At 43.1% G+C, this 430,232-nt stretch overlaps 8 protein-coding genes across 23 annotated transcripts; 5 read left to right on the forward strand and 3 right to left on the reverse strand.

The window, feature by feature from the left end:
* Positions 1-334: 334 nt before the first annotated feature.
* On the reverse strand, positions 335-15,739 carry SGPP1 (sphingosine-1-phosphate phosphatase 1). The gene is made up of 3 exons (XM_064714320.1): positions 14,978-15,739; positions 5,119-5,208; positions 335-1,896 (listed from the first exon to the last, which is right to left on the reverse strand). Exons 1-3 carry the CDS (start codon positions 15,569-15,571, stop codon positions 1,345-1,347), a joined length of 1,236 nt encoding a protein of 411 aa, XP_064570390.1. The 5' UTR covers positions 15,572-15,739; the 3' UTR covers positions 335-1,344.
* Positions 15,740-51,178: 35,439 nt separating this feature from the next.
* On the forward strand, positions 51,179-226,918 carry SYNE2 (spectrin repeat containing nuclear envelope protein 2). Its single transcript, XM_064713480.1, has 118 exons — positions 51,179-51,213; positions 68,733-68,848; positions 79,137-79,198; positions 80,125-80,220; positions 80,499-80,576; positions 80,669-80,761; positions 81,916-82,097; positions 83,681-83,877; positions 84,320-84,420; positions 85,111-85,212; positions 85,945-86,082; positions 86,899-87,063; positions 88,939-89,051; positions 89,741-89,897; positions 91,491-91,581; positions 91,786-91,973; positions 92,138-92,302; positions 93,545-93,718; positions 95,911-96,069; positions 96,320-96,493; positions 97,384-97,509; positions 97,666-97,821; positions 98,476-98,687; positions 98,933-99,008; positions 99,609-99,727; positions 100,323-100,446; positions 101,301-101,461; positions 101,907-102,057; positions 103,229-103,827; positions 104,466-104,645; positions 105,573-105,723; positions 107,492-107,650; positions 108,354-108,515; positions 110,825-110,926; positions 112,139-112,339; positions 113,266-113,431; positions 114,124-114,236; positions 115,010-115,212; positions 115,625-115,744; positions 115,851-116,139; positions 116,477-116,646; positions 117,987-118,293; positions 118,986-119,138; positions 119,970-120,329; positions 120,828-120,962; positions 121,882-122,043; positions 123,057-123,203; positions 125,968-126,123; positions 126,486-126,742; positions 127,826-129,929; positions 130,596-130,924; positions 131,626-131,770; positions 132,200-132,415; positions 132,765-133,030; positions 133,745-133,901; positions 135,772-135,927; positions 138,555-138,695; positions 139,030-139,212; positions 139,776-139,913; positions 141,347-141,532; positions 142,511-142,633; positions 143,868-144,050; positions 147,710-147,835; positions 150,151-150,345; positions 150,885-150,959; positions 152,032-152,151; positions 152,918-153,025; positions 154,599-154,811; positions 156,491-156,658; positions 157,472-157,591; positions 158,510-158,622; positions 159,244-159,385; positions 160,267-160,398; positions 160,952-161,104; positions 161,345-161,554; positions 162,743-162,844; positions 163,881-164,000; positions 164,161-164,361; positions 164,721-164,894; positions 165,353-165,484; positions 166,758-166,954; positions 167,173-167,305; positions 167,949-168,131; positions 168,568-168,714; positions 170,296-170,472; positions 171,671-171,826; positions 173,181-173,330; positions 175,708-175,884; positions 177,038-177,171; positions 178,272-178,476; positions 180,386-180,565; positions 181,945-182,070; positions 182,573-182,727; positions 183,273-183,420; positions 184,156-184,250; positions 185,505-185,739; positions 187,106-187,300; positions 188,020-188,145; positions 190,050-190,205; positions 193,851-194,009; positions 194,932-195,098; positions 207,267-207,429; positions 211,000-211,187; positions 211,339-211,489; positions 211,929-212,111; positions 213,953-214,090; positions 214,982-215,176; positions 215,989-216,271; positions 216,613-216,681; positions 217,492-217,628; positions 218,478-218,604; positions 220,243-220,454; positions 222,989-223,189; positions 223,496-223,624; positions 224,100-224,288; positions 224,853-224,942; positions 225,156-225,202; positions 225,820-226,918. The coding sequence occupies exons 2-118, from the start codon at positions 68,770-68,772 to the stop codon at positions 226,043-226,045; spliced, it is 20,991 nt and encodes a 6,996-aa protein (XP_064569550.1). The 5' UTR covers positions 51,179-51,213; positions 68,733-68,769; the 3' UTR covers positions 226,046-226,918.
* A 3,285-nt stretch (positions 226,919-230,203) lies between these two features.
* Positions 230,204-275,657, reverse strand: ESR2 (estrogen receptor 2). Of its 6 annotated transcripts, XR_010440545.1 has the most exons (12): positions 275,535-275,622; positions 263,303-263,388; positions 259,556-260,028; positions 255,932-256,107; positions 252,640-252,756; positions 243,751-244,050; positions 240,300-240,438; positions 237,992-238,125; positions 235,623-235,797; positions 232,027-233,681; positions 231,638-231,704; positions 230,204-230,260 (listed from the first exon to the last, which is right to left on the reverse strand). XR_010440545.1 is itself a non-coding variant. In XM_064714850.1 (10 exons), exons 2-10 carry the CDS (start codon positions 263,303-263,305, stop codon positions 233,492-233,494), a joined length of 1,707 nt encoding a protein of 568 aa, XP_064570920.1. In that variant the 5' UTR covers positions 263,306-263,388; positions 275,535-275,622; the 3' UTR covers positions 231,728-233,491. The 6 variants fall into 6 exon arrangements, 5 of the variants coding, with proteins under 5 accessions (XP_064570920.1, XP_064570925.1, XP_064570921.1 ...); XM_064714850.1 differs by lacking the exons at positions 230,204-230,260; positions 231,638-231,704 and having other exon boundaries at positions 231,728-233,681; XM_064714855.1 differs by lacking the exons at positions 230,204-230,260; positions 231,638-231,704; positions 263,303-263,388 and adding an exon at positions 261,253-261,384 and having other exon boundaries at positions 231,728-233,681; positions 275,535-275,570.
* A 35,344-nt stretch (positions 275,658-311,001) lies between these two features.
* On the forward strand, positions 311,002-351,414 carry MTHFD1 (methylenetetrahydrofolate dehydrogenase, cyclohydrolase and formyltetrahydrofolate synthetase 1). The gene is made up of 28 exons (XM_064714417.1): positions 311,002-311,171; positions 319,236-319,320; positions 321,621-321,680; positions 322,359-322,412; positions 322,773-322,909; positions 323,029-323,129; positions 323,454-323,590; positions 324,983-325,094; positions 328,904-329,031; positions 329,660-329,757; positions 330,301-330,474; positions 330,988-331,124; positions 331,419-331,465; positions 333,752-333,859; positions 333,961-334,035; positions 335,877-335,979; positions 337,132-337,208; positions 338,169-338,309; positions 340,819-340,887; positions 341,403-341,514; positions 341,696-341,835; positions 342,226-342,267; positions 343,290-343,390; positions 344,103-344,280; positions 344,646-344,753; positions 345,952-346,104; positions 349,993-350,096; positions 350,278-351,414. The coding sequence occupies exons 1-27, from the start codon at positions 311,131-311,133 to the stop codon at positions 350,080-350,082; spliced, it is 2,808 nt and encodes a 935-aa protein (XP_064570487.1). The 5' UTR covers positions 311,002-311,130; the 3' UTR covers positions 350,083-350,096; positions 350,278-351,414.
* Positions 351,415-353,490: 2,076 nt separating this feature from the next.
* Positions 353,491-360,731, forward strand: AKAP5 (A-kinase anchoring protein 5). Of its 6 annotated transcripts, none has more exons than XM_064713905.1 (3): positions 353,491-353,927; positions 354,448-354,568; positions 355,263-360,731. In XM_064713905.1, the coding sequence occupies exon 3, from the start codon at positions 355,897-355,899 to the stop codon at positions 358,417-358,419; it is 2,523 nt and encodes an 840-aa protein (XP_064569975.1). In that variant the 5' UTR covers positions 353,491-353,927; positions 354,448-354,568; positions 355,263-355,896; the 3' UTR covers positions 358,420-360,731. The 6 variants fall into 6 exon arrangements, with proteins under 6 accessions (XP_064569975.1, XP_064569976.1, XP_064569969.1 ...); XM_064713901.1 differs by lacking the exon at positions 353,491-353,927 and adding an exon at positions 353,987-354,084 and having other exon boundaries at positions 354,448-354,579; XM_064713900.1 differs by lacking the exon at positions 353,491-353,927 and adding an exon at positions 353,987-354,084.
* A 7,954-nt stretch (positions 360,732-368,685) lies between these two features.
* ZBTB25 (zinc finger and BTB domain containing 25) lies at positions 368,686-372,518 on the reverse strand. 2 transcript variants are annotated; one of them, XM_064714672.1, is made up of 3 exons: positions 372,237-372,518; positions 371,423-371,601; positions 368,686-370,271 (listed from the first exon to the last, which is right to left on the reverse strand). In XM_064714672.1, exons 2-3 carry the CDS (start codon positions 371,593-371,595, stop codon positions 369,137-369,139), a joined length of 1,308 nt encoding a protein of 435 aa, XP_064570742.1. In that variant the 5' UTR covers positions 371,596-371,601; positions 372,237-372,518; the 3' UTR covers positions 368,686-369,136. The 2 variants fall into 2 exon arrangements, with proteins under 2 accessions (XP_064570742.1, XP_064570741.1); XM_064714671.1 differs by lacking the exon at positions 372,237-372,518 and adding an exon at positions 371,679-372,202.
* Positions 372,519-375,091: 2,573 nt separating this feature from the next.
* ZBTB1 (zinc finger and BTB domain containing 1) lies at positions 375,092-399,596 on the forward strand. Of its 5 annotated transcripts, none has more exons than XM_064713477.1 (3): positions 375,092-375,248; positions 385,317-387,228; positions 397,777-399,596. In XM_064713477.1, exons 2-3 carry the CDS (start codon positions 385,337-385,339, stop codon positions 397,811-397,813), a joined length of 1,929 nt encoding a protein of 642 aa, XP_064569547.1. In that variant the 5' UTR covers positions 375,092-375,248; positions 385,317-385,336; the 3' UTR covers positions 397,814-399,596. The 5 variants fall into 5 exon arrangements, with proteins under 5 accessions (XP_064569547.1, XP_064569544.1, XP_064569543.1 ...); XM_064713475.1 differs by lacking the exons at positions 375,092-375,248; positions 397,777-399,596 and adding exons at positions 375,499-375,903; positions 391,979-397,763; XM_064713476.1 differs by lacking the exon at positions 375,092-375,248 and adding an exon at positions 375,500-375,903.
* A 5,728-nt stretch (positions 399,597-405,324) lies between these two features.
* HSPA2 (heat shock protein family A (Hsp70) member 2) lies at positions 405,325-407,819 on the forward strand. Its single transcript, XM_064714611.1, has one exon. The coding sequence runs from the start codon at positions 405,529-405,531 to the stop codon at positions 407,428-407,430; it is 1,902 nt and encodes a 633-aa protein (XP_064570681.1). The 5' UTR covers positions 405,325-405,528; the 3' UTR covers positions 407,431-407,819.
* Positions 407,820-430,232: the final 22,413 nt, after the last annotated feature.

Genomic DNA, 430,232 nt, shown 5'->3' on the forward strand with positions numbered 1-430,232 from the left:
AAAAGGCACATGAAATTACACTGGAAGGGAAAAGGATCATTACAAGCTCAAAAGCACATAATAAAATCCTGCCAAATTTAGACATCACAAACCATTCATGCATTGACCACACTGCCTTGACTCCTCACAATCTGTCAAGCAGAATGATTACAAGTTTACTTTAATTGTTACACTGTCTTATAACTATCTAAATTGGGTAAAAGTGATCATCACCTTTAAATATAGTCTGTTAATGCATAAAAATACAAATTTTTCTAGAATAATATTTTCTAACCAAATACCTAAAAGCAGTGGTCCTTCTAGATTAGTTTGGAATAATAAGTGAAGCCCATTTCTTTGCAGAATGGGGTGCTTTTATTGTTTATATGTTTAAATAATTAATTTTGAATATCCATCCACTGTATAAACAATCTCCAGAAAAATATATCCTCTTGCAGTAACTTACAATACACATTAAAAATACTTACAAAAGGGACTATTGTTCATTTACAATATCTTGAGCTCAAGGACACAATTCCTGGGTCATTTCATTTATGCAATTTTGATCAGTAAAAACTGGACATTCTGGTTAACTTGGACCATGTCAGCAACATGGACAATTAACATTTTTTAATATCTGCCTAATTACGTAGGATTTTCCATAAAATTAGGCATTTTTACATCACAGTATATATGGCATTTCTTAATTTAGCAACAGAAAGGCACAGTTATTAAACCATAAAATACAGTACCTGAATTATATATACTCTAGTGATATCTACCAATGCTAATCCAGACATTTTTCTCTGCAAAGGGGGCTAAAGAAAAAGGCTTTTGCTCGTTTATTTAGAAAAATTCAACCTCATTACAAGTTTGGTCCATTAAAAATACCTATTAATTGAAATACCTTGAAGCAGGACTTGAGGAAAAACTAGAAGAAAGCAAATGTAACAGTTTATGGTCCAACAACTTGAATTAATTACTGTGAAATGGCAAAGAGATCATGAATGGAGCCTTCTGATCAGCTGTCAGACACTCCTGCTGAAGTGTCAGTGTACACAGGTACAGCCTGGCAGCCATCCCACATACATTCACTGCATCACACACACACAGACTTGGTTACAGCAATAAGTCCAAAACTCAGCATTTACAGAGGTCAGCACTTCTCCTGGACTGATGCTTGACTGCTGGCCCTAAACCATCCCCAGAGATGTGCAAAGCCCTTTAAATGCTTTGCTTGCTTTGTATTGCTGTTAACAGGAAGGCTCTGCTAAAGCCCAGCTGGCCGGCCTTCCCTTAGCAAACTAGTGCACCTCTTCAAAAAGCAACTAGCTCAGTTCTCCCTACCAAAGCGATCAGGCTGCATCAGGAAAGCCCAATGAAATGGAAGAGGCCGGGGACAACGACCATGAGGGAGAAGCCCACGGTTCCGTAGGTGATGTAGCGATAGGGCAGCTCCACCTCCATGCGCTGCCGCGCCCTGCGCACGTCGCCCTGCGGGATGCGGAACGCGCGACACGCCAGCGGGATGGTGGCTCTCTTCATGGCCACCTTGGTCAGCAACAGAACGATGACCCCCAGCAGCAAGCGCAGGATGGCCTTTCCAAACACAGCCACGGTGAGGGAGGACAGTGACAGGGGCAGGCTGTGGGGAGCAGGGTCCAGCTGCAGGCCCAGCATGTGGCTGACGTGGGAGCCGCAGGCCACGCCGGCACCGCAGCCCAGGATCTGAGCTGTGTCTCCCCTTGATGTGCTCCACGTGTCCAGGGTGAAAGAGAAGATGCCCAGGGCCAGGTGGAGACTGATGATAATTAAAGGTGCATATTTGTAAGTTAAGTTGAAATTGTCAATCAGGTCCACAAGTGGATGGAAGATAACCAGGATAAGAATAGCATACAGAAATCCAGCAATAACGTCCTGTTGAAGAGAAAGATATGGTTTCACTGTAATGACTATTTAAAAAAAAGGCCCTCAAGAATTAACAAGAATTACATTAACAAGAATTCAAGCCTAGCTGCTGTAGTGTTAAAAGCAACTTGTAGATTATTACAGTTACCTTAGATGGTCACTGTGGTGAGAGGACGAGAATCTTGTTTCTTGATCAGAAGGCTTGATTTATTGATATAAGATATATAATACATTATAACTATACTAAAAAGAAAAAGAAGAGAAGTTGCAGAGAGCTGCTCAGCTAAGAATAGAATAGAAAGAATGAATAACAAAGTTCTGTGTGCAGGGAATCTGTCCCTGAGCTGCTCCTGTGATTGGCCTTTAATGGTACACAAGGAAGATGAGCCAATCACAGGGGCACCTGCTACATTTCACAGCAGCTGATAACAATTGTTTACATTCTTCTTCTGGGGCTCTGCTTCCCAGAAGATGGACAAATGTGAAAGAAAGGATTTCTATGAAAAAATGTCTGCGACAGTAGATTCCCATCTTTTACCCTTTAAAGGATAAACTCTTTCTTATGTTAAACATAGGTAAAGAATTACATTTGATCACAAATCACCTGCATCCTGACCAGATCATGAATGAAGTTATGATCAAAGGATTCTTCACTCAAGTTGCAGGTCTGGACTTTCTAGTAAGGCCTGTTGCAACAGGGCAAGGGGTGATGGTTTTAAACTCAAAAGGGGAGATTCATGTTGGAATCCATAAAGTCAGAGGGTTTTTAGGAAATGGTTAAAAAAGAGTATTTAGGCCTCAGGATGTGGCCCGAAGTTCTGTTACAGCAGAAAAGTTTCCCAAGCAGTAGACGTGACAAATAACAATAGGACTTTGTAGGTTTGGCTTTAGGATGGCAACAGTTTTATTTAATGTATATCTTTAGAAGGCTAGCATGAATAGAACTCTGTTCTTTGTTTCTTATGAAAATAGTCTTTGTTTTAACTACCATTACGTATGTTTTAAAAGGTTGGATGGAAAGCTTGTCAATGTCTTGTTTTTTGTGATTGGCTGAAATCTAAACTGAGATGATTTTATGTCATTCCATTTTACCCCACCTTCTGTGGCACTTCCCGGTAGGCCAGTGAGCTGTTAACATCTAATTCCATTGTAACAATGTTCTGAGACTGATGTGCTAATAATAAAAAAAACGGCTGGTCTGGATTTGCCCAGTGTTGTCCATATTTGGACTTTTTGCCATGGCCAGTGGGTTCCTCTCTTAAGACGTGGGTTCCTGACACCATTGGATCTATAGCTACCCTGTTGCCCCCATAATTCAGACTGGATATAAGGAAGATATTTTTGTTTCCAATGAGCATGATGAGGCACTGGTACAAGCTGTTCAGAGAGGTGGTGCATGCCCTGTCTCTGGAAACATACAGGTCAGGCTGGACAAGGCTCTGAGCAGCCTGTTCTGGCTGAAGATGTCCCTGCTTTTTGCAGGGGGCTAGGACTAGATAATCTTTAAAGGTCTCTTGAACCCAGAACTATTCTGTGATTCTTCTATGATTTTTCTGCTGGCAACACTGATCCCTGGCCAGGGCCAGGGCATTCCAACCTACAGTCAGCACAAATCCAGCTCAGCTAAATATGTTCTGCCAACTTAGGTTTGCTGAAACAGCTCAGCAGTGGCTCTGAGGGCCTGGGTGACAACACTGCCAGCACTGGCAGCAGCAGCAGCTGGTGAGCAGTCAGGGAGCGCTGCAGTCAGGCACTAGAGCAGCTTCAACTTGCACTGCAGCTTCACAATGCTGGAAGAATGGGAACTGTTTCCAAATATTAAAGGAGAGGAAGAGATAACCTCTGTGGCTTCCTAAATGAATTTCAGTTTTTAAAGGTCTTTTCTTAATGAAAAGATTACCCAATGGTTTTTTTACTCCAGCATTAAATTTCAGTTAACTGATCACTCAGTTGCATGGAACTCTCCACTACTTTTGTCACCTTTGATTGTTAAAGAAGAATTTGTGCAATCCAAGCACTACAAAGTGGCCTGCCTTCACTTTCATGCTTATCAGCTCCTCCACATGAGCCAGGAGGTGGGACTTCAATCAGCAGGGTTTGTATTGCACCAGCTTCAATGAATCATTTTTATTTGCTTCCACTAATTGAAAGCTTGATAACAGCTCTACTAAAACTGGCTGATATAAACATCAGACTTGCTCATTTCAGAAGCAACAAAAAAAACCTTTCTGCTCTATTTGCCACCTACTCCCCCCAAACTCAGGCACTGTGGTTGATGTACATTGCAGGCACCACATGGTGAACTCCATTCCCTCAAACTCTGCAGAGGATTCAGATGTGAAACTGCAAAACAGCTCTGGCTGCTTGCTCACTATTTGTGGCACGACTTTGTTCTGTGACATTTTGTGTCAGCTGAACTATCAGTGCATCACATCATATTGACAGAGTGCTTTTAGATTGGAAACTCCTAACTACTGATGCAAAAATGTCATTTAGTTTTTCTGAGCTGTCTTACTTTCCCATGCTCTTTTTTACATTGTGTTCATCTACCAGCTTTTAAACTCCCTACCACACTTACCCTTTTCTGTCTGTTAGCTTTGCTTCTAGCACGTGATCCTCAAAAACATCTTTAGCCACCCCCATAAGTGATCTTGCATCACAATTGCCATTTTGTAGTGCTCTTGTTTTCTCATTTCTACATTGCATACATTTGTGTTTCAGTTTGGGGAGTTTTCATCTGTTTAATAAATGAGTGTTTTTCAAGATGACAACTTTGTTACCTGGATTTAGAAACTCTGGTAAATGAAACTCTAGCATGTAGAGTGGCACTCCAAAATGCTCATGCTTTGAGAAGCTGACGTGGAATGAACTTAAACAGCCACTTTCTCATTCTGCAGAATGATCTCTACTCTATAGAGGAAAATTTGCTCTACACTTTAGAGCAGTCATCAATTTCTGCACTAAAAGATGACATTAAACACCTGTTAAGTTTTAACCACAGACTGAGTTTATAAAAGACAAGTATAAGTTTAGGGAGAGAGCCACTTTTAGCTGTTTTATCAATTTCTATGCTGAAGAAATCTTAAGTCTTCTGTTTCTGTATGGTAGAACATTACAAAAATACATCTGTATATAATTACTGCACTGTAAAACCTTCAATGTAATGGAAGATTATTAAATCAGAACAGGATTAAACCAGAAGTTCAGCAGTAGATTAGATTATTTTCTTACCAAAATTGAATGCATTCCCATATAAATTCGACTACAGCAAACCAAAGAACACCAGCAGAATGCCAGGATCAGTCCAAACACAAGGGGATACTGGTAGGGAAGAGAAATGCAGAAACCATATTAGAATTTGAAAAAAAAAATTAAAAATAATCATTCTATGAATATTCTATAATTAAATCCAGTTAATGCCACTGATGTTTACCCTTTTCCTTGCCCTAGCCTCCACAGGCCTAGCAGAGCACCTTTTGATAAACTGTTAAGTCAAACTTTCAATCTTCCCCATGTTCTTTGCATTCAGGATGTATGAATTTCAGTGCTTTGATCACTTTTCCAAAGCAGTGAGAAACATCTCCATCTCTGCAGCAGTTGTCCTGCCATGCTCTGATATCCCAAACTGACCACAAGTGTGTTAAAGTGCAACAGTTTTACACTGGGTGAAGCAGCTCCATCCCATATTTGTACTGTCAGCAATTACCCAGGCAGGATCAAGGCTTCACTTTTTTTCCTGAAAAGAAGGAACTCATAACAAAATTAAAAAGAAATTCAATTCCTTCCTCAATTCTTTGTTTTAGGGCTTCTGCAGTTGTTGACTCAATCTCTGGGCAGCAGCATGAAACTCCTAAAACAGTAATCTTTTTTGTTCTTTCCAAACCCACATAAATTTCCTCCTACAAGCCACATTTGTTAAACAAAAATCATAACAATGACTTCCAATTATTTTTGCCTTCTCACATTTTTTTAATTAATAAGGACTGTTTACCAGGAAGAAATAAAATACTTTGCTTTAATAAACACATATCATGTGGAAAAACAGTTTCTTAACTTGCTCAGGTTTTGGATAAAGCTATGCTAATTTACATTTTACAGCACAGTCAGAAATGCTTTCCCCACTATTGCAAAATGTTGTACAAGACAGGATACAGCTTCCTTTTTTGCCACTATTCTATAAAAGACACAGTCACAAGATAAAATGGCAAGTTTCCAAAATTGCTTCTCTTCCTACTATAAACATGTTCAATATAAACAGGCAGCCTAGATGTACCCAAACCCAGGAACAAAATCTACAGGCTGTTGTCTTGCTCTTTCCCTTGTTCCTTTCATAGGTAACCTGAAGGGAATATCCAACAAATTTGAGAAAATATCTTTAAAATTATTGGAGGAAGTTCTGTGTCCTCTGTGAAGGCCACTTAACAGATTGTAAAGTTCCAAAATCAGGCTTTCTGTAAAAGGTCTGAGATAGGATTATCACTCTTCTGCCTTTATCCAACTTTCACTGAATTCTCAACTCCAGGACCATGTTGGCATAACAAAACTAAAACAACATTCTCAAACTAAGAGAAAATCAGGAAGCTTATGTTTCACATAAGAAGCAGATTTCACATTAAAATAAAGACTAAACACAACATAAATACTAAACAGCTCATAGTTGTGTTCCATCTAGACTAAACTCTATTTCCTGTAGCAACATTTATCTCTGCTTCTATCCCGTTCATCTACAAAGTGGATCTCAGCAGAACTGTGTATTTGTGATTTATTTCTGACTGCAGTGATGAAGGAACAAACTCAGTTTGCTGCCTTTCAGAACTCTGCTAATCCCGGCACTGCCCCAGTAACTGTGTCCCACACATGACTGCAGAGTTCTCAGACACCAGCATTGCTGCAGCAGCCCCAAAAGCAGCTCCTTTGGTCCCTCCCAAGCGCAGCCCCGTCCCTCTGTCCCTCTGTCCGTCTGTGCTGTGGTCCCAGGGCAGCAGGAATGAGCACCCTCACACAAGTGCTGCCTGTGCAGGGACAGCTGTGCCCCAGCAAGAGCAGCCTCGAGTTTCAAACTGTTTTGCCATCACTTGATGCCCATGTCCATCCTTGTCTCCTGACACACATTTTTGTGCTTTCAGAGCCCCATCAGGGGTAAGGCTTTTCTTTAATAAAGTCTTGTCCTGTTTCTGCAGTACCTGACAGAGAGAGAGGCAGGAGCTTTAGCAGGAAGATGAATGAAGCACCAGGCTCAGCAGCTGCTCATGACTCTGTGGCTGAGAGGAAGAGGTCAGAGCAGCTAAACAGCAAAATCCCAAGAACAAGGAATATGAAGGAAATAGCTAGGTGAGAAATCTGATTTTAAGAGGCCTCAGCAGGTGACTGTAAACAGCAGGCAGACTAGAATAATTCTGAAAATGAAAGAAGAGATGCTTGCTGTCAGGGAACTCAAAGGGGAGGAGTGTTTGAGTAAGAAAGAAACAGAAACTCTGGCTCTGAAGAATGTTTTGGAAAGATTATTTGGCTCTGTCATATCTTTAATTCTGAATAAACACCCTGAGAACACGGGCTAGTTCAGTTTCTCTGTGCAAAACACAGTAAAATAGCCTGAACACCCTCAGCTGCTCAGAGCCCCACCCAAGCAGGCCCTGAATGTTTCCAGGAATGGAGCATCCCCCTCCTCTGGGCAACCTGTGCCAGTGTTCCACCAGCAGAAGCACAAAACTTCTTCCCTGCATCTGAGCTAAATGAACCCTCGTTCAGCTCAGAACCATCACCCTTCTCCTGTCACAAGAGCCCACAGGAGCTGGCTCCCATCTTTCTTACAGGCACCTTTCAAGTACTGATCACAAATGAAGCACAACACCCTGGTTGTTTAACTCCTACCTTTCAGAGCAGCCACTGGGTTTGAGAATTCCCAGAACACCAAACTGGTAACACCTGCTTAAATCTGCCCTGGGGTGGTGAGACAGGCTGTGTTTGGTCCTCACACACAGGGCTGAGTGCACAAGGTGACTGAAGGAGAACATCAGCACTCCCACACACCTCTGAGCTCAGCAGAGTCACACCAACAGGGACATCACCTGCATCCTTGGAAAAAAAGCTGATGCCATAAATAAACTTCCAAATTATTGCCTGCAAGGCTGAGGTACCAGCAAGCCTTGTAATAATAGTGTTTTATGAGAATGGATTTCAAAAATCTCCTCTCCAAATCATAAATGAATATTCAAAGTAAAAAAAAACCAGCTTTTACTAGTCTTTTATAAGTAGTTTTATAATACAGCTTTTACTAGTCTTTTATAAAATATATAACAGTAACTCTTATATATTTTCCAGTCTTTTATATTTTATAAAAGACTAATGTGAAAATTTGAATATAAACTTATATCAAGTGTTCAGGGAAGAAAGTCATAAGCACTTTTTCCTGTGTTGACTTGGGTTTGTATTTTTATAAGAGATATTAAGCAAGACAGCTGAATTCCAGCAGTTTTAGTCCCATGCCAGATCAGACCTACAGAGGCACAAAGGACAAAAGATCACAAGTTTGCTTCTACCCCCTTCCCTGATTCACTGCTGGTTTTGCTCATTTGGGCATCAGGAGGCAGACTGGCATCCTGTGAGGGTGTGGATGGAAGCTTGACAGAGATCACAGCTGGGAGAGGTAGAACAGAAACAAGGTTTCATTCTCTCAGCTCGCTCTTTTGATAAAAGAATTGATGTATCTTCAATCTTGATCAATCCTGGTATCACTTTCAGTCAGACACTCAGGAGGAGCCCATTTTGGACACAAACATCTCAAACCCTGTGTCCATGCCCTCATTTAAGACCATCTCATGTATATCCTCAAAAACTCCTTATGCCTCCCCACAGCCAACATGCCACCTCAATAATTCTATGTGTTAATTTTTTTTAATGCATACTTTCTTTTTTATAAATTAAAAAACTTAAACCAATAAGCATGTTATTTAAAAAAAAATTTAAGAAGTTAATTGATTTCTTAACTTCACCTATTAAGGTAAAGCTAGGGATAAAGCTGACTGAATAAATTACTCATAATGTTTTAGACTCTAATTTTGTTCTCATATCCAGAATCTTGTTTTGATTGAAGAAATTGAATTAAATTCATATTTGTAAAACAGCAGTGAAAATACTCTCAGTAAGTCTTTGAGAATTTATGTTCTATGTTTTTAAAAGAAAACTGCCATCCTATAGAAAATTCCACTACATCCTCCACAACAGGCTTGCAAACCTGACTGCACCACACACAAAACCCTCCCCATCCTCCTCCTGCTCCTTGATCTTTCTGCCAAGAGTCTTAATAACACAACCATTGTTTAAAAATGCTTATAAGGAAACAATCTGTCCTAAAAGCTTTGACCTAGGTCAAAAATTCCTTCTTTCATAAGGGAACACTATTAAAAGATGCTAAATGCTCACTTCTTTACCTTTTTAAAGCACAGAAGTTTCCAGCACCCACAAATGATTCCAAAGTAACTTCCTAATATTTTCAGTGTTCTACAGTATTCAATGATCTTTTTTTAATGATATCACAACTCAGAAGTGCAACTTGAGTTTGAGACAATTATTTTGGGCTGAAGTTCATAGAAAGAATCCAAGCAGCACTTGCAGCACCAGGCTTTTAAAAAGGTATCTGGGCCATGTACTGGCAATAGGCATGAAAAGCAATAATCAGTGTTTATGGGAATGAGCCCAGACCTGGCTGGACAGATGAGTTCAAAGAGCAAAGCATAAAAATGATTTTGTGAAGGGAACAAAAGAAAAGGGAGAAGAGGATTGTTAGAAAACAGAGACCACCAATCAGTCATTTCAAGAAAAATAAACAAACTCTTTCTTTCAAATGGGCCAGGTGGTAAATACCACTGGTTGAGCTACATTTATCAATGATTTTCTCCTTTCTTGCACTGACCAACATTAAAACCAAGAGATATAAAAACCTCAGTGTTACATATCACTACAAGAACCTCTTCTTAAAATTCCAAGATAAACTTTTCAATGCCAGTCCTGAAGGAAGTTAAAACATTTCATTTTCTGCTACACCTAATCTGAAAAGAAATTGAGGAGTAACAATAGGAATTAGGTTGTTATTTCTTTTCATTGCAGTCATTAAAAATATAATTCCTCTCTGAACACAGCTATTAATAAGAATTACTTATGGCTTGTTCTGTTTATGCCCCAGTACCTAAAACTACATTTTTTCTGCAAAATATTTTCTCAGTTTAATCAGTGCAGCATATTTAAAGAACAAGGAGTGCTTTTACATGTGTACAATGCACCAAGAAAAGAAACTGCTTGAGAAATATTTCCTTTGAATACCTTTTCATCAAAAACTCTGTATCCAACCTCAGAGCATTTGTTTTTACATGTTTTCCCCCAAGACCCTTTACATTAATTAAAGATTTGCTTAGGCAACACTGAAAAATACATTTAATGACAATCAACAGAGTCTAATGAGACAGGCTGTTGGATTCCTCTGGCAGAGATTCCCAGTGACATTTGTCAGAACTGGCTCTGCTCTTTTTAAACTTTTAACACCTGCAAAAAACACCTTGGTTCAGTTTCCTTTACAAACAAACTACAGGCATTAATATGGCCCATGGAGGACCTTACATCCCACACACTCAAAGCAAGGCCAGAGCTGACCCTCCAAATTCCCATTTCTCCCTCTCTCAAATCATTGTGTGGGTAATTTTGTGTTTTCAGATCATCCCTTCAGCTGTGCTCCCCATGGCAGAAGAGTTTTTGTTGGACTGTTTAGGAAACATGTTCAAGAAGACCAATTAGACAAGCATGCACACATCTCTTTGCCAACATCTCAGTATTTTAGCCAAGGGCCCATTTGGGATCCTCTGAGGGGTGATGGGTCACTTTCTGAAGGTTTCTGAAGGGGATGCACTTGCTCTGCACACACACTTTGTGTGTAAGAGATGCCTTCCCCTATGTGCAGCTTCCAGTTTATCACTACATCAATCTCACTGAAAATGCAAGCCTTTCACCAAGGACAAACATTTAAAACAAGGGTGTGCCCCTTTCTGCAAAATTCTCACTGTAGCACTGTTGTGACTAGACTGTTTATTCACCCCCAATAACCAATTATTCCCCATTTCCAGTGGGGATCAGAGAGTTTGGAAATGAAAGAGCAGGCAGACAATTCTAGAGGTAATCTTCAATAGGGGTCAGTCAGAACCATGCAGATCTCCCTGAAATCCCAACACAGATCTGTCAAACCCATCTCATTTAATTACATTCAGCAGCCTTGGCTGATAAAAGTCACAGTGCAGATGAAAGATTTCTGGAAGGGAGTTTCACGTGGTACCACACAAGAGCCTTACACAACCAGTACCACAGAGAGTCAAAAGAGAAATGAAAACTGCAGAGAGGCCACAGGAGAGCAGAGGCACCCAGGGCAGGTTCAGCAGAGCTGTTTATCCAGGTCAGTCACTGGTGACAGGCTCTGCTATCAAACACAGCAAGGCTGTCACACTCAGCACCTCGAGCTGCCTCAGAAGGTAAATCAGCCTTGTTAATGCAGTTAAAGGCTGCTACTCATCAACCCAGCCCGGGGCTCCTCAAGTTTGCTGGGTGGCCCCAGTGAGAGTCAGCAGTTCCTCACTGAGCTCAGGAAGGAGGGCAAACCCCTCATTTCCCAATGCACACAGCCAGGCTGCATCCTGGAGAACTCTGAATACAAGCAAATTTTCTCTATCCTCTGGCTGATATTGATTTTTCTTTATTTTCTGATATTTATCTTTCTGTATCCCCTGGCTGATATTTATTTTTTCTCCTCAAAATAAGCCAGCAGAGTTCTGACACATTCAGGTACCATCCCAACTCAAGGACCATTTCTAATAAAACACATCTTGGTGTCTATCTGTAATCAGCAGTTCAACATAATCAAACAAAATATAAAAAAGACTTTTTCCAGTAGTCTCAGCCTGAGCCTTTGGAGATTTTGTGGATAATTAGCAGTTCATATTATCTCCTCCTCATCCCATCTGGGACATGATATAAGCCCAGCCTGGCTCAAACTGTCAGGACTTCAAAGAAATCAAGTTTTCCCCAATTTTATAAAGGTTGCTTTTTCCTACATCATATCAAGATCTACAACCTCCCTGTCTTTTAAATGTTTGCCCTCCTCTTTCAGGGTATCTGCACTTCAAAGAGAGGGTGGGAAAAAAAAAATCAACACTTTTAACACTCCCAAATTCTCATGTGTCTTTGACACAAGCTTTATATTTCCTGGTTACTGAAGTGTTGTTGAAATAAGTAGTTTTCCCTGCAGAAATGTAACATATTAAATAAATAAATGAACATGGATTGTGCAAGTAGAATCAAAAGTTTCAGGCAAGCTCTCATAAAGAAGAAATTGAAAACTTTGGGTACAATGGACAGAACAGTTAGCTACTATGGAAGTTATCCTCATATCTAACTCACTTCTGCCTGAGAGTTTCATTGAATATTCCCTATGCCCAAAGTCTCTAATTGTGATAATTTCCCAAAACCATCTTTAAAATACATTATCTCTGAAAACATTTTACTTCAATAGAACTATTGCATTTTTAGAAAGTATTTTTGTTTTACAGTCAAAAATCCTTTTGAATACTATGTAAAAATAATTGTAACAGAATTGCTTAAAGGCATTGAAAAATTGAAAAGCACAAAGTCAACAGGCTGAGAAAAAACCCTTCTGCAATCCAAACGTTTTTAAATGGACAATCTGGGCCACACCTAGAAAAATAAGAGCACATTTGCTCTGTTTTGTTTTCTTCAAGAAAAAGACTCAAATAGATCGTCTTTGCTAGACAAGAACTACCACACAATAGTAGGAAGTCATAGATCACTGAAGGCAAACTGGAAATCAGCCACACAAGAAAGATTCCCTCCTCATTGGTGTAACATCTTTGAGAGCAAGGGAAGCCTTCTTTGGTTTAGTATAAACCTAAATATACTATAAATATAAATATACTAAATATAAGTATATATAAGTATTCTTTATACTAAATATACACAGAAAGAGGTTAAACCAACAGGTTTAAATCCAGCAACCTGCACCTATTAGTAAATTTGTACAATTTAATAAAAATAATACTAAAAACCTCTTTAATAGCTTTCCAAGAATTTCTGAGCTCAGTCTTTTTTAACACCATTTCCAGCAAAACACCATTTTCCATGACAAAATGATGTCATAAGTTCTACTCCCTTTCAACACAAGTAAAACAGGGAGAACAGAAGATGAAAGGTTAATGAAAAGGCTCTTGACGTGCCACTGGTTAATTACTGATTAATTTATGGAAATAATGTAAAAATCAGAAGGGATTTTTTTACATGAGTATTTTGAAAGGACAGAAGTTGGTTTCAGAGAGGTCTTTTATTCATATTTGTTTTCTAAGAAAAAGGAATTGAAATCAAGACTCAAACACTTTCCTTCTGCATTCCATAAGCACAGTCCCAGATGAATACCAAGGCTGAATGTTTATGATTTCTCACCATGCATTCACGGTAAATATGTTCACTCAATTAGCAGAATGTTGCACAGAGTGCAGGGCTGGCAAAGCACAGATCGAACTGGGCTCATTAGAAAAACACCATTTCACACATTTCACAGCCGGTTTGCTGCTCCCATAGAGGCCATGGAGACGGGCACACATGACATCGGTCTGTGCAAAGCTGATCCACCGCAACTGCTCAATGAGCGCTCCCACACGCACAGAGTGCAAATCCAGGCTGTGCTTCCAGCTGCCACCAGCCCTACACACCTAACAAGCAACAACCACATATATACAGATTTGGGTCATTTAGTTAAATAAAACAACTTTGAGAGTAGGCATCTCAGTGGCAAAACTTCAAATATTTATTTCAAACACTCACAGAACATGACATTATTATTTTTTATATATATATGTAATTATTATGCCGGCATAACTCCAGCATGTAATACTTCAGCGAATCCCTAAGAGCTTCCTTCTGGGCACATGCATTCACCTTGCAGAAACAGATAAATAATCTTTGGTTAGAGAGGCCAAATAAAATCTCTGACCCTCAATCACGCCATTCCTTTCAGTCACCCGTTCTAGACGCTGAGATAGAGCCACAGCAGACAACTGGTGACTGCTACCAGTAACTGGGAGGACAAGAGTTAAGCCCCTGCACGAAGCTTAGGATCAGAGTTAGTTTTCTCTACCGACATGACTAACATCCACCTTAAACCAGGTATTACAGTAAGGATTAGTAAACACTAACAGCTTAAGAGTCTAATTACTGCCTAACTTCTTAAAACATTTACCTGGGAAAGCCTTCTCTCAGCTGCTGCTGAACGTGGTTCAGAGCAGCGATTTGGAGCTGGATGTGCTTTCTTTGGAGCTGCTGCTGTTGCCGCACTTCCAGCAGCCAGCGCCAAAGCACATGCCACTGCTTGCGTAAAGCAGGCGATCAACAGTGTTATTTTAACTTATCTATTGACCCCAAGTGCAACAGCCAGATTTTAGAGATTCTGCTGAATGAAGGTGATGAAAATATCGCAGATTATCAGTTCCTGCTAATTATGAACACATTGATAGATTGTAAAACCTCCTGAAAGTACAAATACTAGGGTCATTTCCAGGTTGTGGTTAATGAAAATAAAATCGTTAAAGAAAAGGCTAAAGCTACAACTCAGTGACGCTACAAAGTGACTCGAAGCAAAGAAGGATCAACAAGAAACCCTTTAGTTACTGGCGCTCCACTAAACTCTCACTCTGTAAAACCAAATGCGTGTAAAAACATTAGATGCTTATCCAAACTTTGCGCAAATGGACAAGCTGGAAAAAAACCTTCATCGGAACAAAACGCAGATTGTCACTGCGAACTTTTCAAGCGTGCTGAGCTAATCCCCAAAACCAGCACAGCTTCCATTCACAAGACAGAACCACTAGAACACTTCTCGTTACCTGAGCAGAACAAAAAAAAAAATTAACAGTGAGGCAAGGAAAAAAGGTACGAATGTGACGTTTTCCCAACCAAACTCAGCCACCTCCCTCCTGAGGAGCAGTCAGGTTTGCCCCATGGGGCTGGAAGGCGCACGATGAGGACACGGAGGTGCGAGCATTACCTGCCAGCGGCCGTAGCTGAGCAGCAGCAGCGCCAGGGGGATGGCGGTGCCCGACATGGCGTGGGTGGAGGGCATGCTGTACTCGGAGTTGTAGAAAACCTCCAGCTTCACCACGGGCGGCGAGGCAGGGCGCGGCCAGCGGATCACATCCTTGGTGCACTGCCCCAGGTACATCACCCACACCCAGATGATGATGAGCCTCCGGCCCAGCCAGGCGTCCACATTCCAGATGCAGAAAGGGAAAAAGAGGATGTAGAAGAGCTCGTTGCCCAGCTCCGTGCCCAGGCTGAACAGATAGTAGAGGAAGCGGCTGCGAGTGGCGAACTCCTGGCTGCCGTCCTCCTCCTCCGTCAGCGAGTTTCGGCGCGGCCTCCTCCTCCAGCGCCGCGGGCTTCCCGCCGCGCCGGGCACGGCCCCGTTCCCGGTGGGATGCTCCTGCCCGCCCGCGGGGCCGCCGTTCGCCACCGGCCCCCGCTGCTCCGCGCCGGCCCAGCCCGAGGGCCCCTCCACCCCGCAGAGCCGCTGGAACGCGGCCACTTTGCGCGGGTCCTGCAGGTGGGCGGCCAGCCGGGCCAGGCGCTGGCCGAGAGACATAGCGGTGGGACCGGGGGACTTCGACTGAGGGGTGGAGAGGGGGATGGGGGCTCCGCGGAAAAGAAAAGGCGCTCGCTGAAGAGAAAGCCGCTGGAAGGCGAGGCGCCGCGGATACCGCGGGACTACCCTCGCCTCACCCGCTCCCTCCCGCCGCTCGCTCCTCTCGCCCTCCCCGCTCGCTCCCTCCCTCACGCCCGCGCCGGCCCCGCCCCGCCGCGCCTGCGCGCAGCCCCCACCCCGCGGGAAACGTCCTTCGCTGCGCGGATTGGCTGTGACTGTCCGTCGGTCCCGCCCCCACAGGCGGTGCAGCCAATCGGAGCTCGGCGCTGCGCGCGGCGTGAGGCGGCCTCGAGCGTGAGGGGCAGAGGCGGCGGAGGGTGGCCCGTGGGGTGGGTCGGGTTTGGGGGACCATAGTGGAGCCCCTTTCTCCTCTTCATTCTTCTCTTCCTCCTTCTCCTCCTCCTTCTTCTTCGTTATAGGAACACCGAATCAGTTGCCGTGGAAGAGACCTCTGAGATCATCGAGTCCAGCCTGTCACAGGTCACCACCTTGTCCACTAGACCATGGCACTGATTGCCCCATCCAGTCTTTCCTTAAATCCCTCCAGGGACAGTGACTCCACCAGCTCCCTGGGCAGCCCATTCCCAGTCACCCTTTCCGTGAAGAAATTCTTCCTAATGTCCAACCTAAACCTCCCGTGGTGCTGTTGAAGACTTCTAGGAGCCCAAATCCGGTGGTGTAAACACGAGAGGAAAGCGGAGTGGTCGCGGCCGCGGCGGTCAGGCCGGTTCAGCCATGGCGGCAGGCCGGGACCACAGGGCTGCGGAGCCGCTCAGGGAGGTTCTGCAGTGCCTGAGGCAGCAGCCGTGTCTTATCCCGTCTCCAGAGTCGGGAGGAGATTTCACATCTCTTGAGAGTGTGTGTGTGTGCAGGGCAGGGAGTTCAGCAGGACCAGGAGATTTGTAAGCAGGTACTTCGCAAGTCCGCAGTTGCTGCGGTTTCCACCCTGGAAATGCTGTGAAAAATGCAGTCCCTGATCTCCCCTGCTTTCTGTTGCCTTTGCCTGTACTACAGATGCTGCTCCTCTGTATTTGTATCTTGCCTTAAATTCAGGAGATTAAAGAAGTGATAAACTGTTTCTTTGTGCCGTTTTTAAAACGATGAGCAATATGACCCAAGCAACTGGTTAGCTTAATAGTTATCCTAAGCAAAATAGAAAATCTGATGTGGAATTCAAATAATAAAAATTTGAAACAAAGGAATATGATGCAGATCTAGTGTTTTAGTTAAAATAGCTATCAATACTGTTTTGAGGAGGTACTTGATTTGGTGCTGCGTGATATTCTCATTATGCAGTGCCAACAAACCATACAAATGGAATTTGCTGCCATATCCCAAGAAGAAATCTATATGACAACTTAATTAAAAGAGATGGCATCTAAAAAGCTCCTAGTAGCAGGTTCCATGTCCTGCTACATTTTTAGCAATGATCTGGAAGCAGATCCAAACCTGCTGCTGCAAAAATTCAGGATTAATGGAATTGTAAATAATGATGAGGATGGGGCACTGATCAGTACAGTTTGTACAAGCAGCTTGTTCAAACCTAGTGAATTTTCATTCATCAAACCATACAGCTGTCTATCTTAAAATCCAAGTGTGGAGTCCGTAACTGGAAAATAGAAGACTGTGAAGGTAATGACTTTGAGAAGGATTTTAGGGTCAGATAAGTAAGCAATCAGATAAGGGCTCTCCTGTATGCTGCTATGGCAGAAAAGGATTAATCAATGTATAAACAAAGGAATGAAAAAGTATTTGTTTTACCTCTCATTTTTTGACCTCAATAATCACAGGGTAGTGCATACAGTGCTGGTTTTCAGATTTTAAGAAGCACATTGGAAAATAAGAGAGAGCAAAAGAATGAAGCAAAATGTTCTGGTGGCTGGAGAAAATGCTTTATGCTGGGATGTTTTAAGAGCTCAGGCTGTTAAAGTTATCTGGAAGAGAATTGGGAGGTGACTTGATTGTAGTGTACAGGAACATTCCTGAGGGGAAATACAGGATATTAAAGGGTTCTTTAATCTATTGAAGAAAGGCATAATAAGAAGTAATGGCCAGAAGCAAAAGCCAGACAAAATCAAATAGGAAATAAGACAGACATTTTTCCATGGTTAACCACCAGAACACATTCCCAAGTGAAGCTGAGGATTTGCCATCATTTCATGTCTTCTGTTGAAGATCAGATGTATTTCTGAAAATTAGTTTTCAGCCAAGCAGAAGTTATGTTTTATTTTACTGGATGAATGCAGGTTGAAATCTGATGGGCCATGATAAGCACAGTATGAAGCTGATCTACTGGGACCATTGTGTTTCACATTCTAAGTGCCAGAAGCAGACATTTCATTTATTACCATGAGCATTAGAATCAATTCTCTTTTTTTGCCTTGAAATACCTACACACCATAAAAAAGCTGATCTGAATTAAGCCTTTGGCTGCAGACTGTATTTACTAAGAAAATATCTAAAGGTTTTGGACTTTTGCCTCCTAAATTTACACTCCTGGGATTACTTGGGAAAATGTCTTTGCATTTTAATTTAAATCTCTGAAGGAGTAGATCCTTACAAGAAAATTCATTTAGTGCATTCTGGTTCTCTTGGCCTTGAGGCAATTTTACCTATTTGATGTTCACATTGTGAAATATTTCTTGTGGGATTATTATGCAGAGTGCTCAAGTAACTGCACCAAATGAATCCTGATAGATTTGCTATATTGTACATTATGTATATTTGTATGTGGCATATGTTTTCATCATGCAGCCTTAACCTCACTTGAGGCATCATAATATGAGCAATTATATTACCAACAGAGGAGCTGCTGTTACTGAAAGAAGGATGAATGGAATAAAAATAAGATTTCAGATCAGTAGCTTGGCAGAGAAACATGAAAAAATCCACCCCCGAAATGGTACATGATCAATTTTTCTGTCTTCAGACTGGAAGTTGTGCTGTCATTTCTCTGTCTTCTGAGAAAAGCTAATCCTGCAAGATACATGTGCCTCCTAATTTACATGCTTCCCTGGCTCTTGGGCAGAAAATGCAAAGACAGGAGCTGAAAAACAAGCTGCTGCCTCGTTTGTGCATTTTCCCAGAGTCAAGCCACAAACAATCTCCCTTAAACCCAGAACAAACTGAAATCTGTTAATTAACCAGATGACGAGTTCTGGAATGAGATCTGAATAACTGTACAGGGGGGAAAAATCAGCGATTACAAAGCAAGACTTGTCTTTATGGTATGTGCTTGGTAACTTAAAAAAGCAGAAAGTGTTTGTGTGTGTGGCTGAAACTTGTTTACTTTGCCTTTGAACTGTTAGTGTGCAAATGGCACGACATTAATACTGAGGGAGCTTTTAAATCACCTCTGTGCGTTTTAAGGCGAGTAAGGATTGCAATGGGCACACAGGAGTGGGGTGGGGTGTGCCCTAACACTGAACTTGGACAGAAATTGTGTTTCTTTGTGGTGTCTGCAGAGGATGGCCCCAAGGCTGTTCTGGATCCGTTTCAGCTCAGCACACAAGGCTGAGCCTGAGCATTTCCAAGGATGCCTGGCAAAGCTGTGCACGCTCAGCATGTACTGCAGGCTGGCAGCATTTGACAAGCCAGCTGTGAGAATCGATGGCAAATGAGGTGCAGAACACATCCCACTTCCAGCTGCTGCTGTCACAACCTTGCCCCGGTGATAGGAACAGCACCACGAGTTCCTTTCTGAAGCACAACATCTCACTTTAGCACTGATATTTAACACACCAGTTGTGCCTTGTAAAGCTTTTAACAATTGCAGATCAGTTTATGCCAGCCAGCAGAAGCCTGTTGTTTTTCTGTCCTAATAAAACTGATGGAGCAGGTGTCAGGATGTTCTCCAGGATTGGGGGATTCTTTTCATCACCAGAAATAGCTTAAATCCAGTCATCTTTTTGTGCCAAAGGCATGTAGGATAGCATTTTGTCAGGAGAATTAAGATTATTTCCCAGCATGAGGAAGGATGGAAAGGAATATCCATAGAGGTCTGAAGAACTGCCTTCCCACTGAAACAATTAATGCTGCTGGGGTTGTGTTATATTATTAATGATGTTAAAGTGCCTAGAGTCAGAGAAAAGCTTCATTTTAGATGATTTCTGAATGTCAATGAATAAAATGTGCTAATCATATCGGGTTTATTATTAATTTTTAAAGAAATTGGTGAGTTGAGTGCCCAGATTTGAGAAGGCAAGAATATATGTATTATAAGGTTTATTATAAGTCTTGAAAAGTACATGAGAGTATAAGGAAAAATTGATTTTATTTCTAATTAATGCTTATTGCTCTAAGAAAAAAAAAGAAAAAGAAAAGAAAAGCCTGGGAGGGTTTTGATTTGTTCTTGAGTATGAGCTCTTGCAATAGCTCCGTGAAGGAGCTGGACAAGTGTTAATGTACCATTTCAGCAGTGGGAGAAAGAACAGACTGAAGGGTTTTCAGCTCACTTAGGCTGTACTTGGTTGTTGCTGAGTCTTGAGCAGTTCTTTTCTTGGTAAGCAATTTAAGGTATTAAAATATTGCTTATCTCTGTAAAAGTTACTGCTCATGAATCTCAGGGATGGCTTTTTCAATGGAACTTAGGAATTTAGCTGTCTTTAGTAAAAATGTGTGAAATGAGCCAATGTAGCACTTCTTTTAGATAAGGTGTAACAACTCTGTCATTTTACATGGGCAAAAACACCCAAAAAATCCTCAGTGGTTTGGAAAGAATAAGGTTTGGTCCTTAGGGGTTTTTGGGGTTTTTGGTTTGGTTTGGCTTTTTGGTGGTGTTCTAATTGCTATGCTAAAAATTTTACTGTTGCAATAAAAAAATAATTCAATGACTTGCTGCAATCCCCTGATTTCAATTTAGCCTGGTTATACATTTTTTTTTCTGCAGGATAATGTTCTAAGTTCTGTATTCAAGAGAACCTTTTTGTTGGTGGTGGTGTTTTATAACACTTTGCCTGCGTTATTTACTTTGTTAATCTGTTAAATTGTGCACACACAGGGCTTTGGCATTCGGGTACGATAGGGAAAGGTCACTGGGAACCTCAGAAATCTGATCCCTTGGCAGTGGGGAAAAACTGAAAGATGAAGGCCCAAATTACTTTACCTGAGCAATAGGACGACCAGCACCAAAAGCAGAAAGCGCAGCCTTTGTTTGGATGGTGAATGTTTTGCTTCAGAGTTATGAGCTTGGATTTTGCAGGGAATGGAATCAGCTGGCTGTGGTGTGTTGCTATTTTAGCCCAGGGTGGCACAGCAGCACATGTCCTCATGTCACAAGATGCATTTCTCATTATACTGCAGCCTCATTTAGGTGAGAGCCAAGTGTGCCCATCATTCCAGAGTCTGCCCAGCTGCTGGGGTTGGTTTATCTTTTTTTTCCTCTGCATGTCTGTGTGAGCACATAATCTGAGAAAGGCACAGAATTTTGGTGACGGCATGGTTGTATGCAGATGCCAGGTGTGCAATGCTGTGATTCATTACACCAAACAAGAATAAAAAAGTTGAAAATAAGTAATAAAAGAGAGTGCAGTGATGGAGTCTCCTCTCTAAAGTTGTTCTAGGAGTGCAGTTGTTATAGTCCTTTCATTCTTCTGTGAACTTAAATCCATGGATTTAACCCTGTCACATGCCATCTCAAACACAATTCAGATAAGGTGTCATTATTTAAGCAGTGTTTCTGTTGTGTTAAAAATGAGATTTATTCCATTTTCAACATTATCTTAAAATACATTTATCTCAGTGTCTTACAGTTCTTAATTGGCAACGCATCAGAACAGCTCTGTGAGGGAGTGGAACATGTGATTACCACCCCCTTAATTTTACTACTGGGAAAAAGATACTGATTTGGTAACAGTTTCATTACACTTCCATTTCTTCCATTTTCCCATGTTCCTGTAATTTTAAATTTTTAATTCAGTGATGTGCTAACTGTGTGGTGAGAAAATGGAGATTGTTTTATTTTCCCCTGTGGTTTCTCAAAGAGACTAACAAATCCTGAAGCAACAATAAACCCTTGGTCTTTTTGCCTCCTTATTCCAGGATTTGGAATTGAAAATAATTAAATCTGGGGAGGCAGGGGAGACATTGGTTGCTTTGTGGGTGGGCAGAGTGGGTTTGCTCTTTTTCAAAAACGCAAAATAATAAAAAAAAATTAGAAAAAGAGGAGGAGGTTTAGGATCCTCCTTCTTCTAAAGTTTGAGCTAATAATACCTAGTTGTGGGTGTAAACTCTCATTTCTGCAAGTTGTTTCTGCGCTTTGGCTACCAGGGATTAAATTGTAGACTTGCTTGCTTTCACTTAGAATAACTGACTGTGCTCTCATTCCCATGCTTTCCTTTATTATGCACAACATTTTTGCATGGAAGAGGCAAGTTGCTAACTTGTGCCTGCACGTGTTTGGGTGCCATCACTGTGTTATTTTATAGCTATGTTTTATTACTAGCAAGACAGCAGAGGAAGGGTAGAATTAAAAAACCTCAAACAACCAAAACTTGTGCGCAGCCTTTCATCAACCTGGAGCCCAGAATTAGAGGGTTCCCTCTTCCACAACTCATCTGGTGGTTATACCATACTTTCAAGCCTTTTTATCCCTGGAATTTCTGCAGATCCCACAGATACTTGTCCTTTAGGAAAGGAGTACATTCTTTCATGCTGACTTGCATCAATTGCAATTCCTGCACATTGGGGTGAATTTTGTGGTCAGGAGTGGCAGCTACATTCGTGTCTGAAAGCCAACTGTGCTGCAGGGGCAAACAGCTGCTGAGAGCTCCTGGGAGCAGGAGGATTCTTGTTGGAGCACGCTGAGAGCAGCAGGAATCCCTCTCCTGCTTCTCCAGCAGCAGAACCTGCTCACTGATGGGACAGTTCAATTGTCCCCAGGCCAAGGATGAAAACAACCCTCTTCCTAGGGAATCAGAGTTGGGAGGGCACCTAGGAATTACAGCTTTGTGGAAAAAAAAAAAACCAAGAAAAAAGCTCCTTTTCAAGAAACTAGAGCGTTTCTGATTCTTCAGACTCATCAAAGGGATGCACACCACACCACAAGAATGGGAAGGAATTCATGGGAATCAGCCTGAAGAGCAGGAGCAGAAAGTTCACCACGTGGCATCCCATGACATGAAAGGGAGGAGCATGTTCAAATCTTCCCACCAGCCTCAAATGTTCATGTGTAGGTAACTAGGCAAGGCTTAGATATGCCAAATAAATCCCTAGGGAAGAGGGATTTGATGTGCTGAGAGAATCAGGATGCAAAGTATAAGATGTACAGCTGAGGGGAATTTGCCTTTTCATTCACAGATGTGTGTTTCAGTCAGTTCTGGACTCTTTTCTTGGAAGATTGCAAATTGCCAAGATTATGAAATGGAGCAGATTCATGTTCAAGGGTGTGTCAACTTACTCATCCTTGAGTAGGAGGAGTGAAAGCTTCCCTAGGGTCCTTTCTGACAACATTTATTCATTTTCTATTCAGAGGGGGAAAAGAAGCCACAGTTTGGGAAATGCATTTGTCATTCTTGGAATCACTCACTGGAAAAGGCAGATACCTTGACAGACAGACAGACAGACAGACAGACCAGGAGATCTACAGGCAGATGAGAGAGTTGTTTGGAGTTGGCTGATAACAAACCAAGTGTGGGGATGGCTCTGAAACTCCATCCCACACCTCAGGCAGGACTAAAAGGGAGATACCTTGAATTCAGTGCAATACAGGATCCACTGATGGTAGTCAGTTGGGATTACTTTTAGAAATAATTGGGTAGATGCCACTTCTTTACAGGGTAGGATTCCCATGTTTGATATAAATGCCAAATGGTCATAGCTCCTGCCAGGGAAGGACATTTCTGAGCCCTTTTAACAATGAGATAGCCAATATTAATTCACTCACTGTGAACAAACAGGAGTTTGTTACAGGTGAACTGAGAACATCCACGACATCACCAAGAGCCATTTTTTTTCAATCTTCTGAAAATGCCAGCAATCCATCTCCATCAGTCTTGCATCTTCTGAGTGTTACCTACTCCCAGTCCTGGGAGGTTCTCAGGCAAAGGCCGGGTGTGCTCAGCACACATGGTGATACTCAGAACAGCTTGCCTGCCTTACTGCTGCACCCTTTTTCAGGTAATGCAACCCGTGCATCCCAGGGCGATTCAGAACCTGTATGGCAAGTACTTGGGATGGAGCCCGTGGCTCTGCCAGCTCTCGTTCTCAGGGTAACATTTGCTGCTCTTTTTAATTACACAGAAAGTGCTCAGAATGATGTGTGTGTCTGTGATATTTCACAGAATCACAGAATATCCTGAGTTGGAAGGGGCCCACAGGGATCATCAAAGTCCAGCTCCTGGCCCTGCACAGGACATTTCACACAAGCTACCCTAGAGCATTGTTCAAATACTTGTTGAACTCCAGCAGGTTTGGTGCTGTGGCCATTTCCCTGGGGACCCTGAGCCATTTCCTCAAATGCAAATTAATCCTTAAAATATCATCATGAAGTAAGTAATTAGATGTTTGGGCTGGTGAGTTAAAATACATAGGGTTATGTGACTTGCCCTCAAACATCCAAGTCATTAAATAAATGCACTGTCATGATGGAGAGGCTCTACCATGTCTGCATTGGGCACCAGAGATGGGACTCAGGTGGACTCATCTGACCAGGTTCAAGAACACTACCTATCTTCTAGATACCTATCAGGGAAACTATTTTCTGCTATGGCAGCTGAGCCTAGAGGTGTGTAAAAATTGCTATCACCAACTGTCCTGGCAGTGGTGACTAAACTGGGCTGCCATGCCCTCACAGGTGTCAGTGACCAGCAGGGCCAGCCCCTCAGCCTGATTCAGGGACACAGCAAAGGCATGGCTGCTCCACCTGGATCCCTGGAGAAGCCCACTCTGCTGTGCACACTCAAAGCCTTGTAGCACTGAGCCAGTGCCATTCACAGAAAAACCACAGGCTTCTGGGAAAAGGGTGAGGGAAGAGAAGCAGCAGAGCTTCCTTCCATTTATCTTAATAAATGTAGTCAGCTAGGGAGTGGGAAATCTCAATTCAGTTTCATCTTGGCCTGATGGGATGCAGCCCACTCATGACTCAGAAGGCTGCTGTAGCCACCAGGTTATGGCATAATCCAGAGCACTGTGTCTTCCATCCCTCCTCCTGATTTTAATTCCTCTGTCAGAGGAATGGAAAGAGATCTAGCATTACAAGTGATTGGGATGTTGGAGATCCACATTTGGTGGAGCTTCACTGCTTTGGCTGAGGAGGGAGCAGAGGCTCTTGGTTAGGTGTTTCCTCCCACAGGTACTGGGAGCTGCTGTTGGAGGCCCCCAAAGTCCTGCCCTTGGAGTTCAGTGAAATAAGTCATGCAAACAAGTCATGCAGCTGTAGGTTTGCAGTCAGGATATGTAAATGGTAGAGTTTGGCCAGGAACACAAGACTGCTGATTCACAGAGCTGTGGAGCAACCATGCTTGAAGCATAACTTGAGGAAGCAGCAGCTCTGTATTTGTTTGTCTAGATGTCTTCTGATACTGCCCTTGTGATCTGGTGTGGCCCCTGAAAAAAACCAATAAAAGATGATGTACAGTAGGAAAAACATTTTTTAAAGAGGTTGCTAGTTTTGGAGGCAGTAGGAGACTGCATAACTTTTTGATCAGTGTATTTTAGAAAAAAAAAAGGTGTTTATAGCATGACTGGAGGAACTTGCAATGTGGGTTCATCAGTTAAGGACCTAAGCATTCTCAGGATTGTGTAGTTTTGCACCTCTATTGTGCTAGAAATGACATCCTGCTGATGAAAGATGTCAAACCAGCTTAGCTAGACAACAAAGGAAGATTAAACACTGTTCATGAAGGGGCTGCAGTTGTCACACTCACTTTGTCTTAAAATTTGCATGTTCTCTGGATAATCAGGTGGTTTTATCCTATCTCTTCTAGGCTGGAAGTTCTCATTTTTTGGAATCTGATTTTGCCTCATGACTGTGGTGCTGTCCCCTTCTGTATGATGTATATGTGTGCCCATACACCTTTTTTATCATGCCTTGTTCTCATGAGCTCTGTCTGCCCTCTCCCCTGCATTGGTTTGGTTGATGCTTCACCCACATGTGCAGTCAGGAGAGCTCTTCAAAGTCCCTCTGGCTTTTTGAACAGAGGGTGTTTGGCAGAGCTTCTGCAGCCACAAGCTCTACAACCAGTTCTGTCCTGCTCTTTAATCCTACCAGCACCAGTGGAGTGCTCACACTTCTGGTCATATGGTAGTACCAGGGTCATGTTACTGTATTTCATATTTTTTTCACCCTTTAATTGCCAGCTGTAGAAAAGCACAGACAGAGTCCTCCTGACAATGCCAATAACAAGAGCATAACTGGATTTGTTATGGAAAAAAATAAACACCAGACAGAATCACTCTCTCAGTAATTTCCTTCTTGGATATGGATTGTAAGTCCTACATAGGACAGGACTTCCTCATTTTTCCTGAAGAACTTGGACTTCATTAAGAAACTGGAGACACAGGGTGACACAGTTGCTGGAGAACACATCATATGTCCTTGGATGAGTAGACAATAATTATCCCATATCATTTACAAAACCAAATCATAAACAAAGCATAAGTAAAGTTAAAGCTTCCTAGATGCAATCACAGGCTTCTGCATATTTCACAGTGTGTAAATAGAGCTTACCCTTCTGTCCTAGAGAAATTTCCAGCCTCTGAGTCTGCAAGATTTGGCATTCATGCCAATAGCAACATATCCAAAGAATTATGTGGAGAACAAGGCAAGCATGGTGTAGCAATGACTAACAGACATATTTCAGGTGTAATAAGAACACCTTCTTTGCCTAACAAAATCACCACCCTCCAACAAAGCCCTCACTAAAATGGGACCAGGGCTTCCGTGTCCAGAAGGAAATCACATCTAAATGATGCAAGAGATTGGTCATCATCATCATCATCATCATCATCATCATCATGCTGCTGTTGCATGCCATGTCCAGTGAAATCCTGGCAAACAGGACTTCACTCAAGTGTCAGACCCCATTGTTTAACTATAAGACAACTGCCTGCAAGAGTTTTAATGAGGACATGGCAAGATTTTCCTCTGTAATTTAACAAGCTGGTTTCATTTTTGAAACAAGTGCTTGGAAAAGCCACATGTGGGACTCTCAGTGTCTGTTGGGGCACAGCTTTGCAGCTCCCCAGCCAGGTGAGCAGAGCAGCCCTGGTGACACCTGCAGCTGGAATCAGCTGCAGCCCAACCAAGGCTGTGCAAAGCCAAGCAGGGAGGAAGGGCAATGCCCAAGCTGGGAAGGCAAATCAGGGAGGTCAGGGCAGGATCAGGCACCAGGCCAGGCAATTCCAGCCTGGAGGAGACTTCTCACAGCTCTTTTCCCTTCAGTCTTGTCCCAGGTTACAGCTCTGGCCCCAAACCCCTTGGAGCAGGGTTGAAGGGTGTGTTGGTGCTCAAACACCCCTGATGCTGTAAAAACTAAAATGCAATTGTATTTGTTGGGGCATGCAAAATACTTGCAAGAAGACCTCAAACCAGCATAAATTACGAATCTGAAACTCAGATCAGGTTCTGTGTAAGCCTGTCTAAGTTTTATGATCTGTCTCACTGAACCTGAGCCATGCCTTCAGCGAGTCTGGCTTGAGCTGTATATTTTGGCTTAAAGGGTTTGAAAACTGAAGTTTAAAAGGTTTGTGTAAATAGTCATTTATAGCCTTCTGGTTTCAGCAGCTTTTTTGGCCACATACAGTTACTAATATAACTGCACTTTTCACACAGAGGTGGAGGAGCCCTGCATGCAGGAACCTGAGTGGCACTTAAACAAAGACCTTAGAAAATGGCACTTTTTACTGTAAGAGGTATTTCTTACAAGGCATTCTGTGTAGGTTTGCAGCATGGAGTGATCCTCAAATTAAAGGCAGTCACACTGTTCTCCCAAGTGTGTCATTACAAAATAATACCTCTTTGTAATACCCTACCATGAAATGTTTAATTTCCAGTAAAGGTACTGACCAGCGCTGTGATTCTGCAAGGGATTATCTTTATGCATCATGCTCACACATTCCTTTGAAGTCACAGGGAAGGCACTCAGTGCTGGAAGTTGAACATGTTTGAATCTTGACAAGGTCATCAAATGTTTGGAATTAATTTTGAGAAGCCTGTGGGCCTACTGCTAATAGAATTAAGATGCAGCTTCCTTGCTTAGTGTTGAAATACTCCCTGTAAAGATAATAAGTAGATTGAAATATAAAGAAATTATTTAGGTGAACATTGATAGTTTTTTAATAGGCCCCTAAGGCTGTCTTAACTCCAAATAAAGTTGAGAGGAGCCAGAAGTCTTTAACCTCTCTGCAAGCAATCATGTTGTTAGGAAGAATAAACCTCATCAAGTCCTTTTTCTCCCTGTGCTTCTGTGCCAGTAACAGTGAAATAAGGACACTGATTTCCTTTGTAAATCAACCAGTGAAAAGTACCAAAAAAGTTATCAATACAATGAAAAACTGGTTTTGTGAATAGTTTCCATGTACCATTTAAGGTGCGTGATCTTTGGCACTCATGTAGAAAAACATTATTACATTGAATCCACTGATGTTTCCTTATCACAAGCAATTAAAATATAAGGTATAAACTGCCCATACAGTCCTTGAAAAAATAAAATTGATACTTTGAAAAAGCTGTTTTCACATTCTTTCCTGTGTGGTCTAACTACAGTCAAAATGCAGAGCTGGGATCAGAACTTGCTTCCACAAGGGCTCTTCAGCCACATGAATAGGAGGTGAAGAGGAGGAAAAAGAGCATTTCACCTGTAAAATATTCTGTATAAAGAGCAGAGTTGACAGAGGAGTGAAGAGTTTGATTAGGAAAAGTAAAGTCACAGGACAAAATTTACACACCATTGGCACAAGAAGAGGAGGCTGCAAAATGCTTGGCTGGACAAAGCTGAGGAAAAGACACGGAGCTGTGGTTTAATTACTCTGTCTGGGGAAGATTATATAGAGATTAAGGGAGGTGCATGTTTGCAGAGATAACACAGCTTGAGGGACAGCCAGGAGATCAGGGGTTGTTCAGAGGTTCACCACTCATCCAGTGCCTTTCAGCAAGTGAAGCCACAAATGGAGGCACTCGCTGGCCAGGAGGCACTGCCAGCACTCACAGGCTCAAACTGTGCCAGGCCAGAGCAAAAGCACAGCTTACAGCATCTCTCTGAGCATGAAAAATCAAACCTTCATTGTGATTAGGATAATTCTAACCTAAAGATCAGCTTAGACATGCACCTACACTGAGATAGCTCAGATGGATTTGCCCATGCTCTGTGCCCATCAAAAGCTGTGTTCCTGCATCCATGTGGTGCCAAGCTCCAGCAAAAAAAGCCCCTGGGAGCAGAGTATATTGACTTTGAATCAGCACCAGGCTACTGTGATAACACAGCTTTTAGTTGGAATATACCATGGACACTTATGCTGTATAAACATGGCTTGAAAGGTGCTTGTGGTAATGAAAAAAAGCATTACATATTCCCAATTGCTTTTATTTCTTCAGTTATGTTACTGCAGGATCACAGATTCATTTAGGGTATAAAAGACCTCTCAGATCATTGAGCCCAACCTTTGGCCAAACTCCATTTTGTCAACTAAACCATGGCTCCAAGTGCCACATCCAGTTATTTCTTGAACATCTCCAGGGATGGAAAACCCACCATTTTCTCAGGCAGCCCATTCCATGCTTAGCAACCCTTTCTGAGAAGAAATTCCTCCTGATATCAAACTCAAACCTCCCCTGGTGCAGCTTTTACCGAGCATCAGTTTTCTCCAATAAATTTAACTACAATCTTCCTCTTCCCTCAGCAATCCAGGGCCTCTGGGAAAGCTTTGTATTGAAACCAGCTGCTGTAAAAAGCTGGCTGCTGCAGTCAGTGCAGAGGCTTGGATCCAAGCAGGATCACAAATCAGGTCATGGTAACCAAGAGCACACCCTGCTGCAGCAGTGCAGAGCAGCTCCTCGTGTGTTTTTCTCTACCTCCTGCCCAGCTGTGTCCATCTTTGCTGAACATCTGGAGAAAGGAACCAGCTTTACACAGATATTCCAAATTAGAGTCTCTGCTTTCTAAAGCAGGAGCCTTCTCCAGCCTTTTCATCAATAGTTGTGAAGACTTACCTCTAGACTTTCCTCTTTCAGATCTTACCTCCTGTGTGTGTTAAATTAGTTGCAGGATTAGCCCTCTCCAATGTAAAATTTACATGTAAATTCTATGTATTCTACCTGAAAGAGCTGTTGATGCAATTTTCCCCACCACTGAAGGGCACTTGTCAGGAGACATCTCCATGGTCTCTCTCCAGTGAATATATTGTCGCAGACAACTTTTCTGAAAAATCCTTTCCTTAAGATTTTTCCTCCTGAGAAGCTGAGAGGCCTCAGGAACAAAATGTAAACAATGATTATCTGCTGCTGTGGAATGCAACAGGTGCATCTGTGATTGGTCTCATGTGGTTGTTTCTAATTAATGGCCAATCACAGTCAGCTGGCTTGCACAGAGAGCCCCGAGCCACAAACCTTTGTTATCATTCTTTCCTATTCTATTCTTCGCCAGCCTTCTGATGAAATCCTTTCTTCTATTCTTTTAGTGTAGTTTTGGTGTAATATATATCATAAAATAATGAATCAAGCCTTGTGAAACGCGGAGTCAGATCCTCATCTCTTCCCTCATCCAAGAACCCCTGTGAACGCCATCACAATATATGACCATTTTTGTAAGAGAAAACAGGAGTTCAGGAAAGTCTGAAATTAATGAAAAATGCAAATCTTGAGTTCATCTGCCAAATTTCTAGCATCTCTTAGGTCTGCCTCTGCCCAACTCAGCTCCTTTGTGCTTCAAATCAAATACATTCTATTCAACACAGCCAAACTTAACAAAAACTCAGGGGAGAGGGCTGTGAATTTATATTTTTCTATCACTGCTGTGGATTTGTAACCCTCATTTTCCTGCCTGTACTGTGTATAGTTAATGAGCCCCTCGGGGCTTTTTTTTTTGGAGGAAACTTCAGACACTGAGCGCTACTTGGAAAAGTTTCTATCCATAGCCAGATATTTGCAGTGTTTAGGTGTGAGCAAAGATCTGTAATTAAAATGGTTAAATGAAAAAAAAGGAGTAAAACATCTGAGAAGACAAAGCTGGATTTACTTTCCCTGAGAACATGGTGAGGCAATGCTTTACATTAACAAATGCACATCCTAATTCTGTGTTACTAATTGGTTTATGTTAATGAATTACAAAAAGGACTATTATAAAATTTGACACGTGCACTATTTTGCAAAATTCCACAGCTACACAGAAATGTATCTGAGCAGATACCTTATGATACTCAAAATCTGGGAATAAGGCAGCTGTAACACATTCAAAACAAAGCATTAGAAGGACAGGTAAAGGATTAATAGAGATTTCACTGTAAAACTATGGGAATTTAAGAGCTCATTTGCTAAAGGATGCCTTAGCTTTGTTCTCTATTTTCCGCCGGTTTGATGGTTGCACTGGGGAGCAGATTTCCCTCACTTGTAATGACTTTGGAGTACGAGGTACAAACTGTGGGGTGGAAAAGCCACCTAGTGGTTCAGGGACACGGTGCCAGGCAGGAGCAGGCACCCATGAATTCCAAGCAAAGGTTTGCTCTCATGCTGGGACAGCATGCCCTGGCATGTTATAAAGAGAATTTGTTATTATTCATGGAAGTCTGGAATGTGCACTGTGGGTGCATGAAACCCACATGTAAATTAGAGAAATTTTCCAAAGGACAGGACCACGAAACTTTGTTTTGGATCATTGCCTGTTTTATATGTGCTGTGTAGACAATAACATCTAATTAAGAGCTATTTCAGAGAATTAAGAGGATAAATGAGTTTGCCTCATTTTTCTTTCCAACTGTCCAAATAAATGTAGGAGTTGCTATAAGCCCAGATGCCCAGAGCACAAAAAGAGAAGAAAGGTTATACAGACAACACCCATCTGTACTTTTTATTTTAACTTTCATTGTGTCATAGCTTTGAGGCAAGACAAGTCAGTGCATTTGCAGAGTTAAGGACTGGTTATCCATATCTCTGCTCTGGATCCAGTTGTGATTTTTCTGAGAATAATTTCTACATGTGCTGAGGAGAGATGGGACAGCCATCCAATCTGGGGAAACAAATATTCACCCTCTAGCAAAAGGCTGCTGGGTGGGGTTGATCAGGGTTGATGAACATGTCTCAAGCTGTGCCAAAGGAGATACAGGATAGAATTAAGGAGGAAGTTTTTCACAGAAAGAGTGGTCAAGTACTGGAATCATGTGGCCAGGGAGGTGGTGGAGTCACCGTCCCTCAATGTGTTTAAAAAAAGACTGGATGTGGCACTTGGTGCCATGACCTAGTTGAGGTGTTAGAACATGGGTTGGACTCGATGATCTTAAAGGTCTCTTCCAACCTAGAAATTCTGTGATTCTGTGATTCTGTGAAAGGCTGAGAGTGCTGGGGGATGATTACAACAGCTCCATTCCTTCAGGACCCTTCAGCTCAGCACAAGCAGCACAGAGTTATTGCAAGAATGAAGGCATATCTCCCTTTGGCACACCAGTGATTAAACCTGAGCCCGTCTGAAGAGTAATAGAACAGGCAGCATGTTCTTATCTAAGCAGTCAAAATGCAAAGTTAAACCCGTGTGCTGAGGTTTGGGGTTTATAATGCTCAGGTTTTTGCAGCTTTGTGCTCAAAGCGGAGTGTTCTCTCATTTGCAGATCCATCTGTGAGCACACAGAGCAGGAGCTCTGCAGGCACAGGGGATTGATCACACACCTTGCACAGCCAGGCCCCACAGGGTTTTTCAGCTGTTGAGTGGAAGGGGAGAGAGGGGAATGACCCTGCCAGGCTGCAGCTGGGTTAAATAACTGCTGGAAATTGTGGGACTGTACAGCAAACACAACAGAACATTCCTGAGTGCAGCCCCTCTGTAACACCCAGCTGTGAGGATCCAGCAGCCCTTGGTCACTGCCCACCTGAAACATCAGGAAAGGGAATATGGCAAAGCCCTCAGCTAAATAAGGGACAGATAGGAATGAAGGGGGCTGTGAAAATGAAGCCTCTTTAGGTAAGTGAATTTCATCTCCAGAATAGGAGGCTTAACAAGTCAAGCTAGGAAATTAGAGTAATTACCCCTAAATGTTTAATTACATAAATGCATCTGCAAATACATGCCAGACCTGAACTTTCCAGCCTGCAGTAAATGCATGAATGTGCCGATCTGTGCATCAAATAAATCACAGCATTTAGGAATATAAACTGACAGAACTGCATCTGCTGAACTAGAGGAGGAGGGAAGGCATGTAGGAAAATGCCTGCAAGCACCAGCATTGCCCAGTGGAAATGGACCTTGGGAGCCAGGGAGGTCAGTGGGAGTAGAAGGGACATGGACCAAAGCTTGCCACACTGATCCCCATTGAAAGCACAAGATTTTGATTCCCTACCTGAAAGGAAATGAAATTTCCATTCGGGCAGGGAAACAAAATCTTGCAAAATGGAAAACAAAGACTTATAAACACTCTGGAAAGGAGATATGATCTGATGAAATGCAATTGAAAAATCCCAAACAACCCAGAAAATTAGGACATGTAATGACTATAAGAAAATGGTCTGGGAGGAAATGAGGTGCAGCAGTTGCAGGGACATAGACCAAAGCTTACCTATAGATCCCCACTGAAATCACAAAATTTCGTTTCCCTTCCCAAAAGGAAATTTCCTTGTCCCTGCAGTTGATGGCATTCCATGCCTTTTGATGGCTTTCACTTTGGCAAAGATTGATTTTTGATTTTTTTTAAGTATCCATGCCACGTCCCTCATATCTTCCCCTCAAATTTGTGTCTTCCTCCTTGACTTTTTTCACCTGCTTTTGCAACATCTGTCAGGTTAGTTTTGGCACGCTTTGGTCCTTTCACTGCAGATCATTTTCTGCCAGACTACTTTCTTGTAGTCACTAAAACTCCTGACTTTCTTTTTGATTTTCCTTCAATTGCATTTCATTTGATAATACCTCCTTTTCAGAGTGTTTGTAAGCTTTTCTTTTCAGATTTGTGACATTCCATTTCCCTTCCTGAAAGGAAATTGGAATCTTGCAATTTCAATAGGGAAAAATAGAGGAATCTTTGGTGCATGCCCCTGCCCTTGATGGCATGCCATGCCTTTTGATAGCTTTGACTTTGGGAAAGATTTTTTTCTTTTTTTCTTAAAGTATCCATGCCATGTCCCTCGTATCTTCCCCTCCAAGTTGTGTCTTCCTCCTTGACTTTTTCCCCTGCGTTTGCAACATCTGTGAGCTTCGTTTTGGCATGTTCTGGTCCTCTGCAATGCAGCTCATGTCCTCACAGACTGTTTTCTGAAGACACTAAAACGGCCGATTTTCTGGTTTTTTCAGAGTGTTTGTAAGCCTTTCTTTTCGGGCTTGCAAATTTAATTTCATGAAATTTCCTTTCGGGAAGGGAAAAGGAATCTTGTGATTTCAATGGGCACCAATAGAGGAATCTCTGGTGCATGTCCCTGCCCTTGATGGCATGCCATGCCTTTGCATGGCTTTGACTTTGGGAAAGATTTTTCTCAGGTTTTTTTTTTTTTTTTATTATCCATGTCATGTCCCTCATATCTTCCCCTCCAAGTTGTGTCTTCCTCCTTGACTTTTCCCCCTGCTTTTGTAACATCTGTGAGCTTCGTTTTGGCCTCTTTTGGGCCTTTGCACTGCACCTGATATAATCCCGGTCCATTTTCCTTGTAGTCACTAAATTTCCCAAATTTCTTTTTTTTTTTCTCCTCCAATTTCAATTCCTTTGGTGGTATCTCCATTCCAGCGTGTTTGTAAGTCCTTCTTATCTGTTTTGGCCTTCAGCAGGGATCAATTTTGGCAAGCTTTGCTGCATGTGCCTGCACTTAATGGGATATGGCCTGCCTTTTGATGGCTTTGACTTTGGGCAAGATTTTTTCTTTTTTTTTTTTTTTTTTTTTTTTTCTTTTTTTTTTTAAGTATCCATGCCATGTCCCTCATATCTTCCCCTCTAAGTTGTGTCTTCCTCCTTGACTTTTTCCCCTGCTTTTGTAACATCTGTGAGCTAGACCTTGGCAGCTGCACATCAGCCCTTTCTCTGTACAGCCCTTGTACACAGCTGGGAAACGAACCCTTTTTCTTCCATTGCCTTCTGCTTCTTCTGCACTGACTTGTGATTTATGGGTGCACAGTGGGCACCCATAAATAAAGCAAATAAAACACCAAATAAATCAAATATACCACCATTGGTAAATCAGTAAATAAGGAGCACTGCTGCTTCATCACCTTGACTGGAGACTGGAGGAGGTTTCCTGAGTCTCAGCAGTGAGTTCAGACGTCTCTGTGGGTGTTAACAGGAAAGAGTTGTGGCACAGGGAGGCATTGGATCAGTAACATTCAAGGCTACCAGGAAGCTGTGACATGAGCTGGCACACATAATAAGGTGACAGCAGCTTTGCCACCTCCATACCCACATTAGCCAGAGCACAGTGTCGCTGTCCCTGCCCTCCGGTTGGTGCTGGTGTGTCCTGTCTGAGTGTTCCAAAAGAGAAAGTAAATAAGCATGTACGGTGGGTCTGTAATACTGATACTGTCTGGTCAAAGAGGCACTGCTGGGAATTGATTTTCAGTCTCCAGCTCTGGCACTGGAGGCTGGAAGAGAACCCGGCCAGGCAGGCAAGTGCAGCCGTGGTTGCCTGTTCAATGCACATCGCTGTTTCCATGCAAAGTGCCACTGAGCAAACACAGCTCCGTGCTGGCAGGGCTTTCTGTTTGCTCTCTCCAGCTGCAGCTTTGCTTTGTCTCTGAGCAGCTTTGCTGAGATTCAATTTAGGGTCCCAAAAAAGCTTTAACAAAGCTCCAAACTGCAAAGGCAAACAAAAGAGAGAAAAATAAAAAGGTAATGAAACGTAATGAGTAAAATACTGCTCTATGACCACAATAACTTGGGATACTGGGAATTTTGCTTTGACAGAAGCTGCCACAGTGGAAATCACTTCAGAAAAGCACTCCTGCTCCCCAGTGTTTCATCTGTGGTGTGTGGGTGAGAGATTCAGCATCCCTCTGCATCCAAGGCCTGCTATTCCAGCCAAGTCAGGCAGGGAGCCTTGCAGGGCCTGCGAGATTTCTGCAGCAGCTGAAAGGGATACTGTGTGACACAAGACCCTTTATCTGGGGAGCAGCTCTATTGCCTTTTTAATACACTCCCAGAGCAGAAAACGTGAGTCAAGAATTTACCCTGAGATTTAGGCTGAGCACTGCAGTGCTAAACAATAGAGAGTTCCCTATTAGTGTTAGGTTTTAATGAGCAAGCCTAAACTGAGGAATGCTTTAACTCTCTGTGTAACCAACCTCATGGTTTAAGGTCCTGAATACATTTTTACCTTATCAAAAACATGTTTTGATAAGGTCATGTTTTGTAAATTTTCTTTGCAGCCATAAGCATCTCTTCTTTTAAAGGAATTTCTTTGAGTCAATGAAGATTAGACATTCTCTTTTACCTATTGCCTGACAATGTGCCCTGTTTGGTTACAGGTCTTATAATTCAGAACTGGAAAAGCAAAGTTTTCACATATTTCTCATTCATGCTCAAAACTGTGGTTTGTGGGCCTGTGCAGCCCTGCCAATATTGCCTTGCTCCCCATCTGCTTTTGTCTCCATGTTTCCTGTAGGGAAGTTAGCTCTTGGAGGAATTTAACCTGAACAGTCTAAAGGATTTGTCCTGACATGCAATAGCATTTTCCAAACAGAGTGTGTATGGGTAGACCTCATCCACTTTGAGTTTAAAAAGCAAAATAAACCTTAAAAGCACAGCTTCCCTGGTTGTTCAGTCTCTCCCTGGTGGCTCTTGCAGTATCAGGTTTTTCACGTAGTCCATCATGGTCTCTCCCGCCTTCATCTCACAATCTTTTAGTTGTTTCTAAAACAACTGTGAGGCTTATCATTCCCTTCAATATCTTTGTTCTTATCAATCAGGGCTATGAAACTGCCTATTGCCTTTTCAGGTTTCTAGGGAAACACCTCCTCCTTTAACTTCTTTTCTAATCCAACTTGTTGGCAGATTTGTCCTTTAGATGCAGAGGGAGAGGCACAGACTACAGACATAAAAATTCTGATTTCTCTTGTTTCCATAGGCGTTGCCAGATGTGATTGTGGAGCAGCAATATCCAGCACAAGCCCCTGCTCAGTGCTTCTGTAAGCAGGCAGCATTGATCGTTGTAAAACAAACCAGAGTTAAGCTGCACAGCAAGATCCCTTCCTTCTGCTGCTTTAACCCTTCCATGTTAAGGCTGCTTTGAGAAGGTTTGACTCTGTAATGCTTAAAAAGACTGAAAAACAAAGCTGACAGCCAGTGCTGGGTATCAGCTCTGCCCCAGAAGCTGGGGGGACACGTAAGCCATTGATGCTGACTTTCAGCCCGTTCATTTCTGGTGCCTTTCCAGCCCTGGTGGTGACTCCTGCTCGCACAAATCCCTCCCAAGGCTCTGCCGGCTGCCCCAGCAACGCGGGCTCCCCGCTAGATGTCAGCGTCCCTCCTGCAAATCACCGCGGCTTAATTACAAGCCTCTAATGAGGCTCCCTCATTTAGCCAGGCTTCCAGCGGGCTGCTGGGGATGCTCCTGTAGCACACACCAAAACGCTTCTGGCATCATTGGGAGGATCTGTCCGCCCATGGGAGCCCACCCCAGTGCCTGGCACTGCCCTCCAAACAGCCACTCTGGGCATCGGAGGTGTTTAATTGCATTTATTCTGCCAGAAATATTTATCATTAAACCTATTTATAGAAATGTATTAATTTCTAAATTAATTATAAATGTGTTTATAATTTTATATATAAATCTATTTTAGATATACATATATATTCATACACATATAAAATATATTTATATATACATATATATTTTATATGTATTTATATATATAATAGGCATATATAATAATATATAAAATATATATTTTATATATTATATATGTATTTAAATATAAAATAGATTTATATAATATTAATATATACATATTTTTATACTATATATGTATTCATTTATAAAATAGATATATATAAAATATATAAACATATTTATTTATATATTTATATATACATATATACTTTAATATGTATTTATATATGTAATAGGTATATATAATAATATATATAAAAATATATTTTATATATTATATATGTATTTAAATATAAAATAGATATATATTATATTAATATATAAATATATTTTATATACTATATATGTATTTATGTATAAATAGATATATAATAATATATATTTATTAATCTATTTATATATACATATATGTTTACAATATAAATATATTTATACATATATTGATATTTATCATTTTAAAATTATAATTTATAATTTTTTTATAATTACATATTACCTGCAGCTGCTCTGCCAGGTCCAAGGGTTCAACAGCCAGTGCTGAGTTCTGGATCTGACAAGAGCCTGGTCTGCTGGGGCTGAAAGAGTATTTCTGTTTCCACTTTATTTGGTTGCCTGCCTAAGGACAGCTCAAGAAGCTAATTGACTGCTGAAAAAATAAGAAAGCTTGTTTTCTTCCTCTTGCCTAAGACGGGAAGATAGCTGAGGATGAGAGCTGGCACTTCTTGAAATCCAGAAAAAAATCCCCCAAATCTAATTACAGGAAAAGCTCCTTTGTTTAATGAATCAGTTAGCTTTATTTTTTTTTAAGTGTAAGTTATGTGTAATTTCCTGTATGTATTCAGTTACTTTGTAGAGTAAAATTAAATTTTAAAGCACTCATATACTCATTTTTAATTGCAACCCAACATGACCTAAGAGAAAAATAATAATGCTAAAAAAAGAAGCATTATACACCATTTCTAATAGTTTTATTAAAATATAATTAGGAATCTGAATAAATATATATAAGATACAGACTCATTGGAATAAGTAAAAGCCACAGGTGCCTTCCTGGTTAGTCACATCTAATTAACTCTGACAGCCTCTAAATTTAATCTTCCTTTAAAAATTGAAATGACTGTGGAGAACCATTGCAAAAAGAAACTTAAAATAGCAGAGAGATATTTTAAATAAAGATTTCCTGATTGTTGAACTTTGTCAAATTCATCACTTCAGTCTATCCCTGAAATGTACAGTTAATCACCTCCTCTAAATACAAAGTACAGGAGGTGATTTCCCTTCTGCAGCTACATCTCTGGATTCCACTTTTTCATTACATTGTAATTACAATGGATCTTCAAAGTTGTCATGAAAATAAAGGATTAGCAGAGCTGAAAATGAAAGTTTAATGGCACAGACCAAACATCAGCTATGAGCAACTTCAGCTCTGGCCTCTTACCCCGATCCCATTTCATTTTTGGACTTGTCTGAGGTGAATAAAGAGCACAGAGCAAAATTATGCAGTGAACTTTGTTCTTGAAACAGCATGGGGTAATACTTTGAGCTTGAGAGGGATTGACATTTTGGTTTAGTCCATGGTGGCAGTGGAATAACAGCACTTTTGTGTCACACAGGCCTTTCTGTGGGGCTCATCAGGCCCTTGGAGATGAATTGTTCCATTGCTCCAGCAAGCACACTCACTCCCACACCCAGCTTACCTCCCCTTGCCCTAGCAAGAGCTGAGCTTTGTCCTAAAAGTTGTGATCTTTTATAGAAATGCAGTCTGCTCATGCACATCTGCCTGCAGCTTGGTTTGTATGGCCTGGAGAGACCTTGACCCGGCTTTTTGTTGGGGTTGGTGAAACATCTGGAGGCCTGTGCTGGACCTTGCTGTGTAAGGCCAGACTGGGACAGCTCACTGCACATCTGCTGAGGAGCAGCTGCTCCTGCTGAAAAGTGACACTGGAGGGTGGCTTTGGGGAGCAGCTTTGTGCATCACACATCGGCACATCCCGTTCCCCCATCCCTCGCTCTGGTGCTCCCAGCCCAGCCTGAAGCTGTTTTTATGTCTTGAAATGAGCAGTTGGTTGGTTCAGGTCCCTGAAGGACAGGGTGGCTGCATGGTCAGTGGGTGCCAGGGCCAGCACCACAGTCCTGCCCAGCCAGAGTGTGGTGGGGAGGGGACCAGGGACAGAGCACGCACCTCAGGGGCTGGGGACAGGGGAGTGGGCTCAGACATATCACAAAATCACATGATTAAGATTACTCCCTTTGCATTGTATCTACTGCTGACTGTCCACAGGATGCATTTGTTCAGTAAGCTGATCTAACTGATCAGAAAGTGCCTCCATGGAAGAGGAGAAAGGAATAGAATGTCTCACTTGGGAGGGAGATGTTCACACAATGAACATCTCATCCAACTGCCTGACCAAAAGTTAGAGTGTGACAGTGGTCACAACAGTTCTTAGATGACAGAAGAGACGAGAATATTGACTCTATGTTCAGAAAGTTTGATTTATTATTGTATGATATATATATTACATTATAACTATACTAAAAAGAATAGAAGGAAAAGTTTCCTCTCAGAAGTTAAAAGAAAGAAGGGAAGGGAAGGGAAGGGAAGGGAAGGGAAGGGAAGGGAAGGGAAGGGAAGGGAAGGGAAGGGAAGGGGCGAGGCAGCTCTCTCAGACTCTGTCTGAGATAACTCAGCCTTGATTGGCCCTTAATTATAAACATCTAAGATGGGCCAATCAAAAATCCACTTGGTGCATTCTAAAGCAGCAGACAACTATTGTTTACATTTTGTCTCTGAAGCCCCAGCTTTTCAGAAGGGAGAAAAATCTCAAGAAAAGATTTTTCACAAAAGATGTCTGTGACAGTTAGAGCTTGTTATTAATGGCATTGCCCAAATGCCTCTTGGACACTGTCAGGCTGGGGGCATTGACAGCCTCTCTAGGAAGCCCATTCCAGTGTTTGACCACACTCACTGTAAAGAAAGGCTTCCCAGCAGCTTTCTGTTGGATCTGCTGGCTGAGCTGGCTCACTCTGGTGACCTCTCATCGCTAGACCTGGAAGGAGAGAGCACAGCTGAGGCAGCTCAGGATGGGATCACCCTACTGTGACAGCCCCACTTAAATCAGCTCAAACAAACACTGGCTCATGCTCACCCATGGGGGCAGAGTTTCCAGAAGCTGCAGCCTGTGCCCTGCCTGCTCTCCTCTTCCCTGATCCATCAACCATGGCTCTCCATGCTGGCTCCAGCCAGCCCATGTAGGGGGATACAATATAAGAAAATAAAGGTAGTATAGAAAGTAATCTTACCACCTAAAGAGTTGCAGCTGGGTTAATTATTAAATGTTAGGGGCAGGCCTGATCTTAACAGGCCATAGCTGTAGCCAACAAGAAGAGTGTTATAAAAGAGTAGATTGGTTGATTGAGGGGAGTTGGAGTCAGTTGCCTGCTGTAAGGACAAGGAAGAATCAGTGCCTAGAGGAGCTGCCTACAGAAACAATCAAGGAGGTATGAAGCTCTAGCAATATGGACCCCTTGCACTATAATGACAACAAGCCCACTGATAACCTATTACACACCTTTTTCCAGCCTGCTCTGCAGCTCCATCACTCATTGGAGCTGGGATTTATGCTTCCCACAAGTGCCAGTCTGATGCAGAGGAGATGTGAAGGCCACCTGGCTGGAGGTGGTGGGGAAAGGACAGAAATGCATCTTGGAGCAGCAGCTTGGCCCTGCATCAGCCCCTCCACCTGAGCCCTGGCCCTGCCAGGATGTCATTGCTCTTCACACCCACGTTTCCTCCCTCTTTGCCCTTGCCCTCATCTGCATGAGCATCAGCTCTGCCAGGGACTCCTCAGCTCCAGCCTCCCTCCAGATGCCCACCAGACCCCAAGGAGGCTCAAGCACCAGTTTGAGCAGCTTAGGATAGAACAGGTCCAAGCTCTGCCTGTCTCCACTAGAAATGAGGTCCTGCACAACAACTGCATTACCTCTGACACCTCCAGGGCCATGCACAGGCTCTCTTACCCTTTTTCTGCTGGTGGTAGTGATATATCCCTTTGCCACAGGAGACTCCTGGATTTAGGCATTGCAAACCCTAAAAATAACAACTCCTGGAAGAATTGCCATTGTCACAAAATTTCCACCATGTCTTGGTGTTCTCCTTTGACCTTGCTTTTTCAAATGCAAGCTGTATATGATACGTGATAATGTATTACATCAGGCTATGTATCAGTAGATATTCTCCAGAAGTTTAAATTTGGAAAAAGCTTTCAGCTTATTTCTGCAGAATAAAAGCCAGGGATTCACTGTATGGCACAGGGGAGATGTCCAGTATCTTTGAATGCTGCATGTCCAGCACCTTCCTCTGGTGCCCAAAGCTGGCAGGGCAGCTCAGCAGCCCCTGTCTCTAGTGCATACCTGAGCAAGATCTGGGACTTGCACAGAACAAGCCCATATCAGGAGCAATTTAGGAGTGATAATGAAAGGAGAAGTCCTGATTGGCAGAGGGAACAAGGGGCTATTTCTGCCCTCTGAGGCTGAGCCCAAATCCAGCTGTAGGAGGTGTGACCAGCTGTCTCTGAGCCAGGCTTGTCTCCAGCCCTAATCTGGGTGATTTCACCCTAACATGGGGTGCAACACCCCTAGGATGGGGATGGAGGATTGCAAGGCTGTGGGCAGGTGTGGGGGTCATGGGGTCCCACCTGTGGGGCCCTGCAGAGTCTGGGGGATGAAATCACAGCAATGCTGCACCAATCCTGGTGATTTAACCCCAGCTTTGTGCTGGCATGGGCTCTTCCTGTGGTCATTTCCTTCCCTTTCCTTGACATGGGAGAGTGACTGCTGATATTTGGGCTACACACAAAATAATATGAGGGTGGTTTTTTTGTCCTGCAAATTCAATCAAGGTGTTGTTCTGGGGTCAGAAGATGAACAAGCAAACCTGTGGCTGGGACTAACACTGGTTGCTGCCTGCACGGAATGGGATTGATGGAACACATGCTCCTGTGGAGCAGAAGATTCCCCTGACAGTGCCTGACACCAGGGCCTCGGGGGCCAAAAATAGCTGGGTCTGTCACAGGAGGATGATACCCTGGGAGGCTGAGGCCACACCTCGAGGGACACTGTGTCACACAGTCAGAAACTCGAGTGCCTCATTTAGCATGCATTTCCCTGGGTTTCAGGAAAACTGCCTGTAAATAAATATCAGATTGTTTGCTTAGGAGAAGAGGACTCAGCTAAAAACCTGCTGTGTTGTGCATGAGCATTTGGGCGTTCAGGGTCCTCACAGTGGGATAAGGGAGAGGATGTGTCCACTAACACTCTTTAAAATAGACCAGTGTGCAAATGACAGAGCAATCCATGGACTCCAGGCAATGCAGGACAGTGAACGTCTCTCAAAACATGGGATCTGTCCCCACACGAGTTATAACAGATGACAGTTTACTAAATATATCTGCCATGCCAAAACAAACAGCGCTGCATTCCAAAGAAAGAGGTCACTGCAGTCTGCCTTCACAGGCCACTTCTCCTTCTGATCTGCAAGAGACTTTGAGCAGGAGCACTGAAAGATGAAGCAGAGAGTCTGAGTGTGTGTGAGTGAGGGTTTGCCAGGGAGATGGATTCCCATTTTGGCAAATGCCATCACTTGTGCTTTCAAGGGTCACTGTAGTATCTCATTAAAGTCCCTACCTATCCCCTGTGACCAAAATAGTCTCAGTCACCCAGAAAATCTTACACAACAGCAACTTGACACAGATAAGGACTGAATGAATGAGACTTTCCAGCTAGAGATAAATTGGATAAATGTTGAAGGTAATGAAAAATTAATTGTGTCTCCTGCCCTGCAGAACAATTTAAATATCATCTGCTTTTCAGGCTTGTGCATAAATACGCATAATTCTGCATCTTTAATTGAAATAAGTATTCAGCTCAGCTGTTTTTCTGCTGACAGCTCAATGGAGTTACTCTGTTAGTGATCATTACAATTATTTAGTGGCACTGAGATCTTGCTAAGAGGTCTGAGCCATCCTCTGAGACTATAGAAACCTGGAACCAAAATATATGCCCAGCCCAAGAGCTGAAATACAATAATAAATTCTGTAGTAAAGAAAACCCTTTTGTATGAAAATATCAGCCCAAGGGAGTGAGGAATCCACAGCAAACTGATGTTTTTTAGAAACCATAAATATGATTACCTCATTCTTCCTTGCAAATCTCAGCCAACTGAGTCATCAGTGAAGAAATAATCATTTTAGTAGGATTCCTACATGGCCCCCTGCACAGCTCTCATCCCAAGTGAAGCAGTACATGGAGCAGGGCAGTGTTCGGGCAGGCTGATGTGTGCCTGAGCTTTAATCCCCTAGAAGACAAAATCCTGAACTTGAATGCATGGAAAATTGCTGTTGATAATCTTATTTTGAGTAAAAAAAATTATGTACTTCAACCAGCATCTGGCAAGGTACAGGCCTTTAGCTTCTGCCTTAGGAAAACCCTTGTCTGCACTTGCACTTCGCTGGCTGGTAAAGTTTCTGGAATTACATTTTTTTCCCTTTAAAATTCTGAAGACACAGTAGCAGCCTGAATTCCCCTTTTCTGTGTTGTGTATCTCTGCACAGTGGCAGCAGGGCAAGAGGCATTTCATAGGCCATAAAACCAGAATGGGCTTAATCCTCTTCTCACAGTAGATTTACATTTGTGTGACTGTTAGTAAAGTTGGCAGTAAAGATGTTGACAGAGCTGAGGGCTGGCTGGGGCCCAAGGGCACTGATTTTTAAAGGTGGCAACTGGGATTACTAAATCCTGCTTCCAAAGAAGCCTTAGCCCCACTTCCTACCCTTGAGAGCTTTTTTGTTCTCCACTGAATCATGGTTGAAAATGGGCTGCAGCCACCCAAGACATGTCAGAGTTGCAGGGGAAGCAGAGGCAAAGCAAACGGCTGCTGCTGAGAGCTGCTCAAGGGAGCTTTGCCCTGACCATGGAGGGGTGAGAGGGATGCCTCATCCACTATTTCCATGTCCTCTTGTGGTTTGTGCAGTCCTCAGCCCAGCTGTGTCCTAGAACTATCAATACAGCTGCCGAGGAAGGTTTTTTTCTCTTCATTTCCTTTCCATTATTGGGAAAGGAAAGGAAAGGGGATTAAAACACTGCTCAAAGTGAAACTAGTGCAGGTCATGTCTGAGCCTCAGTGAAAGTGCTTCAGGGGTGAGAGGAGGCCAGCAAGAGGAAAATGCCCAAGCCCTTGCTTGCCTTCTGCTGCTCAGTTTGGTTTTACAAGCACCTGAGCTTGCAGCTGCTGTTGGAGCTCTTCTACAAAGCTGCTTGTCCAGCTGCTGTTATTTCCTTATCCATGCTGTGGGTTCCTGGCATTTGACCACTACACTGTGTTTCTCAAGCTTCTGCTGTGGTCAGTGTTTCTTGGCAGGTTTCTCTCACACGACTTCTGAGAAATACAGCCAAAAGTGAGATGCCAAGCTGCTGGTGAGACACAGAGTGTGTGGGAGGCACCAGCCAGCCTTGGAGCACAGGGCAAAGCTGACAAGACTGGTGTGGTCTGGACTGCAGGGTCATCACAGTGCTCTTATAAACACAAGGGCTGCAGCTGTGACAGTCCAAGGACAGAAGGGATATTATTTTTTGTCAGACTGACTGATGTAAGTGAAAAAAGTGGATAAATGTTTGGGTTTAAGATAAAGGGATTCTGAATGCAAAACCTTGCCTAATTCACTGATACGGTTAGGTCAAGGTCTTGTGGGCTCCTAAAAGTCTAAAAGCTTGGCCTGATCTTATCAGGAGTCCAACAGACTCCTAAAACACAGTCTCCCAAGCCCACTAAGTCAATCAGGAATGCAAGGTTTCAAGTGGGATCCACAAAGGCACTTCAGTACCTGAAGCAGGACTTAGGTCAGAGGTAAATATCCTCAGTAAATACCTGTGTCTTGGTTTGAACAGACATGTGTCTGCCAAGGAAGGCAGTAGCCTCCACTTAAATGGAAAATGTAAACCCCCTTTCTCCAAATTATTATCATTTTGAAATTAAGGGGCTCTCATGCAAAGATATGGGAATAGGTATAACAGTTCTTTACTAGGAAAATTAAAATAAAAATGCAGTAATACAAAAAATAGTGCCAGAGTCAGAATACACCTGACACCCTGTGGGTCAGGGTGGTGACAGCAGTCCCATTCCATGGTGGCTGCAGCCCTCCTGCAGTGCCAGGTGTGGTTCTGTAGAAGGGTGGAGTTTTCCTCTGAAGGTCCATGGTGATGTTGATGGGCCTGGTCTTCCTCTAGAAATCTAGTAGAAACCAGCTCTCCTGGTGTTCCAAATCTCAAATTTTATCCAGGTAGGAATGCTTGGCTCCTCCCCCTGGGCAGAGCATCTCCCAGTGGGATGATGTAATTTTATCAGTGACACTCAATGGCGCATTAACAGAAGAGATCTTCTGTAGGGTGAATGGGTCCCCGGAAGAGATAAAAGCAGGTAGGCCAGTTTGCTTTAACAGCTCATCCATTATCAGAGGATATCCCCCCTGGAGTTATGAGGGATGAGTCATGGAAGAGATAAAGAACACTGCTTCACCTGGTTTCAACACATGGTGATAGAATACATCCTCCTGGTTACATCTTGCATTGCAACCTAAGACAACCTGCAATCCAAAAACCCTACTAAGATGGAACTGAGGGTTAGGGATGATCACATTTTAATTTTCAGGGTGAAACCTGAAGTTCTGTTTCTTTGTGTAACAAACCCTCCTCACCTGTGACTGAGGAGCTGGTGCACTTTGGAAGGTGGGAAAACAGAGTGGAAACCTTTATTCATGCACCATGCCTATGTTACAAATGGAACAAAATGAGCCCTGCACAGTTCAGATGGCAGATGCCTGTCCTCAGGAGACTAACCTAGGATGTGCCTCTGTATCAGCAGAATCCAGTGCCTTAGCTCTGAAAAATTTGGGAGCCCACACCAGCACTTTCACTTTAAGACAGTGAACACCTCCCTAATGCAATCCTGTATAGGAAGATGTAAGTGCATGGTTCTGGCTCCTGGATGCTGCCATAAGGTTCAGGTACTAATCTCTAAGTGTAGAAGTCTTCAGTTCATCCTGTTTTAGCCACAGGAACCACAATACACAGGCAAAATCAAGGAAAAAAGGGAACTAAAGACAATATGAGGATTTCTTCTTTGAGAAGCTAGTAGATTTGCTAATTATGGACCTGTTCCAGGAGATTTCCTACAGATTTGCTGCGACTTAAGTGTTATTAACCTGATTTTCTCTTTTGGAACTGTGCTCCTCCGTCCTAAAATTAGCTGGTGACCTAACAGAGCATTTAGGCATGGGCACCTTTAACCATCCAAGTGTTTCCACTGACTTCAGCAGAAGCAGCCGGGCGCTGGAGGCAGCGTCGGCGCCCCGCGATCGGCTGGAGCCGTCTTACATGCCAGGGACAGTGTCATACACAGAGCTTAGATCACATGGGAGGGGAACAGGGAGCATTTCTAACCTGATTACTGTCAGATTTCCTTTTATGTTTTCCAGAGGAAAATAGTATGCAAATGTGGCACGTGCCTGCGTGGATTCAACCTTCCTCTCCTCTTTTTTGATCTCTCTAATTCTGACAAACAAGCTGGCTGTGACTGCTGAAGGGAAACTCTCTCTCCCCAAGGTGTTGGGCCACGGGCATTTTTGGAGGGGCACAGTGGGTTTAGGCAGAGCCCTGTTTTACTGCTTCTGGCTACACTTTCCCACTCCAGCACTCTTCCTCCAGTTGCACCTCAGTGGAGACAAGGTGAATTGTGTCTGGGAACTGAGCCAGGGTAAAAATAACTGAGGAGGGGAGGGTGCTGCTTTTTTAATGCAGTTTCCTGGTCTGTTTGACAACACAACAGCACAAAGAGCTGCACCAGCACAACAGAGGGAGCATAACCTGACTGGTCCATCAAATCGCTGCCACCAGAAATGGTGCCTGCAAAACTGCAGCCGTGTTTCCTTGATGTTGCTCCACCAGCAGAGTGGAAGGTCCTTTGGAAAATCCAAAGGTGAGTTTCTACTCTCACCCCTTCTTCCCCTTTCCCATTTGTCTCTCCTGCAAGGGATGGGGTGAGCAGAGAGCAGCTGGGCACAGAGGCTGACGTTTCTGGCACAGTGCTGATCCCTTGTTTTCTTGCTTAATGTCCCGCTCCCAGCTCCAGCTTCTGCTGTGCATTCCTGTCCCTGTGCTAGATCCTGCTGCCCCCTCTGTTGTGCTGACATACCTCTTTGTGTGCCCACACCACAATCAAACCCTGGGAGCAATCCAGATCAAAACAAAGTATTCTTCTTCAGGGCTAACTTTCATCTGGTTCCCAGCTCTGGCGTGTACACTGTGCCAGCACGGCACAGGGGGTTGCACACAGGGGAAAGAGGAGGGTCACTAAGCCAAAGGTTTCTCCTGGCAGACTGCAGAGCAAACATGGAGTATCCAAACAAAATTAGTTGACACAGCCATCACAATCATTCAGAGCGAACACTTTATCCAGACTGGGGCTGGGATTTGGGGACATTTGATCTTCCTCCAATGCTGGAATCTAGACATGCAAATTCTGCATTATGGAAGGAATATCCTACCATGAAGCTCATGCTGTTGATCCCTGTGGGACCTATGGACCAACCTTCCAATTATGATTGGAAAAGAGTTCTGAGAGCATTGAGTCCAACTGTTAACACAGCACCATGACATTCACCACTAAACCAAGTCCCCAGGTGCCACATCCACACCTCTTTTGAACACTTCAGGGGTGGAGATTCCACCACTTCCCTGGGCATCCTGTTCCAATGCCTCACAACCCTTTCAGTACAGAAATATTTCCTAATATCCAATGTAAACTTTCCCTGGTACAACTCCAGGTGGTTTCCTTTTGTCCTATTCCTTGTTCACTGTAAGCAGAGCCTGATCCCCATCTGGCTACAGCCTCCTGTCAGAGAGCTGTAGAGAGTGGTAAGGCCTCCTGAGTCTCCTTTTCTCAAGGCTAAACACCCCCAGATCCCTCAGCTGCTCCTCATTAGACTTGTGCTCCAGCCCCTCAATGTCTGTCATGTAGTGAGGGGCCCAAACCTGAACCCAGGACCTGAGGTGTGGCCTCACCAGTGCCCAGCACAGGGGACAATCCCTGCCTGGATGCCTTGTACGAGAAACATTCAGATCTGTGGCTGGGCCATTCTGGGTGGTGTGGGGAGGTGGTGAGGCAAGCATCACTGCTGAACTGATCCATCACTGCTGAACTGATCAAACCCTCTTTCAGGAGGGAATTTCATGGGAATTGTGAGGGCTCCTCATCCCCACTGCAGCTATATTCATCACTGCCTGACAGTGCTGCTCTCTAGGGCTTTTCCCCAGTGCCCTGTGCATCCATCCAGAGAGCTCATTTTGGACAGCCACAGACAGCAGGCAAGAGCCCTGCCCTCACAGCTTCCAGACCTTCACCTTCCACAGAGCCTGTCTGTGTCAGCCACTTGCAATCCTTGCTGGCAGCACCCATGTACCTGTCAAAGCAGCTACAGTCTGAGCACAGGGCCTTAGCAGCTCCTAGCTGGAAGGCTGTGTGGAAAAAGAGATGAAAGCTTATTTTCAGTGTCAGTCCAAGTAATCAACAGCCTAAAGATTTGGATACAAAGTAGGCATATGACTTAATTCTACCTTTGTGTTTCATACTTTTTTTATGGAATTACTGTTTAATTGCTCATGTTAAACCTGTCCAACAATACCATTTTGTGTTACTAACACTGTCGTATCTTCAAAGTGCTTTACAAGCAAGTTATGAAATGTGTAATTTGAGTGAAAACAAGCACCTTGGGCTGGGACCTGTGCTGTGTTTGACACAGCCTGGCATGCCTGCAGTGCTGGGTATGCTGGGATGAGGAGCCCTATGATTCATGGTAGGGTGAAGTCAATAAGAAGAACTTGGAGAGATAATGTAGGATGGCGTTCTCCAAGGCATAAAAGATCAAGGATCCATGAGATTTTTTTCTGGTGAATGTCACAGCATGCACAAGAACCTCAAGTGATGAACAGGGGACTTGAAATAACTCTTCAAGTATTGCAGCTTGGGTTTGATATTGCATCTTCTCTCCTTCCTCTAGCATAAGAAAACTGACAGTCAAAAGTCATAAATCAGTCAGAAATGTTTGTTTCACTTTGAGGATATGCATTACAGTAGCCATAACACAGGAATTAGGAAACCACAGCACAGCCCAAAGGCCTTTGCCTTCAGCTGTGCCCATGGAGCACCAGATAGCTGTGTCACTATACAAACAGTAATTAATCCTCAATAAAACAAGTAAAAAAAGTACACAAAGAACTATCACGGGTTAGTTTGTTGCCAGGACGGCAACAAAGCATGAATTGGACCAGGTGTTTGCCAAGGCAGGGCAGTCAAGTAGTAGCCAGCTTTGATTGTTGCCTCTGCAAGTCAGTGCTTCTCAGGCCCCAGCTGAAATGACTGAAAGGTGCAGGATTCGCTTTTGGCTGGAAAAGAAAAAATTTCCTCGCAGAAAATCAAGGCTCCAAATCTTGCAGAATTTCTTTAGGCAGACCTGTGGGTATAAAGAGAAGCTTGAGTAAGCAGGTACATTTGGCTTTGTAGCCTTCAAATACAGGACCTCACTCGCTTCTCTCTTTTAAGGTGGTTGATGTTTTACCAGCACAGATTGAGGAGAAGCCCAATGTATTGACACTGGCAGGAAGTGGCTTTTGGAAAGTTACATTTCCTTTGAATAGCTGGCTGACCTCTCCGTGTGTAAAGCACAGCTTAATCCCAATATTTGTATCTTCTCACTTTGGAGGTCTACAGCCAAAAGATATCCAGTATCAAATAGAACAAATCTAAGGAATTCCTTCCTTTTCCTCCTCCACAAGCCCTCCTCTGAGTTCTAAAAAAAGACCCCCAACTCATGTTTACATAACTGGCCTGCATCTGCCTTCCAGAGTTCTGGCGGGGCATGGCCAGATGACGCTCTCCCTAAACTCGAGGAAAGTCTGAACCTGAGAGGGGTAGATAGGTCATACCTGGGGTCTGCAACTGAGGTGAGGAGAGCTCAGCTTGGGGAGGGCTGTGCAGAAACTGGAGAGTCTCTAATGATCTTCTAAATTTGATTTAGGGGTGCTGCACGTCTGTGACAAAGTATTTTATTTTTGTCTATCACCTCTAACCCCAAACGTTCCCAGATCAGAAAACGCTTCCTACAGCACACAGATTTTCTTACTTCCAGCACAAGTCCTCACTCTGAAGCACATGGACACAGAGCGCCCGTGGCCCTGCCCGGCTGCTCACGAGGGGCGGGATGAGCAGCGCCGGGAGGGAAAATACCGGGGAACCCCGCAGCCGAAGCCAAGGCTGGTGAGGCCGGGCGGGCGCGGGGAGCCGGGGCTGTCCCCTCCGCGGGCCGAGCCGGGGTGTCCCGGGGCGGGGGGCGCTCCCGGCGGGGAGGCGGGGCCGGGCCGGGCCGGGCTGCGGGGGCCGCGGCCGCGCCGCCCTCCGGCCCGCGGGCGGGGAGCGCGCTCGTTCGTTGGCAGCGGCCGGGGCGGGGAGCGGCCGGTCCGTCCTTCCTCCTCCTCCTCGCTCCCGCCCTCGGCACCGCCACCCGCGCCCGCCGCCGATGCCGGGACTGCGCCCGCGGTGAGTCTGCCCCGCCGGGACCCGCCCGCGGGAAGTTGCGGCGCGGCCCCGGCTGCGCCTTTGTGCGGGAGCGGCGGCGCTGCCCGCCCGGTCCGGCCCCGGCCCCCATGCCCCGGCCCGCCGGTGCCGCCGCCCCGCGCCGCTGCCCGCGCCCTCCGCCGCGCCGGTACCTGCCGCTCTTTGTTCCCCGCCGCCGCCGCCGCCGCCTTTGTTCCCTCGGTGCCGGCTGCACCTTCGGCACCGCCCGCGCCCCCCGCGGGACATCGCTGTGCGGGGGGCGCGGATGGAGAGACCGCGCTCCCGGAGCGCGTCCCCCCCATCCCAGCGCTGCAAAACCGGGAAAAGGGGAAAGCACCGCGGCGGGGCAGCGGCGGGAGTTCGCCGGGCTTGGCGGGGCGAGCGCGGCGGGCTCGGCCGGCGGCGGGAGTGAGCTCGGAGCAGGCTTGGAGCGGGCTGGGAGCGAGCTCCCGCCCCCGCGGTGCTGCCCTGCCCTCCGGAGCGGGGGCCGCGCTGCCGGAGGAGCTCCGGCCGGAGCCGGCTTGTCCCGCGGCGGGGGAGCGCGCAGGGGTGCGGGCAGGTGACCGGCGCTTCCCCGGGTACCGAGGGTACCGCTGGGATCGTTGCTATCTCTGGGGTTGTGTGTTTGGAAACTGATCGTGCAAACTTACTCAGACAAAGTTCTCGGGAAAAGGGAGCGGCTGCTCTTCTGAGAGGGCCGAGGCAGCGGCATCTCCCTGCGCTGTGTTTTATTGCCGGTGCCGCTGCCCCGGTGAAGCGCTGCCCGCTGAGGAATTGCGCGCTCTGTGCTTCCCGCTGCACATGGGCTCCTTTCTCTTTCCCGCCTCGCTGCCAGCCTCCCTTCTGCCTTCCCTCCCTCCCTTCTTTCCAGGGCTCCTGGCAGCCGCCTGCTCCCTCTCGGAGCAGTTTTTACGGATCTGTGTTATTCCAGCCCATGGGATGCCGCACGTTGGGGCTCCCTGTCTGTAACTTGGTGCTGACTTAATGTCAGGTGCTCTGTGTGTGTGTTTGTGGATTTAGGGGGAAACTCCTTGTCTTCCTTTCACCTCCGGAAATAAACCTGGGCTCAGTTTGAATCGTTCTGAATCAAACTGAATCGCTCCTCTCTGTTTCTCCTGAGAGCTGCTGGAGGCATCAGGAAGTAGAGCAGGTGCAGCCTCCTCAAGTTACTGGGAATCTACAGAGAGAAAACTTGGAGCAAGTTTTAGAGTTTCTCACAGGCTTTGTCATGTCTGAGACTGTGTGCTCCTCATGCCTCTGCTTTCCTTTTATTCTGTATCCTGTCTGTCCTTTCCTCTTCTTTTTGTCATTCCTGAGTTTTCCTCCCTCTCAGCTCACAGGGTGATGTGCCCTTGCAGGACAGACAGACAGACAGACAGACAAAGACGTAAGTGCCACGTGCAGCGTCCTGGCTCGTTATTGTGACTGTTGGCCAAGCGAGCAGAGCCGTAGCTTGGCGGGCACTTGTGTTTACATCTCTGTGTGAAATGCAATTCCTGCAGAAGCAACACGCGGCTGCTGGCGCCTGCTTCGCTGTGTCCCGGTCTTCAGCCGCTCCTGGGGTGCCTCCGTAGCTCTGAGAAGGAGCTGGGTGGCAGCTGCTAACTCTGCTCACAATAACCGTGTCTGCACACTCGGCCACCTCTCGCTGAAATCAGGGCAGCCTAAATAATTGATTTCCGAGGCAGAAGGCAGCGTGTCACAGCAAGAGAGGATGGGGTGGTGTGAAGTGAGCGGGAGGTGGCAGGGGAGAGGAAGCCCCGGCATCTGCAGCTGGTGGAAGTGGGGATGAGTTGAAGAGAGAGGGATGGGTGGTGACACTGGAATTTGGAGGTGAAACACCAGCAGTAACCACAATAACTTGCCACTGCACACATCAGTACATGGTGACAATGTTTGGCCCCCCCTCGTGTGAAATGCTGTACAAACACCTATTCAGAAATGTATAAATTAATGTTCATTCTTCCCTTCCTCCTAATGAATTGTAATTAATGATAATTACTTTTTTACCTGAGTTTTCTATAAAAACATGTATTAAATTTCCTTTATTTAAAAAATTCCTTACAAATACCCTCAGGAAACTATGTTAAGTGCTGCTGATATGCTAAGATTTGAGCATGGTGGTTTAAGAGGGGCAAAGGAACTGTACTTTAATACTCTTTGGGGGTTCCTTCCAAATCAAGATGTTACATGATTCTGGGTATTCTAAGAAAGGAGCTGATCTTTCTCCTATTAAATCTGACTAAAAGTTCAGTAAAGTAACTTGAGAATTTAGTTGGTGTCAGTAGCACTTGACCAGTCCTGTAGTGTGCCAGCTATTTTTTATTTATTGGTCAGGCAAAGATTTTAAGCAGAGACACAATGAAGTAATTCAAGGGGCGGCGTGCATTGCTGGCTAATGATCTAATAGCTTGAAAATGCTTTATCTCCCTAGCTGCTAATTTTAAGTTTTATGTTGAAAGAGAAAATAAGAAAAAAACCACCCAACCAGTTACTGTTTGTTTCTTTGCAGTTTTTATCTGTGTCTTTTATGTTGCTCCTCATGATATGTTTTGGGAAAGATTGCTTGCATGCTTTGGGAGAAAATTTCATTGTTTTAGGGGACAAATGGGCCACAATTTAGCCCATTTATTGAGTTAATCATGCATGTTGTAAAACCCTTTTACTAGTAATTATTCCATAAACAGTGAGTTCAGCTCTGCTCCGTTTCCTCAACATCTGAATATAGAAAGGAACTAAAGAAAAAGTCCCAGAGCGGCTATGAAGAAGGCCAGCTTGGGAGATCAGGTATAAAGAGCCTCATTCATTTGGTTTATCTGTAGTACAGGGATATGCCCTTACTCCATGAATCATCTCCTGACATCTGTTTGCAGCGCTGTTTTCTTAGCAACTGCAGCTCTGTTTTAGATCCGGGCTCTCAATGGCCGGGTTTGTGCCGAAAGATGCGAAGAGACAATCCAAGCTCTTCCTAGTGAAGCTGTGCCTTTCAGCCCATTTAGCCAATTTATTTTCTTCCCTGAGGCACAATAAATACCGGTTTTAAAAGTCTACCAGCTGAGATGCTTTTTCTGTGTCGGTGCAGAGATGCTTATCTGTTGCTTACCACAACTGAAGTGTTTCCCCAACACTATCTGGCAGCGTGGGAGAGGATGGCCATGGGCTGTGTCCTGTTGCAGGGATGAGCTGTGTGTGCACCACACTTGCTCTACCTTTCCTGCAGGTTTTTTTGAGCTGTTGTGGTACTTGTAGATGTGGGAGAGGATGTGGTCTTGAAGGAATGCTCCCAGTGATGGCAAGGACCCACTCCTAGCAACGTGCCTGTTGGAACAAGTAGCTGGATTAGGCAGTGGGATTATACACAATGTGGAGTGTGGAGCACTGCATGAGTAATACTTTGGGATGGATCCATAAGCTGTGATTAAAGGGAAGGTGACATTTCAGACACCTCTCACCTAATCTTTCCTTGCTTGAATTTCATCCCTGGACGGTTTGGGTGGGCGACTCCTGTAACTGAGGCAGAGGTGGCCACATAGACACTGGCAGAGCATGCTGAGCTGATTTTGCTATTTTTGCTCTCTAGAGGAGAAATCAAGACCTGACTTGGGTCAGAGGGAGTCTTTTACTTCAGCTGGTGTGGATGAATTCGTCAGGAATGTAAATGTATGGGAGTACAAGTGGAATACCCATGTTAAGGGACAGGCAATGTTCACCCCACTCTCTTTGTGCCAGCATGCAGTTCCTGCAGGAGGAGCAGGAGTTTATACCTACAGTAGAACATATAGCTGCTGGACTATGAATCATAAAATACAGCTTATGTTATCCCACAGGACATGAATTTGACTGCCTTACACTTCCTGGACTGACTTGCATCCTGCAGAGCATGAAGGGTGCCAGTAGCAAGCAGTCACTGTGAAGGATGAATGTATTTTGGCTAGGGATAATGCTGACAAGGGAGAGACCCCTCTTGTTTGGAGCATTTTCTTTGCAAAAGGACTGCAGACTAAACACTGCTGCTGAATACTGGCCAGCTTCCTGCCACCTTCATGGATCACACGCAGCTCCAGGTGTTGGTGAGGGTACAAAGATGACAATCTCTGTAGATCAGCTAAGTGACAGAACTCACAGCAGGAGATGGAAGAATCTGTTCCTGTGGAGGTGCAGAGGGTCCAGAACAGGGACAGAAGAGGGAGTGGGGCTAAAACTGTTTAGCCCAACTTGTGTGCACAGCAGAAAATTGTGAGAGGGAAAGAGCTGGTGTAGAACAGGCTGTTATCTCCCCACAGGAGGGGAAATGGGACGGGGCATTGACTCCAGGCAAAACTTTGGTCCTGAAGGGAGGCATGTTTGCTTTCTAACCTTCCTGCAGCCTGCTGATAACTCCCTGCACAATGCAGCTGCACAGATTGGCTTGAGAGGTTTTTAAGGAACTGCTGACCCTGGTACAAGCAATACTGTTTGTGACCAGGGATGAGGAAGAAGAGAAAAGAATGGCATTAGTTATCTGAGCGTTAAGACTTAGGCTGCAAGTTCTATCAAAGGAAATGGCAATTAAGACAGAAAACAAAGCACTTGTAATTACTTTTGTGGAAGTGCAGGGAGGAGGCAGAAATGTGGGGTTTGCAGGAAAAAGTTTTCTGAATCTCCTGGGTTATTGGTTGCCATGAGAAAGACCAGGAGTTGGTGAATGGTGGAGCAAAAGGCTTAAGCAGAGAAGTGAAGGACTACACTGGGTGCCCCTTGGTCTGTGACACACAGCTTGTACATCCATCCATGAAGTGGTTGTAGAGACACCTGAGAAACTCTGTTCAATTTCCATTAGAGAACTCTGTGTTGCGTGGGCTTGTGTTGTTAATAACCAGCTAAATGATACAGGGAAAGGAACGAAAGCTGACTCACAAGAAGCACGTCCAGCTTCTTGGAGGCTCTTGAATCATGAGCAATGTGCAGCTCTGCTTGTTGGAATATTTGGTGAAATAAGCAAGTTCAGTAACTGAATGAAATTCTGCTAGCAAAGCCAGGCCCAATGGTGGAGGTGGTTGTGTATCATTTAGTTACAAGGTTGTTTCTGGGGAAAGAGGCACAGAGCACTTGGAGGGTAACCTGAGGGGGTGCTGCTTTGTTTCCTTCCTTTCCCCCATCTTAAAAGGCCACAGTTCATCTTGCCAAACTCTATAACATAACTATCAGCACGAAAGACAGTTCTCCAGACTCCTTTCATAGTCACTGGAGAGGAGCACACGCTTTTGAGCCATGATTCATCCACACTGGGTTGGACATCTAAAAATACACTGGACAAACTGCCCTAAAAGTGCCTGTTCCTCTCCATTGTTTCTGCTGAGCTCAAACAAAGAGCACTTACAGAGGTTCTGCTCCTGTGGCTGTTTAGTGTCTGGAGAGCTGAATCTCAGCCAAAGTGTCTCATGTCCCAGCAGAGCATCTAGGAGGGCTCTGAGTGTCCTCATTTCCACCAGCCTCAGTGTTGGTTGTGCAGTGTAAGGCATTTGGCTGTACCTGAGCCTGGGGAGCAGGCAGCAACATCCAGTTTAAATCCACCCTTTCCCCTGTCAGTCCCTGGACTCAGACAAGCTTCGGGCTGGACCTGACAATCTGCTCTAAGTAAGAGGCCGAAGGGGATTTGCAGAGTGGCGTTTTCAAGGTCGCACATCAGGTTAGTGCAGAGGTGGAAGCTGTGAGGACACTGTGGGCTCCCAGGGGTGTGCTCCTTCCCCTGCCCGAGCTCCTTGCAATCTGCTGCACTCCTGGGGATGAGGCTGGCACTGGCTCTCAGTGGTGGACAGCACCTGGTAGGTACTCACTTCATCTGGCTGGAAACCTTCTGCAAAATTACATAGGCTCATCCTCCTTTCCCTGTCCTTTCTCTTGCAAACATCCATAGTTCAGGGACAATGCTGAAGTATTGTGCACCACAAGGCTGCTGAGTGTGACTGTGTGCGTGCTTTCAGTCACAAGCACCTGAACCTTGGGGTGAATGTGCAACAGTTCAGTCTTCTTGTGGTCCAGGACAGCAGCTGTGGCTGTTCCCTGGTGGTTGGGTGATGTGTGGAAACTCTTTAAACAGACACATCCACAGCATGCAATAGATAGATCTAAATGCAAACCTCAGGGAGCCAGACCCTGGTCACCTCTGAGGTGTTGCCATCATTGTGTTACTTAGCAGTCTGGAAAAGCAATCACCAGCTCTTGTAGCAAAAGCTGTCTGTGCTGATAAACCAGGTAGGTTAAGGGTAAAATTCCTCCTGTGTGGAGAACTAGTTCACAACAGAAAGACTTCTTTTGCTAAATGAGCTGAATGTCGAGGGAGAGACTTTGCTGAAGAAATTTGCTTGTGTAGCAGAGATACAAAGCACAGGCAGGTACTGAGTGTTAAATGGATCCTGTGCATGTCTGATTCTAGACAAATACCAGACTATTCTATCTTTCCTGATGCCTGAGAAAGAATATGATAGCCATGAAATAGAAAGAATGTGTTGTCTGAGCCAGAATTTGATTCCTAAAGTTCTTCTTAGGGGGTCTGTGGGTGAACTCCAGGAGGTGAAACAGATTGCAATTTTACCCCAGAGAGAGCAACTGGGGAGAGGAGGGAAAGAGCAAATTATTAAATAAGAGCTGGGAGAAAAGCCAGTCTCCAAAAATAAACTTTAAAGATCAATTCCAGGTATTTCCTGGCATTGTCATCCTGTTTCTTCAACTGCTCTGCCTGTAACAAGTGGTTTCACAGTTAAGGCTGACAGTTTTAGGGTTGTTTGGTAGGCTTTAAAAAAAAAAAAAGGAAAAGAGTGTATGATAAACAGATTGCAGTGTTGTTTCTTATGCAAAACTGGGTGGAATGCTGATGACGAAATACTCCTGGGATGGAGAAAGCAGAGCTTGTTATTGTAAGAGGGAATCAAGAGCAGGACTGGCTTTGTTTTGGAGAAGTGAAAAGTCTGGATTTTCTTCCCAATTACATGTCCAGGTCCCCTCAGGAGTTCCTCAGGGGGTGGAAGTGGGTATCTCTGCAATTCAGTGTGAGCAAACAGTGCTCCTGCAGAGCACTTGTGCCATCCTGGTGTTGTAGGTAGCCTTGGAATGCCTTTACAGATAACGTAGGTGAGCGAAGGCATCACCTTTGCAAAGCTCAGAGGTGACTCTGAACGTGTTTCTTCTTGCAAAAATTCTGCGAGAAGCCAGTCCAGGAGTTCACTGCACTGAAAGCCAGTGTGTGAATTGTGAGGAAATTGAAGCATATCCTGTTCCAAGGGCTTGTGTTGGTGATCACACGCCATCTCCCTGCTGGGGTTTCATTCTGGACTGCCAGAGGAGTGTCCCTAAAAACTGTCCAGAGACACAGACACGCCTCGGTGGGCTGGAGCTGGCTCGGGCTGGGGCTGGCTCATGTCTTACCTCACCTGCTTGGCCCAGGACAGGAGGGAGCAGCAGCTCTGCTTGCGCAACACGGCCTCTGCTGCTTGACTGGGCTTGTCTGAAAGGAACTTTGGTGTCAGTAATGCTGCTCCTGTCTGCCAGGGCGATGCACGGGGCTCACGGGCATCTCTCCTGGTTTGTCTGCGTTGTCAGAAATCCTGATTCTCAAAGAAAGCAGCCTGGACACCCCGTGGTTCAGACTTGGATGTGAGGACTCTTGTCACCCTGAGTGTGAGAAGTGGAATGCATGATATAAGTAAGGCATTCTTTAATCTGGGCTGCTTCTAATTCGGAGTGCTTGGCTTTGCAATTACACTTGTATTTTTTTTATTTTGTATAGCAAGAGAAGTTTATTCTAGCAGTTTACTGTGCAACACCAAGTTCTTTCTCTTGGGCTGTCTATGAGCCCTTTGGCTGTTTGGTCTTCTCTGGCATCAGCACTAGCAGGAATAACAGTGTTTGGCCAGGTTTTCACTGCACACCAGAAATTACTCTACAAGCTTGAAATAATGCTATAAATCAGAGATGTATGTTTGTGGGTTTCTTTCCCCTAAAGCAGCTAATTCCTTAAAAGCAAAGACAAAGATATTTTATTTGTCTTAAATGGTAAAGGAAAGTGCTTTTCTTAGTGGAGGAGGTCCTGCACAGTCAGTGTGGGAGATGCCACTGTCGAGGGGCCCCTTTTGTATGTGCAGAACCAGCCCAGGCATGTGAGCGTGCAGGCTGTGCTTGTAGAAATGCTGCTCTGCCCACAGACCTTGAAGTACGTGGGACAGAAGGCATAAAACAAACAAACAAACAAGACCCTGAACTAGCACTTCCAAGGGAATTTCCAGCTGGAAGAATTATAGGGATGTGAAAAACTCATTCTTTGGAGAGGCAGCCCCTCCAAGTGAAAGGAGAGGTGTGCTGGGGAAGCATAGTAACTTGCACTGCTGTAGCCTTGATTGGACATGCTTGAGAGAGAAGCTGATGAATTCACAGCTGCCAGGCTAGGACCTATCATTTAAATTGTAATTTGCCCTTCAAATTTGGCAAGCTTCATTTTCCATTTGCTTGAAAAATCTCTCTTTTGTGTTTTTCTTCTGCCTGCGTAAAACAGTGAACAGTGCTGGAGAGAGCTACTTGCAGTAGATTCCTTTTCTCTGCTATATTTAGCAGTCACAACAAGTTTGTGATCCTTGCAAGAATACTGCCAAAAAGTAAATGGGTTTAGCTTGAGACATGCCCTTTCTCTTCTCTTTAGGCTCCCAAATCCACGGTGCAGTTCACTTTCCCCCCCTTTCCCGGCTCTGTTGTGCAAACATTGCTCTGCTGCTTCCAGGGATTCTGCTCAGTCACAACAAGTCCCTGCCTTAGTGGAAACTCCCGCGCTCAGATTGCTGCTATCCCTTGTGGCTTTCTCTTTTCCTAACTTCCTAAAAGAGCAGGTTACTGCTCTTCAGGAAGGTCTTTCTGAACAGTGTTAGGATTTAAGTTAGATACTCCAGGCCTTTTATTGCTTAGGAGAGCTTCACTCAACAGAATAATGGGTTTGTTAACCATCCGACTGTTTCCTTTATTTGGGGAAAACGGGAATTGGGAAGGCAATGGGAAGGAAACATTTGTATTCCTTCAAAGGCAGAATATTACTAGGAGCCTGTTTCTCATGAATATCCTGCCATTAATGCCAAGCAGGTGTAGTTGTTATATATTGCTGTTTTAAATACCTTTACCATGTAAAGTGGTTCCAGCGTGCCTGTGAGTCTGTATTAAAACACTTTCAGTTGCAATTCAAGGGAGGGAAATAAGAGTAACAACTTACTGCAATGCTTCTTGCTTGGTTAGCGTGGGCAGTACAGTCCAGTCCGTTCCTATCGGGCGTGAGAGCCGTGACTCTGTGTGATTGCGGCCATTCCCGCCCCCTTCCCGTCCCTGCCCTACTGTACAGCCGGAGCCGGGCCAGGAAGCCGAGGAGGGGCTGTGGGAGCGGAGCCGTGCGCTGGGAACTGCCCAGCCCAAGGTCACAGGCATGTCTGGGCCCCGCGGCGCTGCCCGGCCATGCTGCGCCCTTTCCCCTTCCCTCAGGAGGCCGGGCACGGCCAGGCCCCGGCTCCGTGGCTCCGGCCTGTGCCCAGCTAGACGGGGCAGGCGGCCAGTAGGGCTGTCTGTGTGGGAGAAGCTTGGAGGAGTGAAATGACAGCGATTGTTGTCTTGCTGCCCTGTGAAATGACAGCGATTGTCGTCTTGCTGGCTGTGCTCCCAGTTAGCCCAGCTCCCAGTTAGCCCAGTTCCCAGTTAGCCCAGCATAGGAGGAGGTGCTGTTTGTGTGCTTAATGCAGTTCCCAGGTGCAGCACGGATCTGGAGCCAGCCCGTGTTTTTGTGTTGTTTTTGTGATAATCCTTCCCCACAGCCCGTTATCTGTGGGAAGCGGCCTTGGAGCTGCTCTGCCTGGCTGGGGAGTGCAAGACCAACCCCTGCCCTGGAAAAGCTTTTCCAGTCTGGGCTCACAGCAACAGATAAATGGCTTTTTGGACATGATTGGAGGCTTCTGGGCATTGCACAGGTAGTTTTGGGCTGGGGTGTGCACATGGTTTTGTGTTTTGGAGCCCTTGACGTTGATGGAAGCATGAAGTCACCATGGTGTTTTTGGCTTCCTATATAGCAGTGGACCCTGGGGTGATCATGGTGTATGGCATCAGTCTCCTGAGCCTCCAGGCATTCAACACTCCTCCTTTTTATCTTAACAGCTGTGATTTAAAAGTCCTGAGCAGTTTTTGTGTTCATTGACAATATGGAAAATCTTGGAAACCAGTTGAAAACTGAATAGTTTCTGCAATATTAGTCAGTGTGCTTTGGCACTGCCTTCCCACTTGGAACAGATAAATGTGAGATAGACTCTTATTCTGAGGGCAAGTAATTGCATCGTGCTCCTCTGTGGGTCAACCTTTGTGACTGTGTGAACAAGGCTTAGCTCTGTTAATAAAAGCATTTTTCTCTGTGTGTGTTAACATCAGCATGGAGTTAGTGCAGTTTTCAAACTGTGTAATTGTACCAGGATGACTGATATATTACCAACCCCCCCAAAAAGAGAAAAGGTCAAGAAAGACACTTAGCTAACAGTGTTTTAAAATTGATTAACACAATGAGAAGATCCATTGTGCTTCTGTAACAGGAACTGTTACTGATGTGTAAATCAAAGACAAACTAGCAACGTTTGCTGGCCTTAAAAATGGTGTGGCTTTTGTATACTCATGTGCTTCTCCTGGCTGGTTTTCAAAAACTATAAATAGATCACTGGGAAGTCCCTGTATAACAAAAATGTACTGCTGCTGCTTGTCATAAATAAACTTATAAGAGTTGCCTTGGTCTTGCAGTTCTTCTTTGGAGAATTCCTTACTTGTCCACTTGGTTCCAGAGCATCAGGTCACATGAGACAAGATAATTTCTGTGGCAGTTGGGTGCAGCTTCGTGTCCAGCTCTGAATCCCCTCAAGATCTTATGTTCTCCAGGCTTGGTGTCTTGCAGATCTATCTAATGCTCTCTTGGCTTGGTTCTACCTGAGCAGAGTTGTTCCGTCTTTTCCAAGCTTTTGTCTTTTGGATTCCTTCATCTCTAGCTACTGATAGCATAGGAGTACCCAAGGACAGGCTTATTTCAACGTCATCCCAGGCAATGCAGAGTCTCTCTGATGCCACATGCACTAATACCACTTATTAAAAGACTGGCTGATACCCATCTGATGCTCTTGGGTGTTATGTAGGATCAGGAGGCTATAGCCTCTTTTCTGTATCACCTTCAAAGGGATGGAAACCTAATGGAAGCTCTTTTCTTCCTCCAGGGAAGCACAGAGAATATGTCATTATTGCATATTGGATCATAACAAATATTTATTTTTCTGCCAGACGTAGGGAAGTTGTCAGTTCCTCAAGAGAGGAAGTCAAGGCAGATGTTTCAATGATGCTGTCCTGATTTTTGCCATCCTGGGGAGTCTGGCTTTGAAGGGAGAGGGATCAGCATGTTTTCTGTGTGATCACATTCCAGTTGGGAGTGTGATACAATCTGAGATGGCCCAGAAGAACGATGTTGGCAAGCGCTTTAAAAGTGGAAGGGATGAACTTCAGTTTGGAGTAGGATCTTAAAAAAAATAAAAGATTGTTTAAACACAAAGATGATAGAAAATGCATCCTTTAAACAGACCTTTCTCCTCACCACTGAGTGAAAACATGGTGAAACCACTGTAAGTGAAGTCTTGAGGAGAAAGCAGGACCATCAAACTGAAGTGCTGTGTGAACTTCTCAGGCTTAACAGAGCTGTGAGTGCATCAGAAGTGATAGGAAAATATTATAAAAGAACGAAAACCAAACCAACTTGATGTGGGGCTTCCTGTGATAATTATTTAGGTCATGGGGTCATGGTTTGGATGCCAACAATCTGCCTTCAGGGAGGCTCTGTCAAAGTTACAGATTGATAGCTTACCAAAAAAATCTGGCTCAGTAGCACTTTGCAAGGCTCAAGACTCACACCTCTGAATGTTGCTTCTTCTTTCTGAATCTAAAATAAACAGAGATCTTTGTTAATAGCCAAAAGGGAAAGGTCTTCAGTTGGTCGGCATTGTGGAGCTCTACTTCTTCCTTTGGATTGGTTCACCAAAGATAAAAATCTGCAGTTTCTGTTCATGATGTTGGCTTGGCTCAGTGCATGAGTAATAATAATCTGTTGCTAGGAACAGACTTCAGTTTACATGGAGAGGCCTCTGTGGAGGGCAGGTCTTGGAGTCCCTGAGTGGGTCATAAATAATCAGTGGCACTTCAAAGGAGGAAAAGTAAAAACAAGCGGTTGGAGATGCTATGAAAAGATGTCTGCAATTCCTGTTGCAACACCAGTGGAAAGCATGCAGCCAACATAATTGGGAAAGTGTGGGGCATGGATCTCCAAAGGCAAAACCAGTGAAGCAGGGATTTACTAACAGTGGGTTATAATGTTCACATCCCTCTAGCTGGGCTTGTTTGCAAGGTATATGCTGCTTTCAGCTTTAGGGAGTGCAAAACTGAGCTAATTTCATGGCATATGATTTTCCAAGACTGGCTCCTGGGGAGGGCCTTGAGGGCACATCTGTGCAGGGATGTGTAGAGGTTAGCTGTGAACTTGGAGGCTAAAAAGATTCTTACCTGGGACAGTGTGGAAAATACTAATTTGCCTTGCTTCCTAAGTACTGTGCACAGCTGCTTTGTAGAGGTAGCTTTCAATTAATTGATGAAATACCCATTTCCTGTTTTAGCTGTAGTTACAGGCATTGTTTTTTGAAGAAGGCAGTGGTTTAACTGCTGGGTTTTCCATGCCATGGAATCTTACCATCTGCTGTACTTGGAACAGCTGAAAGCCAAGGTTTGCAAACCACACTGATCTGAACTAATGTTAAGGCTGTGAAATCCTTTCTAATGAATCCTCTAAATCCATCTGAAACTTTTTTCACCCTTTCTTCTGAGACAAGAATGTCCTTATAAAGACCCTGCTTAAGAAGAGCATCTCTTAGGTCTCATTAAGACTTAAGCCTCACTGGAGACAAGGTATTTAAATCAGTGTTGTCTCTTCTTATGATAATGGAATGCAAAGCCTGGGTATGATTATTTTCAGGTTAGCTCCTTGAGATTTGCAGTGTGCTACTTGCTCTTGGGTTTCTCTCTTATCAGTGTGCCTATGTGTGTATGTTAATGCTCAGGATTTTCTGCAATCTGCTGGCTAATATTAGCTGCATTTGGTAGAGGAAGGGAAATTACCCTAGAATTTGTGTGGTACCACTGTGCTGATTTAATTTCCACCAATATTTTTAGGTGCCTGTTGTGGAAGTAGCTGAAGAAGTAGGGGAAGAAGTGTTTGAGTCTTAGGAGTGCCCTCATCACAGGGAAAGCTTTTTTTGATGCTCTAAGCATTTGAGCTGCGGATTGAGCACAGGTGGCCAAGAATTTGCCCCATGGAGAACACTGTGGAAAGCTTTCTTCTCCAAAAGGACGTTGCTAATGGCATCTTTCTCGTGTGACTTACCCTGCAGTGGAGAAAAGATGAGCTTGCACAACAGCTCTGGTGCAATTCACAGAAATTAAATAATTGAAATTCATAATCCACAGGAAATGAATCCATTGGAAATAAGATCCCAGTGTGCCTGGAACTGCCTCTTTGACTCTGTGATACTTCACAGGCTGTCCCAAGGTGAAAGCAGTTAATGCTTTCCTACATTAATGCTAGATTCTCCAGAGAGAGGGAAGGACAAGGTCATTCTCTTCACCTTGGTTTTTATTCCCCAGTGACAAAGTGTAGTTTGAAAGCATTTGATTTATTTTTCAACATTGTGGCTATGTATTTCGTAGTCATCCAGCATTTCTTGGAGGGGAAGGGATTGGTTTAGCTCTGCAGTTCATTGAGTCGTCATGAAACAAAATAACTGACATAAATACAAAGTAGAAAAGATGATCCTTCCTACTGCCAATGAAAACCATTTCTGGTTGGTGGTTTTAGACTCTTCAGAGCTTGATTGTTTTAGACTCTTCAGAGTCTGCAATGATACAGTTACAGTGACAATGCTGTATTGAATGAAATTTGGGGCAAGAGAGATGGACAAATCAGGGATATTGTCCCTGTATAATCCCTTCTCAGACAATCTGTACCTTGTACCTTTTAAAGAAGACTAATCCTTGCAGGTGTGTCCTCCAGGACTGTGCTTGTGTCTCCCCTTCAAAGCAGCTGTGGAGTCTCCTCCTGGGGCAGGGCAAAATGCATCTGCTGTGTTGGGTGGTGAATGGAGGGTTTGAGGGACATGAAAGCTGTAGTATAAATTTACCTGGTGTTAGCTGTGTGTCTTCATAACCTGCACTGTGGATTCATTGAGTGGATGTCTGTGTTTAAAGAAGTTTAAAATTTCCCATCCTTTTGGGAGGGAGGCCATAAATTGACTTTAAAAGAATATAAGAGCATATGCTTTTCTTTACTTATGATCATGTGCTGTAGTTGAAGTAAATTAATTCATAAATTAAGTAACAATTAAAGTTTATTCCTGCTTTAGACCTTAATATACTTTCTGCTTTGAAATCCTGGAAGTTTTATTAGCTTTAACTACTTGACTGGTTAGAGATCTGAACTGAGATTGGGGTCCCATCACATGAAGTGCAGTGAAGTAAATAAAAAGAGACGCTACATAAAAAGAGACACTACATAAAAAGAGACACTCTGTGCTGTTTTGTTGCTGTAGCTGGCAAGGGTTGGGCACAGATGAGGAACAGTCACAGAAAGGTTTAAAATATACTTTGTGTTGTTTATGAAATGTCCATCAGAGTTGTTCATGCTTTTGCATACTTTCCTGTTATTATAATGGAATTTTAATCCCAAATCCTGCTCCTTTCCTCTGGACTGTGGTCCCAGTGACTCTAGCATCATGCAGGTTAGTTGAAAATAATTTGGCTCTGCCCATGTCATTGTCTCAAATGTGGGTGCTTTGAAATTGAACAGATATGTAAGTTTCCACTGTTTGGAAGTTTGTTTACATACTTCCCACTTGGACCATTTGTCATCACCTTCAAGGTGGTGATCAAAAAACCAAATCCAAGACTTAGTCATACCAAAAATATTAAGGCCACCTGACATTTGGTATTTTCAGACTTTGGATTTTTATTGCTTCATCTTGAGAGAAAAAAGAAGGGAGTTTCCCAGGAAAGATTGCCTTGCCTTGGGCATAGCTGTGAGCACTGGATTCTTGCTCAGCCATTGCCCATCCTCAGTTCCTGTAAGAGCCCAATATTTATTATAGAATTCCAGGTTTGAAGGGACCTCAAGGACCATCTTGTCCAATATTTTGTGCTAAAAGCACGGTCCAGACAAGATGGCACAGCATCCTGCCCTTTCAAATCATAACAGTGCCAATGTTGTGGAATCCACCACTTCCCTGGGGAGATTAATCCAGTGAGTGATTGTTCTATGAAAAATTTTCCTCTTGTGTTTAATCAAAATCTCCCTGGCAGTAACTTGTACCCACTACCCCTTGTGTTGTCCATGTGACTCCTGGTAAAAAGGGAGTTTCAGTCCTCTCTGTGGGCACCCTTCAAACACTGGAATATGGTAATAAGGTCTCCCCTTAGCCTTCTTTTCTCAACGCTCAGCAAACCCAGTTTTCTCACCCATTTCCCCACACAGGCCTCCCAGTCATCTTTGTGCTCTTCTCTCTCAGCCTGTCCACGTAATATTCTGTACAGCATGGTCCCAAACTGCACCCAGTATTCCAGGTGTCCTAACAAGTGCTGAGCAGAGTGGAACAGTGACTTCTCTATCTCTGCTGGTGATGCCCTTGTTTGTGCTGCCCAGAATTTTGTTGGCTTTCTTGGCTAATTTAGATACCTTATGATTTCCATCATAACCTCAAGGCTTGGCTTGTTTATATCACCATGTTCTTGTGCCAGCCAAAGATCAAATCAGTTGTTTTCCTCCTGGTTTTGCTTGCTAATGAAGCCAAACTCTTGTAAAATATAGGGTTTTTTTGATGATCCAGATAGGCCTGACCTTTACCTGCCCCAGCTAGAGCTCCCTTTGCTCAGATCTGGTGCCTTGAGTTGCAGTTGTAAGCTGTTGGTGACTTGCAGAAGTGCTGCCTGGTCACTGCAGCAGCTGGAATCAGTGTTTCAGCCATATCAGATAATATCTGTTTCTCTGGAAATCCACTTTTTTTATTGCCTTTTTTCTCTCTGTCTGGCCTTTGCTTGTCATCAGTAAAGTGATGTCCCATGGCAGGGAGGTTGGACTGATGGTCCCTTCCAGCCCAAAGCATGATGTGATTCTAACTGTGGGCAATAACCCCTGGTCTCACCTAGGTGCTGTAAATGGGAATTGATTGATGTTTGTGAAGTGTTCAGATGCCAGGGTGGTGAGTGCCGCAGAAAATCTTGTGAGGGACTCAATAATCCTGTCATCAGAGCAGCTCTTGGATAAAGCACAAGGACACACATTGTTCAGGGTGAGGAAAGTAAAATATTGAAGAGCTCCTCGTGGAATGCATGTTGTCCTTTATGCTCAGTGAAGGAGACAGAGAGTGAGGAAAAATAGTATAGAGTGGAGTAAACAAAGGCTGCCTCATGATTCATGTGCACAAGGGAATGGATGTAAGAATTTCTCTGGCATTCCTTCATGTTGTATTTCCTGACTCATCTATTCACACCCTTTATTTTGACATATACTTGGTGGATGAGTTATTAATATATGGTGTGGAAATCCTAGTGCTTCTGGTGAAAAGGTTACAGTTGTGTAGGTAACAAAGCTTGTTTAAGAGTAAGCCCTTAATTAAATTTCAGCTTAATTACTTTTGGAATTTGTTTAACTTCTGTGTTCTTGGTAAAAATAAGTCTCTATCTTAAGCTTCCAGTTCTTCCTACAGTGGCAAGTCGAACAGTACTGCGGAACAAGGATCACTTGTAGTTTTTTAAGGAAGATGGAGCATATTTTTTCTTTGGGGGAGATATCCAGGGAGAGGAAAATGGAGGAGTTGGAAAAAGAAACTCCTTCATGGGGGTTGAGGAGTAACAAAAGTACCAGACAGAGACAGCAGTTGTGTTGATTCTCATATGATAACTGCTGCTTTTTCATTTCATCTTCATCTTTGCAGATTCTGCCTGAATTGTTTCCATTCTGTAACAATTACCCAGGCAGGAAGGGAGGACTGAAAGGTACAAGGATTAAAAAACTTATGTTTGGCATTTACCAATCTGCAAAGGCACTGTGGGCTTTTGTCACCGTGGCTTTCTCGAAGAAAGCAATGGTGTTTGAATTTTCCTAATCCTGGTGCTTTTGTTTTCGTGGCAAGGCCCACTGGGATCCTGGTTTATTGTGGAGTGCTGCTGGCCACTGTTAGAAAAGAGTCAAAGGACCAAAGCTTGTGTTCCTGCTGTGGGAAGAGTCACTTTATTCTGGATAAACTGAGGGAACAGCTGACCAAGGGAAGAAATCCCAAATCAAAATGTGTATCTTGGTGTCACATCATCACTGAGCATCGTCAATTTTTATGTAAAACTGTACTGATATTCTTCTTTTTTTTTTTCTTTTTGTAATATAATTTCAGTTTGGAAATTGATTGAAGAATCACCATAGAATTCAACATGGCATCACAGCAGTCATCTGCATCAACAGAGGAGCAGGCTTCCTCTGAAATAGATGATCTCCATCTAACGCTGCAAGGTAAGTCACTGAAGTTTTCTGTGCCTTTTTAATTTAGATTTTTGTCAAAAATCTGTGGCTGTGTGTACAAGTTGAAGGGAATTCTGAGAAACCTGTTTAAACTGGGGTTATGGTGAGTGTAGTTAGTTCAAGTCTGTGCTTCTTTGCAGATGTTTCTGTGTTTCAGGAGAGAGGCTTCAGCAGGGAAATGACAGATAAGCTCTTCTAGTACTTTCTCATGATATTTTCAGATCCGTTGCCTTTTTTGGTACTGATGTGCACACTGGTTCTTATGCTGTGTTTCTCAGAATGCATGTTGCTGTAAACTGTTTGGAAAGGAACCACCAGCATGAAAACAAGCCAGTTTCATTAGTTTCCTTGTTTTCAGCTTGCTGACACTTAGGTGGTTGCATTGAGCTGTCTTAATGAAGCTATTGACTTCACTACTATTTTATTTTATTTGCTTTTCTGTTTTTACTATATCCCTTGCAAGTGGGGATAATTTTTGTGGCTTCTAAACAAATTTCCTATGGGTCAAGGGTTTTTACTTGTTTTTTACATGTGTTATAACTTGTTAAGGAAGCACTCAGTGGTGATTTTTAATTATTTCAGTTTAATGGCATTTACCTGGACAGTGAAATGATGATGAGTGCATCCGACCTGGCCTCTCAGAACTTTTGGCTTTTCCTTACTCAGGGGTTGAATTTCCTTCTGTAAGGATTTTCTCTGAAGGTTTGCTTTGCTGTGAGCATATTCATGGAGGCTATCACGGAGGCTAGTCCAGGCAGCAGGACTAGCCCTGCTGAGAAGCTTGGCTTTGATGTGTTTAGAGCCTGGTCCATCCTAGAACGGATGGACTAACTCCTGTTTCCACAGAGCTATTTCCTTTTAACTCCCTTGCAGTGAAATTTCCATGGTGCTTGGTGGAGAGCAAATATGTTGAAAACAGATGGTGCAAAAGAAAATTCTGCCAAGTCCCTTGTGTGATCCATATTTGCACTAGTGCTGTCGTTGAAGCCATGTGTTTTGACGAGTGAGTGTTAATAGTGCTCCAAAGCCAAGTGTCTTTAATGGTGAATTTTCTTCCGTTTTGCTTCAGCATTGCATTTTTAAGAGAACAAGCAAAAACTTGTAGCAGACAGGAGCTGCTCTGACTTTTGCACCAAGCACAGCTTGTCAGACACACATTTGTTGTGCCAGTCAAACCCAGCCTTGGGTAGAAAGGCTGAGATGGCTGTTGTTGTGGAACAGATTTGGAAAACACTCTTCAGCTTGAAGGCAGATTTGAAGTTAGATGCCATTTTTAGGGCAGGGATTTACTTTCAATTTTTTTTTTTTTCTGAAAAGCCAGATTGGTGTTTGTATTGAAAGACAATTGAGTTTTTTGGTCAGTGTCTCATTGAGGGAGCCCTGCTTAGTAAAACTGAAATGACTGTATTCCTTTGCTGTAATAAATGGAGCTCTTAGATTGTGCTGAAATGAACACACTGCAAATCTTGTGCCCAAGCTGCCTGTGCCTGGCTGTTGTAAAACATCCAGAGATATCCCTTAGAAGTGACATGAGCAATTTTTTGTAATGATTGAAGACACAACAAATGGTCCTGACACATTTTGTGTATGGAGCGGTGGCGCTGCGGCGTCTGCTCAGGGTCAAACAAGCAAATGGCAATACAGCTGTGAGGAAGCACCAAAGACATGCTCCCTGACATGACACATAGGGACCATTAGCAGCTCTGCTCACAGATCTGTGGTAGCAAAGGTCACATAAGAGGAATAGGGTCACTCAAGGAAACAAGTTTTTCCATTAACAGGAATCTTGAGATGAAATTTGTGAAGCAGCCGGTGGTATTGACTGCTTTAAATCAATGAGAGAAATTTCAGATTCAAGGAGTGGTTGCTTATAGCTATCAGAAAAGGAGCTTGCATTTTGTGTGACTGCAGATGGATGTAAAACTTGCTATGATCTCCTTTTTTGAATTCCTGAGATATAGCTTCAAAGAATATGTCCAGCATTGTAATACACAGCATAAGAGGAGATGTGCACAAAGGAAAAAGCAGGACTGAGATCTAGTCTGGATATAGCCTAGATATATTTTAATCTACTTTTTAATTCTTTGTGATCCAACCTTCCATTATTCCTGAAAGGCATCCCATGGGGATAGAGCACTTGTCTAGTCTGGTTAATTAGGGCAAGATCAACTTAATGTGTCGGTTGGTTTGGTCATATAACTTTGTGAAGTTTATGCCTAAAAATAGTAACAAAATTATCAGCTTTATTTTTCTTTTCCTTCCCTACCATGTGTAGATATGTTATTTTAAGTATGTTTGACTGTTATTTAAGTTAGTCTTCTGCAAGGACAGCACTTTTGGGAAGAAAAGAAGGAAAAGAGAGGGAAAGAATAATCCCTTTTAAGTAATGAGTGGAGAGTTTACTACTTATTAGCCTTAATTATTATAGAATCCCTATTAATTTGTGGCTAGTTTGTTAATAGTGTAAAAGCTTGTTAGTGGGTTTTTAGGCAGAAGAGTATTCAAGGGTGAACATTCACTTTCCTAAATAGTGTTTGGCCTAGAAGATGCCATGAAGAAATTCACTGGAAAATAGGTAATAATGTAACTTAGTTCTCAGTGCATTTTTCTTATCAGTTAATTACTTTAAGGATACTTAATGAAGCTTAAAAAACATGAAGAAAATAGGTGAAGAAATGAAAGCAGTATGTTTTCTACTGCCCCCATCTCCAGACAGTAAAGATAGTAATAAAATCGTGAGGCTGAAGTAAAAAGCTGCAAGAATATAAACCCCTATATATGGATCTTTTCAGATTTATGTATTGCTCTTTAACCTTTACCAGTTTTCAAGCTGATATCCAGATGAGAGTAATAGTTACCCTTTCCCTCCCTGCCAAGAAAATGGAAATTGCTATGAAAATGCATGATGTCAGGAATTGGCAGGCTTCTTTTATTTTCTTTTCTTCCCTTCCCTCTGTCCCAGATGTTATAATAAAATTTAATCAGATTAAGGTCAGCATTATCTGGGCCCTTTCCTTCAGCACCTCTCTGCTTCTTCGCAGTTTTCTGATGCAGCACATCTTACAGCAGCTGCAGAATTGCTTTGTTGCAATCCTTGCACAGCCATGTAAAAGTGCAGGTGCAAAGCCTGGACCTATTGCTGCTACATCCAGTGGGGCAATACTGCAGGGAAGGGTTTCTCCTGCCAAGCAATCTGCAAACATTGTGGTGAGCAGAGGATGCCTGACAGGGAGATGCTTTGTTGCACCATGGGCCATGTTTGGAACCTGAAGTCACTTTTGGTGTGGGATGGAGCAGGCAGGAGCTCAGGGCTTGCCTGGCAATGAGCATGGGAGGGATAAGGCAGGGTCCCTGTCCTGTGTCTCCTCCTCCTGGGTTTCCCTCCCATCCGCGCATCGTGGGCTGGCCCCAGAGAGGCATCCAGCCTGCTGCTCATCCTTCTGTGAGTTGGAGAGGCACAGTCAACATCCAGAATTGCCTTTGGCTGCTTGAGATGAGGAGGCATGTCAGCTGCTTGGTAAGAGAAGGGTTTCTGGCAGAGCTTTGGGAGCTGTTGGAGATGGAGCCAAGCTCTGCTGCCGAGCAGGAGTGCAGTGAGGGAAGCGCGCGGCTGCTCGGGGATGGGTGGCTGCAGCAGTAGCTCTGCAGGGTTTGTGCACCCTGGAGCAGAACTATTTCTTGCTTCTGGAATGTAAATCTCTACCTGTGGGAGGATTCAACCTCGATTTTTTTGTCCCATGCACAAATCCTTCCCCTGTCTTCCCTGGGATAGCAAACAGACCCCTGTGTCTGGTGCTTCCCACCACGCCTGTCCAGAACTCTGTTTTCCCTTTTCTTTTCATGCTTGCTGAGCTAATTCAATCACAAAAGTGTGTTTTAGCCCTTGGAGTTTGGGATGTACTTACTCTTTCACTGTTTAGTTAACTGCAGGGTTCCTAATTTTTGGCTCCACTTATTAATGTGTGTTACTGTTTATTACTGTAGCCCAAAGCGTGATAATACAGGAATGTGGTTGCTACAGCTGAAGAGAGTTTTTGAAGAGAACTGTTTTTGAAGAGAGTTTAGTGATAAGAAATGAATGATACTTTTTTCATGTAGTTATGTCTAATCCTTCATGAATGATTTCTCTTCAAGTGAAATTGATAATACAGAGATGTGTACGGATAGATTTTGTTGTGCAGCTTGTTGATTGCAGTTGATTGTACTCATCTCTGATTTACAATAAGAGTATTTCTTTTTGAGCACCTCTTAATTCATCCAGAGGTAAGGTAAATTATTAATTCTTACCCAGCTTTTTTTTTGTTTTAACTGTGTATCTCATCTGATGGGGCCGCTTGCTTATTGAAGCTACAGATTCATTTTCTTTACCAGAATGATTTTAAAAAGTCTCTTAAATGTTTATTACAATTTACAACAAGGACTTTTACAAAAAGCTCCCCTAGGAGCTGCACAGAAATTTATTCCCAGTTTATGCAGCCTGGGTGAGGAGTGCTCTGCAGTTCCCATAACTGCACAGCTTCATGGCATGTGACAGGGCTGATGGCACTGGAGAGGCAACTGACACATGACACTGCCTTGAAAAAATTCAGTCAGGGGTATTTTTGTCTGCTTCACACGCCTAACATAAAAAATAGATTGTATAGTTGCGTAAAAGTGTTCCCTGCTAGGTAAATTGCACTTTGTTAAATGCATTGCCTGGTATGTAACTGGTTAAAAACTGGAATTAAAATGCCAAAGGAGTTGATGACTCCTGAGGCACCTGTGAGATCACTACAGTCAGATCCCTGTTTCACCGTTCACTTTATTTAAAATGTTAGAAAAGCCGCTTGAACGTTTATCTTTAAAAGTATGTTGGTATGTAGATGATGTGACTTGGTAACTTTGAGAATTTAATCTCCACCTGCCTGTGCCCCTGAGTACTAAACATCACTTTGTGGTGGCAGTGAAGACTCTGGTGATTCAGAGCATCGTGACAATGAGAATAGAAAAAGGGTTTGAGACAGCCCGGAGGGCAAAGCTTGGTGTGAACACACTTCTGAGTTAGCAGCATTTGTGGTAAACTAGACAACTGGCTTTCAAAAGGAAAAGGAGGTTGAAAGGAGTAATGCAGAAAGTTTCCACTTGCTTCACTGATGTGGTAGTAGTGATTTAAATCATATTTATGTAATATTTGGATTTGAAAAGACCCATTCCTGCTGTAGAGGTATTTCCCTCATCTTCATTGGGTTTTGGGTAAACTTCTCAATCTTGACAAAGAATTCTGTGTTTGTTTTTAATTGCTTAACACCATGTTGCTGAACATAAATGCTGGAAATAACCCTTTTCCCTGCTTTCCTGTCTGCAGAACATGAAACTGTTGCTGGGTGGAAGGGAAGGGACTTTACAAAGGGCTTGGGGGTTAATTGCTCACTCTCAACTTGGATTTGCAAGTCCTTGATTGTTATTCTGATGGTTCCAGTCATTTAAAGAATGGTACTTGTTGGTGTATTAGTTCATACCTGCAGTGCTGTCTTGAAGGAGCTCTCCTGGTTATCCCTGCTTCCCATCCTTTGGTTCATTCTGCTGCTCTGTCAGGGAGTGTGGGAATGGTTATTTTGAATGAAACTGAAATAAGGAAAGTACTGGGGCTGGAGTTAGCCCAGCACAGCCTCTGTCCCTGCACACATGGTGGGTACACTGTGTTGTGAGCAGCAGCTCCCCTGGTCTGTTCCTGATGAGCTCCCTGCACGCTGCTGCAGGCATAGCCTCAGCTGACCTCAGTGCTGAAAGGCAGACACAAAAATGTCATACACAAGAGGTAATTCCTCCTGGTGTAACAGAGATGAGAAGATGACAGACAGGCTTGTGCTCATTAAAGTGATCACTTAATTTTTTTTTTTTTTTTAAGAAGCCATACATGTAAATTGTTCACTGACAGTGGTACACAAGTTGTTGTGATAGAAGAAATCCTCTTTGCTGTTTGGTGACAGTGTTTGATGTCTGTGGATGGACAGGCTACATCTGTTCTGCCATCATTTGCTTCCCCCAGCTCCATGCTGAAGGAGGAGGTGCTTTCCTTGAAGCTGCCATTCCCCCACCTCAGGAAGGGAGGCATGGAAGGCAGAAGAGGAGAGTAGATTAATTTTAAATCTTGTTTTTTCTGCATCACAGTTTAAGGAAGGCTGAGAGTACAACAGTGGCTGGCAGTGCTGCTGCTTTCCTTTTCCCTCTTGGGAGAGTTCAGCACTCCCATGGTCCCTGCAGTGTCCCTGTGCTCCTAATGATCAGCCTGGCTTGTAGCACTTGTTGGTAGCTCATTACTGAATAAAACACTCATTGTCCAGCAGTGTCTATTGATTTTTGGCTATCCTACGTGACACATTGCTTGTATGTGTTATCCCTCCCTAAAGAGCTGTTAACACAGGGTGAAATGTGATAGATTTTGGGTATTTTCAGATTACCATGTTCTTATTCTGTTCTCTCAGATACACTTTTTAGCTTAGTGATTTTTGACCCAAAGTAAAGAGGATGATCAGGGTTTGGAGGTTTTTGTAGCTTTTTTTATTCTAGGTCAGTGACATTTTGAAAACTGGGGCAAGAGAAAACCAAGGTCAGTTAGAGTCCTACAAAAAGGCCTAACAAAGAATCCATTCACCCTCATAAAAATAAAAATCTGTATTAATTAACCACATGGTAGAGATAAGAATTGGAGAGCTTGATTAAATCATTAGTGCCTCTGAGCAGCAGCAGCATTGGAGGGGGAGCTGGGAGGGAAAACACACTCAGCCTGAAAATTGCAATACAGCTGCCTGCCACGGTGCCAGGAGCACATCTGTGCTGAGTGTGTGTGGCGTGGAAACCCTGACTGCTGCACTACAAGCTGGGGAATACTGGCAAGCATGGAGTTCTGTTATTAATTCAGGAGGAGAGTCTATTATTATTATTTGTTGGGGTAGGAAAAAAAGGCACATTGCAGCAGAGGCAGCAGCTGCTTGGAAAGCAGCCCAGTGGGTTGTGTTAGGTAGCTTGTGCAGGGTTTAAGGTGTTCTTACATGTGGAATAACCACCTTGTACTTTCACCAGGTGAGAGTTGCCCATGTGAACCAACACTTGCAGTATCTGGCCCCTATTGCATAATGAAACATTTTGATAGGCATGTCAACCAAAACAAGGCAAAATGGCTCATCTCAACCATCTGAACCAACCTCAAATGCAAGTTCTCCAAACCAGCAGCAGCAGTGTGTGTTTGGCAAGAGCTGCAGCTGCAGGAGTCACTGGCGTCAGGCAGAGCAGTCAATATTTGCTCTCTGTCCCTTTTCAGATGCTAGCAATGCCAGCCTTGCCTGCCTGATAAAATTGAGCACAGCCACTCAATAATTGCTGCTTGGGTAATTGGAATGGCTCCCACGTGGTGTTCAGCTGAAGGGTGTGGTTGGCTCCTGTGCTAACATGAAGCCAGTATCTCCATGCTATTTTTGTCCTCCCTGTGAGCATTGCAGCATTGTTTGGTCTGTGTGCCTTGTGCACACTTAATTTTCTGTTTTTCAAACAAAACCCAATTTTTGTCAATTTGTTTTTGTTAAGATTGCCCTTATCTAACCCTTTGAGGGCAATCTTGGTGATGCTTAGAAAGAATCCTAAAACAATCCAGCCAGCAGGGGAAACAGCCTGCTTCATGCTCCGACAGGATGGTGGTGTTGCAGATTAGTGGAGGGCTGATGAAAGATGCCTTCACTACAGATGCAAAGCAGTGCTCCATACAGGTAATGAGAATGTTTTTGTTGCTGCTCACCCTCCCAGTGAGGCAGAAAACAGCCTGTGGGGTGAGGAGCAGGAGCCTGGGTTGCCCTCGAGTGAATTCTTGTGTTTCATGAGTTGATGAAGCTTCACAGAAACTCCTTTGGTCTGTCTTGGATCATGAATAGACCCCAAGACTGCAGTTTGTGGTTACAAATTTTCAGTGTTTAGTAAAGTGTGGGACATTTTCCTGTGAGTGGTATTTTCACTTTCATGGGCAGAACAGTCAACTTTTTTTTTTTTCCCCAAGGGCATGGTATTTTTGGTTTCCTTCATCCTGCCCAACCTACCAAAACATACATATCTATTGCTGAGAAGTCTTGCACATTCCTAACAATGTCAAGCTTGCCTTCAATTAATCTTTTGAGCAAGAAAATGCTTTCAGAGGCAGAAGAGATGGTCTGTTCCCACCCTATCTCCCAGATTTGTTTCTCCATGCATGCCTTTTCTGGGAAGGCAGCCCCAATGCTTGCAGTCAAGGCTGCTGTGGTAAAGGAGATAAAAAGGAGTTTGTGTTCAGGCTGACTGTCATGTGTGACAGCGTTCACAGGGGTCTTAGGATGAGGGAAGAGATGAGGATCTGACTCCATGTTTCAGAAGTCTTGATTTATTATTTTATGATATATATTTTATTAAAACTATTCTAAAAGAATCGAAGAAAGGATTTCATCAGCAGGCTAGCTAAGAGTAGAAAAAGAAGGAATGAATAACAAAGGCTTGTGTCTCAGACAGAGAGTCCAAGCCAGCTGACTGTGACTGGCCATTAATTAGAAACAACCAACATGGGCCAATCACAGATCCACCTGTTGCATTCCACAGCAGCAGATAACCATTGTTTACATTTTGTTCCTGAGGCCTCTCTGCTTCTCAGGAGGAAAAAATCCTAAGGAAAGGATTTTTCATAAAATGTGTCTGTGACACTCACGAGCCTTTGGGATGGCTGCTGGTGGCAGATGTGAGTCCATCATCTCAGGGACCAGAACATCTGTTTGTCACCTGAGACCTGTGTTCAGCCCCTAGGGATGAGTGGGTTTTGTGGTGTGTATTGGAAATGGAGTGGTGTTTTGGGAGGGAGCATGGGCTGGCAAGTCAGGTAATTCACTGCCCCTGACAAGGCTGGAGAACTGCTCTGGTCCAACTCTGTTGTTCACCCTCTGCTTCACCTTCTGGAGGAACTGGGCTTTCCTCCATCTCTGCTGTCCACAGGCAGGTCTGAGAAGCTGTTCAAATACTCTGGGTTTTGAAACATGGGCTTAACCAGCTCCCTGCAGAGCTGCTGGTTGGTGGCTGCTGTCTGTGTGACACCACCAGGGCCCTGGGTGCAGAGCTGCACCTCTGTGTCACTGGGTCATGCTTTGAGTCCCATTTCACTGTTTTCTGCTGCAGCATAAGTTCAAGCTTTTTTCTTCTTCCTCTTGCTGGTATTAACACCCTGTGTGCTCCTTTTTGGCTGTGATACTTTGTAAAGGCTGACCTAGAACAGAGGCTGGACAGAGCTAAAGAATAAAGTAGGGATTTATTAAAAGGGCTCAATAGATCCATCTTGGGCAGCACAAGAGCCCAGCCAGGGCTACACCCAAGATGAACCAAAATGGACACAAAATGTACAGCTGGTCACTGGGTCTCACACTTTTATAAGTTCTGCTCCATTTGCATATTGGAGTTAATTGTCCAGTTACAGCTTTAGCTTATGAAGTCCCATCCTTCTTGTTTTTCTCTCTTCAGTCCATGTTGTTTGAGCTCTTGGGCCTGAGATTTGGATAATTTCTCCTTGGTCCCCAGCTAGAGAAGGAATTGTTTTGTCTCCTTACTCTGTGAAGAGAGCTCACCATCTCTTAATATAAAGCTCAGAACTGCACACTAAAGCAGCACGGAGTCTGAAAAATATAAAAGCTAAAACCTAATGCATCAGCTGGATTAGTAATTTGTACACCCCAGAGAGGGCCCAGCAGTGGAAAGGATGCAGGTAGAGGCTGTATTTCCCTGTGACAGCCTCCTAACTCTCTCCAGCCCTTCGTTAGCAAAGATATCTCATGGTGAGGCTTCACCTACAGATGTGCATTTATCACCTAACTCCAGCCTGCATCCAACTTATGCATGGCTTTTCTCAAATTCCAGGATCTATCTTGTACTGATGATGGCCCTGAGTCCTTGAAGGAACATCTAGGAATGGACAGAGATATTGCAGACATATTTCTCTGTAGAATTCTGCTTTCACATCGCTGTTTGTATTTGCTGATCTTCTGAGAAAACCTTCATTAGTTATTCTCTGCATCCTGTAGGTTATGCTTGATGGTCGTAGAGGTCTTTGCAGTACCAAATCAGCAAGCAAGAATATATCAGCTAGGAAACAAGAGTCAAGAAAAATTGTTATTAAATAGTAACTTAATATCTGGAAGAACAGACCTTGGGTTTGGGGTGGATACTATGTGTCTTTTTGGGAAAGAGGAACAAAACCTGATCATTTTTTCCATTAACTTTCTCTTTTGTTTTTATTTTCCAGTCCAGCGAGAGTTTACACAGAAGAAAACCTTCACTAGTTGGATAAATTCAATATTGGCAAAGGTAAATGGGGGTTCTTTAGCCAAGCCATTCAGATATGCTGGTTAGAGATTAAATTTTTTAGGAACAAAGAAAATTACTACGAGTTTTTTTAGGCCCTGGATGGGAAAAGTAGGCCTGAGAAGCATTTGTTTAGTAAGTGCAGCAGCACTGTATTGGGGCACATCCAAGGACACTTGTATGAGGTGGTTTTTGTGTGGATGTCACTCTCCTTACTCATGTGGTAAAACTTGTGGTGGATTGAGGCACATGTCTGAGGGCTTTATGAGTTTCTGAGTTTACAGTTGGTTTTACTGGGATTAGGTAAGTGTTATTCTATTATGCAATCCAAGAACATGAGTTTAATGAGATGACCTGAGTGACTGGTAAGTATTAAAACAAACCACATAGTAGTGGAAGTGCTCTTTAAGCTCTCAGGAAACAGCTCCTGCAGCATGTGCTGGGGCTCTGACTTGCTCAGGTAGAAACAAAATATAATTTTGTTTTGGTCTCTCCTTGAGTAGAAACTGCTGAGCTCTGCATAAGTTTGTGTTGTGTGGGTGAAAAGAGGTTTAGTTATGCAGCTCTGTACTCAAATTTGTACTTAATATTGAGTAAGATCTCAAAATATTAATAACTGCCTCATTTAGCTTTTCTTCTCTCAATTTCTTTTTCTTTTGCCCCAGACCTCCTTGAAAAATGTGAGTGCTTGAAAGTGAGGCCTAAAATTACCCTTTTAAACACAGAGGCAGGACAAGGAAGAGGGAATAAGACACAAACATAGTAATGGGTTAAAAGAAGCAGCATGTGACTGTTTAGATGCAGGATTTTTATTGTAGCTTAATGAAAAAAAATAAAGGATGCTAAACATTATTTAACAGCAGAGTAATCTGTGATGTTCTGTAGTGTGTTGAATTCAAAATAACAGAAGATTGAAATTTATCTTGCAGCATACCCCTCCTTATGTTGTCTCAGACCTGTATACAGACATACAGCAGGGACATTTGCTTCTGGATCTGTTGGAAGTGCTTTCAGGTCAACATCTGGTAAGACAGAGTAATAAAAATATTACCTCAATCCTTTGTCAAGTCCAGCAAAGATTTCTGGATATGCTTAAGTGCAACCATATGAATCATCCCTCTGGGATCATAGAGTTAGTTTCAAGTAACTTATTTTTATACCATTGACTCTGAAACATGCTGAAGTAAGTTGATCCAAAGTAATTTATGAATTTTTGCTGGACTTCCCTTTTCAAAATATAGAATAAAATTAATTTCTGCAGTTGAAGATATAACCTGTTTTTTTTTTTTTTTTTGCGTTGCAGCCACGGGAAAAAGGATTTAATACCTTCCAGTGTAGAAGTAATATAGAAAATGCTTTGACATTTTTAAAGAGCAGATCAGTGAGTATTAACTTCAAAATTCACAACTAAAGCCAGTTTAGCTAGTGGAACATTTTCTTTGTTAACAATGATCCCTTTTTTCCTCTCCTTAGCTGAAGCTCATAAATATTCATGTAGCTGACATTATTGAAGGAAAACCTTCCATTGTGCTTGGCCTAATCTGGACCATTATATTTCATTTTCATGTAAGTATTTCAGTGATGTAAGAGAGTTTTAGTAGAGGGGAGAAGCACAAAAATGTGTTGACTTACATGATTGCTAAATAAGATGAATTAGTACTGAACAAAAGATTATTTTCTGACATGTGGAAGTGTCATCTCAAGGAGGAGATGCACCAGAGCAGGGCAGTGATGAACAGTACCTAGCTGCACATGGTAGGAAGGAAAGATACTGAGATTTTTTTTAAATAACCAGTTAAAAAATAGGCTAAACTTTGTTTGTCTAAGGTCTGTAATGATTAAGCTCCAAAAAGAGCAGATAGTGTGTAATGGCTCATCCATCTCTCTCTGAGGCAGCCTCACTCCTCAGTACTGACTTTGCTCATAATCTACAATTCTTGTATTATTTTTTTTCAGTAGTAGTGCATGAAATAAAGCAAAGGCTGTCAAAGTCATGTTTCTTGCACAATAAGAGTGTGCACCTTGCATGACATGAGTTATGGGGAGGTGTGATAGCCCAGGGCCTTGATTTAATCATGGTGTGGGGCTGCAGAGGGTGCTGGGGCCAAGCTGGCTTCTAGGGAGAATTGTGCACCAGTAGGTGCACTGACTGGTGACTGGGGTTCAGGAGAGCACTAAGAAACAAAGTTTTCCAGCAATATTTAGCCCATATTTTTTTCTGGTAGAGATACTTTGATGCTAAAGACTCTTTTGCTGCTCATGGCCTGTGCAATTATCTTTTAACCAAAACCAGGCTTCTCTAACCAAACAGAGATCTCTGAGGTCTGTCAGGTAGGTTTTCCTGCACTCTGAATGAGCAGGCAAACTGACTATGCCTGATATTTGTCACTGCTGACAGCAGAAACCACAATGCCATGGTCTGCTGTCAGTGGTTGCAGTAGAATTGACTGAGAAGGTCCCTTGGTGTCATTGCTGGTACCCACAGCATAACACACAAGTCTTTGGGTGAATATATCCTGCCACAAAAATATTCTGAAGATGGGAATTCAGCATGAAATGGTTCAGATTGTGCAGATTAAAAAGCCTGGTTTGAGTTTGGGGGGCAGGGAAGCTACTGTTGCAGCTGTGGTTGAGTCCTGTCTAATTCTCTGCTCTTCTACCATTAATTCCTTGGGAATCTCTCACTGAAGCCTCATTGAGTGTCCCATCTTCTCTGACAGATTGAAGAACTGGCCAGGACACTTGCCTGTACCTACAATCAGCCTTCACCTGATGGTCCAGGTGCTGCTGACTCCTCTCCAAAGGCAAACAGATCAGCTAAAAAAAGTGCTAAAATTAAGGAACGGTGGAAGATGTCTGCTACAAAGGCTCTTTTGTTGTGGGCAAAAGAACAGTGTTCACTGTAAGTTCCAACCAAAACTTATAATTAACATGCTACACTTTGTATTACTCCTTTCCTCTAAGTGTGGTGATATTTCCCCCTGTTTTTTAAGATTACTTAGTGACAGCTTAGCAGAACATCCTTTAACTTTCAGTTTTGGTTACCAGTACTTTGAGCATCTGTCAGGCCCCAAATGTTTTGACATGAGCCCTTTAAATATACTAAAGTGAAGCTCATCTTACTAATTAAACACAACAATGTAATCTGAGTTGTTTGGCTTTTCCTTTTTAAGGGCTCCTGTGTGATAAGTCTAGTGAAAAGTTTCCATGCTTTACTTGTTTTAATCCTCATGGTTGGCACTGATTCACACAGTCTCATGGTTTTTTTAAATATTTTTTAATGGAAAATGTAGGATTTCTATGATCCCACAACTCATGCTTTTCTGTCAAAACACTGCATGATCCCAAAGGAGGATGCTAATCCTGGTGGTCCTAGTCCCTAATTCTAACAAGATGTTGCCTTTGCTCGATGTACAGATAGCACTGCTGCTTTCAGGGGGAGTGTTCACAGCACACAGTCTAGAGCAGATACAGATATTTACATTTTCTTCAAGGGCTGCTGCTTCACTCCAGGATCTTCCAAATGTGCTTTACAGTAATGTCAGCTCTTTGGGTTGTTTTATTTTCTAATAAAACCCTACTAATATTCCATGTTATTAGTGGGAGATAAAGGCTTTCATCAGCACATCAGACACTTTCTGCCAGTAGAATGGCACTGAGGTTTGCCTTCTAGCTGTCTTTTATCAGAAGATTAATTGGCACATCAAAACCAGCTCTTTATCCATGTAATCTTCCTCTTCCTTTTGCCTGTTTTTCAGCAATATTGCTGTCTGGTTTGCAGTCTCATTTCTGAACTGGCATTATGTTGAAATATTTTGTTACAAGTGAATCCTGTAGGTTTTGGTAAAGAAACAAATCTTTAAAGACTTGGCCCGTTGTTTTGTGACTGAATCTGATTGCCTGAAACCCCACATCTTTTCCATGCTGTAACATACTCATAACATACAGGCTGTTTTTGGAAAGCTGTCCCAGAATTCATTGTGGCCTGCATGGCTGGGCACCTCACAGCACTGTTCAGGCTGTGAACATTAATAATAGATGATTCAAGGACACTAAACTAATTGAGAGAAAAATAAATACTTTTTCCTGCACTAATAACAATGCTTTTAAGATTTGGATTTTCTAAAATGCCAGTTCTTGGTGTCCATTTTCTGCAGTGCATTTCTTGTTGCTTTTCCACCCCATAGAAGGCATAGATGTCGAGCACAAAGGTGATATTTAGAGAGGATTTGAATCATCAAGGCTTTATCTTCAGAATGCAGTAGAAGACAAAAAGAAATAGTCATAGTTTAAAAAGAAGTAATTGTTGTGATTGCTAGTACTGGCTTTGTTGTTGTATGCCTTGTGCAGAAGTTCAGTGACAAGGTGCTTTTGGATTTGGTTCATACTCCATTTTACTGAATTTATATTATACTTCTAAATTGGTACTTAAATCCTGTTTCTTCAGATATCCTAACATTTTGTTTCCACTCATTTCTGGGACAGGCACGGCTCTGTGAGTGTCACTGATTTCAAGTCCAGCTGGCGAAGTGGACTGGCTTTTTTAGCCATCATCCAAACCTTGAGGCCAGGTCTGGTTGATCTGGAGAAGGCAAAAGCCAGAAGCAATAAAGAAAACCTGAAAGAGGCTTTCAGAATTGCAGAGCTGGAGCTGAATATCCCACGGCTTCTGGAGCCTGAAGGTAAATGATGAGCTTTTTTAAAAACCTTTGTTAGTAGGAGTGAGATTAATGTGATCTATAAGACTGTGCTTAAGTTTGAAATGGAACATTGATGTTTGCTGTAATGCTCAAACCTGAGGGTCTTTATTTTATAACATCATCTGTACTTAAGGACTGTAGGATTTTTGAATTGGCAACAATTGCAGGAACAGTATGCAGAAGAAAGGATATGAAACTTTCCTGTTCATGGGAGAAACTTTTTCATTACTTAATCATGTTCTATTAAAATATTCCCAAGGAAAAAAATGTTCATATTAATTTCTGTCAATGGCATGTTAAGTGAGCTGTTGCAAAATAAACATGTTTATGGTAATGTGTTTTAATAACTGCAGCATAGTGTGTAATTATGTGATCAGGCCTAGAAGGCTGCATAATTATGTAAATGCTGAATTGGCTCTTGTAGATGTTGACACTGTGAATCCAGATGAAAAATCAATCATGACTTACGTGGCTCAGTTTCTGCAATACTCCAAGAATTTGCCTGAGTCTGAGGAAGACATGCAGGTATGTTGTGTGGGTTATCACTGAGGCATTTTCAAATGAATGTGCTTTCTTTACCCAGTTTATATCTGAGTCAGTAGCACATAGTAGATCCTCTGATTCTGCTAGCTCAAACTGAATTGGTTTGAGCCTTCTGATGCTCCTGTGTGGTAGAAAAACCTCCATGTTGGTTGGTCCTACAGGTGGAACTGCTGTGCAGATTGTTTTGTTTTCATTTAACTATTGCAGAGTTGTCTTCATGTGTGCTCTGAAGTCTGTGTAAACATTGGAGGAAAAGCAGATTTGCAGATGCACAGAACAACCAGCTTTAAATTTAGTGGCTGACATGTAAAGTGGACAGAAATTGCCTTTGACAGATAACACTGACCAGGAACCCACATTTTGTATTCTCTGTATTTTCTTATGAGAGTTTAATTGGTTTTTCACATACTGATGATCTCCTTTCAGCAGAACTGCAGCCAGGTCTTTTTTTGATGTCTTCATATATCCGGGTGCCAGGTTTAAAATTTTGTCCCTGCAATGTAATAGTGCCTGACTCAAAACTCATCAGGGTCCCCAGGAGTTATTATTTGTTTTTCAATAACTTTGAATAGATTTTATCATATGCTCAATGAGTGTTGTTTTATGGCACAATGTAAATTAAAAACAATGCTTGCAAAATGGAAAAATGAAATTTTCTGCTCTAATTACCAGGAGAAAGTAAGAGAGGCCATGGGCTGGTTGGCTGCACAGGAGGAGAAGTTAGCAAAACTGCTGGTGGAAACAGAGAATGAAGCATACTACCAGAAGTACAAAGTAAGTTGCATTTCATGTTCTGTGAAAAGAATCTGTTTCTGTGAATGTTTTTAATATTTTTCATCTTCATTGCCTGAACTGTTAAATAAGCTTTTAAAGAAAACTTGGAAATCTGACGATGTAATTGTTAAATCCCTCATATGATTGAAGGAAAGGTAGGCTAAATTCTCTCTGTTATGAAAAAGAGATATGTTATTTCATTTTTGAGCAAAGGTTGTGGAAAGAGTAAAGTAGTGTCTTAATTAATTGACGTAGTTGAAGACTTGGACAAGATTCAAGCACGTAGGCCCTTCACAGAGTAACTTTTGCTATTTCTGTGCTAATTACTACAGTAGGATTTACCCAGCAAATGTTGTAGAGGAGTAGTTGAATTGCTGGCTCTAGGTTGTGCTGCAGCAAAATTTCCTTTGGCTTATATTGTAGCCAGAGTTTGTAATAAAGTGGCCCATGGGGAACTGTGAGAGGAGAAATTTTCCCTTTCTCTTGCTGGGAGGGGAGAACTGTATTCTCACTGCACTAACATTATGTTAAATACAGACTTAGGGAATGGCACCTATAATTGCAGACCCAAATATTGCCTGGAGACAAGAATGCCTCTTGCTGTCTTGCCTTTGCATGCATCACACCCTTTGAAGTTAATGGAGCTCCTAGCAGTGTGTTCAAAGGCAGGACTTGGCTCTGTGAGCCTCCATCCGACGTCTTCTGTGAATTGCTCTTTTATTTTATCTCTAGGAAATGATGTCATTTATGGAAACATTTAACCAAGAGAAAATCCCCTTTCTGCCTGTGTTGTCATCAAAAAGGGGTGAAGCTGAGCTGAGTGAAGGCCAGCAGCAGATGAGGGAACAGTGGGATAAAGTGATCTCTCAGGTCAGAGGCATTTCTCTCTCACTCACCCCATTACCAGCATGAGCGTGTGGGATGGATGAAGAAGCCTAAGTCTACCTCAGGAACTCACACTGGGAAAAATGGGGGAATGATGCTTTTTTTGGGATTATAAAAGAGGTTTGACCCTGAACCTGAAGTCCAGACAGTCTGAGTGGCATTCAGCGCCCAAGAGGAGGCAGAAGGTGGCTTTTTGTGTGTTACCCTTCTGCCTCCTGAGCCTCAAGACTGAAACATCCCTGGAAATGCATCTGGTTATCTTGAAGCACTCTTCTGATCAAAGTTTTTGGCCTATTTATGCTTTAAAGGTTTTTTTGGGACACAGTTGGCTCAGAGCACAGACACTGATCTAGTGGGGCCTGGTTGGTCAGTGCTTTGCAGTGAGGTTGGTGTGTTGGCTCAGATTGGGATGTGTAGGGCCATGCTGGGAATTGCTGGTTTTGGAAGAGATGTTCCCCTGTCAGCCCCAGCTGTTCATCTCTCTTTCCCCCCCTATTTTTGCGGCTAGTTCACTATAAATTTTCCTGTTTCTGGGCCTTGGAATGGTCACCAGCAAAGGACAGGAATGCCAAATTCTCTGTGGTGTTGCAGAGGTTACGGGCTGGGAGCAAACCTGGGTTTGAGGTAAACAGGGCTGATTTTAGCTGACTTCATTGGAAACCCTTTTTTTTTTTTGACAGGCATGAGGGAGTGGGTTCCTGGGATGTCTTGAGCACCACCTTATGCAGCTTATATCAGCATCTTGGAGATGGGGAAGAAAATAATAGTGAGAGATTTAATCCACTTGTTTTCCTTTTAAAGATTAACGAGTGGAAAGCAAAGCTGGACCAGATGTTGCCCTCCCCTCTGGATAGCATTGAGGCTTGGCTCCAGGAGGTGGAACGTCTGCAGGCAGAAGATTTGCCTGATTTACAGGACCCTTTCAAAGCAATGTCTGTCTTCAGAGAAATAATTGTAATATTTAAGGTATGCTGATCACAAAGGAAATTCTGCTTCAGTTTGACCTGGCAAAGCACTTGTTATGGAATTGCTGTTTGACATTTTGGGAAGTGGTGTGCATATGTTTGTCTTCTGAAGATGAAAAGCTCTTCTGAACATACCTTTGAAGAATTATGAGTTTAATTAAATAACTGCATGGGTCTATAAGGCAGGTTTCAGACTTCACTGGGGGGAGATTAAATTTGAGTACTGCCTCAATGAGTAAATTATGCTATTCTTTTTTATGTGGTTCCTGCAACTTGTTTGTTTGTTAAGTAATATCACAGGATAATTACATCTTTATCTTTAAATCTGTACTTAATGCATACCTATTCAGAAAAGCACTTGAGCTTAAGGTTGCATTCCAGGGAGTTCAAGAAGTTTGTGTGTTTAAAAGTTAAATAGTTCAAGAAGCTTGTGTGTTTAAAGTTAAATATTTGCTGAATCACTCTGTAGTTCTATTCAAGGCAAGGGTATTTTGATACCTTTGTACCATGCAAGTTATTTATTCTGATCTTCAAATATTTGTATAGATAATAGTTTAAACATCCTTTTGAATTTGAAAGTTCTGAAAGAGTATATGTGTTGATGCCTGGCTGGTGATCATAATGCCATACTTGAGTTTTTTATAAACAAATTTGCTGGTTTTGTGACATTGTCCTTAAAGAGAATTGGAAAGAATGGGCAGTGGAGCTTCTTGCAAGTGGCTTAATAACACTACTCTGTTGTACTGTTTCTAGTCAGTTCCTGATAGGAGAGATGGCTTTTTAACTGGTAACAGTTTTGTCAGTCTTTAGCCATTTGATCAAAGATTTCTGTTGTGCAACCTAGGTACTTAAAGCATTTTTAAGAGTAAGATAGAGACTGATGTCATTTCTTAAGGCGTTTATTTTTTTCCCATTAAACATAGATAAAATGATGTCATTCCTTCAGAAGAAGAAACACATTAATGCTTAATTTATGGCAAATCCTCTTTTGTTGGGAAGACATCCTGCTGAAATTTTTTTCCCCTTTTAGTATGTTGTGTGTAGGGATCATACTGGCAAGGTGGTATCTTATAATGCAAATTTTTAAGATCTAGGAAATCATCCACCAGCGCTCATAATTGTCTGTGCTTCAGTGTTAAGATTTCAAAATCCAGTGTTGAAAATCTATGAACTATTTTTGTGGTTGAAGGCTGTTTCAGGATTTCGCCATTTCCATTAACATGCTTTGTGGCAGATTTTATAAGATAGAAATGAACTTATATTTTTTTTAATATGACACTGAGAAATAGGCTTATCTTCTGTGCAATACATGTTATGTTTTATTTTCAGGTAGGGAATTTGGTGCTGAGACACATGCCTGTAAAATATTCCCCAATCACAGGACTCTGGCCATTGAATGGTTAATTTGATACCCTGTCTGCCTGGTGTTAGACAGAGATTTATTGAGCAGTCAAATGAACTATGGAGCAGGTGACATAATAAATTTATTCAACAGGTTTTGCTGTCAGCCTTTGCTAAGGGATAGCAAAGCGCAGCTTAATACCCTGAAGCTGTTAGAATGATGTTTTGTTTCTCCTAAAGATGATAGTGAAAATGCAGAAAAAACTGATAGCAGGGTAGTGTAAGGTCTGTGGTCCTTAGATTTAAGTAGATGCACAATGATAAGAGAAATCAGGTAGTATTGCACTAAAAGATGCACTTTAAAAGGGGATTAGATAAATACTTTTATTGCACTTTAATGAGTAAAGACACTGGGAGATTGTCTTGTGCTGACTAGTTCTTAATAGCTCCTTCCCTAACAGCAGGTGAGCTGGAGATTCCCAGATGAAATACTCTAGATCAAAATTAATGGCTTACTGTGTCTTGTTCTCCCCAGGGCTTGATGGATTGTTTTGATTCTCACTTGGACACCCTTCAGTCATTTAAGAATGAAGATGAGAAGAATATGCCACTAGTCTTGCCTGAAAAATTAGAGGAAATGAAAAGAAGGTTGTGATGCTCAAATTCCATCTACTTCATGTTGTATTCCAGCTCTGCTATTGACTGGCTCTGCTATTCTGAACAAAGCACATAATTTATCCATGCTTTGCAAAAAAAAAAGCATTTTTGACCTAAACATAGGCTGACTCTCAAATGGAGGAGGCAGAGATCTCTCATTGGTCCAATGAATGTTTAATTGTGTGTACAGAGTAGAGCTCATTAACAGGACCTTTTCAGATGCCCTTTGCTAGTGGGGATATGAAACAACCACTAGGGATAGGAAACTTGAATGTTTTCAATGTAAAAATTTCCCTGGTGGCAGGATTCTCTAAACTTTTATTTCCACCATTAAAAATCACTGTAATCTTGTACTACTCCAAATATCTGTTGGAGGATATTTATAAAAATGAGCAGTGAATCTGTATCCATAACCTGAGATGCTTGGACATACAGGTGGCAGATGTCCCTTTTTTGGGCATTTAAGGTTTTTATACATTGAGTAGACAACATTGACTGCTCAATTGTTGCTGCTTTAAAAAAAGAATGAACTGTTGCTATCTTAGAATTTAATTCCTGTCTTTAAAGAAAAATGTTTACATATATGTAATTTTGATTTTTTAGGATAAAATCCTGATACATTAATGCCTTTTGTATCTAATGGTTTTGAATAAACTTTTGGAACTATTTTCTGTTTGCAGATTTAGCAATATTCGTTCTACAAACCCCAGCACTTTTCTTGAATACCACTATGGACTGTGCTCAGCCATTGCCAATGAGGTCAAGTTAAAGCTAAATATCTGGGATGTGAAATATGGGGCTAAAGAGTCTGTGGAATCACTGCTGGAAAATTGGAATGTAAGTTTCAGATATATGTATCACAGCCTGATGGTAATTCTTTCCTCGCTCTCTTTGATTGTAGTCTTATGTCATCTGAAGATATTATAGCTGGTAGAAGCATGGTGGACTGGTGAAATCTCAGATTTATTCAAAGAAGGGCAGGTAGACCTCCCTAGAAGCTTTTCTTGCCCCCAAAATCTTCCATTTTGCTATGAATGAGATTTCTTTCTTCAGTCTCTGGAAGTAACACAAACCATGACTGTGATTTTCTCTCTGCCTGTTTTGATTCTTTATTGTGAAGATTTCTTTCTTTCTCTATTATTTATAGAGCCATTTGTAGCAGCCCTTCCCTAGCTCCAATCCACAGAACCCTCTCTGGGGTAGTTCAGTAGTTGCTTTTTTCAAAACCAGCCATTATTCACACTGCTGCCTCTTCCTTTTCCCAGCTTCTTTACCTCCTCATGCTTTGTGGTGAATATGAATTGTCTTGTTCTATTACACTTTATGCTTAGCTCAGTTTCTGGACTCAAGTTATGAAACTGATGTAGGCTTTTAGGGGGATATAGATTGCCCAACCCCAAATAGTGACAAGGGATACTGCATCAAGAGTAGAGGCAGAGGTGAAGATGCTGATGCCTCCAGTTTTTTCCCTTCTCAAGTTAATGAGATTCCTTGTGAATTCTATCTTAGTGGACTTTATAGGATTTTCAGACTGGCAAATCCACAGTTAAATTAGTGGGAATTTCACCAGCCTCAGTACTGTGGAAGGAGGCAACAATAGGTTGTATAAAATAGCAGTTTCCTGAGCAGTGTCAGCCTCACCCTGTGGTGAGATGGTCATGCAGAGTTAATCTGTGCTGAGTTTGTTGGTTCAGTTGGTTTCATAAATACTTATTATCATGTTGTTTCTACAGTTGTAGCTCATGGTCTTGCTCAAGCTGATAGAATGCAGAGCTTTGCCAGGGAGTTTAGGGCTTGTTTAGGGTTTAGGGCTTGTCACAGTCACAAGGGAGGTTGTTTTGTACCCTGCTGGGTAGGACATTCGTAGGAGTGGAAAGTGCTGAAGTGAGATCAGCTCAGAGAGGGGCTGAGGATCAGCCCTCACTCCCTGTGCACACACGAGTGTCCTCCTCTGCTCCCATTTCTTCCTCTTTCACCCTCTCCATCCCCAGTTTGTTTTATCTGTCAGAAGTGAGGCATCTCAATGTTCCTGTACATGCAGGGAAGCCCACCTTCTGCTTTCACCACATTTTGGCTTATGTGACTGAGTTCTGCCTGACTGGTTCTAGATGCCATTTCTCAGTATTGCCCTGGGGCTGTAACTTTTTGGAGCAAGCATTCCTGACTCATGCAGGGCTGTGGCTCAGGCAGTGGCATTCAGGTACTCATAGTTCTATTTACTTTACTCTCTGCACAAGCAGAGTAAAAGAACAAGTTTGTTTCAGACTAAAGGGTGCAGCTGAGTTGCTGGGTGGGCTTTGCTCAGTTTACATTTAAACTGTAGGTTGTAGGTTCATATTGCAAAAAAAACAAAAGTGTCCCAAGCTGTATTTCTTACTCAGTTTTGTGCCATTCAGTGTACCCATATCAATTACTTTTCACTTTGAGCAGAATTTCATTGAAGAAAAGAAACTTGAAACACAACTAGACACTGCTACTCACATCTGTGAAGACTTGAAAAACATAAAACATCCTGACTTGGGTAAGCTTATGCACATAAGTTGGTATGAAGATCTCTATTTTGAATATACTCTTTATTTCATTTAATCTATATACAGTAACTATTTTGAAGTAAAGTGCTGCCCCCAGTTTTAATTCCATCTACTGTTCCATGTAAGCAGTGTTTCTGTATAATTAAGCTCTCTGTTCCCAAATGTGTAACAATAATCCCTATTCCACTTCCTAGCTGGAGATCCTCAAGAAATCAGCAAACTTTTGAAGACAGTGGAGTCAAAGATTTCTACATGTAAAGAGTATATTTCCAATGTAAACACCACTCTACAGAAAGTCCTGTCCTCCTGGAGTAATTACACAGAAAACATCCATTTACTAAAGACATGGCTGGAAGAAAACAGAAATGAGGATCCAAAAGAGGTACATGGTTGGATTTCTCTTTGTTTGACAGAGATACTTCAAAGCCTTCTGGAAGAAAAACATTAAATCTCACAGTGGCTGCTGTTGTTGCTTTTCTGCTTTTCATTTTGGAAATAAATGTTTGACAGGGTTCTGCTTAAAATTATTTCAATGCCTCTGTCTAGATCCCTGCTGAGGTACTGGCAAAGAGGAATTCGATTCATGGTTCCTTAAATGAAGCTGGAAACCATCTCATTGAAGTCAGCAAAGAGCAAGTTGGATCAAATATTGCCAAAGAGCTGAAGAAACTGAACAGGAGATGGGCAAAGTTCATCAAGAGGACACACTTTGTGAGTTACAAGTTACTGTTTCTCTTTGCCATGCAGCCATCTAAGTCATCTTTCCTAGATTTACCAGTTTGCTAATCAGAGATTGATCAATCTTTCAGTCAGCTCAAGGTTGCCAGTTTTACAGCTTGAGGAACAGAGTACACAGCAGCATCCATTCTAAATCTTTCTGGCTCAGTAAAATTCTCATTATAGCAGGGTGGAAAATGTTCAATTTTTAAACTGAAATCTCAAAACCACTTACAAAAGGAAATCTTATTGCAGAATGAAGCTCTTAATTCAGTGCTCGGGGTGGAAATAATCAATTTACCTGTGTTAAATTTTACAGACTCTGTCTTAGCTGGTAGAAAGTAATTATTGCTGCATAGATATTTCTAAGGTTATGCAACTTTTCACCAGCTCACTTGACAGGTTTTTAGGCTGCTGTAAATCCCTATACAACTTGCCTAATGTTATACATATTACAGTCCCTAGAGTGCTTTCACAAGAATGACATTTTCACTCTGCCTGGGAATATTAGAACTCTTAATTTTCTGAGTTGAGCCTTTCATTGACATTTATTAAAGCTATTGCTGTGACAGTAAACGGTGGCAAAAAATTGCTGCTACATTTTTGTAGGAGATGAGTTTAGTGAGAATGCAATAAAATCAAAGGAAGCAATCAAAGGGTGAGGGAAATCCAGAGTTTGCTAGAAAAACCCTTAATAAGAGATGCATCAAGGAAATATATTGAGGAATCAGATAAGTGAGGTGCAAGAAGCCTGTCTAAGGTTTTAAGGACTTCCTGAGTTATTTTTGTGGCATTGCTTTGGACATTATGGCTATCAAATATATTATATTTATTTTTAATACAAAATGCAAGACCAAATGCTGGAGCTCTGGCCTGTGACTGCCAATACCATTAATGTCAGTGCATTTCCTGATCTTTATTTGACCAACACCAGCTGCTGTTCTTGGACAATTCCCTGCTGTGGGCTGGGAGATGCTGCAGCACAGGAGTTTTCTCCATAGTAGTGTTGCTGCTTGTAGGGGAGGGGACAAGGGGACAGATTGTGCTCTCCCACCTGCCCTCAGGGCTGAGGAACTGAGCCTCACTTGGTTTATATATCAATATGTTTGGCATTTATTTCTCCTTTGATCCCTGTTGAGTGCTAAAGCTGGGAAGTGACCCAAGTGGTGACTGTGTTGGAGGAGGGCAGTGGGGAGGTGATGGGAATGAACATCTCACCTTGCTCTTTGTTGACAGCTCGGAGAGGAGAGCACAAATGCTGCTGAAGAGACCACAGAGCTTCCAGGGAGCCTGGAGAAAATTGAAGAGCTGCTTGGAGGAGTGGACAGCTGGGCAGCAGAGATGGGACATCTCCTTAGCAAGATCAGTCACAAGGAGCCTGTGGAACCTGAGCTGGAGGAACATTTGCAGGTGAAAATGCTGTTTAATATACTTGTTCCTCAGATTCTCATCTTGCAGCACAGATTTGTGGCTGGGGTAAAATGAGGCATCATCAGTGAAGCAGAACTTAATGTGGATTTTGTGCTGTAATATTTGTAAGAAGTCAAGACAGTGCTTGTGCCTTGTTGTTATTTCCCAGGATCACTCCCAGATGAGCTGTGAGTGAATCCTCCACCCTCAGTGTGTCCAGCTGACCAGCAGGTGCCAATGAAATGCTGTTGGTGCCACTGATCAGCAGCTTGTTCTTGAGTGATATTAATTACTCCTGTCCAGCAGAGCACTTGGAGCAGACCAGAGCTCTGCAAGTTGCCAATTGGAGTCGTTCCCCTGGTCACACAGGGCTGTTATCATCTACTCTCCAATGTGGGGAGGAGGTTTGGGACATCTTGGCTGTATTCAAGGCTTACCCATCAAAAGCTGGGATGCTTGAAGTATTTTCAGCAGCACATGGGGTTATTTGGGAATCTCATCTTATAGCTAGTTGTTAGAAATATCCTCAAAGAGCACAAATTAACTTCTAACAATAAATTCCACTAGTCAGTATTGTTTCCCTGGGATTACCCCCAGCTCCCAGCAGATGGCAGATGAAAATCTGTGTATATAACTCAGCAGCTTCAATACAAAGTCTGATTTATTTTCTTCACCTGCCAGTAAAGGTGAGATAGAATAAAGATGCCAAGATTTGCAGTGAAGAAGTTGAGGCTCTGTCTTATGTTGTCTTTACTACTTCTGCAACAGGGCCTGTATAAACTGATGGAGTGAAGGTGACCATCAACTCCTTTGTGTAACTGCTGTAAATAAGCAGAAATACTCTTTATTTCATTTAATCTGTATACTGTGGAAATATATCTGGTAACTGTGCACCAGAATCAGTGTTAGTTTTCTCATGATTTGTGCCTTCTTGCAGAGAGCTTAGCTGTTGCATATAGGTAATGCCTTACAAAAGAAAAGTCTTGTAAAAAAATAGTTTAAGCCCTACTATCCAGCTAAGCCGGCAACTAGCTTCTAAGTTCCCATGTGAAAAAATCATGAAAATGAGAATCAGTTAACACAAAAATCTATTCTTGTATGAGAACTGTTCACACCTACAAAAACAAAGAGTCTGTCCCATGAGAATCCCTGAAGAAAACATGTAAACTAACAAAAAATAGAGAAGTTTAATAGACATGCACCCTAGCCATTTACCAGCCAATAAACTGAGTATCAGTGTATTGTTAACCAGTTAGCTTGAACACAGTGTCTTCTGGTATTCCTATGAAAATATGAGCTATGCAATACAAATTCAGCTTTTCTGCAGGAAGAATCAAAAGTCCTGTCACTTTTTACTGCAACATTTACCTGACAGATTTGGAAGTACGAGAGATGAAAAGTATCAGTTGATCTTTTTGTAATCACAGGAATATATTTATAAAATAAGCCTCATTTTGCAGTGTGACTCTAGTTTGTAAAAAAAAAAAAAGTGAAATAACAAAGGACACCCTGAAATAGAGCCTCCAAACATGTGGCTGGCATTGTACCTCCATGTCTGGGGGTAGGAGAGATCAGGTCACTCGTTACCTGCAGTACAATAGGTCAAGATCCAGAATAAATCTCTGATTATGATTAGGAGAATGCTAATTGACAACTTCAGACAGGAGAAATGTGTTGAATATTCATAGGTAGAAACAGCTCTAATAAGGACTTTCCATGATAAATATTCAAGCATGGCACACTACTCCTGCATGCAGGGCACCCAGCTGCTTTCCTGCCTTGCAGTGCTGAATACTACAAGGAAATCTGAGCCTTGCTGTGTGCTCACTTTGGATGACTTCATGATCAGATGCTGCATATCCAAATGTGTGGTTTCATTTGGGAAGCTGCTTGGATGAGAGAGCACATTTTAAAAACACATCTGATTGGCTCTGTGGCAAAGACACAGGAGGTGTTGCACTGACAGAAAGAAATTGCTTCAGCAAACAGAATCCCCTGTGGATGGCAGCAAATTTCTTTCTCTCCACACAGAGATTTTACAGTGCAGTACACTGACCATCGCTGGAATGTGAGGCTTACCCTTACCAAGTATCAACCATCCATGATCAAGGCTGGCTTTTTCACTCTGTTTGTTTAAACAAAAAGACAAATAAACACTTGTAAAGGCTTCTAATGCTTTTTGTTCAAACCAGAGTTTGGCTGCAAGAGGATCCTCGTGCCAAGACCAAGTTGTGGCAGCAGAAAAGATACTGCAATCCCTGAGGCAGAATGTTTCAAGTCAGGTGTTGCAGCAGCATTCTCACACCACTGGGCTGGAGGCACGAATTAAAGAAGCCAGAGACAAAGTAGAGGTACTTGTTTATAAACACACAGATATCTCTAATTTTACCATTGCAGAGTATGGAAAACTCTTTGTCAGTCATGTGAAATAGAAAAGGTTCTGTACTGTTGGAATCAGTCTCCCAGACTCTCGTCAGGGCAAAATCTGGAACATTTCCAGGATTAGTATCTCCAACTTGAAAAACTTGAGTGATGTTATGAAGCAATAACTGTGTAATTACTGACACTCAGGTGTATTCTGAAAAGTCTCTTTCTTCCAAGGCTGTCATGGGTGACCTGAACAACATCTTGTCCAAATCTGAGAAGAAGCCCTCAGAGAAGGAAGCTTTGCTCAATTTTGAAGAATCACAGAAAGAACTTGAGGCCTCCATTTCAAAGGCTGTGCAACTTGTCAGTCAAAAATTAAGTCCTGAAGAATGTATTTCAAGATATGAGGTGGGTTTGTGTTCTGAACCAGCTGAATCTGAGTAGTTCTGAGGGCTATGTGGTCTCTAAAAGTCTGAAGTAAGAAAAGTACTGACCTTTTTGGTTTTTGGTAGCTATTAATGCTTTGCTGAGTTTTCTGATTTAGCACTTTATTAACTTGGCAGACAACTTGAATGAAGAAACATAAATCTGTTTGGCAGTTTATTCAGTGCCCTCTCCTAAATTACTCCATCAGAACTCATAATTTTCAGAACTACAGCTCTTTCCTTTTTTTTTTTTTTTTTTGACCTGATCAATAATTAAGCTTCCCATCAAGAATGACATGCCTGAATTCTTGGGCAGGTTATTATAAATACTAAACCTCCTCTTTTCCCCAGAGGGTAGTTGGTAAATCAAATATCCTGTCTCAAAATGTGGATCTCTTAAAGGGGTTTTGGAGATGGAAGTGCCCAAAATCTGTTGCCTGGTGTGGCAGAGAGGCTGGGTGACCAATGTGGCAGGAGGGGCACAGAGCTCATTGCAGGCCATCCTGGAGGTGCCATGGTGCTGATGGAGACTTTTCACCCTTTTACTGCCCACACCCATGGGACACAGCCTCAGGTATTCCCTAGGGAACAGGCAGAGTTCAGCAACCTTCATCTTTTGTCTTTGGTACCAAATTTTCCCCTGAAAGCACAAGAACAGCACCTGCTTTTCTCCATAAAGCATCCACTGATTCTGCAAGCTTTTGCAGATAAACAGGGCTGGAGAATGCCCTTGTACCCACCCACAGCAGAACCACACACCCCATATGTGTGATGTATACATTGTCATTTTGTTGGTTAAATAAGTTATGTTCACTTCTCTTTGGTTTTCATTATGATGTCTGAGTTTTGTTTTGGTTTTTGGTTTTTTTTTAGGAAGCTTTTAATGCTTTGGACAATAAAGTTCTTGACAAATTTTTGAAAGCAGCTGAACTGCTGAAAAATATTTCATCTGACCATGAGAAGCTGTTGGTGGAAGATGATGTTCGTAGGAGATGGGAGGTGAGATAATGCAGGAATGAGAATCCACTGTCTGGTCTCATTAGGCCTGGCATCTTTGAAAGCCATTTTTTTCTTGTCACAGTGTGTTCTGGTGTTTTTATTTGCTGTGTAACATTGTCTCACCATCCCACGGGAACATTGCTTTGTATTTTGCAGGCAGTTCGTCAGGAAATTGTATCCTATGTCCAGCTCATCATAGAAAGGGAAAAAAAGAAATTTAATGCAACTTTAAAAAAAATTAATAAGCAGTTAGGCAAAGAGAAGAAACTCCTAAGTATGGATAAAACCAAAGGGCTCATCAAGGAGCATGAGGTACCTGACACATTCCTTTTCTGTCTCAATTTGTGAATGCTTTGCTGTCCTTCTTCCTCCTTTTTTGGGTTCATTATCTGTGGAGCAGGGCCCTTGTGCTCTGTGTTATGTAAACACCGAGCAGAGAGGCCACCAAAATGATTTCTTTACCTTTTTTCACTGCAGCTATATTAGTGTTCTTGCAAACTTTTAGAATTAACCCTTTGTTGAGTAGGTGGTATCCTTTTTCCATTTTTCTCCCACACTTTTAGTGTATCTTGAATTCACTCAAGGAAGTATAATAATTGATAAGGAATATTTTAAAAATATTCTACTTTTTCTGTAGTCAGTAGGACACTTCTATCTGATGTCAGGGTGAAGAAAACTTGGGACCAAAATTAAAAATTGTAGAACATAATGAATTTCTAAATCAAGCAAGAGTCAGTGTAGTCATGTGAATATAGTTGGGAACATGTTGCCAGAAATCCTAATTTACTTTCTGGCTCTATTTTAGAAAGAACCAAGAAAAGATAAGTGTGTGTTGGTTTGACAACTTAGACTTTTAAGAGCACTCAACCAAGATAATGGAAGTATAAAAAAATATATGAGAATAATATATGAGAATAATCCTGGTGTTTTAGCATGGGGTTATTATATTGATTTTTCTTTGTTTAGGCCTTTTTTTCACACGAAGGCAGCATGAAGGAACTTAACAAGTCTTTGGAAGACCTTAAAACATTGGCAAGACTCTCAGAAGAAGCTGTCCCAGGGATGCAGACACTCACTGCAGACTGTGAGAAAAGGCTAGAAAAGGTTCAGCAAATGGTGGCAGACACTTACACAGCACTGCTGGCTCGTGTTGGAAAAGGACAGCCCCCTCAGAAAGGGTGGGTGGCTGAGCCATGGGATGTTGTAGCTTTATAGAAATCATTTTTACACATAAATTTTGGGATACTCTAATGTGTTTTGGTAGTACATTACTGTGGCCAGCTGTGCATTCAAACACTTAAAGTATTAAGTTTCATAAACTGGCAAGTACTATGTTTGATTATCCTTCAACACAGCTGCACTGTTTTAAACCTTGAGCTAGGATATTTTTTTTCCCTTTGCATTTAATATTTTGTTCTTGTAGGAACTCCATTTTGGCTTCTGAGAATGGAGAAGAGTCTGGTTCTTCTCAAGAAATTGACAGCCTTATGGTGCAGGAGGTAAGAAGTCCAGACTTACTGATGGAAAACAGTGCTCTGTCAAAGGGAGGTCATTGCCAGGAGGAAAAAGTGTTTATTTCTCTTACTGTTTTTATTGTGATAAGACCTTGGGCCTCTGGTTAGGAATCCAAACCCCACTGTGCTTGTGAATGTAGATTAAGTAAATAATAAAAATTAACATGGGAGCAGCAGCATTCGGCATCCTGAGAAGATGTGAGCCTCCAGACTGGAATTATATTTTGCAAAAAAGTCATTTTCAGGTGTAAAGGTTATGTGGGAAGCTGTGTTCAAGTGAAAATCCCCCGTAGTGTCCCAGTAATAGAACAATTTTCAGAGGACAGAGTCCTAGTGAAGAGTTGGAGGCATTTGTCTGTATCTGTGAAAAGAATGAATGAGCTGGATGCAAATATTCCAAAATTTGTTCTTTGGGCTTGTGATTGGGTTCAAACACATCTTGAATTCATGAATGGCTTCTCTCATCTCCTCTGGGACACATCAAACCATCCCTTCCTTCAGGAGCTCACAGATGATTGTTAGGCTTTGCTGTGTATTGCACAGGGTATTGTGGAGGTCACTGTCACCCTTTTTATTTTTACTCAGACCTCAAGACCTGCTGCAGATGCAGTTTTGGAGCCAGATGTGAAGCACCACAATGGAGAGAGCTGTGCAGATGAGTTTGAGGAAGATGGTGAATTGGCCATACCAGCTTTGTTAGAGAGGTAATTTTTAAAGGAGAAAATGCATTGTTGTTAAAGTATGATGCTGTGCTAGACAAATTAGCTCACAAATTCATTGAATGTACTAAACATAAGGTGCATTTTTGCTATGCAGAACCCTGTTCTTTTTTCTGCTACAGTTTACTGAATATTGATCTGTAATTTATAGGGAAGCACTGCAGTAACTAAATGCTTCGAGCATTAGGATTTTGTAGCAAGAATATTTTTAGCTATGAATGTTTTACTCATTTTCTTGGGCTAGGAAAGTCTGCATCTGCCTTACTAATAACTTCAAATATTGTAAAATAAAGAAATGTGTCAGGTTTTTTAGAGAACTGACACTTTTACTTTGGTAAAACTGAATTTAGAGAATGCAGGCTGGCATTTAGATTTGAAGATTAGCCATATGAGCAATCTGTTTAATATGTTGCTCAATTATGCATTATTCATTCATTTTGGACTTAAATAAAATATGTACTTGCAATAGACTGTGCTTATTTTTTGATGGCACTCTGTTGATCAGTGAGTCCCGTACCCTGAGATGTTCCATTTAATTAAAAGTAATATTCTCTCTGAAAGTGTTTGCATCTTTCCTTAGCTTTAATACACAGAGAAGTAACCTGGAGGAACTTCTACGTCACAGCAGAGATAAAGTAACATCTGACTTTACTGATGAAATAAAAGACACTTCATCCCTTAAGTTTAAGCTGTTTGAACTGGAGGCAAGTATTCATCTTTTAAAAATACACCTGGTGCCTAAATTGTTATTTTCTCATGTAGAGCAGTCACTTCTCTGTTACATATATTATATATTGCCAAGTGAAAAGCAGCATCCTTGCAACCATATGTGTTAGAAGAAGGGAAATCAAGGATTTAGGATTCAACAGAACTGCATTGCTGCCTAGCACTGGAGTTTTGCAGGTGTTGCTGAAAGAAAAGAAGAAATTGGTGGCTTTGGGTTTGTTGTCTGCAGGCTGAAATAGGTGTAATGGGAAAAAAACTGCAGAAAGGAGCTTTTTGTTTGTCAGCAGAGATGGCCAGGGCTGCAGGAGTCATCAGAGTTGAACCACCAAATGGTGTTTGTGCAAAATGGAGCTGTTCCAGGACATATAAAACTTGGTTAGGTTTGTGAGGTCCTTGAGGCGACAGCAAAAGGCACAGAGTTGATGTTGACAAGTTTATTACTGCAATTTTTTATTTCCTTTCTTGAAAGAACTACAAAGCCTCATCAAGAATCTCAGAACTTGGTTCAGTTCTACATTTGTTTTTCTTCTGAACATAGCTAGGTGGAGATATTTTCATTCTTGTAGTAAGAATGCCTGGCCTGTTATTTATTGACCCTTTTATAAAATGTAGCCAAGGCATATATCTGACATAGAAATTCTCACTGTAAAATGTTACTGGAAATTTGCATGCAGCTAAAAGCTGGGTCTTGAAGGAGAAAAAAGGCAGTAGATATTCTTACTTTCAAATGATGTTTTCACTGTTTTTGTAGAGACTCTTGTGACTAGTTTTATGAAATGTCCACTGAGAAATACAGGATCATATTAATGCATTAGAGTTGCTTGTCTTCTAGGAAATGATAGACATGGAATTCACGTCGGGTTGGAAAGAATTGGAAAAGATCTCATCTACCTTAGAAAATCTTGTGTCTGAAGTGCAGCAGGCTGCTCTCTCTGAGGCAAGGAACAAGCTACAAAGCGAGTGGAAAGAACTTCAGGATATGATAAGTATCAGGTATAAAATAACACTTTATGGTGTTAGCTAAGGAATTGTAACTAATTGTGTATGTTGTGAAGAGAATAATTTGTGTTGGAGAAAATAGCTGCACATTTTTAACCTTTTCTTCATTGCAAAAAATTAGGCTGTTCTTAATTTTTCTTTATTCATATACACATGGAAGACAGTGTGAGTCTCCCCAAGAAGATCAGAGACAGATCTTTTTGACATAACTGTGCAATATTCCCATTTATTGCTGTTATTTCCTTTCATCTTTTGGTTAAATTCACAATGATTCACATTGCTTTTCTCATTAATCAGAGACAAACTCATCTAACCTTGGGAGGGGGAGGATTAGATCTGTTAGACAGTTACATTATTTTTGTGGCTTTTTGTGCTTAAAAATATTGAGTGTCTTTTCTTGCTTGCTTTCCCAGTTCATGTTTTGTTACCTTTCTTGCAGAGCAAGTTCTTTAAGGGCTGCTATGGAAATTATTTTGGAAACAGAAAATCAATCCATCTCTGTCTGTCAATTAGTAGATCAATGGCTGAAGAAAAAGTACATCCACCAGTTTAGTCTGATGGACTGCAACCTTCCTGAGAGTGAACTGAAGGTAAGGGAAGATGCAGAGACCACACCCTAGCAAGGATAGGTATTAATATCTAGGAAGCAGAGAACGTCATGGGATTTTCACTCAGGAGGTTAGGGCTGCTGACAAGAGTTCCCAAACCTTCTAAAATCTGTAATGGCATTTTAGTCCCCGTGTTTTAAACATTGTTGGTCCTGTAGAACAAGCCAGGGACCCTCAGTAGGTTCTGCTGTGAAAGCCATTGTTGTGAACATTTCCTTGTAGCTTAGGATCTTTTTTTGATGCAGATTTGTGGTGTTCCCACTTGGCCTTATACAATTTTGTAGAGTCATGCACTTAATGAACTGTTAATTTACGAGCTCAGCCCAGCTACCTTGTGTCACATCTGCTGCAGTATCTGAGCACAGCTCAGGATGGCTTTGGAAGCTCAGTGTGGCTGCAGTAATTGTTCACCTGCTATCAATATCTGATGCCCAGGCCCTGGTCCACTGGGCAGAGTGAATTCTGTTTCATTCTTGGCTTGCCCTCTGGCTGAGCACACTGACAGCTACACAGAACTGAAAGTTTGCACTTGTCTGTCCTTGGCTCTCCAGTGCAGTAGGGTTTAGGTCTCTCAAGCTGTAGGGCAGACAGCATGTGTGCTCTGTCTGACCAGCTTTGGCTGCAAGGGCTCAGAATTTTTGCCCAGCTCTCTGCACATCTGGGCTTTCACAGCCCTGACCTGCTGCTCTTTGAGGGCTGCAGCCAGAGAGCCTGCAGGCTGCACCAGGAGATTTTTAAATGCATGGAAGTCTGCTCCAAAAGTATAGAATAAGGAACTGAAAGATGGCAGAGTAATAAATATCTCTGTGGCTGCCTGTGCTCTGGCTGATGTCCTGCTGTGGGAGCCTGCTGCTTTCAGTCCCAGGACTATCATCATCTTTCTCTCCTTCTTGTCTGATTGCAGGAAGCAGTCTTGAGCTTTCTGTAGTGCTGATCAAATTTTCTATGTGTGGAATACCATTTTATTTGATTATTTTGTTGGTTTTTTTCCTTCCCTCCACTGACATCCAGAGTAGGTTTTCTATCTTACCTACCCTGTTTAGCATACTTTTTTACTGCTATTATAATTTGTTTTTCAGTCACAGGTTTGGCTTGAATGCAGGATATGTTTTTCTTCACTAGCTAACATTTTTGGTCATTCTCTAAATTTCAGATGCTGCAAAGATGCATATTAGAACAGATTGAAGAGTGCAAACAATTGGAACACCTGGACAGTTCAGCAGGAGATGAAGTTAATCCATTAGACCTGCAAGCTGCAAGAAAAGTTATAATTAACTGTCAGAAGCAGCTTGAAGAAATGCGCCATAAAATGCAGATCCGTGAGGCTGTCCTTAAAGATCTGGAAACTTTTATGGCCTCCCTGAAGAGGATCCAATCTTCCATCACATCTCTCCCAGATCCCCCAGATCAACCTGAAATGCAGGGAAAAGCTTTGAGGGAGGCTGCACAGGAAGTTTCTCATCTGGCAGAAGAGGCCAAAAGGCTGGATGAGCGCCTGATGAGTGTTAATATCGGTCTTGAAGATGCTGATCATGGGAGACAGACTTGGTGTGAAAAACTTGTTCAGGCTTTATCTAAAAAGCTAAATGCCATTTATGATCCCTCAAGAGAGCAGGTGCCTGCAGAAGAAAAAGACTTACACAAGACTTTTTCCAGAAAAAACAGTGAACTCCTTAAAACCATTCAGGATCTCCGGGACAGAATCAACAAAATAGGCTTGAAGGATCCAACAATTCCAGCTATTCAGAAAAGGTAAATTATTTTTTAAAGCTCTTCTAATTTCATAATTTCAGTGGAATCAGCCTGGGTCCTCTCTGCAGAACACTGAAATTTGAAGTATCTGTAGACAGTAGCTGTGAGTTTGTTTTATTTGCTCCATCACAACCTTAAAAAGGAAGACTTCTCCATTTTTTTTCTTTCAAACTCCTATGTATCTATCTATGTATCTATCTATCTATTTGAAGCAGTATTGAGGAAGAAAAAATAGGAGATGGGTTATTGTGATTTTAGTTTTCAGTAAGAAAACTGTCAGACAGGGAGATGGGTTCCCTTGCTAGGCAGTGATGCCTCTGATCTGAAACTCTGCAGGGTAAGATGGACAGACTGCACTTGCCTTTTAATACAAATTAATTTCACTGTGTTCATACAGACCCAGCCGGCCTTCAGATTTTGGATTATTTTCTCACAGTGTTGAGGTCAGCATAACTCATCTGAGGGCCTGTGTTAGATTACATGAATTGAAGACCAAATTAGACTTTTTATGATGTCATTTAATACAATATGTGGAGCTCAGGATGAATTTCTAGGGAACTTAATAATTACATTGTGAACCAAATCAAAGGCTTACTTTAATATAAGGCTGTATTTCTTTTTTTTTTTTTCTAATAAAGGATAAAATCATTAACAGAATTGGAAAAGGAATTGGATCGTGCTGCTGCTGAAATGAAATCTCTGCAAGAAATTGCTAATAAGCTCCCACAGATCAATGAGGAGAAAGCAGAGGAAGCAAATGAGCAGTGCAGAGTTACAGAGAGGTTATGGGAGGATACAAAGCTCTTGCTTGCTGAATGGTAAGGAGGAAAATTGCATTTTAAAGTAATATTGTTCAAGTAAGAAGTTTGCTTGTGAAATCAAACAGAAAAAAAGCCCTAGACTAGACCTTAAAGGTACAGTGGAGACATAAACTATCATTAAGCCAAGAATTGCACGTGGAAGTTTGCAGCCAAAGCTAATTAATTTTGCATATTTTAAAAGCATCACAGTCCCATCATTTAGCAGGTATGCAGTGATGTGTTGGACTTAATTGGCATCCAGGAGAAAACCTGGCTGCTGTAGGGAATGCTGTGTCTTCTGTAGTTGCTGTGAATTTCCTGCCAGCACTCTGAAAAGGAAGAGACAAACCGAAACAAATGGAAAAGGACAGCTGGGAAAACAGCAAAATAAAGGGAGCTTGGTTTGATAATTCTGTGAGAGAGGGGACTGAGAGAGGCTGTGGTTGATTGCCCAGGGCATCTGCGCTTCAAATATGGTTTTTGAAGATGCCCAGAGGTTTTGCAAGTACTGGCACAGTTCTGGTTAATTCTCATGGCTTGCACAGGTGGGAGTAACCTGTTTTCATACCCCACTGAAGGATGGGCTGGTATCCACCATCCAAGCTGCTGTGAGCTCTGCTGCATGTGATATTTCAGTTTACTGTGGCTGAGCTCACCTCTCAGGTGGAGAGGATCATATGAACACAGCTGCTCATCACAGCCAAATGTGGATCAGAGGCATTTGATGGTGAAGGGCATTTCTGATTCCAAAAACTGTCTGGATACCACACAGGTATCACACATTATTGCAGGATTTAAGACTGGTACAGTTAATCTCTCCTTTTCTCTCATCCCAGCCTGTTTGTCAAACTTCCCACATGTGTGAATACAGGAGAAGAGAGCAGATAGGAGGTTGAGGCTGCAGGTTTGTGCTTAGGCCATAAATAATGCATCTCTTTTTAATAGCCAGGAGCAGTGTGCAAGAGTTCTGGAGCTCCTGAAGCAGTATCAAAGCTGCAAAACGAGTCTGACCAGCATCATCCAGAAACAGGAGATTGTGCTTTCCCAGCAAACTTCTTACATGGGGAAGGAGAATTTGAACAGACTGATAGCAAAGGTAAGTAGCAAGAACTTAGTGGAAAGGAAAGAAAAGCCTTTCCTGGGAGCATTCAGATGCAGGGTTGCCCTTGTACCTTCAGCCTTCAGGGCAGATGTTAAGGCCCTGCTTTCACTTTGGCTTCCAAAATACCTTTAGGGACTCCATATTTTTTGTTTTAAGTAGGTTTAAGGTTGTTTTTTCGTAGTGAATCAGTCTTGTTAATGGAGAGGGATTAAAAACATTAAACCAAACCCCATGGAAGAGCTAGTATCCAGTATGAAGATGAGATTAAGTCCTGTCCTTTTGCTCCAAGCTGTCTGTGACAGAGTTAAACATTTGCATTAGCTTTTACATTACTTGATGAGCTACTCTTGCTGAATGAGCAGGTACTTCTGGACACCTCTTCATTTAGTTTAAAGCTTTCCACCTTTTCCGTCAGAAATGTGACAGCCAGCTGCTTGGCTAAGTGAATACAGCTACTGGAGTAGTTGTCCATGGTTAACAGCTTAGTGAGCAGCAGCATGGCCATCATGATCATTTTACTACACAGGTTTCACATATCCTGGATGATGTAACTGGTTGTTCAGATCCTCTTTTTAGGCTTTCTGATGAGGCATCACCCATAGCATCCAGGAGAGTTTGCTCACAGGCAGTGCCTGGGCTGGTTAGATTGAAGAAGGAATGTGAGTGGTGTTTCCTGAGGCAATGGGATGGTGTCTGCTTGTGCCAGCCCCCTTTAGCTGAGGCAGGGTCACTTCTTGGTCCCTCCAGTGAGACTTGGGGCACTTTGTATCACCTGGGCTCCTGCTGCAAGGGGGGCATTGCTGCATATCCCAGCCCCTGCTTTATGGAGATCCCTCTCTGGGAACAGCCCTCCCTCCTCACCCTGGGCTCTGCAATTCCCACTCCCAGAGCTCTGGTCTGAAATTGCTGTGGCACAGCCCAGGCATGTCCTTGAGTGCTCATGATTTGTTATATAGAATGATGCAAAATAATAGCAGGGAAAGTTCTCTGCTTTGTTCTGGTTTGTCAGAACAGCTCTGCCATCCCTCCCCTGAGCTCAGTGCCCAGTGGGGTCGGTATGGGAAGAAGTAATTTCCCAGGATGTCTGTGGGAAATAAGGAGAGAGCTGTTCACATCCAAGTGCCTGGCACTAGAGGTCAGTGTTTCTTTTCCAGGAAGCTTCCATGTTGTTTGTAAACACTGACATTCCAATGAAACACAAAGAAACAGCTTGGTGTTTAAATAGAAAGTAGGAGAAGGAGACGTTTCACTTTCTGGCTGTGACATATTTTGACAGTGTCTGTGTTTAAATCAGATTTTAGCTTTTTTCTGTAAATAGTTCAAAACCTGGGGTTCAGAATGCAGTTGTAATAGTATCTCAGATTATTATCACACTCTGCATTGTTTATCTCTGTAATCAAGGTTCTGTGTGTGGATGTACAGTCCACTTGGATCTGGCACTTAGGACTTCAAAAGCAAACTGTGGTTTTGGCTCTCTTAGAAATAAATTATCCATATTCCCACTCCGCTGTTCTGCAGCCAATAACAGAATGATATGGATTTCTAACAGGGAAATATTCCTGTCAGCATGGCAGGGGTAGAACAACACAGAATGCATTCCTAGTCTCATCATATTGTATAAAATAGATTATTTTATGTAATGCTGTTGTTTCTCTAAGCAAAAAAAAAACAACAAACCAGCAAATCAGTTTAAAAATATTTTGCTGAATAAAAAATCATAAGCAAATATGCTCACAAATATCCATGTGGTTTTTTTTCACAGATTGAAGAGGCAAAAGAGGAATTTAATGATCACTCTGAAGATGTAGACAAAATAAATCAAATCTGCAAAAACCTGCAATTCCAGCTGAATAAAATGAGAAGCTTTGAGGAGCCTCCGTTCGAGAATGAGGCTAACATTATTGTGGACAGATGGCTGGATGTATGTAAAAAGTAAATTATCAGGGTGGTCTTATCTGTTATGCATTATAGTAATTGATTCTGATGTGGGTGTAATATTTCAAATAAATTAAGTGCAATATGGCAGGGATTCTTAAGAGATAAATCCAAGTGTTTACCAGAGCAAAGCTTGCAGAGTGTCTATGGATGTAATGTTTGTGATCTCTCAGGTAATTTATATTGTCTGTACTCCTTGGGAGAAAATAATTCTAGAAAATGCAGAAAAGGCAATATTTGTGTTTTCTGCATGAATCTGTAAGCTTCCATAACAACTTCTATGGATTTAGACTTTGGAGACAAATCTGGAAAATTGTAGTGCTGGTGCTTTAGGTGGGAAATGTTTGCCACTGTCGATCTAAGCAGTGCATCAATACTGAGATTAAATGGTATTTACTGGGAGAAGATAAACATTAATGAGCAAGGCTCCTTCCTAAACCTGCCTTAAAACTGGCAAGCTGCTGTTGTGATTGGTATGTTTGGTGACATGTGTGGCAGGGATTTAAGTATCTTCTCCATGACCAGTTCACTGTGAAGACACGAGATTTTTTTTCCCCCCCATTTTCTGCTCTTATTTTTGTGGGTGATTTCATCTCATTCCATTTTTCTTGTGCTGCTTTTGCTTTTGGAATATAACTCAACATTTTTTGAAATCTGTGTGTGTTTTCTGCCTATCAATCTAATGGTAGATCAATGAAAAGACCGAAAATTACTGTGATAATTTGGGGAGAGCTCAGGCTTTGTGGGACAAACTCCTGAACTTATCTGGCACAATTGAAGCTTGGGCAGATGAAGAGCTCAAGAATGCAGAAGACAATTGCCTGACTGAGGAGTACCTTGCTCAGTTGAAGGTAATTTAAATGGCAATTTTTTGCCTTTTCTTTATACTATATTATACTATGGGTTTTGGGCTATAAACATGATCGTTGCATAGATAAACCAGGAGAGGAAGTTGTAACATTTGCAGTTGTATTTGCATGGGTGGTTGCACTAAGGATGTTGCCTTTATTTGGGGATGCAGGTCTTGGAAAACTAATGCACAGATAGTGTATGTGTGTAGTTAATGGTTTTCAATCAATGCAACACTGCAAATGCTGTACAGAGATGGAGCAAAGAGAAGGCCTGTGATGCTGAAGCCTGGAGTGCAGCAGTACACAGAGAAAGAAAAGAGTGTGTATATCCTAATGATCAGTTTTCCAGGAGAAGTGGCCTGTCAGTGAAGATGCTGGAGCCTCTGGGACAGCTGTGCTTTGCCCAGCTCAAGGAGAGGTCTCAGAGGTGGTTTGTTTATTTTCCCCCTGTGTTCCTCACTGTAACTTATTGTAGCCTCAGCAGAGAGTGGCTGCAGAGCATCTCCAGGGGCTGCACATGGGCAGGCAGCAGCAGAGCCTGGGCTGCCTGTGCCCCTTTGGCACAGATTATAATGTTACTTCTTGGTGTCAGGGTGCAGCTGGGTATAAAAACACATGCACTAGGTCTGTGCCATTGAAAGCTTCATATACGGGGGTGAATATTTGATTTTCTAACTTCAGGGCCAAAATGGAGCAGCTGTGCTGCATCATTGTGGTCATAACCAGTGTCTATTAAGCAAAAATATTTTCCTGCTTGAAATTGAGTGATTGAGACATAAATATATAAATACATCTCATATCCTCTTGTTTGAAAATTTGCAAGCAGTTTTTTCTCAGTGTTTACAAGCTACAAATGGCCTGGTGTTTATTATGGTTGTTTGCAGCTTTCTTCCTACTGTTAGCACTGCTCATTTGTTTTAGTTTGCAGAGAAGTGAAAAGCCAAGGTGCTCTTTGTGTATGGATCTTCACCAGGAAACAGTGGATATCCACTGTGCAGCAGTGGATATTTTGTCACATCATTGTTGTCTCTACCATTGTATTGTCAGAATTTTCCTGGAGTAGTTTAGGTCCCTGGAGGCTGCAGTAAAATGCACCAGCTGGAAAATGCATCTTTAGGGCCATTTTGTTACCTGGAAACTGCTCAAGTCCAGCATGATGTGGCTGTGCCCCCAGTGTGACTCTTCTCCTCCTCAGGAAGGGCTGTGCTGGAGGTGGCTACAGTAAGGTTATTCTGCTGCTTCCTTCTGAGAGATAAGTCTCAAAAGAGGAGAGAGAAGAGGGCAAGAGACACAGAAACCACATTCCCCTGAGCAATTATTATAAAGCAGAATAGAAAGAGAGAAAACTGAACTCAATGCGCGTCTGAATTTTTGTAAAACGATTCCAAGTCCAGAGGGCATCAGGTTCATTTATCACTTTATTATTATTCCTTTTATTGATCCTGAAACACCTCTGCATTGATACCCCCAGAAAGACCCCCAACTGTTACAATGTGTATCAGATTACACAGGGTTGAAACCCAGGGTCCTTTGTGAGCTCTGGTGCATGTTTTTTCAGGGAGACTGTCACAAAAGAAAAGAGCAGTGCATTATTGGACTGTGTATTTAAGGATAATTTCAGTATATATAAAAAATGTGAGAGAAGTTCTGCTTTCCCCTGTAGCCTGTATGCAAATGCAAACTCTTTTAAGGGCTGCATCACATGAATGGGTTTTGATGATTGCTTTTACAGAGACTACAAAAGGAAGGCTTGTCCTCAGGGAGCTTGGAATATCGATTTGGGAATATGAGACAATGTCATTATCCTGTTCAAAAGTTGAAGCTGGCATTTTACCTTCACATCACTGACTTATTCCAAAATACATTCAAATGAGTGGAGGTCTTTTCATATGCAAAGGATTTACATTTAAAAAGTGCTTACAGCCTGTGTTGTATTTTATCACTTCCATACCAAAGCACATGCCATCACGATGCCGATTCTTGACTTGAAATCTATGGCATCTGAAAATATCCCTTTTAGTAGAAGCAGCAAGACATAAATGCAAAATTAAAATTATTTTCCTGCAAATTTACTTGAAGCAAAATAATTAAGATTCTTAAATATATGCTAAATTTGCATTATCAGCTTCTTTGCCTGGGAAACAGGGTGTTTCTGACTCAAATACAAAAAATGCTTAATTGCAAAAATAAAAATCAGGAAATGAACAAATGGTGTCACCTCTATATACCAAAATGTATAATCAGAATATTTTAATATAATTTTCTGTTGGAGGGAAGCACAGTTACCAATGTGTTTTTTCCACCTTTAGGCATGCTTACGGGCCCAAGAGCAGAAACTCCAGAAATTTGACAACACGGTGGCTGAGATAGAAGAGCTTCTGAATAGTAATGAACCTCCATTGGAGCTACAGGTACAGAGGAGCTTTTACAGCTGATACACCAGTCCTCCTTACTACAGCCCTACTTCTAGTACTGCCTTTGCCACAATCAGTTACTGCTTTTACTTTATATCTGCTCAAGGAGAGTTGGAGGCATTTAGTTGCCAGTGGGCAGTGGTATTTCATTTGTGGTATCTCTCAGGCTGCTAAAGGTTGGTAGAACCAAACCTGTCGTTTTAAACACAAAGGTCTCGCTCATTTCTGAGCCTTTTTAGGCCTTTGCCCCTGCCCCAAGAGGCTGATATCAGTAATATCTGGTGTTTAGCTGGTGGTCAGCAGGGCACAATGGACCTCATCACCCCTTCGGGGATCCCAGTAACTCAGCTTTACTGACTGTCCATTTTAAACTCCACCTTTGCCTGGACAATGTAGCTTGGTAATGTGGAGTTTCTTACACAGAGTGGTATTTTCCTTTGGAGTATCACAAGGAAATCTTCATCTTTCTGTGTTAACTTCACACAGCAAAGAATAAAGTCTTGTTTAAGACTGTGTTAGTTTGATCCTGTAGCAGTTCTATAATCACCCTCTCACAGTGTCTGTCAGATGCACCTTGAGCTTGACCCTGTTGAGCTATTTCTGTGTTTATCCTCAGCAGGCAGTGAGCTCTGAGGAGTTTCACTGGGTGAAGTGATCTAAGGAGCTTAGGGAAGGACTCAGCAACCTTGTGCTGTGCGTGCTGTGCTCCTCGAGAGCGCCCCGAGTCCCTGGGCTGGGGTCCCACCCAGCTGCTGCCATGCAAGTCAAGGATGAGGTTCAGCACCTGTTGCTCCTTAGTGAATAGTCTCAAGCCAGAGCTCCCAGCCTCTCTGCTGGCCTTTTTTTTGGTTATTGTGGGGAATTTCCCCCAGTGGAATCACTGTAGGAGCTTTTGTTACAGAGAGAGCTGCAACCCTCTGTTTCATGGCAGCTGAAGCTCAGAGTAGGCACTGGAGAGATTGATAAATAAAATAGAACAGCACCAGTAAAACTACTAATAAAGATGAGCTGAGATCACTCCTCCTCAGAAAAGCAATACTTAAATGTTTTTCAATTTCTGGAGTGGGAGGGAAACAAATCAAAACAAAATGTAATTGAAACATCTGGACTTCAGACCACTTAATTTCTTTTTATGTCTGCCATAGATTTTTGTAATATTCTGAGAAATCAATCCAGTATAATTGATGTATGTTTATTTCCAATTTTAAGGTCATCAGATCATCTGTTGTGCAGAAAATGGAGCTAATAAAAGAGCTCTTGTCAGCCAAGAGGGGAACCAGTGAACTCACCGTGAATACAGCAGAGCTGAAAGGAGACCTTGATCTGGCCAAGACACAGATTGGAATGACTGAATCCCTCCTCAAAGCTTTATCTCCTTCAGACACCTTAGAGATCTTTACTAAACTAGAGGTAGCATGCCACAGATTGTGTATATTTTATACATTTGTTCATAATTTCTCTCTTGGTCAAGTGTTCATAAGTGTTCATCCTGTGTAAATTGTAGACTGCTGGAATAACTCAAGTGAAGAGCCTGGCTTGAATATTTCCTTAAGCTGCCAGAAACATAGAAGAAAAGCCTCTTTTTCCTGGAATTCTCAGATATATTTAACCCTTGCAGCTGTTGGAAATGGTTAACCCCAGGCACAGCAGCAATATTGCCACCCAGGATATGTTCAGGCAGTAGTGCCTGTTTGGGTTGTCTGTTCTCCAGATCTGGGTAATACACAGAGGATGCCTTTGTGCCACCTGAGCCTGGCTGCAAGGGGAGCTCCCAGCAGACAATTTCAGCCTAATATTTGCTGAAACTCGAGCTTGGAGGCTTAGGCTGGCAAGGTTTAAACCTCCTGTGGAGCAGTGAGTGGATTATGTGCATTGTGGGTGTCAGACCTCTAGTGTTTGGGGCAGCGAAATCACAGCCCTGGAGGAAAGACAGTTTTTAATTAATTCTCTAGCTCCCTCTAAGTTACCTTTCAGCCCACAGGGTCTTGACAGACAGAACAAGGAATTTAGGGGGTGGAGTGATGCCTATGGCATTATATGCTCTGGAAAATACAGTGGCACTATTCACATATCTATTCTGTGGGGTTATTTGTGCATACAGGTGTACACACATTGCTCAAGGAGAGTTTAGTGCTTATACTTTCCTAATGATGGCCTTGCTAATGCCAACATTTAAGAAATTTAAGAAATTACTTTGACACATAGGAAGGGCTAAACCTTTTTGCAAAACTCTAGTTTGTACTAAAGCAGCTCTGTACACTGAACTTCTGCTTGGCCCTCAAAACTTACTTTTTAAAACTTCTCCTGCTTTATTCTTTGTGTTTTTTTTACCTTAGGAGATACACCAGAAAATTCTGCAACAAGAGCACCTTGTGGCATTACTCCAGGAAGAGACAGATTGTCCTGATGTGGATGAATTAAATAAGCAGCTTAAATGTGTCACTGATTTATTCAATAGCAAGAAACATGTGCTTCAGGATCACTTTATGGGTGTTTTGAATCGTGAGTGAACACATTTTAATTATTTGCCTTTACAGGTTTGACCACCTCAATGACTTAAAGGTTGTGCAAGTGTCTGAAACTGTTTTGATATCCCAAACTGCTTCAAGGTTCTGAGCAAGATAAAGATTTGCAGAAAAATCGATTTTGATCCCAGAAAGCCACTCAGACTGAATCAAAGTATTTCTTATTTTTACATTAAAAAAATTAGATAAAAGAAGTGTAAAACATAATTCAGGAACAAATGTCAGAGTATTTAATTTAAAAGTACAGAAATCCAATGTTTTAATTTTTTCCAGTTGTTTTTTATCTAAAATTATTTACAAGAATAAACAGTGTTATTACTCTTTGCTTTAAGCAGACAGAGGATTATGCAGGTGGGAAATCTGGCCCAAAGATAATCTCATGTCTTCAAATGTTTTTAAATAGTATTAATCTGTGTGGAAATGAGAAAAGTTTCCACTTAGGCTATTCCAGGTCTTGTTTACCCAAACTGCTGGGTGTGTTAGCTAATGTTAGCTAAGAAAAATAAGAGCTGCAGCATTTTCAGTCACATGTTCTGTAGTAAAAAGCAACCTTTGACAGTAGCACTGATAAATGTAATTGTAAATTGTCTGAAATCTTCATGTTGAACAGGATTTTCTTTTACAGAATGCAATTAATGAAAAAAATTGGAATGTCCCTTTTTTTTTCAGGTCAATGCAAGAATTTTAATGACTGGTTCAGCAGCACTCAGCTGTCTCTGAAGGACTGCTTTGAGCCCTCAGAAACAAAAGCCATACTGGAAGAAAGACTACAGAGGCTAAAGGTAAAGTATTAAAATATTGTAATTTCTAAAGCTGATTGTTCTTGCAGTGTTGCTCTTTTCACCTACAAGGCTATTCTTGGGACTGAATTCACCTGCAGTGGTTTTATAGCTGGAGGCTGGAAAAACATCTCATGTTACTTAAAGCATTAGGAAAATAAGGGCAGTGAAAATAAAACTTAATTGAAATGAAGTGTCAGTGTTTAGGTTCAGACAACTTGGGCAAGTGAGAGGCAGGACAGTAGCTGATGAAAATCAGTGGACCTTGACCAAGTACTTCAGTGTGCAAGGCTGCAGAAAATCAAATATGTAGAGAGTAGCATGAAGTTCTGACCCCCAATGGACTCAAATGTGAAAAAATTTGCATTTAATTTGTTGTAGCAAGATTTTCTCTCCAAATCAGACAGAATGAACAGAAAACAGATGGAAAAGCCACAACATCTGCAAGAAGCAATCACAGTTAAGCAGCAGAAGGAGATAGAGTGATGTCAGTGCTACATTTGGATGCTGCTTGCCTGTTTCTGTGTGTACCAGTTCTGTAGAGAAAACGAGTCATCAATTCCACTTTCTCCTTATTTTACAAACAGCAGCTTTTCCATTTACATGTGCAAGAGTCAGCAAACTGGGAATTAACATAAATTCTTTTTTAGGAACTGAAATTGCTGGGAAAAAAATACTGGTGGAGATAACAGGAGCTGAAAAGCTCTTGTAACATAAATATCTATTACACTACAGCAAATCTGACAAATGGATCTTGTGTTTGTGTTCTTTTTCAGCATTTCCTGACATCTGAGGGCAGAGATAGAGACATCCAAGAGGTTAAAGCTTTACTGAACAAAGTGAAGCCTTACCTGCCCAAAGCCAGCATTAACCACCTCAGCAGTCGTGTGAGGGATCAGGAGGCAGAGCTGCAGAGGTTGATCTCCAAATGTCAGAAAAGGGAACAGGAGCTTGGTGCCTCCCTCCAACATCTCAGCAGGTAGGGAGCTAATCTTGTGCCTGACATTTTAATCACAACTGGTATCAGATGATTCATTATTAAACAGCCATAGGGAATGGCAAGCAACCCTTCTTTTTACAATAAATGGTATTTTAATCAAATGTTTTGTTGTAAGTTCCATGTGGGTTGTTTTTTCAATTTCATAGCAGACCTGTATGGAAACTATGGACAATTTCATTGTCATGAACAGAGATAGTTAAAATTAGGCTTATGTTTAAAATATTGCTTGATCAGACATATTTCTGTTTATTTTTTTTAATAACATATGTTATTTTAATTTTATTTTAATAACATATTTCTGTCATTTTTTTAGCAAAACACTGCTGCCAGCAGGTTTTAGCCATATGATGCCTCTTGTTTTGACCTGAGTCTCTGTTTGTACCTCCTTTAGCCTTGAAGAAAGCAGCATGGCCTTGAAAGAATGGCTCTCTGCTCAGGAGGAAAAAGTGAAAGAGATCAATAAAGATGATACAGAACTTGAAGACATGTATAAAACACTATTAATGCAGAGGTATTGGGTTTTTTGGTCACTTTCTAAGAACTGTCTTCTAAACAAGATTGTTCCATGTTGTTACACCAAATGGATGTTGATTAATTATTTTATTTTTATTTTTCAGGAAACCATTTGACTCCCTGGCTCAGCTGTCAGATTCCTTGGAGGAGGCTGGGCTGACAGAATATGAAACCCTTTCAGAAGCCAGTAACCTTATCAGCAGGTACCATGCACTGATAACACGTGTCAGTGAAATGGCAGGGAATGCTGAGAGGCTTCCAGTGGAAGGACAGAATTTTGAAGACCTTGCCCAGGATGTTTCTTGCTGGATCAAAAAGCTTGAGGAGGCTCTTAATAAAATGAGTTTACAAGGAAGTGAATTGCCATCAGATGAAAGGATTAATCAGATAAAGGTATTGTGTTAAATATATTCCTTTTCACCTCAAGCTAATGCTTGATGAGTCAGTACCCCCTGAAAGACACTGCAACTGCTCATGGCCTGTAGTTTTGTCATTTGAGCATTTTTTTTATTTTTCAGCACAATATGAGTCTTCTTTGTAGAGAATAATTAATAAGTCAGCTTAATTGTCCCAGACTTTGAAAATTAGATGATCTATCTGTTTATGTGTTGACTATGTAATATATTAGAAGAAGACTTGAACAGCAGTGTGAAAAAAATAATGGTATGCCTTTTATTTTGTAACCAAAACCAATTGTATATGCACTGCTTCTGCTTCTTGTTTAATACAGGAAATCACAAATCTCAGAGATGAAGGTGAGGCCAAAATACAGAGCATGGTGGCTCTAGGAGCCACTGTATTGAGAAATGAGAAAAATAAGAAGCCAGAGGTTCAGCAGATGATTTCTGAGCTCCAGAAAAAGTGGGAAAACCTCTGTCAGCTGGCCACTGAATATAGCAGGTAATGTGGAATTTGCCAAGAGGCACTGGAGATCACTTACTGCTATATTGATTTTTTTTCTCTTCTTCCTGCATCCATCCAATTTACTTTCTGTTCTTTGGGGGCAGAACGAGGTACCCACACAAAGAGTTTTATTTCTGCAGAGTTGTGGAAGGGCTGGTCACAGTTTGGCCTGAATGGTCAGGTGGGAAAGAGCCAGAGATACTTTCTGGTGTGGCCATGAATAGCCAGAGAATGTTCTGTGTCCTCTTGTTATTACTGAGCTCTCAGTAAACCCAGCACAAGAGGTGCTCAGGAAGATGGAGCGTTGTGGCTATGTTGGGTCCAGCAGAGCAGAATGCAGAGCTTTCACACTGTTAAAGACAGGAAAGGAGGTGCTCTGCATGCCTGAAGAGATGCTCAGGACCTTGCAGGATCAGCCTTGTGAACAGCAGATACACCACAGGAACAACAGCAGTGAGGAGCTGGAGCAGGGAACTTGATGTGAGAGCACCTCACGTATGTGAGGCTGTGCTTTGTTTATTTGCCAAAAAATATGAGTCTTGAGGGGCAGAACCCAAAACAGTGGAGCTTTGTTTTTGTCCTCAATTATCCTGCTGTACTTTACAGAATTATATCCAGACTGTTTATTTGGATTTGTTTGTGTGGGATCATATTTTCCAATGTTGGCATTTAAGTTCCATCTGGAAGATATCTGAGCTCCATCACTAAATGTGAACATACAAATGTTACTTCTGTCTCATTTCATACTTCCTGTGGACAAATGCAGCCTGTTCACCTGCAGCAGATCAGCATGCATGCTTATAAAGCACACAAAGAGAAATCCAATGTAAAGGTCAGGCAAGTAATCACTGTATTGTACTCTCATACCCCATATTGTGTGTGCTGGTTTTGTTGTCTGTACCTCTAAAACACTCTCCCACCCAACTAAATGTGATGAATTTCTTCTACAGAACATTCCCTTTCAGGAGGCTGTCTTGGGAAGTCAAGGAAAGAAGATTCATAACCATATTGTAGTTTTTTTAACAGAATTTCTGCATTGAAAAGTAGAAGAGTAAAGAGCATGAGCATCTCAGATGCTGGAAACTGTGGGTTTATAGGTTAAGGTTTAAGAGGGTTAGTCATTTGTCCTGCATTTAAGTCCAGTTCATCTGCAATAACGTCAGTGTTTTTCATCACCTTGAAAATTCCAGTCGGATCAATAATTTAAAACCTGGGGAAAAAAGTGTTCAGTACACTCAAGTCCCTTCTAATGGTTGACTTGCTCACACTTTGACATTTTCTAGGTAATCAATACATTTGTTTTTTTGACACTATTAAACACAGCATTTTTTTCGTAGCCCTCAAGAGCAACTTCAGTGCAACAGGGAGCAATATGAGCAAAGCAAGGAAGATCTGAAACAGGCTCTAATGGAGCTGGAGAAACAGCAACAGGAGATTTTTGCCCTTCAGCCTGGTTTGGAGGAGAAGCAAGCTCAGCTGGCAAACTATGCTGACCTCCTGCAGAAAACAGAAGCCTTGACTTCCCAGTTTAGCAAATTGAAAAGCCAGGAGAATCTACAGGGCCACACTGTTGATCCCTGCTTCACAGAGGCAGAATGGTCAGAATTAAAGCACCAACATGAAAATCTGCTCAGCCAGCTCCAGGTTGGGACCTCACTCTCCTTCCTTTCATATTGCTTGCAGTTCTCACTGTTCAGCTATGGTGTCATTCAGGTGGGGAGGTTTTGGGTAAAGCTGGGAGTGGAGGAAATTCCTCTGAAAAAGGGCAGGGAATATCTCCCTCTCTCTCTTAGGGATAAATACTGAAACAAATGAGACCAAAGTAAATGTGAGGAACATTTAGTACCTGTATAAACAGATTTGGAAAGCTGTAATATGAAGCATTTTCTCTTACGTTCTTCAAGCCACAGTAGCTTTTCTTCCTTTGGGAAGGATGAATTTGGAAAACATTTGAAGGATTATTTTCCAGCATCTTGCTTGTTCTTGGTTTCACCCAAGGTGGTGCAAATTCCATTTGTACCCTGTGTGGCATTCTGTCTCTAATGTTTCACCCATTTTAAGAGAAAACATTCTTTTTACAAGTACATTTCTATGAAATGCCAACCCTTCTGTTTCCTGCTATTCATTAAAATTTTGTTCACGATGGAGTTCATGATGTGCTGGGAAGAAAGCAAAATGGTTTTGTGTTTAACATATGGATAGCCAGATATTCTATGGGAAAAAAGCAAATTTGTTGTGCTGGTGAGTCCTGGAAAAGCTGTAACAGTCTGTGGATGATTGTTTGAGGTAATGGTGGACTAATCCTAGAAACTCCTTGTTTCTCGACCATCATGCAGACATTGCAAAGCCCTGTTCAGGAGCACCAGCAGATTCAGGATATGCCAACAGACCTGAGCACTGAGCTGAAAACTGCCTCTGAGAAGCTTTCTGAGTGTGATGGTCCAGCAATGGAAGAACTATCAGTTGAGCAAAATCAGTTGAAATCACAGGTATGTTGCAGTTCCTGCATTATGGAGCCCATCACATCTGTAAAAGAGAACTACTCATGGTGTCAAACTAAAAAGCTATAAAACCTTTCTAAAATAAAAAGTATGTAATGTTCCTTTAATGAGATAACTGTGGGACTCAAACCACTCTTAATGAACTGGGGGGACCTTTACTATTGGCTGAACTTAAGGTTCATGAGGAATTGTCCTAGCTCAAGCACACAGGATTCTTCAGTTTGGTTGGTTAGGATTTTTGGGTTTTTTCTCTTGAGGCATAATGAGGAAAGAGATTATTAAATTTGATATTAGTAAGTGTCTTTAATTTAGCCAGTGTGAACAAAGTCAGTAAGCCAAGTTAATTTTTAAGAAGTGTCCTTCATGCATAAATAGACATTCTTCTACTCTTTGGGAAAGTGGAAATCAGTCTTGTAGCTGTGAGCATAGAGAGCTGCTGTAAGCTGAAATCATGGCTCAGATATGGATCACTGCAATTCCCTGTCCTTCAGAACTTGCTAAACCTCTAAGGAAAAAGGGAGAGGAGGTGAGGGGGGAATTACCTATTGAGAACTTGGAAGGGTCATCATGTAGCACCCTGTGTGCTATGGGATTATTTTTTAGCTTTTAGCTTCAGGTGTTCTCTGTGCATAAAAATGGCTGATGAAATTATTGGTTTGGTAATTGGCTTCCTGCAGCAAATAGGTCTACATGTACCTTTCAACACAGTTAGTTGTTCAAAACAAGTATTTATGATTTTAGAGGTTGAGTTTAGATCTTAACATTAGGTATATTGAGTGAAGATACTTTTCAAATAAAATGTTTTCTTCATGTTCAAAGGAACAACAGGGACCTCTTAGCCAAAGTGAAGACACGGCAAAGAAAAGTTTGGTTTTAGCAGAAACTGTTAAACAAAACACCTCTTCACCAGAACAGGAGTTTATTGAGGATGAGATGGAAACACTTCAGAGTGAACACAAAGAAAGATTGGAAGAAAGACTTGAAAATGTCAAGCAAAAGAAGGAAAACATTTTCAGTGAAGCCCTTGAGTTAAAAGATGAGTTTGGTAATGAAATCCAAAAGGAAGATAAGGCAGATACAATGCTGAAGAGAGAGACACAGATCACTTCTGATACTCAAATCTCTGCAGAGGAGACCCCCACAGCAGTGGAGCTGAAGGAGCCTTTGGAATTGAGTGATGTGAGTTTATTTGTTGACAGTAACAACAATGGAAAGCTGGCTAAAGAGACATCTCAAATGTCTTCTGTGTATTGCACCCTTAATTTCACTGAGGTTAAGCCTCCTGTAATACAAGTGTATAAATCAAAGAAGTGGAAGGAACTCTCATAACTTTTAATAGCAAGTCTGTAACAAGCCAATAACATATTTAAAACAGCAGTTTACCTTTTAAATACAATTCCATTTAAATGCATGTCACTTTCTCTTGCCACTTAATAGAGCAGATATCCTCAGACAGGACACAAAGAGAAGTTAAAGAGATGGGAAAATTGCAGATGAACCTCTCTGCCTAAGAGCTTTGAGAGCTTCTCTTAAACTAGAGAGACTTGTTTAGAACTGCAGCACAGTGTTTGTCCTGTTTGTTTTCAGAGAGAATAATTTTTACCATTCAGAGATTTGATGTTAAAATACAATTTTATGGTAACACAAACAGATTTTCTTTTCTATCACTTCTCTTAGGGTCAAGATGTAAATGGAAATATGTCTGAGAAAGAGAGGCAGAATGCTCCAGTTTTGAAGGAAAGCAGTGTAGTGTCAGACAGCCCATTACAGGATATCCATCACAGCAAGGACAAACTGGGGCAGGCTGTTCAGGTACCTGACAAATGTGTTTTAATATAAGTCTGTGTATGTGTGAAATTGATATGTAATCCCTTAAAATTTCTTGGCTTATGGAGGCATGTTTTCCTTATCTGATGAAAGGAATCACAAATTATATTTTCTCCAAATCATCCCCTCAGGATGCAGGAAATCAAAATGATGGTCTCTGCAAACCCCCAGGGCTTGGACCCACTTTGTCCATGATGCAGAATCTACCTGTGATTTCCTAAAATCCATCACAGAATGGTTTGGGTTGGAAAGGGTGCTCAAGTTCATGTAGTTCCAACACCCTGCCATGGGCAGGGACACCTTCCACTACACCAGGTTGCTCAAAGCCCCATCCAGCCTGGCTTAGAACATTCCCAGGAATGAGGAATTAAAGAGGTTTCATCACTGCAGGTAGTGAGAGGTCACTAACCTGGAACTGCTGATTTTTATGGGACCTCAGGACATTGACATTGTAAATGGCTTGTAAAAATGTAAATGTAAATGTGTGCAAAGCTAAGGGAATTATTTGAAGTATTCCCTCATTGACCTGACCATGGAGAGATGACCATCAAAATATCACAGTGGGAACTGTCCATACTGGAATTTCTGGGGAAGATGCAAGCTCAGTAGTTACCAAATGTGTCTAATCAGAAGCTTCTAGAACTGTATTAAAAATCCTGTGAGCAGTTCCTCCTGTTTACCCTCTTCTGAAACTGCATCAGAGTGGGTAAGATCCCACTCTGGGATGGCAAACTGCTCTAAGCAGGGGCTTCCAGCTCTCTGGGTTTGGGTTACCTCAGCATTTTCCATCATTCATTAAGCTAAACTGAAGATAGAGTAGACAGATTGTGGAGTGGGAAGTTTCTGAGCAAATTTGGTACTGTGACTTTCACTGGTTGTAAACATTTTGCATTTCTCAAATCAGGAGGAGGCTGATAAGGAGAACCCAGATATGGACAGAGCTGACAGGTTCCAAGAGGATGTTCTGGACAGTGCAGTTCTGGGTGGTGAGGCAGAACTGGAAAGACCTCAGGATGATGTTGGTATTGAAGGTGATGAATCTAGGAAAAAAACCCATCCAGCACAGGTAACTGGCCATGAGATTACACCAGAGGGATTGAATTTGGGGGTGTTTGTATCCAGTTCAGTTGCTGTGGGAATGATACTACGAAGAAATGAGTGACAAAAGCCCCAGGTTTGCACTGAGCTGCTTCAGTCTGATGTGTTACTTCGTATGTGGTAACTCACTCAATTCTTTCCTGTACATTCAAAATTAGTGTAGAGGGAGGTTTTTTTCTTTAGTGATTGGCTGAGGATCATTCCAAGGGATATTGCATTTCAAGTCACCTGGATGTATTGTGAAATCTGCTGACCATTTTGCTTGAATACTGTTGTTGTGCTTGACTTGCTTTCCAGATTTCTTATTTACGTATTTACTTTGCATGTGTGAGGATACATTTGAGATGCCCTGTGTGGTGCACCCTGGTACAAGGGGAATTTTGACACCCAGAGCAGTGTTTAGGAGTTGGAGCCAGAATGAGTGGGAAGAGGCCAAGTTCCTGTTGGAGATGAAAAGGCTGACAGGGGTGTTGTTGCTGTCATCCCCTCCCTGAAGAGGGGAAGTGTTACAGAGCCAGACTCTTCTCAGAATTTCAATTTTAGCAAATTCTGAAACCTCCATCCACCAAATCTCCAGGTTACCCACAGGACTATCCTGCCTGAGTTTCTAAACAGACAATTCTGTCTACAGTACAATTCCTCAGGAAAAAGCTAAACCTTTAAAAAATACATTCAAGACTGTCCAGGAGCACATAATTCAAGGTCCCTGCTTAGAATAATGAAATGTGAACAGTGTAGGTCAGAACACTTGGCAATTTATTCTAAAAATTTATAACAAAATTACAGCACTGCTTCTTATAAGTGGTTTCCTTTGCAATAACCTTGCTCACAGTAAATTATGAGGTGTAATTATGGTTTTCCTCATCTACCTATAATTATGGGCTTCATAACTTTCTCATCTCAAGCACTGTAATTACCACTTGGCAGGTTTGATTAGAGCTTTTTGATTACTGGTTGCTTTTGTTTTTCTTACACCAAAAGGAGGAACCTGGTGATGTTGAGAATCAATCATATAGAGAAGATGAGGAACAGGTTCAAGAGAAGCTGTGCCAGAAGGGTCAAGTCCTGGAATCTGCAGCAGCTGAGCAGGATAGTCTGGGATTGAATCCCCCAGCTCCTGCACATGAGGTAACCCACAGACTGTTATTTCAAGTGAAATGTGCCAGTTTTGAATTTTTGTTCCCACCTGGCCCTCAGCTGAAGTTGTTTTATAAGAAGAGACAATTACTCACATCAAAATCAAGACCATTGCATGTGGATCTTATTTATGTCCATGATAGTTTTGAACTTCATCCAAAGTGCTTGCCACATCATAATTTTCTGTGGCTCTGTTCAAAAGAGAGTTCACTCTAGTTTTTAGAGCCATCATAATCAATCTTTATGATATTTAGAGTTTCTCTTCAATCTGTTAAGCAGCACAAACTTCATTTCATGTTATTACAGTCAGCTATGAAGGCTTTGCCATTGTAAGGAAGGCAGATCAGAGAACTGAAATCCAAGGGTGATCCAGCATAAGAAAATAAATGAAATAAAGTAGAGAAAGGATAAGGGATTCAAGTTGAATTAATGGCAAGTTACATTACTGAATGACTTTACCAAGTCTGCTCTTGTTTAAGAGTAAAGGAATTACATCACAAGTGCCCTGTGACTGTTGGACACCACATTCCTAATTTGAAGGTAGGGCTGAATCTAATCTTCCTTATAGGCAGGTCCACAGCTGACCTGTCCATGGGCAGGTCTTGCCTGGGACTTGCAGATCTGCAAAATCTCCCAAGGGTCTTGGGACTTTGAAGAAGTCCCTGCTGACTGGAAGCTGGCAGTGTTATTTCTATTTACAAAAAGGGTGTGAGGGAAGATGCAGTAAGTTACAGACTTGTTAGAGTAACCTCAGTTCCTGGGAAAGTTATGGAGGTCATGCTGGGTACTACTGAAAAGCATTTAAGGAGAAATGCAATCATCATAGAATCATTTAGGTAGAGAAAGACTTCAAATACCATCAAGTCCAACCATTAACCCAGCACCAAGCTCACCACTAAACCATGTCCCCAAGTGCCACAGGGACATCTCTTTTAAATCCCTCCAGGGATGGAGACCCACCACTGCCCTGGGCAGCCTGTTCCGGTGCCTGACCCCCCTTTCAGTGAAGGAATCTTTCCTAAATCCAGTCTAAACCTCCACTGGCACAGCTTGAGGCCATTTCTCCCTTTCCTGTCACTTGTTACCTGGGAGCAGAGACCAACCCCACTCAGCTACAGCATCCTGTCAGGGAGCTGTAAAGAGTGATGAGGTCTCCTCTGAGCCTCCTCTTCTCCAGGCTAAACCCCAGACTTGTGCTCCAGACCCTTCCCCAGCTCCACTGCCCTTCTCTGGACACACTCCAGCACCTCAAGGCCTTTCATGCAGTGAGGGGCCTGAAACTGGACACAGAATTTGAGTGCAGCCTCCCCTGGCTGTATCCATGGAAGCAGTGTGCATTGAGAACATCACACAAACAAGCAAAACAAGTACACAGCAAGGTTTTTCTAAAAGTCAGGACACTTCTCTGTGTCTTTTGATGTGTTGATATTTCAATCTGGTGAAGTGGATTTCCTCCTTTCTGTGTGATAGCTTAGCTGAGTTTTAATGCTTACTTCAGTTCTATGGCACTCCAAAGTCTCTTGAGATTAAATCTTATGTTTGAATTGATACAACTGTTATGGTTATGTACACAGAGAAATTGAAAAGTTCTCCAACTGACTACTTCATGAGTGGCCTCTTCAGTTTTGACTGAAAATAACCAAGAGTTCAAATGAAGAGAACTATTCTTCTCTGAGAATGTGTACTATGTGCTGTATCTTTCCCACACTTGAAAGCAGATATATTTTGCATAGCTCATGACCCATGAAGGGACAGATGACAGTGACAGCTTACAATGATAACTGGCTGTTTCTAGTAAAACAGTGTCCAAAGTAGTAATACATGAAGTTTATCAGACAAGAATCTTTTCACTGCTGATTTTAGATGTTAGTACCATGGAGAAGCTTACACTGCAGTAATAGCTGTGTATTTGTATGCATTCACTCATATAAATTTTATACATGGAACAGATCATCAAATAGGTATGGGATCATCACAGACAGGTACTCGGAGAAGGGAAATGCAGAAAAAATTCTAAGGGATCATCATGTGATCCAGCTAGCCTGGGACCTTTCGTTTCTGATGCTGTCTGCAATAGCTGAAGGTGATGTTAAACCTGGCCCCAGCCCAAGTGACTTGTCCTTCTGTCATGGGAATCCCAGGCAGTGCCAGGGACTGGCTCTGGAGCCTCCTGATCCCTCCCCACCCTGATTGAGACATGACTCCCTACTGCTCTGATCTCACCCCAGATTTTGGATAGCACTTGTGCCAGTGGCAGCCATGGCTTAGTGTCACAGCCAGGCTGCTTCATGCATGAGCTGCCCTGTGAAGAGCTGAAGAGCTGTCCTGGTGAAGGACACAGCAGAGTTGTCAGGACAGGTGCTGAGCAGAAGGAATGTGGGTGTGAGGAGAGGATAAAGTTCATGAATATGTAAGGAACAGAGAAGACACAACAGGCCTCTGAATTTACCAGCAGAGGTGGTGGGTGCAGGGAGGATGTTATTTGAAGGTGAGGATGCCAGAGTTTTGCTAGAAATGATGGGCAGAGATTTCAAAGCCACCTGAGCAGTGCTGACAGGAGGGGGTGACTGCAGGGATGGGGGACAGTGATGGAGTTTCCACTTTCTGGGTCCTGACTGATCCACAGAGGCTGTGGGGGAAACCACAGCAGGGTTTAACAACCCCAGCATGGCCTAAACATGTGAACAAAGTGCTGCAGTCAGAAAACTTATTGGTTTAGACCCTTCAGCAATAAGAATCTTGTTTTGTGTTGTAGGACACAGGTGCAGAAGTGGTTGTCCAGAAGGAACTATTTCCTGCAGTGCAAGTAAACAATGAATATTTTGAAGAGGAACAAAAGGTCAATGAGCTGAAAAATGAAGTGGCTGAACTGGATATGGTGCTTATAAATGAACAACTAAAAGAGCTGGAGGTATGGAAACTGCAAAGCCATTCCTCATTTTTAATGTAGTGGTACACTGGCAGAATTGTGATTCCCTTGGCAAACCAAAGCTGTTGCCCACAGCCTCATCTGAGTTTTAACTGCACAGCTAATCAGTTTGTCTGCAGACACCATGCCTTGATGCATGTCCATGTAAATCCCACAGCTTGTACTGCTCTTCCAGAGTGCAGTGATACACCTAGGACTGCTTCCATGATGTGCTCCTTTGCTTGTGGATGGGCAGGAATATGTTTGTAGGTGAATCAGTATTTAGCTGTATTTTGTGTTGAAAGCTGAGAGTCTTTAAGATCATCCTTTAATACCTTCTCTCTCTGGGGTGGGCTTGATTGTAGAATTTAAAAACTGAGCTGGAAACGTGGAAAGCAAAGTCTCTGTGCCATGGTGAAGGAGCAACTCCCAATGGAACAGGATCAAACAGAGCAGAGCTGCAAAGCACAGAGCCCTGCTGGGACAGGCTGCTCCAGGAACTGGAAGCTGTTAAGGCAGTGAAGCAACAACAGTGCTGTTTAATTAATGAATACCAGAAAAGTCTTTCTGCTGCACAGTCCTCCATGAAAAATTTGTCAACAGAAAAAGATAACATAAAAATGTAAGTACAGTGGAGGGGTTTGGTTAAGAGGTTGCGCAACAAATATGATTCTGCACTGAATTTTGTGACATGCTTCAGTAATGCTCAGACAAGAGTATGGAGTTATATCCACTTCAAGAGAACTCTTAAGGGTTTGTAAGTTTGTGAACAGACTTAAGCAGAAGAATTTCTGGTGGCTCTCTGCTATCCTTAAACAACATCTAATCTCTTTATTCTTTAGGCAAAACAAAGTAGTTGCTGGGCTAAAAACCTATAAAAATCCATCTTAAAATATATATTTTTTTTAATGTGGCAGATGTGAAACACTCATTTTTCTTTAGGGACTCGTTAATTCTAGTTTTTTATTTTAAATGCAGCATCTCTTTATTCTGAAAACTAACCTTACTTGATAGGAAAAATTCCATGGCAGTAAGTAAAGTCTACATTACCAATTCAGAGGTAACCAATGCGCAACAAATATTTACTGTGTTTTGTGAGTTCGTCTTCAAAATGCAGAACTAGTTTGTCATGGTAATGTACCAAAATATTTTGAAAACATTTAAAGCTTATGAAATTGTTAATTTACAGCAAAGAGATTTGAAAAACATAAAAAAATCCATCTGCTAAATGTATTTCAGGTGGGCATTTTAAAATACTTGTGTAAATAGAAGATAAATAGATTCATTTGGAAGAGTTTACCTTGCATGAATGGAAATTTCTCAGGTTTTTTATAACCAAGTTTTATCTTCATTGTCAACCAGAAATTATTATAAAATGCTAATTCACTTAGAGATGATGTTACGTTCTTGCTGATTTTTAAAATGAGAGCTACATTCTTGATTAGTAGACACTGCAATTTTAGAGAATATAAAGTAGAACATATCTTTTTTGCACAGATATCTATGAATAGTGAGTGCTCTACAGATAAGCAAGAAATAATGATACTACAAGGGTGGTTGGGGAACTCCTAAGAGAACACAGAGATATGTGTGATTAAGTGAATAAAGTTAGTGAATTGTGCTCTAAACAGTAAAATTTGTTTTTAAAAAGTCTGTGTAATAAGGAGAATTCATTATTTTTAAACACTACTCATGTTTTTGCCAGGGGTCCTATGAACAACACAGTTCTTCTGGAGAAAATTAAGGCATGCATAGAGTCCTTACGGAAAGAAAGAGATGTCTTAAACCAGCTGCAAAGCCAGCAAGAAGTTTTATCTCAGCATTTGACATGCATGGATAAAGTGTTGACAGAGAGCCAAATGAGGCAGCTGGAGCACTGGTGGCAGCACATGGAACAAGCAGTGCAAAAAAAACATGATCAGGTTGTGGCAGAAATTGATGAATTTAACCTGCTTATGAACAAAGCACGGGATATCCAGAGGCTGATACAGGAACAGTATTTGCAAGCAGAGTTACATTCCTCAGCTGCAGGAAAAGCCAAAGACCCTCTCGTTTGGACCACAGAGCTACAGGACATTAAACATGGTCTTTCTCTATTAAAAAGGAGGATTGAGCTGCAGATGAAAAGAATTTGGAGTGATCAAGAGAAGGTGGCTTTGGAGAACTCTATACAGGATTTGCAGAGCAAACTGGAAGCGTTATCAGCACAACAAACTCCTCAAGAGGATATTCAGACCACTGGTCCTGCTCTCATGAAACATGAAATGATGAAGAGGCTGAAAGAAAATATTTCCTGGGTCAAAGACTCACTGTCCCATCTTGATCAGAAAGCAGCACTTTTCCCCAGTGATGTCAAATCACAAATCAGAAATTGTCAGCTTATGAACACAGACATCCTGAACAGAGAGCCTGTGATTCTATCCCTGGATTATGGGCTCCAGCACATCCTTCCCAGCTTGGAGCCAGAGGAGGGCTCTGATATGACCTTCCTTTTACAAACACTGAAGAATTCATACAAGGCTCTTGTTTTAAAATCTGCTCAAAGATTGCAGCACTTGGAGCTCCAGCTGGAGGAGAGGCAAAGACTCACTGCAGAAATAGACAAAGTTCACTCTCAGCTTTGCAAAGCTGAGCTGATGACCAGGCCTGACCCAAACCAAAACAGCAGCTGCTCAGAGCTGGTGAGCCAACAAGGCATTCTGAAGGAGATGCTAAAGGACATACAGGAAATAGAAGAGCTTATCTCATCCCACTGCAAAGAGAGTCAGGTCACAGCTGGGCAGCTGAGCCTGTCTGAACAACTCTTCTTGATTGATCAGTTAAGGAGTCTGAAGAACAGAGCAAGGAAGACACAGAGGCAAATTCAAAGTAAACTTCATGAAGTAGAACAAAAGACAGCCGTCTCCAGAGAGTTTGCTGAAGGAATAGCTTCATTGCAGCAGCATCTTGATGACCTGCAGGATGGTGAAATGAACCTGAAAGATGGTGAATTAGTAGGTGCCAAGCAGGGGCTGAAGGACAAATGCAAAGCACTGAAAGAAAAAGTGTTGGCTTTTCAGTCAGGTTTGTCACAAGTAATGAAGTACAAGGAAATATTTGAATGTGTAGGTCTGAAGTGGGACTCACTGCAGCTGGATGAATTGCAAACTAAATTTTCTAAAATTAAAAACAAAATTAAAGAGAACATAATACACTTGGAAAATATTGTTAGGGAATGGGATAAGATTCAAGGATTGCTAGATGAGATCCAGACTGTGACATCCACTGTAAGAAAAGAAGCTAATATCCTAAATGATAGCTCCAGCTCTTCTCCTGCTGAGAATGTCATATCTGCACAGATTCTATTGCAGGCAGTTCAACAAATCTTATACTTAACCCAGGAGGCAGCAAATCAAATAAACAAAAATGAGGTGTTTGATTCATCATTCAAAGAATCTAAGAGGAAAGAAATAAAGAGCCTGGAGAAAAACGTTGAGGAATTAAAGCAGTTTCTTCAAAACTTGGTCTCTGGGCTACAGAGTGTAAACAAGGAAGGTAGCCAGGATGAAGCAGAAAATATATTCCACATCATAAGGCATATTCAATTAGAACTCCAGCAGCCACTTGTGATAGACATAAATACAATGCAGGATGAAAAGCTGCGATGGGAAGCAATTCAGAATATGATGGAAGGGAAGTTTTCTGCTCTTAAATGTATAATGGAAAAAGAGAGGGAAAAACAAGAAGAGAAATCTCCTCCTGCTGCTACAGAATTAGAACCACTGCAAGGCTGTGAAGCACAGCTGAAGGCAGACATTGCTGCCCGTGTTGTAAGTATATTCAATGAAAGTGAAGCATTGACGTATGCCTTTCCCCAAGAATTAGATTAGGTGTCTGTGACTGTGGCATTTTTGTTTTTCATGACTCACATCCTCATTTATTCTAACACCTGAATTGCCCTGTGATCATCTCCACATTGGTGGATAGGATGGGAACCATGACAGAAACTAAGGATACAAAGAAAGTTGTGTTCACTTTGATTATAATCAATCAGTGGGGATTAGCACAAGAAGGGAATGGTAAAGAGGAGGAAGGAAAAGGCTGTGTTGAAATATTCAGCTGAAGAGAGACTGGGTGCAGTCATCTTGAGAGATAACATTTTCAATAGTGAGAATGATAAAAAATCCAAGCACCTTGTTTCTACTATAGGGAGAACCTTTAGCAGCTGGGAGTGACCAAGAGGATTAAAGCACGGGTCAAGCCAATGTGATCAGGAATGGTGAACATAATTCCTGTTCTGAGGGCAGCAAACACATGGATTACAGCACAGCTCTGTGACTGCACAAGTAACAAATGTGTTTGCCACATGTCCTCCCTCACCTCCTCAGGCAGTTGGTCTCAAACACAGCCAAGTGTAAAATTTTAAGACCATGTGGTGATCCAGAGGAGCACAGCAGCATTATTTTATTGTTCCTTTCTCTTTTCAATGCTTTCAGAATGCTCTGGAGGAGGCGTGCAGGGCTGGTGAGCTTTACACCAAGGCCCTTCAGAGGGCTGCCAGGTTCCTGGAGGACTGTGAAGCTCCAGCCCAGGATGCTGCAGATGCAGCAGAGCTCTGTGGCTCAGGGGAGATCTGCCAGACTCCACACTGGAAAGAGGAAGAGTTCAGCTCTGCAAAGGCTGACTTAGAAAACCTGCACTCCAAGCTGAAAAACCTAGTGAAGCCAGAAGACCAAGCATGTCTGGATGGTGCTGTGAGAGAACTGGTGGAAAGGAGTTTGGCATTAAGCAAGAAGGCTCAAAGAAAGGAAGCTGATGAGCAGAGGTGGGTCTCTGAGATCTCCATAGATCTTGTCCCTTATTGTGAGAAACTTGACCAAAAATAAATCCAGTGTTGTTTCTGCTCTGATAGAAATTCAGGTGGTCAGAAATTCCAGCAGCAGGAAGGGTAAGCATTCCTTGTTGTTCTCAGGTGTGGTTGTTAAAGAAGGGAAATTGCCAGACAAAAGCTATATTGCTACTAATTTACAGTGCAGTCACTTCTTGTATATTGCAAAATGTGGAGCCTGAGTGGGAGTCATAGAGTGCCAGAATAAGAAGAAAGCACATTTCTAGTCTGTAGTGCAGTGCTGGTGGAGGTCAGAATAGTTTTCTGAGGGTCCCTAATTCATGTCTTCCATAGGCTGTTCTGATAGCTTGGGAAGGTAAAACCCAAACAAGGCACTGGCTGTGGTTTCCTTTCTTCAGATACAGAAGAAATCTGGAGGGCCTTCAGATACATGCAGAGAAAAAGTTTGGGGGAGAGAGTAAAGAATTTTTAAACTGCTTGATCATGTTCCAGTGATCAGTACCTCAGGGATCAAACCTGAAGTGTTTACCAAATGCTGTCTGACTATAACTTGGAAACAGTCAGGACTAGTAGTTCAAAAGGTTTTTTTAAAACTTTTATTCTGTTGGGCATTGTTGTTGGAGAGAGGAACAATAACAACAACAGTTTTTAATTGATCCATTCATTGTTTCATGCAGGTATTTTGAAAAACACAAAAGCTACACAGAAACCAAAGATAAAGTGTGTGATAATCTTAAGAAACTGGAAAAGATGCTTAGACAGTCTTTGTCTAAGATTCCAGTGTCTTATAAAGAAGCTTTGGAGCATTTGGAAGACAGCAAGGTAAGAAAGGCTCTGAAGAAGTTGAAAAGCTCATGCAAAACTAATGCAGCTATGTAATACCATGTGACATCATAGTAGGGAGAAGTGGAATTCTTTATCCTATATTTATGTATGTGTAAAACCATAGAATATATTAATGTATTAATATATTTATAATATTTTTAAAAGACCAGTAGTACTATATTTATAATCTTGTATAATAGACTATGTGAGATGAGTATATCTTACTGCTCTAGAAATGAGACATTTTATTTACTCCATCTTTCTCCACAGTCTTAGCCAACAGAACTCCCTCATTATGACCATATTTTACCAGCTCAGTGCAGTGATTGCCATTTTCCTAGAGGATCCTGGACATGTTACTGAATACTTCATTAGTACTCCTGAGTGCAGCATTTTATTTATTGATGTGTTTGTTTTTCCTGTAAGGTTTTAGTGTCCAGCATTGACTCTGCTGAAGAGGATCTGGTGAAGCTGAGGCAGATCTCTGGAGAGATGATGAGGTTGTGCAGAGGAAGTGACAGAGCCCTGGGCAGGATTGTTGCAGTGCTGTGGGAAAACTGGCTGGGTTTGCTTGAGGCAGCCAAAGGGCTGGAAATTACCTGTGAAGAACTAAAGCAGGAATGGAAATTCATCAATGAAGAGGTGAGTTGTTCAACATCTGTTAGTTTGGGGGGAAGTCGAGATGGGACTGTGAGAACAATGGTCTGTAAAGGGCTGAGATCAGGGCAGAACATGATTTCCCACCCTTTCTTGAACCCAAAGTCAGAAAAGGTGAGGATATTTATTCAGTCCTCTGAACCCAGAGCAGCTCTGCACAGGGTTATGTGCTTTGTTAAAGCAAACTCAGAGGTTTTGTCCCTCTTCAAAGGTTCAGGTTCTGACTGTGTAATTCCCAGGAGTTAGTCACCCGTGTGAGCAAATGAACAATGTAACTTCAGGTGGTGGAACAAAAAAGCACTTTATCTCATGCTCTGCCATGGTGTTCACTTAGCTGGAACGAGAAACAATCATTCTGGATAAGCTCCAGGAAGAACAGCCAGAAAGCCTTAAAGAGAAGGAAAAGGCCACCAGAGAGGAGCTGGTGGAGTTACTCGATTTTGTGAACTCATTTGAAGAAAACATCAACCAGCAGCAGCTCCTCTTGCTCTTGCTTCTGCACCGGATAAGAAACATCCTGAATGCCCCTGAAGATGCTGAGGGGGAGGCTGCCCTCCCTGCCCTGGCTGAGATAAAGGCAATGCAGGAGCGCTGTAAGAAGTAAGTGGTGAGAAATTTCTGTCGAAGGTATGAGAAAAGCACAGGATTTTACTGGATAGCAAAGAATACCTGAAAGCTGGAATGCAGTTAAAATGACAATAAATGCTCTCCTGGGTCAGACCAATGCTCCATCTCACCCGTCTGCTGTCTCCAGTATTGGGGGATATTACTTAGGGAGAAGACCTGAGCCTGGCCATATCCTTTGTGTGCTGCAATTTGTTTTCAAATGCAGTAGGAATCAAGGAACAATAGTCAGTTTTATACATTCCACATGCTTATGAATTTTAAGATTTTCTGCTTTTAGGCAAATCAGACCTTGTGCTTTTTGCAACAATGCAGCTTTCATCTGACTGCCACTGTCTAAAGTTCTCCACAAATTTTTTCTACAAATCTGATTATTTTATTCACCCATCTCTGGGTTTGCTTTTGTGAACAACATTTGCTCTGCCAGCATCTTCAGACTGAGAACCTGGCCTCTGCTATTTAAATATGCCTGCTCTCTGGTTTGGTTTATCAAATAGAATTGTCTGAGGACTCACTTAAAAGAAACTGAAATAAAGTGGCATAAAACTCATAGATTTAACAGCAGAAAAACCTCCTAAATTACAGACAAATGTGGTTCTGGATATATACCTACATAATATCTGTATTAAGCATGCTCTTTGCTCCTACTTAGAGTTTAAACCATGTATTCTTTCTGGTCATCTTGCACAGGTTGTACAAAAAAGCTCAAGACCATAAAGATTCTGTGAAAGCTGAGATTCAGGAGAGGAACAAGGTCATTGAAGAAATAAGTGCTGTGACAAATGCATTACAGAATGCTGCATCTGTGTTGCTGCAGGATGCTGATGGAAAGGCAGAACAGCTGGAGGTTGGTAACAGCTCTAAACCCAGGAGCCAGCATTGCTGTGGTGGGACCTTGGATTTGTCTTAAAGGACTGGTTTTCTATTTAAAAGTATTTAGAATCAGAATTTAGAGTTGTGTCTGCCTTTTTACTGAGGTAATTGTGTCCAGAAGGAAATTTTCCTACTGTAGGTGCTTTATGCCTGTTCTTCTCCCTCATATCCAAACTTTGCTACTCTGAGCACCTAAAACTCACCCAAAAGTGAGTTAAGACTTTGTTCCTGTTTCTGACAGCAATGGAACAACTAAATGCTAGCAGCAGTCCCATCAAATTATCTCTTTTTAGCAGTGTCAGAGCAGGCCTGTTCCTTTTGAGAAGGCTGAGCTGAAAGGATTGAAGAATTCATTAGTTTTACATAGTCCAGACAGCAGTGAGCCAAAATCTGCAGGGCAATTTCGTCCCTTACTTCCAAAGAAAATCTTGTTCCTATGAAATTTATAGCAATAGTCAGGACTCCACTGCATCTATTGAGTGGAAATATCTGTTTCATTTTGAGATGACAAACCTGATTTAGGTTGGCAAAAGTTTTGAATTCACCCACACAGATGAAAAGGGAGAAGTGTAATTGTCTCTTCCCTTAGGAAAAAATTTGGGACAGTTTTGATAGGTATCTGCTTTCCAGCTAAATAATCTGTGAAATGTGAACGTGCAGTAATACACAGAAACCAGTTTGCAGGGGACATGCTTTGTTTTGGAGACAAGAGTTGTAACTGATTCTTTCCAGTTCAGGTCGGGGAATCTGTGAACTCCCATAAATATTGGCACAATCTTAATTGGGCCATTTGACAACAGCAGCTTTCTCCTTGAGACAATGAGGCACACAGCTGTTTCATGGCTTTGAGGGTTTGGGTTTTTTTAATATCAGACCCAGTTGTTGTGGGATGACAGGAAATTAATCAATCTCAGTGATTTACATATTTCTTCTGTCTGTTGCATTTGTGTGAAGGAAAAGGTTCCCAACTGAAGACTTTGAATTAGTGGATTACTATTAGTCCTGATTGAAAAAGCAAAGGCAGTTAATTTTGGTATCTTTCATTGCCTGGTAGGAGGTTTGGATAATTTTCCCCAATAACTTGAGTTAACATTTGAGTTTCTCAAACAGCTGAGCACGAGGGAAAGGAACCATAAAGCCAGCAAACAGAACATTCCAACTTGAAACTCTAGAAAACCTTCCAAACAAATGAATTTCTTCATTCTTCCTGCAGGAGGACTTAGCTTGGATTTTATTTCTAGGCCACAGGCTGTAGACAGTTGTTCAAGTTTCTTTTATCTCATAAAACCTACATTCTTTGTGCAGAACTGGAAACTACTGTTTTGAGAGGAGCCTGCTGTGCTGCTCTGCGTAATTGCCTGAAAGGAGACACTTCAGCCTGAAACCTGTTGCTTTTTGTGGCCTTTGTGTTGTTTATAATAATGAAGGCACGGATGTTGCCTATTAGACTCTTTCAAAGGGAAAAATGCACTTTTGGAAAAAAGGAGAGCACAAAGGTTAACATTTAATCATAGGAGCTCTTGAGATGGTCCCTCTGCTGTGGCTGTCAATGAACATCAGTGCGTCACTTCCCCAGCATGGAGCAGTATCAGGTTTAATTAATTCTTACAGATTGAAAAGCATCATTTGATTAAATGAGCCACTATTGCGTAGAGTTTATCTGCTTGCAGAGGTAATCAAATCAGGTTTGATATCACAAACCAAATTTTTCCAAACTATAATAATGGTAGGAAATATAAAACACATCACATGTGTGTGTATATATACACATATATATGTACATATACACACATACACTCAGTAAAAACTGGGTAAAACTGCTGAAGTTACTCTTAATTTTGTAGGAGCTTCAGAATGTGATTGGCAGAGAGAGAGAAGCTCTGGAGGATATCATGGAGAAACTTCGGATCAAGTACTCTGAAATGTACACAATAGTCCCTGCAGAGATCGAAACGCAGCTGGAGGACTGCAAGAAAGTATTGCATGACCTAGAAGAGAAGGTAACTGTTGATGTGGTTTTCATATTCATCTATTTGCAATGTATAAATCATTGCTCATGCCTAGGTCTCTTTTAGAGTAATCTTATGGTAAGCAGTGTCAATATAAATTTTTATTTTTTTATTAAAAATGGGTGTGGCAGAATCTTTTGCAATAATTTTTAACATTAAATAGATGCTGTCTTCTTTCCAATCTGACTCTTAAACTGGGAACTAGCAATCAAAGTTGACTGCAAAGTTTGCATAGCTTAAATGAGAAAATATTTTCAGAACTAGGGTAAAAATGGATTTTGAAACAGGATTTTTTAAAATGTAATGGTAGGGTATCATGACATGGTTCTTTTTGCCACCTCTGAGAACATGGTTGCCTTCCTTTAAAATCAGGGAATTTAAATAATTGAATCCCATTGCATCAATTTTTTTGCAATATATTCTATCTACAAGGAATATAAGCAGTTAGCTGAAAGCAAAATTAAGCACAATTGGAGTAATACTCTCAGTTTGGGGTCACATTTTTAGCTTGATACAATTACCATCATTGTTACTTACTCATTTGTGTTATTTTAAAAATGGAAAAAAAAAACCCTTTCAGTTCTCATATGTCAGAAATAATAATGTTCAATCCTAATTTTTAAGGTTAAATCTCAGTTAATTTGATACAATTTGAAAGTTTAATAAAACACTTTTGAAATCCAGTTACTTTTTATTGTCTATCAAATTACTCATTTTATCTTATGTAATATATTAAGCAGCATATTGACTAAAGCTTATGAGTTCTAATTTGGTTAACTTTATGGTTTCTGTTTCAAAATGAGGCTAGTCTTTTCAGAATCAACAACTGGGAGGAGAAAAGGAAAGCAAAACAGTATTTATTCTTTGGGGTTTTTTTGTTGTTTACTGTTTCGTTTACCAAGATACAAAAGGTTATCCCAAAGCACACATTACCTGTTGAAGTGAAAGAACTGGTTCTGGAAGCTAGATAATGTTTTCTTTTCATATTTAGGTATTGGAAAACATTATAAACTACCTTGAAATTTTTCAAAATGCATTTATTAAAAAAAAAAAACCTTGATGGAAGTGGAGGTCAGTTCAGTAACATATTAGGAGACACCAGTGTGTGTTAAATTGAGTTGTCATATTTTAATGTCATTCTGCTTTCTTCTAAATCTGCAAACCAAAAAATGAAAATAAATTATCCATTTGATGCCATAAATAATAAATTTTATCCCAGTAAGAAGTATTGAAATTAAAACCCTGCTTTACTGATAAACAGAGCATTGACAGATGCAGTGTTTTCATCCTGAAGAAAAAGTCAGATCTTGATCTGTTTACTCATTTTCAGCTGTGTCACATCACTCCTACATGATTCTCCCTTGTTTTGGAACCTGGCACTACAATTACTGACAATTTTCCATGTTTGGTATATTCCAGGATAGTGGTGATGGTCAAGTATTCAGTGATTACAGCCTGAATTCCTTTTTCCAAAAAGTCTTAGGCACTAAGTGCAGACTGACTTCACAGGTTTTGTGGTATAAGCAGGAATATTTCAGAGGAGCCCTCTAGTTCTTTCTGTATATATTTATTTTGATTAATTAAATTTTACCAATACAACATGTGGGTACTTTTTAGAGAGGTTGGTTGGAATCTATAAATGATGTTAATAAAATTGAGAAATGAATTGATAACTTATTAACTAAAATGGTCTTAATTCCTCATCCCACAACAAGGATAAAGTATTTCAGTACTAGGAGCTTCAAACTAAAATAACTATTAAATTAAAAATCTTTGGCATCAAGGCAGCATGGAACTGTTCAGTGTGCATTTCCCCATAAATCCTAAGGCTGCAGCACACAGAGATTTTACCACAATTTAATGATTTCCTGGTGCTTGGCTGACCCTGGCAGCTAGCTGGGTTTAGTGAGAAAAGATGTCACTTTTGGGCAAGATGAAGGACTTTTCTCACTCCCTGCACTTCATCTAGTCCCTAGTAACCTGGTAGCTTGTACTGCTCTGTCCTGTGCTCAGGCAATTACTCAACTTCAGCTTTGGGAGTTTTTCTCTTTCCACAGAAAATCAGGCCCTCCAGTGCACCAATTTTTCATTTCTGTGGAGTCCTGCAGAGTGAAATTAAGTTCCTCAGACCTTTCTATTTTGGTGATAAATCTCCGAGTTTATATAGAGAAATTGGCTGTGCATTGGTGCACTTGGATATTGCCTTATTTGTTACATGGAAGTCACAGCTGTCAGCTGAGACATAAAGGTGTCATTCTGGCTTTCTTACAGCACAAATCCAAATGTGACCCTTCCCACCATGCAGCATGAGCAGCCTCTGTCAGAGATGAGAGCAGAGTGAAGCAAAGCACCCAGGGAGCTGCAGTGCCTCAGTGCTTTTTCCTCAGGGGTTCCTTTTCTGAGCCAGGCATTTCTTAATGAGAACAAATTAGTGAACAACGTGTGGATGTTGAACCCGCCCGTGTTAATGCTTCTCCCTGCAAGTGTAGCTCCATTCCAGTGTTTTTACCTGACTTGTCAAGAGAAACAAAAAGAAATGAAACGTTTTTGGTAAGGTGGTGCACAGAAACAAGCAGATCTTTGTAATCTCCCCTGTTGTTTTCTCTTTGCTCTGTCAGGTTAGCTCTGAAATCTTGCAGAACTCTCCTCAGTATGTGCTGAAAAGAAAAGCAGAAACTATTAACAATGGCCTTCAAGCTATTGAAAAGATGCTACAACAGAAGACTGAAAACATTGCAAAAGCCAAAGAAGTTCAGAAGGTAATCTTGCCAAAAAAATAATCTGTGGGTGTTAAAAGATTTTTGATTGTTTTTACAGAGCCTAGTTTAGCATAAAGTGGTCTTCCATTCATTTTATGTCTGTAAAAGGAGAAGTACAAGCAAGCATTTAAGTGGTGAATATTTATCAATTCTTTCTCACAGGAAAATCCATGCTTTTTTCAACTGTGAATCACACCAGTAGATGCAAAGTGTTCACTTTTCATCATGTCAGTTCTGAAACCTTTGCAATTCATGTGCCACATGCAGAACAAATAATGCTGCTGTTATCTTTGAGCCTGACATTCTGTTTAATTTCCCTTCTCTCCACATGCAGCAAATCTGGGATATGCTGGACCTGTGGCATTACAAGCTCAATGAGCTGGATGCAGAAGTGCAGGACATAGTGGAGCAGAATGCCTGCCATGCACAGGAGCTGATGGACATCCTGGTGGCCCCCCTGCAGCAGTACCAGCAGGTGTCCCAGCGTGCTGAGCGCAGAACTGCCATTCTCAACAAGGTACCTGCCGGTGGAACAGCTTTTAAAAATCCAATCCTATCAAAAACAGGCTGAGGGCTTTGCATGGAACATCATCAGAGGCTGCCAAATCAGTGGAGTCACCAGTCTGTTGTGATAAGGCTGATTGTAGCTGGGGTTTCTGGAGTGGCTGCCCCAAAGGAATGGCTCAAGCCATGGTTGAGGGGTTTGTATGGGGAATTCTTGTCCCCCTGGGTGGGTATTGAGGTGGTTTTTTCACTCTGCTAATGGATCTATTAAGGTACCATTGCCATATAAATTGTGACAATGCCCCCATGAAATGTAAGCATGCAATCACCAAAATTACTTTGGTGAGAGCGGATAGCCTGAAATCATGGAACTGTTTCAGAAATTACTTTGGTGAGAGGGGATAGCCTGAAATCATGGAACTGTTTCAGAAAAATGGTTTTTATTTCACCATGCTAATTTAACTGGCCATGATGCAAACGCATCCTATTTTCTTTTAGTCTTGTTTATAGATGCATTTATCTTATACAATGAAGCAATTGACGTGTGACTGGCTGTAACACTCTGTCATTTCCTAGGCCACCAGCAAGATGGAAGAATATGAGGAGCACTTGAAGAATGTGAAAGATTGGATAGAAAGCACCAACAGTTTGCTAAGAGCTGATGCTCAGCACGACTCTGCAAAAAGCTTACATAAGCATACTGATGAGCTCCAGGTAAGAGCTGATGCAGATAAATACTTCTGTTGGCACTTCTTGCTCTGTACAGATGCAGTTTTCAATTCTTAATTGTTACTGACATAAGTAATTTACCATTTTCAGTAAATCCTTTCAGTGAAAAATAATTATAGTTGAAACTCATGAAATACAGGGGTTTTTTTTGTGCTGGACGCACCCATTTTGTGCAAATGCTGAACTGTTGTACAATTTCCAGAAATGTGTGATTGTCTTCTGTAACCCTGCTCAGTGGCTAGGATCAGTTTTTACTGCCTGCATCTATAGGATTCTTTCTATACTGTGTGTGAGCCAAAAAGGCAAAGTGCTGGTTTATTGATATCTGTGTGTTAGATGGAAACTTTGAAGTGAGTTGTGGTTTGGAAGGCTGTGCTCACTGTTTCTTGAAGGTTCTGATTGGTAATTTTAAAAATTAGATGCTTGTAATATTACAGGGAAGATTAGGGCCAGTGCCAAAAAAGAAATTCTTGGAATTTTGTACTAATTTGAGTTTTCTGTGCATGTACTCCTTGGCTTAGACCAAGTGAGAAAGCTGCTGTTCTAAACACAGATTTTTGTAGTAAGACTAGTAAGAATTGTTGACAGGAAGTAGCTGCCCGTTCTGGGCTGATATGGTACAAAAGCTTATAGCCACAATGGGGGAGAATGTGATTTCCAAAAGCCATGAACGTTTTTTATGGCAAAAGCTTATTGTCTCCTGTGCTTGTGAAATGGAATGTTTTGTTTGTCCTGTGTGACCGTGTTCACAGGGGTCTTAGGATGAGGGAAGAGGAGAGGATCTGACTCCACGTTTCAGAAGGCTTGATTTATTATTTTATGATATATATTATATTAAATTATACTAAAAGAATGGAAGAAAAGGTTTCATCTCAGAAGGCCAGCTAAGCTAAGAATGGAAAAGAAAGAATAACAAAGGTTGTCCCTGACTCTCTGTCCAAGCCAGCTGCCGTGATTGGCCACTAATTATAAACATCCAATTTGGGCCAATCAAAAATCCACCTGTTGCATTCCACAGCAGCAGATAACCATTGTTTACATTTTGTCCCTGAGGCCTCTCAGCTTCTCAGGAGGAAAAAAATCCCAAGGAAAGGATTTTCATGAAAAGATGTCTGCGACAGTCCTGGACTGTGAAACCAGTGGGTTTGGAAATGCACCCTGGGCTTGCATTAGAGTGGAAATTGCTTTCAGTCCTTTCCTTCACACACCACCCAGATAAATGGATCATTTCTTGCAGCCCTCACAGCTCTTCATGACAGTGTTCACTGCAGTTCATCCAGTTCATTGCAGGGGAAGAGACTTCACAGCATGCACAACTGGCCTGATACTTTCTACAGCATTTTGTTCCTTCTAATCCTTACCTCTACAACCACTGTTCAGCAGTGATGTATCAAACTTAACTCCTGTTTTGTCTCCAGATGGCTTTGGAAGACTCAGAGCAAAAGCAAAATCTTCTGCATGGTATCTGCATGGAGCTGGAGGAGCTGTCAGCAGTCTTTGAAACTGACAGTGTAATGCAACAGCTGAATGAAATAGATGTTCAAGTAGCAGCTTTACAGCATGAGATTGCAGAGATTCTTCCACAAATCCTGCATGTGGCTGATGTAAGTCTGGGTGACCCATAAATGCCTTTTATCAGAGCTTCATCATATGTTAGGAAATGCAGATTATATCACCTGCAGGGTGTAGTGCTGGTTGTTGTAGGTGTGCCAAGCAAGGAAATTACTTTTTGTAAACAAACCATCAGAGGGCATTTGGTAACTAATTAAGCTGTAAAGTTCAGGATTAGCATGGGAGGTAGGAGGAAAGGCTGGGATGGGAGCCTGGGTTGTTTCAGCCCAGAGAAACTTGGGGGTGAGAGGTTGATATTGCTGCTACATGATGGGAGATGACAGACAGGATTGGGCCAGGCTCTTCTTGGGGTGTTCAGTAACAGATCCCAAGTGTAACAAAGGAAATTTACATCTACATAATAGGAAGAATTTTAATTTTTTTTTTTTTTTGCTGTGAAGTTGGTCAAACACTAGATCAGGGGCTCCAAGCAGGGGTAACATTGCCACCTCAAGAGATACCAAATCTCAACAGTATCAGACCCCAAGTGCCCTGGTTTGATGGGTAGCAGAGACCTTACAAGGTCCCTTCCAGCCTAATCTACTCTGTGACTGTCTCTGTGAGAATTCACAAACTCTGTGAATTCTGTGGGTTCCTTTTCCATCTGACATAAGTCTCTTCCTACTGGAAGCTGCACCAGTGTAATTATAGCTCTTTCCTATTCTGATAACTATCACCACTGGAAAAATGTCTTCTCACTACTGGTAATTCCTAATGTAAATTTTTAAGGATATTTCAGTTCTGTATTCAGGGTTTAAAACAGAACAGATGATCTTGAATCCTCAATTTCTTTAGAAGTTATGACTAAAAGTAATTTATAACAGCTAGCCTTTTGATTGATAGCATCCATTAACAGCCTGCATATGCTGCACTCATTTTTCAGTATTTCTTTTTACATTTAAGTGAAAGAATGCAAGTTGGCTTTGGTGTTTGGACTATCTACAAATATTCTCTTTGTTCCCAAAATCTAGGAACTGGATGCCATTGAATCTCATGTGAAAGTGTTTGAGAAGGATGTTGCAGAAATGAAGACAATCCTGTCATCAGAAGATCTGTTAGAATTTTCTCCTAAAGACCAACTTAAACATGGACAGGTCTGTGAGAACTCCTATCTAGGCTTTTTTTCCTGATCAGTGTAAACCCTGAGGTGACACTGTTGAGAGACCTTTTCAAGAAGCACAGCCATGGTTTGAACACAAAACACTTGAAATTAAAGCACTATTGAGAATATGTGCACAGAGAACTCGAGTTTAACTGAAGCACATGTCAGGCATAGCTGCCACATTTGAGGATCTCCAGTTTTTGGGAAGTTTGTGGCCTGATTTTCAAGAGACACTTCCTGCATACTGCTCCACTTGGCACCAAATAGAAATCTGAAGTTAGAAAATTAGGCTTTGTTTTTCCAAAAATGGAGGCAGAATTTAGCAGATGATTCTTTTTAATTCACACCAGTCCACAGTGTTATCTGCCTAAAATACAAAAAGCATGGGTTCAGTTTCAGGTGAGGAATAAAAATGTCATCATATCTCTCATCATAATTCTCATAGCAAAGCTGTGCAGCTTGGTTACCCAGAGAACAATTTTGTAATAACTACATTACATGAAAAAACTAAAGTAATATTTCTTCTGGAAAATGATGTTCAGCTACTTCCTTAGTGGAAATCAAATCCTGGATAGTACAAAAAATTCCTGATACAGTCTGCTTATGAATGAGAGAATAAGCATCTCTATTTCCACTGGGGCATTTTAAAATAAAATCTACCTGAGAAGGAGTTTAACAAAATTTTTAGTAATTAAAAGGCCTATAGGTGGTTTGTATTTATATTATTTTTTTTTCTGGAGTTCCCTGCTGACTGGTTGGCTGAACAAAAGACAAAAACCAGAATTTGCCTAGAGTGACATCAAAGAATTTGCACCACTTTAACTGTCTTTACTGCCAGTGATTTTCTGCTTTGAAATGAGCTGCTTAGTAAATAGCAGCTGATCTGAATGTGAACATTTTGTCACTGTGCAAACTTTGCATATACAGAAAAAACAGAATTGTAAATATAACTTATATCTTTGTCTTTCTTGAGACAACCTCAGTGTGGATTTTCATTTATTTGTTCCAAGAACAAGAATCACAGAATATTCTGAGTTGTGAGGGACTCACAAGGATCATAGAGTCCAGCTCTTCAATGAATGGCCCATATGGGGATTAAATTTTCTTCCTTCTTAAATGGGAAACTCACTAAAGAGAGTTTTGCTCATAATAAGTGTAGTATAAATTTATGGTGTTGATTTTTCTAACTCAATATCACATCCATCATCTCTGTTCTATCCTGACAGGTTATACTTGAGCATGTTGGCCCCATGCAGAAAACTATTGTTCATATACAGTCCTATGAAGATGCTCTTCAGCTGCCAGGGCTGAAAATGCAACCTTTCTCAGTCTTCCAAAGAGCAAGACAACTCTTGAGAGAACTGAAGAAATTAGAAAAAATTACTAAGGAACAGAATGAGCTACTGGAGGTAATTGATTTATTTTTTTTCTATGGTCACCTGTACCACCTTTTTAAAATAATTTTGATCTTTAAACACTACTGCTTTTGCAGCCATATAGTTACACCTACTGTGTCTTCTGTGTAATGGTTTGGGGATTTTTTTGTTCTTTTTTCTTAATGAATTTGATCCTGCCACAAAGCACACTGAATAGTCTTGACATGCATTTCAGATTTCCAATTCAGTCACAGCTGACAACATACTATAGAAGGAAGGAAGGCTCAGGTGTTGCACTGATTGAGGGAAGTCCAGTGTTAGATGCAGGCACTCACCGACTTCTGAAACTCACCTGGACCATGGAAATTCTGGTTGCCAGCCATTAGACAGCAATTGCTAACATCAGAACATCTACTAATCCAAACCAGTGAGCCAGGAAGTTTGCCATTCCCTACAGCTGTGTTGTGGTAAATTCACTGTTTTGGGGCAGGCCAGCTTGTGTTGGGGTCCTGGAGCTGCTGCTGGCCAGGCCAGGTTTGGACACAGAAGGGAAACAGCAGCAGGAGGAGGCAATGCTGGCAGGTCAGGGAGGGTTAACTCAGGGCCAGGGTGAGTTATGGAACAGCCCCAAACCTGAGGGAGGCTCTGTGCAGCACTTCCCTGAGCAGTGAGGTTGTGCCAGCTCAGGGAAGTTGTAATTCAGGAGCTGGGCACGCTCCAGTGCCCAGGCTGGAGGACGTCTGGGGTTCTGTAGCACAGGTTCCCACGCAGCAAGGAATTAAAGTTCTCGTGTGTCCCACCCATTTCTTGGCAGGATGCTGACAGCACCTAGAGAAATGTTACATTACCTTTGCTGATTTGGTTTTCCTAAGCTATGAGGGTAAAGCAGAATGCTTGAAAACATCTAACTGGGCATTTCAGAGGCCAGGCAGACAAGTGGCAGCTAAAACGGGAATGTTCTTTTTTGATTTTCACTTTGAGAAATGGAGAGCAGAACACAAAGAGAAAAACTCCAACATGCCACATGACTAGTGCATGCTTGGAGTCAGAAAAAAGCAGTGACTGTATTAGATCTGTATATTAGATCTGTATAATCCCTACATTCTCTTTTTTTTTTCAGTCCATACAATTTCTAATGTCCAAAAAATGGATGTGGTAAAATGTACCTTTTCCAGAGTTACCAGATCAAATAATGGAGAATTTTCAAAACACTTTAAAAGCATCAGAAACAGGGTGCTTTCCATTTATCAATTGTTGTAATGACACTTGTAACTGGTTTTTGTGCAATATTAGGTCAAATTTTAGATTTTTCTCCTTTTTGTAAAGCCGTGACCTTTTTTTGCTCAGCATTTGCCTTTATCTTGTAGACACCCAACAATCTGTAGCTGAGTGAAATTTCTTTGTGAGAAAACAGATTGGAAAAATTGCAATTCTTGGCAGCTAGTGTGTCAAACTGTGCAAAAGAGATTTTCCAGTGCAGTTGAATGGGTTGAAAGCAGCAGCACTTCAATACAAATGTAGCGGCAGCTGAGGTGTAACAAAGGATAATGCCGTTAAACCATGGCATTTTGAGTGCTGCATTAAAAAGGTGGTGAGAATCCTGCTAGAGAGGAAAGCAAATGGGAGCCAAGCCTCCTGTACAAATATATGCATTTTTTCCCCCCTGGGGATTAGTCTTTGGATGAGTTTGCCCATATTTTGCTATGGACAAGGCAATGGAATATTGCACCATAAACTTCTGTATAATTAAGTTGCATTGTAACACCTGAAACAGTAAGTCAGAAACAAAGCTTGTCATAGATTCTGAAAATGCTCTGGGACAAGAGTTTAAGTGACTTAGTTCTCTGTTGAATGTTGCCCTCTGTTTTTTTTATTATGGCCTGTTAAGTTCCACACCTAAACAACGTCATCAGGAAGAAGATTTGGATGCCACATCTGCTTCTACTGATTTTTAGTGCAAGAAAGTGGTATTATTTGCATATCTGATGATTTACTGGTGTCATTTTCAGTAAGCTCTTCCAAAACAAATACTCTGTAGGTAGGTGGGCCTTTTCCATGGGTAGGTCTTCTGGAATTAGCATGATATAAAAAGTAAAGAGCAACTGTTAACCAGGAAATAACTCAAAAGAAAGGCAGAACTTGTAGGAAGATATCCAGTCTCACATATATGGCATAATTTGTTATATTGGATAAAGGATAGAATCAGATTTTCTTTTCCCTGAGTAGAAGACAGAAACTAATTAATTATCTTCAGGTAAGTGACTATATTCACATATTGGTCCATGACAGAAGACATTGGAGTCTGTATACAAAACATTCAGACTCTTTAGTTAGTCTAGGAAATTTGAGGTAGGACTCAATTTATTACTAAACAGTCCTATTCATAGCAAATTAAAGCAATGAGTAAGAGAATCTTCCTTTTAGGAGGTCTTTTTTTACTTTCTCATCAAAGCAGAGCAGACCTATTCCTTTTTCTTTTCTCTCTGATTCTCTGCCTGTGGCACTAAGATTATAGGCCACAAATATCTTCCCCTTCAAATTGGTTTTCTTTTTTTTAAGTGAGGAAAGTAGTTTCTTCTCACTTTTAACACCTGTAAAATAATAATGGTTATTTAGAACTTTATTAGCCTGCATTTTCTTGAGAGGGAGTGCTGCTATGAAGAAGTGACTGAAGAAATGGCACTGTTGCTGTTGATAGCAGGAGACTCTTTGCTCTGTGAACACTTTACAGTGAGATCTTTGACCTGTTGGGTCATTCAGCAGCCCAGGAGGATCAAGCCTGTTGACTTCATTGTTTCTTTATTGCCTTTTGCAGGAAGGAACGGCCCTTTGTTGTTATTTGGTTGTCAGCCTCTGGGTCCAGAAACACAGAGCCACCAAGTGCTGGGCATATTCAGTGTTTTCACAAGATATTCTGACTTGTAGATGTGAGAGTTTCCTAATGACCTGAGACATCATGACAGGCTGTGGCTGACAAATATGAGTGTGTGGGGAGATTGCCCATTTCTGCATGGACAGCAGAGCCTGGGGGGCAATGAGATTTTGCTGTCACTGTCAAATGAGTAAAAGTGAATTTGGCTGTTTATTACATGTAATGGGTTTTCCTGTAAGCCATGTAAACAGAAGTGGTTCATATGTTGGGAATGCTTATCATTTTTATTGGAACTATTCAAATAGTCAGGCAGTGTGGTTGGGTTATCCTCTGAGCTGCAGTGTTTGCCTGGTGTACAGCCCAGTTCATTTTGAGCAGTTTCATTTTTGGTTTTGCAGAACTCGCTGGCAGTAAAGACTTGAGCACCAGTAAAAACCAGTCAGGCTTTCTACTTGATATGAAACCCTTCAATTTCTCTCTTTTTTACAACCTTTTATAAGTTGTAATGGATGTGCTGAAATCTGCTCCATTTCCATTCCATAGCCAAATTCATAGTTCTGCTCTGGGGCTCCAAGACAGAATCCTCCACCATACTTCACCTTGTGGGTAGAGCAGCTTGTTTGTCTTTAGCAAGTGAATAATAAACTTAGTGAGGGATGGGGTTGTGCAAAGTTAGCAGAGCAAATACAGATTGTAGTACTCAGAACTGCAGGTACAAAGGAGGCTTCAGTACTCTTCAGTTCAACTGTGCTTCCTTACTGACTTGTTTGTTTATGTACTCCTTATTTCAAAATTATTTATGGAGATTCCTATTTCACAGGAAACTGTAAAGAAAACAGAAGAATGTGAGCAAGAAATTGAAAAGTTGAAACAACTCCTTAAGAACAATTTGGGTGAAATATCACATGAAGATCAACCAGAGGCTCAGAAGACTCCCTGTCCAGAGGTGGGTTTCATTCTTTTCATTCCTTATCCTGCCTGACACTAATCATGATGATGCAGAGCACTGAGAAATAGGGGTGTGCTTCCCTTCACCACCACAGTCTAGCAGGCAATTGAATGCCATAGTGTGACCATGCAATGGATTACGATTAATATTACTTTGCAAGTTGGGTATATCTTTCATAGTATACTCCTTTCTGATTTTGGTGTGTCATTTGTGCCTATAGCAACTTGGAAGAAAAATTGAGTGCTGTTTTGATGAAACAATATGCAGGATTGAGAGCTTACCTGTGCTCAGCATCCTGCTAATTTTCCTGAGGTGGCAGCTTGGGATAATGCCTAAGGAGAGAACCAGGTCCCTTTCTGATATCTGGTCATGCAATGCCACTTTTGGGGATTCTGGTTAGGGTTAGATTCATTACACTCCTTTCTTTGTCCTCACTGCCCCACTGTGTTTTCATCTCTGGTAAACATCTGTTGCTTTTCTCTCTACAGTCAGCTGTTTCTGTAATGGATGAATTGATGTTTTTAATGCAAAAATAAGATGTGTTTTAAGGATAGCACTGCAGAAGTCAGGAAATTACTAATTAAATGTAATAACTATTTATAAAGTGCCTCTGAAATGCTCAGTTTTTTCCAGTCAGTCACAGTAAAGTTAATACACTTAGACTGTACTTGCCTAATAACTATAATCACTCAGTAGGCTCCTAAGTACATAGCTGCTCTGCTGTCAGCTGGTTGGATGTTGGAGGCTTGATGTAGTGCTCAGCATGATTCATTTCCTGATTCTTCCTTGTTTTTGTCTCTTGAGTGTAGGATTTTATGGTTAATAGTTCTTGTTTTAGCAGAAAACTTGGCAGATACAGCATTGCATGAAGAGAAGTGGGCAGTGGAATCGCCCATGTTCCTGGAGGATTTCAGAAAAAGAAGTGATTTTAAGAAAGAGTTGGTTTCTGAGGGGGTTATGGCTAATTAAGTTTGCAAAAGAGTAGCTGGCACATTATGCTGGCAAGTCTCCTGCAGTGAAATAAATAGATATACTGTTCCTAGTGGACATTCATAAATCATGCCAAATTTTCATGGATATCTGTTACTTCATTTCAATGACATTTTCTTTCCTTTACCTTTGGATGATTTTATCTTGTGGTTTTGAGTGTACAAAAGGAAGAAAGCATTGTCAGAGCAGAGTTCCCATGTCCTTTGAAAATTTGCTGGAGTTCTTCCCTGCACCTTTCCTGTCATGCTGCCACCCCAGAGCTATTACCAGAAGCTGTAGAGGAGACAGGAGCAGCAGCCTCACTGCTTTCATCTGCCACAGATTATTACCTGCATCACATCCCTAATGACAGAGCCTGGTGTGGAGCCAGGGCTGTTCTCACTTCAAGCCTGGCATCAAAGCTTGCTGTGATCAACTAAGCCCAGTGTGCAAAGGGATATTTAGCCAGGTTTCACTCTTCTGAGCAAGTAACAATGCTTCAAAGAGCTTTAGCACTTTCAGTAATGGAGGGAGTAGGGCAATTCATTCCATGTCCTGTCTTACTCTGTTATTTGCTGGGATTTCTTGGTTCACCTGGAGGCTGGGTGGTGAGGAAAGCCCTGGAGAAAACTCTGAAGGGCAGAACACTGGCTGGAGGAGTAGTCATGGCCAGGAAGGAGATCAAGACCAAGACAGATTTATTTCCCCCTCTGTTAGTGCAGTTACTTTTGTTTGTCTCTACAGAACGTTAAATATTTTCCTTCAGCTTTGTTGGGGTCCATTTATTTCTCCCAGTATCACATTCAAAGACATGGCATAATTTTGGCCCTAGCCACATTCCCAACACCCACCAAATGGTTTCTTTCCTTTGGGCCATCTTCAGCAAAGACTGAGCCCTGAGCTACCCTCATTTGCTGGCTTTGCCCTCCTCAGGGCATTCCCAAGTGTTCAGGCTGCCAGGGAAGGTGCTTGGAAGGAACATCACTCTGTGACACACAGAGCAATGTAGCCCATCTGCATTCCCTTGGTCCTGGAGGAAGCTGCTGCTGCTCTCATGGTTATGCAGGACCTAGTTAGAATTTGTTCCAGCCTGCCACGTTTCCTTCCACACTGCCAACTTCTGCTTCACAAGTGGCAAGGGCTGTCCTGAGCTGGATCTGCTGCTGCTGGTTTGCATGCACCTGGACATCTGCAGTGACAATGGGGAACTGTCCCAAAGGCCAGAAAAAAGAAAAGGGGGAAATAGCCCCAGTACCAGTAAGATGCATCCCTGGTGTCATCTGTTACATTGCTGTTTGGTTAAAAGGGAAAAATGGATGCTTACAGATGTTGTTGCTCCTTAGGGAGAAATGGAAGCTGTAAAAGAAGAAATCATAAAGCTGTGCCAAAGAAAGGAAGATCTCCTTACCAGGATGAAGAATTCCATGTCTGACCTTCACCAGTGCCTACAGCAAGAAGTGCCTGAAGCAGCAGATGAACCCCCAGCTTCTGTATTGGCCCAGAGTGACCTGATTGGGACTGATGTTTCTCCTCAGCAGGTAAGTGATCACTCACCTGAGGGCCAAGAGGGGAGGTAAATACCCCTTCCTGCTCCTGGAGGAGTGGCATGTGACAGAGGAGCACCCCTGCCCCTGTGAATCAATATTGTCTCTCCTCCCTTCTGTGTTCAGAAGGACTGAGGGTGAGGAGAAGGTAGGAGAGGTGAGCCTCTGGTTATTTCTTAGCATTTCACTTCCAACATGATGTTTGCATCAATCATCAGCAAAGTGCTCCATGTGTAGTTTTGTTGATGACCTGTTGTTCTGGGATTTTCAATAAATTATTTTCATGGGGCAAAATGAAATTTGTCCCTATTGTAGCTGTGCTGTTGAAACCTAACAGCATCAAATCCCAATTTTCAGAGGTGCTTAGAACCTGCAGCTTTCAGTCACTTTAATGTAGGTTGCCAGATGTTCAGTGCTTCCCCAAAAGTGGATCTCAAGTGGTAAATTTGTTTTGGTTTACAGGCAGAAGTGAAGAGGCTTTTGCTGTTCTTGTCATGATTAATTGGGATGTCTCTCTGTGTTTGTTTTTGTAGTTGAAAAAAAGAGGAGTGATATCTCTTCTGCCTTCCTTAGATGAAGAATCAGAAGACTGTTCTTTACACAGCAAGGTGAGTCCAGTGTATTTTATATATATTTATATATATATATATGTATAATATATATATGTATGTGTGTATATATATATATAATATATATACACAGCTGTGTATATAAGACAGAAGATTTTGGTAAAGCAGAAATTATGAAAAATGTGAAAATCTGGAATATTTCAGAACAATTTAAATTATCTGTTATCACTCCAGGATACAAAGGAATTGCACTCAAGCCACTGTACCAATATTCCAGTGCCAGTATTACACAGCACCTTGTTCTGTTAGGTGTTATCCTGCTTTTGGTGGGATTGCCTATTAACTAATGCCCCCTTTGTGGAAGTGTTAAAGGCAAAATATGGCCTTAAATACCAATGTTTGCATGTGGAGGTGGATTTCAGAAAGAATTAGCCTCTGAAATACCAAAACATAAATAGCAGAATTTATTTGTATGTTTGAACATAAGAAAAAAAGGGTGAGATTAGACTAATGGGAATGAAGTTTGGATAGAAGAGATTTCTGGTACATTGGGAGGCACTGCCCTACTGGTTGCTCTGAATCTGAGGGGTCTGAATGCCCAGGTGAACTGCAGAGGGGCAAAGCTAATTGCTTTTGGGAAAAAATCCTCATGGCAAGACAAAGAAAAGAAGTCCTAACAGCCTGGAGAGCTTGTGCCTCACTATTGATTCAAGCACTTCAGTTTCAGGGTTTCTCACTCTGCACCTTCACTGGTGAAATCTTCTTTACATGTAGGACATTTTTGGAGACAGGACTGCAGAAAGACAGATAGTGTTTTGTTGGTTTGTTTGGGGTTTTTTTTTTCTGTTTGGTTTTTTTTTAATATTGTAAAAAATGAGAATATTCTGCAGTCTCTAGAGAACATTATCAGTGTCATCCAGCTGCCACTCACCTTGCAGCAGAGCTATAGAGCAAGAAGAGAGGTGGGATTTGGGAAACACAAATATGGATAGATAGACAAGGCAGAAATAGAGCAGAGTGTTATGAGAGGTTTGCAGTGCTTTACATTGCCTGGAGGAATATCTGAGCTTCCTGGTCAGAAGCTAAAGCTGAGCTGTTACTGCTTTCAAAGGGAAGTACAGCCACAGAGAAAGATGCAAGACTTTGGCCTTCAGGAGGAGATGATGAAAGGCCCAAGGAAGACAGTGCAACCTCCTGGTCTTCTGGTACCTTGTCAGATGGCATCGTTCAGGTAATGCACTCAGGTTTCCCTTTGTGGAGGTGGGAACTCATCTTTGTGGAAAAGTTCTGCATGACTCCTAAGTATTGCTGAAGCCTGCACTGCAAGAGAAGTTTGGAATGCAGGACAAGGTGGCTAAATTCATATCTTCCATCTCACACTAAACCTTGCCATTTAGAATCTCTTTTTCTGTTGTACATACTGGTTGGACTCAGTGACCTTAAGCATTTTTTCCAATCTAAATGATTCAATGCCCTTTGAGCTTCACAAAACCCCCAAGGGTAGGAATGCACATTTAGTAGCAGCAACTTGTTCCACTGATACCTGAGAAGGCTCTAAAAATGTGGGAGATGATTTGTGGAAGAGGTTCACTTTGTACATGAGATAATCAGTGTCTGGAACACCCAACGAGGTACAGTTTTGGTGCCATTCTGTTCTGCTCATCATGGTGCCTCAGTAATGTTGTGAAAGCTGCAGTTGTTTGTTTCTGTACATCAGTGCCTCAGGCATAACAAAACTGCTCTCTGTGAATATTCTTGGGCCAGGACCACAGTAGGTTGAGGGGTTGCTGCTCTTCCAGGCTTCTCTAGCACAACAAGGCAGTGGAACATAGAATCAGAAAGTCACTTAGGTTGGAAAAGACCTTTAAGATCAAGTCCAACCATAAATCAAACACTGCCAGGTCCACCACTAAACCATGTCCCAAAGTGCCACATCTCCACTACTGCACACCTGTATGGAAGACAGGAAATATTTCCACTATTGCCTCTCTCTCCAGGATGAGGATGCTTTAACTGAATCACACAGCAAACATGATGGAGAAACATCTCTGCAAACTTTGGAGGGCCCTGAAGATCCTGGCACAGGCGATGGCAGTCTGGCTGTGGTGAGTTTGCAGTCCTGACCAGGGTGACCTCCTGAGTGAGTTGTGTGCCTCCCTAGTGGGCAGAGGCCCTGGTCCAGTGTGGTTTTGCTGCTGGAGTTTGCTGCAGTATGATGTGGTGGGATACCTGCAACCCTTTGTGGGCCTGTTCCTGTTGGCTCTGGGTGATAAATTTTCAATTGCTCCTTGAAAGTGCAATTTTCTAGTGCAAAAAAAAAAGGAAAATGGATCATTTTCAGCAAGGAAGCTGCTGTCATTCATACAGGCATGAATGGGGAGTTTGAGTGATGTAAACATACATCAGCCATGGAATTTTTACATGGCAGCTACAGGAGGAATTGAGGAGCTTGACATGTGTTGCTGCTTTGTGGAAGACATGCAAAGGCTCTGAGAAGAGTGGGCAGCAGGTTAAATACAAACGAGTGTCTGCCGACATTGGTGCTCCAGGAAGGCCAGGAGCAGCAGTCTGGTGGCAGAGCAGCTTCAGCTTTTGGGATCACGGAGTCCTGGAGTTGTTAAGTTGGAAGAGACCTCCAGGATCACAGAGTCCAGCCATTAACCCAGCACCACCGTGCTCAGCATTAAACCATATCTCTAAGTCCTACATTTTTTTAACACGTCAGGGATGCTGATTCCACCACTTCCCTGGGCAGCCTGTTCCAATTCCTGATAACCCTTCCAGTGAAGATTTTTTTTTTTTGTAATATCCTCTGCCAGGGGGATTGGAACTAGGTGACCATTAAAGGCTCCTTCCTAGCCAAACTGTTCTGTCATTCTGTGATGACACTGATAGTTGGAACAATGCATTTTGGCTCTCTTTTTTTCCCTGCCAAATCTCATTTTAATATGAAGCTTGTGCACTAGCACTGGCCATCTCAGTTGCCTGAATGTGTGCTCTGGAGCCAGGGGAGCATTCTGTTCTTGTAGTGTTGCTTCATTTACTTACTGAGTACCAATATTTGCATGTGTGGAGGCATATACAGCCTGTGCAGCCTTCCAAGTCACTGCTCTTTATCTCCAAGTACTTTGGACTTTTGTTATGGACATGTGCAATGCAATATTGCTTCTTCAAGGAGCGTGTTTAAGAAGAATTGCACAAGACGTCCTTAAAAATACAAGCAAAGCATATTTAATAGTTTAATAGGAACTGAACACACACAAGTAGCTTGTAAGCGTTGTCCAAGAGCTTGTTTTGCAGCTTCCAACTGCATTGCTTTTGTGTGTAACTCCCACAGAAAAACATCTCTCCTCAGGGGAGAACAGGTTAATGGTGAGTCATCACTCACAGGTATAGCTGTGTGCTCAGGTAGATCCCTGCAGATGCAAATTGCAGCCTGGAAACCTGTTACACCAGATCTTGGCTCACCTGCCTGCTGAGTTTCCCTTCTTTCCTTCTTGGTTTGTGGTTCCCCCCCCATCCCGCAAGGCTGGGAACGCGGCGACGGAGTTGTTTTGGGGTTTGTTGTTTCCACACTCTGTGAGTGTGGAAGTTAATCATCTCTCAGTGCTAAGGGGAGGGGAGGGAGATTACAAAACCAGGTGGCTCACCAGGCTGCTTTGATGTGCTTTCCTCCAGAGCCAGCAGCCGCCTCCAGTGCCCAGCGCCGCGCTGGGCTCGCAGTCAGCGCTGGATGGAGGGAGGCCTGAGCCAGAATCCATCCTCCTGGTGTGCCAGGCCCAGGTGGCAGAGCTGGAACAATGGCTAGCCAAAACTAAAATGTCCCTGGGCTCAGCCCCTCAGACCCCCCAAAGGCAGCAGATGGTGGAGCCACAGCTTGCTGATTGCCAGGTAAGGAGGTGACACTGCTGCCGTCCCCTTCCCTGGGCTGTGTCTGCAGGAAGGACACGGTGCCTGCTCCTCTCTCCTGCTTCAGCAGCTCCCTCACCCTCTGCACTGAGCAGGTCACTGCTTGGCTTCAGCTTTGCCAGGGTTTGGTTAAAATATCTGATTTTAGAGTTGGGATCTGTATGCATCCAGGGGATTTATGTAGAATTCTGGAGTATATGTAAGGCTTTGGTTTGATTTGGATTATTTCCAAAACCATGGCTGAGTGTAGTTTGAATCCTCTATTAAAAGGCAATTTTTCATTGGTCCTGATCATAATAAATCAGCTAGAAACAAAAGAGTCTTTTTTTCTTTTGACATTTTCACTTTCTGCTTGTCAGAATGATTTAAAAGACTGGTCTAAGAAACCTTCCACACTGCTAAGTTCTACTTCTTCAGTTTTTTCCATAAACTACCAGCACAGAAAAATAGTGGCTTTCCCCCTGCCCTCAGTGAGCAGTGGTGATATTTGTACCTACTGCTGTGCACCTAGGGCAGCCTCTTGCCCCCATGGCAGCAGAACAAAAGGGGTGGGTGGTACCTGTTGGTGAAAATGGGAGGAGGAAAACAGGACTGGCATGAGGGAGCCCTGGCATGCAGCATGTGCAGATTAAAACAGGGCTGAGGCTCCCTGTGGTGCCAGTTGGCTTCAGGCACTGAGCCTACCTAGAGCAACAAATTTCACTCACAATACCAAAATGTCCCCATTTTAAATTACTGGGGGACATCACCAGCTGTTTTGTTGTTGTTTTGGGTGGTTGTTTTTAATTGGAGTGCCTCTGGGTTGAGGCTGTGATTCAGCCAAGTGCTCAGGTGCTGAACTCTGTGGGAATTGGGATCCTGAGTGCTTTAAAGCAGCTGGCTGTGTCTGGATCCCATTCAGGGTTCCTGTCAGCATAGGCTTCATTGGGGCAGCTCCAGCTGGTGAAAACAAGCAGGCTGAATTCTTGTCAGCTTCAAACAATCTGGCTCAGTATTAGGACATGAGCTTGGGCAGGGGAAGAAAGTTCTCTAGTCAAGGTCTACACAAAATGAAAGAGAAACAATCTCTAGATAAGGATGTATGATGTAAAGCAATTAATTTATTGCAGTTGATTACTTTGCAGTTGACCCATGGTACCCTTCTTCATGCTCACCTTAAGAATGTGAGTTTAAAGTATGCAAGGATGCACTTTGATTCACAGCAGCTTGGATCAAAAATCAGATCCCAGCAGTTTACAATGGCCTGGCAGTCACATGGAGACCTTCCTATGTGTTGGTAGTTCAGCATCATTCCTCCCAAGGAGTGATGTGAGCTGTGTGTGCATTGCCTCTTTCTCCCCTGCTGAGGTGTGTTGTCTTCTTGGTTGAATTCAAATGGAGTCTGTCATTTCTGCTCTCCTCTTTTATTACTTGATACCTGAGTTAACACAGCCTCCTGCAGATGCTCTTGTTTGAAACAGTTTTAAAAATAACTCTGTATAAAATAAAAGGATAAAAGGACTACACTGGAGAAAATCTAGGGGGATTGCAGCTATTTCTCTTTTCCCCTGCATGTTTCTCTTCTCTTCAGAGAGGGGAGGTGTGAGCATTGACTTCAGAATGTTGTCAGAAAAGGAGTGTTTCACTTCTGAGAATGAGTAATTATCTGCTGTCCCTTCTAGGTGAGGTTATCAGAGATTGAACAAAAGGTCCTTTCTTTACTGGAAGATTGTGGAGATAGTGCAGACTACCAACAAAAGACAGAGGCTCTTTCCTTGAAGCTGAAGGAGGTGAAGCGCAATTTGGAAAATGTCCAGATGATGCTTCAAGACAAGCACAGTGAAGAGCAGGTAAAGCATGTGAATGTGTTGTGCAGGGCAAGAGTTGAGAGTCCTGCTGCTTTATTGGTCTGTGGTTGCAGAAGAACAGTTAGAGCTCACCCTGTGAAGCAAGGAAGGGAGAAATGTCAGAGTTGCCATTATTCTACTTTACAGTGCTGTATAATTACTTGTAGTTTACAACAAGTAGTGGACTTTTAATGAGTCTCTGAACAGCATCTTTTCTGCTCTAAGTGCTCAGTGACAGAGGCCAGCATTCTGCTAAGAGCACAGGAAAATGACTTAGGGTTTGATTTGGTTTTAAATGCCTCAAAAAGTCCATGATGTTTATCTGTGACAGTGTCAAAGCAGGGAGACCTTTTAGTAATTTTCTCTTTGTAGAATGCTTAAATGCAGTGATTCTGTCAGCTCTCCTGCACCAGAGCAGCACAGTTTTTGCTGAGTTTCCCAGTGGGTGAGATGATAACTCCTGGCTTCAGTGCTCATTCGCTCTGTTGTGTGAGAGATCAGAGGAGCCCACCTGATGTGTTTGCTTAAGAGCAGCCACAGTCCCTCTGGTGTGAATTAGCACTGGTAAAAGCTTGTGTTGAAATACTTCTGTGACCACAGGTTGAAAATCCAGATGTGTGACCAGATTTATAAGAATAAATTGCACATGCCTGTATTCTGGTCAAACAAAAAGAAGGGAGTGTTAGTATCACCCAATTTGCCCGCAGGAAAAGCAAAGAAAGCAAAGTAACTGTTGGGGAACACATGTGAGGACCTTGGCAGAAGGTTAGAATGGTTAGGATGCTAAAACTTCCCACAATGAGTGTCTCTTTACAGGTTCCCAGCAGGGAGAGGATGGACCCAGAGCCCCTGGAGATCCTGCACTCTGATGGCTTCAGCCCACCCCAGGTGCCCCTTGCCCAGCAGCCTTGGCACAATGGGCTGCAGCAGCCCCAGGTAATGAATTCTCCTCCAGGCCAGGCTGCTCCACATCCCCTGTGGGCTGGGGACAGCTGCTCTTACACTGCTGCAGTTCTCCCTGTGGGATCAGCTCTGTCAAGGGCTGGTTTCAGCTGCCCATCTCCTCCAGGATTTGGGGAGTTTGTCAGGATGGAGAAAGGCCTTACCCCTAAAATCCCTTGTTCAAAAGTTTTAGTAATATAAAGCTAGGAGATTGGAGGGATGAGAGATGCCATCTGAATCACTGTGAAACAAGGCAAGAGTCCTAGCTTTAAAACACTGATATATATGAAATCTGAATCTATACACTGATATTGTTATTGAAGATAAGTTTAAAACTAAAGTTTTGTGAACATATTTCCATGGGCTAACTCACTATGACTTTTAAGGTTGTTGTTAACACAGTATAAAAATCTTGTAATGTTCTGTGCTCTGCAAATTACTTCTATTTTGCTAACTGTAAATTAACTTTTGCCTTTTTCATGCTATTGGAAAAGAGCTGATGAAAGTGGTCCAGCTTGAGCTGCTAGAATTGCTCACTTTTCCCTCAACACTCTCCTTTTAACTAATGGAACTCAAAGTCATATCTGAGCAAATCCCCATTTTCCCTTATCTGTTTCTTTATGTAAGGATTGCAGTCAGTGGTGTTTAAGTTTTTATATGTAATTTGGTTTTGGTTGGGTTTTGCTTTTAAAACTTTAGCTCAGGTGGAAATATATTCCATAAAAATGCATGTTTGCAGAAAATGGTTTGTTCTGTAGATTCATGTTCATACATAAACTTCATATTATTCTGACACAGGTAGGTTTTTTTTCTTTGCTAAATGATTTCACAAAAAATGTGATTGAAAAAGCCTAATCATCCCTTCAGATTATTACAGTTCACATAACTGTTCATGCTATTCTCTGTGCACAGGACCTGAAATTAAAAGCAGCTGAGCAGAAAAGCCTCATTGACTTTATTGAGTCGTGTGTGGAAAAAATGCAGCCACAGCTTGAGGACAGCATGACTCCAAAATCAGAATCCAGGTACAGAGTAACACAATCAGTTACCAGATTCAGTGATGTAAAACTGCCTAAACTTGCTGAAGTGGCACCCCTGGTTCTGTTCTTTGGTTCTGTGTGCCTTTGGAAGAAAAATGGCAGATTGGGGCATCAATAGTCCGGAGGAATGGAGGCTTATTTAGGTGACAGCCTCTGTGATACTGAGCTGACTCCAGAGTTCAGATCTTTCTAGCAGACAGGACTGACACCTGCCATGAGCTAAATCAGGCCCATCTGTAGGCAGGCTGGGTCCCTCTGTTCACAGCCATGGCTCTACAAATGCACAGGCACTCCCAGCCAGTGTAAAGGCAGCAGCTTTGAGAAAGGGGACATTGGGATCAGACACCTTCCAGCACAGAACCAGCACTTCCTACAGGACTGTGCTCCCCAGGTTGTCATTCCAGAGGTGGAGGCTGCCAGCAGGCCTCTGATATATTTCATGCAGAGGGGAAAGTCCAGGTTTATCAAAGCTTGGATTAATAATCATACATGCACTTGGCTTCACTTTGCTTTTGAGGCACAAACCACAGAAACTAATCTTATACAAGAAACCTAGTTTTACTCTGCTTCAGTAATTGTCATTCTAACAATGTTTTCTCAATACAGCAATGGAGAATCTGACTCAAAGAGCAAGCAGGCTGATGCCACCTTAGCTCCAAAGGATCAAATGGGTAATAAATGGCAATATTTACAACAGGAACTCTCATCAAAGATGAAATCTCCTCTCTGCCAGCTTGTGGAACCTCAGGTTTGTTTAAGTTCCATAAAACACTCTGATAGTGTAGATAGCAATTAGTTTATCTTTCTATCTCACAGTAGCATGGCTCTCCATCAGATAACTGAAATCTGTGCAAGGGCTCTCCAGAGGAGATTGTTACTGCACAGTGTTTTCATAATTGTCTTTTAATTTTACTTTGAGGTAAATCATGTCTCTGAAGTAGTGACTGCTGAGCACAGTGTGGGAGCACTTAGGTGAATCCCTGTGGTTAATTTTCAGAGTAGATGTTATCTGCTTACTTCTTCCAGGAGCACTGAGGTAGTTATCCAGCAAGCTCACAGCTGGTTCCCGTGGATGTGGGTGAAATCTCAGTTCCCACAAGAGAGAACATTTTGGTCAAAGCAAATCTCTGGCTTAAATTTTGTTCTGCCATTCACCATTGTGTTCTCTCATTCTCACACATCAAAAAGCAGATTTTGAGCTGTGTGTTCTGAACAGACTGCTTGGATAAAACTATAATTCCTGTTATTAACAGTTTTGTTCATAATTAATTAGAATTATTAGATTTTCTGTCCTCTGAAATTGCTGCAGTACATGGAAGAATATCAGACACGTAAAAGGATGAATGTCATCAGGCAAGACTTACCCTGCAGAGGACAGTAGGGTTTCCTTAACCCAAACTTCAGCTGTAGCCCATAAAGCTGGGAATCAGAGGCTCATTTTTCAGTCAAGCTCCCATCAAGGCATAGCCTGCCCAACTTCTGCCAGTGAAAAGGGTACCCTGCTGTCCAGGTGCTTTATATCAATGCCTTGAATCTTTTAATGCTTTTTGACAGCAGTGTTATTGTGTTGCCTATATCCTGTCTTCATTTGTGCTGTTCTAATTGCAATGTTCTTTTTCCAAATGTTAGATCACAACAAAGATGAACATGCTGCCTCGAGGCACATTCTCAGGTGCAGGAACCCCAACTGTGGAAGAGCTGAAAACTTACACTGTCCAGCTGGGAGACCTGAGCCAGGAAGCAAATGTGGTGCATGCACAGGTAAAAATGGCATGTCCTAAGCATTGCAAAAAACCCCAGGGATTCTAGATCCAGGACACTGGGAAACAGGCAGTAATCCTACTATTGCAAATGGCATTCACTGTAGTGAGCTTTTGTGTTGGGTATGGGGTGTAATGTAGAAATAGGTTGAGGATTTTGAAAGGAAACATTCCAAGTTCTCCACTATGATACTTCTGCCTGAGTCCAAAAGTTTGCTAGTATGGGTAAAAATCCTCAAACTGTGTAAAGCAAGGAGCCTGTGAATGATTTCAGTAAATCTGCAGGATGGGAGCTGACAAGATAAACTTCTTGTGTTCATGCCTGAGATTAGAGTCCTGTAAGAGCACAGCCATTGTCCAGTACATAAAGGGTCATTGTCTCAGCTTTGCCCTTGACAGCTCTGAATGTTACATGCATGTATCCAAGTCTGTCCCTCAGTATTTCATTAATTCCATTTCAGTGTTAGCTGAGAAAACCTCTAACCTTATTTGAGTGAATGAATCTTAGCCATGCCTTGGGTGGAAATACTGAAAACTGGCTTGCATTTACCCAGGATAATGTGGCAGAAGAAGTCTCTTCCAATTTGGACAGAAAGTTGTTTGAGCTGCTACTGGCAATCAGCAGGTGTTTGAACAACATGGAGGAGATGCTGAACACCTCTGTGCTCTCCACTGAAGAGGCAGCTGTGCAGCAAGCTCTCTATGAGGTAACTGCTCCAAATCCCAAACCCCAGTGGATTCCTGTTACAGCAGAATATATATGGCCTGGTATTTCCTCTCTGTTCTTCTGACTTTATTCAGGAATAACCATGCCAAACTATTTTGTATTGCTCAGATTTGGGCCTGTTGCTTTTAACAATTATCAACTCGAGTCCTGCTGCTTCTTATAGGCAAGAGTCTTTGCACAGACCATTTTCACTCATTTTGCTTTTCTTTCAACCCTTTAGACTCTGTCTGTGGAGCTGCAAAAACTTCATGCTGATCTGAGTGATAAAAAGGATGATCTTCTGAAGTCCATCAGCTGCGCTGGTGGGAGCACAGATGTGTTCTGCGAGTGCTTTAACAACCTGCAGGCACGGCTGGAACAAACTCAAGCTGCCACTGCTTCAAGGAGCAGCTCCATGAAAGCTGGGCTGGACCATAATAGCAATTACCTGGTACTCCACTGCCAAATGCACATCTTGTTTCACAGCATCTGTTAGGCTTGTCAGTGTTAATGCATTTGGGTTACAGATGAGCAACCTCTAATGGGCTTTCTTTTTTCTTTTTTCTTTTCTTTCTTTTTTTCTTTTTTCTTTTTTTTTTTTTTTCACTACTTAAAACACTTGTCTTGGCCTCTCAAGAAGCAGATTAATTTTGCTGGTTGCAGTGCTGTTTGCAATGCTGACTGCCACAGGGGCCTGGATCACAGTAGATAAAATTTGCATGCAGAAAGTGTGGAAGTAACCTGGGATCCATGCAGGCTGAGCTGCAGGCTAAAGCAGTTTCTGTGTGTAGGGACTAGGCCAAGGGGGGTTTCATGTATTCTTTCAGCTGCTGTGTCCTCAGGAGAGGCAGGCTTCCTCCCTTGTGGTGCCATGTTTGACACTGGGCTATTTTTAGCAATATGTTGGAGGTTGATTTGACCCCACTGCATTTACTGTTCCTTTAGATTTTGTGCCACAGAAGCAGAAGCCATAGTTGCACAAATTTTCCCTCTTTTGTTCTTTGTTGGAAAAGCAGATAGTGAGAAACTTTTCTTTAGATTCTTGTGATGTGCTAAATCTAAAACTATTGCTGGAAAATATTCAGATCAGGTCTTTAGTCTGAACTAAGGAAGGAAGAGTCTGGTCTTTGAAATACAATTTGCAGTGTCCAGCAAAACTCGAGTGTGCTGATCATCTGCAAGTCATCCTGGCCCTTTACTGCTGAATAATAAATCAGCCCTTTTGAGGAACACTGGGATGTTGTCTCCAAACAGCCACAGAACTGGTCTTGCAATGTTTATGTATGCAGAATCCATAGAGCTCCATCAGCCCCCAGTAATGGGCTCATTTTCCCATTTTCAGAAGAGAATAATTTGATTCTCTTACCAGTTTCCCAGATTTTTACAGTCACAGAGGATCATGGTGACAGAGTAATCTGTTTCTTATATACTACACAGAATTTCCCCTGTCCATTACTGCTTTAAGCCCATAATGTATATGCTTTATTTTGGTAGGATTTTTTTGATTGTTTGTTTGTTTAAGAGAAAAAAAATAGCATTTACCTAAAGAGGTAATAATTTTATTTGCTGTGCATTTTTGTGTGGTCATTACTATACTCCTGTTAATGTGATATATTTCTGATGTTTGTTTCTTTTGCAGAATCAAACCAGGCTACTCTATGATCAGTTAACTGAGAAAAAAGCTGCTCTGCAACAATGCTTGAATGAACTACGTGGACATAATGTTTCTGAACAGCTCCAGGTAATTTTATTTGAAGGAAATGAGAGGTTTTACAGCATTAGCTATTATTTCCAGCCTTCTGCAATTTGTAAAGTTTCATAATTTTTAAAGTTTGAGTCTAACTTAGGTTTTTACAATGGGAAGAGGAGAGAGTTCAGTATTTGCCATATTCACCACCACCCCTTTTTTTTTAACTACACCCCAGTCCATACTCAGACCTAATTCCAGACATTTTAGTGGTTGGAGTGGAGGAACCAGTCTTTCCCCAACCTCCCAGAGCAAATAGCCCCCTTGCTATGGCAGAGAAGGAAGAGAGCTACACATGTTATACCTTCTCTTATGCCAAACTACCTTTTCTTTGTGGGGGTAGGACTCTGGTATTTCCATCTTGTCCTGCAGCATTTATGAGCACTTTATCATATGGAATTTGACCAGTTAAACTATTTTCTTTGATCTTTATTGGGATTAGCAGAAAATTAAAAATTAACAGACTGCATGTCCTCCCCAGAATGGTCATTGGCCATTTACCTACCTATTACCAAAGCAGGGAGGGTATTCTGAACCTTTCTTTTTACAGGCTCTAACCTTGCTTAGAGGCATAATTTTCTACCAGACTGGGAGCTGTGTTCCCTGCTGAATTCCCTAGCAAGGACTGGCTATATTCTGTTAGGTAACCACCCCTGGAAAAGGAATGCCAGAAGTACATAGCTTTCCTTCCTTCAGAGGGATCCTGTCTCAGTCCCTGAGTGTTTCTGATTCATAAGAAAAACCTGTTTTCTGAGTCCATGATTCCCTTTAATGGCTTCCCTTGAATTAGTAAATGGAAAGGCATGTTGAAGGTTGTCCTGAGACACAAGACCTGAATTCCCTTCCTGGCTGTGCTGTGTGAACACAGAAAGTTATGCCATGTTTGTCCATTTAGTTTATAAACTCATTGTATTTTCTGAAGTGCTAGCACAGGAGAGGTCCAGCCACTGGATTCACTGCACCACCAGTGATAATGGAAAGTTTATTGGAATGGAACTCTTCCTAACAGTTAATTTTGTCCTTCATCCAGAAAATTGGTGACTGTGCTGTGGAGCTGCAAAACTTTGAAAACCAAGTAGCAAAATTGAGAGGCCATGGAGAAAGATTGCAGTTACCTATCACCTTAATCCAGGAAGCTTATAAATTAGAGGTAAGAACACAGTACAGCTTCCACTTACTCAGCATGGTTTGATTCTTCTAAGCAATGCATTTACAGCATCAAAAGGCTGATGGTTATTTTGTATTCTGTGGGTTTGTTTGGGATTCATTTCTGTCCTTCATGGATCACTGCACAGTGTTTGCATTTTTAGGATGTTCTGGATGACATGTGGGGGATTCTGAAAGCAAAGTATGTGGAGCTGAACTCCCCTGCCATCAGTGAAAGCCAGTATGAGGACTTGCTTCGTGGGTTTGCAGAGCTGGTAGCTATTGGAAGGGAGAAGATGGCACAAGATCCAAAGCACCTAACAAAGAGCAGAGCAGCTCTGCAGTCCCACCTGAAAAATCACAAGGTATGAGGTGTTGTCCACAGCACTGCTCAGGTCACCATAGCAAGGAGAGCACAGTTTTCTGGGACTGGTTTCTCTCCAGGGTAGTGGAGGAGAGTGACTGGCTCATAGCAAAGGGGAGGGACTGGTATATGTGCAGAAAACAAAGACAAGTTTTTCAGTAGATCAAAACAGCACCAGTTTTGGTGATAAATTGCTATTTCTGCTTACCTCAGAACACATAGCTGTGTGAGGAAAACACATTTTTCTTATAGTTACCCAAAGGATTATCGTGTCCTACCCACTACTTAAGCCTTAGAGCTCCTGCTGTGGGAGTGTGATCTCTCTTAGAGAGCAAGCTTTAACTTGGGTTTTTTTTCCAGGATTTTTTCCACAACCTCATGACACGTATGGCTTACATGGAAGCGTTTTCCAAGAGAGTGAGTCCTTCTGTCTTGCAAAAGAGAGAGGAATTCTGGAGAGAGCTGGTCGATGAGGTCAAATTGCTGGAGCAGAAGGCCTGCCAGTATGGTATACACTTAGAGAGCCTGCTAAAGGTAATAAATCAAAAGACAACCAAGAGTAAAACCTGGAGGGAAGGAGAAAAGTTGCATCTGGGGCAGCTCTTGTCCTACCAGTGATTCTTTGGCTAGTAGTTGTCCTTTTCTGATTCCACTGGACAGCAACAGTAAAAAAAAAAAGGAAAAAAATCCCAGCACTACTTTAAAATAAAATTTCAAAAACTTAACCAATAATCTCAGAACATCCCTATAGAATAAAAAATTGAATACATCACTTAAAAATAAGAATCCTTAAAGATTTTGAAGAGTGCATAATTAATTCATCTGTAGTGAAATCATGTCTCACTTTGATATTTATATATTATTCACTTATTTTTTGTTGTATTTCATTAAAGCAAGAGCTGCTGATGTTTTAGAAGGCATTAAGGCCTGAGTCTGGTGTGTTGAAATGCAAATGGATGTGTGCTGTGTAAACAATTCAATGTATTTTTTAGGATTGGGTGGTATTTGATGAGGAATGCCTGGTTTTCAATAAGGAGTTAGAAGCACTTGCCTCTGTGTTGCCTTCTGTCAGTTTGGTTGAAGAAACTGAAGAAAGATTAATGGAAAGGATTGCACTTCTAGAGGTATTTATGTGTTTGTCACTGCTCTTCTTTATGCATCAGTAGAACTGGCAAAAAATATTTAATTAGTATATGAGGAGATGATTTGCAGGGCACTGCCTCATCTCCTCAGCTGTGTGTGGATGCAAGCTCAAAACTGACTTTTTAAAGTAGGAGAAGATTGGGCTGCTAATTTCAGCCAGGGGCTCCAAGTCCATTTTAGTGGGAGTACTGACTATAACTACTTTATAACTCAGTCTTCAAAGGAAAGTATTTGGGGTAAGATGGATGTTGTGCAGTGTCCATGGATCCCAAGGACAGCAAGTGCCACTTCTCTGTAATACAGAAATTGTTTTCATGCCACAGTGTAAAACCTATGGAAAAGGACAATCAACCTAGTGCTTTCAAATATCTGAAAATACCAAATATTTGAACTCTTACTATAACACTGGTTGCAGCTGCATCTCTGATGACAGAGCTACATCTTTATTTACAATTTCAGCTCCAGCTGGAAATATTTTGTCCACATTATAAATGCATTTAAGTATAAGGATATAAAAGCAGCATTTATGGTTGTTTTATAAAATTAAGAAGAAAGCTTTTTAGTAACCTCAATGATGTATTTTCAGAGAGTGCTCTGCAGGTGCACAGAGCTTCACAGGTGTGACCTTTCTCAGTTTTCAGAGGACATCCTCTGTTATAATTTTTTGAATTAATAAGTGTTTAATAAAAGCAAATTGATGAGTGTTCAATAAATGATTAATAAGTTTATTAAAGGGGAAAAGTGCTGTAATGATTGAATCTAGTTGACTGCAGGAAAGAAATCACTGGACATTCACAGGAAAATCTGAGCTACAGTAAAGCCTTTGTAATAAATCAACTGTAGATGTTTACAGTCATAGTGGCCTTCTGGTGCTTTTGATTCCTGATGCACTGAGACAAGAGAGATGCAAAATTTGCACAGCCATTGATGTGAAGTTGCCTGGTCTTCCTTGGCTTTTTATATTCTTCACTAGCTCTTCACTCTTAAATCTTTATTTGTCTTTAAAGACTTCAGAAACAAAGTCATAAAGCTTTAGAAGATGTTTGGTGCAGGGTGAAACTGTGGAGCTTCACAGTTTCAAAAAGAGAACAGAATAAAAGGAAACAAAGAGGAAACAAACAAACAAACCCACAAAAACCTGTGTCCCTTTTGCATGTAATGATTAAGAAGTTAGAACAAGTGATGTGTGTTCTTCTAGTTGTGTTTTCTGTCTTTAAAATGTTACTGTTTTGCAAACTTCCCATATTCTGACAGAAAATCAAAAGCAGTGTTGATGAAAAGCATGCCAGGCTGTACCAGATGGTGAAGGAAGGGAAGAAATTGCTGACTGCTGTGAACTGTCCAGAAATAAGAAGCCAGATTGGGAATCTGGAAGAGCAGTGGTTGTTTTTAACCAAAAAAGTTGGCCATGAGCTACACAGACTTCAAACATTACTGAAACTCCTGGTCAGGTGAGTCCAACACATAAAAACAGTTTGAAATATGAGCTAGACATTAGTTTGTGATTTTTTTAATAGATGTCAGCTGAAGCCATGCTTCTGTAGGGTTATGCAGTAGCAGAGGTGCCAGAATAGCACGTGTCTTCTCACAGGGAAGACAACTTGGAGATTGAGTAATGTATCCCAGCCTCAGCTAGAAATGTGTTTCTGTGCTTTGTTTCCTCCTGTAGCTACAACAGAGACTCAGAGGAATTGATGAAATGGTTGGATTCTGCTCAGCAGAGAATGAATTTTTGGAAGGAGCAGTCTCTCAATGTGTCACAAGATCTTGCCACCATCAGGGACAACATCAGCAGTTTGTTTGTAAGTCATTTCTGCTGCCAGCTTTAGATAAGACATTGTGAATTCTGGTGAAAATGACCCTTTTGAGAGGCTTTTTTGTTTGCCACACCCTTGAGCCACCCACATAATACAGCACTGAAAGGCTGTGTGCCCCAAAGCCACTCAACAGCTGACCCTGGAGTGTGGGCTCAGAGTACAGGAGTGAAGGTGGTCAGCCAAAGTCAGGAAAGAGGAACATGCTGAATTACATTTCATGTCTTTTCCTGCTCCCCTTGCATAGCCAGGAGGTTCAGCCCCAGTGTGAGGCCAGACAGAAGCAACAAGGGGAAAGCAAAGCATCATAAGGTTTGACTGGTAGATGTGAGCTGGCCAGAGGTCTGAGGACTGGGGTTGCTCCCTGGACCTCTGTGTGAAGTGGGGATCAGGATAATCTCAATCTCTGTGGGAGCAAAAGGTGGCATTCAGCACTAGATATCAAGGTGGGCAAAAAAATGATTTATGTGCCAGAACATGTTTAGATTTTCTGATCTTTGCCATCTTGATAAAATCTGTTTGTTGAGGTATTTCATCCTGTGAAAATATAGTTTTCTTCATTTCAATAGATATATAAATATTTACCCTCTCTTAAATTTCATCATGTTTCATTTCATCCTGTGCACCTCAGACATTTTCTAAGGAAGTTGATGAAAAATCTTCCCTGAAGTCATCAGTGGTGAGCGCTGCCAGCCAGCTCCTCCATGTGAAGCAAGCTGATACTGCAGCACTTAGGTCATCCTTGGCAAAATTTGAGCAAAAATGGGGAGAACTGATTACACAGCTCCCAGCCATCCAAGAAAAGCTTCATCAGGTGAGTGAGAAACTCTGCTGCCATCTCTCAGTTCAAGTTAAATAATTATGTTAAAATACTGCTGCTGGAATTCAGTTGACTTTTTCTGAATTAGCTGCGCCATGCTTTCAGAATAACCCAAATATTGTACTGCAGTTTAAATATTACTGTGTTCTTCCTGGGCTATTCTAAATATATTTATTATCTTTATGATTTTGCATGGAGGTTGGTTACTTAAAATTAGAAAGAATTACTCAGAATGAGAAAGAATTTTATTTCAAATTCATGAATTCTAGAACTGAAATAATTTGCCTCTCTGGAGCACAGGGCTCAATTTCAAGTTCATGCCCCAGTAATGCGATTATAGTGCCTGAGCCTTTCTAAAAATAGAAATGCCATTTCCCTTGGTATTTCTAACAAGTAGAGTGTAGAGGATTCATGATATGCTTTACCTCAGCTTCAGATGGAAAAGCTTTCATCACGAGAAGCTATTGCTGAACTAATGGCCTGGCTGGACCATGTGGAACAGCAGCAGGAACGTGAGGAGCCAGTAAATTCACAAGGCAGTGCTGCCCAGGTCAAGACCCTCCTTCAGAAGTACAAGGTAAATGGGAAACTGAAAGTCCAGGCCTGCTGTGAAAAGGGTGGAAGCAGCCTACAGGCACTGTCATATCCTTCCCTTTGCTCTCAAGTGGGTTCCTCAGTCTGAAACATGCTGTTACATCCTCCTTTATACAACCTCATGCTTCCATGACACACAAACCACTGCCTGTTCTGCAATACAGCTACTGCCTGCTGGGCAGTAATCTCCTTTTCTCATGCTGTCCCATCTGTCTCATCTGTTCTGTCTCTTGCATTTAGATGGTAAAATGTGACTAGCAGGAAAGCTTTCCTTCCTTAGGAGGACAGACTCTGTGTTTGTGCTGTGTTCTAGTCTGTCTTTTTAACAAGGAATACCCTAATGGAGCTCCATAACCTGAATCTATTTAACTAGAGAACAGGGAGTGTGAATATTATGGGTCATCAAAAGAAATAACCTGCTAGGAAAGAGGGACAAGATGAACATCCCTGCAGGGAGAGAGAGAGAGAGGCTGCAGCAGACTCTTGTTCAGATGCTGGAGCATGAGTGGCAGAGGCTGATTGCTCCAGCCACAAGGAGGATTCATGCTGTGTTCTCCAGAGATGCCAGGGAGCCCAGCCTCAGGGCATGAATCCCCACAGAGCCCTGTTTTGCTCTGCCCAGGGCTCAGACAGGCTGACAGTTCTGCAGCTGCAGCCACTTTGGTGCTGCACGTAAGGCAAGTGCCAATGCAAACATTTCTTTCCAAGTGCCTTGGTATAGCACATATGTAACATTTTGGTCTGTATCACTTGATTTGGCAGTAGGGACATGTAGGTGAGGTGCTGTTCTTAACACTTTGGATATTTAGAGGTGAGTTTGTAGGTGTGTCTTTTGCACTTGTCAGCAAGGTGGGGTTGTGTGTGCTGAGAAGAAAGCTGGGATGACAGCCACAAATTCCTAGAGGGAAGCAGCTGTGGCTACTGTGGTATTCCCTAGTGACTTTTCTGGGCACTACTGGATAAACATGGAGCCCTTTCCTACTCTCTTCTAATACCCTCTGAAATAAAAAGACATTCCCTTATGTTTTCACTCTGCTTGTAGTTTCTCACTTCTCTCTCTGCACAAGAGATGCTGATGCTGGAGGGACACTTTTTTCCTCGCAGATATTCTATTCTGATACCAGATGTTTTGTTAAAAAGAGTAGAAGCTCATGCTTCATTTTCTTGTGAGTTGCAGGAGTGTGGGAAAGCCTTGGTCTTGGCCTCATCTGGGCCCGTGGCAGTGTGATGGTTTTGTCCAGTGGATTAAGTACAGGGTCTGGTTCCCCTGGGTTTTATTCTCTGTTCCATCTCTAGCCTGTTTTTACCTTGAATTAACCACATAATGATAGAGATTTTCTGCAGAAATTTCAGTGGATGGAAACAGGTACACAAATACAGAATGGTAAAATTTGAGAATTATTCCTACAGACAAATCTCTTTCAGAAGAATATTTTAGGTCATGATTCAAACAAAGCAATCAATGCCCCATTGCCACACCTTGAAGCATCATTGGAACCACTCTGATTAAAACCACAGAACTGATTGCTTTAAGTTTTTGTTCTTTCTCTTTTTTCCCCTGCAGGAATACATGATGGAGATGAACTTTAAGCAGTGGATGGTAGATTTTGTTAACCAGTCCCTGCTGCAGATGAGCACCTGTGACGTGGAGAGCAAGCGCTACGAAAGGACAGAGTTTGCTGAGTGCCTGGGTGAGATGAACCTGCGGTGGCACCGCCTGCAGGCAGCCCTCAACAGAAAGGTTGGATTGAGCTCCCATGGCTTTCTTTCTTCCAGCTCTGGTTTTGCCTGTGCCACTGCTCTGTATTAGGGATATATTAAGCTACCAGCAGTTTTCCTGTTGGAGCAGTTGGATTTGTGCAAACAGTGATTATTAAGGAAGTAATGTTGACAGGCACATTCAGATGGGGACACATAAACCCCCTGGACAAGGCACAGCAGGGATCAGTTCCCAGCCCTGCCCCAGCCCTCCTGGGTCACTTGAAATGAGTTCCTCTGTCAGTGTCCTCCTCCTGCAGTAAATATGCTTTCCTAATGCAGTGCTTTGAAGGTCAGCAGCTGGTAGAATCAAGTCTACATGCAGAATTTTCGTATTAGCACATAAACTTGTTTCTCTGGAGAAGATCTGTTTCAGGCAATGCCTCAGAATTATTCTATTCTAGTGAGGCTAGAAATAATCCATGCATCCAGAATTAGATGCTGCTGCTTATGTGCCCCAATGCCCAGAAAAGCTGGTGTGACTCATGGTATGGAAAAGACATGGGGGAGCTTAGAATCCCAAAATGCAACCATGAGGCTGCTGGAATGAATCCCTCTACCAACAGATTTCTCTTTCATCTCTGTGTCTCAATTTATACAGCTTTGGGAGAAGCTGGCCATTCTGAATCCAGATACAAAGACTTCTGGTCAGATAGAAAATTGCCAATGTCTTTTAGTTCAGAAAGTCTTCCAGAAACATTTTAAGTGGAAATTTCATTTCCCGTACAATTGAAGATTCCCATGATGAAATTTCAGTTTTTTTTGGGAAAAGGTTATCTTCTCTACCATTTTCATGAAATTCAATTCTAGGATTTAATGGATCTTCGGGGCCAAGATTGAAGATAGGAAACTTGAAGTCACTTTCTTCCTAGTAGCCTTGTTGGTGGGTTTTAGTAAGAACGAGATTTTTCAGACTCCATAGGAATGTGTCCACATAGCGCAGGGTCTCCCAGCTTGTCAGGTCAGCCAGCTCCAGAATACACACTGCCTTGTTTCTTCCAAAGGAAAAGATCAGATCCTAAAGAGTCAGCAAGACATTTTAGGTTTTTCTTTCAAAGTATTTTCTCTAAAGAGTATTTTCAGTATGGATTTTGTAATGTCTGATTTTGTCATGGAAGGCAAAGCCCTGTTTCTGCCCACTTGTAGGTTTAAGTAAGTTAAAACATTTCTGTAACTTTCAGATACAAGACCTGGAACACATTTTGGAGGATATTACTGAGAATGAGAACAAAGCCCAGACTTTGCACAACTGGCTGGAAGCTCAGAGTGATCGACTGAGATCCTTACAGACCCCAGCAAGTCTGATCTCTGCACAGAACACCTTAGATGATTGCAAGGTAAAGCATGACATGAGTAGTGTTACTGTAAAAACCCTATTTAGCCCACCTTGCTGAATCCAGACTAAGGAACTGCACAGATTTTACCAGAAAGAAATGTAAAGGAAGTTGCCATTTCCCAGAAGAATTCTCCAGTGTCATTTTAATTAAAGCATGTTGCATTCAGGTGATAAAGAGACAGAACCACTTTTAATGTGAGTGGCTATTCTGTGGTTTTTTCCACCAATTGAAGATGCATCTGCTGTTGCTTCATGGTATTTGGAGTGTTGTGCAGCAATGTTGTATTCTGAGATACTTCCAATAGAAGTAGTTCTCAGTTCAGCACAGCCATGGCAGAAATTATGAATTCCATTAGTCTGAAGAGCTGTGTGATGGAAGTGTCATGGAAACTACTCAGTCTCATTTGGACAAATTGCAACCCTCTCTACTTCTGCCCTAGACTGTAGTGTAGTCTCTCTGCAGCAGCCTCAAGGATCTGGGTGTCCTTTGTTATGTTTTTCTAGGCATCAGATCCCTCAAAATTAATACAGGTGGCAGCCAGCTAATAACTGGTTCCTGTTACTCTGACAGTCTGCTGTTTTCATTCAGTACCGTGTTCCCTCTCTATTTTTTAACATGGAATATTTGTTCTTTCATTGCCATGGTTACATCTCTCTCTTGTAGTAGGCTGCTTTTATTGTCTGGAGTGCTCTGTTACACACTGAGTTACTTGTATCTCTGAAATGTGTGGAGGGGCCAGAATGGAAGAAAGGCACAAGGGTAGCTTGGTCTAAACACTCACCTGCTCCAAGCAACACACAGTGCTAGGATACAGGGGGCTAAAATGTTTCATTAAAATCCATTTGGTCAATAAAAATGAGGTCCAAATTCAAAAATGTTTTGGGGACAATCAGTGAGAAGTGAAAAAAGGTCATGGCTTTAAGTGTAGCATTATAGGAAAATGTTGTGGCCCATTTGGGTATGGATAGTTCCTCACATTGTAAAGAGCTCTGTTGAGCTTTCCCCAGCATGTCAAGACTCTTATAATCATTCTGGTTGTGCTGGGGAAGGAGTCCCAGGTATCTCCATTCATTAGAGATTGTTCTCACTTGATTTCACTGGAGCTGATTTCAGTGGAATTTCTGCCATGGAGGTCTCTCTGAGGAAAGGGACAAACTGAAAATAACTTTCCAGAAGTTGTTAGGATGTCAGGGACTCGCTCATTGCAAAACCAGTTCCTGTCTTACCTTTGCATGACTGAAGAATTGCACAAAATTGATTTTAAAGTAGGAATGTTTACCTAAGCTCCTCACACAGAAGTTATTTTTATGATCTCATTAAAAGATCTTGCTTATCTTCTTTTTTCCATTATTAGGAGCTAGAAAATCAACTCGTGGCTAAATCTGAAACTCTCGATGAGCTCAAAAAGAGTTTGGCTTCAAATGGTAATGCAGAACAAACCCCAGAAACTCAGTCTCTGAGGATAGCTGAGCTGTGTGAAATGAAGGACAGCATTGTAAACCAGGTAAAAGCCTTGCTTGTGCTCAGGTTTCCTGCACCGCATGTTCTGACCACCAATGTCATTAATCTTCTTCATGGGATGGCAGGAGCTGGTACAAAAAAGATGCAAAGTATTCCTTGCTCTTTACCTTCCTAAGAATTCCATTTCAAGTCTTTACTGTAAAGTAAATGAATGTATTTCCAAAGTTGAGAGAGAAAAATTAGTCTGATTTTGAAGCAGTTTGGGTACAAGGGGAGAAGGAACAGATCGCTGTCTGCAGCTTAAGAAAATAAAGAAAGAGCTCTGCTCTTTTTCTGTCAAGCTGCAAATGGAAACCTTAAACTCTTTTACTTTATCTCCTTCTCTTTCATACCCTGTTCTTTTTCCCTTGTAGTGCAACTGGGAAGCTGCCTACTCTGGCCCTGTTCTCACTACAGCTTTTCTACCTCCCAGTTACTCTTTCATCCACACACCAGGGTGGCTTTTGCCATCCTCAGATCCTGTGTAGTTTCCAGTTGCTTCAAGGAGGGTCTGACAGATTGGTTTCCCATGCAAACTGACTCCCCAGCAGTTTTTATTTATAATCATAAGATCTTTATAATTGGAGCTGATCTTTTTTTTTAATGTGGATGTAATTCATAGGTGCAGGAGAGATAATAATGAACACATTTAAAGATTTGAATCTGTGATAATAAATAACCACATACTGTAGAGAATTCTACATGATGGAGTGGCTGTGTTCTAGTTAAGATTGCTTTACACTTTTTATTACAGAGTCCTTGCATTTTTTCCTCAGAACTTTGTGAAACCTGAGCCCTTTTGCTTGAACTCTTCCACAGGAGATGTCGATCCAGTATTGATCTGCTGCTTCTTGGTTTAGGTTTCAGCAGAAAGGATGTGACTGTTTCTTTCCAAGAAAGCAGGAAAATTTGTGTTTATGTACACGATTAAAGTTTTTCCTTCTGATGTATAGCTGGGGGTAGAAATTGGCAGGATTGACAGCCTGGTGCTTTTTCTCTTCTTACAGTCACCGTGGTGGGTCATGTTAATTTTAGGGATTTTGTGACTAAAGTACTGAAGTTGCAAACTGCAGGATGTTCTTGGGGCTGAGCTGTCTGTGTGTGCAGTGAAACAGAGGGTGCAGGTTCCTTCCCACGGGTGACTGCTCACATCAGAGCCAGGCAGAGATTTCTAATACAGGGCTAAGGAGATGAAATACCTTGATTAAATTGTCCGTGGGTTGAGTTCAAGCCTGTGAGTCTGTGGCCCTGAGACATTTCCCGGGAACGATGCCTTTCCATCTTCCTTGTGTGGGCAGTAATTAGCTACAGGCTACAAAGAGCAATTAGAGATTCCTCCCACCTGTACCATGATTCAAAAGAGAATAGGGATGATTAATCCACCAGCCTGTGTGTGCCTGAAACTCGGGTACTAGGATAAAATTATCTATGCAGTGTATTTAGGGTGAACTATGGCGTGGACATTTTTTCATCTTCCATTTTGTGCCTGCATAGTCAGAACCAAAATCTGGCATCTGGCTTTTGTCAGGCCTCATGGAGATGTGGTTTTCTGCCTGGTTTTCATGCTTTTCTCCATGCATAACTCAAAATAGGTATTAAACTAGGTGAATGTTTTATCTAACCCAGGACATGCCTTAGGTACTTAGCTGAAACAGAAGGATAAAAATGATTGAAGGGGGATTGTGCTTTTGTGTTGGCAGTGTCCAGGAGCCTGTGGCAAATGGAAACCATGCCTGCCCCTTGTAGATTAAACTGTAATAATGAAAGAGACAGAAAATAAAGGGGATATCATCATTAATTAAAGGGACAGAAAATAAGGGGAATATCAATCATTTAATTTTGTATGAAAATCCTGAACTTGCTAGCCTGGGGTCCAGGCGGGCCTGCATTATTAGAGCACAATGACATAAGAGGAATGACAGCTCTCAGAGTATTGCAGTGGCTTCTTCCATGCAAACCAATTTCTGTTCAAATTGTCCTTGAAAGGAAACCTGATCTCTGGATCAAACTATCTGCTTCCTAAGAAGATTAAGGCTTTCAGCTTCCTCCCACTTCAGGTTGATTTTGGCAGGAAGAAATAAGCTGTTCATTATTTCAGTACTTCCTGGAGTGTTCTGACAGAATAGTGCCACCTTGACCTCCAGTGAAATTTTGGTTTCCAGCAAATCCTTACACTTTACTCTAGATATGGTTTACTCTAGATATGGTTTTTTTGAAGCCTGCGTAATTCCTTACCAAAAGTATAGTAAAATACTCCAACTTGGCAAATTCTTGTGGATTGTCATGGATTGAGCATTGAGTTTAGATTTCTAAGTCAATTTAAAGGTGATTTATATGTCAGGACTACCCAAGAAACGTTAACAAAAATGGTTTGTCTGCAGGTTGCACAGCTAAAGGCCTCAATGGAGTCAATACTGGAGAAATGGAGAGCATATGATGAAATTTATGCTGAAGTCAGCTTGATGACAACAAGATATTTGTACTGCATAGACCAGTGCAAACCTTCTGAGGAAGAAGCTTCATTGGAAGCTTTGAAAAAACAGGTCAAAACTCTCCAGGTAAAGTTGTCTAATTTCTGTACTTTCTTCTTTCCCTTTAGGCAAACAAATTCCACTGAAAAAAGACTGAAAAAATTATCTGAGCAACTTTTTCTTTCTTATAATGACACTGAAGTTAGTGCAATATTGCTATTTTTTTATTTCCAGAGGCACTTAGACTTCTTATTTTATGTAGTCCATAAGTTCAACTTGAGTGCAGTTTAGGTAAAAGGTTCAAGGAAAAAGCCCACCAAGTCCTTGTGCTCCCTTGCACCTTGTATTGCTGCTGAGCCTGGCATTTCTGCTTGCTCCAGCACCACTCCAACTATTCTGTCACCCTCCAGAGAGCTGGAGTCTCCTGCACAGCCTCTGAATGAGTCAGAATGCCAGACATGAATGCTCTGGATCCTCCTCCTCTCTGCTTGGCTGTTACAGAGTCCAAGTGGAGCATCTGGGTTAGGCTGTTAGGCTGGCTCTAGGTCTGGCATTTCACAGCTCTGGCTAAAATCCCCTTTCCTGGCTCTAAATGAGTGTTGAAAGGCTGTGCAAGCATTCCCTGTTTTCCTGTAAATAAGGCCTGATTTGGGGTTTTTTTGAGTTGTATCAGCAGTGGTGCAGGACAGACTGAGGCTGTGAGTGCTGGGTATGGGACTCTTGGCAGTAAACCCTGCACAAGCTCTTCCCACCCTCACCTGGGCTCATGTTATAAATAACAGGAACTGGGCACCTTCTTCCTTCAATCATTCTGTTTACTTTTAACCTGGAGCAGTTCACAGATATGCTGCAATGGCCTATATCAGGAGGGGGAGCTTGCAGGAGATACCAAGCCAACTTTACTGCCAGTAGAAACAGTGGCTAAAAATAAAAGCATTTTTTGCTTCTAGCAAATTAATTTATTCAGTTCAGAGGTGTGGGCTTGCTAAATGAGCTTTTTCTTTAACAGCCAATAAATTATCTCAGTTTAAAACAGGTCTCCTGAATTTTATTTTTTTTTTTCTATTTCACCTCTCTTAGCTTCCTGATTTTTAGGAATTGGTGTTACATTTTCTGCAAACATTTTAATCTGTGCTGCAGAAGTATGACATTATTGCTGCCTTATCCTTACTAATCTATAGGGGAAGTTACACTTAGGTCATTTATCCCTCACAATTAATTGCAATAATCCATTCTGCAGGCTCTTCAAGATGAATCGGAGAGCAGTGAAGAAAGTTGGGCCAAGCTCCAGGCTGCTGCCAGTAACCTGAAGAAGATCTGTTCCCCGTCCTTTGCAGAGATTATTGACCAGAAGTGCATGGAGGCACACACTAGGTAAGCCTGCAAAATCAGACCCCAGTTACTAGTATTTAAAAAACCCAAGTTTTTGAGGCAGGACTCAAACATTTTTCAGATTTTCAAATCTGCACTAATGCATCTCACCTGTCTAAGGTCATCTGTGTGAGGAGTAGAGTCACAGAATCATGGAATGGTTTGGTTTGGAAGGGACCTTAAAGATAATTCATTTCAACCCCCCTGCCACAAAAAAGGACAACTTCCACCAGACCAGGTTTCTCCAAGCCCCATTGTCCTGGTTTAGGGCAAATTTGGGAGAAAACCTCCAAAGGGGGCCCCTCCAGAAAGCAAATCCACACAGCTCCTTCCCACAACCGGGTCGGGAAGGATTCCTTGGAGAGAAGTGAAAAGAACCTGTTTATTTAACAGGCACAGCACCCCCAGCACACAGAATGAACAATACTGGGTGACACCACTCTGTCACCGCTCTGAAAAAGATGACAAATTCAGAAAGTCTCTCTGGGGGTGCTCGCTCTGTTCTCAGTCCCTCCGGCGCTGGGGCAGCTGCTGCCCAGAGTAGGCCCCACTGGGCCACAAGGTGCAAACTCTCGGGGTTTGCCAGGGCCCAGCCCGCAGCAGGCTTGAGTGGTGCCAAAAAAGGAAAGGAGAAACAGTCCAGGAAGAAATTTGGACTGTTTAGCTAAACTAGCTAATGAGCAGAAGCAAAGGAAAAAGCCAAGCAAAAGCAGCACCATGTACTGCCCCATCTGTGTGTCCTGCCAGCCGTGGGGGGGCGGCTGATAAGAAACCCAAACAAAACTTTCACTCTTCAGAGCCAGTCTTGAAGGCACAGAACATAATATCCAGCATAAAGAGAACACATGGATGGGGATACAAGCATCATAACGTCACCCTAGGACAGCCATCCATCCTTGAAGACTTCCAGGGATGGGGAACTTCTTGTACCTTTTACCTGCATGCTTTTGATGTGATAGGTCCCACAGCACAAACTGTGGCTTTCAGGAACATGAGTGTGGATGCAAAGCAACTCCCTTGGGAATCCCATGCCAAATCACATTCTGCAGGAGAACCTACTGGGAAAACATCTTAATCTTTTGATACTTTTGATATTTTGGCAGGTGGAACTCAGTAAATGAAGACATCACAGATCAGCTGCGGGCAGCACAGGCAGCTCTGCAGCTCTGGGAGCCCTTTGAGGCTTTGTGCTCTGAGACAGCAGCCAAGTTAGAGCAGTACAACCAGCAGTGTGCTCAGCTCCTGGATGCTCATGTGCCTGAGGAGAACTCCATAGAAACTCTGGAGCAGAGGATACAGGAGATGAAGGTACATGAAGTTTCTGCTGCTGGGTACAAACCAAGATTTATTTTTGAGAAATAAGGCAAAAGATTACCTGCAATCCAGTCAGTGGAAAAGATAAAATCTGTGGGTTTCTCCCATGAACAGGCACTTTTGTATTTCCTTTAAGCACTTTGACCAGAGACCAAACCTTGTATGGTGAGAAAAGAGCAGAAGGGAGTCATATTCCATCTCTGCCACTTCCTGCTCTACACAAAAGATCAGGCCTGTATTGGAAGGAATCACTGAAAGAAAAATTATTAACCATATGGGGAGGAGGAATAATATCTACAAGAACAATAGCTGAGAGAAAAAAGAGCAGTTTTCCTGAGTACATCATCATCCTGAACTCTTCCACAGCCTTCAAATTGTTTTTAATTGGATTTGGTGCTGTGTTTTGGTCTGGTGTGATGAGTTCACAGATTCCTGAGCTCATTAGATTACTCTAAATGCTTCTGACTTTAGGCAAATGGGATCTCATGCTGAAACCATTGGACTCTTATTAGGCAGCAAAGCTGTCATTAGGTTCTGACATTTTTGGTTTCTTCAGATTGTGATAAAGAAATATAATAATCCTTATGTCAGGACAGAGCGGTGATTCATTGTGCTTTATAAATCTCTAGCCATGAATTGGAAGAAGTGCAGAATATTCCATTTTGCATGTAGCCTTAAATAAGAAACTTTACCAGGAAGAGAACTCATGTATCTTTCTTTGTCAGAAAAAACTGACAGCAGCAAAGTCTAAACCAAAATATTTTTACTTTTTTCTGATATACTAATGGCTGTGACAGAAATTCACCAATATGTCAGCAAAAAGGGATTGCATTTTCTGGAAATTTTTGGGAAGAGTGTTACACCTACTAAGCAAGGCATGGCCACCTGAATGCCATTAGCACTGTAGATCCTGTCCTGGTGTGTGTAGGTAGAACACATGGAATTTAATGTGGATTTTTTAAGTGGTGGGTTAAAAGAATGAGGATCAATGAAATGGCATATGAGTTATGTCTATTTGAATATACATGTGCACCACAAAATTTTATTTTAATCCCTCTAATCTTTTCCTCTCTCTATATAAGGAAAATTTATGGTTTTATGGATTTTTGCCACCACAAAAAATGAAAAATAAATTCTTATCTAGAGAAGAAGAAATTAAAATGGGTTCTTCATTAAATGGCTGGAGTGGTATTTTATAATATGATCCTTTTAAACAAAGGGGCCAGGAAGCAAGGACCATTTTGCTTTTTAGGGAAATGTGTGTGTTCTTTGTTATTCATCAGAAGACTTTGCTCATTATTCTCAGAAAAAAAAAATACATATTGGCAAATTTCAGGGGGTTTCATGGCTAAAAGTAAATTTCACTTCTCAAAAAAAGAAAAAAATCACGTACATTGAATGAGTCTAAAATTACTCCCTTTGTTCCTGTACTGCCTTTAGAGTATATTTTTATAGCATCTTTCTAAGTAAAGGGGAACAAATAAAATCTAACCCATAGTCCTCAGTCACTGAGGGATCCAAAGTACTGGTATGGCTGGAACTAAATAGCATTCCTCATCTGCAGCACGGGCCAGTTCCTCATCTTCTAGTGTACACACATCTTGTAGAGTGGGATATCCCAATTTCCCTCCCTGATTTCCTCTGGAGCAGCAGTGCCTGAAGTCACTGGTGTTCCATTGAACTCTGAACTGTGCCTTTCCCAGCACTGCACTCAAAGGATGCCATTCCCATTATCCTCCAAGTAAAAGACTGAAGCTTTCACCACAGCTGAGCTTGGCTCCCAGATGGGCTCAACAAAAAGAGTTTAGTTACAGCAACAAAAGATACCAAATGAAAGTGGCACATGAATGATGATCTGATTCATTTACTGACTTTTTTTTTCCCTTTCCCCTTCTCTCATCAGAATTTACAGCACGGCCTTCAAAACCTCGCAGGATGCCGAGCCCAGATTTATTTGCAGGCTGACAGGATAAAACAGCAGGCTGGGACAGCTGCTGAGGCCATTCTGGCAGAGAAGCTGCAGCCATTCCAGAGAGCAACCTATTTGGAAAAGATGTTGCAGAGGAAGTTGGATGAACTTCAGGTATTTTTTTTTAATATTAAATTAGCTGTTAGTGTGGGGTAACTTCACTAGAGTCCTGTGTGAGCCACATTCCTCATTAGAGCACTGTAGTTCTTGAATTGAAATTTCAATTCATTAAAACTCAGCAGGATTATAAACTATATAAAGAAATAATACATGAAGCCAGAAGGACAGGTGAAGGATTTCACCCTCACCTGCTTGTGTTGCTCTAACAGCCTCTGTCACTGGGCCTGTTACCCCCAGGACCCTCAGATGATGAAAGATTAGGAAATGTTTTTTTATTTTTTTGAACTTTGAAGTAAGTTGTGAACTTTCTCAACTCTGTCTTGGAAAAAAAAATCATGAGCTTCGGTTTTCCTTGGGAAGAGTTCATGTAGTGAACCTAAAACCAAACAGAGAACTGTGACCATTTGATGTAATTCTGAGGACCAGATTCACATTCCTGTTCAGGCCAGATGGGGAGAGACCTGGATCCAGGAGCTCTGCTCAGAGTAGTAGTAGTAGTATTCCTGAGAAAGCTTCCAAGCAAATGTAACGCTGGACATTTACTGATGTGGAATTAATCCATGGAAAAAGTCTGGTTTCAATGAATTGTTCTGTTTTAAAGTAAACCTAAATTCATCAAGATATTTGAAGCCAGCTCTATTTATGACTCCATCTACCAGCACAGTTAATGGCTGGAAGCCAGAAATCTTTGTGAAGATAACAGGTTTCTCATATTCCCTGTGAACTTCTCACTGCATGAAAAAAAAGCATTTCTGGGTAGTCATTTTCTCTGGTTTAACCCTGTGGTATTACCACAGCAATCTCTCTCCATACACCAGTTTTTGCCATTCATCCCTTAAAAAACTGTTGTTGTATAAGTGCTCTGAGATGTGGAGTTTAATTCTGGAAAGAAAGAAAAAGCTTTCCCAGTGCTGTTCTGCTACAGGAAAGTTGAATTCCAGCCCTACTAATTTCTCCACAGAGCTCCTGTGAGCTGCACAGCTTTGGTTGTGCAGGATTTGTATGTACCTCAAAGGAAGCTCATTTTCACAAGTTTTCCCCTCTGATAAGCAGAGTTTTGAGTTTTCAATTTCACAATAAAGCTACGAAAGATATCACAGAACCCCTATTCCTTTCACATAGTTACAGCTGTCTCAGAATTTGGAGATTCTGAGACAGATTCTGAGGTCTCTGCTTTGGGTTAAATTTTCCCTTTGTCCCATTGAAAAATGGAAAAAAATTCAAGAGAGAGTTATAAATACATTAGAATTTAGGTTTAATAACTGTTTGTTTTCCTAAAAATATTGCTTATTGCCCGTTTTTGTATAAGTGTAATTACTTTTGAAGAAGTGTAATAAATAGTAACTAATGTAAATATTCAATATTCACCCCAGTTCAATCTTTTACAACTGGAGGATTTCAACAACTGCCTGGAAACACTGGAGGGTCGTGTCAAGAATTGCACAGACACCTTTGATAGCCTTTGTCTAGAGGAAGGAGACAACTCAGAATTGCTCATGGTATGTTTGCATTCCCAAATACAGAAAGATATTACTCAGCTCTTGCCCACTTCAAAATGCTCTTTGTGTCCTAAATGTCACAGTTGCAGCGCTTCTATCAGAGTAACTATAATTCAGCCAAAACACAAAAAGGAATTATTAAAGTTTAGAAACTCTAGGTCTGCATTTCAGTCCAAATGCCTGCATGGAAGGGAGGAAAATCACCCAGATTTGGGGTTATTGTGAGATCTTTTTCCCCAGCTTTGCTCTGGAGCTGCCCTGTTTCCCTCAATGTAGAGTATGAGGTAAATGTGGAAGTTCCAGGTCTTGAGTATCTGTTCAGTACTGTTGGAAAAGTGAGCCCTGTGTAAAAGAGTTATTACTTTTCATTCCCCTGTATTTTTTGAAGTTAACACAGAAATGTTGGGCGCTTTCAAGTTGTGGAGAACAAGCTTCTATACTTGTTTTACATGAAAGAAAGGCAGTACTTTTCTGCAATAATTTATTTTTTCCTTACTTCCAGAATCAGACACTGGAGCTTGCTGCACTTTCTCCAAGCATAGAGAGTTTGAATGAAGCAAGCATAAAGCTGCCACTCAGTGACTTCACCCTGAAGAAAATGCAGAGCCTGACTCGGCAGTGGAGCCAGAAAACAGCAGCTGCTCTGGAGTGTTGCAGGTCTGAAATGCAAATAAAACAAAAAATCACTAGTAACAATTCCCTTTTCTGTAATTGAAATGAAAACCAAGTTAAAGCATAGAACATCTTGCAATCTGCTCTCAGCTTTCTCAGGAGCTTGCCAGGAAGAATTCTGCCCTTGCAGTTTACTTGATTTTTCAGTGGCTATTTGTATTCCAAGTCACTTGAAGCAAAAACCTGGATGTTTGAAGGGAAGAAGGGAGCAAAGTGCCAAGTGAAACCCCCATATGTTAATTTTAAAATGAATAAAAAAATATTTAAAATAAATATTAAAAATAAATAAACATTCAAAATATATAATAATTGTATTGTATTATTATATATAATATAATAATATATATAAAATATATAATAATAATTATATAATACATTATATTATATAAAAACTATATATAATTTTGTATATAATAATATGATTATTGTATTATATATATATATATATATATATATATATATATATATATAAACATACCCAGAAAAACATCCACCAACAGAAATTTCTGGCTATTAATTTTGTTTTACAGTATGCTTGAGGGAACCCAAAATGATGAGAAGAAATTCTTCCAGAAATGTGAAAAGTGGATGAAATTCCTAGAAAAAATGAAAGAAGCCTTAAAAACAGATATTCCAGGACGGTTTGAAGAACTGCAAGAGCAACAGAGAGTATATGAGGTAAAGCTAACTCTGAAACTGGAAGCCCCATTTTGAATGATGAAGGCAGGGGGAAATCACTAGAAAATTCTGTGCCTTTTGAAATTAGATCTGGGCAGGATTTTACAGAGCATTTCACTCCTAAAATGCCTATTAAGGTAAAAGCTCTGAAACATGAAAATCCTTTTCCAAAGGGACAGATCCCTTTTTGCCAGAATCAGACCTTTAGGAGTGCATCTTCATGTGCTGTGTCATGGAAGTCCTAAATTTCCCCAGCCCTGAGGTGCACTTGTCTGCCTGTCCCAGAGCACTGGAGCCTGTGGCAGCTAACTGGATAGTTTGATGGAGACCTAGCAGCAATCTTAACAGTTTCTGGAAAAAAAAGCATTTAAAATAGAGTTTTCACAGCATATTTCTGGTTTGACCAGCTGTTAGATTTTAGTGAAAATCTTTTTTCTCTGGCATTTTTCCAGACAGTTGCTATTTGTTACAGAGAAACAGTCAAAAAACTGTAGGTTTCAAATCTCTATCATCCAGCTCATGGTGGGGTCCACTGTCACATATGTGTAAATTCCTCCTGGAATCCAAAAACTGTGGAGTCTTAGGGCACATTTGACACTAGCAATTGAAAATAATAGTTTTCAGCTTTTACAATTAAATAAATCCTGTCACTCTAGAGGAGCAGAAGCTCAGCAAAGCTTTCATAGCAAAGGTTGTTCACAGCATAGTTAAAACTTGTTCTCTTGGTATTTTCAGATGCTGCAGACTGAGATTTCCATAAATCAGCAAACATTTAATTCTATCATAGAAAAAGTTCTACTCTCCTTGGAATCTGGAGAAGCAGAGAAAAGGTACTTTATGTGGTTTTCTCCTTAAGATCTTGGTCATTTAGTGAATATGCTGTATTCCTTGGAAGTGGTATTGAATCTTTGCTCTTATGAGGACATAAATCCAAATTCTTAGCTGGGTTCACTCTTTGAATGATCACCTGTCACGTTTTGCAAAAGCATGAGAAGGTGCAGTGAGAAAGAAACACAGGTGCCCTGGCCAGACTGCATTTGGGATAGTAACAGGCTGGGCTGAAAACAAAAGTAATTGCTCCTGAAGAGGAGCCTTTTGTTCTGTGCCTGTGGTTGAGAAGCTGCCTGCCCACAGAGCATAATGAGGATGCTGCTTATGAAGGATGCTCTCCCTCTTCCTGGACCTCTCTGCTTCTTAGAGTGCAGAGGTGTGGGCTGTCTGCATTGCTCCTGGCACACATGGCAGGGCATTGACTCACTGGCCATGAAACCCTAAACCTGTTTTTTATCAGTATGATCTTACACCTTTCTCTTAATCAACGTAGTGTGAAACAGCAGGTAATGTTTGTGAGCAGGGGTTCAGCTGCCTCAGGTGCTTGGGGTGAACACATTTCCCTCCCTGCCAGACCTTGCTGCTTCCAGAGACTTGGCAGGACAGTATGTGTGCTCCCCTCAGACATGGCAGTATGGAATCCATAGCTTGGCTTAAAACTGCCAGGGAAGGTAGGGCTGCACTAAGGTGAGCTCCTGGATTTTGTGTTTGGAACTACCCACACGAAGGCAGGGGTTTGTGTAAGACTAAATCAGGGACAATGGCCTCCTGCAGAGAAGCAGAATTGATAGATGGGGTTTCCTTAACCAACCAGCCAGATCTGCTGGATCATCTGACCATGTTGAAGAGGACAAAATAACTGCTTAAATGGGTTCAATAACTACACAATTTTCCATTGTGCAGATCAATTTTGCAGCGTAATCAGCGACCTTGTCTCACTTGGATTGACCTTTTTGTTCTCCAGAGAAGTGTTTAGTGCACACTGTGTCTGATTGCTGTATTATGTATGTTGCTACACTACAATTGCAAGATTGACTTGCCTTGCCCTCTCTTGTATCATGTAAAAGGTTGTTTGGATTGCTTAAAAGATGGAATACAGGGAGCAGGGCTGAGCTTAGGGCTGCAAAGAGCTTTCTTGGATTGCTGGGTATTATAATTGAAAAACAACTTTGCAAATGGAGCTCCATCACAATTACTGTAATATGCAGCCTTGAGATCAAAATTAATTAACACTCAGGCGTTGTAATTTTCAGGACAGAGTTTATTTCTAAGCTGACACTGCTGAAGGAGCAGTGGCAGAATGTTATCCGGATGGTTCAGCAGAGGAAGAAGGACGTCGATGGACTCGTGAGCCAGTGGCAGCTCTTCAGGAGTTCCCTGCAGAGCCTCAGCAGGTTCCTTGATGACACAAACAGCTTCCTTGCAGCTGTGAAGAGCCAGGACTGTTACAGCCTTTACCAGCTTAGAAATATAATTCATGATTTCAAGGTACTGTGTTTATTTCTCATAAATCTAAAATATGTGGGCTTTTTCCCTCAGACTGAAAAAGCTTCTGTCCAGTCAGGCAAAAAGCTTTAAAATCAGACACTTTTCTTGGGGGAGAAATGATTGGTGATACTTTTTTCTTTAGAGCTGAGCACAGGTAAGAAAGCAGTGACATTGCAAAAGGTTCATTGTACTCAGAAACTTCTTGATCAGCATGGCCATTTAGCAGCCTTGCATGCTTTAAAAACCTTATGGATATGAAAATGGCAATTCAGGGTGCCAGATGAGACAGACACACTAGTTAGCAGGTAAGCTCTAGGTCTGTGTACATCTTACTGACATGACTGCTGAATTCAGCCCTTTTATTTTGCCTGAAGAAAGGCAGTTATGTGGCAAGACAGGCCATATAGGTCCTATGTGTGCAGGGATGGGCAGGAGAGGCCAGAAACAAAGAAAAAACACTTGCAGGGGAATCTCTTCACTCCAAAATATACAAACCTTATGATCAATTCTTCAGAACAGTAAGTTTTGCATTTTACATCAAATGGAAAAAATTATTTTCCTTTGTTAATTTTGGATGCTTTAGTTTTGCATTTAACTGTGGACCTCTTTGTTTTATAGAAAGGTAGAAACAAGCAATGAACTTGATGGTTGCATAAGGCAATCTAAAACCTTTTAAAATCCTACTACTGAATGCTATTTGCACACTCCAAGATTTATATTGTGTCCCCACACACCTAGTGTTGATGGATTAACACATTACCAGTATTCCATTTGGTGCTTGCCCTTTTTATTTCATCTGTATTTCTACCTGCTGTGTAAAGGTGATTTTCAGCAGATTTTACAACTTAGTGCTCATGGTTTTTTCTTAGTGAGAAAAGCCAGAAAGTCTTCTCCCTCCTACTCCAAATTGCCCTTTTCCTCCTGCTGCTGTTCTACATAAAGAAGCTCTGATTATACCTCCTTGTGTTAGGGATCAATTTGTTGTGGGCAAATTATTATTGATGGCTTACTTCACTTGGAGTGCATCATGATTAACAGGGCTGTTATCTCTGAAAAATTGAGCCTAAGATGTTGACCTTAGAGGTGGTCACAGAACTTAGTCTGTATTTTTGACTGCTATACTTTCAGTCTGGCACTATAGATTTGGTCTGGGGAAAGCTTTTGTAGAGTTTTATAAATCAAAATATCGCAGAAAACATGATTTTTCTGAAATCAAAGAAGCACATAGGAGATCTATTGATTCCACTTTCTCAGCTGTGAAAAAAGCTGTACCTTGTGAGTCATCTTCCCAAGTGAAATACCAACAAAGCACTTCTGGAACTTTCTAAGAACAGCTTGGAAAGTTAACTTTTTTTTCCTTTTCAAGAGTAAGGCCGTGATCCTTCAGAGGTGGGAAGCCATGTACACCTTGGTCATTGACGTCGGGGAGAAGCTGCGCACTGTCTCTGATCCCAGCACCAGCGCTGCCCTCCAGGAGGAGCTCAGCCAGCTGCAGCAGCGCTGGGGGAAAACCCAGGCCCTGCTGGAGAAGAAGAAGATGCAGTTCAGTGGCACCCTCCAGGTAGGTGATGCCCTCCCCACCTGCTGCTCTGGCCTTGGGTCTCAGGAGCTTCCCAGTCCCACCATCTCCAGGCTGGGCTGCTGCTCACTGCAGGGGCACTCTGAGGGAGGTGCCTGTTATGTGTCATCAGGGCTTGGGGAATGCTGAAACTGTGGTCCCCTGATTCTCCAAAGGAATTTGAGTTGGATTCCATTTGTTGCTACAATGGATGTTTCTGCTCTGATTGTTCTGAAGCTCCCCATGGCCTGGAGCTCACTCCTGCTTTGGGCTGTAAAGCTAAAATTTAGCTTAGAGTCAACATGACTTGTTCCTCCTCATGTTTTTCAGCATATAAATAGAAGGGCTGGTCATATTTATTTCCTTACAGCAATGAATTTGCTTTCATGGCTAGGTAGGACATTAGGTATGTCTTAAAATTGAATACTGTCACTGATACAGTCCAAAAACCATGCTTAAAGCCTCTTGGGTTGAACAAAACAAAGTAAGCAGAAATGCTCTCTAAGGCAAGGCTTAAATAAGAGAGGCTTGAAGTTCTGTAAATGCAAGCACCAAAATCTTGTGGGTGGCACTATGTATCAAAAAAGAAAATTGAAAAAAGCAGAGCACAAGATGGATTATTTCAGTGGGTTGAAGATGCTATTTTGTAACATATCCTTGTGGTTCATATATTTTGATAAAATTCCCTTATATTTTATATTTCTTTGGGTCTCCCTGAGCAGACTTGTGACTGCTTTGAAAAGCAAACCAAGGAACTGGGAAGCAGACTGCAAGAGCTAAAGGAGAAAGTAAAAGATCCACTCCCTGTTGAACATGAAGAGCTCCACAAAGCCAAGGAACATATTAAGGTATGAGCAGCTGTATTGTATTTAAATTGATGTGGTCTTTGCACACCTCATCCCTGTAAAATCAGTTTTCCCTCTTACCTCCTCTTCAGTGACACTGAATTTCTCTTCTTTACACCATCCTGATTGCTGCCCATCTCCAAAGTCCAGCTGATCAAGAAGATTGAGTAGTAGTAGTGTTTGGAATGTTTTTTTCCTGTTTCTGCTCCCTTTACCGTCTGAATTTATAAAATAAGTGGTTTCTCAAACAAAAGGGAAAAAGCTTCCTTCTCTCAGCTCAATTGGCTCCTGTGTCATGACTGAATCTCCCTTTTTGTTTCCCAATCCATTTTGTACATGGAGCTCCTCAGGCAAGAGACCTTGTAATTCTGCAAAGCACCATACATACCTGCAGGATCTAGGAATAATTAAAGAGAAGGAAAATTAAGAGTAAGGGAGTGGCAAAATTCCTTGCAGCCCATAGTGCACCATGAAAATTAAATGGCAAGAAAAACATTTCCAAGGAATAGGAGACATTTTGTCTGGAGTGGTCAGTCTTTCATCATCCTTTTATGAAGTGAATTGTTGACCTATGTAGTGGGAACAAATAAGCTTATTAACAAGCCAAGGCTTTGAACTCATTATCAGCTGTCTGAAATCTTCTTTATGAGTGCTGGCTGCCTTTCCCATAGCAGCAGCCTTGCTGTAGCCCCGACTTATCTGTGAGATGGAAGCACACAGCTTCTGCCTCTTATCCCAGCAAGAGAAATTCAGCTGCAGAGGCAGCGGGGTCAGGCAGTGCCAGTGCAAGTGCTGCTAGTCGGTGTTGTAGTACAACAAAGGACTAAAATGGCATGGCATGCTCTTCCTGCTTTGCATTTCTATCTGGAATAAAGTTATTTTTCCTTCAGCCCTGGACCTTCCATGAGGCTAGCAAAGTCCCATGAAATTCCATAGTTAGCTCTGTAATTGCTCTGGATTTGCCCCTTGTTAAGAGACATAAATGCAAGAAGTGTGTACATCTATAGGAGTACTGTGATCTCAGGTAAATTTTAGAGTCAGGCTTGTTTGGTGTTTTCCTCTAGTGTTGAAGCTGGGTCCAAGACATGTGAAAATTCTCACGGGGTTTAAACCCAGCACATTTCTGACACAAATACTCAAGTTTTTTTCCCTTCAAAATGAGACAAACTGGATTCTCTGTAAGAGGTTCTTTTTTTGTTGGATGAGCCAATGACCCTTCCCAGCAGCTCTTTTGCAAAATGGGACCTAGCACCTTGTATGTGTAGACTGTCAATATTCCCCAGCTGCAGGCAGTGGTACCTCTGCCTTTTTAGAGACAATTTTAACAGTGTTAAGGAAAATGTGTAACTTATAATAAAGGGAAAGGAGAGTTGGGGGAGCAAAGCAGAAAAAGAGCCTGTTTTCTGTGAACAAGCAGTTTAAAAGCTCCACATTCCTCACAAATCTGAGGAAGTGCCTATGACATCATTCATTAGAGAAGGCAACTGATTTAATCTTTGTGTGTTTAGAAAAATAACCTGAAACTGGAGCAAATGCAGGTGGAAACAACTTGTCCAAAGCAATTATAACAGGAATAAAGGAAACCCTAAAGAAGCAGGCATGTGCTGGCCTGGATGTGAGAGCCCAGACGCTGCCCTGCAGCTGCTGGGGCCAGGCTGTCCCAGCACTTTGGGATGCAGGGATGGTACTGGTGGGTCAGTGGGGCACTGCCATGGGCTCCAGTGACTTCCAGTGGGGTTCCAGCCGGGTTCCAGTGATCTCCTGGGGATCCCGGCCAGCCCAGCCCCAGCACAGGCGGCTGCACATTCCCTGCTCTCCTCCCCCACAGGCCAGGCAGGGATTAGGCAGCAGGTTTGGAAAGCCGAGGAGCTTAGTGCCAAGGCTTGTGCGGGTGCATTTCCATGCAGGAGCTGGAGCAGTCGCTGGCAGACTGGGCCCACGACATGAAGGAGCTGCAGGCCATGAAGGCGGAGCTGGCACACCTCATCCTCACCGAGGACATGATGGTGCTCAAGGAGCAAGTGGAGCATTTGCACAGGCAGTGGGAAGAGCTCTGCCTTCGGGTGAGTGTTCACCTCCCCCGGGCTGATATCCATGGGGCAGGGCTGGGGTTTTTCCTGGGGCAAGGCTGGGGTTTCTCCTGGGGCAGGACTGGGGTTTCCCCTGGGCAGAACTGGGATTTTCCTGGGGCAGGACTGGGGTTTCTCCTGGGGCAGGACTGGGGTTTCTCCTGGGGCAGGACTGGGGTTTCCCCTGGGCTCAGCCCCTCGGGCACTTCTGGCTGGAATGGGGCTGCTCTCCCACAGCTGGCCAGGGATGGAGTTCACCCTTTGTGTCCTGGACAACAGAATCCTGCCCAGGGTTTTGCTGCAAACCCTTTGTAAGAAGCGGCTGTGTAACCCTGTGTAAGACTCTGCCTGCACAGAGCCAGATGCAGCTGTTTGCTGGAATAGGTGCCTTTGTTCCTGGCTGCCAAAGGCAGGGACGGATAAGCACAGGAATTGCCTGAGGGCATGGAGCAAGGAAAGGAAGAGGGAAGTTGAAACAAAATGCCAGCAGAAAGGAAACTTAAATGTGTTTAAATACTAACTCATAGGGCTTGAACACATTGAGAACTGACCTGTCTTCTTTGTAGCAGGAAAATGCTGTGAAACATTTGCATTCTTTGTGGCTTGTTGCTGTGTTGCACTTAATTTAGTGTTGTGTGTAAAATTGCTGGGGAACACTTACAGCAAAGTCACATGGACTCAATTCATTAGGTTATTCTTCAGTTTGAATGTGTGTTTGCCCTGTTAACAGGATTGGAAGAAGTAAAATACTTCAGGGTCTTAAGTTGTTTGGGGGACTCTACACACCAGCAAGCCAAACTCTTGCATGCCTTTACTTGACAAGTAAATAGCTTTTATTTTAGAGTTTGTGAAGAAGTATTGAAGCCAGTTAGTATTTTGATTCTAACCTTTCCATAGGCAAAGGTCAAGCAGTCTTGGTGGGGATGTTGCCAGAGTAATGAACAGCTGTGCTTATTTCACAAACTGTGTTGTGATGAAATAGTTATTTGGTTTGATTGGAATAATTAAATTTTTTTTGCGTTGCAATGAGAAAGAAGAATTTAATTTCTTAAACTGGCTGTTATACAACCAGTGTTTTCTCTGTTATTTTTTCTGAACTCTGAAAATAATTCCAGAGACATCCTCTCCCCTTCTGAGAAATACAAGCCATTATTTTTTAAATTAAAATGCCTGAACCATTTTCCTAATGGAAATCTGTAGTTAAGCCTATAAATATTGTTTTTCATTCTTTTTGTGAGCTACTGAAGCCTGCTGTCCCCACTGTGTTGAATAGCCCTGAAAATTAAAAATTTTTATATGTGCTCCACTACAGTCTATCCAAGTAGTAATTTCCTGTAGTAATTTAAGATCAGATTTTATTCAAAATTTCCATTTTAATTTCCTGAGGGAGCAACGCTGAGTTCAGTCTGTCTTGGAGGCAGGAAAGAGGTGACAGTAATGTAACTGTGTTAGGCACACAAAATCTGTAGTGGGAGGAATCTCTTGAGTGCTGTAGGGAGGGAGATTCTGAATGTTTGCACAGCCCTAATGAGCCTCAGGAGAGCCCACAGTGGTGCTCAGTGCTGGACACAGGCTTGGAGAGCAGACTTGATCAGCTCTGCTGTTGGCATGACTGCTTCATTTTGGATAACAAAGTAGGGTCAAGATGCATTGTGTGGAGCAAAGTGTGCAGAATAAATGCAGGGAGGTGAAAGAGCTGCAGCTGTCACAGCCCTGGGGCAGCCAGATGCCTGTGCTCAACTGGGCAGGGGCACACAGGCAGAGGGAGCAGATGCACTCAAGGGATTAGCATTTACAGAGCTGCCCTTGCAAGGTGCATGTAGGTCACAGATTTAACCATTCATCCCAGCCAGCATCTCTGGGGATGTTATTTTAGCCTCCCTTTGGAATGCACACGATGCTCACACAGTGGGTGCAAAATGGGGGTGGTACCAGGGCAGCTGGGCAGAGGAGAAAGGGCTCAAAGCAATGGCTTGAAGGGTTCATGTTCCTAGAAGCTTGTCTGGGATTTTTTGAGTTGTTCCTGTTTTTTACTCTCAGCCTGTATTGCTTGGCCAGCTAAAAGGTGCTTCTTGCTCTTAAAATCCTGCCTTGCCCCGTTCTGAGCAGGCAAACCTGGAGTCAGAATCACATCAGCATTTAGAGCTTGTTTTGCTGCAAACTGTTTTTCTTCCACCGACCAAGTAAACTCACCTCCACACATGGGAGATGCTGCAAGTGCTCAGGAAGGATGAAGGGTTCACCCTCCAAACCTCTGAGGCTCAGGGTACATGGGAGCATCCCCGAGCAGAGACACTCTTACAAAGTTTTTGAGGTCCCTGGCACCTCCAGGCTCTTTCCTATGGAGAACTTGGGAGATTGTTTCCCTGTGTCCCAAGACAGTCCTTTCATCCTCATGTTTTTGCTCAGATTGTCATGAAGGATTCAGAAATCCCTTTCAGCTCTCCATCCTCTCCTGGAAAACAAGTCAGAATTTAGGGGACAAAAGCAATGTGGTAGGAAATGGCTTGGTGCCTTCTGTTTTGATCCTGGTGTTACATGGAGGTGGCCTTGCTTCCACGCTACACATTTAAACTTCACTCTGGGGTACAAAAGAGTGTTAGATATTAGTCTAGAAGAATCAATAATGGAATTTTGAGGAGTCATAAGCTGTATAAAGTGCATGTGGGATGTGAAGAGGGAGTGTTTCCTGCCATGGGGAGACATTTAGTGTGGCCATTTACAGCCAAGACAAGCAAAATGTTATGCACAATCTTTATAGACAGAATTTATTGGTGAGAATGAGGAGTTACTTGTTTCTCTTGCTTCAGGAGAGTTTGAACCATTTTTCACTTCCTTTGTCCCATATATCCTGGTACAGGAATCCATCAAGGTTAATAAATAAATACATATTTAAGAGCCTTAGGCTAGAGACAGATGCTATTAGCTAGTTAGAAGTGTGACCCTGCTTATTTCTGAGATATTGGAGCAATGATAATAACTCTGCTTTTTCAGGCAGTCTTAGACCTTAATTGCTCTGTCTAGACAATTTGTTTATCCATCCTGGAAAATGTATTTTTGATGGGGGAAAAAAAATCCATAGTTTTCAATGAAAATGATAGATTCTTGATGCTCATTTTTTGGAAGTTCTCCAATTACTGCTGGGCAAATGGAAAGAAAACAGGGAGGCTTTTATAGCAATAAAATAATTGCAGTCAGTAGTTGCAAAGTTTTTCTTAGAGTGGCAGAAAAATAGGAACTTACCCAGGTGTTATTTCTCTTGTGTTATATACAGGGCCATACTAAACAGTATGTAGTAATTATGTATTTTATATTCCTTCTGTGTTTGACATTTTCAGGTTTTCACTGAGTAACATTTAAATTATTATATAAGCACATTATTTATAAAGCTGTCATTCAGTTTCTTTCTTCTGAGGGAGAGAATCTGGTATTTGCAAGTCAACTTTTTGCCCTGCAATCCAAAATAAGATGTAATAACAATCTGCTTGATGGCTTTGGAAAGGAAAGTAGGATACTTGATAACTGCTCCTGCAAAATGGAATAAGATCAAATGCAGACTAGAAATTAGAAGGCTCATAATTGCTGGTTTCCTTCCAGAAAAAGCTGTTGCTTGAATTTCTTGTGTGTGCTTTTCCACAGGTGTCCCTGAGGAAGCAGGAGATCGAGGACAGGCTCAATGCCTGGATTGTGTTCAATGAGAAGAATAAGGAGCTGTGCTCCTGGCTGGTCCAGATGGAAAGCAAAGTGTTGCAGACTGCAGATGTTAGCATTGAAGACATGATAGACAAACTGCAGAAGGTAAGCAGCAATGCCACTCTTCTTCAATTGCAGTCAGATAACTCATTACAGAGGCACCATTCCTCATGCATTTATTGCTCTTGGAAGTGATACATGATGTAAAACCAACACACAGGGTTTTGTGAGATGAGCTTTTCTATCATTAGCTCTTCTTGATACTCAGATTTGGAGCTTAAAGCAGAGCAGAAATGCCACTGGACTGCATTTATTCAGTGTGAGCTGTGGTGGTGGGGTCTGGGCTCTTGGGGTTTTGGGGCACACAATGCACACCCAGCACTGCTCAGAGTGGTGTCCTGGGAGCAGCTCACTGCTCTCAGCACCTCCATCATCCACACAACTGGTGAGCAGAGGGCAAGGAAAAGGTTGAAGGATGGGGTAGGTCTTATGCCAGGCAAACAAGAACCACAGCCAAAATTAAAACCTAATTCTGTCCCTGCCCCATTGGTGCTTTCTAATACTTCTCTATTAGCTTGATTTTAAAGAAGACCATAATTATTCTGCTGTTCTTCCCCATGGCTAAAATGTCTCAGTATCTAATCCCACATCTCCTCTGGGTAAGAATGCCAGCAAAATAAAGCCACTCTAAACTCGAATTTGGGTTCTTTTGAGGTAGCTTCATTGAAAAATGATGTTAAATCAGGAAAGCAGCACATAAAATTAGAACATTCGATTGCTATTTTTAGGAATACTTACTCCTGGCACTTGCAAGTCTTTAAGCTGCTTATTTTTTCATAGATTGTGAGAGAGCTTCTTCACTGAGGTTTTCTTTTTGTTTTTAGTGAGAACTTTACGTGCTAATGTAAAACCTCAGCCAAACCTGACTTCACATCACACACGTGGGAAAAGAAACACATATTTTTGTTTTGGTATCATTGTTTTGTTTTGCCCTGTAATTAAAGCAATGTTTGTGTATGTTTATCAGGACTGCATGGAAGAAATAAACCTGTTCAGTGAAAATAAGCTTCACTTGAAACAAATGGGTGATCAGCTAATCAAGGCTAGCAACAAGAGCAGAGTTGCAGAAATAGATGATAAACTGAACAAAATCAATGATCGCTGGCAGCACCTCTTTGATGTCATTGGAGCACGGTAAGAAAATTATTTTTAATGTTTTATGTGAGATAAAAGTCAGAGGTTTGTGTCCTTGACCATCAGAAACAGTGTGACATGACTTTCCAGTTAAGTTGGAATTTATTATTGGGAGTCAGGCTGAAGGGAATGCTTTTCTTTTATAACTTATTGCTGTATTATGACACCAAGTGTCTTAATTTATCCAATAGTAGAGGGCAGGGTGTAAGAATTCATATGAAATAAAATTTTAATGATGGGAGCTTTGTAAAAGGAAGAGTCAAAGTGATCTCTCCATTCCATGTGTTGAATTGCAACCTAATTTTAAGGCAGCATGGTAGTTCATTTGGGCTTTTTAGGAGAGCCTCCCATTTTAACACAAGCCTCTCTTTCACTCTGTCTGAATGCACAGAATTTAGGAGTAGACTCTATTCTGTCTCTGCAGACAGATTTATATGATAATGTTCCTTTTTTACATTCACAAGTGTTTGAAATTTCATTTAATACCAGTGCTATTTCTTTACTCAGTCTCCCTCTTAAAAACAACTGAAAGACCATAAGAGTTTCTTTGAAATTCAGGATTTTCTGTATGATGGTGAAGTGAAAAATACTGTCAGTTGAAATGAAAACCAAAACCTGCCCAGTCTAGGCAACAACCTCTTCTTAATGGATTAAGCATCTTTATTATGCTTGACAGAGTTAAGAACATCGTGATCATTTCAGTATTAGCCTTACTGAGACTATCCCATTTCATTATTATCTCTGAGTTTCTGCCACAGCTTGGGAGGAGGATGCTGGGCTGGTCTTGCCTCCTGCTGAGTTTGTTGGTAATCCAGAAATAATAAGGCCAACACCAAATTGGTATTGGTCTCAACTTCTCTCCCAAGGTTTTGTTCTGCCTGTGATCCCCACTCTGGGCTCTCAGCAGCTCTGTTGCTCAGTTAAATTTGGGACAGATAATGCAGGTGCTTGTGCTGTGACAATGTAGTGCTAACTGTGCTGGGCCTTAATCAGGAATGAGATCTGAATTAATGGTGACACAGGAGCTGTGAATGATTAAGCAGAAGCTGCCTTCTCAAGATCTGACACTGCAGATAGACTTGCAATGGTTGTCTCAAGATGTCTGGTTTTGATCTGGTGTAGGAAAGCAAGCTTCACTTCAGTAATTGCACTTTTTCTGTTCTCATCTGATAGTAATTGTCACATTTAAAGCTTTTTTATGATCATTTTTTGTTCTGCTGTATGTTGGTTTTGAATTGTAGCAAGTTTAAAATGCACTGTTTTAAAAGTGAGGTATGCATGGCACATTTCTGATAATCTTTAGGAAAACATGCTAAAGAACTGATGGGGCATTTAGAGAGAGATCTGGCAACTGTATTCCAGTACTCTGTAAAAAGGACTTGTCTACTTGGTGTCTTTTAAATATTTAGCTTCAGGCAAGTGTGCAGTGGTGCTTTGAGGTACATTGTTGTGGATTTGTCTAGAGCATCAACAAGGCTCCCAGTATTTGGTTTCTAAGTGGATATTGCAGCTGCTGGGGAATTGGTGTGATGCTGTATGAGTGTTCCTGTGTAATTAATTCCAAAATATCTGTAATGTGCCAGCTTCTACTTCTGATTTCCATCAATTTGATGCTCAGGACCAGGGTAATGAACTGGAAGGACCTGGCAAAATGTGATTTTAAGCAGCTCCCTTGGTGGCCCGAGATTATCAGGCAGCCCTGTGGGCTCTGCTGGTCCCCTCTGAGTTAATACTAAGAGAGGTTCAGCATATGGCAGTGTTTTGTAGCAGCTCTCCTCCCTCACCTAATCCACCTTGCTGGGGCAGGCTCTCAGCTGCTCAGTCATGAGTAACCACCAGGCCAGACACTCACAACAGACTCTGAGTACACTCCTAAGAGTTTGTTTTGCCCTGCTATAATCTTCCAGCTTTCTGCTTTGAGTTTGCTGCTATGGTGCTGGCTTGCCACTGAGATTTGATGTCTGAAGGAATTAAATTAGACATCAGTTGACTGAAATGTCCACCTCACTGAGGTGTGCTTTGGGGCAAAATGAGGTTCCTCCCGTGCTTTTCAGCAGCCTCTCTCAAGCTCAGGTGATGGTGGGGAGGCAGCAGCTCAGCCCATCACCAGTGTGACACAAATTGGGCATCTTTGAGGGAGATCAGAGAGGAGCAAGAGCCTTGGGCTGGAGGTGAGGTGACCTGTGAGTGTGGGTTGTGATGCCCTGTGCTCACAGACTGTCCCCTTCCTTCTCAATTTGCTTTTGCAGAAACTGTTAAAAAAATTTTTGTATTGATAATGGATAAGGATAGTGGCAGAATTTTGTTGTCCTTGCTGGATTAAGCCATCATAGTCCAGAGATCCTCTCACAGAGTGTGGAGGCTGGAGGGAATGGCACAATGGCTGCAGATGAGACTGGGGCACTGCACAAGTGCTGCCTCATCTGCAGACCTGTGCAAAGCCCTTTTATTAGACACTGCTTCATTGCCTGGGGAAAATAAGAGGAAAGGAGGAGATGCCTCTGGGAAGGAGTGCCACAGGGCTTGGAGGGTTTGAGGATAGGGGAATGCTCCTGGAGAGAAGTGACAAATTTTGACTGGGATGCAGAGAAAACCTTGTCTTTCTCCTGAAAAAAAAGTTGCTTGTAGGAACTTATTTTCACAGCACATCCATGAAATGAGGAGGTGGTTTCACTCCTGTCTTTTCAGATTAGTAGCTGTGGCAAGTAAAATTGAAGTGAAAATTTTCTGAGGTTTCAGGTGCCAAATCTGTGACCACTTGAAGCTCTTTTTTTGACAACTTCAACAATTTCTGTTAAACACACAATGAGCTGCTACCTTTATTTGTACTTGCACTTAGCTCCCAGTGGCCCACCCACCATCACAGGGACAAGGACCAAATTTCAGTATGTCTTCATGGTAGGCCAAGATTTGGGAAGGAGGTGAACTACAGAGCCAGGCACTCAGTAGGAGGAAAAAATGTATATTGAATAGCTGTGTTCAAGGCCAATTCTTTGGTTTTGGGTGTGGAATCTGTTTTGTAGATGGGCACTTTTTGATCCTGTGGTTCATAAGTGAAAAATAACCTGTATCCGCAAAGGAATCTAATTGAGATTTATTGCCAGCTTCAGTTCTGTGGTTGCTGATGTCCCCATGGCTGTCCCTGCAACCTGTGTAGGATTTTATCTTCTCTGCAGTGCAGTGCATGGCTGTGTGATACCAACATGAAACCAAACCAGCCTGGAAGCCAATCAATGCAGAGAATTCCTCCTGATAGCTTATTTCACCTTTTTAAACCAATAAATGTCCTGGGACAGATGGGCAAATTAGGTGAGCTCCCCATTTAGTCCTTGAAGTGATTCTCTTAGTTCATGGTGACAAGCTCAGATTTGCCATATGGCTGCACTTGTAGGACTTAACACTTTCATTATCTGCCTGTGCTCAGCCTGTGTGGTGACAAAAGCTTTGCCTCGTGTGTTGCACCAAGCCACCGTCTGGCTGCAACTTGGAAGAATCTCAAAATGTTAATTTTCATGGGATAAAGTAACCATCAAGGCATTAGCATGCCAGGAGAGGAGAACAAATGAATTCTGTTCAGCTCGGAAGATACTCTTACCACAGGGGGTTTGTGCTGGCTCTTTGTTGAGCGATGAGGAATAGAAACATATTAACAGGCAGAAGGGAGCGTTGTGCTGACTGTGAAGATGGACACAGGAAATCTCTTGTTTTTGTTACTGAAGCAGTAGGAGGAGGAGTGCACAGGCTGCCTGAGGGTGGTAGACAACCAAAATCCCATGGAGTGGGATTTACATCCTCAATATGCTCTGGGACAACACTCCTGGAAAGCATCAACAGGCAAGGACTAGCAAGGAACTGTGTTGTGCACGGCATGTTCCCTTTCCTGGGCCATCCAGCCCTGATTCTGACTCCTCACTTTGCTTCCCAGCCCAGTGAAGAGGAAATGTTTTCCTTCTGCATTGCTGTTTGCTTGGTGCCTGCAGTCAGGCTGGAGGAGCACCCCGTGTCCCCTGGGGGTGTCTGCACTGCCTGGGGCTGTGCAAAGCTTTGGGTGCTGCTTGAGCCTTCATTAAAGCCAGCAGCTTCATCAGGGGCTGCCTCCAGGAGTTTTGGGTCCGCAGACCAGTTTCTGCAGTAGCTGATGCTGCATTTCTGTAGCTCTGGGCATCCTGCAGCTCTTGCCACTTGTTGCCAAGCTGTGAAAAGGGGATGCCATTTCTCAGCTGCTCTGGCTGCGGGCACACTGATGTGTTTTCTTACTTGGTGGGTCTAGTCTGTGTTTTCAGCCTTGTGGAGAAAAGCAAAGGTTTTGTGTATGTAGCAGGAATGGGTTCAAATGACTGTGACCTTTAAAGCAAGCATGAAAATTCAGGGAAGCAAGCAAGGTCAAATGTGCCTTCTTGTTCTCTTAAATGCAGCTATCCTTGGCAGCTGGGTCTTTACCCTGTGTTTGTTAGCTGCCAGCATCATTGCATTGTCCAGAAATCTTAAACTGCTACACTCAAGTCAGCCCTTACTTTCCTTAATAGAACTTGGAAGACTGAAGGTGTTTTCAGCTCATTTCCTGCATACCCTGGGGGGACTGAAATTCCCAAACAGACTGAAACTTCTCAAGTTGCAAAAAAAAAAAAAAAAAAAGGGGAGGAATTGAAACTCTCCAGTGACATCACCTTGTGCTGTGCTGGGAGTCCAGGGAGGCTTTATGGGGAGTGCAGTGAGCTGCCAATTCCCTCTCCTCCCTTGCACCCTCACTGTGCCTGGGTTGCCCCAAAATTTGCTCCAGCACCAGCAGGCCCCAGATTATGGGTTTGGGGAGCAAGTGAGTTCACAGCACACCCTTCAGCTGGTCTCTATTTATTTTCCACCACACTGGTTACCCTTTGGCAGGGCAGACAATCAGGCACCATGTGTGGTGTGCTGCCCTACCCTGTGGCAGCCCACAATCAGTGTGGGTGCACTCTGGGCTCAAAGGTCTTTTTGAATTGCTGCAGATCAATATTACATGGCAAGGGAAGCAAAATATGCTGCAGGGAGGCCTCCCCAGGTAAATAAGGCAGCAATGTCCAGCAGAATTGTGCTGGTTTGTGGCAGTAGCACTGTAAAATCTCATTCTTGGTTTTGGTTTTTTTTGGTATACAAAAATATGTGGATGGTTGAAATCTCCCTCACAAAGTGCTTGCTTTCTTTCCATGTTCTCTTTGTCCTTTGAGGATTACACTTCTCTTCAGTGTAAAAGCTGTGACAGAATCCATTATTGTCTCAGGCATGATGGTTGGGCTTATTTTGGTTATGCAATGTGTGCAGGGAGAAGGGGGAGCTGGCAGAGCAAGGGGAGTCCTTGTCTTCTGCACACCATCTTCACTCCTAGTGTCTGCCTCCAAAGCTGGGGGTTATTTCTCCATTTACTCAGGTCAACCATTTCAAAGAGAGGTTTTGAACCACTCTGGACAATAAACTGTGAAGGTGACTGGGCATGGTTTACCTATGCAAATGTCCTGAGCCCTCTCACAGTGTGCTGTGTCCTCGCAGGAACTGTGTGTTCTGCCATGTGAGCCATCAGCAAGTCAGTACAGGTCTGTGGAAAATTACCTGAATACTGGAAAACCTTTGATTTCAAAATCATTCTTTGCATTTTTGGTGGGATTATCACAACTTCTTTATTTTTTTTTTCTGATCTTGGCTGGGTGGGGAGTGACTTGTAACCCAAGGTTCTCCGACTTCCGCCTTTTTTTTCCCACCCCGTGATCTCTGGCAGTCATAACACACAGAAATCATGACAGTGTGTTTTTCCACAAACGAATGATATCATAAATGAAGATTAGGGGTTATTTTGCCTTCTGGCATAACAGGCTATTTGCAGTGGAGGCCTTCTGCCTGGTCTGGAAGGTTAAAGAGAGGACAGGTTAGTGTGTGGGAGATTTAATTCGTACTTAAATACCTGGGCTATAATGGTAAAGGCGAGAAAGCAGAACGCAGGGGAAGTAAGGATACATCTTTGTGCGTGGTGCCTGTGCGTGGATGTACGTGTGCTCGTTTTTTTGGGCTCGCTTCAGACTGACTCTGCTGCAAATCATCCGGGTCTGAGGCTCCAATAATCCCCGTTTCTCCCAAGAAATGAGCACCGCATCCACCTTTCCCGGTGCCGGAGGCTCCAACCCGCAACCTTTTTGTCGCCAGCCGCGGGCGGCCGCCCGGCGTGCGCTTCCTCCCGTGCTAACAATTCTCCCGTGTCAGAATAAAGCTCTGGTGGTTTTGTTCTGAGGAGGGATGCGGCCGTTCGCCAGGTAAAATCCCAACGCAAAACGTAAGGGTAAAAATAGGGGGGAGAGAGAAAGAAAGAAAGAGAGAAACAGAGAGAGAGAGAGAGAGCGAGCTCCGGTGTCTCCCCAGCTCGGGGTCGGGGAGGAGGAGGACGGGCGAGCCTCCCCCCCACAGCCGGGATGCTAAAGCGGCGAATAAATAGGGCATCTGTGGAGGAGGGGTTTCCTCTGCCATGCCTGCCTGCTCGCACAGACGGTTTCCCCCTTGCAGCTTGGGATTTGCAGGCTGAGGAATGGTGTTCCCGTGCGAACCGTAAGTGCCGTGTGGGTGCCGGGTGCCGGTGGGGTCTGGCGGAGCCGCGGGGGGAGCGGTGCGATGCGATGGATGCGCCCGCTGCTGCGGCTCCCTGAGGCCAGCGGGCGAGTGAGTGGGAAGTGCGGCACGGCAGCAGCAGCAATTGTGCTCACGGGCCCCTGCCTTGCGATCAGCTGTGGTTGGGGCTGGCACCCGAGGCGCCGGAGAGCCTTGACAAGAACCTTTGCTCCCCCAAAGCCTCCTGCGCTTCTCCGTGCCCGCACACAGCCCGGGGCACGGGGCGGCTGGCATGGCCCGGGAATGGCCTCGCCTTCCATGGAAAGGCCTCAGATTCGCCTTCGGCATCACCTCTCCAGAGCGCGGCTTTTGTCCCTCGCACGGTTGTTCCCCCTGCGAGTCACTGAACAAAGGTTCCTGGGCTGTGCATCTCATTGCTTGGCCGCTGGTAAACAATCCTGTCAGCTGGCAGGGCCATTTCAGCCCCTCCTCCTCCTCCAAAGACATGCACGGAGTCGCTTTTTCTGGTGACATTTGCCTTTGTGAAGGAGAGTTTGGGACAGATGTTAGCTTCTTTTTTTCATTCTTTCAGACGCTAAAATTTGAATGCTGCTATTTACCTTATTTGAGCTTCCCCCCTACCTTTTCCTGCAGCACTTTGACAGCTAAAGCAATACAAAATGCATGTCCTAATGCAATTCTTTTTGTTTGTGTGAATACATTTCAATCAACCTGGAAGCTCCTCCTACTGCTAGGTAATTCCTGAGTAGTTACTACAAGTACACTGTGCAATGAATTCTGCCTGAGACAGGTTAATGCTTTTCCCTTGTAACCCAATACTGGCAACTTCATTGTGGGTATTAAGACCCAAATCCAATCTCGAGTCAAGTCAGTTAGTCCTTCTGTTCCCTTTTGCAGCCAGCTTGTAGTTATAATCTCCTACTTTTGTTCTTTTTCTGCCACTTCTATTGTGGTGTAAAGATTAAAATATTTTAAAACTGGCTTTGTTTGGCTTATTCCAGGCAACTTAATCATGTGTCTGAGTGCTAATCAGGGTGGATTTTTTAGCTTGGCCCATTGCAAAGAACAAGGCAAATCTGAATTTGTTGGGTTTTTTTTTAGATCAGTGGTGATACTTTTATTGTATTTTTTTGTATTGTTACCTTTTTTTTTTTCTTTCTGGAGGCATGTGGAATTGTGGCAGGTGAGTTCTCAGTGGGAAGTGAACAATGGGTTAGCAGGAGTTTTTCCTGTAAACAGGAAGTTTTTCCTGTTTGACCAGTCTCAATTAACTTGAGATTCACACTGCGTAGAGAAAGAATTCAATCGACAGTGGTGGCACTTTCCACCCTCAGCAAGAAGCTGGTTTTCTCTGCTTCACTTGAACTTTTAGTGCTGTTAATTCACTGTGTTGGGTGATTGATACCTGGATCGGGCAGGAAGCTTTTGCCCCCAGGCTTGGAGGCGTGCACTTTGCACTCCCACCCAGCTTCCAGAAGGGCTCTGTTTCCCCAGAAACGGTCAGCATACATCTCAAAAGAGTTCATGAAGTTTCTTTCATGCAAAGATCAGGTGATTTGTAAGAGTATTTTCAGGGTGCAGATATGCATCTGAGTATGGTGGTTGCAAATGAAGACTTTTGTTGATTTGTTGATGTAATTAATTAGTCTGTTTCACTCTTTGAGCTGTAGCCAGGCAAATGGCAGTTGCCTGTGACTTCTGTGCAAGCTGAGGATGCTCATGTTTTTCATCAGTTTAGGTCTTGTTTCAGTTTAGAGTCCTGCCCTTTTCCTTGGGCTCTGTGTCTGCTGACAGGAGCAGATCAGCCAATGTGAATGTCTGGACAAGGCTGCCTTCCCATTCATGCACTGCACTGGTGTGAGCTTCTCTGATGTTTTTGTCTTCTTTGGCTGCTTAGCTCAAGTTTGAGATGAACGGTTTTAGAGCATTAAGGGTGTTTAAATGACTGGCAAATGCCAAATTCTATCGAGAATAAATAACAGATTAAATGACTTAATTACAATGGTGTTTCTAATGGCAATTGCTAGAAAGTAAATACAAGCTCTCAGTTCCACAATGATGCTGTCTTTGAGACTGTTGCTTCTGGTAACACTGGAAGATAAAGATCCTCATGGTGACATTCATAACTTGAAAATCAGAGTGATTTCTAAGCCAAAATAATATTGGAGTGCCAAAAGCCACACTTGGATTCTAAAATTGTTGCTTTTAAAATGCATCGAATGTACTTTCAGTCATAAATATATTTATTTACAGTCTAATATCCTTTGGTTTTGCTTTGGACTTCCTTGGCTGTGTTCATCTATCCACTCTGCAGACTGAAGAAAGATCTTTAGCACCCTGTGAATTTTTCTGTAATGCAGCTTAGGGATGGGAAGCAGGTGGATTGAGGCAGGGAAGGGAGCCCAGGGAGGCAGAGATGATCTGAGCAGCACAGTAAGCTGTGGTCTCAGCAGGTCAGCTGTGCCATCAGATGGTCCCTGCATGTGCCTGTCTCCAGAGCAGCTGTGGGAAGCACCACAGGAAATGCAGGAGGTGAATTGCCACAGAATACAGTCAGGGACAGGGCAGAGATCAAGCCTTGCTTTCCTCCTGACTGGCCTGAAGTCATGCAGAGTTAATAATGCTACAGTGTAGATGTTTAGCTCAGACTCTTCCCTCCTGTGCTCAGCACAGAGCCTGTATTGTCCATCTCTCCAGGGAAAAGGGTTCCTGAGTCACCTGCCTCTGGAGGGCCACATGCCTTGGGAGTCACTGGCCCTGCTGAGTGTTGTAACCAGCCAAAATAACTGATGGGAACAGGGCAGAGGGAGAATTAGTTCTCCTGGGTAAAATAACTGCCAGCCCATGACAGCACAAGAAAATGGAGCAATGACATATTCATTGAGTATTACTTAATATAAGTAAGTAGTACTTATATTAAGCAAAATCAAAAGCAGCAAGTTTTATACAGTAGCTGTTTGCTTGGGAGCCAGGTGCTGTCTGCCTACAGGGTTGAACTTGGGACCAGAGTAGTGAAAAAAAGCTTGTTAAGAAAAGCAAGAGCAGCTAAATGCTTTTGTCATCCCCTGGTTTCCTCTCAGTCAGCTGCACCAGTGGAAGATAGATTCTGTGTAAAGGGGCAGAGGCAGGTGCTTTGCACCAGAGTCAGCAGCTTTGTGGGTGCAAGGCAGGAACAAGCTGGACCATGGACTTGGGCCAAATCCTTCAGGCTGGCTTGCAGGCTTACATCAGTCAGACAATACTAATTTTACTTTTGGAGAGTGCAGAGTTGCTAAATACCTGCCAGGAGCTTCAGTGTAGGACTGTGTTCTTCTTGCCCTCCTTGTAAAACAACTGAAAGTACTGCCTGGTGCTTCTGGGACAAGAGGTGTAGGGGAAACTTTCCGTGCTGCTGATCCATATGAGACCCTGAATTTTCTGGCCTTACTCTGTAAACAGTAGGACTGAAATCCAGCAGGATCATTCCCATATCTCCTCCATAAGTGCTTTACTTTAAATCAAGTGTCTGGCTGACGTGTGTATCCTCTTTGGTTACCTTAAGGTTGTTAATAAGATCAGTTGTTGCTTACAGGGTGGCATATTCATTATGGATTAGGTGTCCTGCATATCTTCAGTTGTTGTATCATCAGGCAGTTGCAAAAGCCATTCATTACAGCCAGTTTGGACCACTCTCCTCTAAAACTTGCCAGGATAGTTTGGCAGCAGGCAGGACAGTGGGCCAGGAAACTGTCCAGGTGCCCTGTGTGGGCACTTCTGCCTTGGAGCAATCTGTCCCTGCCTGCATTACATGAGATCACATCCCTCAGCCTTTCCCAGTCCTGTCTTGCCAAGTACATCAGGGCTTAACTCAGACCCCTCAGCAGTCTCCTGCATTTGGGGACATGCAGTGAACCCCTTGTACAAGCTGTCCTTGCAGTGCCACTGCTGGTTTTGTTTGTATGGTGACATTTCCTAGCGTCTGTGGCCAATGAATCAGAAATGTTTCAGCCTTTTCACAATATAGACTTAACTTTTTGTGCAGCACTTGACTTAAATAATTGAGGCTCATCTTGATAGTTGTTGGACTAGTCAGTAGCTAAAGGTTTAATTTGTAAGTTTGCATTTTAAAAATCATATGCAAGGTTCAAAAATTGATTCTAAGGTACAAGGACATAACTAGAGATCAGGAGAACAGCACAGGGAAGCAATGCTGGCTAAGAAATGGGCTCTCCCTAGGACATGGGTGGAATGATTTCATCTGACTTTAGAGTCTGCAGTGTTGATATTTATAGTACTGCAGGGTAGCCCATTGCAGTTCATAGGGAGAAATATGTGCTTTTTGGTACAGTCATCTCATCTTGTGATCTGGATGTTTAAGACAGGTCTGATACAAGTAATGATTTTTTTTTTCTTCATTATCTACCAAGGTCTGGATGACAAGCTCTGAAATAAGTCTGAAGAGATAAATGTCACCCTGGTGTTGCCTTTTTAGTCATTTTTGTTGGGAATTGCAGTAAATCAAATTTCAAGAAAAATTTGAGATCAGTGAGGTAGTTCACCAGATATTCTTCCAACACATGGAGAAAAAATTTGCCAAAATATAAAAGCATCCTATGTGGGTAATTTGAGGGGCTGATATGGGGGTTTGACATGGGAATATGCTGCTAAGGCTGGAAGTAAAAAAAAGTTGGTCTGCAGTTTGAGAGCTGTGCTACAAACAGCTGTAAGAAAAGTAAATGGTGTCAATGGTTCATTTTCTTGTCCACTGCACAAGTCTCCCTGACCATTTGATATTCTCCACCATCAAGATTGGTTTTTTAAATTATTCACCTGTCAGGAGAGTCTGGCATATCTCTGCATGTTTGTGTGGTGTTTAGAAGAGCTTTAATGTTGTGGTGCTACAGGTTCTATAGTAGCTGTTGTTCAGGCCTTCTCTCCTGTCAGCATCCAGAGGGTGCTGAGGCCCTGGCACAGGTTGCCTGGAGAAGCTGTGCATGGCCCATCCCTGGAAATGTTCAGAGCTGGGTTGGATGGGGCTTGGAGCAACCTGGAATGGTGGAAGCTGTCCCTGCCCATGGCAGGTTAGAGCGAGGGCATCTTTCAGGCCCTTCCAACCCAAACTGTTCTGTGATTCTGTCAGTGGAACTGTTCTGTCATTCTGTTGGACTGGTGGTTTGTGCAGATTCTGCCTCTCTTGGCACAGTGGTACCTTTTTGATTAGTGTGAGCCTGTTGGTTGCTGAAGATGACACTGAGCAAAATTCACGGCAAATCAAACCATAGATACCCATTTTAGTTTAAGTGGCAAATTATGGTACAAATTTCCACTTAGATGAATGTCCAGTGCTCCCTAGCAGATGAAAATTCACCTTGCTTATAGAGTTCCATTAAAGCCTTCACCCAAGTCTTGCTTTCAGCTGTAGAGCAGGGTCCTGCTGAGCCAGTTTAGGTAGGTTTTGACTAAAACACGGCTCTGATTTACAGGCAGCAGCTTGATGCGACATGGCTTCATAAAGCAATGCCTGTCATCAGCTCCTGCCAACATCTTTTCCACTGATTGACCATCTTTGTAACAAAATGTTCTTCCTGGTTTACTTAGGGTGAAGAAACTGAAGGAAACATTTGCTTTTATACAACAATTGGACAAAAACATGAGTAACCTTCGCACCTGGTTGGCCCGGATTGAGTCTGAGCTTTCCAAGCCTGTTGTTTATGACATCTGTGATGACCAAGAAATCCAGAAGAGACTGGCAGAACAGCAGGTGGGAAATAGCAGCAGCCAGAGTAAATGAGCTAAGATGCTGCTGATTGGTCCTGGTATAAAATCACCTGTTTCTTTTCTTTAGTGAGCCCTTCTGACTGTTTGCTTTGCATGGCGTGTTCCTGCCAAGATGCGTTACACGGAAAATTTTTATTTGCTTGCAATTATTTCGGTATTGTCTTGAATTACCCCCACATCTCCCTGCCCCCCTTCACCCAAGGAAAACATGCAAAATACAAACAAAAGCCAATTTGCTCAGTTCAGTACAGCAGACTTCCTGAGGACTGGGCAGGGCACACACAGTGGGCAGAGTACATGAGGATGACTTCGACTGACAAGGCGTGAATGCTGCTCTCTGCAAAGAGATGGGATTTGTTATGTTTCCCTCACTGGCTCCAGCTCTTGTCCCTTCCTTGCAGACAGCAGAGCAAGCTTGGCAGAGCAGGATGCTTGGGCTTTGGAAGGTGGATTTGTGCAGACACACCTTTGGCTGAGGTTTGATCAGAGGCAGGCTCTGAAAATCCCTCAGGGCTGGGGGGGCTGGCGCGTGAATCCTGCTGAGACAACAAGTGTGAACCAACCCTGCACTGCTGGCTGTTTGTGGGCATTTATCCAAGGCAGTGGCTTACCAGGGGATCTTAGGAGAGGAGTTGCATAGTCCTGCAGTAAATTTTATCTAGCCAGCAGCCAGGCAAGGAAAAGGAACTTCTCCAAAGCACAGACTTGCAGGTGGAGTCATCCTTTGCTTAGGGCTGTGCTGTAAGTCTGGCCAGGTTCTAAGTGCTTGGCTGTCATCTAGCCTTTGTGTTAAAGAGCAAAACTTGCCTAAAAACTAAAGATCAAGAATAAGTCTGTCAAGTTTGGAAGCTTGAACTTTTTATGGCATCTGCCTTTAGGAACACTTATTGGTATCCTTCCCTTCCTTTCCATCTTTTCTCTCTGGTTTCTGCTTTTGTGTCTAAGGATCCCTGAGTGAACCAGACCTGGGGACTCTGTTCTCTGCTGGTTGGTGTGGCTGTGCTTGTACTCATGTCCCAGATGTCACAGGAAGGGCCAGCTCCTCTGTGACAGGGTTGGAGGTGGCTCCCACTGACTGCGCTGCAGGAACTGGTCAAACACCAGGAGCCTTGGCCCTGCACCTCTCATGGTTCCATCTGCGTTGTGAATGGTCATGTAAACAACAAAGAAATATTTTCTTCCCATTCAAACCTTTTGCATTCTCAAAGGCCATGATAAATTGCCAGGCAGAGCAGAGCATGAAGCACAAAGGAATTGTGTCCAAACTAATTTATTTTTATTATGAGCATTCAAGATTTAGCTCGCTATTAGAGCCATCATTTGCTGCTCAGAGCTACTAACTGCTTAATTTTTTTGGATGCTGTTTTAAATACAGACCTCTAGGCACCTCTAGACTCTGTCTACAGTAGCTTTTTAGCAGGCTGAGTATGAGAAGACTGTGCTGACTAAAAAGACCATAGTAAAAAGAAAAGCTGTTTTTGTTCTGCATTAGTGAAACATTTGTCTCAATGAGACAATAAAAAGATCTTTCCTGGCTTTAGCTGAACAATTATTTCAGCAAGAGCAGAGCAATGGTGAGAAATATGCCCTACAGGCTTCTTTTATTTGACATCCATGACTGGAAAAGCTTTACCTGTGCAGTCTTGAATAATGAAATTTAAAAGCCTTGTGTATGCACAGAGGTGTTTTATGGCATGTTTGTTCAATTAAAGGATGACGATTACAACATGAATAATATTAATTTTAAGATTGCAAAGATGTTTCACTAATGCAAAAATCTAGCAGTGTGTAGTCTGTTAAAGCTCTCTGGGCAATGCTATGCAGAGTTAAGGGAATGATACCTCTTGGAGCTCCATGTATGTTCCTCACCCTCTCCCTTAGTTTGTTATGTTTGTCTCATTTAATGCAGTCAGGTCACTTGGAAAACAGGAGGGATTCTGTCTAGGCTCTTCCATGAACCCAGGCATGGCTTGAAGTAATGAAAGTGTCAGCAACATTACCATTAGAATTAATTAAATAAAATTACATGTTAGAATTTATTTAATCTGTGATCAGAATTCTCATTTTCACTAATACACCTGTAAATTCAGTGAAATTTAATGAATTCAGAAGACAGTTTCTAGGTACCAGTAGTGAGACTGAGCCTGCTCCCAGCTGTGGAGCCTGTGTTGAAAGACATTGATGCTCATATCTTGTTCAGTAAATAGCTGTGAATCCTTAATAACCTGTAAAATATTCTGTTGGATGTCCTTCTAGCAGTCTCATCCATGTGAAGAATTTCATTTCTACATTTCTTAAAGCTGTTCATTACTACAAATCCCAGAAGCCATATTTTGACTATTTATGGCTCAGCCTTTAATTCAGGTACCCATGTAACCACTGAGAACTGCCACTGAGTGATTCTCAACTCCTTGCAGCTTGTTGACTTCTGGGAAAAATCTTCCTTTACTCATTTTGTATTTACTACAAGCTGTGTCTATTTTGGATGGTTTTATTTGTTTTATTTTGTTTGGGGTTTTTTTTTTTTGAAGTCTAGAGCAAAACCAATTCTGCTTCATCTGTTGACTGAAATCAGTAAATACCATTTGATGGGAAGTCCAATTCATTTTTGTCAGGAAAATACTAATTTGTGTTTGTTGCTCTAGTGTTATTCAAGCAAAAGTCTCTGTATCCTTCATTAGAAAAGCCAGAAATGGGTTGAAAAATGGCATTGTAGTGGCTATTGTCATTTTATTAAAAATTAAAGTTGGTCACATAGTACAGATTTACCTTTTCAATAAAAAATATTTAGATAAGGCTTTTTTTTTTTTTCTGTCTTTCAATTACACTGACTTCAGGAATAATGATGGGTACAGGATGAAAGGCCAGACTATTGTGGAGGGAAGTGCAGGCTTTGGAAGAGAAACCTGTAGTGTAGATTAGTCAAAAGGTCTTTTCCAGACCCTTTAAAACACTCTGTCAGAAGAGAAGCCCTACAAGAGGGATTAAGAAAAGCAATGTACCACCAGGTCCTTGTGTGCTGTGTTTGTGTTTCATGCTGCAGCCTGTGATCAGTCAATAAAAAATGCAAGTGCTGCTCTAGGAGTTCTCTGATGAGAGAACTTTCAGGGTAGTAACCTGATATAAGACAGTCATCTTGTGCTGTCAAAATTAGTAAGAATTTATTTATGGTATAGGTAAGGTTTGGATTTTGAATTCACATTAAAATTGTCCAGAGTGTTAATAAGAAGATTGAGTTAAGACTGAGACACCAAAGGTGGACAACCCTTTTTTTACATGTTGGCTCTCTCCTGACCTGTATCATCTGCACAGCTCATTCTGCAAGTCTTTTTTAAAGCTAAATCAGCTTTTCCTGACACGGGAGTTGCTCTTTCCCCATCCTCTGCAGCATTTTGAAAGGGCATGGGTGGGATGTAGCCATGCATGTTTCCTTCCAGTGACACTGTATGTTTCCTCCCACTGACACTGTACGTTTCCTTCCACTGACACTGTATGTTTCCTTCCTGTGACCCTGTATGTTTCCTTCCACTGACACTGTTCTTTTGCATGGCAGGACCTGCAGAGAGACATAGAGCAGCACACGGCGGGCGTGGAGTCCGTGTTTAACATCTGTGAAGTCCTGCTGCACGACTCAGATGCGTGTGCTAATGAGACAGAGTGTGACTCCATCCAGCAAACCACCAGGAGCTTGGACAGACGGTGGAGAAACATCTGTGCCATGTCCATGGAAAGGAGAATGAAGTATGTCTCCTATTCTTACCCTACAGAAACCTGGGGCAGCATTTTGAGGAATTGCTGTAGCTTTTGCCACAAGCTGAGTTTTGAGGAGGAAAAAAGAATCCAGAGTTGATGGTTAGCTTGTGATAAAACCTTTCTGTTTTTGCTCTCTCAGAATCGAGGAAACCTGGCGTCTGTGGCAGAGGTTTTTGGATGACTATTCTCGCTTTGAAGATTGGCTAAAATCATCTGAAAATATAGCAGCTAGGCCTAATTCTTCAGAGGTCTTGTACACACATGCGAAAGAGGAGCTGAAGAAATTTGAGGTGAATCTTTGTAACTGCTTTTTTTATGCTCAGCATCAGGCTGCTGAATACTTACTGTCTGTGCAAAATGCATTAGTCTCTGGAAAACACTGGTTTGGCATTGGTAGTATAGGGAACATAAATAATTTGGTGAGTGTGCAGCTGCTAAATGTCTGTTTGTTTCCAGAATTTGTTTTAATGAGGAGAACACAATACTTTGAATAGACACTTAAAAGTTTAAAGCCTTGCTTTTTATAGGCAAGAGACTTTTGTAGTGCGATATTAATTCTTTTCTTTCTTCTAGTTTGAGCAGATGGTTTAAAATATGGGTCTATAAAATCTGGATTTAGTTTTGCCATTGGCAGGTCTGTTTTTGAGGGGGAGGGCACCATCTCTCTTGATGGATAATACCCACATCCTGACTGTCACCAGGCAGTGAGCTGCTGGCTTTGCCTTGCAGGCGTTCCAGCGGCAGATCCACGAGCGGCTGACGCAGCTGGAGCTGATCAATAAGCAGTACCGGCGCCTGGCGCGCGAGAACCGCACCGACTCGGCCAGCAAGCTCAAACAGATGGTGCACGAGGGCAACCAGCGCTGGGATAACCTCCAGAAACGAGTGGCCTCCATTCTCAGGAGGCTCAAGGTAGTGCCCCAGTGGGGTGAGGGAGTCAGGAGCACTCACAGGGTGCCGGTTTTTGGCTTCTTTTGTTTGCTTCTGTCAAGGCTGGGATTGAAGCGCTAGAGACGGTGTTTTGTGTTCAGGCTTAGATGTTTATTATTTCTTATTTATATTACAAGTGATGAGTTTTAGAGCATTCTGCTAACAAGCTACAAAATGGCTAACTATCTTTTCTTATAAGGTCTATCTAATTAAGAAATGACACCTAAATTATTTTTCCTTTTAACTCAATAACTGATTACTCGAAGTCCGCAATGCACACTTTTCTGTCCTATTACCAATACTACCCAAACTCATGAAAAAGAAGGACTAGCCTCCACTCTAAAACTTTTATATATATATATATATATATATATATATATGTGTGTGTTGCTGTATTCTAAAACTTTAAACTCTCAAGTTTTCTACTTAGTGATATTACACACTTCTAATCAAGCTACACACCTGTAATCCCAGTGCTGTTAATCAATTTTGGAAGCCTTCTCCACAGCCTCAGGTCAAATGTAGTATTCTCTTGAAAGGTCAGTGCCTTTCAATATAGAAAGTTTAAAATTCTCAGGATCCAGGGTTCTGCAGGAATTACTCATGAGCAAAGCCTACATCAGAGCAGCTCTCTCTGTCCTGAGCTACTGGCATAGCAGGGGAGCTCTGGAAGGGTCACTGAGTACGTGGCATAAACCTCACCTTGGTAGATTGGTTTTTGGTAGCTGAAGAGAAGTTTAAATGAAGAAGGAGTGCAAATTTTGAGAGGTCAATTGCAATACTCACTACTGCTATCACACTTTGCTCTTACCCACTTGTAATGGGTGGATGTGTTCATGCTCTTGCACCTTTCCATAGATAAGAGACAGACAGACAGAAGGGCCCCAAGTGCAGATATGAAGTTTCCAACTCAGCTCTACTTCGTGCCAAGTTGTGATTCACCAACAAGGCATTAAAGATGGAGATGTGATAGAAAGCAGCTCCTGCTGTGCTGCCTGCCTGATGAGGAATGTTGTTGGAGTGTATTCCAAAGAAGCATCCTGCTCATCAATTAAACTGATCTCTGGGCAGATACTCTGTGCTGTGCCCTGGGGGAGACTTGTCACTGCCGGATTTTTAAATATAGCAGTGCTGTAAGCAACAGGGAGACAGAGAGAACTGTTAGCTCCCCAAAGTCAGTGGATGAGACAGTGAAAGCAGTGATGGGGTTTGATCTGTGCAGCTATGAATTGTTATATTTAGGATTTACATGATCCCTTTTCTGAAAAGTAAATCCACCCATGAGAACATGCAAGCTGCATGTCTGTTAGCAGAGTCTGTGGGACATGCCATGCCAAACAGTGCATTAATTACACTGCTGTGGTCATACATGATCCAGCCTCTCCATTGTAAAATCAGTAAAAACTGATACTAATCTCATAGTTTTAATTATTTTAATTAGAGATGAGGGTTGCTTCCTTTGTTTATCTCTGTTTTAAGTTTAGAACAAATTAGATGTTAAGCCTCAGTCCAAGTAATTGTTGCTGGTATAATGATGTGGGAGAAGGATTGTGTGGAATCAATAATGTAATTTTATAGAAGCATCTTGAACTGCTAAAATTTTACTCCCTCTTTTGTACAAATAGTGTGCTAGTACAGGGCACTGTTCTATCATCTCTACAGGAAGAGGACAGGTTTTATACATGGCATGCTACTGTTTGTGTCGTGATGGCCTTTGAGGTGAACAGGAGTTGTGAAATAAAACACTGATTGCAGAGAGCCCCTGTGACCTGTCTCTTTTAGTAGCTGAGGTCATGTAACACTGGCTCCTCTTCTCCATCCAGCACTTCACCAACCGGAGAGATGAGTTTGAGGGGACGAGGGAAAGCATCCTTGTCTGGCTCACAGAAATGGACCTACAGCTGACAAACGTGGAACACTTCTCAAAAAGTAACTTTGACGACAAAATGCGCCAGTTAAATGTAAGTATCCTTCTGAAGCAGTTGTTTACTGTAGCCCAGTGATCCTGTTGGGCTGCCCTTGCTGGCAGAATCATCCATTTTCTGTAACTTCACAGTAGCCACCACATCTCTGTAGGATTATATTTGTTTGAAGACAGCAGTAAATTTTAAAGACATATTGTCTGAATCAAGATTAAGCTGTGCATTATTTAATTCAGATTCAGTGTTCAGGCTCGGTTCTGTCCTGCCATTTTCTCCTGACAGTATGTGTCAGTGACAGTGGTATCTGGCCTGGAAAGCAGCAGATGCTCCTTAACAGTAAGAGCTACATTCCTAAATTCAGGCATTATTTTCTGGTGCAAATCTTTTTTGAGTTGGCATTATTGTACAATCTCTCCTCAGAGCTCATGTTTGTAGCTGGGAATTTCAGCAGAAATTAGACACCAGGAATGTGCAGTGATTCTAAGGAATATACTAGTTCTTTCCTACGTTATCATTTCTCCTGTCTCCCTGCACTGCTACTGATTTGGGATGTAGATTTACTGTTGTGTAGGCTGGAGACCCAAGAAACCAAACAAACTTCTTGGCTACTGAGAAAAAGATTGTGTGTACCAACAGAAGAATAATCTCTGATTAGCTGAACTCTTGTATCATGATCCCCTGCATGCTCAGGACACTGCAGCCATAGTGATGTACACATGAGTGGAAAATGCCACTTCATTTAGAGCTGTAATTCTGCTCATAAAACAAACCTTTGGACCTCTTGAGTAAAAAGATATTTGCCAAATTAAATTAGACAGCAATGTCAATGGTTGCTTGTCTTTCACTGCCGTGAGCTAGAAAATAGGGAGAAACCTTGGGCTAGAAAGAGGCAATGGAGAAGTAATTATTTTTCTTGTGTGTTCCAAATAGGGTTTCCAACAGGAGATAACGTTAAACACCAATAAGATTGATCAGCTAATTGTTTTTGGGGAGCAGTTGATTCAGAAGAGCGAGCCTTTGGATGCCATCCTGATTGAGGATGAATTGGAAGAGCTTCATCGGTACTGTCAGGAGGTGTTTGGCCGAGTTGCCCGCTTCCATCAAAGACTGACTTCAAGGGATCCTGTAAGAAGCAGCAGTTGTTTCAATGCTTTGACAAGATTTTGGTGTTTGAATTGCAATGCTTATTTTGGTTTTTGAGTTGCAATTGCTTACTCCTAGCAGCTTGACTGAGTGGTTTAATCTCCAGTGGCTCAGGAGCTCTGCCAGCCTTGCTAAATCTTTGTTGCCAATTCTTTCATGCCTCTCCATCTGCAGAATCTGGATAGTAGCATGGAGGTTGTTCCTAAGGTTCAGAACCATATAGTTGTGCCTTGAAGGCTTCAAAACATTTTTGGTGTTTTTAATATCACTTTGTTTTCCTTACCATCAATAATGTGCTTAGCATATCTCTTTATGTATTTGTTTGTCCACTCCATCTGTCCAGTTTGTTGTGAGAGCCCTGAATGGGGAACAGCATGCACTTTGCTTTTCCCTGGGAACTTTCAGATGGTTCTCAGTTTGCTTGGCCTCAAGAAGAAAGAACATGTGTTAGAAAGCTGAGTAAAGGAAGGAACATGAACAAGTAGCTGTTCACTCCTGCCTGAGCATCATTTCCTGACTGACCTTTTTAACTCTATTTGGAACTGGGCACTCCTCCTGCAAACTGGACAGATGCTGTGGTGGTGGTTGAGTGCCTTGAAAGAGGAGAGGTAGCTGCTGATGTGAGGATTGGATTTGGCAAAAGTGGAAGAAGGCAGAAATTATGTTTCCCTTTAATTTTAGGCACATGGTGCTGCAGCTGACCACAAAACTGTCTTCAGTAATATTGTGTGATTCAGTCACTATCTCATTAAGATCTCTTGTAAATCTTATTAATATGCAATAATTACTTGTAGGGATTGGACGATGAAAAAGACAACTCTGAAAATGAGACAGATCAAGAAGACTCCAGAGAAATCCAGAATGATCCCTGGCATAAGAAAGCCATCACTGAGGGGCCCTCATCCACACAGTCCCTCTGCCACCTCGTGCCCCCGACTCAGGGCCATGAGAGATCAGGCTGTGAGACCCCTGTCAGCGTCGACTCCATCCCACTTGAGTGGGACCACACAGGTGATGTGGGAGGTTCTTCTTCTCATGAAGATGATGAAGAAGCAACATATTACAGTGCTCTGTCAGGTGAGAACCAATGTCCAGCACTTTGGTTTGACATGGACAGCTGGAGGATGTCCCTGTGTGGGAAGGGAGGGAAATTGAAGTCTTGCTCCCACCTTGTTGGTTGGTTTTCACATTTATAGATGTGAGCAGGCTCATCTCTTATATGAAGGAAATGGTACTGTCTAAAGCAAGCTTTTGTTTTTAGAAACATAAGAAGGTTTTAGAAGCCTTAGTATTTAAGAATGTTTGAAAATGGTACCAGCCACTTTGTTCTTTGTCTTTGCTGTCCTTCATTGTTTCAGTTGTTTTTAATAGCTGGAAGATCCTGAATAGTGAGGAAAATGACATTATTCTTTTTTCAGATGTAGAAATCACTGAAAACCCTGAGGCATATCTTAAAATGACCACAAAAACTTTGAAAGCATCTTCTGGTAGGCACCTGCTAATGCATGTGTCTGAACATGGCAATCTCCCTGTGCTGCACGCTATATTCCTCAACCTCTCTCATACGTAATGTCTGACTTCCTGCCTTGTGTGGACACCATGTCTCATCCTGCCATGGTGTTCTTACGCTGCAGTATCCACATGGACATTAAAAGCAGTCAAGAACACACCATTTAGATTTGCCTGGTAAATGCCAAGGTGGTTAACATGCATTTCATTGTACTGATCCAAAGTCTTTTGGTTCTTTCTCGGTGGTTTGCTCTGGGTAGTATCAGTTTTTGGTTGTTTCTAATTTTGGTTGCATAACTACTGAAGGCAGTAGCTCCAACTCTGCAAGTATTTTTTTTTGTAGTTTGTGCATGACAGAACTATGTGTGTCCTGTCTGTTAAATCCAGAACAAACATTCTCCAAACCAGGACATGTCTAACTTGTTCCCTCTGACATGTTGCAGATGTGTGATAGTTATTGTTGGGATGCAAACTTTACAAAACCATGGTGCAGCCTTGTCTTTTGTTGGTTTTTCTTTTTTTGAATACTCTAACCTGTATTCAAGCATTTTCCAGAAGAAAAAAGAATGTCCCATAACTGCATGGCTCTCATCTCATTACCTTGAAACACTGTTGATGTTTTGCAAATGTGCATGCTTTGCAAGGAAAGCTGCAAAACTGTCATTTTTATGCCATAACTTGATGCCATTTTATTCAAAGCGCTTTCTAACTTAATACAAAGCAACAGCTTCCTTGTGGAGGTGGGATCTTGCACTCATGGTGTGTGGTTTTGGTTTTATTTGTTTCAGGAAAGTCTGTTTCAGAAGCTCGTCCTTGGCATTCCCCAGGCAGCCCAGTCTGCAGGAAACACAGATATAACCAGGCAGAGATGGTTGGAAATGTGTTGTCTGGACCAGAGACAAGTACTCCCTATAAACCAGACTATGTGAGTTGGAGGCTCTGTGGGCACTGAACCTGTACTACAGTCTGTTTCTTGTTCTGTGTAACTCCACCCTCTTCCCTTCTCCAGGATCAAGGAAAAGAATAGTTGAGGTGGGGAATTTTCACTTCACACAAACTTAGGCATTATTTCTGGTGGTTCAGGTTGGACTCCTGGTCAGTCAGGGTCTGGAGGAACTTCCTTCCTCTATTGTCATAAGAGAAATCTAGGAGAATTTAACTCCCACAAAGGACAGGGTATGAATCTCTTGATACTTACTGACATATTTACCTTTCCTAAGCAAATTTGAAGAGTCTTAATATGCAACACACCATTTAATCTGCTTCTATGCACTGAAAAATGTGCCAAAATGGCTTATTGTCCATTGGTGCCTCAACCTTGGTGGCTGTTTGCCAGCCATGGCTTCATCAGCAGCTGCCAGGCTCAGTGGATCTGGACCCATTGTCAGCACTCTTCCAGGCAGGGTGGTGCTGGTATCTGGCTGCTTTTGTCATCATTAATCCATTGTCAGAGCCTAAGAGTCAATATTACCAAGACCCACAATCCAAAAAGAACACCAGCAATTGTACATTGTCTGGAACAGGTAGTGCAAAAGCAATAAATCTGCCATGTCCACTCTTGCAGCCATTGGCATCACCATGGTGTGTGTTTGTTTGCTGGAAAGGCACAGAGAGCCAGTGTAAACTGGCAGCAAAGCTGCAGAAGCCCAGTGCTAAATGTGATGTGCAAGAGCTCAGCAGCAGCCCAGCCACCCCAGAGTAGCACAGATTAGGCTGGACCTTTGACCTCCTGTTAACCTGCAGGGCTCACTCACCCACCAAAATGTCATTCCAGGTGAAGCAGCTCAGCTCTGCCAGCAGCAGCAGCAGCAAGGAGAAAATTCCATCTGCCAACATGAGCGATGAGGAGCCCCAAGATGACCAAGAACTTGTGAACATAGCAGCAACAGAGAAGCAGCCAGGTACAGAGCAGTGGAGTGGCTTTGGGGCTCTGGTGTTTGTCCTGTGACTCTGGGAAGACAAAGCAGACATGGCACAAAAGCATCATATTTGGGAACAAAAAAAAAAATTAATGTATTTTGCCAAATTTCCAATCCACTGAGCTCCCTTCTCATGTGGTTCTGTCCAAGCCATGTGTGCTGTTCAAAGCTTTCACATTTTCTGCCAGAATTGAGATTTTTCTTTCATATCATACTTCTGTCTCTTTACTGCTTGTAGTAAATGGGAACAATTTCACTTTTGTCTGATACTGAACACTTCAGGGGCTTCTAATCAGATTTCAAACCCAAGGTTCTGTCTAAAAGAAGAGTGCTATGTGGAGTTCCTGGTACTCCATATAACAAGATGCTGCAGCTCCCATTTGCAGAAATATTTGTTCAAAGCTGGTAATGCATTCTGTTCTCCAGTACCTTTACAGTGGTCCTTTCATGCAAACAGACCAGCAGGCTGGTTCTCTTGACCTTTTAGGATCTCATATCTGGTTTCAGGTGCTTGAGATTGTAACAGCACGTTGTACTGCAGTCACAAAAGCAAATCATGGGATGAAAAGAAGGCTGCAGCTGCATGCACCAGCTCACTCACTTTGTTTCTCTGGTCTCAAAAATAGTCCAGGGTTGTGTCCCTCCCATGTGTGGGATGAATGGGAATAACCTGAGTGGTTTGGATGTGCTTTCAGAAAGTGTCACTGATCACACAGGTGGCATCTCCATGTCCTTTAGCACTGAATTGATGAAACAATCATTAAGAGTCATTAGAAGGCTTTGGGTTGGAAGAGACCTTAAGGTTATGTAGATCCAGCCCCCCTCCCATGAGCAGGGACACCTTGCAGCAATCCAGCTTGCCCAGAGCCCCATCCAGCCTGGCCTTGAACACTTCCAGGGATGGGGCAGCCACAACTGCTCTGGGCACCCTGTGCCAGGGCCTCAGCATGGCCACAGTAAGGAATTTCTTCCTAATCTCCAATCTAAACCTGCCCTCCTTCAGTTTAAAGCCATTATCCATTGTCCTATCACTCCATGTCCTTGTCAAAAGTCCCTCTCCATCTCTCTTGGAGCCCCTGTAGGCACTGGAAGGGGCTCTAAGGTCTCTGGAGCCTTCTTTTCTCCAGGCTGAACAGCCCCAAATCTCTCAGCCTGGCTTTACAGGAGAGGTGCTCCAGCCCTTTCATCACCTTTGTGGCTTCCTCTGGGCTCTCTCCAGCAGCTCCACATAGACATAAAACACAAACCCAAGTCCTAACTGCTGGATCATGTTTGTCCCATGCTGAATTTTGGTGTTCATCAAATTGCAGCTGGGCTCATTGAATTCTATCCCTTTAGTTTTGGTCCGTTCTTCCAAGTGAATGAAAACAACTCCAATTAATGTCATTAAAATTCTTTGTAGCATTGCTATGTGGGTAACTTGACCAGCAATATGAAATTCAGACACTGCAAAATCTCAAGAAAAGATGTGGTTGCATGACAGTAATACATTACAGCAGTTAATTGATCTCAAGTAGCATGGGAAATAATTTTCTTGCAAAACTTCTTGCATCTGTTTTACACACTCCTTCCTTTACTGAAAATTTAAATGTTTGAGGTTTTTTTTCCTGTGATTTGCAGGCATTATTGATAGGTGGGAGCTCATCCAAGCTCAAGACCTCAGAAATAAACTCAGGATGAAACAGAAATTGCAGCAGTGGCAGCAGCTGGACTCAGACCTCAGTGACATCTCTGCTTGGCTTGATAAAACTGAGCAAGAGCTGGAAGAGCTGCAAAAGGTGAAGCTTCCAACCAGCATGCAGGCATTGGAACAAAAGGTCAAGAAATTGAAGGTAAGTTATGGCTTGCTGAGAAGAGGGATTTCAAGATGCTGATGTTTTTAAATCAGTGCTCTCCTGGGATCAGTTGGCAGCATGGATGCCAACAGCAGTTCCTGTGCCACAGGGGAACTGAACTGCTCACAGCTAACAGGGCTAAAGAGGGTCTCAGGCAAGGTGCTTCTGTCTTCATATACAGAGATTGGCAGGCAGAAGTAAAAACCTCTTCACTTTTCCCTTTCTGTTTTCTTGCACAGTGATACTGACATCTTTTCCTTGTGCCATTCCCCAAACCAGAAACAGATTGAAAATTAGCCAGGTCTACAGGCTGCAAAGGCTAGGCTGCTTTTTTTTAAACTTGAAGTAAGGGTGGGGTGTAATTCCAGCAGGACAGACAAAGATCTGCTCTAAAGCTGTGGTTTCTGCAACATGAGCCAGCAGGTTACCAGGGCGCATGTAAGTGCTGGGGCCCTGGGACTCAGGCAATGAAATGCCTCAGCTTCAAGTCTGAGAGAGCAAGTGTTCCTAAAATCTGTGGAAGTGCAAAATCCCTGTGTGCTCACCCCTCACCAGCTGCCCCGTGTGGAGTCACCCTGAGGCTGCTGGTCAGTCTGGTGTCACCTTGGGGTGATGCTCACAAACAGGACACTGCAGGACAGAGGAGGGATTTCTTAGGCATGCTGAGAGTATGTTTAAGCCTGCATGTCCTGGAGTAGTTATTAGGCCAGGGACAATGACTCTGCACTCCAGTAAGGTCAGCTCTGACTCCTTCAGCCAGTCTGGATTATCCAAGCCCCAGGAAAGGTTTGATGGTGCCTTCAGAAAGGAGGGAGGTGTTTCCCTTCAGCCTGGAGTTGGGTGTCTGACCTCCTCAAGGAGCAGAGCTTCACTTCTCCCTTCTGCATCTGCTTAAGAGGAGTCCAGCTGGCTGTAAATCCCATTTTCAGACAGTTTGGCTTTAGAGGGGTGTTAAAAGAGCTAGTGTGCTCTAAGAAGTGAATTTCATGAGGTGTCAGGACATCCCAAATGCCTGGGATAAGGATAAAGCCAGTCTGCCTGCAGAGTGGCTTACTGGTGTTCAGAAGTCTGTTTGCTTTGTCTGATATTGAAAGAAATTTTATTGCCTGGAGGAGCAGGGGACAGGATCCTTTGATGGGTGAAAAAAAGTAATTTAGACCAGCAGTTTTCTACAAGTGGAACTCAGATCTTGAGATTGACACTCTTGGATAGAAAGGCTGCTGAGAAAAGCAATCTGAGCTTTGTGGCTTGTGGGGTTCATCCTGCAGCTCTGACTTCCCTACTGCAAGAGCAGCTTGGGAAAGATGAGTACCCTTGATTCAAACTGTAAACTGGAGGGTACAAGGAAGGTATTGTTTGGCATTCTTTTTTTTAAAAAACCTTCAGAAATACAAGGTCAGCCTTAACATAAAGGTGGTTAGATGATATGACCATGACTGCAAATTCCATATTATTCCCCCTGTAATTCTAAGGGAGAGGAGGAAGGCAGGCAGGACTGCCTTCTGGGGGGACATTGAGAAGTCAGAGAAATGGGCTGGCAGAAACTGAGACCAGAGAGAAAAATAATTTCTCACAATGGGGTGGTGTGGTGTGGGAAATAGTAAAGGTAAGAAGATTTTCAGAAAGCTGGGAAAAGCAGGCCTTAGAAACAGAGCAGAGAAAACTCAGAGCTAGATGCAGCTGCAAAGTCTGAAAGTAGAAAAAGTTATAATGACTTTTTATAAGAGAAGCCAGCATTGTGTGAAGGGGTGCATGTGTACTTTTAGTAATTGCCTAGAAAACTGTCTGTAAGCTTTAACAATATACTGTTAACTAATGTTTTTTAAATGTTCTGTAGCAAAGAGGTCTTTGGCTGCTGCTGGCTGTATGTGAGCTTTGCCATCTTTCTATTGTCTCAACCATGTAATGAGGCTGATGCTGCAAATAAAAGCTCAGGGAATGTGCCCCAACACTCCCATCCTGTTTGTGAAAAAACAAACCTCCAAACACAGTCTGGTGTGGGACCAGGGGCCCAGAGAGGGTGGGGAACCTCCATCCTGTGAAATACTGAAAATTTGAATTAATGAGGCCCTGAGCATCCTCCTTGGAGTTTGAAGTTGGTTCTGTGTGAAACAGGAGAATAGAGTACACACCTCCAGATGTCCCTGACGGGATTATTCTAGGATTCTGGGGTGGCAAAACCTTTATCAGTTAGAAGATACTATGTGATGATCAATATGAGTATTTGTTAAAATGTCAGGGAAAGAGACCGCTCAGAGGAATTGAAAGGCAGATGTGGATTGAGCCATAATGCCTGTGACTTAGGGAGAAGCACAAGCTCAGTCACACTTATTTTCTTCAAAGTAAAGGTTTTGGCTTTAAAAAAAACCCAAACATAAACCTGCCTCAATATGTTTCTTAGCAGTATTGAAAAGCCACCAGATTCAAACATCCTTCCCCAACACCTGTGATACTTTTGAGTATGTGGTTTTATTGTAAATAAACATGATTTTCATCACTCATAAAAACTCCTAATCTTCTTTTTCTACCAGGACATGCTTAAAGCATTTGACAGCTACAAAGCAGTGTTGCTTTCTGCCAACCTGAGCAGCAAAGAGTTCCAGAAGGCAGACAGCACAGAGTTCAAGGAGCTGCAGAACAGGCTTCGGAAGGTCAACTTGCACTGGGAGAAGGCAAATCGTGCACTGGACAGCTGGAGGAAGGGTTTGCAGCAAGGCTTGCTGCACTGCCAGGTACATCCCACATGCCAGCTTGGAAGGGAAAACCCTTTGGGATTCTGTGGAGGAGAGGGCAGAGGGGTAATCCCTGCACATCAGTGGAATGGTCACTCACAATTCAAGGCACTTTGTTTCCTGATAAAGTTGCCTCTGATGGATTGAAACGGTTTGGTAAAAATATCTTTGAAGTGGATAATGCCCTTTACTACATAGGTGGAATACTTTAGCAAAGTTTCTGTACTCTCACTAATTGTGAATTTGTAGGTGAAGGCTCTACAAAGGTGTTTTTCCTCTTATGGGCCAATCTTTTTGTTTCTGTAGGATTTCCATGACCAGAGCCAAAAGCTGATCCTGTGGTTAGCAAGTGCTGAAAGCCGGAGGAATGAGGCACAAATCACAGATCCCAATGCTGATCTCAATACAATACTGGAATGCCAGAAGGAGCTGATGGTGAGTGTAGTCTTACCTGCAGCACCTCACTCTCAGCACACTCTGAAGAGCAGGATGTTTGTGTCTCACAGTGTCTGCAGCCTCTCCTCAGACCTGCTGTACTCAGGCATGTGGGTGGCTTTTGAAATGGACCAAGATATTGCATCTACAAGGCACTTCTCCATAATTACCATAATAAAGTTACTTATGAGAAGTCTTTATGCTGAAGCAAGACTTCCAATTTCCAAAATTTAATGTCTACTCTATATGAATTACCTCCTGCCAGAACTATTTTTAAATGTTAGTTCAAACAGGTACAACCAGTCTCTTCAAGAGAACTTCATTTCCTATGTAGCTGTAATAACCATTCCTGTGCCTTGTTGGTTCTCAGGCAGGTTGTGTTGTTCTTTAAAGTCTTCCAGAGTTTCTCCTTTTGGGAGAACATCCATAAAGTGGAGGGTAACAGTCTGTTGTGCTGTTTTTTGTTTATTCTCAGCAACTGGAGAAAGAGCTGCTGGAGCAACAACTTAATGTGAACTCCCTCCAAGAGCTCACTGCTTACCTGCTGCTGAAATCAGATGGTGATTACATTGAAGAGGAGGAGAAGGTCCATGTAATTGGAACAAAACTGAAACAGCTGATTGAACAAGTCTCTCATGACTTAAAAACAATACAAGGGAATCTGGTGAGTTGGAATTTAAATACTTGTTTGTGGATCTTCCTTACTGAAAAGAAATAACATATTGAGTGAAAGTATTTATAAAAAAACTGACTTAATGCTTAAGTAATTCCACCTTGATAAGCTGAAAAAAGAGCAGTTCTGGCTGTAGGAACAACTCCAGCACCCCAAGGCTGGTACAGTTTATAACAGAGGGGTTGTGCTGCCTCTGTCATCAAGGGGCTTGAAGAGCAGAGAGCATACAGCTCTGAGTAAGGCTTTTGGCAGGAGGTTGGACCAGATGAACTTCCTGAAGTCCCTTCCAACTTGAATTTGTGTGATCCAAACCAGGTACCAGGCTAGGAGTGTGTAATGAACATGGAGGAGTTGAAGGTCTTAGCAATGGGTTGCTTATCCTGAGGCCTGTCAGAGATATTTCCAAGTTAATTCCTGTATGCACCCATTCCATTGCAATTCCTTCATGTTGGGCACTGTAAATTTCTTTATTCTGGGGGAGACTGGTTATTCTCATGTGAAGGGGCAGTGGGCTGTGCACCTACAGAGGCAGTGAAAGGTGGTGTTATCTTTCAGGATACCAAAACATTCCTGCTAGTTCCAGATGACTTGGACTCAGGAGTCTATAATACAGAAGAAGAGAAATCCAGCCCTGCAGTGAAGAAGGCAAGTACTTTTTTTCTAATATTTTGCTATCAGCATGTAGTGTATTTTGACATATTTAGTGTGGAAGTTCCTCAAGTATAATCATTTTACCTTTTAGGTCCATGTATCTTATTACAGTATTTAGAATCAGACCTTAAAGTCTACAGCTGTCTTTTCAGGGAAATTCCTTGTAGTTTCTGAAACCTGGATACTAAAAGCTATTTCTCTCAACAGATGGCCCTCAGGAGAACAGCTGATGGCAGGAATGGCAGCAGCACAAGGTAATATTCTATATAGGCCTAATCTCTTGATAAACAGTGTATATGGCAGAGATGAGCTGTGTGCCAGCAGAAACCTGGGCAGCTGTTCCTTGCAGGGTGACCCATGGGTGGAGGTGATTTTTGCCTTACCTGTAGAGTCCCCTGTACCTACCAGCTCTGGGCTGCTCCTTAGGGAATGGTTTCCTTCAGCACTCCTGCTCCAGGATCTCTGCAGTGATGTGCAACCCTGGCTTGAGAAAATATTTTTTCTGCCAAGTGGGGTTATTTTAGGTTTAAATCCTCCTTTGATTCCACCAGCATGCCTGGAATAAGAAACTTGCCCCTGACAGCCACTTGATCCAAACAGATCATGAAGGACAGAGGGAGAACTTAAACTCCCGTCCAGTGGGGTCTGTTCAAAGGGTAGATCTCAGTAAGCCAGGGCAGAGAAAAACCTCATCAGTGTGGATAATGTGCTTCAACACCTATTTGGAATGGTGTGTTTGCCTCCTGGGAAAAGTTAAGTTAAAGTTTGTTTGTGAAATAAAAGTTAAGTTTGTTTCCTGAAATTAGGGTAAAAAACAACTTGTTTAACTCAAACCCTGAAGTGCCTGTTGTTCTTTGTTTCTCCTTTCCAGGAGCGAAAGCCATTCAGAGCCTGTGCAGGCAACCCCTCGCTCTCCCTCCTTCTTCTACCGAGTGTTGAGAGCAGCTTTACCCCTGCAGCTGTTCTTCCTGCTGCTTCTGCTGCTGGCTTGCATGATCCCCTCCTCTGAGGAAGACTACAGCTGCACCCAGGCCAACAACTTTGCCCGCTCCTTCTACCCCATGCTGCGCTACACCAACGGGCCCCCGCCCACCTAGGGCAGCCTGCACTCTCACTGAACACTCTTGGGTGGTGCTTTTTTCTCCCATGCTGCTCTAGCATCAATCAAGCAGTGAGTTTCACATCTCAAAATGTATATCTTGACAGAATTTCAGCGTTTTTTGTACGGGAAACAAAACTTTTTCTATAGATTTTTTTTAAACTTGTAAGCAACACACTTTATACTTTGATGCAATAGATACACTATTTTGTAGGGGCAGTGCTCTTGAGTTTGCAAGGTGTTTGGATACTGAGTTCTTAGATGCAGAAATGACATCACAGTAATGTTAAACATAGCAGTCTGTCTTGGGTGAGCATGACAAACAAGCAGGTGAAGAGGGACTTCATTGAATATGATTTCTGCACACACACACTTCACATTACTTGTATCTTTTGGTACTGTAGTCACTTGGTGGAAGCAAAAAAATTGCATATTTTTGAATCTTTGTTGTTGTATTTTATTCATCTAACACATTCAATATCATGATGCACATTTGTTTTGTTTGACATAAAGTGTTCTAGTAGTTAGGACTGCTGTGTTGTCTTTTTATACCACCTTTGAAATAAGGAATTGCTGCATTGCATGGAAATGGTTTATAATGCACATATTTTCTAGATGAACATGATTATGTAGACTATCCCTGATGTATACAAATAGTGCAATGACTTTTTTAATGAAAGTTTTTTTTCAGTTTTTAACCTGCTGAATAGTGTACAGTACCTTGGGAGAGAATTGTGCATTTTTATAAGCTTTGTTTTTAAAATGAAACTGGCATGTGGGCAGTGGCTGGAGAAACACTGTGTACAGTCAGCATTGCCACTGCCCCTCTGTTGTACAGTTTGAGTACTGTCATTAAAATTTTGCCAATGTCTGCAGGACTCTGGGTGTGTCTAGGGGGGAGGACCAGCTTCATGTTCCAGCAGTGCTGCCCCTCACACTCCTGGAAGAGTCCATTTCTTTGCCTGCTAAAGGAGTGGTGCTGGAAGAAGCACAACCCCTCCCTTGCTTGTCAGAGCAAGAGATCACAAATCCAGCAGTGGGACCTGTTCCATGGCACACATCCTTCCCTTTGGAATTGCTTTCCTGGAGGAAGAACACAAAGCTGAACCAATTCATGCTTATTACTGGTTTGAAATGCTGAACTGTTTCCCACTCTGGAACTGACTTTCTACAGAAGGGAGTGCTGGAGTGGGAAATGCATGTGGGGGAGAGCTCAGTGCAGTAGTAAGGGCTTTGGTGAACAGCTTTTTGTGTGTGGCAGTGAAAATGACCCAGGGATTAGCCACTTTCTGCAGTGCTTACCCATGGAAAATAAGATCTCTGATTCGCCTCTGAGAATTCTCCCACCCTTTCTACACTTGTCACCACTGGTAGGTGCTGATTCCCCCTGGTGGAGGGCTTTACAAAGCAAACTGCTTTGTCCTCATGGTCAGAGAATGGCCAAACCAGCAGCTTTTTCCCTGCCATGGTGGCAAACCCACTGTGGTTTATTTCCAGGACATGAAACTAAACTCATAGGGCTGTGTTGAGGAGCCAGGCTCGTGCTCTCACACTGGGGCTGTACCCAGAGATGGGTCCCCCTCACTGCACACAGCCACACACACTGTCCTCTCTCACTCTGCAATCATTATTTGATATTTTCAAAGCAATTACTTTAGGATGGAGCTCATTTAAGTTTCTTTCTCTGTAGAAGTGAGCCAACTCCAACCATTATTTCATTGCCAGATTGTCACAAATGCCCATGCAGACCTTTCTGCCAAGAAGTAATAGGCAATTGCTGACGTGATATTCAGTTCTTCTTCCATTAAAGAACCTATGCAGGGGAAAAAAATTGAACAATGTTAAAAGGTCTAAGGAAAATTTCATAGCCTACAATTTCCTTTCATTATGAACAGTTATATCAAATTGTTGAGCTGATGTAATATATAAAAAGAGGAGCTTTCAAGAAATTATCTCAAAATGTCACTAAAAAACAATGTCTGGGAAATAGCTTAAATCTTTTTTCTTCCACACCTATTTTAAATAGTTTTATTTCCAATTGATTATAATCACTGCACTGCAGACTGACACTGAAGTCTGCTTTAAACAAGTCATTTTATATCCCCAACAATTTCTTTGTGTCATCATCTCTTTTAGGACTGGGTTGTTAGTGTCCAGGGAAGGATAAAAAAATATTTTAAAGAGAGAACAGATGCAGTAGTGAGAGCAACCCATTATGGTTGTGCACCTGCATAGAGAAATCAAACCCAGCCAAAACCAGTTTTGAATTGGAGTCTTATTTTTTGGCAGTGAGATGAGGCCTTGGTTTGTTTTCAGCTATACCCACCCTGCTCCAGCAGAGTCAGCAGCAATGAGAAGGCTCCAGGGAGACTTTGGAGCAAATTCTGGTACCTAAAGGGGCCCTACTGGAGAGCTGCAGGTTCTTACAAGGGGCTGCAGTGGTGGGACAAAGGGTGGTGGCTGTAAACTGACAAAGGACAGCTTTAGATGAGGTGTTGGGAAGAAATTCAGTGCTGTGAGGGTGCTGGGATGAGTAGTGCAGAGAAGCTGTGGCTGCTCCATCCCAGGTTGGATGGGGCTTGGAGCACCCTGGGATGGTGGAAGGTGTCCCTCAGTCACCGAGCACACACATTAGGTGCTCATGAGACCAGGCTGGGCTCAGCTGCAGGAGAGAAATGAACAAAAAGCAATATATTTACATTGCACGGTGCCTGTTTAGTCAACTGCACCAACCCATAACAATGAAACACAGCAACAGACAAATGCCATCAGTTCACAGAACTAAAAACAGCTGGGGAAGGGGAGGGGCTGGGGTGTTGTGGGGTTGTTTTCACATTACCATAACATACATCAAGTGCTTTAAAAGGCACCACTTTCAGCCAGGAGCCTGATTCCATTACAAACTCACAGAATGAAATGTTGAAACTAAAACGACAGGACTGAGAACAAAACCTTTTGTGGAAAACAGGCATAGGAGATGTGGAGTAAGCACTGGTAATGGCTGTGCCAGCTCCTCTGTGACACTCTGATGAGTGAAGAAGGTTTTGTCTGTTGAGGCAGTAGCAGCAGATGTTGGCAGTTTTATAGCAAAGCAGTCTCTTTTTTGTGCACTTAAATCAAAAATTGCTAACACTCAGCAATACATGAGGAGTCTAGGTGACTCTTAAATGTAAAGATGGAGTTAAATAATACACAGATCATAAATAAAATGAAGCCTTAGCTATGAAAGTGCCATTTAACACATCACACTTCACTTTAGTAGTAAAATACTGTGAAAAATTAATGTAAATAATACATTCCACATTGTAGCACTTGCTTTTCATGCTCCCATTTGCAGCAATCTCTTTAGAATTGGTTTGGGCCCTGGGTCAGCACAACAGGCCACATCTTACCTGCTTTGCTGACCCATCATCTCACAGGGCCTAAGTAATACAAACCATTTTTTCTGAGATGGATGGTGATGATAGCAAAGGGTTTTCCATGGCTTCTAGGTCTGACTGTAGGGAAGTGTGAAAAGATGGCCTGGGGTGAACTTAGAGGAAGCTGAGAAGTTATGTTTGCATCCCAACAGTACAGAAACTGGAGGGTAAAATGCAGTTGCTACTCCCTGGCTGGAATATGGTTGGATTTTTCAAAACCATTCCACAGTGAGGCCCCACACCCAGAATCTGCAGCCAAAACCTCCTAAGGGAGGGTGGAATGAAGGGTGGGGTGGGTTGGAGACACCTGGCCAGGCTCTGTAGAAATCCTTACAGGGAGGGGAGACTTGGAGCAGCTTCCAGTACCTGAAGGGGCCACAACAGAGCTGGAGAGGGAGCTCTGACAAGGGCATGGAGTGTCAGGACATTGTGAGGGTGTTGAGACAGTGAAAGAAGTTGTGGATGCTCCTTCCCTGGAAATCTTCAAGGCCAGGCTGGATGGAGCTCTGAGCAACTGGATCTGGTGGAAAGTGTCCCTGCCAACCCAAACCATTCCATAGTTCCATAAAATATGTTTTTATCCTTCCCTGGACACTAACAACCCAGTCCTAAAAGAGATGATGACACAAAGAAATTGTTGGGGATATAAAATGACTTGTTTAAAGCAGACTTTGATAAAAACCCAAACAAGACAAAAACTCTTACCTCAGAAGGGGAAGATCGCTGGCAACAGCTCAAACAGGATCAACAGGCAACTTCTGGGCCTCACTGCATTTTTGGGCTCTGCTAAACCACTGTAATGATGCAAATACAACAAATATCTTTCATACTCCCCAGCTCATCAAAGAACGTTTCAACACATCTACATATCCTTCCCCCACACTCTCCTCTCTGACTGCAAACATTACAGCACTAAAAATGGGTAATTTGAAGGAAGACAGAGGTGTGGAAGAGGTCTCATATTCCTGGAGACAAAGCATTTCACCTGTCTGAAACCACTTTTTTTTTTTTTTTAAAAAAAAAAAAGAAGAAAAACAGCCTAGATTGTTTTACTATCTTGTTCCAGTTCCAGACCTGAGAGAGGAAGCTCAGCATGTTTTCCTTGTGTGTGCTGTTAAAAAGTTTGTCTGCCTTCCTTCCTTCCTTCCTTCCTTCCTTCCTTCCTTCCTTCCTTCCTTCCTTCCTTCCTTCCTTCCTCCCTCCCTTCCTTCCTCCCTTCCTTCCTCCCTTCCCTTCCCTTCCCTTCCCTTCCCTTCCCGCCCCTCTTGCCCAAGCCAGGTTTGCTCACTCTGTGAACATCCCAGAACTGCAGCACCATCTCTCAAGCAGCAGCAGCACTGAGAAGCTGAGTCACAGCCAGGCAGTGAAGGAAAGCAGTGGAACAGCCCCTCCTCAGAGCTCCTGCGGACTCCCCTCATCCCCCCTGAGACTGGAACAGCCCCAGTATCCCAATGGAAGCACAGTGGGACAGCTCTGCTCCAGGCTGGAGGGACAGGGATGTGCACACCAGGAATGCAGCCCCTGGGGCAGTCTGGGGCATCCAGACCCCACACAAACCCAACATCTCTCTCAAGAGAGCCACCCTTGTTCAGTCACTGCCACACACCTCCCTGTGCTGTTGGAATGAGCATTTTCCCCTCACCCCAGTATGAACACAGCTACATTAATCCAGACTCCACAGCTGGTGACTTCCACCCATTTCAAAACATCATTAGTAACTTTTAATAAAATCATGTTCAACAAGACAAAAAGTAGGTTAAAATCACATCATTTTCCTATTTGCACTGTACTAACAGCAACATAGATGAACACCACCACAAAGCACAAAACTGCAGCACATCCCTTTTACAGAGTCAGTCCACAGCAAATTTCCATCTAGAAGATAATTTCATTATTTATACCCAGTCTTTCCCATTTTCTCTTCAAAAGGTTTGTTCCAAGATTGTACACAAATTTAGCACTTTTAAAGCAAAACAAACAAATCACTTAAACATTTCTTTGAAAAATGTATTAAACCAAAAGATTGCACAGGATAAGGAAAATCAGAGAAAGAGCAACACAACAGGCAATGAGGCCAGAACACAATCAAGCCCAAGAAATAGAGACAGGTTTGTTTCACAGCAAAACATCTCTCAAAATGAAAGTACCAATAAATTCCAGACTGTACTCACATTTTTTTCCTTTTTTTTCATTGTAAATATTACACATCTTTAGAAGGACACAGCTATATTACAGTTTCTTAAAAACAATAAAAAGGCAGAGAGTAAAAATTTAGATCAGCAGCAGCATCTGGTATAGTTAGTACAAGATCAAAACAGACAATAGATGTGTAACTCACTGAAAACTTCCTATAAAAAATACTGTCCTTGGCTTTAAAAAACCACCAAGATTAATGGTTTGACTAATATTCAAAATATGCAAATGGCATACTAATCAAAGTCCCTAATGCAAAAGACTTAGGGGCTCAAAATAGACTTTTGGTGTGATCCCAATTCATTTCACCATAATGCCCAGAACATGCATGTGCTATATTTAAATGTTTCCATGTAGAGACAGTTACCAGAATGAATGATGCCATCCTGCTGATCTCTGAGGTCATCAGCCAGGCCATTTAATCGGGTTTGTTTTTTTTTTTTTTACTCAGTGCAGCTTAAACACATGCAGAAATCAGCACAAAAAGGAAGTTTAAACCACTACATCTTCAGTGTAATTCAAACAAGTCATCACACCTGCAAAGCAAAGCAGTGCTTTACATTATCCCCATCTTTACACTGCCTTTACATTTACCACTATCCCCATCTTTACCCTGTCTTTACATTTACCACTATCCCCATCTTTACCCTGTCTTTATATTTACCATTATCCCCATCTTTACACTGCCTTTACGTTTACCATTATCCCCATCCTTGCTCTTTGAGGGCTCCTATAAAGATATAAAGACCACAGCACAAGGTGCCATGCATGCTGAGAGCAAGCAAGCAGCAAACCTCAGGGCAGCAGACAAAAACAGATCCCCATCCATGTTCCCATCCAGTGCCTCACCCCCTGCAAGAGGTTTTGGGTGGGCAGGACGTAATTCCACACACCAGTCAAAGGGGTGGGAAGATTTTTTGTTTTGTTTTCCTAGCTGGTTTCACAAGGCCTGATCAGCAGATCATATACAAATACAAACAGTTAATATTCACAGAGCAACTTCTTGTACCTAATTATCAGAATAGATTTAACATCATTAATAAATATATAAAACAACATGATAAACTCACAGACAAAACACATCTCAAAGGTCAGCATTGACTGAGAGATTCAGACGATTTGGTCGTTGCTTAAAGCACTGAAGAATTATAAGCAGATAACAATGTGAGTGTTAAGAACAGGCTCACAAAATACAAACTTAAGATCAATTTAAACTTTCTGCAAAGGCTCTCAACTGACCCTAGAAGCTATTTCAAATGACCTTCAAATGAAGGCTCCTGCAGCCATTGCATATTTGAGAATAAGCTCCTTTACGCTGTCTGTATCTCGGCACTTTATCCAGATCAGCTGCAGAGCAGGCATTCCCCAGGGACCAGCACACAGAGGTAAACATCTGTCCCAAATGATGCTGTCCTGCATTTCACACCATCCTGTGCTGAAAGAGGACATTGTTCAGTCAGTTCTTAAAAGTCTTGCTCTGGGAGACAGAGACCAACGTGCTCTCTCCAGGCTTCTCAGACCTGTCCCTTTACCTCTCCCTCTCAGTTGTGCCTCTGAGAAGGAGAGGCAGCAATCCCCTGTCCCACAGCACTGTTCTGAGGCTTGATTTCATAAGGTGCTTTTGCAGAGTCCCAGAAAAGGCACTAGAGCAGTGCAGCTGTTGCAATGTCAGACACACAGACAGAGGCGCCCGCGGCCTCTCCCGAGAAACCCGTGTGCAAATCCAGAAGGGATGAGAGCCCACGCCGGGTCACAGCTCTGCAGCCCCATCACAGCAGCTCTGTTTCCCCCCATAGCTCTGAAAAAGCCTCACATTTCCAGGCCTTGCACAATTACTGGGGTGCCCCATTCCTCAGGCTGTCTCCAGGCTCCATTTGCTCCAGTGGGCCAAACTCGGGGTGTGTGGCCAGGGACTTCCTCTGCCCCCGCAGGGTGTGAGCGTTCAGCATCTCCAGCAGCAGGTCATACACTGGCACCACGTTCTTACACTTCATGCTCAGGAGATGCTCCATTCCCTTGTTACTGTGCAGGAGAACAGAAAATAACTCAGCAGTCTGGTGCCAACAGTGCAGAGAAGAAAAACATGCTCGTGGTTTCAAGTGACTCCCTTTGTTAATTTGGATTTAAGAGGATTTAGCTGCTGTGGTCCCTGAGATCACTTACCACTACCAACAACATCCCAATACTTTAAGGCTGAATGTTCTACTATTTAGAGAAGCAGGTTTTGTTTTACACCACACAAACCCTTTCAGGAAATAATTCAGATGTATCAACACTATTGAAATGAAAGGAAAACCTCTTGGATGCTGTAGAGGCCCCATACTGAAGCTTTATGCAAAACAGGAATTTACTACATGCAGTTTACTAAAGACTACCTACCTCTCCTACCTGACTGAGTAGGAAGCCCTAATTACCCAGCTAACTTCAAGCACTTTGTTTACTCTCTGCATGTCCAGTGAGAGGATCTTGCAGTGGCTGCAGACTTTAAAATAATCTCTCTGTTATGCAGTAACATACAATGACATCTTGCTAGCTTGAACACTCAGTGCTGTATCATGGTTTGGACTAAAAATGTCTATTGCCATTGCAGCCACATGTATTTATACTCCAGATGCACTCAGGGTTTGGGGTTGAGATCTAAGGGTGCTTGCTCAACACCAAATCTATCCCAATGGAACTAACAGCACACAGCTGAGCTGGTGAGTTGGGCTGGGAGGGGGGCAGTGCTCCCAGATAAACCAGGTTCTGCTACAATTCAAAAGTGTTAATGGGCAAGATGAAATTGCAGCCCTTCTCCCACACTCAGATCTCAATTATTTCCAGAACAAAGTCTAATTGACTGACCAGCACCAAGCAACCTAAAGGAGACAGGACACAACAAGCAGCCTCCAGATTTTGGCTGAGGGAGACACAGCATAAAGGGTCTTGGCTTAATGAGAAAATGTAAAAATTTTACAGAGATTTGTGATGTTTGTTCACAGCATGCCAGAACAGCTTCTGCAAAGCTGTGGAGTCACATCACAGAGCACAATCCAGGTGATGGCAGAGATCAGAGCCATGAGAGACAGGTTCAGCTCTGGCTGGGGCTGGAGCTTTTTCAAGGCCAGCTCTCAAACTCACCCCCAGCCCACAAACTGACTATTAAAAAGCTGGATTTCAGCACCATCAGATCCCTGCTGCTGCCTTTGCTGTCCCAGGAAGTTCATTGCAAAGGTGGCCATCCCCTTTTCAGTGTCCCTACAGATGTGCCCAGCTCTGCTTTGTGTGCTCCAGCCTGGTCCCAGGACATCTTCCCTGCACACACAGTCCAAAGTCAAGCCATGAGACAGCTTAGTCAATAGCTGGCCTCTGGGTAATAATTTAAAATGACAGATTGAAAATCAAAACCTCTCTTTGTAGGATCCCCATTTCAGTCTGCTGTACCACAAGCAGAGATGGACATCTCAAAGGAGATTCAGAAACTGGAGACACTTCCCATGGAAAAAGCAGGAGCCTGGTATTGCTGCAGCATGAGTCACTTGGTAAAAACTCTGTGGTTCCATGTAAAAGACAACAAATTTGGTGTGGGAAAAACTTGGTCCCCAAAATCCACTTTGCTCTACCAAAGCCCACACTGCAAATCAGTTTTGGAAGAGATTTTCATTTTGAATGGAAGGGTTTTGATGGCTGGATGAAAGGCTCAATTTGTGTTATTGTTAAACATTTCAGGCAGACACATAATGAATAGTTTAATGTAACAAGGTTAAGACAACATTTTCATATCATCATGTCTTTAAGTGCCAGCAAGCACTTGAGCTTACTGCCTGTTTTGTTGTGCTGGGAAGGAAAGCCTCACAGTGACAAAGGTGAAGAGCAGCACCAGGATTCCCTCAGGAGTGCTCTGGAGCTCAGCCACCTCTTTTTTTGCTGTAATGAACAAACAGTGACATAACCCAAGTGTTACACACCCTCTGCAGACCGTACCTGGCGTGCCTGACGTGGGAGAGCAGCATCAGCAGATTGGCCAGGCGAGTGGTCTGCTGCTGAGAGGGGATGCCACTCTTGGCAATAACCCACACCAAAGCCTCTGTGACCACATTGAGCAGGTGGTGCAGCTTCCTGTTGCTCTCAGGCTCCTCTGCTGACAAGGGGAACATGCCTAACCAGAGAAGAGGAAGAAATATTTGCTGCTGGTGAGGAAGAAAAATAGGTGCAACTGTAGATTTTTTAAATATGTAATATTTCAACAAAATTAGAGAAGATACATGCCCTGACACCCCCCCCAAGACTGTACAAATGATGCTCTGTATGCCACATCAAGTTTGAATTTGATGGTCCCATCATTTGCTAAGTGAGAAGTTCTTCCAAATCCTCCTTGGACTTGTTGCACATAAACCCTTCAGTCAGGTCATGAAGTGCTCTCCATTCTCCAGGGTTTTTCTCTCCTTGTGTTTTTTTGTATTATTATGATCTATAATATTATGCTTGTTCTAATCCCTTCTTGTTGAAAAAAACCCTTTTTTCCTGAGTATATAATAGGGAGGAAGGAGAACATGGCAGGGACACTGCTCAGAGTGACCCACTGGTCCTGGTCTCCCTACAGATCACTAAGAGTGTCATAATAACAGCAAAGGTCTGCAGTGAGAAACCTTGAAAGTCAGCAAAACCAAATCAAAACAAAAAAAAAAAAAACCAAACAAAAACCAAACAAAACAACAAAAACCCTACAAAAATACAATTAAAAAAAAAAAAGAAGAAGAAAAGAAAAATAAGAGGTTTGGGGATATGGACAAGGAAAAAAATAAATCATCGCTAAGAAGGTCTGGAAACACACAATAACATTATTGATAAAGCAGAAGAGACCTGGGACCAGGGAAAGAAAAAATCTCAACAGTCCCTCCAGAGATACCTATGGAAGGACAGAGCTCCAGAACACCTTGAAAACTAGGGACAAATTATTAATTTTGTCAAGAAGGGAGAGTAAAAGAAGAGAATGGACAGATCTTTTAAAACATGAACTTTGAAGAAAATATGGCTGATGAACGTGGACTTTGGTTGGGGCTTTTTGGCTGGTTTTTTGCAGGTTGTTTTGTTTAGTTGTTTGGAGTTTTTTTGTGGGTATTTTAGGGGAAAAAAAGAACAGCTTTTGTTGTCTGTTGAAATAGTGGTCTCCACAGAATCATGGAACCATCTAGGCTGGAAAAACCTTTAAGGTCAAGCCCAGCCTTTGACCCAGCATTACCAAGGCCATCACTAAACCACATCCCCAAGTGCCACATTTTAAATCCCTCCAGGGATGGTGGCTCCACCACTTGCCTGGGCAGCCTGTTCCAATGTCTGACCATCCCTTTTGTGAATAAATTGTTCCTAACATCCAACCTAAACTACTCCTGCTGCAGCTTGAAGCCATTTCCTCTCATCATCATCATCATCATGGCTTTCCAACCACTGTTCCCCCAGCCTGTGTCACTGCAGGAGGACTTTGTGGCCAAAGTGCAGGACCCAGAACTTGGTTCTCGTGCTGTTGGTCCTGACCCATCAATCCAGCCTGCCCAGATCCCTCTGCAGAGCCTTCCAACCCTCCAGCAGATCAACACTCCCAACTCAAACAAGGGACAGACAAGTGGGATTGCAGCTGGACTGTTCCCCTTCAGTACTGGATTAAGAATTATGCAGCAGCTTCTTGCTGAAAGCACTAGATGCAAATAGCTTAGCTGCTATTTTGTTGTGGGATTTTGGTCTTTGTCAATATTGACTCTGAAATGTTCTGGGGAAAAAAGTAATTTTTACTGCAGGCTACCCTAAACTAGCAAAACCGCACCTAGTGTGAGAGGCTGCAAAGCAAAGCTCCTGTCCTGAAACTCACCCTTCAGAACTGCTGAGTAGTTCCAAGCATTTCTTACCAACTCATCACCGTTAAATAGAAACATTAAATAGGAACTATTAAGCCCCATTCATCATCACTCAGTTGAGTAACTAGTAGTACTAGAATTAAGAATTAAGGACATATTTGTAGGACTGTATAGTAACTTCACATATGACAAGGATCCACAAAGATGGGACCAAAATTTCCCATCCAAAAGGAGCCATGAGCCCCATCTTGTGAGAAACTATCAGAACTTGGGGTCTTTCATGCAGAACAGGACATAGCCCCTAAAACCAGCAAATTTTACAGCTTAGAAGTCTCCTGAGCAAAAATCTTTACAATCTACCAGAGACAAATCCTTTGCTATTATTCTCTTCCAAGAGTTTTTTATCATTTGACATTTTGGGTTTTTGGAGGCTGGTTTCCCAGCCACCCTCACAATGAAAGGTGCAGTTTTGGTGAGTATTAGAGGCAAGCACATACTCACTGGAATTGAGGAGGATCATTGCCTTGACACACAGATACTCCTTGTGCTGCAGCTTCAGCTCCCGGAACCTCGAGGTCATGGCCAGGAGCATGTCAAAGATCTCCAAAATCCCCTCTACACATTTCCCCTCATCCCTATGGAAACACATTCAACACGTTACCAAAAAAAGGAGAATTAAGGAACTGACTCAGACAGATAAAAGTCAAAGCATGAAGGAGGCTGCAGAAGGCCCATCTAATCTCATCTTTGGGAGGATTTAACAGGATCTGTCATGAAATCTGAATTGAAAATTACACTGGTGTGAAAGGTCAGCATTTATAAGAAACTGATTTTCTCATTAAAGTGCAAGCAGGATTGGCCATAAGTGTGATCATATTTATGTGTCTTCTCAGTCGGTATAATTCTGGATAATCAGTCTGAAATCCTGTAGTGCAGGACACAATATCACCTTGAATAATTTTCCAGATTTGTTTCATAAGGAGTCATTCGCAACCAATAATATAATTTTTGTAACTAATTGAGGCCTCAGGACTTGGTAAAAAGAAAGACTTCCCAAAATAAGTTGCTTGGAATAGCAAGACACTTTTAAAGAATAAAACAACTCTTGTCCCTATCTCCTGGCACTATTTTCTGGGGAGGTACTGAAAGTTATTTGGGGTTTTGGTGGTTTTGTGGTTTGGATATTTTTATATTTGCAAATATTTATAGAATGCAACTTTCCCCATCTTGGACATGAGACGTGGTCTTATTTTCAGATCTGAAAAACACCCCAAACAAGTCATTCCTATTTGTTTAAAAATCAGCAGTGGCAAATCTCAAGCTACTGAAGTTGCTGTTCCAGTTTTTTGTTAGTTTTGTTTTATATGTACTAGACTAAAAAAGGGATTAAGCTCTACAACAACAGTATTAAAAGGGAGGCTCCTTATCCTCTTTTTCACAGGAGATTTTTTTTCTCTGTAACATTTTTAAGACAAGACAGATTTAAGCACAGCAGTGCAGGAGAATGAAATAAATTTACTGGATCCCAAGAGAAAGGTGCTGAGCCTTCAGGCTGGAGGCAGGAACATGCAGGTTACACCACCTGGGGCAGCAGGTTCTGCCTGAAAAAAGTATTTTTTTATTCCCCAGTTTCCTGTGTTCCGCATTGCAAAGAATATTGAGCTTTTATTAAGGGAATGAGATGATTATTAAGGTCCCTTCCAAGCCAAACCATTCTGGGATTCTAAGTTCAGCTTAGAACTTATCCTCTGTAAGATAAAAGCAGTGAAGTTACAGACCAGGTTGGTATAAGGATGCCCTGAATAAAATTACAGCATGCCCAGACACTTGTAAGCTCCCACTCTGCCATGTCTTGAGGAAATGAAGAAATGCATCAAATATTCTCAAAACTCTTGAGCAATTAAATGTATTGTACATTTTCATCAATTTCTGGTCATTGCACTGAACAGTGCAACATGTCCTTGCATTGAATTTTATATGAGCAAATAATATTTATTTCCTCTGTTTTATAAATTATTTTTATAAGCCAATTTTACCTATCTGTATCTAATTATTGATTGCATGCCACAGAACTGGTGCAAATCTCAATTTCCCCAGGTTGAAAAGATATTTTAAAACTACCTAAGAGAGTAGATTGCTTCCCTAACTTTTTACCAATGTGAAGCACAGGTCAAATCTTTCTAAGGTTCTGTAAAAAAACATCCTTACTAATCCATATTCTTCCTTCCTGGTACATGATGCTATGGAGAAATAATCTTTAAACTTGAAAACACTCTGCTGTAGCTTGAAAAAATATTCTTAGTATCCAACAGCAATCCCTCTCAGCTAATGCTCCAATGTTCACTATTACAGCTAACTATGGATTCAGCTGTAGTGGCAGGAACAAAATTGGCAGGAAACCTATTTAAAATAATTAAAATACTGCCTGAAACTGTATCTTCTTTTTAATGAGGGATGTAGGGACAAAAGGACAATGTAGGAGTGTCTTGTATTGACATTCAGCATATGAGACCTGGAACAAAGGGAACAAAATCACCAAAAGATGGGAAAAAATGAGAGAAGAAAAACGTGAAGAGAAACTTCACACTCAGTGCTAGAGGAGTTCAGGAATTTGCAAGTTCAACAATGCTTTTAAAGCTTAGCATTCCTTAAGCCCTGTAAGGATGTGGAACCTTAGGACGTGATTGTTACAAGCACAAGTAAATTATATTGTTAGATGAAGTATTAATAACATCTGCAATGTTGAATCCTCTTCCCCACCTTCAACCATGCTAATTTGAAATGCTCTCAATAAATTTACTCCTCTTACCTGTCTAATACAAGGTCTGGTGCAAAAATCAGTTTCCCAGGATGGTCGATGGATCTCCACATCAAACCAATCATCAGAACTTCCATCCAGCAGCTCTCCAAGAGCCTCACTTGGTCATAGAGGCTGAGATCAATGAAGCCTAAAGTGATGCAAATAGCATAAAATAACTTGTTAAATGTCTGTTTTAATAAAGAAAAATGAGCATATGAGAAACAAAAAAAAGCCAGAAAGAACTATGAGTTGTGAAGATAAGGGAGCACTGACATCCACAGTGGCAGGCTACCCCTTGAATTAGGAACCAAAATATTTGCAATTATCATTATCTAAAAACTATTTGGAATAAAGCAGAGTGGTGTTTTAGTGCAATTAGTCCCGTACAGCTGCTGAAACTCAAATGACTGCAGAGTCACCTGCTTTATGTTCTTGTCCTAAAAGAGATGTTAGAAGAAATATTGTGAGGGTGAGGCCCTGGCACAGGATGCCCAGAAAAGCTGTGGATGCCCCATCCCTGGAAATGTTCAGGCTGGATGGGGCTCTGAGCAGCCTGGGATAGAGGAAGGTGCCCCTGCACATCTCAGAGGGTTGGAACAAGGTGATCTTTGAGGTCCCTTCCAACCCCACTCATTCCATGATTCTGTGATTCATTTCTCTCCAGAACTTTTAGCAAGGCCTCAGATAACACTGCAGCACAGCCAGAAGGCAGAGACAAACACAGCCAACCTCTTCTCTTCCCCTGATAAAAAAAAAAAAAAAAAAAGACTAGGGAAAAAATAATGCTTAGAAGTCAAAAGAAAAAATAGGAGAAATAAAATTCATACACTCCAAAAGATCAGAAGTATAAATTATCAATTATCAAAACATGGGTGGGAAAACAGACAGTTCAGTCAAGGAGGAAAACACAGATATGAGGAAGGGCTGCTCAGTGATCAAAAACAAGATCAGGCCACACTTTTCAAAGCTGAGCTTCTTTAGCTTGGGCCCTTGGCAAAGGTGCTCCATTTTCAGATGAGCTGCCATCTCTGATGCTGCTTGGTGACAAATCCAGGCACAGCCTGGCCATGGCAGATTGGTTTCCTGAAGTTCTTCCTGGTTGTCTGAGGTGTTAAAACACGCACAGGACATTTGGGCTGCCAAAGAATCTCTCTGTCAGTAATTTACACAAATGCTCCATGCATTTTAATCTTATTACAGGACTCAGCTGGAGGACAGTCAATGACAGCCGGGGCTGACATGAGCTGGGCAAAGCTCACTTTTATCATCACTGAATGTGCTGCTTTCCAGAGCTGGGGCAGCCTTGCCTCTGGTTTCATAGCAGGGATAAACAGGAGCCAGGAGCGGTGCCTTCCCTCCTGGGCTCCACTGTCACAGAATTTACTGCAGAACACACAGCCAACAACAGATTATCTGCCACACACACTCATCATTTAAAACTGCTTTTAGGGAAATATTCATGGAAGTGTGAAACAGTACAGAAACTGACAGTGCCAGTTTCCTGGGAAACAACAGCCCAAAGACATTTCAGAGTATATTTAAATAAACATTTACACTGCCATGTACTGATTTCTCTAGCACAAACAAGGAATTATCAGGTTTAAAGACTCTCTCAGCTGAGTGATGTCAGACCAAGTCCCAGGGTTCAATCTCCAGGTCCTTGAAGATCCAGATTTATCACGGATGTCATCTGCTAAATTCACATTATCAGTGGCAGCAGTAGGAGCTGTGGCCATTGAGCACAGCTGTTAGAAGGACTCTAATTCTCTTTTTCCTAACAAATCTCATGCTCCAGAGGTGCAGGACAGCAAACAGCCACCACAGCTTTCACTGCAGCCTCAGGAGCCCCATTTTATTTCCCCCAGACTACATTAACCTAATAATTTTTCTCTGGTTGTATTACACATCCTTTAGATTGTGGGCTCTATTTCTTATAATTTAATTATAGATTGGTAAGACAGAGAAGAAAAAAAAAATTGTGCTGGATGTGTAAAACCTAGGAAAAGACACATTGCTCTGGTCAGCAACACACTGGGCTGCATAATGAACCCAAATTTCAATACTGTGACAACATCTTATTGATCTGCAATACAGGTTCAGCAATGCACCATGTAAACTCTTTTAGACTAGGTCAGCAAAGCAAAAGGCAATTACAGAAGCTGTGTTCTGCTACCTGACAACTGAGAATTAAAATACTTGGAATTCAGAAGGAAAAAAACCCAGATGTCAGCTTCTATTTGACTGAGCAACAAAAAATATACTGCATTAGGCTGAAAGTCCAGAACAAAAATATAGCCACAGAGTAAAATTCATAACAAAAGACTGTCATTAAATATTAAACACAAAAAAACCACAAAATACTAACATGCTTTTTCTCCTATTTATGCAAAAAGTTACTGTTAATACAACAAGGATTTTTTTTCACCTCCAGTGAGTGTAAAAATAATATCCAATAATAACTTTGAGAGTATCAGAATAATATCCAATAATACCTTTGAGATGAAAATGGACTTCTAACCTGAGTACACAAAAGCAAATATTCAGCTTTTCAGAAAGTAAAATTACTGCTCACTGGGCCATTAGTCAAGAGCTCTCTATTTTTCCTAAGATCTTACCTCTAGGAACCAGGCATGGGCATGATCACCTTCATGCAAGAGTTTTTGAAAAATGAAATTCCATGTCCTGATCTTTAGTCATCACAACTTTTTAATAAAAAACAAAAAAATCAGTCTACATTGAAGTCAATAGTCCAACTGCCATGTGATACAGCAGTGTCACTTATAGTTGGGTGTATATTAAACATCCCATCTATTTTTGGCATTGCTCTAAAATGCTTTTTATTTCTGTTCTCTGTAACAGGAGTGATTAGAAAAAACACAGAGACAACAAAGTGTCAGCATTCCCAAAAACTGTTTTGAAGGGGTTTGATTGCTTCAATGGGTTTTCTTCACACAGTTCTCTTACTGCCAAGAAAAAGTTTTTATTTCTTACTGCCAAGAAACCGTTTTTATTTCTATTTATTATTACTTTTATTTCTATTTTATTTTGTTTATTTAGTTCATTTTCATATGTTGAAAATAAACTAAAAGTGCCCTGTGCCAAAATTGAGGTTGGTTTGGAAATTGAAAAACCATTGACCAAAACCAAACCAAACCATTGGTCAAAAACAAACCAAACCATTGACCAAAACCAAACTAAACCATTCCATTGACCAAAACCAAACCAAACCATTGACCAAAACCAACCAAACCATTGGTCAAAAACAAACCAAACCATTGACCAAAACAAACAAAACCATTGACCAAAACCAAACCAAACCATTCCATTGACCAGAACCAAACCAAACCATTGACCAAAACCAAACCATTGACCAAAACCAACCAAACCATGGACCAAAACCAAACAAAACCATTGACCAAAACAAACCAAACCATTGACCAAAACAAACCAAACTCCTCACCAGGAATCTTCTTGGCCCAGCCGATCATGTGCACCAGCTCCTTGTCCGCCAGCTTGGTCAGGGACATCATCATGGAGGCCTCGGTGAAGGGTTTGCTGGGCCTGCTGACCAGCACGTGGGGCGGCTCTGCCTCCAGCAGGGTCAGCACGAACTGCTCGGGGCTGAGGGCGCTCAGCAGGATCTCCTTCACCCTCGTGGCCGCCTCGTTGTACCTCCTGGCCCTGCCCAGGCAGTGCGCGCGCTCCTCGGCGCTGCGGTGGCTCCGCAGGATCCGGTACCCGCAGCGCTCTCTCCTGGAGCCTGCCACGAGAACCACACGTTGCATTGGAGAGATTTTCCCCACAGAATTTTCCTCCCTTGTGTAAACCCAAATGGCTCGGGTTTCTGTGGTCGAGATGACCCCAAGGTATTAGAAAGTCTTTTTTCCCAGCCCCACGACCCAAGAAAAAGTCAAGATTCGTTGGTTCTGCTTTTCAAGGTTGTTTATTTTTTCTTATCTATTATATTCTTTCTCTCACCTGCTGAGATCTATCCAGCAGGTCAAGTTGTGGCACAACACCTGCCCTGGGGGTAGTGTTAACTTTTTTATACTAAGAACTACCTGTACATTATTTACAATAATTTTCCAATACCTATCACCTATGTTAGGCCGTCTGTCTCTACTCTAAACCAATTAAAAAGTGTCACCATCACAGCAGAAAATGGAGGACAAGAAGAAGGAGAAGAAGGACCGGACAGGCCCAGATTCCTCCATCTTGCCTCTTGGGTGGCCCCATTCTAAACCCCCAAAATTCCCAAAAAAATTGACACTTTTTCACCCTGTGACAAATTCACCATCATTCTACTCAAACTCTTGTGGCTTGTAAATCTTCACACAGAGTTGGTAATTTTTTCCACGGACTAAAATCAAAGGCACAGGTGTTTTTGACTCCGTGCCAAGGTCTCTGAGCCCCCTGCCAGCGTCTCAAATCACCCAGGGCATCCAGAGGAATGTCCTGGGTCCCAACACAAATGTTTGGGGAGAAGGAGGAAAATTCTTTAATATTAGATGTTGTGATATTGAACATTAAGTTTCTAGGACATTCAGCACAGACTTAACTTTGTTCCCCTGCTGACTGCAGCTGAGGGGGTTTGTTTATTTTGCTGAACAAAAATAAAGTTTAAAAATGTTTGGTTTTGAACCTCAGTTAGCTCAGTTTAAAAGTCCAGTGGAAAACTCTCATTGATATCAAAAATATATAAATCAGATCTTTAAAGGCAAATAATGATAGCTGATTGTAAATTTTGCTTTATATATAATCTGGAGGAATAAAAAACTTGAAAGTCTGGGCCGGGTTGTTACAGATTAGATGTTTCAGGAACGAGCACAAGTGGGCCTCAGAATTAGCTGGATGTTCAGCCAGGGATTCATAAGATTCAGCCCATTTTCTGCCCATACCCCAAAAAGCCAGCAGAAATTTCTCCAAAGGGAATTCAAATATCTACAACTAAGAGCAAACACCCTGTGTGGAGTTCTGTGTGCAGAAGGCTACTTCTGTTGCAAAGAGAACTGGTCCTCTACATTCCCAGATTTAATTGTTTGTTCTGACAAATCTAAACATTGTCCAATTCTTGGTCAGTGTTATTGGTAGCATCACTGTTGCCTGTTTTTGCATAGCTTCCAAGGAAAGAGTCTAAGAGCTTCTCCAAAACCACAATATTAATAAAATAGTCAGCTACAGTTCTACTTCAGCTAGCAAAGAGGTCCAAAGATTAGCCAAATTAAACATAAGGGCAGTGGAGGCACAACAAATTAATTTCAGATGCTGTTGACAAGGCTTTGTCTTGCTAAACAAGAGCTCAGGCTCAGGTGGAGGTGGCTTTCAGGTCACAGTCCTGTCACACCTTCAGCAGCTGCCAAACAGCATCTGGGTCAGTCTGTAGGAGGGGTGGATGCAAAGGCCACTCAGGAACAGCCTGACTGAATAAGGACCAACTGAGTATTCCAGTATTTTCAGGATGTGGACCTTTCTGTTGTCCATGGCTCTCACTCTCACTTGCTGCCTGTTCAGTAAACCATGTTGGATGCAGGGGAAAGTTAAAGAAGTTCTCATTAAAGAAGTTCTCAATATTGGAGAACATTCTTTCCCTGGAAATCCAAGAGATTGGAGAAGCCCAACAGGCAAAGCTGGTTTGATGAACTGACCTCAGGCACAGAGCTATCCAAGTGGGACCATTTGGAATTAGTCCAGCTTCAGGTCTGCACCATTTGGAGAAAGGATGGTTTTGCAACTTTGAAAGGGATGTGGGTAGGATGAAATGGGCTGAATGCAGACAGAAAATTTGCACAAATAATGGATTGATGGAAATAAATAATTTGTGGGACCATTTTGAATTAGTCCAGCTTCAGGTCTGCACCATTTGGAGAAAGGATGGTTTTGCAACTTTGAAAGGGATGTGGGTAGGATGAAATGGGCTGAATGCAGACAGGAAATTTGCACAAATAATGGATTGATGGAAATAAATAATTTGTGGAACCAAATGTTTAGCCAAATGACAACTAGCTAGAAGCTGCCAGAGCAGATGAATAGCAACTAAGGGAGGGTAACATACCAGCAGAGACAGAGCACGAGACATTATCTTATGCAGATTCATGGAAGGAGATTTGATGAAAATACCCAAAAAAAAGGTTCCCTGCAGAACTACAGAAGTAACAAAGCAATTTCTCCCACCATCAGTCTGGGCAAATCCTTCCTGAGGAGAGTCAAAGGCCACCAAGGCATAGAATATTTTCTACAAAGACACCTGGATCACGTAGTGAACTCTGTGCTAAGCCTCATTTCTTGCCTAGTGCACAAAGGTCAAGAGGAAGATCTTGAAGTGGTTTGTAAGCTTCCAAAAAATACTAGAAATATTTCTGTTCTGAAATCTTGTAATGCACGGAAAGTATGTATTTTCCATCAGGGAAGACACAAAGTAAAAGCTGAGAGGGCAGTGGGCAACAGGAACAAGAGTGCAGCTGGAGGCAGATGAGGAGATGCCCAGGTACCAGGTGCTCTGCCCACAGAGATGCAGGGCTCTGATCTCCACAGCATGGGAGGGACCATAACCACCAAGAAAGAAAGCATTGTTTTCACTGTTTAGAAACCTGAAGCACATTTCCCAGGGGCACCTTGAAAAACAGAACAAGAAAAATAGCAAAGGGAATAAAAGCCATGGGCAGAATAGAGTAAAAATTTTCTTGGGTTATGCAAAATTCCAAATGCTCTGTGACGTGTTATCTGAGTTACCCTTTCCAATTCACTGTTGTAATGATCTTTAAATAACATTTTGTAACCTATAAATATAACTTTCAGCTTATATAAATATACAGAAAATATAAACACACAGATAATTGAGCAGATACTTTGATGAATATCAAAGAAATTAAACTTAGAAGCAATTTAAAAAGAATTTCAGCATTCTGTTCTAATTGAGAAAATCTTGAACAATTTCCATCTGCACAGCTGCACTCAGTGCTTCATCTAAAGATAATTCAATCAGGTTATGATTTTTGAGAGTATTAAAGATCTCACAAGTTGTGGAGGGTTCTTACTGGGAACTAGCAAACCCCTTTAAATTACTTTATGTTATTTAACTGCATCAAGTTTCTTATATAACCAATTAATTATATAAAATATGCTCAACTTAAAACATTTACCAAATTTCTATAATAACATTACCAGTCCAGAAAGGCAGACTAGGAGTATTACATCTCTGCGTAAAAACTTGCTACTAAAGAAAATATAACTGATGACAAAACAAAGGTGGGAAAAAACCCAACCAAAGCAGATTCTGAGTTATTTGCAGTGGTTTTTATTCACCATATCTTGCCAAACAGAAGTAGGCTGAATGAATGAGCAGTGTGCATAAAAGATACTTAAAAGATATACCATTTATTAAAACTTTCTATATTTCTGCTTGCATTTAAAGTAAAAGAAAGCTACATTTAAACTTTCTAGTCACCAGTCTTTCCAGTTAAAACAACAGCTTTCAACAACATAAAGGAACTTCTTTTCTTTCTATTTAAATCCAAAGTTTAGGCAGGACCAAGAAATTCTACTTATATATATTTTTGGCATACAAAAGACATGTATAACTGTTTATAAAACTATATGTTATAAATAATTATTGACCAGCCTAATGTTTTAAGTACAGAGATGTGGATCAATGTGTGTAAAGGCAGAGAAATAAAATACATCTTCCCAGGTTAGGGGCTATCTATTACTTTGCTACAAACTCCCTAACTGTTCTTAATATCTAATATTCATTTCTATAAAGGTAATTCAGCCAATTGCAGAAGTGCAAAATGATCAAATCCCTCATTCCTCCTAACACTCTCATTATTTAGAGCTATTTTGTGCAAGAAAATTGCTGAATTCAGCTGACAATGCTGGGCCAAGGGCAAGACCTTGAGCTGCAGCACCACAGACCATGAGTAAATGACCCCAAGATATAAGAAGTGAAGCACATTGGAAAAAGTTCATTAAAATGAGCCTGTTGTTCACTCAGCCACAGCAGGCATTGCTGGCAGTGAAACACACTATTTTTCAAGCTTTGCAAATTCTCTGAAAATCACAAACGCTGTCTGATATGGTAGGTAGCTATGTGGCATGTTGCCCTTCACACTGATTTTGGTCCCTGGCAATGGCTCATAAAACCAACCAGGTCTGTAGCAGCTGCAGATTCTACCACTGGGTATTTTATAGTCAGTTTTTGAAAGAATCTGAGGGTAAACTTGCTCCAGTACACACTGGTAAATCATGATCACTCCAGCCACCTTTCAAAGCAAATGCAAATGTTCTGGTGAGTACACACTCCAGAGCAGGCTCTCAAATTGAATTCTCAAGAGTGGAGCCACTGACAAAGGAGCTGCTGTCTGCCTGTGTGCACATGAGAATGTGAGCAGAAATTCTAGTGCTTGCTATAAAAGCTGAAATTCAATTAATACATTTGATGTCCAGAGAATGCCTTGAAACATTTTGTCCCCACTTATTTTCTGTGTGTAAAGTACTTTGGAGTATTTCAGCTGCCCACAGACAGGAGAAAGGGCCAAATCCTGAACCAGCCCACAGAGAAATCTGTTTTCCTCCCTGCAAACTTGTCAAATTATTCAAGAGCAGCATCTCTCCATCACTTGAGTGTGGCCTCTCAGCCTCCTCACTCAGGGCTGAAAGGAGCTTCACCTTTGGAGCAATTTCAACATGTTGAGAACAGACACATGGGGGAAAAGATACAGGAGCAGTGCAGAGGAGGGAAATGAAAGTCAGGGAAACTGAAAACTCCTTGTGAAAGAAGGAGTTTTATTTGAGCCTATTTATTTTATTCTATTTGAGCCTCAGGAAGCAAACCAAAAGCAAAGCAGGGGATTGCTGATCTGAGAGTGAAAAATGATGAAGCAACTCCCCTCTTCTTCACTGCCTTTGGCAAACAGTCCAAGTCCATTTCAGCTCCCCAGCCAAACACCAGAAGGTTCCAAGGGAAGATCAGGTTTATCCTGGTCTGTTTTATTCAAGTTTTCTGGGCAGAGCTTACTGCAGTTTTTCTGTTTTCTTTGTTCCTAATGATAGTGCAATTTTTTTGTTAATTATTTTTCTTTCACTGCCAAACTTTAGCAGTAGCTTCCTTGTTTGGAACAGCAGGCAACAGAGATTTCCTGCAGAGGAATTGGCAGATGCAATGTCTATGACCCATGTGCTTTTGGCAATGATATATGAATATTTTTATATGATATATGAATATTTTCTATTTTTCATAGGAAAATCCAGTATCACCTCAATACAAGGCACCCCAAGCTGGCCTCCACCAAAATACCTGTGGCTTGTTGGGCTGAATTTTTCACATTTCTGAAGGTGATGACATCCAAGAGAATTTCAGACCATAAAGCTCTAGAGCAACACTTTTCTACCTTCTCTTTGCATGGAAGATGGCCTGTACTGCTTAATCAGATTTAGGCACACAAACTTGCTTTAAACAAGTTCTTAAGTGTTTTCTCTTGAGTTGTCTATTGATAATATGCAAAGCAAGGATTTAAAGTTATGATGGGAATGGTGCAGAGATTTTATGAAGAGCTCTCAAACTACAGAGTGGCAATTGAACCTCTTTTATCACTTCTGCTGGACACTAGTCTCCACTGAGCAGAAATGCACTCACAAACCATTCCATCCCATCCAGGGCTTTAGCAGATGTGAACCAATCCTTTCTCTAACTGACCTCAGAAAGGAGCAGAGACGCAGAAAAGCCTTCATTAAAAACAAAGTGTTCTCTTTTATGGCTTTCTACAATACAAAGTTTTTATTAAAGCACGATTCTTGTAAGAAAATGTCTGGGAGATAATCACTCTGGTTTGTAGGAAATGGCATTTACATCTCATGCAAGAAATACTGCCTTAAAATCTGTCAGCTTTAAATGTCTGTCACCATGTGTCCATACACCAGCATTGCTCACAGCTGCCACTTAACTCATCAGGTGACTCAGACAGTTCTGAGTAATTTTTATGTTATTTTTTCTGAAAATAAATTGTTCAGATTCTCAAATTAAATTCTTGAGAGTTTCAAGCTTTAGTGCTACTATTTTAAAAATGAATTATTTAAAAATACAGGGGTTTTTTTTTCAGTTATCATTTCAATCTTTTTTTTTTCTGGCAAAGTCATCAATATCCTGCAGACAATCATTATGGTAGAAAAAACATGTTTATGAATATGTGACAAGATTCAAGGGAGCACAGGTTAGGACATAAGTGCATACTATAATTTATTACTTGTAATACCACAGTGCCTATGAGGTCTAATCACACACCAGGACTTTTTGGACAGCTAGAATAAAAGGATTAATTTAAGGCAAGCACTGTGGAGGTCTACCTTATAATATCATTATGGAATCAAATTTTACCAAACCTTTCCAACTCCAGAACAGGGGCTTTATAGAAAGCTCCCTTGGAAAAACTTTGAGCAAAATTCTGAGTCATAAAAATGACCAAAAGACAGTGGCACCATTCAGAAAGGTTTTGGAAGGAATCTTATTTGCAGGCATAAGGCTTTCCTTGCTGGAGGTAAGACCAAGCACCACTAAAGTTGAGATGGACCATCACTGAGGGAAAAAACAGGAGCTTCACAAAGAAAGAAGCATCTGACTTGAGCAGAAGAAACTAAATGTACTTGAGGAGTACAAAAATAATTCAAGGAACAGTTGAAATTTCAGTTCTGCTCTGGGAGTTGTCAGCTGGAAATGAACAGGGTGACTGCAGTCACAACAGATCGTGGAGTGATTATGAACTGCCAGCAGGATGTTACCTTGGAAAAGGCAAATCTGATCCTGGGTGTGAGCAGAGGAAAGCTCCTGCAGCAGCAGCAATGTGTCAGTGCCGCTGCAGGGAGGAGAGGCACCAGAAGGCTGCCCATGATTCTGGCCATCCAAGTGAAAATTGGGTTATCTCTGCCTGGAGCAGGTGGAGGGACAAGCTACCCTGATGACTTCCAGATTCGTCTACTTTCCTATTTTGCAAGAGAAGTTTTCTTGCTTTACTTAGCCAACTAAAACAAAGGTTGTGAGGGTTATGATGCAGTCCTTAAACAAAATCAGGCTGTTAACAACAAAGAGAAGAGGAGCCTCTATGCTAAAAGACAATGCTGTTGCAAGAAAAAATGGACATTAATTGTTCAGCAATAAATGCAGGCTGAAATTCTAAACAATGTTCCCAATGAAAGAAGTCGTATTTTACAAACAGTCCACAGATCAAAGCTGTGGGAGGATGAAAATGGTGTCTAGTTTTGAAACAGAAATAGGTGTCTGCATTAAATGGGATGAAACAAGATGCATGCCTGCAAATCATGGAGAGCCAAACACAGGGACCTTCTCCTGTGCACTCCAGTGTTCTTATGGGTTATTTTCCCAGCCTGTTTCTATTACACACATTGGGGAATCTACAAGAAACAGCAAACCTTGACTGTAAACATACATAAGATTGAAACGTTTCTCAAATAATTTTCTTCTTAAAAGTAACTTTGAAAATATAATCTATAAATTATCAACTGCATTGAAGTCACATTGCTGTAAGTACTAGACAGGGATAAAAGAAAAGGCTGTATAATTCTGAGTGGTGCAGCGACAAACAGTGGTGGTTCACTATTTCTTTTGGTGGAAGAGCTGTGGGGCATCATCTGAAAATAGCTTGTTCACAAAAGGAGCTGCCCTCCCAATGCTTTTCCCTCACTGTCCCACCAAAGCCCCCCACAAAAACCTGGCAACCAGAGAGCTTGTTCTTCAAGGGATGGGTGGCCAAACTGCTGAGGAATGGTGTAGATGCTAAGTCTTTGTACGGTTAAGAAGAGGGATAATGGAAAATATCATTCTAATAATGTCATTCTAATAATGTCTCCAATCACAAATTTTTGGAAGCTGAGAGTTGGCAGCAGGAGTTTCACTGAGGCACCCACTCTTGCCACCATCAGAGGTGGAATGCTGGGTTAATTCACTACTGCTCTGATGTGACACTGCTGCTCCTGCAGTGCATCCAAGCAGCAGAGCACAGCACAGGCTCCTTCACCCCACATCAGCAGAGGCTGCCTCTGGAACCTTCTGGAAGCAGCAGCTCTTGATTTCCCAGTCTGCATGGCATGGAAGCAGCTTGCCTCCCCAAAGCTCTGCAGATGTTATATGGTTTTCACTCTTAACCTACACCTTCCAACAGGTTTGAAAATGACAAATCATCTTCAGCTTTAAGAATCAGTTAATTCCTTCCTACAAAACCTTTCTTTAGTTATTGTACCTTCCTGGGATTCCAAGGGAAAACAAGACAGAGAATAGGCTGAGGGGAAGAAAAAGCCAAAACCAGCAAAACCCCAGCTGAGAGCAGAGGCATGCCCAACTCACCACATTTCATCATCCCCACTTCGTAGCACTTGCGCAGCCGGCACGCCTGGCAGCTCTTGCGCCGGTTTTTGTCTATCGTGCACTGGTTGGTGGCTGGGCAGATGTAATCGTTGTGTCCTGCAGCAGGGCAAGAAGGGAAAATTTAACATCTCCAACCATCTTGGTCATCTCCCAAACCAGGAGTGCTCTCAACTTTAAACAACTCAGTTTTTTTGTGTGCATGTATCTAAGCTCCATTAATTTAACTGATGCAAAAATGAATATTTGTCCTATATTTTAAACGTCAGCCTGTGGCCTCAAGATTAACCAGACATCATTACTCAGCTTTATAGTGGTGACTGTCAGATAACCAAGCACCTTCTAAAACCAACTCATTTTTCATTTTTTGAAAATGGAACATACACTCTTGTGGAAATTTCCTCCCAATCTCCAATTTTGTACTGTGTATTGGGAGTCTATAGCTGGCAGATACCTGTCACAGATATATTTTATGAAAAATCTTTTGGCTAGGATCTTTTCTCCTGAGAAGCTGAGAAGCTCTAGCTTCACCATGTTTTGCTGCTTTGGAATGTGATTTGGAGAATTGTTACCCAGCATGTGAAATTGTTTTTACTTCCTGACCAATGACAGCCACCTGTGTTGAGGCTGTGAGCAGTCACAGGATTTTATTATCATTTCATTCCTTTTCTATTCCTTGCTAGCATTTTGATGAAATTATTTCTACTATTCTTTTAATATAGTTGTAATATATATTATATTAAAAGAAAATTATATATCATAAAATATTAAATCAGCCTTCTGAAACGTGGAGTCAAGATTCTCATCTCTTCCCTCGTCCTGGGATCCCTGTGAGCACCACCACAGATACCAGATTTTCTTTTTTTTTTTTCCTCAGCAGACTTGAAAAGAGCAGTCCTGCAAAGATTTAAGTAAACTACAGCTCTATTTACTGAACTCTGACGTGGGGAGTTCCAGGAATGAAGAAGCCTTTGGAGGATTGACCCTGGACCAAAGTTAACCAAAAAAAAAAAATGCCAAGATAAAAGGAGAGTGGTATGAAATAATGCATGCTGCAACTCCAAAGAAAAGCACAAGGAGAGGGTGTATGTTTTAGATATTCTGGACAAGTGTTTATCTTACTTTGATCAGTTCTCACTGCAGCCTCTTTTGTTCTCTTCTTATTCTTACCCATATCACCGCATTCCCACCCAAACCCCTTTAGGTTACTGTCGTTCATCAATCAATAATCTGGTCCAAAGGTTTATTACTGTAAACTGGACTTGGGTACCCTCCTGGTGTAAATACAGTTGAATAATCTCCTGTCAAATAGTGGAACTATCTCTTGCAACAACTACCAAAGGATGCAAAAAATATTCACTCATTTACTTTTCTTAATATCTTTTCTCTCAGGCTGCTTTTTCAATTGGTTTCGATTTGGTTTTTTTTTTTTTCCCAGCCAAGAATAAGATCAGACAAAAATACAGCTACTAGAGTGATTTTTTTTTTCACTTGGTGAAAATCCAAGAGTTCACGTCCCCAAGAGTAATTATTTAACTGAACCATTGTGACTATTGCCATGCAAAATTAGAATTATTTTAGCCTTGAATTTTTGAACGGACAATTTTAAAAAGAAGAGCTCATGTTACAGTTTGTCCCATTTCTTACTGGCAGATACAACTGAAAAACAAATTACTGTTTATCACTCTTCACACAACATGGAGGGAGAGGAGGAAGAAACTCTGTGTTGCACACAGGACCATAAAGTGTTTTAAAGCTCTTGTGGCCTTGGGATCATTTAACTTGCAGGCAGATGTTCAGTGATGTGGGACAGACTACACTCAGACAAGCCAAGGAGACCACACACAGCTGCTCAGTCATATTTCTAATTTTAATTTCATTAATAAGGCCAATGTTTTGTTCTATGGCAGGCCCAGAAGTCTTTTATTTTAATACACAATATCCTGCATAACAGGCATTGCAACTGAGTGCTCGATAAGTGTTTTATGCCAAGAACTGGCTTTATTTTATGTGCCTTTTTTTATTCTTTCATTTGAATTACAAACACCACTACCTGACAGAGTACACTGAGGTGTACAAAAGACCACAGTGGGTAACTTGCTGCTGGCCCAAGTACATGTGAGCAACACAGATCAGGGAAAGCATTGACTTGACAGAAAACAACTTGAGATCAAATTCAATCTCCATTTGTGACAATTGGACACAAAGGTCTCTTCAATTATTTTAGAAATTCACAGAACTTGCACCAGCTTGTAGAAATTGCTATCCACCTGGGCAGAATCTGCACAATGAATTGAAAAGGCAAAACAAAGTTCTGAATTAAATTTGATTCTCCTAGGGCACCATCTCTGCCATACTGAGCGAAAAGAAAATACCTGAAGATTCCTAAAGGCTCTGCAGGCAGAAGTGGGAGAGGAACAGTAAAGATCAAACAGCAGCAGGATTCTCTGCATTGGCATCCACATGTAGCAGCCAATGTCAATAGAAATGATTTTCCACCAAATGACCTGAGATGAGGCCAAAGATCAGGATAACTAGGCCAAGGTTAAAGAAAATAAGTGTCCAAATCTGCAGTACAGTGCCTGTGTGACTTCCACTAGCTGTGACAGCAAATGTGGGGCCTCACACTTAATTCACACTGCAGCCATGCAGCAAACTTGAACTAAATACCAAATATTTAAGAATTTAAACATGGAAGTGGAAGTCTTAGATAGAGAGGCCTGTCAGGGTAGGAGATACTGCAGTGCAGGCTCTGAGGGTGGAGGGCTGAGCATTAATGATTATCAGGTTAGCACCTGATATTTGCTACACATATTTTTCCATCCTCCACAGTGTGTGGATATTGTACACTGTGACTCAACAGCTCCAGGCAATAGACTCTTGTCAAGAAGAGCTCCCAGCAAGCAAAGTCTCCAGATAATTGCCTACTCCTACTGTGCCTATGATAACTAATTCTCAATTACTACAAATCAGCTGGGCCACAACTCCCACCAGATCCACAGGTCTGCAGTGCCATCCCAGTGCTGCAGGGCCTCACTGTGCTGTGCACTCCACCTCTTCTCTACAGAAATCAATTCCTCACCCTGTAACATTTCCAGATCTTGATAACAGCAGAGCCAAGAGATAAAGCAGCCAAATCATGTGCTGCTCTATTTTCAGCATGGAGCACCAGACACCAGGATTTCAGAGCAGCTCATTACTAGGTCAGCTGCTGCAGCCCCTGGTCACATGAAACAATTTATTTAAGCAAATGATCAAAACCTGTTTGTCCTACCTTGAATGCTTCTTTTAAAAAATGCTTTGCAGCCTTCACAGGACCAGACCCCATAGTGGTATCCTGAAGCATAGTCACTGCAGACTGCACAGAAGTGGGCATCCTTTTTTGAGCCAGGATTATTTGCAATTGGGCTTGCACAGTCATTGCCATTAGTTTTTCTTTTTAATGTTTCTCTGATAGAAGAGAAAAACATCTGTTATAAAAGAGGAAAAATTTAAACTGCACTGCAAAGCATTTCATAATTTTTCATTGTCTTCTATTCTCTCCCTATAGAGTCTTCACATTCCTGAAGACAGGATAGTATGAAACACTGCCAAGCCTTTTCTGACAAGATAAAGCATTTAAAGCATGTAGTCTGATCCCAGTGATGACACACTAGAAGGATTTAGGCATAAACCTGGACTGCTGCTGAGTCAATCAATGAACCCTGGGAAAAAATCATACAGAATGCTGATGGGTCTTGAAAAATTATTGGAAATTGCAAGTCCAGGAATTTGTGGACCAAGTGGATTTTGCCTCTTGAGAGCTTTACATGGAAAAGGAGAACTCAGACAGCTCAGACTGATATTATAAATGCTACAATGGACAGAGCTGCTGTTGCTTTGTCCTGTTAGTAAGGCAAAATTACAACACACATCCATTCCCAATGCTTCATCCTTTACATGAGGCTTAACTCATTCAGTGACATTCTGGAGACAAATAACTGAGGTGTGAATCTCAGCCTACAAGATCAGCTCATGATGTTTTCTGTTCAGCCCACGTTGATCACCCTGATGCTAAACAAAAAGTCTGAATACAAGAAGAATGAAGAAACACAATGAATAAAATACTTCCATACGTTAAAAAAATTGTTGCTTTATATAAATTAGTAAGATATAGACATCCCTGAAGTGTTGCAAACAACTTCAACATACAGGAACTATTTTTCATAAAGGGATTAAAATTAAAACAGGAAAAACCATGAAAAAATAGCCAATTCCTGACACCAAGATCCTGTAAACAAACAAAAGAGGAAAGGAGCTTAGATTATCAGTAATGTTTGGTTTAGGTATAGGAAGTACATCCATTGTATCCTTTTTATCTGGACCTCATTTTCTTGGTGAGTTTTGCACATTGTGCTTTCAGGGTCAATACAATTTCTAGACAGAGAGAAAAGAGTGTTATGTGCAAACTCTGAGCAGCTCAGAGTTTGAATAAAGGAATGGTGTCTAGTCAACCTGTAGGTATAAATTCAAGCATAGAGGCAGAACTTCAGAACTCTAGAATTTTCCTCATCCAACCTTCCAGAAGGATTAAGGAGGAGAAGAAAAATCATTTGGGATAAGACAGCAGGTAACATGGTTTTATGACTTCTACAGAACAAGGGCAAGTTTAAACAGAATAGTAGAAACATGCTGAAAGTGCTGTCAAAGAGGCTTTAACTAATATATTAAAAGTAGATTTTATGCTGGTTTCATGACAGGAGGTAAGGACAAACACCCCCACATGCCAACTGAAAATCATCAAGTTCATAAGTTTTTGAGGAAAATGTGCTCCAATTTCCTGATTAAAAATTTGGAAAGGAGGAAAAGGTGCTTCTTGGAGCAAATTTCAAAACAGAAAAAAATTAAGATATTTGTTGTGCAATTAAGTTACTGAGAGATTTTTTTTTTTAAATGTTAATTCATTCAGCTACAGCAAGGCAGAGGAGTGTTTAAGTATTTAACAAGCTGGGTCTTTGATTACACACACACCTCATTAATGGGTTGGTGAATCACTGAGCTATTTCCCTCTCTGCCATGCTGGGAACACCAGTGAGGGTGAACTCTCCCCAAGAGTAAAGGGGCTGTATCACACATTCCTAAATTGCTGCTAATGAAAGGAGAGAAGAACATTTCTATTCCTTCCTATTCCCCTGTATTTGGAAGAAAAAGGGATTTGGTGTTTCACATTATTAAAATAGGTATTGATGCTGGGTTCTATATAGAAATACTACCTTTCTAAAAAGGAATTACGACTTCACTTAAAGTGATAAATCACTGATTTTCTCCTGGTCATCCTTCTACTCTGAGCAGCCTGCTCTAGAGGACGGTGTCCCTGTCCATGGCAGAGGGGTTGGAACTAGATGGTCTTTAAGACACCTTTCAATTCAAACCATTCTGTGAAGAAGAAGTTATACCCCAGAATTTCTTGATTCTCTTTAAGTTAAGTCATCATCAGCTGTATGAGGAATAGTCCTTATATATCTATACAAATAGCTGATGACTTATTTATTTAAATAAGTAATTAAATATTTTAATATTTAAGTATTTAATAACCTGTCCAATGGGACAGGTTCAGCTTTCCTTCTGTCTGTTGTAGACAGGGCCCTGCAGAGCATCAGACAGGATGCTCTTGCTCCTGGGTTATTCCAACTGCTGTCCCAACATCTGGAAGGCTTCAAACCCTAAGCTTCCCAGGGTTGTCAAAGTTTTGGAACCTTAACCAAAGTGGAAAGAGTTTGGATGTGATCCCTGCTCACATCAAAGCTGCCTGGGGAATTCTGTATGTAAGTACTGCCCAAAGAGTCTTTCCCAATGCACACACCTACACTGAGAGCATATTTGCACTCCATAAAGCCCACCCATTGCAGAAGGAGTGTGGGAAGTCTCAAAAATAGCACAAATCCTTTATTAACTACTGACTAAAACTGTTCCCAGGACACACTATTTTTCATGCTCCAAATGACTGCTGAAGTTAAATAAGGAGGCTATGAATAAACATCCAGCTGCTGAAGCAGGAACAGCACCTGCAGCCCCTGAGCTTTTATCCATCCAACAAGTGTGTGCCCAAGAATGGAGCAGCTTCATCAGATGATGATCCAGACCCTGGTGAGGGTTTACAATATGAGTAAATCTGCAGAACAAGAACGTGGTTTCACAAACAGAATTTGTCAGCTGAAAGTTTAGCCTCTGACTCTGCTCTTCACAGCAACTTTACAAAGTCAGTTGGGAACAGCAGCAAGAAAAAAAGTCAGGTTTTTTCAGCAGCAGCCCCATTTTAACATTATGCATACTGCTGTGTGACTGCTCATACTAAAACCAAAAACCAAAGAAAAACATTTCCCTCTAATTTCAAGTAAACAACAAGCCTTCACATCTATTAGAAGCAGTAAAAAAAAATAATCTGGGTAAAAATTAATTCAAACAATATTGTACGAAAAGGCAAAAGGAATGAACATTTACCTCTTTCACTCAAAGGACTTAATCTGCCAGAGCAAAATTAATTTTGTTGCACAAAATAGTACCTAGCAGTCTTGAGCTTTTGCTTATGCAATGTAAACTGTTCTCACTGTGAAGGTGTTTGTAATGCTCTGTGTTGGTGTATAGTAGTCTAAGGAGGTATTGGGGAAAAAAATCTTATTTCAGAAAATGCAATAAAAACAAACAAATAAACAACACATACAACTAAATAAACCACACACACAATCAAATAAACCACACACACAACACTCCCTGGGTGATTTGGTGTCTCATGGAGGTTTTTTGCGTCATTTTGTTTCTCAGAGGGAGCAGCACTTTAATTCAAACACAAAAAGCAAAGCCTTGAGCTAAGGAAGCTGTAGACAATATTTAGGCAAGTGTTAAACCAAGCATCACTGACCTGGCCGCAGGCAGCACGGGCTCCATGGGGCGCGCCTCGCACCACAGGCTCTTGGGCTGCTCTGCATAGAGCAGGGAGGGCTGGCAGTGCAGAGCCAGAGGGGACAGGTGGCCAGGAGCAGACCACAGAGCGCTGGGGCTCGAGGTCTGCCTGGCTGCCACGCCCTCCGGGTCCCCAAAATTGCTGGCAATGTTGTAATTGACCATGGCGGGGCTGCAGAACGCCATGGTGGAGTATTCGTGCCTGTTTTCCACGAAAGATGAGGGAATGTAGACTGGGCTGTGCTCTGCTGTCAGCGTGGACTGATTGCAGCTGTAAGGGACTGGAGAGATGACGCCAGCAGGTGAATTTTTAATTTCTGTTTTATTGCATCCAATATCCTGAAGTGGCAGCAACTGAGAAAAGTCCTTGTGAGAAGATGTGCACAGGGACATTTTGAAGCAAGATTGAAGAGGGCTGTTTAAATATTCATCCTAGGACAATAAAGAATTAAAAAAAAAAAAAATTAAAAAATAAAAAAGCTCTGCATTAGGTCTTTTCAATAAAAGAAAAGAGGAACCTGTAAACCAGAAAACATAAAAACATCTCGTTAAAACAGATTGCATAGCAAATGCACTTAAATGGTCAATGTACAAATTTACTGCCTTTAAAAAAGCTTTCTAGAATATCCTTAAAAATAAAGGCTAAAACACACATTGAGTTCAGACTCCCTTAAAAATAATTAAAATTTTAAGAACAAAACTATTTGAGGCCCGCCTGAAACAAAGATAAAGATGACAAATTACCAGGAGTTACAACCAGGGTAAATCTGCTCTCTATCAGAGATAAAATTACCCCAAGGTCCACAACTATGGAAGAGATATCAATACTCTTCATAACAACTCACCATCTCCTGCTGCAAACTGCACCACAGCCTCCAGCCTTGAGCTCCAGGGTGCTTCCCTTTTCCATCACAAACATGTCACAGCAGGCATTGTGAAAGCAGACAAACACACACACATCCCCTGCACCCTCCAAACCCACAACTCCACTGCACATCCCCCTGCGCAGAGGAGGACACAGGGAGTGAATCTCAGCAAGGTGCAACTTCATCACTGAGGGGTCCCTGGGCACAGCACTCTGCACAGAGCCATTAGAAAAGCAGAAGTCATAAAGTGCAGATATTTCCAAAGCTGACAATAGAACTCAAGTGATTTCACGAGGTTCAGAAGTTTTATAATTCCCTGCAACTCTCCATCCCCATCCCAACTACCCCCTGTTCTATCTCCCATCTCACTCAGCTATCAAAACAAGACCTTAAATTGCCCACTGTAAATACTCTTTGCCAGATTCAGGCATACACAAATTATTTAAGAGAGAAAAGAAATTTGAAAAGATAAAAAAAAGCCCACCAAAATTATCCTCCTGAGACAGACCCCTGTCCTAGAAGCATTATTTTACTGTAGCATTAAAAACATTTTTTCCTTTATTCTTCACTAAGAGTTTAATCTGCAATTCATTCCAGCTCTGAAGACAGACCTAGTTTGCAATTCAAAACAATTCTGTATCCAAAAGAGCAAGTTTCAGCCCCAGAACTGATATTGCAATGTACTTTTACATATAAGATCCTAACATGAGAAACCACAGGATAACTAAACATTCACCCACAGCTTTGCTATTCCACAAGTGGCCAAGGTATAGATGCTGAATATTCTTACCTTTTTTTGCCTCACATGACCATGAAGAAGATGAGGAAGATTCAAGCAAGGGTTTGTGGAAGTACCAGCAACCTCCCTGTCCCCAAGGCATTTCTAGTGTGCCACCTTGGGCCATTGATACATCTTTCTCCTCTAGGGTGATGACAGAGTAGAAACTTTAACAGAAAATGTAAGAAATAATCTTTTTTGCTAAAATGGATAATTGAGAGTCTTTCCTTCCTCCTCACTCTGCACTCTGGCAATAAAACTGAAGATATGTGTAGAAATAACCAGAAACTCATTTAAATCAGCTCCGGCGCTTTAGACCCAGCTGCTGTTTTTTCCTTTGTGGGAAACAGGAAAATGAGATATCTCAGCAGCTGTTTGTGTCCAGCAGTTCTTGGACTGGCCCTCCAGAGCAGCCCAAGCAGGGGATTGTGTGACCTCACCCCTCACAAACCCCCACTCTTCATCTGCCCCCAGCAGATGCTTCACAGCCTCCTCCAGGAAAAACCAGGCATTGTGCAAATTCACTGCAAAAAAACTGATGAACCCAAAGGTGCTTTCACTCCCAGGTTATGGGGTGGGTAATTTTTTAGAAGGAAATGATGGAACAAAACAATTTAGGAGTATTTTCAGGGGTTACTCGGGGTGAGCCCAATGAGCACACTGGATTCAACGCACATTTAAAGATCCAGTGTAAGCCAAGCTGAATTCCCCTTGCAGTCTCAGAGGCTGCAGGTATTCAGGATGAGCATGGGCACTCTGCCACAGACATGGCATGTCCAACGAAAGCTGTCTGTGCTTTCTTTGTGCCTCTGCCTCCTTTGGAAGGACACACAGCACAGGGGAACCCCAAAGCCTCTGCAGGGAAGGGCCTGAGCATCATCACAGCAACATCTCTGTTCCAGTCAGCCAGGGACACTGTGCTGTGCCAGCTTTTGCAGCAGGCAAACTGGCTGTGTGGTTTCCCTCAGCATTTAGCAAATAAATGCCTGCACGCTGCAAAAGCAGAGAGAACACAGAGCTGCTACTACGGAATTTTATGAACAGAAATCAGCTGAGATTTGAGTCATGTTTTTCCTGCAGAGGAAATCCACTAATGAGTGTGAGCTTAGCAGGAGGAGATGTTGTCTCCAAAGGGCAACACACAGCATTTAGAAACATACAGAGAAGTTGCCAGAAGCAAGAGTGAAGCTTGTTTTAGGGGAAGAGTTCACACAAGCATAAGAAGTCAGCACAGCCTTCCTGAAAAACACTCTGCTCATAACTTATTTACAAGAGAAGGAGACTCTGGGGTCCAGCAGGTTAAAGAAAACTGTACTTGTGGTCTTCAGCAGGCTGTAATGTAGTGAAAAAATAACAGTATTGACCTGAGATTATTAACTTGGATAGCAGAAATAGTCTAGCCACAGCACACTGTGGATCTGCATGAGATCACGTTGATCACATTTCTTTACACCCAGAGAATTTCAAATGGGAAGCCCAGAGCCTCACAATAAAGTGAGACTGCAGAAATTATGCATTATTGCTCAGAAGGTCCTAAAAATTGGCTGCTGAACTGTGAAGTTGTGTGTCTTAAAGAAGAACTGAAGAATGAGGGAAACAGACTCCAAGATCTGAGACTCAAGAAAAACTCCACAAACACCTCAGAAGGAAGCACAGCCACATTTAATGCAAGGACTACAATAAGTAGTGCAATAGCTAATAAATTTGTTCCATCCTGGTATAATGTCATCATATTTTAAAAACTACTCATGAAACAGAAATGAACTACTTCCTAAAGTGAACTCCTGTCCCAACACGCCCTTTTCCTCTGAAAAAAGACTTTAAAAGCAAGATTCAATGATGAAATACATTATTTAGATGCAATCTGTCAGCTCTGCACTAGATCTGTACCAGACACAGAAACAAAGCAGGTGTCTATTATTTTTATATCCCAGTCTCCTGGGAGCCTGCAAATGTTCCAATCCACTGAAGTCAGTTTAGCTTAGCGAGATATTCAACAACTGAAGTGCCAATTATTAAGTAAACCACAGCCATTCTGGCCAGTTCCTCAAGTAACACTTACCATTCACAAATCTAAGGCACTACAGGCAGGATTCCCTTCTGACATAAAGCAGCTTCATTAGCTCCAGCACCTTGAGGATGACACCACTATCCATGAGGATGTAGGGAAAAAATTAATGTTATCAATGTTCTCCACCAAAAAAAACAAAACAAAACAAAAAAAGGTTTCTTGTCTATGAATAACTCTCCAACAACTGAATGTATCTTGAGTCACCATGCAAGACATGCCAGATGAGGCACAAGGGCTGGTTTAGATGTCATAGTCAAACAGACACATGGGTAAATAATTAAGCCATCTGACGTATTTCAACAAACTCAAAAGCCTCTTACTGCACATTACCTATACCAAGTACCTCTTTAAAAGCCTTGTGGGAAAAAAACTAATTATTTTTTTTTCCAGTTTTAGGTTTGTTTGGTTGTTTGGGATGTTTTTTTAGTTTTGGAAAGGAGAAAAGTAGGTAGAGAAGGCAGGGTGCCTGCTTGGGAACACAGCACAATAGCTTTTCCTAGAAAAGCACAACACTTCAAAAAGCAAGGGAGTGATGGATGTTCTCAGGCACCCTTCCATCAACATGCACTACAAACTGCTTAGCTTTTCATATATATTTTGAGTAAAGATTTTTTGCAAGAGAGAATCAAGATGACCTTTTTCTCTCTGCTAGGCTTAGACTAAAGTGCAATCATGGTGCCTTTGGGTTTAATAGAGGTGATTCAGCAAGCGTGCATTCCACCACCCCACAGCCAGAGATCCTCAGTCATCTCACAGAGCATTCTATTAATATTCTCTTCAGTTCCATTTTACACAACTCCCTGCAGCAACAAACTGAATCATCTTCTGGAAAAGTGATTACTAAAGGAAAGTCATTCCTGATGCGGGTGATACTTGTGCTTCGGGTTTTGTGACAAACTTATTACTCATTAAACACAGCAGTGCCAGATATTGCCAACAGAAGGCAGGCAAGTAAACAAGTTTATTATTACTTGAGAAGGGCTGGATGCAACAAGTAGGAGAGAGATAGGGAAGCAAAATGGAAAATTCAGCTGTCTGTCCAAACTTCAGATATTGTACTCATCCTCCAAAATTAATAACCTGTTCTCAGTGGCATCCAGACTTACTCTAAATAAAATAGTGCAGCTCAAAATCACACAGGAAAAAATACTTTGAAACAAGCAAAATGAGCATTCTTTAGCCTATGTTAGCCTTTAAGTTACTCAGGACATTGACAACTCCTAGATTATTCTAAACATTCATAAATACATTTCCAATCTCAATGGATGTGACATGGGGGCACCAAAGGAACTGGATTTGTTCCACTAGGGGAATACACAACTTCAGTCTTCTACCCCCTGAATTGGAGTCACAAAGACAAGGAGTCCAGACTCTTTTTACAGAAAGTGCAGAGGTCAGGAGATCACAGTCACAGTGCAAGGGAAATCCCAGTAAAACATGGGGGGAATTCTCCACAGTGAGAAATAAGGGCAGGAACAGGGTACCCAGAAAGGCTGTGAAATCCCCATCTTTGGAAAGATTAAAAAAGACTCACTTTGAGCAGGATGCTTGATTGATTGCTCTCTAGATTTTCCTTCCCACCTTCCCATTACTGAAAAATATATTCAGATCTCAGTTCAAACTAGAATTAAGGTTGACTTTACTAGTTTTCAGCCTTTAAATTTGTGGATCATTAAAATGTTACCAGATCTGAGAGTGGATTTAAGCTTTCTATGATTTGCATCTCTTAAGTATGTTTCATAGTCTTAGGGTTTCAGACACCAGAAGTGAAAAGCCACTGTCCTGCTCAAGAACACAAAGGCAAGCTGAGACACTTCAGCTCCTTTACACTCCATGTAATTATTTCAGTTATTTTGACTTTTTGGTCAAAAAGAAGATTTGAATTCCAGCATGAAAATTTGAGTGTGTTCCATTAGAAAAGAAACATCTACTAAAATTATTACACAAGTTATAATTAAAAGGATCTAGCTGAGGATTTTGTCGTAATGCTTCAATCTGCAGCAGTGTCATGGCAGGAGCCAGTACAAAGAACAGCACCCTTTTCCAGTAAGAAATTCATTATTTAAAAATAAAGCATCTGATGCTTTAAGAAAGGGCAGGGAAGAGGAGCATGGGGATTTAGATTTTCATGGATCTGGGATGTGCATCTGCATCCAGCATCTCTGAAGCACACTTGGGTCTCTCAGCACATACCAATTAGGGAAGCTAATTCTAAAAAAATTGTTCTTGTTTTGATTGCCACACCATAGTTCTGTCCCAACAGCATGGAATACACCTGTTCCTTGGATCCAGGAGGAATTAATTCCTTCAATCAACACTTCCCTCTTAATGAAAGTGTCCTAGAACAAATGTGCATATGCCTTCCTCCACTCCATTTCTTTCTGGTCATTTGCAAAAAGTGTATTCATAGAATTATAACTGAATCCATGAATGGTTTGGGTTGGAAGGGACCTTGAAGTTCACCTAATTTCAATCCCCCAGCCATGGGCAGGGACACATTCCATGAGACCAGGCTGCTCAGAACTCAATCCAACCTGGCTTTGAACACTCCTAGAGATGGAACATCCACAGTCTCTCTGGGAAACCTGTGCCAGTGGCTCACCACCCTCACAGTAAATTTCTTCCTAATATCCAACCTAAACCTCCTCTCTGAGTTTGAAGCCATTCTGTCTTGTTCTATCACTACACATCCTGGTAAAAAGTCCCTTTTCAGCTCTCCTGGAGCCCCTTTAGGCTCTGGAAGTACCAGAACTTTCTTCAGTCTGAACAACCCCAGCTCTCTCAGCCTGTGCTCGTATGAGATGTGCTCCAGCCCTCTGGTGAATTTCATGGCCTCCTCTGGACTCACTGAATCTTATTTTCTTTGTCTTCCTTGTGTTGAGGGTCCCAGAGGTGGATGCAGCACTCCAGGTGGGCTTCCACAAGGGCAGGGCAGAGACTGCACCAGAGCTTGGTGCCATCAGCAAACTCAGTGACCAACACCTGAATCCCACTGCCCACATCACCAAAGATGTTCCATCACTCCAGTCTGCTGAGGAGCAGAGTGCCATGCTCAACCCTCTGCCCTCAACAAGAGAAAAAGCACATGGATAAAATTCCTCATTTTGCCCAGTCGAACTTTAACACAGCTTGGAGGGTTTCTGAATAATTGTCTCTGTTATTATCAGGGTATAGACATGAGCTGGCACAGGGGCTGAGATTTTTTGACTCAAGTCAAGTTCCTTCTATTTACTCTTACAACAAATCAACAGCTCTTGTATGGAAAATAAATTAGGGACTGAAAATTCCACCTCGTTTATTCCCTTTTCCCACAGCATTTTCCCCACGGAGGTCTGTGAGGATATACAGCAGCATGAAGAGAGCAGAGCCTGCAGCAATGCACTCATGCCAGGCAGAAATTTGAGAGGAAAGAGATGGTGGCTAAAAAGTCAATATGTGAAGAAAAACAAGTAAATCAGGCAATAGGGTTAGAGCAGGAATTGAAAATTCCTACACTCTCAGGGAAGACACTACCTCATTGTTGATGAAAGCAAAGATGAGACTTTCCCTGGGAGCAGCTGTTCTTCACTGGGCATAAAGACCAGTGAAAAGATTAAAAGTCCTTTTGCCAATGCACAGAAGAGAAAAGTCCTTATGCCCCTTAAAACCTGACCCCTGGCAATCTATAGGCAACAAGTCTGATGTTGGGTGGGACACATTCCCAAATTACAGGAATTCATCCATTTCTGCAGTCCATGGTCCACCATCCTGGCAGATCTGACCTGCCAGAGCTCCAAACCCAGGGCGGGAGGTTCTGTTTGGCATGGATGCCAGAAAAGCAGGATTCATTGCTCCTGGCTAAGCTTTCCCTTGAGCATGCCATGCCTCAGGCTCCTCAAATAACCTCCTGCTTTGTGAGGCTCAGGAGCAATGGTGATAACCAGAGCAATCTTTGGCAAAAGAAAACCTTCCTTGCAGAAATGTTGTCAGGGAATAATCATTTCAGATCTCAGTGACCTAAAGAGTGAAGAAAAAGCAGTGGACCTTTTTCCTGTCAGACCAATTTGCAATATGTCTTATTCTACTTTCTCCTCCCCCCAAATAAAATGGTGTTATTTACATTGGTTTTTTTTTTCCAGACAACGTCTTCCCAATGCAAATGATTCATGCTATAGGATTAATTTAGGTAGCCAAAGAGTACATAAAAAGTGTCAAACTTTTGTCTTTTTACTCATAAAACTTGAATAAGCAACCTTTTCTACCATGGTATAGAAATGAAATCTATGTCTGAATATGTACAAAATGCAGAATTCCTCTGGATGCTTATCTGGTTTTAGCTATAGTAAATTGATTTTTTTACTGGAATTCCTGTAAAAGACTATTCAAATTGTATTAATTTTGTTGTGCATTTTCACATTAACAGCAAATTCAAGATTAAATATCTTTGCCTCTGCAATTTTATTCTAACTTCTTTAAAATAAAGTTTTTTCAATGCAGTTTTTTGATACCTGATTTTTGATGACTTAAAATACTTAAAAGCACCTCATAAATGAGTCATCATGCCTTTCCTTTTTCTCCACCATCACTGAATCACTGAAAGAGCACAGAAACCAAGGCATTGCTTATTCCTGCCTTTCAAGCTGTAAAACATTCTTGTAAAGCTGCATGAAATCCCAGGTCTGATTTGTTTAGCACCATCCACAGGTAACAAAAGTTTGTGCATATGTTTTAGTCCCTTAAACAAAGCAAGCTGTTCTAGATTTGTCTCATCATTAACCCAGACATGAAAACCTGCCTTTTATTGGGAGTAAAATCCTGTCTCAGCTGAGTCAGTTGGAATTCTGTTGATGACTCTCACAGATGGACATTTGTCTAACATATTAATTAAGACAAAATTGTAATGACCTCCTAGTCTTATTAAAATGAAATCTGAGACATTTTTCTGGAATTTCTGCCTGCTGAGCTTATGTCCTGCCTCTCAAGGAATGGACCAGCAAACTCTTTTGTGTGAATATTTCTTGCTGCTAGCAAAAGCATGCTGCAGATAGCTGAATAGGAGCACAGTAAAATAGTGGATATAAAATCTGGTCAGCCCCCTGGATCACCGTCCCTTATCACTGTAAGCTCTTTGCTACTTTTACCTCTAAGCCAATATTCAAGAACCAGAACTAAAACTAAGAGCATTTAAAGAGATCATATACTAACTGGATTTATAGTTGTTTTAATTAATATATTTTAACCCATTCTTGATCAGAACATCATTATAGACACTCACATTAACTGACTTCTTGAAGACAATTCTGCAGTTGCAACATTTTAAGAACACCTCTAAAACTATGAGCATTTTCTTCCTGTGATATTTAAAGTTTTTCAGGTAATCAGCCAAAAAATTCTTAAGGATATAAAATAGTTTCTGTGTTTCCACTTTCTCCAGCAATACTTGAAGCTCCATACTGGTTCTCATTTACAGCACTGATGAGATAAACTGCAAAGAAGGATCAGATTTGCTCCATCCCTTCAGGTCCAAAATTTTTATTGTTATTTCTCCTTTGAAAGCCTGGGGAAGCTGAGCTGTTCACTCACACACAGAGTTACCAGCCTGACAGGGAAGACACTAGAGCTGTCTTCCACTGATGCTGTGTTACAGTCACTGTGTCTGCAAAATGCAAGATACATCTTAGTTTAAAAGGAACAGGGAAGTTCAGAAAGGAAAGCAAAACGGAGGACAGCCACAGAGAAGTGCTTGAACTTTGCTCACAAACAGAAAGAAGAATTTTAATGAAGTTCTCAAATATCAAATAAAAGTTTTCAAGCTTGAAATCAGAAATACAGCATGTATTTGTTGTTTCAGTAAAAGCACCAGTCTTAGAACTCCCCCTCTCGTGGGGACAACAGATGAGCAAGGAATTTCAAGGATATGGATGAGGAAACGCATTGCTGGTAACACTGAGCACATCAGAAGCAAATGGTAAATGACTTTATGTCCAAAAGCAGTTTCTCATGCCACCCATAATCATATCAAAACTTCCTCTACACACAAATTGTAATTGTGCATCATTCTCTGTATGACAAGGCTGAACCCTTTCCCAGAAAGAAATAGCACATTTACCAACCATTCCAAGGTATAAACTGCACAATTTGCTGTTTATCCCATCCTCCCTCCAGGCTGTAATTTATTTTCTCTAATAAAACCTTGGTTATAAAACATCCAGGATTAAAGACCAGATCATTCTTGCCATTGCTAGCCAAAGTCTTTTACGAGCATTCAGGCAAAGGCTCTGATGGGTTTGATGAAGATTTGCACATGTGCTGTCCAATCTTTAGTTATTGTTAAATAAACCTTTTAGCAGTACCAAAAGCAAACTTAAAAAACAGACTGGATCTTATTGTCTAATGAGGAAGATCCTTCTTAAAGCTGAAGATTTTAATAAAAGAGTGTAAATCTATATCACTGACTTCAATGGGAAAACTACTTCAGAACTGTAAAAACAAAACCTGAGGCATTTATCAGTGAGAGACTTGGAATTTCAAAAGTCAAGTCAAGAGAGCCCCAGTAACCCAAATTTAGTTTGGATCAGGTTATACCAATTGCTATGATGCTTGGAAGAGGCATTTAGCTTTTATTAGTACATTTATCTGTGGAATTTCCCAAAAACCTTAAAACACCATGTATGTACCAAAATACTCCTCCTGCTCTCAGTGCAGCAATCCTATTCTAATAAGATTCTTAAACCAAAGACCTAAAAAATAGCAAACTTCCATCATTTTCTCTGTACCCACAAATATTTAAAAACCCCAAGCCCATTGGAAGATCACTTAATCTGCATAAACTGATAGACTTTAAGAACAGATTTACACTGGAACCAAAATTAACACTCTCAATAATTTACCTATCTCATTTCCCTCACAGAGGCTATTGTTCATAAATCCAGAGATTATCAATTGCAGACCTTTGGCAACATTTACAACAATAAATATTCCATTCAATATAGCACGTACCTGAATGACACTGAATGGGGTTTCTGTTCTTTATAAATGCTCTGACAGCATTACATGTCAGCAAGATTTTCTCATAGCAATTCTGGATTTGTTTTCCTTCTTTCCTTTATCTCTGATTCTAAAAGCAGCTGTGCCCACCACCACTTAGTCATCAGATCTCAAATATGAATCTTTCCAAAGCAATGTGGTGCCTGCTCATCAGTGCAAGGTTACAGGGATACTATCAGTGTTTCCTTTCCCTCTGAAGGCAAGACCTAAACAGAAGTTCCTCCTCCTCCTTTCTGACATAACAAGCCTCTGAATTTGTCGTTCACTGCAGTTAAGGCTCTTACATGATGGAATCATTTTATAAGCCAAGCATTCTCATATGTAGCACAGAAATCTGAAGGTTAATTAACCAGCATTTTCTGGCATCAGACACTGAGGTTTTTAAAAGGCTAAATCAAACTTTTTATATCTTTGTCACAGGAAAACCTGAAACATAATTAACATTTGCTCAGAAGCAGGAATGTACTCATCTCAGACATTTTGGGCAGCATAATAAATAAACTCCTTTGGCATTGTTTTTTAAATACCAGATGCACAAACACAGACAAGGGGGGGTATTTTTCTTTAATGGAGCTACATTCATTTTCAAGAAAAGCAAATTAACTGGAACCCATTTGGGATAATAGCTTTGTTTTACTGCTTGTAAAACAAAGCTTTTTATGCTTTAAAAAAAGCCTATGTATGCTTTAACCCCAGCCTGCAACACAGCCACTCACACACTTCCCCTCAGTGAGATGGGGGAGAGAACTGGAAGAGTAAAGTGAGAAAACTCGTGGGTTGAAATAAAAACAGTTGAATAGGTGAGGCAAAAGTCTCCCACACGAGCAAGGCAAAACAGGGGATTCATTCATCACTTCCCATGGGCAGGCAGGAAAGAGGGGCTACATCACACCCAGCAGTGCCTGGAGAAGACAAATGCCATCATTCCAAATGTCCCTCTCACTTCCTTCTTCTTCCCCCAGTTTTGTATGCTGATATGACACCCTGTGGTCTGGAACACACCTTTGGTAGCTGAGGTCAGCTGTGCCCCTTCCTGGCTGCCTGTGCAGCCCCAGTTTCCTCACTGGGGTGTTGAGAAGCTTGGACTCTGTGTAAGCGCTGAGCAGTGATAATAAAATCATCCCTCTGTTATCAGCACTGTTTCCAGCACAAATCCAAAGCACAGCCCCATATCAGCTACTATGAAGGAAATCAACTCCACCTCAGCCCAAACAGCACAATCTCCACTTCTTATCCCCTACCATTTACATCATACACCTCACCATTACCCACCATCTACATTCTCACTGTTTGATGCATTTCACAGATAACATTCCCTTAGCCTATGGAGCACCCATGTGAAATGTCTGTAAAATGTCCATCAAAGACCACAAGCATCCCCTAAATGCCCAACAGGTTCATTGAGCCCATGATTTTGTGCTCCATCTGCTATGGTGCTCACTCAGGACATGAGGGGTGCTGTGTTGTGGGGTTATCAGACACCAAAGGCAGCTCAGGTTGGTGTCTGCTGCAAGGATTGTCCTCCACTGATTCTGGTGCCTCCTGCTGCAGCAGCTCCCATAACATACAACTCAAGTCATGGATCACAACAATGGAACGGTATTCCCACTACCATGTCCACTCCTGATCCCTTTAGTGAGGTTTTATGGTTTAACATTGCTCCCTTCCTTCCTGCTCCAGCTTGCACTTACCCACAAACTGCAATCCCTTAGGGTTGGACCTGCTCCAGCACACCTCATGCACAGCCACTGATGCTTCCAGATCTGCCTTCTCCAGCACAAATTCAAAGCATAGCCCATGCTAGCCGCCATAAACAAAAATAGCTCTACCCTAGCCAAAACCAGCACACTGAGTTAGCATTTACCAAAAAATCACACAAAACCAAACAAACATAAAACCAAAACAACAGAAAAACCTCAAAATTTGAACACTGGCAGCAAGGTCCATCTCTCACTTATACATTGCAATGTCTTCCAAAATCCTTGATTAGTTGCTAAGCATTAATTTAATTTACTCAAAAGAAATTAATAAATTTGCTTATAAATTATCTTGGATAAAGCCATATATCAAGCTTATAAATTTGCTCGGATGAAGCTTCGTGTTATTTTGGACACCAAAACACCTTCAAGCCTACACAACTTTCCAAAACTACTTGTTAGAATTAGGAGCTGAAACAGCTCTGCCTCCTTTGCTATCAACATCTCTGCAAGCACAGCCAGAGCCAAACCAAGGTAATATCACTGTTACTCAGTCAGCCTTTCCTATAATTACTTTTTGCTAATGCAATTTTTCTCAGTATCAAATTTGTCTCTACCTTGTTTTTCCGTGCTTTCCTTGAGCCTCCTTGTCTCCTCACATTACTCTCTTGGTGGCCCAAACTGCTGCTTTTAATTTCAATTTCCTTTTGTTTTAAAAGATGAAGCCTTTTGCAAGCTAGGGAGGGGATTTAAATGCCAGTGCTTTTTGATGATTTGTTCTTATATGGAGTGTGACTTGTGTCTATGTAATCCCATTTATGTCTGTTTAAGGACCAGGTCATGTTCCCAGTCACCCTCAGGGCTAATGGGACAGATAATAAAGGTTTTCTGCTAAACACTATAGAAGTGCACCTTAGATTTTTGCACATAAAAGGGCAGCATTCTCCTCACATCCTGATGAAGCCCCTCAACAATCTGTGGACCAGACCCTGGTCCTGTAAGTCTTTTACTCCAAATTCCTGGGAACTAAATAAGCATTGGAAGCAGCATGAAAGGGGTTACCTGTGGATTGCATCCTTCCTCTCCATTCAGATCTCCACTCTGCTAGGAGCCACAGCTGTTTTGGGTAATATGAACAAAACCCTCCAATGAAGGAAAATTCAGATTGTTTTAAAGATGTTATGTGTTAGATAACCAAATGGAATGAAAAGTATCTAGGTAAACAATCAGGACCTGGCTGGCAGCAAACAAAGAAAAATAAGTCACGTTCTCTTCTCTCTTTTATATATATATAGATATAAAACATAAACTAGTATTTTCTACAACAATATACAATTAGGCCTTTAATTAATGTATTTTCCTTTTAATTTAATTCCTATTCATTTCCTTTATCTCCTTTATTAATGTATTTTCCACCTGGGGTTTTTTGGGGGGCAGTTGTTAAGATGGGAGTGTCAAGATAGGAGTTTCCACACATAAAAAGGAATGATTGGACTCCAAGATGCAGCAGTTTGTAAGTGAAGCAGCATCTGCTTAGCAGACATGGGGAGCAGCTACAAGGAACCTTGAGGCAATACATAAGTTAAAAATAATCCAAATCAGATGCAGTTCAGGATGTTACGTTCCCCTGTGTGTCCAGGTACATGAAGGAAACCACATTAGTGCCAATAGATTCAAAAAGCATCTCCTTTAGACAAAGGTGGTGAATAAAATGGGTAAATTTACCTACTTGACAATGCAGGCCCATCCTGGATGACTGTCCTGTCCCTGACAGAATAATTTACCTACATCATTATCACCTGAAATTACTGCAGGCAGAGCAGCTCCTGGGACCACAGGACAGGCTGTGCCCATCCCATGGTGTGCACTGTCCATAGAATCCCAAAAAAGCAGAGTTTTCTCCCCAGCACTCCCTCTATATTTAGCACCAGGTCTCACAGTCACGACTTGGCTGTCCAGCAAATTCACACTGTGTAAGCGATTTGAAGAGTGGCTTAACTTGAAGATTCACTTAACAAAGAACATTTTTACCACCTCTAACAAGTTTTAGAGGTGTTACAGTAAAAGGATCGCTCTGAGGGAGGAGTGAAGAAGCAGGGCCAGAGCAGAACTGCAGAAAGAATCTTCCTGGACACTGTTCATCAGTGGTTACAGGTTCTTATGGACCTCATTACATTGCTGTGGCTTTGTCCTTAAGGACACTTGCTGATAGCTGTAAAATAGCTCCACATTTTCTCACATATCCATAAAATGATGCAGATTTTAAGGAAAATAAGGATGTAATATTACATTAGCAGAAATAAATAGCAATTATGCCTAAAAGAATTTGAAGGAAATTATCCAGCTCTGTGTTGTTTTGTGCAAAGGTATATTCTCCTTATTTTCTGTGAGTACACAGCAGGTGAACACCTTGCTTTGCTACCACAGCTTCTACCCCAGTACCACACAGAAGAAAACAACTAAAGATTTAAATTCTTTCATATTAAATTATTGCAACATTCATTAGGATTGAAGATTGCTGCAGTATTTCATTCTCTCCTCAATTAGTTGCAGTCTTGGCAAGAGACAACTAAAGTTAAGAGCTGAAAGTCACTGGGCTGAGAATGTGGAACTTGTGTTCCTTGATTCTATGTGACTTTCTCTTCCTCCAATTTACCTCATTAAAAACACATTCAACATAGGTCATTTTGAATTCAAGCTGGTTTTAAATGTAGAAAACCTGGGATTCCAGAGGAAACTCAACATGGATCTAAAACATCTATATAAATCACACATGAAAAACCCAGCAGTCTCCATATCACACACTCAGTGTGTAGACACATTAGTCCTGAAGTAGCAATTAAATGAAGACATTATAATAAACAAATATTGCTTTTCTTCTGAGATCTTAGCTTACTGGCAGGTGTTCTGAAGGAGGCAACTCTGCTTCCCCAAAATCAAATTTTGTTTCTCCAGGCTTTCTGCTTCCAGAGAAATTGGGGCATAGAGATTACAGAAATGAGCCCTTTAATACAAACATTTCAAACATAAGCTGTTTCTTGCCAATAAACAACCATGGTTAGGTCATAGGGAAGGAATTTTTCCTTGCTGTCCAGGAAATAATTATTAATTTCCTTCTCCTCCTTTTCACCTACCTCATATGCCCTCCAGGGCCCCAAGCTGCTACTTTATCCCTAAAGGAATTCCTCCCCATAAACTGAGGACTAGTGACAATGGATTCATTTCCCATCTACCCTGCAGTTAACACTAGTCAAAAGTATTTTTTGAGGAGGCTTTTAGTCATTCTTCTTCATTTAATCTGGTTACATTTAGCCTACTAGACAAGTTTAGGACACAAACCCCAAAAACACACATTATAGTGTAGGAGTACTTGGAAAAGGCTGCTCTTTCCATAAAGCCACAAAAATCAGCAGAGAGAATTAACAACCTTACAGACAGCTGAAAGGTGATACAAAATGTGAACCATGCAATTCCAAAAGATAACAGCTAATGTCATATACCTGTTTATGAGATCTGCTCTACCTAAACTTGAAAATTATTCCTTTCTGCCTCCTCTCTTTGCAATGATCTTACCAGAAGGTAGGCAATGGGAGGGGGCAGAATAATTGAGCAAGACAGACAAGGCCTGCTGGCTTAAAGCAATCTCTAACAAAGTGCCTTTGGTGTGGGGCTGAAATGTAATTGGTCACACCCACTGCCCTTCAATAGCTCTTTAACAGACATCCAGAGCAGCTGCTCTGAATTCAGTCTCTCTTAAAGACAACGAATATACTCAAGTAAGCTGAAATACATTTTCTGTCCACAGCAGATAACCCAAATCCAACCAGCAAAGCAAAGTTCAAACACAGAAGATGATGCCAGCAGAACAAGAGAAGAGAGTTACAAAGGCACCTGAAGTGGCTGAGAGGTTCTTAAAGTTTTTACAGCAATTGAAGCAACTGAACTTCATTTTTTGATCTTCGTAGGTACTTAAGAACAGCTTGCCACCTCAAAGATCACAGTGGTGAAACTGCTGTTTCTCTTTTCGGTGTCACCACAAAGAGGTAGATAAAGAACCTGGTAGCTCTAACCACATATCTTTTTAATGTTCAGTTTTTCTAAATCAGATCTCATTTTGCAGCAAGTTTAGTTCAATTTCCCCTCAAAATCAATGTCCTTGATGGCAGCAGCCACTGGCAGAGATTGGCTTGGACATCTCCTCCTGTCTGACAGGTTGCTGCCATCACCAGCAGCAGTGTCCCTCTCTTGCCTTCTCAGGTCCACATGGTCCTTCCCTGTCCCTCAGGCTCTGGAGCTCCCCTGATCCAGGAGAAGCCACCCCAGCTTGGGAATTTCACATGGAAGCTATCCCAGCAAAAGGAGAAGGAGGAAGGGGGAGAAGGGGGGGTTTCCTCCGGAATCATTAGGAATTTAGGCAAAGTCTTCAATACAAATAAGCTTTAAATGCAATAGAACATAAGAGAAAATATGCTGCCAATGTATTAGCAGAGAACATGGCACCTAATACTTTGCTAAAGGAAACAGAAGATACACAGCACCTAAATAAAGATGAGCTCAGTTCCAATCTACCATGGTTTTAATCTGAGTGCTCATTAAACCATTTTTTGGTCTAACTCTGTCCTAAGCCCACACTTCTATACTATGTGGGGTCTGCAGTCACCTCTCTCTGGCTGTTTATTTGCAGAACACACATAAACCTCCTGTTCTCTGATCAGGGAAATAATCATGTGGAAGTTCATTTTATTCTCCCAGAAATATTTTTTACAAAAATGCTCCAAGCAATTTTTGTTCTTCTCTCAAGTTCATACTAGAAGCACTCCTCTTTTTAGTTGACTCTTCCTTGGTTATTTTGATCACACACCCACTCACCCACAAGGAGATCAACAGTTCCAGGTTTTACTGGCATTCAGAGTGGTCTCTGAAGGAGCTTCCCATGTTCCAATTAGTGTTAAACAGAGGGGCTCACTGTTGTTCCCACTTTCTGCTAGAATGGAAAGAAACTGGCACACCCATCAGCTTAAAGAGATTTTTAACAAGGAGAATGTAGAAAGCAAGAAGCAACAATGGCTGGTTTTCAAAGGGCAGCTTCCATCTGAGAGTCCAATAATGCAGAGTGCACTTGAAAGGATTGGGGTCTGGACACATAAAATCAACACCTAAAAATGAGAGAAACCTGACATTTTAACCTTAATCTCTTTCTGACACTTTCCTCACGAAGGAGATGAGGAGCAAAGCTCTGAGGGATCCTCACATGAAACAAGGAGGCAGGAGGAAAGTTGGGAGAGGATATTCACAGAATCCACAGGATTGTGAATACTGAACCCAGCAGAAGCTGCAGTCACTTACTTCTGCTGCACCAGTCACAAATGTAATAAAAAGGTGTCAAAAACTAGAAATGGTGAGTGCAGTTGAATGCAAACAGCATTCCTACTTATCACGCAAAGCTATTTTATCTTGAATAGCTAAAAAAATAATGAACATTAGAGACATCTCACTAATTAATTTTCTATTTTGTGAAGAGATGTAGTAATAGCAATGGTAGGAATTAGGAAGGAATGGAATAGGGCTCTCAAGAGAGGCCCATGGCTGAACAAATTTTACACATAAAATAATGACTCTATGCAATTATTCTAACAGATGAAATCTTTGTAACATGCAAACTAAAACCATCTGGCTAATACACCTCTTTTGGGAGATGTAGAGGGGAAAAACCCCAGAAGTGTGCATGTACAAAGACACAGTCACAAGAAAGAAGATAAAATGCATGCAGTCTAGGGCTGGTGGGGAAATTGCCAAGCAGACAACACCAGAGCCTGAAGACATCAGAAATGGATTAGGGGAGAAATGAGGATGAAAGGCACAGATTTTCTTTTTGGTGATTCTGTGCATGAACCAGAAAACAAAACTCTGTTTTCCCAACTCACTGTGAATTGTGATGGGGCCCTGCTCTACTGGGGTTGGCTGAACACCTGCCAGACTATGGGAAGCAGAGAATTAAATCCTTGTTCAGCTTTGCTTGTGGGGGTGTCTCTTGCTTTCCCTATCAAACTGTCTTTATCTGAACCCACAGGTTTGCTCACCATTACCTTTGTGATTCTCTCCCCATCCCACCAGCTGGGGGGGAGAAAGAGTGAACAAGGGGGGAATGTTCTGGCTGAAGTTAAACCTCAGCTCTGCTGGAACTCCAGCAGGTGCAGGAGCTGGGAGATCTCTCTGTGTCACTGCTGCTGTTGCTGTCCAACAGTCACAAATCCAAACAGGACCCACAGCAGGGCTAAGGGACCTCAGGGACACTCTTGCCAGCCAAGGTGGCAGATATCTTCCCTACAAACACTTTGAAAGGTACCAGCCTGTCTTTGGCAGGCACCCCTCAAGACTGATGATTATTGCATGAGTACCAGAGAGAAATGATGAATACTCCTGGTTAATCCACTCTCCTTCAAATCCTAAACTCTATTTTTTTTTGAGTGTGCTCAGCACTGAAAGAAGAGCCTGCAATTTCTGAGACAGAGCCTGCAGACAGATTTCTATACAATTTATTTGCTCAAATTATTCCTGGCAGTGTCTCCTGCACTCTTGGAAGAAGGGGAAAGAGGCAGCACAATGCAGGATCCTTTTGTGTAATTTGCATAGTTAGTTTCTAGTTGATATTTAAACTATTTCTTGCACATGCACTGTATATTCTGCATCACTGACCAGCAAATTGCATTGAGCATCTAATTTGTTAAATGGTTTCCACTATCAGGAGAATGTTCCCACTGTAATAGTGATATTTTAACCTGTCAAAGAAATGATTAGACTAAAACATCTAAGTAAATAACATGAACTACCCAATAACATCAAAAATTGAAGATGTACAAAGGCTATCCAATTACGTGGGAAACTTCTAAATTTCCAGGTAACAGAACTCATTTTCTGCTTGAATGAGTAATCAAGGAAATATAATTTTCTTTTATATTGATCATAGTATAAGGCATAGCCTAAGGACAGGAGCATAAAATGGACTATTACATTTTCTTTATTAGTGTTGAAAAAATCATTTTCAAAACTATTTCAGTGATTCTTTTCTGGGAATGTGACCTCCTTTCTATATATTTTTATGACCTGCCCCTAAATTCTTAGTAATATGAAGCTGTTACTGGTGGAAGGGCATGGTCTTTCTGAGAATTCATGTTCTTGCTGAAGTCAGTGGAATTCTTGCCATTAAACTCACCAAGGCCAGGATCACTACTTTCATATGAGATTAAAATGAAGAAAGACCAGCATTCAAAATCCAGAATCATCCCAAGACTCCACTGACTAAGCTTTACTTGCATTCTGTGCCAAAATTAACCAAAGAAGAGCAAGGACAAACAGCACACTCAGGTCCCCAGAACCTGAATGTCCTGAAGCCAGGAGCTCACCAAAACACCTGAGGTTTTGATAGGAAGGCTGCTTGCAGACAGATTCTGTGCTTCAGGGAGACTGAACCCAGCCCAGGGGTGCCAAGAGCAGCCCCAGCAGTGCCAACCATCTCCTGCCTTGACTGCACCCACTCACCAAGATCCCCTTGTGCCACAGGGTGAGGGCATCCAGAGCACTGGCGTGCCCAGCTCCTCTCTCATTAGGGAAACAGCCTTGGCTAAACACATTTTCCAAAACTGGGATGCACTGCTAACATACATAGCCTGAAGTATATCAACTTAAAGGTGGTCCAAAGGTAGCAAAAGTAATTTTCCCTACAAGTCACAATTATGGCTCTGTGGAAATAGACTGGTTTACCATAATATAGCATGCAGGAGAGCTGGACTTGCCTACCACTCCTTCAGTTACATTTTTGGGAAGAAAAATTACATGTGTTAGACCCACATGTAATAGACTTCATTATCTCCTGACTGTACCTTGCACTCATTTTGATTTTTATTTCCTTCCAATTTCCCATACTGTGAAAAGTAGATTAAACAATTTATACAACCATTAATGGGAAAACTACACTGTAAATATTTTCCATGTAATGGAAGTGAGATGTTAATCTATACACAAGTTTCTAAATTGTGAGCCTTTCCTTGCTGCCTTATAGGTGATCCTAAAATATTCCACATAGTTTCTAATCCCCAGGTTTCTCTCTTGGGAAACAACTTTGCATCTCTTACAATCATCATTATCCACCTGAATCTGAAGATGCCACCATCTTAACAAAAAGGCTGCTGGAAACTTAAAATTAAACATACATGCGTACACACATATCTATATGTATTTTTACTTGCTTCTAGATATATTTAAACATATATTGCTGCAGAGCAAAATGAAAGAAATCCACCTGTGAGCTTTTACATATGAGAGCTATTCTCTGTATTGCAAATAAGAGCAGAGCCATACATAGAATATGGGCTCCTGTTCTGATCTCTTGAAACTAGTGCCCATATCATCACAACTCTGATTTTATTGAATGTATTTCCTAGTTGTTCTGATGCTAAAGAACCCAAAGATGACAAGTTGTAATTAACTGCGACTCTATATTACTCCATGCATCTAATGTTTGCATCTGATACCACAATGCATTGCTATAAAAGCACATTTTCTTCATAACATGTTCTGTGATGCCAGCATGCTGTAGTGAACCACTGAACATGATTTCTTTCCCAGCAATAATAGCACTGGTATGAATGCAGCGAGACTGTTACTAAAATCATTTTTAATAAAAAGATCAAAATTGTTTTTAATTAAACCTCTAAAATTGTTCTTTGTTCATTTCTTTTTAAACTCTCAGTAAACCAACTCCTGGTTACTTTTTAAAGGAACAATACAGTTCTTGTGACTCCTCTCTTACAAATAGTTCTTTTGTTCAGTTCCTGCAATGCATTCCATCTCTTTTTGTGGCAAAACTCATTCTTTCAGGTTGCTGAAGCAGTCTCTTAAAAACTCCTTAAGTTACCATCACTCTAGCAGAGAGCCAGCTTGCATTAACTAGAGGACCAAAAACCTGTTTAATAAGATTTTAAAGAGTGTCTTAAGAGACCATAATGATTCACTGTAATAGCAATAGAGAGGGAAAAAAGTACCTGGCTCTTTTTTTTCTCGTTTTGCTATTTCTTCAAGTGCTCTTTTGGCCAAGTGCAGCTCATCAGTGACTGCTTCCAACATATGCTTTCTTCATCTTTTTCTATTTCATAGCCTGTGGAGCCTTGATCTGTTTTCAAACTGACCACCTTTCCAGATACTTCTTTTTCTCTAGCCCTCTAAAATCCTTCCAAAACACTTAGGGTTCTGCTGTGATTCTTTTTTTTCTGCAAAATACATTTAATAAATACAAGAATTAAGTCAGAAATTGTACTCAAACATTCTAATTGTTCACAAGGAGCTAAGTTCCCCAAGCTAGTGGTTTTGTCAGACAGATATGTGGTGTAATTAATCACATAAGATGTTTATTGTGGAAAGAATGGAATGGGGCAAATCTGCCAGTGATTATCTAAATTTTGTGAAATATGTAGGTGCTGAAAGAAATAGCTCTACTGATTTGCTTGAAGCATCTGTAGTCAAATGGAAACATCTTGTTCCAGCTAATACAAATTACAAATTTGGGTTAAAATGTTAAAACTGCATCCGCTGCTAACTTTTGTGCACTGGTCTGACTTGGGTAACATTGTGCTCAGCCATCTGACTTGAAAAGAGCTGTAAAAAATTGCCTTGATGCCCCTGTGCTAGCAATCTGCAGCAATATGCTCTGCCTGGTCAGTAAAATAGGATTGCTGTACTTACTGTTCAGATTGGAAATTGAGGCTGTTGACACCATCCTTTCACTGAGCTGTTCCTGAAGTTTCTCAGCACCATGGAGAGTTTTGAGGTTCTGAGAAACTTTCAGCATTGAAACAAACTTATTTGCCTCTCTCAGGCTGACTAAATTTCCTCTGGTATTTGTTTATATGCTGCTCTGCACACTTATTTCCTTTCCCCCAAATGAAATATTCCCCATATTACAATAATTAATTTTACAAAGCATGTCCCCTGAAAATCTTGAATTCCTCCTGTTTACATGCCCTAAAACAAAGACTGATGAGCAGATTTGAATACAAGGGAAGGGTGGCACAGTTACTCCTCAACACACCTAAATTATTATTCCAAACTGCTTTCCTGAATGTATGAATTGACTGTTTCAGCAACAGTTAATGGCTTACATGATGTTTGGGAGGTAAACATCAGTGGAATGTTTTCTGAGTATTAAAAATATCCTAGTGCTCCATCAATCTCTGAGTGAGAAAAGCAGTCTGTTGCTCTTGTAAAGCAGTAAGAAGTCCCAGGTCCCCCATGATGAGGCTCACCAGGAAAACATTGCCAGAGACCTGAGTGACATCCATGTGTGCTGTGCTCCCTCCCTGCTCTCAGATGAGACTACCAAAGTTGGGTGTCTTTTTCAAATCTACTCACCAGATTTTTCATCTGAAGTTTGCTTCAAGAAAACTTGCATTAATATATGGAACATCTTGTTGCCTTTACTAGTACTCTGTGGCCCAATATGGTATCTGAAGTAGTTGCAGATTAAATTTACAAATTTGTGTACCCTGTAGGAAGAGTTTACTATTGGAATAAATCACACAAGAATCCATTTTCTTCATGGTGGAAAAAGACATTCTTTATTCACACAACTCATTTTTATACAGTTTTACAGACCTCGTGTGACTCCAATTGGTTAGCAGTTTTCTTGCCAATTACTTTATTGGTTAGTAAAATAAGTATTTTACTTGTCCATCAAATCTCTCTATTCTTAAATTCTTTGCATATATTCTTCACTGGTTCTCATGGGATAGATTTAATGTTTATGCAGGTGTTAGTTGTTTTTCACCCAGGAAGAGATTTTTATGTTAAGGAACTGCTCACAGCAGGATTGGTTTCACATGGGAACTTGCAAAGTGCTAGCTTGACAAGGCCAGCCACTGATATATATAATAAATATATAATATACAATATATCATATATCATATATCATATATCATATACAATATAATTATATATGTATAATTGTATATGTATAATTATATATGTATAATCATATATATATAATCATAGCAGGTCTGATTTTATGAATCTTTTCTTTTATAATTTTTCTACCTTATTGCAACAGTCTGTAGTGGAAAGGGGAATACATAGTTGTATTTTTAATATTAATTAATGAGTATTCATCTCACCGTATTATGTTTCTGCTCATTCAGTTACTGCATGGCATCCCACAGAATCACAGCAACTGAGACAAGATTGCAGCCTCCTGATACAGAATTCATCATCCTAAGAGAGGAGGAGTCAATCACACTGAATTTTGCATGTGAAGTTGAAAATTTACACTGACTTTCCCTGCAGGTTAGATGTGAAATTAGTAGTGGCAGGCACAGTCTGGTCTTTTTCATTAAGATGTTCCACTTTTTTCAAAAACACCAGAAGAACCCAGAGCACTGATAAACGCAATTTCCTTACCTTCGGCATCCACCATTCTTCTACTTTGTGTTGTGCAGAAGTCATAACACAAAACATAATTTTTCCATTGTTGTAGCCAAGGTTGCTAAGAAATCAGCTATCTCTTGAAATCTGTTTAGAATCTATTTTTTTTTTTAGAATCTATATTTTAGAAATCTGTTTGGACTCCCCTTGCCTTTAAAGCACATTGTCTCAGATTCCATGTACAAAGACACAGATGGTGTCTTCTATATCTATAAGAAATGTCATCACAGCTCTAATTCCAAAGCAGCACACAAGAAACAGAAATACCTCAATTCCATTTGATTTTTCAGTTACATTGAGGTAAGAGCTGTACCTAGGCATAAAGAATATAATTGGATGTTTCTTTATACTCGTTACAGCAGCAAAGCAACCAGAGAAGATGGATCCTGCCAGAAGAATTCTGAAATCAACAGAAGTACCACATGTATTTATTTCTTGTCTTCTCACAGACCATGTGTAACATCCTAGAAAAAATGGACATATGTGATTGGACGAAGGATTAGAAAAATTAATAAGCAAGAGAAATTAGAAGAGTCATGAATAATAATTGAAAGAAGCACTAAGGGAAAGAACATAATGAAAGGAAAGAGTATCTTCCCAAGTTATTTGCTCACTGGGCTCTTCCTCTGCCTTGTTAAAATCTGTCACTTCTCCCTGGAAGTGTTGAGGGTTTTTAAACCCCTAGGAAATCTGAGACCTGCCAGAGCCTTAAGAGCTGGTCCCTTCCTGCTTTATCCCCAGTGTCACTGCCTCATCAAGGCTAAATAAAGTTTAAATTAGTCAGCAGGGTGTCAGGGCTGCTACTGCCAGAATTAGACAGTGCCTTTAACATTGCCCACTATTCTTTCTTTTCAATATTGTTCTCTCATTTCAGTCTTGTCCTTGTATGCAAATTCCTTCTTCAAGCTTTCTTTTTCCAACATTTCAAATTTTTGAAGTACATCTGTGCCTTTACAAGTTGTTCTCAGAGCCCTGTGGTAGGGATGTCACTGCTATCATAGGTATCACGTTAGTGATGGATTTTTTTTAGAAAAGCTGAATAATGTAGATCATCTGGTCCAACTCCACTGCTTAAAGCAGTTACATTAGGTTCCTCAGCACAGTCAAATTCTGTGTATCTCCAAAGAGGTTCCAGAACCCCTCTGGGATACTTGTAACAGTGCTGGTTGTGTCTCATGATGAATTTTTCTCTTGATATCTGATTGGAGTTTGTCTTGCTGCAATTTTTTCCGTTGCTTCTTATCCTTTCCTTTGCTCACATGAATGGAGAGTCTGGCTGTGTTTCCTAGTGGGTGTTCACAGATGCATTTGAACTGAAAAGATCATTCCTTTCTGCAGGCTGAACAAATTCCTGCCCACTGGCTTTTTCCCATGCACCAAGACCAGGTTGGATGGGGCTCTGTCTGAGCAGCCTGGTCTAGTGGAAGGTGTTTGTGCCCATCATTGGAATTAGATGATCTTTAAGGTCCCTTCCATCCCAACTCATTCCAGGATTCTGTGATCATTTGCTCCATCATCTTTTTTAATCATACTTTTTCATCTCTTTTAATCACCTTGGTGACCATTTGCTGGGATCAGAGTAGGGTGACCACAGGGTTACAGCAATTCTTCAGTTCCCTCCGGTGCTGGACACTGGTTTCTTCACGTCTTCCCTCTTTCAGGCTGTTCACCTCTAGGAGCATTTACAGACTGTGTTCCTTGGGAACAAATCCATGCAGGAAATGTTAGCATGGAAGCTTTTTGCCACCACTGATAATATTTCAGCAGGGCAGTGCAGAGGATGCTCTGCAGAAAGGTCAGTCCATGTGTGCCTGCATCCAGCTTTTCTCACAAAGCCGGGCAGCTCAGTGACTGAGGGATTGCGACACTTGCCAAATAACAAATAATTCCTCACCTGAGACTGCATTTCAAGTAAATGGTGGCCATTTACTTCCTGATGCTCATTAGCAGCAAAGAAAGAATGCTTCCCTGCAAAAACATTGGATAAAAGAACTGTCTTTTGCCTTTATTAATCTGCATTTACAAGGGCTAGAGAATATCCAAAGCACTCTTGTATTGCTCCAGAAGTCAAGGAGTTCAGGAATAGTGGCCTGCTGCATCGAGGAAAATCATTTACCCATTATTTCATTTATTCTGCCTCAAAAAAGTCATCACTTTAACAAATTGTTTGCCTGTACTTTACATCCAAAACAGCTTTATTAAGTGCAAGTTCCAGGGGGATGTAGCTGTGACAGCCTGGTGCTTCACACAGCCCTCACCACCAAGAAGCTCCAACCTCTCTGATGCCACAGCCACTTGGATTCCAGTAGCTCTGGATGAGCCTGTCATGTGCAGTACAGACAAACCCCAAGGAAAATAAAACTTTTCACAGTGTTTCCAACTGGCTGTCCAATATTTAACACTACAGTAGTGTTAAATCAGTGCAGTATCTTCCTGGTTACCAGCAACTTACATTGTGCACTCTGAAGAGAATTATTTTTAATTAAGGGACAGCAGACCTTATGTTAACTTGTGTAGGAGTGCATTTTATTCTCAAATCTCACAGAAAAGTGGCCATGAGTTGTTTTGAATATAAAACTTTTGAGAACAACAGCAAATGCAAGAGATTAAATGGCAAAAATAATTTAAAGGTCTATTCTCTAGCATGGTTTCATCAGAATTATATTACACAATTACTCATCTGTTTGTTTTATAATACAGTGTGGAAGAGGAGAAAAAGAACTCCAAATAATCATTGAGAAAAATGTTATTTAAGTACTTTGAGGAAAAATATAATTAGTTAAGGGATCTTTCCACACTCTGATAGAACTAAAATAAAATCAGTGACATTTCACCAACTGTGAACATTATTATTCTAGACTCACGAAATATTTTTTAAAGAGAGCTTCTTAATTTAAGGCAAAGTGATTCCATTACATGTTAATGTCTATCCCTTCCCTAAAGTAAAGAATATGTAATTTGAGAGCAAACAGTATCTGAACTGACTTAATGATTGTATTCCATAAAGTAATTTTAATCCAAAAACTACAAGGAAAGGGAATAAAGTATTTTTTTGAGGACACAATAGGAAAGCAACAGAATGGGGTAAAAACTGATGGTGGAAAAGGAAAGAAAGGAAATTTCCTGACTTCTAGGAAGAAACAAGAAGACTGAATGGTTTTTTATGAAAGGAACTAATTTATTGTAATATTTTTATCTGGGGTTTTCAGGAAAAATTAATCTATCTTACCTTTTCTTCATTATCTGTGAAATTTAACTAGGGATGAATTTAGCCCGTTGTTACTCAGGGTCATTTCAAAAAGTAGCAGGACAGACATTTGGAGACAAAGCCTTTTTCAACAGAATCATGTATCATGCAGGATATATTGCTTTCACATTTATCAGAAAGGCTGAAGAGCAGCAGGGATGTCTGCCACACCTGTGTAAAGTCATTATATTCAATCTGAATCTCATATGTGGGGAAATAGAAAATAACAGAACTGCTGTAGCAGGTCTAATGGAAACCTGAAAAGCAAGAAAGCTTCACTGAAGTAAACATCTCATATTCTACTCAAATCCTGTTTAAATCTGCCCCCTGCTCATATTTAAACAGCTAGAAGTTCATTTTTCCAAAGTTCAGGGTCCTGCCTCAGCTCCTCACCAGGCCCATGCTCCTCAGGATCACAAACCCCCAGGGCACAATCACTACAGCCCAGGCTGCTCCACTCAGCTTCTGATGAGCTTTTTTGTCTATGTATCACCAGGTCCAGCAGTGTCACACATTCTTCTAAGTTCTTCTAAGCCTTCTGATGTTTACATTCTTGTAACGAATTTTCTCACCCACATCTGTAAATAATTATTGGTTTACATCCTTTTATGGAGGAGGAGAAATTTGATAAACTGTTGGTTTGTCCAGTGTCATTGGAGAGATGGCACTGTCATCCTCCAATCCACTGTCACTTTTGAAAGTCTATAAATGTTGGAGTCAGAAATTAAACTTCCCTTCTTTTTACCTCGGAGGTTCCAGTGTCTGTGTTGTTTTATTTCGTGTCCTATAGTGACACTGTAGTACTTCTCCTCTGGCAATGGCTGGACCAAGAAGTGTTCCCTGACACTCTCTGGGGATTGCTCACAGCCAGCTGTGGTCCCTCCCTGCAGACAACCCAGAGGACTGAAACCCCCAGCAGGATGAGAGCTTGGGAGCGAGATGCTGCTGGAGCTGAAACAAGAGAACCAGCAGAGCCCACAGGTCAGACCCCTGAGCAGACCCAGAGCATGAGGTGTCCTCTGTTGGTCTGGTCTTTGATTGGTGCCCACAAGCTCTCAGCCTGCTCCTGGTTGTTACTCTTCACAATCAATCCATTCCTTAACCAGAGCACAACACACACACACCTCCTGCCCAGCCTAGCTCTGGAAATGCACCTATTTACAGGTATTTCTCTGTGGTTCCCAAAATGTTGGAGTTTCCTGGCTCCTCTCTGACACTTGGGAGTACATCCCCTTTCCCTGTCAAATCTAATTTAAAGGTCTGTTTCTAAGTCCAGCCAGAAGGCTATAGCCAAGCTGGGGGTTGGTCTCTTCTAGGTAACAAGTGACAGGACAAGGAAACAGCCTCAAGTTGCACCAGGAGAGGTTTAAGCTGGATACAAGGAAAAATTTCTCCCCCAGAATGGTTATCAAGCACTGAAGAACGGGCTGTCCAGGGAAGTGATGGAGTGACCATTCCTAGAGGAATTTAAAAGACATATGGCACTTGGGTGCATGGTATAGTGGTGATTCTTTTGCACTACACCAGGGAGACAACTGGCTTTTTTTTTTGTTTTCTTTTACAGCTGTGGGGAGTTTGCCCACTTTGTGCAGAGCTCCTGGGACCTCACTGCTCAGGATTGTTTGCACTTGCTGTGATGATGCCCTGAACCTGCTGAACGGGATGGGACAAAGGCTGGGGCTTCCAGCTGGGTGATGTCACTCTGATGGCTGTGACACCACTGGAGACAGCTCACAATGGGAGCTGTCAGCAGGGCCACCATCATCTTGTCAGCCAGGACGTGAGGCTCTGGTGGTTGTGACATCATTCAGGACAGGGCACAATGGGACCCATCACCAGGGGTATTCACAGGCAGCCTCAGCCCCAGTGCAGCTGGACTTGGACAAACGGCAAGTTGTCATGCAGGGGAAAGGCTGAGCTGGATGGGGCACCAGGGTGACCCCCAGGGTGTTTCTAACCCAGAGAGAGCTGAGTACCCAGAGAGACTCTGAGAATGAGCTGGGTGCCCTCAGCTCCCTACTCCCTCCCACCTGATGAGCCCCCTTTCCTCTCACCTCCTTCAGGCCATGTCCTTGATGACAACGTTGTTTCTGCTTCTGCTGGCTGTCCAGCCTGTCCTGAAGGAGGATAACACAAAAGACGTGGCCATAACCAGAAAGATGCTGGAGCGTGAGGTGCATCTGCGGCAGGAGATGATTCGCCTCATCCAGGAGATTGAGGAGAACACAGAGGAAAACACATTCTTTTCCACATTGAGCTGGCAGTGTCTGTTCTGGACAGCTCTAGCAGCCCTGGTCCTGGTCACTGTGGTCCTCTGGCCAGACAGGCCAGGGATGCTTCATGAGCCTCCTCAATTATTTGTAGCCCACTGTTCTGGTGTCCCACAAGATGTCTCCACGTTTGAAATCAAGCTGATAATTGGTGAGCAAAATGCTTCCACTGGAAGCAAGAAAGCGTTGTCAAAGGCCTCTAGTCTATAATCCTTTGAATCATTTGTGCACCTTCACAAGGTTAAATAGATCTGTGCAGAGCCAGAAGGCACAAGTTTCTAAGTGGTGGCAGTGGTAATCTGCCAACAGACTCCTCCCTTTGGAATAATATAACCCTGTGGATTCCTGTCTTTTTACAAGTGTCATCAGAGTGTCATGTCTATCCAGCCAGTCCAGTCTCCCCATCTCTGCTATGTGAATCCAGAGATTTGCACTTTGCCAGGAATATCATTATATGAGAAACAACACTTGTTGTGAAACCCAGGGGTGGGTACTTGGGCACACAGAAGTATCAGCACTGCAGACTGTGAGCAGTGCAGATCTGGGACTCCAGTGTAGTCCTTTTTCTGGCTTTTGGAGCACACTGCTCTGCAGGCATGGATGGCATTGCCACTTCCTGCAAAGCCAGAATGATTCCACAGGGATCAATGTGGAGGCCTGTGGGGCTGCAGCTCCTGTTTACAGTGATGCTTTTGGGCAGCAGGGAATGAACTGCAGAAGGCGGCATCAAGGATGGAGCCATGCCGGACACCAGGCTGCTGTGGCTCAGGTCAGGATATGTCCACTGAGGTTTCCACTCATCACCTCACGATGGTGCCTCGAGGGAGCTGCCCCCAGCTCCTCCTGCAGCCCTCAGAAGGTGCTGTCAGACTCAAGGTTTGCTTTTCTCTTACCTCCTCTTTTTCCTCAGGCGCCTAGGAGAAGCAGGACGACGCCTCAAGACAATGAAGGGAAAGGGTTTGGACTGCTATGTAAATAAAGAGCTTCCTATTGGGAATCTGAAGAAAGGGTTTTCATTAAGAAATCTTCATGAGGAAATCTTCATTAAGAAATTTTCACTAAGAGGGAGTGCTGCTGTAATGAGAAGGTATCTTAAGAGACAACCCAAGTAGTGCAGGGTATAACAAATGTCTGCAATAGCAAATTCCAAGAGACCTAGGAAAAAATCCCAGGCTGTGTTACTCCATCCCTTTAAGTGCTTTAACCTTGCTGCTGGAAAGGGATCAGATTCCTTTTCCACCCCAGAATACACAACTCAATTGAGATATTTTTTGGTTTTGAGACTGAATATGCTGTACTGTGGGTACAGGGCTGTTTGTGACAGCAGCAAATTCAAATGTTGGTAACAGCCTTTCCAAAGAGAACAGACCCATTTCCCTGCTCAGATTTAATGTGGAGTTTTGTCCAGCATCTCCAGCTCCATAGCCCTGGCACAGATGTGGGAGCAGCCCATGAAGGGATGCTGTGACCCAGGAGGGGATGCTGCTGCTCATGAAGGGATGCTGTGGACCACAAAGGGATGCTGTGGACCACAAAGGGATGCTGCTGCTCATGAAGGGATGCTGCCTGCTCCTGGCAGCAAGTTGCCATGGCTACAAGGTGAGGTGCTTTGGGGGAAAAAGGAAAAGATGAACTCTGGCAGGCCTGCCAGTTTGCAGCCTGCCCTGGGAGTCACAGTGATGCCTTGTGTGGACAGGACAAGGGTAGGAGAAGCTCTAACCTCTCAAAAAAGCCACTGCCCACGCCAGGGCTTCCAGCTTGGTTGTCAGATGCAAATTTAAAAGAGGAAAAAATTATTAGTTCAAACCTGATTAGTTCATTTTCTCATTCCTCACATACACTCCTTAGCCTTTCAAGCTTAATTAAAAAGGGGCAAAAAGATTTGCTGGCTAGGGCAGCTCACAGCATTCTCCTCACAACAAACACCAGATTTTGTGCTACAAACAGGGGAAAACAGCCTGTGTGTCATGAGACTGCAAAGTGCCTGCTCCTTCCTTATGCTGAGTGTCCAAACCTTGTGCTGCTGATCTTCAGTGACACATATTCAAGACTTTTATGCTTTATTTTTTTTTTTTGTGGCTATTTTTGTTTGTTTGGGGTTTTTTTTGTTTGGTTTTTTTGTGTGTTTTTGTGTTTGTTTTTTTTTTGTTTGTTGTTTTGTTGTTGTTGTTTGGGTTTTTTTTTTAAATATTGCATTTTAGAATCTTTTGAATGCTGTGAAAACTGCTCCAGGGGAGTGCAATACTACAAAAAATTTTCTTCACTTGAAAGAGTGATTAAGCACTGAAACAGTCTCTGCAGGGAAATGGCTGAGTCACCATCCTTGGAAGTATTCAAAGAATGAGTAGACATAGCACTTCACAAAATGGTTTAATGGGCATAATGATATTTGGCTTAAGGCTGGCCTTGATGGTCTTGCTGGTCTTTTCCAACCTTAAGGATTCTCTGATTTTATGACTGGCTTGAGCTTACATTAGTTGACAGCTCAGCTGGAAATCTCCTGATTTGTTTGCTCCTGAAAATCCTTTGGCCATGCCCTCACTGCAGGACAAGGTACTCCTGCTCCCTAGAAGTCCTTCTTGGGGCAGGTCCTGGGAATGGCCAGCTTCCCCCAAAACTATGATAAAGAATGATGGAGAAAATCTGATTTTTTAGAAAAAGGTATATGGTTCTGTATGCTCTATTTTTCAAACTCATGTAACTGTAGCACTTCAAATCCTATTGAAAATTATTTATACCGTAAAATAGCAGAAAAGTTAGGTACACAGAGTTCAAATGGAATATTTAAAGTTTGTGTTTGAGGACTTACTACAAATCCTAAGGGAAATGGCAGTTTAAATTGGACAGATCCATCTTGCAAATTTCTGGAATATTGATTGCCACAGGACCATTTTTTCTTTTTTCTTGAAATTTTTTTTGTCTTAGTTTGTCAATAATCTGTTGCATACAAATGTAGCCAACCGAGGTAAGATCAGAATTTTAAGTTAGGGTTTCTTTTTCTTTTCCTCTTTATGTGGAATTCTGTGGAATTAAACCTTGGGATATATTTTACCTGTAAAATATTTCCTGTCTCTGTAAAAATATTACTGTTCCATTCAGTATTTTGCATGGTCAGGACAGCCTCATGTCCGTCAACAGGACCAAACTACATCAAGGCATTGATTCTCAGGTTGTGAAGGTGGTCATGATCAACTGATACCAGCGACCAGCTTCACTCAGAAAAACAGCAATTATTTTCTCCTGCCTATTAAATACTGCATGTTACTTGTGTTTTCAAAGAGAAAGATTGTGACTTTTTTTGCTCAATCTTTTTATGACTCCTAAATACACTGGTATTCCCACAATGCAATTTTCATAAAGGTACTCTGTTTTCTTGTAAGTTGTTAATCTCCAAAGAGAATAAAAACCCTTTTATATTTCACAATATTTTGAATTTTTGTTTGTTTGTTTGTTTCATTTTGTTTTATTTGAGAAAACAAGAACAGTTTGCCCCTGTCTGTGGCAAGGCTGATACCTGTTCTTTGTGCTCCTTAGTGAAGAGTTGGTTTCAGGGCCTGCATCATCCAGTACCCCAATAACTTTTTAACCAGGAAGAATTTGGGCACTAAAGCCAAACAACAGTAGAAAGTGACCTACTTTTAAATTTGAGAAGAGCAAGTACTTTGCCCTTGATAAGTATTTCCTTGGCATCATAAATTAATGCTATTTTTCTCACAAAGAAAAAGGGGCATCATGCTTTCCTTTTATTGCTAAATAACATGGTTCTTCACAATGAGGTAGCCAGCTGATAGCAATCAGGAGAGATCAGTAAGAAGAATTTGCTACCATTTCATTGCATCACTTGTTCAATGAAGCCAGCTGCTGCTGCTTGTTCACTTTATTTCTCAAGATAAAGTCACTTTAGCTTCTCTACTAACTTTAAATTTAATTTCCTGAATAGTCAATGCCTTTTAAAGAGGGCAGTGCTGGTCTTCCCCAGCCAATGTTCCTTCAAGTTATTGTGAATCACAGAGCTAGAAAAGGCAGATGTGCAGGGAAAGTGACACATTTTGCTGTCCTACTTATGGCTCAAGTCAGGGAATAAAAGTAATGAACAGGATATAATGCAATATGGGAACACCATTGTCACTTAACAGCAAACTCCTTTCATTATTTACAAAAAGCTTTAATGTACTTGTGGATATAAAAAGTGAGTGGCAAGCCAACAAAGGAGTTATTTTGTACCTCTGAGATGCCATTGATTACTCTGACCTAGAGCACTGGTGAGAATGTATTTTCTAGGAACATTTCACCAGAATGGAAATTACTGTACAGGAACATGTCGGCTGCAGTGAGGAATCCATGCACATAATGCTTCAAAAGGTTTTCCTAGAACCTTTTATTTCAGCACAAAAAAATGTGCACCATGGATGCCCCACCAGCATTGTCACTTTTTCAGCTCAGGCAGGAAGTGAGACATTGCTTCAGATTTATAGAGGAGATACTACTGGTTTCTAGGGGGAGCTGTTGACTCTCCTCACACCTACTGAGGTCTTGGTCCCAGACACAGCATGACTGCAGCTGCACTGCAGGTACAGGAAGATTTGGAATGCTAACCCACAGCTAAATCCACTTGTGCACTCTTAGGGAGCCCTTGTCTCAGCTGGCACTAATAGCTGAGAGGTGATGAGGAGCATGTTTGCACATTTCCATTCAGCTCCTCCTGCCCACGGGTGTGTTTACTGAGCATCACTGCAAAGCTGGAGCATGAGGCTTTAAATTCACCTGTGGCTTTACCCAAATATCACTCACAGCTGGGTATCACAACTCACCTCAATAGCCAAGCCTCCAGACTTCAAAACCCCACAGGAGGGAGCATGTGCTCAGTCCTTGTCACCCTGAAGGGTCATTATCTCAGCTGAAAGTCAATTGCTTCCAATGACAGAAATGAGCTCCACATCTGCTGGAGTTTCTGAGCTGGGCACAAAAGTCCCCTCATTATCTACTAAATGAGAGGTGGATCTGACCAGAGACAACAACAAAAGCATGTCCCCTCTGGAAAGAGTTGTTTAACGGACAGAAGTTGCTTTCCTTTGGCAGTGCAGAAGAGCACAGCCATGAAAACTACCACAGCAAGTCACTGCAATGCTTCCCCTCATAATCTCTGCAAAAAAAGAGGGACTTGAATAGCCTCACCTTTATTAGCAGAAATCCCAGCAGATCCTCTTGTCATTAACGTCATGTAAGAGGATAACCTGCCTCTGGCTTCTCAGACTCTTCTTAGATTGTTGCTGCTCTTCTTTTCATCCCTTTACAGGGATATCAAGAATAAAATATGAATGAGCACTCTCCAGAACAAAACTGGCTGAAAATGGTATCTAGGGATAAGCAAATATCAAAAAAGAAAAAATTGCACATCTCTTGGATATTTATTGGCTTCTCAGGGTAAAGAAAGCTGATTTAAGTTAGGAAAGCTTTTCAAGGAATAACTACTTTTGTTTATAATGAGCAGCAGCATAGCCTGTGTGTGAGAGCTAGAATATCTTTGCAGCCTAGATCTTCTCAAAGATAATAAATACTCTCATATATTGGACAATAAATACTCATACATTGGACATAAGATTATACATGACAGTCCATAGTAATTATTTTTTAATTAAAATATTTGAAAATGCATGTCAAGATATTGCTTTGGTCAGTGTTGAGAGTTTAACACTGTTCAAATTTCATCTCCTTAGAGGAAACAGTAAATTAAACTGTTCACATGTTATTCTCACAGTCACTTCTATTAGTCAGAGGCAATCCCTTGATATTTTGGTAGCATAACAGTTCTTAAATGCACATAATACCACTCAGTATCAAATTATGAGGTATCCATACTCTGAAAATATTTGAAAGAGTATTCTTGTATACCTCCTGTGCTGCTTTCCATGGTGCAGCCTGGATGTACCCAGTACCATGCTGTCATATTGTCTCTTCAAATGTCCTGCTCTTGGAGGCTGCCAGCATTATTTGTGTTGATGTACCACTCCAGGGGTAGGGGAGGAGGCAGGAGAGGCTGTGATCAGGTAGACAATCAAGAAGGGTAGGGTTCCAGTGCCCCCAGTCCAACCTTATGGTGCAGCTTCCAATGCAGCATGAAGTCCCCAGGAAGGGTCCCAGACTTCTACTGAAAGAGGGTGTCTTGGTTTGAAAAGACAGGTGTCTGCTAAGGAAGGCATGAGCATCCCCTGAAATGGAAAATGTAGACACCCCCCCCCCCCTCCAAATTGTTATAATTTTGAAATTAAGGGGCTGTCGGGCAAAGATATAGGAGCGGGAATAACAGTTCTTTATTAGGGAAGAAAATAAGAAAATAAACAATGCAGTAAAACAAAACAACACTGCCAGAGTCAGAATACAGCCTGACACCCTCTGGGTCAGGATGTTGACAGCAGTCCCAGTCATGGTGGCTGCAGCCCTCCTGCAGTGCAGGTGTGGTTCTGTTGGAGCAGGGATCCTGTAGAAGGGTGGAGTTTTCCAAATGAAGATCCAGTGGTAGTGTTACGTTCCTGGTCTTCCTCAGGGAATCCAGTGGGAAAGGCTGGCTGTGGTGTTCCAAATCTCAGATTCTATCCAGATAGGAATGCTTGGCTCCTCCCCTTGGGCAGAGCATCTCCCAGTGAGAGAATGGAATTTTATCAGTGACACTCAATGGCCCATGAACAGCAGATGTCCCCCTGGAGGGAGGATTGGTTAAGAAAACTGCCCAATTAACAAAAGATAACTGCACTACCTCTAATAGATACAATAGAGTACATCCCCCATTTCCAACCTAAGACAAAGTCTCTAACCATCATCTGCTCTGAGACACCACTGAAACCTGCCTAATGGCACTGTGACACTGTCTAAAAGAACAAAAATGTCACTGATTATGATTATTACTCATGGCATTTAAGACACTAACCACAGGAAAAGCTTGGACGATCCACATCTTGTCACTCCAGGGGTAACCATACTCCAGATCCCATTATTGTGTACCTCCCTCAGCCACTCCCTGCAGCCCTATAACATCTGTTCTGGGGCTGAGTGAGGCCTGAGCTCTGTCCCATCTCCTGGCTGAGACACATCATGGGATAGGCTGGATCCAGACAGGTTCTGATGGTTCCCCTTCATTTGAAGTACCACATGTCACCACTTGGCGCAACTGAATTGTTAATAACTGTAATAGCAATAAAAATGATCAATAAAATTCCTTTGTTACTGCAAGGAATTGCATCAATTACAGGCTGTGAAATCTCTCCCTGCAAAAGCAGCATGCACATGAGTTACTTGCAGCCTCAAGGTTTTGGTCCTTTTTTCTTGAGGGTGTTTCCCTTTGGGAAAAAAGAAGTTGCCAATTAACTCAATCTTGTTAAATGCGGCATGGAGCAACTTATTGAAGAATGAGCTTAGGAAAAAAGATGGCATAATTAAGTACCTGTAACCAGATACAGGAAAAAGGGGTTATACCTTCACACAAAAACTAAACTCAGTTTAAGAAGTAGTCATAGCAAGGAAGGATCACTCCATACAGGAACCCTTCCTCACACTTTTTCTTGGACATCAGTTATTGATCAACATTAAAAACAAGATATTTTTCTAAGCAGAACTTTATTCTAAAACATGTATTAAGTTATAGGTGTTATGTTAAATATAAATTATGTTTTTAATACACTTTCTGGATGAAGGGGAATTGTCTGTATTTCTTAGGAGAGAGAGAGAAGTTGTAGAAGAAGCAGAAAGCTGTCACGCTCAGTTCAGGACTGCTCAATTCTGATACTTTGCAAACATTCAGAAATTTTGCACAAATGGCCCTCAGCTCCATCTTACTTGGAAGACATCTGAAGAACAACTTCCACAGAAGTACCACACTCCATTGTGCTGGGGGTGGTCCTTTCCAGATTTTACAGCATTGCCCAACCAAGTAGGAATTCATGCCTAAATTTTCCACTGCAAAACATTTCTGGTCCAAGAAAATATTTAGGCAAATCACATAGAAAAATAAGACTGCTCAATGTAATAAACTCCAAGTAAATATATGATTCAGCAATGTACAAAAAGATGTTTTGCCAGCACATATTGAAATTGATTCTAATGCAACACCATTAAGGAAAGGATTTGATAAAAGGCAAGTAACTGTCTATCAGGCAGTTTTAGAGGCACAGAAAAATACAATAATGTTGTTACATTAAATGTTTCTTTTCCAAGCCTCAAGTTATGAGCTGCTTGAGAGGTGCAGTTTTTCCTGGCAAAATGTACTTCTCATTGATAATTTTAGTTTTAAATTGAAAATTACCTTTAATTTTTTTTAAGAATAACAATAATATTAGCTGTAGGGAGTTCCTATAAGTGTGTTAAGGAATTTCAACACACCATGAAATCTTTTTCTCCTGACAACCCTCTGCTGAATGGTCCCAATGCCTGTATATGATATCTCCAGTTTCCTATGCTAGTGCAACCAAGAAGAACTCCAAAGATGCCATTTCTAGCTGCTGCTCCTGTTGTCATGGAAACAGGTGTCAGAAGTAGGTACTTTTAAACTAATCTCAGTTTCATGCAAAAAAAATGAGAAACTGTGATTGTGTATGAGTGTCCCCCCTCTTCTGGTTTTTTTTTTTTAATGATCTTTGATAGATGTTTTCCCTCCACTGATTATTTGCTACACTTTTGGTGCACTCATTGGAGTGAGAGCTAATGAGTTTCAATCCATGCTTGTGTGAGGTGCTTGGTACAGTCTCCAGGTAACAAATTACAAGTCCTTACCACATCTTTATATAATTGATGTAGTATGAATCTGCTAGTGCTACGCAATTGTTTTGAAATTCTAATCTATTTTAGCACATTACTGAACACAAAATCCAATCAGTCACTCCTAGTTATTTCCTTGCTGCTTTTTTGATGAAGTGAGACCAGTGTCATACCATAATAGATTGGCTTTCCTCACTTGGTGAGTATCCAAAAGTCATTTCTGTTTGGATCAGGTCTGGTAAAGCCTTGGCCAGTCTGGTAAAGTCCACTGACCAGTGGAAAGAAAAGCAGCTTTTCCATTAAAAAAGCAGAGGATCCATTATTTTTTTGGCCCAAAAGGCAATACTGGTCCAGTTTCAAAAACAAATGTTCTTCTCTGTGGGATTTTTTTCAATAAGCTGATCTAGCAGAGGAGTCAAACAATTAGCCACGAAGAAAAACAGTGAAATTCTAATTTCTTTGATGATATACAAGTTCAGTCTGGGAGTTTGTGGGTGTGAAATTCTCTATCTAATCTTTATGTAGCTACATACCTGTGAAGAGCATGATTAGATTGCAGAAAACCTAAAATCATAAGGTGAAATGAAGCATCTGATTTACTAAGTGGGCAGGTGCAATCCATATAACAGGAGCAAGTAATCATGGCTTAGTATCAGAAATAAGAGGTGTGTAACTGGAAATGCAGGATATCTAAAACGGAGGACACAAGCAACCTAATTCATAGGTAAAATTCTTATTTGCCAGAAGAACTAACCAGGTTTTCATGTGTGGACACCATTATCTTCCTACCTGCTACCTGCCCAATCACACAGTTCCACCTGACAAAACATGAGAACTATGAAACTCATAGGAAAATGTCAGAGACCTCCTAGAAGTGATGAAGATAAGAAACCACCACATCCTTTTGATCACAGGCTCTAGATATGTCTTCCACAGATAAAAACTTTTGGTGAGACCTTTACACTGAGCAGCACCTTCCTTAAACAACCTGGACAGTCAGAGGAGAGAAGTGTCACTGGGTTAACTGAGGTACAATAATATAAAAGATAACAAGAACTGTGTAAATTCACAACAAATTCTCTGCCATACCAAGAGGTAAACTGATTAATATCCTGCTCAAACCTCTACAGATGCTGCAGGAAGTGCAGTTAGTTCTGTAAAAGAACTAAGTCCTAAGTCCTACTCCTTCAAAGAGTTTGTTTCTCATGAATTGCGCTCTTTGGGTGAAAAGCAAATGAGAGGTATAAGCATGTTAAGTATGGTAATACTTCTTACATTACTTATAAGAAGTATAAGTAATATACTTATACTTCTTATAAGTAATATAAGAAGTATTACCGCTCGGGTGTAAATGAGGAAAAAAAATCTGGCATTCAGGCTGCTGCTAGGGAAAGCATGCAATGCAGATTGCAGTGCTTTAAAAGCCCAATGACAAAAATCCAGAAGAGCCATTATTAACACTCATTTTTCACTATCATGACTTAAACTAATCTTACAGAAGACCCAAATGATGATTTTTTTTCTGGCCCTCACCCCCTCCCCCCAATTTCACCAAGTCTCTGAAGGATCTCTAATCCACAATGCAGCATATCAATGAGAGAGCTGGGATTGTCCAGCCTGGAGAAGACAAGACTCCAGGGTGAACTTAGAGCACATTCCAGTACCCAAAGGGGGTAATAAAAATAAGAGTGACCTTTTACACAGGCAGACAGTGATAGGATAAGGGGCAATGGTTTTAAACTAAAAGAGAAGAGATTTAGATAGGATGTTAGGAAGGAATTCTTTACTCAGAGGGTGGTGAAACACTGGAACAGGTTGCCCAGAGAAGCTGTGGATGCCCTATCCCTGGAGTCAAAGGCTGGATGGGGCTTTGAACTTCTGGTCTAGAGAAAGGTGTCCCTGCCCATGGCAGGGGGTTTGGAACAAGACTGTCTTTAAGGTCCCTTCCAGCCCAAACCATTCCATGATTCTAAGTTCAGCCATCAGTGAGGACACACCAGGCTGCAATCACCCTCTGCTCCTGGCTCACTTTCCCTTGGAGCAACCAGCCCTTGCTGCTCACTGACAATTATATTGCAGTGCCCAAAAATTTATGCAATTTTTAACTTTCCTTCTGCCTTTATTCTGACCACAGGAAAACAGAAATGAATTAATTAAATTATACTATTTTGTTTCCCTTGTTAAGAACAACGGGGCAATACATATAAGATCACTTTATAAAGGACCTTGATAAAGTATGTGCCCTGTTTTTCAGACTTAGCACAAACCAAGGAGTTGCAGGGACTGAACTAACTTGTAATCAGTAAAACTGGGGATAAACCTAAAGATGAGAAAGACAAAAAGAAATCCTTTGTCTTCAGCCAGACAGGCAGGAGCTCCGTAGCACACAGACACAGGCGATTATCTCACCAGCTGCAAAGGCTTTAGCTGCCTGCACAAAAAAAAGCTCTTTATTAGCAAATGAGATAAATACACTTAGGTTTTGCAAATAAAGCCGTAGGACCAGACTAACGCTGGGAGCAGCCTCACACCATCCTTTCCCGTTCAGTGCCTGCAGATGATGCAGGGCAAGTTTCTCTTCTCTGTTACCAGAGCTCCCCTGTGTGTCGAACATCTGAGTAACAGCTTTGGCTGCACAATTTACTGAGCATCTACCTAGGGACCAGTCCCTCAGGTTCTGGCATGCAAGGGCCATGTGGTCACTCAGTGTACAGTGGAGCATATTTATTAAATGTTGGAGTGTAAACTCAGTACTGAAATACTCTGATAGAAAAGTGTGTAACCTATTTTATTCTTACAGCAGTAGAAGGGTTCTGAGGAGAAAACCAAAGCACCTGGCAAGAAAACCCACTCTATTGTCAATTCTCAGTCTAAAGATCTCACATCAGGCATTGGGAAACTGCTTTGCCTTTTGACATTTTCGATTTTACCAGATTAATTCCACAAACGGTTCTGGTACTAGGGACAATGGCAAAATAAACAGTTAGATCCATGAAGTTCTTGTTCAAGTTAATGGAAACTATAAATATTCATAATGCAGGTTTGAGTGGCAGGTTGTGCTTAATTCACAGGCAAGTGTTGAATTCAGTCTAACGTTTCTTTTTTTTTTTTTTTTTTTTAATGGTGTAGAGGATTCTTCTAATAAGCTATAGGATATCTGGACTCTTCCAAGAGATTCTCCTGACAATATTACCACTTGCAAGACATGGCACTGCCAAAATATGTCTTGAAGAGCAATGATTTGCAAGGAAGAGACTGATACAGGAGAGCTCACAGTGCTTTCTATAAATAACTGGCTCCCTCCAAGTAGAATTGGGAGCATGGAAAGGCCTTGGGCAAAATGCTGTCTGGCCCAGCCAGTTCCACTCCTGAAGCTCAGGGGAGCATGTGCTTCACTGGGAATACTGCCACTGTCTGAATGTGTTCAGCAAGTGCTGTCACTGCACTTGTCATGAAAGGGTGGGGAAAGGTTCAGTTCATACCCATCATTCCCTCAGAACTGGAAAACACAGCACTGCCTTTTACCAAGAGAGTCCTTCAGGATTGTTTAAACACAGCTGTTGGTGTTTTGTGTAAAAGCACTGAGAGAGTGAGCTTGTGACATTTGTTACACAGCTTAAAATGTCCTTTCTGATCTGTGCAGATTTTCAGCTTGTGCTGACCTTCACCATTACCAAATGCAGTATCTGCCATACCTGTGCAGTCAGGGACATATTCAGAAAGTCTAAAACCACATCTGAAGTGATCGCTTTCAGCTGGCCTGTCAGATTTTCAGAGGGCTCAGCCCACAGGGAATAGCCTATGGACACAGCTTACATGTAACCCCATCTAGACCTCACAGAGTAAAATTAAAGAAGTTCTCTGTGGAATTCATATTTCTCCAAGAAAGAACCACTGATTCCTGTTCCTGATGGGTGAGGAGCATTTATTTTGAACTTGTGGTATAACCAAAATGTTTCTCACTATTTAAGAAAGGATGACTAATTCTTTTTCAGAGCTATTTAACAAGAATAGAAATTCTTCGTGCATGTAGAAGTTTAAAAAATCCTAAGAAATTTATCTTCCTCCAAGTTTTATTTGCCTTGGCTGGCAGCTACTGTTACTGTTTGTTTGCTTTTATTTCCCACTGGGTCAAGCACCTACATTGTGACGTTGGTATCATTGTACCACAGATGTTGCATCACCTGTGATAACAGAAGTCACTGACAGTCACAGGACAAATGGCAAGGTTCCACCCCCTTCAGTGGGCTGGGATGTCACAGCGTGTTCCATCACAGCACCACAGCAGGAACAGCACTGTCCTAGGATCCTGCCATAGCAGAGGGACACCCAAAACCAAACAAAGGGCTTTTTAGCCTGTTATCTTGGTTAAAGCTTGAATGGTTGGCCCAAGGATAGGGTTTGGTGTGGGTACTCTTTGCATCACTCAAGTCTATTTGTTCATTTCTTAACCTGCCACAAGAAAGTATTTGAGATCTGTGAATGATGGGGAATGGGACATAATTTTTTGACTTCAGCATTGTCATGAGCAGTGTTTGCTGTCTGTATCTTCAGGAAAATCTCTCTTCCTCCCATCAGAACATTAGCTCTCACTGGGCACTTAATGTGGGTATACAAAGTCTCCAGTAAATTCCAGATTAAAAAGTAATCAGGCTGACTTGAATTTTAGCCTCTTCTCTTCATGATAGCAACCTTGTTGTAACAAACACCAGAAAAGAAAACAAAATAGCATTCTGCACTTCTAAAAATACAGTGCTGAAAAAGTATGAAGTTTTACAAAGAGCAACTGATAGGAGGTTATGTTGTCCTTTTCATGTACTAATTAACTGCTCATTCTGCTCTGCAAAGCTGACTCAGAAAGGCTTTATTGATAGGCAATGCTCTGGGTTTATAAAATAAATTCTGTTTCCTTCTGGTTTGGCTCAGAGCTTCCTAGCATGAGCTGGGCTGAGGAGGGAGAGGTGCAAGTGTTAGAGATGGACAGAGCAGAGAGCACAGTCCAGCATGAGTGGTTCAAGGAAGCAATGACTGAGACAAAAGGGGAAAAGCAACCACAATAAATGTGGGACATGAGGGTGGCTGGACTCTGGAATAGGTTGCCCACAGAAGTTATGGGCTCTGCATCCTTGGCCATCTTCAAAGTTCTGGACAGATCGATCTTGCTGGCCCTGCTTGAGTAGAGCAAGTTTGACCAGTGGTTCTCAACAGGTCCCTTCCATCCTCAGCTGGCACTACAGCAGAGAGTTCAGCTGGATCCAGAGATCAGGACTGAAAAGGAGAAAGACATTGCCAAAGCTTGCTAAAATAAGGCCAGGAACCATTTTTATAAAGACACTATGACATGAATGTCTCGTATGTTCCAAAATGGGGAATAGATAAATTCTGAAGGGATCACTCATACAATCAAATTCCTCATGTGCAGCAGCCAACTCCACATAAGAAGTGCTAAAAGCTCCAGAGTTCAACTCCATTCTTTTAGCACAAGAAGTGCTAAAAGCTCCTGTCTTCCTTAGAAAGTAACAGGGAGGCATGGACACTTGAACTATGCCCACATCTTCTAATTCCTTCACACATGAAGACACCCCCCTTCAGACTCTTCCAATTGTATAGCTATAGGAAGCACTGTAGAAACACAACACTGGCTCATGTTCATATATCCGCCCTTCCAGCCCAGAGTATTCTGACTAAGAACATGCAATAGGCACCTGCAAGAACTGTCCCCATAAAAAGCTGGAAAGTACTCCTGCTAACAAGGCTTCAACACCTTAAATTTTAGATTAAACAAAGCACAGTGCCAAAGCTGGCAGTTGTTAGAGCAAATTGTCCTCACATCTTCCATTAATCCAGAGGACTGCAGTGATCAGCACAAGAGACCATGGGCTGGGAAGTTTGCTATGGACCTGCTGTATTAGGTTTGAATGGCCTGGTTTTGGTAGCAGGGGTGGATTTCCAGCAATCCATGGCAGCTCCAAGCTGGATGTTCTGCTGGCCAAGACTGGGTCAGTTAGGAATGGTGATAACACCTCTGTGATAACATACTTAAGAAGAAGAAATAAATTATTGTGCAGATGTAACTGCAGTAAGAGAAGAGCAGGATGAGAATATGTGATGGAAATAACTCTGCAGACACCAAGGTCAGTGGAGAAGGAAGGGCAGGAGCTGCTCCAGGCACCAGAGCTGGGATTCCCCTGCAGCCTGTGGTGCAGACCATGGTGAGGCAGGTGTGCCCCTGCAGCCCATGGAGGAGCAGAAATCCACCTGCAACCCCTCAAGGAAACCCAAACCAGAGCAAGGGGATGTGTGAGAGGAGGCTGTGACGCCATGGGAGCAGGGTCCTGGCAGGAGCCTGCAGACCTGTGGAGAGAGGAGCCCAAGTGGAGCAGGTGTCCTGGCAGGACTTGTAACTCTGTGGGGGACCATGCTGGAGCAGCCCATCCTTGAAGGGCTGACCACATGGAAGAGAGACCCACACTGGAGCAGTCTGGAGAGAAGTGCTGCCCATGGGATGATCTCACATTGGAGAAATTCATGGAGAACTGTCTCCTGTGAGAGAGACCTCAGGAAGGACTCATCTCCCTAAGAAGTGACACAAACAACGTGTGATGCACTGACCATAACTCCCATTCCCATCTGTCTGCACTGCTGGTGGGGAGGAGTTAGAGCTGGGAAGGAAAAAAGGTGGGGGGAAGGTGTGTGTAAGGTCTTACACTACATCTCATTATCCTACTCAGATTTTGTAAGCAATAAATTCAACTGATATCTCTAACTGGAGTCCAGTTGGCCTGTAACAGTATTTGGTGAGTGATCTCTCTCTGTCCTTAATTCATGAATCTTCATTATTATATTTTCTCTCCCCTGTCCAGATGTGGAGGGGAGTGAGAGAAGATTTGGTGGTGTCTGGCACCCAGACAGGGCCACCCACTACACCTGCGTAATGCTGTTCACTCACTCTAAGCCAGTCTGTTCAACTTTAAGCCCAAATTCATCTTGCAGTCAAGCTGCCTGGTTTCCAGTCCAAGCTCAGAAGCACATGTTTATGTCATGGTGATATTTGGGACAGTTAGAAAGAAAGCCTGAGCTCATCCAGATGCTCAGCACAGGCTCTGCCACGTGTTCCCTGCAGTGCAGTTTGGCAGGACACCAGCAGCCCACCAGACTCCTCCATTCCCAACCTCCCAGGGCTTTCAAGAGATGTCATTTAGCCAATGGCAAGTGGACAAATTGGCCAATTCTCCTTCACAGAACCTGTCTGCCAGTCCTATGCTGCTCTGGCGGGCACAAGGGACACCAGCAACATCCCAGCTTGGCACAGCTCCTCTTGGAAGGATTATTCATTCTCTTCTCCTGGCTTCTAGGCCATAAAGAGGAGTCACAGGCCAAGCAGACTTCTCCCTGCTGAGCTCACTATATTTCCATTCCACTGCAAGTCTACAGGCTCTGGATCTTCTTGTGCCCAGGAAGCACCAGCCACTGTCTCTGTCTCAGAACAGTTTGGAGCACAGGCTCATCACATTTTTATCTGCAAAACAGTGGGGTTCCAGAGCAGAATTACTACATCTACAAGCATCTGCACTAGGGTGCTCAGGCTACAGATGTCAAAATCCAAAGCTTCAAAACAACAGGGAGGACCAGAAAGGTCCTTATTGTGCTTCTTGCCAGCTTTGGCTGACTTAGGACAAAACATTACCACTGCTTTGCTGGATTATGTAAAGGTCTTGGAGACAGGAGCCAAGGATGGACCATTTCATGGCACAGACTTTCTAATGAGATCTCCAGCTGGTTTATGAATCAGGAAGCTCAGAGAGAGCTCACAGAAGCAGACATGAGCAAGTCTTGCTGTTCTTTTGAGAAATCTTTCTCCCAGAGATGTGCAGGAGAGGCACTGGAGCTCTGCAGATTTGTGAGATTAAAACACTGGAATCACTGCTTTTCTTCCCTGATGCAGCTGAGCATGAGGAAAGGGACACACTCCACAGCTTCAGGGCAAACATTAGCAATGTGTCTCTGGACAATGTGCCTCACCAGGCTCTTCCCCATTTATTAATGGAGCAGTTATTGGTAAAACTACCAGAAAAATCACTCAGCTCCTAGGCAAAAGAAGGGAGAAGTCCTCTGTAGCCACACACTGTTAATTAAAAATTTTAGCCAAAAGAATTAGGAGGAGGTGGAAATGTCAAGGTAGTTAATCACAGCTCCATTGCTTCAGTTTGTATTCTGCTTTAGGCAATCAATATTCCCTTCTTTCTCAGCTACCTTATCTGAAAAATGTGGTAATATATGACTCACAGGCAAGTTGGGACAGTGAATTAGGCTTTTGTTTACTGCATGGAGTGCCCCAGCATGCTGCAGCAGTATTAGGAATGGTTACTATGTGAAAGAGGAAACTACTTAAAAAATAGTCTCTTTGATCTGAATTCTCTCTTACCATCAAAGAGCTGGGATAACCTTGGGCCCACATTTATCAAGCACTCTGGCACCGTTCTCAATGGAATCAAGTGTGGCACAAAATTCTTCAAACTGTTACCAAGACCTCATGCAGGATCCCTAGGAGGTCAATGGGAACTGTTGGGTTTCTGTGTGAAGGTAAGATGATGTAGCTAAAGGAAGCTAGCTGGAAGAACAAGAAAAACAGCCAATGGAAAATTCACTCACCCATGTACAACTTTGTGTCATTGGCGTAGTAACACAAGTGGAAATTCAGAGATAATCTGAACTGTTATTGCTGTCTGTAGAGTGACAGATAAACAATGATCAATCCAAAACCCCTGTGTGACAGGCAAGTGATCAGCAAACTGGAGACAGGGGTCAGGAGAGCATTTGAGAGATCTGTTTGTTACTGCAACTTTGTGGGGCACAACCAGCTTTACCTCCTTGCCAGAAATACCTATGATGAAAGTACCCTTCACAGGTTTTACAAAAAAACCCAGTTTGTTGGAGTTAAATCTGTGCTTGGAAGTGATTTGGGTAATTTGTTTGCCTTTGCACTGAAATGGACAAAGAGCACTCCAAGTATCTGTTCTGCTGGTTCAGCCATCAGACCAGGAACCATGAGGAATCCAGAGAGGAAACACCACCCTAACCCAGGAGAGCACCTTCCATAGTGACTGCCCAACAGCTGGCTGTGTCACCACCTTCTTATTTCAGTGATGGAACACATGGTAAGGATGCACAGAATAGGAGACAACTACACTTGGGGACCACTTTATGATGGAATAAATCATAACTCTGGCCATCTACTATTTCATGAACACAGCTTAGTTGTAAGGGCTGTTCCAAAGAGCATAGACTGAGATCAGTCTCCAGCCTCACAGTCAAAGTTCAGTCATGCCCTGATCAAAGGGAGAGTGGACCAAGAACATGTGATTAAATGTGTCACTGTTACCCCATGACAAAGCTGTGCCCCTCACCATGGTAGATAAAGGGACATTCTTGGGTAATCTCATTCATTGTTCAGTGGGGCATCTTTAAGCACAAAAAGTTCCCCATAAATATTTGAATATCAAAGTCTAATACTGATTTTCTGGTGTGCTCCTGAAAACAGGTTTTCTCAAAATCCCCTTTCTGACCAAAGTTTACTAAATTAATCTAACTAATCTTGTCTGTTCCACTCCTTTACTAGAGACAATGTCCTATCCTAGCCATCCCACCTACTGGGTAAAGCAAAGCTTAAAGTTCTTCCTCACTTTGATGGTTTGGGATCAGTTTCTTATGACAAATCACAGGTTCTGTGGCCCTGTGTCATCAGAGGCACAGCTCTTAGCTCACCAATAACACTGAAAGTCTTTCTGGCATGTATTTTGCAGCCCTCAGGGTTTTTTAAAAGAGCAAGCTTCATAACTTTTGACATGTTGGGTAAGAGGGGGTGGATGCAAAGGTAAACAGTCACACTGTGGGAATTGCCAAATCAAACCCAGGGATCCTGGCAGGGAGGTGAGGGAGGGAGAAGGACCATGCTGGAGCAACACTCAGAGCAGAGAGAACTCTTACACTGAGGCTTCAGCCTATCCCAAAGTAACTGTTCGTATCCCTATCCTAACACCATTAAGTAGTAAGCCTGCTTTGATACTGAATGCATAAAACATTGATTTTTGCTGTCCACTTTGTAAACATTTTCACAATGTCTGTCTAATTTCCACTGTGTTTCTCTGACAGTTCCTATACATGAATAGGAACTTTAACTTTTTTACTGCATTTCAGGGCTGGATGAGCCTCTGAGCTGGGCAGAAAGGTCTGTTCAACCCTTTCTCATCACATAATCCCTTTTCTGTTTCTTTCCCCGTCCTTTTCCAGCATTTTGATCTCAGGATGAAAATTAAGAATAAATGTTAAAGAACATGTTCTTACTTAGAAACATGATGTGCATAACTTCTGAGGAAAAATCCCAGCTTGACTGCCACATCAGACAAGTTAGAAATACAAATGGACTTCCTGCTCTGACAAAAGAAGGTTAGTCTGATTTTCTGGCATAAGTGTATTTAGAATTCATGAGCCTGTCCCTTCCTGAAAATTAGAATCTGGATCAAAACTAAAGAAGTGATAGGAGAACTTGTTTGGAAGTATTCTTAGTTCCTTTCCTGCAATAAATTTGGGTAATATTCAAAGTTTTATCTGTCATCATGGCATATGTATTATTCAAAAGCTGGGGCATTAAGAAAAGCAAGAAGGGAGGATTATTGCTCACACACATGTAAATCATACAAATTAGCAGTTCTGGGTAGGAATCTCCAGCTCCTGATGGCAACAGTGTCTTCTGCTCACTCTGCAAGTAAGGTCACTTGAATATTTTGAACAAAAAGACTTTCTTTTTTTTTTCTTTCCCTGCCTGATATTTTTACACTGTAATCCTGGGTGTTAGGTCTATTTTTGACCAAAGTTGTTCTTGTGAGTTTATCCAGTCCTTAGCTGAAGGAGTTCATGTTTTGTGGGGTTTTTTTTCCCTTACACTGGGTTATTTTGCCCTCCAAGAGTTCACTAAGGCCTCAGATAAAAGCAACAGAAGAAACAACTAAGGCACAGAATTTTAAGCAGCCTAGAAAAATCACTCCTCTTGACCAATTTTGTAATCTGAGTTTTGACTGTATAATACTGCAAGTGCCTGTTGCTGCATTCCAGGAATACAGGGAATACATTATAAAGGGGGAAAAAAGTTTCTTACAGCTTTTTGTGTTTATTTCTATAGGTTTTATTTTTCAACATATAAAACCTTCAAACTATAATGTTTTCTCTCGTTTCCAAGTCACTCCTAAAGAGAAATTTCTGACCTTTTATCCTACAATTACAACATGCTATTAATTTAATCACCCAAGGTAGCAATCTCTACCCTCAACAGAAAAAAAAAAAGAAGAAAAAAGCAGAAAAGATGTCACTTTTTAGTGTAATAAAGGAAACACAAAGGTAACTTATCCTCAGTTGAATTTTGAGCTATGTATGATTTACATTCCCCTCCTAGAATGCCAAAGAAACAACCTTAAAGCCTCTGACCTGAAACACAAGGGCCTGTATATTTCTATCCTCACAGCTCTGTGCCCTAGGTGGAAGCAAGACCTGCATTTCATTCATCTCAAAATCCTAGAGCTCCCCAAATCCCTTCGTGAGCTGATTACATTACGGAGTAGCAGGATTGAAAGTTTTCTCAGCAAACTCTTTGGAACAGATACTTTGTTTCTCCAAACCTAAGCATTCTAGGTAAAGCAAAAGTCCATGTGAAAGCACTTCACACAGGCCTTTTAAACCTCAAATTCTCAGGAGCACTGCTGTTCTGGCATTCAGTCCTGATTCTCTATAGCTTGATGATTTGCAGTGAGATTATCCCATTTCTTTGCTGTGGCAGATGTTTCTAGGTCCCAAACCAGAAAGAGCACAGATTTACTGGAGGCACAGGAATGTGCTACTACTCCCCAGCAGCAACCTAACACTGTGGGGTCAGCCCAGCATCAATCCCCATCGGCCAGTTCTCTGCCCCAAAACTCTTTATCACCAGTTTCTTGAGTCATGGACCTGTTCTCTAATTGTGTGCTAGACATTAGCAGGGAACACTGAGGAGTTCCTTAACAGTTCTCTGGGTCACAGCATTATCTTGCCTGGGCAAGTCTGTGTCAGTGATACTCAACTGCTTTTCCCATCCCTAGCTCTGGCTGGATGCTAATCACTCATTTGCCAGATGTGTGAGAAAACCACTGACAATTCTCTGAGAAAGGTCCTAAAATGTGTGCACTGGTCTGCAGAGTAAGGAAAAACATTGGTCATGCAAATAACAGTGCATGTGGACAACTGCATGGATCTCATGGGAAAATACCACCTTCACCAGTTCTAATGGGATTATTTAGTGCAAATACATCCCTTAGAAGCCACTGTTAGGAACCTGTTTCTCAGTCTTGAAAACTTTTATGAATTTAGGCCCAACCTAAACCACAGTCCCAACCTCCTTTTCATTGCCCTCCTTCTGGTCAGCCACTGGTTTGGCAACTCTGCGTTGGACAGATGTGTTGAAATCCTGAAAACTAAAATTACTTTTTTTTTTATATACAAATGAGGGATGCTTTACAAGGGCATGTAGCAATAGAACAAGGGGGGATGGCTTCAAACCAAAAAGTGGGAAGATTTCGATATTTGGGAAGAAATCCTTTACTGTGAGGGTGGTGAGGCCGTGGCACAGGTTGCCCAGATGTGGCCGCCTCATCCCTGGCAGTGTTCACGGCCAGGTTGGGCAGATCTGGTGGAAGGTGCCCCTGGCTTTGGAGTGAAACTAGAAGATCTTTTAAGTCCCTTCCAACCCAAACCACTCTGTGATTCTATAATTCTACTCTTAACTTCTCTTGGCATGACCTGTTACAAGAACCACAAGAGTACAAGAATCACAGATTATTCTGACACCGATGTGGGATTTCCGTATTTAATCTCTGCGCACAGCCCAGCTCAGCTGAAACGTTCAGCTCCCTTCGGGGCTGCGCTCTCCCTCCCGCTCTCCGCGGAGCAGGGCCGGGCACGCCCGGGAGCGCTGCCTCAGAGCCGTTCTGGAGGCCGCTTTGGCGGCCATTTCAGCACAGAGCTCGGCCCCGCTCCCCTGTACTGCAGCCGAGCCGCGGGCGGGACATGGAGCTGCCCCGCCGCCCGCACTGAGGGAGCAGTGGAGGGGCGGGACATGGAGCGGCCCCGGTCCCGCCGCCCTCGCTGAGGGAGCCGCGGAGGGCGGGACGGGGGCAGCGCTTGCGCGGCGGGGCCGGGGTCGGGGCCGCGGGAAGTTCGGGCCACGTGGGGCGGGAGTGAGGCGGCGGCGGGGAGAGCGTGTCCCGCAGAGCGCCCCGGAGCCCCGCCGCGCTCACCTCTGCAGGCCCGCTGCTCGCCCGCCCTCCGGCCCTCGCCATGGCCCCCGCCGAGATCCTCAGCGGCAAGATTGTCTCCGGGTACGTAGCGGGGCCGCTCGCCCGCCCTGCCCGCAGCTTGGCCGGCTTCCCTCGCCCGGGAGCCGCGGGGCTCCTGTCCTTCAGTGTGCCCCGGCAGCCCCCGGAGTGCTGGCAGAGGGATGGGACTGTGGGGGCTTTGGCTCTGTGGACGAAGCAGGTTTGGAAGCACCCTACAGCTTTTTCTCTAGCTTGCAGCCAAAGCTCGCTTCTTCCTGGCTGTAAACTGGGAGTTAGTGGACGAAGTACGTGTTAAAGGTTTCAAGGAGAGAACAAAGTGCCCCAGAACGCACCTGGTGCTGCTCAGCAAGGATGAGATGAGAGCCCAGGCAGGTGTGAAGGCACGGGCTGACCTGCGGCTTCTGTGCCTGCAGGCTGGGCTGGTGGGATGCTTTATCAGCAGGAGTGGGGAACATGTGCTTTAGGTTTTCATAATCTACAAGCATTGACTGTTCCTCTTTAAAGGAAAATAAGTTAATTCACATGTTGACCATTCAACACATAGCTGAACGGTCACAGGTGTCCTGTCAAAGCTATATAAAAGGTTTGGGAAACTTTGAAAGAAAAAGTGTTCTTGTACTTTTCAGGATTTACTTAGCTGGTAAGCCCTGGGTATAAGTGAGCCTGCATTGTGTCTTTTAAAAAAAATAACCTCTGCTTGTTTTTCCTGCTGCCTCTCAACATACACATCTAGTAAGAAAGACAAATAAATTTCCCTAATCCCGGGGGAAATGCATTATAGTGGTTCTGTTATATCCTGTGGAAACAGAGTTTGGTTAGGCAGGTTCATTGGGTATCTCCTGTGGATATAATCAGGGAATTCGAGTAGAAAGGTTACATTTGAAAAGGTATAAAGTAATCTCAGCAAAGCAGTTAGTCCTCCTTTTAGGTATTGCTGTGTCTGACACAGCTACATCTAACCAACAGTGGAGCAGTACTGAAAAGTAGGCCTAATGTGCCTTGAATTTGAATGGTTGAATGAGGAAAGGCTGCTTGCATGTTTTTTACCTGGTATTTTTGGAGCCAGTATCACCTGTGTTTTGCAGTCTCTCAGTCTTATAAGCTTCGTTCCACCTGATGCTTTTGGCAGTGTTGGGGCCAGCACACTCTGTAACGCCTGTGCTTGCTGCTGGTGGGTAGCTGATGATTTGTAGGTTTCTTTCCTGTCATAAAAAGTCACTCTGAAGTGCAGTTGGTCCTGGAAAGATGCTATTTGGGGTACAATGATAATTCACATTAAAACTTCTAGATTCCTTGGCATGGCATGTTGCATTACTTAATTTTAAAGATATAGGGGTGAAATCTTTTATTTCTGTTTGTTTTCTGTACTATAGTAGCAGCTATAAACTGTTCTCAGAAGACATTCATGATGTGCAAATAAATACCCAGGAAGAGGCATGAGCTTTTAATAGGCACATGCAGGAGGAAGGTTTGATTAACTTCCAGCACATCTCTTAAGGTGTTTGGCTGAAGTTTTCTTCCAGAGTCATCAAATCTTGACCTGAAGACACCACAAAATAAAAAAATAATTGCAGTTGCTCAGCTGTCCTTCAGTTCCTTTATTTGTGCTGTGTTTGTGTTCAATATAGCAAAAGCATCACCTGCTCCCTGTGGGCCTTGGGTGGTTCTGCCTTTTTCTGGTGGAGTTCTTGAAGGAGTCATGAGGGATTGGGCTGTCCAGCCTGGAGACAGCTGTGCCTTTCCTCCAGACCCCTGGAGAAGTGCTGGTCCAAGGGATTCTCCCTGTTCAGAGTTCACCTCCAGGCCAACAGTCTGGCAGCAGCAGAAGTGATAGGCATGTGGTTTTTCTAGGAATTTTCAGCTGAACTGTGTGTTGTAGAAAGGGAATGCCCTGACTTTGCATCAGCTGCAGAACGTTTTCAGTTACTGTCTTGTAGGGGGTGGGTTTTGTTACTTTACCCTTTAATCAAGAAAAATGTTTATTTGTAAGTCAGTCAAATATTGACATATGAGTTGAATCAAACAAGTAACGTTCAGCTATGTAAAGCTGGGCTACTGTGTGTGTTTTAAATCAAAGCTCATAAGTATTGTGAACTTTCTCCTCCAGCCACCAAGCACCCCTTCCTCAAAATAGATGTAAAAATGCCTAATTCACAATCATACCAGCTATTTAAATGAAAATCAGGTGGATACTGGCATTCTTATTCTTGTGAAACATGGAAAGAGAATAAGGACTTTGAGAGAGTTTCCTTGCCTCTATAAATAAGGAAAACTTAATGAAGTGATAAAGCTAGTTCACCTTTGGAAGGCTCAGAAGAGGTACAAAGGAAAATTGACAATTTCAATGGCTTTGAGTATATCCTGTGAGGATGAAAAATGTGTTTAGGCTGGGCATGGGAAGGGGAACGCAGCAGGCATTGTTTTCTCTGTAGGATTTTGGTGTTGATATTAATGCATCAACATCAAAATGCATCTAGTCTGCTTCTGTCAGTACAAACAAGAAGCTTGCACAGTCTGTGAAATATATTAAATATTGGGTGGGTTCTGCATCAATCTGAGTTGGCTGGTTACCTCAGGATGGATTTCCTCTACTTCTCTGAGTGGCTGTTTAGTAATTCTGCCTCAGATCTTGCTACAAGTTAAATTTGCTTCATTGGCAAATGAATTACAAAAGATGAGTTATTGTATAACAGCACAGTAAACAAATGACTGATGGGAGGAGGAAAAGCAGTGCTTTAAGTGTGCCGGATATGGTGGGTTGAAGGTAATAAAAATACAGTATTCTACACCTTTTATTGCTGGTATTCCCAGAAGAAAAAACAATCTCTGTTTCTTTGTTTAAAGAGATAATCAGAGCAAAACATGGTAGTTGCTGTTCTTTACAGTTTGTGCCCTGCAGTGAGTTCAGGCTTTACCATCTGAAAGAACCCAGGTTTGGAAAACTCTGGCTTGGCCCAAATTGGTTGGTAGGAGCAGGAGTGGAGCAAGATTTCTGCTCTGGAAGAATGGCTGATGAGTTGTGATGGCAGAGAAGATTTGGCCCCTCTCACAGCTCCTAGGGGTGGGCCAGGTAGTGCTTTGGCTTTAGAGTGCTCTATAAAGTGGTGATCAGGCTGAACTTACAGCTGGGGGCAACAACTCCTCAGCCTTTTCAGTCTGGGCCTTTTTTTTTCTCCCCCCAGAGTTCCTATTGTAACTCCAAGTAAATCTAGTCTGAAATGGAAAAAATTCCCTGATTTCTGAGCTTTTTTTTACCAGATCCTGCCCACAATGTTTCAGGCTTGCACTGAAGGGTCCCACACTGTGGATGGGCTGAGTTAAAGTGAGCTGCCAGTGCTATTGGTGGCCCCAAATACAAGCAACTACCCCTTGTGTTCAGTGCTGTGCAGACTCAGTTTAAAAAAATTGAACCCTGCTCTAAAGAGTTGATAAGAGAGTAGAAAACATTGTCTGGTGAGCAGCAGGGCCACAGATCTGTGATCTGTGCACATCAGCACCAGCTTACAGGGAAGGCAAAGAACATCTGGGGACTGCTGTGCCCCCTTTGTGGAATGAGTAAATTCTCAATATCATTTCATCACAACGCAAACCTTTGTAGATAGGGCCTAGAATATTGTCTGGAGTGCTGGCAGCCACTCAGTCCAAAGGTGGATTGAGTCCTTACCTGTTGCTATTGTGTTTTCCTCTGATTAAATCACCTGATAGCAGGGTATTATATGCAGTACCCATTTTGGGAAGCAGGCCTGCAAGCATGTTGCAGCGTGGGAATGTGGTACCATAACTCATGTTTGGGGCAAACTTTTCCAAGTTCTAAGGACTCAGCTTTGTGTTAAACTCTGTTGTGCTGTTGTCAGTCATCCACATTTGCAAAGTGCCTCAATTGCTGTGTCTCAGACCCAGCTTGGACATGATGAAAGAGCATCTAAAAAGCAGAAATGTCTTTGTGTGTTTATCTGGTCTGAAGAGAGCTCATGCATGTATTTGTGCTGGCACAACCAAAACCTTGTGAGTATGGAAGTGGTAGAAAGTAGCAGGCTTTTTTTCCTAGGAGGTAATGACAGTGTGCCAGGAGCATGAGACAAGAGGGTGGGAGATGTGAACTCATTCCAGCTCTAAATGATGTCTTCCTGCAGCTGGAGCCAGCTGTTGAATTGCCAGCAGTGTTCAGATGGTCTTTCCCAAGGTATTTCCTATCCCAGTGCCACCCATTGAGCCAACCTGTGACTTCCCTGAGGAGAGACTCCTCTGTGCCTCCTTTGGGTGCAGTGGAATGTTCTGTGACATTCTTCTCTGCAGTTCCCTCACAGCATTTTAAGACAATGCAGTTGTCCTGACCTTGGACGTGGTGCCATGGTGGTTTGGAGATTGGAAAGTTTGTTTTTCCACATTATGGTGTTGGTCATGGGAGCAGCAGGAGGTGAGCAGTGGCAGTGCTGGTGGCTGTAGGGAGGAATGGCTGCAGGGACAACAGCTCTGGCCAGGATGGAGCAGGACCTGGGGAGGACCATCAGCCTCCTGCAGCTGTCTCTGCAGGGCTGCAGCAGGAGCATTTCTGCTGCATGGTTACAAAACCCTTGGGAAATCTGTGATCCAGGCAGTAGAGCCAGACCCTCCCCTTTGGGGACAGGCTTCTTCTGGAGCATCAGTGTCTCTGAGGAGGTGTTTGCCAGGTCCTGTGTTTGGCACTCTTTACACAGACTCTGGACCCTGATACTCACAGAAGTGTCAGAAACACACCTGGTGTCATCTTCAGTGTGGTGCTGTGTCCTCACCAGCTGAGCACTGAGTCCATAATCCCACAGGAGGGTGTGAGGTTCTGCTAACATGGGAACCATGTTCTCTCCATTTCCAGCAGAGCTAAAGGAGTGTAGTTTGTCCTTTGTCTGAATTTCTGGGAAATTCACTTAATAAATTTAAATTCAGCTCACTGTTGCAGCCCACAGACAGAAATGCTAACAAGTTCTTTAATCTTTGGAGCTGGCTGTTGCATTGTATGCTTAGAACCATGTGCTGTCCTTAACCTGTGTGGACCCTGGACTTTTGTTTGCTGCATGCATTTGTTTGTGGAAGGGCACGCTGGGCTTAGGGTCAGAGAGAAGGCTTTTGGGGAAGCAGACACACAGAATTGCAAATTTTCTGTTTGAAGACTTAAAAGCACCTTCATACAGCTAGTTGATTTATCAATATGAACTTTTATCTTTGGGAAGGCCTGAGGTCCACAACAGAATTTTGTAGACTGTATAACTAAATAGCTGCTGATTTGCAAAGATTATTTTTATGGCTTTGGGGAAAAACAATGATTTCTTCTTTTTTTCTTGAATTTTCTCTTAAACCTTTGCCCATGTGGTGTTTGTGAGCACTGGAGAGCATGGTACCCAACGCTAGGTGGCTGTCTGACAAGCGATTTCTTCATTCAAGGCTCCTAAAGAAAATCCCACTGACAGCAGCACGTTTGTGTGTTTGTGTGTGCTGCCTTTCTTCGGGAGCTGAAGGGGAGGTGACCTGGCACCTAATTACAGAGGGTGACAGCAATGCCCTGTGTGAGCAGTTGTGGCTGCTGGGGGTGAAGGCACACCACAGCCCTGCTGCACAGAGGAAGCTGGGTGGGCTCGTTTCTCTTCAGCTGAGAGGACTGCAATAAAAGTAATACCTAAACCTGGGGCCCTTTCTGATATTTCATGTTTGTTTGCATTTCTTATTGTTTGCTGGCCACAGACCAGTGCTGGAACTTACTGGAACAGCAGAGATCTTAGATGTAGTTCCCTCACTCACTGGCCATGTGCAGGGAGTTTCTGATGCTCCTTGAGATTGTTGTGTTGTTAGAGGCTGCTCATGAGCCAGCTCAGGTGCCTCCCTAGGGGCTTACAGCTGCAGTGTAAGGAGAGGCACTTGGGGATTTTGCTGCCCAGCAGATGAATTTTTGTCACTTAAGCAGAAAGAATTGCTGGGCTGTGACTGGTCACAAGGGTTTTCAGGTGAAGACAGATGAGAATGTTGATTCTATGATCAGAAAGCATGATTTATTATTTTATTATATATATATTACATTATAACTATACTAAAAAGAATAGAAAGAAAGGTTCTCAGAAGGTTAGCTAAGCTAAGAATAGAAAAGAATGAATAACAAAGGCAGCTGGCTCAGACTGAGAGCAAGAGCCCCCTCTGCCATGACTAGTCAGTAAATTTAAACATCTACAGGAGACTAATCACAGATCTGCTTGTTGCATTCTACAGCAGCAGATAACCATTGTTTACATTTGTTGCTGAAACTGCAGCTTCTCACAAGGAAAAATCTTAAGAAAAGATTTTTCACAAAAAATATCTGTGACACTGGGCTAAGGTTTGCTATGAGACTTTCTGAACTCATCAGCTGGTCCTGATGTCAAGTGTTCTACTGAGGTGACAGCCAAAGAAAGGCTCAGATCTGGTTTCTTAAATAAGGCTGAGAACAGTCACTTCCACTGAGACTTTGAACCACTTGGCCAGATGCAGGTACCTCTAAATACTCTGAACCCACTCCTCAGGTGCAGCAGAGCTCTGAGCATGTGATTCAGGATGCAGCAGGAGAGAGGCATGATTTGGGATGTAGCTGGAGGCTGTGACTCCCTCTGAGATGAGGCTTCAAACAGCCTTAGGGCTGCTTCTAGCTGGGCCAGCTGTGCTGTCCCCTGGGATCAGGCTGCTGGGCTGAGGAGCTGTGTGCTGCTGCCATTTCCCTGTCTCCTGCCTCTGGCAGCTCTAATTTGGAGCTCACAGTTGCAGGGTAGAGTTGCCTCACTGGCTGTTTGTTTTCCTCTATGCAGGAATCACAGGCTCCCAGCTGGCATCAGCTGTGTCCCCTGTCCCTGTACCCTTGCCATTCACATTTTTCATGAACTGCCACCAACAGCACCTGCTCCAGTCTGGGAAGTCTGGTCCCACTTGGGCAGTAGCAGATTTGATGATACTGATGTGAGGCTAAATGAGCACAAGGAGACCTGAGTTTTACACAAAAGGCTGTTTGGTGCAGGGTGGATTTGCTCAGTGTGGTGGTGGCACCTTCTCATCTCTGAGAATGGGGATGGGACGCAGGATGGAGTTCACATGGACAGACCTGTCATGTCCTGTGAGGTTTTGCTTACCTGGCTTTTGCTTCTGAGTGTCTCTCACATTTGCAGTGCAGTGCCTCAGGCTCCTTCCAGTGCCCGTGAGAGGGACAGAACTGGTTAGTTCTTTCAGAATCCTGACTGCCTCTGGTGAGGAGATGGAGCAGTTGGGCCTCCCCTTCCCTGGTGAAAGATTGTGCCTGTGGGGCCAGAGGGTGGTTGAGAAATTGGAAGGGAGTGCAAGGCTGGGGAGAGGTGATAACAGTGACTTTTGAGCTGTCTGTGGCTAATTCAGTGCCGGGTACTTGTTATTAAAATGTTCCATGGTAAACTGGGTGTGAGTTCACATCTGAGCTAGAACAACCAATCAGTGCTCAGTTTCAAAGTTGTGGTTTTTTACAGCTGAATCCTTAAACCTGCCTTTACTGAAGAGTTGGCCTGAGCTGTGAACCAGGGTTTGATGGCTTTTCCTCACTCCTGTCCACCTCCCATTCTCCTCCCTGCTATATCTTTGGATACCTTCCTGCTTGTTTAGTTATTCCCCAGAATTTTACCATTGTACATTCATAATCCCTTAACAGGACAGTTTGTGTGACAGTGACAACTGGTGCCTCTGGGATTCAGGTAATTTTAGTACAGCATAGGGTGAAAAGAGGATTTCCTTTTGAGAAAGGAGTTTGAAATCCCAAGAGTTTCCATGCCAAATTTTGAACCTTTTTTTTACCCTTGTATCCTCTGACAGCGTGAAGAAGCCCAATGTAGACTTCAAAGAAATAAAGTTATTTAAATAAATCTGAATGAACCTGGTTCCAGAGTGTCTCAGTGATTTTTTTTTGACATCAGTTTTATTTGGAGATTGCTGGGAGCTGTGTACTCAAGGCATAAGTGCATGTTTGCCAGTCTGCCCATCTGTCACTTTTACAACTCCTGACTGTATCAGAACAACTCCATCACTGTATCAGAATTCACCCCTGTGATTAACTTCTACCTTGTATTTCTGTTCATTTCTTCCCCTTTTCAGACAAGTGAGAGAGAGACTAAAGCAGCAAGTGATGGAGATGACTCAGAAATTTCCAGGCTTCAGACCCGGACTTGCCATTTTACAGGTATTGTTTTCTTTCATGCCAACTACAGAAAATATGAGTTTCTTTGCAGTGGTGAGGGCTGATGAGCTTCATCAAGGCTGCCTTGAAGTTGGTAGCATTTTATTAGGAACAGTGTTCTCTGTGAGATGGTGCCACAGTCCTGCTATGTCTTTTTGCTAAGTATCAGAGCCCAGCAACATTTTTGGGTTTTTAAGTTGTTTTATTTCTTTCTTCAGACCCTGTTCTCTGTTGGAGTGTTGTGTTTGTGTAAAGGTGAAAATCAAGCTGTTTGCCTGTTAAGAGCAAGCGGTGCTTGTAAACTCCATTTGAAATCTCTGCACTTGAGTGAGCCCTGAGGTTTGGCAGCTTTCAGAGATGTGTTTGCACCAGAAATCCTCCAAATGGGATGTTTATTAAGTCATCTGGTCTGCTGTTATGTCAAAACATGGAGAGAAAAGAGGGGTAGAGAGGGGAGGGAACTCAAAACTAAAACTACTTTGGCCAGGATGACTTTGAGTACAAGGGATGGAACAACATTCTTTTGCTGAACTGAATGTCCCTCAGAAGTGAGCAAGTGTTAGAGTCTACCAGAAAGGCTTGCAGAGGTAAAAGCACATAACAGGTACAGGGGTTTGACCTGTGTTTGGCATCATTTTCTTCCTTTGCAGCTATAAAAAAATGGAAACTGTGCTTAGGTCAGAAGGTGACCAGCAGTAGCAAGTGTCATGCTACAGGAAGGATCTGTGTGTCCACAAAAGCTAGAGGGAATGGAAGTGGCTGCTTAGAGCAGTGACTTTTGTCCTTTTTCAGTATTTTGAGCCCCTGCAGGGCCTTTGGTGCCTGTCTGTAGATTCCAGTGCTAATACCACCATAGCACACGAAGGCCATGCTCCTCTTTGATGCCAGGAACAAATTTGTGCTTGTGTTTTGTTTTGGGTTTTTTTTCTGGTTTTCCTTTCCATTAGCTTTAAGCAGATTGTCTCTACAGAAGCTTTGTCTGCAGATGCTTAGAAGGAAGGAAGGAGGGTCTAAAAATTTCGTAGTGCTTTGATGAAAGCTGCTGAACTGTTGGCCTCATAAAATGTGTTGAATAATTGCTGTCTTGTGGCCCTACTGGGTTGTTTTCCTGGTGGGCCTTGTATTCAGTCCTGGATTGTCTCAGAGTCCTTTACAACCTTTTGCTCTTTGGCTATCTGACACTTTTGTAAGCTGTCAAATAATCTGGGCTTGGAGTTCATCTCCTACTATTGATATTTGCAGCTCTCTGTTTTTCAGTGAAGTGAGGACAATGAGCTGTTTCTTATTTGTAGCACACCATACATTATGTGCTCTGTTCTTGGGAGGCATCTGGTGTCCTCTGAGCTCAAAGAATAAGTCAGTTAATCTTTATTTTTTTTTGTCCTATAGTCAGTAATTCCTTATTCACAAAACATATATTTGCTGACATCTCCTGCTTCTCTTCCCTGTATGAAGCAAACCTTTTCCTAAATCCTGCAGACTTTACAGGGAGACAGCCCCTTTATCTGTACCTAGGAGGAAGAACCAATGTGTTCTGGGTGATCAGGTCACTCCTGCAGCTTGTAGTCTATGTGAGACCCAGGGATGGCTCCTGAGTACCAGGGAACAGAATTTCAAGAGCTTGCTTATCAGCTTTTCCTTATTTGACCCCTATTTTCTTAAGGTTAGAAGGAATATTACCTTTAACAAAACACACTGGATGATGCAAGTGGTCTCCTGAAATGCAGTTGTACTGTGAGCACTCAGTACTGCCAAAAACTGCAGGCATTTGTTCCACTTGCTGCTTTTTCTTTGTGCACCACTTTGTCCTTGTTTTGGTTTTTGTTTGGCAGGAAAATTCCCAAGGTTCAAAACTGCAGGGGAAGAAATGTCTCCATCAAAGCACACACGTACATAAAATTAAGATTCCCAAATATCAAAGAGGCCCAACGTTTTTGAAAGCCTTAATCAGATAATTGAATGTTATCAGCACCTGCTGATGATGTTAATTAGCTAAGGATTTAACTTTCTCAGATCAGATGGCAGGCAGTATTTTCTGCTTTGGGGATCACTGTGTTTTTAAGGTTTTTCAACAGGTGCAAATAGTTTGTGCAGGAGATCAGACAACTTCTCTTTAACTGCCTTGTTCTTGAAAGAACTTTCCTGTTAGCTCCAGCTGTTCATATCCTCTATCAGTGTGTTTTACAGTAATTCAGGAATGCCTCTGTCTCCTTGATGTGGATCCAAGGGAGCTGAGGGTTAAGCCCATCCCTGTGTCTGGGTCTCTATTCTGTGCTGTAATTCAACTGTCTTTTCATCCTTAGGTTGGAAATCGGGATGATTCAAACCTCTACATTCAGATGAAGCTGAAGGCTGCTGCTGAGGTAATCCTGGACTTTTAGGACTACTTTTTACCCTCCTACAGTAGGTCAGATCTGAATATGAAAAACCAGATGCAAGGCAATAGTTTAGTCTAAGTTTTTCGAGTATTGGGGAAAACAGTGTTGGCCTGAATTCTCAGTTACAAGAATTGTGTAGGTGTGTAACCTGAGAGCCAAGGGGGGTGCTCTGGTCACAGCAGTGTGCCTTGGTGCCACTTTTTGTGTGATCATCACAGATTACATTTGTCTCAAGTGCTGTGTCTTTCCTGACCCTTGGCCTTGTTCTTATCTTCCCTGCCTGTGGGAAGATAAGAACAAGGTACCTGCAGTTGCTTTGTGCTTGTCACAGGTAGAACATTACATGCTACAACAGGGCAGGGACACAGATCAGTGCATTTTTCCCTGGCATTTCTGCTGGTATTTTAAGGCAGTGTGCTGTCAAAGCTGATGTTGTTCATGTCAAAAGGTGAATAGGACAGTTAAAGGACAGAGTCAGTAGGCAAAGCACTAAGCTTTCTTTGATGGTATTTCTAAATCATAGGACTTGGAGCCTTGTGAACAGGAGATAGACTTGGGAAATATGACAGAATGCAGCTGTGATTTAGCTGGATAGAGAGATTAGCCAGATCAATTGGATGCCAATTCAGAAATCAGATAATTTGTTGTTATTCTCATTTGCAGATTGGGATCAGTGCCAATCACATAAAATTGCCAAACACAGCAACAGAAGCTGATGTAAGTAATACAGCCAGTGATGAAAAAATACATAACTTCAGTTTTGTGCTGAAGATATCTTTGCCCTGTCATTGTGTAAAAAAGAACTACTTGCCTTGGTACTAACTAATGAAAAAAGATTTGGAACCTGGTGAGGTGTTTTTGTTTTTTTTTTTAAAGAAAACTAAAACATTACAATGTAAAATTTAGAGATTTTAGGAGCTTTTTTTTTTTTATAAAGAATGTAATTGGTTTATACTTTTGGGTGGAAAAGCTAAACATAAAGTTTGTATATTTTAATCCAGATAAGATTGTTTTTTCCTTTGCATCAGTCCTATTTCAGTTCATGAGCCATTAGTTTTTTGGTGTTTGCTGTTGTAGGTGCTCAAGTGCATTGCCTCTTTGAATGCAGACCCAGCTGTTCATGGCTTTATAGTGCAGCTGCCACTTGACTCAGATAATCCCATCAACACAGAAAAAATAACCAACGCTGTTGCACCTGAGAAGGATGTGGATGGGTAAGCTGGCTTCACCCCTAGAGAATGACAGCTACTCCAGAAAGAAACCTCTTTTCTTTATTTTCTCTTCAACAGTGAGGCTGGATATCTTACTTGGCCTTTATTCTTTCAAAATACAGCTTAAGTAGCATCAATGCTGGGAAACTCTCTAGAGGGGACCTTGGAGACTGCTTTATTCCGTGTACGCCAAAGGGATGCATGGAACTCATCAGGCAGACAGGTAAGGAGGCTTCCATACATTATCCATGAGTGCAGGAGTCTTCAGTAAGTGTAGAAATCACACACATTGTGAGGCTCTGCTTCACAGCTTTTGCTGAGATACCACATTTCATCTCTGCTGCCCTAGATAGTGGAAGAACTAGGTTAAAATGGTCTTTCCTTCCTCCCTCCCAGCTGCAATTCCCTACCACACACAACAAAGAAAAGCAGAATTCTGAAGTACCAGAGCCAGAGTTAAACTGAGCAAGACTCCAGTTTAGCTTGAGTTAGTGTGTCCCAGGCTGCACAGTGACCTCTCTTTGCTCTCTGTGGCTGTGTGGGGCAGGTGTCCAGGTGGCAGGGAAGAGAGCCGTGGTGATCGGCCGCAGTAAGATCGTGGGGGCTCCCATGCACGACCTGCTGCTCTGGAACAACGCTACAGTCACCACCTGCCATTCCAAGACCTCCACCCTGGCTGAGGAGGTAAGGGCAGCCTGCAGTGTCCCAGGCCACTCTGCTCTATGTACCGTGCTGTTGCTGTGAGTCCTTAGGTCTGGGGTGTCTTTTCTTCTGAATAGGTTTCCCAGTTCTGCTCATTGCGTGGTTGTGTAAATACTTCCGCTGGAATTAGGATCTTGATTATTTTTGGCACTTAATTAGAGGGGTTTAATTATAACAATAAAATTATTATTTTTGTTGTATTTGAGCAAGTGCTGAGAATTTAATCATCCCTTCCTAATCTCCATGTAGGGGTTGGCAAAACAGCATATGTTTTTGTTGTTTTGATTATTTTTTTAACCAAAAAGACCAGGTGGTCTTCTGCTCTAGTGGCTGAGAAACGTTAGGCCAAATGATTTCTCAGTGGGTTTATTTTTTTCAGTCGATTTTCTATGACAGGGAGTTGGTACCATTTTCCTCTTCAGCAGTGAGAGTGACAGAAATAGTGTTTTGCTGTGCTGCCACCTACTTGGATTTCGTAGAGCCATCAGCACTGCCAGGCTCTGTAGGCAAGTATTAAAGCTGAAAAAGGGAGTAGGAGTGTTTGAATATAACTCACAAAGTAGATCAGAAACACTGCAATGCTTCACGCCATTACGTTGCTGTTCAGTAAGACCATCATTAGCTTGATTAAAAATTGAAGTGCTCATATTTAATGATATCTTAAAAATAGTTTATCTCCCTTGAAGATTAAAGGAAAAAAAAATCCAAGGGATAGCAGCTTCCTAAGCAAATGTGAATAAAGCAGTGCAGGAACTGACAACAAGCTTTAGCTGGGGTCTTTAACACCAGCTTCATGACTGGATCTGTCAAATTTACTGAATAGTCCCTGAATGAATATTAGTGCTGAAATGCAGTCAGAGTTGTGTGTTATGCAGTCCTGGACATGAAAAGCACAAGACAGTGCTGTCAGCAGTGAAGTGCTGCTTAGTTCTGTGCAGGGGTTGTTCTTGGCTGAGCAAGATGAGTTCTTGCTGTCTGATGAGTGCTGGGTATATTTCTAGCACTGAATGTGCAGGGATATTTGAAGGAAGAGAAGAATATTCAGAAGGCTTTAATTTTATCTAAATGTAGCCTGTGTGATCCACTTGGGAATCATGGAGGAGTTCAGAGGAGGTTGTGAAGTGTTGACTAGCAATAGTTCAGGGTAGGAGTGTGAAAATAGGCCATTATTTCTAGCTGCAGGAATCTGTCCTTGCCAAGGAACTGGCAGCTACCTTTGAATGCTGAGAGTGCCCTTCCATGCCTCCAATGGCAATGGGTGAGCACAATTTCACTGCAGCTCAAGCTGATTTAACTTGCTGCAGAAGCAGCTCTGCATTTTTCCCCTGCCAGTGTGATACACAGTTGTTTGTTGTTGTTAAATTTCTTTTGTAGGTTGGCAAAGCTGACATCCTGGTGGTTGCAGCTGGAAGAGCTGAAATGGTAAAAGGTGAATGGATCAAGCCTGGTGCCATCGTGATAGACTGTGGAATTAACCATGTGCCAGGTGCGTGGGCAATGTGTAACACGTGGGGATGTGTTTGTTTGTGTACAAATGCAGTTGCTAAGCTCGTGAATTCTGTTTCCTTGGTGTCTCTGGTCCACATGGACTTCTTTCTCCTGTAAGTCTCTCTTAAGCAGTGATGACAACCTCTGGCAATGCCAAAGTAAAGAAAACACTGGTCTGAGGCACTCTAAAGCAGATCAGAGGCAGTTTTGATTCAGCCTTCAACGAGGCTGATGATTAATAGAGGAAAGAGGAGGCCTACGAAATATTGCAACAAAATATCCATTTAATTTGCTCCAGCTACATGGTGAAGTCTTGTCACTGTTGTCACTCTGGAGCTCAGGGCCTTGCTGTCATTACTTCATGCTTGGATCTGTTGAAGCAGTTCCCTTTGAAGTACAGAAATGACAAGCAGTCTCTTAAAGTAGCTGTGGATTTGTTGAATCACAGCATTAACTTCTTAGGCTTGAATGGTTGTTGTCTTGAAACAAAGCAGATTGTGCAAGAGTATTGGTGACAATGGCTCAGGCACAGAATAAAGTGCTTTAACATAATGGATTTTAGGGTAGGGTTTCACTTAGCTGCACCTTCCTCATAAAGATGCTACAGACAGTCTGGCAATTTCTGTTTTCATCTCATTTTAAATCCAAATTACAGATATTGAATGATATGGAAAATTAGTCACTCTTACTGTGCTACACCCACAAGGCTTTTAAAAGGTAGTTTTCATAATTAATCAGTCATTTTGTTGCCATTATTTAACAGAATGTAAAGAAATTTCTGTTCAGTGGTCTTGTTACTCAACGTTGACATTAGGCTGCTTTTAAAAACATTAGTCCTCTATCTAATTAAAACTAAAAAGTCATCTGCTGTTCTGTTTGTTGCTTGATGGTTTTGTTCCAAACAACCCAAACTTAGGCCATTTGCCAAAACCCACAAGGTCACTGCTGATGTGCATGAAGCAGAATGGGCTGGAGTCTCCCCAGCTGCCATGTTGCAAATAAAACCCCCATTGTGTTTCTGATAAATGATGGTTTGACCTTTTCTCAGGCTTTATTTGAACTGCATCTCTGAGGACACACCCCTGTTCCTTTACAATCAGCCTGCCTTGAGCAGTGCTCTGACATCTGAGCTTCTTGTGCACCCAGCCCAGTCAGTGTCACGTGGAGTACCCTTAATGGCATTGAGATTTGATAATTGAGACTTGATAGAGTATCATGGAAACTGTCACATTTTTAAATGATGGGTATTATAGGCTCTGGTTTGGTTTTGTTTTTTTTTTCCTGTGGTTTTCTGAAGCTGCTGAGTTTTCCTGACTTTTTTCCCCTCTGTTATGTTGAGAAAAGGTTTTCAGCTGAATCTTTTGGGAAATGAGTACCAGAATTGTGGGAATTGCAGTGCTACAGAGCAGCAGCCAGCTTGCTGCCTTCTCCAGCTAAGTCACTGTGCAGATAGAGTTTTGCTGCTGGCTGTGATGGTGCTTTGAATGTGATGGGGTGGCAGCACATGGATCTTACCACAGGTGTAAGGTGCACCAGCTGGGTGCCTCCCAGGTGCAGCTGGAGGGCTTGGCAATCTCTGCATATGCCTTTGGTTTGCTAGTCAGGGTACCCATCCATGCAGATCCCAAACTGATTTGATATACCAGGACATTTCCTCATGCTGTCCTGCCAGGCTGGAGTTGGGACAAGTTATAGCCATGTAGCACCATACAAGTGCAGCTGTTGTGCTTTTGGATGGCCTGAATGCTCCAGGGGTGCTGGTTTGGAGGCTGGAAGAGACACATCTGGCTTGGTGTACTGCAATTAACAGAATTTCCTTCAGGTAGGCAGAGAGGAACAAGCAGTCTCCTGATACCTCTACTAGAGCAGGCAAGTGCCTCTTACTTTCCAGACTGGGTTGTATTGGTCTCTCCTCACTGCTGCAGTTGGAGGGCTGGTCCAGCAAATATCCAGGTGCCTTATTCCAGGCCTGTAGAAATTGTTTAGCTGCAGAAAGGGAAAGCAGTGCAGGTAGAGGATATTCCCAGAGATGGCAAGCCCTGGAATGTCCCTCTCTGAGTCCTGATGGAGGAAGCAGCTCTGCTCACAGTTGCCTGCTGTGGGATTTTGCAGCCCTGGCTAACAAGAAGCCATGAGAGTGGAATAAGGGAGCAGCTTTTTTGCAACATGATTATAGTGTCACTGATACTCCTGTAACTAGTTTGTATTTTTTAAGAGTGGGATGATGAATATTGAAAAGGTGAAATTATGGGGAGAGATGGCAAGTACTGTGTGTGAGCTTTCTCTCAAAAGAATATTTTGCAGGTAATTGAATAGCTCCTGTAGCTCCTAGGCTGTGCTCAGCAGTGCCTGTGTGAGGTGCAGATGCAGAAGCAGGGACTGGGGGTTTGTTTGGCCTGTGCTCATCTCTGTGTCTGTGGAACAGATGAGGCAATTTGGAGTGCCAGCTTGTTTTCCTTGTTCTTGGGCTGAGAGCTTTCCTGGCCAGGATGGCTGATGAGCCTGCTTGGCATCCTTGGAAGAAAATAAAATTACATTATTTACTGTTTGCAGCCTTAATTAAATTGGTCTCTAGGGGGGAAGGCCAGGCTGGTCTGCAGTTCAGGCAGCAAACTGACAGCAGGCTGCAGAAACACTGGTTACCAGCTGTGATGTTGTTCAAGCTTTGAGCTTTAGGGAGAAGCAGTGTTGCTTAAAACACACAGCAAAGCATCCAAGCTGCTAATTGTCAGTAACAATGCTGCTAAAAAATAACGTTGGCTTTTGTTCTCTCTTTGGTTTTAACATAATCTGCTGTTGAGGAGTTTGGTTTCTGCTCCACTCCTCCCCCTCACCAGATGTATATGAAAGTTAGTGATTGTGTTCTGTTCAAATACACACTTATTGTATGCTATATAACATTTCAATACAACAGCATTAGAATCTATTTTCAGATTTTCACACTGGTTAGAAGCTCCCTAGAGTCCTTTATCTGAAGTGAGAATCTGCCATTCCAGGAGCAGCTTAAATTTTCTGGTTTTATGTGCTGTAATCAGTGACTTCCTTAGGTGACTGCACTAGTTTATTAATTCATTTTGTCTCTTCCTCTCTTTATTGGGTGAGTTAAAGGTCACCACTGGGAAAAAAGAACTGTGTCTGCTTCTGAACTGTCAGGTCATAGAGTGTGGCAGGATATAGCAAAATACATTGCCTGAGAGAAAGATAATCCTGCTGAGGCTTTCTTAAGGCACCTGTGAAGTTTGTTTTGACAAGACTGATCTCTGTGAACTGCAGTATTTACTGGGCCATCATTAAACTAGCAGTGATAACTGAAAAGCTCAGCACTTTCTGCCTTCAGTTTCTGTAAAACCAGGTGATTTTATTCAGTAGTAAGGCCCAGATGCCCTCCAAAATGGAACAGAGCAAATGTAAACCTGGGGGTTTGGAGCAAGTCAGCCATGTTTCATCTCTCACTTCTTCATGACTGTTGGTTTGTATCTCATCGAAACTGCCCTGTGGGCAATGAGCCACTGAAAAAAGACTTGAATCCTCCAGGAAAGGGAGATCTGTCTGGCTGAGGATAAATGGTGCCTAATGGGAGGATGTCTTGCATGAGCTGTTGACGCTCTGCAAGTGAAGTATGATGATAACAGCTTCATCTTGTGATGTTGTCTTAGCTGTTTTATCTTTCTTTGCAGCTTCCTGGGTACTCAGCTTCTATTTTGTTTGCTCCAGCAGAATTAAAGACTTCAGCTTCAGTCAGTGCTGTCTCCTCTGTTGCTGTGCTGAAATGTGATGTGTAACTTACTTTTCTGCTTAAATCCCCAGACAGCACAAAGGCCAGTGGAAAGAGAGTTGTGGGAGATGTGGCATACAATTCAGCAAAGGAAAAGGCTTCCTTCATCACCCCAGTTCCTGGTGGTGTTGGGCCCATGACTGTGGCCATGCTAATGCAGGTACTGAGCAGACTGTGCTCATCTCCTCTGTTTGTTGGGGGGTGTTGCTGCTGACCATCAGCACACTGCCAAAGCTGCTGTGCTCCCTCCTTGCTCTTGAAAAACCTAGTTAGGATTTCCAGCTTCTAGTCCAGACAATTTGTATTCAGTTAACTGAGGAAGATGGACTTCAAGGAAATGTTAGAACAGAGGTTTCTGGTTGGTCAGTTTTGGGAGGTTTTTTAGGGGTTTTTGAGTGTGGTCACTCAAAACCATGAGAAATGGGACTGTCTTACTCTGGCTGTAATTCTGAAACCATCCTTAGGGTGATTGGGTAAAAAGGAGAGTAACAGTATAAACCAGCTCCCTCTGTTTCCATGCTTTGCTGAAGAAACTCTGCTGGCACAGAACACCCCAAAAAACCCAGCACACTGGAAGATCAGTAAGAGATAGATATGGTGGGATCTTTTTTTTTAAGAAAACAGAAAGCAGAATCTCATTTTGGATTATTAGCAAATGCTTTAATAAAAGCACTTTTGTTTAATCCCAAACTGAGACAGATAGGAGGGCAAACCTTTCTGGTCTCTTTGTTAACCAGTGCACTTCAGGCAATGGTGGTTGCTTTAATGCATTCACTTGCTCATTTTAGAGCACTGTGGAGAGTGCACAGCGTTTTCTGGAGAAGTTCCAGCCTGGAAAATGGACCATCCAATACAACCAGCTTACCCTAAAGATGCCTGTTCCAAGGTAATGCTGTCAAATTAAGGCACTCTAAGGTCTTCCTGAGGAAGCAGAGCTAAACTGCAGTGGTGCTGTGATATCTCTTGAAGTGTCTTGAAGTCTTCTTGGACTTTCACAGACTTTAGGCCAGCTAGATGGTTGCTGATTCAGGAAATAGTGAAAACCTTGTATTTTGGAAAATTTTCAGTCTGGCATGCCAAAACAGTAGTATCTTCAAATAGGAGTTGCTCAAATCCCCAAGGAGCAGCTGAAAATATGCAAAATACCATATGGGATCATAACACATTGCCTACAAAAGGCATTTGGGGAAATGGAGAGGTTGAGGAGAGGGGTTGTTGTTTGTTTTGGCCTTTGTTTATTTTTAGAAAGGCAGCTCTGAGAATGTGTCTGTTGTAGTGTACCTGATACTTGTGGGATTGATTTATTTAACTAGTGAGGGTTTAAAGATTGACTTCTAAAATATAGAGTGTTTGTAGTTTATTCCGCACAGAAGCTGGGAATTTGTGGAAGTCTTTGTCTAATAAACTCATCTTGCTCTTTTTCTTTAAGTGATATTGAAATCTCCAAGTCCTGCATGCCCAAGCCCATTGAACAAGTTGCAAAAGAAGTTGGCCTTTTCCCTGATGAGGTGGAGCTCTATGGCCAGACCAAAGCCAAGGTCCAGCTCTCGGTGCTGAAACGCCTGCAGAACCAGCCCGATGGCAAATACGTCGTTGTGACTGGGTAGGGGCCTCCTGAACTGACACATCATTTACAAGATGAAAAGAAATTTTATTAGCATGGCTTGTTGCTGGATTGTCTTTTGGTGGGGTGACTGTATAGGGTGCTCTGGTTTTAGTAAATCACACTGAAAATGTAGTAGCTTGGGAAGTAGATGGATCACTTGTGGCAAACAGGGGGGATGTAGCTTAACATTTCTCTCCAGCAGATGAATTGTTTTGGTCTGCAGGTCAGGGTTATGAAGGGTAGACTGCTTCCTAGCCAAACTTCCCCTGGTCTAGTAGTCTGCTTTCAGTAGGAACTAATAAATTGTTTCAGAGCAAAGTTGTCAGCAGTTATGTGGTAATTTGCCAATCTCTTTCCAGTTTTGAATTGATGAAGATTAGCTGAAGTGTGAGCCAGTTCAGAATTTGAATTCTCATTAACTGCAATCACTGGATGACTGTTATATCCCTGGGATTTGATTCTCACCCACTACAAGAGTGTAATTGTGTCTTTTTTGCTTTGTTGCTGCAGAATAACTCCCACTCCCCTGGGAGAGGGGAAGAGCACCACCACTGTTGGCCTTGTCCAAGCCTTAGGAGCACACCTTCACCAGAATGTCTTTGCCTGCGTTCGGCAGCCTTCTCAGGGGCCAACTTTTGGCATAAAAGGTATGATTGTTCTGTTGCTTGCAGTTGGCCTAAATAGACAAAGATGGCATTCAAAAATACTGTTCTTCTTCTCTGCACTGTAGTTTTACATTATTTCTAGTTACAAGTGCATTTGTTTTAAGAAAAAAAGAACTTTGGGTAAGTTCTTCAGTTTTGTCTTCAAGGTACTGTGTTGGGACTTAAACTCAGCTGCTCAGTGGTAGCTGCCCTGTTGGAGCCATTAAGCAAACAGATGGAATAGCCCTGGGCTGGAGACACCTGGATTGGTGTGGTCTGACTGTTGTCTCTCTGCAGGTGGAGCTGCAGGTGGTGGCTATTGTCAAGTTGTCCCAATGGAAGAGGTAATTCTTTATACAAAGCCTCATTGCCCTCACAGCTCACAGACCCTGAAGAGATACTGCAGTCAGATAACTTAGCAAATGTATGAGTTTATGACCTAGTGTAGCACTTGATAGAACTGGGTGCTTGATTTCAGCAAAGTTTGGGATTTTTGGCAAACAGCCACCCTTGTGTTGTTTCAGAAGTGTGCCTTCCTGGTCAGGGAACTTCATAGAGCTAGGAATTCCCAGTTCCTCTCTTCCTTCCCCTTCTCTGCCTTGAATTGCTGTGTACCCTGGAGCAAAGTACATCCTGTGCCTCATTTTCCCAGTGCTGAAATGAAGATGATAATGGCTTAATGAATTTTGGAAGAATATTGCATAGTTCTGTTAGCTGTGGTGGCCACCGGCTCTTTCCGTGAGCTATTTTGGAGTATTTGTGTTTTAGATTACTAACATGAAGTGGGAAAAAGGAATTTGGGAATCAGCAATGCCAAGACCTCAGCCTGTGGGGGGCTGGCACTGGAGCATATTTCTGGTGTGACTTGGCAACAAGTAAAATTCTGTGTTTGGAGGCAGGGAATTGAAAAGCACGTGTAGCATGTGCTCTCGTGCCTCTCTCAGCTCTCAGAGCAATTGCCTGTAGAATTCTGCCTTTGTCTCATGCATTGTAGATTGACACAGGACAATTTCAGGAAGGAAAGTAAAAACGATCAAAAGGGCTGTTTGTTCTAATTGATGCAGCAAGTCCATAAAAGATAAAGATGTTCAGGAGGCAGAATATTGATTTAGTCACGTGCCAAGAGCATGTGTGAAGAATAAATGTGACAGGAGAAATAACCTCCTCCTCTTTGGGAGTGTTAGTAAGACAAGCCAAAATACTTGACTGTGTGCTGCAGTGGGAAACAGCCGCACTCTAGGAACCAAACTGGCTGGAATGGCTTTTTTTAAGTATGATCCCCGTGATACAAATACAGAGTTTTGTGGAGGTGTTTTAGTCAATGCATGTCTGGTAAAATTTAAAGTATCTGGAGTCACTAGTTAAAATAATGACCTTGATACATTATTAAATAATGCTGCATGCAGTTTTGATCCTATGAAAAAAAAAATAGCAAGTGAAACTTTTGAGTTCATACTGCAGAATGAAGGTAATAATAATTGCTTCTTGTTGGATATATGCAGAATGAGAAAACAATTATCATTTACTGATTAGGATTAATAATCAGTGTGTGACTAGCTGCATTTTGTTTTGGCTTTGTGGGTTTTGAGACTACAGTAACAAGGCTTCAATAAAATGGTGTTGTAAGGTATTCTGTCATATCACCTTTTCTAATATCCCCTTTTCACCTTCTTCCTTTGCTGTTTGGCTAGAGATGAAGAGGATTGTTTTAACCATACCCTTTACTCACCTGGCATAATCATTGGATCATTTCGGTTGGAAAAGACCTTTAAGCAAGTCCAACCATTCCTCCAGCACTGCCAAGCCCACCACTAAATTGGGGACCAGACTAAGTGTCCCCAAGTGCCACTGCATATTTCTGAAATACCTCCAGGGATGGTGACCCCACCACTTCCCTGGGCAGCCTGTTCCTGTGCTTGACAACCTTTTCCATGAAGAAATTTTCCCTCATAGCCAATCTAAATCCTTCACCAGCTTCACAGCTACAGTGCAGCCAGATAACTCATGTAGGCAAACCCACTCAAACTATGTTTTAATGAGATAGAACTAAGAAAACTACTAGCAGTGTCACTGTGTAGTACGTGGTCTACAAGCTCTGCCTGTGATTCTCTGTTTGGGTGGTTACCTTAAGCAGAGCTCTGTGCAACCACAGAGCTCCACTGCTAGTGCTGCACAAGGTTGTTAGTTCCAGTTTAGCTCAGACTCCCTTGTGGGAGCAGCAGCCACTTCAGCTAATGTATGTGTGAAACCTGCTGTGCAAATGAGAGGGTCAGTAGGAGGGTGAAGAAGGAGCAATGCAGAACACAGAGTGTTCTGAGCGGGGTCTTTTAAGTGCCAAGGAGCCTGTGAAAGCTGTTATGGTGGAAGGGAAAAGAAAAAAACAAACAACTTTTTATTTGGGAGCTTTGTTTTAGAAGTTTGTAAAATGACATGAATGTGGGGGAGGCATTTTTATGTTTTAAAGAAATTCTTTCCTCTCTTCCACATACTGCACTGAGCAATCTCTCCCCCTCCACCCTCACCCACTTTAACATTACTATTAATACTCCTCTTTCCATCTGTCTACGGTGAGTTGGAATAAATGAAAATTGCAGCAGGATGAGGTAACTGATATGTTCCATGTCCTCTAGTTTAACCTTCACCTCACTGGTGACATCCATGCCATCACTGCAGCCAACAACCTGGTCGCTGCCGCTATTGACGCGCGCATGTTCCACGAGCTGACTCAGTCTGACCAGGTACAGTCCTTCCTTCCCTCGTGTCTGACCCCAGCCCACTTTGGCCAGGCTGGTCTGGGTGTGCCAGCAGTGCTGATTAAATGCTTGTTTCATTTTGCAAGGCTCTCTACAACCGTTTGGTGCCGTCTGTCAATGGTGTCAGGAAGTTCTCAGACATCCAGATCCGAAGGCTGCAGGTGAGCTCACTGCTTTCTCCTTGGTTTCTGGTTCTGGTCCATTTACTTATCCTTTAGGTAGGCAGAGCTGTGTTACAGAAACCCCTGTGTTGTCCTTTAGGTCATTCTGCTGGCATTTGTTTTTTGCACAAAGTGTGCAGAAGTGTGGTAACCCTTCATACAGCGCAGAAAACAGATGTAGGAAGGGGAGGAATCATTGCTATAACTCTGTCAGATAATCTATGATTAACACAATGGGAAGAAATAGAGCTTAGTGTCCTTTATTAGTGGTGTCGGTTCAATGTCCTTAATGCAGTTTAAGAAGGACCAGAATCAGTCTCTGTACCTAACACACATTTACAGCTAGAGCTTAGTGGTTCCCATGTGACAGCTGTGTAGATAATGCAGCACACAAAAAAAATGCAATTCGTAAAATTCAGCACAAAAAGAACATACAGAATTTTCTTTGTCTTACCCAGATGGAGAAAACAAAGAAAAATGAGAAAAAACACCTGTTCCCTACATGGCAAATTTCTCCTCAAAAAAAAAAAACCACAAAAAACCACACCAAAAAAAAAAAAAGGCAAAAAACCAACACACACCAAAAAAACAAGACCAAAAAAATCCCCAGAGAATTCCCAGTTAGATAAGCAGCACTGTCATTAAATGCAGTCCCTGACCAGCCCACAGCTCCTCTGATCCTCAAAACTTAAGGGCATGTGCAAGTTCACATTGGCTTCTGCAAAAATGAGGATTAGCAGATGAATGGTTTTGCACTGGGCTTGAACCTTGCAGCTAGGAGGAGAGACTGAGCCCTGCTGAGCTCATTCAAGGTACAAGCCTGTTTTGTAGTGTTCAGGCTGGCTCAGTTGCCCATTTGGAAGTCAGGAGCAATAGTCAGACTACTTGGAAAGGTAAAACTCTGATATATTAATTGGTTATAATGTCTTAAGCCATTAGAGAATGTGTGGTTTGCTTCCATTGCTGAGCAAGAAATGATGTCATACTGCTTGGTGTTCTTGATGGGCTGCTGAGGGAACTCTACCCTAACCACTCTTCTGGTTATTAAATGTCAAGATGTGAACAGAAGGCTAATACTCCAGAAAGATGGTATCTCTGTCATTGTTGTTGTTTATTTCCTTTTCTAAATGATATGCTTGAAGAGGAAAAGAACAGACTTTCTTCTTCCCTGCTGTTCTTCAGAAGAAAAATATGACTTAACTGTCTGGTTAATTAAAAAACCTTGCTCGTTCATAAATCAACTGTATCGTTTCCCTCATGCCTAAGCTTGTGCTTCTATCAGGCTTCTTGAGATAATTCTTCTCTCAATTAAGCAACTTGGCAAAGTGCCCATCCTCTCAGTGTGTTCAAGATCAGCTTTCTGGGATGCTGACAGCCTTGTGACTGAATTGTTTAATTCCTCCTTTGTGCTGCTTTAACCAGCATGCTGAAAGCAGTGCCTTTAAATCCGTGTGCCTGTGTGCAGTGACCCCAGGCAAACTGAGGAGAAATGGATGTGAGCATGTGAGGCTAATGACAAGGACAAGGCGTGGAAGGAAGTGCAGAGCTGTCTCTTACTCTTTCTGCAGGTGCCTTGCACAAAGCTTGGTGACAATCTCCCCTAATGAGCTCCATTGTCTGCCTTGTCCTTTCCAAGCTGGGCAGCAGCAAGCTCTGTCCACTATATGCTGATATGGATCATCTTATCTTGTTGTAGGGTCTGGAACAAAGGATCACAAAAAGGCAGCCCCTCCTTATTTCTGAATGTGCAAATGCTGCTGCCAAAGCCTCAGTGCTGCAGTAAAAGGTTCATTTCTGTGAATATTTTCACTCTACCTCTTATTTGTCTTTTCTTCCCGTAGAAACTGGGCATTAACAAAACAGATCCTATGGCTTTGACAAAGGAAGAAGTAAATGCATTTGTGAGACTGGACATTGACCCAGGCACCATAACATGGCAAAGAGGTACTAGAGACATTAAATAAAAGAAAACTTGTCAAAAGAGACATTTGTAGTTGCAGTTGAACCTGTGTTTCCTGGGAAAGGGGGCAGAACTGGTTCCTCCTTCCCTAGGTTTGGTGGGATAGTTGCCTGCAGCTGGGATCCCATATCTGAAGGATCTAACACAGGGGCTTGAATCTGCTCTGAATTCACAAACACTGAGTTTGCTAATGATGACAGTTTGTGTTTCTGGATTTGTCAGTCACTGAGAGAGTTGAATTTGGCAACTGTAGCCAACAGCCTTTTTACCTTTCTAATCTGTGAGTAAGGAGAGGATTCTGCTCTGGAATTAAACTCAGGGAATTAAACTGCCCACTTGCTCTGTTGGGGACTGACAGCAAATGAAGACCAGATTTTTTAAAAAGTTTTTAAGGATAATTGAAGGTAGAATGATTCTCTGATCTGGCAGATGTAATATTTCACTATCAAAAGAATTTTAAAAGATTACTTTTTTCCTGAGTTAGGCTCCAAGTGTATTGCTTTTACTTCTTTCTTTTGAAATACAGTATGAAATGTATTCTCCAGAATTTGCTTCATAACCTGTAATGAGACTAAAGTAGTCTGCCTCATGGGAAATACTTCATAAAACACTTGGAATATTTCAAGCATATAGAAGGAAACAGCAAATTTAAGCCAGTGTTTCATAGTTTGTGTTTCCAAGGTAATTTGACTTAATGGAGCTATATAAAACAATTCTCACTAAATGATAGTATCTGACCATTTTATCACTTAACTTATAAAGTGTTAATTTTATTTCTTTCTGACTGCAGTAGTTTCCTGGATTCATATTGGTTAATGATGGTGGAAAATCAATTGGAATAACATTATCAGTTCTGCTTTTCAGAGAAGCTTTGGTCTGGTGGTTAATGCACACAAAGGGATGCAGACTCCCTCTGAATGCAGTGCAGGCTCTGGTGTGTCTCTGGGTATCTTAATTTCATTGCAGTTTTTGTGTAAGAATCATGTTGAGAAGCACTTGCCATTCTTTAGGAGAGGATGATTTCTCAAAGTGCCATCTTCTCTTCATTGGTGACATGGCTGGGTGTTTGTTATAGGGCAAAGATGTGAATTTATGGCTTGGCAATGTGACATCTTACCTCTCTGCATTCCTTGCAGTACTGGATACAAATGACAGATTCCTTAGGAAAATCACCATTGGACAGTCTGCAACAGAGAAAGGCTTCTCACGGACGGTAATTGTTCCCTTTTCTCACATGTTTAAAAAGTGCTTTGGAAAAGGTGTTCCTGAAGGAAGTTTAGCTGTAGCTCCAGCTATTTTCATCTTTGACCATTATCTTGTTAAATAGAAAGCAGAAAGTCTCAACTGAACAGTTAAATTTTAACTGTTCAGTGCTTAATTTTCTCTTCCCTCCTTCCCTGTTGTCTCACCAATATTGGCTTCCCAAACTGGGATGTGTGTGGCATTACAGTGGTCCAGGAGTGCCCTTTGTAAAGCTGGTCATGACAGTGGTTCATCTTCACTACTGCAGGTGTTTTTGGGTGGGGTTTATCCAGCCAAAACTAGACACAGAATCTGAGCTTGCCTAGATTTATTGTATAATCAATAGAGTAAAAGAGGAAATTGGGCTGTGACTCCCCTCATCCCTTAAGTAACTGTCACATTTATAGTTCAAATGAATTGTGCTCAGAAAAGCCTCTTTCTTTTCACTTGAAATGTCCTTAGGGTCCTTAGCTTCCCTGAGGTGGAAGTGTCTGCATTATGTCAGATGAATTTTACCCTACATTTCCTATAGAATCTGGTTGTTCTGCTTGTGGGCTTTTTGTCTTTTACTGTATTGTTTAGCAATGATCAGATGAGTTAGTGAGCTCAGTCTTCAAAAATATAATTTGTAAGTGTTACGTGTTCTTACATGAATCACTAATGTTCGTGCCAGGAGAGACACGTAATAGCAATAGAATGAGTAGGTTTTGTTTAATTTTGCAGGAAAAAAAATCCAGTTTAAAATGGCCAGATGAAATGAAGTGTTCTGAGAGCAATGCTTTGGATTTCTTGTATATTCTATGTCTGTATTTTTTTCTTTCTTTTCTTCATTACAATGGTGATGATTTGCCTTGTTTCAAGAATTGAACAGAGGCAAGAATTGCTGGGAGGGAATCTTAATGAGTTCACGTCCTTCATTCATCTCTTGCAGGCTCAGTTTGACATCACAGTGAGCAGTGAAATCATGGCAGTCCTAGCCCTGGCTGATGGGTTGGATGATATGAAAAAGCGATTTGGCAGAATGGTGGTAGCTTCCAGCAAAAAAGGACAACCAGTTACAGCTGATGACCTTGTAAGAGCCATTGCCATTAAATGCTTTCTACTATTATTTCTGGAAGTCCTTGGATTAAAAAGCAGAGAGATAGTTGTATGAAAAACTAAATAAATTAACATATAGAAGAGCAAAGATAAAATCCTGGCCCCTGCAGTTAATGAAGGTTATTTTCCTTCAGTGTGGCATCTTCACACCTCGTCCAGAGAGGGTGTGTGTGTGTGACCTGGGCAGGGACAAGGGTCCTGTGGGATGTGCTGTGTGTCAAGTTGCAGCTGGCACCATAGGAGTTACAGGGGAAATACATGGTGGCTTCTACATAAAAAGCATGTTTATAAATCAGGACTCAAAATGCATCCTGCTGGCCATCCTGTTTCTTGGGCTCCCTGGAGTGAGGAAAACATTGAGCAGGAGCAAAGCATTTGCAAATTCAATTAGAGACAATGAAATATCTTCTGGGAGTCTGTGAATGCTATAAAAGCCAAAGCATTTGCAAAAAGTGTGTGTTCTCTGTAAGGCAGCCTTTGATGAGGGACACAAATGTTTAATTTCCCTTCATGAAATGCTGAATGTCATAGTGCTGGTGATGCCTGTTACCAGTGTGTAAAGCAGCCATTTCCAGCTGCAGCACTGTTTTGCAGCTCTCCCTCCAATAATTGTTAGTTCCTGGCAGGTCTGTGGGGTGTGTCAAACAGCACTTTCCCAAATGGTGCTTCAGCAATGCCCTGTGTCCCTGGCACTCCTTCCTGACCTGTGTCCCCAGCTAGGTGGGACAGGGCATTAAGGCTTACCCAGCTCTTCCTATCTTGCTGCAGGTTTTCTGTTCCCTTACATTCTGGGGGGATGTGGGAGTGTTGTTTATTTGTTTTACTTCTCCCAGGATCAGCCTAAGAAACAGTAGATGGATGGCCTGACTCTGGCCTTGCAGGAAAAGTGCCTGGCTGGAACAATTTATCTGTAAATCCCTATGTGAGACATTGGTTGGGAATGAGAAAGAGCATGAGCCAAAGTTCTGTAGGCAGCTTTGAGATTTTAATTCCTACACTTAGCATGCTGCCAGTTTAACTTGAGTAACTGAGTTAAACCCTTTTTCTGGGAAACAGGAGTGTTTCTTACTGCCCATCAGCCTTGTGGGCAGAAGGTTTGGCTTGGGAGTTTCTTTGACTTTTCTGTGGAGTCCAGGTGATAGAAGTCTTTCATCTCTTTTTTTTTTTTTTTACTTTTTAAAAAATCTAATTATATTTAATTCTGTCCATTCCAATTGCAGAATGGAGGATGGTATCAGACATCCAACTTGTTCTCTGGTTTGTTATGTTTGCACTTGATGGCAGCCAGTGGCTGATGTTGCTAGGACCATGTTACCCTCTCCTCATGCAGGCAGAAATGTGATTGCAGAGACCAGGCTGGGTCCTGCTGCTGTGATGCAACCAATGTCATGAGAGTGCTACCAGGAAATGCAAAAAAAAATCTGGGAAGGAACATGGAATCAAAAACTGATTACAGGTTTTGGGGATGGGATGTATGAAGTGTGCTGAGCAACATGGGTCTGAAATGTCACCATGGAAATCTTGCTCTGCAGTTTTCATTACTGTGGAGATGAGTGAAGTTTAAAGCTTTTCCATTAAATGTTAAATAAGCTTTCATGTGGCAAGATTGAAACTAATGAAACAAAGCAGTGAATGTCTTAGAAAGAAATAGTCTTTCATGTCTTTGAGTGCTGCAATTCAGTTGAAATTGAAAGGGAAGAAAAAGAGATTATGGGTCAAGGTTTTCATAACTGCTGTGAACATTTGGCTCAGGACTCACGACAGCAATTTAGTTACTTTTTCAAGTGCTGGATAACAGCTGGTTTGGTTTCCACTGGACTGTCAGTCACAAATGGCCAAACCCACATCTTTTCTTCCCAAAGCACATGAAATCATAAACTTTCATTGCTCAGGAAGCAGAATTCAGCCGAGTATGTGGCTGCACCTGGGAGGAAATGTGGGCTCCAGTGTTTGCCTTTCATGTCAGTCTGGTTGTTCTCATCAGCATAAAGGTTCACTTTCAAAGTTATTTCTGCACAAGAGACTTGAGCAGGATGTAGCAGGTTGTTATGACATTTTAAGGCCAATATGTAGACAAAGTTGCTGAAAAGAAGGAAGAAAAATCCAGGATAAATGGACCTACAAAATCTAAGAACATTTATTTCTGCTGCTGCATGGGCTGCAGTAAACCATACTTACTGAGAGGTTACTGCCTTGCTGCTCTTACCTGCTGACCTTGCCATAGCACTGAAACATGAATTAATTGTTCTTCTGTCATGGCCCAGCAAGGTCACAACCAAGAGGCTGCTCCCACCAGAAATCACAGCTCCTCTTACAGGAATGTAAAGGTCATTTTTCTGCTTTGCTCTGGCTAGAGTTAGTTCTATGTTGAGCAACTTCTGGTACCAAAAACCCTCGAAGACAAAATCAGAGCCTTTACACTACATAGGAACCATCTCAAGGTCTTGGTAGATCTGGAAACTGATTGTCCTTTTTTCTTTTAGGGAGTAACTGGAGCTCTGGCTGTCTTGATGAAAGATACTGTTAAACCAAACCTCATGCAGACACTAGAGGTGAGCACAGGTTATTTGGTTCTTTCTTGGCTCTGAGAAGGCACTTACTGATTTAGTTAATTCATCACAGTCAGTGTGGCTCAGCTCAGAGTTGGTGTTTGCTGTTGTTTTGTGCTCAGGACTGGGTTCCTCCTAGCTCTGCCACTGGCATGTGGGAGAACCCTGAGCAAATGCACTAAAATTTGCTGTGTCTTTGGTCTGTTGTCTATAATGTCAAGAAGTGGTTTGGGAATTTAAATGGTGTGGATGAAGGAGAATGACAAAGAGTTGCTGGGATTTAGCCATCCTTTTCCTAAGCGGATTAATACCTCCACTTGTGGAGATTATAATAATCCTGTTTGCCCTGTAGTCCTTATTGCTGATAACAAATGTCTGATCAGAAGGCTTTAAGATCTGTCTTCTAAAAGTGTTTTTCTTTGCTTTCAAATACCACAGTACTTAGCTCCTGACATGCTGCATATTTGCAAAATTGCACTTTCTGATTTTCTCTCTCTCCTGCATCCCCCTTGTTCTAGGGAACACCAGTGTTTGTTCATGCTGGACCTTTTGCCAATATTGCACATGGGAATTCCTCTGTGTTGGCAGACAAAATAGCATTGAAGCTTGTGGGCAAAGATGGTTTTGTTGGTAAGTGTGGGGTATTTTTGTTTGCTTTTTGTTTTGGAGGGATCTGCCTTTTTTATCATTACTGTCTTTAGGCTTTTTAAACTTTTTTTTTTCCTTGGAAGAAGTTTCTGATTTATATTCTCAGAGTATGATTTCTCCACCCAGAAATCTCTCACACACTTCTTTTTATTTCCTACTCTAGTTACAGAAGCAGGATTTGGTGCAGACATAGGCATGGAGAAATTCTTCAACATCAAGTGCCGCTATTCTGGTCTGCGGCCTCACGTGGTGGTGTTGGTCGCCACTGTCCGAGCTCTGAAAATGCACGGGGGAGGACCTGCAGTAAGTACTGGGCAAGGTTTTCAGTGGGTCTGAGGGGGTTTCCTGTTGTTCTGTTCCAGTCACTTAAAGCCTTGTAGCATTTGAGCAGCTTGAAATTCAGAGTTGTAAAGGAATTGATATTTCCCTGTTTGTCAGCAGCCTCATTGTAGTATGTTCATACCTGTTTGTTTTATTGCCCTAGTGAAGTGCCTGCATGCTGGGCCACTTGTAACAGTTCCAGAGTGAGTCATGTATTTTATCATGCAGTCTTTTTTTTCTTCCTTTTATTTTCTCTTAGAAATAAAAAGGATCAGCATGAAGTAGAGTGTTGTACCTTGATAACAATCAAGTGGGGATTGCTGTCATGGATAAAAGTCTGATGGGACTCCATTTCTTTCCCTTTTTCCACAGGTCACTGCTGGGGTACCTTTGCCAAAGGAATACACAGAAGAGGTAATCTTTAAGCTGTTGTGACAGTGCACCAGCTAACTGTGGCCATGACATGATGGTGTCATGCAGTGCATGCCTGGATTACTAGTGTGTCACTTATTTAGCTTCCACAGAAAGGCTTCTTCATGCAAGCTGTAATGTTCTTTTTTTTTTAATGTTACCTTGGCTCTGCTCTTTCAAATATTTATTGTCCTTGACCTAGCCAGTGTTCAGAGCCTTTTTTTCTCCTTAACTCACACAGTTGTCTGTATGCTCAGATTTTCATAGTAGTATCTACTCTGTTTCCCGAGCCCTCTCAATGTGGAGTAATTGCTTAGCTGAAGTATTGTCTCTGAAAATATCCAGAGTGCCTCTCTAATTACTCTCTTCTTAGCAGCAGATTTTGTTTTTATCCCTTCCCCTCGTTTGCAAGCAAGGAAAGTGAACTAAAGTCTCACCTTCCATCCTTATGCCTTGAATGGTTGTGTACCCTTTGGATAATTGATCAGACTCTTTACATTGTTGCAGCTCTTTCTCTCATGGAGCTTCTGTATATATTATCCTTTGCATAGGAAGGGATGAAATGTCTGAATTTCCAGGAATAGTCTCTGATGCTGCAAAATGTAAATATATGTAAACTAAAAGCTGTTGCCACAGACTTCAAATGGATTTCATGAAATTCACTGCTGGTGATATTTAATATATAAAGAGAAATGTGTCAGAGAGGAAACTGAGGCTTTTCTGTGGGGAGTTAATGAGAACAGGCATTAACTTTTTAAGCATAACAAAAGGTGATAAAAAATGGTTTCTCTTACCTTGACTTGGGAGCTGAAACCAGTGATCATCAGAAGTAGTCACTCATTTTCCTGTCTCCTGTCCAAGAGCTTGCAGTGGTCTGGACTGTTCCAAAAGCAGCACTGGGGATTTGCCTTTGTGGTTTCATTCCCATTTGACATTTTTACCGTTAGCTTCTGGTTTAGTGGGTTTGAAAATAAAGTTTCCCTGCCCCTGATAAAATGTGCTCCCTGCTTGCTGCTTCTCCACAGAATCTTCAGCTGGTGGCAAAAGGCTGCAGCAACCTCAACAAGCAAATCCAGAACGCGCGGATGTTTGGTGTCCCGGTGGTCGTGGCTGTCAATGCCTTCAAGTGAGTGAGCTGGGATGGGGAGGTGCAGGGTGTAACATTGTGCCACTTCATGTTCTGTGTTTGACACAAACTCTTGTTCTCAGTGCTGTTGATGTGTTGTTGGCACCATTTCCATACAGTCATAAAACCATAGGATGGCCTGGGTTGGAAAGAACCTTAAAGATCATCCAGTTCCACTCCCCTGCCATGAGTAGGGATACCTTTCACAAGACAAGGCTGCTCAGAGCCCCATCAGCCTGGCCTTGAACAGGAACACTTTCAACACTTGGGCAACCTGTCCCAGTGCCTCAGCACCCTCACAGTAAAGAATTTTTTCCTAGTATCCAATCTAAACCTACTCTGTCAGTTTGAAACCATTCCCCTTGTTCCTGTCACTACATGCTCGTGTAAGAAGTTTTTCTCCAGCTCTCTTGTAGGCTCCCTTCAGATACTGGAAGGCCACAGTTTTGCATTGTTGGAAAATGCATGAATTGGGGTCTGCATGTTGTACTGCACAGCAAACAACCACTGTGTGGTCTTTTTATTCAACAGAGGTACTTTGAGGTGTGGTGTTAAAGCTGAAGCCAGCCAAGGAGGAGCCTGTGGTTGATAACCCCTGAGCAGCTTTCTGCTAGCTGTGATTTCTTGGGACACATTTTGGATCTTGTCAAAAATGAACATTCATTTACTGTGTGTGCATCCTGGTACAAACATGCAAACTTTCTCCTTGCAGGACAGATACAAAGGCTGAGCTGGCCCTTGTAGTCCAGCATGCAAAGGAGGCAGGAGCATTCGATGCTGTGGAGTGCACTCACTGGGCAGAGGGAGGGAAAGGAGCCCTGGCCCTGGCCCGAGCTGTTCAGAGAGCATCCCAGGCACCCAACAACTTCAGGTTCCTCTATAATGTGGAGGTAGGAACTTGCACTATTGCAGAGATGCTTTGTTTATATCAGTTGGTTTCACTAGCTTAAGTTGTTAGGGCTAAAAGGCTGCCTGAGAAATTGAGAGGAAATGTGATGTTAGAATTGAAACACTGATTGCACGAGTCTCACAAACCTAGTTAGTCACTTCTTACTGTTTTGGCTACCCATTGAAATATTGAAACATGTTTTAAAAGCTCTCAAATTACTCTGTATTTTGTTCTACAGCAAATGGAATTAAGCCTTATGTCTGTAGAAGTGCACTTGATGATGTGTGGAGGACCTGAAACTGCTGTGATGCTGCAGGGCTTTGTGCCTTGGCCATGCTGACTTGCCTGTCTTTTTTGTTCTCCTAGCTACCTATTGTAGACAAGATCAGGCTTATTGCCCAGCAGGTCTATGGGGCAAGAGACATTGAGCTACTTCCAGAAGCACAGGAGAAAGTTGCCCTGTACACCAAGCAGGTGAGTTTTCCACACCACCTAGTAGCAGTGGTGCTTTTCAGTCAAAATCATCGTACTGAACAGGGGTGTTCAAGCTGTGTTGCAAGGGAATCTTCACTCAAATCGTGTCCTTATCCAGGACTCATTAAATGCTGCTATGGCAGACAAAGAAAAGGATGTGGGAAATGAGAAATTTACTTTGTCTTCTAGTGAAGAAGACAGAACTCACTCATGTGGCCCAGTACCACCCATCTGTGGTAGTTTTGGGGAGAAGGGGTAGGAGGATTTAATGATCTTTCCCTACTATACTCTCCAGTCTTTCAGCATTTAGAGAATTAGGGAATTACAACTCATTACGCTGGTTTTAAATAGTCTCTGATTATTTTTCTGTCTTGTTCCATTGAGATCAAGTTCCACTAATCAGTTTTTGATTCCATGTGGATTTTTCTCAGTCACAATTATTTTGGGGAAAGAGTTCTGTGGGTTATACAAGACTTAATGTGGAAAGTTTTTTAAGTTTTGAACTTGCCATCTGGTTGTTGAATTCAGTGTTTTCGGGTTGTGGTGTTGCTTTTGCTCGTCTTACATGTGAAATTGTTGTCAATTTACCTGCTTCTGCATTATTGAAGGTCTTTGAAGAGAAAAGCAATGTGAGGACTGGGAGTTCATTGGCTTCAGGGTGCTGTAACCAATTTTCCTTTTGCAGTCCATTTACTACTGGCATATAGAGCTTCTCACTTTTTCATGCTTCTTATATATTCCTTTACAAGTCCATCAAAATCCCAAAGGCATGCAATTGCCACTTCCTCACAACCTACAATTGTATTGATCAAACACTTCTAATTACTGACTTCACCTGAACAAAACTTTAACTCTGAGCTGTTCAACATTTTGGGAAGAGAGTAGGCTGAAGAGAGTTGGCTGTCAAGGTTGTATATCCGACACTTCCATACCATTAATTTTTTCCTCAGCTGGATGTGCCAAGGGACATGGTGGTTCTTTCTTTAGTACTTAATGGAGGGTGGGGAGAGAATTTGAGAGAGAAGCAATGGGGATGTAGCTTGATCAGTGGATCTGACAGGCTGTGGATGAAGCACTTGTTGGGGAATAAAATGCCTGATGTCTGCAGAGAGTGGCACAATAGAGCAATTAGATTTTTGTACTGGAAAAATTACTGGTTTTTCCACTTATGTCATTCATTTTCTTTCTCTTTTCCCAGGGATTTGGAAACCTGCCAATCTGCATGGCTAAGACTCATTTGTCATTGTCTCATGACCCTGAACAAAAAGGAGCACCTACAGGTTTTGTTCTGCCAATCCGAGACGTTCGGGCCAGTGTTGGGGCTGGGTTCTTGTATCCCCTGGTGGGAACGGTATGTGGCAGCTGTGGGTGAGGAAAAAACCTCATGTGCATTCCAGGAGTCACTTTCTGTTCAGTGTCCTAAATTAGGAGAGTCCTTGTCATTTACACTTGGTGTTTTAACAGTCCAGTGTATCAGGTGCCTTAATAGGGGCTTTTCTCAGGGAGGAGATGGAGGCTGAAACAGACCATTTCACATTTGAATAATTAGCAAGCCCCTGCTGTATTCCTCAGGTCCCACATCTCTTTTCCTCAGTTTTGAGAAAAGGGTGAGCTCTGTAGTTTGTGAGTTGCAGGAACAGCAGGCTGGTAGAGGGAGGAATCCTTGGCCCACCTGGTTGAGGCTTTGCATTCCTGGTGAAACACTTTGCAGGTGACCTCTGTGTACAGCTGTGGATCAGGGCACAGCAAGGCAACCCCTCCTGAGCTTACAGAGCAGATGTCTCTGGGTGAGACCCCTCCAAAGCAAAGCTGAGCTCTGCTATCAATCATTCATCAGGCTCCCCTCCTCTTTGGTTCTCATGGTTTTGCTGACCATCTGTTTGCTGTTCAGCCTGCAACAATTCCAGCAACTCATTTCATGTGCCCTTCAGTTTCTAGTTTCTGTTCTTTGATATGATTGACATATTGTCAGCTGAGAGGGGAGAGAGTAGCAACAATGGAAACAGGATCCTGGAGCAGCTTTGTTATGAATTGCCTGGCAGAAAGAGGAGCTATCTGCAAAATGAACCCACCTTCAGGTTTGCATCCCTAGAAACAGCACTAGGATGAAAGGATCCACTGGAAATCTTACCTGGGGAATCTCTTCTGGGCAAATGTTGAGCGACTAGTTAGATTACCTTAGGGCATGAGGCAGGTGGAGTAAGCAGCTCTTCTTCATGTTTACTAGCCCTGAACCTTTTCCTGAGGTCTTCATTTCAACATGTTTGTTGTAATAAAGTTTCAGAAGCATTAGGGGTGCATGACTCAGTTGATGAAGTTTGCTGATTTAAGAGTTGGATCCTCTCTCCCTTCAAATGCTAGCTAGAGCCAAATATTGGCTGCCTTTTTCTTTTAATTATTTTTTTTAAAAAAAGGTAGTTAAGGTTTCCAGATTATCCAGCATAAATAAGGTAATCACATCCTGATTAAAGTCTGTCTCATCCATGTTCTAAAGACTAATGTGTGTTTTGGGATGGAATGAAAGATAGCATGCCTGTTCCTGTTATAAATGGCATTTTTTGCAAGCCAAGATCTAGTCCAAACAATGATTTATTTTATTATTTATTCCATAAGCATTGGAGAAGGAAAGGGTACACTGCATTAATGAGTAAACAAGAGGGAGATGTTTTCAGACATTAAAACTAACGTTTTGGCTCTTTTTCTGATGTCTTCAGTTTCTATGGAGTTGGACTTTTTCCTTTCTGCTCCTGTACCCATTTCCTAATGTTTTCTTGGCTATGTAGCAAATCATGGTGTTAATTCTGCCAGAGTTAACAATAAGTCTTCTGGCTGGGACGTGATCACTCTTCTGTGATGTCTAAAGCCCAGGGAATGGATGTCCTTTTGAGAAACAATCTGGGGCATTTTGAATCAGATCCTTATTTTAAACCCATTCAGCAGGGGATGTGTTAGCCTCAGAATAAATTTTAGGCAGCAGCCATTGAACTGTGAGCTGAAAATGCAACAAATATGTAGCTCTATGCAGAAGCTTTTAGGATAAATGTGAGGTGAAATTAATCACTGGTGTGTGCCTATTCTTTTTATCTGAAGTTAATCACAAAGGCACATCTTGCTTTATTTTTTTCTCAGCTTCTGAGGTTTGGAATTTTCCTTTCTGGCTTAAAGTTGAAACTGTTGTACCTCCATGAAATACTGTGAAATTTTTAAGGAAATATAATTTCAAAGGTTATCTAGATTTAAATGAAATAAATCATTGGACTCAGATTGATTTGGTTCTTTTCTGGTGCTGCTGAATTGAAAACAATTCTGTTATTCAGCTCTGCTTTTTAGATCCTAAATGGCATTTATTTTGAAAAATCCACAAGAGCAACAAATATATGTTTGGTTGGTATTGGTTTTATTTGAAATCATGTAAGGGATTTGATTATACCCAGGTGGTCTAAGTTTTTTCTTGTAAGTAAATAGTGTGAATTGCCCTCTGTTCCTTTTGAGCACATGTGGTATTAAAGGGGAGGAGGATAAATGAGAAAAAGTTCATTCCTTCAGCTCTGAAAATAACTGCATGAAGCATTGTAGACACTTGTACAGAAAATTAGTAGCCTGGATGGAAATTATTCTGCACTGCATGGAAATTTGGGGTTTGAGCAGACTGCCTTGAAGTAATAGATAGCAGAGTAGCCACTGTGGGTTGCCCTCTGGATGGGAAAGGAGGAAAAATTGACTGTTCATTTCAAAATAGAAAGTGCAAGAAATGGCAAAGTCAGGCACATTTGCAGCACCTCCTACTCTATTGAATGTCACTCTCTGAGCTCCTGCTGTGGCCCTCTGAATCTGGAGGTGGAGATCTACAAAGCTCCATGAGTCTCCAGTGGTACATAAATAAATAGGAAGTTTCTTGCTCTTCGTGGCCAGAGACTGAGAGCTGAGAACAGGAAAACCCCTCTGGGCACTTTGAACCTCTTAATACTTCTGTGAGATGTTCCTGAGAGCAAAATATTTATACAGCTGAGCACAAAGACAGGGAATGGGGGTCCTCTCTGTGACCCTCCTCTTCTCTGTCTGGGAAGGCAGTGGCTCTCATAAAAAGCTAATGCAGCCTCAGAATTCATTACAAAGAGGGGACTTCAGTGATTTTTACCTCTGCATAACCCATGAAAGACTTGCAGTGGTACAGTACATGTGGGACTGGTGTTAGCACTTTTAAATGGCTGAGGAAAATGGGCTGGGACTCCAAAAGCTCCCTGACCAGTTTTGAGAACTGCAGGAAAGACCTCACCAACAGAGCTTTGCCTTCTTGCTGCTTAGCTTATTATCAAAAGGAAGATGGGGAGGTAATTTGATTAGCGTGCAAAATACTTGCTCAGGGAGAAAATACCAGGTTGCCAAAGAGATGTTTAATCTAATGGAGACAGGCATAGCAATGCTGACTGTGAAAGCTGAGGCAGGGTGATGCAGATAGAAAATGAGACCTTTCAAGTTCTCCCTTTTTATAAAAGCAGTTAATGGCCACTGACACAAAGTACCAAACATGGTCAGGGACCCTTGTAGAGTCCATGTTCAGCCTGTGTGTGCTGCTGGGCTAAATGCTGCCCCAGGGGAGGGGAAATGCTGTCAGCTGCAAGGATAAATCAGGCCAGGTGTAGTTCCTGCCAGCCTTGTTCTGCATCCTGAAACTGGGTACTCAGCAGTGGGACAAGTGCAGAGGACTGGCCTGAGGCAGTAGTGCTGGCAGCTGCTTTGTGAGCTTCAGTTCTGCCTCTGAACAGCCCTTCTGAGTGTGTTCCGTAATTATTCCTGATTATTTAACATGTCTAGTTCTAGATTCTCAAGGAATTGTAATCAACTGAGACTTTACAGCTGGCAAAGTTGTATTAAAATTTGTATCTTCACTTTAGTACTCAGAAAACTTCAGAATTAATTGTCTCATCATAGCAAAGTCCATAAACACTCCTCCAACAGTGAACTGGTCAGCTGCATAGCCAAGTATTTTGCCAGATCTTGGGCTCAGTTGCTTGCAGCTGCAGAAACCAAATTTAATCCTCATAAAAAGCCAGAACTTCATATCTGTCTATTGAGCCAGGAGTTTCTGGTTCTCATGAGGTGCTTCAAAACAGTCCATGGCCATCATTCTGTGGTCTGTTGGTGTTCAGGGAGCTGTTGCTATTTAAGTCTTCATTGTTGGATGTTGTGCCCAAAAATGCTGCCACTGCCATTTAACATTGTGTCTCTTGTTGTCCAGATGAGCACCATGCCAGGACTTCCAACAAGACCCTGCTTCTATGATATAGACCTGGACCCAGTGTCAGGAGAAGTAAATGGGCTCTTCTGAAAGGAATTATTGAGGTTGGTGCCTTCTTGAAAGCCTTCAATATTTGGGCTTTATTTTTGCAAAGATCTTGAGATAATGGAGTTAAGCCAATCCCATATTATGCCATATGTTTCCAAATGACATTTTATAATAATTCAGCCTGAAAGTTGCCTGCAGTACTATATAATAGTAATTAAATTTTATTTTTGTTTTTAGCTCCCAGAAGAACACCTGATGAGTCATGTAAATGGAACTGTGCTCTGATCTTTTTTAAAGTCAGAATAAGACATCAGTGAGAATATAGTGCAAGAAGTGACTGTAAGGAGGAGTACTGAAGAATCAACCAGTAACTTTTAATCTGTAATAATTTTTAAACTACTGCCTTCCAAGCTAGTTGACACTGAGCATATAAAGCAAACTTCCTCTACAGACCTCCCTCTTCATGATTGTAGCTGAAGCAGAATACAGAAGCTTGGCTTTAATGACCTCTTTTGATTCAGTGACATGATTTTAATAATTAAAAATCCTAAAGCTGGAGCTGTTTGAAACAGTCTTGGGACTTTAATTGTCTTAACCATCAGGGTTTTGCACATGTATTATCTTTAGAAGTCTTGCTGGCTGCAGTTTCCCCTTTGTGGAATCCTCTGTCGCTCTTCTCACCACGGGAGAGCTGCTGTGCCCTGGCCCTGCTCCAGTGTCACTTCAGAGGAGCAGGGAGGATCCCCTTTGCTCCCCAGAGCTCTCCACGAGTGCTTCCCCTGCCTTCTGCTGGGAGTTTCTCCTGCAGACACCTGAGCTACATCAGAGACAGCCCAGGCCCAGCTGTGACTGCTGTGTTCTTCTGTCCATGGAATGAAAGCTCTGCAGAGCAGATCTGGAAGCACTGGCCCATATCTGTGGCTTCTGCCAAATGTGTCCTTGGAACCATTTCCTGCTCAACCATAAGTGCAGTTACACCATTGACAGGCCTTCTTTCACATGGTACCTTTCTGATCAATAGAGAATGTGAATAGTGATCAAGTGATTTGTAGCAGGTTTTGTCAGCAGGCCAAAAATCATTTTGTAACATGAAGATAGCATTGCTGCCAATTTTTTAACTAATACAAATAAACTGGCAAATACTTCAAGTGCTTTTTGGGTTTTAATGTATGCACTGAGATTACTGAATTAGGATTTATTCCTGTGATTAACTACACACAACAGCAATCATTGTATTGACAAGTAGGAGTGATTATTGCAGTAATAAGTAGCCTGCAATGCACCAGGGTGTGTGTGTTTTAATCTGGTTTCCTTCCCTGGATGATGTATGTTGTCTGTAGGAAATAAACTACCTGAATTATTCTGTGAATGTGAGATACTTGCATCTGACTGCAGAATATCTGAATTAACAGTCATGAGGCCCATCTGCTTGTATCAGAACTGAATCTAAAAACATTCCAAATTTGGTGAGAACTGGGAGGATCAGGATGTAGGTGTGCACCAACGTAGGAGAGCATTTGTAGTACACAGATACTGTGTGTGAATATATATATATATGGATATGGAGAGAAAGATCTCTATCTCTTCAATTATTCAAGAGGGGAGAATAATTACATAAAAGTTACCTGGTTGTGACACAAGCAGACAGAACACTTAAAATGGTTATGAGAGTATTTGAGATGCATTCACAGCCTCCTGAAATGTTCTTTTTGATGTAACCCAGCCAAGGGTTTCCTGGCAGGCTCAGTCCCCTTGCAGGGGGTCAGGAGGGGCTCCCCCAGTGCTGCCCAGCCTGGCTGGGGGTCCCTGCAGCCCCTGGGCCCAGCCTTCCCTGGAGCAGGGTGCCAGAGCAGATGCTGCCAAGGCTGCTGTCAGTTCCTACATTTAATCTTCCCTGCTACGCTGCTTTTCCTGCAAGTGCTCTGTGTTCCACCTTCATTTTATGCTTATGAAAGATGGGATAAGTGCAAATTTATGCTAAGATTAGCCTCCTTTTAGTTTAGCATGAGATCATAGCCATGTGCTTGAGAGAGATGGTTCAAGAGGTTGCTAGTCCCCCTCCTGCAGTGAGGCACAGCGCCGGATCAGGCACGAGCTTTGAAGGGTTTGCTGCACAACAACAAAGCACAAGGGCCAAAAAAACAGCCCCAAGCATCTCCAGGGATCAATGGGGAATGTTTTCTAACCTGCACTTCCAACCTCTTTTTTCTCCTGCAGGATGGATACATAAATAGGTTATTTTTTTAATACTCTCCTTTGCAGTTAAGGGTGCCAGCTAGGTCTTGTCCTATCAAATAGGACACAGAGGACACTTAATTTCTCCTAGCTAAGTACTCAGTGGTTCTCTTCTCCTCCTGTTGCTTAGAGAAAAAACTAATTATGTACAAATTTCTACTCTGTGGGCTATTTGTGGCCTGGTCCTTAGCTGGTGTTCCAGCCATCCGTCCCTATGCTGTGCTGTTGTGAGAGCACTGCTTCACATCCTGTAAGAAATAACACAGACTTATGGTTTTAGGTAGTGCTGGGGACAAGAAAGGGGAGAAGGTGTTGCTTGGTTGGCTTGTTGTGTGTCACCAGCACCACAGAAAGAAAACAGGATCCAGCTGGGCCAGCATCTCCTGTCCAGCTTACCCAACTTCTGACCTGGTGCTTTGTTTGCGTTTTATTTCCCTTTCACCACAGCCACTGGTGCTGCCATCTGCCCCTGGAGAGTCGGCAATAATTGGATTCCATGCAAAGTGCTCCCGAGGGGATTCATGGCAGCTTGCCTCCCATCACACCACCACATTCCCCAGCCTCACATTACCATCCTCATTGTCTGCTTCCCTCCCTCCTGCCTCCAACTGCAACGAGGGAAAAGCTCCTTGCTTTGAAGGGCCTCACTTGGCTTTAATAAAGCAGTGGATCATAATTAGAACCCACCACCCACCTCAGGAGAGAAGCTGTTTCCAAATGAAGTTTATTATCCTGAGTGAATGCGAGCAAACACATCTCAGAGGGGAGCTTTTAAAAAGGCAATTCCTTGTGATGCTCAATGCACTTTTTCAGCCCTCCTGGCTGGTGTTTCAGCCCAACTAATCCATTTTGTACCTTTTTTCCCATGAAGAAGCTGAGGAGGGGGGAGGCCATGTGTGTTTTTCTAAGCCTGGCCTACACTGGAAGCCACTTGCAAGTTCAGAGTGCTGCTTTGCTCAGTTTCTCGTGTGCAAACACGCTGTGAAGCAGTTAATGTCTGTAAAGCCTTTGTGGGCGTCAGCTCCCCGCGGAGATGAATGGGGACGTTCGGGCATCTCAACTGCAGTTTCCTGTAGTTCATCAGCTGCACTGGGAAGTCCTTTTAATGGAGGCTCTCCCATCAATCATCACAGCTGGAGACGTGATTTTTTAAAGTCAGATCTCAGCTGCTTTGGAGAGAAGAAAGGCTCCGATAACAGAGGCACTTTCTCTGGTGTTTTGGGCATGGATTAGTTTGAAGCCAAGAGCTGGCTGTCCTTATCTCCACCTCCAAAGGTGTAGCTCTTGCAGCACCTCCAACAGTGAGTGCTGAAGGCTGTGAATGTTTTAGGTGGGACACAAAAAACAAGAGCAAGCCAGGAACCTTTCGCACCAAGCCAGGACACCCCTAGCTGTCCCTCCTCCCCGCGAGGTGTGCTCCGGGCTCCGTTGCCGCTGGGATCCGAACTCCAAACCGCAGCTCGATTGCTGGGAGGACTTCACCCCGAGCTCAAGTTGGTGGTTTTGGGGTCTGCAGCTGCCGTGCACAGCCTGGGAGGGGACGGAAGGTTGCTGTGCCAGCGGGCGAGGGATCGTGCCCCGCCAGGGGAAGGGATGCTGATCGGCGAGCGGGGAGCGGCGCTCTCCCCCCGGCGGCAGGAGGCGGCGAGCAGGTGCCGACCGGGGCGGGGGGCGGGCCGGGGGCTGGCGGGGGGCGGGGGGCTGCGGGAGCGCCCTCCCCGCCGGCCCGGGGGGCGCGGCTGCGGCGGAGGCGGCGGCGGCAGCGCAGCCGCGCGGAGCGGAGCGGGGCCGGGCCGGGCCGGGCTGCAGGTGAGGGCGCGGGGGGCGCGGAGCCGGGGCCGGGGGCGGCTCCGCCTCGGGGACACCCGCGGGGGCGGCGGCAGCAGCGCGGTCCCGGGGCCGCCTCGGCGGTCGCTGCCCTGGGAGCCCCGCGTGGCCTCGGAGGGGTCCGGCCGTGGGGGGACCCGGCGGGGGAGCGGCGCTGCCGGGCGGGTCCTGCTGCGCCCCCGCGAACGCCCCCAAAACTTGCCGGGCGCGGGGGCGGCGGAGCCGGGATGCGGGATGCGGGATGCGCTCGGGGCAGCGGCTGCTGCGCTCGCACGGCTCTGACAGCTCCGCTCGGTTCCCCTTAAAATAGCCTCATTAAAATCATAATAATCTCTTAAAAACCAGATGTGCTGCGGGGGAAGCGTGCCCCGGAACCCCCTTTTAATCACCCTACTCCTGAAAAGCAGAGCACGAAATGCCGTGTAAAGCCCTGCCCGGAGCCCCCGAGCCCGTCCTGCAGAAGTTGGTCTGTTTGTGGTAACACCTTTTTGCATCGTTCTGTCTAAAAGGTTCTGGTGATATTTCGAGGCAGAGCTTTTTCCCTTTTTTTTTTCCTTTTTTTTTTTTTTTTTTTTGCTAAGGTTGACACACATCTTATAACATCATGTCTTTGATGAGCACACACGGTGTTAATTGAGGTTGCCATGGGAGGCATGCACGTAGTATAAATAAGCTCCCTTCTTGCCATGTGATTTCGCTTTTGTATTCCTCAAGCCTCCTTTTTGTATTCTCTGTTTTTGCATATTGTCATATGGTGCATTAAAGATAAAAATATCTGCTGTCTCAGGGTGTAATTTCCCTAGCTGGAACTATAAGTGCATATGGAGCAGTGGGGAAAGGATTTAGCAAACCGTAGGAGAAGGAAATATGTGTGTGCCTGTGTAATAAGTATTCGCCATAATATGGGCAGTTATATAAAAGAAGAACTTTTTTACCACATAAAATAGCAAAATAGTACTTTCTGTGATGGAACATCACTGGGTTGACATCTTGTGGCCTTATTTTGCCTTTGGATATTGATGCTAATTAGTGAAAAAAATGTGCCATAGTGCATCCAGCCCTGGTCTGCCTCCCAAAATAAAATGTTTAGGGAGAAAAAACTTTTTAGTACTTTTAAAAAATTTCTCTACGGGTCTTATCACTCATTTATTGTGTTCCAGATAAAAAGATGAAAGCCCTGGTCATGCTTTGCAGCAAATTTCATGTAACATGCGAGGGGAACTGAAGCAGAAACCAAAGCCAAGGCAAAGCAGCGTCTGACCTTGTCACTGGGGGGCAGAAAACAGCCGCTGCTTCCACTGGTGCTTCCATCAAACTCCCTGGGCAATGTGGAATTTCAGAGAGCTCACAAAGTGCAAGTTCCTTCCAGGTCCGTGGGGTGAATAAAAATTGTTAATTCTTGGCTTGATTTGTCATCCTTTGGGGGAAAAAAAAAGGTATGTCAGCCTGGCCATTATACAGTTAGACCAAGCACAACTGGAAGTGGGTTGCTCCAGAGATGAGAGTGACTGAGGCCAGCAAAGCCAAGGAGAAGCCTGTTCAGCTGCACATCTACCAGGGATTCCTTGGAGAGGTGATAAAGTGAGTAATAAGGCAAAGTGGGAGTTATAAAGTGGATGCAACAGCTCCAGCAGAACTTCTTCTCACTGCCACATAGGCTCGTTACAAAGCAACAAACGTTATCTGGAAATCCGTTTGGGGAAAAAAATGCACTTTGAGCATCTCTGCAGTTCTTGTGTCTGAAGCATTGATCAGGAAAATCGGCAGCACAACGCCAACAAAGGAGAAGAGAATATGGTGAAGGCAGCTAAGGAAATTGAGATGGAGAACCCAAGAGAGGCAGAGACTCCCAGCACAGGGGCCACATGTTCCCCACCAGAGGAACAAGCTAAAAAACCCTCCATGCTGTGTTTTAAGAAACGGAAGAAGTCCTGTAAGAAGGGGCTGACTGTGAAGGATGCGTGCGAAGGAGCCTCAGAGGAGAAAAGCCAGTGTGTCAGCGCTGACCAAGGGGAGGCCAAGGCTTCCAATCCACCACGATCCTCCAGAGGAACCTGGGCAGCCATCAAAAACCTTGCCAGGCCTCAGAGAAGGCAGAAATCCTCCTCACGGAAGAAGGTGCCCTCTGATTCCCAAGTGCAGCTGGAGGTGGATGCTGAGGAGAGCTGTGCGCAAGACCTCCCAAAGAAACGGGCGAGCTCTGGGGTGAAGATGCCCTGTGTGAGGTTCTCCAGAGGTAAGAAAAAACCCAGCCCCTCAGAAGCAGTGGAGGAGTCAGAGGCCAGTGCTCAAGCAAATGAAGTGATGGGTGTTGTGAATAAGGCTATTGAAGAGCCAGAGGATTCGGCCCCGACGGACAAGTCTGAATCCCTCAGGCCAGTCTCTGCACAGGAGGAGCAGGATACGGTGAAGCAGGAGCAGCATAGAATGAAGGAGGACCAGGATACAATGAAGACGGACCAGGATACAATAAAAAAGGACCAGGATTCAGTGAAAGAGGACAACCGTACAGCAAAGGAAAATGACACCTCTGTTGGGAAGAGTGAGCCCCTGACAGAGCCCACACGGGATGCAGAACATTCGGAGTGCACTGTTCAGCTGGAGATAACTAGTTCAGAGACATTTGATGAAATAGCCCAGGACAAACAGCAGGAAGTGAGTATGCCCTCAGCCACAGACGATGAGGAGGGCAGGGCAGTTGCTCCCGAAGTGCCTGCTTCTAAAGATCAACCTGACAATGCCCCTGAAATCACAGAGTGCCAGGAAATCCCTCATGTCTGCAAAGAGATGCCTGAAAGGGATGAATTGGAAAAGAGCATAAATCTTTCTAAGGAGTGCAAAGCTGAGGAGACTGTAACTGATTTCAGTGAGTTGGCATCCAGAGGTGATGCAGCGAGTGTGCCGGAGGCAGCAAATGTGCAGGATGCAGTGAGTGTAAAGGATGCAGTGAGTGTAAAGGATACAGTGAGTGTGCAAGAGGCAGCAAATGTGCAGGATACAGTGAGTATGCAGGATGCCACAAGTGTGCAGGAGGCAGAGAGTGTGAAGGATGCAGTGAGTGTGAAGGATACAGTGAATGTGAAGGATGTAGTGAGTGCACAGGAAGCAGTGAGCGTGCAGGATGCAGTGACTGTGCAGGATGCAGCAAGTGTGAAGGATGCAGTGAGTGCACAGGATGCAGTGAGTGTGCAGGATGCCACAAGTGTGCAGGATGCAGCAAGCGTGAAGGATGCAGTGAGTGTGCAGGATACCATCAGTGTGCAGGATGCAGAGAGGGTGAAGGATGCAGCAAATGTGCAGGATGCAACAGGCATGAAGGATGCAGCGAGTGTGCAGGATGCCATGAGTGTGCAGGAGGCAGCAAGTGTGCAGGATGTCACAAGTGTGCAGGATGCAGAGAGTGCACAGGAGGCAGCAAGTGTGCAGGAAGCAGTGAGTGTGGAGGAAACAGTGAGTGTGCAGGAGGCAGAGAGTGTGAAGGATGCAGAGAGTGTGCAAGATACAGCAAGCCTGCAGGATGCCACAAGTGTGCAGGATGCAGTGAGTGTGCAGGAGACAGTGAGTGCCCAGGATGTAGCAAGTGTGCAAGAGGCAGCAAGTGTGCAGGATGCAGTGAGTGTGAAGGATGCAGCAAGTGTGGAGGATGCAGCAAGTGTGCAAGAGGCAGCAAGTGTGCAGGAGGCAGCAAGTGTGCAGGATGCAGCAAGTGTGCAGGATGCAGCAATTGTGGAGGATGCAGCAAGTGTGCAGGAGGCAGCAAGTGTGGAGGATGCAGCAAGTGTGCAGGATGCAGCAAGTGTGCAGGAGGCAGCAAGTGTGCAAGAGGCAGCAAGTGTGCAGGAGGCAGCAAGTGTGGAGGATGCAGCAATTGTGGAGGATGCAGCAAGTGTGCAGGAGGCAGCAAGTGTTCAAGAGGCAGCAAGTGCACAGGAATGCTCCAGCCGTCAGATACTGGAAGCAAATGCAGGCGCTGGTGTCAGCATCGTCATCACCATCACCGAAGCTGAGGACTCTGACAACACAGACTCTGACCAGGCCTATGAGCCTTCCCCAGTTTTGCACCAAAAAAAGCAAAAAGGGAATAAAAAATCTAACAGGAACGCTGATGTTGGTCAAAAAGAGGGCCCTGAGGCTGGTGGCAGTCCCCAGGCAGAGGAGAAGGGTCTGGGTGACCAGGGCCACAGAACTGGGGAGCAGTACGAGCTGCTCCTCATAGAAACTGCCTCCTCCCTCGTGAAGGCGGCCATTCAGTCATCCATAGAGCAGCTGGTCAACGAAATGGCCCTGGAACAGAATAAGCACAACAGCTTTCTGTGATGGCAGCCTTGCCCAGAGAGAAAGGGCAGAGGGAGTGATTTCAAGCTCCGTTTGGCCTGCGGGATGTGAGGAGAACTGGGAGAGCTCCCGGGGCCGCGGTGTGGTTCATTCTGCATGCCCGTTCAGTTGTGTCCATGTGAAACGATCCCGGGACGTGGGCAGGCCCTGCTGAGGGCAGCGTGTCCCCTGGGCCTTCAGACAGCGCCACTGGCCACAGCTGCGGAAACATTAAGGTGTTACAGTGACTGTATTTCCACTTATTGGCACATTTCTGTCACGGCCACATCTCTGCTGTCCCCCATGCCCTGTTTCCCTGCTGTTCTCGCTGTAGATCTGTGCATACCACGTGTTGGAAGAAAGGCCCTGAGAGGCAGCGAGTGCCCGACCTGCTGCTGGGGTGGATCCAGGGCACACTGAAACATCTGGAGCCTCGCTGGGCCTTTATTGCAGATGAGGAAGAGCAAAGTGTCTGCAATATTAACAAGAAATCATCAATGCCAGGCTGTGCTTTGTGCTGTGACTGGCCCTCGCTAGGCCCGGGCGCCAGGAGCCGCGGTCAGTGCTGTGGCCCGGAGCCGGCGGGTTCCAGCGAGCTCTCTCCTTCCTTCCTTCCCTCGGCCTCTCCCCTGTCAGGAGCAGCCTGTGCATCTCCAGACACGCTAAAGCTCAGCACATAAGCCTCGCCCTGCTGACCCCGGGCTGAAAACGACAGCGCTTCGTCTGCTGGGGGAGCCTTTCTCGCACCATTGAACTCGACGGGCACAATTCCCTGCGGGATCACGGGCTTGGCCGGGCAGGAGCAGCCCTGCCGCCGCCAGCCCCTCGCCCCCCTCGCCTTCCTCCATCCCCATCCCGGTGTCGTGCTGAAGCTCTCCTCGGATGTAGCATATTTTTTTATCCATGGCATGCGATATAAATAGCAGTGAGCTGCATGCGTGTTAGCAGTCAGCAGAGTTTGGGAAGCTGCAATGTGCTGCCGGCACAGGCTGGGATTGCTTTGGTTTGGTCTGAGTGCCGCTGGCATCCCCGGCTGCTGGCGGAGCCTGTCCCGCACCGCTCCCCCCTCAAAGCCCTCCCGCCTCCATCCAGCCCAGGCATCCCTTGGGAATCGCATTGTGCCCGGCTCGCTGCCACCAGGCTCTGGCACGCCATGGAGCTCGCTCTGAAACATGCAGGGAAATGATGGAACAATCTTACCAAAGTCCTCAGGGAAAAAAAATCCTGACATGAGGACATGGCTGGAAAATGCCTGGACAATCCTACTGCTGTCAGACCCCAGAACTGCCCTGCCCGAGGGGTTTGCACCATGTGTGTGTGTGTGTGAGCATCACCTCCAGCTACCAGCACCCCAGGAGAAAGGAGCCTTTTAAAAATATGGGATTGCATCTGCGTGGCTGGGATTTGTGTCCAGCTGTGGGCAAGGCAGCGTGTTCCTCTGAGAGAATTCTCCTGCGTGTTCCTCAGCTGGCACAGAAATAGCAGCCGTGCTTGGTGATTGCTCACTGACCGTGCACTGAGATTTCCCTGCCCAGCACAGGCTTTGGATTCCTGCTGAAATACAAGGGCTGTACCTGTCCCTCCTATCTGGTGCACAAACATGTTTTAAACCTTGATAAAACAGCTCCTCGATATCACGAGAGGACTGCCAGCAGCAAGAGCCACAGCTCATCTCTGTGCAAGTGAAACTTAAAAAAACCCAGAGACTGGTAAAGAAAAAAAGTGTCTTTTTCTTCCTGTGAATTTGTTTATTATTGATAATTGATTTGTTAATTATTGATAATTCAGTGTGTACAATTTTAATGGCTTTGTACTTCATACTGGTCCTTCCAGGTATTTTGCCATAGTTTTGAAAAATGGACTTTTAAAGGACTTTTAGACATACCTTTGGAGCTGCCACAGCTCACCGTAGGAAAAGCCATCCTGGTACTGGGAGAGGCTTACAGGATTACACTGGGCACTGTGGCAGGCTGGTGCTGAGCAGAGGGCTGCAGCATTGCTGTGGGATCCCACTGGAGTCAGCTGCAGAGGAGGATGTCCAAGCTTTAGTAAATAAACACAAAATAACCCCCCAGGGCCAGGCTGTCAGCCTGCTAAGCTGTTTTGGGAGGATTTGGTGTTATTTCAGTACTGCCTTCTAGGCGAAACACGTCTTCAAAAAAGGAGGAGAATGGCAAAAATGCCCAGTCCAGCCCTGCCCTGTGACTTTCTCCATGTCAGGGGTTGTGTTTGCATCCTCTCTTGTGTCTGGTTTTCCCTCTGTTATAGCTGTACATAGAACTGATGATTATTTCATTAAAGCTGAATGTACCTGTTGTTTTCTTGCCTTGTGATTGAGTGGGCAGCTATGGAGAGGTTTTCGATGTGAAAGGATTAACTCACAGGGGTGCTCCATTGTGTCCAGCTTTTTCAGGCAGTCCTACAGTGAGCAGAGAGAAATCTTAATGTTGGTGGCAGATCCAAATTCCTTGGAGGTTTGCTCCTCCTCTGCCCTTTCTATGACATTTCCATTTGGTTGCTGGTCAATCATTTCTACTACAGAGTCCTGGCTGCCCAGGGACTGCTGTAAGGAATTTGTGAAGGATCACAAATCTCTGGCAGCTAGAGGAAAAGCCACCCTGCTGCCCCAGGGTTAAATTCCCTGTTAGATACCCCGTGGCACCAGAGGAAAATGTTTGAGGCTCTGCAGACTGACAAGGGTGGTGCTGACAGCGTTCAGGTTGGGGCTGGAATTTAGGGAAGGGGACATTTGGTGCTTTGGCAGTTTCTGTGGCAGATCAAATCAGTCCCACACCCTGTTTGTTTTTTGTTTTTTTTTTTTTTTTTTTAATAATGTCCTTCATGTAATTTAATTTCTTGGGACAGTTTAAAACATGCACAAAATACGATGGAAAGGTGTTATAAATTTTTAATAGTGTTAATACTATCTATTCTTTCAGGTTTACAGAACAAAATATAGGCTCATAACAGCTGCTAATGACTTAATTAAGACTCTCTGCTCCTTCCTTATGATTAGAGAGTAGAACATTAATAAAACATTTATTCTTTCATAGAAGGAATGATAAATTTACTATTGGGAAAGGGAACCAGGGAACCTGTGAGGATGTGGCTGTGCCACAGCACCAAAAGGTGGCCTGACTGTAGGACCATCATCCTCACCAACAGCTAAAATAATCTGGAATTATCATAGAATCACAGGATCATTCAGTTTGGAAAAGACCTCTAAGATCACCAAGCACTGCCAAGGCCACCACAGAACTGTGTCCCCAGGTGCCACATCCCACACCTACATATTATTTAAATCCCTCCAGGGATGGTGACTCCACCACTGCCCTGGGCAGCCTATTCCAATGCTGGACACTCCTCTCAGGGAAGAAATTTTTCCTGATATCCAATCATTTTGATAGCCCTATTCAGCTTCTGAGCTGTCTGGCTCCTTACCCAGAAATTCATTGCTTGCTGCCCTCTGAATTGTGGAAGTGGTTCTTCTGCTCACCCCACAGCCTGTGCTGCTGCTTTTGTCCCAGGTGTTCCCAGTGCTCTCCTCAGGGGGGACAATTCAGCTCTACATCCAACAATTTCCCTGTCCCTGCTTTGCTGTGTCATTTTGAATATTTTCATCTCCCACAGCTTTTTTATGTTAACAGCAAAGAAAAGAGTGTTTAAATAGTATAACTCATACCCAGAAAGGCTTCCAGGGGGATAAAAAGCTTTTCTGTTAAGACAACACTGAGCCCAGCAGAAAACAGGTGCATCCATTGAAAAGTTCCTTGTGGAAACTGCCAGTAGACAATGATGGCACAAACAAATATTGCATTTTCTTTCCTGCCCTGGGACACCAGAAATGGATTAGAAATGCACAGGGGCAGATTTCCAGCTGCTGAAGGTCATGGCAGCTCCATGGGCTTCAAAGGACTGACTCTACAGCAGCCAGGAGCCTGGTGTTTGAATCCAAGGTGCAATCCCTGCATAAATCGTGGACATTCTCATATGCAACATGTATAAAAGGGAAGATGCAGTTGTGGGGGGTTTCGTTGTTTTTGTGGAGTTTGGGTTGTTTGGTTTTGGGTTTTTTTCACAAATGTATGTAAGAAATTGAGTAAATTCACAAAATACATGGGAATCCTGGTTTGCACTTGGGATGGATGGATGGATGGACGGATAGAAGCCAGACCCACATGTACAGGCAGTGAAGCCCTAATGCTTCCTGTGTTATAGATAGAACATTTCAACATGAGTAACTCAAAATGAACTGCTCCAAGGAAACAGATTGATTTAAATAATTGCTTTAATATGATTTTACCTCTGCAGTTTTATTTCCCAGAGCAATGGTTCTTGTCAGCTCTTGTTGGGTACTACTAAAATAATGAAATGCTTTTCATTTGCAAACGGACAAAATCTTAACATTAAATATGACTTTAAAAAACACCTAATCAGAGGATGTTATTTCTTATACAATATAGGTTAATGTTTTTTAGGAGGCACAGCTTTCACGTGTCTTTCTTTTTACAGAGAATTGTGACGAGTGCAGTTCTGTGCCAAATGATGGGATTTTTCTGCTGTGAGGTTAAAGTCCACTTAGCCAAAAAGTGGATTTCAGCAAAAATACCCAAACCCAGCATTTTAAAGTAGGTTTCGTTATATAAAAACTGACAAACAGGCTGGATACAAAAGGGAGGGAGACAGTAAGAAAACATGTTTTGCAATTCAGATTGTTCAGATGAAAGTATCATCTGCAGCTCGAGCTGGCAGTCACCCTGTCAGTCCTCAAGTTAGACCTCGCATTGATCTGCCTTCCAAAGCTCTTTGATCTGGAAGAGGTGACACCCTCTTATTCAGCAGGGTCCCTTTCGGGCGCTGCCTTTCCAATGCCAGCTCCTTACCGGTGCACGGACACAGCGAGCACTGCTTTGTTCCTGAGAGATTTCCATCTGGAGAGGGATGGATGTCATCCCTGCGCCCCAGCGCCCGTCACTCGTGTCCCGTTTGCTCTCACCATTTGCCATTTTAATGAAGGCTCGAGGCCGCGGCGCGTCAGGGCTCGGTGCGATGACAGCTCGGCGTGACGGGACCTGCTGAGATGGCAGCTGGGCGGGGAGGGCAGGGGCTGCGGCTCCTGCGGGGCATCCTCGGGAAGGGCAGGGGGAGCGGCTCCTGCCGAGCATCTCCGGGAAGGGCAGGGGGAGCGGCTCCTGCCGAGCATCCCCGGGAAGGGCAGGGGGAGGGGTCCTGCCGAGATCCGGGAAGGCAGGGGGAGCGGCTCCTGCGGGGCATCCCCGGGAAGGGCAGGGGGAGCGGCTCCTGCGGAGCATCCCCGGGAAGGGCAGGGGGAGCGGCTCCTGCGGAGCATCCCCGGGAAGGGCAGGGGGAGCGGCTCCTGCGGAGCATCCCCGGGAAGGGCAGGGGCTCCTGAGGGGCATCCCCGGGAAGGGCAGGGGGAGCGGCTCCTGCGGAGCATCCCCGGGAAGGGGGAGCGGCTCCGATCCCGCTGCCGCCGGCGGCCCCGCCGCTCCCCGCCTGCCAAAGCTCGCAGACTGCGCCGCACCAAGGCGCAGCCCAGACAGCCTGAAACCCAATTTGCATTCCATTTCCCAGCTGGAGCAAGGCAGGGAGGCCGAGGCGCTGGGAGGCCCGAAGCTCCCAGCCGTGCGTGGGGCAAGGAGCGGGCTGCGGCCAGAGCAACAGGCACGACAGGAAGGCGCGCCCGCAGCCCGTCCATTATAGCCGATGAGTAAGCGAATGGGGCAAACAGCCCGGTGGGGGATGCTCGGCCCTAATGACAGGCTGGGCCGCCCGCCCTGCTGGCTCCGGCGGCGCTGCGGGAGCGGGGCCCTCCCGGAGGGATGGCTGCGGGCACAAGTGACGCGGAGCATCGGCCGCCGCTGCCGCTGCTTGGGCTGGGGCTCGGCGAGGCTCACGCCCACCGCTGGATCCTGTCTGGGCGCCTGACACCACTGCCTGCCTGCCACGAGGTTCTTCTCCTGCATCCATCACCCCTCCATGGCTCGCTGCCCTGGTTGCCCTGCCCTGGCGCCTAGAGGTGGCTTTATGTCCTTAAACTGATGGGTTGCAAATCCCAAGGATTGCCAGGAGGGACAGAGGGCTTTAGACAGCGTTTCCCTACAGCGTTTGTGCCAGTGACAGGAGGATTCACACGGACTGAACGTTGCTGCATCCCGGCAGGTGCCCCCGAGGCACCCCAAAGCTGGAACCCCCAAAGCTTCCCAGCGCCACCTCCACCCAGTGAAACCCAGAGAAGGCTGAGAGCTCTGCCCTGCCTTTGTTCTGAGGGTGCAGCCTCTGGTTTAGAGCTGGTGGAGAACATTTCCTCTCCTAGGCTGCTTTTGAAGTTGTGTCATTACTTTTTCTTAATGAAACATGCAAATCCCGCAGATGCCGCGATTGCATCTCAGGGAGCTCAGTCCTGGCACTGCTCTGGTTGCAAATATTTAACCAGCATGTAATTTAGGACACATCCATCCTCATTACCTTTTCCCTCATGATTTCTAATTGCTCAGAATATATTTTCTTAGTGATGGACTGCTGGGAAGCCCACTCTGTTGCAGTCGTTTTTGGCAATCCTGGGCAAGAAGGGAAGAGACTGAGTTTTATTAAACAGGGAATCTGCCATTAATCATGGCAGAGGTATGGCATGATGTGTTGGCTGATTGCTGTGGGAGGCCTTCCATAAGCCATGAAGTTTGGCCACTGATAGCCCATGGTCCCCTTCAATGATGCTGAATTGCATATGCTGAAGTCACTTTTCACTGCAGTTCTGAAGGCTTCACTTACACAGGATAAATACTTTCTGCCTCCAAAATACCAGAAAACTATTCAGTATCAGCATTTGACTGAAGAAATGAAATGTCATGATAGCAGTATTTCATGGCCTTATTTTTAACTGTAATGCTCACTGCTTCAGATTTACATCCCAACAGCACATTTCATTTCCCTCTTCAATCTTCTCAGTGGGCAAAAAAGCAACATTCTCCAGACCCCACACTGCAAGGAGTGATAAATACAGCTTTGTCCACACATTTTAATGCATCTTAAGAAGGCTGAGAATCACAGACCCTGTTGGATCCAGCAGCATCAGAGCACTAAAAATACCTCAAAACATTTCAAATTACCTATCTTGAAATTGTTTCTCATGCTCTGGTGGTTGAGCCAGCCAAGGTACAGTCAGCATTTTGGGGCCAGCACCCAGATACATGATGACAGCCTTGAATGCACTTTGTGGCATTGCAGAGGTTCACTTGAGCTGGCTGCAGAGTCTGCTCATGCTCAGGGGCTTTGGCAGGGGGGAACTGAGCCCCAATCTTCCCATCTTTACATAAAATATGAGCTGCAGAGCCCAAAGAGAAGGCACCTCAATGACTGTGGTTCATCAGCCCAGTACCCCTAATGATGGGACCTCTCCAGAGCACATGACAAATCTCCAAGGATCCCCTGGAGCTTTGGGACTTCCATCCTTGAAGTATTCCCACCCCAGGGCTTTCTTTGCCTAAGCCCATGTGCATCTGTTAACCAATCACAGATATCTGGAAGGAATCACTAGTATAATTATTTTGCAGACTGTGACAATTTTTTTAATGTTTTTATTAAAAAAAAAAAATCAAACCACAACAAGAAATGAGTATTTGTCAAACCCAGCTGTGCAAGTCAGGCAGATTTCCAAGCATGCACCGACATAAAGGTTAAGCACTCAGTAATTCAAGTGTCTTCCACATACAGTAATAAAACTTCTCATGATTTATCCAGGAGCAGCTGCTGCCCTTGCTTAGCAAATGTAACTGCCCTGTAAAATTATTTTCTATTCATAAGGCTTGGAGAGAATTATGTTTTTATGTTAACATAACTTGGAGCTGATGATTTCTGTCTCCAGCTTTTCCTGCTGCTTTAATTATAACAGTGCTTTAACACTTGCAGTAGGAAACTGCTGAAAATGCAATTCTTGTATTGCAAATGATGCAAAAAAAAAAAAAAGGCCTTTGGCAGACGTTTGATGTCACAGATGTTCAGTTCCACAAAGGTTAACCAAAGCACACCTTTAAAAGGGGGTGTGAGGATAACAGAAAACAATCCTCTACAGTTGTATCTTCAAGGATACACGGGAACACAGCCCTGGTTTATGTCTCATTTCAGCTTTGCTGGTGTCTTTGCAGTCAGTGCCATGGAGCCCCTCCTACAGCACACACAGCTCAGTGACATTTGGCTCTTTCACCCGAGATCAGAGCTTTTATAAAAGCTCCCTTTTTAATGGGCAAGAACAGAACAAAACCGTCCAGCCCACACACCTGAGGACGAGCAGCGTGTCCCAGAGATGCCTCGGGCACTGCTGCTTGTTGTCCCTGCTGCTGTCCCCAGCACTGACCTCTATTGCCACCACCCTGTTACCTCTGCAGAGCCATCCAGAGCCCTTTGGCTTTCAATACCAATTACTTCAGGCAAGTTAGGCACCTCTTTGACAATCCCAGGTGCTCACCTACTGACTGAACAGCTGATATTCAGTCCCTCTACACCTCATTTCTACAGCTCCAGCCACCCCAGCAAATGCTTCTCTGTGTTTTTAAACTAAATGCAGGAAGCCAAGGGAAGCAAGCAGCACCCAGGGAAGCCAGCCCACTCAGTAAAGTGTCACATACAAATAAGGAATGACCATAAAATATCTCTTTTTTTTTTTTTTTTTTTTTACCCATCATGTAGAAATAGAGGTCAGTGGAAGCCGGAGGGCATTTGCCCAGTTATGAGCAGCCTGTGCTGGATGTGATTTAGCTGATGCTATTAGGCTGGGAGAGAAGCAGAAGCATTTCCCTTCTAGGAAATGCTCTGTGTGAATGGCTCCGTGCTCAGATGCAGCATTCACAGGCCTGGGTGTCAGCTGGGTTCTGTTTGTTTGCTTGTTCCAAAGAAGGGCTTTTTAAGCAGGGTTCAAATGTGTTCACACCAGAACAGCTTCAATGGGTACAAGCAGCAGAAGGAGCACTGGGGCTTGCAGGGAAGCACACTCCAAACCACAGCCTGCATTTTGCAACATCTTCTCGGCAGGCTCGGGCACTGGGTGTTTTGCCCCTTTGTCTGGAAACACAATTTGACAGCTCTCAGTGGCCAATCCTGCCCCTGGAGTGAGCAGCTCCCTGCCCAGGAGAAACAGCAACCGCCCTTACAAAGACCTCAGATGGTCTTTTAATTCAGCAGTGATTTAATTGCAGCTCTTGCTCCAGGACAATACCAAAGACAGCTCAAGAGCCCCGACTACAAAGAGCTTTGGAGCAGGCATTCTGACAGCAAACTGTTCTCACACCATTGTTCAGGCTCCCCCTTTCCAAAGGCCCCACCAGGACTGGCAGGAAGCCTCCAGCTTCTCAAAATCTGGGTAAGGAGATTACGGGAGCAGCTCACGAGGCTTTTGCTCTGAGCTGCAGGAGAGACCTCTGCTCTCTAAGAGCTTGGTGTGTCCCCTGGGGCCTTCTGAGTAACAGCATCTCCGAGGGGTGGGCTGCAGCCTGGGATGAAAAATAGAGAGGGACAAACTCTGAATTCAAGAGGCATGTGTATAATTTTATTGGATATTACCCTTCAGATAACAACTAATGATAAATGAAAAGCTGGATGGGGCTTTGAGCAACCTAATGGATGGTGTCCCTGCCTATGGTAGGGGGGCTGCAACTAAATCATTTTTAATGTCCCTTCCAGCCCAAACCATTCTGTGATTATATGAAAGGCAAAAAACTTGCATGTTACCATCTAACACTGGCTCTGCAAACAGAGAAAAAAATAACACGCTCTGTATTTGCTCTGAGCAAATATACAGATTGTAATATTTTAAAATGTGTTTACTCCAAGCTGTTTATAGTCAGAAATCATTTTCACTCAGAAAATACGTGTGTGGCATTTAATCCTGTAAAGATTTAAGCCAGGGTATGTCTCCTCTCAAAGAAGAACACTCCTTTGCAGCTTTCCTTCCTCCCTGCAGAGAAGACAGTCCAAAAATGAAACATGGTCCTAGAGGAGCATCAAAATCTGCCTTTGCTTATGCAGTAGTGGTGAATGAGGGAGGAGTAGGAAGGAGGAAAAACACATGCAAATCCCTAGAGTTTAAAAGTAAATTTAGAAGACAGATGAGGACTCCAGGGCTTGTCAAAATGAAGGTTGCCACCCCTACATCAACACTGCCAATTCCCTTGAAAAGAGCAGCCTTATGGCTCCTGCAAATATTTATGCAGAGATTTATTAACTGCAGTTACATGAACAACATGAACTTCAGGATTCATCTCCTTGAGATATTTATTTTCATTAAAAACAAACTGTTTGGGAAACACAGTAAGTATTTCCCTCTACACTTCCATCCATCTGGTTTCAGAAGAGCAATTCTATGGGATACAAACAGTCCTAGGCACCACACAGAGTACTAGACAATGTTTAAACCTCACACCCAGCAATACAGCCTTTACTCCAGTAAAGCAGAGTAGGAATAAGTTCACATTGAGGAAAAGCATAACTGAGTTACACGGAGGCTTCCAAGGACTTAGATGGGAATTAACTCGAGTTTAAAAGTTAGAGAAGTAAAAAAAGCAAGTACACAAGTCAAAGTACACAGTCCTTCACAGTTATCTCAGCAGTGAGGGGAATGGTGGCTCAAGAAAATCAGCTGCACAGAACAGCCACTCCCTAGGTGGAGAATGCCAAAACATCCAGTTTCAGATCTGAAGGGGGACAATTACTCTACCAGGATCGTATCGACGCTTTCTTGGATGAGATCTGACTCCAGTATGCATTCATCCAAGTGCTCCTGGGACAAGCTGGGGCTCTTCCCCACACTCTCACTGTCACAGTAGGGGTGAAACCTGGGGGTGCTGGGGCTCTCCAGCCGCTGGCAGCGGCCGTACTTGTGCTGCTTCCCTCGGTGTGTGTACATGTGCTCCAGCAGCTGGCTCTTCCGGAAGAACGCGCGGCCGCACACGGTGCAGCTGACCTTTCTCTTTCTCGAGAAAGAAAAGTTACAGTTCAACTCCACCGGCTCGTGGTCCTTGGAGATGAGGGAGAGCTGCCCGATCTGCAGAGGCTCCAGCTCGCTGCAGCTCGGATGCTCCAGCTGATGCTCGTCCTCCTTGAGGAGGAAGGCGCCAAGGCGATGGCCGTCCCCGGGCTCCCTGTCCTCGGCCAGGGGCTGCACCTCGCCCAGGTCTCCGCTCTCCAGGATGGAGGCCGGCACGCCGAAGGGCAGCGAGCCCGAGACGTGGGTGTGCAGGTGCTGCCGCAGCCCGTCGCGCGAGTCGAAGCGCTCCCCGCAGTAGTGGCACAGGTGCACCTTGAGGCTGCCCTTGGCCAGGATGGGGCTGGCCACCCCCGGGGAAGGAGGGGTGCAGCTCTGGGACACCACGGGCTCCGAGTCGCACCGCTCCTGCTTTATGGAAACCGAGAGCTTCGGGCGCTCCTCGGGCGGCTTGGCCAGAGCCGCGGGCTGGGCCGGGGCGCGGGCGGGCTGCTGGTCCAGGGGACCCTCGTCCAGGCCGATGGCCAGGGACAGCTGCAGCTGGGGGGGATCGCCCTGCGCCGCAGACCTGCCCGCCTTGGGCAGGCTCTCCTTCGCTCCCAGGCGCTCCTTGGCCAGCTTGTGCGCCGTGGAGATCTGGATCCCGTACAGGTTGGAGGACTGGACGGGCTCTGGGGAGAAGGCCTGGTTCATCTCGATGGCGATGTGGGACAGGTGGTCTGCGTGCAGAAAGCGGATGCCCTCCTCCAGCCGGCTCTGGCTGACAGTCTGCTTTGGCCCTTTCCCAGTGTACATGATATGTAACAAGTAACTAAATATGTCAGGCTGGATGTCTGTAGGCTGAATTTTTATGCACTCGCTGAAACAAAACAGATGATTAAGTACATACAGGGATCCAAATCCCGATCCATTACCTGCCCATTTGCTGTGAGAGCACTTTTACAAGCAGCACTCCCTGCCAAGCCCTGCAGAAGTGCAGAAGCTTTGTTTGCAAAGCCAAGTGCCTGAGTCTGCGTTTATCCCTATGATTCCGAAGGCCACGTGCACAACTGCAGCTGAGGCTGGTGCTGGTGACCAGCCCTGGCCACCCCATCCCTCCCATTCAGAGCCAGCTGCAGCCACACAGCACCGCAGCGATGCCATGCAAGCTGTGCATCACCAGTGTGTGCCACTCCATCTATCTGAGCAATGAGTTCAGCTGCCAGCACTGTGCAATCTTTATGAGTATTGCACTTAAGTGTCAGCAAACAATATCCACAGGGAAGGGCAGTTAACTCATCTCACTTCCAGCCAAGGGGCGATGCAGCTGATCCTAAAGATTATCTTGCAGAGGTGCCAGAGGCCACGACCCTCAGAAAGGAAGGGGAATGAAGAACATTTAATCCATCACAAACAGCCAGGCCCAGGTCAGAGGCCAGACCTTGGCACTGCTCTTGTTGTACCTGCAGAACCACTCCTGACCTGGCCAGGTGAAGCATGTGAACAACAGCTTGAAATGAATTGATGATCTCAGTCTCGGCCCTTATCTCCAAGAGCCTGAAGCACAGAACTGTGATAAGGCCACAGCTTCTAGATTGTTTCAAGCCTGGGGATCCTGCCAGAAATGACAGTCTCACCCAGCAAGCTTGACAACAACCTAAGGCAAAGTACTGGACATATTTCACATGGGCAGGAGGAACCAGGATATCCCTGGGTTCCAAATCTGCAAGGCTCTCACTGCAGGAACATGGTGGTATTTATATGCTTTATTTATCTGGTCACACAAATGCCTCATCTCCAAAATGCAGGGTCTGATGTTGCCATATGCTGACTAAGAAAGTGGTTTTAAAGGGCAGTGCTTTCTGGTCTGAGATTGTTTAGAGAGCCAAGGCCTGTGCTGGGTTAGGAAAATAATCTCAGGCCACCTAACGTCCTCATTTATACTCTCTTAGACTTTTATACCTTTAGAAAGAAGAAAAAGCAGAACGCTGAGGGCGGTAAAAGGATAGGAGGAGAGCTGTGTGTTCTTACCTCGTCTGATGAATAAATATCATCTTAAAATAGTTTGAAAAAGCAGCGAGCACCGCTCTGTGGGCTTTGAAGTAAACATCTCCAATGGCAACTGTGCAGTCACACAGAAAGCCAAACTCCCGCTGCATGTTCAGCTGCTGGAGGAGGAGGACGCTGTGGCCGGTGGTATCCATGGTGTGCTGGGAGCAAGGGAACAAGATGTTCATCTCATTAAGAAATCGGAGAGCTCCCAAAGGCTCAAATGTTGACTTCTCACCACCGAAACGAGATGGACGCCTGGCATGGAGCCTCTTCCCTCCTCCAGATACTCCCTGCACCCCAATTTAACAGTTTCTCCTTCCGATACCACCGCGGGTGCTCAAGACCTCTCGGGGACTTTCCCATCTGCCAGCTACACTGAGACGCTTCTCCCGCTGATTACCCACGCTCTGCGGGGTGTCAGCACTAACTTTAACCCTGGCTGGCGTTTTCCCTGCGAGCTGACGGCGCTTTCTGCCGCCCCGGGGCCGCGGCGGAGGCACGGGGGAGCGGGGCTGAGCGCGGCGGCCGCGGCACAGAGGAGCCCTGTGCGCCCAACAAAGCCCCCATTGTGCGGGCCGAGCCGCCCTCGCCCCGCCCCGCCCCGCCAGCGGCCCCTGCGCAAATAAGCGCCGATATTTGCTATTGTTTCCGCAGAAAATTATTGGGGGGTTGGAGAGAGAAACACGGCGCGCATCGGGAGCGGCGAGCGCAGCGCGCCCGTGGCGCGGACCCAGCGCCCTCCTTCCCTCCCGGCCCGGCCCCGCCGCTCCCCCGCGCCCGCGCAGCCGCTTACCCGCGGAAGCGCCGCCACCGCCCGCCCCCGCTGCCCGCCCGGCGGATGGGGTGGGCGCTGCCCCCCCGCGCTTCCTGCCGGGCGGGCCGGGCCCCGCCGGGCCGGGCAGGGATGGGCAGGGACGGGATTCTCCCGGGAAACGCGAGCGCGGCCCCTGCGCGGCTGCGGGCGGCACTGCCCGCGCTGCTCTGCTCGCCCGCAGCTCCGGAGCGAGCGAGCGAGGGAAGGAGCGTGTGCAGCCCCGTGGGGGATTTTCTGGGAGGGTGCGTGTTTCCCGTGGGCTGCCAAAGGCGTCAGCCTGGGCGGGGGGCTCGGCTTCTTGAGCGCCTCCGCTCTCGGCAGAAAGTGCGTGCTGTTGGGGGGTGTTTGCTGGTTTGGGTTGGGTTGGTGTTTTGTTTGGTTTGGGGTTTTTGTTTTGTTTTTTACAGGAAAAAAAAAAAAAGTAAAGGAGCTTCCCCGGTGTGGCCGGGAATGGATGAGAAGATACGATCTGGCTTCCCCGCCAATGTCTGCGGCCTCTGCGCTGCTTTAAGCACCGCGAGTCCCGAGGACGCAGCGTTTCTCTGTCAGGCCTCCTCCTCCTCCTCCGGTCGCTCCCTGATGTTCGACCAGGGGTTATTTTGGGCGAGAGCAGCTGTGCCGGGTCCGGTGCCAGGCAGAGGAGGAGGCACAGGCGGCACTCCCACCCTTGACCGCGATTGCCCGGCCACCAGCAGCCTCTCCCGGGCAGGGATGGGCAGGGATGGGCTTCTCCCGGGAGCGCCAGCGCGGCCCCTGCGCGCCCCATCCTCCGCTCCCGCACTCAGTACCACCTCCGAGGTGGCTTTCCGATGAATGCTACCAAATTGCGTTCAAACGTCCAGTCTTGCTGCCACCGGGTTAATTTGATGCTCACACGTTGTTTTTCCAGCTGGAAAATGCAGTGAAAATCACTATTTGTGTGCTTTTGTCATGATTTTTGTGCAGTTTCCAAGATCTATCACACCCACCTCCTCCATAGCATCTCTGCTGACTCAGGGCCTCTGCAGAAGATACTCAGTGCCTCGGATCATCCCTCTTGGTTTCCTCTCAGCATTTGATAGTTTGTGGTCCATTTTCCTTTTGCATCCCCATAAATGCAATTCTTGAATATTAAAGGCAAATAATGCCCCTGGCCACCAGAATGCATCAGCTTATGGGGCTGTTTCCAGGCAGCCTGAGCCTGGGTGGGTGATGAAGATGGGCTGAGAGATGACAGAACATAGGTTCCAAAGAATTTTCATCCATGTGTTAGCTGCTTATCCCACTGACCAGCACAGCTTTATCTTTTCCATTGCCTTATGTTTTATTTCTTCTATTTTAAATATAAAGTTCACAGGACTGAGGGCCCATCTTTCCCTCCTGTGTTTGCACAGTGGCAGAATTGAGAGACCGTGGAGCTATAATCCTGCTGCTCATATAAATATTAGTACCCACTTTTCTTCCCTAAAAGAAGTTGGCAGTAGGTGGCTCAAGGTTTTGTACTCTGTTTTGGGTTATTTAACATATTTATTAACCTGCATATGGAGCGAGTCGCTATTTGCAGACGGCATGTTATTTATTTAAATGATTAATTATTTACATGTTATTTAGGTTGACTCTGGTCCAAAGAGGACTTTGAAGAGCTTCAGAGAAACCAGAGCCAAACTGATGAAAGCGGTGGTGAGGATTGAATTTGGTGTTTTGCTGTAAAACACAGGCAATGATATCACTCACAGCCAGTACAAAGTGACACAGCCTATGCTGGTGGGTCAGAAAGACATCAGCACATAATCACAGCTCTCTCCATGTGTGTTTCTACTCCCTCCTCCTCTGTGTTCAGGAAATAATAATTTAAAAAAAAGCAAATTGCAAATGTAAGTGCGATGGGAAGGCAGTAAGAGAACGGGGTGGTGAGAAAGGGGGACTGCCTTGGGCCCCACCTTACCGGAGGTGGCAGGAGCTGTGGTGTGACACACATGGGACAGAGCAAGAGGCTGCACAAGCCCCTCATGGCTGCTCTTGGCTTGTGCTGCCCTGGGGTGTGTAAAGAGGTGGGCAGAAAAAGACTCTTGAACCATAAGAAAAGCAGCTTTTCAGTGTGATTTGAAAGCCATGACTCTGTTGGTTTGTGGAGGCCGTTTATTTAACTTCCTATAAAACAGGAAAACCTACAAAGCAGCTGTAATGTGGGGGTCCCTCCACCTTCTGTGCCACAGAGGTTTTTTTCCCTTGGATTGCTACAGACCCCTGAGGCAAGGGAGAGGGGAAATGGGGATTTTTTAGACACATTCTGAAAGACATATTTTGAAAGCTCTGCTTTTATTCTGTAGTGGTTAGAAAATCCCCAGACAGACCCAGGAGGAAGGGCTGATCCTCCACTTGGAAACTAGGATTGTGTGAGTTGGGTTTGTCCTGTTTGCTTACACAGAGGAGGGATGCCTCAAGAAAACCTTCAGGGTCACTGAAGCAGGGATGGATGGATTTTAACATTGTGGCATTTTATTTTGTTGCCTTTTTTGTTACTTCTTGATTTTCAAATTTGTAATAAAATCTCTTAGTTTTGCTGTGATTGAGTTTGCCCCTTTGGCTTGTCAGATACTTAGAGGGATCTCAGTTGCACCAACATAAAAACAATGGTATCTCCAGAAAGTGAATGATGGAGCTGTGCGGATTAAGCACTTACAATGCTTGTGCTGAAGGACAAATGTCACTTTGGGGGTGGAAAAGTCAAGTGGTAAGACCTGGAGGAAAGCCTGACCTGGCTTATGTTTTCTCTCAGATCTGCGGCAGATGGCAGGGGGGCCGGAAATCCCACTTACTCACATGGGATAGTTCCGGAGAAGCTGGATGTTGTCACACAGGAGAGGTCCAGACACTGGTGGGAAGAGGGCCTGGAACAGCTCCTGGAAGGATGAGAAAAAGCGCTGTTCTCGGGATCTGTGACAGAGCGTGGCGGTGGCTGCCAGCCCTGAGCTCCTGCATCGCCGTGAAGCTCCAGGAGGGAGGGCGGAGGTATTAACGTGTGAAATTGCTGCGAGAAGGAAATACTAGCTCACGCAGCTCGCAGTGGTTTTCTCGCAGTTGAACTGTCCCACGCGGGGGCCGTGGGGCTGCGGTACAACGCTCCATCGCCGGACACCCACAGGGTGACCGGAGCCTCCCCGTTAGCACCGGCCACGGCCGCTTCGGGGGCAAAGCAGAGACTGCCCGTTCCCTGCGGCGAGCCCGGGTGCGCGGGGAAGGGGCGGGCTGCGGGGCCCGGAGAGCAGCGAGGGGTCCCGGTGGGCGCTGCCCCGCCGCGGCTCCGGGGGGCTCCGCCGGAGGACGGGGAGGAGCCGGGCCGAGGGGGCCCCGGCAGCGCCAGCCCGCGCCGCGCCGCGTCCCCGGCGGCATGGGAGGAGAGCGGAGCGCGGCAGGGAGCCGCCCGCCGGGCCCCGGCATTGGCGGCGGCGCAGCAGCGCTGGCAGCGGCGGCGCCGGGAGCCGCGGCCGCCGAGGGGAGGGGTCCGGCTCCGTGCGGTCGCGGCGGAGCCGGCGCTGCGGCAGCGGCAGCGCGGCGGGGCGGAAGTCCTTTGTTGCAGCCGCGGCGGCAGCGGCAGCAGCAGCAGCGGCGGGAGCGGCGCGGGCACAGCTCCCCGTCGGCGGCCGCCGCCTCTCGCCGAGCCGCGGTAAGCGGGGTCCGGGGACCGCCGCCGGGACCCGGGGAGGAGGAGGAGGCGGGAGGCGGCCGCAGCTCCGCCGGCGGCGGGAGGTGGGAAGTGCCGAGCGGCGGCGTGGCCCGGCGCGGCCCGCCATAGTGGCGGCGGCGCTGCCAGGTAGGGGCTTTCCAGCCGCGGCCGGTCCCTGGCCGGCGGCCGGAGCGGTGACCTTGCGCTCGGCGGCCGGGCAGGGCACGGCGCGGAGCGGAGCGGCGCCGCGGGGACCGCGCGGAGGCTGAGCGGCGGCGCTCCGGCTCCGGCTCGCTCCTGCCCTCCCTCCTGCCCTCCCTGCTTCTCTCCGGGGGTCGCGGCGGGCGCGCTCCCCCTGCGGGGCGGGGGTCGGGGATGCCGCGCTGGAGAGCGAGAAGCGGCCTAGGGAGGTGCAGGGGCGAGAGGCGGGGAGGGAAGGGAAGGGCACCGCGCCGCCCGCGTGGCTCCGGGGCTCGAAGTCGCGGTAAACATCTCGAGTGCCGCTATCGCGCCTGGCCCCGGCCCCCGCCGTGGGTCCCGCCGCCTCTCTTCCTTTTGTCTTCACAAAATAAACGCCCCAAAACTTCGAGTGAGTTGCGGTAGTTTAGCGAAAAACGGAGCGGAGCTGCAGCCCGGAGGGAATGCTCCACCCTGCCAGGCGGGAGACTTGGGTTTCACTCGGGGCTGGCAGTGCGCTGGATCGCCGTGCAGGCGGCTGGAAAGGAAGGGGAATACTTTTGTCACATAAAAAAACAAACCCTGTGCCGCTCTGGGAGCGGTGTCGAAAGTCTCCTTCTTCAAAGGACTCCTCTTTTCTGCTCGTATAGAAAGGTAGTCGAAGAGAGTAGAGGAAATGGGACTGAAAACGCTGTGAGTTTGGGGCTGGGGTTTTATTCCTCTCTATTTTTCAGGATTTTTTATAACTCAGTTTCTCAAGTTTACCCCCTGTTTCAGCTGATACAGGAGTGCCGGTTCCTCTTGACACGTAGGCGTTGGTAAACGGGTAGCATGGCTTGGACGCTGCTTAATATTTGGGTGTTTACTGCCAGGTTGTCACTTGCTTGCATTATTTCCCTCGCACTCGAGTATCGCAAGGTACAGCACGCACTGCAAAACTATCCGGGGTTGCAACAGTGCGGTGTTCCTTAGGCATTTAATTACACTAAACAAACATTCCTTTAATTAAAGGTGTTTGTTTAACATTCCTCATTACAGCTCTTGGAAAAACCCACAGAGCAGCCGTGAGCAGGGGGATGCGGGCTTCTCGTTTTTGCCGAGTTACAAGTTAAGCTTTCATGGCGAGCGGAGGAGAGGCGGGAGAGGCGTTGGGACCATATGGCCGTGGGGAAAACCGGCCAAACGCGAGCGGCTGCAGAGATTTTCCTAGGCAGCAGCAGCAAAACGAGTTGACAAGATTGTAGAGAGATTTTTGGATGACTGGCCAGAAAACCTAAGGAGTAACAAGTAGTATTAGCTGCAGTCTGCTGATGTTTGAGGTCGCAGGGAACCAGCGCCCACTGGGGGGGTTGGATGCAGGTAATGAAGATGTGGGTTGGTGCTGTGTGGGAGGCTCGGAGAAGCAATAGAAGCCACTTCTTCCTGGTAGCCAGAAAGTTTTGTGTGGAATAAGATCACAGACTTAACAGATGCTTCAGCTCTGCTTGCACAAGTCTTCATCAGACTCAACCACTGTTGTCACTGGCACAGGAATTAGCAGTGATTACATTGAGAGTGCTCATACCAACCAGGGATTTGGGTTTTTAGATGCTTTCTTATTTGAATGTCAGTGGCTGCTTCTTTCACAGATTTCTGTTCTTGCTGACAGTGGAAAGCCCTGAAAATCCAGGATGGACAAAGCTGCAATAGCGATTTACCTGCTGGATGGAAATAGAATAGCTGCTCAGAACTGAGATAGTGAAAGTTCCCTGACACAAGCCCGGTGTCCTTTCTCTTAGTTGTTACAGCTGGGCCTCTCACTAGAGTTGTTCTGGACCTACACACATGCAGAGTGAGAAGCCATGTGTTCATTTTTCAGTCTGGGCAGTGGTTCTCCAGCAGCTGGGTTATTCAGCCCTGCCTTTGCTTGGGAATGGTAAACACTCTCACCCAAAGAGTTCTGCTGTGGACACAGTGTGTGGGCACAGCAGCTGACATAATTTGCATGAGGACCATTTATATCCTCAAATTGGTCTGGTAATTTTTAATTTGTGCGCACTGCAAAACTCCAGAATTCAGTGGCTGTTGCTTTTTCTGCCCCATATTAGACCTATTTAATTGGATAGAGACCATAGTAGCCTTATTTTTATTTTAGTAGGCTGAAAGTAAAATGTGAAACATTTTGAGACCTGGGAGAGTCAAGAAAATCTGTAGTCTGATCTGTGTGTCACAAGTTACCATGCTTCATTCACGTGCATCCAGCAACTTGTTACACCGAAATGCAACCTGCATTTAGCCAAGGATCCTTTCCTGGAAGGCACGTGGGACTTCATTTGAGGGTCTCAAGACGTGGTTAAACCACCAAGATGCCTCCAGAAGTTGAAAGTTGGTGTAACTTGGAGAGCTGAGATGAACAGGCTCATCTTTCTGCTGCAAAGCATAAATTGGGTGTCATAGTTTTTTCCCCCCCAATAGTTTCTTTTAAACATATCATTACCGTGTTGCCTGACAACTGTAAAGGTGCCAGATGAAAGATAACTGTGACTTTCTAGAGTCAACCTTTGTGGCTAGCAAGTTACTTTAAAGGACTGCATGAGGTCTCTCTAGGACTTCTACTCCTTAGATCTGATCTAAAGTTGTTTGAAGTTGAGATGGGGCTTCAGCACAAACTCAGTTTTCTTATTTTTTTCTGTCAAGCTGTATTCCTTGTCTTTTGAGGAGTGTTCTGATCTAAGACCATGTAATGTATCTTAACTAATTTTCAGTTAGCAGTAGAGAAGCATAACTTGCTAAAATTTGATGTCTGTTTCTCATTTGTGGGCACGGATGCTGAATCAGCAGAGAGCTGCTGGCTGAGCAGTGGAGAACAGGGCATCCAGGAGCTCTGACAGCTCGTGCTGGAGGCTTTGGAGCATCTTCCCTTCCCCTGGTTCAAATCTAGCCCAAATGCCATGAAAGCTGTTCCTGTGCATTGCCCAGGAGCCTGTTTAAAATGAGTTGATTCAGCCATCAGGATGTGTCTGAAGATGAATATCTGCCTCACTGGAATCATCTTCCCAACTGACATGCCTGAAAGGCAGGCGATTGGAAGGGCTGGGAGAGGAGGATAAATTATACCTTTAGTCCTTCACAGCCTGAATAATGGAGCTTAATTACTTTTTCCCTGGCAGTACATGGAATTCCCATAGCTGTTTTAATTTATGATCAAGGCTGTGCTTGCAATGCAAACTGATGCATGCTCACTGTTGGGGTGGACAGTTGTCACCTGGCCCCAAGTTCTTTGCTGGTTTTTTCAGTGTTTTTTGTGTAAACTGAGGCACCCAGAGCAATCTCTATGGCTTCCTATTGAGTACATCTAGGTAAGAGGTGTAGCCTGTTGACAGCTCTGTGGTCAGTGCAGTAGCAGAACACAAAAACTTCTTGGGTGTTGTGTGGAGATTTTGTACATCTTCTGTAGGATTTTCTGCAGCATGTCAATGCTGTCATTTAGGAATCCAGGCTTTTTGGTAGATCTGACCCACAATGGCAAAATTAGGGGGAAGAGTTCTTGGGAAGCCACACCAGGGTGGGGTATGGAGACAGACAGTGATGGGAGATTTGCTTTCTGATCCTCGTGTGCTTGTTTTTTGGATAACTGGGCGTTGTTTGCTTGAGGTTTTCCAGCCTCATTTTCTATTAGCACCAAATTCTCCACTCGTTTATTACACTTTTGTCCAGCCTGTTCTTGGTTTCCAAAGAAAGGGAGCCAGTAAGTAAGCATGTTAGTGCTATGTTTTTGCCTGCTCAGCAGTGGAAATGCTGGGTTTTGAAAACCACCTACTAATTTTAGGAGCCGAAAGGCTCCTGAATTCTGAACCTTGTGGTATGTCTGTTTTAAAGACAGAGAAGTTAGCAAAAGAACTTCACTACTTCTTTGCTTGAGGACTTTTTAAACTTCTTTTGTTTTAAAACGTCTCAGAAAACTTTTGAGTGTGAGGAAATGATGGCATGGAGCTGTAGTAAATACCTATTTTTTCTTGTTAACAGACTTAAAAACAACATAATTGGTTAGTGTAGTAGTGCAACTTAACCTTGTTCATGGTCACATCTGAATAGTATCTGAGTGGTGCTTCAAAAGAAAAGTCTGGTGGCAGACAAGTAGCTTGAATCAAAGCTTGGCTGTGTGAAAATAAATGTTTACTAGGGAAATAAAAGGCGTATGGAGACTTGGAGTTTGAAAATCAGAGTGAAAATGCCCAAGTCAATACCTTCAGTTTTCATTTTCATATCAGATGCTTTTCTAGCACATTTTTTCAGAACACCTCTGCATCATTCAGGATTGCTTCCAACGTGGCCTTTGGTGCATTTACCACACACATCAATCACTGCTGAGGATGGAGTCACTTGGGTTCCCTGTGGACTGGTGAGGTTGGTGCCTCCAGGATTTGGATGCTTCACAAAGTGCTAGTCCACTGGGCAAGTGGCTGGTGATTCTCCTCTCTTTGAAAAAGAGGATCAGAAATAATTCAAAGATATGGACTGACAAACTCACCTGTATGGAGCTTTCATTTTCCAAGATTCTCAGTGTTTAATACCTACAGACGATAGCTCCCACTGGCCTCAGTTGCCACCAGTGGTGTTTATCTGTGTGAATAAATTGGACAACCAAAAAATGCAATCCAGGCTTATTAAAAAAAAAAACAAAAACAAAACGGAAAGGTTGAAATTACTTGTCCTGGTATTGACAGCAATGGGATGATGTTCTCCAAGCAGTGGCCATTGCTGTGAGATTCTCCTTTTTGTCCCCCACTTCCCATTCACTTTACATCCTCCAAATGCTTGGCCAAATGAGCAGGGACCTTGTCTTGTACTGCTCAGATCCAGGTCTGGACAGATCCAGAGATGTGCTGAGTAAGGGGAAATTTTGGTAAGAGGGATGGAAGAATATACTTTGGTACATACATAATATATGTGTATACCTTGAATTTTCTGTAAAAAGACCTGTTTTCATTCTAATAACTGGAGTTTTTTTTCTAAAGCAAACTTCAAAAATAGTTTGCAGTACGGATCCACCCACATGAGTGATAAATGCAGATTGCTGCCATTTTAGCAATTAAAGTAACAAAGTAATGATGAATTACCATTTTCTGAGAGCTTGCTCTTGTTGGGAAGGAGTTTGTCAGCAAGCCTGTTGTGCTTGTTGATGCAAAGGGAAGGCATGATTGGGAATTTGGGGTGCAGTTCCTGCTCTGAAGGCATGAATGCTGCAATTGTTTTCCACCCATCCCCCAGGAAGAGCCTGTCTGTGGCTTTTACCCCTCCTGCCCTAGGCCCTGCAGCCTGGCTCTTCCCAGCCCCTTGCCTAAATGGATTCTTCCCTTGTTTAGACCCTCATTGCACCCATTTTTAATTCCCACTGCTGTTTCCTAATCCCAGTGCCACTCTCTTGGCTCAGCACTGTGCTCCCAGCCTGCCCTTTTCTTCTCTGCAGATTTCCAGAGGGTTTCCATCGCATCCTCCTCACATTTTCCAATCTCCCTGTGTTTTCCCTACATCCCCTCCTGGCTCTGGCTCTCCCTCAGCCAGAACTGGGCATCTTCTCCATCAGCTGCCACGAGGGAAGCTGGCACCCCTTGGCGAGCCATGCTGTCTGTGGAGCAGTCTCCAGGAGGCTTTGCCATCAGCTGGGACATTGTGGAGGTGGCACATAGAATCATGGAATGGTTTGGGTTGGAAGGATCTTTAAATGCCATCTAGTCCAACCCCCCTGCAATGAGCAGGGATATCAACAAAATCAGGCTGCTCAGAGCCCAGTCCAGCCTGGCCTTGAGTGTTTCCAGGTTTGGGGCATCCATCACCCTCCTGGGCAACCTGTGCCAGTGTCTCAACACCCTCATAATAAAATATTTCTTCCCTCTGTCTGAATCACCCCTTTTGTAGTTTAAAATCATGGCAGAGCTCTGTGCAAAAGGGAATTTCACTGTGGATGGCTCAGGCAGGCCCTTGTTTACTAAGCAGCTGCGAGAAGATGAAATGTTCTCAGCAAGGCTGTAATCTGAAGTTTCAATAACTAACAAAGTCTTAAGTGTGAATAAACTGATAATTTGTATCTTCTCCCCCTGAAGCATGTAGTTTGGCCAAATTCAGGCAGATTTTTATATTGTGACAACATATCTAAGGCATAACGCTTTCTCCCACATAAAGCATCTCCTCAAAGATTTTGGAAGAGAAACTTTTAATTTCTAAATGAACAAATAATAATCTGCACGCATGAAAGCTTTTTCTTAGCTTCATTTTTGGAAGCCTTTTGGCTGAGGTTTTCTGTGGAGGAGGGAAAAAAAGTAATCAGTCCAAGATTTCAGAAGGAAAGTTTTGCTGTTGCTGGTTGAAATTTGTCAAAGTTTTAAATAGCCCAACACAGGCTCTTGTGGTGGGAAGTTACATCCAGCAGGTTAATACAGCATCCAGAGGCAGGATGCCAGGACTGTCATTAACATAAATCACCTCATAAACTACTATACCTACTACTAAATGTAGTACTACTGTGTTAGAGACCAAGAACATGTCAAATCCAAAACCTTGCCATCCTGCTCAAGGAGCCTCATGCTCCACCTGTTTTTCCCTGAGTGCTGGCATTGCCAGTGGGTCATTGTTGCACGTCAGGATCCACATGCTAAAAGCTTTGCAGGAGTTCATCTGTCAAAAGGAGAAATATCTTTTACCATTTTCAAAGAAGAAGACTTGAAAAAGGCCAGTTTGTGTGCTGTCACTCGTTGTTTCCACCATCTGGAAACGACCCCATCTGCAGGTGCCTGCAGATAGTTTGTGACCACCTGTTTTGTACAGGCTTGCTGTTTGTATTGCTGGTTTTCTATTGGAGGGCACAGTGGAGTGTATCTAGTGTAAAAAAACCACAGTTAAATACAACATTTTGAACTTGCCACTTTGTGAGGATGGGGAAGTTAACATGAGCTGTCCTGAGCCTTTTCTTGTCGTGTTGGCAGCTCACACTGAGAGGCCAGTGGTGCCTTAGATGGGATCATCTCATTTTCTCGTTGGTTTTCACCCTTAGAATGTGGAAGTTGAAGTTAATTCCTTATCATTATGCAGCTGCCATTCTTAATACAATAGATTGAGTAACATTTAAACATCTAATGAATTGCCTCAAATCCCAAACACGTTACCACTTGGAAGAATATGAAGTGCACTTTTATTATTACTTGATGTCAAGAGCTTTGCTGTTCTTCACAGAAACTTCTGAAATCACCCAGTGACACAGACGATAATCAGTTTCTGTTGAAAAGATGTGGAGTTGCTTCAGAGGTTCTCCTACTTTCAAAGCCATTGCCTTGCAAGTTAGTAGAAAAAGAGAAATTAATTCCATGCAATGAGTTACACTTCTGCAGTGGACATCAGTGGGCCAAACCAATTTGAGAATATTATGGCAGTGTGCTAGCCTGGAGTTCTGGGTGTGGAGGGTTGGATAGAGAGGAGAGGAGCAGCTGCCATTCAGATGCTCCTTGTCAGAATAGTTCAACCCAAATCTCAAGGTTCCTGTTGCCAGACAAGATCTTGTGCTGGGGGTGATCCACAGGAACTGCTGTGTGGGTTGGCAGTAGGGAATATTGCTGGGTGGGGTGAGCATGTTCTTTTCTTGAGATCTTGGGAGCCTTTCTGCTGTGGCAGTCCTTTGTGGAATGAAGAATGGGGACTTAATTCTAGGTTTGCTGCTTAACAAGCCAGGCAACGCCTATGACTTGCGAATTCAACACTAATTGGGGAATTTAATTTCTCTACCCATTTTTCCCCCTAGGAGATGTAAGCTGTTAGGAAAATACAAGGAAAAATGGAGCATTTGTGTGTGTGTTGTGTTTAAATTTTGGGCAGTTGAAAGAGTGGTTGCAAATCAATCCATGCATTTCATTGAGTCATAAAATGCCCTTTAGTATATATTATTTGCTAGCCTGGTCTTTATTTGCACAAACCTCATACAGTTATTTGTACTGTTTGCAATAACCTTTCAAAATGTTAAGAATCCTCATTACTGCTTTATGTTTTTCATTTCAATTAGGGTGCTCTCTATACCCTCTTCTGGTTCCTTACCCCCTCAGCCTGTGCAGTTAGAACAGCTTATGTGTATCAGTAAAGGTTTTCCAAAGTGAGTTGTGATTAGGTGCTGGCCCCACTTGGTGAAGTTTGTCTTTAATCAAACACACGCCTCCTTTATACACTGCATTTCTTCTGGATATTTTTGTTAACATAAACCATGATATTTTATTCCTCTTTTCTCTTGAGGACAAGTTAGTCCTTTCACATAGAGCAACCCTCAGCACTGGCAGATCTTTCTCTCCAGTCTTTGCCGAGGCTTCATTTCACCGTGGCTCCACCTCTGGCTCTCTCAGTTCTCCATTGCTGAGTTTTTCTTTGTCCGGTTTCCCATCTACGTGTTTTGGTTACATTTCAGCGCTCTCAACGAGTGGTTTTGAGAGCAGTTGGAGGCACGGCGTGCACCACTTCCTGCCTCTGCAGTCCCTGTGGCTGTCACGCAGCTCGCCTGGTCACCATCTGCAGCTCTGGGCTCGAACGTGGGACGTGCCACCGCAGCTGGGCTGCCCTCTGCTTCTGAGAAGGCGTTGGAGTTTGCAGTTCCTGGTTTGCAGGACGCCTTGCAGAGAAGGTTGAGATGGTCCCTCAGCTGCCACAAAGAGCAAAATGTGTGGAGTAGCTTGTGTGGGTGCTCTGTTGTCTCTTAATTTCCTTTAATGGGGAGGGAAAGACCAGTTTGAGCCTGGCCTGGTTTCCAGTGTGTGTTGCATCATGTGCCCGTTGGACTGACAGGTAAAAAGGCAAGTTGAGACTGAAGAGTGGTTTCTGACAGCCTTGTATAGGTGTTGTCCTGGGGCCATCTTACAGAAGTCTACCCTCTGAAGTTTTTGAAGTTCTGCATTCAGAATTCATATCTGAAAACCTTGGCTGTAGGACTTGGAGATATATTTGCTAATATATATTCTAGCAGCTCTGATTGACATGTGTGCTGGTTATGTTTATTAGTTTACTAGTCTTGTAAGTCTAGTGGTGAGCACATGGAATTATGGATGCTTTCACTGGCATCAATATTCAGAAGCAGTTACCAGCAGAGATCTCCAGACAGGAAGTTGTGCTGCAGACTGGCAGAATAGGAAGATCTAGAGAGAAAAGAGGTGGCAGTTCCTCCCTACGTTGAAGTAGGCTTTGGGGTTTGTGCTCATGATTTAACAGATACCTTTTTCTTTATGCAGGGCTGTAATCGAAGTACAAGATGGCAAAAACCAGCCATAGCAACTATGTCCTTCAGCAGCTAAACAAGCAAAGAGAGTGGGGCTTTCTGTGCGACTGCTGCATCGCTATCGATGATATTTATTTTCAAGCACATAAAGCAGTCCTTGCTGCCTGCAGCGCCTATTTTAGGATGTTTTTTATGAACCATCAAAACACTACAGCCCAGCTGAATCTAAGCAACATGAAGATTAGCGCTGAATGCTTTGATCTTATTTTACAGTTCATGTATTTAGGAAAAATTATGACAGCCCCTGCCAATTTCGAGCAATTTAAAGTGGCCATGAACTATTTACAGCTATATAATGTGCCTGAGTGTCTAGAAGATATACAGGACACAGACTCATCTAGTTTAAAATGTTCATCTCCTGCTTCTAGCACGCAGACTAATAAAATGATATTTGGTGTGAGAATGTATGAAGACGCACTTGCTAGAAATGGCAGCGAAGCAAACAGGTGGGGCATGGAACCACCAAGTTCAACGGTAAATACATCCCATAACAAAGAGCCTGAGGAAGAAACTTTGCACCTCAACAGCTTCCCTGAGCAACTGTTTGATGTCTGCAAAAAAAGCACCACATCCAAATTCTCTCACACGAAAGAGCGCGTGTCGCACTCGCGCCGGTTTGGAAGGAGCTTCACCTGCGACAGCTGCGGGTTTAGCTTTAGCTGTGAAAAGCTACTGGATGAGCACGTGTTAACATGCACCAACAGGCATTCCTACCAAAGTGCCAGGTACTACAGTGCTGAGAAAATAGACTTTAGTGAAAAGAACTCTACTTCTAAAATGATCTCCACACAAACAGAAAAATACAAGGGGGACTCGAACCATGCTGCGGACGATTCATCGTCTCCCGTGTCAAACATCACGAGCAGAAAAAGCAGCACTGTTGCCTCCGAGACATCAGGTGAAGAAGGAAGTAGAGCCTCTGAGAGGAAGAGGATTATCATCAAGGTGGAGCCAGAGGACAATCCTACGGATGAGCTGAAGGATTTTAATATTATCAAGGTGGCAGATAAAGACTGCAATGAGTCTTCTGACAATGACGACCTAGACGATGAACAGGAAGAGCCGCTTTACAGATACTACGTCGAGGAGGAGATGAGAGAGAAGAGAAATGCTCGGAAGACTCTAAAGCCTCGCTTATCCATGGATGAGGATGAAAGAAAGTGTTTGAAAAGTCCACGGCACCTTAACAGCAAGGCTTCTTCAGTGCAGGAAGATGTGGAGAATGCTCCCTGTGAACTTTGTGGGCTAACAATCACTGAGGAAGATCTGTCCTCTCATTATTTATCCAAACACATAGAAAATATATGTGCTTGTGGCAAGTGTGGTCAAATACTGGTCAAAGGCAAGCAGCTACAGGAGCATGCACAGACCTGTGGAGAACCCCAGGATCTGACCATGAACGGGATCAGAAATTCTGAGGAGAAAATGGACTTGGAAGAAAACCCCGAGGAGCAGTCAGAAATAAGGGACATGATGTTTGCAGAGATGCTGGAGGACTTCAGGGACGGTCACTTCCAAATGAACAGCCTTCAAAAAAACCAGTTATACAAGCATTCTGCCTGTCCTTTCCGATGCCCTAATTGCGGCCAGCGTTTTGATACAGAAAACCTAGTGGTTGAACATATGTCAAACTGCCTGGAGCAAGATCTGTTCAAGAACTCCATGTTGGAAGAGAACGAGAGGGATCACAGGCGTAAGCATTTCTGCAACCTTTGCGGGAAAGGATTTTATCAGCGTTGCCACTTGCGGGAACACTATACCGTTCATACCAAGGAAAAACAGTTTGTTTGTCAGACATGTGGGAAGCAGTTCTTAAGAGAGCGCCAGTTGCGGCTCCACAATGATATGCACAAAGGCATGGCCAGGTATGTCTGTTCCATTTGTGATCAAGGAAACTTCCGAAAACATGACCATGTACGGCATATGATATCTCACTTATCAGCTGGAGAGACTATATGCCAGGTCTGCTTTCAGATATTCCCAAATAATGAGCAACTGGAGCAGCACAGGGATGTTCATCTGTATACATGTGGAGTATGTGGAGCAAAATTTAATTTGAGGAAAGATATGAGATCTCACTATAATGCCAAGCATTTGAAAAGAACATAAGCATAAACATACTGTTAAAGCATTAAGTTGGCAGCAGAGAGAACACCAAAGCAAAGCATAAGTATAGAAAAAAAATTTGAAAAGGAAAAAAAATTGAAAATAAGTCTCTTTTTTATTATTTTTTTAAGACCCTCCTAACCATAGGTGTCTATTTAGGCTCATTAAGTATAAAGCTTTGAAAAGCATCATGTGTTTAATTATTACATTTTCACTGTTTCCTAATACCAGTTTCTGTTCTTAATTTTATTGTTTTACTACGTAGATATACAAATCATTATTTTTAAACTGTAGATTAAAAGCACAATGTTACCCCTTCACTGACTGCTATTAAACAGTTCTCGGATCCATGTCCATAAGATGAGTGCTTTAATATTTCCATGTGTTGTTTCTTCATGTGAGAATTTTAGATGCCAGCGATTAATGTGCAAGAGGGTAATTGTTCGTAATCCCCAAATTAATTTTGGAAATGAAAAAAAAAGCCAAACCAACCCCAAACCAGCCATGCCAAGAAATAATCGTTTGGGCTCTGACTCTGCTGCAGGGGCAGAGCTGGCTGTCCTGGTCCCGTGCTTCTTGGCTTTGTTGGAAGCTGCTTCCCAGGGGTGAGAGCACATAGGCTCAGTTAACCCTTGCAGGCTCGGGCTGCTGTGCACAAGGGGGAAGGGAATTAATGACTCTTGGGATAACCAATTGGGTTCCAGCACAGTGGTTGTTTTCCAGATGGGAAGTCCTAGCAGAGCTGTTCAACTGATGTTGGCCTTTCTTTCACTGTCTGTACCTCTGTGGGTATATTTAACCTGCTTGTCCTAACATACAAGGGAGGAGTGGCCGTGGTGGGTTGCTAGGAATGCAGGATGGCCATGTGCACTGAACACTGCATTTTCAGCCTAGCTGTGAACTGTGTCTTGCTGCTTGTGTTGGAAAGTTAAAAGCAGGGTGAGTGTGGAGATAGTCCCATTGCTTGGGACCTTAAGGTTTTTTTGCTTCTTGTTTTCATGATACTTTATGAATGTTCTGTTTTTCAACAAGAATATAACAAGAAAAGACTGCAGAGTTTGCTTAATAAATGTAAAGATATTTTATGCCTTTTAAGATTTCTTTCTCATTCTAGCAGAGCCCTAATCTGTGCAGCTTGCCTCTTAATTTAATTGAATTTAAAAATCCTACTAAATACCAGCTGACACCAATTCAGTGAGGCACTTTGGCCTTTGAGAGAGCAACTGGCTTTGACTTTTAGGCACCAGCTGTCTAAACGTTTGTTAAGTGTGTGATTTGTGATGGGGTGGAGGAAAGGATCCCAATACGTAATTGTGGAGAAAACAATTAAAAAATAAAACCTAGTTGTAGTTTCTCCCAGCAGATCTCACTTTATCAAAGAGTGTGGTAATGCTATTTCCTGCTGAGCTATGGAGGGAGGAAAGTAATTTAGATCAGCAATTAAGGCAGTTGGATTAGATGATCATTGCAGGTCCCTTCCAGCTGAAATGTTCTATCACCTCATGTGCCAGTGGTGGGGTTGAGAATAGGAGCCAAGAGCTGATGATGGTCTAGTCCACGGCTTTCATGTGCTTGTTTCTGTCAGAGTTGAGTTTCATTCCTCATTTCTTGGGATTATGAAGGGTATCAAGTTTTAATTTTAGACTATTCAGAGGAGTGAATCTACAATTCAGAATCTCCACTTCTACTGTTAAAAGTAGTGTGAGTTGCCTTGCATTTATTCAGTTTCAAACGTGCATTAGGGTTTCTCTTGGTTGGCAGACGTGTGCATTTCTGCAGTGATGGAGAAGGCTCCCCCACCAGCCCTTGGTGCTGAGCCAGCAGCTACTCTGAGGCACCAGCTGCTTTGGGCACAGTTTAGTGGGCTTTTAGTGTTTTGCTTTAACTGCTCAGTCCTTTGTTTTCTTGTACGATGCTGAAGTCAACCGAGTCCTCAACAGCATTGGAGCCAAAAGAGCACAGGCATGAATGTAAGAATGCTCCAGCACTCCAGAGCTGGGGGCTTCATACACTGCACACAGTGATTCTCTGACCTGCAGTTATCCCTCACAGTACCAGCTGCATTGGGAAAAGCAGTCAAGGGAAGTGAAGGAGAACTGGAGAGCGCTGGGGGAGCTGGCAGGAGGGTCTGGTGGCAGTGGAGGAGTGGAAATACTGAGTGGGAGAAGAGATCCTGAATGGGAGGGAGTGGCAAAGGCAGGCAGGCAGGATTAGAGCTGTGCAGTGGGAAGCAAATCCCAAAGGTGGCATGGAGGGGGTGGCTGGAGGAGTGGATAAAATGTCCCGGCTGTGAGAGCAGAGTGAGGATGACTCAGCTTGGCTGGGGAGCTGTGGGCCTGAGCCATGAGCTCACAAAGCAGCGCCGGTCGCGTACCAAGCACGGCCGGCCCCGCTGCCCCAGCGCTGCGGGGACACGGCACGGCCCAGATTAAAGACCTTGCTGAAAGGCAGGAGGTGACCTCTGCCATGTAAGGGATCACTCCTGAACTCGGAGAAGGGCTAAGGGTGATTTATAGAGCCTCCTGCTCAGGATCAGGAGCCCTTGTTTAGAGTTTATTGGTCTGAACTTGACCCAAAAATGTTTCTTAAAAAATGTGACTTCCTAGTGCAAGTAGACCTGTCAACTACAGAAGTTAAATGGAGAAAATGGGAATGATGGTATTTACGTGTACTATCTAACTTTATAAACACCCTGAATACCTCTGTTTTTCAATTATAAGCTGTGTTGTTGTAGTAGCCTTTCAAAGTAAAGTTTGTTAAACCTTTCCAACTGAACTTGAATTGATGTTTTTTCCTGTTCTAGGGAAACAAAACCCAGTGCCTTGGAATTCACATGTATGAAAATCCATGCTAAGGCTCACAAAGAGCATGAATTGCACTGCAGGGAAGCTTCAAAGTGGATCTACTTACATGTAGGCAGAAAAAATCAGAATGACTGAAGTAGCCTGGGAAGTGATCAAGGGGAGTATAGGAGAACATAAACAAGTCAGCCTGGCTTGCAATGAGATGGGTATTTAAATAGATGAGTATTTGAGATGAAATGTAAAAGCGTGCAGGGGAACAGCATGGCACTGTTAGAGAAAAGGCCTGGAGTGACAGGAGGAATTTGGCTGCTGTGAAAGGGGAGAAGGTCTGGGTGCTGAGGCAGCCTGGGGCTGGCCACTCCTGAATGTTCTCCCCAGAATGGGACAGCATCTGCAGGAGAGGGAAATTATGGTGTTTCAGTGCTTCTACCATACAAAAATGATTTAACGTGGAGACAGAACAAAAACAGACATGAAAAAAAATCAATAGCAGTTATCCTAGAAGTTTTGCAGTTACTTGAAAGATCGTGAAGGGGAAGCAAAAAATATTTTATTTAAGAGTTCTTTTCCTCTCATTTGTGCTTTTCTGTTGCCATAACATTGCTCCTTTCCGTCTCCAAGTGAATATTAGCATGTAAAAACCCTTAAGGATCTTTAAAACTGGAGGTGTAAGCATTGCACAAGGCGTAGCCAGAAAGAAAAAGATTTTCTGGATGCCATAAGTTATATTTTAAAATCATTTGCTATTCTTATTTTTGGAGGACCTCTCTGTGTTCTGTTGTTTTTCCCATTTTGGGAGTGCTATGGGCTGCAATCCTGAGAATTTTTAAGTGGCCAGCCTAGCTCTTAGCTTTCAAGATTTACTGGAAGTTAAAAAGAGGGAATTCATGAAGACCTGATATGAGCTTTAAAATATCAAAATATCACAAAACCTATTGAGCTTCTTTTTCAGTTTCAGAGGAGATGTTTAAAATGTTAATATATATATACTTGTAAATGTTTCCTGCTGACTTGTTAGTTCAAAGAGTATTTACATTTGTGTATAATGATATTTGTAGCCAAGAGGTCTGTGGAGAAATCTTGATTTCAATAAATAGAGTATCATGGAATTCTAAGAATTTATGCTTTAATTAGGGGATTTCTCTATGTAATACTTTCAGTTGGTGTAAAACATATAATTCAGCCTATTTTTTATTCAAAGCTGTAGACAGAAAATATATTGCCCTGGAGAGTGTATTAAAAATACATTGTTATAAAAGTGAATAGTTTGACTACACGATTGTATTTAAATACTCTAGTGCTAAACCATCAAGAGGCTCAGAGCTATTGGTGAGGACACGAATTTGCTCCTGGGGGCTGTGCCACCTTGAGCCCTGGCAGCCCTTTACTTCTCCCCATTAGTTTCAGCTCTCCTGTCCCCTGTGTGCCACCCTCTCTGTTGTCAAAGAGCAGTACCTATGGAGCTGCACTATGCTCTGAATCAAACAACAGGCTTTTTTCTGTTCCCTGTGGGGCTGCTTTTTGGCTGGATCAGTTCCCTGCTGTGATTCTCTCTCCATCTCTGTGTCAGATCTTGTGCAAGCACAATAGGAGGGGTGGCACAAGGGGAGGAATGAGTGGCTGGGAGGGGGTTCCTTTGCTGAAATGAGCTGTACCAGAACTCAGAGCATGTCCTGAATTTAACTTGGTCTCTGTCTCCCCCCAGCATCCTCGGGGAAGCTGAACTCTTACATTCATCTCCTATTTCCTGATAAGGAAAAAGGCAGCCCAACCTCTTACAAATGAGACACATCTCTGCTATCTGCCCTCTTCGTGAGAACTGGAAACCTTCCTGCATTCAGCTCATCCCACAAATATGCTCTGGAGCTTTCTTGGTGTTTCTTGAAGCAGACTGGGTAGTGCTCTGCACCACTGGGTTTGTGTGGTTGGCCTGGCCCAGGGCCAGGAATGAGCTGGGCCCCTTGTCTGGCCAAACCCCAGGAATGGCTCCCACCTTCCTCTGGCCTTCCTGCCCTCCAGCTGTGGGCCCAGATGCAGCTGTGGTGCTCCTCTGTTGGCCTCTGCCCCTTGCTGCTTTTCTCAGTAAGGGGAGACAGTTGTCTCATTTTGGTCTAATGCTGAAAGCTCAGGGTAATTCTCTGTGTGAGTTAAACTGATGCTGGCAGTATCTGTTATTATCCCTGTGTGCTTCTGACTTTTAAGTGCTTCTCAATCTCAGAGGGTTAAAAATCAAATCTTCTGACTTCCCTAATTCTCAGCTGATTTGATGCTTGTCGCAGACTTAAAGACCTACAAGATGAAACATGACTAATTTGACTTTATAAAGTCTGCTGAAAGCTACAAATTAGGAACATGTTTTCAAAAGCTGACATTTCTGTAGTTCTCAGCTATAAACCAGTTTTCTGTATTTTCTTCCAACTTCCAAAAACTCCTAAAATATTGCTGTGCGGTGTATTCTTGAGACGTGTGAGTAGGCTGAGATTTTGTAGGGAAAAGATGCCAAAAATCAGGACACATTTTATAAATTGTCTTTTGCTGCTTTTGCAGTCACTTCCACAGCTCTGGAATTAATTCTGATTTTATTTTTTTAATGCAGAAAGACAAATCTTAATTTGTAACAGGGCAGTAGAGCTCATGACTCAGGAATCACTTCATCATGACTATAAATATTCAGCCCTGAAACAAACAGCCCATGTTCCTTTTCATGTACTTGAATGGCCAGTGCCAGCTTCATAGGGGAAATGCTTTCAGAGCTTTATTTGGGTTATTTTTACCCTCATATATCTTGAAGGGTGGGGATTTTAAAATTAATGTAAGACAAAAGAAAACAACGTCGTGCATTGTGCTTTTAGAGAAATGGTTGTCAGTAATTCACGCAGATTCCCTCTGTAAGAGTGGTTGGAAATACATTTCTAAAGTTTGTTATTAATATGTTAAAGGGAACATAACAGATCTAAAGGGAACATAACAGAACTGTGAGATGAGAAATTCTCAGATGGTCCAGGGCCAGGTTTGACTGTCTCTTTTGTGTAGCCAGCGTGGCACACCTCACCCCAGCAGCCTTGAGGTTCAGACGTGGTCAGGATCTTTGATTCTCTTGCAAGAAAATGAAAAGCTTTAATCCTTTCCTGTGCCTTCTGGCATACTAAAAACCATAGTAAATCTTCCTGCAGCTACAACCACAAAAACAATGCTGCATGTAGAATTTCCGGTGGGAGGAAAAAAAAAGAAATGGTTCAAGAACTTCCCTCTCTGACAAAGTTCTGCTGCATTTATTGTTTTCACTCAAACTCGTGTGATTTGCATCAATGACATTTTGGGGTGTACTTACTTTTGTTTGCAAATAATAGGTGACTTCAGATAAATCTGTCTTGTAGTTCTGTAGACATCCCCAGACTCCTGAAAGGGAATGAGTGCATCCCTCATAGGCCTCTAAATCCTGGAAGCTGTGTAGTTTGTAGGAAATCCACTGGAAATCAGGACTGTTGTAAATCTTTAGTTTCTCAATTTGTCTGTCAGGCAAAGTGCCACCAGTGTCAGCAATTGCCAAGGTCTCTGCAGCAGCTGTGTTGCCAACACAAAGATGCAAAAATCAGTCTTTCCCCCTCTCTTTTCCCCCATCTCCCCTGATGTCAAGGTTGCTATTTTAGAAATGCATCCTTTCAGCTCTTTTATTTGCCTTCTGTTTTTTGAAAAGGAAGATTTGCTTTTTTCCTATTTTAAATCAATGATTAGGGCTAAGAAGTTGCTTTCTTTAATAGCTTTCACATGTTCAGTTGAACCTACACAACTCAGTAATACCTGTTCTCTCCTTTTTAGGTAACCATCCCACTACATTGCGGGTGGTCACCAGAGGGACTTCTGCTTTTGATTCCCCAGAAAATGAAAGGGAAAAATAACATATTATCCTTCTCTCCATGGCAAAAGCCCCAAAGACCATGAAAGTTTGTGGAAATGCAGATAAGCTGGCTAAAAATAGAGTTTGCTGAATACCATAAATTGCTTTTGGTTTTGGCAGCAGATACACCAGACTTCTGGTGTCAGTTACACTCCTCTTACACAAGTTGTTGTTAGGACTTTTAGTTAGGATGCTAAAGATGGTGCCCTGCTTTCTTCCCTGCCTGTGGGTTTCCTACTGGTACCTACTGGTAGAGTCCCAGCTTCCAAATTACTGAGGTTCTGGTTTCTAGCCATTGGTTATTGAATTACTTAGAATAAATCAGAAACACTTTAAGAGACAAAATCTAAAGTATCCCTCCTTTGGGAAAAGAATAGATACAGTAATATTTTAGGAGGAAGAAATACAGGGTAGGATCTCTTGGAACTGATGAAGAAATTGTCTTAGTATGCCCCACAGCCCAGGAGAGAGCTCAGATGTCTGAGCTACATTGTTATCAGGTGAATTAAATAGAAGTTGTTTACACTTACATATGCTGTAAAATATGACACTTAATACTCTGCATGCCTGGAAGTCTGAGGGTTAGCCCCACCTAGTCTGCTTTCAGATGGATTGTGTTTCACTTAGATTTTACTGGCCATTGCTGACACAGTCAGTTCTGCCAGAAAAGACAGAGGTCCTGATGTACAGTAACTTAAAAACTGGAAAATAACTCAGTCAAGACACAAGAGATTTTACAGTAATTGTTACAGTTCTTTCAGCTTTAGTTTGTGGTGCAAAGAGTTAAATAGTTCAAAGGCAGTTTCCTTTGGAGAATGTTTATTTGATCAAGTTCAGTGTGGCTTAGACCCCAAACAGAAATACCAGCTTCAAACAGAGCCCTGCTGTGAGAGAAGGAATGAATAGTCTGTGGCCTCCCAGACCTCACAAGCTATGTTGGTTTGTTGCACAGAGTCAAAACAAAGATGTCCCTTAGAACACATATATACATTAACTCAGTGTATTTCACACACATCTTTTATCTCCCATCTACTTCTCTCCCTGGTCCTTTGGGCAGTGACAAGGCCACTGAGATCCTGAATGAGCTACAGTCTCCTCAGTGAAAAGTATAAATGGTGTGATGGGACCATCCAAGCTACTTAGATTGTTAGAGAGCGTTAGGGGAGCTACTGCTCCTGTTTACTAAGACTGAAGTACTGCATCCTTTGGATTTTGGAACAGTGCTTATCTTTGCTTCTTGGTTCCCTTTACATTGCAGGAAGCAGGGTGAGGAAGAACCCAGTGGGTGCTTCTCTTAGATGGAGCCTGGAAGATCTTGTTGGCTGAGGCGTGTTGTTGTTTTGTTTCTTCAGGTCCTTAGCTGGCTGAATCTTCAGACTTCTAATAAATGCACTAAGCCTTGAAAAAGCATTATTAATGCATGATGAGATACACCAAGTTCAGCCACTGAACATAAGAGTGAAACCCATGCGGATGCTGTTAGCGCAGGAACCTGGTATCGAGCCAAATCTGGAGAGCCATCTTTGATCTGTCTCCAGATCCTCCTTTTATTTGTAAACATCCAGCTAATCACAGACTTCCTCTGACTTTGATGAAGTGGAAGGAGCCGCATCCTCTGTGAGCGCTGGGAAGGGCTGGAATTCTGCAGCGGCTCAGGATGCGGGATGGGGGCTCCAGCGCCATCTCGTGGCTCGCTGGGACCCGCCTGTCCCTGTTCCCAGGGCTGGAATGCTCCGGTTTGCTGGGAGAGGGGAAGCAGATTCTCCCTCGGCTGTGCATCCCCAATCAGCCCTATGCTTAGGGCAGCTGCGCGGTTTTGGTCTGCGAGGAGGGCACAAGGTTTTATCTCTCATCTCCCTTCCTGTGGGCTGCAGGCTCCCGGCAGTGCCGGCGGCTCCGAGTGTGCTACACCCCACCCCGCCACAGCTGGCACTGATTAGCAGTGTTTCTGCTGTCTCATCGGAAAAATGTGATTTAATATGCACAGGCAGCCCACCTTCCTGCACTCAGAGGTGGCCCCACACAGCACAGCCCATGTATTTCAGAGAGGTGGTGGAATGAAGCTCAGCTCTGTGTGTGAGTTGTCGATTTGGAAATGACAGATTTTGGACTGCAGAGTGCAGGGTGACATGGTGATGAACAGCAATGGCAAACACTGATGTCACCCGGGGAAAAACAGTGCTCACATGCACACTGTAGTTAGAACATCTACTTTCCATCCTTTGTTAGTTTACAAAAAAAAAAAGTACTTCCTGACTTCTGAGCTAGTCGTGTAAGAGTTACTTTGCAGTATCAGCACTGGTCCAGTGAATTCCCCTCCAAGATTTTAAGAATGTGGTAGGCAGACATATGGCCTTGCTGCCAGAACCAGCAGTACTTTGAAGGTAGCAGTTTGCCCAAGATGTGTTTCCCCTGTTCACATTGCCCTCATGGCACAAAACAAAAGCCTTTTGTCCCAGCTGACCTTTTTGCCCACCTTAAGTATGTGACATGGCACAGAGGGCAGATGAAATCCCAGGCAAGCCTGGGCCTGGCACATGCAGTGAGTGAGGGCCTGGCCATGGTGCACACCGAGGTGTGGAGCATCACTCGAGGCTTTCCTCTCCCAGGTGTGCCAGGAAATTCAGCCCTGAGCTGGCCTCGAGGATGCTTTGGCAGGTAAGTGATGCAAAGAGCTGCTGAACTTGGCTTCATGTGCAGCCTCTGCAGTGTAGACACAACCCCTTGGGCCAGGGCTGCCACAGTCTCACAGGAGCACCAAGTGTAAGTTATCCACAAGTGGCACGATCATATACTCTGTACAATGTGATTCACATATCCAGAGAACGAAGTCAGTGTGCAAAAAAACAACCCAAATAACCCTGAGGATTGTCCTCAAAAGTTATAAACATGAATTTCCAGTTTCTTGATTGTTCCTCTCCGACACAAAGCTGCTCAGATTTGTCATGAACTAGTGTGGTTGAAAGAGACTTCCAGAAATCGTAAATATTTATAAAATTTATCTGCATTTAACCTAAAATAAGAATTTGAGGGGTATGTGGGGGTGTGTGTGTCGAGTAAATATATAACAGTTACCTCTGAGTTGGGCAAGATAAAAAAAACACAATAAAAAATACAGTCAAATAAGAAGCAGTAAGAAATGTTCCAGAGTGGGGGTGTTCCAAGCTATGAGTGGCTGAAGGGAAATAATACTTGTGCAATTTTTTGAGCATCCACTAAGCCAAGCCATAAACCACTGCTGGAAAGTAACACATACAGTATGAAAACTTACTTCTGGGAGGTTTGGGAAGTGAAGTTTTTCTTCAGCAAATCTGTAGCTGTTTTGAAAACAGAAGGCAAAGGAAAAAGAAGCAAAAGTTTCTGAAACAAGATGACAACATTGTTTAAGGTCGTGTTCTGGTGGGGTAGGGGTTGAAGGAAATGTATGGCTTTTTAAAAGAGTTCCTGACTGTGGTGGGTGCTCTGAATAGAACTGAAGGATGGGTATTTAGAGCAAAACCACACATGGTGAGGTGGGAGGGACCACATCATGCTAGCAAATACAGTACTGCAGTGCGGGCTTCTGACTTTTAATATTTTTCTTGCATTTCTTTTCTGCATGGCAGTAGTGAAATAGGGACTTCTAAGCTTCTGAACAACTGAGAGAACCAGATTTGGAGAAGACATGAGGAAGAACTGATCGGCAAAAGATTTGATAAAAACTCAGAACCTCGTGTGCCAGATCTGAATTGGCACCACCTTTGCTTTTTTGACATAACTGCAGCAGTCGCAAAAGGCACCAAACAGTCAAATTAGAACATGCAGTAAAAGTTGTTTTGGACTCTTCTATGTATCATAAATCTTACTTCTTTGTGACTATTACTTACAGCTGTAAGAAACAAATTCAAAGTCTTTCATGGAGCAGACAGCCAAAAGAGGCAGATGCCAGGTGTTAAGGGCTGCACTGAAATGAATTTGCAGAATTTCTATCCACATGCTGGAGTGCTCCTTTTATGAAATGTGGCTTCTTAGAGTTGCTGTCAAAAACTGTGTAGACTTTTTAGTTCAAACATTACAAGTGTATACTCATGCACAATGCTAAACTATCAAGTGTTAAAAAAGAAAAAAAAAAAAAAGAGTAAGAGGTGAAAAAAAATCTTAAAAACTGAGGACAGAGGGTCCCAGAGAAAGGACAGGATGTGAGAGAGATCCAGCTGACATGATTTCCCCTGCTGCCATCATCATCATTTGCAAGCTGAAGAGGACCTTCCATGGAGCACAGTGCTTGTATGTGGAGAGTAAAGAAATGGTGCTCTGGTCTTTTAAAAAGAATGGTGAAAACTTTTTACCAACAAGGAGATGAGTAAATGTAAAATAATCTTCACAGGGCACAGGGTGCACCTTGTTCTGGAGCTAAGCCTTGCAAAAGCTGGCTTGAAGAAGAGAATCAGACGTTCATGTTCAGATTTGAACATTTTAGGAACAGTAATGTTTCCAGCTAAATTAATGGGGGAGGGAAAAACCTTAACTAAAAAAGCAATAAGGCAGTAAGTGTTCCAAATTAGGGCAAGCATGAATTATAAAAATATCAATTTCTTTTGCTTCCCTCAGACAACAGTGGATCAAATTAAGACATGTAAGCAGACTAAACATGCTGATTATATTCTGCTGTAGTTACATATTTTACTAATTCTACTCATGATTATAAAAGGATGTTTCATTGTTCACTATAACTGTTATCTCAAGAAGAGTCTGTCTATAATTTTATTTATAATTGGCATCATTTTCATTACTGTTGTTACCAAGTGTGTACAATATTGTCTGTATTGCAGCTTGTATAGGGCATGTGTCTGTGCTTGCTTTACTCTTTTTGAGTTTATAAAGTTACTATACAAATGCAAGAAAAGATGTTCAGATATCTTTGAATGTGGTTCCTTCATCTAATTACATAGCCCCCAATGTTTCAGCATATAGATGTTGAAGGTATCAGCTCTATTAACACATAACACCTCAAACATTAATGCAGGTATTTGAAAAGCCTCCAGTGCAGCACTGGGATGCTGACACTTCAGTCCCAGTGGCTGTATGGAGTAAAGGGAGGATGGTGAATATCTGGGCAAAGCTGGATACCACTGGGGACTCTGCAGGGAGAAGGCACAAGATACCTAAGAGCAAATGGGATGTGCTTTCTATAGAAAACATGAAGGACCTTAAGAGCAGGACCACCACAAAGCAGAGGAGAGAAGGGAATACATTTAGAGCATCGCCTTCAACAGTATACAAAGTGTAGGACATCTGGAACAGGCTGTGACTGTTCTGTAACTTAGCAATTACTTGCAGTCTATGTAGAGAATCAGTAAAGACATTCCAGGTTAGTTATCATCATCTTTAAAGCTTATTCTGTGCTTTGCAACAGTATCTTTAATAAAATACTCTTACAAATCTGCTTATTATTCTGATTTAATTCCATCTTATACCTGAGTTGATAACAGTCCTGGCAACAGGGTGAAGGTACCACCTGCTTCATCGGCTCCTGCGTGTTTCCCATTCACCTGCTAATGACAAGAGGGAAAACAGAGATGAATAATTACCAAATAATCACAGAAATGAGAAAACAAGAGGAATTAATATCATGCTACCATTCAATTATTATAAAAATTGTTCACACTAAGCATATCAGTAGATCTGAGAGATTAATCACATACTGATCTCGGAGTAAGAAGTATTGGTCTTTGCCTGTGTTTAACTACACCACTTATCTTGTTTAAGACTTAGCATAATTTTCCAGCTTTACAGTTACTTTCAATAACTGCAGTATATTGTTTAACCCCATCACAACAGTTCTAGATAAAATTCTCTGTTTTCATTTATTTAACCCCTGGACCATATAGAGTATCCTTTTAATATCTTCAAACAAGACCAAGCAGAGTTCAGGGACATTAACAGATAAGATTAGAATTCAGAATAATCCTGGCAAGGTGCAGATGGGATCTGAAAAGATATTATTTAATAGGAACAAGTGCAAACTGGAACCAAGTAAAGGAACAGCTGCTTAATTTCAAAGAATCCTAGAATGGTTTGGGTTGGAAGGGACCTTAAGGACCATCTTGTTCCAGGGTCCTGCCATGGGCAGGGACACCTTTCATCAGACCAGGTTGTTCAGAGCCCCATCCAACCTGTCCTTGAACACTCCCAGGGATGGGGCAGCCACAGCTGCTCTGGCCAACCTGTGCCAGGGCCTCACTCCTCCTCACAGTAAAGGATTTCTTCCTTATATCTAAACTAAATTGACTCTTTCAATTTCAATTAAAAAAAAAAATCAATGCATTGTTTTAGATCATACTCTGAAAATTAATCTGCAACATCATGATGTTGCAAATAAAGGTAAAAACTGAAATGTAGAAACTGGAGTGTCATCTGTTTCTTCAGAACCACCAAAGCAAGAGCTGGTGACATCTCCAGTTTTGAGCATAGCACTTGAAAACTAAGAGACAAAGTGCATGCAGAGAATCCAGGAGAAAGCAGTGAATGGCTGGAAACCAAGAGGACTTTGCTTCTGAGTACAGGCTGAGTAATTTTAAGTCATTTTACAGAAGAGATGGTGGAGGGAAAACACAATGATTTTCATATAAAAATCTGGTTGCAAAGAAAAATGACACAACTGTTTCTCATATCCAAAGTCAATATGAATAAAAATAATTGCCTTAAATTACAAGAAAGGAAATCTTGGTTAAACACAAAATGAGACTAAATGACCTGTTGAGGTAATTTCTGATCTGATTCTATGATTGCTGGAAAATGTTTTGCTTTAAAGTCACTTGCTTAGGACTCAGTAGAGCTGGTAGTGGCTGCAAGAAAAGGAGGCACTAAAGGAATAAAGAACTCAGTGCCTAAAATGCACAGCACACCAGTTTATCTAGTTAGCACTAGTGGTACTAACTTCAGCTTTTAATCATGCCTTAGCAAACTGGAAGAAGTCTATGTAAATAAATGTGCTTAAAAACCACTTAATTATAAAATAATTATTCCTTGAAGCATCAAGCATTAGTTTAATCAGTGTTGACAACTTCCATGATTTTATTGAGTCTAATCAATCTGAGGCTGCTTGATTTCAGTTATAAGATGGTGTAATGAGCTATTTTGTTTATTTAAAAAAATTAGACCTGCAAATTACATGGAAAATCCTAAAAGTGTGATCTGAACATATGGTAAAAATGAAAAAGCCAGAAGGTAAATAAAGCCACTAGGTTTATAATTTTAGGAGATCTGACTCACGAGTTTTGAACTCCTGCTTTGGCAGTATGAAAATTCAGTGCCCTGCATTCTGCTGTTCTGACTATTTCCATAGTACTGATCTTGCATTTGTGTAATTTGCCAAAAAACACGTTATACAAATTTGCAGAACTTTATTTGTTAGTCGCAAAAACAAAGGAGCACTTAAATAAGTAAGATGATGTCTTGTGGCTGCCCTTTAAGTTAACAAGGAACAGCTGTGCACAAAACCTGGAGGTATATAAATACAAAGTAAGTTACATAGATCCCCCACATACACTATGATTTTTAAAGCAACACCTTGTTAGAAGAATCCTGTCATTTTATATGCCGGTAGTTCTTGTCTGAATTCCAAGTACCAGACTTACATTCACAAAAAAAAAAAAAAAAGATGAAGAATTTTGGTGGTGAGAAGGTATTGTGACAAAGTATTACTAGATCTTTGAATAGCAGTTGCTTAGACTTTTCTGAACATCTGATTGCTGTATTATGAAATAATCCATTCTCACTGATACAATCTGATCTATGCAATTTTGGGGATAGTTTTACAAGGGAAATGAGTATTAGGGAAATGGATACCAGAATTTAAGATCTAAAGTCTTCTGACTGCCAAACCTGAAAAAATCATTCATTGCATTTCAACTTTATCTTAATGATCCAAGTGGCTGATGTCTGATTGAACTGTAACTTGGGTTCAGTCCTATTTTTATACTCCATTGCCTTATGAAACACGTGGGGAAAAAAAATCTTCCTTTTATCATGATAAAGATAAGGGTTGAGTTCTCAGTTCTGCTCCAGATACTGAGCTCTTGCTTCACTGAAGAAATCTAAATATCATCTTCATTTCTGGCTGGGTGGTGTAATGGAGAATAGCCTACAGCATATTACATAACACTGCTAAACAGGAAACATGGGTGCATAATCAATCCTAAACACAAATAAATGGATCAGAAAGAGGCCTGCCACTGCCAGAGGTGCCAAACTGCTGCTCTGGAAGTGAAAATATGGCTTACAGATTCAGGAGGAGGGAATAACAGCCAATGTTTTGTTAAGGGGAAAATCAGACTTGTGCAGAAGTCCTCCCCATACAGCTCACTCTTTAATTTCTGAACCAGTTGGTTTGGCTCACCTGTACCATGATTGCATATGAAGCAACATGAAAGGGAATCATGTGGCTCTTCCCATATGAGAGGATGACTACATGCATGAGTTGGTTCCCAAAGTGCTGACAAAAAGCAGCTTGGTAATAGCTCTGCTGAGAAGAGAGAATATGTCTAATGAGGTTTTGGGGTTGCTCCCTCTCGTTAGACTGGACTTTCTCTGAGGACATCAGTAAGAGGTGATGGCAAGAATGTCCTGTGAACTTCTGTCTGAACAGGAATGAAAGTTAAAAAGCAGACCTAGACATGTCATTGCACAGAAGAAAACAGCACCTGTGTGCCCAGCTGGAAAAGAAATACTTCTGCAACAACAGGCTGAACAGCCTCAGTCCTTTGGATTTTTCCTTAGGATGTCTCTTTACACCAGTAGCATTAAAATGGTGTGCTCATGTGTTCCTCCAAGATCTTTTCTCCAGATTTACTACAGCAGAACAACTCCCATGATGAAATAAGCAGGACTGAGAGAGTACTCTCAGGGTGAGTAGTAATCCAGTCAATGCAAACACCTCTTCAGCAGGTTACCAGCACATGTGGTGTCAGCACAACCATATCAGGGCCACACTAGTTATTGGGCAAGGAAACACCAAACAAGTTTTGTCTGGAGCTGTTGTATATATTTTGTGCCTGGGCTGATAAAACATATAGTTAAAAGCTTTGGGCCAAATAAAGGAAATGTCACTTCTAAATTGGATAATCCTTGTTAGATTACAGCCATAGTTAAATGAGACATCAGATTAATTTTGCTGCAACGACTGTTTATTGTGTTAATCAATATTGTGTTATTTCCTACTCCACCTGTTCTCTCCATCTACTGTTTCTATAAATATGTTTTTGAGGCAGGAATCTTCTTTTTACTCTGGAATAATAGGGTCTGAGTTTGTGCTGCAGCTATTAAAACAGGTTTCTTGTGCATTATTAGTGTTCCTAAAGGACAGTCCTCACAAGGATACAAATAATAAACAACATCAACTTTTCAGCTGAAACAGAATTTATTATGCACCTCTCTTTGTATTGCCCTGGCATTTCTCCCTGTCCCACATAATACAATCAACTGAATGAAGTGGCAGTGAATTACAGGAAGAGATGGTTCAGTGATGAATCAGTTGCTGGTCTAACTACAAGAGAAACCGACACCCTTCCCATCAAAGAAATATGCACACAGGATATACAGAGCAGCTCCTGTAGGCAGAGACAGCTGATGGTTCCCATTTTCCAGTGACTTCTTTTGGAGTGCTCCAAGGTCAGAACCCATGTGAAAAAAAAAAAACAAAACCCCATGATTCGGGGAAGACTAATAGCTATTTAAGCATGTACAATGTGTATGGTCAGAAATCCATCACAAAACTACACACATAATGCACAGAAGAGGTGAAGAAGTTCTCATGTTTGTAAAAAAGGTTTTGAAAAATACACTAATGGAAACAAGGATGTTTTTGAGCAGGAGTTACAGTGCCTGTAATAATTGTGTGAATACAAATCACTCTGGGAAAAGCTGTAACGTGTTTTCTATGAGGCCAGGTACTGCTGAAAGCTGGGGACAAAAGTAATGAAAGAGGATTTAAGTATACAGTGACATTAATCCTTCTCTCACACAGCTCCTGAAGTCTGTGGATAGCAAACTTTTAGCAACACTTTAAAAGGAGCTGAAAAGGAGCTACTCACTAAGACTCTGTATAAAAATAAAAAAAAATCTCGGGATGTTTTGCCCTCCTTACTAGAACTGGAATATTTTGAAGTGTTTGTCTCAGAGTACGGAGGCATAATTTGGAGAAACCACAGCGGATTTTCATGTTTAATATATTTTCATCAAAGCACTTTCCTACCTCCGAGTTAATAGCTCCATAGCTTTTGCTAAACGTAGGCGTGACGACATCTCACATTAGCACAACAGACAAGAATTTGGAGGCGGTTCAAGAATGGTCACCACGCAGGAACACGCAGCACCAGGGCCCCCAGAGCCCCACCGGAGCCATTCCCGGAGCTCTGCCGGGGCAGGGGGGACAGCCCGCTGCCATTCCCTCAGTTCTGAGGGGGGACAGAACCCGGTGCCACTCCCCGAGTTTGGGTACCGGGACAGACACGGGGCGGGGGTGTTGTCAGCCGGCCAAGTTCGGGCGAAATAAGGCTAAACACGGGCTCGGCGGGACTTTTCCTCGGGCACTTTCCCTCAGCGGGAGGGCGCGGACTGTGTGAGGGGAGGCGTTCCGCCATGACAGCGCGGGGGTCGCCGCGGCGGGGGATACGTGGTGGCCGTTCCGCCCTGACAACGGTGGGGGAGGCTGAAGGGAGGTGTGTGTCTGTGTCAGGGAGGGAGGGCGACATTTCTGCCTCCCTGCGACCAAATAAGGGCAAATTCCCCAGTGCCGGGCTGAGCGCTCAGGAATTACAAACACCGCACGGCGCGAGCGGCCGCGAACCCACAGCCCCCCCCCCACACACACCCCGCGGGTCCGCGCGGGCGGAGCGCGGGGGCGTCCCGTAGCGACGGCCCAGCCCCACCCCACCGGCCCGCCCCCGCCTGCCATTGGACAGCCCTACTGTCAATCTCTGGCATAACGTCATGTCAGCTGGAACTTTCTAGCTGAGGTTCGCGCCGGGGGCGGGGCGAGGGGACAGCACCGGCGCGGATTGGCTGAGCGCGAGAGCGCACGAGAAAAACCCGGAAGAATCGCGGCTCGCGAGGGGCGGGCTGGCGGGTAGGCCCTAGCGGTTCTGATTGGCCAGACCGTTGGGGGTGGGCACGCCCCGGCGGCTCGCGGGGGCGATTGGCCAAACGGCTGTTCCAGCGGCATCGGGATTGGCCGTCAGGGTTCTGGCAGGTTCCAGAAGCGGCAGCGGCGGGTATAAAACGGGCGGCGGCGGCGCGAGCTGGGCATATCGCGCCGCGGCAGCAGCTGGAGCGGGCGGGGTGGACACGGGCGAGCAGCACCACAAACAGCCGACACCATGTCTGCCAAGGGGCCGGCGATCGGCATCGACCTGGGCACCACGTACTCCTGCGTGGGCGTCTTCCAGCACGGCAAGGTGGAGATCATCGCCAACGATCAGGGGAACCGCACCACACCCAGCTATGTGGCGTTCACCGATACGGAGCGGCTCATCGGGGATGCTGCCAAAAACCAGGTAGCAATGAACCCCACTAACACCATCTTTGATGCCAAACGCCTCATCGGCCGCAAGTATGACGACCCCACGGTGCAGTCAGACATGAAGCACTGGCCTTTCCGTGTGGTGAATGAGGGAGGCAAGCCCAAGGTGCAGGTGGAGTACAAGGGGGAGATGAAGACCTTCTTCCCTGAGGAGATCAGCTCCATGGTGCTGACCAAGATGAAGGAGATTGCTGAGGCCTATCTGGGGTGCAAGGTGCAGAATGCTGTCATCACTGTGCCCGCGTACTTCAATGACTCCCAGCGCCAAGCCACCAAGGACGCCGGCACCATCACAGGCCTCAATGTGATGCGTATCATCAACGAGCCCACTGCAGCCGCTATCGCCTACGGCCTGGACAAGAAAGGAACCCGGGCTGGGGAGAAGAACGTCCTCATCTTTGACCTGGGAGGGGGCACTTTCGATGTCTCCATCCTTACCATCGAGGACGGGATTTTTGAGGTAAAGTCCACAGCTGGTGACACCCATTTGGGTGGGGAGGACTTTGACAACCGCATGGTGAACCACTTTGTGGAAGAATTCAAGCGCAAGCACAAGCGTGACATTGCTGGCAACAAGCGAGCGGTGAGGCGGCTGCGCACGGCTTGTGAGAGGGCAAAGCGCACCCTCAGCTCCTCCACACAGGCCAGCATTGAGATTGACTCTCTGTTTGAGGGCATTGACTTCTACACCTCCATCACTCGTGCCCGTTTCGAGGAGCTCAATGCTGACCTTTTCCGTGGCACCCTGGAGCCGGTGGAGAAGGCTCTGCGCGATGCCAAGCTCGACAAGGGCCAGATCCAGGAGATCGTGCTGGTGGGGGGCTCTACCCGGATCCCCAAGATCCAGAAGCTGCTGCAGGATTTCTTCAATGGCAAAGAGCTCAACAAGAGCATCAACCCCGATGAGGCTGTGGCTTACGGTGCTGCTGTACAAGCAGCTATCCTCATGGGAGACAAGTCTGAGAACGTGCAGGATCTGCTGCTGCTGGATGTCACCCCTCTGTCCCTGGGCATCGAGACAGCTGGAGGAGTGATGACTGCTCTCATCAAGCGCAACACCACCATCCCCACCAAACAAACTCAGACCTTCACCACCTACTCAGACAACCAGAGCAGCGTCCTGGTGCAGGTGTATGAGGGTGAGAGGGCTATGACAAGGGATAACAACTTGCTGGGCAAGTTTGACCTGACAGGCATCCCCCCAGCACCCAGGGGAGTCCCCCAGATCGAGGTCACTTTTGACATCGATGCCAATGGTATCCTGAACGTCAGCGCCGTGGACAAGAGCACGGGTAAGGAGAACAAGATCACCATCACCAATGACAAGGGTCGCCTCAGCAAGGACGACATCGACCGCATGGTGCAAGAAGCAGAGAAGTACAAAGCAGAGGATGAAGCTAACCGGGATCGGGTGGCAGCTAAGAACTCCCTCGAGTCCTACACTTACAACATGAAGCAGACAGTGGAGGACGATAAACTGAAGGGAAAGATCAGTGACCAGGACAAGCAGAAAGTGCTCGACAAGTGCAAGGAGGTGGTGTCTTGGCTCGACCGCAACCAGATGGCTGAGAAGGAAGAGTACGAGCACAAGCAGAAGGAGCTGGAGAAACTCTGCAACCCGATCGTCACAAAATTGTACCGGGGAGATGGAGGGGCTGGTGGTGGCTCTGGTGGCCCCACCATTGAAGAAGTAGATTAAAGAGGACTGAAGTAAAGACTGGTTTATGGACAGTCACTCCATTCTTTGCTTTGTTATTTTTTTTCTAACGTTTAAGGAAAACGTCCTTGCCGATAACAGAGTTTATTCTGTTGGGTGTGTATAAAGGCAGATCTGTCAGCTTGGTTTTGATAAGAGGGAAGGCACGTCCTGCTTTATAAGGTTAGTAATAGACAAATGTTGTTAATTCAGATACAGCCGTTTGTATTCTGGATGTTTGTCTCTGTCTCTTCTAAAGTAACCACTTGACTGTTGCAGTTGACAAGTTTCAAGTTATGCATGAAAACCTTTACAAAAGATGAAAAAAAAATATTTGCCAAATTTGGCTTCTGGAAATTTTGGTAATAAATAAAACGTTTTAAAAGCATAAATCTATCCTCTTTCTCCTCTCTGTGAAGGGGCAGTAGTGGGGTGGTGATGGGTTGGAAGGGAGTGGGGGTGAGGAAGGTTTTTCTGCTGGTGTCTGTGGCTCTGGGGGGTGACAGCAGTGGAGCAGGGGGTGTTGGGCTGTGGAGGGGTGGCTGATGCCCCTGGAGTGGCAATGGGAGAGAGCATGGGGGCTCCCTGAGGGAGCTCAGTTTGGGATGGGTGCTGGGGAGGGGGTCTCCTGTGTTGCAGCCCCCCGGTTTCCTGGCAGGGACAGTGGGATTGCGGCTCCCGGGATTTTCACAGCAGGGAAAAATTCCCTGGAGTTCTGTGCCGGTGCTGTTTGGGGCAGGACCGGCTCGTACCCGCAACCGGTGTCTGGGGAATTGGGGCTGGGAGAGAAGAGCGGGGAAATGAGGACAACAGAAATAGTCCCGCTTGGCAGGTGGTGGGGCTGGGTAAAATAGATACCGGGTTGTGGGCAGCTGTAAAGTGCTGAGTTATTCTTGGGTTGCTTATGTGCTCGCTGAGCTTTCAATACTTTACTGAGTGTTTTTCTCCTCTTTAGACAATCAAAAGTGGAGCTGGGAGTGCTGAGTAAGGAGCTGGTATGCTGAACTTAATAGAATAGGCAAAATCTGTAGTAGTTAAACCCGTCTGGCTTTGCTGCAAACCGTCTGCAGAGCTCTTCATTTGTATAAGAAAGCAGAAAACCTGGCAGGCAGCTTGGGAGTCCGAGGCGCTGCGAGTTAATGAGCTCTCCTGCAGCAGCACCATGGCACGCACATTTCGGACTGGCTTGTCCTTTAAGGGAAAAAACTGCAGAGCAGTGGGCAGCTGAAGGGAATCGGCTGCCCTGGTTTGGTTTGTTGCTTGTTTGGATGTCAGCAGCGTCGGTGTCCTGGGAACCGTGGTGGGTGCTGCCCTGCCAGCTCTCCCCACTGCAAACAACTTTTAGGACTCTGATTGCTCAAGCTTGTAGGTGATGTATATTTTTAAAAAAATTCCATAGAGAAGGGAGGCAACAATAAAGTTGTTTAGTATTTAATAACCAATAGAGATGTAACACTAGTTTACTACATGGATTTCTCTCAGCTTTCCAGGGGACTCACTGAATGTGGCTTTCCCTTCACTAGATGCAGAAAAGGGTTGCAATCATCACAGGGGAGAATGTGAGGCTTGTAAAAAGCTTGTTTGATAGCTGTTGTTGCAAATGACTCAAAACCACTTCAGGTTTATGGGGCAGCTCGCAGGTAAATGTCAGTGCCATCACTGTGGGATTGGAGAAGTCGATTGCAGCAAATTCAGCACCTGCTGAGGGCTTCAGTGAGATCTGCAAAGGCAGCAGTCAGGCTCCTGGTGTTCAGGTACACACCACTTTCCTGGCTTTTCCAGGTACACTGCCTCTTGATTTCCAGGCTGTAACATAGAGAGGGCCCTTGGGAATGAGAAGGTACTGTGACTTTTAATTTTATTTTTCCCCTAGGAATGAATAGGTAATATGTGTATGAATGGCACTAGATTATCTGTAAATTAAAAGTTGTTGCTGCAAACTGTAATACTTTGTCAGATAAACTCTTCTTAACCAAAACCCCACTACTATGGGATGACAGTGAGGAATAGGTAGCACCCATTTTCATTGTAAATGCAGGTTGAACTATTTTTTTTTCTATTAACCAACTGGTAATTGCCCTTGCCACATAGTTTCCTTTAGTTTTCAGCCCTTGGTTTGCATTCCTCAGCGTCGCTTCCCAGTTATTAAACACAATTTTTTGTTATTTAAGTGTCTTGCAGAGCTAATGGAACTAAATGCAGACAGCAGACAGTTTGTCCCACGCCTGTGCTGTTTTCTGTCCTTCCTCTCACCTCAGCCATGCTGCTCTGTGCCTGTTCCAGCTGTGGGGCAGTCAGGGAAAAGAGACCAAGGACGTGGGGTCTCCATCTAGATGGTGAAAGTGGCTGAGGACAGCAACAGGTTAACACTGGAAGATTGTATTTTTTTTTTTCCTACAAAAGTGTTTTTTTGGAGTGACACACCTAAGGCTGTGTGTGGGGTATGTAAAGGATTGGATACTTGTGCTGACTTACATGCTTGGGAAAAGATTTATAGTCTCAAGGCACAGAGTAGCCTTTCAAATATGTGAACAAACAAGCCCCCAGAATGCAAGAAGCAGAAAACTTGAAGAGCTCAGAGCTAGATTCCTTGCATTCATTCACTTAGTTTATAAAACAGAGAAAAACTTCACGTTGATTTTCAGTAAGTTGTACTAACTGTAGAGTGAACTCTGATCCTGTTAGTGGAAACTTCCTACTGACTCCAGTGGGTCTCTATTCCCCCCTCCCCTCCCCAGTTTCTTAAAGAAATAAAGCCAATTTCCCAAGTAGGTGCATTTGGTGTGTCCATGTCCTTCTGGGGAGCAGTTGCACATTTCAAATGAACTTGGCAAAGCCAGGAAAGTAATCTTGTTTGAAATCTGCAATTTCATTGCTTTTGCTCTCAGCGTCTCTCATCCTGTGCATGTTCCTGACTCACAGCAAAGCCAGCTGCTCCTGTCAAAATCCTGGGCTGGCTTTCTGAACTCTGCTACGCTCCAGCAAGGCTCTGCAAGAAAGACAAAGCCCATAAGGGAGAACGTAAAGTGCTCGTAACTTCCTAGCACTTGTGCAACTCCTGTATTAACTTTTGATGGCTCCATAAATTTTTCTGATTGAGTTTGAATGGTGTTATTTCAAATAGAGCAACACCCATGGCATTAACACTGGAGAATTTAATCACCCAAATTAAACCCCTCAAGCCAAGCCGTGTTGCCCTGCAATTCTCCGCTGTAACTTTGCAGGGGAAAGAGCCAAAAAGAAAAGACCAAGCCAAAAGGTTAAAATACGATGCAGTGTGAGAGCCCTTGGAGGGAGCTGAGGACAGGGAGCTGTCTGAGGGCAGCCCATGGGAGCCGGGACGTGCTCGGACAGGCTGTGTCCACCCAGCCGGCCCGGTGAGTCAGCCCGGCCCCGCCGCTCCGCAGCGTCTGTTTGAAGTTGTGCGCACAGACAGGCTGCAGCCCTGCTCATCCCTTGTGATACCATCTTCAAGGCAGGAATGAATACATCCCAGCAGCCTGCCTTTTATCTCTCAAGAGGCACTGTGTGCAGCCCTGCAGGCTGGGGAGCATTTCTTTTGGGAGCTGCCTGTCATTTGGGCTCTCCTTGAAGGTTTGGTGCAGCTAAGGTGCTTCATCCTGAGATGAAGGATCTCAGGAGTGCACCATAAATTCTGTCTTCCCCATTGTGAGCCACTCCTGCAGATACATAGGAGGAACAGGAAGAAAGAGAAAAACTACTCAGGAAATTCACATTTCCACTTTGGCACTTAGATTAAATGCGAGGCATCACATTAAAAAACATGGGCTTACTTAAAGCATGCATACTTAAAGTTCCTTTTTTACAGTCTTGTCAGTGCATGGTAACAGCATTTTAAACTTGACTTATCTCAAAGGTGTTCCTTGTTTCTCCTCCTTGGCCCTGTGCCTGGCATGAGTTTCCTTACTGTGTCCCTTCAGGAAGCACACAGTGGTCTGATCTCTGCTGCACCTTGGCACTCGGGAGTCCTGGGATGTTAAAGCAGCAAAGCATGTGGATGCTCTTACAGCAGCAAAATTACCTTCTGTAGTTGTTCATCACAGGAAAGTTATCACCCCTCCCTACCCCCCAGCGAAACAAGTTATGCTAGTAAAGCCTCTTTAGCACTCCTATGTGGGTCAGGTATCACATCTCCCTGCTGCTCTCCTCCATGTATTTATGCAGGCAGAGCCTATAGCACAGACCTGCCTCTGGAGCAGCGTGGTGATTATAGAGTTGGGCAGGCCAGCATTTCCAGATGCAACAACATATTTCACTTCCACATATGAAATGGCAGCATTAAAACCCCCTGATCCACCCTTGCATGACCCATTTGCCTTTACTCTCTCCTGCATCAAGAGGGTGGAGACAGAGACAAGCTGGCTCACCTTGTCATCCCAATAACAGCACCAGCCAGGAATTTCAGAGAGGGGAAATTTCCCTCTAAGAGCCAACACTTTTTTTGTAGTTTTAAAGAAAATCGAGAGTAGAGGAAATTTTTGCCCCTTTTCCACTGCTGAAGATATTCTCTCCCACCATTCAGGAGTTGTTTTTTGTGTGTTGGCCTTTGCAAAAGTTGACAGATTTCTGTTGCATCCCATACCAAGCAATGTGAGGTTGTTCTTGCCCATGCTTAGGTGGCAGTTGGCAGCACCTGTACCTTACCTGCTAGAGCAGTTAAAAATGCAGCTGCTCCAAATAATTTGCAGGTCAGCAGTTAAAAACATCTATCTTGGCTAGGATTAAGGGGACAAAACCACTTGAAGAAGTGGCAGTGCTGTGTACTTTGGCAGCATTCTATAGAAACTTCTATGGGTTTAGGAGGTCTTGGTTGCCTTTCTATATTCACTGCCAAGCATCATGAAATACTTTCTGTCAATCCTTGTAAGAGCTGCTGCACAGTTGCACTGACAGTCTAGCAATCACTTGTCATGGATGAAAGCAGAATTTCTTTTTGCCAGGCTGTATGTAAAAATGTGCATATATTTCTTTCAAAACCACATTGCTCAATTGGAAGACTCCTTATTTCCCTGCTGAAGACTTCATTCATTTGCATTTGTGTTTGCAAATGTTCCAACACAGCCTGGTTAAAGACATTAGATGGTAGCTAGTCCTTAGTCCTACCCCCAGCACTACAGGTGGGAGATAACTAATTTTAAAATTCTGATAATGTAAAAAGTCTCTGTAATCCACGAAAAACTAAAAGCCAGGTTTGTCTGCCATAATTTCCTCCAAATTTCCTTCAAAGCTCACAGAATTGAATAGAGAAGATCTTGTCTATAGCATTTCTATATTAAGTTTTCACCTTTTTTCCCCTATTTCTGTAGCAAGGAGATGATGATTATATCCTGAGAAGAATTAGAAATCAGGCTATGAAACTTTTTGGTAGAGTTCATAGATTTCTGACCACCTCAGAATACAGAATCAAAAAAAAATTTTGAAAATACCTTTTGAGTGTGAGGTACCTTTTAGTACTTCTTCCTTTCTGTCATTGGCAGAGGCACTTAAATAACAAAAGGTTGATTGTTGGGGGTGCAAGGCTGTGTGAAAAGGGCTGACAACTGCTCCTGTTCAATAACCTCACCTGATAAAACCATGCAGGGGGAGCAATGGCACGAGGAGTCCACCAGAAGAATGTGCAGCTGCTTTTTCTGGCTTTCCAAAATCTGACTGCAACTAAGGGGAGCTCCTGGGTTCCCTTTAGACCTTTGGTGTGGACTCAGAACCTGGCTCTGCCTTTGCCTTCAGCACCTTCAGCCAGGCTGGAGCTATGGATGTGGCTCTGAGGGCTCTGGTTCTGGGGCAGGATGTGAGGTGGACATGGTTCCTCTCCAGAAATCACACTGCAGCTGTAATTTCTGTAACAGGTTATCCACTGTTCAAATTGCTGAAAACAGGGAATTAGGAGCTTCCATGATGCACAAAACTGAAGTGAAAGCTGCACCAATGTTCATGGTATCTTGCCCAAGGGACAGTATTTATTCCATTCACACAGCATGATCCAGTTTTTAATGAGCAGGCAGAGCACTTGGCAGGTGAATGGTGTAGTCATGGACAGTATTAGCTGCTGTGAAATTGAAATCTGTGCTTGTGTGTCCAATACAAACAGTAATGCACACACGGAGTCTGGTATTCCCAGAGAAACCAGGGCTGACATTTAACAGCCCCTGGGAAAAGAGGAGGAAATTAATACAGTGGGGATGGGAGACAGAGGCTTGACACAGCAAGAGTAAAGAGGCAGAGAAGAGGTGGATGACTGGATGGTGAGTCAGTGATATTTTTGTTGAGTTTATGCATTTGTTTACTTTCTGGGTGTGATATCCAAATTAAACATTAGATATACCTAAAGAATGGGTACATCTACATATTGTTGAGTGTTCTCAGTTACTGGGACGCTCATGGACACACAAACACCACAAGAAACAACACTAAAAGAAGCCTATTAAGGGTTCAAGGTCAGTTGTTCAGAATTATGACAATTGGAGCAAGCCTGTTGCTTGCTTTCTTTGTGCTTATGCCTCATAACCCAGTTTTTAATTATGCACTAACAGGTTTTTTAATTTTTTTTCTTCTGCAGGGCACCTGCCTCAGCCAGTGCACACTATGGGCAGTGTAAGCTCTAAGAAGGTGGTAGTTTCTGATTCAACGTACACCTTATTTAGCTCTGAAGAAGAATTCTTGCTTAGGATGTTGCCTGTGGAACTCATCACCATCACATCTTGATTGCTTCAATTTAGTTTTTACCCCTCTGATGTGTATAGTTCCCACAAGAAAGAAGGTGATAAATCAGCAAAAGCCAAATGCCATGTGTCTATTATGGCATCTTCCACTGGAAATGCCAAGTTTTTTTCAGAGAGCTTAGTGTTCTGCTTTTTGTGGGCTGTTCAAAGCAGATTTCCATTACAGAGGAAGGTTTCTCTCCCCTTCCTCCTGCACTTCAAACACTAACACAGGAAGCCCCGGGTCTCTGCAACACATCCCTTACTTTTGCCAATTCTTTTAGCACAACTTTTGCTGAAGTCAAGATGGGCCAGTGGTCTCCTGAGGCTGATGACAGCCCTATTCTCTAAAAATGAGCCAAAGAGCCATCAGTTCCATCCATTCTCTTTCCCCTTGAGCCTGTTTCTACAGTGCTGCCTGGCTGCTGTGGATGAGATCTGAGGTTGCTCCCAAGCCTGCTTCTCTCATCCTCTTAAATATGTAACTTGGCTGCCAAGTCATAGATATGCACTTGGCAGCTGGCAATAGCAACTGGAAACACAACATACACAATGCATTTATATAAAAAATGGAAAGAGATGGCTGCAGACAGCAGAGCCAGAGAGCAGTTTTCATTTTCAGGCTGTTTTGAGATCTTTGCTTACCTATCCATGGACTCATGCTGTTTGCATGGATATGCCTCTAAATAGTACCCACAAGAGAAAAGATGCAGTGTTTGGAAGGCTTTGGAAATAGGGGAAGTTAGGGACAGGTTGCTTTATGGAAATTTTTATTTCCCCACATGGTGTTGTCCATTTGTTCTTCCATGTGGTCATGAGCACCTGTGATACTTTCAGGACTATTTTCCCTAGTGAGCAACTGCTGCAAAAATTGTTGATGCCATTTTAAAGAGATGGAGGCACGGGAGATGTTCCTTCTGTCTTACTGACCTGACCTGTCTAGAAGTCTTAGATTAAGTATTTTCATCCTTCAAAGTATGCAGTAGTGCAGCAACATTTTCTTGCAGGTCAGATTGTAGCTGACCTGCTCTGCTGCAAGGTGTGATCCTTCCCTTGTCCCCTTTATTTATCTGTATCTCCTCTGGCCCTTGTCTAACTCCACCATGAACTGATAGAAAATGCTAGCTAAACAGAAAGTTTCTCATTTATTTTTGCTGGATGACTTCTTTTGACAGTTTAGGGAGCCGCCTTGCTGTGGGGTCAAAGATAAAGAACTGTCACACAGGTAAACGATGGGAAAATTTTGATGGAATCAAGAATGCTCCTTCCATTAACAACTGGCTCTTAGGCTGGTTTAGCTGTAATGTGAAACCTCACCCTTGATGGAGACTTGACTTCTCTTGGCAAAAAATGCTTTTGTCAGCATAACTTGTACCAATTTTGGGTGTGAACTAAGCAATACCAGTTATGCACAACACTGACCTGCTGTGAATGATGTGTGAGAGATTCTCTGCTTGAAAAACCAAATGTTTCACAATATCCCAAAGATTCTAAACCTCAAAATCATGCCCTAAAGTGACCTGCCTTAGTATATGGGAATTATTTCCAGATGCAGCTTTCAAATCTTGAGCTGACTGCTCATGTAAGGACCTAGGTTGTGCCACATATTTGTGACCTGATATAGTTTGAAATCTTGTAAAGCCCAAAGCTGAAGTGTGTTTAACATTCAGAGCACTGTCACTGCCCATAACAGAAGGACGAGGACCAGCTGCCCTCTCTGCTGCCAGTCCTGGGAAAACCAGGAAAATCTCTGCAGCTCCTGACCATCAATGCCACAATGAGCATAAATAAATGGCTGTGGAGATGTTATCACATGGAAAAAACTAATTTCCCTGTTTGGACTAAAATGTTGCCCAGGGAAGCTGCTTAGCAGAGCTGGGAGGAGCAGAGCACGTTGGCCATGAGTCCTGGTGGCCAGAGCAGGCTGCAGGGGAGGGTCAGTGCTGGGATCTGCGGTTCCTAGGGGACAGCAGATGGTCACTGCTGTAAGCAGTGTCACCCCTTCACTCCTGATGGTGTCCTGGCAGCACTGTGCCATCTGCGAGTGAGCCTCCCACCCTCCCCAGCTCCATCCTGTTGGTGCTGTTTGTGTTTGTGTCTGCAGCAGATCCCAGGGGCCACAGGAGGCCCCATGGGTGGGCAGGACCTGTCCTGCTGCCCCAGCACAGTGGCTGGGACAGTCATTCAGCCATTTGCATTAGTGAGGAGCAGCTGGGATGCATTTTGAAGACACAGGGGTGGAATTTTCTCCTTCCTGTGGTGTGCTGGTAGGTCTTGCTGTACTGGATTACCGCCTTTCCTATTTTTCTTTCATGGCTCATAATCCCTTGTGTGCAACATAAAGGTACAGCACTTGCGTGGGCCTTTTCATCCAGGAGTGGCAAAACACTATTAGAAAGCTGGAACTGAAGACTGGAAGAGGCAAGCTGAAATAACAACTTTTTTGTCAAAGGATTAGAGCCATGATTTCCTCATATTCATCTCTGTGGTCTAACCACCACATGGGCTGTGGGCTGCTGACTTGAAATTATTCTGTTGTCCCATATCCAGCCTGTACTACCAAATTAGATTGAGTAAGAATCTCTGAGAGCCTTGTGGCTGCCTGCCTGAATAGTACCTGGCAAAAAGTCACAGGAAAGCATAAAGTTTCACTCAGTTTAAATTTGTAGGCAGAGGGATTTCAGCAATAAGAGTCATTTTGCTTTAAAGGTGACCTGCAAATAATAGTTAAGGGTTTGCAAGTCTCTCTTGTTAATTAAGAAAGGAGTAATAGACCTCATTTATTTCCAGGGGATATTTTTGTTTGGAATTCTTAGAAATACACAGATGCTGTAAAATGCTGTTACTAGTAGTTTTGTCCAGTGTTCCTGAACAGTCTGTCTGGTATTTAAAGTTCTTAGAATATCAGGAGCATGCATAATATATTCCATCTTTTAGTAAAGGTTTATTTTCTCCTGATACTTAGATTCTGCAATTACATAAATATTATTAAAAACCCCCAAAGCAATGTGCTGTTTAATGCCTGGTTTCATTTGATTTCTCAGTCTTTTCAGATCCACTGGCAATCAAAGAACTGACTCCTTTAGCAAATTTCCCATTAGTTATTCATAATCTGAAAGACAAAAAAAAGAACAAATACACATTTTTCTTTCTTACACGGCAACCTTTGAGAACTTCTGTTGAAATAACTCACACACAAACAGTATCTAGGGGAAAAGCAGGCTTAAGACTGATGGAAAGTGCCCAATATGCACAGAATTTGCATTATAAATACTTTGTTGGTCTAAAAACTTTGAGCATAGATTTATGATATGCAGTCTATACACTGCTTCCTTGCAGAGGATAAAACTGGCTTGAGGTGTGTGGTACTGAAAAGCTGAAACTAACAGCCTTGAGTCTGGAAGGTAAAATAAGGATATTTGGTTTCAAATTATGCAGCTTTAGGCCTTGATAAATACAGAAGATAAATACAAAATTTGGTCTAGTATTTTTTTGACCCAAGCATCAACTACAGGACAAATTCTTACATCATGCTAATGGAGTAAAGGAGAAATGCACATTTACTCTATACTCCTCTCAAGCTGAACTGCAGAGGGACAGCTAAAATTGTGTGTTGTGTGCCAGAAATGTGCCCCACACCCTGGGACAGCCGTGCTGGATGTGAGAGCCAAATGCCACCCCAGGTGTCCCCGGGTGGGGTCCATGGAGTGATGTCCCTGTGGTGTGCGTGACTCTGCAGTGGTGGGCAGTGGAGCACTGCAGACCTTTAGGGAAACCACAATTCTGCAGGGGATAAAGTGCATCTAGCTCTGCTTTGAATGTCTGTGGCAGGTGTGGATTAGGGCATTATCAGGCCTTTTAAACCATTGGGGAGAAAAAAACCCCAAAAGCACCCAAACTATCCCCCCTGCTCTTTCCTCAGGGGCAGGGAGCCAGTGGAGTGTGGCAGCAGTGGGTCACCCACGCTGCCTGCTGCTGCCTCCTGCCCTGCTGGGCATTTCCCAAGCTTTTGTCTGGCTGCAGCCAGGCTGCTTCCCTGTGTCCTGCTCACACAGCAGGCACCTTCCATGGGCTGTGCCTCAGCAGCTTCAGCCAGCTGCTCCACTGGGGTTGGGATGCTGCTGGCTCTGCCTGGCAGCTCTCCAGGGAGAGGTGTGGGCTCTGTGGTGACCTCTGCCTCATCTTCCCTCAGTGATCCCAAAGAACAGCTCTGGAGCGGGACAATTGGCATCTGAAATCTTCCTAAAGCCACTTGAGACACTGCTGGAAGGGTTTACCTGTCACAGGGCAAATGGGGCAGGAGTCAGAGCAAGAGAGCCTCAGAAGCCCCATTGTTCTTTGCTTCTGTATTCTTGAAAACATCATCTCACAATAGCCTCACCACAACCCAAATATTTTCTTAGTGTCAGCTAGAGGTCAAAATAGATATATCTTCATGTTCTGGGATGTTGACCTCTCCCAGTACTGCTGCTAGTAATTTAAAATCATACTGCTGCATGCTCATACTCTGTATTGCAGCTCCAATCCAGCAGCTGAGGAAAAACCTCAAGGAAGGAAAAAATGCTCTCTTTCAGGAAATGCATGTTAAGACATTAAAGAGGTATTTCAATTCGACTAGCCTAGCTCAAAAAGAAACAAGATCATCTGGGTGGGAATATTTTCACCCATTGTCTGAGGATCATGTCTGAACAAAGCACATGAAGCAGGAAGCCAGCTGTCATTTCAACAGGGTGGATGAGTGGTCTGAACACAAAAACAGAGCCAGACATGCCTGGTGTTGAATGCTAGCTCAGGCTCAGCCTGGTCTGACTTTGGTAAAGTCATTCAGCATCTTTGTTGCTGTTTCCAGATCGCTGACAATGAGGTAATAATTCTCATCTACTCCAAAGAGTATTGTGAGGTAATTAATTCATCTGTGTAAGGCACTTCAAAGATTAAATTATTATTATTGTTATTAATTTTATAAATTCACAACATGGTAAAGCTGACTTTCATCCATTACTTAAATCCTCTTTGATCTGTATAATACAGTTGCAACTTATTATATTAACAACTAAAGGAGCAACTTCAGATGCAACCTTAGAGGTGAAATGTCCTGTTTCTCTCAACATCCCCAGCCTGATTTGTAGTTCTAACAGTTGAAAGTTAGTTCAGGATACCTGCCAAGCACATTCCACTGCCTGTCCCTTTGAAACCGAATGCAATGAAGAGAACATGTGCCAGGCAGACAATATTCTCAGACTGGAATGACCACTGTGTCCTTGAATGTTACATATTGGTCAACCACCAGCATCTTCCAAGAGGATTGCAGTGCCCTGTTCCCTGAGAGAAGGCTGGCTGACAAAGGAGGGAAATTGCATAGGCTGTGCAAGTGGGTACAGCATGAATAGGTGACGTTGGATGATGTAAAATGTGAGTAATTGCTGGTGTTTCACATCAGCAAGGCATTGCCTCTACAACTTAAAAAGCTCTTTCTGCTGACACTAGTAATTTTTTGAGGAAATACTGTTTTTCTCCTCTGTATGCTCTCAGATGCTGCTCTGCTTTTGAAAGAAGTGAATGACTCACATCAAATTGCCTTTTGTAGCTGGTCTGAGGTATGTCATGTAGAGTTCACTTTGAGAATTTTGTTTTTAGCTGGATATGGAGGGACCTCTCTTTTGATTGAGAAAGAGAATGGGAAATATCAGAGGTTTAAAATCTCTCAGCTGTGTGGTTCACTGAGAAACGATACTGAATTCATGTTGTGTTGAACACATGCAAAGAAATAATTTTATCACCTGTCTGAAAGCTTTCTATCCTGTTCCCTAAAGGAAGGTGAAGTGCAGAAAATAAATATGTTTCTTGGAAACAGCTCTGGTAATACCCAGTTCAATCCACTCTTCAGCATGTTTATTGGACTGTCAGTAGTTCTCTAAAGACCTTCAAAGTCCTTGTGTGGGGTGGAGTGCTTGCTACAAATAGGTCTCAGCCACTTTGCTCATATTTGGTATAATGCAGCCCTTGAGCAGAGACTTTGTTCTTTCTCATAATGGTCTGGTGGTGTCTCTATCTGCAGATCTGGAAAGTTCACAGTGACCATTCCACCTTCTACTTAGGAATGAGAAACTAGATGAGTTCCTCATGGCCCTGATCTTCCACTTGCCTTTTCACCTGGGAAAAATTGCCCTGGAATTACTTGGAAAAGGAATGCAGATCCTTGATTTTGTGAGTACATTAGGGGTATAAGTACACAGAGCTTACCTCAGCAAATCTGGAATCATAGATCCAGATAGATCCATAGATCTTTTGGGTTAGAATCAGTGGGACTCTGCTTGTGAGGACCTGCTGGCTATGTTGGGATATATGGGATACTACAGAAACCCCTTGGTCTCACATTTTATGTCTCCCATCTCCCTGTTCTCTGTGCTCTCCAGGGTATAGGCTCCTCTGGCTGGGGAGAGGCAGATTTTCTGGCAGGGTTTGAGCCCTGCTTTGCCTCAGCCCTTCCCTGAGTTCTGAGCTCTGTTGTCCATGTGCCACAGCATCACCAGAGTCTCCTGCTCAGTGTGCTGGCAGGGTCCAGTCTTGCTGCAATGGGGCCACCAAATAATCTGGGTCCACAAGGTGATTGGGATAAATAATTTCTGTTACCACTGATGTTAAATCTGTGTCAGTCCTCTGGACCAAATGACCCTCCCTTAATGCGCTTTCCCAGTATTAACATTAGCATCCAGACATTTCTGCCTGCACAACTGAGCAGCAAATAGTCACAACTGAGTCTGCTGTGAGTTAATTTGTGCTGTGGGTGACACTGCTTTAAGACTTCATTTCTAAATACTTTGCAAAGCAGGTTCTGATGACTCTTGGGTGCTAGAAACATGTTCCAGCATGAGGAATAAGTGCTAGGAAAGCAGTTCCCAAGTTAGGGTGTGTGACCACATTTGCTGCCTTGCAGAGTGAAGTGGGGATGCCAGGGGAACAGATCAGGAGCTGCTGTTTTAGAGGGTTCTGTGCCTTGGGAGAAAGCACTGCAGAATTACAAGCTGTGATTGTAACAAACTTCTGTGATTTTCTGGACTCTAATAGTTTCTGAAATTGGTTCACCATTCTCCTAAATCACTTAATGATTACCTGCTTCACAGTTCATGGAGCCTTGATATAAAGACAGGCAGATTTATCTGGATTGAAGAATAGAGTGTGGGAGGATTGGTGTCCCTAAGGAATTGATTTGTTCTACATCCATAAATTTACAGATGTTTCTTTCATTGCTGAAGGAACAGTTTATAAATAAAGAAAACCATCAGCACAGTTCAGTACACAAAGGTCACAGACTCAGCTGAGGTGCTCTGGGCTGCAGCTCACAAAAAGATTTCCTTGCTCCTGGCTGGTAAAGGACAAGGAGGCCACGCCATGGGTCAGGACACCTCACTCTGTCATTGACTGGTGTGGCAAATGCAGCAGGAGACTGAAACAAAGGGGAGTTCAGCCCTATTGCAATATAGAGTTGTGTTTCCTGGATCAAGGGACCTCTGGTTAGCAGGGATCAGCTATAAGCTGCTGGATAAACCCTGTCAGATGAGACTTTTCAGTGCATTGTGCCATGCAGTGCTCTCAAAGTGAGTCCTGCCTATTGGTGGGAAACATATACTGAGTACTGTCCTTTTCTACAACAGGGCTTTATTTATATTCATTACCATCCCTGAAGGGAAGTGCTTGCTTGTCAGGATTATCTGAATGGAGTGTTAAGAGAAGATTAAAGAACAGGCACTTACCATGCAGAAACAGGAATTCAGGATATTGAGCTACTGAAATATAAATACAAGTAAGGAAAATAAAATTACAAAAGGCAATTTTAGGTCCTTTTTAATGTTGAAGTTCAACCTTAATTGTTTTAGTGTCTTAGCTGAATTGGAGAAGCAGGGGGGTGTTAGTCATGCTGTGAAGAGCTTTCTGGTATTACACCTTCTTTCCCTATTCAAAACCTCCCATTTCTTCTTGTCCACACAGTCCAATTACAAACTTATATGTGCTATATTTCAAATCAAATGTATCAAGGACTGTCTTTCCCCTCCTGTAGAGTAAAATTCCAGAATGATCTTCCACTGGAAAGTAGTGGGGGCAAGCAAGAAAACTGCTGTGTTTCTGAAGGTGGAGTTCTGAGAGCTTGTGAAAGGGATTTCGTAACTACAGAATAGAACTGGAATGACACAAAATTACACTTGTGATAAGAATCCTGGGGTTTGTGATATGCTGATGTATTTGGGCAAATGGGAAAGAAGATTGCACAGTCATTTGTTTTCCTGCATCTATCCCACATAAATCCCATGCTCAGGGCTGCTGCTAGTGGCCTGCTCGGGGATAAAACTCCTCCCCCTCCCTCCAAGATATAATTTAATTTCAGAGGCTCTTTTGCTTCCCTGCCTAGTGCTGGCAATGTGCCACAAGGAGAGACAGGCTGGAGGCAAGACATGCCAGCGCCACTTCAAGTTTCTCCTTAGTGATGCCTGTAATTTGCTCCCAGTTAAAGCAACAGACAGATTACTTGGAGACAGGGCTTGGTGACCCACCCAGGCCTTCATCAGCCCCATGCTCACCCATGACAGGCACATCCAACACTGTGCTGTCCTCCAGCAGCTCTTCTTGCAGGCCCAGTGAGATAATCCAACAAGACAGAAAACAAAGCTGGCTATTCCTGCTCCTCCTTGGTGTGTTTGGGGGTTCCTGCCATCTGGGCTGCCTATTTGAGAGGTTTAACTCATCTGTTTGGTCTAATTTTGACCATAATGAGCCAGACTTGATGGTCTGAATAGCTCCTCAGCTGTCTTGAACCTAAACCACTGATACTTGTAGAAGTATCAGTCCACAGTCCCTCAAGGGACACCTAAAGACTATCCAGGCTTCAGAATTCATTGCTTCTGTGCAGTAAACTTTGGAAAATAAAGTATTGGAAGGGGGTCCTGTGAGAGAAAGTCAGGATGAATCTGGACATCTTTTGCTTCTTGTGGCTTTGTCCTTTGTTGATGCCCTGCTGATTCTTTTAGAAATATTTGGTATTTATCCTGAGGCTTTCATGATTTTTTTTCTAAATTCAGGAAGATCTTGTAAAATAACATTAAAAACAACTAACCAGTTTTCCAAAGCAGTGAGCATGAGACATTTCCCCACTGGAGACAGCTTGGGAGGATTCATCTCTGAAATATGTGACTCTAAGAACAAAAACTCACCAGCAGTGGATGAGACATGAATGGAACAAGGGCTATTATTTCTGTCCTGCATTTTCTTTCTCCTTTAGTTTCTGCTTCTGCTTCCAATGCTTTCATGTCTTTTGGGGGAAATCTGCTGAATTTTATTAGCAATTATCCTTGAGAAGCACAGAGTAATTGTTTCAATTTATTAAGGAAGGGTTGGGTAGGAAGCTTTAGAGCCGGAGCCCATCAGGGAAGGGCAGATAAACCCAATTCTCCCATGTGTGAGGAGAGGCTCGAAGCTTCCAGGCCAGCAGCACTCCCAGGAACTGGCAGACAGTCGGCTGGATTACAGGGGAAGCAGAGGAAATAGAAAGCTCTTTGGTTTGGAATTTCCTTAGTGTTTGATGTGAATTGGTTTAAAATACAGGCTTGCAGTGTCAGCCTGTCCTGTTTGGAGGCGCTCCCGAGGGCTTCCTGGGCCCTTTTGAAGAGCAGTAAGTGGTGACTCCGGGAGAGCCAGACCCAGGGCTCGGGGCGGACAGAGTGACAAAGGCAGCCCGGGGATCCCTGCCCCCAGGGCTCCATGCTGCCTTCGGGAAGGGCTCACAGGCTGTGCACGATCAAAGACAGCAGCCTGGCTGCTCCTTGTGTGCTGTGTGCATAGGAAAGGCTGGCTGGGCCCAGGCCCCAGCCCCTGTGGCCCCACCATCTATCTGAACCATGCTCTGAGGGATCCCTCATGGTGGTGTCAGCCAGAATGTTGGTTTGGGTGCCTAAAATCCACACCAACTTCTCAGGAACAGTCACACTTTCTGCATCCCTATTGTCCAGAGCCTCTTCCCTCAAAACATTGTTGCCTTTTGTTTAAAAAGGACTGTGATGTTTTAGAGAAGATGTGTTGATGAAGTGAGGGTTGTCCAGGCCTACTTTGTATGTACTGTATGTTCATCCCCAAGGAATGGCACAGCAGCACCACATGCCCTGTCCAAAGCAAGCCAGTCCCTTCTGGGGACTCTGTCAGGGGTCTCAGTAACCCAGGGTCAAGGTCTCTGTTGCAGGACACAAGTAAATGCAAGGACAATAAATGTCTTGTGAGCCAAGGGGTCACAGAGACCTATGGGATCACGAGACAGAGAAGTGTCCTGATCTTCCTGCAGCTCTGTCTCATCTCATAACCAATTCCAAAAGTGTTTCTGGTGAGTTGCTGACAACTGATTTGGCCACAATGAATTGCAGCAGAGCTCTGGATACCAGACTGGAGAGATGTAGCCCTGGTATGCAGAAGTGTTGATGAAGACACAGAGCAGAAAACTTTAATGGACTCAACATGAAAGTCAGTGCAGCCCTGAATCTTACCCCTGCCTCTTCCACTTGATCTTGAAAGCAAATCATTGGGTGCTTGCTGGTTGCCATTCATGCCTGCATAAATTTTCTCTTCTGCCAAGTCTGAGATAGAACAAAGACAAGTCTAGCAAGGGAGGGAGACAATGTACCTGAAGGGCAGCAAGTGCAGGGAGGAGAGGTAAGAAGGGGCATTGGAAGTGTAGGATTCCCCCTCTGAGTGGGGAAGGTGGTGCATGGCTATTTCAGAGTGTGGAGACCAACCAGGCTTCAGTAGTGATGGTCCCAGCCATGGGCTGAAAGGGAGACAAACTGATAGTGAGATTTTAGAAAGATCCAGAAGGCGGGAGAGGCTGAGAGGGTGTTTAAAAAGGGAGAGAAACTAAGGGAATGATGAGGACAAGAAAGGGGGATTTTTAATAGGTGATGAGGACCCTGTTAAAAATAACCCTGGCCGACCACTAAACCTCACAAAAAATGGTTAATGGAAGGAAAATGTAATGACAGAGAGATCAAACACTGTACAAGTGCTGGGACTCTTTCCTCAGCCATGCATGTCCTCACACAATATTTCCTTTCCCTGGCAATACTAAGGAGCAGTCCCCACACAGCACTCCAGTCCCCTGGGATCCTCTCAGAGCAGTTTCATGACAACTTTCAGCCAGCTGGTGTGAAACTGCTGCCAGTGCCCCAGAGGAGTCACAAACATGCACCTGCCTTCCTGCAGCACTGCTCCAGGCAGCCTGGCTCCTCGCTGGGTGGGGGAACCCGGGTTGCTTTGTAATCAAGAGGAGAAGTAAGCCACAAAATGATGGAGTCAAAGGGGGCTGGAATTGCTGTCCCAACAGGGCTTCCATTATAGTGTGTCCCATACCAAAAGGTGCTGGACACAGAATAAGAATGTGTTTCCCTTGGATCCTGACACATCAGCTCTTCACCAGGCACTGGGGGAGCAGCCTTCTCTGCCAAATTCTTGCTCCCAAATCCTGATGAGCAGAGTCAGCCTTCTCTCTGGTTGCACAGGGAGGGTCATGGCAGCATTTCATTGCTTATTGGGTGGCCCAATGGCTGTGCTTATCAGAATCAGTCGGAGGAACCTATTGCAATAACTTGGATTTGAGAGCTGGGTAAAAGAGGCAGTTAGCTCTGCTGCCTCCTCAGCCACTCCTGCTGCCTGCTGAAAGGGAGGGATTGAGACAAGCAAGAGTTCTAGTGTTGAAAAACCACCAGTATGGGAGTGAAACCATGTTCTTGAGTATTTCCATCCTGGTGGAGGTTGGAGGCTGGGTTGGGATGTTGGTGTCCAGTCTGTGGAAAGACACAAGCTGTGTTTTGAAGGCCTCATGATGTAAGGCAGGTGCTGTGTGAGGAGAGGGCTCACTGAGTTACTCATACAGGGTGGCTGACTACAGCTGCCTTCAGAGTTAGGCTAATGCTGAGCCTGTTATAATATAGGGCACTTCCCATACCATGCTGCAATTATATAAACATAATCTTTTCCAGGCTGACTCATTCCAGCCTTAAATGTTATCTGGATCCTCCCAGACCATTATATGAACAGCCAAGTACAAGAGCTGAAGGACAGAACTGGTTAACACTCTTAATTATAAGATGGATAGGAATTTTTGGAGCACACATAGGTTTGGATGAAATGGAAACTGTGGGGAAGGTTACTTTTGATGAGTTATTTTTTTAACATGAGAAATGTTTAGATTAAAAAGCTGAGACACTCTTGATGGTGTATCAGCCCCAGTTTTGCTCTATTTCCTTATAACCCAGCTGTGGCTTCATGGTGGTGTTGAAGCTGTTGCTTTTCATTCCAATTCACCATAGCAATGAAATCTTATACTATGTTGGTAAAGTTCATTCTCTGCCAGATCTGCTGAATATCTGTGTGTTTATATTAAATTATTGATGTTTCACAGAAGAGTTTTCCCTGAAATTGTAAAAAGGGATGCTTAGGTGGAGATGATCTTCAGCTTGAACACTTACATGATTTGTAAAATGCAGCATTAAAATCCTGTCTTGACACTATTCCAGACTGGAATTTGAGAGTTCCTGCAGACCTGTTATTTGTATATGCTAGCATTAGTCCTTTTGTGCCTCCAATGCTAAGGAAGGAATAGGTGTGTCTGGCTTTCTCCTTTTAAGTTATGAGGATTGTGCAACCTTTCTGTAGTGCCAGTTTCCTTATGGGCATTTGTCACGATGGGAACAATACAGAGTGTTCCCAAAGCTGCAGCAATGGGGCAAACAGGGCTGTGCTCCTCTTTCTCTTATGCATGAACTCACCCCATCCCCTTTGCAGCTCTGAGAAATCAATATTGCTGTGTCAATTCTAGAATAAATATTGTTTTGTTACTAGAAACCATGATGCTTTTTACTCACTCTTTCAAATTTCTTACAAGTCCTGTCCTGAAGCTTGTTGCTCCAGGATGTTTTCCTGACCCTTTTTTTGAATTTTCCTAATTAGCAACTGTGCCCTAGACATGGGAGGTGCCTTCTAGTTCAATTCTTACTTTAGGAAACTTTACTTCACTCAGGTCTTTTGGCTTAGTGCCTCACCTCAGGGAAGAAAGCACTGGGTAAAGAAGGGTGAAGACCCCTGGCCTTCTTTGTCTCTAATTATTAGTGTTGTTTTCTGTTCCTGGCTTCTGCATAGATTTCTCTACTAAACTAGGAGCTTAGTTCCCAGACACCACAAGAGCTGTATAATGTTAAAAGGAGAATCTGGGTTTCATATTTAGGTGTAAGTGTCTGGGGTCACTTTAGGTTTCTGAAGACAGAATGCTGTTCTTTACCAGAATCCATAAGGAACCCAAATCATTGCAGTTGTTTTGGGAGTTTTCTTTGGCAAAGGGCCATGCTGTACATGCACAGTCAAGCCTCTTTTCCCTTGTATATATGTGAAGCATCAGCAGGATTGTGGCTGATGGGAACCAGGTATAGAGATAAGTGGTTTTCTTGATCAAAAATCAGTAAATAGAAGTCCAGGGATGGTAAATAGAGCTAAAGGGCTGAAAGGTACAATCTTTATGGACTGCTCTGCACTGATGTTTCTGGGGTGATTTGAGCTGGCAATCAAGGTCTTGATGTTATCAGGAAGGTAAGGGACACCTGAGGAGCTGGGGAGCTGATGTGGAGACAGACTTTCCTGTGCAGCTGGCAGGACCTGTGGGGATCTGTAGGTTAGCAGGGAAAATGTGTTTGCATTCCCATGAGGATGAGTTGTGCCACCTCCAGGAGAGCAGAGTGGCTGCTGGATGTGTGCATCACCCTGTGCTGAATGGCCCCTTCCATGAGGGACGGTCACTTGGCTCTGTGTGACATCCTGGGCTCAGGAGGGTGGCGACAGCTTCTCTTTGGCTTCCACTGGGCAAATTGCTGCTTCTTTAACAAAGGCCCTTTGTTGTTCTTGGGCATGTTTTACATTTCTTCTTGGAGATACATCAGGCACCTCCTTCCTGGTTTTCAAGTTTATTGTCTCAGTGTTGTCCTGGCTTTTTGCCCCCAGTAACTCTGCTTGTTGCTCTTCAGTGATGTCAGGAAGAGTTTTTTATTGACTTCAGTGGGAACTGGGTTGGATCAGTGCTGACCACTTTTGAGGGGCCTGTGCAGAGAGCTCAGTCTAGAGAGCATAGCAGGGGAGCCTCTCCTGCTCATCACAACCAGCTTTGTTCTCTGTCAGATTTAATTAACTCAGGCATACAATATTTTGCATTTTCTTCTTCTGAGGCAGTGCAGAAATCCTGTCTTTCTCCTGGACAGTGGGTCTCTGCATGCTGCTAATGAGGATCCACCAGCAACAACTTTATTGCCCTGGTGCAAAGCCAGCTTGGCATAGCCCCATGAGTCATATTCAATGCTCTGTTCAGAGAACTGAAAGGACGACTGCTGCTATTAATTTTGTGCTCTTGTTTGCTGCCTTAGGAGAAAAACATCATTGCACAAAGATCGGAGCTTCTTTGAGGTAAAAAAGTCACAAAGATAAACAGAGAGTGTGCCTGAGTGTCAGCCCAGAGCGTGTCCCTGCCTTGCACATACACCCAAAAGCTCCTTTTCTTTTTTGTTCCCCCAGTAGTTCATTTGTAGGGCAGAGTGCATAGAATAAAATTTGACCTCCAGGGCCTGGGTGTCCCTGTAAAATACCATTTTTGCCCTTCTCTTTGCCCTTCAGCCCAAACCTTTCCCCTTGGAGCCCTAAGCTGGGGAGTTTCAGTCTCTTGGTGGCTCTTGGACTCCAGACAGTTCCCACCACAGCCTGAGGTCCCTCTGGGAAGTCTGCTCTACAGATTCTTCTCATCATTGGCCTCATTGTTTCATCTCTGTAGGTAAGAAATTTTACAGTCTTTCATTTCCATTGCCCTTGGTGACATTTCTAGATGCCAATAAGCTCCTCTGGCCTGCCACATTCAGCTCCAGCAGCCATTTGTGAGACTTGCAGGGCCTCAGCAGAGTCAATATAGAATATCTGGGGCCAAATTATACTTTGTACTTCATAAACTGGGAAGCTTTTCCTTGAAAGAGTGGAACTGTGGATTTAGCTCCAAGGATACCCAGCAGTCCCAGTGATGCCATCTTTTCAAGAACAGACTTGGTAGAGATCAGATTCATAGGGAGCTGATTCAGTTTATGCCAGGGATGACAAATGTTACATAGGAGTGAAAAGCCAGATTTTGGTTTTTTTTAATCAGCAAGCAGACACTTGAAGGTGAGATGCAATGAGCTGGTGTTTGGTAGTGATATTTTCTCTGATAATAATGCTGTCATTCAGGGTGGGGATCATCTTGTCTGCCTGCAGCTGCCTAAACACTCTCTGTCCAGTCAGACCATGCTTTCAGCTGCCTCAACAGCCCCTGTGGAATAAAGACACTCAGCCAGAGGGTGAATTGTTGCCTCTTGAGAGAGATGTGTGTGATAGAACCCCCACAGAGTGACTCATCCCATCAGTCTCTTTCCATTGATTATTGAGGGATACTGAGTGATGATCTTGGGTTAGACCAGCCAAGACCATGCCAAACTGGTCAGAGTTGAGCAAGGTGGAATCCATCTGAGCTCACTCTGTTTCTAGCTTCATCTGTCTGCATACCTTTAAAAAAACAGTGCTTTCAAATCTTCACTGACCCATGCATGGATTTGGTAGTGCTTTATGGAAGGATAAAATCTAAATCTTTTTCACTGGGAGAGGATTTGGTCTGCACAGGAGGAGCAGGAGGGTAGGTTCTGAGAAGCCTGAGAGAGCCTGAAGCTTGCAAAGATTGTTCTCTTGGTTATCCCATGGCAAAGCACCTACCACCAATCAGAGTACTTGTTTAAAAATCATAAGTTTTCTGTGGAAAGGAAATATGCCTTAATATAACTTAAGCAGAAATTAATCCAAACTTCCGAAAATCAAAATGGGGTTTGTTTCTTTGCTCATGATTCATTCCAACTTCTTCAGTCTTCTTCACTTTTAGTTTTTAATAATGTTCTGATCAGAAATTACAGATATACTTTATTACAAAAAAGTAATTTTGTTACTACATTGTACTTTAGAAATACAAGTTTGATGGTAATAAAAACAGAACCTTTTCTC

The sequence above is a fragment of the Zonotrichia leucophrys genome, chromosome 5 (genome assembly GCF_028769735.1).
Source record: "Zonotrichia leucophrys gambelii isolate GWCS_2022_RI chromosome 5, RI_Zleu_2.0, whole genome shotgun sequence".
NCBI classification, from domain to species: Eukaryota; Metazoa; Chordata; class Aves; order Passeriformes; family Passerellidae; genus Zonotrichia; species Zonotrichia leucophrys.

What these genes read in the sequence shown, in the direction of transcription:
- AKAP5 (XM_064713905.1), top strand. Translation starts at nt 355,897, where the DNA reads ATGGTGAAGGCAGCTAAGGAAATTGAGATGGAGAACCCAAGAGAGGCA.
- SGPP1 (XM_064714320.1), bottom strand. Translation starts at nt 15,571, where the DNA reads ATGTCTCTCGGCCAGCGCCTGGCCCGGCTGGCCGCCCACCTGCAGGAC. An exon ending in TCAGCTACGGCCGCTGGCAG is followed by an intron (nt 5,209 to 14,977) that starts GTAATGCTCGCA and finishes CTTCCCTACCAG; the next exon opens with TATCCCCTTGTGTTTGGACT. An exon ending in TGGGAATGCATTCAATTTTG is followed by an intron (nt 1,897 to 5,118) that starts GTAAGAAAATAA and finishes TCTCTTCAACAG; the next exon opens with GACGTTATTGCTGGATTTCT.
- ZBTB25 (XM_064714671.1), bottom strand. Translation starts at nt 371,705, where the DNA reads ATGCCAGGCGTCCATCTCGTTTCGGTG. An exon ending in GCGTCCATCTCGTTTCGGTG is followed by an intron (nt 371,602 to 371,678) that starts GTGAGAAGTCAA and finishes CCTTGCTCCCAG; the next exon opens with CACACCATGGATACCACCGG. An exon ending in ATATTTATTCATCAGACGAG is followed by an intron (nt 370,272 to 371,422) that starts GTAAGAACACAC and finishes GTTTTGTTTCAG; the next exon opens with CGAGTGCATAAAAATTCAGC.
- MTHFD1 (XM_064714417.1), top strand. Translation starts at nt 311,131, where the DNA reads ATGGCCCCCGCCGAGATCCTCAGCGGCAAGATTGTCTCCGG. An exon ending in AGCGGCAAGATTGTCTCCGG is followed by an intron (nt 311,172 to 319,235) that starts GTACGTAGCGGG and finishes TCCCCTTTTCAG; the next exon opens with ACAAGTGAGAGAGAGACTAA. An exon ending in CACCATAACATGGCAAAGAG is followed by an intron (nt 335,980 to 337,131) that starts GTACTAGAGACA and finishes CATTCCTTGCAG; the next exon opens with TACTGGATACAAATGACAGA.
- SYNE2 (XM_064713480.1), top strand. Translation starts at nt 68,770, where the DNA reads ATGGCATCACAGCAGTCATCTGCATCAACAGAGGAGCAGGCTTCCTCT. An exon ending in TGCTTTCAGGTCAACATCTG is followed by an intron (nt 80,221 to 80,498) that starts GTAAGACAGAGT and finishes TTTGCGTTGCAG; the next exon opens with CCACGGGAAAAAGGATTTAA. An exon ending in CAAATGTGGTGCATGCACAG is followed by an intron (nt 160,399 to 160,951) that starts GTAAAAATGGCA and finishes GCATTTACCCAG; the next exon opens with GATAATGTGGCAGAAGAAGT.
- ESR2 (XM_064714850.1), bottom strand. An exon ending in AGTGGGGATGATGAAATGTG is followed by an intron (nt 244,051 to 252,639) that starts GTGAGTTGGGCA and finishes TTCTCGTGGCAG; the next exon opens with GCTCCAGGAGAGAGCGCTGC. An exon ending in TCCCACGTCAGGCACGCCAG is followed by an intron (nt 233,682 to 235,622) that starts GTACGGTCTGCA and finishes TCTCCTGCACAG; the next exon opens with TAACAAGGGAATGGAGCATC.
- HSPA2 (XM_064714611.1), top strand. Translation starts at nt 405,529, where the DNA reads ATGTCTGCCAAGGGGCCGGCGATCGGCATCGACCTGGGCACCACGTAC.
- ZBTB1 (XM_064713474.1), top strand. Translation starts at nt 385,337, where the DNA reads ATGGCAAAAACCAGCCATAGCAACTATGTCCTTCAGCAGCTAAACAAG.